Below are 576,716 nucleotides of genomic sequence, written 5' to 3'. Positions count from 1 at the left end.
CTCCATGCTGCAGCCTCTCATTTCGGTAGAGGCTAAATCCAAGTCGGCTAGGGTAAAGGTAAATGCTAGAGTGTATGGGCTCCTTCCAGGTGTGACGTCATTTCCGGGGGGCGTGTCCTATTTGGAAGGGGCGTGTTTTCAGTCACATCATGAAGGCGGCAAAGCAAAGCAGCATGATTCTAGCTTGTGGACGCCATGGCACATGGAGGTTAGTGGTTTCAGGGTGAAAAAATGCTACTTGCTGCTCGCTACTGGGGGGAGGCTCTGTGGTGGGCGACCTACTTGTCTGTGTGGGGGGCACCGCTGCTGCTGTGGGGGACCCCCGTGGTGGGCTTTGTGGGGGGGGCACCGCTGCTGTGGGGGACCCCCGTGGTGGGGGGGGCACCGCTGCTGCTGTGGGGGACCACCGTGGGGGACCCCCGTTGTGGACTTTGTGGGGGGGCACCGCTGCTGTGGGGGACCCCCGTGGTGGGGGGGGCACCGCTGCTGCTGTGAGGGACCCCCGTGGTGGGGGGGGCACCGCTGCTGCTGTGGGGGACCCCCGTGGTGGGCTTTGTGGGGGGGGGGGCACCGCTGCTGCTGTGGGGGACCCCCGTGGTGGGCTTTGTGGGGGGGGGCACCGCTGCTGCTGTCGGGGACCCCTGTGGTGGGGGGGCACCGCTGCTGCTGTGGGGAATCCCCGTGGTGGGCTTTGTGGGGGGGGCACCGCTGCTGCTGTGGGGGACCCACATGGTGGGCTTTGTGGGGGGGGCACCGCTGCTGCTGTGGGGGACCCACATGGTGGGCTTTGTGGGGGGGCACCGCTGCTGCTTTGGGGGACCCCTGTGGTGGGCTTTGTGGGGGGGGGCACCGCTGCTGCCGGCCGGCTGTTGTGGGGGGGCCACCTCTGCTGCTGTGGGGGACCCCCGTGGTGGGCTTTGTGCGGGGGGGCACCGCTGCTGCTGTGGGGGACCCCTGTGGTGGGCTTTGTGGGGGGGCACCGCTGCTGCTGTGGGGGACCTCTGTGGTAGGCTTTGTGGGGGGGCACCGCTGCTGCTGTGGGGGACCCCCGTGGTGGGCTTTGTGGGGGGGGGGGGCACCGCTGCTGCTGTGTGGGACCCCTGTGGTGGGCTTTGTGGGGGGGGGGGCACCGCTGCTGCTGTGGGGGACCCCTGTGGTGGGGGGGCACCGCTGCTGCTGTGGGGAACCCCCGTGGTGGGCTTTGTGGGGGAGCACCGCTGCTGCTGTGGGGGACCCCCGTAGTGGGCTTTGTGGGGGCGGCACCGCTGCTGCTGTGGGGGACCCCTGTGGTGGGCTTTGTGGGGGGGCACCGCTGCTGCTGTGGGGGACCCCCGTGGTGGTGGTGGGGGGGGGGGCACCGCTGCTGCTGTGGGGGACCCCTGTGGTGGGCTTTGTGGGGGGGGCACCGCTGCTGCTGTGGGGGACCCCCGTGGTGGGGGGGCACCGCTGCTGCTGTGGGGGACCCCTGTGGTGGGCTTTGTGGGGGGGCACCGCTGCTGCTGTGGGGGACCCCCGTGGTTGGGGGGGCACCGCTGCTGCTGTGGGGGACCCCCGTGGTGGGCTTTGTGGGGGGGGCACCGCTGCTGCTGTGGTGGACCCCCGTGGTGGGCTTTGTGGGGGGGCACCGCTGCTGCTTTGGGGGACCCCTGTGGTGGGCTTTGTGGGGGGAGGGCACCGCTGCTGCCGGCCGGCTGTTGTGGGGGGGCCACCTCTGCTGCTGTCTGTTGTGGGGGGCACCTGCTGCTGCTGGCTATTGTGGTGGGACCCCTGTGGTGGGATGTTGTAGGGGGACCCCTGTGGTGAGATTTGGGGGGGCACCTACTTCTGCTGGCTGTTGTGGGGGGCACCTGCTGCTGCTGCTGGCTATTGTGGTGGGACCCCTGTGGTGGGATTTTGGGGGGCACCTGCTGCTGCTGACTATTGTGGGGGACCCCTGTGGTTGGATTTTGGGGGGCACCTGCTGGCTGTTGGGGGGGGGACCCCTGTGGTGGGGTTTGGAGGTGACCTGCTTACGGGGTGGACCCCTTTTAGTGGGGGACCCCTGTTGTGGGATTTGAGGGCTATCTGCTTGTGGGATGTGGGGGGAGACCTGCTGCAGGCTATTGGGGGACCCCTGTGGTGGGACGTGGGGAGGCGACCTGCCTGTGGGGAGGCGACCTGCCTGTGGTGGGACGTGGGGAGGCGACCTGCCTGTGGTGGGACGTGGGGAGGCGACCTGCCTGTGGTGGGACGTGGGGAGGCGACCTGCCTGTGGTGGGACGTGGGGAGGCGACCTGCCTGTGGTGGGACGTGGGGAGGCGACCTGCCTGTGGTGGGACGTGGGGAGGCGACCTGCCTGTGGTGGGACGTGGGGAGGCGACCTGCCTGTGGTGGGACGTGGGGAGGCGACCTGCCGGTGGTGGGACGTGGGGAGGCGACCTGCCGCTTACGGAGGGATCCCCTTTATTGGGGGGCGACCTGCTTATGGGTTGGGTTTGGGGGGCTGATGAGGGCTTAGGCTGGGTGGAGTGGACGTCCGATAAGAGTTTAGGCTGGGTCGGGGGTGGACGTCCGATGGGGGTTTATGCTGGGGGGTTAAGCTGGGGTGGCATCCGATTGGGGGGGTGTCTGATGGGATTTATGGTTGGGGGCAGGGGGCGTCATATGGGGATTTACGCTTGTGGGAGGGAATGTCTGGTGGGCTTTGGGTTTATCCTGTGGGGTCCGCTGGTTAATGTGAGGTGGAGGTTTCTGACTGGAGGAGTGAGGTTATGCTGTGTGGCCTTCTGGTTGATGTGGGGGAGCTAATGCTTCATTGGGGTACACAAAAAAAAAAAATGGGTGTATGCTGCTTATGCTATGCAAAAAAATTTTTTAGGTATTTCCTGTAGAGGAGGGTACACCACCAACTAGCACGAAGCTAATCTGTTTTAACTTAATGTCAGTAGGAGGAAGACATGGGTCTGGACCGCCCAGCCCAGTTTAGGCCTTAGGTTTTGGGAGGTTTTTTTATTAACGATTTTTCTTTTTAATTTTTTTTTTCTTCCCAGATATGGCTTTTGAGGGCGACAGTGGAATTGTCACTCTAATCTCCCACCTAGAATTGTCACTACCATATCATCTGTGGTCTACGAGGCAAGCCCCTAACACATCAAGAGTGTTTGGGGTTCCCCGGAGGACCGTTCATGCCACTAATCACCCTACCCTCTCGCCTCTCTGCGTCCAGGTTATTCCATGCCCGTCTTCATCATCGCTCTGCGAAAAAGGATTTGTGATCTTAAGGACTGGTATATCCTACGAGGCAGTAAGGGGGCTACTTTAAAAAAAAAAAAAACACAGGACAAATATGTCCTAGTTTTCCCCTGAGCAATGTGGACGTCTCCTGAGGAAACCTTCCTATTCATGCAGCCTCCACGTTTTCCAGAGGCTCCAGTGACCTTGCTCTTAAAATATCCAGGCTTTGGTCTAGGCCTTCTCTGGTGGCCGGTCCACACCGCCAGCGCTCTGAACAATCATGCACGCCAACTTTCTAGTGCGTCCTACTCTGCGCCTATCAGTTTAAGAGTACTTCGCTTCTGCAACAGAGGACTAAAGTCTGCCTCCCAAGAGATCTGTTCAAATTTGGTTGTTTTGGAAATGTTCTGTCCAAAAAAAAAAAAACGACGGGACAACTTCCTGACCCGCCAGGAAAAGACGAGACCTTCCTTTAGGCCAGCTCCCTCCTGGCATCCATGAACCCACCAGTACTGGTCTGCTAGGCCTGGATCTAGCAGACTCTCTTCGACATGATGGGGCATTCCCACCTTGGATGTTTCTCAGGATCGGCTGCCGTGTCCTTCACAATTCAAGGCCGGTATTATGATCTCAGGTCCGGGACACCGAAATCTCAGACACCGGAGGCAGGCCTGAGGGGGGGGGGGGCTTCAGAGCCGCATACCCTACCGACAGCCCTGCCCGCATGCACCAACAGCATATTACATTTTTACAATACTTTAGAAATGCATAAAATGAAACAAGCAAAGGCATAAAATGAAACAAGGAAAGGCATAAAGTTTTTCTATGCAAAAAAAGGCAGTTTTATAAAATTAGAAATATTTCTATATCTATTGTTAACCCCTCTGTGACCTTAGACGTACTATCCCGTCGAGGTGCCCTGGGCTTATCTGACCCTGGACGGGATAGTACGTCATAGCCGATCGGCCGCGCTCACGGGGGGAGCGCGGCCGGGTGTCAGCTGCTTATCGCAGCTGACATCCGGCACTATGTGCCAGGAGCGGTCACGGACCGCCCCCGGCACATTAACCCCTGGCACACCGCGATCAAAGATGATCGCGATGTGCCGGCGGTGCAGGGAAGCACCGCGCAGGGATATGTGATCGCGTTGCTGCGAGGGTCTCCTCACCTCCCTCCCTGCTCGAGCCCCGGATCCAAGATGGCCGCGGATCCGGGTCCTGCAGGGAGGGAGGTGGCTTCACAGAGCCTGCTCAGAGCAGGCACTGTGAAGCAGCCTGCACTCCTATCAGATCAGTGATCTGACAGAGTGCTGTGCAAACTGTCAGATCACTGATCTGTGATGTCCCCCCCTGGGACAAAGTAAAAAAGTTAAAAAAAAAATTTCCAAATGTGTAAAAAAAATAAAAAAAAATATTCCAAAATAATGAAAAAAAAAAAAAATATTATTCCCATAAATACATTTCTTCATCTAAATAAAAAAAAAAACCAATAAAAGTACACATATTTAGTATCGCCGCGTCCGTAACGACCCGACCTATAAAACTGTCCCACTAGTTAACCCCTTCAGTAAACACCGTAAGAAAAAAAAAAAAAAGAGGCAAAAAACAACGCTTTATTATCATACCGCCGAACACAAAGTGGAATAACACGCGATCAAAAGGACAGATATAAATAACCATGGTACCGCTGAAAGCGTCATATTGTCCCGCAAAAAAAGAGCCGCCATACAACATCATCAGCAAAAAAATAAAAAAGTTATAGTCCTGAGAATAAAGCGATGCAAAAATAATTATTTTTTCTGTAAAATAGTTTTTATCGTATAAAAGCACCAAACCATAAAAAAATGATATAAATGAGGTATCGCTGTAATCGTACTGACCCGAAGAATAAAACTGCTTTATCAATTTTACCAAACGCGGAACGGTATAAACGCCTCCCCCAATAGAAATTCATGAATAGCTGGCTTTTGGTCATTCTTCCTCACAAAACTCGGAATAAAAAGCGATAAAAAAAAATGTCACGTGCCCAAAAATGTTTTCAATAAAAACGTCAACTCGTCCCGCAAAAAACAAGACCTCACATGACTGTGGACCAAAATATGGAAAAATTATAGCTCTCAAAATGTGGTATTGCAAAAAATATTTTTTGCAATAAAAAGGGTCTTTCAGTGTGTGACGGCTGCCAATCATAAAAATCCGCTAAAAAACTCGCTATAAAAGTAAATCAAACCCCCCTTCATCACCCCCTTAGTTAGGGAAAAATAAAAAAAAATGTATTTATTTCCATTTTCCCATTAGGGCTAGGGATAGGGCTAGGGTTAGGGCTAGGGTTAGGGCTAGGGTTAGGGCTAGGGTTAGGGTTGGGGCTACAGTTAGGGTTGGGGCTAAAGTTAGGGTTAGGGTTTAGATTACATTTACAGTTGGGAATAGGGTTGGGATTAGGGTTAGGGGTGTGTCAGGGTTAGAGGTGTGGTTAGGGTTACCGTTGGAATTAGGGTTAGGGGTGTGTTTAGATTAGGGTTTCAGTTATAATTGGGGGGTTTCCACTGTTTCGGCACATCAGGGGCTCTCCAAACACGACATGGCGTCCTATCTCAATTCCAGCCAATTCTGCGTTGAAAAAGTAAAACAGTGCTCCTTCCCTTCCGAGCTCTCCTGTGTGCCCAAACAGGGGTTTACCCCAACATATGGGGTATCAGCGTACTCAGGACAAATTGGACAACAACTTTTGTGGACCAATTTCTCCTGTTACCCTTGGGAAAATACAAAACTGGGGGCTAAAAAATAATTTTTGTGGGAAAACAAAAAGATTTTTTATTTTCACGGCTCTGCGTTATAAACTGTAGTGAAACACTTGGGGGTTCAAAGTTCTCACAACACATCTAGATAAGTTCATTGAGGGGTCTAGTTTCCAATATGGGGTCACTTGTGGGGGGTTTCTACTGTTTAGGTACATTAGGGGCTCTGCAAACGCAATGTGACGCCTGCAGACCAATCCATCTAAGTCTGCATTCCAAATGGCACTCCTTCCCTTCCGAACCCTCCCATGCGCCCAAACGGTGGTTCCCCCCCACATATGGGGTATCAGCGTACTCAGGACAAATTGGACAACAACTTTTGGGGTCCAATTTCTCCTGTTACCCTAGGGAAAATACAAAACTGGGGGCTAAAAAATAATTTTTGTGGGAAAAAAATTTTGTTTTATTTTTATGGCTCTGCATTATAAACTTCTGTGAAGCCCTTGGTGGGTCAAAGTGCTCACCACACATCCAGATAAGTTCCTTAGGGGGTCTACTTTCCAAAATGGTGTCACTTGTGGGGGGTTTCAATGTTTAGGCACATCAGTGGCTCTCCAAACGCAACATGGCGTCCCTTCTCAATTCCTGTCAATTTTGCATTGAAAAGTCAAACGGCGCTCCTTCCCTTCCGAGCTCTCCCATGCGCCCAAACAGTGGTTTACTGCCACATATGGGGTATCAGCGTACTCGGGACAAATTGGACAACAACTTTTGAGGTCCAATTTCTTCTCTTACCCTTGGAAAAATAAAAAATTGGGGGCAAAAATATAATTTTTGTGAAAAAATATGATTTTTTATTTTTACGGTTCTGCATTATAAACTTCTGTGAAGCACTTGGTGGGTCAAAGTGCTCACCACACCTCTAGATAAGTTCCTTAGGGGGTCTACTTTCCAAAATGGTGTCACTTGTGGGGGGTTTCAATGTTTAGGCACATCAGTGGCTCTCCAAACGCAACATGGCGTCCCATCTCAATTCCTGTCAATTTTGCATTGAAAAGTCAAATAGCGCTCCTTCCCTTCCGAGCTCTCCCATGCGCCCAAACAGTGGTTTACTGCCACATATGGGGTATCAGCGTACTCAGGACAAATTGGACAACAACTTTTTGGGTCCAATTTCTCCTGTTACCCTTGGTAAAATAAAACAAATTGGAGCTGAAGTAAATTTTTTGTGTAAAAAAGTTAAATGTTCATTTTTATTTAAACATTCCAAAAATTCCTATTAAACACCTGAAGGGTTAATAAACTTCTTGAATGTGGTTTTGAGCACCTTGAGGGGTGCAGTTTTTAGAATGGTGTCACACTTGGGTATTTTCTATCATATAGACCCCTCAAAATGACTTCAAATGAGACGTGGTCCCTAAAAAAAAAATGGTGTTGTAAAAATGAGAAATTGCTGGTCAACTTTTAACCCTTATAACTCCCTAACAAAAAAAAAAATTGGTTCCAAAATTATGCTGATGTAAAGGAGACATGTGGGAAATGTTACTTATTAAGTATTTTGTGTGACATATCTCTGTGATTTAATTGCATAAATATTCAAAGTTTGAAAATTGCGAAATTTTCGCCAAATTTCCGTTTTTTTCACAAATAAACGCAGGTACTATCAAAGAAATTTTACCACTATCATGAAGTACAATATGTCACGAGAAAACAATGTCAGAATCACCAGGATCCGTTGAAGCGTTTCGGAGTTATAACCTCATAAAGGGACAGTGGTCAGAATTGTAAAAATTGGCCTGGTCATTAACGTGCAAACCACCCTTGGGGGTAAAGGGGTTAAAATGATATTTATCCAGTATTTCTATAAGTAAAAGTCTGAGATTTCTGTGAGAAATGGTAATTGTTTACCTCTTAAACCAGTTCTGAATGTAAATAAAACATTGCTCTGATTAAGTCTCCACATTGTATTTGTCTTTCATTTCATGCGTAGGGCAGGACAAGCCCATGATGTATCTGTGTAAAGCTAGGTTCACATTGCGTTAATGGATTAACGCTAACGGACTGCGTTGCACGGCGAAAATGTCGAAATTAACGCCGTGCAACGGGTCCGTTAGCGCACCCATGGACAGCAATGTTACTTTTAGCTGAAGCGCATCACTAGCGCATGACATTTTCGGCACGCGCTAGCGATGTGCCGTTCTTTTGAGGCCCGTTCCTCGCTACCGCAGATCAGGGATCTGCGCTAGCGGGGAGGGTGAACGCCGACCCTCTAGAAACATTGCGTTAGCGCAATCCGCTAGCGCTATGCGCTTAACGGATTGCACTAACGCAATGTGAACCTAGCGTAAGACGTAAGGTGCTATAATAACAGCCTTGGGCTGGTTTAACACCAGCATTCGGCAGGGCTGCGGATGGCAGCCTTCTTCCTCCGTTAAGCCCCGCCCAATGCCGCACCTCTTCCTTCAGTTCCGCCTACGTCTGCATGCGTCCTGCATCTGCATGCGTCCTGCATACCCTATCTTTAACATTGGGTACGCAGGCCAAGCGGATGCCTCTGCATGCGTTGTTTTAATGCTGCGCCGACCGCAACAAAATGCAACATGTTGCGTTCGACGCAGTTCAGTGCATCGTCAAAACGACACGTGCCTGTGTACCCAATGTTAAAGATAGGGGATGCATGCAGACGTAGGCGGAGCTGAAAGAGGTGTAGCAGTGGGTGGGGCTTAACGGAGGAAGAAGGCTGCCGAACGCTGGTGTGAAACCAGTCTTAGACAGGTAAACCACTTTTGAAACAATGTTCACTTGTACAAGCATTTAACCCCTCAGTGACGGGGCCAATTTTTTAAAATCTGACCAGTGTCACTTTATGTAGTAATAACTCTGGAATGCTTCAACATATTCCATTGATTTTGAGGTTGTTTTTTTTCCTGACATATTAGACTTTATGATAATGGTAAACTTGGGCTAATGATAAACTTGGGTTAATGTTTTGCTTTATTTTGTAAAAATATCAGAAATTTTAAAAAATTGAAATTTTCAAATTTTGAATGATTTTCCCTTTAAGGCCGGAGTCACACTAGAGAGGAATACGGACGAGTGCTATGCGAGAAAAAAAAATTGCATAGCACTCGGACCAATGTTAATCTGTTGGGCAGCTCCCATCACTTTTTTTTTTTCACGGCCGTATTATATGTGCGAGTGAAATTGCACTATGCTGCGATTTGCACCGTATATCAGCCGAGAATCCCCAATGAAAGTCTGTTTATGCAAGAAAAACTCATACCACACGGGCCATCAGTTTGACTTGCGAGAAATACGCAATGGTGTCCTTTTAAAGGCTTGCAATTCAGGTGCAGTGTACAGTAAAATCACACTGACAGCTTACAATACTTACAAATAGTTAATTTGTCGGCTTCTGTCAAATCATTGCAGGATAGGAGATATGGTTTACATACAGTAAACCATTGCAGAACGGTTAGATTTATATAGGTCAGTGACTAATACGGTTAGTAGTATGTGTGTGTGTAAAATTTGGGACCTGTATGTATTTAATAAAAATGTTTTCACTGAAAAAACTGGCGTGGGCTCCCACACAATTTTCTGTGCCACAGAGGGAAAGTCAGTGACTGAGGACAGATATTATAGCCTAGAGAGGGACCATGGTTATTGCCACCCCAGAAAAGGTGCATCTGTAAGATGCGCCAATTCTGGCACTCAGCCTCTGTTCTCACTGCCCTGTAGCGGTGGCATATGGGGTAATAAGGGGTTAATGTCACCTTTTGTATTGTAAGGTGACAGTAGGCCAGCTTACTTATGGAGAGGTGTCTGATAGATGCCTCTCCATTACTTACCTGTGGGCTTGATGTTACTTGCAGCCCCCCGGTCCTCTCCTCACACGGCTCCACACTGCAGCCCCCCGGTCCTCTCCTCACACGGCTCCACACTGCAGCCCCCCGGTCCTCTCCTCACACGGCTCCACACTGCAGCCCCCCGGTCCTCTCCTCACACGGCTCCACACTGCAGCCCCCCGGTCCTCTCCTCACACGGCTCCACACTGCAGCCCCCCGGTCCTCTCCTCACACGGCTCCACACTGCAGCCCCCCGGTCATCCCCTCACACTGCAGCCCCCCGGTCCGCTCCACACTGCAGCCCCCCGGTCCTCTCCTCACCTCCATGCTGCAGCCTCTCATTTCGGTAGAGGCTAAATCCAAGTCGGCTAGGGTAAAGGTAAATGCTAGAGTGTATGGGCTCCTTCCAGGTGTGACGTCATTTCCGGGGGGCGTGTCCTATTTGGAAGGGGCGTGTTTTCAGTCACATCATGAAGGCGGCAAAGCAAAGCAGCATGATTCTAGCTTGTGGACGCCATGGCACATGGAGGTTAGTGGTTTCAGGGTGAAAAAATGCTACTTGCTGCTCGCTACTGGGGGGAGGCTCTGTGGTGGGCGACCTACTTGTCTGTGTGGGGGGCACCGCTGCTGCTGTGGGGGACCCCCGTGGTGGGCTTTGTGGGGGGGGCACCGCTGCTGTGGGGGACCCCCGTGGTGGGGGGGGGCACCGCTGCTGCTGTGGGGGACCACCGTGGGGGACCCCCGTTGTGGACTTTGTGGGGGGGCACCGCTGCTGTGGGGGACCCCCGTGGTGGGGGGGGCACCGCTGCTGCTGTGGGGGACCCCCGTGGTGGGGGGGGCACCGCTGCTGCTGTGGGGGACCCCCGTGGTGGGCTTTGTGGGGGGGGGGGGCACCGCTGCTGCTGTGGGGGACCCCCGTGGTGGGCTTTGTGGGGGGGGGCACCGCTGCTGCTGTCGGGGACCCCTGTGGTGGGGGGGCACCGCTGCTGCTGTGGGGAATCCCCGTGGTGGGCTTTGTGGGGGGGGCACCGCTGCTGCTGTGGGGGACCCACATGGTGGGCTTTGTGGGGGGGGCACCGCTGCTGCTGTGGGGGACCCACATGGTGGGCTTTGTGGGGGGGCACCGCTGCTGCTTTGGGGGACCCCTGTGGTGGGCTTTGTGGGGGGGGCACCGCTGCTGCCGGCCGGCTGTTGTGGGGGGGCCACCTCTGCTGCTGTGGGGGACCCCCGTGGTGGGCTTTGTGCGGGGGGGCACCGCTGCTGCTGTGGGGGACCCCTGTGGTGGGCTTTGTGGGGGGGCACCGCTGCTGCTGTGGGGGACCTCTGTGGTAGGCTTTGTGGGGGGGCACCGCTGCTGCTGTGGGGGACCCCCGTGGTGGGCTTTGTGGGGGGGGGGGGCACCGCTGCTGCTGTGTGGGACCCCTGTGGTGGGCTTTGTGGGGGGGGGGGCACCGCTGCTGCTGTGGGGGACCCCTGTGGTGGGGGGGCACCGCTGCTGCTGTGGGGAACCCCCGTGGTGGGCTTTGTGGGGGAGCACCGCTGCTGCTGTGGGGGACCCCCGTGGTGGGCTTTGTGGGGGCGGCACCGCTGCTGCTGTGGGGGACCCCTGTGGTGGGCTTTGTGGGGGGGCACCGCTGCTGCTGTGGGGGACCCCCGTGGTGGTGGTGGGGGGGGGGGGCACCGCTGCTGCTGTGGGGGACCCCTGTGGTGGGCTTTGTGGGGGGGGCACCGCTGCTGCTGTGGGGGACCCCCGTGGTGGGGGGGCACCGCTGCTGCTGTGGGGGACCCCTGTGGTGGGCTTTGTGGGGGGGCACCGCTGCTGCTGTGGGGGACCCCCGTGGTTGGGGGGGCACCGCTGCTGCTGTGGGGGACCCCCGTGGTGGGCTTTGTGGGGGGGGCACCGCTGCTGCTGTGGTGGACCCCCGTGGTGGGCTTTGTGGGGGGGCACCGCTGCTGCTTTGGGGGACCCCTGTGGTGGGCTTTGTGGGGGGAGGGCGCTGCTGCCGGCCGGCTGTTGTGGGGGGGCCACCTCTGCTGCTGTCTGTTGTGGGGGGCACCTGCTGCTGCTGGCTATTGTGGTGGGACCCCTGTGGTGGGATGTTGTAGGGGGACCCCTGTGGTGAGATTTGGGGGGGCACCTACTTCTGCTGGCTGTTGTGGGGGGCACCTGCTGCTGCTGCTGGCTATTGTGGTGGGACCCCTGTGGTGGGATTTTGGGGGGCACCTGCTGCTGCTGACTATTGTGGGGGACCCCTGTGGTTGGATTTTGGGGGGCACCTGCTGGCTGTTGGGGGGGGGGACCCCTGTGGTGGGGTTTGGAGGTGACCTGCTTACGGGGTGGACCCCTTTTAGTGGGGGACCCCTGTTGTGGGATTTGAGGGCTATCTGCTTGTGGGATGTGGGGGGAGACCTGCTGCAGGCTATTGGGGGACCCCTGTGGTGGGACGTGGGGAGGCGACCTGCCTGTGGGGAGGCGACCTGCCTGTGGTGGGACGTGGGGAGGCGACCTGCCTGTGGTGGGACGTGGGGAGGCGACCTGCCTGTGGTGGGACGTGGGGAGGCGACCTGCCTGTGGTGGGACGTGGGGAGGCGACCTGCCTGTGGTGGGACGTGGGGAGGCGACCTGCCTGTGGTGGGACGTGGGGAGGCGACCTGCCTGTGGTGGGACGTGGGGAGGCGACCTGCCTGTGGTGGGACGTGGGGAGGCGACCTGCCGGTGGTGGGACGTGGGGAGGCGACCTGCCGCTTACGGAGGGATCCCCTTTATTGGGGGGCGACCTGCTTATGGGTTGGGTTTGGGGGGCTGATGAGGGCTTAGGCTGGGTGGAGTGGACGTCCGATAAGAGTTTAGGCTGGGTCGGGGGTGGACGTCCGATGGGGGTTTATGCTGGGGGGTTAAGCTGGGGTGGCATCCGATTGGGGGGGTGTCTGATGGGATTTATGGTTGGGGGCAGGGGGCGTCATATGGGGATTTACGCTTGTGGGAGGGAATGTCTGGTGGGCTTTGGGTTTATCCTGTGGGGTCCGCTGGTTAATGTGAGGTGGAGGTTTCTGACTGGAGGAGTGAGGTTATGCTGTGTGGCCTTCTGGTTGATGTGGGGGAGCTAATGCTTCATTGGGGTACACAAAAAAAAAAAATGGGTGTATGCTGCTTATGCTATGCAAAAAAAAAATTTAGGTATTTCCTGTAGAGGAGGGTACACCACCAACTAGCACGAAGCTAATCTGTTTTAACTTAATGTCAGTAGGAGGAAGACATGGGTCTGGACCGCCCAGCCCAGTTTAGGCCTTAGGTTTTGGGAGGTTTTTTTATTAACGATTTTTCTTTTTAATTTTTTTTTTCTTCCCAGATATGGCTTTTGAGGGCGACAGTGGAATTGTCACTCTAATCTCCCACCTAGAATTGTCACTACCATATCATCTGTGGTCTACGAGGCAAGCCCCTAACACATCAAGAGTGTTTGGGGTTCCCCGGAGGACCGTTCATGCCACGAATCACCCTACCCTCTCGCCTCTCTGCGTCCAGGTTATTCCATGCCCGTCTTCATCATCGCTCTGCGAAAAAGGATTTGTGATCTTAAGGACTGGTATATCCTACGAGGCAGTAAGGGGGCTACTTTAAAAAAAAAAAAAAAAAAAAACACAGGACAAATATGTCCTAGTTTTCCCCTGAGCAATGTGGACGTCTCCTGAGGAAACCTTCCTATTCATGCAGCCTCCACGTTTTCCAGAGGCTCCAGTGACCTTGCTCTTAAAATATCCAGGCTTTGGTCTAGGCCTTCTCTGGTGGCCGGTCCACACCGCCAGCGCCCTGAACAATCATGCACGCCAACTTTCTAGTGCGTCCTACTCTGCGCCTATCAGTTTAAGGCCGCCGTCACACATGCGAGTTTTACGGACGTAAGAGCGCAGAATCTACGTCCGTAAAACTCGCAAAAAATACGGCACAATTATTCTCTATGCCCCTGCTCCTATTTGCCGTATTTTACTGATCAGTATTATACGGCTTTCTACGGCCGTACAAAATCGCAGCATGCTGCGTTTGTCACCGTACTGCGCAAGAAATACGCCAATGAAAGTCTATGGAAGCGTGAAAAATACGGATTACACACGGACAAGCAGTGTGACTTGCGAGAAATACGCAGCGCTGTTAGAGAGAAAAGCCGGTAATTCAGTGCGGTGTACAGTAAAATCACACTGACAGCTTCCAGTCCAATAGATATAATAAATGTGTACACATAGAATAGATATATATATATATATATATATATGTCAGTGAGACACATATATGTATATATATTAATATTTATTCCAGCGCTAGACAGCTTAAAAGCTGGTAATTCAATTACCGGCTTTTTCTTTCTCCTTCATAAAACCCGACATGATTTGAGACATGGTTTACATACAGTAAACCATGTCTTCTCTCCATTTTTTTTGCAGATTCCACACTACTAATGTCAGTAGTGTGTATCTGCAAAATTTGGCCGTTCTAGCTCTTAAAATAAAGGGTTAACTGGCGGAAAAAATTGGCGTGGGCTCCCGCGCAATTTTCTCCGCCAGAGTAGTAAAGCCAGTGACTGAGGGCAGATATTAATAGCCTGGAGAGGGTCCACGGTTATTGGCCCCCCCCTGGCTAAAAATATCTGCCCCCAGCCACCCCAGAACAGGCACATCTGGAAGATGCGCCTATTCTGGCACTTGGCCACTCTCTTCCCATTCCCGTGTAGCGGTGGGATATGGGGTAATGAAGGGTTAATGCCACCTTGCTATTGTAAGGTGACATTAAGCCTAATTAATAATGGAGAGGCGTCAATTATGACACCTATCCATTATTAATCCAATTGTAGTGAAGGGTTAAATAAAACACAAACACATTCTTTAAAATTATTTTAATGAAATAAAAACAATGGTTGTTGTAGTATTTTATTCAACGCCCAATCCAGTCACTGAAGACCCTCGTTCTGTGAGTAAAGAAACATAATAAACCAACAATATACTTACCCTCCGCAGATCTGTAACGTCCAACGATGTAAATCCTTCTGAAGGGGTTAAAACATTTTGCAGCAAGGAGCTGTGCTAATGCAGGCTGCTCCTCGCTGCAAAACCCCAGGGAATGAGGCTAAAAATAGATCAATGATCTATATTTAGCATCATTTGCGGTGAGGCGCCCTCTGCTGGCTGTTCATAGATCGTGGGAAATTACCTAGAAAGCCAGGGAGCCAGGGAGCTTTCTAGGTAATTTCCCACGATCTATGAACAGCCAGCAGAGGGCGCCTCACCGCAAATGATGCTAAATATAGATCATTGATCTATTTTTAGCCTCATTCCCTGGGGTTTTGCAGCGAGGAGCAGCCTGCATTAGCACAGCTCCTTGCTGCAAAATGTTTTAACCCCTTCAGAAGGATTTACATCGTTGGACGTTACAGATCTGCGGAGGGTAAGTATATTGTTGGTTTATTATGTTTCTTTACTCACAGAACGAGGGTCTTCAGTGACTGGATTGGGCGTTGAATAAAATACTACAACAACCATTGTTTTTATTTCATTAAAATAATTTTAAAGAATGTGTTTGTGTTTTATTTAACCCTTCACTACAATTGGATTAATAATGGATAGGTGTCATAATTGACGCCTCTCCATTATTAATTAGGCTTAATGTCACCTTACAATAGCAAGGTGGCATTAACCCTTCATTACCCCATATCCCACCGCTACACGGGAATGGGAAGAGAGTGGCCAAGTGCCAGAATAGGCGCATCTTCCAGATGTGCCTGTTCTGGGGTGGCTGGGGGCAGATATTTTTAGCCAGGGGGGGGCCAATAACCGTGGACCCTCTCCAGGCTATTAATATCTGCCCTCAGTCACTGGCTTTACTACTCTGGCGGAGAAAATTGCGCGGGAGCCCACGCCAATTTTTTCCGCCAGTTAACCCTTTATTTTAAGAGCTAGAACGGCCAAATTTTGCAGATACACACTACTGACATTAGTAGTGTGGAATCTGCAAAAAAAATGGAGAGAAGACATGGTTTACTGTATGTAAACCATGTCTCAAATCATGTCGGGTTTTATGAAGGAGAAAGAAAAAGCCGGTAATTGAATTACCGGCTTTCAAGCTGTATAGCGCTGGAATAAGTATTAATATATATACATATATGTGTCTACTGACATATATATATATATATATATATATATATATATATATATATATATATATATATATATTCTTTTCTTTTTGGGACACATGGATCACTTCTATAGCGGTATGTTGGTTTTGCAAGCCTGCGAGAAAACCACGCAGTACGGATGCCATACGGATTACATACGGAGGATGCCATGCGCAAAAAACGCTGACACAGCCTGCCTACGGAGGAGCAACGGACCATTTTTTTGGGGACTTTTCAGCGTATTACGGCCGTAATATACGGACCGTATTGTTTTACGCTGTGTGTGACGCCGGCCTAAGAGTACTTCGCTTCTGCAACAGAGGACTAAAGTCTGCCTCCCAAGAGATCTGTTCAAATTTGGTTGTTTTGGAAATGTTCTGTCCAAAAAAAAAAAAACGACGGGACAACTTCCTGACCTGCCAGGAAAAGACGAGACCTTCCTTTAGGCCAGCTCCCTCCTGGCATCCATGAACCCACCAGTACTGGTCTGCTAGGCCTGGATCTAGCAGACTCTCTTCGACATGATGGGGCATTCCCACCTTGGATGTTTCTCAGGATCGGCTGCCGTGTCCTTCACAATTCAAGGCCGGTATTATGATCTCAGGTCCGGGACACCGAAATCTCAGACACCGGAGGCAGGCCTGAGGGGGGGGGGGGGGGGCTTCAGAGCCGCATACCCTACCGACAGCCCTGCCCGCATGCACCAACAGCATATTACATTTTTACAATACTTTAGAAATGCATAAAATGAAACAAGCAAAGGCATAAAATGAAACAAGGAAAGGCATAAAGTTTTTCTATGCAAAAAAAGGCAGTTTTATAAAATTAGAAATATTTCTATATCTATTGTTAACCCCTCTGTGACCTTAGACGTACTATCCCGTCGAGGTGCCCTGGGCTTATCTGACCCTGGACGGGATAGTACGTCATAGCCGATCGGCCGCGCTCACGGGGGGAGCGCGGCCGGGTGTCAGCTGCTTATCGCAGCTGACATCCGGCACTATGTGCCAGGAGCGGTCACGGACCGCCCCCGGCACATTAACCCCTGGCACACCGCGATCAAAGATGATCGCGATGTGCCGGCGGTGCAGGGAAGCACCGCGCAGGTATATGTGATCGCGTTGCTGCGAGGGTCTCCTCACCTCCCTCCCTGCTCGAGCCCCGGATCCAAGATGGCCGCGGATCCGGGTCCTGCAGGGAGGGAGGTGGCTTCACAGAGCCTGCTCAGAGCAGGCACTGTGAAGCAGCCTGCACTCCTATCAGATCAGTGATCTGACAGAGTGCTGTGCAAACTGTCAGATCACTGATCTGTGATGTCCCCCCCTGGGACAAAGTAAAAAAGTTAAAAAAAAAATTTCCAAATGTGTAAAAAAAATAAAAAAAAATATTCCAAAATAATGAAAAAAAAAAAAAAATATTATTCCCATAAATACATTTCTTCATCTAAATAAAAAAAAAAACCAATAAAAGTACACATATTTAGTATCGCCGCGTCCGTAACGACCCGACCTATAAAACTGTCCCACTAGTTAACCCCTTCAGTAAACACCGTAAGAAAAAAAAAAAAAAGAGGCAAAAAACAACGCTTTATTATCATACCGCCGAACACAAAGTGGAATAACACGCGATCAAAAGGACAGATATAAATAACCATGGTACCGCTGAAAGCGTCATATTGTCCCGCAAAAAAAGAGCCGCCATACAACATCATCAGCAAAAAAATAAAAAAGTTATAGTCCTGAGAATAAAGCGATGCAAAAATAATTATTTTTTCTGTAAAATAGTTTTTATCGTATAAAAGCACCAAACCATAAAAAAATGATATAAATGAGGTATCGCTGTAATCGTACTGACCCGAAGAATAAAACTGCTTTATCAATTTTACCAAACGCGGAACGGTATAAACGCCTCCCCCAATAGAAATTCATGAATAGCTGGCTTTTGGTCATTCTTCCTCACAAAACTCGGAATAAAAAGCGATAAAAAAAAATGTCACGTGCCCAAAAATGTTTTCAATAAAAACGTCAACTCGTCCCGCAAAAAACAAGACCTCACATGACTGTGTACCAAAATATGGAAAAATTATAGCTCTCAAAATGTGGTATTGCAAAAAATATTTTTTGCAATAAAAAGGGTCTTTCAGTGTGTGACGGCTGCCAATCATAAAAATCCGCTAAAAAACTCGCTATAAAAGTAAATCAAACCCCCCTTCATCACCCCCTTAGTTAGGGAAAAATAAAAAAAAATGTATTTATTTCCATTTTCCCATTAGGGCTAGGGATAGGGCTAGGGTTAGGGTTAGGGCTAGGGTTAGGGTTGGGGCTACAGTTAGGGTTGGGGCTAAAGTTAGGGTTAGGGTTTAGATTACATTTACAGTTGGGAATAGGGTTGGGATTAGGGTTAGGGGTGTGTCAGGGTTAGAGGTGTGGTTAGGGTTACCGTTGGAATTAGGGTTAGGGGTGTGTTTAGATTAGGGTTTCAGTTATAATTGGGGGGTTTCCACTGTTTCGGCACATCAGGGGCTCTCCAAACACGACATGGCGTCCGATCTCAATTCCAGCCAATTCTGCGTTGAAAAAGTAAAACAGTGCTCCTTCCCTTCCGAGCTCTCCTGTGTGCCCAAACAGGGGTTTACCCCAACATATGGGGTATCAGCGTACTCAGGACAAATTGGACAACAACTTTTGTGGACCAATTTCTCCTGTTACCCTTGGGAAAATACAAAACTGGGGGCTAAAAAATAATTTTTGTGGGAAAACAAAAAGATTTTTTATTTTCACGGCTCTGCGTTATAAACTGTAGTGAAACACTTGGGGGTTCAAAGTTCTCACAACACATCTAGATAAGTTCATTGAGGGGTCTAGTTTCCAATATGGGGTCACTTGTGGGGGGTTTCTACTGTTTAGGTACATTAGGGGCTCTGCAAACGCAATGTGACGCCTGCAGACCAATCCATCTAAGTCTGCATTCCAAATGGCACTCCTTCCCTTCCGAACCCTCCCATGCGCCCAAACGGTGGTTCCCCCCCACATATGGGGTATCAGCGTACTCAGGACAAATTGGACAACAACTTTTGGGGTCCAATTTCTCCTGTTACCCTAGGGAAAATACAAAACTGGGGGCTAAAAAATAATTTTTGTGGGAAAAAAATTTTGTTTTATTTTTATGGCTCTGCATTATAAACTTCTGTGAAGCCCTTGGTGGGTCAAAGTGCTCACCACACATCCAGATAAGTTCCTTAGGGGGTCTACTTTCCAAAATGGTGTCACTTGTGGGGGGTTTCAATGTTTAGGCACATCAGTGGCTCTCCAAACGCAACATGGCGTCCCTTCTCAATTCCTGTCAATTTTGCATTGAAAAGTCAAACGGCGCTCCTTCCCTTCCGAGCTCTCCCATGCGCCCAAACAGTGGTTTACTGCCACATATGGGGTATCAGCGTACTCGGGACAAATTGGACAACAACTTTTGAGGTCCAATTTCTTCTCTTACCCTTGGAAAAATAAAAAATTGGGGGCAAAAATATAATTTTTGTGAAAAAATATGATTTTTTATTTTTACGGTTCTGCATTATAAACTTCTGTGAAGCACTTGGTGGGTCAAAGTGCTCACCACACCTCTAGATAAGTTCCTTAGGGGGTCTACTTTCCAAAATGGTGTCACTTGTGGGGGGTTTCAATGTTTAGGCACATCAGTGGCTCTCCAAACGCAACATGGCGTCCCATCTCAATTCCTGTCAATTTTGCATTGAAAAGTCAAATAGCGCTCCTTCCCTTCCGAGCTCTCCCATGCGCCCAAACAGTGGTTTACTGCCACATATGGGGTATCAGCGTACTCAGGACAAATTGGACAACAACTTTTTGGGTCCAATTTCTCCTGTTACCCTTGGTAAAATAAAACAAATTGGAGCTGAAGTAAATTTTTTGTGTAAAAAAGTTAAATGTTCATTTTTATTTAAACATTCCAAAAATTCCTATTAAACACCTGAAGGGTTAATAAACTTCTTGAATGTGGTTTTGAGCACCTTGAGGGGTGCAGTTTTTAGAATGGTGTCACACTTGGGTATTTTCTATCATATAGACCCCTCAAAATGACTTCAAATGAGACGTGGTCCCTAAAAAAAAAATGGTGTTGTAAAAATGAGAAATTGCTGGTCAACTTTTAACCCTTATAACTCCCTAACAAAAAAAAAAATTGGTTCCAAAATTATGCTGATGTAAAGGAGACATGTGGGAAATGTTACTTATTAAGTATTTTGTGTGACATATCTCTGTGATTTAATTGCATAAATATTCAAAGTTTGAAAATTGCGAAATTTTCGCCAAATTTCCGTTTTTTTCACAAATAAACGCAGGTACTATCAAAGAAATTTTACCACTATCATGAAGTACAATATGTCACGAGAAAACAATGTCAGAATCACCAGGATCCGTTGAAGCGTTTCGGAGTTATAACCTCATAAAGGGACAGTGGTCAGAATTGTAAAAATTGGCCTGGTCATTAACGTGCAAACCACCCTTGGGGGTAAAGGGGTTAAAATGATATTTATCCAGTATTTCTATAAGTAAAAGTCTGAGATTTCTGTGAGAAATGGTAATTGTTTACCTCTTAAACCAGTTCTGAATGTAAATAAAACATTGCTCTGATTAAGTCTCCACATTGTATTTGTCTTTCATTTCATGCGTAGGGCAGGACAAGCCCATGATGTATCTGTGTAAAGCTAGGTTCACATTGCGTTAATGGATTAACGCTAACGGACTGCGTTGCACGGCGAAAATGTCGAAATTAACGCCGTGCAACGGGTCCGTTAGCGCACCCATGGACAGCAATGTTACTTTTAGCTGAAGCGCATCACTAGCGCATGACATTTTCGGCACGCGCTAGCGATGTGCCGTTCTTTTGAGGCCCGTTCCTCGCTACCGCAGATCAGGGATCTGCGCTAGCGGGGAGGGTGAACGCCGACCCTCTAGAAACATTGCGTTAGCGCAATCCGCTAGCGCTATGCGCTTAACGGATTGCACTAACGCAATGTGAACCTAGCGTAAGACGTAAGGTGCTATAATAACAGCCTTGGGCTGGTTTAACACCAGCATTCGGCAGGGCTGCGGATGGCAGCCTTCTTCCTCCGTTAAGCCCCGCCCAATGCCGCACCTCTTCCTTCAGTTCCGCCTACGTCTGCATGCGTCCTGCATCTGCATGCGTCCTGCATACCCTATCTTTAACATTGGGTACGCAGGCCAAGCGGATGCCTCTGCATGCGTTGTTTTAATGCTGCGCCGACCGCAACAAAATGCAACATGTTGCGTTCGACGCAGTTCAGTGCATCGTCAAAACGACACGTGCCTGTGTACCCAATGTTAAAGATAGGGGATGCATGCAGACGTAGGCGGAGCTGAAAGAGGTGTAGCAGTGGGTGGGGCTTAACGGAGGAAGAAGGCTGCCGAACGCTGGTGTGAAACCAGTCTTAGACAGGTAAACCACTTTTGAAACAATGTTCACTTGTACAAGCATTTAACCCCTCAGTGACGGGGCCAATTTTTTAAAATCTGACCAGTGTCACTTTATGTAGTAATAACTCTGGAATGCTTCAACATATTCCATTGATTTTGAGGTTGTTTTTTTTCCTGACATATTAGACTTTATGATAATGGTAAACTTGGGCTAATGATAAACTTGGGTTAATGTTTTGCTTTATTTTGTAAAAATATCAGAAATTTTAAAAAATTGAAATTTTCAAATTTTGAATGATTTTCCCTTTAAGGCCGGAGTCACACTAGAGAGGAATACGGACGAGTGCTATGCGAGAAAAAAAAATTGCATAGCACTCGGACCAATGTTAATCTGTTGGGCAGCTCCCATCACTTTTTTTTTTTCACGGCCGTATTATATGTGCGAGTGAAATTGCACTATGCTGCGATTTGCACCGTATATCAGCCGAGAATCCCCAATGAAAGTCTGTTTATGCAAGAAAAACTCATACCACACGGGCCATCAGTTTGACTTGCGAGAAATACGCAATGGTGTCCTTTTAAAGGCTTGCAATTCAGGTGCAGTGTACAGTAAAATCACACTGACAGCTTACAATACTTACAAATAGTTAATTTGTCGGCTTCTGTCAAATCATTGCAGGATAGGAGATATGGTTTACATACAGTAAACCATTGCAGAACGGTTAGATTTATATAGGTCAGTGACTAATACGGTTAGTAGTATGTGTGTGTGTAAAATTTGGGACCTGTATGTATTTAATAAAAATGTTTTCACTGAAAAAACTGGCGTGGGCTCCCACACAATTTTCTGTGCCACAGAGGGAAAGTCAGTGACTGAGGACAGATATTATAGCCTAGAGAGGGACCATGGTTATTGCCACCCCAGAAAAGGTGCATCTGTAAGATGCGCCAATTCTGGCACTCAGCCTCTGTTCTCACTGCCCTGTAGCGGTGGCATATGGGGTAATAAGGGGTTAATGTCACCTTTTGTATTGTAAGGTGACAGTAGGCCAGCTTACTTATGGAGAGGTGTCTGATAGATGCCTCTCCATTACTTACCTGTGGGCTTGATGTTACTTGACAATAAAATGGTGACATCAACCCCACAAATCTGAGCCCCACTGCTACAGGGCAAGTGGGAAGAGCGAGGCTAAGTACCAGAATTGGCAGATCTATAAGATGCGCCATTTCTGGGATGGCTGAGAGCTGATGGTTTTTAGCCTCTGGGGCTGCCAATATCCATGGCCTCTTCACAGACTATTAATATCAGCCTACAGCTTTTATAGGGGGACCCCATGTCAATATTTTGTGTCCCACTGTAAAATAGCCAGTAAAGGCTAAGCAAACAGCTGTGAGCTGATATTAATAGCCTGGGAACCTTTATGGTTATTGGCTCCTTTCCAGAATATTAACATCAGCTGTCAGCTTTCCCTCTGCTGGTTATGAAAATTATGCCGTGCTAGATATAGACACTGACATTCACAGCAGCGCGTCCGCCCCGATGCTCTTTTCTGACTCCTTTCTCAGGCCCCCAAAAAAGTGTTAACTAAGTACCCTTTATTTTCTTGCACTGTAGCCGTTCACTTACTACAGGGTATTCAATCATTGTTTCTGCGCCCCCCCCCCCCCCCCCACATAAAGTACGACCACTATATGCCTTTATATACAGCATTCTAGAATGCTGTGTATATATAGTAGGCCCACTGCCTGTATACCCTTATATACAGCATTTTATAAAGCATAACCACTATCTGTATGCCCTTAAGACTTGCCTAGCCCCATACAATGGACTTTGCTAGTCTTAATCCGGGGCCTTCTCCTCTTCTATCACCGTCCTTCTTTCTTTGAGTCTATGACGCGCCCTATGTCATCCACACGGTGTCTTCCATCGTGCTCCTGTGCATCGCACTTCTTTCTGCCCGTTGCAGTACTTTGCTTTGTGCTCGGCAGAGAAGTGTTCCTGCACAGAAGCGTGATGAGGGAGGTTGTGTGGATGATGTAGAACACATCATCCACGGGAAGGACTGTGCCGGATGAAGACCAGCGCCAAACATAACACCGGACCGCCCTGTAGGTGAGTATAAGAAGTTATTTACATTATGCACGTTGGCTTAGGGACATACCGTATATACTCGAGTAGAAGCTGACCACCCCCCCCCCCCCCCTAATTTTGCCACAAAAAACTTGGAAAACCTTATGACTCGAGTATAAGCCTTAGGGTGGAAAATGCAACAGCTACTGGTAAATGTCAAAAATAAAAATAGATACCAATAAAAGTAAAATTAATTGAGACATCAGTAGGTTAAGTGTTTTTGAATATCCATATTGAATGAGGAGCCCCATATAATGCTCCATAAAGTTTATGATGGCCCCATAAGATGCCTCATATTAAAATATGCCCCATATAATGCTGCACAAATGTTAATAATGGCCCCATAAGATGCTTCATAGAAACTTTTGCCCCATACAATGCTGCATAAAGGTTGATGGCCCCATAAGATGCTCCATAGATTTTACTCCATAGATTATGCCCCATGAGATGCTCCACACATTATGCCCCATGAGATGCTCCACACATTATGCCCCATTTGCTGTTGCTGCGAATAAAATAAAAAAAAAAACACATACTCGCCTCTCTTCGCTCAGGCCCCCGGCACTTTCCACTGCTGCGCGCTGCTCTGTCTTCCATCCTCTGCACTGACTGTTCAGGCAGAGGGCAGCGCGCACACTAACTACGTCATCGTGCCCTCTGACCTAAACAGTCACAGCCAGAGGACAGAGCGGCCCGCAGCGGTGGAAAGGGGAGAGGTGAATATCGCGCAATGCTCACCTCCCCCGTCATACTCACCTGCCCCCGACGCGGTCCCTGGCAGCTTCTCACTGTCAGATGGTCTCCGGGAGTCGGCAGCGTCTTCCTATGTTCAGCTGTCACGGACAGCTCATTAAAGTAATGAATATGCATCCATATTCATTAATGAGCGGTTCCACGTGACCGTTGAACAAAGGAAGAGCTGCCCGGAGACCATCGGACATGCAGGGACCGCGCCGGGAGCAGGTGAGTATGTGACAGCCGCCGCTCCCGCTCCCCCGCCGACAATGACTTGAGTATAAGCCGAGAGGGTCACTTTCAGCCCAAAAAAGTGGGCTGAAAATCTCGGCTTATGCTCGAGTATATACGGTATGTACGGTACAGCACTGTAGAAGGGTGTGTATAAGGGCATATAGGTTCTGGTGGTACAATATATGGGGAAAACCTGGTGACAGGTTCCCTTTAAGAAACCTATGGAACTAGGTAAAAAATAGCATTTTTTGGATGGTGAAAAACTTGTAATTTAAATATTGATGAAGGCTGAGCTGCAGGTGGTCTGTGTCTCTTCATAAGTTTAAGGCCGGGGTCACACTAGCGTAGAATACGGACGAGCGCTATGTGAGAAAACATCGCATGGCACTCGGACCAGTGTTAATCTATGGGGCAGATCACATCTGTGATTATTTTTTCATGCCGAATCGGCATACGAGAACAATCGCAGCATATATACCTGACAGGGGCCCATACATTCTGATATCATCAGTAATATATACCTGACAGGGGCCCATACATTCTGATATCATCAGTAATATATACCTGACAGGGGCCCATACATTCTGATATCATCACTAATATATACCTGACAGGGACCCATACATTCTGATATCATCACTAATATATACCTGACAGGGGCCCGTACATTCTGATATCATCACTAATATATACCTGACAGGGGCCCGTACATTCTGATATCATCACTAATATATACCTGACAGGGGCCCGTACATTCTGATATCATCAGTAATATATACCTGACAGGGGCCCATACATTCTGATACCATCAATAATATATATACCTGACAGGAGCCCATACATTCTGATATCAATAATATATACCTGACAGGGGCCCATACATTCTGATACCATCATTAATATATACCTGACAGGAGCCCATACATTCTGACATCAATAATATATACCTGACAGGAGCCCATACATTCTGATACCATCACTAATATATACCTGACAGGGGCCCATACATTCTGATATCATCACTAATATATACCTGACAGGAGCCCATACATTCTGATATCAATAATATATACCTGATAGGGGCCCATACATTCTGATATCATCAATAACATATACCTGACAGGGGCCCGTACATTCTGATATCAATAATAATATATACCTGACAGGGGCCCGTACATTCTGATATCAATAATAATATATACCTGACAGGAGCCCATACATTCTGATATCAATAATATATACCTGACAGGAGCCCATACATTCTGATACCATCACTAATATATACCTGACAGGAGCCCATACATTCTGACATCAATAATATATACCTGACAGGAGCCCATACATTCTGATACCATCATTAATATATACCTGACAGGAGCCCATACATTCTGACATCAATAATATACACGTGACAGGAGCCCGTACAGTCTATATCTACAATAATATATACCTGACAGGAGCCCATACATTCTGATACCATCACTAATATATACCTGACAGGGGCCCATACATTCTGACATCAATAATATACACGTGACAGGAGCCCGTACAGTCTATATCTACAATAATATATACCTGACAGGAGCCCGTACAGTCTGTATCTACAATAATATATACCTGACAGGAGCCCGTACAGTCTATATCTACAATAATATATACCTGACAGGAGCCCGTACAGTCTGTATCTACAATAATATATACCTGACAGGAGCCCGTACAGTCTATATCTACAATAATATATACCTGACAGGAGCCCATATAGTCTGTATCTACAATAATATATACCTGACAGGAGTCCGTACAGTCTGTATCTACAATAATATATACCTGACAGGAGTCCGTACAGTCTGTATCTACAATAATATATATCTGACAGGAGCCCGTACAGTCTGTATCTACCATACTATATACCTGACAGGAGCCCATACAGTCTGTATCTACAATAATATATACCTGACAGGAGCCCGTACAGTCTGTATCTACCATACTATATACCTGACAGGAGCCCATACAGTCTGTATCTACAATAATATATACCTGACAGGAGCCCGTACAGTCTGTATCTACCATAATATATACCTGACAGGAGCCCGTACAGTCTGTATCTACCATACTATATACATGACAGGAGCCCGTACAGTCTGTATCTACCATACTATATACCTGACAGGAGTCCGTACAGTCTGTATCTACCATACTATATACCTGACAGGAGTCCGTACAGTCTGTATCTACCATACTATATACCTGACAGGAGTCCGTACAGTCTGTATCTACCATACTATATACCTGACAGGAGTCCGTACAGTCTGTATCTACAATAATATATACCTGACAGGAGCCCGTACAGTCTGTATCTACCATACTATATACCTGACAGGAGCCCATACAGTCTGTATCTACAATAATATATACCTGACAGGAGCCCGTACAGTCTATATCTACAATAATACATACCTGACAGGAGCCCGTACAGTCTGTATCTACCATACTATATACCTGACAGGAGCCCGTACAGTCTGTATCTACAATAATATATACCTGACAGGAGCCCGTACAGTCTGTATCTACAATAATATATACCTGACAGGAGCCCGTACAGTCTATATCTACAATAATATATACCTGACAGGAGCCCGTACAGTCTGTATCTACCATACTATATACCTGACAGGAGCCCATACAGTCTGTATCTACAATAATATATACCTGACAGGAGTCTGTACAGTCTGTATCTACAATAATATATACCTGACAGGAGCCCATACAGTCTATATCTACAATAATATATACCTGACAGGAGCCCGTACAGTCTATATCTACCATACTATATACCTGACAGGAGCCCGTACAGTCTGTATCTACAATAATATATACCTGACAGGAGCCCGTACAGTCTGTATCTACCATACTATATACCTGACAGGAGCCCGTACAGTCTGTATCTACAATAATATATACCTGACAGGAGCCCGTACAGTCTGTATCTACCATACTATATACCTGACAGGAGCCCATACAGTCTGTATCTACAATAATATATACCTGACAGGAGCCCGTACAGTCTATATCTACAATAATACATACCTGACAGGAGCCCGTACAGTCTGTATCTACCATACTATATACCTGACAGGAGCCCGTACAGTCTGTATCTACCATACTATATACCTGACAGGAGCCCGTACAGTCTAGTGTCTTCACCAGTGAGCTGACTAGACTGTATGGGCTGCAGTCAGGACCTGGCAGGAGCCCATATATTCTGCTGGTTTTAATAATTTATACCTTGAAGGAGCACATACAGTCTAGTGTCATGTATTTACTGCAGTCAGGGCCAGGCAGCAGCCCATAAAGTCTGCTATCTTCAATAATATATACCTGACTGCAGCCCATACACTCTAGCATCTTCAGTAGTGAGCCTGCTACACTGTATGGGCTGCAGTCAGGCACCTGGAAGGAGCTCATACAGTTTAGCATCTTCAGTACTGAGCCAGCTACAATGTATGGGCTGCAGTCAGGACCTGGAAGGAGCCCATACACTCTAGCATCTTCACAGTGAGCCGGCGCCCATACACTCTAGCATCTTCACAGTGAGCCGGCTAGACTGTATGGGCTGAAGTCAGGTGACCTGGAAAGAGCCCATACACTCTAGAGTCTTCAGTACTGAGGCGGCTAGAGTGTATGGGCTGCAGTCAGGAAACCAGGAAGGAGCCCATACACTCTAGCATCTTCACCAGTGAGCCGGCTACAATGTATGGGCTGCAGTCAGGACCTGGAAGGAGCCCATACACTCTAGGCTCAACCAATTTTAATTCCCTTTTGCAGTAGCCGCTATAGTGCACTACTGCACCCCCCGGAATTTGCACACCCCAACTTCCTCTCTTGTGGTTGACAGTGCTGCTTGCAAAGAGTCAGCCCTGTGTCAAAAGAAAGCTTGCGTCTGCCGCTCTGGTGATTGACAGGGGTGGCTTGTCCTGAGCCAGCACAGTCTCCGATGAAAACTGGTGCTTGCATTTACTCACTGTTAGGCTATGTGCCCACGATCAGGAATAGCAGCGTTTTGGATGCAGTGTATTTTCGCTGTCTCCAAATCGCAGTGTTCTAATCACGCAGATAAATCCTCATGTTTTCCGTGAACCATGCAGAATTACCGCATCTAGTGAATGGCTATGGGTGAAACTACACAGCGCAGACTAGCGTCTCTACTATAGATAGTTAACATGCTGTGGTTTATAAACCTGCACCGCAGGTGAGTTTATGCAGCGTTCAATAGAAGCACAACGGGCATGGCATTTCTATAAATCCCACCCACTGTGCTTCTAATGTAGAATGCAGCATTTTGGAGACAGCGCAGGTGAGTTGCGTCCAAAACGCTGCCTTCCCGTTTGTGGGCACAAACCTTGGAGTTCCTAGATTGAAGCAGGCGTTCATAGCTCTCTCCTGTCTGCTGCAGTCGCTCCATTACAACAGTGTGCGGCTGCAGGGGAGAAGGTAGATCTTTGCGTGTCCACTCTGATCTAGGAAATCCAATAGTGAGTGAGCACAGGCACAAGCTTTCTCCTGAAACAGTGTTGTCTCTTGACAAGCCACCAATCTCAAATAGTAGGGCGGGAGGTGAGGTGTTCAATTTTAGGAGGTGGAATGGTGAAGTGAAGCTACTCAGCTATGGCAAGGGCACACTAGGCAACCTAATTAGCATATGGGAATAAAGGGGCTTTTTTTGCACAACAGCAGGACAGTTTTCTACAATAAAGGTATGATTTTTATTGGGACAAGATATACTCCTATATGACTGTGCTTAGTTTAAATTGTGCTTTGGGGGGTGACAAGACTCCTTTTTAAAATATTCCTATGATTTCATGTGACTGCTCAAAATATGCTGTTCTGTGTGACTACACAAGAAATTACACTATCTTGCTAACTTATAACCTGAATTTTCACCAATTTCTCTCTCTGCATGCTTTATCTCTTATTTTCAATTGTCTCTAAACTAGTGGGTGGAGACATTATACAGCAGTACTGAGCAGTGTAGCTGTGAATTCCACACCAGAATGAGAATAAACACTTACTAGAAAGCGGCTTCATGGGTCCATGTGTGTCTGTGCCTCTCTTCCTCACTCAGCTTCTCACTCTGCTCCTCCTCAAACCCCATCTCTTCTTACTTTAATAAACAGCTAGAATATGATACTTGTGTGCTGCCAAGTCAATGTTTTAACCAATGTGGGTTGTAGCTGTGTTTTAGGGTAAACAATAAGTTCAAGATACAGTTGTGGAAAGAAGTGGATCATAAGTGGAGAAAGAAGTTAAGTTTCTTATTCTTGTTTGTACTACTTATTTGTACAACATTTGTAGAAACAACAGTGACCCATTTACCTTTGACATGTTAAAATAGAATCACAGTCAGGCTGCACGTTTATTCATTTCGGCATACTGCTAGTATGAAAGTACAGCATAGAGCGCTCCGCATTGTGGGCACTACATATACTCAGCCTGGTAACGTGTATTGCACATACTGTGAAAGGGAATTCCCAATGTCACTACTAGGCTTTAGACGTTGAACACCACAGCCTCTGTTTCCTGATGCTGCACAGCAGACAGACTAAAATATCGCAATCTTGTCCCCTAATGTAGGCATGTTTCGATATGTAGCTTACATTCAAATATTTAAATTAGCTGTATAAAAGTGCATTATAGCTTCCAAAGTGCAAAAATACCTTTAACGTCTTTATTATAAAAATCTGAAAACCTAAAAAAAATATTTATTCTACTACCCCATTGTGTTTTATAGTCGCATCATGTACAGTGTGCAAATGTTTAGCACTATGCTACATCAAAGAAACAAATGACATTGATCTGTTACACCAATGCTAGACATTAGTGGGTGCATCAGGAATATGTGGTGTTCAATGTTTCCCTTATTTTGTATGAGCGCATAGTGCAGTCTCCCTGCTGTGACCATCAGGCGGTATATTAGTAATACTATAAATGAATCTGGTTGTCTATAAGGTAAAGTCCCTTATGAAGAATCCTCAGGATTAGAATTCTCCAGGTCTGTACAAGAGCACAGCTGAAACTCTGCAGATGGAGCGGCTTTCCCGAACTCTTCATCTCTATTTCCGAGCTCTCGGTGCACCATTGGGGGCAGCTCTTCTGCTCTTTCGAATGTGACTCAGGTGTTTGCGAGATCTCAGCACTTTTACCCTTACCTCAAACACTTCCTGAATTGCTTTACGAAAGCAATGGAAATTGTAATCTATCAAACCTGTAAATGAAGGAAAAACATTTTTTTAAAGCTATGTCAACTTATATGATTAAAAGGAAGCTCTCATGAGATTCATTTTGCCTGAACCACAGAATGAATCCAAGCCCGGTTACAGCTGTATGTTTTACTGTGAAATGCTTAGAGAAAAGATGCTGGAAAAGCCGTCTAGGAACTATGTGGCTCAGCTGAGTAGTCTGATTGGTCCACAGCTGTTTTCTCCCCGCCCCGATACCTTTGACTGACAGGTCTCTCCCTATGTGCACACCTGTGACCTGTCAGTCAACTATAGCGTGGCGAGGAGAATCTGCCACCCGATTTTTGTCACCTATTCTGAAAGCAGCATAATGCAGAGACAAAGACCCTGATTCCATCAATGTGTCACTTACTGGGCTGCTCATTGTAGTTCTGATAAAATCACTATTTTATCAGCAGGAGATTATAATTTCATGATAAGTAAACTGGTTGCCATGTAGTCCTACATATTTATACGGTAAGTTCTGTATAACCCTGCCCCCATTACTGATTGACCGTTTTCAGCCTATGTACAATATATACAGAAAGTTGCCAATCAGTGATGTGGGCAGAGTTACAAAGAGCTCGGCATTCAGAGAACTGCTAGATCTGCAGCAGATAAAACAGTGATATTATAAAAACTGCAACAAGCAGCCCAGTAAGTGATACATCTCTGAAATCAGGACCCCAGCCCCTACATTATGTTGTCTCAAATGGGGTAGCAAAAACATGGTGACAGATTCCCTTTAAGCTCATTCAAGCTTTCTTATATATTTTTTCCTTTTTATTTTCACAGGGTAATGTAATATGAAAAGCTTCTAAAATGTGTTGCAATCATTTTACGAATAATGTCACAGAACTTGAGTATTAAAGAGAGTGCTGACACATTAGAAGACGGAAAACATCTTCATGTATTTGAGGAATTAGGGAAAGCGTCACTTTAGTTTGAGTTTTAGCTCCGAGCCTCTAACAGCTCACATAATGCTTTGATCTGGATCAGATCACAGTGTACTGGCATGCAATGCAGATTATGGATTTTCTCAAATGGACTGGTCTGCTTCTCATGTTCGTACAGCATTTTCTTTTTAAATTAGGATTGGGGTAGTAAAAAAATGTTTTACATTTATACAATTCACTTACACCTTTCTTAAATTTCGGGGCTCAAGTACACAATCATATTCTCAATCTATATAAGTTATCTATGGAAAATAACTTAAATATACAGATATAAGCTCCTGTTTTTCTAGAAAGTGTTCTCTTTATAAGAATTTATGACCAGTTATGTTTTATTTTTATTTTCAGTCTCCAAAACTCTTTTTTTTTTCTGTTATGCCAATGAGGTAACAGCAAACAAAAACACCAACAGTTCCTTAGCGACCTTGCAGATTATTATACACCTTGCTCTAGGTTGACCAAGAAGGATAATATTGGCCTTGAATTTCCTATGTTTGTACATAATCTGTTCAAGGGGATTTAGTCACATATCAGTATTTTTGATCAGCATTTCATCAGTATTTATCTGCCAAAACCAGGAGTTTCTCCAAAACACAGAACAGGTGTCAATCTTTCAATTATAATTTTTCTTTGTATGTTCCAGTCTTGGTTTTGGCATCCAAACACCGATGAAAAAGATTGACCAAATACTTATGTGTGAATGAGGCTTTACTGTGATAAAAGTCCAAACTCTTTAGAGATCGTTTTGTAACTATATCTAGCCCAAAGAGCTTCAACAACTCTTCTTTTGAGGTCCTCAGGAATTTCAATTGTTCATGCCATTATAAACTTCCACAAATGTGTTATGAAGATCATACTTTGATAAATCCCTATTCTTTAATTAAAACCGATCACCCACTCACACCCAATTGTCGTCCTATTGAATGAAAATCCCTAATTTCACCTTCAGATCGTCTCATAATCATAAAGACTCAAATACTTTAGCTACTCGTAGACATGTGATATTGGATCATTTTCCTCATTTATAAAAATGACAAAATCTAATATTTTTTACTCTTGCTTAATTTGATTAGTTCTCTCTACTTTTAAGAGTTGTGTAAAAGTCTGATGTGTCACGGTTTCATCTCTATGGCTTAGTGACGCTGTGAGGGACAGCTGTTATGGACCTGGTGGTTAGGAGCACCCGGAACGACCTGATGGTTAAACTCACACAGGACAAGCTCTGGGAAGTGGGAGCTCTGCTGACCGCAACCCCTAATCCTATCACACAACTAGAAATAGCCGTGGAGCGTACCTAACTCTGCCTAGACGCCTCTTCACAGCCTAAGAGCTAACTAGCCCTAGAGATAGAAAATAAAGCCTACCTTGCCTCAGAGAAATTCCCCAAAGAAAAAGGCAGCCCCCCACATATATTGACTGTGAGTTAAGATGAAAGTCACAAACACAGAGATGAAACAGGTTTCAGCAAAGGGAGGCCAGACTTACTAAACAGACAGAGGATAGGAAAGGTATCTTTGCGGTCAGCACAAAAAACTACAAAAAAACCACGCAGAGTGTGCAAAAAGACCTCCGCACCGACTCACTGTGCGGAGGTGCCACTCTGCATCCCAGAGCTTCCAGCTAGCAAGGCAAAATCAAGATAGCTAGCTGGACAAGGAAACAATGAACAATAATTAACTAGCAGGAACTTAGCTTCTGCTGGAGTAGACAGGTCACCAGAAAGATCCAAGAGCGAACTGAACCAGTACAAGAACATTGACAGCTGGCATGGAGTAACGATCTAAGTGGAGTTAAAAAGAGCAGCCAGCCAAAGAATAAACTCCATCACCTGTGGAAGGAACCTCAGAAGCAGCAGCTCCACTCACAGCCACCAGAGGGAGTCCATGGACAGAACTCGCCGAAGTACCATTCATGACCACAGGAGGGAGTTCGATAACAGAATTCACAACAGTACCCCCCCCCTTGAGGAGGGGTCACCGAACCCTCACCAGAGCCCCCAGGCCGATCAGGACGAGCCAAATGAAAGGCACGAACCAGATCGGCAGCATGAACATCAGAGACAAAAACCCAGGAATTATCTTCCTGACCATAACCCTTCCACTTGACCAGGTACTGGAGTTTCCGTCTCGAAATACGAGAATCCAAAATCTTCTCCACCACATACTCCAACTCCCCCTCGACCAACACCGGGGCAGGAGGATCAACGGAGGGAACCATAGGCACCACGTATCTCCGCAATAACGACCTATGGAACACATTATGGATGGCAAAAGAAGCTGGAAGGGCCAAAAGAAATGACACAGGATTGAGAACTTCAGAAATCTTATACGGACCAATGAAACGAGGCTTAAACTTAGGAGAGGAAACCTTCATAGGAACATAACGAGACAACAACCAAACCAAATCCCCAACACGAAGTCTGGGACCAACACAGCGCCGGCGGTTAGCGAAACGTTGAGCCTTCTCCTGGGACAATGTCAAATTGTCCACCACATGAGTCCAAATCTGCTGCAACCTGTCCACCACAGTATCCACACCAGGACAGTCCGAAGGCTCAACCTGCCCTGAAGAGAAACTAGGATGGAAACCAGAATTACAGAAAAAAAGGCGAAACCAAAGTAGCCGAGCTGGCCCGATTATTAAGGGCGAACTCAGCCAAAGGCAAGGACACCCAATCATCCTGATCAGCAGAAACAAAGCATCTCAGATATGTTTCCAAAGTCTGATTAGTTCGTTCGGTTTGGCCATTTGTCTGAGGATGGAAAGCCAAAGAAAAAGACAAATCAATGCCCATCTTAGCACAAAAGGACCGCCAAAACCTCGAAACAAACTGGGAACCTCTGTCAGAAACGATGTTCTCCGGAATGCCATGCAAACGAACCACATGCTGGAAAAACAATGGCACCAGATCAGAGGAGGAAGGCAATTTAGACAAGGGTACCAAATGGACCATCTTAGAGAAGCGATCACAAACCACCCAAATGACCAACATCCTTTGAGAGACAGGGAGATCTGAAATAAAATCCATGGAAATATGCGTCCAGGGCCTCTTCGGGACCGGCAAGGGCAAAAGCAACCCACTGGCACGAGAACAGCAGGGCTTAGCCCGAGGACAAGTCCCACAGGACTGCACAAAAGAACGCACATCCCGTGACAAAGAAGGCCACCAAAAGGATCTAGCCACCAAATCTCTGGTACCAAAGATTCCAGGATGACCCGCCAACACCGAACAATGAACCTCAGAGATAACTCTACTAGTCCATCTATCAGGGACAAACAGTTTCTCCGCTGGACAACGGTCAGGTCTATCAGCCTGAAACTTCTGCAGCACCCGCCGCAAATCAGGAGAGATGGCAGACAAAATTACCCCCTCTTTGAGAATACCCGCCGGCTCAGGAACACCCGGAGAGTCAGGCACAAAACTCCTTGACAGGGCATCAGCCTTCACATTCTTAGAGCCCGGAAGGTACGAAACCACAAAATCAAAATGGGAGAAAAACAGCGACCATCGAGCCTGTCTAGGATTCAACCGTTTGGCAGACTCGAGATAAGTCAAATTCTTGTGATCCGTCAAGACCACCACGCGATGCTTGGCTCCTTCAAGCCAATGTCGCCACTCCTCGAATGCCCACTTCATGGCCAACAACTCTCGATTGCCAACATCATAATTGCGCTCAGCAGGCGAGAATTTTCTAGAAAAGAAGGCACATGGTTTCATCACCGAGCCATCAGAACTTCTTTGCGACAAAGCAGCCCCTGCACCAATCTCAGAAGCATCAACCTCGACCTGAAACGGGAGTGAAACATCTGGCTGGCACAACACAGGGGCAGAAGAAAAACGACGCTTCAACTCCTGAAAAGCCTCTACAGCCGCAGAGGACCAATTGACCACATCAGCACCTTTCTTGGTCAAATCAGTCAACGGTTTAGCAACACTAAAAAAATTAGCGATGAAGCGACGGTAAAAATTAGCAAAGCCCAGGAACTTCTGCAGGCTCTTCACAGATGTCGGCTGAGTCCAATCATAAATGGCCTGAACTTTAACAGGGTCCATCTCGATAGTAGAAGGGGAAAAAATGAAACCCAAAAATGAAACCTTCTGAACTCCAAAGAGACATTTTGACCCCTTCACAAACAAGGAATTCGCACGAAGGACCTGGAACACCATTCTGACCTGCTTCACATGAGACTCCCAATCATCCGAAAAGACCAAAATATCATCCAAATATACAATCATGAATCTATCCAGGTACTTTCGGAAGATGTCATGCATAAAGGACTGAAACACAGATAGAGCATTAGAAAGCCCGAATGGCATAACCAGGTACTCAAAATGGCCCTCGGGCGTATTAAATGCTGTTTTCCATTCATCGCCCTGTTTAATTCGCACAAGATTATACGCCCCTCGAAGATCTATCTTGGTGAACCAACTAGCCCCCTTAATCCGAGCAAACAAATCAGACAACAGCAGCAAAGGGTACTGAAATTTGACTGTGATCTTATTAAGAAGGCGGTAATCAATACAAGGTCTCAAAGAACCATCCTTCTTGGCCACAAAAAAGAACCCTGCTCCCAACGGTGATGACGACGGGCGAATATGACCTTTCTCCAAGGATTCCTTTATATAACTCCGCATAGCGGCGTGCTCTGGCACAGACAAATTAAACAGTCGGCCCTTAGGAAACTTACTACCCGGAATCAAATTAATAGCACAATCGCAATCCCTATGAGGAGGTAGGGCACTGGATTTGGGCTCATCAAATACATCCCGGTAATCTGACAAAAACTCAGGGACTTCAGAAGGAGTGGAAGGTGAAATTGACAGCAATGGAACATCACCATGTACCCCCCGACAACCCCAGCCGGACACAGACATAGATTTCCAATCCAATACTGGATTATGGACCTGTAGCCATGGCAACCCCAAAACGACCACATCATGCAGATTATGTAACACCAAAAAGCGAATATCCTCCTGATGTGCAGGAGCCATGCACATGGTCAATTGAGTCCAGTACTGAGGCTTATTCTTGGCCAAAGGTGTAGCATCAATTCCTCTCAATGGAATAGGATACTGCAAGGGCTCCAAGAAAAAACCACAGTGCCTGGCAAACTCCAAGTCCATCAAATTCAGGGCAGCGCCTGAATCCACAAATGCCATTACAGAATAGGACGACAAAGAGCAAATCAGAGTAACGGACAAAAGAAATTTAGACTGTACCGTACCAATGGTGGCAGACCTTGCGAACCGCTTAGTGCGCTTAGGACAATCGGAGATAGCATGAGTGGAATCACCACAATAAAAACACAGCCCATTCCGACGTCTGTGTTCTTGCCGTTCAGCTCTGGTCAAAGTCCTATCACATTGCATAGGCTCAGGCCTATGCTCAGAGAATACCGCCAAATGGTGCACAGCTTTGCGCTCACGCAAGCGCCGATCGATCTGAATGGCCAAGGACATAGACTCATTCAGACCAGCAGGCGTGGGAAATCCCACCATGACATCCTTAAGGGCTTCAGAAAGACCCTTTATGAAAACTGCCGCCAGGGCACACTCATTCCACTGAGTAAGCACAGACCACTTTCTAAACTTCTGACAATACACCTCCGCTTCATCCTGACCCTGACACAAAGCCAGCAAGATTTTCTCTGCCTGATCCACTGAATTTGGTTCATCATAAAGCAATCCAAGCGCCAGAAAAAACGCATCTACATCACGCAATGCAGGATCTCCTGGCGCAAGGGAAAATGCCCAGTCACCACGCAACAAAGAAATAATAATTTTTACTTGTTGAACGGGGTCACTAGAGGAGCGGGGTTTCAAAGCCAGAAACAGTTTACAATTATTTTTGAAATTCAGGAACTTAGATCTATCCCCAGAAAACAAATCAGGAATTGGAATTCTAGGCTCTAACATCGGATTCTGAACCACAAAATCTTGAATGTTTTGTACCCTTGCAGTGAGATGATCTACACAAGAGGACAGACCTTGAATGTCCATATCTACACCTGTGTCCTGAACCACCCAGAGGTTAAGGGGAAAAGAAAGACAAAACACACTGCAGAGAAAAAAAAATGGTCTCAGAACTTCTCTTATCCCTCTATTGAGATGCATTAATACTTTGGGCCAGCTGTACTGTTATGGACCTGGTGGTTAGGAGCACCCGGAACGACCTGATGGTTAAACTGAAATGGCCTTGGAGTCAATTGTCCAATTACTTTTGGTCCCTTTAAAAACAGGGTGGCACATGTTAAGGAGTTGAAACTCCTAAACCCTTCATCCAATTTTAATGTGGATACCCTCAAGTGAAAGCTGAAAGTCTGAACTTCAACTGCATCTGAATTGTTTTGTTTAAAATTCATTGTGGTAATGTCTAGAACCAAAATTAGAAAAATGTTGTCTATGTCCAAATATATATGGACCTAACTGTATACTGACTGTGAGTTAAGATGAAAGTCACAAACAGAGATGAAACAGGTTTCAGCAAATGGAGGCCAGACTTACTAAACAGACAGAGGATAGGAAAGGTATCTTTGCGGTCAGCACAAAAAACTACAAAAAAACCACGCAGAGTGTGCAAAATGACCTCCACACCGACTCACAGTGCGGAGGTGCCACTCTGCATCCCAGAGCTTCCAGCTAGCAAGGCAAAATCAAGATAGCTAGCTGGACAAGGAAACAATGAACAATAATTAACTAGCAGGGACTTAGCTTCTGCTGGAGTAGACAGGTCACCAGAAAGATCCAAGAGCGAACTGAACCAGAACAAGAACATTGACAGCTGGCATGGAGTAACGATCTAAGTGGAGTTAAAAAGAGCAGCCAGCCAAAGAATAAACTCCATCACCTGTGGAAGGAACCTCAGAAGCAGCAGCTCCACTCACAGCCACCAGAGGGAGTCCATGAACAGAACTCGCCGAAGTACCATTCATGACCACAGGAGGGAGTTCGATAACAGAATTCACAACAGACAGCGCAGCTGCCCTATGGGAGCGAGAGTGTGCTAGAGGGTCAGTATTGTGAGCAATAGTCCAGTCATCCAATGTGATGCTGGGGCGTGCTGGGCTGTCAGCTCTCTGATTGACAGCCCTGCTGCTCAATCTCATCCAGGCTGTGGCCGTTTCCCCAGGTGCCTCCCGCCCTTAGTGATGTGCTGGCTATTTAGCTGGCTAGCTGTAAGCAGTCCAGTATCAGTTGTAGCTTAGCTTTGTTTTGTGTTTTCTGTTTAGCATTATGCCTGTTTCTCTGATCTTGTTTCCAGACCTAGGATTTGTTGTGACTATTTGTGTGGATTATTTCTTCTGCTCTTGACCCTTTCTGAGTTCAGGTACCCCACCTCGGACTGGGCCTCTAACTACCCATTTATCTTACTCCTTTGTCTTAATGTACCCTCCTGACATTTGACCCCGGACCGTTACTTGACCACTCCTTTGTCTTGCCTCTCAGTACTACGTGCCCTGTTGGTGGTATCTGACCTCGGACCTCTTGACTACCCTGTCTCATGGCTTTTCCGTGAGTAGTGACTCAGCATCACATGATGTAGTCTAAGTCAACTTTATATAGAAATATCGAAAATTTTGAGAGTTCACAAACTTTCGAGCGCCACTGTATGTATCTTTTACCTAATGTAACTGCTGTTCTCCTGAATCTGGTGTTTTCTTTTTTTTCCTGTGTCTCTCCATTGTGATGTGACATCTCTTCCCAGAATATAAATCTAGTCTAGTTAGCCAGCTGAGTGTGGTCTTCAGGAAATTTTTAGAGCCAAGTCCACTTGCTAAAAAGGCTAGATTTATACATAGGGAAGAGGTGGGCATATGACAGTAACAGAGAGGCACAGGAAAATATAAAAAGCACTCCAGATTCACCATTTACACCAGGTATATAAAATAAATATATATTTATGGAACATGGCAAGATCTCTTTAAAGTTGCATTACACATTTTGTCTTGTTCAGAAAAACATTTACCTTTTCTTTCAAAACTCTCTTCTCTCACAAAACACACAAGGGCTAGGAATTTAGTCACTTCTTTTAAATATAAAACTGTGGTATTATTCAGTCTTATAATTGCCAGTGATTCTTTATCATAAGGCGTGCCAGCTCCTTTCAACCTGGAAGCAGAGAAGGAAATACATTAAGCTAAGAAAACATAAAAAGTAAGCAATGCAAGCTGTAAGGAATCAGACTTGTATATTCAGTGCCAAAACTTCTAGGCTGAAGCATAAGGGCTCATCATAGGACATAATATAATTAGTTCCCGACTGGCAAAATTGGAGATACTTATTGGGAAATTCCAGACTTGGTTTATATTTTTTTTAAACACAGATGAGACAAGAAGTTCTCACTCACACTGACTATACATGATGCTGATTTGCTGCTGTAAATAGAAGCAATATAAAAATAAAAAAAACAGCTTACCGCTGCACTGCCAGCAATGTCATAATGTCCAAGATGTCCATGAGATCGGTGCACGGAATCCTCCAGGCCGGCAATCCTGGGTGAGTAGCATGAATAGAAGACGGAATGTGAAAGGGAAACTTTCTTCAGCACCGAATAGAAAAAAACTTTGATTTCCATATATAAAAACCTGTCTATTGTGAAGCTTACTTTGTTAAAAAAAAAAGTCATTAAAAAAGTAGATACATATGAACCTTACACTTTTCGGACTAGCACTAATCCTTATAGTACTAGTCCAAAACGCGTAAGGTTCATATGTATCTGCCTTTTTAATGACTTTTTTAACAAAGTAAGCTTCACAATAGACATGGTTTTTATATAATCGAAGATTTTTTCTATTCGGTAATGGAGAAAAATTCCCCTTCCTATTCCATCTTATATTTGTGTAAATAGAAGCACATTAGTCCCTCTTCACACTGCATTTCAGGGATTTTGTCTGAATACAACTAAAAACAGAACCCAGATGGTATTGGGACGGTACCTCAACTCTGCCTTTGGCTGTAATGACCCAAACTTAATTTGTGTTTGTTTTTTTTGAAAGTGTTCTTTTGTTCAAATGGGGCATAGAAACATAGCAGACTATGGCCCCAATTCATTCCTGGAATAATTTGCTCCTTTGTAGTGGAATTTTCATATGTACCTAATTTGATGACTATCTGGAGCCCATTAAACTGTATAGAGTACTATGTGGGACCTATTATTCTGTATGGAGGACTATGTGGGGTCCACAATACTATATGGAAGACTATGCAGGGCACATAATACTATATGGAGGACTATGTAGGGCTATTATTCTGTATGGAGGACTATGTGGGGCACATTATTCTTTATGGAGGACTATGTATGGCCATTATTCTGTATGGAGGACTATGGGGCCCATTATTCTGTATGGAGGACTATGTGGGGCCCATTATATTGTATGGAAGACTATGTTGGGCATATTATACTGTATGAAAGACTATGTGGACTATGTATCCTCAATGACATCACCGCTTGTCACGGATGCTGAGCTAGCAGCAGCTCATCTTCCACATGGTTTTCAGCCTGGGAGGTCGAATCTTGGCACCATCCAGGTTGACAACCTTTTATCGCAGACATGGATTATGGTATGGGACAGTACGTCAGACAGTGAGGGATATGGCTGTTATTTATTTATTTTTTTTACAGGGGATGAGGGCATCAATGGAATGGGCATAAGGTAAGGTGAGTATAATTTTTTTTTTATTTGTAAATAAAAAAGTAAAATGGCATGCATGTTTATTTACCAACCCGTGGGCTCGATGTCACCTTGATGTCACCTGACAATACAAAGGTGATATCAACCCCTCAAATATTACCCCACTTGCCACCGCTACATGGCAAGTGAGAAAGAGCCTGGCAAAGCATCGGAATTGGCGCATCTAATGGGTGCAACTTTTCTGGGGTGGCTATTTTTAGGTTGAGGGTGTCCAATATCTTGTCTGTTTTAGCTTGGCCGATTTTCAAAAATAGGGGGGACCCCATGCCGTTTTTTTTAAATTATTTAATTAAATAATTTAAAAAAACGTTGTGGTGTCCTCTCTATTCTTGATAACCAGCCATGATAAAGCTGACAACTGAGGTTTGAAGCCCGCAGCTGTCTCTTTTGCCATCCTGGTTATCAAAAATAGAGGGGAACTTAAGCCATTTTTTTTAATTTATTTATTTGATGAATACTCTTGTCAGCAGCACCTGATCTCACTGTCATTACTGGCAGCAGGCATAAGCTGATGGGAGTGGTACTCTCTCATCAGCCGATGCCTCTGTAAACTTTTTACCACCTGTCACAGCTACTGGAGCTCTGATTGGCAGTAATAATCTTACCGCTGATCAGAGCCACAGGTGTTTCTCACGCTGTCATGCAGATGACACAGTGAGAAACACCCGATGTTTGGGGTGACAAAGCCGAACAGTAACACTGGCTTCCTGGAGAAATGCGTGTTCAGGGTCTATGCCAGAACATTAGGTGTTTGCTAAGGACCACAAACTTTTACAGTTTGGGTTCGCCCATCTCTAATCATCGGCACTTAACCTTGGATACACTGTCACAAGTTACATTACCTTAAAACCCTTATAATACCTTCACAAAAAGAGAGCACAATATTCCTGTATATTAAAGTTAAGATAGATATTAATGAGCAGCAGCAATCGTTTTCAGCATATCAGTAGCTTTCTTTGCAGTTGGGAATTACTTTGAAAATCTGTAGTTGTATGCAGCTCCTACCACTAGAGGGCTCAAGGATATCTAGAAAATTAAAGTAGATGAGAGCAGTAATTAGAGTGACATATTAAAAAGAATCTGTCGTTAGTAAACCCACCTATTTTATCTATATGGGCATGCAGATCATAAAGAGTTGAATAAAATGAAACCTTGACATCTGCAATCCAATTTCATATTACAGAGAAATTCAATTTTTTCTTAATGTGTAAATGAGTTTTTAAGATCTATGGGCTGGACACAGAACGCCCTGATAATCTGCCTTCAGAGCTTATTTGAAATGAAAGGGAGAGTTACCAGGTACAAGTAAATCAGGAGAGAAGACTGTAAGTCATCATACATATCACATTGGTAACGCCGCCTTTCATTTAACATATGCTCTGGAGGCAGGTATCATTCTTAACAGCTCATTTACATATAAGAAGAATGTGGCTTTCTTTGGAATAAGACATCAGATCACAGATATAAAGATACCATTTTATTCAGCTTCCTCTGACCTACATGTCAATATAGACGGCTTAGGAGGGTTTGTCCTATTGACAGATTTATGTTACTCCCCGATTCAGACGTTGGATGGGGAATCTCTTTCTGATTGCTAGCTGAGGTCAGGGCTTTGGATCTCAAGAACCAAATCTTGAAAAGAGTGGAGATGCTCATCACTTTCAACCCCTGCACCATTCATTGTCTGTGGGATTTCTGGAAATAAACGAGCACTGTACATGACTTTCTCCATCAGGGAATAACTTTCAATTCTGGGAAAATCCCTTTAATAAATCCATACTGAAATTGATATAAAAGTGTTCCAGTTATGTACATCATCGGCTGCATCCCTGCCTTTGATGCGGGCTCACAAGCTGAACCCACATCTTTCCCTGTACTTGATGGCTGATTTAATCCGGCTGTCTGAACCGGGGAAAAAGCAATGTAAAGTTAGAGCTAGACAATATCATCCGCCACAAATTGTGATCAGCTCCTGAACCGGCACTGGATATCACACACACAGAGGTTGCTTCCCAACTGATTATGGATATATTGGTGCCAGCTGCAGCGGCTCATGTGCACATGCAGCGCCCCAGAGTCCTGGTCGTTGCAGTAATGTTATTCTTCCACCAGGGGGGAGTGATGTTACGTCTGAAGGCAATGAAGGAGATCTTCTGTCCAGGTACCACAACCACAAAACACACTTCACACTCCAGTCCGCCAGGGGGAGCCATGCTTCTATCTATTAGGGCACTCTTCACACTTAGGTAAAACTGGTGGGTTGATTAGGAAGTTAAACAGAAGCTGTCTGGGCTTCACCCAGACAGAAGCTGACGGGAGGGAGTAGGAGATAGTCAGTGAGTCCCGACTGACTGTTGCAGAGGCTGGTTGGAGTGGGTTCCAGCCAGCTCCAGACTGTGGCCTGTGGAAGCTGAAAGTACACGGAGCTGCGCCTGCATCCCATGCGGCAGCATCATAAGAAAGGACACAAAAGGAATTGTGTTGCAGTGAGTGAGAAACGAAGTCATAGCAAAAGGAGAGGAACATCAGAGGGAGACCAGCTAGAAGCAGGCTGCCTCCTTCTGAAGCACACTACCGGTAGCCAGAACACCGAGGTAGTAAGGATCTCTATGCTGTTACTTCAGAGACTGGCAGGACAGTTGACTCCACGTCGGATGCCCGACCATATACCCAGGAGGCAGGGTGGCAACTTGTGGGGGCCGGGGCGTCTCTAGGGTCCCTATAAAAAGCCTCAGGCCACCAGTCATACGGGTTTGTCCTATCCATCAGGGGGACAGAGAGAAGAGACTTAACATCTACAATAGTTGTGAGGACCTTACCGAGTTGCTCAGCAGGGAGGTACTACAATGCCCAGGCGCTAGAGGAAGGCTATTGAATTCCACCTGGATAAGGGGACTCTGGATTTGCCTTCAGACTGGCCGGACTCTGCCTGCCCTGTGGTCCCTACCCTGGACTGTGGATGCTGAAGCCTTCAGTAAAGGTAAAGAGACTGCAACCTTGTGTCCTCATTATTCACTGCGCCTTACATCATCCACCATCTACACTCTGGGAAGCCCTGGGGACATACTTCACCTGTGGGAAGGTATACCATCTAGCTGCCATAACATCACCCCAGCGGATCCCTAAGCAGCGTCAGTCACCCCGACCGAATACCACGGGTGGCGTCACGAACATTATCCCTTTAAAGACCTTTCCCCACAATTAACAGCGGACGTTGCCCTAGGGCCACGGACCAGGTCAGCCACCGTGTCATCCCCATTGAGAACAGAAGGGCCCGGATCCGAGTACCCCACAGCCCTTTGGGGCGCTGCACACACGTGGCCAAAATTGTTGGTACCCCTCATTTAATGACATAAAAACCCACAATGGTCACAGAAATAACTTGAATCTGACAAAAGGAATAACAATAAAAAATCCATGAAAGTGAACAAATGAAAGTCAGACACTGCTTTTCAACCATGCTTCCACAGAATTAAAAAAAAAATAAAACTCATGAAATAGGCCTGGACAGAAATGATGGTACCTTTAACTTAATATTTTGCTGCACAACCTTTTGAGGCAATCACTGCAATCAAACGATTCCTGTAACTGTCAATGAGACTTCTGCACCTATCGAAAGGTATTTTGGCCCACTCCTCAAGAGCAAACTGCTCCAGTTGTCTTGTGTTTGAAGGTTGCCTTTTCCAGACGGTATGTTTCAGTGCTTTCCAAAAATGCTCAATAGGATTTAGGTCAGGGCTCATAGAAAGTAACTTCAGAATAGTCCAAAGTTTTCCTCTTAGCCATTCTTGGGTGTTTTTAGCTGTGTGTTTTGGGTCATTATCCTCTTGCAAGACCCATGACCTGCGACTGAGACCGAGATTTCTGACACTGGGAAGCACATTTTTCTCTAGGACTTTTTGATAGTCCTGAGATTTCATTGTACCCTGCACAGATTCTAGACACCCTGTGCCAGAAGCAGCAAAGCAGCCCCAGAACATAACAGAGCCTCCTCCATGTTTCACAGTAGGGACAGTGTTCTTTTCTTGATATTCTTAATTTTTTCAGCTGTGAACATAGAGCTGATGTGCCTTGCCAAAAAGTTCCATTTTTGTCTCATCTGTCCACAGGACATTCTCCCAGAAGCTTTGTGGCTTCTCAACATGTAGTTTGGCAAATTCCAGTCTGGCTTTTTTATGATTTTTATTTCAACAATGGTGTCCTCCTTGGTCATCTCCCATGAAGTCCACTTTGGCTCATACAATAACAGATGGTGCAATCTGATACTGATGTTCCTTGAGCTTGAAGTTCACCTTTAATCTGTTTAGAAATTTTTCTGGGCTCTTTTGTTACCATTGGTATTATCAATCTCTTTGATTTGTCATCAATTTTCCTCCTGCGGCCACGTCCAGGGAGGTTGGCTACAGTCCCATGGATTTTATATTTCTGAATAATATGCGCAATTGTAGTCACAGGAACATCAAGCTGCTTGGAGATGGTCTTATAACCTTTACCTTTAACATGTTTGTCTATAATTTTCTTTCTAATCTCCTGAGACAACCCTTTCCTTTGCTTCCTCTGGTCCATGTTGAGTGTGATGCACACCATGTCACCAAACAGCACAGTGAGTATCTGTAGCCCTATATACAGGCCCACTCCCTGATTCCAAGATTGTAGACACTTGTGATGCTAGTTAGTGGACACACCTTGATTTAACATGTCTCTTTTGTCACATTATTTTCAGGGGTGCCATCATTTCTGTCCAGTCCTATTTCATGAGTTTTTTTTTTTTTTTTTTTTAATTCCGTGGAAGCATAATTGAAAAGCAATGTCTGACTTTCATGTGTTTATTTTCATAGATCTTTTATTTATTATTAATTTTGTCAGATTCAAGTTATTTCTGTGAGCACTGTGGGTTTTTCTGTCATTAAACGAGGGGTACCAACAATTTTGACCACGTGTGTATGTGGTATCTCAGATGTACTAACCATAGCAATATTCCACCTGACCTGCCATAACTGTCTGTAAAACACTTGTTATACAAGTACCCCTCCTCCAATGTCTCTTTTCTTTGAGGTTTCTTGCTACTAACAAATACAATAAAGCAATGCATCACACATTAGTCAGGGATGAAATACGTCAGCACAGTTCCGACATACCCATAAATACTCGAGATATCAATGACCACGTCAATCATGTCGCAGCACAGTTCGTATGTCTGCATGTCCACAGGAGCGCTGTCTGTTGCTATGTAGATTTTGCTCACTACATCAAACAGGAATGCCTTCTCTATCCCTGAATTCTGTAACAAAGAAATACAAGTAGGAGTAATCCAAAGAATATCAGCATCTCATACAGTACAGCCATTGTATGGACGTGTAAATGCCAGTCTGCAATGTACCAGATAACCACAGGAGGGGATTATATGCTACTGTGGAATTGGAATGACTCCTATAGATAACTGCAAAAATTACTGTTTTTTTTTTAAGTATCTGTAGAAAGGTGTGCTCTTATAAATACAGTATCTTATTTATAGGTTTTCTTATATACAAATTTTAAGAGTATAAGCATTCATTTAAACGAGAGTTGATGATTAGTTCTGCATTTATGGATGCCACTAAAAATGCCAACCCTAGCAGTACCAATCTCATCCCTCCATAGCCACTGCAAATCAGGGAGGGCTACTTTAAATAAAAGTAGGTAGTCCTTACATTTCAAATGGCAGCCATGCAGCATCTCCAGCCGGACATCCGCTCTAACAGAATACTGAATGGCTGCAGCGGTCACCTAACTTAACAATTACCCCAGAAATACACCATCAAGATCACTGGACAGATGCTGTTCATGGAGGTATGAGGTTGCATTTTTTCTTTTATATAGGGCACTTTTGCAGTAAAAAACTGGTTATCTAGTAGAGAAAACACCTTTAAAGGGGTATTCTTAAGTTTGGAAGCTCTCTCTTAAATTGTGCATCCGAATTGATCCGAGACAGAACTAAGAAAGGAAAGACTGCAAGCATTTGGAAGTACCTCTGCCCACTCCTTTAATCAATCAGTATCAGTCAACAAAGAATAGAAAGTGTGCCTGAACCTCTGCAAATTGATGCAATCCAAAAACCTCTCTTTGCAGTAGAATCCGAGAGGTGACGTCCAGAATGTAGACTGTGGCATGTAAAAGTTTGGGCACCGCTGGTCAAAATTACTGTTATTGTGAACAATTAAGCAAGTTGAATATGACATAATCTCCAAAAGGCATAAACATAAAGATATCACATTTTCTTTGTATTTTAAAACCCAGTCTCCGCTAACCTAGTGCCAAAAAATAGCAGACATGGGTTCTTCTAAGCAGTTAGCTAGCACTCCAAAAATTAAAATGGTGGAGGCCCACAAAGCAGCAGAAGGCTATAAGAAGATAGAAAAATTAAATTTTGAATGAAATCTCAACAAATTCTTGATGCAAACATAACATCATCTGTAAAAAAGCTGAAGTTGAAAAGAGGATGACTTCTACAAATGGATATTAATTCTTAACACAAGTCAAAATCCACAATAGACTACCTCAAAAGGCACAAGCTGGAGGTTTTACAAAGGCCCTCACAGCCCCCTGATCTGAGCATCATTGGAAATCTGTGGCTAGACCTCAAAATAGCAGTGCATGCAAGACGACTCAGAACAGAACTGGATGAATTTTCCAAGGAAGAACGGATGAAAATCCCTCAAACAAGAATTTAAAGGGAACCTGTCACCCCAGTTTTTCAGTACGAGATAAAAATACTGTTAAATAGGGCCTGAGCTGTGCGTTACTATAGTGTATTTTGTGTACCCTGATTCCCCACCTAAGCTGCCGAAATAACTTACCAAAGTCGCCGTTTTCGCCTGTCAATCAGGCTGGTCAGGTCAGATGGGCGTGGCGACATCGCTGGTTCTTCGCCCAGATCTTGCATATATTTCCGCAGTTGGAGATCGCGGCGGCCATTTTCCTGAAGCCGGGTTCAGATCTCAACTTCAGGAAAATGGCCGCCGCGATCTCCATCTGCGCACGCGCGGCATCCCGCGGCCATTTTCCTGAAGCCCTGGGCAGCAGAGAACTCCATATGCGCACGCGCGGCCTCAGTAAGATGGCCGCCCCCACAGATCACCAGGGAAATAGCGCCGATCGCGCGTTTTTTCTTCTCCTGCCCAGTGGATTCAGAAGATGGGCATGCGCAAACCACTACGCCACCAACGGAAATATATGCAAGATCTGGGGGAAGAACCAGCAATGTCGCCACGCTCATCTGACCTGACCAGCCTGATTGACAGGCGAAAACGGCGACTTTGGTAAGTTATTTCGGCAGCTTAGGGGTGGAATCAGGGTACACAAAATACACTATAGTAACGCACAGCTCAGGCCCTATTTAACAGTATTTTTATCTCGTACTGAAAAACCGGGGAGACAGGTTCCCTTTAAAGATTCTTGGCTGGCTACAAAAAGCATTTCCAAGCTGTGATACTTTAAAAAAGGGGTGCTACTAACCATGCAGGGTACCCAAACGTGTGTATCAACCCATTTTATTTTTTGTTAATTTTAAAATGTAAGAGAAGAAAAATTATATACACTGCTCAAAAAAATAAAGGGAACACTTAAACAAGAGACTATAACTCCAAGTAAATCAAACTTCTGTGAAATCAAACTGTCCACTTAGGAAGCAACACTGTTTGACAATCAATTTCACATGCTGTTGTGCAAATGGAATAGACAACAGATGGAAATTATTGGCAATTATCAAGACACACTCAATAAAGGAGTGGTTCTGCAGGTGGGGACCACAGACCACATCTCAGTGCCAATGCTTTCTGGCTGATGTTTTGGTCACTTTTGAATGTTGGTTGTGCTTTTACACTCGTGGTAGCATGAGACGGACTCTACAACCCACACAAGTGGCTGAGGTAGTTTAGCTTATCCAGGATGGCACATCAATGTGAGCTGTGGCAAGAAGGTTTGCTGTGTCTGTCAGCGTAGTGTCCAGAGGCTGGAGGCGCTACCAGGAGACAGGCCAGTACATCAGGAGACGTGGAGGGGTCCGTAGGAGGGCAACAACCCAGCAGCAGGACCACTACCTCAGCCTTTGTGTAAGGAGGAACAGGAGGAGCACTGCTAGAGCCCTGCAAAATGACCTCCAGCAGGCCACAAATGTGCATGAGTCTGCACAAATGGTTAGAAACCGACTCCATGAGGATGGTCTCAGTGCCCGACGTCCACAGATGGGGGTTGTGCTCACAGTTCAACATCGTGCAAGGATGATTGGCATTTGCCACAGAACACCAGGATTGGCAAATTTGCCACTGGCGCCCTGTGCTGTTCACAGATGAAAGCAGATTCACACTGAGCACATGTGAAAGACGTGACAGTCTGGAGACTCCATGGAGAGCAATCTGTTGCCTACAACATCCTTCAGCATGACAAGTTTGGCAGTGGGTCAGTAATGGTGTGGGGTAGCATTTCTTTGGAGGGCCGCACAGCCCTCCATGTGCTAGGCAGAGGTAGCCTGACAGCGATTAGGTACCGAGATGAGATCCTCTGACCCCTTGTAAGACCATATGCTGGTGCGATTGGCCCTGGGTTTCTCCTAATGCAGTAGAATGCCAGACCTCATGTGGCTGGAGTGTGTCAGCAGTTCCTGCAAGATGAAGGCATTGAAGCTATGGACTGGCCCGACTGTTCCCCAGACCTAAATCCGATTGAACACATCTGGGACATCATGTCTCGCACCATCCACCAACGTCACGTTGCACCACAGACTGTCCAGGAGTTGGCGGATGCTTTTGTCCAGGTCTGGGAGAAGGTCCCTCAGGAGACCATCCACTGCCTCATCAGGAGCATGCCCAGGCTTGTAGGGAGGTCATACAGGCACATGGATGCAACACACACAACTGAACATCATTTCCTTGTCTTGAGGCATTTCCACTGAAGTTGGATGAGCTTGTAATTTGATTTTCCACTTTGATTTTGAGTATCATTCCAAATCCAGACCTCCATGGGATACTCATTTTGATTTACATTGATCATTTTTATGTTTTATTGTTCTCAACACATTCCACTATGTAATGAATAAAGATTTGCAACTGAAATATTTCATTCAGTGATATCAAGAATGTGGGATTTTAGTGTTCCCTTTAATTTTTTTTAGCAGTATATATATATTGCCTAAAATGCAGAGGAATTGTGTCAACTTTAACTTTAGGTCTTTTAGAGATCATTTCATGTTTAACTTGCTTAACCCTGCTATTCTATTTGTTACCACTATACACTTGTTATGTTCTGGTCATTTTTGACTGGACCTAATAAACTCTTGATTTTTAGCTAATTTAAGTGTTTTAATTTACTAATTTTTGCAGTATTATATTGTATGTGAACCTGGTTGTTTATAAACAAATGAAAAATGAAAAGAAAAACTTACTTTTTATTTTTTTTGTGTCAAAACATTTAACTTGGCTTTATTGGAATATTTATGCATATTGCATATTTGCATATACAAAAATAATTATCCAACTGTAAACTATAACTAATAACAATAAACTAAGTGTAATTATATTTAAAAAAAAAATTAACAGTTCAGTTTTTTTATGTAAAATGATAAATAAGTCACACGGTGCAAAATTTACGCATTGCAATTGTCACAGGTATAATTGACATGTGTTTTGCATAAATATTTTTCACATCTGTAACATATCACATTTGATTTGTGATTGCTTGATGTTGGACTGAAGTCGCATCGTTTCCGTTTTAGGCTGGTTGCGTTGCTGGTTGCGTCCGTGGGTATTGTAGCAGTGCTGGTGTAAGCTGTTGGTTCACTTTCTTTATCTTGCTGTTGGATCCTGTTGACAATGGCTGCCGCTCCATCAGCTCTGGGTGTTACCTTTCGTTCTTCAATATATGGCATAACCAGTGATTTTCCCAACTCCTCTATAAAAAGTCTTCTCTTATATAGTTTATTTTTGTTCCAATTTGGGTCTATTTTCTTCCATAGCACGAATGCACACATCAAACATATTGTAAAAAATCACTATTGGCCACCGATTTTTTTTTGCGCTTACAGGTGTAAGTGCCTATCAGTTGATCTAGAGTATCAACAGTCCCTTTTGTAGCATTATAATGTAAAAAGATGTCTGGTTTTCTGTCGTCTCTATTACTGATTTCACTATCATGATGAATTGTGCTCATCGGAATTACCTGCTTGTGTTTCTTTGGGACGTAAGAAACTACTGTGGTATCCTTAGTAAAATAAAACATAGAACTATAAATGTCTCTCTTACTGAGAATACCTTGTGGCAGTTCTGGCTTATTTTTTCTAATAGTACCCAACATAGTCATCTTTCTTTTCATCAACATCTGCCCTAATTGATATGATGTAAAAAAAAATTGTCGTATGTGACATTTTGTCCTTTGAGTCCCTGGGTCAAATTCAAGACTACTCGCATACCTTGATTTTTTTCCATATTTTGATGCCATACTTTGCAGGCTTACTTGGAATATACTGCCTGAACGGACAACTACCTCTGAACGAGACCAATTGCTCATCTACAGTCACATTGTCACCAGGATTATAAAATATTGGTAGAATTTCTACCCACATGAACAGCAGGGTAAAAATATTTGGCACATAATTATACTGGAAGGTAATCCATCAGCAGTATTGTAATGAGAAAATGTGTGTATGTGTAAATCTGCATGGACCAAAAGGACCTAGATACATTGATAAATAGTAGTAGATGTAATATAAAGTCCAAAATGAGATTATAGCTCCTTTATTTTACTCATAAAATGGCTGGAGATCACTATAAAAGGCTATCGGTCATTTTGACCGAACAGTACAAGTGTATAAAAAATTGTGGAGCAAAAAAAAAAAAAAAAGTACCCATAGTAAGAACCCCTCAAATGAGGAAAAGTCAATCAACCACAAGTTTCAGAGCCGCATCTTGAATATTTTAAAAAATATTAAAGTTAAAAATCAGTCGTTTTTGACCGAACATAACAGCAGTTAATCATGGAATAGGGAATAACTTCCAAACCGCTGGGAATTCCACCAGTCCCGAGACTCAGGAAGCCCTGGGTGAATGGAGTGTTGGTCAATCATGCGCGTTGTCACTCTGTTCATTCTTGTCCTGTAGTTAGGGGATAACTTCCCAACTTGAAACTACTCTTTTAAGATCTCTTAGCCTTATTAAATTACAATGAACCTCAACGGTAATGTAGAACATACCTTCAAAATGATATTTTAGCAGAAATACAGTCAATTTTGAATGTGCATGCTATGTATTTCATAGTTACTTACAGATATAAATATGTTCAGCAAGTTCTCCAATGTTGGAAGTTGTGGTATAAGTTTTTGCACAACTTTGCTGAAAGCCTCAAAGATCGAATGGTCATAGATACTGGTAAGATAAAAGCTGAAATAGGAGATAAAAAATAACAAATGCACTTATGGTAATTTTTTAAGGATTGAAGAAATGGGTTTAGTTAGTCAAATATGTGTTGAGTATCACATTTAGGCCAGAGTCACACTACAGCGAGATACGGCCGAGTCTCACAGGTTAAAAACAAGCTCTGGCACCGGCACTCCGGAGCAGAGTGTGCAGCTCCATGTATTGCTGTGAGGCTGCACGCTCCGCTCCGGAGTGCCGGTGTCAGAGCTTGGTTTTAACCTGCGAGACTCGCTGTAGTGTGACTCCGGCCTTTTACACCCGCTGAGTCGTAAGCTGAAATTCCTACTCTTGTACATGCACACTGACACTGGCGGAGCCCAGCAGTGCGCTCATTGTAGGTGGCGGCATGCTCTTATCTCCGCCTCCTGCGAGTCACCTGGGAGTGATGCAGGAAAGCAGCTTCAGAGAGGAGCAGGAGATCAGAGCGTTCCCACACACTGCCCCCACACTGAATGCGTGCACGCCCTGACACTGTCAGTGTGCAGAAGCAGGCATTTGAGTTTACAGAGCACTCACTGTGAGAAATTCAGCCAGTTAATCAAGATCAGGAACAATGATGGATATGGAAATTGGACGGCATAGCGGTGCACCTGCAGCGCCCCAGAGTCCTGGTTCGTTGCAGTAATGTTATTCTTCCACCAGGGGGAGTGATATTACATCTGATGGCACTAAAGGAGTTCACCCTGCCAGGTGTCACAAACCATATGCTACACTTCACACTCCAGTCCACCAGAGGGAGCCTTGCTCCTATCTATTAGGGCACTCCTCACATTAGGGTAGAACTGGTGGGTTGGATAGAAAGTTAGTCAGAAGCTGACTGGGCTTGGCACAGGCAACACCTGTCAGGCAGACAGCGGGAAAGGAGGAACACCACAAAGCTGCAGACAGAGGGCCCCAGACAGGGATGGGATTCTGTCAGAGGCCTAGACAGAAAGACACGGAGCTGTGCCTGCCCCACATGCGGCAGCATCCTAAGAAAGGATACGAAGAGAATTGTATTGTAGAAAGTGAGACACGAAGTCATAGCATAAGGAGAAGAAAACCAGAAGGAGTTCTGCCCTGAGAGAGGCTGCCTCCTTCTGAGGCGCGTAGCCGGTGGCCGGAACACCGAGGGAGTAATAGACTCTACGCTTTACTTCAGAGACCGGCAGGACAGTCAATTCCAAGTTGGCTGCCCGACCTTAATACCTAAGAAGACACGGTGGCAAATTGTGGGGTCGGGGCATCTCTAGCGTCCCTGTAAACAAGCCTCAGGCCATCAGTCATACGGGTTGTCCTATCCACACCATCTGGGGGACAGAGAGGAAGAAATAACATCTAGAACATCTACAACAGTTGTGAGGACCTTACCGAGTTGCTCAACAGGGAGGTACTACAACACCCAGGCACTAGTAGGAAAGCTACTGAATTCCACCTAGATAAAGGGACTCTGAATGTGCCTTCAGACCGTCCGGACTCTGCCTACCCTGTGGTCTGGTGCCCTGGACTGTGGATGCTGAAGCCCTCAGTAAAGGTAAAGAGACTGCAACTTTGTGTCCTCGTTATTCTCTGCACCTCTCACCATCCACAGTCTACACACTGGGAAGCCCTGGGGACATACTTCACCTGTGGGAAGGTATACCATCTAGTTGCCATAACATCACCCCGGTGGACCCCTAAGCAGCGTCGGTCACCCTGCCCGAATACCACATGTGGTGTCACGAACATTATCCTATCAACTGTTGTCCTTTTATTGGACACCCCTCAAAGGGCCATGGACCGGGTCAAGCCACCGTGACATTCCCCGAACCGCAGGGCCCGGTGCCGAGTACCCCATTGCCCTGACGTGGGGGCGCTCCACACCCAGCCATTGGCCAAGCAAGGGTGCACTAAAGCGTCCCCATTTACATATAGAGTAAAAGTTAAAATGTGTATTACTTTTATGATTTTATAGGGAGTAAGGGAATACAAATGTTTACATAGCTGAATTTGCATTTTTTTTTTAAATTCTCCATCTTCTCCATTGTGTCATTCTGTGCAAATAGGACTGCCCTCCGATGTCATCCGAGTGCAGTCTGATGGTTTCCGTAGACTCATTGACTTGCATGGCTGAGTGCGATCCAAATATCGGATCAAACTTGGGCACACATACAGAGAGTCTGAACGGGGAAAATATTGGACATGTGCACAGTTCCAAAATATAACATTGGTTCGAATGCAGTCCGATGTTTTGTTGGATCACTCTCGGATAATACAGTCATCCGCATGAGCCCTTTGGCTTCCATTCAAGGAATGGCCTTTTATGGATGCACCTGTTTTATTAGAGTGGTAGCCATTATACAGGACAGCTGTTCGGTTTGGCACATACAGTTAAGTGCTGGGCAATAGACCCTACTCTTTGATGTATATATGCCCTTAATTTAAGTATATGGAAAAGTTTGTATGTTCTCGCTGTGTTGCGTGGATTTCCTCCGGATTCTTCCCACATTCCGAAGACACCGTGATAAGAATTTCAGGTTATGAGCCCCAATGAGGACAGTGATGATAATGCCTTTAAAGTGCTGTGGAATATGATAGCGCTATATGAGCAAGTAAAATAAATAAAAACAACAAAGTAAGGTGTGCCAACCAGCTGCCGCTCCGATGGCCACGTGATGCCGAAATGACGTCACTGCTGCCGCCTGTCAAGAAAAACCATAGGCAGCAGTAGAAAGCCAGCATTGGAGCAGCAGCAGGTAAGTGCATCTTTTTTACATACATTTCACTGTGTATGAAAAAAATAAATAAAGACAAATATCCCTTAAATTTTTACTGAAATATATGCAGTTTATGCTCCTGATAATACAGCGTAATACAAGTGACCCATCCACAGGTTTGACACTGTCATGAACCGTCTCACCTGAGATGGATTTTCTCAAGTCCGGCATCACTGAGATCATCATTTGCCCTCTGATGTATATCCCTTTGAGTTTCTATTTTGTGATCATCTGACAGGCCATCTACTTTGTGGATAAAAACCTCAAAGTTAATATCAGGATTTACTTTGTATGCGCTGGTCACAGTTAGATGTAATCTAGCGAGAGCTTCCATGTAATCATCCTGGAAAAAAAAATGAATCACGTGCTTAGAAAATACAGCACTGCCTTCTATCATACATGCTGACTTCACAATAATAGATGGAGACATTTAGATTTACTTCTATGTGCAATGGGCCCGTGTCATCAGAGGAACATGGCTTTAAAATGAGTTTTTGGCGAAACAAGCTAGATTTTCTTTAAATGTTTTGGCATATTGGGGCCAAACAAAGTGAAACTGGAGTTTCATTCTCCCCCCAAAAAATCATTATTTCACAGTTTATAGTAAAATGTAATCTTTTAATATCAGTCTCTCTAGCAGGCAATGATTATAAATGGTTATCTGGAACTGTAAGGTCTGGTGCCCACAATCCGGAACTTGCAGCGCTTTGGATGTAGTGCATGTCCGCTCCGTCCAAAGCGCTGCCTTGTATTGAGTGCAGGTAAATCCGCATGTGTTCACTGAACCGTGCGGATTCACCACGTCCAATACATTCTGTTGGTGTAATTTCTCTTGCGCAGACTAGCATCTCCACAAGAGAGAATGGCATGCTGCTGTCTGAAAATACGTGACGCATGTCAGTCTACGAGGGTAAGCCGCGGACATCTATAGATGCATAGTGGACACGGGATTTCTTGAAATAACCATCCATTATGCTGTAACATCTGGCCGCGTTGGTTTGATGTTGCATGAATATGCAGCATCAAACCCACAGCAGTTCCTGATCGTGGGCACATACCCTAAAACTAAAGGGGTTGTAAACGCTTTGGGTTCATGCCTGTTGAAATACTTAAACAATGAAGAGTATGTCGGGTCACTAGAGCTCTGAGGTCCACCTATGAATATGTCATATATCCTTTGTGACTGCAGACTTGTGGATCCCCACAATGCACACAGTCAGGATTTTCTGGGAGAGGGCGGTCATGTAGTCGTAAGTATGTACTTTATAATAATAATAATAATAATTTTATTTATATAGCGCCAACATATTCCGCAGCGCTTTACAAATTATAGAGGGGACTTGTACAGACAATAAACATTACAGCATAACAGAAATACAGTTCAAAACAGATACCAGGAGGAGTGAGGGCCCTGCTCGCAAGCTTACAAACTATGGGGAAAAGGGGAGACACGAGAGGTGGATGGTAACAATTGCGTTAGTTATTCGGACCAGCTATAGTGTAAGGCTCAGGTGTTCATGTAAAGCTGCATGAACCAGTTACCTGCCTAAGTATGTAGCAGTACAGACACAGAGGGCTAATACTGCATAAAGTGTATGAGAACATGATGCGAGGAACCTTTTTTTTTTATTATTATAAATAGGCCACACAGGGATCGTTAGGTTAATGCATTGAGGCGGTAGGCCAGTCTGAACAAATGAGTTTTTAGGGCACGCTTAAAACTGTGGGGATTGGGGATTAATCGTATTAACCTAGGTAGTGCATTCCAAAGAATCGGCGCAGCACGTGTAAAGTCTTGGAGACGGGAGTGGGAGGTTCTGATTATTGAGGATGCTAACCTGAGGTCATTAGCGGAGCGGAGGGCACGGGTAGGGTGGTAGACTGATACCAGGGAGGAGATGTAGGGTGGTGCTGAGCCATGGAGTGCTTTGTGGATGAGGGTAGTAGTTTTGTACTGGATTCTGGAGTGGATGGGTAGCCAGTGTAATGACTGGCACAGGGTAGAGGCATCGGTGTAACGGTTGGTGAGGAATATGATCCTGGCTGCAGCATTCAGGACAGATTGGAGCGGGGAGAGTTTTGCAAGAGGGAGACCGATTAGTAGAGAGTTACAATAGTCCAGATGAGAATGAATAAGTGAAACAGTAAGAGTTTTTGCAGAGTCGAAATTAAGAAAAGGGCGAATTCTAGAAATGTTTTTGAGATGCAGGTAAGAAGAGCGAGCCAGTGATCGGATGTAGGGGGTGTACTTTATATTCTTCTGGCCACATTCCGACTAGATGTGTCCAGCTTTGTTCAATTCACTATTGAGCATGACCACGCATGTCTAGTCGGCACATGACATGTATTCAAATCACATACTTGTGGTCACGCACCCTCCCGGCACAAATAATCCTGACAGCATGCATTGTGATCGTTGAGAGGATTCACAAGTCTGCAGTCACAGAGAGTGGCTGCAGAGTTGAACCCTAAGGCTACTTTCACACATCAGGTTTTCGCTGTCAGGCTCAATCCGGTTAATTTTCAAAAAAGCGGATCCCGCGAATGTTGCCGCCGGATCCAGCTTTTTCCCACAGACTTGTATAAGTGCCGGATTGCGCCTGATGATATTGCGTTTCGTCCGTTTTTCGCCAGATCCGGAAAATTTGCCGTTTCCGGTTTCTGGAAAAAACGTCTATAGCAACGTTTTTGTCTCCAGCGAAAAAGCCGGAAGCGCCGGATTCGGCGCTTCCGGCTGTTTGATAGAATGGAAGCCTATGGGAGCCAGAAGGTGTCGGATCCGGAAAATGACGGATTCCGGCGCCGGATTCCGTTTTTTTAAACTGAGCATGCTCCAAATTTTTTTTTCTCCAATAATCTAGATATGCTAGCCGGATCCATCGAAAAAACAGATCCGTCGCATCAGTTTTTCACAATCTGCGCCGGATCCGGTTTTTCCAACATTCGCCAGATTGTGCCTAATGCAAAAAACCTGATGTGTGAAAGTAGCCTAAGCCAGAACAACTTTGATTTATTTTCCATAGGATTTATGATATATTCATAGGTAGATCTCAGTGTTCCAGTGAGCTTGACATACTCTTCTTTATTTTCCTGGGATAAGTCCATACTTTTAACCCCTTAAGCCCCGAGGGTGGTTTGCATGTTAATGACCAGCCAATTTTTAAATTTCTGACCACTGTCCCTTTATGAGGTTATAACTCTGGAACGCTTCAACGGATCCCGGTGATTCTGACATCGTTTTCTCGAGACATATTGTACTTTATGATAGTGGTAAAATTTATTTGATATTACATGCGTTTACTTGTGAAAAAATGGAAACTTGGCGAAAATTGTGAAAATTTTGCAATTTTCAAATTTGATTTTTTATGCACTTAAATCACAGAGATATGTCACACAAAATACTTAATAAGTAACATTTCCCATATGTCTACTTTACATCAGCACAATTTTGGAAACAAATTTTTTTTTGTTATAAAGGTTAAAAGTTGACCAGCAATTTCTCATTTTTACAACACCATTTTTTTTAGGGACCACATCACATTTGAAGTCATTTTGAGGGGTCTACATGATAGAAAATAACCAAGTGTGACACCATTCTAAAAACTGCACCCCTAAAGGTGCTCAAAACCACATTCAAAAAGTTTATTAACCCTTCTGGTGCTTCACAGGAATTTTTGGAATGTTTAAAAAAAATGAACATTTAATTTTTTTTCACAAAAAATTTATTTCAGCTCCAATTTGTTTTATTTTACCAAGGGTAACAGGAGAAAATGGACCCCAAAAGTTGTTGTACAATTTGTCCTTAGTACCCTGATACCCCATATGTGGGGATAAACCACTGTTTGGGCGCATAGCAGAGCTCGGAAGGGACGGAGCGCCATTTGACTTTTCAATGCAAAATTGGCTGGAATTGAGATGGGACGCCATGTTGCTTTTGGAGAGCCAATAATGTGCCTAAACATTGAAACCCCCTACAAAGTGACACCATTTTGGAAAGTAGACCACCTAAGGAACTTATCTAGATATGTGGTGAGCACTTTGACCCAAAAGTTGTTGTACAATTTGTCCTTAGTACCCCGATACCCCATATGTGGGGGTAAACCACTGTTTGGGCACATAGCAGAGCTCGGAAGGGACGGAGCACCATTTGACTTTTCAATGCAAAATTGGCTGGAATTGAGATGGGACGCCATGTTGCTTTTGGAGAGCCACTAATGTGCCTAAACATTGAAACCCCCTACAAAGTGACACCATTTTGGAAAGTAGACCACCTAAGGAACTTATCTAGATATGTGGTGAGCACTTTGACCCAAAAAATGCTTCAAAGAAGTTTATAATGTAGAGCCGTGAAAATAAAAAATATTTTTTCACAAAAATGAAATTTTTGCCCCCAATTTTTTATTTTCCCAAGGGTACTAGAAGAAATTGTACCCCAAAAGTTGTTGTACAAATTGTCCTGAGTACGCTGATACCCCATATGTGGGGGGAAACCACTGTTTGGGTGCATTGCAGAGCTCGGAAGGGAAGGGGCGTCATTTGACTTTCCAATGCAAAATTGGCTGGAATTGAGATGGGACGCCATGTTGCTTTTGGAGAGCCACTAATGTGCCTAAACATTGAAACCCCCCACAAGTGACACCATTTGGAAAGTAGACCCACTAAGGATCTTATCTAGATGTGTTGTGAGAGCTTTGAACCGCCAAGTGTTTCACTACAGTTTATGATGTAGAGCCGTGAAAAAAAAAAAAATTTCCACAAAAATTATTTTTTAACCCCCAGTTTTGTATTTTTTCAAGGGTAACAGGAGAAATTGGACCCCAAAAGTTGTTGTCCATTTTGTCCGGAGTACGCTGATACCCCATATGTGGGGGGAATCACCGTTTGGGCGCATGGCAGAGCTCGGAAGGGAAGGAGCGCCATTTGGAATGCAGATTTAGATGGATTGGTCTGCAGGCGTCACGTTGCATTTGTAGAGTCCCTGATGTACCTAAACAGTAGAAAACCCCCCACAAGTGACCCCTATTGGAACCTAGGCCCCCCAAGGAACTTATCTAGATGTGTTGTGAGAACTTTGAACCCCCAAGTATTTCACTACAGTTTATATCGCAAAGCTGTGAAAATAAAAAATCATTTTTTTTCCTACAAAAATGGTTTTTTAGCCCCCCAAATTTTTATTTTCCCAAGGTAACAAGAGAAATTGGACCCTAAAGGTTGTTGTACAATTTGTCCTGAGTATGCTGATACCCCATATGTTGGGATAAATCCCTGTTTGGGCGCACGGGAGAGCTTGGAAGGAAAGGAGCACTGTTTTACTTTTTCAATGCAGAATTGGCTGGAATTGAGATCGGACGCCATGTCGCGTTTGGAGAGCCCTGATGTGTCTAAACAGTGGAAACCCCCAATTCTAACTGAATCCCTAACCCAAACACACCCCTAACCCTAGTCCCAACAACACGCTGAACCCCAACTCCAACACACCCCTAACCCTAATCCCAACCATAACCCTAACCACACCCCTAACCCTGACACACTCCTAACTATAATCCCAACCGTAAATGTAATCCAAACCCTAACCCTAGCCCTAACCCTAATCCTAATGGGAAAATGGAAATAAATACATTTTTTTATTTTTTTATTTTCCCTAACTAAGGGGGTGATGAAGGGGGGTTTGATTTACTTTTATAGCGGGTTTTTTAGCGGATTTTTATGATTGGCAGCCGTCACACACTGAAAGATGCTTTTTATGGCAAAAAATATTTTTGGGCGTTACCACATTTTGAGAGCTATAATTTTTCCATATTTTGGTCCACAGAGTCATGTGAGGTCTTGTTTTTTGTGGGACGAGTTGACTTTTTATTGGTAACATTTTTGGGCACGTGACATTTTTTGATCGTGTCACGCCGTTTACGGCGATAAAGGGGCAGGACGGCGAACTGGAACCCACACCTGTCCCTGCCACTATAAGGGGGCCCTTGCTTTCCCTTATCTCAGGGGGACCTATGAAGGTTAGGAGGCCTGAGCCGCCAGCGTATCCCTGTCTCCTGTGCAGGCCCGATCAGTGACCCCCTCTCCCCCCAAGAGAGGTGGACTGCACCAGTGTATAAATATCACCATAACAGAGTATACAGACAAGGAAAAGGAAAACCACACTTAGCTTAATGCTGCAAGGCACAGCACAGCAGGAAGAAACACCAGATACAACGGACACAGCTGTAGAACAACAGTTCCCAGCTAGCTCCTACTCCCAGCTTGGTCGCTGAAGAATGAACTAACATTGACAGTCAGCTGATGAACCAGGTGACCTCTTAAAGGATGGAGAGAGTGGTCACCACAAACATCAGCCGACCCAACAGCAATGCAATAACATCAGCGGCCACCGGGGGGAAAAAACTGCATTAACCCCCGATGACCAGAAAGGAAAAAAGGTCTTAAACTGAGGCAACCAGATCTGCCACAAATCCAAAATTGGATTGTGACAGATCGCTTTTTACTCCGATTTTTGTGAGGCAGTATGACCAAAAAACAGCTATTCATGAATTTCTTTTGGGGGGGCGTTTATACCGTTCCGCGTTTGGTAAAATGGATAAAGCAGTTTTATTCTTCGAGTCAGTACGATTACAGTGATACCTCATTTATATAAGTTTTTTATGTTTTGGCGCTTTTATACAACAAAAACATTTATGGAAAAAATAATTATTTTTGCATTGCTTTATTCTGAGGACTATAACTTTTTTATTTTTTCACTGATGATGCTGTATGGCAGCTCGTTTTTTGAGGGACAAAATGACGTTTTCATCGGTACCATGGTTATTTATATCCATCTTTTTGATCGCGTGTTATTCCACTTTTTGTTCGGCGGTATGATAATAAAGCGTTGTTTTTTGCCTTTTTTTTTTTTTACAGTGTTCACTGAAGGGGTTAACTAGTGAGACAGTTTTATAGGTCGGGTCGGTATGGACACGGAGATACTAAATATGTGTACTTTTATTGTTTTTTTTAATTTATTTAGATAAAGGAATGTATCTTTGGAACAATATATTTTTATTATTATTGTTTACTTAGGATGTTTTTTGTTTTGTTTTTTTACTTTGCCTCAGGGGGGACATCTCAGTAAAGTGACAGATCGCTGATCTGACACTTTGCTGTGCACTGTGTCAGATCAGCGATCTGACATGCACAGCAGGGAGTCTTCTCGGCGCCTGCTCTGAGCAGGCGCTGTGAAGCCACCTCCCTGCAGGACCCGGATGCAGCCCCGTGGCCATTTTGGATCTGGGGCCTGCAGGGAGAGGAAGGTAGGGTCTCAGGGAAGCCCGCAGGGAGCCCCCTCTCTGCGCGATGCTTCCCTATACTGCCGGAACACTGCGATCATGTTTGATCACAGTGTGTCGGGGGTTAATGTGCCTGGGAAAGGCCTGGCTATTCACTGCCTACGTTGAGAAACACGTGATGGTGTCTCCGCAGCTCCTCTACATGCATTTGCATATTTGGGGGTAGTGTTCTGGATCACTGCGTTGAGAAACACGTGATGGTGTCTGTTATGATAGGCAATTCAGGAACACAATGTACATAGCGATCAGAGCACACACAGTGATCTGACAACAACCCAAAATAACAGAACTAGCTCTGAGACGTGGGAACTCTGTAGACCGCAATTCCTAATCCTCTCCAAACAACACTAGAGGCAGCTGTGGATTGCGCCTAACGCTCCCTATGCAACTCGGCACAGCCTGAGAAACTAACTAGCCTGAAGATAGAAAAATAAGCCTACCTTGCCTCAGAGAAATACCCCAAAGGAAAAGGCAGCCCCCCACATATAATGACTGTGAGTAAGATGAAAAGACAAACGTAGGGATGAAATAGATTCAGCAAAGTGAGGCCCAATATTCTAGACAGAACGAGGATAGAAAAGATAACTTTGCGGTCTACACAAAACCCTAAAGAAAACCACGCAAAGGGGGCAAAAAGACCCTCCGTACCGAACTAACGGCACGGAGGTACACCCCTTGCGACCCAGAGCTTCCAGCAAAACAAATAGACAAGCTGGACAGAAAAAATAGCAACAAATAGCAAAGAAGCACTTAGCTATGCAGAGCAGCAGGCCACAGGAATGATCCAGAGAAACACAAGTCCAACACTGGAACATTGACAGGAAGCATGAATCAAAGCATTAGGTGGAGTTAAGTAGAGAAGCAGCTAACGACCTCACCAGATCACCTGAGGGAGGAAACTCAGAAGCTGCAGTACCACTTTCCTCCACAAACGGAAGCTCCCAGAGAGAATAAGCCGAAGTACCACTTGTGACCACAGGAGTGAACTCTGCCACAGAATTCACAACAGTACCCCCCCCTTGAGGAGGGGTCACCGAATCCTCACCAGAGCCCCCAGGCCGACCAGGATGAGCCACATGAAAGGCACGAACAAGATCGGGAGCATGGACATCAGAGGCAAAAACCCAGGAATTATCTTCCTGAGCATAACCCTTCTATTTAACCAGATACTGGAGTTTCCGTCTTGAAAAACGAGAATCCAAAATCTTCTCCACAATATACTCCAATTCCCCCTCCACCAAAACCGGGGCAGGAGGGTCAACAGATGGAACCATAGGTGCCACGTATCTCCGCAACAATGACCTATGGAATACGTTATGTATGGAAAAAGAATCTGGGAGGGTCAGACGAAAAGACACAGGATTAAGAACCTCAGAAATCCTATACGGACCAATAAAACGAGGTTTAAACTTAGGAGAGGAAACCTTCATAGGAATATGACGAGAAGATAACCAAACCAGATCCCCAACACGAAGTCGGGGACCCACACGGCGTCTGCGATTAGCGAAAAGTTGAGCCTTCTCCTGGGACAAGGTCAAATTGTCCACTACCTGAGTCCAAATCTGCTGCAACCTGTCCACCACAGTATCCACACCAGGACAGTCCGAAGACTCAACCTGTCCTGAAGAGAAACGAGGATGGAACCCAGAATTGCAGAAAAACGGTGAAACCAGGGTAGCCGAGCTGGCCCGATTATTAAGGGCGAACTCAGCCAAAGGCAAAAAGGACACCCAGTCATCCTGATCAGCAGAAACAAAGCATCTCAGATATGTTTCCAAGGTCTGATTGGTTCGTTCGGTCTGGCCATTAGTCTGAGGATGGAAAGCCGAGGAAAAAGACAAGTCAATGCCCATCCTACCACAAAAGGCTCGCCAAAACCTCGAAACAAACTGGGAACCTCTGTCAGAAACAATATTCTCTGGAATGCCATGCAAACGAACCACATGCTGGAAGAACAAAGGCACCAAATCAGAGGAGGAAGGCAATTTAGACAAGGGTACCAGATCGACCATCTTAGAAAAGCGATCACAGACCACCCAAATGACTGACATCTTTTGAGAAACGGGAAGGTCAGAAATAAAATCCATAGAGATATGTGTCCAAGGCCTCTTCGGGACCGGCAAGGGCAAAAGCAACCCACTGGCACGAGAACAGCAGGGCTTAGCCCGAGCACAAATCCCACAGGACTGCACAAAAGTACGCACATCCCGCGACAGAGACGGCCACCAAAAGGATCTAGCCACTAACTCTCTGGTACCAAAGATTCCAGGATGACCAGCCAACACCGAACAATAAAGTTCAGAGATAACTCTATTCGTCCACCTATCAGGGACAAACAGTTTCTCCGCTGGGCAACGATCAGGTTTATTAGCCTGAAATTTTTGCAGCACCCGCCGCAAATCAGGGGAGATGGCAGACACAATTACTCCTTCCTTGAGGATACCTGCCGGCTCAGATAAACCCGGAGAGTCGGGCACAAAACTCCTAGACAGAGCATCCGCCTTCACATTTTTAGAGCCCGGAAGGTACGAAATCACAAAGTCAAAACGGGCAAAAAACAACGACCAACGAGCTTGTCTAGGATTCAAGCGCTTGGGAGACTCGAGATAAGTCAAGTTCTTATGATCAGTCAATACCACCACGCGATGCTTAGCTCCTTCAAGCCAATGACGCCACTCCTCGAATGCCCACTTCATGGCCAGCAACTCTCGGTTGCCCACATCATAATTTCGCTCAGCAGGCGAAAACTTCCTGGAAAAGAAAGCGCATGGTTTCATCACTGAGCAATCAGAACCTCTCTGCGACAAAACAGCCCCTGCTCCAATCTCAGAAGCATCAACCTCGACCTGGAACGGAAGAGAAACATCTGGTTGACACAACACATCGGCAGAAGAAAAACGACGCTTCAACTCTTGAAAAGCTTCCACAGCAGCAGAAGACCAATTGACCAAATCAGCACCCTTCTTGGTCAAATCGGTCAATGGTTTAGCAATACTAGAGAAATTGCAGATGAAGCGACGATAAAAATTAGCAAAGCCCAGGAACTTTTGCAGACTTTTCAGAGATGTCGGCTGAGTCCAATCATGGATGGCCTGGACCTTAACAGGATCCATCTCGATAGTAGAAGGGGAAAAGATGAACCCCAAAAATGAAACCTTCTGCACACCAAAGAGACACTTTGATCCCTTCACAAACAAAGAATTAGCACGCAGGACCTGAAAAACCGTTCTGACCTGCTTCACATGAGACTCCCAATCATCCGAGAAGATCAAAATGTCATCCAAGTACACAATCAGGAATTTATCCAGGTACTCTCGGAAGATGTCATGCATAAAGGACTGAAACACTGATGGAGCATTGGCAAGTCCGAACGGCATCACTAGATACTCAAAATGACCCTCGGGCGTATTAAATGCAGTTTTCCATTCATCGCCTTGCTTAATTCGCACCAGATTATACGCACCACGAAGATCTATCTTTGTGAACCAACTAGCCCCCTTAATCCGAGCAAACAGATCAGATAACAATGGCAAGGGGTACTGAAATTTAACCGTGATCTTATTAAGAAGGCGGTAATCTATACAAGGTCTCAGCGAACCATCCTTCTTGGCTACAAAAAAGAACCCTGCTCCTAATGGCGACGATGACGGGCGAATATGCCCCTTCTCCAGGGATTCCTTCACATAACTGCGCATAGCGGTGTGCTCAGGTACGGATAAATTAAACAATCGACCTTTTGGGAATTTACTACCAGGAATCAAATTGATAGCACAATCACAATCCCTATGCGGAGGTAGGGTATCGGACTTGGGCTCATCAAATACATCCCGGTAATCAGACAAGAACTCTGGGACCTCAGAAGGGGTGGATGACGAAATTGACAGAAATGGAACATCACCATGTACCCCCTGACAACCCCAGCTGGACACCGACATGGATTTCCAATCTAATACTGGATTATGGACTTGTAGCCATGGCAACCCCAACACGACCACATCATGCAGATTATGCAACACCAGAAAGCGAATATCCTCCTGATGTGCAGGAGCCATGCACATGGTCAGCTGGGTCCAGTACTGAGGCTTATTCTTGGCCAAAGGTGTAGCATCAATTCCTCTTAATGGAATAGGACACTGCAAGGGCTCCAAGAAAAACCCACAACGCTTAGCATAATCCAAGTCCATCAAATTCAGGGCAGCGCCCGAATCCACAAACGCCATGACAGAATACGACGACAAGGAGCATATCAAGGTAATGGACAGAAGAAATTTTGACTGTACTGTACCAATGGTGGCAAACCTAGCGAACCGCTTAGAGCGCTTAGGACAATCAGAAATGGCATGAGTGGAATCACCACAGTAGAAACACAGACCATTCAGACGTCTGTCTTCATGCCGTTCAACTCTGGACAAAGTCCTATCGCACTGCATAGGCTTAGGTTTAATCTCAGGTAATACCGCCAAATGGTGCACAGCTTTACGCTCACGCAAGCGTCGACCGATCTGAATGGCCAAAGACATAGATTCATTCAGACCATCAGGCATAGGAAATCCCACCATGACATCTTTAAGGGCTTCAGAGAGACCCTTTCTGAAAATCGCTGCGAGCGCAGCTTCATTCCATTGAGTGAGTACAGACCACTTTCTAAATTTCTGACAGTATACCTCTATCTCATCCTGACCCTGACACAAAGCCAGCAAATTTTTCTCTGCCTGATCCACTGAATTAGGCTCATCGTACAGCAATCCGAGCGCCAGGAAAAACGCATCAATATTACCCAATGCAGGATCTCCCGGCGCAAGGGAAAATGCCCAGTCTTGAGGGTCCCCACGCAAAAAAGAAATAATAATTCTCACTTGTTGAGCTGGGTCACCAGAGGAGTGAGGTTTCAAGGCCAAAAACAGCTTGCAATTATTTTTGAAATTCATAAACTTGACTCTATCACCAAAAAACAAATCAGGAATAGGAATTTTAGGTTCTAACATAGGCTTCTGAACCACCAAGTCTTGAATCTTTTGTACATTTATAACGAGATTATCCATTGAAGAGCACAGACCCTGAATATCCATGTCCACACCTGTGTCCTGAACCACCCAAATGTCTAGGGGAAAAAAAAGACAAAACACAGTGCAAAGGAAAAAAATTGGTCTCAGAACTTCTTTTTTCCCTCTATTGAGAAACATTAGTACTTTTGGCTTCCTGTACTGTTATGATAGGCAATTCAGGAACACAATGTACATAGCGATCAGAGCACACACAGTGATCTGACAACAACCCAAAATAACAGAACTAGCTCTGAGACGTGGGAACTCTGTAGACCGCAATTCCTAATCCTCTCCAAACAACACTAGAGGCAGCTGTGGATTGCGCCTAACGCTCCCTATGCAACTCGGCACAGCCTGAGAAACTAACTAGCCTGAAGATAGAAAAATAAGCCTACCTTGCCTCAGAGAAATACCCCAAAGGAAAAGGCAGCCCCCCACATATAATGACTGTGAGTAAGATGAAAAGACAAACGTAGGGATGAAATAGATTCAGCAAAGTGAGGCCCGATATTCTAGACAGAACGAGGATAGAAAAGATAACTTTGCGGTCTACACAAAACCCTAAAGAAAACCACGCAAAGGGGGCAAAAAGACCCTCCGTACCGAACTAACGGCACGGAGGTACACCCCTTGTGTCCCAGAGCTTCCAGCAAAACAAATAGACAAGCTGGACAGAAAAAAATAGCAACAAATAGCAAAGAAGCACTTAGCTATGCAGAGCAGCAGGCCACAGGAATGATCCAGAGAAACACAAGTCCAACACTGGAACATTGACAGGAAGCATGAATCAAAGCATTAGGTGGAGTTAAGTAGAGAAGCAGCTAACGACCTCACCAGATCACCTGAGGGAGGAAACTCAGAAGCTGCAGTACCACTTTCCTCCACAAACGGAAGCTCCCAGAGAGAATCAGCCGAAGTACCACTTGTGACCACAGGAGTGAACTCTGCCACAGAATTCACAACAGGTGTCTCCGCGGTGTTGGATGTTTTGGTCTCCACGAGGTCAATCATCCGTGCCTTTATAGACTTTCTACTAGGCACTGCTCCTGATAGCCAGTTTCCTACTCCACACTGATGAGGGGCAAAAACCCTGAAACAGCTGTCTGTGGATGGATACTATGCTTGGCATAGGTGGTTTTCCTTTATTGGATGCTGCCCTTCCCTTGGTTGTTCCTTCCCGGGGAAAGGCCTGGCTATTCACTGCCTGCGTTGAGAAACACGTGATGGTGTCTCCGCAGCTCCTCTACATGCATTTGAATATTTGGGGGCAGTGTTCTGGATCACTGCGTTGAGAAACACGTGATGGTGTCTCTGCGGTGTTGGATGTTTTGGTCTCCACGAGGTCAATCATCCGTGCCTTTATAGACTTTCTACTAGGCACTGCTCCTGATAGCCAGTTTCCTACTCCACACTGATGAGGGGCAAAAACCCAGAAGCAGCTGTCTGTGGATGGATACCACGCTTGACATAGGTGGTTTTCCTTTATTGGATGTTTTCCTTTATTGGATGCTGCCCTTTCCTTGGTTGTTCCTTCCCGGGGAAAGGCCTGGCTATTCACTGCCTGCGTTGAGAAACACGTGATGGTGTCTCCGCAGCTCCTTTACATGCATTTGCATATTTTGGGCAGTGTTCTGGATCACTGCGTTGAGAAACACGTGATGGTGTCTCGGCGGTGTTGGATGTTTTGGTCTCCACGAGGTCAATCATCCGTGCCTTTATAGACTTTCTACTAGGAACTGCTCCTGATAGCCAGTTTCCTACTCCACACTGATGAGGGGCAAAAACCCTGAAACAGCTGTCTGTGGATGGATACCATGCTTGGCATAGGTGGTTTTCCTTTATTGGATGTTTTCCTTTATTGGATGCTGCCCTTCCCTTGGTTGTTCCTTCCCGGGGAAAGGCCTGGCTATTCACTGCCTGCGTTGAGAAACACGTGATGGTGTCTCCGCAGCTTCTCTACATGCAAACTTTTACATGTCACTGTACTTTACTTGTATTAGTGTACTAGTAATACTTTGTTAAAAACGTTACACCCAGTTGTATCTCATGCATATATGATGAGTAACCTAACAATGCATGAGAAAAAAAACACTTTTTAAAAAATGTAAAATATTTAAAACTAGTGCTGATAATTTAGGAGTACTTACCTGTGAATCAATGACAAATATTAGTGCTCCTGTTCCTCTAAAAATCATTTCATAATCAAATGTTGGATCAAAGAAATCAATCTGGCCAGGGAAATCCCAGATTTGGAAGTTTACAAAGGAGCTGTTGGACACATCTTCTCTGCAAATTTTGTTGGTACTTTCCAGAAACAGTGTTTCGTTTGGAGACATCTTATGAAACACAACTTTCTGAATGGAGGATTTCCCACTTCTTCGTAATCCCATTAAAAGGATTCTTGGCTTTACTTCTGTGCTGAAGGGATCAGTGAAATCTAAAACTGAAGTAGAACAGTTAGTAAGGATCAGCATCATGAATAAATGAGTTAGAAAACATTATGCAAACTATCAAAGTTTCCTACCCATATAGTTTTGAGAATGTAGGAATTTTTATACAATACATTCTGTTGAGGTAAAGACACAGCAGCTGCCTTTCCAAGAGGTTTGCTGATAGATTACAGTGTAAGTTACAAGACCCAAGTCAGATGGTGAGATGACCCATTGTCAAAAGATCATGCAGTCCCAGAAAGAGGTTGCAAAGTCCTAAAGAAGTGGATGTGCTTTGTTGTGCTGCTCTTTTGCGGATGATTGGGTGACCCACATGGGTAACATGGCGGTTGCTACTGCAGAGCTGGAGTATCTGTACTAGAAGTTCCATAAATCAGAGAAGTGGGCACCTGATTGTCCTGTAGAAGGAAATGGAGTTCCTAAGGATGTAGACTACCTTGTCAACTTGATGAAAGGGTTTCTTGTGGCTGAGAACTATTTCCAATATGTCTCTTCAGAACAATTACATCTTAGGCGAGCCAAACCGGTGACTTGCTCTATTAAGAACATTTTATACAATCGAGAAATGTAGAAACGTGCACATAAAGGAAAATTTGCTCAGAGGTTTTTCATGTGCAAAAGAGTAATGGTGGTCTCACATTGGCTAATAGCCTATGAAATGACTCAATGTTACAGATACTAGGGATAATCCAGTGCTGGAAATGCCATAAAATAGGAGATATTATTGCCTAATCCTCAATCACCCCAGAGCCTATAGATTGTGATAATGAATGGCATGAGCCACTGTTTGCCATATCTCATCACCATAAAAAGAGACTGAACCCCAGTAATGCAGTGTTACTGTAAATTACTATTCTACCAAGTCTTTCTTGGACTTGGGCAGCCTTGTGACATTGTTTCAGGCCAATTTGGTAGCTGGAGACTATATATGAGCAAAACAAATGACCGAAGTTATTGTGCATCGAACTTCCAAGGTTTATCTTTTGGCACATTAAAATAGTTTTTGTGTGGTGGTGTCAACTATGAAGATAGTATTGTTAGAAAATATAATATATAGCATAATTATGGGGTGTGATTTTCGTTTAGGGCTCATACCCAACAGCGTGAATAAAATCGGTCTGATGTTGTTCCTGAAAAGTCGGACGAGTGGCATGGGATTTTCATGCGAGTACAATGCGATTTTTCTCACCTATCATCCGTCCAACATCCAAATGTGTATGCGCTCCATAATCAATGCGATTTTAACATTAGCTTTACATTGAATCATTCTCTATGTCATTTAAAGATAGTTTTCAAAGTAAATATTCTTAGATAGATAGATAGATAGATAGATAGATAAATAGATAGATAGATCACGGTGCATGTATTTAATTTATACATTAATAAATTACAGAAATTGCATGGGATCCCTCAAAATTTTGTTGAACAGTTGAGGAAAAGCAGAAAGCTGGAGCTTCCCAGGCTATTTATATCTACTCACAGCTGTCCTGTATACTTGGCCTTTACTGGTCATTAAAAAGAGGGATGCCCCAAAAAAATTACATTGTGCCTCCCTAATTATTAACCAGCAAAGGCTAGGTAGACAGCTACTGGCTGATATTAGTAGTCTAGGAAGGGGCCATGAATATTGCCCCCCTCCCAGATTAAAAACATTAGCTCTCAGTCACCCCCAAAATGCGCCATAACATGCGCCAATTCTGGCACTTAGCCTTTGCTCTTCTCATGCTAACGGTGATTTCAATGAAGTGAACAGAGTTCATTGGCTAACAACTCCACTCACCTTTTTCACGTCACTGCAAGACACTGAGGTTGCGCTATGATGTGCAGCTCAGTGTATCTGCAACCTGCCAGGCTGAACAATTACATCATGGCAAAGTTCAGCATGACAACTAGATGTAGCAGGCTAGACTCGTCAAGGGACAAATGGATTATCTTTACTTCAGACAGGTGAGGAATATGGCTGGTTATTATTTTTATTCTTTTACAGGGGACATGGGCATCGGAAGATTATCTTCATGTCGATCACAGTTTTTTTCGATCACAGGGTACATGGGCTTCAGTGTATTAGGCGTCAAAGTGAGTATAACTTTGTTTTTTCATTTTTATTTCAAATAAAGGTGTCGGTGTCTTCATTTCAATTAAAGGACTTTATTCTGGGTGTTTTTTTATTTATAATATGACTAGTGGGTTAGTAATGGAGGAGTATCATAAACACCTCACCATTATTAACCCCCGGGCTTGATGTCAGCTGCCAATACAAAGCTGACATCGACCCCAATACTATTCTCCCATGTTGTGATCATGGCTGGGTTGAGCAAACTGTTATGCCCAGCCATGGTTCACGTGGATTTGTGGACCCACTGTGCCTACCCAGGAAGGGGTGTAACTAAGTGGCTTCCGTGGTGTTCACTGGAGCCTCTAGTGGTGAGGTCAGGCTTGTGCGGCAGGTAGCCGCCAGGTACCATTCCTGGGAAGCACCAAATACTGCAGCAGGTATGCAGACTACTACTCTAGGGCTTAGTTCAGACCACACAGTCTAGGATTCAGGTTCAGGGTTAGGTCACTCATGGACCAGGGAATGGTGTTCAAGCACTGGCCACACTAGGAAATGGGACTTTGGGAACAGCTCTGGATGCTCCAGGACCAGGGGACAAGAATCAGGCACTCGTTGCTCCAGGACCAGGGGACAAGGTTCAGTCAATGGCTGCTCTGGGACCAGGGGACTACAGATTCAGGACTGGCCACACCGGGACCAGGGGTCCTCACAACTCACTAGCATTACACCTTACTACTATTGATTCACTACGTTGCTTGGCAACTCCCTAGGGTAGAGTTAGTAGTACTACTTATGCTAAATGCCTCTCAGCAACAGGATTCAGGATCAGGGATAGGCCACTCATGGACCGGCGAAAGGTGTTCATGCACTGGCTGCACTGGAACCATGGGACTTTGGGAACAGCACTGGACGCTCCAGGACCAGGGGACAAGGTTCAAGCACTGGCTACTCCGGGACCAGGAGACAAGGTTCAGGCACTGGCTGCTCCAGGACCAGGAGCCAAGTATCAGGCACTGGTCGCTCCGGGAACAGGAGACAAGGTTCAGTCACTGGAAGCTCTGTGATCAGGGGACAAGGTTCAGTCACTGGCTGCTCTGGGACCAGAGGACAAGGTTCAGGTACACCATACTATTAATGATTCACTACATTGTTTGGCAACTTCCTAGGGTAGAGGGATTCTTTTATACAAGATGCCTCCCAGCCATTGGCTGGGAGTCATGTTACAGGTGTACTACTTTTGCTAAATGCCTCTCAGCAACAGTGCTGCCCCTTTAAGAACAGGGAATCGTGTGTACTAGGCGCGCACCCCTGAAAGCATGAAGCAGCAGTATGGACATGCCAGGAGACCACATCAAAGAGCTGCGGTATTGAGTAAGTCGGCGTCCCTGCATGGAGGGGGAAGACACCAAGCAAGGGGTGCTGGCAGCTCCGTTACACCCGACTTGCCACCACTAAAGGGCAAGAGGGAAGAGCGGAGGCTAAGCACCATAATTGGTGCATCTTATGGATGCCCCATTTCGGGGTCAGCTGAGAGTGGATGTTTTTAGTCTGGGAGGGGGCCCATATCAATGGCCCCTTCCCAGGCTATTATTATCAGGCTGCAGCTGTCTGTCAACCTTTGCTGGTTATTAACTACAGGGGGAACCCCATGTAATTTTTGTTTTGTCATTTTAACAAACAGTAAAGGCTAAGTATACAGATGTGAGATGATATTATTAGCCTGGGAAGCTCCATATTTCTTATCTCCGTCCCAGGAGTGTCGCCTCCTAGAGAAATCATGCCTTCCACTGTATGGGCTCATGCACATAATGGTATTTTCGGGCAGAGTGCTATTCGATAAAAAAACATATCGCACTTGGGCCAATGTTTTTCAAGTGAGGCAGTGCAGATGAACAATTTTTTAATTGACTGAATCTGTGTGTGAAAAAACTCACACCATGCAAAAGTTTTCCTCGGGATGAGACTCACAGTATGGTATCTGATTTTTACAGATACACTGCAGTTCTGTAACATAGGAAATGTAATGGTCTGGTAAATGATTAATAGCTGTTGCTGTAAAGAAAACAACAGATTGCTTATGTACACAAATGACAAGTGAGAAAAAAAATCGTCCCACTTTTGTGGATGAAGCTAGTGATGGTTGTGTGGTCCTATCCTAAGTGGAATAAATGTTGAAAAATGTGATGGTTTTCCATTACAAATCTCAACCAGAGAAGACAGTGCTCCTTCTCCTGATCCAAACGTAACTCATAAACATCAAACGGTAGCTTTGGTACTGCTCGAATGAGAGATCCCACTCGGAAAAATGTATCAGATGCTGACAATTTCCATAATTTGTCAAAAATAGTGGTCTCCTTTATAGAGTTGCTAAAACTACTAGTAAAATTGTTTCTGTAAAAGTAAATACATCTGGTACCTAAAATGCACAGACATATGCTTTTTTTTGGCCCAAGTGTGGCGCCCCAGGGTCCTGGTCGTCACAGTAATGTCACTTTCCTCACAGAGAGAGTGGTATTACATTTGGAGGCAAGAAAGGATAACTGTCACTAGGTAATCACAAGCATGCAACACATTCACACTCCAGGCCACAAGGGGGAGCTTTTGATCCTATTACTAGGTGACTCCCCCATATATATACTGTGGTTTTGGAGGGAAAGCAGGTCAGTTCCTCAGTCAGTCCCTGAGAGAGGCTGAGGAGAGAGAGGGTCTCCGGAGCTGTGCATGCCACAGAGCTGCAGCTCCCGGGAAGAGACACATAGAAAGCCGAATATGTTGCAGTGAGCGTGCAGGAAAGCAAAGCACAGGAGAGGATACCAGAAGGGGACCAGCCACGAGCAGGCTGCCTCCTTTTGAGGTGCAGAACACCAGTAGCCGGAACACCGAGGTTGTAAGGACCTCCACGCCTTACATCAGAGACCAGCAGGACAGCTAATTGCATGTTACCTGTCCGCACCCACACCCAGGAGGTATGGTGACACCCCACAGAGCCAGGTCATCTAAGAGATCCTATAAACAGGCTCAAGTCACCAGTCATACGGGTTTTGTCCTATCCTATCCTGGGGACAGAGAGAAAGATAACATCTGTGAGGACCTTATGTGAAGCTTAGCAGTAAGGGACTATACCACCACAGCGCAAAGGAAGGCTTATATTTCCACCTGGACAAGGGGACTCCGGACTTGCCTCCAAACTGGCCGGACTCTTCCTGCCCTGTGGCTGCTGAAACCAACAGTAAACAAGGTAGAGAGACTGCAATTCTGTGTCCTCGTTCTTCCCTGCGCCTCTCACCATACCACCATCTACACACCGGGAGCCCTGGGGACATACTTCACCTGTGGGAAGATATACCATCTAGCTTCCATAACATCACCCCAGTGGACCCCTTAAAGCAGCGTCGGTCCCCACTGACCGAATACCACAGGTGGCATCACGAACATAAACTTTATCCCTTTAAAGACCTTTCCCTTTAACGTTGGTACCCAGGGCCACGGACCTGGTCACCACCGTGACATCCCCTTTAAGTACTGGACCCAGTACCGAGTACCCCAGCCCGTGGGGCGCTTCACATACACATGCAATTGTGGGACACTTGTGGAGTGGAAAAACACTGGCCACCTATGTGATGGAAAGCAAATTCTTGCAATTCTTCCCATCATGCCAGTGTCACATTGATGGAAACCTTACCCATATTCCCCTCTGTGTTGCTAAAGTGGCCATAGACACATTTGCTGAATTTTGCAGGTCCCATTTTGAAAAAACACCTGCAGATGGCATTAGGGGCTCAATGCAGAATCAATAGTTGGTCTGCAAACATGAGGCGATTCAATGTTGGCGATGAAGCCCTGGTATCAGTGCCAATGGTAAGTATATAAGAATGCACTGATCCATAAGTAAAGTAAAGGTGGCCAGCTTTCTGGTATGGAGAAGCAGGATTGTGGATATGGGAGCCTGTAGCAGGAGAAGCACTGGCAAGAATGTATATTTAACGCAGGAAAAACGAAGAAACAGCACCTGAAAGTTGGGATTGTTCAGTGAATTTAGGGGCAGATTTACTCAAACTGTCTAACTTTCAGACAGGGCAAACCTAAAATATATACAGTATTAAAATGCACCAAATTTATCAAAGTGACCAATGCTGTTTAACCTCTTCATCCCCAAGGGTGGTTTACCCCCAAAGCTTTTTTAAATTTTGCGTTTTTGTTTTTCGCTCCCCTTCTTCCCAGAGCCAGAACTTTTTTATTTTTCCGTCAATATGGCCATGTGAGGGCTTGTTTTTTGTGGTTTGCGGGACAAGTTGTACTTTTGAATGACACCATTGGTTTTACCATGTCGTGTACTAGAAAAAGGGAAAAAAATTCCAAGTGCGGTGAAATTGCAAAAAAAAGTGCAATCCCACACTAGTTTTTGTTTGGCTTTTTTACTTGGTTCATTAAATGCTAAAACTGACCTGCCATTATGATTCTCCAGGTCATTACGAGTTCACAGACACCAAAAATGTCTAGGTTCTTTTTTTATATACAGTTAGGTCCATATATATTTGGACAGAGACAACATTTTTCTAATTTTGGTTATAGACATTACCACAATGAATTTTAAACAAAACAATTCAGATGCAGTTGAAGCTCAGACTTTCAGCTTTCATTTGAGGGTATTCACATTAAAATTGGATGAAGGGTTTAGAAGTTTTAGCTCCTTAACATGTGCCACCCTGCTTTTAAAGGGACCAAAAATAATTGGACAATTGACTCCAAGGCTATTTCATGGACAGATGTGGGCAATCCCTTCGTTATGTCATTCTCAATTAAGCAGATAAAAGGCCTGGAGTTGATTTGAGGTGTGGTGCTTGCATTTGGAAGGTTTTGCTGTGAAGTAAACATGCGGTCAAAGGAGCTCTCCATGCAGGTGAAACAAGCCATCCTTAAGCTGCGAAAACAGAAAAAACCCATCCGAGAAATTGCTACAATATTAGGAGTGGCAAAATCTACAGTTTGGTACATCCTGAGAAAGAAAGAAAGCACTGGTGAACTCATCAATGCAAAAAGACCTGGGCGCCCACAGAAGACAACAGTGGTGGATGATCGCAGAATAATCTCCATGGTGAAGAGAAACCCCTTTACAACAGCCAACCAAGTGACCAACACTCTCCAGGAGGTCGGCGTATCAATATCCAAATCTACCATAAAGAGAAGACTGCATGAAAGTAAATACAGAGGGTTCACTGCACGGTGCAAGCCACTCATAAGCATCAAGAAGAAAAAGGCTAGACTGGACTTTGCTAAAAAACATCTAAAAAAGCCAGCACAGTTCTGGAAGAACATTCTTTGGACAGAAGAAACCAATATCAACCTCTACCAGAATGATGGAAAGAGAAAAGTATGGCGAAGGCGTGATACAGCTCATGATCCAAAGCATACCACATCATCTGTAAAACACGGCGGAGGCAGTGTGATGGCTTGGGCATGCATGGCTGCCAGTGGCACTGGGTCACTAGTGTTTATTGATGATGTGACACAGGACAGAAGCAGCCAAAGGAATTCTGAGGTATTCAGAGACCTACTGTGTGCTCAGATCCAGCCAAATGCAGCCAAACTGATGGGTCGTCGCTTCATACTACAGATGGACAATGACCCAAAACATAAAGCCAAAGCAACCCAGGAGTTTATTAAAGCAAAGAAGTGGAATATTCTTGGATGGCCAGGTCAGTCACCTGATCCCAACCCAATTGAGCATGCATTTCACTTGTTAAAGACTAAACTTCAGACAGAAAGGCCCACAAACAAACAGCAACTGAAAACCACCGCAGTGAAGGCCTGGCAGAGCATCAAAAAGGAGGAAACACAGCGTCTGGTGATGTCCATGAGTTCAAGACTTCAGGCAGTTATTGCCATCAAAGGGTTTTCAACCATGTACTAAAAACAAATTTTTTATCTAAAATTAATGAATCTGTCCAATTACTTTGGTCTCTTTAAAACCAGGGTGGCACATGTTAAGGAGCTGAAACTCCTAATCCCTTCATCCAATTTTAATGTGGATACCCTCAAATGAAAGCTAAAAGTCTGAACTTCAACTGCATCTGAATTGTTTTGTTTACAATTAATTGTGGTAATGTCAATAACCAAAATTAGAAAAATGTAGTCTCTGTCCAAATATATATGGACCTAACTGTAAGTGGTGAAAAAAATTCCAAACTTTGTTAAAAAAAACAAAACGCAATTTTCTGATACCCATAGCGTCTCCATTTTTGAGGCCCATTTGAGGCTGGGTGAGGGCTTATTTTCTGCATGCTGAGCTGACATTTTTAATGATACCATTTTGGTGCAGATACAATCTTTAGATCGCTGTTATTGCATTTGATTACCAAAAAAAGTAATCCTGGCGCTTTGACTTTTTTCTCGCCGTGCCATGTAGCGATAAGGTTAATCCTTTTTTTATTGATAGATCGTGCGAATCTGAACACGACGATACCAAATATGTGTATGGTTTTTTTTTATTTTTATTGTTTTATTTTGAATGGGGAGAAAGGGGGGTGATTTGAACTTTTATATATTTTTTAAACCCTTTCTGACATTAGACGTACTATCCCATCGAGGTGGTCTGGGCCCCTATGTCCACCGACGGGATAGTACGTCATCATCGATCAGCCGCGCTCACGGGGGTCGAGGCCGAGTTTCAGCTGATTATGGGCAGTCTCACACGTCCAGATAATTCAGTTACCGGAAAAATCGGTACCAGAATTATCCGTGTCCGTGTGCCGGTGCATTTCTGTGGCACACGTGCGGCACACGTGTGCCGCCCGTGTGCCCACTGGGTACCACACGCAACGTGCAGGAGACAGCGCTAAAGTTTAGCGCTGTCCCCTGCATCTGGTGCTGAAGCCGCGATTCATATCTTCCCTGCAGCAGCGTTTGCTGTAGAGAAGATATGAATAATCGTGTTTAAAATAAAGATCCATGTATATCCATCCTGTATGAGCGGTCACGTGGGGCCGCTCATTTACAGTAATGAATATGCGGCTCCACCCCTTTATTTTAAACACGATTATTCATATCTTCTCTACAGCAAAAGCTGCTGCAGGGAAGATATGAATGGCGGCTTCAGCACCAGTGGGGGGGACAGCGCTTACAGTAGCGCTGTCTCCTGCACGGCACACGGACTGCACACGGACAGCGTCCGTGTGCGGTACGTGTTTTACACAGACCCATTGACTTTAATGGGTCCGTGTAATCCGTGCGCTCCCACGAAAACTGACATGTCTCCGTGTTTGGCACACGGAGACACTGTCCGCAAAAAATCAATGACATCTGCACAGATGCATTGATTTCACTGTGTCTACCTGTGTCAGTGGCTCCGGTGCGTGAGGAAACTGTCACCTCACGTACCAGAGCCACTGACGTGTGAAACCGGCCTATCACAGCTGACATCCGGCACTAAGTGCCAGGAATGGTCATGGACCACTCCCAGCACATTAACCCCTGGCAGCATAGGGAAGCATCGCGCAGGAAGGGGGCTCCCTGGGTACTTCCCTGAGACCCTCGGAAAAACGTGATGTGATCACGTTGTTCCGAGCGTCTCCTCCATCCTCCTCTCTGCAGGCCACGGATCCAAGATGGCCGCGGGGGCCTTCCGGGTCCTGCAGGTAGGTGGTTTGCAAGCGCCTGCTCTCAGGTATCGGCAAGCCTGCAGCATTGCCTATCAGATCGCTAATCTGACACAGTGCTGTACAAAGTGTCAGATCGCATGATGTCCCACCCTGGGACAAAGTAAAAAAGTTGAACAAAAAATATTTCCATGTGTAAAAAAAAAATTAAAAAATCCTAAATTAATTTAAAAAAATATGTATATTGTTCCAATAAATACATTTCTTTATGTAAATAAAAAAAAATAAAAGTACACATATTTAGTATCGCCGCGTCCGTAACGACCCGACCTATAAAAGTGTCCCACTAGTTAACCTCTTCAGTAAACACCGTAAAAAAAATAAAAGGCAAAAAACAATACTTTATCATCATACCGCCGAACAAAAAGTGGAATAACACGCGATCAAAATTACGGATATAAATAAACATGGTACCGCCAAAAATGTCATCTTGTCTCGCAAACAACAAGCCGCCATACAATGTCATCAGCAAAAAAATAAAAAAATTATAGCCCTCAGAATAAAGCGATGCAAAAATAATTATATTTTCTATAAAATAGTTTTTATTGTATAAAAGTGCCAAAACATAAACAGGAGGTGGAGCCGCATATTCATCACTGTAATGAGCGGTACCACATGACCGCTCACACAGGACAAGCTGCCAGCGCTGAGAGGAGGCATTGCGGGAGCTGGGTGAGTATTTCTCTGCTAGGGGGCGTGCGCGCGGGGGGTGGGGAGGCATAAGATGACCCCCAAACTTTATTTTTAACAAAAAAAACTTGATTTTTCATCCCTTCTCTCCTGCAAGCGCTGCTTTCAGCCGAGCAGGACAGAAGGGATGAATGCTGGCTTCAGCACCACACGCAGGGGACAGCGCTATCTCTCCTGCACGGTCCGTGTGGTCCTCAGGCGGCACACGGCTGCCGCACGTATGCCACACTGATGTGCCACGTGAGCATACGGACACGGATAACTCCGGTACCGATTTCTCCGGTACTGGAATTATCTTGACGTGTGAGACTGGCCTTAAGGGGAGTGTATTATCGATTTGAGAATTTGGGATTGAGACACATTTCTTTAGCGAGGCTTGTGTCTCCCTCATTCTTTGTGTGGTGAGTTGCCAGCCCCAGCTAATGGGGGGTGTTCTCACCCTTATGGATTTTTTCCAGCCCTTCTAATATCTAATTTTAATGGAAATCCTCTTTGAAAGAAGCTTGAAAATGAGTCTTATATGTATGGTGTGATTTGATCTTATTAGCATTATACTTATTAAACAATATTTGTGTCACTATATCAAAGTGCTACTATATTAAAACTCTATGTGCTGTACATTTAGTTTTTCTGTTTATATGTATAAAGATGTTGTAGCTTATCAGTCATTATATGAATATATTGAAGCGCTGAGGTTTCGTTCCTTTGTAACATGCTTGAAAATGATAGATTTATGACTATGGTGTTTTATATTAACACAAGATGAAAACTGAATTATAATCATGCTATAACACCATTGTACATTTATTTTTTTGTTTATATGTATATATACATATTTTTTTCTTTAAAAAGCGCTGTGACTTAGTAGCGCTGAGGTTTCGTTCCTTTGTAACACGCTGTTTACTTGGATCTTTTTGCCTTTACCCAAGAGAGTGGGACAAGTCATGGATGTGATTAACAAGGCTATACTCCTGTTTTATCATTACCAATTGTTGTCTAAATGCATATTTTTCAGTGCCTTCCTAATCTATATCAATGCACTGCACTTTAGGCCGGTTTCACACGTCAGTGGCTCCGGTACGTGAGGTGACAGTTTCCTCACGTACCGTAGCCACTGACAAACGTAGACACATTCAAATCAATGAATCTGTGCAGATGTCATTGTTTTTTTGCGGACCGTGTCTCCGTGTGCCAAACACGGAGACATGTCAGTGTTCGTGGGAGCGCACGGATTACATGGACCCATTAAAGTCAATGGGTCCATGTAAAACACGTACCGCACATGGACGTTGTCCGTGTGCAGTCCGTGTGCCGTACAGGAGACAGCGCTACAGTAAGCGCTGTCCCCCCCACTGGTGCTGAAGCCGCGATTCCTATCTTCTGTGCAGCAGCGTTTCCTGTAGAGAAGATATGAATATTCCCTTTTTTTTTTTTGTTTCTCGTGTTTAACATAAAGATCCCTGTCCCCACCGCCCTCCCACCCCCTATGCGCCCGCCCGCTGTTCTTAAAATACTCACCCGGCTCCCTCGCTGGCTGGCGCTGCTTCCTGTCCTGGCCGCACCTTCTACTGTATGAGCGGTCACATGGGGCCAGCGATTACAGTCATGAATATGCGGCTCCACCTCCCATAGGGGCGGAGCCGCATATTCATTACTGTAAATGAGCGGCCCCACGTGACCGATTTTTCCGGTACCGGAATTATCTGGACGTGTGGGACTGCCCTTATGTGATGAATAATTCCTCTATCACTGCCTGCACTTTATGCATGTTAATTATAATGTAAATACATGCTCTTACAATGATGATTAATGCAAGTGATTATAATTATGTATACTCTTTATATACCTGGCACTTTCACATGTTCACTGCTTGAGAAAGGTTCCTGTTGGGACCAAAACGTCGCCTTCTGGGCTGATTAAATAGCTCTTTTTAACTACAAAACGGTGTGCTGCCTCCAATTTTTCTTTTTTATAATTGAGGTTTGGTATTTGCCTGGGGGGTTATGCACCCGGACTCTTTCTCTGTGCTGCTCTAATTTTCTTTTTTTCTTCTCCATTCATTCTATCTATTCATTCTATCTACAGGAAGTTGTGTTTTTTTCTCTATGTGCACTCAACTTTGGCATGAGCAAAGAGAAAAAAACGAATGAAAAAACGCACCTAAACCTGTGTTTTTGGCGCAGCTTCTTTCCTGCCAAAAAAAAAAGCAGCAAAAACACCCTGTGTTAACTTACCCTTAGGCTAGGTTCACATTGCGTTCAGGGGCAACGTTAAACGGAGTACGTTACACCGCGGCATAACGCGGTGTAACGTACTCCGTTAATGCCGCCATTGAATGCAATGTCGGACGCATCGCCTACCGCACGCTCATTCTGGGCGTGCGCTAGGCGATGCGTCCGACATTGCATAGTGATGTGCCGTCATTGAGTGACGGACTCGAGACGCGGGCTGCAGTGTTTCCGGGTCCGTCACTGCTAGCGCAGATGGAGCTAGCAGAAGCTCCATCTGCGCTAGCGTGATATAGCGCAGGCACTTGCGCTAGCAGCAGCCCGTTAGCGTATAATTGAGGTTTGGTATTTGCCTGGGGGGTTATGCACCCGGACTCTTTCTCTGTGCTGCTCTAATTTTCTTTTTTTCTTCTCTATTCATTCTATCTATTCATTCTATCTACAGGAAGTTGTGTTTTTTTCTCTATGTGCACTCAACTTTGGCATGAGCAAAGAGAAAAAAACGCATGAAAAAACGCACCTAAACCTGTGTTTTTGGCGCAGCTTCTTTCCTGCCAAAAAAAAAAGCAGCAAAAACACCCTGTGTTAACTTACCCTTAGGCTAGGTTCACATTGCGTTCAGGGGCAACATTAAACGGAGTACGTTACACCGCGGCATAACGCGGTGTAACGTACTCCGTTAATGCCGCCATTGAATGCAATGTCGGACGCATCGCCTAGCGCACGCTCATTCTGGGCGTGCGCTAGGCGATGCGTCCGACATTGCATAGTGATGTGCCGTCATTGAGTGACGGACTCGAGACGCGGGCTGCAGTGTTTCCGGGTCCGTCACTGCTAGCGCAGATGGAGCTAGCAGAAGCTCCATCTGCGCTAGCGTGATATAGCGCAGGCACTTGCGCTAGCAGCAGCCCGTTAGCGTATGTGCTGAACGGGCTGCTGCTAACGCAATGTGACCCTAGCCTTAGAGTTCTTGCACAGGTATGGTGGCATTAGACTTGTTACAGTGGTTACCTAATATGTGACTTCAAGAGCTGCAAAACACTCATGGCTGATCCATTAACAATCAGGTCAAATTACATTCCAGACACAGCCTGAGAAATGTGTAACTGAACTCTTAAGTGGACTCTAGGTTTTTTTATTAAAACTGTACAAGTTTAGATTGAATAAAGAAAAAAAACTCCATCAGATCCTGCTTTAAAAATAGTATTTTATCTCCATGACTCTCCCACCCTCTATCATAATTGCTACTGAGATTGTTTTTCAAGATAGTTAAAGGGGTTGTCTTACAACAGAATATTAACTAGGGTCCAAGTCTGACCTGTCATGGGGATACTGCGACAGAGAGGGGCCAGAAGATCGCAGGTCTGGTTACCCGACCTCATGCAGTGGTTTAACTATCATACTAAAACAGTGCGGGTGTTCTTTGCACTGACATTGCTAGGGTTAATCAGCTCAGTTGATCTCCTGGAGCTCTCTATCATGGATTGCCTCAGCTGTTCTGTGTTGGACACTCCCCTCTGGTATATATGCTGGTAACATTTGGGAATTGTCAAGGATAGTTCATTCCGCCTGGTTTGCGGTTGGTGGAGTTGTTCTGTGTTTGGAAATAAGACTGTAATTGACCAGAGGCATAGCTATTGAAACATTTAGCAGCACTGCACCTCAACTGAACTCCGCTACACCAATTAAGGGGGACCAGCATTATAAAAGCACAATAGCAGAACCAGGCAGCTGTGGATGTAGAAACACAGATTAACAGTGTCAGTGAGTTGCTTCTGCAGTTAACCTTTGAGGAATTGAGTGCAGTAGCGAAACATGTAAAGATGACAGATGAACAGATCTCTAAGGCTATGTGCCCACGGTGCGTATTCGCCTGCGATTTTTCCGCACCGTTCTTGAAAAATCCTCAGGTAAAACACAGTGCGTTCCTGCGGATTCCAGCTGCGGTTTTACACCTGCGGATTCTTATAATGGAATAGGTGTAAAATGCTGCGGAATCCGCCCAAAGAATTGACATGCTGCAGAAAATACAATGCAGCGTTTCTGCGTGGTATTTTCCGCACCATGTGCACTGCGGATTTGGTTTTCCATAGGTTTACATGGTACTGCCAATCCGCTGCAGATCTGCAAGCAAATCCACATCATGTGCACATAGCCTCAGGCATGTAATCACAGACATCTCTTAACAGCCATTAACAAACAGATGAGTTAGGAGAGAGAGAAGACCAGGAAGTCATTGGGACATTCCTTCAGGAAATAACACAGTTTATAACCAGGTTGAGGATGAAGGATGGAGGGGCGGTGCATATCATCATCAAGAGCAGGAAATGTCTTCCACAGACAGAACTAGATTAATTGAAAGAGAAATGCATCGCTCTGAGGGCAGCTGTGCAGGAATCTCCCAAAACTCATGAACTAGTGGCAGACTCTGACAGAACTTCTACCCCACCCGGGTTAAGTAGGCCTCTCTAACAGCGCAAATCATCATAAGGCTGGAGAATCGCACCAATGTTCTCCATATGGTAATCCGTGTGTAATGCGATGATGTGATTTCCCCGCATCTAGTATCTGTATGACATCCGTATGCAATGCGATTGTAATATGAGCCCCCTGTCCTAATGGGGTAAGTGACGGAATCAGCAACTTTGTGCTCCATCACAACTCTTAACAGTATGGGTGTCTTGAGAGCACTGATTCCGTTAACAATGTAGCAGACAAGGCAGCCCATGACCAGACAGGCCCTTCTGGCATTTGCCAGAATTGCCAGATGGCCAGTCCGGCCCTGTACAGTGGGTACGGAAAGTATTCAGACCCCTTTAAATTTTTCAATCTTTGTTTTATTGCAACCATTTGGTAAATTCAAAAAAGTTCATTTTTTCTTGTTAATGTACACTCTGAACCCCATCTTGACTGAAAAAAAACCAGAAATGTAGAAATTTTTGCAAATTTATAAAAAACAAAAACTGAAATATCACAATATCACATGGTCATAAGTATTCAGACCCTTTGCTCAGGATTAGTATTAGTATTAGTAGAAGCACCCTTTTGAGTTGAGAGCCATGAGTCTTCTTGGGAATGATGCAACAAGTTTTTCACACCTGGATTTGGGGATCCTCTGCCATTCTTCCTTGAAGATCCTCTCCAGTACCATCAGGTTGGATGGTGAACGTTGGTGGACAGCCATTTTCAGGTCTCTCTAGAGATGCTCAATTGGGTTTAGGCCAGGGCTCTGGCTGGGCCAGTCAAGAATGGTCACAGAGGAGGGGCGTGGCTTTGTAGTGGAGCAGGAAAGACGTGCCTGGCTGGAGCTCTGATTACCCTGAACCATAACCCGCAGCTATATTACCCAGAGAGTTCTGGTACCGGTATCGCTGGGCTCCCCTGGGCACCTGGAGGCATCCGGCTTCTGAGGAGGTCGGTATCACGGCCGCAGCTGGATTTAATTCAGAGATACCTTGGTGGAGAGCAGTGTCTGCATGAGGCGGCAGCCATTTTCTAACAGTGCACCTGGAAGGAGAGGGACTCGGAGTGCTGGTACTTGGCTCTGGACGGACTAGCTGGAAATCCTGGAGGTATGAGAGGGGGAATGTGCAGTGTGTGCCCTGAGTGCCCTGAGAGACGGGGACCCTTGCTCCCTCATTAACTACATAAACACTGGCCGGCTCCCAGCGTCTGCATTAGTCTGCATTATTGTCTGTGCTCCTCCCCTCTGCTCCCTCAGCCTGCACTGAGGATAAACCTGCTAGAGATCCAACTTATCTTTCACCCTGCTGAGTTTCTGTTGTCTCCTATCGCTGGGGCTACTGTTATCTCTCATTACGCTGCAGAGAGGAAGGGAGTGCATTGAACAGAGATACTGTATACTGTATGCTGGACTCTTTTGGTTCTCAGCCTTGCTTCCCTGACCCTCCTCTCCCCTGGGGTCATAATTGCAACAATTTACTGACTTTACAGTGCACTGTTTTGCTGAGCCTGCAGGCTCCATAGCTACATTGAGCTATACAAGTATACTCTGGCACGCTAGGCTAATTCTGTCTGCATTCCACTAAAGTGTCATATACAGTGGGATAAAGAGGGTGCCCTAGAAGAAAGACGTTTGGTGACACCTAGTGCTCAATCTAAGAACTGGTGATACATTCTATAATACACAAAAAAGACTCAGCTGGTCACCAACCGTCTTCACTGATACAATAGCGACACCTAGTGTCCATGTTGAGCTCTAATTCCGTGCACATTATGAGGATTACTTTAAAAATCATCCTCTCGGCTATATACCATCATACCAACCCTCCCATCGCAGTCTCCACCCCAAATAAGCCCAGCTTATAATACACCTTAAGACTTTTGTAATGCCTTAAAGTGCCCCCCCTATATCCGCTAGGGGTCGCTCTGCAATATGCCCTCCTACTGACCCTCTTTCCTTGAACGGGATAAGCACCACGGAGGCCCTTTCCTACTCAACTCGCCCTCATGCCTAAAGCACGCAGAGCCAGCTCAAAACAACCCAGCAACAGATTTGCCACTTTAACAGATCTGGACGGCGATATGTCTTCTGGCCCCTTCTCCCAGTCAGAATCCTCTAACTCGTCTATACCTGAGGGTGCGGACTCTGAAATGATTCCAGCTTTAACAACCAAGACCCCTAATACCTCAACCTTAGATCAATCTGCCTTACTATCACAGTTTCAATCAATTTTACACTCAGAGTTACTCAAAATGTCAGAAAAATTGACCAAGGATTTAACCAAGGAGATCAGAGAACTCGGTTCCCGTACCTCTGACCTGGAGGACAAAATGGACGCTACCCACACAACCCTTGCTACTCACGAGAAAGACATCGAGATGCTACACGACGAAATTCACACCCTCAACAACAGACTGGAGGATTTCGAAAATCGAGCCCGCAGGTGCAACATCAGAATCAGGGGCATACCCGAAACAATCACCGATCTCCAGTCCACGGCGACGGCTCTCTTTCAAGAACTAATACCAGGAATCCCTATAGAGCGCCTAGAAATGGACCGAATTCATAGAGCCCTGAGCAAACGCAAACCGGAAGGTCCACCAAGGGATATCATCCTTAAATTACATCATTACAAAACCAAGGAACAGCTCTTACAGGCAGCAAGAAATTCGTCACCGCTGGTATTCCAAGGCCACTCATATGAACTGTTCTCCGACTTGGCCCCTACTACCATCGCCAAAAGACGTGCTATGAAACCATACCTGGAGGTCCTACGCTCCAACAACATCAAGTACCGCTGGGGCTTCCCATTTAAACTGATCTTCTCTCATCTCGATATGGTCCATACAGTTCTCTCCCCTGAAGGAGCGAGCCGTTGCTTGTCTAAACTACAACTCATGGACCTCCCATCATCCCCCCCACCTTCTTCCTCGAGGCCCCAACCTGCGACCCTCCGTCCCAGACCACGTGATCCTCCGGCTCCCCCATGACGTGCTGGATATCCACTAACTTTAGTTCGTGCCTATACTACTCCATAGGCTTCTCTTCAGGACAACCTCATAGCGTAGTCCCGGATACAACACGCTAGCCTAAACTTTATAATGTTCAATGGAACAAATAGTTCATATGTGTTCTTTTTCAGTTTATTGTTACAGGCGTTCTTGGAGCGTACAGCTCCACTACCTACCCTACAGAAGCCGTTACAGCTTTCGCTTCAACCGAACTTCCAGACTGACAACGCCATTTGACTTGCTCTTCACTTCAGACAAGTGACTATGTTTATTACACGAGTTTTCATAGTGTTTTTTTTTTGTTTTTTTTTCTCTTTTCTCCTCTTTATAGCGTGTTAAGTTGTAGAATTCTGTCAGGCCTTTTAAATGGGCAGCCAGGTTTCAAATATTTCACTAGACCATATTAAGGCGTTAATTAACTATGTTTAATATAATGGTTATTTTCAGGTCTCGCACTACGCCCTCTATCCCTAATTCCCCCGGCACTATGAAAAGCCCACTCCTAGCCTGTGAAATTGAATTTCCAGTTTAACTTAACCCACTATCTCGTTCTCACTCCCGTTCTTCACGACATTTAAATATGTTTCATTGTGCCCCCTAGCGGACCCTCATGACCCCACAGTGTCCTTGTACACTGATGCTTCGCACTATGTGCTTAGCCAACAACAGTCCCACCCCCCCCTTCCCAACGAGTTCTTCCTACCCTTTCCTAATCATAGTTATTGTTCAACCTGCCCTCCCTTCCATCCCTACTACTCGCCCGAGTACACTCTACCAATTTGGTCCACCTAACAATAATTTCTCTAACTCCGCCAACGACCCAAAACTTACTGCCAACATAAGCAAATTCAACAACCATCTATCATGCCATTAACGATCCTATCACACAATGTGAGGGGCCTAAATTCCCCTCACAAACGCACTAAGGCCTTTCGTTATTATAGATCCCAACAGGCAGATGTGGTTTGCCTCCAAGAGACGCACTTCTCAACCAGCTCCTACCCCAAATTTATGTCCACTTCGTATCCACTTTTCTACATGGCGAACGCCCCAAATAAAACCAAAGGAGTCGCGGTCTGTTTTAAAAAATCTGTCCCCTTCGTTTTTAAGTCGTCAGTGGCTGATAAGGAAGGACGCTATATCATGGTGACAGGTTTGATATCAGATGAACTGGTCACTTTAGTCTCCTATTATGCTCCCAACTCCCACCAAGCTGCCTTCTTTTCCCAGTTATTGGAATTAGTCTCCGAACATGCCCAAGGCACCACAATACTATGTGGAGACTCCAATTGCATACTGAAAGCTAGCCTCGATAAATCCTCAAGTCCCCATTCCTCTAATCCCCCGCAGCCTTACCCTTCTGCGGATTCAACCGCTCTTAATAAGATTCTCGCCCAACACCACTGGGTGGACTTATGGAGGGAGATCCACCCCTCCAATAGAGACTACACGTACTTCTCCGCACGCCACTTAGTGCACACTAGAATCGACCACATATTCGCTAACCCATCCTTCCTCCCAAACATCTCTAATATATCCATTCTTTCTACACCCTGGTCGGATCACTCCCCAAATCTCCTCACATGCTCGACGCTCCACCCACGGCCCCGTTCATTCAACTGGGCTCTGAATGACTCACTGCTCTCTTATCCCGATATTTCTCAAAGGCTGAAAAATCACATTGATGATTATTTCTCCTTGAATCAACATTCAGCTACATCGCCAATCTCCCTTTGGGAAGCACATAAAGCAGTGCTTAGAGGTCTCTGCATTCAAGAGGCCTCCCGCAAGAAAAAAGACAGGAACGCGAGGATAGCTGAACTGGAGGGCAGGGTGTCAGCCTTAGAGTCTCAGATGAAAAGCACTCCGTCACCAACTACGTATCGCGACCTTCTCCATGCTCGCACTGAATTAGATCTTAGTCTCACTGAGATCGCAGACCGGGCCATACGATGGTCACAGCAACGCTTCTACGCTCTCAATAATAAAAATAACTCTAATTTAGCTCGACGCTTAAAATGCCTACCCTTACCCAGGCCCCCTATTCGAATACGCACACCTGCTGGTATCACATCTAATCCACAACAAATTTCCCACTTTTTCCAACAAAAACTTAGGCAGCTGTACAAGGCCCCAATTACCTCGAATTCAGAAACGATAGAGACATTTTTAGACTCTATTCCCCTTCCAGCTCTTAGCTCCGATTTGATTGAACTCCTCAACCAAGCCGTAACGCCAAGTGAAATCGAACTAGCCATTCAACACTTGAAAACCAATAAAAAACCAGGCCCCGATGGTTTTACGGCCCTCTACTATAAGAAATATGCTCCAATTCTGATCCCCCACCTCACTAATTACTTTAACTCTTTGAGAGAAGGCAATAAGCCAGGTGCAGCCTCTCTAATTGCTGCAATATCTATGATACCTAAACCCAACACAGACCACCTACTCTGGTCTAATTATAGACCAATATCCCTTATCAACATAGATCTCAAAATTTTAGCCAAAATATTATCCCAAAGACTGAACTCTGGCCTGGGTACCCTAATCCACAAAGATCAAGTGGGTTTTGTCCCTCGGAGACAAGCTTCAGACAATATACGGAGGGTCTCCCATCTGTTGCACCTCTGCAAACACCGTGACATACCAAGTATGCTACTGTCATTAGACTTCAAGAAAGCCTTTGACTCTATCTCATGGCCATATTTGTTTGCGGTGCTGCGGAGATGGAAGTTTCCCGACCACTTTCTCTCTTGGATTTACGCTCTCTATAGCTCCCCTTCGGCCTACGTACGTTATAATGGCTTTTCCTCCACGTATTTCCCTATTAGTAGGGGAACCAGGCAGGGATGTCCCCTTTCACCCCTGTTGTTTCTTTTGGCGCTTGAACCTTTAGCTATTCATATGCGCCTTAATTCTGAAGTTCAGGGAGTGGAAGTGGCGTCAGTTTCTCATAAACTTCTTTTATTTGCTGACGACATGCTTTTGCTTTTGTCGTCCCCTAAGACTTCCTTGCCGGCCCTCTTACATACCCTAGAAAGCTTCGAAACTATATCCGGCCTCCACTTAAACACCAGCAAATCCTACGCTATGAACATATCCCTTTCGCGACCTACTGTTTCACTACTTCAGCACAACTTTCCGTTCCAATGGGCCACTGACCATTTGGACTATTTGGGGATTAAACTAACAGCTAACCTAGACTCCCTTTATGCGGCTAATTATCCTCCTATGCTCCGGAAACTTCGCCTTCTGCTCCAATCATGGGAGAAACTACATCTCTCTTGGTTGGGCCGAGTACGTGCGCTAAAAATGACAATCCTCCCTAAATTGCTCTATCTATTTCGCGTTCTGCCTATACCTATCCCCTCACACTTCCTTAAAATGGCCCAAAGGTCTATAGACACCTTCGTATGGAGAGGAGGCATCCCGAGAGTTAACAAGGCTACTTTATACCGCCATCGCCTAAAAGGGGGTTTGGGAGTCCCCAACCTCTTGAAATATTACCGCGCAGCTCAATTAGGCCAACTGACTTTATACCATGCTTATAACGAACCCCCATTATGGCTATCCCTGGAAGCATTCGAAATGCAACCCAGTACTCTAGACACAGTACTATGGATCCTCCCAACTCAACGCAAACATATCTCGAACCCCATTATAAAGCATTCTCTTACAATCTGGGACACTTTAAAATATTCCTCACAACTGATCTCACCCTTTTTACCCCTCGCTCCCATTTGGGGTAATACCCTATTCCCCCCAGGCGTGGGATCTATCAAAAGTTTTTATAGATGGGTCGAAGCCGGCATAACCAGGGTTCACCAGCTGTTCAATATTGATGGGATAATCCCATTCGCGGCTCTACAGGAAAAGTACCACTTCCCCTCCGGAGAAATCTTTCGATACTTACAATTAAAAAACTTTGCCAACTCCTTATTAAAAAATTCTACCCCTCCTTACTCCATGACCCCTTTTGAACAAAAGTGTCGTCAAAACCCACATGCCTCGGGGATTATTTCTCTCCTCTACTCATACATTAATGCCCCTTCCCATAGGCATTGTTTGAAATATACCGTTCGTTGGGAGTCGGACATCGGATCTACCCTGACAGACTCGGAATGGTCCCAAATTTGGTCCTCATCTACTGGAGGAATGTTAAACACACTTATGTTAGAAACCAACTACAAAGTGTTAACCCGATGGTATCTGACCCCCGCTAGAGTAGCTAAAGCTGTGGCTAACCACTCCCCAAATTGCTTCAGAGGTTGCAATTCAACAGGAGACATGTTCCATATATGGTGGCTTTGCCCGATTGTCAGAAGGTTCTGGATTAGGATATACCATTTGGTTTTTTCCATAGCGAACATTAACCTTAAAAAAAACCCATGGGAGGCACTACTTAACAAGCGCATCCCCAACATCCCTAATCATACCCGATCCCTTATCTCATTTATATTTTTAGCAGCGAAACAAATCATTGCTTTGGCATGGAAAAAACCAAACTTAGACTTTTCCGCAGTCAAAACACGCCTCACCTGGTACATGATCAATGAGAAATTGTCGGCTATACTAATGGACAAAGTTGGAAAATTCGAGAAAATATGGCTCCCCTGGGCGGAATACACCAACCATACCCCTTTTGCCACACCGGTACTATACCCAACTAACTACATTCAGTCGGATTCAGAATAACCTACCAAACCCTTTAGACGTTATACACCTCTTTACTCGGGCTGCCCTCCCCCACTCCCCCTTTCCCTTACTTTGGTTAGGTTGTATGATTGCATGTCAGTTAACCACATGCACTATTGTTCAGATTGTATGTAAAGACTTATCCTGATTTTTTTTTGATTATCTTGATTATCACGTAAATGTAAACCGAAAACTTTCAATAAAAATTTATTGTTTAAAAAAAGAATGGTCACAGAGTTGTTCTGAAGCCACTCCTAGGGTCATTGTCTTGTTGGAAGGTGAACCTTTTGCCATGTCTAAGGTCCAGAGCACTTTGGAAGAGGTTTTCATCCAGGGTAGCTCTGTACTAGGCCGCATTCATGTTTCCTTCAATGACAACCAGTCATCCTGTCCCTGCAACTGAAAAACACCCTCATAGCATGACGTTGCAACCACCATGTTTCACTGTTGGGATTGTATTGGGCAGGTGATGAGCAGTGCCTGTTTTTTTTCCACACATACCCAGGGGCGGATTATCAGAGGGTCAATATGGGCGGTAGCCCAGGGCCCAGTGGTCTGGGGGGGCCCTGGGCTACCGCACAGATTGACCCTCCACTAATTGTCTGAATGCCCGCCGGCATTTGTGTGCCCCCGGACCCGGTGGGCAGAGAGAGGGGGCCCGCATTGGTTGGGAGGTGCGTGTATCAGCCGGTCAGCTGAGAGCTCCGAGTCCCTGCACCAGGCCTGCACAGCAGCACACCACATAATGGCTGCTCTGTGCACAGGACCTGTGATGAGGTCACAGGATGGGAGGAGTCAGGGGTCACATGATCGGGAGGAGGACCTCCGTGTACAGGACTTTGCTGGTTGCCATGGCGCCGCTGGAAGGTAAGGCAGCGTATGTGTGAGGTCAGGAGGTGTTTACAGGGTGGATGTAGCAGAGCCGTGTGTGTACGAGGTGTATGGATCAGAGCAGCGTGTGAAAGGTGTATGGAGCGGAGTCGTGTGTGTACGATGTGTACGGAGCCATGTGCATGAGGTGTACGGAGCGCAGCCGCGTGTGTACGAGGTGTACGGAGCAGAGCAGCGTGTGTATGAGGTGTACGGAGCGGAGTCGTGTGTACAAGGTGTACGGAGCACAGCCGCGTGTGTACGAGGTGTACGGAGCGGAGTCGTGTGTACGAGGTGTACGGAGCCCAGCCGCGTGTGTACGGAGCGGAGCCGTGTGTACGATGTGTACGGAGCACTGCCGCGTGTGTACGAGGTGTACGGAGCACAGCCGCGTGTGTATGAGGTGTACGGAGCGGAGCAGCATGTGAAAGGTGTACGGAGTGGAGTCGTGTGTACGAGGTGTACGGAGCACAGCCGCCTGTGTACGAGGTGTACGGAGCCCAGCGCCGTGTGTACGATGTGTACGGAGCACTGCCGCGTGTGTACGAGGTGTACGGAGCACAGCCGCGTGTGTATGAGGTGTACGGAGCGGAGCAGCATGTGAAAGGTGTACGGAGCGGAGCCGTGTGTACGATGTGTACGGAGCACTGCCGCGTGTGTACGAGGTGTACGGAGCACAGCCGCGTGTGTACGAGGTGTACGGAGCCCAGCCGCGTGTGTACGAGGTGTACGGAGCGGAGCCGTGTGTACGATGTGTACGGAGCACTGCCGCGTGTGTACGAGGTGTACGGAGCCCAGCCGCGTGTGTACGAGGTGTACGGAGCGGAGCCGTGTGTACGATGTGTACGGAGCACTGCCGCGTGTGTACGAGGTGTACGGAGCACAGCCGCGTGTGTATGAGGTGTACGGAGCGGAGCAGCATGTGAAAGGTGTACGGAGTGGAGTCGTGTGTACGAGGTGTACGGAGCACAGCCGCCTGTGTACGAGGTGTACGGAGCCCAGCGCCGTGTGTACGATGTGTACGGAGCACTGCCGCGTGTGTACGAGGTGTACGGAGCACAGCCGCGTGTGTATGAGGTGTACGGAGCGGAGCAGCATGTGAAAGGTGTACGGAGCGGAGCCGTGTGTACGATGTGTACGGAGCACTGCCGCGTGTGTACGAGGTGTACGGAGCACAGCCGCGTGTGTACGAGGTGTACGGAGCCCAGCCGCGTGTGTACGAGGTGTACGGAGCGGAGCCGTGTGTACGATGTGTACGGAGCACTGCCGCGTGTGTACGAGGTGTACGGAGCCCAGCCGCGTGTGTACGAGGTGTACGGAGCGGAGCCGTGTGTACGATGTGTACGGAGCACTGCCGCGTGTGTACGAGGTGTACGGAGCACAGCCGCGTGTGTATGAGGTGTACGGAGCGGAGCAGCATGTGAAAGGTGTACGGAGTGGAGTCGTGTGTACGAGGTGTACGGAGCAGAGCAGCGTGTGTATGAGGTGTACAGAGCGGAGTCGTGTGTACAAGGTGTACGGAGCACAGCCGCGTGTGTACGAGGTGTACGGAGCACAGCCGCGTGTGTACGAGGTGTACGGAGCCCAGCCGCGTGTGTACGAGGTGTACGGAGCGGAGCCGTGTGTACGATGTGTACGGAGCACTGCCGCGTGTGTACGAGGTGTACGGAGCGGAGCCGTGTGTACGATGTGTACGGAGCACTGCCGCGTGTGTACGAGGTGTACGGAGCACAGCCGCGTGTGTACGAGGTGTACGGAGCACAGCCGCGTGTGTACGAGGTGTACGGAGCGGAGCCGTGTGTACGATGTGTACGGAGCACTGCCGCGTGTGTACGAGGTGTACAGAGCGCAGCATGTGAAAGGTGTACAAAGTGGAGTCGTGTGTACGAGGTGTACGGAGCACAGCCGCGTGTGTACGAGGTGTACGGAGCACAGCCGCGTGTGTACGAGGTGTACGGAGCGCAGCCGCGTGTGTACGAGGTGTACGGAGCGGAGTCGTGTGTAAGAGGTGTACGGAGCCATGTGTACAAGGTGTACGGAGCACAGCCGCATGTGTACAAGGTGTACGGAGCGGAGTCGTGTGTAAGAGGTGTACGGAGCCATGTGTACGAGGTGTACGGAGCACAGCCGCGTGTGTACGAGGTGTACGGAGCGTAGTCGTGTGTACGAGGTGTACGGAGCACTGCCGCGTGTGTACGAGGTGTACGGAGCACAGCCGCGTGTGTATGAGGTGTACGGAGCACAGCCACGTGTGTATGAGGTGTACGGAGTAGTGCCGTGTGTGTACGAGATGTATGGAGAGGAGCCGTATGTGTATGAGGTGTACGCAGCGGAGCTGTGTGTGTGCAAGGTATGCGGAGCAGTGTGTGCAATGTGTATGGAGCGGAGCGGTGTGTGTATGAGGTGTACGGAGTAGTGCCGTGTGTACGAGATGTATGGAGCGGAGCCGTGTGTGTATGAGGTGTATGGAGCGGAGCCGTGTATGAGGTGTATGGAGCAGAGCCGTGTGTGTATGAGGTGTATGGAGCAGAGCCGTGTATGAGGTGTATGGAGCGGAGCTGAATGTGTACGGAGCGGAGCCGTGTGTGTATGAGATGTATGGAGTGGAGCCGTGTATGCAAAGTTTACGGAGCGCAGCCGCGTGTGTAGGAGTAGCTATGTGTGGCCATTATCATGTGCGGCCAATATACAGTAAGGAGCATCATGTGTGGCCATTATACAGTATGGAGCATCATGTGCGGTCATTATACAGTATTATTGAGCATCATGTGCGGTCATTATACAGTATGGAGAATCATGTGTGGCCATTATACAGTATGGAGCATCATGTGCGGTCATTATACAGTATGGAGCATCATGTGCGGTCATTATACACTATGGAGCATAATGTGTGGTCATTATACAGTATGGAGCATCATGTGCGGTCATTATACACTATGGAGCATCATGTGCGGTCATTATACACTATGGAGCATCATGTGCGGTCATTATACAGTATGGAGCATCATGTGCGGTCATTATACACTATGGAGCATCATGTGCGGTCATTATACAGTATGGAGCATCATGTTCGGTCATTATACAGTATGGAGCATCATGTGCAGTCATTATACAGTATGGAGCATCATGTGCGGCTATTATACAGTATGGAACATCATGTGCGGTCATTATACAGTATGGAGCCTCATGTGCGGTCATTATAAAGTATGGAGCCTCATGTGCGGTCATTATACAGTATCGAGCATCATGTGCGGCTATTATACAGTATGGAACATCATGTGCGGTCATTATACAGTATGGAGCATCATGTGTGGCCATTATACAGTATGGAGCATCATGTGCGGTAATTATACAGTATGGAGCATCATGTGTGGCCATTATACAGTATAGAGCATCATGTGCGGTCATTATACAGTATGGAGCATCATGTGCGGTCATTATACAGTATGGAGCATCATGTGTGGCCATTATACAGTATGGAGCATCATGTGCTGTCATTATACAGTATGGAGCATCATGTGCTGTCATTATACAGTATGGAGCATCATGTGCAGTCATTATACAGTATGGAGCATCATGTGCTGTCATACAGTATGGAGCATCATGTGCAGTCATTATACAGTATGGAGCATCATGTGCGGCTATTATACAGTATGGAGCATCATATGCGGTAATTATACAGTATGGAGCATCATGTGTGGCCATTATGGAGCATCATGTGCGGTCATTATACAATATGGAGCATCATGTGTGGTCATTATACAGTATAGAGCATCATGTGCGGTCATTATACAGTATGGAGCATCATGTGTGGCCATTATACAGTATGGAGCATCATGTGTGGCCATTATACAGTATTGAGCATCATGTGCTTTCATTATACAGTATGGAGCATCATGTGTGGCCATTATACAGTATGGAGCATCATGTGTGGCCATTATACAGTATTGAGCATCATGTGCGGTCATTATACAGTATGAAGCATCATGTGCAGTCACTATACAGTATGGAGCATCATGTGTGGCCATTATACAGTATTTAGCATCATGTGGGGTCATTATACAGTATTGAGAATCATGTGGGGCCATTATACAGTATTGAGCATCATGTGGGGTCATTATACAGTATTGAGCATCATGTGGGGCCATTATACAGTATTGAGCATCATGTGGGGTCATTATACAGTATTGAGCATCATGTGCGGTCATTATACACTATGGAGCATCATGTGCGGTCATTATACAGTATGGAGCATCATGTGCGGTCATTATACACTATGGAGCATCATGTGCGGTCATTATACACTATGGAGCATCATGTGCGGTCATTATACAGTATGGAGCATCATGTGCGGTCATTATACACTATGGAGCATCATGTGCGGTCATTATACAGTATGGAGCATCATGTTCGGTCATTATACAGTATGGAGCATCATGTGCAGTCATTATACAGTATGGAGCATCATGTGCGGCTATTATACAGTATGGAACATCATGTGCGGTCATTATACAGTATGGAGCCTCATGTGCGGTCATTATAAAGTATGGAGCCTCATGTGCGGTCATTATACAGTATCGAGCATCATGTGCGGCTATTATACAGTATGGAACATCATGTGCGGTCATTATACAGTATGGAGCATCATGTGTGGCCATTATACAGTATGGAGCATCATGTGCGGTAATTATACAGTATGGAGCATCATGTGCGGCTATTATACAGTATGGAGCATCATGTGTGGCCATTATACAGTATAGAGCATCATGTGCGGTCATTATACAGTATGGAGCATCATGTGCGGTCATTATACAGTATGGAGCATCATGTGTGGCCATTATACAGTATGGAGCATCATGTGCTGTCATTATACAGTATGGAGCATCATGTGCTGTCATTATACAGTATGGAGCATCATGTGCAGTCATTATACAGTATGGAGCATCATGTGCTGTCATACAGTATGGAGCATCATGTGCAGTCATTATCCAGTATGGAGCATCATGTGCGGCTATTATACAGTATGGAGCATCATATGCGGTCATTATACAGTATGGAGCATCATGTGTGGCCATTATGGAGCATCATGTGCGGTCATTATACAATATGGAGCATCATGTGTGGTCATTATACAGTATAGAGCATCATGTGCGGTCATTATACAGTATGGAGCATCATGTGTGGCCATTATACAGTATGGAGCATCATGTGTGGCCATTATACAGTATTGAGCATCATGTGCTTTCATTATACAGTATGGAGCATCATGTGTGGCCATTATACAGTATGGAGCATCATGTGTGGCCATTATACAGTAGTGAGCATCATGTGCGGTCATTATACAGTATGAAGCATCATGTGCAGTCACTATACAGTATGGAGCATCATGTGTGGCCATTATACAGTATTTAGCATCATGTGGGGTCATTATACAGTATTGAGAATCATGTGGGGCCATTATACAGTATTGAGCATCATGTGGGGTCATTATACAGTATTGAGCATCATGTGGGGCCATTATACAGTATTGAGCATCATGTGGGGTCATTATACAGTATTGAGCATCATGTGGGGCACTTATACAGTATTGAGCATCACGTGGGGTCATTATACAGTATTGAGCATCACGTGGGGCCATTATACAGTATGGAGCATCATGTGTGGCCATTATACAGTATGGAGCATCATGTGTTGCCATTATACAGTATTGAGCATCATGTGGGGTCATTATACAGTATTGAGCATCATGTGGGGCCATTATACAGTATTGAGCATCATGTGGGGTCATTATACAGTATTGAGCATCATGTGTGGCCATTATACAGTATTGAGCATCATGTGGGGTCATTATACAGTATTGAGCATCACGTGGGGCCATTATACAGTATTGAGCATCACGTGGGGTCATTATACAGTATTGAGCATCATGTGGGGCCATTATACAGTATGGAGCATCATGTGTGGCCATTATACAGTATTGAGCATCATGTGGGGTCATTATACAGTATTGAGCATCATGTGGGGCCATTATACAGTATTGAGCATCATGTAGGGTCATTATACAGTATTGAGCATCATGTGTGGCCATTATACAGTATTGAGCATCATGTGGGGTCATTATACAGTATTGAGCATCACGTGGGGCCATTATACAGTATTGAGCATCACGTGGGGTCATTATACAGTATTGAGCATCATGTGGGGCCATTATACAGTATGGAGCATCATGTGTGGCCATTATACAGTATTGAGCATCATGTGGGGTCATTATACAGTATTGAGCATCATGTGGGGCCATTATACAGTATTGAGCATCATGTGGGGTCATTATACAGTATGGAGCATCATGTGTGGCCATTATACAGTATTGAGCATCATGTGGGGTCATTATACAGTATTGAGCATCACGTGGGGCCATTATACAGTATTGAGCATCACGTGGGGTCATTATACAGTATTGAGCATCATGTGGGGCCATTATACAGTATGGAGCATCATGTGTGGCCATTATACAGTATGGAGCATCATGTGTGGCCATTGTACAGTATTGAGCATCATGTGGGGTCATTATATAGTATTGAACATCATGTGTGGCCATTATACAGTATTGAGCATCATGTGGTCATGTGGGGTCGTTATACAGTATGGAGCACTGTGTGGCCATTATACAGTATCGAGCACTGTGTGGCCATATTTTTTTTTAATAATTATTCTTTATGAACAGTGTGATCAGCAGTGCTAAATGGGTGTGGTTGAGACATGGATATGGGTGTGACTAGTGAATGGGTGTGGTCAGAGGTGTGTCCTAAAATTTGCTGCGGCGCACAACGCGCGCCGCAAACTTTGTCCCTCTTTCCCAACTTCAAAAGTTGGGAGGTATGGTAATATGTGGTCTGGAAATGGTGCGGTGGTATTTGTCCCTTGTATGTGCTATTATTCGATCACTGTGGTTGTAATTTGTGGTCTGGTCATGGTGCGGTGGTATTTGTTCCTTGTATGTGATATTATTGGTCAAGATATACCTAAATTGTATTGCAGATTTTAACAAATATTTCCTAGGTTACAGTAGAGTAGGGCCCGGCCCTTTTTCTGGAATAATCTGGTTCGGGTATATCATGACCCCCGTCACGTGACCCCCGTCACGTGACCCCCGTCACATGACCCCCGTCACATGACCCCCGTCACATGACCCCCGTCACATGACCGGGGGGGGGGCCCACAGTGTGTGAACAGCCCGGGGCCCTGGCTACCCTTAATCCACCCCTGCACATACCACTTACGATTATCACCAAAAAGGTCTATCTTCGTCTCATCAGACCAGAGAATCTTATTTATCATTGTCCGGGAGCCCTTCATTTGTTTTTTAGTAAACTCTATACGGGCTTTCATATGTCTTGCACTGAGGAAAGGATTCCATCTGGCCACTCTGCCATAATGTCTGACTGGTGGAGGGCTGCAGTGATAGTTGACTTTGTGTAACTTTCTCCCATCTTTCTACTGCATCTATGGAGCTCAGCCACAGTGATCTTGGGGTTCCTCTTTACCTCTCTCACCAAGGCTCTTCTCCCATGATTGCTCAGTTTGGCTGGATATCCAGGTCTAGGAAGACTTCAGGTGGTCCCAAACTTCTTCCATTTAAATATTCTGAAGGCCACTGTGCTCTTAGGAATCTTGAGTACTGCAGAAATTCTGTTGTAACCTTGGCCAGATCTGTGCCTTGCCACAATTCTGTCTCTGAGCTACTTGGCCAGGTCCTTTGTCCTCATGATTCTCATTTGGTCTGAAATGCACTGGGAGCTGTGAGGTCTAAGGGTATGTGTCCACCTTCAGGATGGCCGGCGGTTTAGTCGGAGCAGCAAACCGGCTCCACGCTAAGCTCCGCCCCCTTCTGGGACGCGATGATGCCGGATGTGTTCATAGCACACATCGGGATCATCGCACCCCACCATAGGGCCCTGTCTTATACCTTGCGGCGCTGCAGCATCGCCGCAAGGTATACGGACATGCTGCGATCTTAAAAGACGCGCCGCATGTCCGGAGTCGCAGGGCCGCGCATAGTGGAGACGGGATTTCATTCAATCCCCTCCACTATGCTGTAAGATCTGGACGCTGCGTGTTTGATGCTGCGTCAAACACGCAGCGTTTACTGCACGTGGAAACATCTATAATATAACGCTGGGAGCGTCACTCTGTCCGAAGCCTTTATAGACTGCGCAGGCGCAAGCGCCGGCGCAGTCTGGCCCCCACAGGGTGACGCTCCCAAGAGATCGCGGTATGCGTAAGCACTGAACGCATACCGCGATCTCCACAGGAGAGTCAGGGACCGTGGACGCGCCAGGAGGGAGGGTAAGTATATTCACCTGTCCTCCGTTCCAGCGCTGCGTGCGGCTCCGTCTCCGGCTCCTCTGCTGTGACAGAGTCCAGTCACAGGCAGAGGAGCCGGAGTGTGTGTTCAAGAAAATGGCGCCGGAAAGCGCGGACTGCGCAGGCGCTGATTCCTGCTGCCGGAATCGGCGCCTGCGCAGTCCGCGCTTTCCGGCGCCATTTTCTTGAACACACACCTGCAGTGGAGCCGGACGATAGGTGAGTATGGTATTTTTTTTTTTTTTATATGGCAGCAGCATACGGGGGCATATAATACAATAGTGGCGCAGGATGGGAGCAGCACATGACAGAACGGGCGCAGGATGGCAGCAGCACATGACAGAACAGGCGCAGAATGGCAGCAGCGCATGACAGAACAGGCGCAGGATGGCAGCAGCACATGACAGAACGGGCGCAGGATGGCAGCAGCACATGACAGAACGGGCGCAGGATGGCAGCAGCACATGACAGAACGGGCGCAGGATGGCAGCAGCGCATGACATAACGGGCGCAGGATGGCAGCAGGATGGGAGCAGCACATGACAGAACGGGCGCAGGATGGCAGCAGCGCATGACAGAACGGGGGCGCAGGATGGGAGCAGCACATGACAGAACGGGCGCAGGATGGGAGCAGCACATGACAGAACGGGCGCAGGATGGCAGCAGCGCATGACAGAACGGGCGCAGGATGGCAGCAGCACATGACAGAACGGGCGCAGGATGGGAGCAGCACATGACAGAACGAGCGCAGGATGGCAGCAGCGCATGACATAACGGGCGCAGGATGGCAGCAGGATGGGAGCAGCACATGACAGAACGGGCGCAGGATGGCAGCAGCACATGACAGAATGGGCGCAGGATGGCAGCAGCGCATGACAGAACGGGGGCGCAGGATGGCAGCAGCACATGACAGAACGGGCGCAGGATGGCAGTAGCGCATGACATAACGGGCGCAGTATGGCAGCAGGATGGGAGCAGCACATGACAGAACGGGCGCAGGATGGCAGCAGCACATGACAGAACGGGCGCAGGATGGCAACAGCACATGACAGAACGGGCGCAGGATGGGAGCAGCACATGACAGAACGAGCGCAGGATGGCAGCAGCGCATGACATAACGGGCGCAGGATGGCAGCAGGATGGGAGCAGCACATGACAGAACGGGCGCAGGATGGCAGCAGCACATGACAGAACGGGCGCAGGATGGCAGCAGCGCATGACATAACGGGCGCAGGATGGCAGCAGGATGGGAGAAGCACATGACAGAACGGGCGCAGGATGGCAGCAGCGCATGACAGAACGGGGGCGCAGGATGGGAGCAGCACATGACAGAACGGGCGCAGGATGGCAGCAGCACATGATGGAGACCATATACCAATATAAATGCTCGCCACCCGGGCATAGAACGGGTTCAATAGCTAGTACCCTTATATAGACAGGTGTGTGCCTTTCCAAGTCTTATCAGCTTAATTAAACATAGCTGGACTCCAATGAAGGAGTAGAACCATCTCAAGGAGGATCACAAGGAAATGGACAGCATGTGACTTAAATATGAGTATTTGAGCAAAGGGTCTCAATACCTATGACCATGCGATATTTCAGTTTTTCTCTTTTATTAAATTTGCAACATTTTCTACATTTCTGGGGGGGTTTTCTGTCAAGAGTATAAACAAAGAGTGAAAAACTGTATATACAGTATATATATATATACACTAGATGGTGGCCTGATTCTAACGCAGCGGGTATTCTAGAATATGCATGTCCACGTAGAATATTGCACAGCCCACATAGTATATTGCCCAGCCACGTAGTATATTGCACAGCCCACGTAGTATATTGCCCAGCCACATAGTATATTGCCCAGCCACGTAGTATATTGCCCAGCCACGTAGTATATTGCCCAGCCACGTAGTATATTGCCCAGCCACATCGTATATTTCCCAGCCACGTAGTATATTGCCCAGTCACGTAGTATATTGCCCAGTGACATAGTATATTGCACAACCACGTAGTATATTGCCCAGTCACGTAGTATATAGCCCAGCCACGTATTATATTGCCCAGTCGCGTAGTATATTGTCCAGTCACGTAGTATATTGCCCAGTCACGTAGTATATTGCCCAGCCACGTAGTATATTGCCCAGTCACGTAGTATATTGCCCAGCCACGTAGTATATTGCACAGCCATGTAGTATATTGCACAGCCACGTAGTATACAGCACAGACACGTAGTATATTGCCCAGCCACGTAGTATATTACACAGCCACGTAATATATTGCACAGCCACGTAGTATATAGCACAGAGACTTAGTATATAGCACAGCCACATAATATATAGCACAGAGATGTAGTAACACAGTATCTAACACAGCCAACGTAGTATATAGCAATGTGGGCACCATATCCCTGTTAAAAAAAAAATTAAAATAAAAAATAGTTATATACTCACCCCTGGGATCCAGTGGAGCTCCGACGATACGCGCGTGGCGGCCGCCATCTTCCGTTCCCAGGATGCATTGCGAAATTACCCAGATGACTTAGCGGTTTCGCGAGACCACTAAGTCTTCTGGGTAATTTCGCAATGCATTGCCGGGAACGGAAGATGGCGGCAGGCGCGAGCGGATCGTCGGACAATGGAGGGTGAGTATAGCAGTTTTTTTTTATTATTATTTTTAACGTTACATTATTTTTACTATTGATGCCGCATAGGCAGCATCAATAGTAAAAAGTTGGGAACACACAGGGTTAATAGCAGCGGTAACAGAGTGCGTTACTCGCGGCATAACGCGGTTCGTTACCGCCGGCATTAACCCTGTGTGAGCGGTGACTGGAGGGGAGTATGCGGGCGACGGGCACTGACTGCGGGGAGTAAGGAGCGGCCATTTTCTTCCGGACTGTGCCCGTCTCTGATTGGTCATGGCTGTTTTGCCGCGACCAATCAGTGACTTGGATTTCCATGACAGAGGCCGCGACCAATGAATATCCGTGACAGACAGACAGACGGAAGTGACCCTTAGACAATTATATAGTAGATATATATATAAATATGACAAAACAAAGAATATAGACGGCACCAGGCTCAAAATGCACCCAATCTTTGACGCAAAGCAGCACAATGTCTGCGCAGGATTCGTGTAGCAAGCACAGATAAAGCAGACTACGGCGGTGCTCCACATAGAAAAATCAAGTCCATTCCATATAGTAAAAAAGAAGAATATGTGGCACTCACCCAGAAAAGCTGCTGAATTAAAGTCCTTTATTCATAATGCGATAAAACAGAACACTTTTGGAGAGGCGGCTGGGATCGGGAGATGGTGCTGGGAGGAGGAGAGGTGGACGACGATCGTTTCGCGCAAATGCGCTTCAACGGGTCCACTCCTCCTGTACTGTCTATGTGAGCACAGCGGCCGGAAAGCAGAGCGGTGACGTCAACGCTCTGCTTTCCGGCTGACCGACGCTCACAGCCAGTACAGGAGGAGTGCAGAGCACAGCGCTGGAGGACAGACAGCTGTAGGTAAGTATGTAGTGCTTGTTTTTTTACTTTTAGGATGGTAACCAGGGTAAACATCGGGTTACTAAGCGCGGCCCTGCGCTTAGTTACCCGATGTTTACCCTGGTTACCAGTGAAGACATCGCTGAATCGGTGTCACACACGCCGATTCAGCGATGTCCACGGGAGATCCAGCGACGAAATAAAGTTCTGGACTTTCTTCCCCGACCAGCGACAGCACAGCAGGGGCCTGATCGCTGCTGCCTGTCACACTGGACAATATCGCTAGCGAGGACGCTGCAACGTCACGGATCGCTAGCGATATCGTCTAGTGTGACGGTACCTTAAGACCATTGGGGTATTGTGGGTGCTGAAAGTGGGTGAGGGGGGCACGGCACTGAGGGGGTGAATGTGAGGCCATGGGTGTATTGTGGGGGCTGAAGGTGGGTGAGGTGGGACAGGGCACTGGGGGTGTGGATGTGGATGTTTTGTTATGTTATTTCATTATATGTACTCCATCACATGTAGCTTGCTGTCTGGGGAAGGTGGAGATGGGGGGGGGGGAGCTAGGGGGCTTTTGATGCGTACCACCTGGGTCTTTTATGAGTATTAGTATAAGAAGTCCCCATACAGTAACCAAGAGCTGCATTACATTTACAGCACCACTCCAGTATTTTTTTATTTCACTGCTGGAGTCGTGCTGAAAATCCAAGTCCCCCTGCCGTCTCTCTAGGGCCGGGGTCACACTAGTCTGTAATACGGACAAGTGCTATGCGATAAAAAAAAATCGCATAGCACTCGGACCAATGTTAATCTATGGGGCAGCTCCCATCATCCGTTTTTTTCTCGGCCGTATTACACTTGCGAGTGAAATGGCAGCATGCTGCGATTGTCCGTGTATCTCAGCTGAGAAACGCCAATGCAAGTCTATGGGTGGGAGAAAAAAATCGCACAGCACACGGACCATGCGTGTGACTTGTGAGAAATTCTCAGGCATTGGCAGGTGACAGGAAAGGCTCAGCCATTATTTGTTCATTTTGCAAGTGTGTGAGAAAATCTCACCATATGGATGACATACTGATGACACACGGATACTTTTTTGACAAAAAAACGCATCCTGGCATCGCACACGGATGACATACGGATCACCATACGGAGAACATTTGTGCGATTCTCAGCAGACAAAATCGGACAGATTTTTTAAACATTGTGTGTGACTTCAGCCTAATACTCACCTTCCGGCGTTTCCATCTGTTTTCACCTCGGCTCTGTCTCCAGCAGTTTGTGACCTGTCCGCGGTTCCAGTGTTTCATGGAGCGGTGCAGAGGTCACTAATCAATGTGAGTCTATGGGAGCCTCGTTCTGGCCTCTTTCTCATTCTCAGTCAGAAGCTGCGACCAAAAAATAGTGAATACGCCGGAGGATGAGTAAATGACCGGGCAGGGGACTTGCGCTTAAAGCACCATTCCAGCGGTGGAAAAAAAAAACCCTGCTAGAGTGGTGCTTTAATAATTTAATAATAAGCAATTTATTACTATAAAGTTGATAAAGGCTTGGAATAAATGTCTGCAGTCACTTTATGTGATTGCAGACTGCCAAATCATGATCGGGAGCTGTGGGCCCATCATACTGTGTATAAGGGAGATACGGGCCCATCATACTGTGTATAAGGGAGCTGCGGGCCCATCATACTGTGTATAAGGAAGCTGTGGCCCCATCATACTGTGTATAGGGGAGCTGCGGACCCATCATATTGTGTATAAGGGAGCTGCGGACCCATCATATTGTGTATAAGGGAGCTGTGGGCCCATCATACTGTGTATAGGGGCGATGCGGGCCAATCGTACTGTGTATAATGGAGCTGCGGGCCCAACATATTGTCTATAAGGGAGCTGTGGGCCAATCATACTGTGTATAAGGGAGCTGTGGGCCCATCATACTGTGTACAGGGAAACTCTGGGAGACATCACACTGTGTATAAGGGAGCTGTGGGCCAACCATACTGTGTATAGGGGAGCTGCGGGCCCATCATATTGTGTGTAAGGGAGCTGTGGGCCAGTTATACTGTGTATAAGGGAGCTGTGGGACCATCATACTGTGTACAGGGAAACTGTGAGATACATCACACTGTGTATAAGGGAGCTGTGGGCCAATCATACTGTGTATAGGGGAGCTGCGGGCCAATCATACTGTGTATAAGGGAGCTGTGTGTTATGACCTAATGGTTAGGAGCACCCGGCACGACCTGATAGTTAAACTCACACAGGACAAGCTCTGGGATGTGGGAGCTCTGCTGACCGCAAGCCCTAATCCTATCACAACAACCAGAAATAGCCGTGGAGCGTTCCTGACACTCCCTAGACGCCTCTTCACAGCCTAAGAGCTAGCTAGCCCTAGAGATAGAAAATAAAGCCTACCTTGCCTCAGAGAAATTCCCCAAAGGAAAAGGCAGCCCCCCCCACATATATTGACTGTGAGAAAAGATGAAAGTCACAAACGCAGAAATGAAACAGGTTTCAGCAAAGGGAGGCCAGACTTACTAAACAGACAGAGGATAGGAAAGGTATCTTTGCGGTCAGCACAAAAAACTACAAAAGACCACGCAGAGTGTGCAAAAAGACCTCCGCACCGACTAACGGTGCGGAGATGCCACTCTGCATCCCAGAGCTTCCAGCTAGCAAGACAAAATCATGATAACCAGCTGGACAAGGAAACAATGAACAAATAATAACTATCAGGAACTTAGCTTCTGCTGGAGAAGACAGGTCACCAGAAAGATTCAAGAGCGAACTGAACCAATGCAGGAACATTGACAGCTGGCATGGAGCAACGATCTGAGTGGAGTTAAATAGAGCAGCCAACCAAAGGATAAACCACATCACCTGTGTAAGGAACCTCAGAAGCAGCAGCTTCACTCACAGCCACCAGAGGGAGTCCATGGACAGAACTCGCCGAAGTACCATTCACGACCACAGGAGGGAGTTCGACAACAGAATTCACAACAGTACCCCCCCCTTGAGGAGGGGTCACCGAACCCTCACCAGAGCCCCTAGGCCGATCAGGATGAGCCAAATGAAAGGCACGAACTAGATCGGCAGCATGAACATCAGAGGCAAAAACCCAGGAATTATCTTCCTGACCATAACCCTTCCACTTGACCAGGTACTGGAGTTTCCGTCTCGAAACACGAGAATCCAAAATCTTCTCCACCACATACTCCAACTCCCCCTCGACCAACACCGGGGCAGGAGGATCAACGGAGGGAACCATAGGCGCCACGTATCTCCGCAACAACGACCTATGGAACACATTATGGATGGCAAAAGAAGCTGGATGGTCCGATGTGTTCACTGGTAACCAGGGTAAATATCGGGTTACTAAGCGCAGGACCGCACTTAGTAACCCGATATTTAACCTGGTTACGATTGTAAAAGTAAAAAAAAAACAGTACATACTCACATTCCTGTCACGTCCCCCAGCGTCAGCTTCCTTGCACTGTGTCAGCTCCAGCCGGCCGTAAAGCAGAGCACAGCGGTGACGTCACCGCTCTGCTTTACGGCAGGCGCTTACACAGTGCAGGGAAGCTGGTGCGGCCAGGAAGGTGCCTGATGTTTTTGAACTTAAATCAATCCCACGCGATTTCAGGTTGCACCACAAATGTGATGCAAAATTACTGAGTGTGAGAGGTATTGATGTCTTACATCTGGGTGTTCGGGGTGGGGACAATAAAAAGTTGCTGGCGCAAAAAGAAACGAAATGGATAGTGCAACTTGGCACCATGGCACCAATGGGCCTAAATGAGGCATTGAGTTTTGCCTCCTATTTGTAGGCATCGCTCCACTTTGCTCATGGCGTGTTTATTATATTGTTCACCTCCTGTGCAGTCCTGAATTTATATGCAAATATAGTATTAATAACTCTCCTCATTGGGGCCTCCATACCCGATTGCAGTCGGGTGTTTGTTTTTATGTCATTTTAAATGTCTCTTGGTTTGTGTTTATGTGATTTTAATTTTTATATCTATATCAATAGTGAACCAAAGTGATGTTGTGCCTAAGGGTGTTCCTTGTCATGCTATCCTGTGGCCCCGTCAATTCCTACCACCAATTGTGATACAAAGATTCCATCAACTACCATTTTAGTGCAACTGAATAGGACGTCTCCCATCCAAAACTATGGACACTCCATCTATGAAGCAAGGAACATACAGTGGGGCAAAAAAGTATTTAGTCAGTCAGCAATAGTGCAAGTTCCACCACTTAAAAAGATGAGAGGCGTCTGTAATTTACATCATAGGTAGACCTCAACTATGGAAGACAAACTGAGAAAAAAAAATCCAGAAAATCACATTGTCTGTTTTTTTTTAACATTTTATTTGCATATTATGGTGGAAAATAAGTATTTGGTCAGAAACAAAATTTAATCTCAATACTTTGTAATATATCCTTTGTTGACAATGACAGAGGTCAAACGTTTTCTGTAAGTCTTCACAAGGTTGCCAGACACTGTTGTTGGTATGTTGACCCATTCCTCCATGCAGATCTCCTCTAGAGCAGTGATGTTTTTGGCTTTTCGCTTGGCAACACAGACTTTCAACTCCCTCCAAAGGTTTTCTATAGGGTTGAGATCTGGAGACTGGCTAGGCCACTCCAGGACCTTGAAATGCTTCTTACGAAGCCACTCCTTCGTTGCCCTGGCGGTGTGCTTTGGATCATTGTCATGTTGAAAGACCCAGCCATGTTTCATCTTCAATGCCCTTGCTGATGGAAGGAGGTTTGCACTCAAAATCTCACGATACATGACCCCATTCATTCTTTCATGTACCCGGATCAGTCGTCCTGGCCCCTTTGCAGAGAAACAGCCCCAAAGCATGATGTTTCCACCACCATGCTTTACAGTAGGTATGGTGTTTGATGGATGCAACTCAGTATTCTTTTTCCTCCAAACACGACAAGTTGTGTTTCTACCAAACAGTTCCAGTTTGGTTTCATCAGACCATAGGACATTCTCCCAAAACTCCTCTGGATCATCCAAATGCTCTCTAGCAAACTTCAGACGGGCCCGGACATGTACTGGCTTAAGCAGTGGGACACGTCTGACACTGCAGGATCGGAGTCTATGGTGGCGTAGTGTGTTACTTATGGTAGGCCTTGTTACATTGGTCCCAGCTCTCTGCAGTTCATTCACTAGATCCCCCCGCGTGGTTCTGGGATTTTTGCTCACCGTTCTTGTGATCATTCTGACCCCACGGGGTGGGATTTTGCGTGGAGCCCCAGATCGAGGGAGATTATCAGTGGTCTTGTATGTCTTCCATTTTCTAATTATTGCTCCCACTGTTGATTTCTTCACTCCAAGCTGGTTGGCTATTGCAGATTCAGTCTTCCCAGCCTGGTGCAGGGCTACAATTTTGTTTCTGGTGTCCTTTGACAGCTCTTTGGTCTTCACCATAGTGGAGTTTGGAGTCAGACTGTTTGAGGGTGTGCACAGGTGTCTTTTTATACTGATAACAAGTTTAAATTACTACAGGTAATGAGTGGAGGAAAGAGGAGACTCTTAAAGAAGAAGTTACAGGTCTGTGAGAGCCAGAAATCTTGATTGTTTGTTTCTGACCAAATACTTATTTTCCACCATAATATGCAAATAAATTGTTAAAAAAACAGACAATGTGATTTTCTGGATTTTTTGTTCTCAGTTTGTCTCCCATAGTTGAGGTCTACCTATGATGTAAATTACAGACGCCTCTCATCTTTTTAAGTGGTGGAACTTGCACTATTGCTGACTGACTAAATACTTTTTTGCCCCACTGTATGTACCGCAGCAGTGAATTGACGCACTGGGACTGAATTACTCTCTTTTAATAATGCTTCTGTATGTGTCTATGGGTGCATCTTTGTGTCTCATATATGGGAGTTGGGGGATTGACGTCAGACTGGCTCTTGTTCTGATTGGTGGGGGTGGAGTTTTGGGTTGGTATACTAGCTTAGACCATCTCTAACCATCATTTCCTTATACATCGGTGGCAGTGCGTATCGCACTCCGTCCCGTCTTGTCCTGGCGTGCACTAGCGTCTTTAGGGCTTGTTCGCACATTGCAGGTTTTTCCTGCACGTGCGCACTTGCCTTGACGCTGGTTTGCATTGCCAGGACCTGCCGGACGCAGTGCGCATGCGCCGAACGCGCCACTGCTATTGGCCGCCGGGTGCCATGTGACCGGCGTCAGGGGCTATTTCAAGGTCCTTTTGGGCACATTATAGTTATCCCCTTGAGGAAGCGGCGGTTTTTGGCCGCGAAACGCGCGTCGGGGACCACCTCTGTTATGATGCGGTGGTCTAGGAGCAACATGGAACGAGCTCTGAAGGACGTGGTAACTGTACTGACCGCAGTCCCTAAGCTCAACATAACACTAGAAGTAGCCATGGAATGCTCCTAACTCTCCCTAGGCATCTCGTCACAGCCTAAGAGCTAACTACCCCTAAAGACAGAAGCAGGAAAACTATCTTGCCTCAGAGAAAAACCCCAAAGGATAGATTAGCCCCCCACAAATAATGACTGTGAGTGGAGAGGGAAAAGACATACACAGAATGAAACAAGGATGAGCACAGGAGGCCAGTCTAGCTAAATAGATAGGACAGGATGGAATACTGTGCGGTCAGTATAAAACACTACAAAAATCCACGCAGAGTTTACAAAAAAAAACTCCACACCTGACTAAAGGTGTGGAGGGCAAATCTGCCTCCCAGAGCTTCCAGCAAGACAGAATAAATTCACACTGATAAGCTGGACAAACAAAGAAAGCACAGAATGGATAAGTCCACAACCTATGGACAGAAAAGAGCAAGCAAAAACTTAGCTTAGCTGAACTGGTCAGGATAACAGGGAACTTCAAAGAGATGTGAATCCAACCAGAAACCATTTACAAGTGGCACTGGCTGAAGACAGAGCCAGACCTAAATAGCCGAGCAGAAGAGAAGATAAGTGGAGGCAGCTGATGACAGCTAACTCCAAGGAGCAGCCATACCACTAGAAACCACAAGAGGGAGCCCAAGAGCAGAACTCACAAAAGTGCCACTTACAACCACCGGAGGGAGCCCAAGAGCAGAATTCACAACAGTACCCCCCCCCTTGAGGAGGGGTCACCGAACCCTCACCAGAGCCCCCAGGCCGATCAGGACGAGCCAAGTGAAAAGCACGAACCAAATCGGTGGCATGGACATCGGAGGCAACAACCCAAGAATTATACTCCTGGCCATAACCCTTACACTTGACAAGATACTGAAGCCTCCGCCTCGAAAAACGAGAATCCAAAATCTTCTCAACCTCATATTCTAACTCTTCCTCAACCAACCGAGGAGAACAACGGCAGGAGGGTCAACCGAGGGAACAACGGGCACCACATATCTCCGCAACAAAGATCTATGGAAAACATTATGAATGGCAAAAGAGGCAGGAAGAGCCAAACGAAAAGACATCGGATTAATAATTTCCGAAAATTTATAAGGACCAATAAACCGAGGCTTGAACTTAGGAGAAGAAACCTTCATAGGAACATGACGAGAAGACAACCAAACCAAATCCCCCACACGAAGCCGGGGACCAACACACCGACGCCGGTTAGCAAAACGTTGAGCCCTTTCCTGAGACAACATCAAATTGTCCACCACATGAGTCCAAATCTGCTGCAGCCTGTCCACCACAGAATTAACACCAGGACAATCAGAAGGCTCAACCTGCCCAGAAGAAAAACGAGGATGAAAACCAAAATTACAAATGAAAGGTGAAACCAAAGTAGCCGAACTAGCCCGATTATTAAGGGCAAACTCGGCCAACGGCAAGAAAGACACCCAATCATCCTGATCAGCAGACACAAAGCATCTCAAATAGGTCTCCAAGGTCTGATTAGTTCGCTCAGTTTGGCCATTAGCCTGAGGATGAAACGCCGAAGAAAAAGACAAATCAATGCCCATCCTAGCACAAAAGGCCCGCCAAAATCTAGAGACAAACTGAGAACCTCTGTCAGACACAATATTCTCCGGAATGTCATGCAAACGAACCACATGCTGAAAAAATTATGGAATCAGATCTGAGGAGGAAGGCAACTTAGGCAAAGGTACCAGATGGACCATTTTAGAGAACCGGTCACAAACAACCCAGATAACAGACATCTTCTGGGAAACAGGAAGATCCGAAATAAAATCCATGGAAATATGCATCCAGGGCCTCTCAGGGACCGGCAAAGGCAAAAGCAACCCACTAGCGCGGGAACAGCAAGGCTTGGCCCGGGCGCAAGTCCCACAGGACTGCACAAAAGCACGCACATCGCACCACAAGGAAGGCCACCAAAAGGACCTAGCAACCAAATCTCTGGTACCAAAAATCCCAGGATGACCAGCCAACACTGAACAATGAACCTCAGAAATTACCTTACTTGTCCATCTATCAGGAACAAACAGCTTCCCCACTGGACAGCGGTCAGGCCTATCAGCCTGAAATTCCTGAAGCACCCGCCGCAAATCAAGGGAGATAGCAGAAAGAATCACCCCCTCCTTAAGAATGCCAACCGGCTCAAGGACTCCAGGAGAATCAGGCGAAAAACTCCTAGAGAGGGCATCAGCCTTAACATTCTTAGATCCCGGAAGATACGAGACCACAAAATCAAAACGGGAGAAAAACAAGGACCATCAAGCCTGTCTAGGATTCAGCAGCTCGGCCGACTCGAGGTAAATCAGATTCTTATGATCGGTCAGGACCACAACGCGGTGTTTAGCTCCCTCAAGCCAATGTCGCCACTCCTCAAACGCCCACTTCATAGCCAACAACTCCCGATTGCCGACATCATAATTGCGTTCCGCAGGCGAAAACTTTCTGGAAAAAAAAAGCACACGGTTTCATCAAAGAACCATCAGACTCCCTCTGAGACAAAACGGCCCCTGCCCCAATCTCAGAAGCGTCGACCTCAACCTGAAAAGGAAGAGAAACATCCGGTTGACGCAACACAGGGGCAGAAGTAAATCAGCGTTTAAGCTCCTGAAAGGCCTCAACAGCCTCAGAGGACCAATTAGTCACATCAGCGCCTTTCTTCGTCAAATCAGTAAGGGGCTTAACCACACTGGAAAAATTGGCAATGAAACGGCGATAGAAATTAGCAAAGCCCAAAAATTTTTGAAGACCCTTCACAGATGTGGGTTGGATCCAGTCATGAATAGCTTGGACCTTAACAGGATCCATTTCTATAGACGAGGGAGAACAAATAAAACCCAAAAAAGAGACCTTCTGAACTCCGAATAGGCACTTAGACCCCTTCACAAATAAAGCATTATCATGAAGGATCTGGAACACCATCCTCACCTGCTTCACATGAGACTCCCAATCATCGGAAAAAATCAAAATATCATCCAAATATACGACCATGAATTTATCAAGATAATTGCGGAAAATATCATGCATGAAAGACTGGAACACAGATGGAGCATTAGAGAGCCCAAATGGCATCACAAGGTATTCAAAATGGCCTTCGGGCGTATTAAATGCAGTTTTACATTCGTCACCCTGTTTAATACGAACAAGATTATATGCCCCTCGGAGGTCAATCTTAGTAAACCAACTAGCCCCCTTAATCTGAGCAAACAAATCAGTAAGCAAAGGCAAGGGGTATTGGAATTTGACCGTGATCTTATTTAGAAGACGATAATCAATACAGGGTCTCAAGGAGCCATCCTTAGCAACAAAAAAGAAACCCGCTCCCAATGGTGACGAAGAGGGCCGAATATGCCCTTTCTCCAAAGATTCCTTAACATAGCTCCGCATGGCGGCATGCTCTGGCACAGACAGATTGAAAAGTCGGCCCTTAGGGAACTTACAACCAGGAATCAAGTTAATAGCACAATCACAGTCCCTATGTGGAGGAAGGGAACTGGACTTGGGCTCATCAAATACATCCTGGAAATCCGACAAAAACTCAGGGACCTCAGAGGAGGGGGAAGAGGAAATTGACATCAAAGGAACGTCACTATGTACTCCTCGACAACCCCAACTAGTCACCGACATAGTTTTCCAATCCAGCACCGGATTATGTTCCTGTAACCATGGAAATCCCAGTACAACAACATCATGCAGGTTATGCAACACCAGAAAACGGCAATCTTCCTGATGTGCAGGAGCCATGTACATATTCATCTGTGTCCAGTACTGAGGTTTATCCTTGGCCAAGGGTGTAGCATCAATGCCCCTCAAAGGAATAGGGCTCTGCAAAGGCTGCAAGGAAAAACCACAGCGCCTGGCGAATTCTAAGTCCATTAAGTTCAGGGCAGCACCTGAATCCACAAATGCCATGACAGAAAAGGACGACAATGAGCAAATCAGGGTCACAGATAAGAGAAATTTAGGCTGTATAGTACTAATGGTAACAGACCTAGCGAATCTCTTAGTACGCTTAGGGCAATCAGAGATAACATGAGCAGAATCACCACAGTAAAAACACAGCCTATTCTGACGTCTGAATTCCTGCCGTTCTGTTCTAGTCAAAATCCTATCACATTGCATAAGTTCAGGACTTTGCTCAGAGGATACTGCCATATGGTGCACAGCTTTGCGCTCGCGCAGACGCCGATCAATCTGAATGGCTAGAGACATAGATTCGCTCAAACCGGCAGGCGTAGGAAATCCCACCATAACATCTTTAAGGGTATCAGAAAGACCTTTTCTGAAAATAGCAGCCAGAGCCTCTTCATTCCATTTAGTGAGCACAGACCATTTTCTAAATTTCTGGTAGTATAACTCTGCCGCTTCCTGACCTTGACACAAGGCCAACAGGGTTTTTTCTGCATGATCCACAGAATTAGGTTCGTCATACAATAATTCGAGCACTTGAAAAAATGCATCTACATTCAATAATGCCGGATCCCCTGTTTCAAGAGAAAAAGCCCAGTCTTGAGTGTCACCACGCAGCAAGGATATGATGATTTTTACTTGCTGAATGGGATCACCAGAAGAACGGGGTTTCAAAGCAAAAAACAATTTGCAGTTATTTTTAAAGTTCAAAAACTTGGATCTGTCCCCAAAAAACAAATCAGGAGTAGGAATTCTGGGCTCTAAAGCCGGAGTCTGGACAACATAGTCCTGGATACTCTGTACTCTTGCAGCAAGTTGATCCACACGAGAAAACAAACCCTGAACATCCATGCCAAAGCATATATCCTGAACCACCCAGATATCAAGAGGAAAAGAGAAAAAAAAAAGACAAACCAAAGCACAGAAAAAAAAATGGTTCAGAACTTTCTTTTCCTTCTTTTGAGATGCATTTAATTCATTTTTGGCCACTTGTACTGTTATGATGCGGAGGTCTAGGAGCAACATGGAATGAGCTCTGAAGGACGTGGTAACTGTACTGACCGCAGTCCCTAAGCTCAACACAACACTAGAAGTAGCCGTGGAATGCTCCTAACTCTCCCTAGGCATCTCGTCACAGCCTAAGAGCTAACTACCCCTAAAGACAGAAGCAGGAAAACTATCTTGCCTCAGAGAAAAACCCCAAAGGATAGATTAGCCCCCCACAAATAATGACTGTGAGTGGAGAGGGAAAAGACATACACAGAATGAAACCAGAATGAGCACAGGAGGCCAGTCTAGCTAAATAGATAGGACAGGATGGAATACTGTGCGGTCAGTATAAAACACTATAAAAATCCACGCAGAGTTTACAAAAAAAAACTCCACACCTGACTAAAGGTGTGGAGGGCAAATCTGCCTCCCAGAGCTTCCAGCAAGACAGAATAAATTCACACTGATAAGCTGGACAAACAAAGAAAGCACAGAATGGATAAGTCCACAACCTATGGACAGAAAAGAGCAAGCAAATACTTAGCTTAGCTGAACTGGTCAGGATAACAGGGAACTCCAAAGAGATGTGAATCCAACCAGAAACCATTTACAAGTGGCACTGGCTGAAGACAGAGCCAGACCTAAATAGCAGAGCAGAAGAGAAGATAAGTGGAGGCAGCTGATGACAGCTAACTCCAAGTAGCAGCCATACTACTAGAAACCACAAGAGGGAGCCCAAGAGCAGAACTCACAAAAGTGCCACTTACAACCACCGGAGGGAGCCCAAGAGCTGAATTCACAACACACCTCCTGACTGTCTCTCCACCCTGCCCTGTTATTAGGTAAGCCTGTGTTCCCATGCTGGTCACTATGACTTTTGTTATTTTTATATAGCTGCAGCTTGGATGGCACTTTTGTGTGCATGGGCGCCTACTTCTTAGGTTGAGGCACACTGGTGTTCCTATCTACCTGTGGTGTGGACCTGATTAGCCCTGTTACTGTTCCTATGTTAATTTACATGGCTTTTGGTACCATTATGATGTCCTAATTAATATTATTACGTAGTTTATGGGGCCAGATTTTTTCCCAGGATAGACACATTTGTGTCTATATCTACATTTCTACCAGGTTTTGGTGCTTCAACCTTTTTTCCTCCCTCGGTTTCTGGGGGGTGGGGGGGTATGGGTTCAGGGGAGTAGGGGTATGGGGGCTACTTTTCACCATATTTGAAGTATTCATCTTTGTTCATACTACCCTATGATATTTGATATGAAACTTAATGTTATTTTAGTGGTTTTGGAATAAAAGCTTATTAAAATTGTTCATCAATGCTCAGTCTTTTCTCCTTGAACTAAGGAATGTGAGTATGTAGTGTTTTTTTTTTTTACTTTTACAATGGTAACCAGGGTAAACATCGGGCTACTAAGCGCGGCCCTGCGCTTAGTAACCCGATGTTTACCTTGGTTACCCGGGGGCTTCGGCATCGTTGGTCGCTGGAGAGCTGTCTGTGTGACAGCTCTCCAGCGACCACACAACGACATACCAACGATCACGGCCAGGTCGTATCGCTGGTCGTGATCGTTGGTAAATCGTTTAGTGTAACGGTACCTTAAGACGTTGTATCCAGCCAGTGTGAGACCAGTCCAAGTTTCCGCAGTGAATTTAGTTCCTGGCATTGAAGTGGGCTATCTGTGAATGATTTAGAGATTATCTCTATTACAGCAAAGAGTTTGAAGAATACACTGACAAAAACTTTCTGACCTACATTCTCACTTCAGCCAAACTGAAAGCTATGGGTCAGAGATGGGTAACTGAACTAGCGTACTTCAACTTCAGTATCAAGCACAGGCAAGGAAAATGCAATGCGGATGCAGACAGATAGTCAAGAATGCCATTAGTGTCTGAGGAAGTCATGCAAGAATGCTCTGAAGAAGTCAGCCTAGAAGCTATTGTGATCAGTACCCAAAATGTACAAGTCCAGCATAAGGAATGCACACCGCTGTTGTGTCCGATGATAGTGGCAACTACTGTAAAAGCACAGGAACAAGATTACCCCATGTCTATTCAACAGATATCAAATTAAATTATTTGGAAAGCACAATGGGAAGATCAAACAATTGGCAGAATTCTACCTTATGTGGAGAAAATCGGTAGTTACGGTAGCTGTCTTAATTAAAGAGTGGGTGAAGCTCTGCCTTAGTGCATACGGTATCTTATATTGGAAAAGAAGTTAGAAGCAACAGTTAGTACTTCCTGGAATATACTTTTGGTTGGTCTTCAAAGAACTTCACGAAGACACGGTACATCTAAAAGTAGAAAGGACTACGAGCCTAGTTTGTGAACATTTCTTCTGGCCATATATGCAAAGAAATATAGAGAGGTTTATGACCAGAGAGTGTGGTTGTTTGAAAGACTAGTGGCAACATACAAATAACCTACCCATTTGAGATGGTTTCAATAGACTTTCTGCATCTCAAACATGTAAATGTGGATATGAATATATCTTAGTGGTGATGGACCATTTTACTCAATTTGCTCAAGCATATGCTACCACTAATAAGTCTGGTAAAACAGTGGCAGAGAAGATTTTCGATGACTTTGCTCTGAAGTTTGGGTTCCCAATGAGACTACACCATGACCATGGAAGAGAATTTGAGAACCAGCTCTTTGTCAAGTTAAGGAAATACTGTAGGATCCAGAGATTTCACACTACACCCTATCATCCCGAAGGCAATGTACAAGTGGAATGTTTCAACCATACATTACTATCGATGTTGAGAACTTTAACAAAAACTATGAACTACCAAAACTACCAATCGATATAATGTTCGATACTCCATTTTCAGAGACTTACAAGACATACCCTGACTTTGTTCGGAAATGAAAAGAACGTATGACAGAAGCATACAACATAGCATCTAAAGTGGTCACAGAAGGGCAAAACAAGAGCAAAGAATACTATAATTGGAAATGTCATGGAGCAGAACTGATACATGGAAGTCGGCCAGTCAGATGTCCGCATGACCACGCAGAGATACTGTGACCCGCAGCGGTGACCCTCAGTAAAAAGCTTACCGCAGGTCAGCAGGCACCAGCTAATGAGAGACTACTCCTCTCATCAGGCTATGTTTGCTGTCTCTGATAACAGTGATGGCAGGAGCCGCTGATGGGAGAAATAGTCTCTTGCCAGCCAGCTCCTGTCCTGAAAGTTAAAAAATGTAAATGCATTAAATAGCGAAGCCTCAGTGACTAGCGGTGACGTCATCAAGGTTAATACCGGTCAGTGAGGCTGTGTTCCCATCTGGCAAATGAACTGCAGTGAACTCAGTGACTTTTTCCCACAGCGCTGAGGTCACCGCAGATCAGTCTGGCTGGGAACGCAGCCTCAGTGACTGGCAGTAACCTTGATGATGTCACCGCTAGTCATTGAGGCAGCGCTTGCAGCAGCTCATTCACCAGTGGTTCTCAGTCTGGATAAATAAAAGACTTTATTCTGGCTGTGTCTTCATTTACCATACAACTATAGGATTAGTAATGGATAGGTGTCTTATAGATGCCTCTCCATTACTAAGCCGTTGTCTTGATGTCACCTGACAATACAAAGGTGACATCAACCCCACAAATATGAACCCCCGCTTGCAACCACTACAGGGCAATTGGGAAGAGCCATGCAAAGCACCAGAATTGGCTCATCTAATAGATGTGCCTTTTCTGGGTAGCTGCGAGCTGCTATTTTAGGCTGGGGGTTTATATCAGTGGCCCCTTACCAGCCTAAAAATACCAGACTGCAACTGTTAGTTTTAGCAAGGCTAGTTGTCAAAAATGGGAGGGACCCGAACCGTTTTTTAAATTATTTAAATAATTAAAAATACGGCGTGGGGACCCCTCTATTCTTGAAAACCAACCTTGCTGAAGCTGACAGCTGAGGGTTGCAGCTGTCAGTTTTATCTGCCTGGTTATCAAAAATACAGGGGAACGAACGCCGTTTTTTCATTTATTTCTTTTTTAATAGCGCAGGCGGCAGGTCAGGAATACTCCCATCAGCCACTCCTACTGTCACTGTTATTAGTTGCAGCAGGTGTAGGCTGATGGAAATAATAGTCCCAAAAGCTGCCGCCTGCTGTCATTGTTCTCACTTGCATACAATTCTCATCATTCTCCCTGGCTCATGCTGATTGAAGGCAGAGCAGGGCAGAATGATGAGAGCCGTCTTCAGCACCATGTGCCGGGAAACAGCACTTACTGTACCGCTGCTTCCCTGGCGCCTCACGTGTGCCACACATATACACACATGGACACTGATGTCTCCGGTACCGATTTGATGTTAGCGCTATCGCCATGTGAAAATTTCTAACGGCGCTTGTGCTAACGTCAGATAGGTGAAGTGAGTTCATTGGCAGTGAAATCCCAAGACCTTGCTGATGGCACCAGGAGCGCGAGAACTTTCTCACGCTCTCGGTAATGTCAGACAAGTCCTACCAATTCACCGCGAGACAATGGGCAACGGTAGCAGACGCTGCCCACTGTCTCTGCTAGATGACAGGCTGTATAGTCGCATCATGCAATCATGCAGCCTGCCATATATATGTCAGTGAAACACACACCTATATATATATATATATATATATATATATATATATATATATATATATATATATAATATATAAAGCTGAATGTGTGTATGTGTGTATGTGTGTATGTATGTCCGGGATTGGCATCTGCACCGTCGCAGCTACAGCCACAAAATTTTGCACAGTCACACGTCTGGACCCCGAGAGCGTCATAGGCTATATTGTGAGGTGAAATTTTAACCCCGCGCATTCCAATTCACTAAACAATTTTACCCCTATCTACATAATGGGGAAAAAAGTGAAAGGAAAAGTGTTGGAGGCGTCGAAGCTACAGCCACAAAATTTTGCACAGTCACACGTCTGGACCCCGAGAGCGTCATAGGCTATGTTGTGAGGCGAAATTTTAACCCCGCGCGTTCCAATTCACCAAACAATTTTGCCCCTATCTACATAATGGGGAAAAAAGTGAAAGTAAAAGTGTTGGAGGCGTCGCAGCTACAGCCACAAAATTTTGCACAGTCACACGTCCGGACCCTGAGAGCGTCATAGGCTATGTTGTGAGGTGAAATTTTAACCCCGTGCTTTCCTATTCACCAAACAATTTTGCCCCTATCTACATAATGGGAAAAAATGAAAGGAAAAGTGTTGGAGGCAAATTGACAGCTGCCAGATGTGAACAAGGGGGACGTAAAGAGTGAGAGCGATGGCGCCAAAGAGTATATACCGTACAGTTGCTAAGGTGGGGCCCCGACATGGGATACTCACCACACACGGGGATATGAACACACACACAAAATGCGCCACACACTACCACGTGCTTGAACACATATCACCCTCAGCACACAATTCACCACACATTCTCCAACCTCGCCACATAAAAGTCGAAACACAAAAGTCGCCGCTCAAAACTCGCCACGCGCAGAACTCGCCACATGCAAAAACTAGGCTCTTGCAAAACTCGCCACAAGTGCAAAACTCACCTCATGGAAAACTCGCCACACGCAAAACTTGCACACGCGGAAAAATTGCCACATGCACAAAAGTTGCAACACATGCAAAATTTGCCTCACACGAAACTTGCACATACTCAAAAGGCACCACACAAAACTCGCCACGCGCAAAACTCGCCATGCGCAAAACTTGCTGCACACAAGTTGCTACACTAACCTGTCACATGCAACTCGACACACAAAAAGTTGCTACACGCATGTTGCCACACAAAACTCATCTCACAAAAGTTGCTACATGCATGTCGCCACACGCAACTCAACACACACAACTTGACAAACGAAACTCGCCCTAAAACACACACAAGTCTGGTCTTATCCTTCAAAAATAAAAATCTGATTAATAAGCAGACAAACTACAACAAATGTACCATATAGGAAATAAGGCAGCTGTCAGTCACATGACCTGTCTATTATGTGTATGTGTGAGCTAATATATACTGCCAGGGGGAGAGCTTCCTGTTGGCTGGGGATTTATCAGGCTGCCAATTTAGCTTACAAATACTGAGCAAATAACGTGTGAACGAGGTCTAATACAGAAGGAGATGACACACAGGTATATACTATATACAGGGGAGATGACACACAGATATATACTATATACAGGAGAGATGACACACAGGTATATACTATATAGAGGAGGAGATGACATACAGGTACATATATATACAGGAGGAGATGACATACAGGTATATACTATATACAGGAGGAGATGACACACAGGTATATACTATATACAGGAGCAGATGACCTACAGGTATATACTATATACAGGAGGAGATGACATACAGGTATATGCTATATATAGAAGATGACATGCAGGTATATACTATATACAGGAGGAGATGACACACAGATATATACTATATACAGGGGAGATGACACACAGGTATATACTATATACAGGAGGAGATGACATACAAGTATATACTATATATAGAAGGAGATGACATTCAGGTATATACTATATATAGGGGAGATGACACACAGCAGGTATATAATATATACAGGGGAGATGACATACAGGTATATACTATATACAGGAGATGACATACAGATGTATACTATATATAAGGGAGATAACAAACATGTATATACTGAGGTGATGAGGTGAAAATGAGAGGTGTGAGGTGAGAATGAAAAGGTGTGAGTGCAAAATGAGAGGAGTGAGGAAAAATAATGGAGTGATCAGAAAATGACAGATGTGAGGTTGAAATGACAAGTGTTAGGGGGGAATGAGAGGAGTGAGGGAGAAAATGAGAGATGTGAGGGAGAAAATGAGAGATGTGAGGGGGAAAATGAAAGATGTGATTGGGAAAATGAGAGGCGTGATGGGAAAATAAGAGAAGTGAGGTGCTATAACTAACCACAGATATTTACTATGCCCAGGCAACGCCGGGCTCTTCAGCTAGTATATATATATATATATATATATATATATATATATGCAATAAGAAAGAAGAGAATAATGCGGCACTCACCCCGACTTGGCTGTGAAGATTGTGATCTTTATTGAAGAAAAAATAGAAATTACATCCGTCAGGACATCAGGTATGGGAGAGGGTGCGGTATAGGAGCACGGACGACGGCCGTTTCGCACACACAGGTGCTTCGACGGGTCCGGGTAGTAGATTACAATACGTCATTTCCTTATAAAGGATATACGACGTCTAAGCGTTATAAAAAAAAAACGTGAACTAAATCAACAAAACAAAATGAAGTGAACCAAATGTGACTGTGACCTAATACATAATAATCTACATGCAGACTGACAATTTTTCTGGAGAATACAATAATCTTATACTCATATCATTATTTACGGCAATCATCTGAAAAAAACACTATTAACATTTGGACATACTCTCTAGCTTTATAGAAATTTTTATAAGAATATTCATAGAAATACAGACATATCGAGTCGATCATTTATACCAATAGGTCCTTGTGCATTAGCATTAAGGATCCATTTGGCTTCTTTTTGTAAAAGGATTCTCTTTTGATCTCCTCCTTTTGGAGGGTATGAAACAATTTCTATGCCAGCAAAGCTGAGTGCGTCTGCATTAGCGTCATGTTTCTCTCTTATGTGCTGAATTAATCTCAAACACCCCTTTCCGGACTTAATAGAATTATAATGTTCTTTGAAACGCATAATCAATGGTCTAATTGTTTTGCCTATATAAAAATATAGGCACGAGCAATACAAAACATAAATAACAAACTTGCTTTTACAAGAAATAAAATCAGTTACCAAATGAGTAACAGAACCTATTTGAATTGGATTTTTTATAACATGTCGGTGACAAAATCTACAGTTGCCGCATCTATGGTTACCGGCTGGAGTATTACAAGTGAGCCAAGTATTACTAGGTACAACTAATCTGTTATGCACCAGCAAATCTGATAAATTATGGGTGCGTCTATATGCGAATCTTGGAGAGTACTTATGAATCGATGCAAGATCTTTGTCTGTCTGCAATATATGCCAGTTTTTGCGGATTGAGGCATGGATCACTTTATCTAAGTTGCTGTGTCTGAAACAAAAAGAAAACTTATTATGTTCTTCATTATCTGAGTCTAATTTCCTATTTCTTTTTCTTTTCAAGAAATTTTGTTGGGTAAATTTACTAATACGTGTTTCAGCTTCTTCTAATATTTGTGTGGGGTAACCTCTCATTTTTAAACGAGATTTAAGTTCGTTAATTTGTTCATTAAATATCATATTATTATTATTATTAATTTTCCGCAATCTCACCATTTGGCTATACGGTAACCCCTTTTTTGTATGAAGCAGATGAGCACTCTCAAAATGCAATATATTATTAGTTGCAGCCTCTTTGAAGGTGATATTTTGACTAAGGTGTTTAGACCTTAGTCAAAATATCACCTTCAACGATCTCTATTTTAACATCTAGATATTCCAATTTATCATGTCCATAACACGAAATAAATTTCATATTATAATCATTAGAAATATTTAGATGATCAACAAAGTTGTTAAATTCTATATCACTGCCGTCCCATATTATCATGATGTCATCCACAAATCTGGTATAAAAGCGGATATTCTTAATAAACGGATTATCAATATTATTCACGTATACTTCCTCAAAAACTGCTAAGAAAAGATTAGCTTATGTGCATGAAGTGGGCGTACCCATTGCAGTTCCAGTAACTTGGGTGTACCATTTATGTATTTCTATGAATATTCTTATAAAAATTTCTATAAAGCTAGAGAGTATGTCCAAATGTTAATAGTGGTTTTTTCAGATGATTGCCATAAATAATGATATGAGTATAAGATTATTGTATTCTCCAGAAAAATTGTCAGTCTGCATGTAGATTATTATGTATTAGGTCACAGTCACATTTGGTTCACTTCATTTTGTTTTGTTGATTTAGTTCACGTTTTTTTTTTATAACGCTTAGACGTCGTATATCCTTTATAAGGAAATGACGTATTGTAATCTACTACCCGGACCCGTCGAAGCACCTGTGTGTGCGAAACGGCCGTCGTCCGTGCTCCTATACCGCACCCTCTCCCATACCTGATGTCCTGACGGATGTAATTTCTATTTTTTCTTCAATAAAGATCACAATCTTCACAGCCAAGTCGGGGTGAGTGCCGCATTATTCTCTTCTTTCTTATTGCATATGGATTACTTGCTGGATTCTATGCTGAGCACCATTACCCTTAATGATTGTGACGCCTGAATACACAGGTGCCCACTACCAGTCCTATTTGTTTGAAGACGTCTTAGCTCTAGTGCCGTTCTGCTCTATATTCTACTATATATATATATATATATACATATATATATATATGTGTGTGTGTATGTGTGTCACTGACATCTATATATCTATCTACTCTATGTGTATATATCTAGTCTATCTACTCTAACCTGCTACACTGTAATTTTACTGTATGCAGCAGATGAATTGCTGGCTTTTTATCTATGTATGATCTTTCTATCTATCATCTACTAAAGTATTTTAATACTTTAGTGGCAATTATTTTCCCGCACTTTTACCAAATTTTACCTTCTGATTTTAAGAAAAATGCTCATGTTACCTATCACGAATCCGAATGCGCCATATTTGTGCCGAATTTATGTTTGTCAATCATTTTCCAAACATATTTGCTCATCTTTAATGCTGATTGTTTAAGTTGTTTTAGTTCTTGAAGGAGAACTACAAGCAAGAGATAGTTAGGATAACATTGTAGTTAATATTTTAAAATTGAATGCTAAATGAACAAAGTTTAACATACACACACACAGTGTTACATGACTGTCACCAAATTTTCAAAAAGGAAAATTATGGGAGAATAACTCCTAGGAGTTGGTTAGAGACCAACTAGAAAGAAGACAATTGTCAGGGACGACATTAAAATAGGAGGGAAGAGTGTGACAGGTGGATGCTGCTCTGTTCATTTAGAATCAACCAGCAACTATAGGGGTTAAAATTGTTATAGCAGACAGGGAGTGGTTAGCTTAGCTCCAAGGTATACTGAAAAAGTTGTTATTGTGTCCTGCAAATTGCCTCTCCAGAGAAAAAGAGGACTTAAACCCTTTAACGAGTCGTGCAATATGACTTAGGATAAAAGCCAAATCAGTAATGTATCCTGGACATCCAAAAGTAATGTCACACCTCCCAACTGTCCTTGATCCAGCGGGACTGTCCCAATTTTGACAGTCAGCCCCGCGATCACAGACAGGACATTAGTTGTCCCGCACTGGTTGGGAGGTGTGTAATATCACCCGGTCAGCTCCCTGAGTCCCTGCACCCGCAGAGCAGCACACCAAACTAAACCAGGGATTCAAGCTTGAGGAGGCTAATTTGCATATTCCAGGTGCCTTCTGGGAAAAGCGAAGAGTCTCCCTAAGCTAGAAGATCGTTGGGTACAGCCGGGACCAGCTGATTGGAAAGCATCACCAAACCAGGGATTCAAGCTTGAGGAGGCTAATTTGCATATTCCAGGTGCCTTCTGGGAAAAGCGAAGAGTCTCCCTAAGCTAGAAGATCGTTGGGTACAGCCGGGACCAGCTGATTGGAAAGCATCACCAAACCGCGCGCCTTACGGCGCGCAAATTTTTGCCTGTAGGACATTATTGCAAGAGAGCTTGGCTGAGTAGATTACACAAGAAGGAAAACACACAGCAAGTCAGCAGGATCTAGGAGCAACATGGCAGATGTGACAACCTACATGGTGAGCTGCAGCATGTGCTACATGTTCACAGATCGACCAGAAGAAGAATCAAATTTCACCTGTCAGAAGTGTAGACTAGTGGCCCTTTTAGAAGAAAAGGTGCGGGGTCTGGAAGAAAGAATAGCAACTTTGAAACTCATCAAAGAGAATGAAGACTTTCTAGACAGAACAGAAGCATCTCTACTGGTCACAGAAGGTGAAAAAAGTGTCAGAGAACCTCGAAAAGCAGATGAGTGGAAGCATGTGACCAAAAGAAGCAAGAAGACCATGGAGAAATCACCGACCACACAACTGAAGAACCGATATCAAATCTTTGTAGAGGATGAAGATGGCACACCTAAGGATGAAGCAATACCAGCAAGCAAAAAAGAAAAGGGCACACAGCAACAAGTGACAGCAAAAAGTACAGCCAAGAAGCAACGAAGAGTGGTGGTGGTGGGAGACTCACTACTGAGAGGCACAGAAGCAGCCATCTGCAGACCGGACATAACTGCAAGAGAAGTATGCTGCCTTCCAGGTGCGATGATCAAGGATGTGACCGATAGGATACCAAAGCTCTTCAGCTCCAAGGACGTCCACCCATTTCTTCTGATACATGTTGGCACCAATGACACGGCAAGGAAGGACCTACCGACAATCTGCAAAGACTTTGAAGAGTTGGGGAAGAAAGTAAAGGAACTGGATGCACAGGTAGTTTTTTCTTCTATCCTTCCAGTAGACGGGCATGGCACCAGGAGATGGAACAGGATCCTTGATGCAAACAACTGGCTAAGACGATGGTGCAGACAACAAGGATTCGGATTCCTGGACCACGGTGTGAATTACTTGTACGATGGACTCCTCGCCAGAGACGGACTACACCTCAACAAACCTGGGAAACACACATTCGCCAGAAGACTCGCTACACTCATCAGGAGGGCGTTAAACTAGAAGAAGAGGGGACGGGAAGAAAAACATTAGACTTGAACAAAGAAGATCCAGGAAAACATACTCAGAAGGGAGGTAAGAACATTTCTAAAACAATCCACAGTGAGGAGATTGGAACAAAACAAAATCCTCTAAACTGCATGCTCGCAAACGCCAGAAGCCTGACAAACAAGATGGAAGAACTAGAAGCAGAAATATCTACAGGTAACTTTGACATAGTGGGAATAACCGAGACATGGTTAGATGAAAGCTATGACTGGGCAGTTAACTTACAGGGTTACAGTCTGTTTAGAAAGGATCGTAAAAATCGGAGAGGAGGAGGGGTTTGTCTCTATGTAAAGTCTTGTCTAAAGTCCACTTTAAGGGAGGATATTAGCGAAGGAAATGAGGATGTCGAGTCCATATGGGTCGAAATTCATGGAGGGAAAAATGGTAACAAAATTCTCATTGGGGTCTGTTACAAACCCCCAAATATAACAGAAACCATGGAAAGTCTACTTCTAAAGCAGATAGATGAAGCTGCAACCCATAATGAGGTCCTGGTTATGGGGGACTTTAACTACCCGGATATTAACTGGGAAACAGAAACCTGTGAAACCCATAAAGGCAACAGGTTTCTGCTAATAACCAAGAAAAATTATCTTTCACAATTGGTGCAGAATCCAACCAGAGGAGCAGCACTTTTAGACCTAATACTATCTAATAGACCTGACAGAATAACAAATCTGCAGGTGGTCGGGCATCTAGGAAATAGCGACCACAATATTGTACAGTTTCACCTGTCTTTCACTAGGGGGACTTGTCAGGGAGTCACAAAAACACTGAACTTTAGGAAGGCAAAGTTTGACCAGCTTAGAGATGCCCTTAATCTGGTAGACTGGGACAATATCCTCAGAAATAAGAATACAGATAATAAATGGGAAATGTTTAAGAACATCCTAAATAGGCAGTGTAAGCGGTTTATACCTTGTGGGAATAAAAGGACTAGAAATAGAAAAAACCCAATGTGGCTAAACAAAGAAGTAAGACAGGCAATTAACAGTAAAAAGAAAGCATTTGCACTACTAAAGCAGGATGGCACCATTGAAGCTCTAAAAAACTATAGGGAGAAAAATACTTTATCTAAAAAACTAATTAAAGCTGCCAAAAAGGAAACAGAGAAGCACATTGCTAAGGAGAGTAAAACTAATCCCAAACTGTTCTTCAACTATATCAATAGTAAAAGAATAAAAACTGAAAATGTAGGCCCCTTAAAAAATAGTGAGGAAAGAATGGTTGTAGATGACGAGGAAAAAGCTAACATATTAAACACCTTCTTCTCCACGGTATTCACGGTGGAAAATGAAATGCTAGGTGAAATCCCAAGAAACAATGAAAACCCTATATTAAGGGTCACCAATCTAACCCAAGAAGAGGTGCGAAACCGGCTAAATAAGATTAAAATAGATAAATCTCCGGGTCCGGATGGCATACACCCACGAGTACTAAGAGAACTAAGTAATGTAATAGATAAACCATTATTTCTTATTTTTAGGGACTCTATAGCAACAGGGTCTATTCCGCAGGATTGGCGCATAGCAAATGTGGTGCCAATATTCAAAAAGGGCTCTAAAAGTGAACCTGGAAATTATAGGCCAGTAAGTCTAACCTCTATTGTTGGTAAAATATTTGAAGGGTTTCTGAGGGATGTTATTCTGGATTATCTCAATGAGAATAACTGTTTAACTCCATATCAGCATGGATTTATGAGAAATCGCTCCTGTCAAACCAATCTAATCAGTTTTTATGAAGAGGTAAGCTATAGGCTGGACCACGGTGAGTCATTGGACGTGGTATATCTCGATTTTTCCAAAGCGTTTGATACCGTGCCGCACAAGAGGTTGGTACACAAAATGAGAATGCTTGGTCTGGGGGAAAATGTGTGTAAATGGGTTAGTAACTGGCTTAGTGATAGAAAGCAGAGGGTGGTTATAAATGGTATAGTCTCTAACTGGGTCGCTGTGACCAGTGGGGTACCGCAGGGGTCAGTATTGGGACCTGTTCTCTTCAACATATTCATTAATGATCTGGTAGAAGGTTTACACAGTAAAATATCGATATTTGCAGATGATACAAAACTATGTAAAGCAGTTAATACAAGAGAAGATAGTATTCTGCTACAGATGGATCTGGATAAGTTGGAAACTTGGGCTGAAAGGTGGCAGATGAGGTTTAACAATGATAAATGTAAGGTTATACACATGGGAAGAAGGAATCAATATCACCATTACACACTGAATGGGAAACCACTGGGTAAATCTGACAGGGAGAAGGACTTGGGGATCCTAGTTAATGATAAACTTACCTGGAGCAGCCAGTGCCAGGCAGCAGCTGCCAAGGCAAACAGGATCATGGGGTGCATTAAAAGAGGTCTGGATACACATGATGAGAGCATTATACTGCCTCTGTACAAATCCCTAGTTAGACCGCACATGGAGTACTGTGTCCAGTTTTGGTCACCGGTGCTCAGGAAGGATATAATGGAACTAGAGAGAGTACAAAGGAGGGCAACAAAATTAATAAAGGGGATGGGAGAACTACAATACCCAGATAGATTAGCGAAATTAGGATTATTTAGTCTAGAAAAAAGACGACTGAGGGGCGATCTAATAACCATGTATAAGTATATAAGGGGACAATACAAATATCTCGCTGAGGATCTGTTTATACCAAGGAAGGTGACGGGCACAAGGGGGCATTCTTTGCGTCTGGAGGAGAGAAGGTTTTTCCACCAACATAGAAGAGGATTCTTTACTGTTAGGGCCGTGAGAATCTGGAATTGCTTGCCTGAGGAGGTGGTGATGGCGAACTCAGTCGAGGGGTTCAAGAGAGGCCTGGATGTCTTCCTGGAGCAGAACAATATTGTATCATACAATTATTAGGTTCTGTAGAAGGACGTAGATCTGGAGATTTATTAATTGATGGAATATAGGCTGAACTGGATGGACAAATGTCTTTTTTCGGCCTTACTAACTATGTTACTATGTTACTATGTTACCACATATTGGCTGCTCTGTGCGCACAGGACCTGTGATGAGGTCACAGGATGGGAGGAGTCAGGGGTCACATGATCCGGAGGAACTCCATGTACAGGACTCTGGTGGTTGTCATGGTGCTGGACAAGGGTAAGCATACTGTGTGAGGTTAGGAGGTGTTTACAGTGTGGATGTAGCAGAGCCGTGTGTGTACGAGGTGTATGGATCGGAGCAGCATGTGAAAGGTGTACGGAGCAGAGCCGTGTGTGTAAGAGGTGTACGGATCGGAGCAGCATGTGAAAGGTGTATGGAGCGGAGTCGTGTGTGCATGAGGTGTACGGAGCAGAGCTGCGTGTGTACAAGGTGTACGGAGCAGAGCCACGTGTGTACAGAGCGGAGCCGTGTGTGTGCAAGGTATACGGAGCAGAGTGTGCAATGTGTATGGAGCGGAGTCGTGTGTGTGTGTACGAGGTGTACGGAGTGGAGCCGTGTGTGTACGAGGTGTATGGAGCGGAGTCGTGTGTGTGTGTATGAGGTGTACGGAGTGGAGCCATGTGTGTACGAGGTGTACGGAGCGGAGATGCGTGTGCAAGGTGTATGGAGCGGATATGTGTGTTTGTACGAGGTGTATGGAGAGGAGCCGTGTGTATGAGGTGTACGGAGTGGAGCCATGTGTGTACGAGGTGTATGGAGCGGAGCCGCGTGTGCAAGGTGTATGGAGTGGATTCGTGTGTGTACTAGGTGTACGGAGCGGACGCTAGCTGTGTCGGATCGGAGCAGATATTGCTCCTCGCTCTGACACTGACTGGCACAGGAGACACGGAGAGGTCTTTATCAGTGGCATATCACAGCTGCAGCGACGTGAGCAGTCAGCGGCGCAGCTGGATGACATCATTCAGCGCCGCGGGAGTGGAAGCTGCTGCGAGGGAGCTCGGTGAAAGGTGTGTGTGTGTAGTGATGGAGAAGGCAATGATGGGGGTGGGGTAACCATATGTGGCCATTATACTGTACCCAGCATCATGTGGGGCCATTATACTGTATCCATCAGCGTGTGGGGCCATTATACTGTACAAAGCATCATGTGAGCCCATTATACTGTATAAACCATCACGTGGGGCCAGTATACTGTACGCAGCATCATGTGGGGCAATTATACAGTATGGAGCATAATGTGGCCATTATACAGTATGGAGCATCATGTGTGGCCATTATACAGTATGGAGCATAATGTGGAGCCATTATACAGTATGCAGCATCATGTGTGGCCATTATACAATATGGAGCATCATGTGTGGCCATTATACAGTATGGAGCATCATGTGTGGCCATTATACAGTATGGAGCATCATGTGTGGCCATTATACAGTATGCAGCATCATGTGGGCCTATTATACTGTATCGAGCATCACGTGGGGCCAGTACACTGTATGCAGTATCATTTGGGGCCATTATACAGTATGGAGCACTATCTGTGGCCATTATACAGTATGGAGCATCATGTGTGACCATTATACAGTATGGAGCATCATGTGTGGCCATTATACAGTATGGAGCACTGTGTGGCCATATTTTTTTGTTCATAATTATTGTTTATGAAACATTGTGATCAGCAGTGCTAAATGGGTGTGGTTGGGGTGTGACTAGTTGTGAAATGGGTGTGGTCAGAGGCGTGGCCTAAAATTCACTAACTTTATCCCTCTTTTCCCTTCCCTTGGGAGGTATGGTAATGTGTGTTAAATAGTCTCCTGTCTGACCGAACTCAGACAACCTGTATAGACCTGCTGTCTCAGGGAAGTGATTATTGTAATCATAGAAGCAGTCAGGACAGCCAGGACCATCTTTATTACCTCAAGATAGAAGAGAGCTACACCACCGGACTCATCCCCCCCTCCCTTCTCCTCACTGCATAAGGAAGGTACAGTTTTGCTTAGGTTAAGACACTGTGTGTGAACAGAAGGTATCTGTGAAAAGAAGCTATTTGTGAAGAGACTTTCATATATGTTAATGAAATACTGCATGAAAATAAGTGATTCTGTGTGATGGAAAGAAGCTTGAATAAAACCCCTATAATCTTCAGCTCACAACTGTGTCATAGGTGTGTGCCTGTAAACTGTTACCTCCCCTCTATTGTAAAGAATTATAAGTAAGATTTCCCCAGGATTCAAAAAGAACTGGTGTTTCCTTTGTATTGCCCTCTCATCCTGAGTGGCTTGCATGTAATATTTACTTATTGAAATAGACAGTTAGCCTTCCCCATGTAGCCACAACTCTGTTGATGTTTCTGACACATGAAACACTTTCCTTGTCTCAAACACGAGGCCATAAGTGGAGCTCCTGGAATCCAGGAATGAGGTAAAACGGGGACATCAGCGAAGCTTTGGTATCAGAAGTAAATTTGCAAGTTATATATAATTGCATCAAGAACAGTTACAAAAGTTTTTTCTTAAAGTGGACCATCCATCCCAATAGTAGCTCCAGGGGTGGACATACTATTTATGCAACCTGTGCAGCCGCACAACAGCCCATGAGGAAGGGGGCTCAATTCCACCTCCAAAGTGGGTGGAATTGTGCATGATTAGTGATTGGACTGCAAAGGGACCATGTACTGTTCTTGCACAGGGGTCCTCTTCTGTCTCTGTCCGCCACTGAATAGCTCTAATTGTGTATTTTCCACTAGAATCCTTTTATGCATTGATTTCCTTTAGAATTAAAAATTAGTATAATTTGTTGAAATTACTTTACTTTTCCTCTTCTGATATACTGTATAACTACCGTAAGTCATAAACTTTTTAGATTACCATTTGAATTGTTTTGTTCTTGAAGAGTTTTGCTCTATGCTCATGTTGGGCAACGCTTTCCGGAATGTCGGCTTTAATTAAACAAGCAGGCCGTGATAATAATAGTCCCTAATCTAGACTGAAACCACAACACTGTACATGGTTTCTTACAAAGTGTAATACATGTCTAAAACACAACACAAGCCACGGTGAACAATATGCATAATGGAAAGAGTTCTCATAATAACCGGTTTCTTTATGCTATTGTCCAGGACACTTGTCTTTCCTGCCGGAAAGGAAAAGAAAATCTGGACTGACCTTCCGCCCTTGTTAAACTAATCTCTGCAGCAAACACCTGCTGCAGCTCTTCACCGAGCCAAAAAAGGAGCAGGAGGAAAGAAAACAGCTAGAGATGAGCGGGGAAATGTGAACGTAGGAAATCTATTGTTACACACTCAAGGAATTCTCACTGGGTTATTTGGCATCAGTAAGAACGCAGTTGTAATTTACCAGGATACAGTGTGATATAAAATTCAAGAAAAAATAGTAAGTAAACATTGTATCTTCGCAAATCATCATAAAATGCAACACTGAGTACATCCATAGTATAGAAAATAAAATCATCTCGGAGATTGTTCTCAACCTTATTATATTTTGTTTAATTCTGCAATTTATATATTGTCCAAGGAAGTCTACATTCTTATTGTCCAAAATTTCCCAAGTCTTATAGGTAGAAAGGGTGTAGGCCAGGGGTGTTCCCAGGAGAGGTGTGGGCCTTACTGGGAGGAGAGGGGGCACGGTTTCTGTAGACACTGTGTAAGCTAGGGGGTGTTTTGGGAGTGCTAACGGGGTTACTGGGAGGAGCAGAGGCAGTGTTAAGGGCAGAACTTAAACATCACCCTAAATGTGGGCAACTATGAGGATTTAAACAGTAAGGTAACAGTGTGCTATGGCCATGCAAGGGAAGAGTTTTTGCAGACTCGGTGGAAGTTAGTGATCACTGTGGTACCGACACTGGAAAACTGAAGGAATCTAGATGAAGGGTATCCATTCTTTCTGGATTGATAAAAGGGAAATACGCTTTAAAGGGGATCTGTAAACAGATTTCACAATACAGTCTGATCAAATCTATCCGGATATCTACCTGATATAAAAATGAGTATTGTGTCATGTGGTAGGTTTTTACATTGTGAAAATAATATGTATTGAGGAAGAATGATAGTCATGTTACAATTGTGTATGTCAAAAGTGTGAATATTGTCCATAAACCATTGGTAGAAAGAGGATCAATGGCAATTGACAAAAAAGTATATGATTTGTAGAATTAGAATAAAGTTCAACAAATCAGAGGATGAAGTAACAAACATGGATATTTCATTGCTGTCAAAGTGTTTCCAAAAATCTTCTAATAGCTAGCACTATGTTTACCATCAACAAAAAGGAGTCTACAACAGGCACATAGCCAACTGTGCATGTTACATGAAGACATGGGCTTCAAACACTTGCTCTCGTGAACTCTAGAAACCCAGCTATTCCAGCCATCCATACATTGCAATGCGTACAAGGAAACTTTAGCCCGCAGCCACACAATGCCCAACATTGGAGGGATTGAGAATAGCAGCTGTCCTTGACAGCTCCACACTCAGCACATTCTACAGAACAAATCCTTACAAATCCTAATTGAGGTGGAATTGCCAGAAGTGGAAAGAAAGTCCTGTCTCCTACCTATCCGGCATAAAAAATGACCCACATTAAATTTAATAATGGTGCAAATATGTCTCAGCTATGTCCCGTACCCCAAAATGTCCCGAAATGTATGTCGCTTATAACCCATACTATGACTGTAAGGACTAGAGAACCAGAGAAACAGGGCCGTCGCTGGTTCTAGGTGCTTCACGCCTAATATATTAATTAGTCATGCACTTGCATCGCTGATGGCTTTCTCACATTATATGTAACCTGCATATAGGAAATCACAAGTGCCTAATTCATTGCCTCTGGAAAACCAAGAACTATTAACTATTTATACCCTCTTCTTCTTCGCTGCCAAAGTCTCCTTCCATGAAAGAGTCTCCATCCTCATAATCTGATACTCCTGCTATACCGTCCTCCTCGTCATCCTGCTCTTCATCTTGTGCCTGCTTGCTGTTCATGTGCAGACCCTGGCTCATTTTCTCAGGGGTCCCTGTGCTTCCTTTCTCCTAGGGTATGTTGTCCCAGCAGAGCTGTTTCTTGCTGGTATCACGGTGCAGCTCAGCTGCTCTCCCCCTACACAGTCCTCTAAATGCAGAGAGCCTGCGTGACCCAGTCACCTGACACCCAACCCACTGCAGAACTCCACACACAGGCTACCCTGCCATTACACCCACTACTTCAGGGCCGAGAGCTCTGCAGCCATGCCATTGTGTCTTCCCTTCTATTATTGATGCTTGACGTAATGTTTCGCAGCAGCGAATTCCGGTTTTATAGTAATCCACACTAATATAATTCTTAAAGGGGCTTTACCATAAAAACACCCCCTGACCCTGTGCACTCAGAACACTTTTCTATGACTGTTGCAGCCTCTGCAATCTTTAAGGTTGAATTACAGGTGTTAAAACTATTCTCGGATCAATTGATATCAATGAAATCTCATGATGAGAGGTCCTCATTATTAGGCCAGTCTCACACGTCCAGATATTCGTACCGGAAGAAACGGTCCCGGAGCTATCTGTGTCCGTGTGTGCACGTAGGCCATCTGTGTGTCATTCGTGTGCTATCCGTGTGTCTGTGTTTATCATCCGTGTGCTGTCCTTGTGCTGTCCATGTGTCTGTGTACTGAAACAATTTGTTTCAATTTTAACCCTATGACTTAAGAAAAAGCACACCGGACGGCATCCGTGTGCGGTACGTGTTTACACGCACCCATTGACTTTAATGGGTCTGTGTGATTCGTGCACTCCCACGAACACTGACATGTCTCCGTGTTTTGCACACGGACACACGGTCCGTGAAAACACGCTGACATCTGCAGAGACACATTTATTTTAATGTGTCTACGTGTGTCAGTGTCTCCGGTACGTGAGGAAACTGTCACCTCACGTACCGGAGCCACTGACGTGTGAAACCGGCCTTAGATTGGAAGGTTTCTGACACACAGCAGCCCCACCAATGAGTGGTAATTAGCTCCACAGGGGGTCAGATGTGCACATTGCGTAGTTAAGGTTGTCCGGTCTAAAACTACAAGTCTGCAGTCACTGTGCGCTGTGAGGATTCTCCATTGCGGGCGCTAGAAGTATGCCTACTCCCAGCCACGTTACGACTAGATGGGCAAGGCCGAAAGTAATCTAGTCAGAAGGTGGCTGGGAATGTGCATGTTACATACTTAGGATCACATGACCGCCTGCTCTTGAGTAACTCCTTAAAGGGACATTGTCACCTGAATTTGGAGGGAACAATCTTCAGCCATGGAGGCGGGGTTTTTGGGTGTTTGATTCACCCTTTCCTTACCCGCTGGCTGCATGCTGGCTGCAATATTGGATTGAAGTTCATTCTCTGTCCTCCATAGTACACGCCTGCGCAAGGCAAGATTGCATTGTGCAGGCATGTACTACGGAGGACAGAGAATGAACTTCAATCCAATATTGCAGCCAGCATGCAGCCAGCGGGTAAGGAAAGGGTGAATCAAAAACCCCAAAACCCCGCATCCACGGCTGAAGATTGTTCCCTCCAAATTCAGGTGACAGTGTCCCTTTAACAACCAGAGGTATTTTTGTTTTGGCATTTTAATTTCTTGCTCCCCTTCTTCCCAGAGTCATAACTTTTTTTTTATTTTTCCGTCAATATGGTCATGCAAGGCCTTATTTGTTTGTGGGACAAGTTGTACTTTTGAACGACACCATTGGTTTTAACATCTCGTGTACTGGAAAACAGGAAAAAAATTCCAAGTGCTGTGAAATTGCAAAAAAGTGCAAGCCCACAGTTATTGTTTTTTTTTTTACCATGTTCACTAAATGCTAAAACTGACCTGCCATTATGATTCTCCAGGTCATTATGAGTTAATAGACACTAAACATGTCTAGGTTCTGTTTTATTTAAGTGGTGAAAAAAAAAATCCCATGTTTAAAAAAAAAAAAATAAATTGTGCCATTTTCCGAGACATATAGCATCTCCATTTTTTGTGATCTCGGGTTGGGTGAGGGCTTATTTTGTGCGTGCCAAGCTGACGTTTTTAATTATACCATTTTGGTGCAGGAACGATCTTTTGTTCGCTTGTTATTGCATTTTAATACAATGTGGAGGCAACCCAAAAAATATAATTCTGGCTTTTTGACTTTTTTTCTTGTTACGCTGTTAAACAATTAGGTTATTTCTTTATTTATATTCATAGATCGGGCGATTATGAACACGGCGATACCAAATATGTGTATGTTTGATTTTTTTATTGTTTTATTTTGAAAGGGGCGAAAGAGGTGTGATTTGAACTTTTACATTTTTTATTTTTTTAATATTTTTAAAAACATTTTTTTTTTTACTTTTTGCATGCTTCAATAGTCTTGACTAGAAGCTGCACTTCTCCAATCAGCTCTGCTACATACAGGCGATGATCAAATGGCTTGTATGTAGCAGAAATGCTCACTTGCTTTGACGCCAACCACCGAGCAGCGCTCATAGCTATCTGGCTATGAAAACCATAGAAGTCTGCTGGAGACCTCTGGTTACCATGCCAACCCATCGGTGACCCGCAATCACGTAACGGTGTCACCGATGGGCGGGACTTCCAGCGTACTTGCCGGAAGCGCAAGTTAAATGGGATTGACAGTGCCATTTAATGGGTTAACAGCCGCGGGTGGATCAAGATTCCACCCACGGTTGTTGCGGGCACAAGTCATCTGTACAGATCAGCTGTCATGTGCTTGGAAAGGTGCAGGCTCCGGTGCTTAGTCTGACAAGGGGAGTCCCACATCGGCATACTATTATGCCCGATGTCTGAAAGGGGTTAATATCAAACAACTCCTTAAGGGTATGTTTCCACGTGCTGGATTGCATCAGGATTTGCTGCGGATTGGACGCTGCATACAGCCGCAGCGTCCAATACGCAGCGTCCAGATGTTACAGCATAGTGGGTGTATTTTATGAAATCCTGTATCCACTATGTGCGCATGGCCGCATCCGGCATCACTGTGTATCCGGACATGCGGCGCGTCTTTCTAGACCGCAGCATGTCCATTTATCTTGCAGAGACGCTCCGTCTCCGCACGATAAATACCACAGTCTATGTATAGTGTTGTGGATTCTGTTTTTGGGCTCCCTCTGGTGGTTACAGATGGTACTGGGTGACTTGTGTTCTCTGCGGTCTCTGGTGTCCACCTGTTCTATCAGGATATGGGAGTTTCCTATTTAACCTGGCTTTCTTGTCATTTCCTCGCCGGCTATCAATGTAATCAGTGTGTCTTGTTACCTCTGCTTCCCGCTTCTGTATTCTTCAGGACAAGCTAAGTTTTTGATTTTCCTGTTCCACGTTTTGCTTAATTTTTGTCTTAGTCCAGCTTGCAGATATGTGATTCCTTTTTGCTGGTTGCTCTAGTGGGCTGATATTACTCCTCATGTTCCATGAGTTGGAACATGAGTTCAAGTAATTTCAGGATGGTTTTTTGTAGGGTTTTTCGCTGACCGCGCAGTTCACTTTTGTATCCTCTGCTATCTAGCTTTAGCGGGCCTCATTTTGCTGAATCTGTTTTCATAACTACGTATGTGCTTTCCTCTCATTTCACCGTCATTACATGTGGGGGGCTGCTATTTCTGTGGGGTGTTTCTCTGGAGGCAAGAGAGGTCTGTGTTTCTTCTAATAGGGAAAGTTAGTTCTTCGGCTGGCGCGAGACGTCTAGAATCATCGTAGGCACGTTCCCCGGCTACAGCTAGTTGTGTGTTGAGGTTCAGGATCACGGTCAGCTCAGTTTCCATCACCCTAGAGCTTGTTTTGTTTTTTGTGCTTGTCCTTTAGTGATCCCCTGCCATTGGGATCATGACAGTATAGCCGGCCTAAAAGTGGTAATCGTATTGGCTGAAGTAGGAGGAAAAGTAGTCTGAGGAAGTTTTTTTTTTTTTTTTTTTTTCCCCTCAGAGTTTGCTGCATAGCCTTAATTGCAGCCTGGCTGCGTCTTACTTCCTCTTAATCCTTGAATGGCTCTGACCTCAGCTGTTTATCATGGACGTCCAGAGTTTGGCTTCCAGCCTGAATAATCTTGCTGCTAAGGTTCAAAATATACAAGATTTTGTTGTACATGCTCCTATGTCTGAACCTAGAATTCCTATCCCAGAGTTTTTTTCTGGAGATAGATCTAGTTTTCTGAATTTTAGGAACAATTGCAAGTTGTTTCTTTCTTTGAAATCTCGCTCTTCTGGAGACCCTGCTCAGCAAGTCAAGATTGTTATATCTTTCCTGCGGGGTGACCCTCAGAATTGGGCATTTGCATTGGCACCAGGGGATCCTGCGTTGCTCAGTGTGGATGCGTTTTTTCTGGCATTGGGTTTGCTCTATGAGGAACCTAACCTAGAGATTCAGGCTGAAAAAGCTTTATTGGCTCTCTCTCAGGGGCAAGATGAAGCAGAAATATATTGTCAGAAATTTCGGAAATGGTCGGTGCTTACTCAGTGGAATGAGTGCGCCCTGGCTGCAAGATTCAGAGATGGCCTTTCTGAGGCCATTAAAGATGTCATGGTGGGGTTCCCTGCGCCTACAGGTCTGAATGAGTCTATGACTATGGCTATTCAGATTGATCGGCGTTTACGGGAGCGCAAACCTGTGCACCATTTGGCGGTGTCTTCTGAACAGGCACCTGAGACAATGCAATGTGATAGAATTCAGTCCAGAAGTGAACGGCAAAACTATAGGCGGAAAAATGGGTTGTGTTTTTATTGTGGTGATTCAGCTCATGTTATATCAGCATGCTCTAAACGCACAAAAAAGGTTGATAAGTCTGTTGCCATTAGTACTTTACAGTCTAAGTTCATTCTGTCTGTGACTCTGATTTGTTCATTATCAGCCATTTCCGTCGATGCCTATGTGGATTCAGGCGCTGCCCTGAGTCTTATGGATTGGTCATTTGCCAACCGCTGTGGGTTTAGTCTGGAGCCTCTGGAAGTCCCTATTCCTTTGAAAGGAATTGACTCTACACCTTTGGCTATGAATAAACCTCAGTACTGGACACAAGTGACCATGCGTATGACTCCCGTTCATCAGGAGGTGATTCGCTTCCTGGTACTGTATAATTTACATGATGTCTTAGTGCTTGGTCTGCCATGGTTACAAACTCATAACCCAGTCTTGGACTGGAAAACGATGTCTGTGTTAAGCTGGGGATGTCAGGGGGTTCATGATGATGCACCTCCGATTTCTATCGCTTCATCTACTCCTTCTGAGGTTCCGGTATTTTTGTCTGATTATCGGGATGTTTTTGAGGAGCCTAAGCTCAATTCGCTTCCTCCTCACAGGGATTGCGATTGTGCTATAGATTTGATTCCTGGCAGTAAATTTCCTAAAGGTCGTTTGTTCAATCTGTCAGTGCCAGAGCATACTGCTATGCGGGATTATGTTAAGGAGTCCTTGGAAAAGGGACATATCCGTCCATCTTCGTCCCCTTTGGGAGCAGGTTTTTTTTTGTGGCCAAAAAAGATGGTTCCTTGAGGCCTTGTATAGATTACCGTCTTTTGAATAAGATTACAGTTAAATATCAGTATCCTTTGCCATTGTTGACTGATTTGTTCGCTCGCATTAAGGGGGCTAAATGGTTCACTAAGATTGATCTTCGGGGTGCGTATAATCTTGTGCGGATAAAGCAGGGTGATGAGTGGAAAACCGCATTTAATACGCCTGAGGGCCATTTTGAGTATTTGGTGATGCCTTTTGGACTTTCTAATGCTCCTTCTGTCTTCCAGTCCTTTATGCACGATATTTTCCGTGAATATCTGGATAAATTTATGATTGTGTATTTGGATGATGTTTTGGTTTTTTCGGATGACTGGGAGTCCCATGTTCAGCAGGTCAGGAAGGTGTTTCAGGTCCTGCGGGCCAATTCTTTGTTTGTAAAAGGTTCAAAGTGTCTCTTTGGAGTCCAGAAGATTTCTTTTTTGGGGTATATTTTTTCCCCTTCTACTATTGAGATGGATCCCGTCAAGGTTCAGGCTATTTGTGACTGGACGCAGCCTACATCTCTTAAGAGTCTACAGAAGTTCTTGGGCTTTGCTAATTTTTATCGTCGTTTCATAACTAATTTTTCTAGTGTTGTTAAGCCTTTGACGGATTTGACTAAGAAGGGTGCTGATGTTGCTGATTGGTCTCCTGCGGCTGTGGAGGCCTTTCAGGAACTTAAGCGCCGGTTTTCTTCTGCTCCTGTGTTGCGTCAGCCAGATGTTTCGCTTCCTTTTCAGGTTGAGGTTGATGCTTCCGAGATTGGAGCGGGGGCGGTTTTGTCACAGAGAAGCTCCGATTGCTCAGTGATGAAGCCATGTGCGTTCTTTTCTAGAAAGTTTTTGCCCACTGAGCGGAATTATGATGTTGGTAATCGGGAGCTTTTGGCCATGAAGTGGGCATTTGAGGAGTGGCGTCATTGGCTTGAGGGTGCTAGACATCGTGTGGTGGTCTTGACTGATCACAAAAATCTGATTTACCTTGAGTCTGCCAAGCGTCTGAATCCTAGACAGGCTCGTTGGTCACTGTTTTTCTCCCGTTTCGATTTTGTGGTTTCATACCTGCCAGGTTCAAAGAATGTGAAGGCGGATGCTCTTTCTAGGAGTTTTGTGCCTGACTCCCCTGGAAATTCTGAGCCCACTGGTATCCTTAGGGATGGGGTGATTTTGTCGGCTGTCTCCCCAGACTTGCGACGTGCTTTGCAGGAGTTTCCGGCGGATAAACCTGATCGTTGTCCGCCTGAAAGACTGTTTGTTCCAGATAATTGGACCAGTAGAGTCATCTCCGAGGTCCATTCTTCTGCGTTGGCAGGTCATCCTGGAATATTTGGTACTAGAGACTTGGTGGCCAGGTCTTTTTGGTGGCCTTCCTTGTCGAGGGATGTGCGTTCTTTTGTGCAGTCTTGTGAAGTTTGCGCTCGGGCTAAGCCTTGCTGTTCTCGGGCCAGTGGATTGTTGTCACCTTTGCCTATTCCGAAGAGGCCTTGGACGCACATTTCCATGGACTTTATTTCGGATCTCCCTGTCTCTCAAAAAATGTCCGTCATCTGGGTTGTGTGTGACCGCTTTTCTAAGATGGTTCATCTGGTACCCTTGCCCAAGTTGCCTTCCTCCTCTGAGTTGGTCCCTCTGTTTTTTCAGAACGTGGTTCGTTTGCATGGGATTCCGGAGAACATCGTTTCTGACAGGGGATCCCAGTTTGTGTCTAGATTTTGGCGGACGTTCTGTGCTAAGATGGGCGTTGATTTGTCCTTTTCGTCTGCATTCCATCCTCAGACGAATGGCCAGACGGAACGAACTAATCAGACCTTGGAAACTTATTTAAGGTGTTTTGTTTCTGCTGATCAAGATGACTGGGTTACCTTTTTGCCGCTTGCCGAATTTGCCCTTAATAATCGGGCTAGTTCTGCTACCTTGGTTTCTCCCTTCTTTTGTAATTCGGGGTTTCATCCTCGTTTTTCCTCTGGTCAGGTGGAGCCTTCTGATTGTCCTGGAGTGGACATGGTGGTGGATAGGTTGCATCGGATTTGGAGTCATGTGGTGGACAATTTGAAGTTGTCCCAGGAGAGGGCTCAGCAGTTTGCTAATCGCCGTCGCCGCGTGGGTCCTCGACTTCGTGTTGGGGACTTGGTGTGGTTGTCTTCTCGTTTTGTTCCTATGAAGGTCTCTTCTCCTAAGTTCAAGCCTCGGTTCATCGGTCCCTATAGGATCTTGGAAATTCTTAACCCTGTGTCGTTTCGTTTGGATCTCCCGGCATCGTTTGCTATTCATAATGTGTTCCATCGGTCGTTGTTGCGGAAGTATGAGGTACCTGTTGTTCCTTCGCTTGAGCCTCCTGCTCCGGTGCTGGTGGAGGGAGAATTGGAGTATGTTGTGGAGAAGATCTTGGATTCTCGTGTTTCCAGACGGAAACTCCAATATTTGGTCAAGTGGAAGGGTTATGGTCAGGAGGATAATTCTTGGGTGGTTGCCTCTGATGTTCATGCTGCTGATTTGGTCCGTGCATTTCATAGGGCTCATCCTGGTCGCCCTGGTGGTTCTCGTGAGGGTTCGGTGACCCCTCCTCAAGGGGGGGGGTACTGTTGTGGATTCTGTTTTTGGGCTCCCTCTGGTGGTTACAGATGGTACTAGGTGACTTGTGTTCTCTGCGGTCTCTGATGTCCACCTGTTCTATCAGGATATGGGAGTTTCCTATTTAACCTGGCTTTCTTGTCATTTCCTCGCCGGCTATCAATGTAATCAGTGTGTCTTGTTACCTCTGCTTCCCGCTTCTGTATTCTTCAGGACAAGCTAAGTTTTTGATTTTCCTGTTCCACGTTTTGCTTAATTTTTGTCTTAGTCCAGCTTGCAGATATGTGATTCCTTTTTGCTGGTTGCTCTAGTGGGCTGATATTACTCCTCATGTTCCATGAGTTGGAACATGAGTTCAAGTAATTTCAGGATGGTTTTTTGTAGGGTTTTTCGCTGACCGCGCAGTTCACTTTTGTATCCTCTGCTATCTAGCTTTAGCGGGCCTCATTTTGCTGAATCTGTTTTCATAACTACGTATGTGCTTTCCTCTCATTTCACCGTCATTACATGTGGGGGGCTGCTATTTCTGTGGGGTGTTTCTCTGGAGGCAAGAGAGGTCTGTGTTTCTTCTAATAGGGAAAGTTAGTTCTTCGGCTGGCGCGAGACGTCTAGAATCATCGTAGGCACGTTCCCCGGCTACAGCTAGTTGTGTGTTGAGGTTCAGGATCGCGGTCAGCTCAGTTTCCATCAACCTAGAGCTTGTTTTGTTTTTTGTGCTTGTCCTTTTGTGATCCCCTGCCATTGGGATCATGACAGTATAGGATGCGGTGATTCCGCATGAGTTTAATGAACACATGCGGAATCACCGCACGTACAACAGGTGCAGCTGGGTATCCACTGCATTCAAAGCGCAGAGCTTCTGGACTGTGGATACATACCCTTATAGAGAACCTGTCAGGTCCCTGAGCCCCCAGAACCAACAGTAGTTGTGTTTGCATATGTAGACACACTGTCTAATAGTCTCTGTTACACACATATTACACACATAAACAGATCTTTAGAAAAAATGTTTCTGGAGTCCAATTATGATATGTAAATGATGGTTTTGACTAGTCCCTAGACTAGTCGGCCCACTTAGCATTTTATCATACATGACTTACAAGCGCCAACGTCATCGTCAGCCAGAGCTACACATACCTTGCGCATGTTCGTGGCTTCTTTAACCTCACTGCACTGATCCTCTGAAGCTGGGTTTATGCGTTCCCGGCTTCAGAGAGGTGCACTGCGCATGATCGGACGTCTTCTGCACAGTCCTGTATTTTTTTTTATTTTTTTTCATTTTTTGACTAGCACTTGCTCATTTACTGTGACTTTTTTACAACAGAGTATTTTTGACCTCGCTGTGCTCTTTTTGTGTCTTCAAGTTTCTTGGTGGTGTGAACAGGTTTCTACAGACTTGTTCACTGTGCAAGTAGCCCATGTGTTTTTGGTTCTCTAATTGTTCTCTTGTTTCTACAAGACTGGGGAGTCCACCACTCCTCTGTGGGCCATTTGCATAGAAGCTGTTCAACCCTGAATGTCCACATGGAGATAGGGATTATATACATTAGATAGGACTGCTCTATTATGGGTATACCTTGGCGATTGGTGGAGCAGCTTAATATACATTTTTTTGCAAAAAAACGTATTAACTAAATACCCTGTATTTTTTTCATTTTTTGACTAGCACTTGCTCATTTACTGTGACTTTTTTACAACAGAGTATTTTTGACCTCGCTGTGCTCTTTTTGTGTCTTCAAGTTTCTTGGTGGTGTGAACAGGTTTCTACAGACTTGTCCACTGTGCAAGTAGCCCATGTGTTTTTGGTTAAAAAAATGTGCAGCGCCCCAGAGATCTGGTCGTTGCAGTATGACACTCTGCCACTAAGGGGAGTGATGGTACGTCTGATGGCACTGAAGGAATTCTACTGACCAGGTATCAACAGCACAAATTACACTTCACACTCCGGCCACTAGGGGGAGCAAAAGGCTTTATTTATTGGGCCACTCCTCACACTGGTAAAACTAGGGGTTGGATAGGAAGTTAGTCAGAAGCTGACTGGGTTGGATTCAGGCAACATCCCGTGGCATGGGGTGTTGCAGGGAGAAGACACAGGGGGTCCCTGTTAGGCGTGGGAACCTGGCAGGTGCCTAGCGAACAGAGCAGAATGTTACGGAACCGCGCCTGCACACCCCGCGGCGGTATCCTAAGAAAGTGACACGAAAGGAAGGATATTGTGGAACAGTGAGAAACGAGATCAAGCACAAAGGAGAACCAGTAGGAGTCGTGCCGTGAGACCGAGGCAACATCCTACTGAGGCGCGTAGCCGGTGGCCGGAACACCGCGGAAGTAACTGACTCTAGGTCTTACTTCAAACTCCGCAGGACAGTTAATTATAGGTTGGCTGTCTACCTTAAATTTCCTAAGAAGACATAGGGGGCAATGCGTGGAGAGGGGCGTCTCTAGGGTCCCGGAAGAGGTCCGAGCCTTCCCGTCATACGGGTGCGTCCTAGCCATAACATACTGGGGGACGAGAAACTAGTAACATCTGGAACAAGCGAGAGAGAATTAGAAAGAACGAACGAGAACAGAAGTTGTGAGGACTATTCCGAATGCTCAGCAGGGTAGCACTAAAACACACAGGCACTAGTGGCAGGCACTGATTTCCACCTGCAAAGGGAACTCTGGATGTGCCCATCGGAACGGCTGGTCTCAGATAGCCCTGTTAAGCGTGCTCTGGATTGAGGATCCTGAAGTCTTCAGTAAAGAGGTAAAGAGACTGCAACCTTGTGTCCTCGTTATTGACTGCACCTCACACCATCACCATCCACCTTACTGGGAAGCCCTGGGGACACACTTCACCTGTGGGAAGGTATACCATCCAGCTGCCATTCCATCACCCCAGTGGACCCCACAGCAGCGTCGGTCACCCTGACCGAACACCACAGGTAGCGTCACGAAAACTTGACAAACTCCTATCACCTTTTATTGGACGCCCCTTAGCAGGGTCACGGACCGGGTGTAGCCACCGTGACAGTCTCAGAACCGAACCAGAGAGGCCCGGTACCGAGAACTCGTGGCCCTGTGTCTGGGGGCGATCCAAATGCAACATGTTGCATTTGGCGTGCGCGGCGAAACAACGCTTGCGGACGCATCCACACTCAAACTGATGCCAATGCATGTCCCTGCATACACAATGTTAACGCCTTCACCCCGAAGCCTGTTTTCAACTTTCTGACCAGGCCATTTTTTTCAATTCTGACCACTGACTGTCACTTTATGAGGTAATAACTCTGAAACGCTTCAACGGATCCTGGTGATTCTGAGATTATTTTCTCATGACATATTGTACTTTATACAAGTGGTAAAATTTCTTCGATTTGACTTGCGTTTATTTGTAAAAAAAAATGGAAATTTGGCAAAAATTTTGAAAATCTTGCAATTTTTAAACTTTTAGTTTTCATGCCCTTAAATTAGAGAGTCATATCATACAAAATAGTTAATAAACAACATTACCCACATGTCTGCTTTACATTAGCACAATTTTGGAAACATATTTTTTTTATTAGGAAGTTATAAGGGTTAAAAATTGACCAGTGATTTCTCATTTTTACAACAAAATTTGCAAAACCATTTTTTTAGGGACCATCTCACACTTGAAGTGACTTTGAGGGGTCTATATGACAGAAAATGCCGAAAAGTGACACCATTCTAAAAACTGCACCCCTCAAGGTACTCAAAACCACATTCAAAAAGTTTATTAACCCTTCAGGTGCTTCACAGGAATTTTTGGAATGTTTAAAAAAAATTGAACGTTTAACTTTTTTTCACAAATTATTTACTTCAGATCTAATTTGTTTTATTTTACAAAGGGTAACAGGAGAAATTGGACCCCAAAAGTTGTTGTACAATTCGTCCTGAGTACGCCGATACCCCATACATTGGTGTAAACCCTTGTTTGGGCACATGGCAGAGCTCGGAAGGGAAGGAGCGCCATTTGACTTTTCAATGCAAAATTTGCTGGAATTGAGATCAGACAACATGTCGCGTTTGGGGAGCCCCTGATGTGCCTAGACAGTGGAAACCCCCACAAGTGACACCATTTTGGAAAGTAGACCCCCTAAGGAACTAATCTAGATTTGTGGTGAGCACTTTTAAACTCCAAGTGCTTCACAGAAGTTTATAATGTAGAGCCTAAAAAAAATCTAATTTTTTTTCACAAAAAATGATCTTTTTGCCCCAAATTTTTTATTTTCCCAAGGTTAACAGGACAAATTGGACCCCAAAAGTTGTTGTGCAATTTGTCCTGAGTACGGTGATACCACGTGTGTGGGGGTAAACCACTGTTTGGGTGCTTGGCAGTGCTCGGAAGGGAAGGAGCGCCATTTGACTTTTCAATGCAAAATTTGCTGAAATTGAGATCAGACACCATGTCGCGTTTGGAGATCCCCTGGTGTGCCTAAACAGTGGAAACTCCCCACAAGTGACACCATTTTGGAAAGTAGACCCCCCACAAGTGACCCCATATTGGAAACTAGACCCGCAAGGAACTTATCTAGATGTGTTGTGAGAACTTTGAACCCCCAAGTGTTTCGCTAAAGTTATAACGCAGAGCCGTGAAAATAAAAAATCTTTTTTTTCCCACGAAAATTATTTTTTAGCCCCCGGTTTTGTATTTTCCCAAGGGTAACAAGAACTTGGACCCCAAAATTTGTTGTCCAATTTGTCCTGAGTATGCTGATACTCCATAAAAAAATATTTTTTTTCCACGAAAATTATATTTTTAGTCCCCAAATTGTTATTTTTCCAAGGGTAAGGCTAGTGTCAGATTGCGTTAGCAGCAGACCGTTCAGCACATACGCTAATGGGCTGCTGCTAGCGCAAGTGCCTGCGCTACATCACGCTAGCGCAGATGGAGCTTCTGCTAGCTCCATCTGCGCTAGCAGTGACGGACCCGGAAACGCTGCAGCCAGCGTTTCAGGTCCGTCACTCAAATGACGGCACATCGCTAGTGCACGCCCAATGCCTTATGCAGCGGTGTAACGTAGTCCGTTAAATGGACACCCGAAACGCAATGTGACCCCAGCCTAATAGGACAAATTGAACCCCAAAAGTTGTCCAATTTTTCCTGAGTACGCTGATACCCCATATGTGGGGGGGGAACCACTGTTTGGGCGCACGGCAGAGCCCGGAAGGGAAGGAGCGCCGTTTGGAATGCAGACTTAGATTAATTGGTCTGCAGGCGTCACGTTGCTTTTGCAGAGCCCTTGATGTACCTAAACAGTAGAAACCCCCCACAAGTGACCCCATATTGGAAACTAGACCCCCCAAGGAACCTATCTAGATTTGTTGTGAGAACTTTGAACCCAAGAGTGTTTCACTACAGTTTATAACGCAGAGCCGTGAAAATAAAAAATATTTTTTTTCCACGAAAACTATTTTTTAGCCCCCGTTTTTGCATTTTCCCAAGGGTAACAAGAACTTGGACCCCAAAATTTGTTGTCCAATTTGTCCTGAGTATGCTGATACTCCATATGTGGGGGTAAACCCCTGTTTGGGTGCACGGTAGAGCTCGGAAAGGAAGGAGCTACGTTTTAGTTTTTCAACGCAGAATTGGCTGGAATTGAGATCGGACACCATGTCGCGTTTGGAGAGCCCCTGATGTGCCTAAACAGTGGAAACCCCCCAATTCTAACTGAAACCCTAACACTAATCCCAACCATAACCCTAACCACACCCCTAACCCTAATCCCAACCGTAAATGTAATCCAGACCCTAACTTTAGCCCCAACCCTAACCCTAGCTTTAGCCCCAACCCTAGCCCTAACCCTAATGGGAAGATGGAAATAAATACATTTTTAAAAATTGTATTATTTTTCCCTAACTAAGGGGGTGATGAAGAGGGTTTTGATGTACTTTTATAGCGGATATTTATGTTTGGCAGCCGTCACACACTAAAAGACGCTTTTTATTGCAAAAAATAGTTTTTGCATCACCACAGTTTGAGAGCTATAATGTATCCATATTTTGGCCCACAGAGTCATATGAGCTCTTGTTTTTTGCGGGACGAGTTGATGTTTTTATGTGTACCATTTTCGGGCAAATTAAATTTTTTTATCACATTTTATTCTGATTTTTGGGAGGCAGAATGAACAAAAACCAGCAATTCCTGAATTTCTTTTAGGGGGGGCGTTTATACCATTCCACGTGTGGTAAAATTGATAAAGCAGCTTTATTCTACAGGTCAGTATAATTACAGCGATACCTCATTTATATCATTTTTTTATGTTTTGGCGCTTTTACACAAAAACTATTTTATATAAAAAATAATTGTTTTTGCATCGCTTTATTCTGAGAGCTATAACTTTTTTATTTTTCTGCTGCTGATGCTGTATGTGTATGGCGGCTTTTTTTTGCGGGACAAGATGACGTTTTCAGCGGTACCATGTTTATTTATATCCGTCTTTTTGATCACGTGTTATTCCACTTTTTGTTCGCCAGTATGATAATAAAGCATTGTTGTTTGCCTCGTTTTTTATTTTTATTTTTTGCGGCGTTCACTGAAGGGGTTAACTAGTGGGATAGTTTTATAGAGCGGGTCGTTACGGATGCGGCGATACCAAATATGTGTACTTTTATTGTTTTTTTTTTATTTACATAAATAAATGGATATATTGGGAAATATATATATATATATATATATATACTGTATATATATATATATATATATATATATATATATTTATTTATTTTTTTTTGTGTACATTCTATTTTTTTTGTGGCTTTCTTACATTGTCCCAGGGTGGGACATCACTATATTAGATCAGATCGTTTATCAGACACTGTGCATAGCACTGTGTCAGATCAGCGATCTGACAGGCAGTGCAGGAGGCTTTCCGGCGCCTCCTCTGAGCAGGCATCGGCTAGCCACCTCACTTCATGACCGGGAAGGAGTCCCGCGGCCATCTTGGATCCGGGGACTCCTTCCGGAACAACGTGATCGCATCGTGCTGTTCTGGTGGGAGAGCACAGGGAGCCCCGTCCCTGCTCGATGCCCCTCTATGTCGCTGTTACTACTGACAGCGGCATCAGAGGAGTTAAATGCCCATGATTATTATTATTTTATTATTATTATTATTATACATTTTTATAGCGCCATTTATTCCATGGCGCTTTACATGTGAATATGGGGCAAATATAGACAAATACATTAAACATGAGCAGATAACAAGGCACACGAGTACATAAGGAGGGAAGACCCTGCCCGCGAGGGCTCACAGTCTGCAGGGGGTGGGTGAGGATACACTAGGAGAGGGAAGAGCTGGCTGTGCGGCTGTTCAGTAGGTTGAGGATCACTGCAGGCTGTAGGCTTGTCGGAAGAGATGAGTCTTCAGGTTCTTTTTGAAGGTTTCTATGGTAGGCGCAAGTCTGATGTGTTGGGGTAGAGAGTTCCAGAGTATGGGGGAAGCACGGGAGAAGTCTTGGATGCGGTTATGGGAAGAAGAGATGAGAGGGGAGTAGAGAAGGAGGTCTTGGGAGGATCGGAGGTCGCGTGTAGGTAGGTACCGGGAGACCATGTCACAGATGTATGGAGGAGACAGGTTGTGGATGGCTTTGTATGTCAGTGTGAGGGTTTTGAACTGGAGTCTCTGGGCGATAGGAAGCCAGTGAAGGGCTTGACACAGGGGAGAGGCTGGGGAATAGCGGGGGGACAGGTGGATTAGTCGGGCAGCAGAGTGTAGGATGGATTGGAGTGGTGCCAGAGTGCTAGAGGGGAGTCCAGAGAGTAGGAGGTTGCAGTAGTCGAGGCGGGAGATGATAAGGGCATGCACTAGCGTTTTTGCAGTGTTGCGGTCAAGGAAAGCACGGATCCGGGAAATATTTTTGAGTTTGAGACGACAGGAGGAGGCAAGGGCTTGGATATGTGGCTTGAAAGAGAGGGCAGAGTCGAGGATCACCCCGAGGCACCGGGCGTGTGGGACTGGGGATAGTGAGCAGCCATTGACATTGATGGATAGGTCTGGTGGAGGGGTAGAGTGAGATGGGGGAAAGATGATGAATTCTGTTTTGTCCATGTTCAGTTGTAGAAAGCGAGCAGAAAAGAAGGCTGAAATGGCAGACAGACAGTGCGGGATTTTGGTAAGCAAGGAGGAGAGGTCAGGTCCGGAGAGGTAGATCTGCGTGTCGTCAGCGTAGAGATGGTACTGCATACCGTGGGATTCTATGAGCTGTCCCAGGCCGAAAGTGTAGATGGAGAAGAGTAGGGGTCCTAGAACAGAGCCTTGAGGAACACCGACTGACAAGGGGCGAAGTGAGGAGGTGGTGTGGGGGAGGGAGACACTGAATGTTCGGTCTGTCAGATATGACGAGATCCAGGAAAGGGCCAAGTCTGTGATGCCAAGGGATGAGAGGATTTGTAGCAAAAGGGAGTGGTCTACAGTGTCAAAGGCAGAAGACAAGTCCAGGAGAAGGAGGACAGAGTAGTGTTGCTTGCTCCTGGCAGTTAGTAGGTCATTGGTGACTTTAGTTAGGGCAGTTTCAGTTGAGTGATGGGAACGGAAGCCTGATTGTAACCGATCAAAGAGGGAGCAGGAGGAGAAGTGGGAGGACAGTTCAAGATGGACGTGTTGCTCCAGCAATTTGGAGGCATAAGGGAGAAGAGATATTGGGCGATAGCTAGACACAGAGGATGGGTCGAGGGAGGGCTTTTTGAGGATGGGTGTGATCTTGGCATGCTTGAAGGATGAGGGAAAGACACCTGTTGTGAGTGAGAGGTTGAAGAGGTGTGTTAGGGTTGGGATGAAGACCGTGGAAAGGTTAGGGATGAGGTGGGATGGGAGCGGGTCAAGCGTGCAGGTGGTGAGGTGTGCACTGCTAGCACCGCTAGCACCGATCGTGCGCATTGCTGCGGGGTGTCAGCTGTCATATAGCTGACACCCGCACGCAATTGCAGCGGTGCTCACTGTGAGGTCGCGCGATCGTGCCGCCGTACTAGTACGGCGGTTTGCGGGAACTCAGTTCCCGCAGAGCAGCACTAGTATGGCGCATGTCGGTAAGGGGTTAAAGATAGGTACCGAATACGTCTGCAGATCTATGCTACGCCCAGATACGCTAATGTGAACTCAGCCTTAGTAAGTAACAGTTATTTTTTTATTTTAGAATGATGAATTACTTTCATTAAAGAAATGTAATATCACAAGTTATAGTTACTAATAGATTTCTAGGGATAGGATGTTGATCAAGAGATTTATTGTGGTTGCCATATTAAGATTTGGAAAGGAATTTTTGGACTAATATGAGACAGTTATCATTGGCCTTCAAGGGGTTTTGTCTTTCTCTGTGTCAGCATGGTACAATTTCATATTCTTATCCAATAGGAAAGTTAGCATTTCAGTATGATTATTATTATTGTTGTTATTTTTGTGGTTATAATCCCACTACCACTTCTCAGCGTATAGACCCAATTTGTAGTATTAATTAATAATAAGAAGAATAATTGTTTTGCTCATGTCTATTGTACTTGTCTATATTTGCCCCTTTCACGTGTGAAGCGCCATGGAATAAAAGGCGCTATAAAAATGTATAATAATAATATTACAACAACAGTTTTGTAGTAACTGTAGATTTTACTAAACCCTAACTCTATGAATTAGTTAATCTGGTATCCTATTTTATGAGGAGGTCTCTCACACCCCATTACCCAGCTGGAATACAAAGCTTAAGAAAAAAAAGTTAATTTTTTTACCAAAATGATATTTAATTTTACAGATAATCTGCTGCTCTTGCTAAATCATAGGTAAACCAGTGTATTTTGATGTTCCCTCCTGTTTGTTTTCTGCCAGGTTCTGTTCTCTATGCAATCATGACAAGCCAATGTTGTATACCTCTTTGTGGTGTAGATAATTACATTCAGAAAAACCTCAAAGGAAACAATCCAGGAAACATGTTTGTTACAGTGCTTTATTATTCAGCTTGAAGCATGCTTACAAGTATTTAAGTATCTGAACTTCTACTGGAATTGTCCAGTTTCTACCAGCCCCTGCAATAGTTAATTAATATAAACAATCCGGCAAAGCAATTTTCAAAGTAACTTGGAAACTTAACAAGCTTTCAACGTTTATGGGACCCAGCCTATCAGATGCAGTGTTATGGTGGAATGTCTCAACAATACTCTCTTTGTGGGGCACTGCCTTAAATATATATGGGTGAACTATCTGTGTTTGAGTATAATCTTTGCTATGCAATCTTTATGAAGAAATCATCTTTATGATGGTACCAGATCAGTTCCATGTTTAGGATGGCACAGTTCAGACTTGTAAAGAACATTTATAAAGGGACACTGTGTTTATTATGAGGTAACACAGTTAGCATTTTAATGCATTACTGTACCAAAGGATTACTATATTATGGAGCTATTAAACATTTGTACGGGTGTAACAGGCCAAATTAACCCCTGTCCAGATTAAACCCTGGTATAGTTTGGCCCAGACCAAAGTTTACCCCGGGGAATGTAAAATAACCTAGGCCAAAGTATACCCCTTCGGGCTAAAATATACCCCTCTATTTATGAGCCCTTGTAATTTACCATATATACTCGAGTATAAGCCAACCCGAGTATAAGCCTACTTATGCCATGGAAAACTGGGTAAGCTAATTGACTTGCGTGTAAGCCAGGTATGCATTGTCCTCTCATCCCTATCCTGCTATGAATGTCTCCCCATTCCTGTCCCTGTCTGCATGCCTCCCCTGTCCCTGTCATTGTATGCATGCCTCCCCATCCCTGTCATTGTATGCATGCCTCCCCCTTCCCTGTCTGCATGCCTCCCCCTTCCCTGTGCTGGTATGAATGCCTCCCCATCCTTGTCCCTGTCTGCATACCTCCCCTGTCCCTGTCATTGTATGCATGCCTCTCTCTTCCCTGTCCTTGTATGAATGCCTCCCCGTCTCTGCCCCTGTCTGCATGTCTGTAACGCACTCCATTAATGGTGCTATTAACCCTGTGTGACCAACTTTTTTACTATTGATGCTGCCTATGCAGCCTCAATAGTAAAAAGATCTAATGTTAAAAATAATTAAAAAAATAAAAAATCATCATATACTCACATTCCGCCGCCTTTCCCGCTCCTCGCGACGCTCCGGTGACCGCTCCATGCAAGCGGCAGGTTCCGGTGGCAAGGATGGTATGCGACAAGTACTTGCCACGACGTCACGGTCATGTGACCGCGATGTCATCACAGGTCCTGCGAGAAGGACCTGCCATGACGTCACGGTCATGTGACCGCGACGTCATCACAGGTCCTGCGCCCATACCCACCCTGGGACCGGAAGCTGCCGCGTGCACCGCACACAGGGCCAGGACTTCAACGGAGGGTATATGGTTTTTTAAAATTTTAAGTCTGTATACTACGTGGCTCTGTGCTGTATACTCCGTCGCTGTGCAATCTACTACGTGGCTGGGCAATATACTACGTGGCTGGGCAATATACTACGTGACTAGGCAGTATACTACGTGTCTGTGCTGTATACTACGTGACTGGACAATATACTACGTCACTGGGCAATATACTACGTGGCTCTGTGCTACATACTACGTCGCTGTGCAATATACTACCTGACTGGGCAATATACTACGTGAGTGGGCAATATACTACGTGACTGGGCAATATACTACGTGGCTGGGCAATATACTATGTGGCTGGGCAATATACTACGTGGCTGGGCAATATACTACGTGGACATGCATATTCTAGAATACCCGATGCGTTAGAATCGGGCCACCATCTAGTATATATCATAACTGAGCAGCACCAAATCTTGAAGGGATTGTCCACTACTAGGACAACCCCTTAAATGTTCAGCCCCGATAAAATAATAAAGCCTATACTCACCTCCCATGCCAGCACCATTCCCACAGTCAGTGCGATGACTCCTCAGGGCTGTCATCTGGTGTTGTGACACGTGATGCCCGGCGCCGATCAGCACTAGTGTCACTGTCTCCGCCTTTGTATAAACTGAACACGAAGAGGAAGTCCGGGGTCACCTGAGATTACACTCTTGTCCATTGAGATAAGTGCTTTTACTTTGGGATGCAATTAATTGCATTACTAACCTGTCCAGCGTCTGCACATAACCGAACGCTGCAGGAAGAAAACCAACTTTATTCTCCATGGCAGCATTTTGTTTCAGTCACGAGAATACATCCATAGTGACAGCTGTAACCATGCACCCTGCACTAACTGACAGCTCCAATCCTGAGTGAGTGTCGTTTAGGGACGGGGGCACGGTTACAAACTGCGCTCAGTATTCTCAGAGAAGTGATTGTCCAGCGCTGCTGCTGTGCCGGTGACTGAAACTGGAAGCTGCCAGGGAGAATAAAGTTCCTTTTCTCCCCGCAGCTTTCAGCTATGAGTAGGTGTAGGGGTGGTGGAGCTGAAGTTCTGCTTCCTGACACTCTAAGGGGTTAAATGTATTTTCATGTTGTTAAGGGTAACACTTACTGGTGCTGCAGTCTAGACTAGGCAGAGTTAACTGTAATGGCCAGCCCAATTTGAGGAGGAGGAACTGAGAGTTAGTGCCAAGTTCAGGAAGTGACAGTTCAGTGGAGTACGGTAGTGTAAAGTGACAGCAGCGGTGTCACACAATAGGCTCCTAGGGACAACATGGGCCAAATACTCTTGGCAGTGGATTGCCAAAAATACCCTTCCATGTCATTCCGTCTACCGGCCTGGGGGAGCCTCGAGATGGACGTTGGGGGCCTTGGGGGCACTCAGCCTGTGAAGCCACAGGGAAAGATGGACTCAAACTCTAAAGGTACCTTCACACTCAGCAACTTTACAACGAGAACGACAACGATCCGTGACGTTGCAGCGTCCTGGATAGCGATCTCGTTGTGTTTGACACGCAGCAGCGATCTGGATCCCGCTGTGACATCGCTGGTCGGAGCTAGAAGTCCAGAACTTTATTTAGTCGTCAGATCGGCGTGTATTGTCATGTTTGACAGCAGAAGCAACGATGCCAGCAATGTTTTTACATGGAGCTAACAACCAGCGAGAACAATAAGTGAGTCGCCGTTACGCCACTGGATCGCTCCTGCATCGTTCTGGTGTTGCTGTGTTTGACGTCTCTACAGCGACCTAAACAGCGACGCTGCAGCGATCGGCTCGTTGTCTATATCGCTGCAGAGTCGCTGAGTGTGACGGTACCTTAAGAGGCGGGAGGTGATGAAATCCGAGTTCTCTGCTAGTGGTGGAGAAGAATTCCTAGTGTTAGGGGAGATAGCAAGAGGGACACTCTACCATATTGAGAACCTGGGCTGAAGTTGTGTCCGGTACCTGTGAGAAAAACTGCAACACATTGGGCTTATCCTATATCAGTGATGGCGAACCTTTTAGAGACCAAGTGACGAAACGGCAACCCGAACCCCACTTATTTATCAGAAAGTGCCAATACGGCAATTTAACATCACATCACAGAAGTCCCGCAAAATACTCCTCCTTACACACACACATATACACACTACCCCTCTGCAAAATATTTACACACACCATGCCCCTCTGCAAAATATATACAAACACACACTTACAGATACACACACACTCGCTCTGAATAAAGCAGCCCCTCATACCCACATCTCTCAAAACTAAACTTAATACATTAATGTTCAGCTCCTGCTGGAGCTCTAACCAATGCATGCCCGCACTGTCTTTACTCCTCTTTGGCCCCAAGTAGGAACATAGATTACTAGGGGGACACAGAGATCACTGGGGGGTGGCACGAAGATCACAGGGGGGCACATAGCTGAGGGGCACATAGCAGGAGGAGACAGAGATCTCAGGGGGCACAGAGATCACATGGGAGCACAAATATCATAGGGGGTACATAGCAGGGGGGCCAGGGATCACAGGGGGGCACAAAGCTGGTAGCCACAGAGATCACAGGGGGCATATAGCTGGAGGGCACAGAAATCACAAGGGGCATATAGCTAGAGGGGCAGAGAGATCACAGGAGGAACAGAGATCACAAGTGGGCACATAGCTGAGGGGCACAGAAATCACAGGGGCAAATAGCTAGGGGGCACAGGAATCACAGGGAGTCATATAGCTATGGGGCACATAGATCACAGGGGGCACATAGCTGGGGACACAGAGATCACAGGGGGCGTATAGCTGGGGAGGCAGAGACATCACAGGGGGCATATAGTTTGGGGAGCACAGAGATCATATTGGGGCACATAGCTGGGGGGGGCACAGAAATCACAGGGGGCACATAGCTGAGGGGTAGAGATCACCAGCAGAAAGGCACAGAACTGCGGGCACAGAAACCACCAGCACACAGGCACAGAGCTGCCGGGACAGAGATCACTCTGGCAGCAGCTCCTCTTCCGGGACAGGAGGACGGGAAGAGGATTGGGCAGTAACCCCGCCCACCCTAATGACATCATCATTCATGTGCATGCAGCGTTCTATAATGAACGCTGCATACCGTGCAGTTGGGGGTTAAAGGGCCAGCAGTTGGCAGGATACAGCTGCTGCCCAAGCATTGCGGACTCCGGGGACCTGCCCGTGGGCTGCATGAAAAGTCACAGGTTCGCAATCAATGTCCTATATGCCTGTTTGTAAAGACTGACAGTTGTCCAGTAAAAGTTTGACTGTTTTCAAACATTGTGTCCACTGGATTGATTGCTGCCAAGTTTCCAGAAGAGGAAAACCTTGAGGCAAAGGATGCCTGTGGGTCAGAAGTAAGTGTCTGTAGAGTGCCAGAGCAAGTGGGAGCAGCAACTCACCCACGACTACCTTGCCTGGTCACTTTACACAGGCACTGGGCAGGTTATTAATGCTATTAACCTGCAGATTAAACAAAAATGTCCATAAACATAATATTGCTTAATCAAAGGGTTCCTCCACCAGGGTAGGAAATCCCACAAGAAGCATATAGGGGGTGCAAAAAGCCAGCACTAACCAAAGAGATACAAAGTATCAAAGCACACCACTCGGAAAATAGTATAAAAAGATAACAAATTTTATTGAGAATACATACATACTAAAACGAAATAACAAAGATCAATATGTAATATGAGGAAGGATGGTAACCGAGTAAAGTGCCCAAAGTACCAGAGGGTGAGGAAAAAGTAACAGGGGCATGGGGATGGAATAAATATCCATAGTACACCAGCTTCATAATACCAGGCCAAAAAGATTAGCCATATTACCCAAGATCAAAAGTGCAAGTGCATAGAAGCTCAGTAAGGTTATTAGCACATACTCATGAAGTCTGCCTGTCCTCAGTCTCACGAAAAAGCCCCGACGCGCGTTTCGCAGTCTTGCTTTATCAAGGGGAAGGAAAATTGTGCGTATCTATCTGCAGGTTAATAGTGTTTTTTGCTGGTGACAGGTTTACTTTAAGGCACACTAAAACACACACACATGTCTTAAGGTACCTTCACACTCAGCGACGCTGCAGCGATACCGACAACGATGTCGATCGCTGCAGCGTCGCTGTTTGGTCGCTGGAGAGCTGTCACACAGACAGCTCTCCAGCGACCAACGATGCCGGTACCAGGGTAAACATCGGGTTACTAAGCGCAGGGCTGCGCTTAGTAACCCAATGTTTACCCTGGTTATCAGCGTAAAAGTAAAAAAAAACAAACACTACATACTTACCTTCCGCTGCCTGTCCCCGGCGCTGTGCTTTCCTGCACTGACTGTGAGCACAGCGGACGGAAAGCAGAGCGGTGACGTCACCGCTGTGCTTTCCGGCTGGCCGGCGCTCACAGCCAGTGCAGGAAAGCACAGCGCCGGGGACAGACAGCGGAAGGTAAGTATGTAGTGTTTGTTTGTTTTTCTTTTACGCTGGTAACCAGGGTAAACATCGGGTTACTAAGCGCGGCCCTGCGCTTAGTAACCCGATGTTTACCCTGGTTACCAGTGAAGACATCGCTGAATCGGCGTCACACACGCCGATTCAGCGATGTCTGCAGGGAGTCCAGCGACGAAATAAAGTGCTGGACTTTCTGCAGCGACCAACGACATCACAGCAGGATCCTGATCGCTGCTGCGTGTCAAACTGAACGATATCGTTAGCCAGGATGCTGCAACGTCACGGATCGCTAGCGATATCGTTCAGTGTGAAGGTACCTTTAGAATTTAGACTACAGAGTCCTATGTTTGATGTGCCCCAATATCTGTGTTAATTGTGCGTTAACTTCCATACATTTCTGCTGAATTCCACTTCATCTGCCCTACTGCTTCTGGGACTGCTGTCTGTCCAAGTTCTCACAGTTCCACGTGTCCTCAAGGAAGCTGCACCAACAAGCGGGGCCCATGCGCCCACATGGGCCAGAGGCATAGTGGCCTAGTGGATCCACCACACAGGAGCTAAAAAAAAGCTTCCACTACACCAGAACAGTGACTTAATTATACTTAGTCTAAATAGGCAAAAGAACCATGGCACTAGCCCCTGATGAATCCAGATAGGAAGAAATGCATTGGGACTTCTAGGGAAAGCTTTTCTAGGGTCAGCTATGGACTGCCCTGAGCTTGATTGGGTTCTCAGGGCCAGAGTAGCCTCACAGGGCTGTGTAGGGCATGTTCAGGATGGGATGCTCCCCTGAACTCTTGTGAAGAGGTTATCACTAACCACAGAATTATCTTGACTTCACAGACCACAGAAGGAATTGGGTGAGCTGATTCTATTTATTTTTAATAATATGTACAATAGAAAAAGGGTAAACAATGTTTTGAACGTTTGACTTTTAGGTTTCATATCTCACCATCCACTACTGCTTCGAACATGAGACCACCATCATTTTACAGACAATCATCTTGGCTATCTGATACATAAATTTGACTTACAACTATTTAGCATATGATTAGTTATGCAGTTTCTTGCCATGTCACTACATTGTTACTATCTTGCTCCTGATGGTGTAAAAATCTTTTTCTTCCAATACAACCTGTTCTCTCATTGCCTAATAGCTTAGGCTACGTTCACATTAGCGTTATGCATGTTTGCGTCGGGCGACGCAGCGGCGACGCATGCGTCATGCACCCCTATATTTAACATGGGGGACGCATGCGTCTTTTTGTGCTGCGTTGTGCGACGCATGCGTTTTTTTTGCCGCAAGCGTCGGGCCAAGAAAACGCAACAAGTTGCATTTTTCTTGCGTCCAAATTTCGGCAAAAAACGACGCATGCGTCGCAAGACGCAGCGTTTTTGCGTGCGTTTTGTTGCATTTTTGTTTGCGTTGTGCATTGCGTCGCCGACGCAGCGGCGCACAACGCAAATGTGAACGTAGCCTTAGTGTGTTTTTAGGTTTATTCCCAAGCGAAAGGGCACTGATTCAAATCAAGAAGCAGCCATGATTTCCCACAGAAAAGAGAATCAGCATCATCCAGCTTATCGATAGTGGTCTCTCGGCCAAGAAAATTGCTAAACTGCATCATGGGAGTGCCATGACAGTTTGAAGAATATGAATAGAAGTCTGTGCATCCAGTTAAAAGCAATGAGGTGGGCAAAATATCAACAAGTTGGCTCATCACAAAGTCTATCTTTTTTGGCGCAACAAACACAGCATTGGAGGTGACTGCTTTGTAATAGTGAGATCACAGATGTCCATGAAAGCCCCGTGCGATGCATGTTACACAAGCCTGGAATGGTGGCCTAAAAATAGGTGAAGAAGCCTTGACATCAATATCATCATAAGAAGTGTCAAAAAAGTCCGAAAAGTGTACAGTAGAAGATTAGAAATGGGTGACTTGGAGCGATGAGACGAAAGTCAATAGACTAGGTTCTGAAGGGTGTAAATGGGTCTGGAAAAATCAAGGGAATAAGGGGCTAACGCTACTTTCACACATCAGGGTTTTTGCATCAGGCACTATCCGGTGAATGTTGGAAAACCTGGATCCGGTGCAAATTGTGAAAAACTGATGCGACAAATCCGTTTTTTCGATGGATCCAGCTAGCATATCTAGATTACTGGATAAAAAAAATTTGGAGCATGCTCAGTTTAAAAAAACGGAATCCGGCGCCGGAATCCCTCATTTTCTGGATCCGGCACTTTCCGGCTCCCATAGGCTTCCATTTAGCAAACACCCAGAAGCGCCGCATCCGGCGCTTCTGGCTTTTTCGCCGGAGACAAAAAATGTTGTTATGGACGTTTTTTTCCAGAAACCGGAAACGGCAGATTTGCCGGATCCGGCGAAAACCGGACGAAACGCAATGTCATCCGGCGCAATCCGGCACTAATACAAGTCTTTGGGGAAAAAAACAGATCCTGCGGCAACATTCGCCGGATCCGGTTTTTGGAAATTTAGCCGGATTGAGCCTGATAGCGAAAGCCTGATGTGTGAAAGTAGCCTAACAGATCAAGAAATTGAAAAAACTTTTCAATATAGGAAGCCTGATAATAAGGGATTGTTTCAACGCCAAAGGCATTTGATACTTGACTAGGATTGATGGTGGTCTCAATGCACAGCTACATGTGAGTTTCCTACAAGACGAGTTACTTTGTATACTCGAGTACTATGTGTCTGAAAAGGACAACATAGTGTTCCAGCAGGACAGCAACCCAAAGCAAACATCTAGTGTGTCAAAGAAATGGTTCAATGGCAATTAAATAGAGGTGCTGAATTGGCTCCCACAGTCCTTAGACATGCTTGAATCTGATCAGGAGTATGCCCAGAATTATTCAAGCAGTGTTGAAAGCCAAAGGTGGATTTACAAAATACTAACAAAATAATAAAAAATAAAATTAAGATTTTAGGAGCAAAACAGTAACAATGCAGTAACATGACAAGAATCTGCATAACTAAAATAGTTGCAAGTCAAATTTATGCTGTAGCTAAGATAATTGTCTATAAAATGATGGTAGTCTCACGTAAGCAGTAATGGATGGTGAGAAAAGGAGTCTGAAAGTCAAAAGTTCAAAAGATTGTTACCCTTTTACTCATCAGTATATACTCTCATACCGTGACTGAATTAAATTATAATACAGTGACTTACTGTATTTTTTGGACTATAAGAAGCACTTTTTTCCATCCAAAATGCGGAGGAAATGGAGGTGCGTCTTATAGTTCGAATGTACCGACTCTGGCTGTGGTGGGGAGGTGGGCAGGGTCGTATTTAGAGTTTCTGCTGCCCTAGGCACTTTTCGTGCTGCCTCCCCCATTGGTATGACTAATGCCGGCAGTGTATTAGGCTACTTTCACATCAGCGATTTTTGCCATTCGCTGCAGATCCAGCAGTTTTCCCGCATCTGCAGTGTAACAGATCACTTACAGCAACACTGCGTTCGGCCTCATTCATTCCCTATGGGACCTGCGGACATGTGCGGCACTAGCGGTTTTGCCACAATTCTGCAAATACGGTACTTGCAGCAATGGAAAAAAACACTGCTAGCAGTGTTTTCTTGTCTCACCGCAAGTGCAAAACCGCAAGTGCCGCACATGTCCACAAGTAGCCATCATTACCTGTCCCTGCACCTTCCTAGCTCATACCTAACCATCCCTCACTGACCTAAAACTACACTATAAAGCTTTAGAAAAACAATTTATTAACTGACATATTCCTATGATAATGAGGGCTCCAGGTTATGGTGTAAGTGCATTGTTTTCCCTGCAGAGGGCTTCAGGAAGACGGTCGCTATAGGCGGCACATGCGCAGACTGAGATCACATCTGGACCTAGATCCCAATCTCCGCATGCGCTGCTTTCAGTGGCCCACAGTTTCAGAAATATGGCCTCCAGGAAAGCAATGTACTCCAGTTAGCTCACTGCCAACATCGGGCCTGCAGCATTGCACCGCTGGGACACCCCCTCCTCCCATTCAGGGCTGCATTTCCCACTTCTGCCATTGCAGACTTCCAGATCTGAGGAAGGGACTCGGCCTCCTGTGATTCGGCTTACAAGACAGGAGACCATTATTACAGGACAAGGTATATTATTACAGGACGGGGGATGTGATTACAGGACAGGAGACTTTTATTACAGGACAAGGGACGTTATTACGAGACAGAAGACGTTATTACAAGACAAGGGACGTTATTACAAGACAAGGGACGTTATTACAAGACGGGAAGTTATTACATGACAAGGGACGTTATTAAAGGTCAGGGGACATTATTACAAGACAGGGGACGTTATTACAAGACAGGAGACATTATTACTGGACTGGGGACGTTATTACAGAGCGGGGAACGTTATTACAGGGCGGGGACATGTATATGTATCACACATACACTGCATAGGGGGCACAGTATACACACAGATACACTGCACAGGGGGGCACAGTATACACACAGATACACTGCACAGGGGGGCACAGTATACACACAGATACACTGCACAGGGGGCACAGTATGCACATAGATACACTGCAAAGGGGGCACAGTATGCACACAGATACACTGAACAGGGGGGCAAAGTATACACAGATACACTGCACAGGGTGGCACAGTATACAGTGACACCAGCTCCGAGCAGTCTCCGGTGAACAATAGAGTTGGGCTCCTCCCAGCCTCAGCGGGATAACCCCGCTACTCCAGCCGGGTACAGCACACAGGAGCGGGTCTGTGTCTCCTGCCCCCCTAGTGAGGCCCACCAGATCCTTGGCCTGTCCTACATTCAGCGTCCCGCAGCAGTGTGCCGCCAGCTGGCATGAGCGCCTCACTGCAGGCCGAGGCCTCGCTCTGGCCCAGTGTTCTCCACTTACCTTTCCAATCTGCTTTTTTTTCTCTCCTCCTTTCTTCCCCATTTTCTGTTTGGCTGTCAGATCCCAGGACCTCCCTAGCCGGCTGCGATCTGGACCGGGGGCGCTGTGCCACTCTGGATCTCCTCCTTCCAGCCAGGTGAGTTTAGCAGACACTGACTGCACACAGTGTGGGCATGTCTGCAGTGCAGGGATGCGGCTGCTGGCACCCGGCTTTTAACCCAGCAAACAGCAAACGGCCTGAACCTGCTGCTGGGGGACCTGCTGCTGGGGGACCGGCCCGGGGCATCTGCACCCTGCTTCCCGGCCCAGTCTGCCCCTGGCAGGATCCGAGACCCCCACAGCAGCTGGAAGACAGAGGTGGGTGGGCGGGCCAAAACAGGACTGTTAGGCAGGAACTGAACTTGGCGCCTCAGCGAGGAGGTGGCGGGCCCTGCAGTGTCACTTGTTTCCGCTTCCGCCTCCCTGTGCAGTACATGTGACAACACTGGATCCGAGACCCCCGCAGCAGCCAAAAGACTGCAGTGGGTGGAAAGGTGGGGGTCGGGCGGACCCAGACTATGAAAAAAAAAACCCTTGCCTTGCTCTGGTGCCTCCCCACTCCCGCATCCTACCACCCTAGGCACGTGCCCTCAAGTGCCTAGTGGCAATTACAGCCCTGGGTACCGGTATAGTCTCAGTAACCCCGCCAATCACCACTTCAGCAGGAATGGTACACTGAGACAAAAAGACATAGGAAATATATACACCCTAGTCAGCTCCCTCCATACAACCAGGCGAGCGCGGCTTTGGAGATGAAATACCAACTTTGGCGCGAGATGGGAAGACATTAATGTATTGACCCTTAAGACCACAGTAGAAGCATGCCCCCATCCCATGGCAAACCGCAGGCAACCCTGTTTGATAAGAGACTCCTCCCACCTGCATAGGTTCGTCTGTCTGCACTAGTGTGTCCTCCTCCCCAGAAAGAGCAACAGGGGGCAGATTTGATGAATGTCTTTCCACCCGGAAAGCAAGGGCCATGGCGGCTTACAACGACCCAGGAGTAGCATACTGTACCAGAGTATCCCTTAGCCTAGGTGACAGACCCTGACAAAAATGACTTCTAAGAGCAGGGTCTTTCCACTGCGTGTCAATGGCCCATCTCCTAAACTCTAAGCAATACTCCTCAGCTGGCCAGCCCCTCTGCTTGATTTTACAGAGTCTAGGCTCAGCGAGGGAGACGCCATCAGGATCCCCATACACAGGCGCCAATGCTGCAAAAAACTCGTCCACCGACTGCAAAGATGGTGAATCAGTCAGCAGGGGAAGACACAGGATTGGGGATCACCCTTGAGAAGGGAGACTATAATCCCCACACGCTGTTCCTCACTCCCTGAAGAATGAGGGCAGAGCCTGAAATATAGCTTACAGGCCTCCTTAAAAAAACAAAAATGTATCTATCCCTCCAGAGAACCTATCCGTGAGAGATATCTTGGGTTCCGGTTGAGCCTAGACATGAGCCGAGACCCAGAACCCCGACACCTGCTGAAACTGCTGCACCACCTCACACCTCAGCTCCTTAACCTTATCAGTGAGAGTCTGGATCAGCTGAGCAAAAACCTGTGCTTGAACCAAGGGTTCACCGGAAAAAGTACTGGTTGGTGATAATGTCACCATCCCACCGGGGGATCGGTCAGCAGACGCCACGACACACACACAACGGGATGGAAATGAGGAGAGGAAGGCCCTACTGATAGGGAAAGATGGACGGGACTCCTCAGCTCCAACCTGAACCTGTCCCTGCACTCCCCTAATGCCCTAAGCGGGTCCTTCCCCCCCCACAGCCATCACTAACCTTGTCCCTTGCTGTCACCTCGCACTGCCCAGGCTAGTGCATTGGCCGGCACGGGCGCTAGCATCACCACTGCAGATGGTACAACACAGGGGGTGGTGACAAGTACGAGACAGACAAGGTTTAAACACAACACTTAGCTTCCAGCCTCCGCTGCCAAGCTCGACACAGAAACAGGACTCCAAACTCCAGAAGTAGCTGACCCCAGAGAGCTGCAACTACAAGACTGGCCTCTATAGAGAAACTCTATCACCAACAGTCAGCCGATGCATCAGGTAACCACTTAAGGGATGGTGGGAGTGGTCACTACCCACACCAGCTGACCTAGCCACTCTGCAGTTGCAGCAGACTTCTAGCAAGGGAAACTGACATTAACCCCCACTGGTCCTGAAAGGAAAAAGCTACATTTAAAACATAGTGGAACCATAGTTGCCATGAATTAAAAAATGGATTGTGACAACAGGACTCTGTTCTGCTGCAGCAATTTCCGACACTGCTTTTTTTGGACCATCAATAGCGTTTCCGCTATTCTGACTCCTTCAGCATCTGCTTCTGGTTTGACCAGCAAACATGGAGCTTCAACAGGGTTCCTGTCCTTCCACAGCTTGATAAGATTCATGTGGTACACTTGCCATAGTTTTCATCTCACCCTGTCTGACAGGTTGCAGACCTTAGCTTGAGTGTCTTGTGCCTGGAGGAGATGTCCTTTTATGATGGTCATCAACTTCGCAATCCTCTCCTGCATCTGGGTGACATGCTCGATTACACTTTGATGGGACATGACTTCAGCTTCCCATGTTTACTTCATTATATCAAGGACACCCTGCGTATGTCGGCCAAGCAGAAGTTCAAATGAAGAGAATCGGGCTTGTGGAACCTCCCTGATAGAAAACAACAAATACAATAGGAGACAGTTCCAGTCTCGACCATCCTTTTCTATCACCTTCTTAAGCATATTCTTCAATGTTTTATTGAACCTTTCCACCTGGCTGTCCATCGGGGGATGGAAAACTGACGTGTTCACTTGTGTTATTTGCAGGGCCTTACAAAGTTCCCTCATCACCTTACTCATAAAGGGTGCCTCTTGGTCAGTCAGGATCTCCTGTGGTAATCCTGTCTGGGGAAAAAAAATGGACCAACTAGCGGCTATACTTTTCACAGATGAGTTTCTCAGGGAGCCGCTTCAGGGTACTGCGTAGCAAAGTCAAGGATGACCAATATATATTAATACATACGAGCAAATGTAACCAGGGAACTGACCAAGTCCATGGCAATTCGCTCAAATGGCACTTCTATGATGGGTAACGTCACAAGGGGACTTCAAATGTCTGAGGTTGGAGAGGTTAGCAAGCAGATGGGACATGACCTGCAATACTTTAAGTATTCCCGGTGACATCCAGGCCAATAGAACCTTCCCATGACCCGTTCTAGAGTTTTGTCTACCACCAGATGGCCACCCAAGACATGTGAATGGGCCATATTCAACACCCTCCCTCCTAGTACCAACAATTGTGCCACTACCTCCTCTCTCACCTTATTAATCTGGTACAATAAGTCCCTACTCAATATAAAATAGAGAAGCCTGGTTTCAGCCCCTGGTTTTTGCGCTTTACTGTTTATGACGGTTACATTATTGAACGCCTCCTTTAGAGTTAGGCCCCTATGTTGGGCAGACCCAATATTTTCAGCGGTGACCCATACCTCAGGAATGTCGGCTTTAAGGTACCATCACACATAACGATATCGTTAACGATATCGTTGCTTTTTGTGACGTAGCAACGATATCGTTAAGGAAATCGTTATGTGTGACAGCGACCAACGATCAGGCCCCTGCTGGGAGATCGTTGGTCGCTGAGGAAAGTCCAGCACTTTATTTCGTCGCTGGATCTCCCGCTGACATCGCTGGATCGGCGTGTGTGACGCCGATCCAGCGATGTCTTCACTGGTAACCAGGGTAAACATCGGGTTACTAAGCGCAGGGCCGCGCTTAGTAACCCAATGTTTACCCTGGTTACCAGCGTAAACGTTAAAAAAACAAACACTACATACTTACCTTCAGCTGTCTGTCCCCGACGCTGTGCTTCTCTGCACTCCTCCTACATCCTGTGTCAGCGCCGGCCAGCTGGAAAGCACAGCGGTGACGTCACCGCTCTGCTTTCCGGCTGACCGGCGCTGACAGTGCAGAGGAAAGCAGAGCGCCGGAGGACAGACAGCTGAAGGTAAGTATGTAGTGTTTGTTTTTTTAACGTTTACGCTGGTAACCATGGTAAACATCGGGTTACTAAGCGCGGCCCTGCGCTTAGTAACCCGATGTTTACCCTGGTTACCGGGGACTGTTATGAAAGGTAATTCAGTACCACAATGGACATAGAGGTCAGCGCACATACAGTGACCTGGCAATAACCCAAAAAACAAGAACGAGCTCTGAGACGTGGGAACTCTGTTGACCGCAATCCCTAATCCTCTCCAACAACACTAAAGGCAGCCGTGGATTGCGCCTAACGCTCCCTATGTAACTCGGCACGGCCTGAGAAACTAGCTAGCCTGAAGATAGAAAATAAGCCTACCTTGCCTCAGAGAAATACCCCAAAGGAGAATGCAGCCCCCACATATAATGACTGTGAGTTAAGATGAAAAGACAAACGTAGAGATGAAATAGATTTAGCAAAGTGAGGCCCAACTTTCTTAACAGAGCGAGGATAGGAAAGGTAACTTTGCGGTCAACACAAAACCCTAAAGAAAACCACGCAAAGGGGGCAAAAAGACCCTCCGTACCGAACTAACGGCACGGAGGTACACCCTCTGCGCCCCAGAGCTTCCAGTAAGCAGTAAAAAACAAATTGACAAGCTGGACAGAAAAAAACAGCAAACAAATAGCAAAGAGTAACTTAGCTATGCAGAGCAGCAGGCCACAGGAACGATCCAGGAGGAAACAGGTCCAATACTAGAACATTGACTGGAGGCCAGGATCAAAGCACTAGGTGGAGTTAAATAGAGCAGCACCTAACGACTTCACCACATCACCTGAGCAAGGAAACTCAGAAGCCGCAGTACCACTTTCCTCCACCAACGGGAAGCTCACAGAGAGAACCAGCCGAAGTACCACTTGTGACCACAGGAGGGAGCTCTGCCACAGAATTCACAACAGTACACCCCCTTGAGGAGGGGTCACCGAACCCTCACCAGAGCTCCCAGGACGACCAGGGTGAGCCATATGAAAGGCACGAACAAGATCGGGAGCATAGACATCAGAGGCAAAGACCCAGGAATTATCTTCCTGAGCATAACCCTTCCACTTAACCAGATACTGGAGTTTCCGCCTTGAAACACGAGAATCCAAAATCTTCTCCACAATATACTCCAACTCCCCCTCCACCAAAACCGGGGCAGGAGGATCAACAGATGGAACCATAGGTGCCACGTATCTCCGCAACAATGACCTATGGAATACGTTATGTATGGAAAAAGAATCTGGAAGGGTCAGACGAAAAGACACAGGATTAAGAACCTCAGAAATCCTATACGGACCAATAAAACGAGGTTTAAACTTAGGAGAGGAAACCTTCATAGGAATATGACGAGAAGATAACCAAACCAAGTCCCCAACCCGAAGTCGGGGACCCACACAGCGTCTGCGATTAGCGAAACGTTGAGCCTTCTCCTGGGACAAAGTCAAATTGTCCACTACATGAGTCCAAATCTGCTGCAACCTGTCCACCACAGTATCCACACCAGGACAGTCCGAAGACTCAACCTGCCCTGAAGAGAAACGAGGATGGAACCCAGAGTTGCAGAAAAACGGTGAAACCAAGATAGCCGAGCTGGCCCGATTATTAAGGGCGAACTCAGCCAAAGGCAAAAAGGACACCCAGTCATCCTGATCAGCAGAAACAAAGCATCTCAGATATGTTTCCAAGGTCTGATTGGTTCGTTCGGTCTGGCCATTAGTCTGAGGATGGAAAGCCGAGGAAAAAGACAAGTCAATGCCCATCCTACCACAAAAGGCTCGCCAAAACCTCGAAACAAACTGGGAACCTCTGTCAGAAACGATATTCTCTGGAATGCCATGTAAACGAACCACATGCTGGAAAAACAATGGCACCAAATCAGAGGAGGAAGGCAATTTAGACAAGGGTACCAAATGGACCATCTTAGAGAAGCGATCACAGACCACCCAAATGACTGACATCTTTTGAGAAACGGGAAGATCTGAAATAAAATCCATAGAGATATGTGTCCAAGGCCTCTTCGGGACCGGCAAGGGCAAAAGCAACCCACTGGCACGAGAACAGCAGGGCTTAGCCTGAGCACAAATCCCACAGGACTGCACAAAAGTACGCACATCCCGCGACAGAGATGGCCACCAAAAGGATCTAGCCACTAACTCCCTGGTACCAAAGATTCCAGGATGACCAGCCAACACCGAACAATGAACCTCAGAGATAACTTTATTCGTCCACCTATCAGGGACAAATAGTTTCTCCGCTGGGCAACGATCAGGTTTATTAGCCTGAAATTTTTGCAGCACCCGCCGCAAATCAGGGGAGATGGCAGACACAATCACTCCCTCTTTGAGGATACCCGCCGGCTCAGATACACCCGGAGAGTCGGGCACAAAACTCCTAGACAGAGCATCCGCCTTCACATTTTTAGAGCCCGGAAGGTATGAAATCACAAAGTCAAAATGGGCAAAAAACAACGACCAACGAGCTTGTCTAGGATTCAACCGCTTGGCGGACTCGAGATAAGTCAAGTTCTTATGATCAGTCAAGACCACCACGCGATGCTTAGCTCCTTCAAGCCAATGACGCCACTCCTCGAATGCCCACTTCATGGCCAGCAACTCTCGATTGCCCACATCATAATTTCGCTCAGCAGGCGAAAACTTCCTGGAAAAGAAGGCGCATGGTTTCATCACCGAGCAATCAGAACTTCTCTGCGACAAAACAGCCCCTGCTCCAATCTCAGAAGCATCAACCTCGACCTGGAACGGAAGCGAAACATCTGGTTGACACAACACAGGGGCAGAAGAAAAACGACGCTTCAACTCTTGAAAAGCTTCCACCGCAGCAGAAGACCAATTGACCACATCAGCACCTTTCTTGGTCAAATCGGTCAATGGTTTAGCAATACTAGAAAAATTGCAGATGAAGCGACGATAAAAATTAGCAAAGCCCAGGAACTTTTGCAGACTTTTCAGAGATGTCGGCTGAGTCCAATTATGGATGGCTTGGACCTTAACAGGGTCCATCTCGATAGTAGAAGGGGAAAAGATGAACCCCAAAAATGAAACCTTCTGAACACCAAAGAGACACTTTCATCCTTTCACAAGCAAACAATTAGCACGCAGAACCTGAAACACCGTTCTGACCTGCTTCACATGAGACTCCCAATCATCCGAGAAGATCAAAATGTCATCTAAGTACACAATCAGGAATTTATCCAGGTACTCTCGGAAGATGTCATGCATAAAGGACTGAAACACTGATGGAGCATTGGCAAGTCCGAACGGCATTACTAGATACTCAAAATGGCCCTCGGGCGTATTAAATGCAGTTTTCCACTCATCGCCTCGCTTAATACGCACAAGATTATACGCACCACGAAGATCTATCTTGGTGAACCAACTAGCCCCCTTAATCCGAGCAAACAAATCAGATAACAATGGCAAGGGGTACTGAAATTTAACCGTGATCTTATTTAGAAGGCGGTAATCTATACAAGGTCTCAGTGAACCATCCTTCTTGGCTACAAAAAAGAACCCTGCTCCTAATGGCGACGATGACGGGCGAATATGCCCCTTCTCCAAAGACTCCTTCACATAACTCCGCATAGCGGCGTGCTCAGGCACAGATAAATTAAACAGTCGACCTTTTGGGAATTTACTACCAGGAATCAAATCGATAGCACAATCACAATCCCTATGCGGAGGTAGGGTATCGGAATTGGGCTCATCAAATATATCCCGGTAATCAGACAAGAACTCAGGAACCTCAGAAGGGGTGGATGACGAAATAGTCAGAAATGGGACATCACCATGTACCCCCTGACAACCCCAGCTGGACACAGACATGGATTTCCAATCTAATACTGGATTATGGACTTGTAGCCATGGCAACCCCAACACGACCACATCATGCAGATTATGCAACACCAGAAAGCGAATAACCTCCTGATGTGCAGGAGCCATGCACATGGTCAGCTGGGTCCAGTACTGAGGCTTATTCTTGGCCAAAGGCGTAGCATCAATTCCTCTCAATGGAATAGGACACTGCAAGGGCTCCAAGAAAAACCCACAACGCCTAGCATACTCCAAGTCCATCAAATTCAGAGCAGCGCCTGAATCCACAAATGCCATGACAGAATATGATGACAAAGAGCAGATCAAGGTAACAGACAGAAGAAATTTTGACTGTACCGTACCAATGGTGGCAGACCTAGCGAACCGCTTAGTGCACTGAGGACAATCAGAGATAGCATGAGTGGAATCACCACAGTAGAAACACAGCCCATTCAGACATCTGTGTTCTTGCCGTTCAACTCTGGTCAAAGTCCTATCGCACTGCATAGGCTCAGGTTTAAGCTCAGGTAATACCGCCAAATGGTGCACAGATTTACGCTCGCGCAAGCGTCGACCGATCTGAATGGCCAAAGACATAGACTCATTCAGACCAGCAGGCATAGGAAATCCCACCATGACATCCTTAAGGGCTTCAGAGAGACCTTTTCTGAAAATAGCTGCGAGCGCACCTTCATTCCACTGAGTGAGTACGGACCACTTTCTAAATTTCTGACAATATACCTCCATTTCATCCTGACCCTGACACAGAGCCAGCAAATTCTTCTCTGCCTGATCCACAGAATTAGGCTCATCGTACAGCAATCCGAGCACCAGGAAAAATGCATCGATATTACTTAAAGGGAACCTGTCACCTGAATTTGGCGGGACAGGTTTGTGGTCATATGGGCGTGGTTTTTGGGTGTTTGATTCACCCTTTCCTTACCCGCTGGCTGCATGCTGGCCACAATATTGGGTTGAAGTTCATGCTGTGTCTTTCCATAGTACATGCCTGCACAAGGCAATCTTGCCTTGCGCAGGCATGTACTACGGAGGACACAGCATGAACTTCAATCCAGTATCGCGGCCAGCATGCAGCCAGCGGGTAAGGAAAGGGTGAATCAAACACCCAAAAACTCCGCCCATATGACCCAAAACCAGTCCCGCCAAATTCAGGTGACAGGTTCCCTTTAATGCAGGATCTCCTGACGCAAGAGAAAATGCCCAGTCCTGAGGGTCGCCACGCAAAAAAGAAATAACGATCCTAACTTGTTGAACTGGGTCACCAGAGGAGCGAGGTTTCAAAGCCAGAAATAGTTTACAATTATTTTTGACACTCAGAAATTTAGTTCTATCTCCAAAAAACAAATCAGGAATAGGAATTCTCGGTTCTAACATAGAATTCTGAACCACAAAGTCTTGAATACTTTGTACTCTTGCCGTGAGCTGATCCACACATGAAGAAAGACCTTTAATGTCCATTGCTACACCTGTGTCCTGAACCACCCAAATGTCTAGGGGAAAAAAAAGGCAAAACACAGTGCAATGAAAAAAAAATTGTCTCAGAACTTCTTTTTTCCCTCTATTGAGAATCATTAGTACTTTTGGCCTCCAGTACTGTTATGAAAGGTAATTCAGTACCACAATGGTCAGCGCACATACAGTGACCTGGCAATAACACAAAAAACAAGAACGAGCTCTGAGACGTGGGAACTCTGTTGACCGCAATCCCTAATCCTCTCCAACAACACTAAAGGCAGCCGTGGATTGCGCCTAACGCTCCCTATGTAACTCGGCACGGCCTGAGAAACTAGCTAGCCTGAAGATAGAAAATAAGCCTACCTTGCCTCAGAGAAATACCCCAAAGGAGAAGGCAGCCCCCACATATAATGACTGTGAGTTAAGATGAAAAGACAAACGTAGAGATGAAATAGATTTAGCAAAGTGAGGCCCAACTTTCTGAACAGAGCGAGGATAGGAAAGGTAACTTTGCGGTCAACACAAAACCCTACAAAAACCACGCAAAGGGGGCAAAAAGACCCTCCGTACCGAACTAACGGCACGGAGGTACACCCTCTGCGTCCCAGAGCTTCCAGCAAGCAGTAAAAAACAAACTGACAAGTTGGACAGAAAAAAACAGCAAACAAATAGCAAAGAGTAACTTAGCTATGCAGAGCAGCAGGCCACAGGAACGATCCAGGAGGAAACAGGTCCAATACTAGAACATTGACTGGAGGCCAGGATCAAAGCACTAGGTGGAGTTAAATAGAGCAGCACCTAATGACTTCACCACATCACCTGAGCAAGGAAACTCAGAAGCCGCAGTACCACTTTCCTCCACCAACGGAAGCTCACAGAGAGAACCAGCCGAAGTACCACTTGTGACCACAGGAGGGAGCTCTGCCACAGAATTCACAACAGGGGACCTCGGGATCGTTGGTCGCTGGAGAGCTGTCTGTGTGACAGCTCTCCAGCGACCAAACAGCGACGCTGCAGCGATCGACATCGTTGTCGGTATCGCTGCAGCGTCGCTCAGTGTGAAGGTACCTTTAGAGGACACTACCTACTCAATCCCCACAGGGACACAGAAGAAAAACCTGTCAAACTCTTGGTAGGTGTAGTAACAAATTTATAAGGGTGAACGGTCTCTTATCTGAACAGTAGAGCCCTGTCCCTTTCCCCCACAAGTCCCAAAACAAACAAAAAGTCCCGGGCTATGATAATGGAGTCCAATAAGTCCTGGACCACGCCGACCTCATGGAACTCAGTACCTTGGGCCGTTTCAATGTCCACTCTGATTACTGCATAGTCTTTAGCATCCCCGTGAATGCAGTGAATGCCAACCTTCTTCCCAGGAATTAGCTGCAGAGGAATTCTGGTCCTCTTGAGGGTCATCAAACTCCCTGAGTCTAGCAGTCCAGTCATATTCAGATCATTCGCTTTCATGAGACAAACTTGTGGCCCCACGCTGTTTCGACAGTTCACACTGTAGGCTGGCTACGAAGAGCATAAACATCGGCGTCCCAGGATGCAGTTCATGTTCTTGGAGGTCAGGGGACAATTGCGCCTATATGGCCTGAGCTGCAACATTTTCAGCATATAATATTGCCTGCTGGGACCTTCGGCATTATTCCCTTTGACCCTTTGGACCTTGGACCCCTCACTTCTTTTGGGCCTCCGCCCCCTGTTGGAACCTCTAGAACGAAATGAGTTGCCTCTCCCAAGGAACCCTCGACCCCGATACCTCTCAACCAGTCCGACTAGGTCATCGCTGTTCCAGGAATCACCCTGGGCAACCCAAGTCTAGATTGGCCTCAGAAGGGAGTGCATGAACCGGTCCATAACCACTCGCTCTACCATCTGCGCTGGGGTAGAGGACACTGGCTGCAACTATTTTTGTACCAGATGCAGCAGATCATACATGGGGGAGTGTGGGGGCTTGTCATGGTGCTATGCCCAGCAGTGGACCCGTTGTCCCCTCACAGTCATTGCCACTGCCAACTGCGGCAAAATTTCAGTTTTCAGTTTCACATATTCTTTGGCATCTTAAAAGGCTAACTCATAGTAAGCCTTCTGGGCCCCCTGTTAAGTATGGATCAGCTCTTCCGCCCATTGCTTTGGCGGGAGTTTCTCTTTCTCGGCGACCCTTTCAAACACGGTTAAAAAAGCCTCTATATCGTCACAGTGGGTCATTTTCTGCAGGTCTCTCGTTACCGCCTTCCAGATGGAAAAATTATCAGCTGATCTTGGAGTCAGAGCTGCCGCCATGACATATACCACCTCTGAGTAATTCAATATGCTGCTGCTGTTATCGGTGCAGGACTTGTTGCTGATCCTATTGCTGGATCTGTTGCATAAGCAGTTTACTTGTCTTCAATTGTCCCAGCTGTTGCACCGACCATGTGGTGGCACTCATAGCAGATCACCACTGACAACCACAGTACTGAAATCAGGTGTCACGTGCCGGAAAATATGTGGACTCAGCACTGGAACCTGCATAGAATGCAGGGACATGACCTATGACGTATATATACGTCATAGGTCGTGAAGGGGTTTAAAGGTAATTTGTCAATCGTATCAACCCTCCTATATCTACATGGGCAAATAGGTAAAAGGAAGCTGAATGAAATGATACCTTGAAATCTGTTATCCAATGTCTTATTCCAGAGAAAGCCATGTTTTTCATATATGTAAATCAACTGTTCAGGGCTATGGCCTGGACACTGATCTACATGAGAATCTGCCTCCAGAGCTTCTCTGCCCTCAGGCTGTCTCTTCTGCTCTGTTCTCAGGCTGCCTCCTCAGTGCTCCTTTTCATCCTCAGGCTGCCTCCTCAGCGCTCCTTTTCATCCTCAGGCTGCCTCCTCAGTGCCCCCCTTCATCCTCAGGCTGGCTCCTCAGTGCTCCTCTTCATCCTCAGGCTGCCTCCTCAGTGCTCCTTTTCATCCTCAGGCTGGCTCCTCAGTGCTCCTCTTCATCCTCAGGCTGCCTCCTCAGTGCTCCTTTTCATCCTCAGGCTGCCTCCTCAGTGCTCCTTTTCATCCTCAGGCTGCCTCCTCGGTGCTCCTTTTCATCCTCAGGCTGCCTCCTCGGTGCTCCTCTTCATCCTCAGGCTGCCTCCTCAGTGCTCCTTTTCATCCTCAGGCTGCCTCCTCAGTGCCCCTCTTCATCCTCAGGCTGCCTCCTCAGTGCTCCTTTTCATCCTCAGGCTGCCTCCTCGGTGCTCCTTTTCATCCTCAGGCTGCCTCCTCGGTGCTCCTCTTCATCCTCAGGCTGCCTCCTCAGTGCTCCTTTTCATCCTCAGGCTGCCTCCTCAGTGCTCCAATTCATCCTCAGGCTGCCTCCTCAGTGCTCCTTTTCATCCTCAGGCTGCCTCCTCGGTGCTCCTTTTCATCCTCAGGCTGCCTCCTCGGTGCTCCTCTTCATCCTCAGGCTGCCTCCTCAGTGCTCCTTTTCATCCTCAGGCTGCCTCCTCAGTGCCCCTCTTCATCCTCAGGCTGCCTCCTCAGTGCTCCTTTTCATCCTCAGGCTGCCTCCTCGGTGCTCCTTTTCATCCTCAGGCTGCCTCCTCGGTGCTCCTTTTCATCCTCAGGCTGCCTCCTCGGTGCTCCTCTTCATCCTCAGGCTGCCTCCACAGCTTTTCTTTCTAATCTCAGGCCTTCTCATCAGAGTTCCTCTCTGCCCTCAGTCTGTCTCCTGAGCATTCCCCTCTGCCCTTAGGCTGTCTGCTGTTGTTCCTCTCTGCCCTCAGCCTGTCTCCTTAGCACTCTTCTCTTCCCTCAGGCCATCTTCACAGTAATGTAATCAGCATTACTCCCCTTCGCCTGATCCACTGCTGGCTGTTTACTTGCTGCAGGGGTGACATCATGTCTTTGTTCACAAGCTGCAGCGGTGATGTCATATCTGTTGTGCATGTGACTGCTGCAGCCAATCACTGAGCTCAATGGTGTATGCTGACTAAACCCTAATCAGTGAGCTTACTGATTGATTGTAGTGATGATCACATGAGCTGCATTTATATAATGGCGCATGAGGGCACATATAACAAAAAAAATGACTCACCCCCATTGACAATAATTTTTTTTAAATGTAATATTTGGTGTTATTGGATCTATAAAAATTCAATTCATCAAAATATTAAATAAATTACCGTAACCATGTGGTAAAAGCTGCAAAGAGAAAATGAATGAAAGAACTGTGTCAATAAAATCCCCACCATGCAAAGCACCCACACAGCCACACACTCACATATACGACACTGCCACCAACGTATCTCACTGCAAGCACCATACATTAAAAAAATACACATCTACCAAGCGCACAGAATGATGGTATTGGCATTTATTATGCATTTCTTATATAGTGCAATCGTATGGCGCAGAACTTTACATACATTGTCATCACTGGGCTCACAATCTAAATTCCCTATCAGTATGTCTTTGGAATGTGGGAGGAAACCAGAGAACCCGGAGGAAACCCACGCAAACACGGAGAGAACATACAAACTCTGTACAGATGTTATCCTTGGTGGGATTTGAATAAATAAAGAAAGGGATCTGTAAATCCTCCAAGAGCATCTTCTCCCAATGATCCAGGAGCAATATGGTGATATCAATGCTTTTTCTAGCATGATGGGTGGAGCGCCCGCCAGGACCTAGGGGTACTTGGTACCGGGTCCGGTCGTCATTAAAGGGGTGGTCACGGTGGCAGCGACCCGGCCCGTGGCATCCAAATTAAAGGGAAGGTCTTTAAAGGGGTTGTTAGAAATAAGAATGCTCGTGACGCCACCTGTGGTATTCGATCAGGGGTGACCGACGCTGCTTAAAGGGGTCCTCTGGGGAGTGATGGCACTGCAGCAAGGATGGTACAGCTTCCCACAGGTGGAGCTGGGTCCCCAGGGCTTCCGATGTATTTGGCAAAGACAGTGTGGTGCCAGAAATAATTAGAGGACACAAGGTTGCAGTCTCTTTACCTGTTTTACTGGTGGTTTGCGGCCACAGTCCAGGGTACCAGCAACAGGTTACGATGGAGTCCAGGCAGCCTGGAAACGAGTTGAATTCCCTTTGCCAGGTCAGATTGGGAGCCTTCCACTACGTGCTGTATAATAGTCCCTTGCTGCCTATGGCTTCTTTCAAGGTCCTCTCTTACTTCCTGTCCTGAATGGTAGGCAACGCGATCCGTTTTATAGGGGGTCTCTATTCACGGTGACTCTGGGCTCTGGCTGTTGCTGTACCTTAGGGTTTAGATGTGGGCAAGTTACTTTCAATCTCCTGCCCTCCAGTTTCTGCTCTGCGGCATACAGTCCCACACAGCCTGGGACTCCCGGTGTCCGGTTCCTGCGCCTCAGCGTGGATGGAGCCCAGTCGCAGCTCTCCTCCAGCTCTTTATTTCTCCGGTGCTCCTTCCTCCTCATACAAACTCCAGACTGAACTAACTCACCCCTCCTCCAAGCCAGTAAATATATATATATATATATATATATATATATATATATATATATATATATATCACTAGGGAAGCTGCCCTTAATCCGGGTCTAGAGCGCCCCCTTCTGGCTTGGAGTCAGAAAGTGTTGCTTGTACAGATTACCTGCCAAAGCGATCCTCCTTGTTCCCAGGCATGACATCACCCTCCCCGAGAAGAAGGCAGTACCACTGTGGTACCCGAACTCCTGGGGTGCCACACGTGCACCATGTCACAAGGCAAAAAGTATAACTGAGTGGCTCGGTGAACAAAATATTGAAAATTTTGGGTGCATGGCCAGAAAGCACCCCAGATGCCAATCCCAATGAGAACCTATGGTCAGTCTTGAAAAAGCAGATGGACAAAGGAAAACACAGAAATTGTGATTAACTCCAAAGACAAATTAGACAAGTATGGCCGTTCATCAGTCAGGATTTGGCTCTGAAGCTGAAATCAGGGTGAACTGCCAACACTGTATATACTGTGTAGCGTCTTTACATGAACTTGATGTATCTGCCAACAAAAGTGTCAAAACGTATTAAATGATTATAATTGTACTTCGGTAACCATGGAATCATCTCCGTAAAAGCGCTAAAAACACTGTGAAACCCCACATTTGTGTCAGGCTCCTAACTTCTGGTCAAGAGACTGTATGAAGCCAAGAGCAGTGACGGGCAGTGGGCCTGATCCACGCCTCATTCCCTACACATCCAGCAGGTGGCGCTGCGCTGCAAGCAGAGAGCAGAGCTTTCCTGTGTGAAGAAAACATTGGGAAAGCTGTACCCGCAAAGCCCCCAGCAGCAGGGTCCGCACACAAGACGGGGGCTCCGGTGTAACTGCTCTGCTGCCGCCGAGGAGGACATTCCGGAGCCTGCCCCCGGGACACCGGACTCTCGCCACAACATTCCGAAAGCGGCAACAGGTAGGCACCGAGTGTCGTGTGTCATATTACCTCACTGTGGTAGACGAGGTGTGGAGAGAGCAGTCGTGTGGACGATTGTGCCATGCGTTACTCCTCCAGCCTGGCACTGAGTCATGCCTTCTTGTTATGTCCTCTGCCAGCTTGTGCAATGCTCATACCCTACAGAGAAGCTGCAATGGGCGTCAACAGGTGGTCTGCGCCCCTCACTATGTGATGTATGGGGCTGTGTACAGTGTGGTGTACGGGGCTGTATAGTGTGTGATGTATGGGGCTGTGTACTGTGTGATGTATGGGGCTGTATACTGTGTGATGTATGGGGCTGTGTACAGTGTGATGTATGGGGCTGTGTACTGTGTGATGTACGGGGCTGTATAGTGTGTGATGTACGGGGCTGTGTACTGTGTGATGTATGGGGCTGTGTACTGTGTGATGTACGGGGCTGTGTACAGTGTGATGTATGGGGCTGTGTACTGTGTGATGTACGGGGCTGTATAGTGTGTGATGTACGGGGCTGTATACTATGTGATGTACGGGGCTGTGTACTGTGTGATGTACGGGGCTGTATACTATGTGATGTATGGGGCTGTGTACTGTGTGATGTATGGGGCTGTGTACAGTGTGATGTACGGGGCTGTATAGTGTGTGATGTATGGGGCTGTATACTATGTGATGTATGGGGCTGTGTACTGTGTGATGTATGGGGCTGTGTACAGTGTGATGTACGGGGCTGTATAGTGTGTGATGTACGGGGCTGTGTACTGTGTGATGTACGGGGCTGTGTACTGTGTGATGTAGGGGGCTGTGTACTGTGTGATGTATGGGGCTGTATACTATGTGATGTATGGGGCTGTGTACAGTGTGATGTACGGGGCTGTATAGTGTGTGATGTACGGGGCTGTGTACTGTGTGATGTACGGGGCTGTGTACTGTGTGATGTACGGGGCTGTGTACTGTGTGATGTATGGGGCTGTGTACTGTGTGATGTACGGGGCTGTGTACAGTGTGATGTATGGGGCTGTGTACTGTGTGATGTACGGGGCTGTATAGTGTGTGATGTACGGGGCTGTGTACTGTGTGATGTACGGGGCTGTGTACTGTGTGATGTACGGGGCTGTGTACTGTGTGATGTACGGGGCTGTGTACTGTGTGATGTACGGGGCTGTGTACTGTGTGATGTATGGGCTGTATAGTGTGTGATGTATGGGGCTGTGTACAGTGTGATGTATGGGGCTGTATACTGTGTGATGTATGGGACTGTGTACAGTGTGATGTACGGGGCTGTATAGTGTGTGATGTATGGGGCTGTGTACTGTGTGATGTATGGGGCTGTGTACAGTGTGATGTATGGGGCTGTGTACTGTGTGATGTATAGGGCTGTGTACTGTGTGATGTATGGGGCTGTGTACTGTGTGATGTACGGGGCTGTATAGTGTGTGATGTATGGAGCTGTGCACTGTGTGATGTATGGGGCTGTGCACTGTGTGATGTATGGGGCTGTGTACTGTGTGATGTATGAGGCTGTGTACTGTGTGATGTATGGGGCTGTGTACAGTGTGATGTATGGGGCTGTGTACTGTGTGATGTATGAGGCTGTGTACTGTGTGATGTATAGGGCTGTGTACTGTGTGATGTATGAGGCTGTGTACTGTGTGATGTATGGGGCTGTGTACTGTGTGATGTATGGGGCTGTGTACTGTGTGATGTATGGGGCTGTGTACTGTGTGATGTATGGGGCTGTGTACTGTGTGATGTATGAGGCTGTGTACTGTGTGATGTATAGGGCTGTGTACTGTGTGATGTATGGGGCTGTGTACTGTGTGATGTATAAGGCTGTGTACTGTGTGATGTATGGGGCTGTGTACTGTGTGATGTATGGGCTGTGTACTGTGTGATGTATGGGGCTGTGTACTGTGTGATGTATGGGGCTGTGTACAGTGTGATGTATGGGGCTGTGTACTGTGTGATGTATAAGGCTGTGTACTGTGTGATGTATGGGGCTGTGTACTGTGTGATGTATGGGCTGTGTACTGTGTGATGTATGAGGCTGTGTACTATGTGATGTATGGGGCTGTGTACTGTGTGATGTATGGGCTGTGTACTGTGTGATGTATGGGGCTGTGTACTGTGTGATGTATGGGGCTGTGTACAGTGTGATGTATGGGGCTGTGTACTGTGTGATGTATGGGGCTGTGTACAGTGTGATGTATGGGGCTGTGTACTGTGTGATGTATAGGGCTGTGTGATGTATGAGGCTGTGTACTGTGTGATGTATGGGGCTGTGTACTGTGTGATGTATGAGGCTGTGTACTGTGTGATGTATGGGCTGTGTACTGTGTGATGTATGGGGCTGTGTACTGTGTGATGTATGGGGCTGTGTACTGTGTGATGTATGGGGCTGTGTATTGTGTGATGTATGGGGCTGTGTACTGTGTGATGTATGGGGCTCTATACAGTGTGATGTATGGGGCTGTGTACTGTGTGATGTATGGGGCTCTATACAGTTTGATGTATGGGGCTGTGTACTGTGTGATGTATGGGGCTGTGTACTGTGTGATGTATGGGGCTGTGTACTGTGTGATGTATGGGGCTGTGTACTGTGTGATGTATGGGGCTGTGTACTGTGTGATGTATGGGGCTGTGTACTGTGTGATGTATGGGGCTGTGTACTGTGTGATGTATGGGGCTGTGTACTGTGTGATGTATGGGGCTGTGTGATGTATGGGGCTGTGTACTGTGTGATGTATGGGGCTGTGTACTGTGTGATGTATGGGGCTGTGTACAGTGTGATGTATGTATGGGGCTGTGTACTGTGTGATGTATGGGGCTGTATACTGTGTGATGTATGGGGCTGTGTACTGTGTGATGTATGGGGCTCTATACAGTTTGATGTATGGGGCTGTGTACTGTGTGATGTATGGGGCTGTATACTGTGTGATGTATGGGGCTGTGTACTGTGTGATGTATGGGGCTCTATACAGTTTGATGTATGGGGCTGTGTACTGTGTGATGTATGGGGCTGTGTACTGTGTGATGTATGGGGCTGTGTACTGTGTGATGTATGGGGCTGTGTACTGTGTGATGTATGGGGCTGTGTACTGTGTGATGTATGGGGCTCTATACAGTGTGATGTATGGGGCTGTATACTGTGTGATGTATGGGGCTGTGTACTATGTGATGTATGGGGCTCTATACAGTGTGATGTATGGGGCTGTATACTGTGTGATGTATGGGGCTGTGTACTGTGTGATGTATGGGGCTGTATACTGTGTGATGTATGAGGCTGTGTAGTGTGTGATGTATGGGGCTGTGTACTGTGTGATGTATGGGGCTGTGTACTGTGTGATGTATGGGGCTGTGTACTGTGTGATGTATGGGGCTCTATACAGTTTGATGTATGGGGCTGTGTACTGTGTGATGTATGGGGCTGTATACTGTGTGATGTATGGGGCTGTGTACTGTGTGATGTATGGGGCTGTGTACTGTGTGATGTATGGGGCTGTGTACTGTGTGATGTATGGGGCTGTGTGATGTATGGGGCTGTGTACTGTGTGATGTATGGGGCTGTATACTGTGTGATGTATGGGGCTGTGTACTGTGTGATGTATGGGGCTGTGTACAGTGTGATGTATGTATGGGGCTGTGTACTGTGTGATGTATGGGGCTGTATACTGTGTGATGTATGGGGCTGTGTACTGTGTGATGTATGGGGCTCTATACAGTTTGATGTATGGGGCTGTGTACTGTGTGATGTATGGGGCTGTATACTGTGTGATGTATTGGGCTGTGTACTGTGTGATGTATGGGGCTCTATACAGTTTGATGTATGGGGCTGTGTACTGTGTGATGTATGGGGCTGTATACAGTGTGATGTATGGGGCTGTGTACTGTGTGATGTATGGGGCTGTGTACTGTGTGATGTATGGGGCTGTGTACTGTGTGATGTATGGGGCTGTGTACTGTGTGATGTATGGGGCTGTGTACTGTGTGATGTATGGGGCTGTGTACAGTGTGATGTATGGGGCTGTGTACTGTGTGATGTATGGGGCTGTGTACTGTGTGATGTATGGGGCTGTGTACTGTGTGATGTATGGGGCTGTATAGTGTGTGATGTATGGGGCTGTGTACTGTGTGATGTATGGGGCTGTGTACTGTGTGATGTATGGGGCTGTGTACTGTGTGATGTATGGGGCTGTGTACTGTGTGATGTATGAGGCTGTGTACAGTGTGATATATGGGGCTGTGTACTGTGTGATGAATGGAGCTGTGCACTGTGTGATGTATGGGGCTGTGTACTGTGTGATGTATGGGGCTGTATACAGTGTGATGTATGGGGCTGTGTACTGTGTGATGTATGGGGCTGTGTACTGTGTGATGTATGTATGAGGCTGTGTACAGTGTGATGTATGTATGAGGCTGTGTACAGTGTGATGTATGGGGCTGTATACTGTGTGATGTATGGGGCTGTGTACTGTGTGATGTATAGGGCTGTGTACTGTGTGATGTATGGAGCTGTGCACTGTGTGATGTATGAGGCTGTATACAGTGTGATGTATAGGGCTGTGTACAGTGTGATGTATGGGGCTGTATACAGTGTGATGTACGGGGCTGTGTACTGTGTGATGTACGGGGCTGTGTACTGTGTGATGTATGGGGCTGTGTACTGTGTGATGTATGGGGCTGTGTACTGTGTGATGTATGGGGCTGTGTACTGTGTGATGTATGGGGCTGTGTACTGTGTGATGTATGGGGCTGTGTACTGTGTGATGTACGGGGCTGTGTACTGTGTGATGTATGGGGCTGTATACAGTGTGATGTACGGGGCTGTGTACTGTGTGATGTACGGGGCTGTGTACTGTGTGATGTACGGGGCTGTGTACAGTGTGATGTATGGGGCTGTGTACAGTGTGATGTACGGGGCTGTGTACAGTGTGATGTATGGGGCTGTGTACAGTGTGATGTATGGGGCTGTGTACAGTGTGATGTATGGGGCTGTGTACTGTGTGATGTATGGGGCTGTATACTGTGTGATGTATGGGGCTGTATACAGTGATGTATGGGGCTGTGTACAGTGTGATGTATGGGGCTGTGTACAGTGTGATGTACGGGGCTGTGTACTGTGTGATGTACGGGGCTGTGTACTGTGTGATGTACGGGGCTGTATACTGTGTGATGTACGGGGCTGTGTACTGTGTGATGTATGGGGCTGTGTACTGTGTGATGTATGGGGCTGTATACTGTGTGATGTATGGAGCTGTGCACTGTGTGATGTATGGGGCTGTATACTGTGTGATGTATGGAGCTGTGCACTGTGTGATGTATGGGGCTGTATACTGTGTGATGTATGGGGCTGTGTACTGTGTGATGTATGGGGCTGTATACAGTGTGATGTATGGGGCTGTGTACTGTGTGATGTATGGGGCTGTGTACTGTGTGATGTATGGGGCTGTGTACTGTGTGATGTAGGGGGCTGTGTACTGTGTGATGTAGGGGGCTATATACAGTGTGATGTATGGGGCTGTGTACAGTGTGATGTATGGGGCTGTGTACTGTGTGATGTATGGGGCTGTGTACTGTGTGATGTATGGGGCTGTGTACTGTGTGATGTATGGGGCTGTGTACAGTGTGATGTATGGGGCTGTGTACTGTGTGATGTATGGGGCTGTGTACTGTGTGATGTATGAGGCTGTGTACAGTGTGATGTATGGGGCTGTGTACTGTGTGATGTATGGGGCTGTGTACAGTGTGATGTATGGGGCTGTGTACTGTGTGATGTATGGGGCTGTGTACTGTGTGATGTATGGGGCTGTGTACTGTGTGATGTATGGGGCTGTGTACTGTGTGATGTATGGGGCTGTGTAGAGTGTGATGTATGGGGCTGTATACTGTGTGATGTATGGGGCTGTGTAGTGTGTGATGTATGGGGCTGTGTGATGTATGGGGCTGTGTACTGTGTGATGTATGGGGCTGTGTACTGTGTGATGTATGGGGCTGTGTACTGTGTGATGTATGGGGCTGTATACAGTGCAGTTTGATCTATGGGGCTGTGTACTATATAGAGCTGGCTATATACAAGTACAGTGTATACATTTCACCATATAGAATTGGCTATATACAGTTTATTGCTACTTATTGAGCTGTATACACTGTATATAGCACACACTGCACCCTTTTGACCTCGCTATAGACAATTCATATATTGCACCCTTTAAATCTGGCTATATTCAGTCTATACACTGGCCCCTATAGAGCTGATTATATAGAATTTATACATTGAACCATGTAGAGTTGGCTATATGCAGTGTATACTACACGGCACACAATAGAACAGACTATCTACAGTCTTTACAATGCACCCTATGAAGCTGGCTCTGTACAGTTCATGCAATAAAATTCAATGAAGCTTTATTGGCAGGACCAAATAAATATTAGTTTTGCCAAAGCATGTGTATAGTAGGGAATAGGGAGTGGGGACTGTAGGAATGATGGATGGGGCACAGGGTGGGGACTAAGGAAGTCCATGGCATATCATTGTTGTCTTTGTAGCCTATGGCATGCACTCGCATAATGCGCTGCTATCTCCACTGCGCTCTCTTCTTCCCCCAGCAGGATATATGTTTTCTCTTCCTCCTTCATGGTGCTGAAATTTGGAAAGAGATCGGATCGTCTTTTGAAGTGGTGTCCCTCACTGTAGAGTATTTGGTGCAGTGTAGCAGGAAATGGGTCTCATCCTCCAGGTCACAGTGTAGGCACAGTCTGTCTTGCCTCAACTTGTAGCTCTGTATGTGCCGGCCGACCTCCATGGCCAGATTGTGGGCACTGATTCTATACCGGGTCAAGATCTGGCGGTCTCTGGGGTCCGAGAGTTTCTTTAGATATGGAGCCAGTCATTGTCAGTTTCTGTGAGATGCTGATCTCATTCTTCCAGTCACTGACTCTTATATACTGTATCTTATAGAGATGACCAAACACATTATATACGCTGCATCCTATAGAGCTGCACCTTGTAGATCTAGCGATATGTAAACTATACGTAGATCTTGCTATATGCAGTGTAAACGCTGCACTGAATTGATTAGGCTATATACAGCAGGGCTGTCAAACTGCATTCCTGGAGGGCTGCAAACAGGTCATGTTTTCAGGATTTCCTTGTACTGCACAGGTGATAATTTAATCACCAACTCATTATTTGTGTAGGTGATTAAATTATCACCTGTGCAGTACAAGGAGATCCTGAAAACATGACCTGTTTGCAGCCCTCGAGGAATGCAGTTTGACACCCCTGATAAACACCATATACACTTCACCATGTAGAGATAGTCTTTTCATTACACTTTTTATTTACCCTTTAGACCTAGCTATATACAATATACCTTATAGAGATGTCTATATAAAGTCTGGACATTGCACCCTTTCGAGCTGGCTGTATACCATCTGTACAGTACACAATATTGAGATGGCTATGTACAGTCATAGACTCATACAATGTTAAAGATGGAAGGGACCTTAAGTGACACCGTGTCCAACTCCCTGTTCAATGCCAGTGCAGTATTCACTAAATCCTCTCAGACAGATGTCTGTCCAGGCTGTTTGAAGACTTGCATTGAAGGAGAACTCGCCACCACTTGTTGCAGCCTGTTCCACTCATTGATCACCGTCACTGTCAAGGTTTTTTCTAATATCTAATCTGTATCTTTTCCCTTTCAGTTTCATTCCATTGCTTCTCTTCTTTCCATTTCTAAATGAGAATAAGGATGATCCCTCTACAATGTGACATCCCTTCACATATTTCTAGACTAGTATTAAGTCTCCTCTTATCTTTCTTTTTTTGCAAGCTAAACATTTCCAGATCCTTTAACCGTTCCTCGTAGGATATACTTCACAGTCCACTCACCAGCCTGATAGCTGTTCTCTCTTCTTGCTCCTGTTTTTCAATATCTTTTTTAAAATGTGGTGCCCAGAACTGTTCACAGTATTCCAGATGAATCTCGACCAAGGAGGAGTAGAGGGGGATAATTACACGTGATCTAGACTCTGAGACTCTTAGAACAACTGTGTTTGCCTTTTTTGCTGCTGCATCACCCTGTTGACTCATCTGCAGTCTGTGATCTAATAGTATACCCAGGTCTTTTTCACACTTGCTCTTGCTTAGTTCTGTTCCTCCCATTCTGTAATTTTAATTTTTCTTGCCCAGATGTATAATTTGCATTTCTCCCTGTTAAATACCATTCTATTAAGGTACCGTCACACTAAGCGACGCTGCAGCGATACCGACAACGATCCGGATCGCTGCAGCGTCACTGTTTGGTCGCTGGAGAGCTGTCACACAGACAGCTCTCCAGCGACCAACGATGGCGGTAACCAGGGTAAACATCGGGTTACTAAGCGCAGGGCCGCGCTTAGTAACCCGATGTTTACCCTGGTTACCAGCGTAAAAGTAAAAATAAAACAAACACTTCATACTTACCTTCCGCTGTCTATCCCTCGGCGCTCTGCTTCTCTGCCCTGTGTAAGCCCAGCGGCCGGAAAGCAGAGCGGTGACGTCACCGCTCTGCTTTCCGGCCGCTGGGCTTACACAGGGCAGAGAAGCAGAGCGCCGAGGGACAGACAGCGGAAGGTAAGTATGAAGTGTTTTTTGTTTTTTTTACTTTTACGCTGGTAACCAGGGTAAAGATCTGGTTACTAAGCGCGGCCCTGCGCTTAGTAACCCGATGTTTACCCTGGTTACCAGTGACGACATCGCTGAATCGGTGTCACACACGCTGATTCAGCGATGTCTGCAGGGAGTCCAGCGACCAAATAAAGTGCTGGACTTTCTGCAGCGACCAACGACATCACAGCAGGATTCTGATCGCTGCTGTGTGTCAAACTAAACGATATCGCTAGACAGGACGCTGCAACGTCACGGATCGCTAGCGATATCGTTTAGTGTGACGGTACCTTTAGTCGCTGTCCATTGTTCAAGCTTATCTAGATCCTTATGGATCCTTTCTCTGTCTTCTCTAGTGTTAACGATCCCTCCTAGTTTTGCATTGTTTGCAAATTTGGTTTGTTTACCTTAGTTCCCTTATCTAGATCATTTACAAAAAAAAAATGTTGAACAACACTGGGGCCAGGACAGAGCCTTGTAGTACCACATTTGAAACCCTCTTCCAATGGGCAACCATTTATTACCATTCTTTGAGTATGATCAGTGAGCTAGTTATGAATTCACCTAACCGTCACCTTGTCAATCTCATAGGCTAGGTTCACACTAGTGTTGCGCCGCCCTGCGTCGGCGACGCAACGCGCGACGCACGTAAAAACGCGCGCAAACGCGCGCAAAAACGCGCGCGTTTTGCGACGCGTGCGTCGTTTTTGACGAAAATCGGACGCACAGAAAATGCTACATGTAGCGTTTTCTTGCGTCCGACGCTAGCGTCGGAAACGACGCACGTGGCGAAAAACGCCACCATACTTGGTCATTTTTTCAATAAGAATAGTATGAGAAGCTATATCAAATACTTTGCTGAAGTCGAGATATACTATATCTACAGCATTTACCTTATCCACCCAGTCAGTAATTCCATCATAGAAAGAAATTAGATTAGTCTGCCGTGACTTGTTTGCTACAAACCCATACTGACTGTGGTTAATTACTGTATTCTTATCCAAGTACTTGCATACATGCTGTTTAATAATTTGTTCAAAGATCTTTCCTGGTATAGAAGTAATCTCACCTGCCTGTAATTTCCTGGCTGCATCTTCTTTTCCTTTTTGAAGATAGGGACAACATTTGCCCTTCTCCAATCTTCTGGGTCTTCTCCTGTTCTCCAGGATTTTTCAAAGGTTCTGGCTAGTGGTTCTGCAATTTCATCTGCTAACTCTTTGAGTACCCTAGGGTGTAATTCATCTGGACCAGAAGATTTAAATTCATTTAAATTAGCTAAGTGTTCCCTGACCATCTCTCTGTTTACAGATAGTGTGGATTCTTTTATTCTATATCGCCATGAAGATCAGTTGATGTAAAGGTACCGTCACACTAAGCGACGCTGCAGCGATACCGACAACGATGTCAATCGCTGCAGCGTCGCTGGAGAGCTGTCACACAGACAGCTCTCCAGCGACCAACGATCCCGAGGTCCCCGGTAACCAGGGTAAACAACGGGTTACTAAGCGCAGGGCCGCGCTTAGTAACCCGATGTTTACCCTGGTTACCAGCGTAAACATTAAAAAAACAAACACTACATACTTACCTTCCGCTGTCTGTCCTCCGGCGCTCTGCTTTCCTCTGCACTGTCAGCGCCGGTCAGCCGGAAAGCAGAGCGGTGACGTCACCGCTGTGCTTTCCGGCTGGCCGACGCTGACACAGGATGCAGGAGGAGTGCAGAGAAGCACAGCGCTGGGGACAGACAGCTGAAGGTAAATATGTAGTGTTTGTTTTTTTAACGTTTACGCTGGTAACCAGGGTAAACATCGGGTTACTAAGCGCGGCCCTGCGCTTAGTAACCCGATGTTTACCCTGGTTACCAGTGAAGACATCGCTGGATCGGCGTCACACACGCCGATCCAGCGATGTCAGCGGGAAGTCCAGCGACGAAATAAAGTTCTGGACTTTCCTCAGCGACCAATGATCTCCCAGCAGGGGCCTGATCGTTGGTCGCTGTCACACATAACGATTTCCTTAACGATATCGTTGCTACGTCACAAAAAGCAACGATATCGTTAACGATATCGTTCAGTGTGACGGTACCTTAACAGTTGCTTTCTTAGAGGACACAGATTCAAAATAGGAATTTAAGACTTCGTCCTTCTCAACATCATTTTTGACCACTTTTTTTGATATGCTGCAAAATCCTATTTTACTGTTTTTTGTCTCCCTTGCAAGCCTCTCTTCATTACTGGCTTTAGCTTTTCTAACTCTTGCCCTGCAATCCCTACAAACAGCATTATATTCTTCTTTAGATATGCCCCCCTCTTACCATTTAATATACATTTTATTTTTTTTCCTTTTTAGCAAGTGACTAAAATCTGTGTTCATCCATCCTGATCTCTTTTAAATGCTTCCAATTCTTCCTTCTTTTTGGGATTGTTACCGATTGTGCAGTGAAAATTTGATTTAGCAAAATCTACCATCCTTCTTGGACATTTATTTAGAACATCCAGTCATTAGACCTTTCCTACCCTCTTTCTGAGTCCATTAAAATCTGCCTTTCTGAAGTCCAACCTTAAAGTTTAAGTCCTCGCTGGTCTTCCTCCTCTTGTTGTCCAAAATTTGTGGATTGCATGGTCGCTACCTCCTAAATTCCTAGCCAACATTACTCCATCAACCATTTTCTCCCTATTGGTAAGAATTAGGTCTACGAATGCAGATCCTCTTGTTCTCTCTTCTACCCTTTGAAAGATAAAGTCGTCAGCAAGAGAAGATAAGAATTATTTGGACGCCTTATTTTTGCCTGAGAGAGATTTCCAACAAATATCTGGATAGTTAAAATCTACCATGATCACTATTTCGTACTTTTTTGAGAACAGAGACGTTTGATGTAAAAAGAGTTTATAAATATCTTCAGTCTGTCGAGGTGGCCTATAGTAAACACCTACAAGAGTGTCATTTCTGTTATTCTCTCCTTGTTTCCTTACCAAACAGTTTCTACAGAGCTACCAGTCTCTGAAGTTTGGATCTCTGTGAAGATATAGATTTTACTAACATACAATGCAACACCTCCTCCCTTCTTGCTAATGCTGTTTCTATTTAATTAAGTTGTAGCCTTCAAGGTTTGTATTCCAATCATGTGTATCATCCCATTAAGTTTCAATGATGATTATGACAACATATCACTCTTCCTGATTTAGCAGCTTCCAATTTTCCTTGTTCTTTATTTTAACTTCTAATAGCAGGGTTCTCAAAAGAATTAATTAGCTGCATACTTTTTCCTGGCCATATATTTCCCATCCCTTATTGCTCTAGTTTAAAGCTCTCCTGATGAGTGTAGCAACATGTCTACTAAATATGTGTTTTCCTGTTTTCGTAAGATACAACCCATCTCTAGCAAGGAGTCCATCATTCAGGTAATTCACTCCATGGCCAAAAAAATCCAAAATGTTTCTCACTGCATCATCTACGTAGCCAGTTGTTCACCTGTAGAATCCCGTTCAATCTCCTTGTTCCATGTCCATCCACTGGAAGGACAGATAGATGAGAAGACTATACAGTGGGTACAGAAAGTATTCAGAACCCTTTAAATTTATCACTCTTTGTTTAATTGCAGTCATTTGGTAAATTCAAAAAAAGTTCATTTTTTCACATTAATGTACATTCTGCACCCCATCTTGACTAAAAAAAACAGAAATGTAGAAATTTTTGCAAATTTATTAAAAAAGAAAAACTGAATTATCACATGGTCATAAGTATTCAGACCCTTTGCTCAGACACTCATATTTAAGTCACATGTTGTCCATTTCCTTGTTATCCTCCTTGAGATGGTTCTACTTCTTCATTGGAGCACCTACAAAAATAGTCCTCCAAAAAAGATCATATAAAAGTAATTTTTCAAAAATTACTTTTATATGATCTTTTTTGGAGGACTAATTTTGTAGGTTGTCCTGATTCTCACGGTCCTCCGTGTTTGTAGTTGAGGGCTTATTTGGTATGGTTTATTGGAGTCCAGCTGTGTTTAAGTAAACTGATAGGACTTGATTTGGAAAGGCACATACCTGTCTATATAAGATCCCACAGCTCACAGTGCATGTCAGACCAAATGAGAATCATGAGGTCAAAGGAACTGGCCAAGGAGCTCAAAGACAGAATTGTGGCAAGGCACAGCTCTGGCCAAAGCTACAAAAGATATTCTGCAGTACTCAAGGTTCCTAAGCGCAAAGTGGCCTCCATAATCCTTAAATGGAAGAAGTTTGGGACCACCGGAAGTCTTTCTAGACCTGGCCGTCCAGCCAAACTGAGCACTTGTGGGAGAAGAGCCTTGGTGAGAGAGGTAAAGAAGAACCCCAAGATCACTGTGGCTGAGCTCCAGAGATGCAATAAGGAGATGGGAGAAAGTTCCACAAAGTCAACTATCACTGCAGCCCTCTGTTGTGAATTCAGCTTTTGGGCTCCCTCCGGTGGTTGTAGAGGGTAATGCAGTTGTGTCTGGATTGCAGGAGTGGACATGTGTATCTACTAATTGCAGGACTGACTGGGGTATATAGCTTTGCAAGATCCTTTAGTCAGTGCCAGTTGTCCATTGTTCTTGAAGGATTCACTTCCCTGCTGGTCTCTCCAGTTTGCTGTGTTTTTCTACTAAGATAAATCCTGGCTTTGTTTTTGCTGTCCACCTGCAGTGGACTTTATAGTTCTGTGCATTTTCATATTTTTGTCTTGTCCAGCTTGGTCTGTGAACTATTTTATGCAGCCTAGCTATTTCTCTAGGGATGCAGATATACTCATGTACAGCACCATGGAATCAATGGTGCTATATAAATAAATAATAATAATAATAATATACTCCCCATGTCTTTAATCAGATGTGGTGATCCGTATTTTCTGCAATGGATATTTTCTAGTGTTTTTATACTGACCGCATAGTACTCTGTTCTATTCTTTCTTTTTAGCTAGTATGGCCTCCTATGCTAAATTCTGATTTCATTTCTACGTATGTTATTTCCCTCTCCTCTCACAGTCAATATTTGTGGGGGGCTATCTATCCTTTGGGGATTTTCTCTGAGGCAAGATAGGTTTCCTGTTTCTGTCTTTAGGGGTAGTTAGATCTTAGGCTGTGCCAAGGGGTCTAGGGAGTGTTAGGTACCCCCCACGGCTGCTTTTAGTTGCGCTGCTAGGTTCAGGGTTTGCGGTCAGTACAGGGACCACCTTCTCCAGAGTACGTCTCATGCTGCTCCAAGGCCGCCAAATCATAACAGTACAACTGGCCCACAATGAGTTAATTGCATCTCAGAAGAAGGGTGGAAAGATTTTGAGCCTTTTTTTTTTCCTCAGCCTGTTTGGTCTGTTCCTCCCTCTTTACCTCTGGGTGGCTACGGAGTCTAGTATTAACATGAATCTTCAGGAGTTAGTTTCTCGGGTGGATCAGCTTGCTGCTAGGGTACAGGGGATTTCAGATTTCATTGTTCAGACTCCTGCCTTAGAACCTAAGACTCCCACTCCTGATTTATTCTTTGGTGACAGATCCAAATTTTTGAGTTTCAAAAATAACTGTAAACTGTTTTTTGCATTAAGACCCCGGTCTTCTGGTGATCCTATTCAGCAGGTTAAAATCATCATATCTCTGCTGCGTGGTGACCCACAGGATTGGGCATTTTTCCTGGAATCTGGCAATCCTGCTTTGCTTAATGTTGATTCGTTCTTTCAGGCATTGGGGTTGTTGTATGATGAGCCTAATTCTGTGGATCAGGCTGAGAAAATCTTGTTAGCCCTGTGTCGAGGTCAAGAAGCGGCAGAATTGTATTGCCAGAAATTTAGAAAATGGTCTGTACTGACTAAATGGAATGAGGATGCCTTGGCGGCAATTTTCAGAAAGGGTCTTTCTGAATCCGTTAAAGATGTTATGGTGAGGTTCCCCACGCCTGCTGGTCTGAGTGATTCAATGTCTCTGGCCATTCAGATTGATCGGCGCTTGCGCGAGCGCAGAATTGTGCACACTGTGGTGTTGTCCTCTGAGCGGAGCTCTGAGCCTATGCAGTGTGATAGGATTTTGTCTAGAGCTGAACGTCAAACTTTCAGGCGTCAGAATAGGTTGTGTTTTTACTGTGGCGATTCTGCTCATGTTATTTCTGATTGCCCTAAGCATACTATTGCCCTAAGCATACTATGGGAATCGCTAGTTCTGTTGCCACCAGTACTATACAACCTAAATTTCTGTTGTCTGTGACCTTGATCTGCTCATTGTCATCATTTTCTGTCATGGCATTTGTGGATTCAGGCGCCGCTCTGAACTTAATGGACTTGGAATTTGCCAGACGTTGTGGTTTTCCCTTGCAGCCTTTGCAGAACCCTATTCCTTTGAGGGGCATTGATGCTACACCATTGGCTAAAAATAAACCTCAGTTTTGGACACAGCTGACCATGCGCATGGCGCCAGCCCATCAGGAAGATTGTCGTTTTCTGGTGTTGCATAATTTGCATGATGATATTGTGCTGGGTTTTCCATGGTTGCAGCTACATAATCCGGCGTTAGATTGGAAATCCATGTCTGTGACTAGTTGGGGTTGTCAGGGGGTTCATGATCAGGTTCCTTTGATGTCAATTTCCTCTTCCTCCTCTTCTGAAGTTCCTGAGTTTTTGTGTGACTTCCAGGATGTATTCTATGAGCCCAAGTCCAGTTCCCTTCCACCGCATAGGGACTGTGATTGTGCTATTGATTTGATTCCAGGTTGTAAGTTCCCTAAGGGCCGACTTTTCAACCTGTCTGTGCCTGAACATACCGCCATGCGGAGCTATATTAAGGAGTCTTTGGAGAAAGGGCATATTCGGCCATCCTTTTCACCGTTGGGAGCGGGGTTCTTTTTTGTTGCCAAGAAGGATGGCTCCTTGAGACCCTGTATTGATTATCGCCTCTTGAATAAGATCACGGTCAAATTTCAATACCCCTTGCCTTTGCTTACTGATTTGTTTGCTAGGATTAAGGGGGCTAGCTGGTTTACTAAGATTGACCTTCGAGGGGCATATAATGTTATTTGTATCAAGCAGGGTGATGAATGGAAAACTGCATTTAATACGCCTGAAGGCCATTTTGAATACCTTGTGATGCCATTTGGACTCTCTAATGCCCCATCTGTGTTCCAATCCTTTATGCAGGATATCTTTCGGAGTTATCTTGATAAACTCATGGTTGTATATTTGGATGATATTTTGATTTTTTCCAATGATTGGGAGTCTCATGTGAAACAGGTCAGGATGGTATTTCAGATCCTCCGTAATAATGCTTTATTTGTGAAGGGGTCAAAGTGCCTCTTTGGAGTGCAGAAGGTTTCTTTTTTGGGTTTCATTTTTTCTCCCTCATCTATAGAAATGGATCCGGTTAAGGTTCAGGCCATTCATGATTGGATTCAGCCCACATCTGTGAAGAGCCTTCAGAAATTCTTGGGCTTTGCTAATTTTTATCGTCGTTTCATTGCCAACTTCTCCAGTATGGTTAAACCTCTGACTGATTTGACCAAGAAAGGCGCTGATGTGACGAATTGGTCCTCCGCGGCTGTTTCTGCCTTTCAGGAGCTTAAACGCCGATTTACTTCTGCCCCTGTGTTGCGTCAGCCAGATGTTTCTCTTCCATTTCAGGTTGAGGTTGACGCGTCTGAGATTGGGGCAGGGGCCGTTTTGTCTCAGAGGAATTCTGATGGTTCCTTGATGAAACCGTGTGCCTTCTTTTCTCGGAAGTTTTTGCTTGCGGAACGCAATTATGATGTCGGCAATCGGGAGTTGTTGGCTATGAAGTGGGCATTTGAGGAGTGGCGACATTGGCTTGAGGGGGCCAAGCACCGTATTGTGGTCCTGACCGATCATAAGAATCTGATTTACCTCGAGTCTGCCAATTGGCTGAATCCTAGACAGGCTCGATGGTCCCTGTTTTTCTCCCGTTTTGATTTTGTGGTCTCGTACATTCCTGGTACTAAGAATGTTAAGGCGGATGCCCTCTCTAGGAGTTTTTTTCCTGATTCCCCTGGGGTTCTTGAGCCGGTCGGCATTTTGAAGGAAGGGGTGATTCTTTCTGCAATCTCCCCTGATTTGCGACGGGTTCTTCAGGAATTTCAGGCTGATAAGCCTGACCGCTGTCCTGTGGGGAAACTGTTTGTTCCTGATAGATGGACTACTAAAGTGATTTCTGAGGTTCATTGTTCTGTGTTGGCTGGCCATCCTGGGATTTTTGGTACCAGAGATTTGGTTAGTAGGTCCTTTTGGTGGCCTTCTTTGTCGCGGGATGTGCTTTCTTTTGTGCAGTCCTGTGGGATTTGTGCGCGGGCTAAGCCTTGCTGTTCCCGCGCTAGTGGGTTGCTTTTGCCATTACCGGTCCCCGAGAGGCCCTGGACACATATTTCTATGGATTTTATTTACGATCTTCCTGTTTCCCAAAGAATGTCGGTTATCTGGGTTGTCTGTGACCGGTTTTCTAAGATCGTTCATTTGGTGCCTTTGCCTAAATTGCCTTCTTCTTCTGATTTGGTTCCGTTGTTTTTTCAGCATGTGGTGCGTTTGCATGGTATTCCGGAGAATATTGTGTCCGACAGAGGTTCCCAATTTGTTTCTAGGTTTTGGCGGGCCTTTTGTGCCAAGCTGGGCATTGATTTGTCTTTTTCTTCTGCATTTCATCCTCAGACAAATGGCCAGACTGAGCGAACTAATCAGACCTCGGAGACCTATTTGAGATGCTTTGTGTCTGCTGATCAGGATGATTGGGTGGCTTTTTTGCCATTGGCCGAGTTTGCCCTTAAAGGGAACCTGTCACCCCGTTTTTTGAGATTGAGATATAAATACTGTTAAATAGGGCCTGCGCTGTGTGTTACTATAGTGTATGTAGTGTACCCCGATTCCCCACCTATGCTGAGAAATAACTTACCAAAGTCGCCGTTTTCGCCTGTCAATCAGGCTGGTCAGGTCGGGAGGGCGTGTTCACAGCGCTGGTTCTTCCTCAGCTTTACGTTGGTGGCGTAGTGGTGTCCGCATGTTGAGGTGACTAATCCACTGTGGGCACGTGAACAAGCAGCGCGCGATCTGCGCTGTCATCCCTTTCGTCGGTGGGGGCGGCCATCTTCCTGGGGCCGCGCGTGCGCAGATCGAGTGCTCTGCTGCACGGGGCTTCAGGAAAATGGCCGCGGGATGCCGCGCGTGCGCATTAGAGATTGCGGCGGCCATTTTCCCAAAGCCGAGATGCAAACTCGGCTTTGGGAAAATGGCCGCCGCGATCTCTAATGCGCGCGGCATCTCGCGGCCATTTTCCTGAAGCCCCGTGCAGCAGAGCACTCGATCTGCGCACGCGCGGCCCCAGGAAGATGGCCGCCCCCACCGACGAAAGGGATGACAGCGCAGATCGCGCGCTGCTTGTTCACGTGCCCACAGTGGATTAGTCACCTCAACATGCGGACACCACTACGCCACCAACGTAAAGCTGAGGAAGAACCAGCGCTGTGAACACGCCCTCCCGACCTGACCAGCCTGATTGACAGGCGAAAACGGCGACTTTGGTAAGTTATTTCTCAGCATAGGTGTGGAATCGGGGTACACTACATACACTATAGTAACACACAGCGCAGGCCCTATTTAACAGTATTTATATCTCAATCTCAAAAAACGGGGGTGACAGGTTCCATTTAATAATCGGGCTAGTTCGGCTACTTTGGTTTCGCCTTTTTTTTTGTAATTTTGGTTTTCATCCTAGTTTTTCTTCTGGGCAGGTTGAGCCTTCTGACCTTCCTGGTGTGGATTCTGTGGTCGACAGGTTGCAGCAGATTTGGGCTTATGTGGTGGACAATTTGGTGCTGTCTCAGGAGGAGGCTCAGCGTTTTGCTAATCGTCGTCGGTGTGTTGGTTCCCGGCTTCGGATTGGGGATCTGGTTTGGTTATCTTCCCGTCATGTTCCTATGAAGGTTTCTTCCCCTAAGTTTAAGCCTCGATTTATTGGTCCTTATAGGATTTCTGAGATTATTAATCCGGTGTCCTTTCGCCTGGCGCTTCCGGCCTCGTTTGCTATTCATAATGTCTTCCATAAATCTTTGTTGCGGAAATATGTGAAGCCCATTGTTCCCTCTGTTGATCCTCCGGCCCCTGTATTGGTCGATGGGGAGTTGGAATATGTTGTTGAGAAGATTTTGGATTCTCGTTTTTCGAGGCGGAAGCTTCAGTACCTTGTCAAGTGGAAGGGTTATGGCCAGGAGGATGATTCTTGGGTTTCTGCCTCTGATGTCCATGCCGTTGATTTGGTTCGTGCCTTTCATCGGGCTCACCCTGATCGGCCTGGGGGCTCTGGTGAGGGTTCAGTGACCCCTCCTCAAGGGGGGGGGGGGTTACTGTTGTGAATTCAGCTTTTGGGCTCCCTCCGGTGGTTGTAGAGGGTAATGCAGTTGTGTCTGGATTGCAGGAGTGGACATGTGTATCTACTAATTGCAGGACTGACTGGGGTAGATAGATTTGCAGGATCCTTTAGTCAGTGCCAGTTGTCCATTGTTCTTGAAGGATTCACTTCCCTGCTGGTCTCTCCAGTTTGCTGTGTTTTTCTACTAAGATAAGTCCTGGCTTTGTTTTTGCTGTCCACCTGCAGTGGACTTTATAGTTCTGTACATTTTCATGTTTTTGTCTTGTCCAGCTTGGTCTGTGAAGGATTTTTTGCAGCCTAGCTATTTCTCTGGAGATGCAGATATACCCCCCATGTCTTTAGTCAGATGTGGTGATCCGTATTTTCTGCGGTGGATATTTTCTAGTGTTTTTATACTGACCGCATAGTACTCTGTTCTATTCTTTCTTTTTAGCTAGTATGGCCTCCTATGCTAAATTCTGATTTCATTTCTACGTATGTTATTTCCCTCTCCTCTCACAGTCAATATTTGTGGGGGGCTATCTATCCTTTGGGGATTTTCTCTGAGGCAAGATAGGTTTCCTGTTTCTGTCTTTAGGGGTAGTTAGATCTTAGGCTGTGCCGAGGGGTCTACGGAGTGTTAGGTACCCCCCACGGCTGCTTTTAGTTGCGCTGCTAGGTTCAGGGTTTGCGGTCAGTACAGGGACCACCTTCTCCAGAGTACGTCTCATGCTGCTCCAAGGCCACCAAATCATAACAGCCCTCCACCAATCTGGCCTTTATGGCAGAGTGGCCCGACGGACGCCTCTCCTCAGTGCATGACATATGAAAGCCTGCATAAAGTTTGCTAAAAAAACATATGAAGGACTCCCAGACTATGAGAAATAAAATTCTCTGGTCTGATGAGACTAAGACATTTTTTTGTGATAATTCTAAGCGGTATGTGTGGAGAAAACCAGGCACTGCTTATCACCTGCCCAATACAATCCCAACAGTGAAACATGGTGGAGGCAGCATCTTGGAATGGGGGTGTTTTCCAGCTGCAGGGACAGAACGACTGGTTGCCATTCAAGGAAACATGAATGCGGCCAAATGCAGAGATATTCTGGATGAAAACCTCTTCCAGAGTGCTCTGGACCTGAGATTTGGCTGAAGGTTCACCTTCCAACAAGACAATGACCCTAAGCACACAGCTAAAATAACAAAGGAGTGGCTTCAGAACAACTCTGACCATTCTTAACTGGCCCAGCCAGAGCCCTGATTTAAACCCAATTGAGAATCTCTGGAGAGACCTGAAAATGGCTGTCCACCAACGTTCACCATTCAACCTGCTGGAACTGGAGAAGATCTGCAAGGAAGAATGGCAGAGGATCCCCACTTTCAGGTGTGGAAAACTTGTTGCATCATTCCCAAGAAGACTCATGGCTGTACTAGCTCAAAAGGGTGCTTCTACTCAATACTGGGCAAAGAGTCTGATTACTTATGACCATAGGATATTTCAGTTTTTCTTTTTTAATAAATTTGCAAACATTTCTACATTTGTTTTTTTTTTCAGTCAAGATGGAGTGCAGAGTGTACATTAATGAGAAAAAAATGAACTTTTTTGAATTTACCAAATGGCTGCAGTGAAACAGTGAAACATTTAAAGGGGTCTGAATACTTTCCGCACCCACTGTACACTGCAGCCTATAGCGATGGCTATATACTGTGTGTATTGCATCCTATAAAGCTGGCTTTGCCTAGTTTATACACTGCACATTATAGAGTTGCCTATATGCAGTCTATGCATTGCACCCTATAGAGCTTTCTATATTCAGTATATATGGCACGGTATAGAATAGGCTGTATACAATCTATACACTTTACCCTATAGAGCTAGCTATATACAGTCTACACACTGCACCATATAGAGCTGGCTATATAAAGTCTGCACACTTCACCCTATAAAGCTAGCTATACACAGTATATGCTGCACCCTCTAGACCTACACTATGGTTCCAAAGTTTAGGGTGACCCAGACAATTTTGTGTTTTCCATGAAAACTCATACTTTTATTAATCCAATGAGTTAACAAATGAATTGAAAATCTAGTCCAGACATTGACAAGGTTCAAAAAAAGATTTTTATTTGAAATGATAATTTTCCCCTTCAAACTTTGCTTTCGCCAAAGAATGCTCCCTTTGCAGCAATTACAGCATTGCAGACCTTTGGCATTCTAGCAGGTAATTTGCTGAGGTAATCTGGAGAAATGTCACCCCATGCTTCCAGAAGCCCCTCTTACAAGTTGGTTTGGCTTGATGGGCACTTTTTGCGCACCATATGGTCAAGCTGCTCCCACAACAGCTCAATGCGCTGGCCACTCCATTACAGATAGAATACCAGCTGCCTGCTTCTTCCCTAAATAGTTCTTGCATAATTTAGAGGTGTGTTTTGGGTTATTGTCCTGTTGTAGGATGAAATTGGCTCCAATCAAGCGCTGTCCACAGGGTATGGCATGGCGTTGCAAAATGGAGTGATAGCCTTCCTTATTCAAAATCCCTTTTACCTTGTCCAAATCTCCCACTTTTTACCAGCACCAAAGCAACCCCAGACCATCACATTAACTCCACCATGCTTGACAGATGGCATCAGACACTCTTCCAACATCTTTTCAGTTGTTCTGCATCTCACAAATGTTCTTCTGTGTGATCTAAACATCTCAAACTTGGATTTGTCTGTCCATAACACTTTTTTCCAATCTTTCTCTGTCCAATGTCTGTGTTCTTTGGCCCTTATTATTATATTTATTATTATAGGGCCATTTATTCCATGGCGCTTTACATGTGAGGAGGGGTATACATAATAAAAACAAGTACAATAATCTTAAACAACACAAGCCATATTAATCTTTTCCTTTTATTAGCCAGTCTCAGCTATGACTTTTTCTTTGCCACTCTACCCTGAAGGCAAGCATCCCATCACTTCTCTTCCTATTCTGGTTAGAGCCGGTTTTGCTCTCCTCTGAAGAGAGTAGTACACACCATTTTAGGAAATCTTCAGTTTTTTGGCAATTTCTCCCATGGAATTGCCTTCATTTCTAAGAACAAGAATAGACTGTCACGTTTCACATGGAAGTTCTTTTTTTCTGGTCATTTTGAGAGTTTAATGGAACCAACAAATGTAATGCTCCAGATTCTCAACTAGCTCAAAGGAGGGTCAGGTTTATAGGTTCTCTAATCAGCCAAACTGCCAAACTGTTTTCAGCTGTGCTAAGATACTTGCACAAGGGTTTTGAAGTGTATTCTAACCATCCATTAGCCTTCTTACACAGTTAGCAAACACAAAGTACCATAAGAACACTGGAGTGATGGTTGTCGGAAATGGGCCTCTAAACACCTATGAAGATATTGCATTACAAACCAGACGTTTGCAGCTAGAATAGTCATTTACCACATTAACAATGTATAGAGTGTATTTCTGAATCATTTAATGTTAGCTTCATTGGAAAAAACTGTGCTTTTCTTTCAAAAATAAGGAAATTTCTAAGTGACCCTTAACTTTGGAAAGGTAGTGTAGCTACATATAGTACATACACTGCACCATATGGAACTGGCTATGTACAATCTACACATTTCACCATGTAGAGCTGGCTATATGCCTTCTATATAAACACCATTTAGATGTGTAAATATAGTTTTTGTATTGCGCCCTATAGAGCTAGCTATATAGTATATTCTGCACACTAGAGATGGCTATATAGGGTCTATACCTTGCCCTCATAGAGCTGGCTTCATCCTATAGAGCTGGCTATGTACAGACTATGCACAGCACCCTATAGAGATCTACAGAGCTGGCTATATATAGTCTACACACTACGCTTAAAGAGTTGGTTATATACAATAAATACCATGCACCCTATAGAGCAGGCTATATACAGTCTATACATTGAACCCCATAGAGCTGACTATATACAGTCTATACATTGAACCCTATAGAGCTGGCTATGTAAAGTCTGCACACACCATTGTTTTTCTTGTGAAATTCTCAATAAGTTTTATGTGTCACATGACCCTCTTCCCATTGGAAAAAATAAACTTCGATCCTAAATGGCCGACTTCAAAATGGCCGCCATGGTCACCACCTGTCTTCAAAAGTTTTCCCCCTCCCATTTACTAATGTGCTACAAACAGGAAGTTGATATCACCAACCATTCCCATTTTATTTAGGTGTATCCATATAAATAGCCCACCCTGTATAGACGGCACCCTATCAAGAAAACAATACTCATTCTACACATTGCACGCTATAGAGCTAGCTACGTACAGTATATACTGTACCTTATAGAACTGTCTTTATCCAGTTTATACTGCATCCTATAGTACTGTTTATATACAGTCTTTACACTTTTACCTTCTAGAGCTAGCTATATACAGTCTATACATTGCCCCATCATAGAGTTGCCTTTACAAGGCATATTCACTGAGAATACATAAATCTGTGACCAGACAATCACAGATAAAGAAGGGATCTATGATAATATAAAATTTTCAATTTCTATTTAAATGTATTAAAATGCAAAAAACATTTAACACAACAAGGATACCTCAACTTGAAGATCACACACCCCAGGAAGAAGCCAGATCCTTGAAATGCGCGTCAGGGTTTAGAAGTTCAGACCACGATGTAGCAGCTCCACACCTAACACCACTCTCCATGTTTCCAGGTAAAAACGGCAACATTAAACCATGATCTTTAGTTTCAACATGAGATAGTACCATCATATGAATCTGTATTGTACGTCTTTTCATACATAGGTGGAGGGAAATGGAGAGTAAACCTATATGAGATATTATTAGACTTCTAATTATTGTATTAGGGGATTATTTCTTGCACTTTCACATTATACAGGTGCATCTCACAAAATTAGAATATCATCAAAACATTAATTTATTTCAGTTCTTCAAAACAAAAGGTAAAACTCATATATTACATAGTCATTACAAACAGAGTGATCTATTTCAAGTGTTTATTTCTGTTAATATTGATGATTATGGCTTACAGCCAATGAAAACCCAAAAGTCATTATCTCAGTAAATTAGAATACTTTATAACACCAGCTTGAAAAAACAATTTTAAAATCCGAAATGTTGTTGTACTGAAATGAATATTCAGTAAATGCACTCAATACTTGATCGGGGCTCCTTTGGCATCAATTGCTGCATCAATGCGGCGTGGCATGGAGGCGATCAGCCTGTGGCAATACTGAGGTGTTATGGAAGCCCAGATTGCTTTGATAGCAGCCTTCAGCTCGTCTGCATTGTTGTGTCTGGTGTCTCTCATCTTCCTCTTGACAATTCTCTATGGGGTTAAGGTCAGGCGAGTTTGCTGGCCAATAAAGCACAGTTGTTTTTAAACCAAGTATTGGCACTTTTGGCAGTGTGGACAGGTGCCAAGTCCTGCTGGTGAATTACTGTATAAACACGAGTATAAGCCGACCCAAGTATAAGCCGGGACACCTTCTTTTGCCACAAAAAACTGGGTAAGCTTATTGACTCGAGTATAAGCTGGGTATGCATTGCACCCTCATTCCTATTGTGATATGCATGGTCCCCCCGTTCCTGTCATGGTATGCATGGATCCCCTGTCCCTGTCATTGTATGCATGGCTCCCCAGTCCCTGTCATGATATGCATGGCTCCCCAGTCCCTGTCATTGTATGCATGGCTCCCCAGTCCCTGTAATTGTATGCATGCTCCCCAGTCCCCGTCTTGGTGTGCATGGCTCCCCAGTCCCTGTCCTGGTGTGCATGGCTCCCCAGTCCATGTCCTGGTGTGCATGGCTCCCCAGTTCCTGTCCTGATATGCATGGCTCCTTAGCCCTATGTATGATTCCTGTTAAAAAAATATCCTATTTACCTGCCTGCGCTCTCTCGGTGGCACTGTATCTTGTTCCAGCTTCCAGCAGCTCTTCCTCCCAAGCGATCACGTGGCCCGCTCATTAAGGTAATGAATATGCACGCCACGCCTATGGGAGTGGAGAGGCGTGCATATTCATTACCTTAATGAGCGGTGCCACGTGATCGCTCGCCTGGAAGAGCTGCAGGCGCCGGCGGCCAGAAAGAGATGCAGTGCCAGCACCTTGTTTGCCTTCGCAGTGCCAACACCGAGCGCGCTCCGGTAGGTGAGTATGATGTGTGCTGGAAGCCGGCGGCTGGCACTGCGCTATTACAGCAGCGGCATAGGCTTTAGTTACAGCCATCGGCTCCGGCCTCTGTGACCCGCCGCTCCCCCTCCTCCGCCGGCTTTCTGACTCGTTTATAAGCCGAGGGGGGCATTTTCAGCACAAATAAAGGTGCTGAGAAACTCGACTTTACATGAGTATATACAGTAAATTTCCATCTCCAAAAAGCTTGCCGGCAGAGGGAAGCATGAAGCGCTCTAAAATTTCCTGGTAGACGGCTGCACTGACTTTGGTCTTGATAAAACACAGTGGACCTACACTAGCAGATGACATGGCTCTCTACACCATCACTAATTGTGGAAACTTCACACTAGACCTCAAGCAGCTTGGATTGTTTGCCTCTCCACTCATCCTCCAGACTCTGAGACCTTGATTTCCAAGGTCTAGTGTGAAGTATCCACAATCAATGATGGTTTCGGGAGCCATGTCATCTGCTGGTGTAGGTCCACTGTGTTTTATCAAGATCAAAGTCAGCGCAGCCGTCTACCAGGAAATTTTAGAGTACTTCATGCTTCCCTATGCCGACAAGCTTTTTGGAGATATACATTTCATTCTCCAGCAGGACTTGGCACCTGTCCACAATGCCAAAAGTACCAATTCCTGGTTTAAAAACAACAGTATCACTGTGCTTGATTTGCCAGCAAAGTCGTTTGACCTTAACCCCATAGAGAATCTATGGGGTATTGTCAAGCGGAAGATGAGAGACACCAGACCCAGCAATGCAGACGAGCTGAAGGTTGCTATCAAAGCAACCTGGGCTTCCATAACAGCTCAGCTGTGCCACAGGCTGATTGCCATGCCGCATTGATGCCGCAATTGATGCAAAAGGAGCCCCGACCAAGTCTTGAGTGCATTTCCTGAACATACATTTCAGTAGGCCAACATTTTGGATTTTAAAATCATTTTTTCAAGCTGGTGTTATAAAGTATTCTAATTTACTGAGATAATGACTTTTGGGTTTTCATTGGCTGTAAGCCATAATCATCAACATTAACAGAAATAAACACGTGAAATAGATCACTATGTTTGTAATGACTCGATATAATATATGAGTTTCACTTTTTCACTTTTTGTATGGAAGAACTGAAACTTTTTGATAATCTAATTTTGTGAGATACACCTGTATACATATTATTATTTTCCATAATTCCCTGCCAGCTCTATACATTCTGTATACATATATCCAGGCACTACTAACCACGATATTTTTGAGCTCTTATGGTTACACGGATAACCCACTAGAAGAACCACAGTCAAAAAGTCCAATATATACAGAATATAGAAAACTTTATTAAGATAAATAACAGGTATTTCAATAACAGTAAAAGATGATCACCGTGCTACCCACAGCACGCACAAAAATGGGACAGGGGAAGGTAGCCTTACATCGCATAGCATATTATATGGAATGACCCTGCATGATGAATATAACATAAAAAATGCAAGTAAATGCCGGTCAGTTCATACGTCAGTAATCAAGGGCACAAACTGCCAACACATATATAGCGGTAAGAACAGCCGAAGTAAACATATACATACCGGTCAACCGTGTAGATAGATGAAATGTGATGAGTGGGCATACCACCCCCGTCCCCCCGACGCGCGTTTCGGCAAATGCCTTTTTCCCCCTTGAGCCTAGGGTGGAAAATGCAGCAGCTACCAGTGAATTTCAAAAATAAAAATAGATGCTCCATACCGTTCATTATGGCCCCATAGCTGTGCCATATAGTGCTCTGCACCGTTCATTATTGCCCCATAGATGTACCATGGAAAGGTGTGCCATATAGTGCTCTGCACCGTTCATTATTGCCCCATAGCTGTGCCATATAGTGCTCTGCACAGTTCATTATTGCCCCATAGCTGTGCCATATAGTGTTCTGCACCGTTCATTATTGCCCCATAGCTGTGCCATATAGTGCTCTGCACCGTTCATTATTGCCCCATAGCTGTGCCATATAGTGCTCTGCACCGTTCATTATTGCCCCATAGCTGTGCCATATAGTGCTCTGCACCGTTCATTATTGCCCCATAGCTGTGCCATATAGTGCTCTGCACCGTTCATTTTTGCCCCATAGCTGTGCCATATAGTGCTCTGCACCGTTCATTCTTGCCCCATAGCTGTGCCATATAGTGCTCTGCACCGTTAATTCTTGCCCCATAGCTGTGCCATATAGTGTTCTGCACCGTTCATTTTTGCCCCATAGCTGTGCCATATAGTGCTCTGCACCGTTCATTATTGCCCCATAGCTGTGCCATATAGTGCTCTGCACCGTTCATTCTTGCCCCATAGCTGTGCCATATAGTGCTCTGCACCGTTCATTCTTGCCCCATAGCTGTGCCATATAGTGCTCTGCACCGTTCATTCTTGCCCCATAGCTGTGCCATATAGTGCTCTGCACCGTTCATTCTTGCCCAATAACTGTGCCATATAGTGCTCTGCACCGTTCATTCTTGTCCCATAGCTGTGCCATATAGTGCTCTGCACCGTTCATTTTTGCCCCATAGATGCTCCATATAAAGCTGTGCCATTGCTGCTGCTGCAATAATAAAAAAAAAAATGCCATACTCACCTCTCTTGCTTGCAGCTCCCAGCGTCTCGTCCCGGCGTCTCTCTACACTGACTGATCAGGCAGAGGGCTGCGCGCACACTATATGCGTCATCGCGCCCTCTGACCTGCACAGTCAGTGCAAGAGGACGCAACGACAGAGCGGCGCCCGGCGTGTGGAACGTGGACAGGTGAATATAAAATACTCACCTAGTCCCGCCGCTCCTGACGCTGCCCCTGCCTGTCACACTGTCTTCGGGTGCCGCAGCCTCTTCCTGTCAGCGGTCACTGGCACCGCTCAGGGGAATGAATATGCGGCTCCACCCCTATGGGAGTGGAGTCCATATTCATTTCTCTAATGAGCGGTCCCACGTGACCGCTGAACAGGGGAAGAGCTGCGGCAACCGGAGACCGTGGGACGGGCAGGGGGAGCGCCAGGACCGCCGGGACTAGATGAGTATGCCTCAGCGCCCTCTCCCCCTCACCCGCCGACCCTGCCGCCCACCGTGACTCGAGTATAAGCTGAGAGGGGCACTTTCAGCCCAAAAATTTGGGCTGAAAATCTCGGCTTATACTCGAGTATATACGGTAGATCTCTTCTTTATCTGTGATTGCCTGGTCACAGATTTATGTATTCTCATTATTTATGAGGTGCTATGCTCAATTTTTGAGACATATAGGTATAACAGTATGTTCACTGCATCCTATAGAGCTGGATATATATAGTCTATACCCTGCACCCTATAGAGCTGGCTATATATACATAGTCTATATACTGCACTGTAGATAGCTGGCTTTATATATTATATACACTCACCCTATAGAGCTAGTTATATACAGTCTATACATTGCAAACTATAGACCTGGCTATATTCATTATACACACTGCACCCTATAGATTGGCTATATACAGTCTATACATTGCACCTTATAGAGCTTGCTATTTACAGTCTATACATTTTTATCTCTATTGCTGGCTATATTCAGTCTATATACTGCACCCTATATAATTGGCTATATGCAAGTTGGCTGTGTACGGTATATACACTGCACCCTATAGAGCTGGCTGTGTACAGTATATACTCAGCACCCTATAGAGCTTGTTGTGTACAGTATATACTCTGTACCCTATAGAGCTGGCTGTGTACAGTATAAACACTGCACCCTATAGAGCTGGCTGTGTATAGTATATACTCTGCACCCTATAGAGCTGGCTGTGTACAGTATATACTCTGCACCCTGTAGAGCTGGTTTTGTACATTATAAGCACTGCACCCTATAGAGCTGGCTGTGTACAGTATATACACTGCATCTATAGACCTTGCTGTGTATAATCTTTACCTTATAGAATAGTTGAATTCTCAGAATACAACTTTACGTCTCGTGCATACATTGCATTTCTTGACAGTTTAGGAGTCTATAGTAAATAACTTCTGGAACGATCTACTAATGTGACATCTGATTAGTTCTCCGCTGTCTGTATAATGTAACATATACAACCCCTGGGGGATGTTCATTCCATTTAATTTTGTAGAAAAAAAGCAGATCACAGACATGGCACAAAACTAAAGTCATTTGAAATGGCAACTTTCTGGCTTTAAGAAGCACTAAAAGAAATCAAGAACAAAAAATGTGGTAGTCAGTAATGGTTACTTTTTTTTAACCAAGCATAGGGAAAAAATTATGAAATCACTCAATTATGACGAAAAAATTATGGAATCACCCTGTAAATTTTTATTCCCAAAACTAACACCTGCATCAAATTAGATCTGCTCGTTAGTCTGCATCTAAAATGCAGTGATCACACCTTGGAGAGCTGTTGTACCAAGTGGACGGACATGAATCATGGCTCCAACACGAGAGATGTCAATTGAAACAAAGGAGAGGATTATCAAACTCTTTAAAGAGGGTAAATCATCATGCAATGTTGCAGAAGATGTTGGTTGTTCACAGTCAGCTGTGTCTAAAATATGGACCAAATACAAACAACATGGGAAGGTTGTTAAAGGCAAACATACTGGTAGACCAAAGAAGACTTCAAAGCGTTAAGACCAAAAAGCAATATCTCTCCAAAACAGGAAATGCACAACAAAACAAATGAGGAACGAATGGGTGGAAACTGGAGTCAACGACTGTGACCGAACTGTAAGAAACCGCCTAAAGGAAATGGGATTTACATACAGAAAAGCTAAACGAAAGCCATCATTAACACCTAAACAGAAAAATACAAGGTTACACTGGGCTAAGGAAAAGCAATCTTGGACTGTGGATGACTGGATGAAAGTCATATTCAGTGATGAATCGCGAATCTGCATGGGGCAAGGTGATGATGCTGGAACTTTTGTTTGGTGCCGTTCCAATGAGATTTATAAAGATGTCTGTCTGCCTGAAGAGAACATGCAAATTTCCACAGTCATTGATGATATGGGGCTGCATGTCAGGTAAAGGCACTGGCAATGTACATTTTTAATAAATGCATAAGTTTATGTTGATATTTTGGACACTTTTCATATCCCATCAATTGAAATGGTGTTTGGGGATGATGAAATCATTTTTCAAGATGATAATGCATCCTGCCATAGAGCAAAACTGTGAAAACATTCCTTGAAAAAAGACACATAAGGTCATTGTCATGGCCTGCAAATAGTCCGGATCTCAATCCAATTGAAAATCTTTGGTGGAAGTTGAAGAAAATGGTCCATGACAAGGCTCCAACCTGCAAAACTGATCTGGCAACAGCAATCAGAGAAAGTTGGAGCCAGATTGATGAAGAGTACTGTTTGACACTCATTAACCCCTTCATGACCCAGCCTATTAGACCTTGCCGTTTTTTGCAATTCTGAACAGTGTCCCTTTATGAGGTAATAACTCAGGAACGCTTCAACGGATCCTAGCGGTTCTGAGATTGTTTTTTCGTGACATATTTGGCTTCATGTTAGTGGTAAATTTAGGTCAATAAATTCTGCGTTTATTTGTGATAAAAACGGAAATTTGGCGAAAATTTTGAAAATTTCGCAATTTTCACATTTTGAATTTTTATTCTGTTAAACCAGAGAGATATGTGACACAAAATAGTTAATAAATAACATTTCCCACATGTTTACTTTACATCAGCACAATTTTGGAAACAAAATTTTTTTTTGTTAGGAAGTTATAAGGGTTAAAATTTGACCAGCGATTTCTCATTTTTACAACGAAATTTACAAAACCATTTTTTTTAGGGACCACATTTGAAGTCAGTTTGAGGGGTCTATATGGCTGAAAATACCCAAAAGTGACACCATTCTAAAAACTGCACCCCTCAAGGTGCACAAAACCACATTCAAGAAGTTTATTAACCCTTCAGGTGCTTCACAGCAGCAGAAGCAACATGGAAGGAAAAAATGAACATTTAACTTTTTAGTCACAAAAATTATCTTTTAGCAACAATTTTTTTATTTTCCCAATGGTAAAAGGAGAAACTGAACCACGAAAGTTGTTGTCCAATTTGTCCTGAGTACGCTGATACCTCATATGTGGGGGTAAACCACTGTTTGGGCGCACGGCAGGGCTTGGAAGGGAAGGAGCGCCATTTGACTTTTTGAATCAAAAATTGGCTCCACTCTTTAGTGGACACCATGTCACGTTTGGAGAGCCCCCGTGTGCCTAAAAATTGGAGCTCCCCCACAAGTGACCCCATTTTGGAAACTAGACGCCCCAAGGAACTTATCTAAATGCATAGTGAGCACTTTGAACCCCCAGGTGCTTCACAAATTGATCCGTAAAAATGAAAAAGTACTTTTTTTTCACAAAAAAATTCTTTTAGCCTCAATTTTTTCATTTTCACATGGGCAACAGGTTAAAATGGATCCTAAAATGTGTTGGGCAATTTCTCCTGAGTACACCAATACCTCACATGTGGGGGTAAACCACTGTTTGGGCACATGGTAAGGCTCGGAAGGGAAGGAGCGCCATTTGACTTTTTTTTTTTTTTTTTTTTATAAATCTGTTTATTGAGTTTTTCAACATAGTATAAGACAATCAAAACAGTAATATTAAATACAACCATAGTTCTTTCCCTGTGAACCCACCCTTAGCCCACCCTTTAAACTTTTAAACTTTTGTGTGCACATCTTTTACAACAAAATTATGTAATTGGTGAACGACCACCAATCCGTTGTAGTAGGTACCATTGCGTGTTTTCAAATTGAGTACGGAGTTTCTCCTTGGTTTCCGGAGGAAGTGAGGGAATAAAAAGAGACCATGTACTCAGAAACTTACCCGATAACCTCTCTTTGTTAGACTGAGCCTCTAACCACTCCATTTTAAACAAGAAATTGATTTTTGTGTATATAAGAGAAAGCGGTGGGGCCACCGGATTCAGCCAATGCTGTAATATGCTTTTTCTAGTGGCCGAGGCCCAGATCACTAAAGTTGCCTTAATGTGTTTAGGCCATTTCTGATTTGTATCGTCTATAATGTTAAAAATGGCCCATTGCGGCGTGAGTGTAAAGCTAATCCCGCACAACCTCTGTAGCTCAGAATGCACATTGGCCCATAGATCTCGAATCTTTGAGCAACCCCACAGATGATGAAAAATGTCAGTGTTACGCAGCTTACACTTTGAGCACAAGTACACGTTTGAGGGAGTCATTCTAGCTTGTAAGTATGGAGTGACGTAGGCTCTATGTAAAATCAGAAGAGCCATGTCAGTATAGCTGCTGTATGTAATAAATTTTCTCTGTATCATAGTTGCTTCAAGAAAATCTCCTGCTTGGTAACCTGTAAGATCTCCAGACCATTTTGCGGCCCCTGTAGTCTGACCATCCCACGACCATTTCCTTCTTATTACTGAGTAAATAGAACTTATTGATGACGGTTGGGACCTCGTATTTCTAATAAAACAATCCAGATTAGTCTTCCCACCCTCCACCCCCCCTGCAGGAAGGCATTTCTGAACCAGACTACGCGCCTGAAGAAACAGAAAGGGTTTGTTATCAAACAATGGAAAACGGAGCGAGGCTGATTCAAAAGAAGATTATAGAAAAGTTAAGATCTAGCATATCTATTGCCTGTCTGCACCCCTGAGTCGCCAACTGAGTATAAAATGGCGGAGCTTTACCCCCCAAAAAACCTGGGTTCTTAAGGAAGGGCTGAAAAGGGGAAATCCCAGCACTCAACCCGCAAAGTCTCCTACATCGTCTCCAAGTCAGCACTGTCTGCCAGAGTGTTGGGTATTCTTGTAATTCCGCCGGGATCTCCTCCCCTCTCAAATGTAGCAGTGCCACCAGCGAGATATATGGGCACATCTGTTGTTCTAGACTCACGTTAGCAAAATGAGAGATACCCCTTATCCAATCCATGGCAAATCTGAAGTTAGCAGCTAGGTTGTACCTGCCTATGTCCGGGAAATTTACACCTCCGTCTTTCTTTATCGCTTGTAATTTAGTAAGGCCGATACGCGTCCTGCCCCCCATGCCCCAAATAAATTTTCGAAACCTAGAGTTAAGCAAATTAAGATCCGTCCTAGACAGCAAAAGGGGCAGGGTCTGAAAGGCATAGAGAAGTTTAGGGAAAATAATCATTTTGATCAAGTGGCACCTGCCTGTGAATGATAATGTGAAGTGTTTCCATGAGTGTAGGAGACTAGTTATTGAAGCTATCAGTGGTTTATAATTAACTGTGTACAAATTAGATATATCTGCTGTCAGCCAAATCCCCAAGTATTTAATTGACCCTTGACTCCAGTGAAATGGGAACATTGGATCATGTAACCTTCCAGTTCTAAAAATTGCCAGGGCCTCTGATTTACTATAGTTAACTTTAAAGCCCGAGCACGAGCCAAAATCACTCAAAATTCTCATAATGGCCGGAACTGCTTGGGCTGGATTGGCGATGAATAAAAGAATGTCGTCTGCAAATGCTGAGAGTTTAACAAAATTTGTTCCCACCTTAACCCCTTCAAAAACCACTTCATTCTGCAATGTTTTCAATAGCGGGTCTAATGCCAAATTAAATAGCAGGGGGGATAGGGGGCATCCCTGACGAGTTCCCCGTTGGATTTCAAATGGTTTAGATAGAATGTTATTCACTGACAACCTAGACATCGGATTCTTGTAGATTGCTTTTATAGCCTCACAGAACCAGGGGCCAAAATTACGGAAAGCTAGCAGGTCATGCAGATAGTCCCATGCCACTCTATCAAAAGCCTTGTCAGCGTCTAGGCTGACCACGATTGATTTTGTGTGCTTTTGTGCTCTACAATAGGATATGGCTCCCAAGGCTGTTCTGATATTGTAAGTAATAGATTTCCCATGAACAAATCCGGTTTGTTGTGGTGAGATTAGGTTAGGGATAATTCTTTGGAGTCTATCGGCCAATATTTTTGTAAAAATTTTAAAATCGGAGTTAAGTAAGGATATTGGCCTGTACCCTTCCACCCGCATATGATCTTTACCCGGCTTTGGGAGGACTATGACTACCGCCTCATTGAAACGATCTGGAAGATGTCCCCCCTTAACCATTTCATTGTACAAATCACAGAGGTGGGGTGCCAGGCTAGGTCCTAAAATTTTATAATGTTCATTGCTAAACCCGTCTGGGCCCGGGGCCTTGGAGATTTTGAGCCCGTTAATAACCTGTAAAATTTCAGAAGAGGATATAGGGGCATTAATTGTCTCTCTCTCTTCTTCGGTTAATGTTGGTGCTAAATGATTTTTGAGGAATTTCTCGTTCTCTGTTCCCCCCTTAGGTTCCAATTTGTATAATTCGCTGAAAAAGAGTCTAAATTCCTCTACTATTTCTGCGTCATTAGATATTTGGTGTCCATTATGGTGTAGTATTTTGTGGATCTTTGCTCTTTTCCTATAGGGTTTTGTAAGTGAGGCCAGAACCCTACCTGGCTTATTGCCCCACTTGTAAAATTTGTGTTTCTGGTAATCCAGATTTATCAAGGCCCTTTCGTGTGCCAAAGCCTCCGCGTTCTCTCTAGCCTCTAAGAACTTTTTCTTAGTTAGAGGGTTATTATTTGTTTTAAATGTCTTGTAGGCCTGTGTCAACGAGTTTTGTGTATCTATGGTTCTTTTCATCAGGTCTTTTTGTGACTGACGTAGGAGATAATCTGACCTCTTATTACTGCTTTTGACGCCATCCAAAACAAATGTGAGTCGTTCCAATGAACTTGATTGTCCTGTTTATATGTTTCCCACGCCATTTGTAGGTGTTTCTTAAAATCATCTGATTGATAGAGATAGGATGGAAAACGCCACCCCCTCTCCTGATGTATTGGAGATACCAATCTGGATTTGAATGTCACTGGAGCATGATCTGAGATGTGGATGTTGAGTATGTCTGTCTGCATTAGTGTGGAGAGCAATGAGGAGTGCAGGAGCCAGCAGTCTATCCTTGCATGAGAATCATGTACGTGAGAGTAATGGGATTAATCCCTTTCAAGAGGGTGTTGTAGTCTCCAAATATCCACTAGTTCCAGATGTTTTGAAAGTGAATGAATGCTGTTTCCTTGTGATAGTCTGAGTGGTTGTTGAACCGGATCTATCCATGGAGGCATCAGTCACCTCATTGAAATCGCCTCCTATAATCACCCTAGAAGTGTCCCACCCCGCCATACCTTCTAATATTTTGACTGGAAACTGTGCATCCGGTGCATTAGGGGCGTAAACATTGACCAGGCTATATCTTATCCCCTCAATTGCAATCGTGGCCAATAGAAATCTACCCTGCGGGTCCTCTAAGGTATCGATGACTTCATACTTAAGACCATTGTTGATTAATATGGCCGCAAAGTGTGTATTTCCTGCTAAGCAGAGAAGGGTGATTATTCTTTATCCAGTGCGTTTCCTGCAGGAAGATAATGTGGAAATTTTGTTTATGTAGAAAATGTAAAACTTTTTTCCTCTTAATTGGGGAATTCAGCCCATTAACATTCCATGAGCACCAATGTAAAGAATGGATTGTGGTATCTCTAACATTATCTTGGTTTGTCATTAACCCACACCTGTTCGATTATACATTTGTCCAGTATGTAAATACTCTACATGAGGTCTCCACTCATCCCAGCGAGTAAGCGTGAGACCTCGCCACATAGAAACAGATTGGATGTGCACACAGTTATCCCTCCCTCCCCCCCCAACCCCAACCCCCAAAACTTTTATAACTATCATCAGAAATCTTAACTGTAAAATGAACATCCTACAGAAAGAAGATGTGCCACTCAATGGGCAGTGGGTCAACATTAAATATCCAACATCACCGACAATGAAAGAATCCTGGTAGAACCCCTCGTTCAAGTCGGGCTAGAGTTGGCAGGTGGGTGGATCTCCCCACGAAGAAACTCCAGAGCCTTATTTGGGTCACTGAAGGCCCAGTTCTTCCCCGCCGAATTGAATCGCAGAATTGAAGGATATTGCAAGCTGAACCGAATGTTATTTTCCACTAGAATTCTGCAGGCTGGGTTAAAGGCTTTACGTTTTGCTGCCACGGTAGCCGAATAATCCTGGAACAAGAGTAACTTATGATTGTCATATAGCAGAGATCTCTGTTTTCTGTAAGCCGAAAGGATACGGGTCTTGTCTTGAAAGTCAAGGACTTTGAATATGATTGGTCTTGGTCTGCCTCCGTCTCCATCTCTAAGCGGTCCCAGCCTGTGGGCTCTCTCCACGGCTAATGCACCTGATGGTAGTGAGATGCCAAGAGATTTTGGGAGCCATTCTGAAGTTAGTTTAACCAATTCTGATGAGGGGACAGATTCGGGTATGCCTATGAGCCTCAGATTGTTGCGGCGGGATCTGTTCTCAAGATCATCCACCTTGTCCAGGAGGTCTGAGATGTCTTTTTCTTTATTAGTCAGATTGTCCTTGAGAGCCTTAGTGGAGTCTTCCAAGTCTGAGATTCTCTGTTCTGCTTCTGCTATGCGCCTTCCCTGGGTGTTGACTTGTGACAGAATTGAATCTAAGGAGGACTGAAAGGCCGCCAGGCGGTTGTCAGTTACTGGCGTTAACCGATCTAAGATGGCATCTGCTATGGATTGTGTGTTCTCATTATTGGTCTCCGATGCCTGAGGGGTTGGAGATGCGCCAGCTTGATTGCGCATGGAGCTTCTGCCAGCTTTGACATTTTTGCCCATAAATTTATCCATAATGAGATGGAAAGGGGGTCTGTTATATTATGTAAAGGAGTCAGCGATGTTGCGATAAATGTCACTCACATGTAGCAGCTAAATTGAAAGATATGTCAGTCTGTGCTGCTTGCTATCCTCTTCCCCCATTCAGCTTCTTATAAGTCCTGTATGTGACCCCTTTTGTCCCAGGCGATGTCAGACCTGCAGCCTATATATGGGCACAGTCAGCGGTGATATTTTATTTTGAGAGGGGCTGCGCTATCAGGAAGGCTTAGGAGGGATGTGCAGGTATTTGGCCCTCCAAGCTGCAGCGCTAAGTAGTCTCAGGGCCCGACACGTGGGCCTGCAAGATGGCGCCGGATTGCCTCCGTCACCTGCCTTTCCCTCTCCTCCACTCTTACCGCTGATCCAGCCGGGGGAGTCGCTCGGTCTCGTCGGCGCTGCTCACCGGTGTGCCGCACCTGACCGGTGATCTTAGTGGGAGTTCGGCGGGTGTATCGCCGTCGGGGATTCCCGCTGTGCAGGTTCCGCCGTGTGCCGCACAGACTTCGGCGCTGCCTGCGCCCTGTGACTCCGGGGCAGCCGGAAAGCTGGGTCAATGCCACCGACCCTTGTCCGGTCCTTATCCTGGCGCTGGGCTTAATTAAAGTCCGGGTTTTCACCTCCTGAGAGCCCGCGATCCAGGAGCTTATCTAAAATGCGGCCATCTCGTAGCTCCGCCTCCCGGAAGTCCCTGCCATTTGACTGAAAAATTATTTCCATCGTTAGCGGACACCATGTCGCGTTTGGATAGCTCCTGTGTGCCTAAACATTGGCGCTCCCCCACAAGTGACCCCATTTTGGAAACTAGACCCCCCAAGGAACTTATTTAGATGCCTAGTGAGCACTTTAAACCCTCAGGTGCTTCACAAATTGATCTGTAAAAATGAAAAAGTACTTTTTTTTCACAAAAAAATTCTTTTCGCCTCAATTTTTTCATTTTCACATGGGCAGTAGGATAAAATGGATCATAAAATTTGTTGGGCAATTTCTCCCGAGTACGTCGATACCTCATATGTGGGGGTAAACCACTGTTTGGGCACTCGGCAGGGCTCGGAAGGGAAGGCGCGCCATTTGACTTTTTGAATGGAAAATTAGCTCCAATTGTTAGCGGACACCATGTCGCGTTTGGAGAGCCCCTGTGTGCCTAAACATTGGAGCAACCCCACAAGTGACCCCATTTTGGAAACTAGACCCCCCAAGGAACTTATCTAGATACATATTGAGCACTTTAAACCCCCAGGTGCTTCACAGAAGTTTATAACGCAGAGCCATGAAAATAAAAAATAATTTTTCTTTCCTCAAAAATGATTTTTTAGCCTGGAATTTCCTATTTTGCCAAGGATAATAGGAGAAATTGGACCCCAAATATTGTTGTCCAGTTTGTCCTGAGTACGCTGATACCCCATATGTGGGGGTAAACCACTGTTTGGGCGCACGGCAGGGCTCGGAAGGGAAGGCACGCCATTTGGCTTTTTAAATGGAAAATTAGCTCCAATCATTAGCGGACACCATGTCACGTTTGGAGAGCCCCTGTGTGCCTAAACATTGGAGATCCCCCAGAAATGACACCATTTTGGAAACTAGACCCCCAAAGGAACTAATCTAGATGTGTGGTGAGGACTTTGAACCCCCAAGTGCTTCACAGAAGTTTATAACGCAGAGCCATGAAAATAAAAAAAAAAAATTATTTTCTCAAAAATGATCTTTTAGCCTGCAATTTTTTATTTTCCCAAGAGTAACAGGAGAAATTTGACCCCAAAAGTTGTTGTCCAGTTTCTCCTGAGTACGCTGATACCCCATATGTGGGGGTAAATCACTGTTTGGGCACATGCCGGGGCTCGGAAGTGAAGTAGTGACGTTTTGAAATGCAGACTTTGATGGAATGCTCTGTGGGCGTCACGTTGCGTTTGCAGAGCCCCTGATGTGGCTTAACAGTAGAAACCCCCCACAAGTTACCCCATTTTGGAAACTAGACCCCCAAAGGAACTTATCTAGATGTGTGGTGAGCACTTTGAACCCCCAAGTGCTTCATAGAAGTTTATAATGCAGAGCCGTGAAAATAATAAATACGTTTTCTTTCCTCAAAAATAATTATTTAGCCCAGAATTTTTTATTTTCCCAAGGGTTACAGAAGAAATTGGACCCCAAAAGTTGTTGTCCAGTTTCTACTGAGTACGCTGATACCCCATATGTGGGGGTAAACCAGTGTTTGGGCACATGCCGAGGCTCGGAAGTGAAGTAGTGACGTTTTGAAATGCAGACTTTGATGGAATGCTCTGTGGGCGTCACGTTGCGTTTGCAGAGCCCCTGATGTGGCTTAACAGTAGAAACCCCCCACAAGTGACCCCATTTCGGAAACTAGACCCCGAAAGGAACTTATCTAGATGTGTGGTGAGCACTTTGAACCCCCAAGCGCTTCATAGAAGTTTATAATGCAGAGCCGTGAAAATAATAAATACGTTTTCTTTCCTCAAAAATAATTATTTAGCCCAGAATTTTTTAATTTTCCCAAGGGTAACAGGAGAAATTTGACCCCAATATTTGTTGTCCAGTTTCTCCTGAGTACGGTGATACCCCATATGTGAGGGTAAACTACTGTTTGGGCACATGCCGGGGCTTGGAATTGAAGTAGTGACGTTTTGAAATGCAGACTTTGATGGAATGCTCTGCGGGCGTCACGTTGCGTTTGCAGAGCCCCTGATGTGCCTAAACAGTAGAAACCCCCCACAAATGACCCCATTTTGGAAACTAGACCCCGAAAGGAACTTATCTAGATGTGTGGTGAGCACTTTGAACCCCCAAGTGCTTCATAGAGGTTTATAATGCAGAGCCGTGAAAATAATAAATACGTTTTCTTTCCTCAAAAATAATTATTTAGCCCAGAATTTTTTATTTTCCCAAGGGTTACAGGAGAAATTGGACCCCAAAAGTTGTTGTCCAGTTTCTCCTGAGTACGCTGATACCCCATGAGTGGGGGTAAACCACTGTTTGGGCACACGTCGGGTCTCAGAAGGGAAGTAGTGACTTTTGAAATGCAGACTTTGATGGAATGGTCTGCGGGTGTCACGTTGCGTTTGCAGAGCCCCTGATGTGCCTAAACAGTAGAAACCCCCACAAGTGACCCCATTTTAGAAACTAGACCCCCCAAGGAACTTATCTAGATATGTGGTGAGCACTTTGAACCCCCAAGTGCTTCACAGACGTTTACAACGCAGAGCCGTGAAAATAAAAAATCATTTTTCTTTCCTCAAAAATTATGTTTTAGCAAGCATTTTTTTAGATTCACAAGGGTAACAGGAGAAATTGGACCCCAGTAATTGTTGCGCAGTTTGTCCTGAGTATGCTGGTACCCCATATGTGGGGGTAAACCACTGTTTGGGCACACGTCAGGGCTCGGAAGTGAGGGAGCACCATTTGACTTTTTGAATACGAGATTGGCTGGAATCAATGGTGGCGCCATGTTGCGTTTGGAGACCCCTGATGTGCCTAAATAGTGGTAACCCCTCAATTCTAACTCCAACACACCCCTAACCCTTATCCCAACTGTAGCCACAACCCTAATTCCAACCCTAACCACAACCCTAATTCCAACCCTAACCCTAAGGCTATGTGCCCACGTTGCGGATTCGTGTGAGATATTTCCGCACCATTTTTGAAAAATCCGCGGGTAAAAGGCACTGTGTTTTACCTGCGGATTTTCTGCGGATTTCCAGTGTTTTTTGTGCGGATTTCACCTGCGGATTCCTATTGAGGAACAGGTGTAAAACGCTGCGGAATCCGCACAAAGAATTGACATGCTGCGGAAAATACAACGCAGCGTTTCCGCGCGGTATTTTCCGCACCATGGGCACAGCGGATTTGGTTTTTCATATGTTTACATGGTACTGTAAACCTGATGGAACACTGCTGCGAATCCGCAGCGGCCAATCCACTGCGGATCCGCAGCCAAATCCGCACCGTGTGCACATAGCCTAATTCTAAAGGTATGTGCACACGCTGCGGAAAACGCTGCGGATCCGCAGCAGTTTCCCATGAGTTTACAGTTCAATGTAAACCTACGGGAAACAAAAATCGCTGTACACATGCTGCGGAAAAACTGCACGGAAACGCAGCGGTTTACATTCCGCAGCATGTCACTTCTTTGTGCGGATTCCGCAGCGGTTTTACAACTGCTCCAATAGAAAATCGCAGTTGTAAAACCGCAGTGAAATGCGCAGAAAAAAACGCGGTAAATCCGCCATAAATCCGCAGCGGTTTAGCACTGCGGATTTATCAAATCCGCAGCGGAAAAATCCGCAGAGGACCAGAATACGTGTGCACATACCGAAACCCTAACCCTAGCCCTAACCCTAACCCTACCCCTAGCCCTACCCCTAACCCTACCCCTAACCCTAACCCTAACCCTACCCCTAACCCTAACCCTATTCTAACATTAGTGGAAAAAAAAAATTTCTTTATTTTTTTATTGTCCCTACCTATGGGGGTGACAAAGGGGGGGGGGTCATTTATTATTTTTTTTATTTTGATCACTGAGATATAATCTATCTCAGTGATCAAAATGCACTTTGGAACGAATCTGCCGGCCGGCAGATTCGGCGGGCGCACTGCGCATGCGCCCGCCATTTTGGAAGATGGCGGCGCCCAGGTTGAAGACGGACGGGACCCCGGCTGGATCGGTAAGTATGATGGGGTGGGGGGGGGACCACAAGGGGGGGATCGGAGCACGGGGGGGGGGGGGGAATCGGAGCGAGGGAGGGGTGGAACGGAGCACGGGGGCGTGGAACGGAGCACGGGGGGGCTGGAAAGGAGCACGGGGGGGGTGGAACGGAGCACCGGGGGGGTGGATCAGAGTGCAGGGGGGGTGATTGGAGCACGGGGGGGGGGGGTGATTGGAGCACGGGGGGAGCGGACAAGAGCACGGGGGGGAGCGGAGCCCTGTACTGAGGGAAGCCGGAGCAGTGTACCGGCCAGATCGGGGGGCTGGGGGGGCGATCGGTGGGGTGGGGTGGGGGCACATTAGTATTTCCAGCCATGGCCGATGATATTTCAGCATCGGCCATGGCTGGATTGTAATATTTCACCAGTTATAATAGGTGAAATATTACAAATCGCTCTGATTGGCAGTTTCACTTTCAACAGCCAATCAGAGCGATCGTAGCCACGAGGGGGTGAATCCACCCCCCCTGGGCTAAACTACCACTCCCCCTGTCCCTGCAGATCGGGTGAAATGGGAGTTAACCCTTTCACCCGATCTGCAGGGACGCGATCTTTCCATGACGCCACATAGGCGTCATGGGTCGGATTGGCACCGACTTTCATGACGCCTACGTGGCGTCATGGGTCGGGAAGGGGTTAAGACCATGCCTCAGAGACTGCAAGCTGTTATAAAAGCCAGAGGTGGTGCAACAAAATACTAGTGATGTGTTGGAGTGTTTTTTTTTGTTTTTCATGATTCCATAATGTTTTCCTCATAATTGAGTGATTCCATAATTTTTCCATATGCTTGGTTAAAAAAGGTAACCTTTACTGACTACCACATTTTTTGTTCTTGATTTCTTTTAGTGTTTCTTAAAGCCAGAAAGTAGCCATTTGAAACGACTTTAGTTTTGTGACATGTCTGTGATCTGCTCTTTTTCTACAAAATTAAACTACTGAATGAACATCCTCCAAGGTCAGTGATTCCATAATTTTTGCCAGGGGTTGTATTCATCTACCGTAGTACTTATGTACGCCCTTATGTAGTTTGTCAGTTAATATTTAGTAAAGTGGCTGTAGCATCCAGTGACGTATTGCGTTTTTCTCTTTTGGAGGAAAATCTCTCACTCTCTCTCTTGCTCTCTCTCACTCTCTCTCGTCTCCCTGGAAATTTCTCCATTGAAATTCAGGCAACAACGGATCAGTCAAAACACTGGATGCGTTACACACGTTTTTCACTATTTTCACGACGTACGTCGAAACGTCACAACAACGCATTACGACGCCCGCCAGCAGACGGAAGTGTGAAAGAGGCCTAAGAAGTAATGCACAGTTTCTTTTACTCTGGTAACGCCTCCTGTTTGAGGGGCATCATGGTGGGAGAATTTTCACCATGAGTTTAATCTGCATTGCAGCGACCTGAGACTGAACTCCCTCCTGGCCTCTCCCAATTCACGCCTGGCAAGCATAACTGGTGCATGGCTGTTCTTTTATGCTCCTGGTTATCCATTGTATGTGTTACACATAATAACTCCATAGATCACTGATGTCCTCAAAGTTTGTAAACAGATCTGGGTGGTGATCTGGTGTAGACAAGAAAAGAAACTGAATTACATGCTTTTATACCTGACAGCAGCAGTAGGTGACGCTGCAGCAGTGATGGTGCAACCTGCCTTTTGATATAGATAGTCTAGCCTGCAGGCTGCAACATAGTATGAATAGTGATGATAGCATGTCTAACTGAACTAGAATGGTGCACCACACAGGATAATATTATGTGTTTGGCTTTGTCAGGGGTAGGAAATCTTTTTTCTGTGCAGGGCCATTTAGATATTTATACCATCCTTCGGGTCCGTACAAACTCCACCCACGGAGTACATCTTGACTCTGGCACTGGTTACAGGACGTAATCTTTCATTGCATGCCCTTCAATGTTCAGTAGTGAACACTGCATGTGTGTGCTAACAGAGCAAGAAGAAATTAATGAGCTGGTTGTAATCAAAATACACCTCCCTGCCCAAGAATGCGGTCCCTGAGAATCTGCTCGAGGGCCTGATAAAAGGTCATCAAGGGCCGTAAATGGCCCTGGGGCCTGAGGTTCCCCACCCCTGGGCTATGTTCACACTTTGTGTTTTTGCTACTTTTTTTGCTGCAAATTTTAAGTTGCGTTTTACAGTACCAGCAAATGCTATGAGATTTCAGAAATATCATGCACACATATTGGTTTTTTTTTCTGACTGAATTGGAAAACTGCAGCCTGTCACTTCTTTCGATGTTTTTTTCACCCATTGAAAGCAGTGAGTAAGTTAAAAAAGTGCAGTAATACAATGCAAGTATCAGGTGCAAAAAGGAGGTACAGCAGTGTATGAATCCCATTTATTTTTGTGATTGTTTCCAAATGTAAACCATAATGCCTTGGTGTCCTCACCTGAGAATGGCAGTGAGGATTAGTACACTTTAATTAAATTAGTGATATGTGTAAAGTAAACATTAGCTGACCAAGGTATGAAATTTAACAATGCCTGATCAACCCAAGGGCTGACCAAAGTGCAAGAGTAAACAGTGTCTTACAAACTTAATTCTCTGCCAATGTCTTAAGGTACCGTCACATTAAGCGACGCTGCAGCGATATAGGCAACGATGCCGATCGCTGCAGCGTCGCTATTTCGTCGCTGTGTGGTCGCTGCAGAGCTGTCATACAGACAGCTCTCCAGCGACCAACGAAGCCGAAGTCCCCTGGTAACCAGGGTAAACATCGTGTTACTAAGCGCAGGGCCGCGCTTAGTAACCCGATGTTTACCCTGGTTACCTAAAAAAAAAAAAACACTACATACTTACATTCCGGTGTCTGTCCCCCGGCCTCAGCTTCCCGCACTGACTGTGAGCACCGGCCGGCTGTAAAGCAGAGCGGTGATGTCACCGCTGTGCTTTACGGCCGGCCGGCGCTCACAGTCAGTGCGGGAAGCTGACGGCGAGGGGACAGACACTGGAATGTAAGTATGTAGTGTTTGTTTTTTTTAACTTTTACAATGGTAACCAGGGTAAACATCGGGTTACTAAGTGCGGCCCTGCGCTTAGTAACCCGATGTTTACCCTGGTTAGCAGTGAAGACATCGCTGAATCGGCGTCACACACGCCGATTCAGCGATGTCTGCGGGAGATCCAGCGACGAAATAAAGTTCAAACTTGCTCTTTGCAAGCAGCTTCTTTACTGCCAAGAGATAGGGGTTTTGCCTGCAGTAAAAAAGTTGCAAAAATGCAACGTGTGAACATAGCCTTAAAGGGAAGGTGCCATCAAAAAATTTTTTTTTCAGAAATTGTAAAAATTTAAAGAATTAATGATTACATTTTCTTAAAAAATATTATCATTTGTTTATAATTTAGTAAACTATGAAAAATAATTTGAAAAGTTTTGGAATTTCCACTTTTAACCCCTTACCGGCATCGGACGTACTATACCGTCCGATGCCGGCTCCCCTGCTTTGATGCAGGGCTCCGCGGTGAGCCCGCACCAAAGCCGGGATATGTCAGCTGTTTTGAACAGCTGACATGTGCCCGTAATAGGCGCGGGCAGAATCGCGATCTGCCCGCACCTATTAACTAGTTAAATGCCGCTGTCAAACGCAGACAGCGGCATTTAACTACCGCTTCCGGCCGGGCGGCCGGAAATGACGTCATCGCCAACCCCCGTCACATGATCGGGGGTCGGCGATGCTTGGGAATGGTAACCGTAGAGGTCCTTGAGATCTCTATGGTTACTGATTGCCCGTCGCTGTGAGCGCCACCCTGTGGTCGGCGCTCACAGCACACGTGCAATTCTGCTACATAGCAGCGATCAGCAGATCGCTGCTATGTAGCAGAGCCGATCGTGCTATGCCTGCTTCTAGCCTCTCATGGAGGCTATTGAAGCATGGCAAAAGTTAAAAAAAAAAGTTTAAAAAAATGTGAAAAAAATAAAAAAAACATAAAAGTTTAAATCACCCCCCTTTCGCCCCAATCAAAATAAATCAATAAAAAAAATATCAAATCTACGCATATTTGGTATCGCCGCGCTCAGAATCGCCCGATCTATCAATTAAAAAAAAGTATTAACCTGATCGCTAAACAGCGTAGCGGGAAAAAAATTCGAAACGCCAGAATTACGTTTTTTTGGTCGCCGCGACATTGCATTAAAATGCAATAACGGGCGATCAAAAGAACGTATCTGCACCGAAATGCTATCATTAAAAACGTCATCTCGGCACACAAAAAATAAGCCCTCAACCGACCCCAGATGATGAAAAATCAAGACGCTACGAGTATCGGAAAATGGCGCAACTTTTTTTTTTTTTTTTTTTTTTTAGCAAAGTTTGGAATTTTTTTTCACCACTTAGATAAAAAATAACCTAGTCATGTTTGGTGTCTATGAACTCGTAATGACCTGGAGAATCATAATGGCAGGTCAGTTTTAGCATTTAGTGAACCTAGCAAAAAAGCCAAACAAAAAAACAATGTGGGATTGCACTTTTTTTTGCAATTTCACCGCACTTGGAATTTTTTTCCCGTTTTCTAGAACACGACATGCTAAAACCAATGATGTCGTTCAAAAGTACAACTCGTCCCGCAAAAAAATAAGCCCTCACATGGCCAAATTGACGGAAAAATAAAAAAGTTATGGCTCTGGGAAGGAGGGGAGCGATAAACGAACACGGAAAAACGAAAAATCCCCCGGTCATGAAGGGGTTAAACACTAGGGGGAGCAGCTGCTGAAATTTCAGAAAAACCTAGTGTACAACTAGCTCACATTACTGCACTGCAGTAATTATGGGCGGAGTCTGCTGACGTGTGTGATGTCTCCTCTCCTCCCCTTCTGGGTGTTTGCTAAGGGATTAGAGAGGATGATATTCAGGAACCCAGTGAGCAGCCATTTTGTTGGTGACTGCAGAGTAAGGCAGGCTGCCGTCACACTAGCAGTATTTGGTCAGTATTTTACATCAGTATTTGTAGCCAAAACCAGGAGTGGAACAAATAGAGGAAAAGTATAATAGAAACATATGCACCACTTCTGCATTTATCACCCACTCCTGGTTTTGGCTTACAAATACTGAGGTAAAATACTGACCAAATACTGCTAGTGTGACGGCAGCCTTATACTGACAAGTAGACAGTCACCGAGGATGGCAGGCAAAAAAGATTCTGGGAGATATGTGGTGGAGGGAGCAGGGTGACAGCAGCACAGAGTATTTCAGGAGAGCAGTGTGCTGGTCTATGGGGGCCCCCTGTTCGGTGCGCGGAGCAGCCATGGATTGTACATAGAGCGCTGTCTTTTATACACATGGATGGACCATCTGCTTGTCTGCTCCACAGAAATCCAGGAAACATTTCTGCGGATTGATGGCCTGTTCTGATCCAGACTTTGCATACAGACCCCATTCCCCTCCTCAGATCCTGTCTTCCCCATCCTGTCCTGGCAATGTGTGAAAGCGAGGCGACAGGCGCAGTCTGGGGTGATGCTGGGAAGGAAATGTAGCCATATAGTAACGATAAAAATGAGACCCCTCTCTTCAGCTGCCTCACCAGCCTTCCCCTGACTACACCTAACTGGAGGTCATGCTGCCCCCTCTATTACCCCAGACCCGCGTGCAGGTGCTCAGCCAGAACCACCCTAGAATGGGCCCGCTTTCTGAAGATAATACTGCCATAGTGTTCTCACATAATACCGCCATATAGATCACACACAATACTATCAAATAGATCACACAATACTGTCATACAGTTCTCACATAATACCACCATATAGATCACACATAATACCGCCAATGTTCTCACATACCGCCATATAGATCACACATAATACCACCAGTGTTCTCACATACTGCCATATAGATCACACATAATACTGCCAGTGTTCTCACATACCGCCATATAGATCACACATAATACCGCCAGTGTTCTCACATACCACCATATGCTTCTCACATAATACCGCCATATAGATCACCCATAATGCCGCCACATAGATCTCACATGTATTGTAAATACTCGGCCAGAATAAAGTCCTTTATTAATCTTTTTTATACCATACCGAACGCATAATCCTCGACTCCCTCATCTCCCACAACAAAAATAATAAACCACAATGGTGAAAGACACGCAGGGGGGAGAGGAGTGCATAGGAGAGGATTAGATACTGACTGCTGAGCCGTGTATCTAATCCTGTCCTGTGTGATACTGTGCTGCGCCATGTATCTAATCCTATCTTGTGTGATACTGTACACAGGACAGGATTAGCTACACAGGACTAGATTAGCTACACAGGACAGAGGTAACAGTGGTAGATGGTATATAGAGGCAGGCAGCAGTGGTAGATGGTATATAGAGGCAGGCAGCAGTGGTAGATGGTATATAGAGGCAGGCAGCAGTGGTAGATGGTATATAGAGGCAGGCAGCAGTGGTAGGTTGTATACAGAGGCAGGCAGCAGTGGTAGGTGGTATACAGAGGCAGGTAGCGGTGGTATACAGAGGCAGGTAGCGGTGCTATACAGAGGCAGGCAGCAGTAGTAGATGGTATATAGAGGCAGGCAGCAGTGGTAGATGGTATATAGAGGCAGGCAGCAGTGGTATATAGGGGTAGGTAGCAGTGGTATATAGGAGCAGGTAGCAGTGGTATATAGGGGCAGGTAGCAGTGGTATATAGGGGTAGGTAGCAGTGGTATATAGGAGCAGGTAGCAGTGGTATATAGGAGCAGGTAGCAGTGGTATATAGGAGCAGGTAGCAGTGGTATATAGGGGCAGGTAGCAGTGGTATATAGGGGCAGGTAGCAGTGGTATATAGGAGCAGGAAGCAGTGGTATATAGGGGCAGGTAGCAGTGGTATATAGGGGCAGGTAGCAGTGGTATATAGGAGCAGGTAGCAGTGGTATATAGGGGCAGGTAGCAGTGGTATATAGGGGCTGGTAGCAGTGGTATATAGGGGCAGGTAGCAGTGGTAGATGCATAAGAAAATAAAAACTCTGTACTTACCTTCAGTCCTCTTCCAGGAAGTGCTGAATCATGTTCAGAGCAGAGCAGTGTGACGATCTCCCTGCTCTGCTCTGAACAGGACGGCTGGGACCAGTGATTGCAGCCTGTGCTGTAATAATAAGTACAGGCTGCAATCACAGCAACTGGCTGCAGATACTTACCTCAGGCCTTCGCTCCCAGCAGCAGCTTCTCCCTGGCAACTCCTACCATCGCACACACTGAGCTGTGTGTGCGATGACAGAGGAAAACAAAAAACAAAATGGCCGTGATCTCCTCTCACAGCTGTGACGTAGCAGCCCAGTGGGCGTGCCCAAGTCACAGCTGAGAGGCAGGAGAAGCGGTCGGAGCCCGACTGTTGGCTCCTATGCCCATGGCTGCCGTAAGTGAGGTGTGCAAGTGTCGTGCCCAGACACTTACACCCACACTAATGAAAATGGCGGCCTCCAGTGGCAAAAGTAAAAATGAATAAATAAAAAAGTATTAAAGTAGTACATTTACTTTTGTATTAAAAATAATTGATTATATAATCAATAATTATTAATACAAAAACTAAAATCACGGCACCCTCCCTTTAAAGCAAAATTGTCACTGGAGTACCCCCAAAGATTTTACTGTATCTCACTGGCAGACACAGACAAAAGATCAATAAAAGGGCCCTTTGCAGTCCTGTAGCTCATTATAATGTAAAATTCCACCTGCTTTGGAGGTGCAAGTGGGCCCCTGACCTCTTAGGCCCATGTGTGGCCACACAGGTTGCACCAATGATATGTCTTCCCCTACTGTATCTGTACAATGTTATTCTTAAAAGATTTCTGCATCCAGTACATGGCCTCTTAAATAGAGTCTGCTCCTATTTTCCTTCTGTCTCTCCAATATATTCTGACTTTTGTTTTTCTAAAGTCGCCATATGGTTCCAGAGATGTGGGCCTTATTACTTAGCGCCATGTCTTTATCATGCCTGTAGCATTCTTGTTGCACTTAGGACTTTTTGGGGGATGTGACTTTAGGCTGCTCTGCATTAATGCCATGTGAACCATTCTCCCTGCTAAAGACCATAAGAATTCGCTCTGCATAAAAAAGCACATATCTCGGGGATGGTATGGTGGATAAAAAAAAAGAAAGAAAGAAAATACCCGTATATACTCGAGTATAAGCTGACCTGAGTATAAGCCGACCCCCCTAATTTTGCCACAAAAAACTGGGAAAACGTATTGACTCGAGTATAAGCCTAGGGTGGAAAATGCAGCAGCTACCGGTGAATTTCAAAAATAAAAATAGATGCTCCATACCGTTCATTATTGCCCCATAGATGTACCATAGAAAGCTGTGCCATATAGTGCTCTGCACCGTTCATTATTGCCCCATAGCTGTGCCATATAGTGCTCTGCACCGTTCATTATTGCCCTATAGCTGTGCCATATAGTGCTCTGCACTGTTCATTATTGCCCCATAGCTCTGCCATATGGTGCTCTGCACCGTTCATTATTGCCCCATAGCTGTGCCATATAGTGCTCTGCACCGTTCATTATTGCCCCATAGCTGTGCCATATAGTGCTCTGCACCGTTCATTATTGCCCCATAGCTGTGCCATATAGTGCTCTGCACCGTTCATTATTGCCCCATAGCTGTGCCATATAGTGCTCTGCACCGTTCATTATTGCCCCATAGCTGTGCCATATAGTGCTCTGCACCGTTCATTATTGCCCCATAGCTGTGCCATATAGTGCTCTGCACCGTTCATTATTGCCCCATAGCGCTGCCATATAGTGCTCTGCACCGTTCATTATTGCCCCATAGCTGTGCCATATAGTGCTCTGCACCGTTCATTATTGCCCCATAGCTCTGCCATATAGTGCTCTGCACCGTTCATTATTGCCCCATAGCTGTGCCATATAGTGCTCTGCACCGTTCATTATTGCCCCATAGCGCTGCCATATAGTGCTCTGCACCGTTCATTATTGCCCCATAGCTGTGCCATATAGTGCTCTGCACCGTTCATTATTGCCCCATAGATGCTCCTTATAAAGCTGTGCCATTGCTGCTGCTGCTGCTGCAATAATGAAAAAAAAAAATCACATACTCACCTTTCTTGCTTGCAGCTCCTCAGCGTCCCGTCCCGGCGTCTCTCTGCACTGACTGATCAGGCAGAGGGCGCCGCGCACACTATATGCGTCATCGCACCCTCTGACCTGAACAGTCAGAGCAAGAGGACGCAAAGACAGAGCGGCGCCCGGCGTGTGGAACGCGGACAGGTGAATATAATAAAATACCTGCTCCCGGCGTCCCGCTCCTTCCCCCTGACAGCTGGTCTTCGGTGCCGCAGCCTCTTCCTCTATCAGCGGTCACCGTTACCGCTCATTAGAGAAATGAATATGCGGCTCCACCCCTATGGGTGTTGAGTCCATATTCATTTCTCTAATGAGCGGTCCCACGTGACCGCTGAACAGGGGAAGAGCTGCTGCACCGGGAGACCGTGGGACTGCAGGGACAGCGCCAGGAGCCCCGGAAGCAGGTAAGTATGCCTCAGCGCCCTCTCTCCCTCACCCTCCGACCCCACCGCCGACCGTGACTCGAGTATAAGCCGAGAGGGGCACTTTCAGCCCAAAAATTTGGGCTGAAAATCTCGGCTTATGCTCGAGTATATACGGTAAGTATATTCAGACATATTATCTGAATGAGCCTTTGGGTACAATCAAAGATCCCTTTTCATTATTACATTTGTCAAAAACGCACTGTGTTTCTCTCTTGTAACCTGTTTGACCTTTTGTTTTTGCATCATTTTTTTTTTTCAGATTCTGTTTAAAACAGAAAGAGAGATACTGTCTAAACTTTTTTTGATTGAAACTTAACAATGAATCAGTTAAGAAGTGATGTAAAATTTATGCCTTCTGTTTTTCATATGCAAATTGCCTCTTAAGAGAAAAAGAGGACTTGAACTCTATAGCGCCACCTGTTGGAAGTAGCGATCCTACTATTCTGTTTTTCATCCATTTGTGATGGTTTCCTATAGACATAAAAGGCGTCTAAGCTGCAAATGAGAAAAACGGATGTGTAGATGTATCCTTTAACACAGTAGCTTTTCAGGGAAAACTAGGTATTAGAGGAGACCTGTCAATCAAGTGGGGCTTGGTGGCGAGAAGCCAGAGGGGGAGTCATGTAGCTGACACTTCACTTTAAGGCTGGTACTTTTCCAAGTCTTCTGTGAAGCTCTGCAATGTTTCTTTGGAACAAGGGCGCCTGTGTGTATTTCATACTGTTTGTCCTAAGGGTAAGCTGAATCTGATGAAGGTTTCTTCAATTTTTACATGATCATAGTATTCTCTTGGACAATCACATATTCTGAGATGGCTCTTCCTTTTCTCAAGGCGTGCTTGAATACTATGTTTGAGTCGCCGCGGCTGCATGATGTACAGCCGTTTTCTTACCTCTAGTGAAGAGTAGCTTTATGCTCTATATCTAGACTGGGTCATTTGAATAGTAGTAATGAGGTTGCACGTGTGTCACTAAGGCTATGTGCACACGTAGAAAGGAGCTCTGCGGATTTTTCCGCAGCGGATTTTAGAAATCTGCAGGTAAAAGGCACTGCGGTTTACCTGCGGATTTACCGTGGTTTTTATGTGGATTTTGTGCGGATTCCATCTGTGGATTCCTATTGTGGAGCAGGTGTAAACCGCTGCGGAATCCGCACAAAGAATTGACATGCTGTAGAATGTAACCCGCAGCGTTTCCGTGCGTTTTTTTTCCTGCAGCATGTGCACTGCGGATTGTGGTTTCCATAGGTTTACATTGTACTGTAAATGCATGGAGAGCTGCTGCGGACCTGCAGCTGCAGATCCGCAGCAAAATCCGCAACGTGTGCACATAGCCTAACAACTGCCTGAAGTTTCTCCAATGTTAGTTATCTGTGATTTTATGAAATTGTATCAACAGCAGGCAATGTGAGAACATAATCAATTAACCAAAATTCAGCTATTATTTTCCCTGCCGTGCCATTGCTGTTGTTTTTTGGGCCCCTGACAGTTTTAAAACTGGCTAAAGGCCCCTTCACATTAAGCGACGCTGCAGCGATACCGACAACGATCCGGATCGCTGCAGCGTCGCTGTTTGGTCGCTGGAGAGCTGTCACACAGACCGCTCTCCAGCGACCAACGATGCCGGTAACCAGGGTAAACATCGAGTAACTAATCGCAGGGCCGCGCTTAGTAACCCGATGTTTACCCTGGTTACCATCCTAAAAGTAAAAAAAAAACAAACACTACATACTTACCTACAGCTGTCTGTCCTCCAGCGCTGCGCTGTGCTCTGCTCTCCTCCTGTACTGTCTGTGAGCACAGCGGCCGGAAAGCAGAGCGGTGACGTCACCGCTCTGCTTTCCGGCTGACTGACGCTCACAGCCAGTGCAGGAGGAGTGCAGAGCACAGCGCTGGAGGACAGACAGCTGTAGGTAAGTATGTAGTGTTTGTTTTTTTTTACTTTTAGGATGGTAACCAGGGTAAACATCGGGTTACTAAGCGCGGCCCTGCGCTTAGTTACCCGATGTTTACCCTGGTTACCAGTGAAGACATCGCTGGATCGGTGTCACACACGCCGATCCAGCGATGTCAGCAGGAGTCCAGCGACGAAATAAAGTTCTGGACTTTATTCAGCGACCAACAATCTCCCAGCAGGGGCCTGATCGTTGGTCGCTGTCACACATAACGATTTCCTTAACGATATCGTTGCAACGTCACCAAAAGCAACGATATCGTTAACGATATCGTTATGTGTGAAGGTACCTTAAGGGTATGTGTCCACGTTCAGGATTGCATCAGGATTTGGTCAGGCTTTAAATCTGCACCTGAGGTCACTGGCAGGTCACCTGCGTTGTCCTTGCGTTGTTTCAGCATTGTAAGGACATGCTGCGTTCTTAAAAGTCGCGCCGCATGTCCGTTTCCGCGGGTCTGCCGCATGCGTCTTTTAATGCATAGTGGAGACGGGATTTCATGAAATCCCCTCCACTATGCTGTAACATCTGGACGCTGCATGTTTGACGCTGCGGCTCTACGCAGCGTCAAACACGCAGTGTTTCCTGAACGTGGACTCATACCCTAACACAGGCTGAGTCAGTCAAATAAAATCTGTAAAAAAAACAAAACAAAAAAAAACACAAAAAAAATCCACACAAATCACAAAACCTATTTCACCACTAAAAACACAGCCTTTATGTTAATAAAAAAAAAAGTACACATAATTGGTATTGTCGTGTATGGAACAACCCGATCTATAATACTGTCATGTTATTTATTCTCTATGGCAAACACTTTATGGCAAACACCGAAGTCCAAAGTGGCTCCATCTGCTTCATTATAGTGAGTGGTTCCCTTTGGGGATTTAGTCTGAAGTGCATTCATGTGGGATTTACATGGAAACCCCAACATAGGTGCACAAGAATGTGATCCCAGCATTATAAACACTTTACGGAGTGCTTGTCTCCAGAAGCACAAGCTGGGCACAGTGTATGCGGGCACTAAAATGTGGGGGCTCTACAGTGTGTGGGAGCACAATATATGGGCTCTAAACTGGCAAAGTTGTAATTCTCCAGGGAAAAAAGCCTGGCATGGATGTTACAAAATAGTCACTGCAGTCGTAAATGAATTCATTGAGTGGTGCAGTTTCTACAGTGGGGTAATTTTGGGGGGTTTTCTGCTGTTCTGGCACCTTTGGGGCTCTGCAAATTTTGCCCACACACTATTCTAGGGCTCCAAAAGTCAAATAGTGCTACTTCCTTCTCAGCCTTGACGTTTGGCCTAAGGCTAGGTTCACACTGCGTTAAAGCAGCCCGTTCAACACATGCATTAAACGGGCTGCTGTTAACGCATGTGCCGAAATTCACTCGCGCTAGCGCAGATAGAGCTAGCAGATGCTCTATCTGCGCTAGCAGTGACGGACCCGGAAACGCTGCAGCCCGCGTCCCTGGGTCCGTCACTCAATGACGGCACATCACTAGCACACGTCCATTATGGGCGTGCGCCAGCGATGCGCCCAAAATAGGGGATAATGGCAGCGTTAACGGACTGCGTTACACCGCGTTATGCCGCGGTGTAACGCAGTCCATCTAACAGACTGCCAGAACGTTATGTGAACCCAGCTTAACAGTAGCAATTGCGGAATAAATTGTGGGGTCCAGTTTCAACTATTAAAGGGAACCTGTCACCCCCAAAATCAAAGGTGAGCTAAGCCCACCAGCATCAGGGGTTTGTCTACAGCATTCTGGAATGCTGTAGATAAGCCCCCGATGTATCCTGAAAGATGAGAAAAAGAGGTTAGATTATACTCACCCAGGGGCGGTCCCGATCCGATGTGTGTCGCGGTCCGGTCCGGGGCCTCCCATCTTCTTACGATGACGTCCTCTTCTTGTCTTCACGCTGTGGCTCCAGTGCAGGCGTACTTTGTATGTCCTGTGGAGGGCAGAGCAAAGTACTGCAGTGCGCAGGCATCGGGAAAGGTCAGAGAGGCCCGAAAACTGCGTACTGCAGTACTGTGCTCTGCCCTCAACAGGGCAGACAAAGTGCGCCTGCACCGGAGCCGCAGCGTGAAGACTCAGGGACTCTGCAAATCTGAAGTGTCATTTATCATGTATTCCAGATAAATGTAAGCTCCAAAAATCAACCAGCCCTCTTTCCTTTGTGAGCCCTGCCATGTGCCCAAACAACAGTTTGTGATCACATATGGGGTAGTATCACATTTGTGATAATAAATTGTGTGACAAATTCCATTTTATACTTTTATCCATTATGAAAATTACAAATTTGACGCTAAAGCAACATTTTAGTGGAACAAGTGTATTTTTTTGTATTCCCATGCACATTTTTAAAAGTTCCATGAAGAACATATGGGTTCAAAATGCTCAACACAGCCTTAGATGAATTCCTTGATGGGTGTAGTTTGCAAAATGGGGACATTTCTGGGGGGTTTCTGCTGTTTTGGTACCTCAGGGACTGTCCAAATGACACATGGTATCTGCAATCTATTCCAGACAAATTTACACTCCAAATACGAATGGAGTGAATTGAGCATGAAGAGATAGTCCGAGATCAGCCGCAGCCCGTACTCTTCATGTTCAATTTGTACGAAGGAAGGGACAGTGACGCCAGCGCTGATTGGACTCCGGGTGTCACCTGTCACAACACCGCATGAGAGCCCCGGGAGAACCACTGCAGACACCATGCCAACCTGGGAAGTGAGTATAGGCTTTTTTATTTTATCGGGGTCAAACATTTAGATCAAAAAAGGGTTGCCTAGTAGTGGACAACCCCTTTAACAAAGCTAAGCCTTTCATTGCAAAACTTGGACAGTGGAAATACAGTGTAGATTGTTATATTATACACTTAGGAAAGAAGCAAAAAGCACATTGTTCCCTCTACTGGAGTCAATCTAGCTGTCGGCCACTAATGTGACGTTTACCCTAAGGCTGTGTTCACACTATTGGATTGCCTTGAGTCATGACAGACAGATTCTGTCGAAACCTGACAGGTGCAGTGACAGCTACAGTAATTTACCAGCAGATAACTTGCCCGTAAGTACCGTATATATTTTTGTGTCAGTGATCAACAGGTGAATTACTGTTCATTGTTGGATGTGCTTGTTTGCTCTTAATGATAATCGGAATGATCATTTGAGGTATTATCACCCACTTAAAACATCCTTATGAAATAGTAGCAATTTTCACAGATATTCGTTCCAAAAAACACATATTAGTTTTCTCCCACTTGTAGATTTATTTGCTCTGTATTAGGACTGGCTCACAGGGTATTATTTTTAATACCAGCCAGTTTCCTTCTTTAAATAACACTGTAGCTGTTTTTTCCACTTTACATCCCTCTTGTTTTTCTTGCTTTAAAAGTGAATTTCTGTTCTCCTGATGGACACTTCTGTTACTGAACAAACATATGTGTGTGCATAGTGTGTAATAACATTCATGAGAAACTGCAACTAAAGTAATGTCAAATACCAAACATTCACCCTTGTCAAGACTTCTGCACGAAAATACAGTAAATGCGATTTTTTTTTTTTTTTTGTTTCACCTTAGTCTTTGTAAGCGTATCATGATCAGACTGACAGGTAAGCTTTTTACTGGATAGCTAGTTACTACTGCATAGCCCCAAGCTATAATGTCAGCTCAGTGTTTAGCTCCTTGCGCTTAGATTTCTTCCTGAAGAATTCCTACACGGTGCCATGTTCAGACCCCACCAATATACTCTAGGATGTGACCCTTCTCTTCCCACCATACAGTGTGGCAGATTGTCATAACTGTCTAATTTTTAGACAGTATGGATGTAGACTAGACAGTCTTATAATATGCCAGAGTGTCAGTCATGACCGAAAGTGTTGGCACCCTTGAAATTGTTCTAGAAAATTAATTATAATAATGAAAATTATTACAATTGCACATTTTTTTTATACGCAATTTATTTCCTTTGTATTTGAACAACACAAAAAATAACAGAGAAAGAAAGGTAAATTGGACATAATTTCTCACAAAACCCCAAAAAAGGGCTGGACAAAATTGTTGCCACCTTTTCAAAAAAATGTGGGTAAACAAATTTGCTTCTTGTAATTGATGCTCATTCAAAGTCACCTGTGGCAAGTAACAGATGTGTTGTTCCAATAGATGCAAAGGAATTAAAGGTGTTATAACAAAACGTGATTAGAATTCAATCATTTTTCTGAGAGAAATACTAATTTTCCTGGAACAATTTCATGAGTTCCAACACTTTTGGCCATAACTGTATCATAGTGGTTTATGCTATTTCATACATTTTTGTACAATACATCTTTGGTCTAGTCTTATTTTACACCACTATTTGTTGACTTACTTTGGGACCAAATTTCGGCACATTTTGTATGCACAATGTGGCATATAAGGCTGCAACCAATCCTCAGATAGCCACAGCCATTTTCTGACAGACAAAAAAAAGTATCTAAAACCATTTTTAATCAGTTTGTTTAATAAGTGTGTTTTAATTTTTAACATTAAACAGTTCTATTTTAGCCAAGGTTCTGACTCCTCTGTGTATCCACACAAAACTGCCTGCTTTTCTAACTCCTTCATAAATGGCCTATACCATAATTAATAATAACACATTTACTATAGTAAAATAGTAACATTACTATATCACTATTGTTTTTTTCATAATTTTTTTATACATGGACTTTTGATTGAAGAAGAAAGCATGAAATATACCGTAATTATCATCTCTAAACTTGTCTAAACTCTGTTGTAAGTCACCGAACGTTAGAGATGGGAGAATTGATTTGCAGGACTCTGCTCCATAATCTGTGCCTACATACACGACTTCACGCCAACCCAGTTGAAAAGAGCTGGGAATGTCAGGAGGTATGGAGATTCGCAGGCCTCCGATCCAGTGGTCACAGATTACTGACCTGGCCTATAGACCGGAGTCCTGTGAGCTGATTCTCCAGTCTCTGACGGATAATACGACTTCAACTCCACAGCCCTATGTAGAACCCTTTGCATTGAGTCTTTTTTTGCAGTAGATCTCATTTTATGCTGGATTAGATAGCTATAATTACAGTATGTGTATGGTAATCTTTCGGAACACAACCGACAGCCAAGTAATTGCCAAATGGACAGTCAAGTAGACACATTCCTTCATTTATTTTACAGAAAAAGACCCTTATCCGGCTGAATAGGTACAATTGTAACTATTCCGTTTTAAAATTGCAATAACTTTTTTTTGAAAAGACGTAGAGGGCTGAAATTTCGTGACATCTCTACATTTTTGGTCCAGAATATATTGGCCAAATTTCAATAAAATATCTCCACCCGCTTCCGAGATAAGGGGTCGAGATCTTTTTGCATCCATAACAAGCTGCATAGGTACAAATGTACCTCATATATTTTGAATGAAGATAATGCAAGGGAAAAAGCATAAATTTTTTTTTAATGATAATGCTATTTAACTATTATAAACAAGTAAAAAACTGTTCATTTACATTATAAAAGAAAATGTAAGAAACTTTTTTTTATTGATTTTCTTTGCAAGTAATGCATGTTGGCTTTGCTACAGAGTGTTCATCGCAAATGGGTTTCACACAAACCACACAAGACTTTCTAGTCTTGCGTTGTTTTCGCCTCAGGTCTCTGCAGACATAGCAACTACCAACAACAGGGGAGGGTCCACGACTACCATGAGGTATTTTGGGGCCAGCTGCTGGCTGCGATGCTACCACAATGCATCGTCCAAGCACCATTTCTACTGCACCTCGAAGAAAATGGTTTCTCATTATCATTTTGTTTGTACTACGATCTTCAATTGCAATCATACACAGCTGATTTGCGAGATCTTTCAGGAACTTTCTTCGTTGATCCTTTGCCCTGAAGCTTGGATTGTGTTCTCTGTAGATGATGTAGGATGCTAACCCACTGACATCAATCATATTGTAGAAAAATGCCAAAGTCCAACGTGATGTTCGTCGTTTCACAGTGTACTCTCCCAACATTTTATCCATAACATCAACGCCACCTTTTGTTATGTTGTAGTATTTTATTATCTCTGGCTTGGCTGCTAGTGTCTCTTCAACTTCTCCCGTCATGTGCATAGATGATAGAAGCACGACTGATTTGTTCTTCTTTGGTACATATGAACAGACTGTTGCATCATGATTGTAGGCAAAATTTGTCGAGTATACAGGCCTTTCTTTGGCAGGCTGCATGTTGTTAGGTAGGAACCTTTTGTTTTTTCTCACTGTACCAACTAGTGTCATGTTCCAGGAGTTCAATACCTTAGCTAGTTCCATGGTTGTAAAGAAGTTATCGGTGGTGACATTTCTTCCAGAGCCTTTATACGAGCTCACTAGGTCCAATACTGTTCGTTCTCCAATGTTTACTTGTCGAGGACCATCAGTTGGTTTCCCAGTGTAGAGCTGACCTTGTAAAGGGTAGGCATTTGATGAGTCACAAGCCCAGAAAATCTTTATGCCATATTTAGCTGGTTTTGAAGGTATATACTGGGTAAATTTAGTATGACCTCTAAATGGAAATAATTGCTCGTCGACGGTGATACAATGATATGGCTTGTAGGCTCTCTCCAGATTACTGTTCAGCATTGTCCAGATGTCCCGTATTGGTGCAGCTTTATCTGTTTGCACACGTTCTGCACGTGTATTTTCGTTGTCAAACCTGATAAATCTGAGTATCATCTTGAAGCGGTCACGAGACATGGCTGCACGTATAAGAGGCAGAGCAGCAACATTCCACATTTCCTCCAGATTCTCTTTGTTGGCTCTGTGCACACCAGCAGCAATCAGTATGCCCAAAAATGCATGAAGTTCAGTTTCAGTAAATTGCTTGAATGTTTTTTGTGGTGGCCGTTTGGAAGAATCAGGAAAACGTTGTACCAGTTCGTTGTTGTAAGCATCACAAACTCTCTTGGCCTTTCGATTCGTTTCCCGTAATATGATGTCACACATCTCGGGAGTCATGATGGACTTGAATAGCTCTTTTGCTGTATATAGGTTGCTGATTGCTGCAGGGCCACCTCTTTGTCGTAGGACATTACGAGATTTTGTTTGTGCATTTGGCAGTGGATTACTGCACCATTGAGTTTCATCCTTAGCAGTCCAAATGTCGCCTGCACTTTGAGGCACAGAATCATCCTCAACACTTTCGTCTGATTCGTATTCATTTTCATGCTCTATGACCATTTCTTGTTCAATGTCTGAATCTTCTTCAGTAACATCCACTTGTGGTACATAGTTTTCATCATCAGATGGAACATATGGTTCATCCTCATGCTCAGAATCAGATTCTTCTAGCATTCGCATTATTTCGTCAGACGTAAATCTGTAAATATGAAAAAATGTAAAATAAATAATTTTCCGAAATACTACATTATTGGCTTTTCACAAAATTATACTAACCTGCAAACACGTTTTCTTGGATTATGGCGGAAACTAGATCCAGCATTACTATCACTCATGATGACTTGCTAGATGAATTTTGGCTTCATATTTTGTGCTGAATATAAATAAAACATCGTAAAACAATATGTAGATACTAATTATTATCCATTTTTCGTATAAAAATTATACCTATAGTGATAAGTTTCATACAAAATATATGTAAGCCAAGTCCAGGCTGAAAGACAATTTGACTGTTCTGTCCCCACATAATGAGAATAAAGGTATAACTGGCTGTTAGATGCTGTGAGACTTTCCTACCTTCGTTTCCAAGAAATTGAAGACTTCACAAGCCTAGAAATGTGTGCTCACAGCAATGAGATGAACAGCAAAATGGCTAATGAGAGGAGGGAGGCAGGAAGACAAGTAGAAGCCACTCCCAGTTTGAATTAACTTAATTGACAGCAACATAAGTGACCAGTAACAACACTGAACAATAGATATCAGCATAACATTTGTAGCTGAATGAACTTTAGTTTCTGAAACCAAGTAAAGTCTTCCCACAGTGGAGGTATATGTGAAGGTACAATTGTACCTATGCAGCCTGTTAAGGTTGTAAAATTATGCAGCCTGACAAGGGTTAAAAAAGTTCTTTGAGAAATAAAAAAAATATTAGAATAAATTGATATATGCTGTTATAGGTTTTTTTAAATGGCTGCCGTCACATTAATGGACGCAAAATACCTAGCAGTACAAGCTATTTGAGTAGCAAAAGCTCTCCTGCCTCAGCTGAAGCATAGGCAGCTAGGTCAGAAGTAATAAGGAGAGAGGAGGAGGGACAAGATGCAGGCTTTAGGACAGGCGTCCCCAACCTGTAGCTCGGGAGCCACATGTGGCTCGCGGTCCCAGGAATTGTGGCTCGCGACTGTCTGCCAGCTTGGTGCATTAGCTCCAGGTCTAGCAAACAGGTATGAAGAGTACATCTCAAAATTGTAAATATTTGAGTAGCCCAGCACAGAAGATAAGATCTGAATGCACATACACTGGGGTTTAGAGATGTTTTAGGTATGGTATGCTGGAGGATGATACTACCTGTTAGAGTAGGTTCTTGAAGATGGATACAACAGAGTGTTGGGAGTCCTTGATGGGATAATACTGAATTGGGGCATTGTGGGAACCCCTGGATCTCCGTGTACAGCTTTGGAGTGATTTCTGTGGAAAAGCTTTGGTTATCATTATACCCTTAATGGTGGCTTTGGTTGACACAACTTTGAGGGGGACATAAGCAGGATGTTGCTTGTGACCCCCTCTCAGAAATGAATGTGGGTCGCGACCCTCTCTCAGTGCTGAATGTGGCTCTCAAGGTCAAAAAGGTTGGGGACCTCTGCTTTAGGAGATGGTTGTTTCCTAACAGTGGGAGTACTGCTATTCATATATATCGTTACTAGCTATTGAACCCATTCTACGCCCGGGTGGCGAGCATTTATATTGGTATATGGTCTCCATCCTGTCATGTGCTGCTCCATCCTGCGTCCCCATCCTGTCATGTGCTGCACCCATCCTGCGTCCCCATCCTGTCATGTGCTGCACCCATCCTGCGTCCCCATCCTGTCATGTGCTGCTCCATCCTGCGTCCCCATCCTGTCATGTGCTGCACCCATCCTGCGTCCCCATCCTGTCATGTGCTGCACCCATCCTGCGTCCCCATCCTGTCATGTGCTGCACCCATCCTGCGTCCCCATCCTGTCATGTGCTGCACCCATCCTGCGCCCCCATCCTGTCATGTGCTGCACCCATCCTGCGTCCCCATCCTGGTATGTGCTGCACCCATCCTGCGTCCCCATCCTGCGTCCCCATCCTGTCATGTGTTGCACCCATCCTGCGTCCCCATCCTGGTATGTGCTGCACCCATCCTGCGTCCCCATCCTGTCATGTGCTGCACCCATCCTGCGTCCCCATCCTGTCATGTGCTGCACCCATCCTGCGTCCCCATCCTGTCATGTGCTGCACCCATCCTGCGACCCCATCCTGTCATGTGCTGCACCCATCCTGCGTCCCCATCCTGGTATGTGCTGCACCCATCCTGCGTCCCCATCCTGTCATGTGCTGCACCCATCCTGCGTCCCCATCCTGGTATGTGCTGCACCCATCCTGCGTCCCCATCCTGTCATGTGCTGCACCCATCCTGCGTCCCCATCCTGGTATGTGCTGCACCCATCCTGCGTCCCCATCCTGTCATGTGCTGCACCCATCCTGCGCCCCCATCCTGTCATGTGCTGCACCCATCCTGCGCCCGCATCCTGTCATGTGCTGCACCCATCCTGCGTCCCCATCCTGTTATGTGCTGCACCCATCCTGCGTCCCCATCCTGGTATGTGCTGCACCCATCCTACGTCCCCATCCTGTCATATGCTGCACCCATCCTGCGTCCCCATCCTGTCATGTGCTGCACCCATCCTGCGCCCCCATTCTGTCATGTGCTGCACCCATCCTGCGTCCCCATCCTGCGTCCCCATCCTGTCATGTGCTGCACCCATCCTGCGCCCCCATCCTGTCATGTGCTGCACCCATCCTGCGTCCCCATCCTGTCATGTGCTGCACCCATCCTGCGTCCCCATCCTGTCATGTGCTGCACCCATCTTGCGTCCCCATCCTGTCATGTGCTGCACCCATCCTGCGTCCCCATCCTGTCATGTGCTGCACCCATCCTGCGTCCCCATCCTGTCAAGTGCTGCACCCATCCTGCGTCCCCATCCTGTCATGTGCTGCACCCATCCAGGGGCCTGAGCAGGCGGGGACACCGGCGCGCTGTGGGGGTCAGGTGCCGGTATCGCCGCCAGCTCAGGCCCCCCAGCACTTACTATATTCACCTGTCCTGCGTTCCACCGCTGGGCACCGCCATCTTCCCGGTCTCCTGGCTGTGACTGGTCAGTCAGAGGGCGGCGCCGGCACGCATTAAGCGCGTCATCGCGCCCTCTGAACTGAAGGTCACAGGCCGAAGACCGGGAAGATGGCGGCGCTGAGCGGTGGAACGCAGGACAGGTGAATATGGCCGATACTCACCCTCCTGGCGGTCCCTGCTTCTCTGTTGGAGATCGCGGTGTGCGTTCAGTGTGAACGCATACCGCGATCTCCCGGGAGCGTCACTCTGTGAGGCCCAGACTGCGCCGGCGCTTGCGCCTGCGCAGTCTATAAAGGCTTCGGACAGATTGACGCTCCCAGCGTTATATTATAGATAAAACAACAGCTCCTACAGCTTTCGTATTGTCCCATCCATCCTCCTGACTCCTTATAAATGATCTGCCTGTGCTTCAGCTGAGATGTATCTCTTCTTTGATGGACACTTATCTCCTCCTGTCTCTCATAGTTACAGCCAGAGAAGGCAGGGGAGCTTTCTCCACTCACACATCTTGTCCTGCAGGGTGGTTAGAATGGGTTTTGGGTTGAGCAATGTGACGTCAGCCATTTTGAAAAACTTTGGCTTGCAATTGCGCCCTATACAAGACAAATATAAATAATGAAAAGTATTTATCAATTTGGTGAGGTTTTTTTTCATTTATTTGATGAAGAACCCCTTAAATTGAAAAAAAATTGTTTTAGAATAAAAATAGGCATTAGAAGATACAGTGGATGATGTATTCTCATTGGCATGAGCACATCCTAGAGCTTCTGGTTCTTTTTTCTGAATGCTGTGGTTGATTTTTTTGTAAAAGTCGTTTTTTTTTTCTCACGGAGGACAACCTCAGAAATTGTGCTTACCATATATATTTCTTCACAAAGCCAATAAAAGTGGAAAGAAAAACTCTATTGATTATATTGCTGAATACGTGAAGGAAAAAATGAAAACCGTGCACAGTGTAAATATGGAGTGCGCAATACAGTGTGTTGTGGGGCCTACTCTTCTATATTGCTTGCTATACATCGTCCTGTATTTTCTCCCTAGTAATACGATATGGCTTCTAGGAGGAGACTATGGCACAATACACTAGACCTCATCCCATGTTGTATTCTTCTTTTTTTTTATGTTTTTTTTTTTTTTTTTAAGAATAAGTTCAATCTCATAGTGGCATGGCTGCTTTTAGCTTCCCCCCTGGAAACACAGAGGTTAAAACTAAGGTATTTCTTAAGATCAAATCCAGATTTGCTCTCTGAAACCTAATCTTTACTTATTTCAGAAAACATAACGTTATTTAGCAATTTTTCTTTTTTTAATTGAAAACGTGAAATCAGAGCTTAGCTGCCTAGGGGTGCCTGTGCTGTTAGAACAAAGGTCCTACAGTATTGAAGTATGGAGAGATGACAGCAGAGGACAGGGCTGGGACTGAGGAATGCCACGCTGCCCATCGGAGTGAGCTGCTTTGGTGCCGAGGAAACTATTTCTCTAATTGAATTACGGTATTTTACAGGATGCGACTAAGTCCAAGTTACAGTCTGTGCTACATTCTTCTTCTGATGCCAGCAGGAAAAAAAATTCATCCTGGTGTACCCCAAACAAACCTGATCCATTCCATCCCAATATCGCACAAATATTAGAATTTCTCCAGAAGGGTCTGGAGTTAAGGCTCTCACCTAGCACCCTAAAAGTTCAGGTGTCTGCACTGGGTTCCTTTTTTGATCAGGATTTAGCAGGCCACCGTTGGGTTAGACGTTTCATAACATCTGCAACTAGGATTCGTCCTAGGCTCCATGTCCAGACCCCTCCTTGGGATTTGAACCTTGTACTAAATAGTCGGACCGGGGACCCCTTTGAGCCTTTATCAGCCTTCAGTTTAAAAATCCTGACCCTCAGGACTGTCTTCCTAGTAGCAATCACTACCGCTAGGCGTATAGGTGAGCTACAGGCCTTGTCAGTACAGGAGCCATACCTAACCATAACCATGGATAGCATAATCCTTAAGCTAGACCCTTCCTTTATGCCTAAAGTGGTCTCGGACTTCCACAGAAGTCAAGATATTGTCGTACCCTCATTCTGTCCAAATCCCTCTAATCCGAAGGAAGAAGCCTTTCACACCCTGGATGTCCGCAGGGTGATACTCTTCTACCTCCAACAAATGGAAGGTTGGAGGATAGACCAAACCTATTCGTCCAGTGGTCAGGACGGAATAAAGGCAAAAAAGCAGCCAAAAGTACGATCGCTAACTGGATCAAACAGGCCATTTGTCTTGCATATTCTTCCCGGAAGCTTGCACCCCTGGCAACGCTGAAAGCTCACACCACCCTTTCAGTCTCGACTTTCTGGGCAGAGAGAGGGAACGCATCGGCTGAGCAGATATGCAGAGCTGCCACCTGGTCGTCAGTCCATACATTCACTAGGCATTACAGGCTAAATTTCAATAGTGACCTATCGTTTGGCAGACGTGTTCTGCAGGCAGTTGTCCCTCCCTAAAGAAATTAGCTGTTGATATTACTCCAATACTGCTGTCGTGGAAGGTGACTGGAGAAAATAGAATTAGACTTACTAGTAATTCGGTTTCTAGGAACCTTCCATGACAGCACTAATTTCCCTCCCTATCTGATATTCTTATTGGATGATTCCTGCACTTAAGTGGTAACTATACATGCTACTGTGTCCAGAAAAAACACTGGTGGTTGCAGGAAGGGGAGGGGTGTTTAACCTCTTTGTTTCCTGTCCCCTATTAGGGCGGGGAGACATCCTCCGATACTGCTGTCGTGGAAGGTTCCTAGAAACCGAATTACCGGTAAGTCTAATTCTATTTTTTTGCTTTATGTAGCCGGGGGTAGCCGAGACCCCAAAGAACATGATCGGGGAACTCCCAGGCTTTCTAGGAAAGTTCCCACGATCTATGAACAGCCAGCAGAGGGCGCCTCACCGCAAATGCAGGTAAATATAGGTAATTGACCTACTTTACCTTCATTCCCTGGGGTTTTGCAGCGAGGAGTAGCGCTGCATTAGCAGAACGCCTGGCTGCAAAATATTTTAACCCCTTCAGAAGGATTTACATCGTTGGACTTTACAGATCTGCGGAAGGTATGTATATTGTTGGTTTATTATGTTTTTTTATTTTCAGATCGAGGGTCTTCAGTGATTGGATTGGGCGTTTAATGAAATAAAAACAAAGGTTGTTGTAATATTTTATTTAAATAATTTTTAATAATGTGTTTGTGTAATTTTTTAACCCTTTACTAGTATTGGATTAATAATGGATAGGTGTCATAATTGACGCCTCTCCATTATTAATTAGGCTTAATGTCACCTTACAATAGCAAGGTGGCATTAACCCTTCATTACCCCATATCCCACCGCTACACGGGAATGGGAAGAGAGTGGCCAAGTGCCAGAATAGGCGCATCTTCCAGATGTGCCTTTTCTGGGGTGGCTGGGGGCAGGTGTTTTAGCCAGGGGGGGGGGGCCAATAACCGTGGACCCTCTCCAGGCTATTAATATCTGCCCTCAGTCACTGGCTTCACTACTCTGGCGGAGAAAATTGCGCAATTTTTTCCGCCATTTAACCCTTAAATATAATAGCTACAACGGCCAAATTTTGCATATACACACTACTGACATTAGTAGTGTAGAATATGCAAAAAAAATGGTGATATGAGATGGTTTACTGTATGTAAACCAGGTCTCATATCATGTCGGGTTTAGGAAGGAGAAAGCAAAAGCCGGTAATTGAATTACCAGCTTTAAAGCTGTCTCGCGCTGCATTAAATATAAATATATATATATATAGGTGTCTCCCTGACATATATATATATGTATATATACCTATTCTATGTGTATATATCTACTCTAATCTAACCTGTCAGTGTGATTTTACTGTACTCTGCGCTGAATTACCGGCTTTTCAAAGGAGACCCGTGCGTAAAAATCAGACAGCAATACGGATGTCATACGGATGTTGCGATAAAAAAAAAAATCGCATGATACTCGCATGACACTCGCATGGCACTCGCAGACGTTACATCAGTTTTTTCGGTCCGTAAATCGGACCGTTTTTTTCTCACGCAAGTGGAAATGAGCCCTTATAAATATCAGGATTTACTGGTATATGAAAGTGTTTGTGGTGGTCAGTGAAGGCAGCATTTCTTGATTTTGCATTTTAATTTTGCCATTCAATGTCTGTAGGTTTAAAAAAAATAGGGCGAGAGAATATACAGTTTTTTTTCTTTTTGTAGTTTGTAACCATAGAAACACATCAGTCTGCATAGCAGCCATAACCCCCATCAAAGAGGCGTTTTGTTTAATGAAGATTTTTAATTTTAAATGCACTGAAGCGATGAAAACCCAAAGCAGAGAATAAAGTACGTCTTTAGTTGCAGGTCAGCTTCACTACCTGGAATAATACATAGGAATTTAGTCTGATTTATCACTGCCGGGAATAGCGTCTATGTAACCTATTGAATAAAATCCTTCTGAGCCTCCGTTATTTACCATGGAATAAACAAAGTACCGGTAGTCATTTTCTCCCTTCCCTTAACTACGTTTTCAGTGTTTAGACAGCAGAACATCACTCCTGCTGCTCAGTTGTACCATTATTAAATGCATATTAGTAAATTGCAGCAGCATTATCACATACTTGTCTGCGTGTGCTTGACTAAAATGAAATGACAGGTTTTCCTGGCGTAATAAAACCGTTGTTCCTAGACAAGGCTGCTGCTTAGGAAACCATCCTCCAGCACAATACGCCTGTAGGAAAGCTTTTCTTTGACATGTAAATGTGGAGGGTCTCTGGCCAAGCTGTATAGGATTAGTGCAGGGGGGGCCGCAGATGTCCTTTCCTTGTATCCCTCACATTGGATGTACTACGTATGGACAGAAAACATACATGTAAGTACAGCAGCTCTTTACTTCCAGATTTCTTCCCCCCTTCCCCAATAGTTCCCCTGGTAGACTAGTCGACTACAATGGGAATTTTTATATCCAGTGCTAAGGTTAGATTTGCAGGTCATCTGCATTGTCCAGACAAGGGGTGGTTACATTACAGGAACAACAAGGAAACGGTTACGATGTCTAATGTATTACCTCTGGGTTAGGCTAGCCTTGATTTGGATTAATTAGTCAATTGATGATAGATTATCCTATGTGGAGGTTTCTTTAGGGATCCGGTTGTAGAGTGAGTTCCATACCGCCAGCCATTGCACTTTTCAGCTTATTACTTTTCAGGACACATTCCATAAATATTTGCATTGAGTGTTTGAAGTTCACATTCCGGGAACACTAATATTGAGAACCTCCTGAAACACCTTATTGAGCATGGCTAAAATATTATTTATGATCACTGAACTGTAGATACATGCGTAGACTAACTCTGCCATAGAGACAGCTATGTGGGTGTAAATATTCCGAGCCCTATTGTATTCCCTTTGTTGAGGAGCCTCTGGTGTAAAGAATATTAACACTGGTTCAGTTTCGGGTGAGGGGCTGATGGGGGCACTCTGAACATTTCCTGTCCTACTTGTGTATTTGTATGAGGTCAGTATATGACGACTGAGATGTGTCCTTTGTTCCTGTGAAACAAAACTCAATAATGCATTTTGACAGTTAATTAATACTTAACTCTTTCACCTCGGTATTTATTTATTGTGCTTTACCACTAATTGGAAGCGGTCTTTTCTAATCATTTAATTAAAGCATTTTATGATGTGCTGTACTGGCTAAAATCTCTCCCTGGCATACGTATATTGAGCATTGCTTGTATTGCAGCAGATTTACCAGGGTTCTGGAGAGAATAATCGTTCATATAATCAATCATTAAAGGAGTTATTCATACTGGGCACCTAGGTGCGGTTCTGTTGCTGTTAAAGGTAACATCCCATCGTTGTGCCACATTACCGCTGCCGCTCACCAGAGCGGACTTGTCTCTGACAATGTAAAGGCTGCACCAGTCATCAGCTAAATCAAGGTTAAAAATGGGTGACCTTAGAATTATTGCAGAATAATTTCACAACTTATTTATTTTGCTTTGCTTAAATAGCGCCATCATATTCCACAGCGCATTACGGACATGATCACTGTCCCCATTCGGGCTCACAATCTACATTCCCTATCAGCATGACTTTGGAGTGTGGGAGGAAACCGGATCAATTTTTGCTGTATTTTTGCTGGTCTGTACAAAATGTGAATGTGGCATTACTGTGATTGTTTTAGGAGTCTGCTTTACTTCATTTTTATTTTCAATCCCATCTTTTGCCCTCTGTGAATGAAGATGTGCTAATCACGTGACTGTGGCAGAAGCATCTCTTATGCCGTAGGTTTCCAACACATGTGCCATGTTCTCTTCTATATATACTTCCGGCATGATAAAGTTTGCTCGTACTTAACACATCACCCACGTTCTGCTTTCATTCTTTATGGCCATGTGCTATGACTAAGAAACCCTCGAGGCGGACCACACTGTCAGCCATTCCGCACTTTTAGTAACCATGACAGCAAAAAGCAAGTTCACTGCTAAGGCTGATTAGGTTTCAAAATAGCATTAGATAACAAAATCCTGCAGCAAATTATTTCTCACCAACAGCAGTTGTGCTGTCATCGGGTATGCAACAATGGTGATCAATACCATCTCCGCATACATTGTATTCCTTTATGTATCTACCGTCACTGGATTCATCTTCAGTGGACAGATGGCAGATTGTTCCTCAGGAGTGTGCAGTAACATATACCCATGTGTATCTGAAAAATTACTAACATCACCCTTCATTTGGGAAGTTTTTCCTTGTTTTTTTTCCAAGTGGAAGTAAATGCTAGATAAAGAGGAAATGTAAAAGCAATCAACAGTTTGCATTCAGGCTAAGTTGACCCGAAACAAATTTTAGTCTGTGTTCACACGTTGCTTTTTTGTTGCATTTGTTTCTGAAGCCAAAATCTGCTTTCTTGTCAGTAAAAAACAATTTTTTCTTCTTTTTTTTTTTTTCCTGTGTTTTATGGTGCAGGTTATATGTGTCAGAGTTAGTTTCATGCACCAAAAAAGCAAAAAAAAAAACACTTTTTTTTTCAGTGTTTTTGCACTTTCTCATTGCTGTTTATGGTGAAAATATGCTGCAAAATGCCAAAAGAATTAAGTCTTTAAAAAGCAGCAGTTTTCCAAGTCAGGGAAAAAAAAGCTGTGTGTGCATGAGCTTTCTGAAATCTCCTAGCTTTTGCTGGTACTGTAAAAGTAACTTTTAATTTGCATGAAAAAACACTGCAAATATGCAACGTGTGAACATACAGTTAGGGCCAGAAATATTTGGACAGTGACACAAGTTTTGTTATTTTAGCTGTTTACAAAAACGTGTTCAGAAATACAATTATATATATAATATGGGCTGAAAGTGCACACTCCCAGCTGCAATATGATAGTTTCCACATCCAAATCGGAGAAAGGGTTTAGGAATCATAGCTCTGTAATGCATAGCGTCCTCTTTTTCAAGGGACCAAAAGTAATTGGACAATGGACTCTAAGGGCTGCAATTAACTCTGAAGGCGTCTCCCTCGTTAACCTGTAATCAATGAAGTAGTTAAAAGGTCAGGGGTGGATTCCAGGTGTGTGGTTTTGCATTTGGAAGCTGTTGCTGTGAGCAGACAACATGCGGTCAAAGGAAGTCTCAATTGAGGTGAAGCAGAACATCCTGAGGCTGAAAAAAAAGAAAAAATCCATCAGAGAGATAGCAGACATGCTTGGAGTAGCAAAATCAACAGTTGGGTACATTCTGAGAAAAAAGGAATTGACTGGTGAGCTTGGGAACTCAAAAAGGCCTGGGCGTCCACGGATGACAACAGTGGTGGATGATCGCCGCATACTTAATTTGGTGAAGAAGAACCCGTTCACAACATCAACTGAAGACCAGAACACTCTCAGTGAAGTAGGTGTATCTGTCTCTAAGTCAACAGTAAAGAGAAGACTCCATGACAGTAAATACAAAGGGTTCACATCTAGATGCAAACCATTCATCAATACCAAAAATAGACAGGCCAGAGTTAAATTTGCAGAAAAACACCTCAAGAAGCCAGCTCAGTTCTGGAAAAGTATTCTATGGACAGATGAGACAAAGATCAACCTGTACCAGAATGATGGGAAGAAAAAAGTTTGGAGAAGAAAGGGAACGGCACATGATCCAAGGCACACCACATCCTCTGTAAAACATGGTGCAGGCAACGTGATGGCATGGGCATGCATGGCTTTCAATGGCACTGGGTCACTTGTGTTTATTGATGACATAAGAGCAGACAAGAGTAGCCGGATGAATTCTGAAGTGTACCGGGATATACTTTCAGCCCAGATTCAGCCAAATGCTGCAAAGTTGATTGGACGGCGCTTCATAGTACAGATGGACAATGACCCCAAGCATACAGCCAAAGCTACCCAGGAGTTCATGAGTGCCAAAAAGTGGAACATTCTGCAATGGCCAAATCAATCTCCAGATCTAAACCCAATTGAGCATGCATTTCACTTGCTCAAATCCAGACTTAAGACGGAAAGACCCACAAACAAGCAAGATCTGAAGGCTGCGGCTGTAAAGACCTGGCAAAGCATTAAGAAGGAGGAAACCCAGCGTTTGGTGATGTCCATGGGTTCCAGACTTAAGGCAGTGATTGCCTCCAAAGAATTTGCAACAAAATATTGAAAATAAAAATATTTTGTTTGGGTTATGTTTATTTGTCCAATTACTTTTGACCTCCTAAAATGTGGAGTGTTTGTAAAGAAATGTGTACAATTCCTACATTTTCTATCAGATATTTTTGTTCAAGCCTTCAAATTAAACGTTACAATCTGCACTTGAATTCTGTTGTAGAGGTTTCATTTCAAATCCAATGTGGTGGCATGCAGAGCCCAACTCGCGAAAATTGTGTCACTGTCCAAATATTTCTGGCCCTAACTGTATCCTTAGTGTTTATTCTTAAATCACAAGAAATGTTATTAATGAGGCTGATGTAACTATTTGATTGATTTATTGATTCATTGAGGCAATGTGCCCATGATCCGGATGCAGCAGCGCTTTGGACGCAGCGTATGTTCACTATGTCCAAAACGCTGCGTCTATTGAACGCAGGTGAATCCGCTTGTGCTCACTGAACCGTGCAGATTTACCACATACAATGCATTTTATTGATAACTAGCGTCTCCGCAAGAGAAATTGACATGTTGTGGTCTTGAAAGACGCGCCTCATGTCAGTGTCCGTGGGTGATCCGCAGAAGCACATGCAAGCATAGTGGATCCACTATGCTATAACATCTGTCTGCTGCGGTTCTGACGCTGCTTAAATACACAGCGTCAAACCCAGAGTAATTCCTGATCGTGGGTACGTACCCTGATAGAATATACGTTAAAGGGGTATTCCCATCAACAAGATCCTATCCCAATATGTAGTAGGTGTAATAAGAATAATATTAGCAATACCTCCGATTAGAAATTTAGTATAGTTTTTCTGATTCGTTGTGTCTCTTTCCTCATGTGCATTTATTGTAGGACCGTAGGTATCCATGGTTACGACCACTAGCAACTAGATAACTGTCACTATTTCAGTGGTCAAACATTGATACCTAAGGTCCTGCAATGCCTGCACATGAGGAAAGAGACAGAGTGAATCAGAAAAACTATACTACATTTCTAATTGGAGGTATTTGCTAACATCATTATTACACCTACTAACATATTGGGATAGGATCTTGGTGATGGCAATAGCCCCTTAAAGGGGGTATCTGCCACCAGGTTGTGGTAAAAAAGATGAATACCAGCTCACCTCTATGAAGGCAATTGCAGAGTTCTCAGTACGGAGAAAGCCTTTCCTGACTGGTGGTGCGCAGCGAAAGTTCAAGGAAAGAAGTGATGCTCCAACTATTTCCCAAATAAAATAGTAAGCTTTATTTCAACATCTTAAAATCATGACCCTCTCAAGTATATCCAAAAAGATTACTTAAGCCTTTTTCCTACGACGTTTTAGACCGTACCCAGGTACTTATTCATAGATATTATTTGAACATCATTCTTCCTTAAATAACCAGGTTAGTGTCACTTAACCTGAGAGCAGCATAATGTAGAGACAGAGACTCTGATTCCAGTGATGTGTCACTTACTGGGCTGCTTGCTGTAGTTTTTATAAAATCATTGTTTTATCAGCAGGAGATTATCTTAGAAGACTAGTAAATCTGCTGCCAGGTAGCCAAACATATTCACGAGTTCTGTATATCTCCGCCCCCCACCACCAATTGACATTTCTGTATTCACTGTACATAGGCAGAAAGCTGCCAATCAATGATGTGGGCGGGATTATCCAGAGCTCAACATTCAGAGAACTGCTAGATCTGCAGCAGATAAGTAATGATTTTATAAAAATGACAGCAAGCAGCCCAGTAAGTGACACATCGCTGTAATCGGGGTCTCTGCTCCTACATTATGCTGCTCTTTAACCCCTTCCCGACCTTTGACGCCACGTAGGCGTCATGAAAGTCGGTGCCATTCCGACCCATGACGCCTATGCGGCGTCATGGAAAGATCGCGTCCCTGCAGATCGGGTGAAAGGGTTAACTCCCATTTCACCCGATCTGCAGGGACAGGGGGAGTGGTAGTTTAGCCCAGGGGGGGTGGCTTCACCCCCTCGTGGCTACGATCGCTCTGATTGGCTGTTGAAAGTGAAACTGCCAATCAGAGCGATTTGTAATATTTCACCCATTATAACGGGTGAAATATTACAATCCAGCCATGGCCGATGCTGAAATATCATCGGCCATGGCTGGAAATACTAGTGTGCCCCCACCCCACCCCTCCGATCGCCCCCCCACCCCCCCGATCTGGCCGGTACACTGCTCCGGCTCCCCTCCGTCCTGTGCTCCGCTCCCCCCCGTGCTCGTGTCCGCTCCCCCCGTGCTCCAATCACCCCCCCGTGCTCCAATCACCCCCCCGCACTCCGATCCACCCCCCCGTGCTCCGTTCCACCCCCCCGTGCTCCATTCCAGCCCCCCCGTGCTCCGTTCCACGCCCCCCGCGCTCCGTTCCACCCCTCCCGCGCTCCGATTCCCCCCCCCGTGCTCCGATCCCCCCCCGTGGTCCCCCCCCACCCTATCATACTTACCGATCCAGCCGTGGTCCCGTCCGTCTTCTCCCGGGCGCCGCCATCTTCCAAAATGGCGGGCGCATGCGCAGTGCGCCCGCCGAATCTGCCGGCCGGCAGATTCGTTCCAAAGTGCATTTTGATCACTGAGATATAATCTATCTCAGTGATCAAAATAAAAAAAATAATAAATGACCCCCCCCCCCTTTGTCACCCCCATAGGTAGGGACAATAAAAAAATAAAGAAATTTTTTTTTTCCACTAATGTTAGAATAGGGTTAGGGTTAGGGGTAGGGTTAGGGCTAGGGTTAGGGTTAGGGGTAGGGGTAGGGTTAGGGGTAGGGGTAGGGTTAGGGGTAGGGTTAGGGCTAGGGTTAGGGTTTCGGTATGTGCACACGTATTCTGGTCCTCTGCAGATTTTTCCGCTGCGGATTTGATAAATCCGCAGTGCTAAACCGCTGCGGATTTATGGCGGATTTACCGCGGTTTTTCTGCGCATTTCACTGCGGTTTTACAACTGCGATTTTCTATTTGAGCAGTTGTAAAACCGCTGCGGAATCCGCACAAAGAAGTGACATGCTGCGGAATGTAAACCGCTGCGTTTCCGTGCAGTTTTTCCGCAGCATGGGCACAGCGATTTTTGTTTCCCGTAGGTTTACATTGAACTGTAAACTCATGGGAAACTGCTGCGGATCCGCAGCGTTTTCCGCAGCGTGTGCACATACCTTTAGAATTAGGCTATGTGCACACGGTGCGGATTTGGCTGCGGATTCGCAGCAGTGTTCCATCAGGTTTACAGTACCATGTAAACATATGGAAAACCAAATCCGCTGTGCCCATGGTGCGGAAAATACCACGCGGAAACGCTGCGTTGTATTTTCCGCAGCATGTCAATTCTTTGTGCGGATTCCGCAGCGTTTTACACCTGTTCCTCAATAGGAATCCGCAGGTGAAATCCGCACAAAAAACACTGGAAATCCGCGGAAAATCCGCAGTGCCTTTTACCCGCGGATTTTTCAAAAATGGTGCGAAAATATCTCACACGAATCCGCAACGTGGGCACATAGCCTTAGGGTTAGGGTTGGAATTAGGGTTGTGGTTATGGTTAGGGGTGTGTTGGGGTTAGGGTTGTGGTTAGGGGTGTGTTGCGGTTAGGGTTGTGTTTAGGGTTATGGCTACAGTTGGGATTAGGGTTAGGGGTGTGTTGGGGTTAGTGTTGGAGGTAGAATTGAGGGGTTACCACTGTTTAGGCACATCAGGAGTCTCCAAACGCAACATGGCGCCACCATTGATTCCAGCCAATCTCGTATTCAAAAAGTCAAATGGTGCTCCCTCACTTCCGAGCCCTGACGTGTGCCCAAACAGTGGTTTACCCCCACATATGGGGTACCAGCATACTCAGGACAAACTGCGCAACAATTACTGGGGTCCAATTTCTCCTGTTACCCTTGTGAATCAAAAAAAATGCTTGCTAAAACATAATTTTTGAGGAAAGAAAAATGATTTTTTATTTTCACGGCTCTGCGTTGTAAACGTCTGTGAAGCACTTGGGGGTTCAAAGTGCTCACCACATATCTAGATAAGTTCCTTGGGGGGTCTAATTTCTAAAATGGGGTCACTTGTGGGGGTTTCTACTGTTTAGGCACACCAGGGGCTCTGCAAACGCAACGTGACACCCGCAGACCATTCCATCAAAGTCTGCATTTCAAAAGTCACTACTTCCCTTCTGAGCCCCGACGTGTGCCCAAACAGTGGTTTACCCCCACTCATGGGGTATCAGCGTACTCAGGAGAAACTGGACAACAACTTTTGGGGTCCAATTTCTCCTGTAACCCTTGGGAAAATAAAAAATTCTGGGCTAAATAATTATTTTTGAGGAAAGAAAACGTATTTATTATTTTCACGGCTCTGCATTATAAACTTCTATGAAGCACTTGGGGGTTCAAAGTGCTCACCACACATCTAGATAAGTTCCTTTCGGGGTCTAGTTTCCAAAATGGGGTCACTTGTGGGGGGTTTCTACTGTTTAGGCACATCAGGGGCTCTGCAAACGCAACGTGACGCCCGCAGAGCATTCCATCAAAGTCTGCATTTCAAAACGTCACTACGTCAATTCCAAGCCCCGGCATGTGCCCAAACAGTGATTTACCCCCACATATGGGGTATCAGCGTACTCAGGAGAAACTGGACAACAACTTTTGGGGTCAAATTTCTCCTGTTACCCTTGGGAAAATAAAAAATTGCAGGCTAAAAGATCATTTTTGAGAAAATAATTTATTTTTTTTTTTCATGGCTCTGCGTTATAAACTTCTGTGAAGCACTTGGGGGTTCAAAGTCCTCACCACACATCTAGATTAGTTCCTTTGGGGGTCTAGTTTCCAAAATGGTGTCATTTCTGGGGGATCTCCAATGTTTAGGCACACAGGGGCTCTCCAAACGTGACATGGTGTCCGCTAATGATTGGAGCTAATTTTCCATTTAAAAAGCCAAATGGCGTGCCATCCCTTCCGAGCCCTGCCGTGCGCCCAAACAGTGGTTTACCCCCACATATTGGGTATCTGCGTACTCAGGACAAACAGGACAACAATATTTGGGGTCCAATTTCTCCTATTATCCTTGGCAAAATAGGAAATTCCAGGCTAAAAAATCATTTTTGAGGAAAGAAAAATTATTTTTTATTTTCATGGCTCTGCGTTATAAACTTCTGTGAAGCACCTGGGGGTTTAAAGTGCTCAATATGCATCTAGATAAGTTCCTTGGGGGGTCTAGTTTCCAAAATGGGGTCACTTGTGGGGGAGCTCCAATGTTTAGGCACACAGCGGCTCTCCAAACGCGACATGGTGTCCGCTAACAATTGGAGCTAATTTTCCATTCAAAAAGTCAAATGGCGCGCCTTCCCTTCCGAGCCCTGCCGAGTGCCCAAACAGTGGTTTACCCCCACATATGAGGTATCGACGTACTCGGGAGAAATTGCCCAACAAATTTTATGATCCATTTTACCCTACTGCCCATGTGAAAATGAAAACATTGAGGCGAAAAGAATTTTTTTGTGAAAAAAAAGTACTTTTTCATTTTTACAGATCAATTTGTGAAGCACCTGAGGGTTTAAAGTGCTCACTAGGCATCTAAATAAGTTCCTTGGGGGGTCTAGTTTCCAAAATGGGGTCACTTGTGGGGGAGCGCCAATGTTTAGGCACACAGGAGCTCTCCAAACGCGACATGGTGTCCGCTAACGATGGAAATAATTTTTCATTCAAAAAGTCAAATGGCGCTCCTTCCCTTCCGAGCCTTACCATGTGCCCAAACAGTGGTTTACCCCCACATGTGAGGTATTGGTGTACTCAGGAGAAATTGCCCAACACATTTTAGGATCCATTTTATCCTGTTGCCCATGTGAAAATGAAAAAATTGAGGCTAAAAGAATTTTTTTGTGAAAAAAAAGTACTTTTTCATTTTTACGGATTAATTTGTGAAGCACCTGGGGGTTCAAAGTGCTCACTATGCATCTAGATAAGTTCCTTGGGGCGTCTAGTTTCCAAAATGGGGTCACTTGTGGGGGAGCTCCAATTTTTAGGCACACGGGGGCTCTCCAAACGTGACATGGTGTCCGCTAAAGAGTGGAGCCAATTTTTGATTCAAAAAGTCAAATGGCGCTCCTTCCCTTCCAAGCCCTGCCGTGCGCCCAAACAGTGGTTTACCCCCACATATGAGGTATCAGCGTACTCAGGACAAATTGGACAACAACTTTCGTGGTTCAGTTTCTCCTTTTACCATTGGGAAAATAAAAAAATTGTTGCTAAAAGATAATTTTTGTGACTAAAAAGTTAAATGTTCATTTTTTCCTTCCATGTTGCTTCTGCTGCTGTGAAGCACCTGAAGGGTTAATAAACTTCTTGAATGTGGTTTTGAGTACCTTGAGGGGTGCAGTTTTTAGAATGGTGTCACTTTTGGGTATTTTCAGCCATATAGACCCCTCAAACTGACTTCAAATGTGAGGTGGTCCCTAAAAAAAATGGTTTTGTAAATTTCGTTGTAAAAATGACAAATCGCTGGTCAAATTTTAACCCTTATAACTTCCTAACAAAAAAAAATTTTGTTTCCAAAATTGTGCTGATGTAAAGTAAACATGTGGGAAATGTTATTTATTAACTATTTTGTGTCACATATCTCTCTGGTTTAACAGAATAAAAATTCAAAATGTGAAAATTGCAAAATTTTCAAAATTTTCGCCAAATTTCCGTTTTTATCACAAATAAACGCAGAATTTATTGACCTAAATTTACCACTAACATGAAGCCCAATATGTCACGAAAAAACAATCTCAGAACCGCTAGGATCCGTTTAAGCGTTCCTGAGTTATTACCTCATAAAGGGACACTGGTCAGAATTGCAAAAAACGGCAAGGTCTTTAAGGTCAAAATAGGCTGGGTCATGAAGGGGTTAATGGGTTAGCAAAAATCTGGTGACAGATTCCCTTTAAGGCTCTTTTTCATGTTATTTAGAATTCTGTTCAGAACCACCAATTATAATAAAATAACAAAAATATAAACCTGTAAACCTGTTTAATTGGCACCATTTCAGCTCGGTGTCCCCAGTTTTAACCTGGCTGCAGCAGTTTCTTCCTGTTTACCCTATGTGACCGCTGCAGCCAATCGCTTGCTTTCGTTGTCTTGTTCCATATACAGTACTGCTGAGGCTAGTTACCAGCCACAGCACCACTGGAGCCTGGCAAAACAAAGAAGACTGGAAACAGGGCACTGTAGCAGGGATATGTAATTGGGGGAGTTTACAATCTATTAAAAAATGAGGGCATCCATTTAATGGGAACCTGCCGGCTTGGAAATGCTGTGCAATCCATAAGCAACATTTTATAGTGCAGGAGGAGCTGAACAGATTAATACCTAGCTTATTGGATATTATCCAGTATATCCTGTATGGTATTTATTGCAACCTCTGCTCGTTCGGAGCTTTTCAGCCAAGTGGGGAGTCCTAATTAGTGACTGACAGCGGTGTCTGTGTGCATCCTAGGGCTCATGGAGACGGCCTGATTATCGGTCCGAACGTGATCTGACAAAACATCAGATTGCAGTTGGACCGATATTATTCTTCGGGGCCGTGCACATCCATCCGGCACTGGAAAAAAACTTATCGACAGCTCATTGGCTTTCTGCTTAAATTACAAAACCATGAAGAGTGCAAGGTAAATAAAAGTATGTAAAAATATTCTACTGTTTTATTGGTGCATTGATATTTAAGAAACCTTACCCAAAAATGATATTGTGAATTTGGCCACACTTTTTCAAAACATTCACTAGATCAGAGTAAGGCCGGGATCACACATACGCGAGATACGGCCGAGTTTCGCAGGTGAAATCCCTCCTCTGGCGCCGGCACTCAGGAGCGGAGCGTGCGGCCGCACAGCAATACATGGAGCTGCACGCTCCGCTCCCAAGTGCCGGCGCCAGAGGAGGGATTTCACCTGCGATACTCGGCCGTATCTCGCGTATGTGTGATCCTGGCCTAAAAGTTAATTTAAAAAAAAAAGCTAGAGTGGCGTTTGGAAATTTTTTCAACACTTCTGCCCGGGAAATACATATTAGAATACATATTAGATTGTGAATGGAACCCACCAACACTAAAGCACTAAAGGGATTGGCCAATTTCTTTTATTCTTTTTTCTTGGCCAAAGGTAATGTCACTACTGCAGTACAGGGTGGGCAATTTATATGGATACATCTAAATAAAATGGGAATGGTTGGTGATATCAGCTTCCTGTTTGTGGGAGGGGGAAAACTTTTCAAGATGGGTAGTGACCATGGCGGCCATTTTGAAGTCGGCCATTTTGGATCCAACTTTATTTTCCAATGGGAAGAGGGTCATGTGACACATCAAACTTATTGAGAATTTCACAAGAAAAACAAAGGTGTGCTTGGATTTAACGTAACTTTATTCTTGAGTTATTTACAAGTTTGTGACCACTTATAAAATGTGTTCAAAGTGCTGCCCATTGTGTTGGATTGTGTATGCTGTGAAGATGCGAGATGTGCAGCATCTGAAACAATGGATACGGGAAGCCTGTGCTAGCATTTCTTCTGCGGTGTTGCTATCAGTGTGTCAAGAGTGGGAGAAGAGAGTTGCATTGACAATCCAACACAATGGGCAGCACTTAAAACCAAGCACCAGTTTTTCTTGTGAAATTCTCAATAAGTTTGATGTGTCACATGACCCTCTTCCCATTGAAAAATAAAAGTTGGATCCAAAGTGGCCAACTTCAAAATGGCCGCCATGGTCACTACCCATCTTGAAAAGTTTTCCCCCTCCCATATACTAATGTGCCACAAACAGGAAGTTGATATCACCAACCGTTCCCATTTTATTTAGGTGTATCCATATACATGGCCCACCCTGTAGATTAGTGGTTGCTGATTAGCTGCAGCAGTCTTGTGATGTCCACCACTGGCAAAGGAGATGACGACAACAGGGAACACCGGCAACAGTGCAGAGCAACAGCGGAGTCTGGTGGATGAGTGTGAATATTGTAGGAATGTATTAGTAGACACAAACAAAAAAAACGTATGCACTACTGGTGAAATGGTGCTAAGGTTAGGTTCCCACACCTTCATACAATATAATGAAAAGAACCTAGTACTCAACTTGATGCTTTAGTGCAAATTTTATTGTAGTAGTACCCAATAAACGTTTCGGTCCCTCATACGGACCTTCGTCAGTAACGTACTAATAAGTGGTGAATGAGACCATAGGTTCACAGGGCACTAATGGAGCAGCGTCTTATAAGTAAACCGGATAGGAGTAGTACAAGAGTAGCAGAGAAGAATGATGCCGCTGTCAGACGTGGTGGAGACCAGCGGTGGACATATGTTCACACTAGGGTTTTGTCTGCATTTTTTTTCTGCAGGAAAATATGCACTCTTGGCAGAAGAGAAGCAGCGTCAAAGATGCAAGTTTTGGTGCGTTTGTGTGTTTTTGCTGTGTTTTTCAGGATCCCAAAGTTCAGCTTTGTTTCCAATGCAGAAGCTCATGCACAGATCGTCAATACAAGACATATGATAAAATACACATACAAATGGAACAGGTGGGGGAGATGAATTGGTCGGGAATAATTTACCTAAGACACTGGCAAAAGATGGAGCTTGTAGGACTCTGTTTACTTTCACACCTTAGTCAGCCAATGTTTATACGTTATATATATATATATAAAATCGGCAAGAGAAGGCAGCACTCCAAGTCCTTTTAAAGGTGAAAAAATGTGACTTTTATTGAACCCACATCTCTGTGCGACGTTTCGGCTCACACTGAGCCTTTTTCAAGCCTTGAAACCCATCATTTAATTAAACTGTACTACTCCCAGCTCGCAGCATTTTTTGCAGCACAGAAAAGCTGCAGATCGGCGAATTGATTTACAGTACAATGTAAATCAATGAAAAAAAAATGCTGTGCACACTTTGCGGAAAATCTGCTGCAGAAACGCTGAGGTTTAAAAGAAGTAGCATGTCACTTCTTTTTTGTGAATCTGCAGCGTTTTTGTACCCATTCCATTATAGAAAACCGCAGGGGTAAAAAACACAGCAAATCTGCAAGAAAACCGCAGCAAAAAAGCACAAAAAATGCTGCAGAACCGCACAAAAAAACACGACAAATCCGCAGGTGCGTTTTCTGCAAGAAGAGGCAGAATGCGCACCAGAAATTCCAAAGCCTAATCCGCAACGTGTGCACATAGCCTTAGCTGTACTTTTTGTTTTACTAAAAAGCAGCAAAACCTGATACCTGTGTTTTTTCAGCATTTTTTTCACCACCCATTTCTTTTAATGGTTAAAAAAATGCTAAAAGTGACATGCTCTATTGTACAAAATACTGAGGACGAAAAAAACCAAGCTGTGTGCATGAGATTTCTGAGATCTAATAGACTTTGCTGGTACTGTAAAACATAGCTGAGAATTTGCATAAAAACGCTTAGTGTAAACATGGAGTTTTTTCAGAGTTAAGGGGCCAATTCATCAAGACCCAAGTCTTGCTGAAATTAGAAGGTACCGAATTCATTAAAGGGAATCTGTCAGCAGGATTGTGCACAGTAGCCTTCAAACAGTGTCAGGTTGTCACCATTATACTGATTAAAATGACATCTTGGTTGATGAAATCCATCTTGTGGTTGTTTAATCTTTATTTTCAGATTTTAGTTAACAATATGCACATGCTTCGGGGCGGCCTGTGGTGGTCTTCATGTGATGCTTTGGTTTGATATTCATAATGCAGACTGCTGACAGGTCACTGATCCCTCACTGACATACCCAATAGTTTGCATAATGCATACAATATGGTTTGCAAAAAATAAATTCACATTCATCAGGCAGGCGGTGGCGCTGTAGCATGATACAGTGGATAATATGCATGTTTTCATTATATTTAGACATATAGTTTTGTTGTAAAAAGAAAAGCCAAAACTATCTTAAGCAAAATGGCACCATCAGCCACGCCTGAGCAGTAGCATCTTTCGGAATAGTGCTACTGCACTTGCGCATCCGGCGTCATCTTGGTTTTTGCATAACTTCTTGCTGCCCTAAAATGTTGCGACTTTTCAAAGCTTATATGCCAGTTTTCTGGCTTAAAAGCTTTAAAGAATCAGCCCCTAAATGTCTACCGGTAATTGTTGAGGGTCGCCCTGCTGAGACCCCCAACAACGAGAAGAGGAGTCCTGTGCCTCCAACCAATTTGAAATGAAAGGTGAATGGTGCTGAACCCCTTTACTGTATGAAGTCTATGGATACCCTAAACATAGACATTTTTTTAAATATGTTAATGTAATGATAACTTTGAATTAAAGCAATCCTTTACCCTGGGACTGAAAAGTGACTTTATATTTCTATTGTTTTATCACCTTACCTAGTGCCAGGGGCTGACATATCATTGGTGCAACCTGTGCAGCTGCATCGGGGCCCAAGAGGTGAGGGCCCATGCCCACATCCAAAGCAGGTGGAGTTTTGCATTATCAACTATTAACCCCTTAGTGACAGAGCCAATTTGGTACTTAATGACCGAGCCAATTTTTGCAATTCTGACCACTGTCACTTTATGAGGTTATAACTCTGAAACGCTTCAATGGATCCCGCTGATTCTGAGACTGTTTTTTCGTGACATATTGTACTTCATGGTAGTGGTAACATTTCTTCGATATTACTTGCGATTATTTATGAAAAAAACGGAAATATGGCGAAAATTTTTAAAATTTTGCAATTTTCAAACTTTGTATTTTTATGCCCTTAAATCAGAGAGATATGTCACGAAAAATAGTTAATAAATAACATTTCCCACATGTCTACTTTACATCAGCACAATTTTGGAAACAAAATTTTTTTTTGTTAGGGAGTTATAAGGGTTAAAAGTTGACCAGTAATTTCTAATTTTTACAACACCTTTTTTTTTTTTAGGGACCACATCACATTTGAAGTCATTTTGAGGGGTCTATATGATAGAAAATAACGAAGTGTGACACCATTCTAAAAACTACACCCCTCAAGGTTCTCAAAACCACATTCAAGAAGTTTATTAACCCTTTACGTGCTTCACAGGAACTGAAACAATGTGGAAGGAAAAAATGAACATTTAACTTTTTTTTGCAAACATTTTAATTCAGAACCATTTTTTTTATTTTCACAAGTGTAAAAACAGAAATGTAACTATAAATTTTGTTATGCAATTTCTCCTGACTACGCGAATACCCCATATGTGGGGGTAAACCACTGTTTGGGCGCACCGCAGAGCTTGGAAGTGAAGGAGCGCCGTTTTACTTTTACAATGTAGAATTGGCTGGAATTGAGATCGGACGCCATGTCACGTTTAGAGAGCCCCTGATGTGCCTAAACAGTGGAAACCCCCCACAAGTGACACCATTTTGTAAACTAGACCCCTTAAGGAACTTATCTAGATGTGTGGTGAGCACTTTGAACCCCCAAGAGCTTCACAGAAGTTTATAACGTAGAGCCGTGAAAATAAAAAATCGCATTTGTTTACACAAAAATGATCTTTTAGCCCACAAATTCTTATTTTCACAAGGGTAACAGGAGAAATTAGACCAGAAAAGTTGTTGTGCGATTTCTCCTGAATACGTCGATACCACATATGTGAGGGTAAACCACGGTTTGGGCGCACCGCAGAGCTTGGAAGAGAAGGAGTGCCGTTTTACTTTTTCAATGTAGAATTGTCTGGAATTGAGATCGGACGCCATGTCACGTTTGGAGAGCCCCTGATGTGCCTAAACAGTGGAAACCCCCCACAAGTGACACAATTTTGGAAACTAGACCCCTTAAGGAACTTATCTAGATGTGTGGTGAGAACTTTGAATGCCCAAGTGCTTCACAGAAGTTTAGAATGCAGAGTCGTGAAAATAAAAAATATTTTTTTTTCCACAAAAAAGATATTGTAGCCCCCAAGTTTTTATTTTCACAAGAGTAACAGGAGAAATTGGACTGCAATAGTTGTTGTCCAATTTATCCCGAGTACACTGATGTGCCATATGTGGGGGTAAACCACTGTTTGGACGCACGGCAGAGCTCGGAAGGGAAGGAGCGCCGTTTTGGAATGCAGACTTTGATAGAATGGTCTGTGGGCATTATGTTGCGATTGCAGAGCCCCTGATGTACCTAAACAGTAGTAACCCCCCACAAGTGACCCCATTTTGGAAACTAGACCCCCCAAGGAACTTATCTAGATGTGTGGTGAGAACTTTGAATGCCCAAGTGCTTCACAGAAGTTTAGAATGCAGAGTCGTGAAAATAAAAAATATTTTTTTTTCCACAAAAAAGATTTTGTAGCCCCCAAGTTTTTATTTTCACAAGGGTAACAGAAGAAATTGGACCTCAAAAGTTGTTGTCCAATTTATCCCGAGTACGCTGATGCCCCATATGTGGGGGTAACCCACTGTTTGGGCGCACGGCAGGACTCAGAAGGGAGGGAGCACCATTTGACTTTTTGAGCGCAAAATTGGCTGTCGTGTTTGGAGACCTCCTGATGTACCTAAACAGTGGAAACCCCCCAATTCTAGCTCCAACCCTAACCCCAACACACCCCTAACCCTAATCCCAACCCGATCCATAATCCTAATCACTAACCCTAACGATAATCACAACCCTTACCCCAAAACAACCCTAATGTCAACCCTAACCATAACCCTAATCAAAACCCTAAATCCAACACACCCCTAATCCTAATCTCAACCCTAACCTCAAGCCTAACCCTAATCCCAATACACCCCTAATCACAACCCTAACCCTAATCCCAATCGTAACCCTAATGCCAACCCTAATCCTAACCCTAATCCCAACTCTAACCCTAACTTTAGCCCCAACCCTAGCCCTAACTTTAGCCCCAACCCTAACCCTAGCCCTAAGGCTACTTTCACACTTGCGTCGTTTGGCATCCGTCGCAATCCGTCGTTTTGGACAAAAAACGGATCCTGCAAATGTGCCCGATGCGTTTTTTGCCCATAGACTTGTATTGCTGACGGATCGTGACGGATGGCCACACGTCGCGTCCGTCGTGCACTGGATCAGTTCTGTTTTGGCGGACCATCGGCACAAAAAACGTTCAATGTAACGTTTTTTTGTACGTCGCGTCCGCCATTTCTGACCGCGCATGCATGGCCGTAACTCCGCCCCTCCTCCCCAGGACATAGATTGGGCAACGGATGCGTTGAAAAACTACATCCGCTGCCCACGTTGTGCACAATTTTCACAACGTGCGTCGGTATGTCGGGCCGACGCATTGCGACGGCCCCATACCGAGGTAAGTGTGAAAGAAGCCTAACCCTAAATTTAGCCCCAACCCTAACCCTAAATTTAGCCCCAACCCTAACCCTGAATTTAGCCCCAACCCTAACCCTAAATTTAGCCCTAACCCTAGCCCTAATTTTAGCCCCAACTGCTCTTCTCCTGCCGGCCGGCAGATGGCGACAGATGGCGGGCGCACTGCGCATGCGCCCGCCATTTTCTTTTGCCAAGAAGACGCCGGCGGGCCAGGAGGAGCAGCAGGAGGACCCAGGGACACCGGTAAGTATAATAGGGTCCCCGAATCCCCCTATTTCTCTGTCCTCTGATGTGCAATCACATCAGAGGACAGAGAATTACACTTTGCTTTTTTTTTTTTTTGCGGTCGCCGGTAAACAGTTAATTACCGGCGATCGCAAAACAGGGGTCGGTAATACCGACCCCGATCATGTTCTTTAGGGTCTCCGCTACCCCCGGCAGCCGAGACCCCAAAGATTCTCCCGCTGCCGGCCAGCGGGCGCACTGCGCATGCGCCCGCCATTTTGAAGATGGTGGCGCCCATCGGGAGCCACGGGGAGCACCGGGGGAGACAGGTAAGTATTGGGGGGCTACCTGGGACCCCCTTTCTCTATCCTCTGATGTGCGATCACATCGGAGGACAGAGAAATTAAAAAGAAATCTCTTTTTTTTTTTTTGCGATTGCCGGTAAACGGTTAATTACCGGCGATTGCAAATGCGGGGTCGGTAAAAAAAACCCCAAATCATGTTCTCTGGGGTCTCGGCTACCCCCGGCAGCCGAGACCCCGGAGAAAATCCGACTCTGGGGGGCGCTATTTACTTTTTCCACAGCGCCGTTAATTAACGGCGCTGTGGTTTAAGTACCCTTAGCAGCCGCCGTTAAAAGGCGTATCGGCGGTCGTTAAGGGGTTAAATGGCAAAGGGCCCATATATTGTTCTTGCACTGGGCTCAACATCTGTCTGTGTCTGCCAGTCCCTGGTGCCCTCCATTGCCTTTCATTGTCTCCTCCGCTCAGATTGGCATTATTTTCCTCCTGCTTCCAAGTTGGCCATCATAATGGCATATGGAGCGCAGCAGTAAGTCACTTCTCAGTCTAAGGCCAGTTTCACACGTCCAGATAATTCCGGTACCGGAAAAATCGGTAGCGGAATTATCCGTGTCCGTGTGCCGGTGCGTTTCTGTGGCACATCAGTGTGGCACACGTGTGCCGCCCGTGTGCCCACTGGGTACTACACGCACCGTGCTGGGTACCACACGCACCGTGCCGGAGACAGCGCTAAAGTTTAGCGCTGTCCCCTGCATCTGGTGCTGAAGCTCCATCCATATCTTCCCTGCAACAGCGTTTGCTGTAGAGATGGTATGAATAATTGTGTGTAAAATCAAGATCCAGGTCCCCACCCCCTCCCACCCACTGTGCGCCCCCCCCCCCCCCCTTCCCGCTGTGATTAAAACACTTACCCAGCTCCCTCGCTGGCTGGCGCTGCTTCCTGTCCTGGCCGCACCTTGTGCTGTATGAGCGGTCACGTGGGGCCGCCGATTACAATCATGAGCCGCATATTCATTACTGTAAATGAGCGACCCCACGTGACCGCTCATACAGTAGAAGGTGCGGCCAGGACAGGACGCTGCGATGGAGCCGGGTGAGTATTTTAATCACAGCGGGAAGGGGGTTCGGGCGCACAGGGGGCGGGAGGGGGGTGGGGACCTGGATGTTGATTTTACACACAATTATTCATACCATCTCTACAGCAAACGCTGCTGCAGGGAAGATATGAATGGTGGGGGGGACAGCGCTTAATGTAGCAATGTCTCCTGCACGGCACACGGACTGCACACGGACAATGTCCGTGTGCGGTACGTGTTTTACACGGACCCATTGACTTTAATGGGTCCGTGTAATACGTGCACTCCCACGAACACTGACATGTCTCCGTGTTTGGCACACGGCGACACGGTCCGCAAAAAATCAATGACGTCTGCACAGATGCATTGATTTTAATGCGTCTACATGTGTCAGTGGCTCCGGTACGTGAGGAAACTGTCACCTCACGTACCGGAGCCACTGACGTGTGAAACCGGCCTAAGGAAGGCTATGTGCACATGGCGTGCTTTTCAAGCAGATTCCTCTTGGAAAGGTCACAATAAACATTAAAAATAATGAACATATGTACAGCAGTGTGAAAAGCAGGCTGCAAAGAGCCCACAAGCCTTTTTGCTTCAAAAACTATTTGGGAACACCAGCATCTATCACATGCCATGTTTACATGACCTAAGGTGGAGGGTTGCATGAAACGTTGCACTAAGTGTCCAGCTGTAATCTTCATTCCTTGATTCTTTTCCCGCACCAGTGATTTACCGTAGTTTGCAGCTTGATTCTTGTTGTGGATGTTTGTTCTTATTGTCACTCCCAGTACAAGGTGTGAGATCTGTGTGACCCGTGTGCTGCTGTCTTCACTAGCTCTCATGGCTCTGTTCAGCTTTATTCCTGTACTGCTTCCCCATTCTGCAGCCTGTGAGGAACCTCTCTCCCTTGTGCTGACAGACAATGATGCAGACACTGAGTGTGATGCTCACTTTACACCCATACCCTGTCTGTGTGATCTCTCTCTGCAGAATCTCTTTGTGTGCTTTCCTCGCTTGTGTGATCATCCCTCTATGAAACCTTATGTACTCCCCAATTCACACTCTGATCTGTCCTGTACATCCTCCTCCTCTCCAATTCTGCTACTATTTTTAAGGCCGGTTTCACACGTCAGTGGCTCCGGTACGTGAGGTGACAGTTTCCTCACGTACCGGAGCCACTGACACACGTAGACACACTGAAATCAATGCATCTGTGCAGATGTCATTGATTTTTTGCGGACCGTGTCTCCGTGTGTCAAACACGGAGACATGTAAGTGTTCGTGGGAGAGCACGGATTACACAGACCCATTAAAGTCAATGGGTTCTGTTATGACCTGGTGGTCAGGACAATAATGGACCTGGTGGTTAAGAGCACACGGAATGACCTGATAGTTACTGATAATAAGGACGAGCTCTGGGACGTGGGAACTCTGCTGACCGCAATCCCTAAACCTATCAAACACACTAGAAATAGCCGTGGATTGCGCCTAACGCTCCCTATGCAACTCGGCACAGCCTAAGAAACTAGCTAGCCCTGAAGATAGAAAAATAAAGCCTACCTTGCCTCAGAGAAATTCCCCAAAGGAAAAGGCAGCCCCCCACATATGACGGTGAGTAAAGATGAAAATACAAACACAGAGATGAAATAGATTTAGCAAAGTGAGGCCCGACTTACTGAACAGACCGAGGATAGAAAAGGTTACTTTGCGGTCAGCACAAAAACCTACAAAAAGACCACGCAGAGGGCGCAAAAAGACCCTCCGCACCGACTCACGGTGCGGAGGCGCTCCCTCTGCGTCCCAGAGCTTCCAGCAAGCAAGACAACAAATTAAATAGCAAGCTGGACAGAAAAAATAGCAAACCAAAGAAATACAAGCTGGAACTAAGCTTCTGATGGGAAGACAGGTCACAAGAACGATCCAGGAGTGAACTAGACCAATACTGGAACATTGACAGGTGGCATGGAGCAAAGATCTAAGTGGAGTTAAATAGAGCAGCAGCTAACGAATTAACCTCGTCACCTGTGAAACTCAGAAACACCCACCAGAGGAAGTCCATGGACAGAACCAGCTGAAGTACCATTCATGACCACAGGAGGGAGCCTGACAACAGAATTCACAACAGTACCCCCCCCTTGAGGAGGGGTCACCGAACCCTCACCAGAGCCCCCAGGCCGACCAAGATGAGCCAAATGAAAGGCACGAACCAGATCGGCAGCATGACCATAACCCTTCCACTTGACCAGGTACTGGAGTTTCCGTCTCGAAACACGAGAATCCAAAATCTTCTCCACCACATACTCCAACTCCCCCTCAACTAACACCGGGGCAGAAGGATCAACGGATGGAACCACAGGCGCCACGTATCTCCGCAATAACGACCTATGGAACACATTATGGATGGCAAAAGAAGCAGGAAGGGCCAAATGAAATGACACAGGATTGATAACCTCAGAAATCTTATACGGACCAATGAAACGAGGCTTAAACTTAGGAGAGGAAACCTTCATAGGAACATAACGAGACGACAACCAAACCAAATCCCCAACACGAAGTCGGGGACCCACACAGCGCCGGCGGTTAGCGAAACGTTGAGCCTTCTCCTGGGACAATGTCAAATTGTCCGCCACATGAGTCCAAATCTGCTGCAACCTTTCCACCACAGTATCTACACCAGGACAGTCTGAAGACTCAACCTGCCCTGAAGAGAAACGAGGATGGAAACCAGAATTGCAGAAAAACGGCGAAACCAAAGTAGCCGAGCTGGCCCGATTATTAAGGGCGAACTCAGCCAACGGCAAAAAGGACACCCAATCATCCTGATCAGCAGAAACAAAGCATCTCAGATATGTTTCCAAAGTTTGATTAGTTCGTTCAGTTTGGCCATTTGTCTGAGGATGGAAAGCCGAGGAAAAAGACAAATCAATGCCCATCCTAGCACAAAAGGATCGCCAAAACCTTGAAACAAACTGGGAACCTCTGTCAGAAACGATGTTCTCCGGGATACCATGTAAACGAACCACATGCTGGAAAAATAATGGCACCAAATCAGAGGAGGAAGGCAATTTAGACAAAGGTACCAAATGGACCATCTTAGAAAAGCGATCACAAACCACCCAAATGACCGACATCTTTTGAGAGACGGGGAGATCCAAAATAAAATCCATAGAAATATGCGTCCAGGGCCTCTTCGGGACCGGCAAGGGCAAAAGCAACCCACTGGCATGAGAACAGCAGGGCTTAGCCCGAGCACAAGTCCCACAGGACTGCACAAAAGAACGCACATCCCGTGACAAAGACAGCCACCAGAAGGATCTAGCCACCAAATCTCTGGTACCAAAGATTCCAGGATGCCCAGCCAACACTGAACAATGAATCTCAGAGATAATTCTACTAGTCCATCTATCAGGGACAAACAGTTTCTCCGCTGGGCAACGGTCAGGTCTATCAGCCTAAAATTTTTGCAGCACCCGCCGCAAATCAGGGGAGATGGCAGACAAAATTACCCTCTCTTTGAGAATACCCGCCGGCTCAGGAACACCCGGAGAATCAGGCACAAAACTCCTTGACAGGGCATCAGCCTTCACATTCTTAGAGCCCGGAAGGTACGAAACCACAAAATCAAAACGGGAGAAAAATAACGACCATCGAGCCTGTCTCAAATTCAACCGTTTGGCAGACTCAAGATAAGTCAAATTCTTGTGATCTGTCAAGACCACCACGCGATGCTTGGCTCCTTCCAGCCAATGACGCCACTCCTCGAATGCCCACTTCATGGCCAACAATTCACAATTACCAACATCATAATTACGCTCAGCAGGCGAAAACTTTCTAGAAAAGAAAGCACATGGCTTCATCACCGAGCCATCAGAACTTCTCTGCGACAAAACAGCCCCTGCTCCAATCTCAGAAGCATCAACCTCAACCTGAAACGGAAGCGAAACATCTGGCTGGCACAACACAGGGGCAGAAGAAAAACGATGCTTCAACTCCTGAAAAGCCTCTACAGCCGCAGAAGACCAATTGACCACATCAGCACCCTTCTTGGTCAAATCAGTCAACGGTTTAGCAACAGTAGAAAAATTAGCGATGAAGCGCCGATAAAAATTAGCAAAGCCCAGGAACTTTTGCAGGCTCTTCACAGATGTCGGCTGAGTCCAATCGTAAATGGCCTGGACTTTAACCCCTCTGTGACCTTAGACGTACTATCCCGTCGAGGTGCCCTGGGCTTATCTGACCCTGGACGGGATAGTACGTCATAGCCGATCGGCCGCGCTCACGGGGGGAGCGCGGCCGATCGCGGCCGGGTGTCAGCTGCTTATCGCAGCTGACATCCGGCACTATGTGCCAGGAGCGGTCACGGACCGCCCCCGGCACATTAACCCCTGGCACACCGCGATCAAAGATGATCGCGATGTGCCGGCGGTGCAGGGAAGCACCGCGCAGGGAGGGGGCTCCCTGCGGGCTTCCCTGAGCCCCCCGCAGCAACGCGATGTGATCGCGTTGCTGCGAGGGTCTCCTCACCTCCCTCCCTGCTCGAGCCCCGGATCCAAGATGGCCGCGGATCCGGGTCCTGCAGGGAGGGAGGTGGCTTCACAGAGCCTGCTTAGAGCAGGCACTGTGAAGGCTGCAGCGCTGCATGTCAGATCAGTGATCTGACAGAGTGCTGTGCAAACTGTCAGATCACTGATCTGTGATGTCCCCCCCTGGGACAAAGTAAAAAAGTAAAAAAAAAAATTTTCCAAATGTGTAAAAAAAATAAAAAAAAATATTCCAAAATAATGAAAAAAAAAAAAAATATTATTCCCATAAATACATTTCTTCATCTAAATAAAAAAAAAAAACCAATAAAAGTACACATATTTAGTATCGCCGCGTCCGTAACGACCCGACCTATAAAACTGTCCCACTAGTTAACCCCTTCAGTAAACACCGTAAGAAAAAAAAAAAAAAAAACGAGGCAAAAAACAACGCTTTATTATCATACCGCCGAACAAAAAGTGGAATAACACGCGATCAAAAGGACAGATATAAATAACCATGGTACCGCTGAAAGCGTCATATTGTCCCGCAAAAAAAGAGCCGCCATACAGCATCATCAGCAAAAAAATAAAAAAGTTATAGTCCTGAGAATAAAGCGATGCAAAAATAATTATTTTTTCTGTAAAATAGTTTTTATCGTATAAAAGCACCAAACCATAAAAAAATGATATAAATGAGGTATCGCTGTAATCGTACTGACCCGAAGAATAAAACTGATTTATCAATTTTACCAAACGCGGAACGGTATAAACGCCTCCCCCAATAGAAATTCATGAATAGCTGGCTTTTGGTCATTCTTCCTCACAAAAATCGGAATAAAAAGCGATAAAAAAATGTCACGTGCCCAAAAATGTTTTCAATAAAAACGTCAACTCGTCCCGCAAAAAACAAGACCTCACATGACTCTGTGGACCAAAATATGGAAAAATTATAGCTCTCAAAATGTGGTATTGCAAAAAATATTTTTTGCAATAAAAAGGGTCTTTCAGTGTGTGACGGCTGCCAATCATAAAAATCCGCTAAAAAACTCGCTATAAAAGTAAATCAAACCCCCCTTCATCACCCCCTTAGTTAGGGAAAAATAAAAAAAAATGTATTTATTTCCATTTTCCCATTAGGGCTAGGGTTAGGGCTAGGGCTAGGGCTAGGGTTAGGGCTAGGGCTAGGGTTAGGGCTAGGGCTAGGGTTAGGGCTAGGGTTAGGGCTAGGGTTAGGGCTAGGGTTAGGGCTAGGGTTAGGGTTAGGGCTAGGGTTAGGGCTAGGGTTAGGGCTAGGGTTAGGGTTGGGGCTACAGTTAGGGTTGGGGCTAAAGTTAGGGTTAGGGTTTAGATTACATTTACAGTTGGGAATAGGGTTGGGATTAGGGTTAGGGGTGTGTCAGGGTTAGAGGTGTGGTTAGGGTTACCGTTGGAATTAGGGTTAGGGGTGTGTTTAGATTAGGGTTTCAGTTATAATTGGGGGGTTTCCACTGTTTCGGCACATCAGGGGCTCTCCAAACACGACATGGCGTCCGATCTCAATTCCAGCCAATTCTGCGTTGAAAAAGTAAAACAGTGCTCCTTCCCTTCCGAGCTCTCCTGTGTGCCCAAACAGGGGTTTACCCCAACATATGGGGTATCAGCGTACTCAGGACAAATTGGACAACAACTTTTGTGGACCAATTTCTCCTGTTACCCTTGGGAAAATACAAAACTGGGGGCTAAAAAATAATTTTTGTGGGAAAACAAAAAGATTTTTTATTTTCACGGCTCTGCGTTATAAACTGTAGTGAAACACTTGGGGGTTCAAAGTTCTCACAACACATCTAGATAAGTTCATTGAGGGGTCTAGTTTCCAATATGGGGTCACTTGTGGGGGGTTTCTACTGTTTAGGTACATTAGGGGCTCTGCAAACGCAATGTGACGCCTGCAGACCAATCCATCTAAGTCTGCATTCCAAATGATGCTCCTTCCCTTCCGAGCCCTCCCATGCGCCCAAACGGTGGTTCCCCCCCACATATCGGGTATCAGCGTACTCAGGACAAATTGGACAACAACATTTAGGGTCCAATTTCTCCTGCTAACCTTGGAAAAATACAAAACTGGGGGCTAAAATATAATTTTTGTGGAAAAAAAAATATTTTTTATTTGCATGGCTCTGCGTTATAAACTGTAGTGAAATACTTGGGGGTTCAAAGCTCTCACAACACATCAAGATGAGTTCCTTAGGGGGTCTACTTTCCAAAATGGTGTCACTTGTGGGGGGTTTCTACTGTTTAGGTACATTAGGGGCTCTGCAAACGCAATGTGACGCCTGCAGACCATTCCATCTAAGTCTGCATTCCAAATGGCGCTCCTTCCCTTCCGAACCCTCCCATGCGCCCAAACGGTGGTTCCCCCCCACATATGGGGTATCAGCGTACTCAGGACAAATTGGACAACAACTTTTGGGGTCCAATTTCTCCTGTTACCCTAGGGAAAATACAAAACTGGGGGCTAAAAAATAATTTTTGTGGGAAAAAAATTTTGTTTTATTTTTATGGCTCTGCATTATAAACTTCTGTGAAGCCCTTGGTGGGTCAAAGTGCTCACCACACATCCAGATAAGTTCCTTAGGGGGTCTACTTTCCAAAATGGTGTCACTTGTGGGGGGTTTCAATGTTTAGGCACATCAGTGGCTCTCCAAACGCAACATGGCGTCCCATCTCAATTCCTGTCAATTTTGCATTGAAAAGTCAAATAGCGCTCCTTCCCTTCCGAGCTCTCCCATGCGCCCAAACAGTGGTTTACTGCCACATATGGGGTATCAGCGTACTCAGGACAAATTGAACAACAACTTTTTGGGTCCAATTTCTCCTGTTACCCTTGGTAAAATAAAACAAATTGGAGCTGAAGTAAATTTTTTGTGTAAAAAAGTTAAATGTTCATTTTTATTTAAACATTCCAAAAATTCCTATTAAACACCTGAAGGGTTAATAAACTTCTTGAATGTGGTTTTGAGCACCTTGAGGGGTGCAGTTTTTAGAATGGTGTCACACTTGGGCATTTTCTATCATATAGACCCCTCAAAATGACTTCAAATGAGACGTGGTCCCTAAAAAAAAATGGTGTTGTAAAAATGAGAAATTGCTGGTCAACTTTTAACCCTTATAACTCCCTAACAAAAAAAAAAATTGGTTCCAAAATTATGCTGATGTAAAGGAGACATGTGGGAAATGTTACTTATTAAGTATTTTGTGTGACATATCTCTGTGATTTAATTGCATAAAAATTCAAAGTTTGAAAATTGCGAAATTTTCAAAATTTTCGCCAAATTTCCGTTTTTTTCACAAATAAACGCAGGTACTATCAAAGAAATTTTACCACTATCATGAAGTACAATATGTCACGAGAAAACAATGTCAGAATCACCAGGATCCGTTGAAGCGTTTCGGAGTTATAACCTCATAAAGGGACAGTGGTCAGAATTGTAAAAATTGGCCTGGTCATTAACGTGCAAACCACCCTTGGGGGTAAAGGGGTTAACAGGGTCCATCTCGATAGTAGAAGGGGAAAAAATGAACCCCAAAAATGAAACCTTCTGAACTCCAAAGAGACACTTTGACCCCTTCACAAACAAGGAATTCGCACGAAGGACCTGGAACACCATTCTGACCTGCTTCACATTAGACTCCCAAAAATCCGAAAAGACCAAAATATCATCCAAATACACAATCAGGAATTTATCCAGGTACTCTCGGAAGATGTCATGCATAAAGGACTGAAATACTGATGGAGCATTGGAAAGCCCGAATGGCATAACCAGGTACTCAAAATGGCCCTCGGGCATATTAAATGCTGTTTTCCATTCATCGCCTTGTTTAATACGCACAAGATTATACGCCCCTCGAAGATCTATCTTGGTGAACCAACTAGCCCCTTTAATACGAGCAAACAAATCAGACAGCAACGGCAAAGGATACTGAAATTTGACTGTAATTTTATTAAGAAGGCGGTAATCAATACAAGGTCTCAAAGAACCATCCTTCTTGGCCACAAAAAAGAACCCTGCTCCTAACGGTGATGACGACGGGCGAATATGGCCTTTCTCCAAGGATTCCTTTATATAACTCCGCATAGCGGCGTGTTCTGGCACAGATAAATTGGACAATCGGCCCTTAGGAAACTTACTACCAGGAATCAAATTAATTGCACAATCGCAATCCCTATGAGGAGGTAGGGCACTGGCTTTGGGCTCATCAAATACATCCCGATAATCCGACAAAAACTCTGGAACTTAAGAAGGAGTGGAAGACGAAATAGACAAAAATGGAACATCACCATGTACCCACTGGCAACCCCAGCTGGACACAGACATAGATTTCCAGTCCAATACTGGATTATGAACCTGTAGCCATGGCAACCCCAAAATGACCACATCATGCAGATTATGCAACACCAGAAAGCGGATATCCTCCTGATGTGCAGGAGCCATGCACATGGTCAATTGGGTCCAATACTGAGTCTTATTCTTGGCCAAAGGCGTAGCATCAATTCCTCTCAATGGAATAGGATACTGCAAGGGCTCCAAGAAAAAACCACAGCGCCTAGCATACTCCAAGTCCATCAAATTCAGGACAGCACCTGAATCCACAAATGCCATAACAGAATAGGATGACAAAGAGCAAATCAGAGTAACAGACAATAGAAATTTTGACTGTACCGTACCAATGGTGGCAGACCTAGCGAACCGCTTAGTGCGCTTAGGACAATCGGAGATAGCATGAGTGGAATCACCACAGTAAAAACATAGCCCATTCCGACGTCTGTGTTCTTGCCGTTCAGCTCTGGTCAAAGTCCTATCACATTGCATAGGCTCAGGCCCATGCTCAGATAGTACCGCCAAATGGTGCACAGCTTTACGCTCACGCAAGCGTCGATCGATCTGAATGGCCAAGGACATAGACTCATTCAGACCAGCAGGCATGGGAAACCCCACCATGACATCCTTAAGGGCTTCAGAGAGACCCTTTCTGAAGATTGCTGCCAGGGCACATTCATTCCACTGAGTGAGCACAGACCACTTTCTAAACTTCTGACAATATATCTCCGCTTCATCCTGACCCTGACACAGAGCCAGCAAGATTTTCTCTGCCTGATCCACTGAATTAGGTTCGTCATAAAGCAATCCAAGCGCCAGGAAAAACGCATCAACATCACGCAATGCCGGATCTCCTGGCGCAAGGGAAAATGCCCAGTCTTGAGGGTCACCACGTAACAAAGAAATAATGATTTTTACTTGTTGAACAGGGTCACCTGAGGAGCGAGGTTTCAAGGCAAGAAACAATTTACAATTATTTTTCAAATTCAAGAACTTAAATCTATCACCAAAAAACAAATCAGGAATTGGAATCCTAGGCTCTGACATCGGATTCTGAACCACAAAATCTTGAATGTTTTGTATCCTTGTAGTGAGATTATCCATCCAAGAGGACAGACCTTGAATGTCCATGTTTACACCAGTGTCCTTAACCACCCAGAGGTAAAGGGGAAAATAGAGACAAAACACACTGCAAAGAAAAAAAAAATGGTCTCAGAACTTCTCTTATCCCTCTATTGAGATGCATTAGTACTTTGGGCCACCTGTACTGTTATGACCTGGTGGTCAGGACAATAATGGACCTGGTGGTTAAGAGCACACGGAATGACCTGATAGTTACTGATAATAAGGACGAGCTCTGGGACGTGGGAACTCTGCTGACCGCAATCCCTAATCCTATCAAACACACTAGAAATAGCCGTGGATTGCGCCTGACGCTCCCTATGCAACTCGGCACAGCCTAAGAAACTAGCTAGCCCTGAAGATAGAAAAATAAAGCCTACCTTGCCTCAGAGAAATTCCCCAAAGGAAAAGGCAGCCCCCCACATATGACGGTGAGTAAAGATGAAAATACAAACACAGAGATGAAATAGATTTAGCAAAGTGAGGCCCGACTTACTGAACAGACCGAGGATAGGAAAGGTTACTTTGCGGTCAGCACAAAAACCTACAAAAAGACCACGCAGAGGGCGCAAAAAGACCCTCCGCACCGACTCATGGTGCGGAGGCGCTCTCTCTGCGTCCCAGAGCTTCCAGGAAGCAAGACAACAAATTAAATAGCAAGCTGGACAGAAAAAATAGCAAACCAAAGAAATACAAGCTGGAACTAAGCTTCTGATGGGAAGACAGGTCACAAGAACGATCCAGGAGTGAACTAGACCAACACTGGAACATTGACAGGTGGCATGGAGCAAAGATCTAAGTGGAGTTAAATAGAGCAGCAGCTAACGAATTAACCTCGTCACCTGTGAAACTCAGAAACACCCACCAGAGGAAGTCCATGGACAGAACCAGCTGAAGTACCATTCATGACCACAGGAGGGAGCCTGACAACAGAATTCACAACAGGGTCCGTGTAAAACATGTACCGCACACGGATGTTGTCCGCGTGCAGTCCGTGTGCCGTGCAGGAGACAGCGCTACAGTAAGCGCTGTTCCCCACTGGTGCTGAAGCCGCCATTGATATCTTCTCTGCAGCAGCGTTTGCTGTAGAGAAGATATGAATATTCCTTTTTTTTTGTTTCTCGTGTTTAAAATAAAGATCCATGTGCCCACCCCCCTGCCACCCTCTGTGCTCCCGCCCGCTGTTCTTAAAATACTCACCCGGCTCCCTCGCTGGCTGGCGCTACTTCCTGTCCTGGCCGCACCTTCTCCTGTATAAGCGGTCACGTGGGGCCGTCGATTACAGTCATGAATATGCGGCTCCACCTCCCATAGGGGTGGAGCTGCATATTCATTACTGTAAATGAGCGGCCCCATGTCACCGCTCATACAGTAGAAGGTGCGGCCAGGACAGGAAGCAGCGCCAGCCAGCGAGGGAGCCGGGTGAGTATTTTAAGAACAGCGGGCGGGCGCACAGGGGGTGGGGACATGGAGCTTTATTTTAAACACGAGAAACAAACAAAAAAAAAGGAATATTCATATCTTCTCTACAGCAAACGCTGCTGCAGGGAAGATATGAATCGCGGCTTCAGCACCAGATGCAGGGGACAGCGCTAAACTTTAGCGCTGTCTCCTGCACAGTGCGTGTGGTACCCAGTGGGCACACGGGCGGCACACGTGTGCCGCACGTGTGCCACACTGATGTGCCACAGAAACGCACGGGCACACGGACACGGATAATTCCGGTACCGATTTTTCCGGTATCGGAATTATCTGGACGTGTGGGACTGCCCTAAGAAGGGATGGGCAGAGCAGAAACAGAGCAATGTTGTTCGATCTATGTCAGGAGCAACAGGTCAACCAGCTGTGACCAGGAGTTACACAGACTTTACTATAATAAAAATAATAGGACATTTTTAATGAACACTGTGTAGAAAGTTGTCACATTTTGTATTTATGGAGCAGTTAAGAGGCCAGCTTTGTGTGGATATCACTTATAGGAGAGAGTTCATGTTGCTAGTTTGTAGAGTGTGTATTGGGATGCTTCTTTTCTTATGCTGGCTTTTTGGTGCCACTCGAAAATGAACGTAATGTGCAGAGAGTAAGAGCTAGGCCAGTGTTATTCAGGTACAGGTGTATTATGCACCCATGTTAAGGATGGAGACCTCGGCCTGAACTGAGAGCATAACAGATCCTTATAAAGCTGTCATCTCAAATCAAGAGTCTGTATATGGGTGAAAAAAATGCTTCAGGAATATGCGCATCTAAACTCTACGTATCAAGTAGACGATATGTATTTAACATATAAAATGTTGTTAGCAGTTCTCAAAGGTGTACCGTTTGTACAGTATACTTAGAGGAATGTATTGACTGGAAGCATAGTTCAGGCTCTGTAGACATTGGAGTATTACTTTGCAGGTCGGACCAAAGAAGCAGAATACGATGCACTATTTTATCCGTAAAAATATCAAAAGCTATTACAGAAACTAGACAGACCTCACTATGGCCAATGGGATGTGCCTGGTGCCGCTAGTTGGATCCAAAATAAATAATAACAACAAATATGTGAACACGGCTTTTATTTGGATGTTAAAACATTTCAGTCAGGTGGCTGTACACTACAGTATATACAGATGTAGCACAGATTATCAAGACTATATGCACAATCTTAATGATCTCACTCAGGCCTTGTTCACATGCCCTGCAGTTATTTCCATTATTGGATCTGTTTTGAGATGTCAATATAGGAAATAATGTGATCCAGTACTGGATCCTTTCCCTTGAATGGGGATAGACATGTTCTAAAATGTTTTCCGTTTGACTACAATTCAGCTTCTATTTGTTTTTTAGCTGGATCAAAAAATGTCCGACCAAGTAACAGATATCAACTGGATAACTGGATCTATATTTTTTAACATTGAAATCTATGGGAATGGATCCTAATGAATGATCATGTTATGTCATCCTTTAATGGATCCGATTTAAAGGTGCCCTAGATATCTCTAGTAGTGATGAGCGAGTATACTTATTGCTCGGGTGATCTCCGAGTATTTGTTAGTGTTCGGAGATTTAGTTTTCATCGCCTCAGCTGAATGATTTACAGCTATTAGCCAGGCTGAGTACATGTGGGGGTTGCCTGGTTGCTAGGGAATCCTCACATGTAATTAAGCTGGCTAATAGCTGTAAATCATTCAGCTGAGACGATGAAAACTTAATCTCCGAGCATTAAATAATACTTGGAGATCACTCGAGCAATGAGTATATTCGCTCATCACTAATCTCAAGTTAAAAGGGATCATTTACAAACCGAAGAAAAACGTGAATATATCAAAGTATTGATCCATTTTGCTGCGATTGTAATGGATCCATTTTTTTTTTAAATACTGGATAGATTACAAACAGAAGGCACCTAGATATGTGAACAGAGCCATAGCTTTAAAACAATTACATTTTTAGGTCTTGTAAACACTGCTTGTTTTCCACGTTTTTTCCTCAGAAAATTTGCAACATTTTACACTACCAGCATTCCTGAAATTTCATGCACACATACACATGCTTATTTTTTTCTTCCATATTTGAACCTTAAGGCCTCTTTCACACTTCTGTCGTTGGCTGTGCGTCATAGTGCAGTGAAATGACACGTGGACGGATGTTGTGCAATAGAGGAAAACGTGTATGACGCATCCAGTATTATGACGGATGCGTCGTGTGAGTTCCTTGCCGAATTTTATAATAAAAGAGGGAGAGAGCGAGAGAGAGAGACTTTTCCCCGGGTTGGAATATGCTTCCAGGCATGCTCAGATGTAAAAACTGCATCCGTCACTGGATTCCTGCGTTTCACAGTGTGCGCAGGATCCAGTGTCTGAGGCTTCGGGGAATGTTTTTCCACTGCAGACAAAAAACGTTTCATTAAACGTTTTTTGCAAAAGACGGGCCGTCACATTCCGCAGGATCCAGTGCACGACGGACGAAATGTGTGGCCATCTGTCGCGATACATCGCTAATACAAGTCTATGAGAAAATGTAGCATCCTGTTTTCTCAAAAAACGACGTATCTCGACGGGACTACAAAGCGGAAGTGTGAAAGAGGCCTAAGGGTAAGTTCACACAGGGCATTTTATGCTAATTTCCAGCTGCTTTTTACAGTACCAGCAAAGCCTATGAGATTTCAGAAATCTCATGCACACACATTGGTTTTTTGTGTGATCAGTATTTTGTGCTTTCCTGCGTTTTTTCGACATAGAGCATGTCACTTCTTTTAGCATTTTTGCTGCATTTTTTCACCCATTGACTTGAATGGGTGTAGAAAAAAACGCAGCAAAAATGCAGGTATTATTATTTGCTGCATTTTTGCTGCTCAAAATCCATGGACATTAGCATGGACAAAGAGAAAAAAACGCAGCAAAAAATGTACCAAAAACGCACTAAATAAGCAACAAAAAACGCACCGGAAACGCACCTAAATCTGCGTTTTTGACACAGCCTGCCAAGAAGATCAGGTTTTGCTGCAGAAAAAAAAGCAGCAAAAACGCCCTGTGTGAACTTACCCTCAAAGTATTTTTTCAAATCTGGAGCTTCAATTCTTTGTGTTTTTTCAGCCATGTAACCCCTTAACAACCACGTATATATTCAATAAAATGGCTTCCGCAACGTTGCCTTAGGCTACTTTCACACTAGTGTCGGAATCTCCCCGTCGCAATGTGTCGGGCAGAGATTCCGACGCTAGCGTTTAACGCACTGCACAACGGAGGCAGCGGATGCATTTCTCCGGCGCATCCGCTGCCCCATTGTGAGGTGTGGGGAGGTGGGGGCGGAGTTCCGGTCGCGCATGCGCGGTCGGGAAAAGCGGTCCGTCAGAAGCAAAAAATGTTACATGTAGCGTTTTTTGCTCCCGACGGTCCGCCAAAGCAATCCGTCGCAATGCGTCGTCAATACAAGTCTATGGGGGAAAAACGCATCCTGCAAGCACTTTTGCAGGATGCGTTTTTTCTGCAAAACGACGCATTGTGACGGATTGCAGTTAACGCTAGTGTGAAAGTAGCCTTATTCTCTCATTGCCGTATTAAAACAGCAATCAAGAATAAGCCTACAGCATCCCCCAGAGTCCGAAAATCTAGCAGGGGTTGCTGACACCATGGATTTTCCAGTCTCTGATCACGTGATCACGATAATTCAATGAATAATGGCGATCACGTAAAAAACAATTGCCCGCTATTAAATCCGTTCTTTTCTGACATGATATAGATGCCATAAGAAATGATGTCCCCCAAGAGCCCCCAGTACCTCGGCCATTCTCCGGACCTCCTGCTTCATCTTCTGGCCCTCTGCCTCCTTTTCCCTGAAAAAAAAAAAAATATGACAGACCCTTTCACAGTGATCAAAATCCAAAAATGTCATCCCCTCAGGTAGATACATTATTTTTAATTTTTTAATTTTTATTTCTTTCATTCTTTGCAGTAAGGGTTAGGGTTGGGCTTAGTGTTGGGGATAGGTTTGGGTTGGGACTAGGGTTAGGGTTGGAACTGGGGTTGTTTAAAAAAAAAAAGTAAAAAAAAAAATGATATATGACGATTGCTGTTAAGTTCAAGTGCTTTGCATCGGTTTGAAGGGTATTCACCGAGTAGCGTGGTTGCTCGAGAGACATGCTCGAGTCTTGCTATACACTTGTATGGAGCGAGGCCTCGTTTAGTGACTCAGATGGCCAGTGGGCGTGACCGAATAGAGGGCGCGGCCTTGGTCCATACAAGTGTATGGAGTGCCCACTTGCCGGCAGTATGTATAACTTATACATAACCTCTGTTCCCAGGTCTGAAACAACCCCTTTAAGGTCTGAAACCTTGGTCAATGCGATCTGAGCAAACAAATCTCTGAGGAGCATGTTAAATCCCATTGTCAGAGAGTGACTGTGGGTTTTAGCTGGTTAACAGCCATGGGTGGAGGTCTGATCCACCCATGTGTTGTGAATTCTGTGGCAGAGCTCCCTCCTGTGGTCACAAGTGGTACTTCGGCTGATTCTCTCTGTGAGCTTCTGTTTGTGGAGGGAAGTGGTACTGCGGCTTCTGAGTTTCCTCCCTCGGGTGATCTGGTGAGGTCGTTAGGTGCTTCTCTACTTAACTCCACCTAATGCTTTGATCCTGGCTTCCTGTCAATGTTCCAGTGTTGGACTTGCTTTTCCCTGGATCATTCCTGTGGCCTGCTGCTCTGCATAGCTAAGTTCTTCTTTGCTATTTGTTTGCTATTTTTTCTGTCCAGCTTGTCTTATTTATTGCTGGAAGCTCTGGGACGCAAAGGGTGTACCTCCGTGCCGTTAGTTCGGTACGGAGGGTCTTTTTGCCCCCTTTGCGTGGTGTTCTTTAGGGTTTTGTGTAGACCGCAAAGTTACCTTTTCTATCCTCGATCTGTTAAGAAAGTCGGGCCTCACTTTGCTGAATCTATTTCATCTCTACGTTTGTCTTTTCATCTTAACTCACAGTCATTATATGTGGGGGGCTGCCTTTTCCTTTGGGGTATTTCTCTGAGGCAAGGTAGGCTTATTTTCTATCTTCAGGCTAGTTAGTTTCTCAGGCTGTGCCGAGTTGCATAGGCAGAGTTAGGCGCAATCCACGGCTGCCTCTAGTGTTGTTTGGAGAGGATTAGGGATTGCGGTCTGCAGAGTTCCCACGTCTCAGAGCTCGTTCTATGATTTTGGGTTATTGTCAGATCACTGTATGTGCTCTGACCGCTATGTCCATTGTAGTACTGAATTGCCTTTCATAACAGTACAGGAAGCCAAAAGTACTAATGATTCTCAATAGAGGGAAAAAAGAAGTTCTGAGACCATTTTTTTTTCTTTGCACTGTGTTTTGCCTTTTTTTTCCCCTAGACATTTGGGTGGTTCAGTACACAGGTGTAGCGATGGACATTAGAAGTCTGTCTTCATTTGTGGATCAGCTCTCGGCAAGAGTACAAAAGATTCAAGACACTATTGATCAGAAAGCTATGTTGGAACCAAGAATTCCTATTCCTGATTTGTTTTTTTGGAGATAGAACTAAGTTTCTGAGTTTCAAGAATAATTGTAAATTATTTCTGGCCTTGAAACCTCGCTCCTCTGGTGATCCAGTTCAACAGGTTTTGATTGTTATTTCTTTTTTGCGCGGCGACCCTCAGGACTGGGCATTTTCTCTTGCGCCAGGAGATCCTGCATTGAGTAATATCGATGCGTTTTTCCTGGCGCTCGGATTGCTGTACGACGAACCTAATTCAGTGGATCAGGCAGAGAAAAATTTGCTGGCTCTTTGTCAGGGTTAGGATGAGATAGAGGTATATTGTCAGAAATTTAGAAAGTGGTCCGTGCTCACTCAATGGAATGAATCTGCGCTGGCAGCTATGTTCAGAAAGGGTCTCTCTGAAACCCTTAAGGATGTCATGGTGGGATTTCCTATGCCTGCTGGTTTGAATGAGTCTATGTCTTTGGCCATTCAGATCGGTCGACGCTTGCGTGAGCGTAAATCTGTGCACCATTTGGCGGTATTACCTGAGCTTAAACCTGAGCCTATGCAGTGCGATAGGACTTTGACCAGAGTTAAACGGCAAGAACACAGACGTCTGAATGGGCTGTGTTTCTACTGTGGTGATTCCACTCATGCTATCTCTGATTGTCCTAAGCGCACTAAGCGGTTCGCTAGGTCTGCCACCATTGGTACGGTACAGTCAAAATTTCTTCTGTCCGTTACCTTGATCTGCTCTTTGTCATCGTATTCTGTCATGGCATTTGTGGATTCAGGCGCTGCCCTGAATTTGATGGACTTGGAGTATGCTAAGCGTTGTGGGTTTCTCTTAGAGTCCTTGCAGTGTCCTATTCCATTGAGAGGAATTGATGCCACGCCTTTGGCCAAGAATAAGCCTCAATACTGGACCCAGCTTACCATGTGCATGGCTCCTGCACATCAGGAGGATATTCGCTTTCTGGTGTTGCATAATCTGCATGATGTGGTCGTGTTGGGGTTGCCATGGCTACAAGCCCATAATCCAGTATTAGATTGGAAATCCATGTCGGTGTCCAGCTGGGGTTGTCAGGGGGTACATGGTGATGTTCCATTTCTGTCAATTTCGTCATCCACCCCTTCTGAGGTTCCAGAGTTCTTGTCTGATTACCGGGATGTATTTGATGAGCCCAAGTCCGATGCCCTACCTCCGCATAGGGATTGTGATTGTGCTATCAATTTGATTCCTGGTAGTAAGTTCCCAAAAGGTCGACTGTTTAATTTATCCGTGCCTGAGCACGCCGCTATGCGCAGTTATGTGAAGGAATCCCTGGAGAAGGGGCATATTCGCCCGTCATCGTCACCATTAGGAGCAGGGTTCTTTTTTGTAGCCAAGAAGGATGGTTCGCTGAGACGTTGTATAGATTACCGCCTTCTAAATAAGATCACGGTTACATTTCAGTACCCCTTGCCATTGTTATCTGATTTGTTTGCTCGGATTAAGGGGGCTAGTTGGTTCACCAAGATAGATCTTCGTGGTACATATAATCTGGTGCGAATCAGGCGAGGAGATGAATGGAAAACTGCATTTAATACGCCCGAGGGTCATTTTGAGTATCTAGTGATGCCATTCGGACTTGCCAATGCTCCATCAGTGTTTCAGTCCTTTATGCATGACATCTTCCGAGAGTACCTGGATAAATTCCTGATTGTGTACTTGGATGACATTTTGATCTTCTCGGATGATTGGGAGTCTCATGTGAAGCAGGTCAGAACAGTTTTTCAGGTCCTGCGTGCTAATTCTTTGTTTGTGAAGGGATCAAAGTATCTCTTTGGTGTGCAGAAGGTTTCATTTTTGGGGTTCATCTTTTCCCCTTCTACTATCGAGATGGATCCTGTTAAGGTCCAAGCCATCCATGATTGGACTCAGCCGACATCTCTGAAAAGTCTGCAAAAGTTCCTGGGCTTTGCTAATTTTTATCGTCGCTTCATCTGCAATTTTTCTAGTATTGCCAAACCATTGACCGATTTGACCAAGAAGGGTGCTGATTTGGTCAATTGGTCTTCTGCTGCTGTGGAAGCTTTTCAAGAGTTGAAGATTCGTTTTTCTTCTGCCCCTGTGTTGTGTCAACCAGATGTTTCTCTTCCGTTCCAGGTCGAGGTTGATGCTTCTGAGATTGGAGCAGGGGCTGTTTTGTCGCAGAGAGGTTCTGATTGCTCAGTGATGAAACCATGCGCTTTTTTTTCCAGGAAGTTTTCGCCTGCTGAGCGAAATTATGATGTGGGCAACCGAGAGTTGCTGGCCGTGAAGTGGGCATTCGATGAGTGGCGTCATTGGCTTGAAGGAGCTAAGCATCGCGTGGTGGTATTGACTGATCATAAGAACTTGACTTATCTTGAGTCTGCTAAGCGGTTGAATCCTAGACAGGCTCGTTGGTCGCTGTTTTTTGCCCGTTTTGACTTTGTGATTTCGTACCTTCCGGGCTCTAAAAATGTGAAGGCGGATGCCCTGTCTAGGAGTTTTGTGCCCGACTCTCCGGGTTTGTCTGAGCCGGCGGGTATCCTCAAGGAAGGAGTAATTGTGTCTGCCATCTCCCCTGATTTGCGGCGGGTGCTGCAAAAATTTCAGGCTAATAAACCTAATCGTTGTCCAGCGGAGAGACTGTTTGTCCCTGATAGGTGGACCAATAAAGTTATCTCTGAGGTTCATTGTTCGGTGTTGGCTGGTCATCCTGGAATCTTTGGTACCAGAGAGTTGGTGGCTACATCCTTTTGGTGGCCGTCTCTGTCGTGGGATGTGCGTGTTTTTGTGCAGTCCTGTGGGATTTGTGCTCGGGCTAAGCCCTGCTGTTCTCGTGCCAGTGGGTTGCTTTTGCCCTTGCCGGTCCCGAAGAGGCCTTGGACACATATCTCTATGGATTTTATTTCTGATCTTCCCGTTTCTCAAAAGATGTCAGTCATTTGGGTGGTCTGTGATCGCTTTTCTAAGATGGTCCATCTGGTACCCTTGTCTAAATTGCCTTCCTCCTCTGATTTGGTGCCATTGTTCTTCCAGCATGTGGTTCGTTTACATGGCATTCCAGAGAATATCGTTTCTGAGAGAGGTTCCCTGTTTGTTTCAAGGTTTTGGCGAGCCTTTTGTGGTAGGATGGGCATTGACTTGTCTTTTTCCTCGGCTTTCCATCCTCAGACTAATGGCCAGACCGAACGAACCAATCAGACCTTGGAAACATATCTGAGATGCTTTGTTTCTGCCGATCAGGATGACTGGGTGTCCTTTTTGCCTTTGGCTGAGTTCGCCCTTAATAATCGGGCCAGCTCGGCTACCTTGGTTTCGCCATTTTTCTGCAATTCTGGGTTCCATCCTCGTTTCTCTTCAGGACAGGTTGAGTCTTCGGACTGTCCTGGTGTGGATACTGTGGTGGACAGGTTGCAGCAGATTTGGACTCATGTAGTGGACAATTTGACCTTGTCCCAGGAGAAGGCTCAACGTTTCGCTAATCGCAGACGCCGTGTGGGTCCCCGACTTCGTGTTGGGGATCTGGTTTGGTTATCTTCTCGTCATATTCCTATGAAGGTTTCCTCTCCGAAGTTTAAACCTCGTTTCATTGGTCCGTATAGGATTTCTGAGGTTCTTAATCCTGTGTCTTTTCGTCTGACCCTTCCAGATTCTTTTTCCATACATAACGTATTCCATAGGTCATTGTTGCGGAGATACGTGGCACCTATGGTTCCATCTGTTGATCCTCCTGCCCCGGTTTTGGTGGAGGGGGAATTGGAGTATATTGTGGAGAAGATTTTGGATTCTCGTGTTTCTAGACGGAAACTCCAGTATCTGGTTAAATGGAAGGGTTATGCTCAGGAAGATAATTCCTGGGTTTTTGCCTCTGATGTCCATGCTCCCGATCTTGTTCGTGCCTTTCATGTGGCTCATCCTGGTCGGCCTGGGGGCTCTGGTGAGGGTTCGGTGACCCCTCCTCAAGGGGGGGTACTGTTGTGAATTCTGTGGCAGAGCTCCCTCCTGTGGTCACAAGTGGTACTTCGGCTGATTCTCTCTGTGAGCTTCTGTTGGTGGAGGGAAGTGGTACTGCGGCTTCTGAGTTTCCTCCCTCAGGTGATCTGGTGAGGTCGTTAGGTGCTTCTCTACTTAACTCCACCTAATGCTTTGATCCTGGCTTCCTGTCAATGTTCCAGTGTTGGACTTGCTTTTCCCTGGATCATTCCTGTGGCCTGCTGCTCTGCATAGCTAAGTTCTTCTTTGCTATTTGTTTGCTATTTTTTCTGTCCAGCTTGTCTTATTTGTTGCTGGAAGCTCTGGGACGCAAAGGGTGTACCTCCGTGCCGTTAGTTCGGTACGGAGGGTCTTTGTGCCCCCTTTGCGTGGTGTTCTTTAGGGTTTTGTGTAGACCGCAAAGTTACCTTTTCTATCCTCGATCTGTTAAGAAAGTCGGGCCTCACTTTGCTGAATCTATTTCATCTCTACGTTTGTCTTTTCATCTTAACTCACAGTCATTATATGTGGGGGGCTGCCTTTTCCTTTGGGGTATTTCTCTGAGGCAAGGTAGGCTTATTTTCTATCTTCAGGCTAGTTAGTTTCTCAGGCTGTGCCGAGTTGCATAGGCAGAGTTAGGCGCAATCCACGGCTGCCTCTAGTGTTGTTTGGAGAGGATTAAGGATTGCGGTCTGCAGAGTTCCCACGTCTCGGAGCTCGTTCTATGATTTTGGGTTATTGTCAGATCACTGTATGTGCTCTGACCGCTATGTCCATTGTAGTACTGAATTGCCTTTCATAACACCCATGACTGTCAGACTACATTCCCACCATGAGCTTTAAGCGAGTTTTTGATGTTATAGAATTTCTGCTCCTATTATTTAAATTAGGTTACTTGCACTTTTTCATTGTTTGTGTTTTTTAAACATGCATTTTTATCTAGTTTTTTACGCTATTGTTTTTGTCTCTTGGTGTTTCATGCTTTAAATAAAGCGGCTTTGTTTTTGATACTTCCTGTTTTCTTTTGCTTTGAGAAAACTTTAGTGACATTCATAGGCGTGAATTACATGCGTTTATGATGTGTTTCCCCCGAGGAAAAGCACTAACAATGCATTCGCGTTTTTTACCTGCAGAATTTCGACACCTAATGCAAGTCTATGGAGAAATTCTGCACAGAAAACTCAGTGTAGCTGCCAGAGAAATTAACAAGTTAGGTCGGGTTCACATTTGCGTTTGGCTGGTCTCCATATGGCTGCGGACTTCTTTCCTTAACCCCTTTACCCCCAAGGGTGGTTTGGAAGTTAATGACCGGGTCAATTCTGTCTACTGTCCTTTTATGAGGTTATAACTCTGGAACGCGTAAACGGATCCTGGTGATTCTGACATTTTTTTCTCACGACATATTGTACTTCATGATAGTGGTAAAATTTCTTTGATATTACCTGTGTTTATTTGTGAAAAAAGTGGAAATTTGGCGGAAATTTGGAAAATTTTGCAATTTTCCAACTTTGAATTTCTTTGCCCTTAAATCACAGAGATATGTCACACAAAATACTTAATAAGTAACATTTCCCACATGTCTACTTTACATCAGCACAATTTTGGAACCAAATTTTTTTTTTTGTTAGGCCAGTCTCACACGTCCAGATAATTCCGGTACCGGAATTATCCGTGTCCGTGTGTCCATGCGTTTATCTGGCACATCAGTGTGGCACACGTGCGGCATCCGTGTGCCGCCCGTGTGCCAACTGAGGACCACACGCACCGTGCAGGAGACAGCACTACAGTTAAGCGCTGTCCCCTGCATCTGGTGCTGAAGCCGCCATTCATTTCTTCTCTCCAGCATCGTTTGCTGGAGAGAAGATATGAAAAATCTTTTTTGTGTGTTTAAAAAAAAGATCCCTGTCCCCAACCCCCTCCCACCCCCTGTGCGCCCCCCCCCCCCCTTCGCTGTTAATAAAATACTTACCCGGCTTCCTGTTCTCGCCGCAGCTTCTCCTGTATGAGCGGTCACGTGGTGCCGCCTATTACAGTGATGGATATGCGGCTCCACCTCCCATAGCAATTTCTCATTTTTACATCTCCATTTTTTGTTAGGGATCATATCACATTTGAAGTCACTTTTAGGGGTCTATATGATAGAAAATACCCAAGTGTGACACCATTCTAAAAACTGCACATCTCAAGGTGCTCAAAACCACATTCAAGAAGTTTATTAACCCTTCAGGTGTGTCACAGGAATTTTTGGAATGTTAAAAAAAAAAAAAAATGAACATTTAACTTTTTTTCACAAAAAATTTACTTCAGCGCCAACTTGTTTTATTTTACCAAGGGTAGGAGAAATTGGACCCCAAAAGTTGTTGTACAATTTGTCCTGAGTACGCTGTACCCCATATGTAGGGGTAAACCACTGTTTGGGCGCATGTCAGAGCCCGGAAGGGAAGGAGCGCCGTTTGACTTTTCAATGCAAAATTGACTGGAATTGAGATAGGAAGCCATGTTGCGTTTGGAGAGCCCCTGATGTGCCTAAACAGTGGAAATCCCCAATTCTATCTGAAACCCTAACCCAAACACACCTCTAACCCTAATCCCAACCATAACCCTAATCCCAACCCTAATCCCAACCGTAAATGTAATCCAAACCCTAACTTTAACCCTAACCCTAACTTTAGCCCCAACCCTAACCCTTTGATTTATTATAGCGTTTTTTTTTGCGGATTTTTATGATTGACAGCCTAAATATTAAATTTTATTATTAGAACTGTACAAAAGGCAAGGTAAGTAACACAATTAAAACATTTAAAAGCCAAAAGGGCTAAGTAGCCCAGACCTGGTCACCCCAAACGGACAAAAGAACACATACATGGTAGTGCATACATATAGAAAAATACACGGTATCAACAGTTCAGATACAGGCAAATAAATGTACTTCTCATTGACTAGATATCAAAACACTATTCAATATGCTGCCAGCTGACCCAATATATACCATTGATCATCATAAGTTATAATATCACACAGGTTATCAGTGCAAGGACATGGGAAATACAACAGCTTGCTGAAAAAGCCCTCACCCGATCAAATTCGCTCATCTCTAGTTATGGGCCCTGCAACGTGACAATAAAAAAAGTTTTTTCATAAAGACTGAAACTGTCTGTGATATGTTTTAAGATCGCCATCTTATGAGCAATTTATGGTAGACTTTTGTCTGGGGCCTCACACACCTTCTAGCAAATCTGGTGGGGTTACGACACCAAATAGCTGCATAACTATTAAAGGAATGCTTCTGTCCTGTCCATCAGTTGCTGTAGCTTGCCATAGAAGCAATACACGGGCAAGTAACCGCTAGCCCACCTCTCAGAAGAAACCCCCAAAACTCAGTATGATTATATCAGATATCTGAATGGAAAAGTGTGCTTTGCATTTTACTAATGAGTCCTTTGTGAGTATTTCAGTAAGGGAAGAGCTTGGTGTGTGTATACAATAACCCTACTATTAGGGCTCTATACATCTGACACACCCAATGCAGTGTCCTTTTGGCCTCTTTCGCGGTGGTGTGTGGGCATACCTTTTTTCATCTGTATAACTGCTTGATCACACCACGGCATTCATCGAACAAGTGCTGTCCGATTTTTTTTTTTTTTGTATGTAAGCCCGGTTTCACACGTCAGTGGCTCCGGTACGTGTGGTGACAGTTTCCTCACATACCGGAGACACTGACACATGTAGACACATTAAAATAAATTTGTGTCTGCAGATGTCTGCGTGTTTTTTCACGGACCGCGTGTCCGTGTGCACGGAGACATGTCTGTGTTCGTGGGATCACACGGATCCATTAAAGTAAATGGGTGCGTGTAAGCACGTATCGCACATGGATGCCGCCTGTGTGCTGTCCGTGTGCTCTTTTTAAAGTCTTAGTAACCCTAAGACTAAGAAATTGAAACAAATTGTCTCAATACACGGACAGCACACGGAGCGCACATGGACGATAAACACGGACACACGGATAGCACATGTGCACACATGGACACACGGATATGGATAGCTCCGGGGCTGTTTTTTTCCGGTACCGGAAATATCTGGACGTGTGAGACTGACCTAAGGTGCAGTGTTGATCAAAGTTTTTTTCTCATACAAGTTTGATGCGTAAATTGGACGATACTCAGCCTTTCAAGTCTCTGAGTGAGTGTTAACATCAGACTGTACTTTTAAACACAATGTTTTACTTCAAAGAAAGAATCGGCTGTGACCCCATGCTGCTCTGTCTGCATACTCTTTCTTTTTTTTTTTTTCCCTCCCCTGCACAGGAGATGTGGTATGATCAGACCATGTTCCAGTACGGTCAGACACAGCCATTACACAGTACACAGCAGGGGCACAATAATAAGATTATATCAGCACAGGAACATTTTTTTAAACACATCAATTTGTGGAAATTCTTATCATTACAATATCTACTGATTAAAATGAAACTTGTGTTAGGCCGCCGTCACACATGCGAGTTTTACGGACGTAAGAGCGCAGAATCTACGTCCGTAAAACTCGCAAAAAATACGGCACAATTATTCTCTATGCCCCTGCTCCTATTTGCCGTATTTTACTGATCAGTATTATACGGCTTTCTACGGCCGTACAAAATCGCAGCATGCTGCGTTTGTCACCGTACTGCGCAAGAAATACGCCAATGAAAGTCTATGGAAGCGTGAAAAATACGGATTACACACGGACAAGCAGTGTGACTTGCGAGAAATACGCAGCGCTGTTAGAGAGAAAAGCCGGTAATTCAGTGCGGTGTACAGTAAAATCACACTGACAGCTTACAGTCCAATAGATATAATAAATGTGTACACATAGAATAGGTATATATATATATATATATGTCAGTGAGACACATATATGTATATATATTAATATTTATTCCAGCGCTATACAGCTTGAAAGCCGGTAATTCAATTACCGGCTTTTTCCTTCTCCTTCATAAAACCCGACATGATTTGAGACATGGTTTACATACAGTAAACCATGTCTTCTCTTCATTTTTTTTGCAGATTCCACACTACTAATGTCAGTAGTGTGTATCTGCAAAATTTGGCCGTTCTAGCTCTTAAAATAAAGGGTTAACTGGCGGAAAAAATTGGCGTGGGCTCCCGCGCAATTTTCTCCGCCAGAGTAGTAAAGCCAGTGACTGAGGGCAGATATTAATAGCCTGGAGAGGGTCCACGGTTATTGGCCCCCCCCTGGCTAAAAATATCTGCCCCCAGCCACCCCAGAACAGGCACATCTGGAAGATGCGCCTATTCTGGCACTTGGCCACTCTCTTCCCATTCCCGTGTAGCGGTGGGATATGGGGTAATGAAGGGTTAATGCCACCTTGCTATTGTAAGGTGACATTAAGCCTAATTAATAATGGAGAGGCGTCAATTATGACACCTATCCATTATTAATCCAATTGTAGTGAAGGGTTAAATAAAACACAAACACATTCTTTAAAATTATTTTAATGAAATAAAAACAATGGTTGTTGTAGTATTTTATTCAACGCCCAATCCAGTCACTGAAGACCCTCGTTCTGTGAGTAAAGAAACATAATAAACCAACAATATACTTACCCTCCGCAGATCTGTAACGTCCAACGATGTAAATCCTTCTGAAGGGGTTAAAACATTTTGCAGCAAGGAGCTGTGCTAATGCAGGCTGCTCCTCGCTGCAAAACCCCAGGGAATGAGGCTAAAAATAGATCAATGATCTATATTTAGCATCATTTGCGGTGAGGCGCCCTCTGCTGGCTGTTCATAGATCGTGGGAAATTACCTAGAAAGCCAGGGAGCCAGGGAGCTTTCTAGGTAATTTCCCACGATCTATGAACAGCCAGCAGAGGGCGCCTCACCGCAAATGATGCTAAATATAGATCATTGATCTATTTTTAGCCTCATTCCCTGGGGTTTTGCAGCGAGGAGCAGCCTGCATTAGCACAGCTCCTTGCTGCAAAATGTTTTAACCCCTTCAGAAGGATTTACATCGTTGGACGTTACAGATCTGCGGAGGGTAAGTATATTGTTGGTTTATTATGTTTCTTTACTCACAGAACGAGGGTCTTCAGTGACTGGATTGGGCGTTGAATAAAATACTACAACAACCATTGTTTTTATTTCATTAAAATAATTTTAAAGAATGTGTTTGTGTTTTATTTAACCCTTCACTACAATTGGATTAATAATGGATAGGTGTCATAATTGACGCCTCTCCATTATTAATTAGGCTTAATGTCACCTTACAATAGCAAGGTGGCATTAACCCTTCATTACCCCATATCCCACCGCTACACGGGAATGGGAAGAGAGTGGCCAAGTGCCAGAATAGGCGCATCTTCCAGATGTGCCTGTTCTGGGGTGGCTGGGGGCAGATATTTTTAGCCAGGGGGGGCCAATAACCGTGGACCCTCTCCAGGCTATTAATATCTGCCCTCAGTCACTGGCTTTACTACTCTGGCGGAGAAAATTGCGCGGGAGCCCACGCCAATTTTTTCCGCCAGTTAACCCTTTATTTTAAGAGCTAGAACGGCCAAATTTTGCAGATACACACTACTGACATTAGTAGTGTGGAATCTGCAAAAAAAATGGAGAGAAGACATGGTTTACTGTATGTAAACCATGTCTCAAATCATGTCGGGTTTTATGAAGGAGAAAGAAAAAGCCGGTAATTGAATTACCGGCTTTCAAGCTGTATAGCGCTGGAATAAGTATTAATATATATACATATATGTGTCTACTGACATATATATATATATATATATATATATATATATTCTTTTCTTTTTGGGACACATGGATCACTTCTATAGCGGTATGTTGGTTTTGCAAGCCTGCGAGAAAACCACGCAGTACGGATGCCATACGGATTACATACGGAGGATGCCATGCGCAAAAAACGCTGACACAGCCTGCCTACGGAGGAGCAACGGACCATTTTTTTGGGGACTTTTCAGCGTATTACGGCCGTAATATACGGACCGTATTGTTTTACGCTGTGTGTGACGCCGGCCTTAGAGGGAAACCCTCTTCGACTCTGCGAAATAACATTTAGGAGATCTCCAGAAGCAACATGACTCATTAAAGGGAACCTGTCACCCCCCCAGACGTTTGTAACTACAAGAGCCACTTTGTGCAGCACTAATGCTGCATTCTGACAAGGTGGCTCTTTTAGTTCGGGTCCCTGGCACTGCTGAAGGAATCGTTTTTTAAATTTGTCCCTCATACCTCGAAATTGTCCCAGGGGCAGGTATTTCCCCCCTAATCCAGACGTCTCCCAGCCATCACTCATAGCTTTTGCACGCCGGGGGCCGCCTCCTATTCTTTATTAGCGTCCCCGGCGCCTGCTCTGACGGTTCGAAGGGCAGCGCAACTGCGCATGCCCGAAAAAAAAAAAACAGCGCAGGCGCCGAGGACGCTAATGAAGGAAGAGGAGGCAGCACCCGGCGCGCAGAGGCCATGAGTGTTGGCTGTGGGGCGTCTGGATTAGGGGGGAAAGACCTGTCTCCCTGGCGATTTCGAGGTATGAGGGACAAATTAAAAAAAAACCCGATTATTTCAGCAGTGCCAAGGACGAGAACTAAAAGGGCCACCTTGTCAGAATGCAGCATTAGTGCTGCACAAGGTGGCTCTTTTAGTTACAAATCCCTGGGGGGGTGACAGGTTCCCTTTAAAATAAATTCAGTTCTAAGGGTATGTGCACACATCTGGAAAGTATGCAGAAATTTCCTGAGAAAATCCTGAGGTTTTCCGCAGGAATTCTGCACTCGTTTTTGTCGCGTTTTTATCGCGTATTTTGCGCCTTTTTGTGCGGATTTTTCGTTTTTTTTCCAGACGTTCCCATTGCAATAATATAGTGGTAAATACACTTACAATCCGCAAAATTAATGAACATGCTGCGTATTTTTCCGCATACGTTCTTTTTGCGGAAAAATATGCAACATGTGCACAAAAATTGCGGAAACCATTATAAATGATGGAATGCATATGTATGCGTTTTTTAAGCGTTTTGGGTGTGAAAAACGCACAAAAAATGCAAAAATCGAATAGTCCGGAACGTGTGCACACAGCCTTAACCCCTTTCTGACATTAGACGTACTATCCCGTCGAGGTGGGGTGGGCCCCTATGACCACCAACGGGATAATACGTCATATGCAATCGGCAGCGCTCACGGGGGGAGCGCCGCCAATCGTGGCCGGGTGTCAGCTGCCTATCGCAGCTGACATCCGGCACTATGTGCCAGGAGCGGTCACGGACCGCCCCCGGCACATTAACCCCCAGCACACCGCGATCAATGATGATGCGCCGGCGGTACAGGGAAGCATCGCGCAGGGAGGGGGCTCCCTGTGGGCTTCCCTGAGCCCCCCGCAGCAACGCGATGTGATCGCGTTGCTGCGAGGGTCTCTTACCTCCCTCCCTGCCTGCTCCAGCCCCGGATCCAAGATGGCCGTGGATCCGGGTCCTGCAGGGAGGGAGGTGGCTTCACGGAGCCTGCTCAGAGCAGGCACTGTGAAGCCTGCAGTGCTGCATGTCAGATCGGTGATCTGACAGAGTGCTGTGCAAACTGTCAGATCATCGATCTGTGATGTCCCCCCCGGGACAAAATAAAAAAGTTAAAAAATTTTTTTCCAAATGTGTAAAAAAAAAATAAAAAAAAATATTCTTAAATAATGAAAAAAATATATATATATTATTCCCATAAATACATTTCTTCATCTAAATAAAAAAAAAACAATAAAAGTACACATATTTAGTATCGCCGCGTCCGTAACGACCCGACCTATAAAACTGGCCCACTAGTTAACCCCTTCAGTAAACACCGTAAGAAAAAAAAAAAGGGGCAAAAAACAACGCTTTATTATCATACCGCCGAACAAAAAGTGGAATAACACGTGATCAAAAAGACAGATATAAATAACCATGGTAGCGCTGAAAACGTCATCTTGTCCCGCAAAAAACGAGCCGCCATACAGCATCATCAGCAAAAAAGTTATAGTCCTGAGAATAAAACGATGCAAAAATAATTGTTTTCTGTAAAAGTTTTTATCGTATAAAAGCGCCCAAACATAAAAAAATTATATAAATGAGGTGTCGCTGCAATCGTACTGACCCGAAGAATAAAGCTGCTTTATCAATTTTACCAAACGCGGAACGGTATAAACGCCTCCCCCAAAAGAAATTCATGAATAGCTGGTTTATGGTCATTCTTCCTCACAAAAATTGGAATAAAAAGCGATCAAAAAATGTCACGTGCCCGAAAATGTTACGAATAGAAACGTCAACTCGTTCCGCAAAAAATAAGACCTCACATGACTCTGTGAACCAAAATATGGAAAAATTATAGCTCTCAAAATGTGGTAACGCAAAAAATATTTTTTGCAATAAAAAGCGTCTTTCAGTGTGTGACGGCTGCCAATCATAAAAATCCGCTAAAAAACTTGCTATAAAAGTAAATCAAACCCCCCTTCATCACCCCCTTAGTTAGGGAAAAATTAAAAAAAGTATTTATTTCCATTTTCCCATTAGGGCTAGGGTTAGGGCTAGGGTTAGGGCAAGGGTTAGGGTTAGGGCTAGGGTTAGGGCTAAGGTTAGGGCTAGGGTTAGGGCTAGGGTTAGGGTTAGGGCTACAGTTAGGGTTGGGGCTAAAGTTAGGGTTAGGGTTTAGATTACATTTACAGTTGGGAATAGGGTTGGGATTAGGGTTGGGGGTGTGTCTGGGTTAGAGGTGTGGTTAGGGTTACCGTTGGGATTAGGGTTAGGGGTGTGTTTGGATTAGGGTTTCAGTTATAATTGGGGGGTTTCCACTGTTTAGGCACATCAGGCGCTCTCCAAACACGACATGGCGTCCGATCTCAATTCCAGCCAATTCTGCGTTGAAAAAGTAAAACAGTGCTCCTTCCCTTCCGAGCTCTCTCCCGTGTGCCCAAACAGGGGTTTACCCCAACATATGGGGTATCAGCGTACTCAGGACAAATAGGACAACAACTTTTGGGGTCCAATTTCTCCTGTTACCCTTGGGAAAATACAAAACTGGGGGCTAAAAAATAATTTTTGTGGGAAAAAAAAAAGATTTTTTATTTTCACGGCTCTGCGTTATAAACTGTAGAAAAACACTTTGGGTTCAAAGTTCTCACAACACATCTAGATGAGTTCCCTGGGGGTCTAGTTTCCAATATGGGGTCACTTGTGGGGGTTTTCTACTGTTTAGGTACATTAGGGGCTCTGCAAACGCAATGTGACGCCTGCAGACTATTCCATCTAAGTCTGCATTCCAAATGGCACTCCTTCCCTTCTGAGCCCTCCCATGCGCCCAAACAGTGGTTCCCCCCACTTATGGGGTATCAGCGCACTCAGGACAAATTGGACAACAAATTTTGGGGTCCAATTTCTCCTGTTACCCTCGGGAAAATACAAAACTGGGGGCTAAAAAATAATTTTTGTGGGAAAAAATTTTTGTTTTATTTTTACGGCTCTGCATTATCAACTTCTGTGAAGCCCTTGGTGGGTCAAAGCGCTCACCACACATGTAGATAAGTTCCTTAGGGGGTCTACTTTCCAAAATGGTGTCACTTGTGGGGGGTTTCTACTGTTTAGGTACATTAGGGGCTCTGCAAACGCAATGTGACACCTGCAGACCATTCCATCTAAGTCTGCATTCCAAATGGCGCTCCTTCCCTTCCGAGCCCTCCCATGCGCCCAAACAGTGGTTCCCCCCACTTATGGGGTATCAGCGCACTCAGGACAAATTGGACAACAAATTTTGGGGTCCAATTTCTCCTGTTACCCTCGGGAAAATACAAAACTGGGGGCTAAAAAATAATTTTTGTGGGAAAAAATTTTTGTTTTATTTTTACGGCTCTGCATTATCAACTTCTGTGAAGCCCTTGGTGGGTCAAAGCGCTCACCACACATGTAGATAAGTTCCTTAGGGGGTCTACTTTCCAAAATGGTGTCACTTGTGGGGGGTTTCTACTGTTTAGGTACATTAGAGGCTCTGCAAACGCAATGTGACACCTGCAGACCATTCCATCTAAGTCTGCATTCCAAATGGCGCTCCTTCCCTTCCGAGCCCTCCCATGCGCCCAAACAGTGGTTCCCCCCATATATTGTGTATAATCGCACTCAGGACAAATTGGGCAACAAATTTTGGGGTCCAATTTCTCGTGTTACCCTCGGGAAAATACAAAACTGGGGGCTAAAAAAATAATTTTTGTGGGAAAACATTTTTGTTTTATTTTTACGGCTCTGCATTATAAACTTCTGTGAAGCCCTTGGTGGGTCAAAGCGCTCACCACACATCTAGATAAGTTCCTTCCCTTCCGAGCTCTCCCATGCGCCCAAACAGTGGTTTACCCCCACATATGGGGTATCAGCGTATTCAGGACAAATTGTACAACAACTTTTGGGGTCCAATTTCTTCTCTTACCCTTGGGAAAATAAAAAATTGGGAGTGAAAAGATAATTTTTGTGAAAAAATATGATTTTTTATTTTTACGGTTCTGCATTATAAACTTCTGTGAAGCACTTGGTGGGTCAAAGTGCTCACCACACCTCTAGATAAGTTCATTAGGGGGTCTACTTTCCAAAATGGTGTCACTGGGGGGGGGGAGATTCAATGTTTAGGCACATCAGTGGCTCTCCAAACGCAACATGGTGTCCCATCTCAATTCCAGTCAATTTTGCATTGAAAAGTCAAACGGCGCTCCTTCGCTTCCGAGCTCTGTCATGCGCCCAAACAGTAGTTTACCCCCACATATGGGGTATCGGTGTACTCAGGACAAATTGTACAACAACTTTTGGGGTCCAATTTCTCCTATTACCCTTGGTAAAATAAAACAAATTGGAGCTGAAGTAAATTTTTTGTGAAAAAAAGTTAAATGTTCATTTTTATTTAAACATTCCAAAAATTCCTGTGAAGCACCAGAAGGGTTAATAAACTTCTTGAATATGGTTTTGAGCACCATGAGGGGTGCAGTTTTTAGAATGGTGTCACAATTGGGTATTTTCTATCATATAGACCCCTCAAAATGACTTCAAATGAGATGTGGTCCCTAAAAAAAAATGGTGTTGTAAAAATGAGAAATTGCTGGTCAACTTTTAACCCTTATAACTCCCTAACAAAAAAAATGTTGGTTCCAAAATTGTGCTGATGTAAAGTAGACATGTGAGAAATGTTACTTATTAAGTATTTTGTGTGACATATCTCTGTCATTTAATTGCATAAAAATTCAAAGTTGGAAAATTGCGAAATTTTCATAATTTTTGCCAAATTTCCGTTTTTTTCACAAATAAACGCAGGTACTATTAAAGAATTTTTACCACTATCATGAAGTACAATATGTCCCGAGAAAACAATGTCAGAATCACTGGGATCCGTTGAAGCGTTCCAGAGTTATAACCTCATAAAGGGACAGTGGTCAGAATTGTAAAAATTGGCCCGGTCATTAACGTGCAAACCACCCTTGGGGGCAAAGGGGTTAAAGCATCAATGGGCCTCCACTTTCATCTATTTTCTGATATGTCATTGATATCACTAGAATTGATTTTCCAAATTTTCCGTAAAAGTGTTGGCTGTCTATTTTTTACATACGTGGTTCACAAAAAAAAGGTAAAAATCAAGTTGGGATCCATGTAGTTCGGGTTTTAACTTAAAGACACCCCTCTGTTTATGCCATCTGTCATATTTTGAAGACTTAACAGAAGTGACCGTGTCTTTTGCTTGGCAATACTAGTTCATTCTTAAGCTGGCCATGCACTACAGATCTTTGATGGCCAGATAGTCCCATTTAGACCAATCATCAGACTGTTTATACACACACACGTATGACATGTGCTCATTTAAAGGAAAGCATCTGTCAAAATACAGGTCCTTCTCAAAAAATTAGCATATAGTGTTAAATTTCATTATTTACCATAATGTAATGATTACAATTAAACTTTCATATATTATAGATTCATTATCCACCAACTGAAATTTGTCAGGTCTTTTATTGTTTAAATACTGATGATTTTGGCATACAACTCCTGATAACCCAAAAAACCTGTCTCAATAAATTAGCATATCAAGAAAAGGTTCTCTAAACGACCTATTACCCTAATCTTCTGAATCAACTAATTAACTCTAAACACATGCAAAAGATACCTGAGGCTTTTATAAACTCCCTGCCTGGTTCATTCCTCAAAACCCCCATCATGGGTAAGACTAGCGACCTGACAGATGTCAAGAAGGCCATCATTGACACCCTCAAGCAAGAGGGTAAGACCCAGAAAGAAATTTCTCAACAAATAGGCTGTTCCCAGAGTGCTGTATCAAGGCACCTCAATGGTAAGTCTGTTGGAAGGAAACAATGTGGCAAAAAACGCTGTACAACGAGAAGAGGAGACCGGACCCTGAGGAAGATTGTGGAGAAGGACCGATTCCAGACCTTGGGGAACCTGAGGAAGCAGTGGACTGAGTCTGGTGTGGAAACATCCAGAGCCACCGTGCACAGGCGTGTGCAGGAAATGGGCTACAGGTGCCGCATTCCCCAGGTAAAGCCACTTTTGAACCATAAACAGCGGCAGAGGCGCCTGACCTGGGCTACAGAGAAGCAGCACTGGACTGTTGCTAAGTGGTCCCAAGTACTTTTTTCTGATGAAAGCAAATTTTGCATGTCATTCGGAAATCAAGGTGCCAGAGTCTGGAGGAAGACTGGGGAGAAGGAAATGCCAAAATGCCTGAAGTCCAGTGTCAAGTACCCACAGTCAGTGATGGTGTGGGGTGCCATGTCAGCTGCTGGTGTTGGTCCACTGTGTTTCATCAAGGGCAGGGTCAATGCAGCTAGCTATCAGGAGATTTTGGAGCACTTCATGCTTCCATCGGCTGAAATGCTTTATGGAGATGAAGATTTCATTTTTCAGCACGACCTGGCACCTGCTCACAGTGCCAAAACCACTGGTAAATGGTTTACTGACCATGGTATTACTGTGCTCAATTGGCCTGCCAACTCTCCTGACCTGAACCCCATAGAGAATCTGTGGGATATTGTGAAGAGAAAGTTGAGAGACGCAAGACCCAACACTCTGGATGAGCTTAAGGCCGCTATTGAAGCATCCTGGGCCTCCATAACATCTCAGCAGTGTCACAGGCTGATTGCCTCCATGCCACGCCGCATTGAAGCAGTCATTTCTGCCAAAGGATTCCCGACCAAGTATTGAGTGCATAACTGAACATTATTATTTGATGTTTTTTTTGTTTGTTATTAAAAAACACTTTTATTTGATTGGATGGGTGAAATATGCTAATTTATTGAGACAGGTTTTTTGGGTTATCAGGAGTTGTATGCCAAAATCATCAGTATTTAAACAATAAAAGACCTGACAAATTTCAGTTGGTGGATAATGAATCTATAATATATGAAAGTTTAATTGTAATCATTACATTATGGTAAATAATGAAATTTAACACTATATGCTAATTTTTTGAGAAGGACCTGTAATGATCTGCATTGGTTTTTTGTCTGTCAGCTCATATCATTGAAAAGTCCTTTATGCCCCACAACAGTATAGACCAAAATTCATGACAGAAATTGATCAGCGATTAGTCATTCCATTTATGACAAACTTCACAAATCAATCATGAACGACAGGTTTAGAAAATTATTTTCTGAAATCCTCAATGTTTGGTCAACATTAGTTAGAAAAAATGTAAATCATATAAATTATGAGCTAGGAAACAAAGTATCTATCCAGCAACAGGAATAGTACAAGAATTATCAGATGAGTATTGTGTAGCGAGGTAAGTCAAATTGTAATGTGAATATTGCAATCTCTGCGCCAACAATTAAAGAGGGTATACCAAGATTAAAGCTATTTGCCATTTTGAGGATGTGTAATATTTGGAATTGGGGCTCACTCAGTCTGCATGGCTGTTCGTCTACTTTTGCAGATCACGTGGTCCACACAAAATCACAGACACCTTATTATTATTATTTATTTATTTATATAGCACCATTAATTCCATGGTGCTGTACATGAGAAGGGGTTACATCAAAATACAAATATCACTTACAGTAAACAAAACTAACAATGACAGACTGATACAGAGGGAAGAGGACCCTGCCCTTGCGGGCTTACATTCTGCAGGATTATTCAGAAGGAGACAGTAGGTCGAGGGTTGCAGTAGCTCCAATGGTGTTGAGGTGGCCGTGTGGTCTTTACAGACTGTAAGCTGCCTAGAGGAGGTGGGTTTTCAGGCTTCTTTGGAAGGATCCAAAAGTAGTGGATAACCGGATGTGTTGGGGCACTGAATTCCAGAGGATGGGTGATATTCGGGAGAAGTCTTGGAGGCGACTGGGTGAGGAGCGAATAACGTGGAGGCGAGGAGGAGGTCTTGGGAGGACCGGAGATTACGTGAGGGAAGATATTGAGAGATTAGTGTGGAAATATACGGAGGAGAATGGTTATGGATGGCTTTGTAGGTCAGTGTTAGTAATTTAAACTGGATACGCTGGGAAATTGGGAGCCAGTGAAGGGATTTGCAAAGAGGGGAAGCAGGAGTGTAACGAGGAGAGAGATTAATTAGTCGGGCAGCAGAGTTAAGGATGGACTGGAGGGGTGCGAGACATGTCTGATCTTGATCTGGCCACCAATCAATTTCGCCAGTGCCAGTCTATGGGTTTGTGAAGAAATCAGACACCACTCAGATGCCATCTGTGTGCTTGTCTGTAGTTCATGGACTGTTAGGAAAAGCTTCTGAAACCTCCATTAGTTTTTGTTTTTTTTGTAAATCAAAAACTGTTGGAGCGCTGATGGTAAAAAGTGACACACTGATCAAACTTTGATGAAAAACTGATCTAAAACACTGATAAAGCTTGGACAGTTTTTGTGTACAAGAATGAGGCCTTAAGGCCCCTTCACATTAAGCGACGCTGCAGCGATACCGACAACGATCCGGATCGCTGCAGCGTCGCTGTTTGGTCGCTGGAGAGCTGTCACACAGACAGCTCTCCAGCGACCAACGATCCCGAAGTCCCCGGGTAACCAGGGTAAACATCGGGTAACTAAGCGCAGGGCCGCGCTTAGTAACCCGATGTTTACCCTGGTTACCAGCGTAAAAGTAAAAAAAAAAAAACACTACATACTTACCTAACGCTGTCTGTCCCCGGCGCTGTGCTCTGCACTCCTCCTGCACTGGCTGTGAGCACAGCGGCCGGAAAGCAGAGCGGTGACGTCACCGCTCTGCTTTCCGGCTGACCGACGCTCACAGCCAGTGCAGGAGGAGTGCAGAGAAGCACAGCGCCGGGGACACACACAACCCTGCACACACACAACCCTGCACACACACAGCTCCACAGACACACACAAACACCCGCACACAGACACATACATCTTCTCCTCCCACATACACAGTCTCCGTCCACACACTCTTCCTCCTCCCGACCTGCAGCGTTTCTCGCAGGCAGCTCCGCAGCAAATCTGCAGATCTTTTTTAAACCTGCGGTTTGGCTGCGGATTTGCCTGACACAATGGAAGTCGATGGGTGCAGAAATTCTGCAGATCCGCAAAAAGAATTGACATGCACATGCTGTGGAACATAAAACGCTGCAAATTTGTGCGTTTTTTTTCCGCAGCATGTGCACAACAATTCTCAATTTCCCATTGACTAACATTGCTTGTGCACTACACTGCGGATTTGATGCAATTTTGCACGTCCAAAAACACTGCGGATCCGCATCAAAATCCGCAACGTGTGCACGTAGCCTAAGTCTATGAAGCGTCAGAAAGATGCTCCACAGGCTTACATTGTAAGGGATTATTCACATCAATATTTGGTCAGTATTTTTCCTTAGTGTTTGCCAAAACCAGGAGTGGAACTTGGGGTATGTTCACACAGCTGAACTTCCACATGATTCCTGCACCTGAGCTCACTTGCGTTTTTCCTTGCGCTATTGCCACATTCGTTTTTGTCTGTCTTTGGCATGTTAGATTATATGTGTAGAGATATAGATAGAAAGATAGATAATTAAGTAGATATCCAAGAGATATATATTTAGTGCTTTGCATGCGTGGTTTACTCTACTTATGTTAACCAAATAAATGAAATTAGTGACGTGGGGTCCCCCATATTTTTGGTAATCGGCCAAGGTAAAGATGAAAGCTGCGTACTCATATCAGGTTGGGAAGATCCCTGGTTATTGGCCGGTCTCAGCCTAAAAATACCAGCCCACAGCCACCTCAGTATTAGCACATCACATTAGATGCTCCAGTTTTGGCTCTTTGCCCGGCTCTTCTCAAATACCCTGGTGTGGTGGCAATCGGGGTAATGATGGTTGTGGTTGGTGTCAGCTGTGATTTGTCACAGTTGGCATCAAGCTCTGGAGGTAGCAATGGAGAGGTGTCTATTGGACACCCCCATTACTAACCCGATAATAAAAAATAAAATCACACAAAAAAAACAACACTTTTTTTCAATAATGACTCTCCAGCACTATCCCTCTCACAAGGGAGTCATGTCCCCCTGGAAGACCTGGAGTTAGACAGTCACATCTGAATTGCAGGTCTTCTTTAGAGATGATTTGATTTGTGTTCCATAGTAACCCCTTAATGACCGCCAATACGTCTTTTTACTGCCCTGAAATATAAGAGAATAGCATCCCCATACAGGTGACAATCCAGTAGCTGTCGTCTATACACTATAGCTGACAGCTTGCTGCATCAGACACGCTCAGTGTTGGCACCGTCCATATCTGTTTAACCTCTTAGATGCTGCTGTCAAAAGTGACTTCATCATATAATTGGTTAACAGAGTGTGGTGGCTCTCTCTTTATCTCCATTGGTACCATGAGATCATGATTCTGTGGTCCTGATGTTTGTCTATGCAATTCATAGCCAAATAATGGCCTTAGAGTCTCCGGTATATACCGACCTGTTCAGAAGTTACCTACATTTAGGTGGTAAAATACACTTTTTCATTCCTGTGATGCCTCTTTGCATTAATTCCTGAAAATCACTTGAAGGGTTAATAAACTATCTGACAACAGTTTTCAATATGTCAGGGGGTGCTGTTTTTAAAATGGTGTCACTTTTGTTTGTTTTTTCCGTAGATAGGACCCCCAAAGTCATGTCAAACCTGGATAGGTCCCTAAAAAGATACATTTTGTACATTTCCTTGAAAAAATGAAGAATTTCTGATAGCATTTTAGGAGGCTTAATAATGTTACAAAATAAAATAGCATTTTGCAAATGGTGCTAATGTAAAGCAGACATGTGGAAAATGTTATTTATTTATTAATGTTTTTCTGTGGTATGACTATCTGGATTAAAGGGATAATTATCATTCAAAATTTGAAAATTGCACTTTTTATATTTACTTCTTTGTCAAATTTTTTTATATTGTTTATAACTAAATACAAAACATATCAACCTAAGTTTACCATTCTCATAAATTATAACGTGCCATGAAAAAACAGTCTCTAAATAACTGGAATTTGTTGAAGCATTCAAGAGTTATTATCACATAAAGTGACTAGTCAGATTTTAAAAATTTGGCCCGGTCACTAAGGGGTTGAATGGATTTAGTTTCCTCTGGTCCTGAAAAGGTTAACAACCTTTTCTATATGCTCTTGCTGGTCATAAACATGCAGCTCCATTCCAGCTGCTTCGGATCTGGTTATTTATTACCTCTTCCTATATAAAAACTGATCAGTCCTTCTTGTCCCTGCCAGTGAAAGATTTGCCTTCCTATGCTGTGTGCTATGGTGGCTGGAGTAGGAGTTGTAGTAGTGTTCTGTGGTTAGCTTTAGTATGTGTGTGTTTATCTCCTGGTCTCTGTTCCCATTTAGTTTATTCCTCCCTTTCCCTATCTTCCTCCCTATTGTTAGTGCTTTTGTATGATAAAGGTTTTCTGTTATCCCTATTTTGTCTCTGTGTCTTGATCACCTTACATTTCTGTACCATGCCTCATGGTGTAGGTGAGGGGACAGATCAGGGTTTAATAGGAGCATAGTAAAATCAGAGACTTGGGATTCTCTATGTCACGACTCATTTTTAAGAGTAATGGCAGCTCTGGTTCTGTTTTAATTTAAACGTGGTTTTTACTTTTGGGCCAGCAAGGGTTAATGTCAGTATCCTTGCTGACTGCTGCTGTGTGCTGGTCAGCTGAGGTAGGTGGTGATCACTCACACTATCCTTTAAATAGCCACATGATGCATCAGCTGGCTGTTGGTAAGAGTTTTTCACTGGAGACCAGTCGAGGAGTTGAGAGCTTTCTGGTGCCATCAGTGTATCAGCTACCTGAGGTTCCGTATCCTCTGCTGTGTGGAGCTTGCAGCAGAAGCTCAAGTTAAGTTTTTCATTGTTCCTTTCCGTGTCCGCCTCGTGCTTGTCACTACCCGCTGTGTTGATACCATCTGCAGTGGTGAGGCTAGCGTCCTTGCTGGCCGGTGCACTAGCAGGATATAGTGAGGTGACAGCTAGGGAATAGGCATAGGCGGGGGAAGGACTCGCATAGGGCATTAAGAGAGCTTAGGGATAGGCACAGGTTGTTGTTTAGGAGGTACCCCATCCATCATTCCCTATTGTTAGGGCCTTCTTCTCCCTTATTCCATCCCGTTGTATGTGTGTTGTGCCATCCGCTGTACTGACCCCTGTTGGGTCGTGACATTATTACCAATTGTACCATTGTTCCGGTGAACCTATAGTGCAAGCGGAGGCTTTTGCTCGCCTGATCCAGACACTCACGGATGAAGTTGCTGCGTTGCTGACTCAGGTGGTGCAGCCGTTTCACCAGGTGTCTGGGGTCTCGGCTCAACCGGAACCCAAAATATCTCTCCCTGACAAGTTCTCTGGAGGGAGAGATAAATTTATTGTGTTCAAAGAAGCCTGTAAATTATATTTCAGGCCTCACCCTCGTTCTTCAGGGAGTGAGAAACAGTGTGTGGGGATTATAGTTTCCTTTCTCAAGGGTGATCCCCAATCCTGGGCCTTCTCTCTGCTGAACAATTCACCAGCTTTGTGGTCGGTGGACGAATTTTTTGCGGCGTTGGAGTATGGAGATCCTGATCTTGAAGATCAAGCAGGGGGGCCCGGCCGGCTGAGGAGTACTGCTCAGAGTTCCTGAGATGGGCCACTGACACTCAGTGGAATAACCCTGCTCTTAGGAGCCATTTTTGTCAGGGTCTGTCAGCCAGGCTTCAGGATACTCTGGTGTAGTATGCTACTCCTGGGTCATTGGAGGCCACCATGGCCCTTGCAATCCGGGTGGATAGATGCATCAGGGAAAGACATACAGACATACACCGAATCTACCCCCTGGTGTTCTTCCTAGGGAGGAGGACACACTGGTGCAGACGGACGAGCCTATGCAGGTGGGAGGAGTCTCCTCTCAAATTGTATTGCTAACGGTTTGCCTGGGGATGGGGCATGTTTCTAATGTGGTCTTACTGATCATTACATCAATGTCTGCCCATCTCGCGCCTAAGTTGGTACTTCGTCACCAAAGCTGCGTGCCCTTGGTCATATGGAGGGAGGCGACCAGGGTGTGTACATCTCCTCCACCTTCACATCTCAGTTTTCCATTTCTGCTGAAGTGGTGGTTGGTGGGGAGACTGAAACGTACAGGTACTTGTGGATAGTGGAGCTGGGGTCAATCTGGTGGATTCTCGCTTTGTTCAGACTTATGTCTGATTGGTAAGACGCCGGCGAGACCCATTTCCATTCATGTGATTGACTCTCTCCCTCTCAGCCAGAGGAGTCTGACCCAAGTCATAGACAATATTAACCTGCGTGTAGGAACTCTTCATGAAGAGTCCCTCTCATGATAAGTCTTGGAGGGTATGCCAACACCCATCATCTTAGGCTTTCCCTGGCTGAAGAGACACGATCCGGTCATAGATTGACGGTCCAGGGAAATAGTTGGGACCAGTCTTGTAAAGACTGTTACCTGGGAGTTACGGTCTCGGCCGTCCTTTTCAAATCTACCCCTTCTTTTCCGGTGGAGGCAGATAAGGTGCTACCAGGGAATAGGGGCAAGATTCAACCCTCACCACAGGTAAATCCTGAGTCTGTGTCATCTCAGGGGGAGGGATCAGGGGAGGGTGGTGTTCCCCCTGAATATCATGAGGGTATGAGTTTGGTGACACGGGGACGCCTCTGTTGTCTGTTCCTCAAGGAGATTACAATCTGTTGGCAAAACGCACGCATGGAAATAAATGTTCACGTCTGGACCTGTGTGTGATTGAGTATGTGTGGGTGTCCACTAAGAACATCAAGTGGAAATACGCATCTGGGACCTTGAGTTCCAGGGTGATCGGGCCGTATTGGGTGTCGGCCGTTCTCAGCTCTATGACCTTCCAGTTGGAGTTACCCCCGGTGATGCATGTACATAGCGTATTCCACAGGTCGTCGCTCTGGAGATTTGTTGCGTCACCATCAGGCTGCATTTGCCGTAAACTTGAGGATCAGGTGACTGTGGAGTGAATCCTAGTGGGTTGAGGTATCCTTATCGTACATCATTTCCGATGTAGTCTGGGGTTAAGGGTCCAGAGACCCCTCATTAAAAGGAGGGTACTGTCACGACTCTTTTTTAGGAGTCGTGACCGCTCTGGTTCTGCTTTAATTTAAATGTGGTTTTTACTTTTGGGCCAGCAAGGGTTAATGTCAGTATCCTTGCTGGCAGATGCTGTGTTGCTGGTCAGCTGATGTGGGTGGTGACTATTCCACTGTCCTTTAAATAGCCACATGGTGCATCAGCTGACTGTTGGTAATAGAGTTTTTCTCTAGAGACCAGCCGAGGAGTTGGGAGCTCTATGGTACCATCAATGTATCAGGTGCTGGAGGTCCTTGTTCCATATCCTCTGCTGTGTGGAGCATGCAACAGAAGCTTCAGCTAAGTTTTTCGTTGTTCCTTTCCATGTCTGTCTCGTGCTTGTCACTACCCCCTGTGTTGATACCATCTGCAGTGGTGAGACTAGTGTCCATGCCGCCAGTGCACTAGCTAGGGACTAGGCATGTGACAGCGGCGGGGGGAAGGTCCCGCATAGGGCGTTACGGGAGCTTAGGAATAGGCACAGGTTGTTTAGGTGGTGCCCCATCCATCGTTCCCTATTGTTAGGGCTTTCCCTTTTTCCATCCCGTTGTGTGTGTTGTGCCGTCTGCTGTACCGACCCCTATTGGGTCGTGACACTCTACCTTCAAGAGTACCCCCGGACAGAGATAGTTAGGGTCCCAGTTCTAGGAACAGTTTGAGGCCCCCCTTCCTTAACGAAGACCGTCATAGCGTGACACCCCCATTCACCAGTTTATTGAAAAGAAACAAAAAACATGCAGGTCCAACGAATCCAAAGTTGTCAAGAAAGGAATTCCTGAAAAACATAAGACAGAAGGCTGTGTCAGCGCCGGCCGGCCGTAAAGCAGAGCACAGCGGTGACGTCACCGCTGTGCTCTGCTTTACGGCCGATGCTGACACAGTCAGTGCGGGAAGCTGACGCCGGGGGACGTGACAGACATCGGAATGTGAGTATGTACTGTTTGTTTTTTTTTTACTTTTACAATGGTAACCAGGGTAAATATCGGGTTACTAAGCGCGGCCCTGCGCTTAGTAACCCGATATTTACCCTGGTTACCCTGGGACTTCAGCATCGTGTGGAATACATGTGTGCAAATATGGGACAAACTACATGAACTTGTGATGCCTGAGCCCAAAATGGAGGATTGGCTGAAAATAGCCCGTGGTTTTTCTGATGGTTGTCAATTTCCGCACTGTATCGGAGCCCTTGATGGGAAACATATCAGAGTGCGTAAGCCGCCGAACTCAGGCACCCAATTCTATAATTATAAGCAGTTTTTCTCTGTAGTTCTGTTAGCTGTAGTTGACAGTAACTACAGGTTTATAATTGTAGATATTACCTATGGGCGAACTGGATACTCTATAGTCTTCAATGCGTCCATTATGGGTCGGCGGCTACGTGAAAACCTGTTGGACCTCCCACCACCACGACAACTCCCAGGCTCCAATACTGAAGCAGTCCCATATGTTCTTGTGGCAGATGAGGCCTTCCAATTGAGCAGGAATGTCATGAGGCCTTGTCCCCGGCGCAACCTGGACCACCGGCGGCGTGTATTTAATGTCAGACTTTCCCGGGCACGGCGACTGGTGGAGTGCGCCTTTGGCATTCTGGCATCCAAATGGCATGTTCTCCAGTCTGCCATTCAGCTGAGTGAGGCAAATGTTAATGAAATAATAAAAGCTTGTGTTGTTCTGCACAACTTCACAAGAATTCATGAGTGTCCCTCAGCTGACTGTGTTGAAGGCATTTTGGCTAATATGGGTAGGCCTACAACACAAGTCCTTCCTCCGCGACGTCCCCTTTCTGGCTTAAAAGTTAGGGATCTTTTTACAAATTATTTTGTTTCTCCTCATGGAGCTACTTCCTGGCAAGATAATGCTGTTTCTTTGTTGTAATGTTTTCATATCTATATATTTTTATAATTGCAAAAAGAGGCAGCACTCCATTGTTTCAGTGGAAAAATGTGCAGGATTTTAATCAACCCACATGTCTGGGCGACGTTTTGGCTACAAATGAGCCTTTCTCAAGCCTTTTTTGGAATTCTATGAAGTTTGGATAATCATTGGACGGATTGTCTAGGGGCCTTGCACCCGAAGATAAGTATTTATACTGTGCTGTTCCTTTTTTTGTTTATTTATATATATATATATATATATATATATATATATATAATGTCTTCTTATTTTTTTCTCATAATGCATAAATTACTTAAATTAGTTAACTATGCGTGTTTGTGATTTATTTGCCTGATTGTTATCAACCGAGTACCGTATATACTCGAGTATAAGCCGACCCGAGTATAAGCCGACCCCCCTAATTTTGCCACAAAAAACTGGGAAAACTTATTGACTCGAGTATAAGCCTAGGGTAGAAAATGCAGCATTTACCGGTGAATTTCAAAAATAAAAATAGATGCTCCATACCGTTCATTATTGCCCCATAGATGCTCCATATACAACTGTGCTATATAGAATGCTCTGCACCTTTGATTATGGCCCCATAGATGCTCCTTATAATGCTGTGCCCCATATATGCTCTGCACCTTTGATTATGGCCCCATAGGTGCTCCTTATAATGCTGTGCCCCATATATGCTCTGCACCTTTATGGCCCCATAGGTGCTCCTTATAATGCTGTGCCCCATATATGCTCTGCACCTTTATGGCCCCATAAGTGCTCCTTATAATGCTGTGCCCCTTATATGCTCTGCACCTTTATGGCCCCATAGATGCTCCTTATAATGCTGTGCCCCTTATATGCTCTGCACCTTTATGGCCCCATAGGTGCTCCTTATAATGCTGTGCCCCATATATGCTCTGCACCTTTATGGCCCCATAGGTGCTCCTTATAATGCTGTGCCCCTTATATGCTCTGCACCTTTATGGCCCCATAGGTGCTCCTTAGAATGCTGCTGGTGCTGCCATAAAAAAAAAAAAAATCACATACTCACCTCTCTTCTCAGGACGCCGGCGCTTTCAATAATTACCTGCTCCTCTGCGGCTCCGTCTCCAGCACTGACGCTCAGCAGAGGGCGCGCACTGACTACGTCACAGCGCCCTCTAACCTGAGCGTCATTGCTAGAGGACGCTGCAGACGGAGCCGGGGCGAGGAGCAGGTAATTATAGCGCTGCGCTCCCCTTACCTGCTGCGGCGCGGTCCCTGCAGTCCCTGGCTTCTCCGGCGCTGCAGCTTCTTCCTGTAATTGAGCGGTCACATGGCACCGATCATTTACAGCAATGAATATGCGGCTCCTCCCCTATGGGGGTGGAGCTGCCTATTCATTTCTGTAATGAGCGGTGCCATGTGACCGCTCAGTGCAGGAAGAATCTGCAGCGCCGGAGAAGCCAGGGACTGCAGGGACCGCGCTGGGAGCAGGTAAGTATAACTACACAGCCCCCGCTCCCCCTCCCCTGCTGACACCCGGGTATATGACTCGAGTATAAGCCGAGAGGGGGACTTTCAGCCCAAAAAAATGGGCTGAAAATCTCGGCTTATACTCGAGTATATACGGTAATTGAGTATGATGTTGTAATGATTGGTCCAACAACATAAAATTGACTTTTGAATATATATTTTTACTTATATCAAAAGCCTTTTTTTTTTTTATCAAACTCCATATTGATATCATATGATATTATATCTAAATGTAAGCTTTAAAAAACCATTTGTAAACAAAAACATACCAAAATGCTATCACAGCAGAATAAAATAAAACATTTTCTTACAGCAAAATATAAAACAAAGCCTCATAAACCAATTTACCTTACAGATTTCTGTAAGTTGGTGGAGGTGATGGCGGAAGCTCAGGGTCCTGGTCAGGTGGCCTTTGTTGGGCCAATTGTACATCATCCTGGGAGTATGATGTCTGACCCTGCTCTAAATGATGCCCTTGCTCATATTGGCCAGTTGTGTGTTGGCTCAAATAATAAGGGTTTTGACTATGGCCCTCATGATGTTGGAAATAAGGCCTTGCCTCATAACCCCCACCAATATGGCCATGTCGTCCAAACCCAGGTTGGGACCAGCTTCCAGCACTGGGTCTGGACAAGTGGCCATATTGGGAAGGTTGATGTTATGATTGCATATAGTAATGTGCTGGCCTTGGTGGGTTTTGGGTGGGAAGGGGTAGAGGTGTAGGCACACGTGGAGGGGGTGCTTCAAATACTTGTTGAGTATGCACCTGCTGAGATGATGGAAGGCGCAGGACGTTACATGCTGACAGCTGCCATCTCTCAATGAACTCAAACAATTCATAAGGTTCATTTGGTGTGGTACATGCATCAATAAGTATTTGAAAACACCCTCTCACACGTAGCCTCACCTCACAGAGTATGGTATGGAGGCACCGGGCCAGGCTCCTCGCATAGGCCTCCTCACCATCATCCTGTGCAGCCCTGGCCAAATAATTAAAAACCCAAATGTCCACATTCTTGCGATAGTCTTGCAGCTCTCTCCATCTGCGGCCACGGCAGGAAATGACAGCAGGCTGTGAGGATGTCTCCAGTGGAACAGTAGGGCTGCTACTGTTTCCTTGATCTTTTTGGCTTACTGGATGTGGTCCTGCTGTGGGTGGTGGAGCAGCTTCTTCGCCAGTTTTTGCCGGATGTTGTGGTGCAACTGAAGTGGAGGCAGGAGTAATGTGACTAGACGGATGAGAAGATGGGCCAGCCACCTCTTCTCCTTCTGCAACCGGATCTATCAGGGCCTCCGAGTCTGAGCCGGTCTCCCTCTCAGTGAGGTTGGACTGTGTTCTGTTTGTAAAGTTTATGAATTTTTTTGTTATATTTACAATTTTACCTTTATTAAAGATATGTGTTATGTTTTATGATGTTTTTACTTACGGTCTCAGATCCATACTGGGGTCCAAAAAGGAAAGTTGGTCATAATATATATATTTTCTCCTTTTGGAAGGTGCTGCTGACCCACTCCTGGCCCTCTGCTGTCTTTCGCGCCTATATTGGTCGTGTATGCTGCGCCATCGTCTCATAACATCTTCCACTGCAATTAAAGGGCAAAAAAAAAAATGTATAAGGCCATTGTGCACAGTGGTACCACAGTGTCAGTGATATTACAGATTTTAATGTGGCCTAGTAACCTACATTTTTCAAAAAAGATCATCAACGTAAATATTGTAACCTCCAACAGCACAATATGATATAATGTAAAATACATAGATTTTCCTGCCATAAGGACAGGGTCCTCTCCCCTCTGTATGTGATTGTAAATTTGGAAAATGTAAATGACATGTAATCAAATATGAACGGAACGCCTTTCTCATGTCCAGAACCATGTAATTAATGGTGCTATATAAATAAAGTAGATTAATCTTAATTTAAAGAACATTATGACCACATTCCTGTTGGTAATACAGTTTGCAATATTATTCAGAGTGTGAGAAACATGAGTGTACTTATCTGCCTCTGGGGACCCCATGTGGCCGTTGCTCATATTCTGGGAAAAGGATCCCACATATGCTCCTCCATGTTGCCTCTTTTCTGGCCCGGTTAGAGTAATGGGCATCTCTCTGATCCAAAATTTTGGGCCTCTCTTGCACCAGGACCAGCAGCATTTCCACATTTATAATATTGGCCATGATGCTGAAGACTCTGTGGAGGCGTGCGGCAGACTTCCGGGATGTCTGTCTGGCTTTTTCAGCTAATTAGCATGTCTGAGCTTCGTGATTGAGGGCTTGGGCTTGCTGTACTCTTGCGTATGTTACGCAAGTCACACTGTTGGTCCGTGGGTAATCCGTATTGTTCTCGCACCCATAGACTTTCATTGGCATATTTTTTGCGCAATACGCTGACAAACGCAGCATGCTGCGATATTGTACGGCCGTAAAATACGATTGCATAATATACGCCAGATAGAAGCTGACCTATAGAGAATCATTGGTCCGTGTGCAATTCGTTCTTTTTGCGCCTCTCATACGTCCGTAAAACTCTCTAGTGTGACCCCAGCCTTAATGTTTGTAGTCAAAATATAAAATAAACCCTGCACAAACTACTTAGTCCATAGGTTTGTAAACAAGTACTGTGATTAACTATAAAATCCATTTTAGTAACATTTTTGGGTTCTGTATATGTGTTAATTGGTACATTGAAAACTATAAGTAGAGAAAATAATTCCCAGTTTTCGTATTAAACATTCAAACATGAATTGAATGGGTATGGTCATGGAATACCTTTGGCTGGGTTCACACTGCGTTGTGTGAACCTGTTTAACGGACTACGTTACACCGCGGCATAACGCGGTGTAACGTAGTCCGTTAACGCCGCCATTACTTGCAATGGTGAACGCATCGCTAGCACACGCCCACAATGGGCGTGCGCTAGCGATGAGCCATCATTGAGTGACGGACCCGAGACGCGGGCTGCAGCGTTTCCGGGTCCATCACTGCTAGCGCACTGCTAGCGCAGATGGAGCTAGCAGATGCTCCATCTGCGCTAGCGCAGTGCAAAAGTCGGCACTTGCGTTAGTGCAGTCCGTTTAACGGATTTGTTGAACGGACTGCACAACGCAAGTGTGAACCTAGCCTTGCAGTATTACTAAGAGTATTTTTACATAGGCAGACAAATTGCCTATATTGAGTGATGATGGACAATATAGCGTAAATTGGCACTCGTTACTTTACTTTTACGTGTAATGCAACTCAAGTGATTTTTGTGAATGATCGTTAAGAGAAATTCATTTAAAGGCAGTCTGCACAAAATGACTGTTTAAACTAAGGGCAGCACTAACTATTGTACTTTTAGGCCTATTTTTACATCTTTAATACAGATACACAATTCAGGCAAGTAATGAGACAAGATGCATCAGTTTTGCATCCTTTTTTGATCAATTTTTGCACCAGTATTTGTATTCATTGCTATGTTTTCTCTATTGGGCAAAAGGGGATCCAATATAAATTAATAGTAAAGAATTAGAATATGAATGCAAAAACTGATCAAATATTTCTATCAATCTAAAATTTAAAATTAAAGAATGCAGCTATTAATTCATGCCTAAAATGAAAATGTTTATTTTTTTTAATTCAAACCCATTTAATAATAGAAGCAATTAAATAATTTGTGAATTACCATTATTCCACTGGATTCACATTTTAAGTTAGTTCTTTGTTATAATTAGCCCTAAACTAGTAATTATGTTCTTACCGCAATTATAGAGGCATTACATAGGTGATACCTTTATTTAGACATACAATAGATGATATGTCACTGTTGAAATATCTTGTCAAATGAATCATTAACCCCGTGATTCTAAAGCACTCCGCGTATAGACTCTGGCCTTCCTGTTTGGCGCTGAGATTCTCAGTAGTTTCCAAAAGAAATGCTGAGCCTTTGGCGAGATACTGTTCCATCTGTTGTGGTTTCCTATTGGCCCAGTTTTTAGATGAATAACCAAAGCAAATTTGTATAATATTAGTTAAACTACTGCACCTAAGGTAGGTTTCACTTGTCAGGTTTTTTTTTTGTTTTCTTGTACATGAAAATGTTCTTTTCTCCTACGCCTCATTGGGGGACACAGACCATGGGTGTTATGCTGCTGCCACTAGGAGGACACTAAGTTGAAACAAAAAAGTTAGATCCTCCTCTGCAGTATACACCCTCCTGCTGGCTACCAGAGAACCAGTTTTTGCTTAGGCTACTTTCACACTTGCGTCGTTTGGCCTCCGTCGCAATGCGTCGTTTTGGGAAAAAAACGCATCCTGCAAATGTGCTCGCAGGATGTGTTTTTTTCCCATAGACTTGTATTGCCGACGGATCGCGACGTATGGCCATACGTCGCGTCCGTCGTGCACTGGATGCGTCGGTATGTGGCAGACCGTCGTCACGAAAAAACGTTCAAGGGAACGTTTCTTCGTACGTCGGGTCCTGCATTTCCTACCGCTCATACGCGGCTAGAACTCCGCTCCCTCCTCCCCGGGATTTTAGAATGGGCAGCGGATGCGTTGAAAAATTGCATCCGCTGCTCACGTTGTGCCGAATTTTCACAACGTCCGTCGGTACGTCGCGCGGACGCTTAGCGACGGCCGCGTACCGATGCAAGTGTGAAAGAAGCCTTAGTGTCTGTAGGAGGCATTTGGGTTTGGTTCAGACCCTAACGGTTTTCTTTTATTTTTACTTTTCTGTAAATTTTTATTTTTTAATTAACGGAGTGAAGGGGGAGACGGATCCTTTCAAGGCTCTGATCTCCCCTGAATCATCAACAGGCGAACATGCCGAGTATACCTCCCCGTACCTTCTCCTGCGATGTGGGAAGCCATGCCTGAGCTCACGTCAGGGGCGACGGTTACTTCACGGTCCAGATCTCCCCACACCAGCAACAGGCGACCACATAGTGTCACCTCTATGTATCCTCTCCTGGAGCCAGGCCTACAGCCTGACATTCAGCCCTGTTCCACAACAGAGGGTCCCCTATGGCGTCTGTGCAGCCCCCACTGCATCACCACTGATTTAAAGCGGATGATAGAAGGAGGCAGAAAGGCCCTCTCCACCCCCGACTATGGGGATGGTGGATTGAGGGGGGAGTCCCATGACCAGCCCCACCGCAACAGGTCTGCACCAGCTCTGCTACATCACCTCAAACTGTGAGTATGACTGCGGCTTGCACCATGGGGGGCTTACTCTGGCAGCGAGGGTGTATTTCTGGGGCCCACTCACAGGAGCGACAGTTTGGCATTTACAACGACTCTGCATGCAGTTTCCTTAAAGGCGCCATGACAGCATCACGGTCCAAGCTCCCAAAGGGTCCAATAAGACTATTAGTTTTATCTAACTTGCAAAACCCGCGCCCTCAAATGCGTTCAGGAGCCCTCCATCGCCCCAATCCCAGTGTACCTAGTTCCCCTGAGGGACTTTGTCAATGAAGCAATCCGTGGCTTATCTCGCCAAAAGAGATTGAATTCTTCTGTGGATCGGAGCGTTTAGCAGGTCTGATATAAATGGATCCTCTCCTACACTGGAGTCATCGGCTAGCAGGGGCCGCAAGTATTCTAGAACCGCATAAGCGTCTAGAAATCGGATCCGTGGTATGATTACCCGAGCAATCTCGAGCCTTGGCGTCCGTGAGCTCTGTTTCTCGCTCTCCCTCACCAGTGATTTACAGAACAAGACTCTGAGTTTGAATTGGATGTTTCCCGGATCTGCACTCACCTGAAAATGAGGGACTTGCTTATTGAGCCCGTCAATCAGAATATAAAGGTTGACAAGGATTGCGGTTCTGTCCCAGAACACACAGTGCCCTTCCAGAGGACTAATCACCCTCATACAGCATTTACCATTGACCTGGAGGTCCGGGTTATACTTAACCAGCGCTGAGAGCAACCTGTTAAACGTCTCTAGGGTCAGCCGCCTCTTGAGGCGTGGTATACCCCCCTGTTTTGATCTGTGGAAAGATTGAGCTGAATCTCCTGCGGTGAACCCACCAGTATTCATTTCGGTATTCAGAATCCTTCTATCCTGGGTGGATGGATCATCACCCACGGACTGTCAGAGACTCTGACTCGCTCCGTCTTTGAGACCTCTGGTTCAGCATTATCCATCGTATGCCGTGGCAGGGGTAGCTAAAGCCATGGTATCCTGGTCGCCTTTTTGGATGCGGCTAGCTGCGCTGCACTGTCAGCGACGGATGCCATCACGTTCAGAAGGTTTCTTTTTATGGCTCATTGAATAGAAAACGGACTCTGTGTGCAAAAAAAGTCTCTGACATCTCTTCCTTCCAGAGTGGCTATTTATTTAGAGTGAAGCTGACTCAGCTTGTCTCTGATGCTACGGGAGGAAAGAGCAATTCTTCTCCGTGGCAAGGCTTGGACTCCCTTTTTTGGTGTTAAAAAAAAGCAAACAAAAAAAAACAACAAATCCTTTTTCGGACTCCATAGATTTACGAGTGGTTCAAGATGTTCTACTCGAATCTGTTTGACGTTCGCTCATTACTTTGGCTGCATGGGGTCCTGGGATCAAAATCCCACCTTAGTTTATCGGACCTGCAGCACCTTTGGGCAACAGCTCCGGGTAAGTACTCTAACCCTGAGGCCCCGTTGTTTTTCCCTGCAAAGGGTGCATGGGATTAACAGGTCATGGGGTATTCTGTGTTATAGCCTATTTTTACTGAGGCTGGGATCTAGACTACACTATACCTCCCCCCGAGTAGTCTTCGTCGCTGTTGCAGCCCATGGCATCACTGACCACAGCGATACAGTCCCTTCACAATCCTTCCTCTATCAGTCAGGGTCTTCACCAGCCTGACTGGGATAATTCTTTCATCTCTAATGCAGCACGTTGGTTCAGTGGCTAGTACCACAGCCTTGCAATCTGGAGTCTTGGCATCAGATCCCACCAAAGGATCATGCTCACTCGTCGATAAAAGAGGGACGCTTCTAACATCCATCGACAACAGGATGTTTTTTTCCTACATATTTGGATTTTCCCCTCTCTAAACAATCCTGTGCTTCACCATTCCCAAACAGCATTTTCAGTTCACATTGTGCTTTCGAAGGTCATTACGGCTGTTATGTCCATCTTTCACTCTTGAGGCGTGATCTTTCTGCCCTACTCACAGACCCCTTCTCATCAGGGGGTCTGTCCTTCCAGGACTGCGCGAAGTGCCTTCGCATCTCTGGCGATACTCTTCCTCCCCTGAGCTCGTGGATAAATGTATACAGGCTCCCCTCGTTCCAGACCAGTGGATATCCTTTTTATGAATGACCCTGGATACCTCCTAGGGTTTGTGATTCTCCCTCAAGACAAGGTCCGAGCCTTTTTTAACAGGAAGCCCACGCACTTAACCACTCACTCGGTCATTCTATGCGGTTTGCTATGACGGCACTGGGGCAAAATGGTGACAGCAATGGAAACGGTCTTCTTTTTAGTTCAGCTGAATCTCCGTGCCCTGCAGCATGGACCCGTTTTCTTCCTTGATCGCCGTGCTGCATGCCCCGGCGGATCAGGTAACCTCTCAGGTGGTGGACATTGAGGCCTTCTCTCTTCCAGAGTAAATATTTTCTCCCAGTTTAATGGCTAGTGGTGCCTACCGATGGCAGTCTCCTTGACTGGGGAGTAGTCTTAGGTGCACCTGATGGCTCAGGGGCGCTGATCAACTCAGGAGTTGACCTTCCGATTAATGTCTGGGAAATACGGGCTATCAGGATATCCCTGCAACAGTTCCATTATCTCCTGGCGAGTCACCCCATCCGAATTAACTCAGATGAAGCCACGGCTGTCACATGTATCAATCGTTAAAGGGGTGTTATGATCTGGTGGCCTTGGAGCAGCATGAGACGTACTCTGGAGAAGGTGGCCCCTGTACTGACCGCAAACCCTGAACCTAGCAGCGCAACTAGAAGTAGCCGTGGGGGGTACCTAACACTCCCTAGACCCCTCGACACAGCCTAAGAAACTAACTACCCCTAAAGACAGAAACAGGAAACCTATCTTGCCTCAGAAAAAATTCCCAAAGGACAGACAGCCCCCCACATATATTGACTGTGAGAGGAGAGGGAAAAAACATACGCAGACATGAAATCAGGATTTAGCATAGGAGGCCATACTAGCTAAAAAGAAAGAATAGAACAGAGTACTATGCGGTCAGTATTAAAAGACTAGAAAATATCCACCACAGAAAATACAAAACACCACATCTGACTAAAGACATGGAGGGTATATCTGCATCTCCAGAGACACAGCAAGGCTGCAAAAAATACTTCACAGACAAAGCTGGACAGGAAAAAACATGAAAATGCACAGAACTATAAGGTCCACAGCACGTGGACAGCAAAAACAAAGCCAGGACTTATCTTTGAAGAAAAGCACAGCGAACAGGAGAGACCAGAAGGGATGTGAATCCTCCAAAAACAATGGACAACTGGCAGGGACTAAAGAGTCCTGCAAAGCTATATACCCCAGTCAGTTTTGCAATTAGTAGATACACGTGTCCAATCCTGCAGTCCAGGCAAAACTGCATTACCCTCTACAACCACCGGAGGGAGCCCAAAAGCTGAATTCACAATAAGGGGGTACCCACAGCAGGGTGGCCATGCACGAGGTAGCCCATATTGCCGATGGGCAGAGAGGAACCACTCGGTATTTTCAGCAGTCCATATCACAGGTGGCAGTTTTTTCCTAGCCATCAAGGTCTCGCCTTGGGACAGTGGGAGGCCTTTCGACAAAAATGTGTTAATTTAAGGACTCCGGGCGTGGATCGGTTGGCTTCAAGATTGAACGCCAAGGTATTCCACTTCAGAGATCGGTCTCGGGATCCATAGACCATCAAGGGGCATACACGAGTCTCTCCGCGGCTTCAGTTTCATCTTCAGTATGTGCTTTTTCCCCCCGCTTCCTTTACTTCCGACGGTCGTCAGGTAGACCTCAGCAGAGGGGACTCCAGTAATCCTTGTCTCCTTGTGGCTTTAGGCCACGCTGGGTGCGATATGCAGATTTAGTGCAGATAGTCATCGATGTCCTATGGCGACTGCCGGATCATCCAAAACTGCTCTGCCAATGTCCTTTTTTTGTCAGGACGTCCTCATGGCTTCTCTGTTCCCTCCAATTTGGGAAATTCTCCAGACTGGTCTGGAATCAGGTTTGGCGCTCAGCTTTCTTTCTCTCTCTCTCCCTCTCAAAGGCCAAAATTTAGCCTTATCTGTTTTATTCCAGCACGGAATTACTTCCATTCTGTAAGTGAGCATTTTCTTTCAGGGGGTCTCCCATGTGGTATCCCCCTATAACTTGCATTTAGAGCCCTGAGACCTTATATGGTCCCGGGTGCACTTTAACAGATGCCTTTCGAACCGTTGCAGGATGTCTCTGAAGTCGTCTGGTTCTTCTCGCTGCGCTGTCTATCAACCAAGTTTCAGAGCTACCTCTCTGTTCGGTTGAGTTCCGTTCCTTTCCTGATATTCCCCCAGGACAAGGCTGTCATCAAATCATCTACGCTCTCCGTTTTTTCCCAAGGTGGTTTTTTTCTCTTTCCACCTTAACAAAGACTTTGTCCTTCTCGCTTTGTCCAGCTCCGGTACATCTGGTGGAATGAACCCTTTACACCCTGGACATAGTAATGGCTTTCCGAAGGTGCGTCTAGAAGACGGCACCCTTCAGTAGGTCGGACGCCCTGTCTGTGCTTCCTGAGGATCTCAGGCACTGTTTAGCCATTTCAGGGCTACGATACCAAATGGTCTCACTTGGCTTTTTAGATGTCTTACTGCATCAGAAACAAGCCTATCACAGTGGGATTACGGCACTTTCTACTCGGTCGGTAGACGTTCTTTTTTGTGCCTTTCGGCACCAGGCGTCAACACAATAGGTCTGCAAGGCTGTAAATTGATGCAGCCTACGCTCTCAGACTTCTGCACAAATGACCCATCGCAGATGTATTCTGCACGTGGCCGTAGCGCAACTTTAGTCAGTTGGTACATGGGGTTAGATCTGTAATGTGTTTCCCCACCCCTGGGCTGCTTTGGGACGTCCCATGGTCTGTGTCCCCCAATGAGGCGTAGGAGAAATAGGGATTTTTGTGTACTCATCGTAAAATCCTTTTCTTCAAGCTAATCATTGGGGGGACAGCACCCACCCTGTTAATCTTTTGGCTTGCTCTTGGTTTTTCTTTAATCTGATATGAAGTTTATGATCTACTGTTTTTGCACCAAACTGGTTCTCTGGGAGCCAGCAGGAGGGTGTATACTGCAGAGGAAGAGCTAACTTTTTTGTTTCAACTTAGTGTCCTCCTAGTGGCAGCAGCATAACACCCATGGTCTGTGTCCCCCAATGATTGGCTCGGAGAAAAGGATTTTACAGTGAGTACACAAAAATCCCTATTTTTTTCCTCCAGTATGCTGGATCCATTTTTGCTCCATGTGTGTGTCAGTGGCATCTGTTTTTGTTGCACAGAAAAATCAAAATCAATGCTTCTCCGATCAATCACAGTAAATAACAGTATGCCCTTGGATGACACATGGATGGTGTCTCAGTGCTGTCCATTTTTTTTTTCATGGATTCGGCAAAATTAATGGCAAGGTTCATTGATCGTAATTGGTCTGTGAACTATCCGTTAAATAAATGGATATCAGGTGTACCTAAAGTACTGATATATGAAAGAGTCTTAACTCATAACATTGCTTGCAAGACTGGGAAAAACTTGCTTTGTTTTACACCCATAATCTTAGCATTTTTCTTTCTTTTGTAAAGACATAATATTTATTTGTTTCAACATTTTTATTGAAAATGACTGAAAACAAGTGGAGTAAAAAAAAGGAAAGTATTCAACTACAATAAGGAAAACAAGAAAATCTAATTTCTTTTTATCAAATTTTCAATGGAATTTTAATAGGAATTAAATTGTAAAGTTGTTTGCTTTTACAAGTGCGTTGCAATTTTAAAGCACCACCAGTAATATGCTTTCCGGCTGCCTTTTTCTGCTCTTCCCTGCGCTGCTTCGGTCACGTTCCACCATCTTTGACCTAAACAGTAGCAAGCTCTCTGAGAACCTCGTTCTGGGTCTAATGGACTTACATTGAGAAATGACTCCTGCTCACCCAGCAAACACTGCAGCCATCCAGCAGGTCACACCCTGCTGACTGAGAATGGAGAGGTGCAGCGAACAGAAATGATGGCGACTGGTAAGTATTTTACTAGGGGCATTGAACATACCTTAGTGATACCACTTCAGCGCTGAAATAAGAAAGAAACCATAATAACACAATTATTTCACAGTACAGGGATAGTAACACAATGATTTCACAGTACAGGGATAGTAACACAGTGATTTCACAGTGCAGGGATAGTAACAGTGATTTCACAGTACAGGGATAGTAACAGTGATTTCACAGTACAGGGATAGTAACAGTGATTTCACAGTACAGGGATAGTAACAGTGATTTCGCAGTGCAGGGATAGTAACAGTGATTTCACAGTGCAGGGATAGTAACAGTGATTTCACAGTGCAGGGATAGTAACAGTGATTTCACAGTACAGGGATAGTAACAGTGATTTCACAGTACAGGGATAGTAACAATGATTTCACAGTGCAGGGATAGTAACAGTGATTTCACAGTACAGGGATAGTAACAATGATTTCACAGTACAGGGATGGTAACTGTTGTGAATTCTGTTGTCGAACTCCCTCCTGTGGTCGTGAATGGTACTTCGGCGAGTTCTGTCCATGGACTCCCTCTGGTGGCTGTGAGTGGAGCTGCTGCTTCTGAGGTTCCTTACACAGGTGATGTGGTTTATCCTTTGGTTGGCTGCTCTATTTAACTCCACTCAGATCGTTACTCCATGCAGCTGTCAATGTTCCTGCATTGGTTCAGTTCGCTCTTGGATCTTTCTGGTGACCTGTCTACTCCAGCAGAAGCTAAGTTCCTGCTTGTTATTATTTGTTCATAGTTTCCTTGTCCAGCTGCATATTATGATTTTGCCTTGCTAGCTGGAAGCTCTGGGATGCAGAGTGGCATCTCCGCACCGTTAGTCGGTGCGGAGGTCTTTTTGCACACTCTGCGTGGTCTTTTGTAGTTTTTTGTGCTGACCGCAAAGATACCTTTCCTATCCTCTGTCTGTTTAGTAAGTCTGGCCTCCCTTTGCTGAAACCTGTTTCATTTCTGCGTTTGTGACTTTCATCTTTACTCACAGTCAATATATGTGGGGGGCTGCCTTTTCCTTTGGGGAATTTCTCTGAGGCAAGGTAGGCTTTATTTTCTATCTCTAGGGCTAGCTAGCTCTTAGGCTATGAAGAGGCGTCTAGGGAGAGTCAGGAACGCTCCACGGCTATTTCTAGTTGTGTGATAGGATTAGGGGTTGCGGTCAGCAGAGCTCCCACATCCCAGAGCTTGTCCTGTGTGAGTTTAACTATCAGGTTGTGCCGGGTGCTCCTAACCACCAGGTCCATAACAGGTAACAGTGATTTCGCACTGCAGGGATAGTAACAGTGATTTCACACTGCAGGGATGGTAACAGTGATTTCACAGTACAGGGATAGTAACAGTGATTTTGCAGTACAGGGATGGTAACAGTGATTTCGCAGTGCAGGGATAGTAACAGTGATTTCACACTGCAGGGATGGTAACAGTGATTTCACAGTGCAGGGATAGTAACAGTGATTTCACAGTACAGGGATAGTAACAGTGATTTCACAGTACAGGGATAGTAACAATGATTTCACAGTACAGGGATGGTAACAGTGATTTCGCACTGCTGGGATAGTAACTGATTTCACACTGCAGGGATGGTAACAGTGATTTCACAGTGCAGGGATAGTAACAGTGATTTCACAGTACAGGGATAGTAACAGTGATTTTGCAGTACAGGGATGGTAACAGTGATTTCGCAGTGCAGGGATAGTAACAGTGATTTCACACTGCAGGGATGGTAACAGTGATTTCACAGTGCAGGGATAGTAACAGTGATTTCACAGTACAGGGATGGTAACAGTGATTTCACAGTGCAGGGATAGTAACTGATTTCACAGTGCAGGGATAGTTAGGCTGCTTTCACACATCAGGTTTTTGGTTTCAGGCACAATCCGGCAGTTTCAGGCACAATCTGGATCAGTTTTTTTCTTACGCCTGATCCGTTTTTTCCCCATAGAGTTGTATTACTGCCGGATTGTGCCTGGAGGACATGCGTTTCATCCGTTTTGTGCCGGATCCGTCCCTTCAGGCTTTTTTGCCGGACACAAAAAACGTCTCCTGCAATGTTTTTTGTGTCCGGCGAAAAAGCCTGAAGGGACGTTTCCGGCAATAAACGCATGGAACTGATGTGTGAAAGAGCATTTCCGGCGACCAAATCCGTTTTTAGCAAACTGAGCATGCCCAGAAGTTTTGTTTTTGATTCTGGCATGGAGAAATCTCTCTCTCTCTCCTCATAAACCATGCCCAGGAGCTCAAAAAACATGCGCAGTACATAGAGCCGGATCCAGCTAAAAAACGGATCCGGTGCATCAGTTTGCATCCGTTTTTTTCACTATGTACACCGGATCCTTTTTTTAGCAAATTTTCCGGATTGTGCCTGAAACAAAAAACCTGATGTGTGAAAGTAGCCTAACAGTGATCTCACAGTGCAGGGATGGTAACAGTGATTTCACAGTGCAGGGATAGTAACAGTGATTTCACAGTGCAGGGATAGTAACAGTGATTTCACACTGCAGGGATAGTAACAGTGATTTCACAGTGCAGGGATAGTAACCGTGATTTCACAGTGCAGGGATAGTAACAGTGATTTCACAGTGCAGGGATAGTAACAGTGATTTCACACTGCAGGGATAGTAACAGTGATTTCACAGTACAGGGATACTAACAGTGATTTCACACTCCAGGGATAGTAACAGTGATTTCACAGTGCAGGGATGATAACAGTGATTTCACAGTACAGGGATAGTAAGTGATTTCACAGTGCAGGGATAGTAACAGTGATTTCACACTCCAGGGATAGTAACAGTGGTTTCACAGTACAGGGATAGTAAGTGATTTCACACTCCAGGGATAGTAACAGTGATTTCACAGTACAGGGATGGTAACAGTGATTTCGCAGTGCAGGGATAGTAACAGTGATTTCACACTCCAGGGATAATAACAGTGATTTCACAGTGCAGGGATAGTAACAGTGATTTCACATTGCAGGGATAGTAACAGTGGTTTCACAGTACAGGGATAGTAAGTGATTTCACAGTGCAGGGATAGTAACAGTGATTTCACACTCCAGGGATAGTAACAGTGGTTTCACAGTACAGGGATAGTAAGTGATTTCACAGTACAGGGATAGTAACAGTGATTTCACAGTGCAGGGATAGTAACAGTGATTTCACACTCCAGGGATAGTAACAGTGATTTCACAGTACAGGGATGGTAACAGTGATTTTGCAGTGCAGGGATAGTAACAGTGATTTCACACTCCAGGGATAATAACAGTGATTTCACAGTGCAGGGATAGTAACAGTGATTTCACATTGCAGGGATAGTAACAGTGGTTTCACAGTACAGGGATAGTAAGTGATTTCACAGTGCAGGGATAGTAACAGTGATTTCACACTCCAGGGATAGTAACAGTGGTTTCACAGTACAGGGATAGTAACAGTGATTTCACACTCCAGGGATAGTAACAGTGGTTTCACAGTACAGGGATAGTAACAGTGATTTCACACTCCAGGGATAGTAACAGTGGTTTCACAGTACAGGGATAGTAACAGTGATTTCACACTCCAGGGATAGTAACAGTGATTTCACAGTACAGGGATGGTAAGAGATTTCACAGTACAGGGATAGTAACAGTGATTTCACAGTGCAGGGATAGTAACAGTGATTTCACACTCCAGGGATAGTAACAGTGATTTCACAGTACAGGGATGGTAACAGTGATTTCGCAGTGCAGGGATAGTAACAGTGATTTCACACTCCAGGGATAATAACAGTGATTTCACAGTGCAGGGATAGTAACAGTGATTTCGCAGTGCAGGGATAGTAACAGTGATTTCATAGTGCAGGGATAGTAACAGTGATTTCACAGTACAGGGATGGTAACAGTGATTTCACACTGCAGGGATGGTAACAGTGATTTCACAGTACAGGGATGGTAACAGTGATTTTACAGTTCAGGGATGGTAAGTGATTTCACAGTGCAGGGCTAGTAACAGTGATTTCATAGTACAGGGATGGTAACAGTGATTTCACAGTACAGGGATAACTGTATTGTCACAGTAAAGGCATAATAAATACAATGATTACACTATACAGTAATAATAAACACAGTGATGTCACAGTAAAGGGATAATAAATACAATGATGACACTATACAGTAATAATAAACACAGTGATGTCACAGTACAGGAGATCTAAACAAAGTGATGTTAAATTATAGGGATAATACACAATGATGTCAAAGTACAGAAATAATTATCACAGCTATGTCACAGTACATTGTTAATGGATGCAGTAATGTCACACTAAAGTTGTAATAAACACATTGATGTCTAGTTGGATTTAAGTATTTTATTTATTTGTTATTACATTGGATTATGATCAGTATTGGTTTATTTTTATTTTGTCATTTGAGACACTTATTGAGATATACTAGTTATTGTCTTCTTATACTGGACTAGCTATTGAACCCGTTCTACGCCCGGGTGGCGAGCATTTATATTGGTATATTGTCTCCATCCTGGTATGTGCTGCTCCATCCTGCGTTCCCCTTCCTGTCATGTGCTGCACCCATCCTGCGTCCCCATCCTGTCATGCGCTGCTCCCATCCTGCGTCCCCATCCTGTCATGCGCTGCTCCATCCTGCGTCCCCATCCTGTCATGCGCTGCTCCCATCCTGCGTCCCCATCCTGTCATGCGCTGCTCCATCCTGCGTCCCCATCCTGTCATGCGCTGCTCCATCCTGCGTCCCCATCCTGTCATGCGCTGCTCCCATCCTGCGTCCCCATCCTGTCATGCGCTGCTCCCATCCTGCGTCCCCATCCTTATGTGCTGCTCCATCCTGCGTCCCCATCCTTATGTGCTGCTCCATCCTGCGTCCCCATCCTTATGTGCTGCTCCATCCTGCGTCCCCATCCTTATGTGCTGCTCCATCCTGCGTCCCCATCCTTATGTGCTGCTCCATCCTGCGTCCCCATCCTTATGTGCTGCTCCATCCTGCGTCCCCATCCTTATGTGCTGCTCCATCCTGCGTCCCCATCCTTATGTGCTGCTCCATCCTGCATCCCCATCCTTATGTGCTGCTCCATCCTGCGTCCCCATCCTTATGTGCTGCTCCATCCTGCGTCCCCATCCTGTCATGCGCTGCTCCCATCCTGCGTCCCCATCCTTATGTGCTGCTCCATCCTGCGTCCCCATCCTTATGTGCTGCTCCATCCTGCGTCCCCATCCTTATGTGCTGCTCCATCCCGCGTCCCCATCCTTATGTGCTGCTCCATCCCGCGTCCCCATCCTTATGTGCTGCTCCATCCCGCGTCCCCATCCTTATGTGCTGCTCCATCCCGCGTCCCCATCCTTATGTGCTGCTCCATCCCGCGTCCCCATCCTTATGTGCTGCTCCATCCCGCGTCCCCATCCTTTCATGTGCTGCTGCATCCCGCGTCCCCATCCTTATGTGCTGCTCCATCCCGTGTCCCCATCCTGCGTCTCCATCCTGCTGCTCCATCCCGTGTCCCCATCCTGCTGCTCCATCCCGTGTCCCCATCCTGCTGCTCCATCCCGTGTCCCCATCCTGCTGCTCCATCCCGTGTCCCCATCCTGCTGCTCCATCCCGTGTCCCCATCCTGCTGCTCCATCCCGTGTCCCCATCCTTATGTGCTGCTCCATCCTGCGTCCCCATCCTTATGTGCTGCTCCATCCCGTGTCCCCATCCTTATGTGCTGCTCCATCCTGCGTCCCCATCCTGCTGCTCCATCCCGTGTCCCCATCCTGCTGCTCCATCCCGTGTCCCCATCCTGCTGCTCCATCCCGTGTCCCCATCCTGCGTCTCCATCCTGCTGCTCCATCCCGTGTCCCCATCCTGCTGCTCCATCCCGTGTCCCCATCCTGCTGCTCCATCCCGTGTCCCCATCCTGCTGCTCCATCCCGTGTCCCCATCCTGCTGCTCCATCCCGTGTCCCCATCCTGCTGCTCCATCCCGTGTCCCCATCCTGCTGCTCCATCCCGTGTCCCCATCCTGCTGCTCCATCCCGTGTCCCCATCCTGCTGCTCCATCCCGTGTCCCCATCCTTATGTGCTGCTCCATCCTGCGTCCCCATCCTTATGTGCTGCTCCATCCCGTGTCCCCATCCTTATGTGCTGCTCCATCCTGCGTCCCCATCCTGCTGCTCCATCCCGTGTCCCCATCCTGCTGCTCCATCCCGTGTCCCCATCCTGCTGCTCCATCCCGTGTCCCCATCCTGCTGCTCCATCCCGTGTCCCCATCCTGCTGCTCCATCCCGTGTCCCCATCCTGCGTCCCCAATCTTATGTGCTGCTCCATCCTGCGTCCCCATCCTGCTGCTCCATCCTGCGTCCCCATCCTGCTGCTCCATCCTGCGTCCCCATACTGCCTCTGACCCGCTCGGCGCCGAGTGCTGGGGGGCCTGAGCAGGCGGGGACACCGGCGCGCTGTGGGGGTCAGGTGCCGGTATCGCCGCCAGCTCAGGCCCCCCAGCACTTACTATATTCACCTGTCCCCGTTCCATCGCTGAGCGGCGCCATCTTCCCGGTCTCCTCGGCCTGTGACTTTTCAGTCAGAGGGCGGCGCCGGCGCGCATGCGCGTCATCGCGCCCTCTGAACTGAAGGCCACAGGCCGAGGAGACCGGGAAGATGGCGCCGCTCAGCGATGGAACGGGGACAGGTGAATATGTCCGATACTCACCCTCCTGGCGGTCCCTGCTTCTGCGGGGGAGATCGCGGTGTGCGTTCAGTGTGAACGCACACCGCGATCTCCCGGGAGCGTCGCTCTGTGAGGCCCAGACTGCGCTGGCGCTTGCGCTTGCGCAGTCTATCGAGGCTTCGGACAGAGTGACGCTCCCAGCGTTATATTATAGATTTTGGAAGGTTCCACTAAATATTGTTGGTGTCATGAGATTGAAATTGTAAAGTGAGATATTTTAAATGTTTTTAATCATGGTCTAGTAACTACTTGTATATTTCTATTAAAAGGCACTTGTCATGGATATTGCTATTAACCTGCAGATGAAAGCAAAATCCATAAACAGAAAACATACTATTCTCAATGAAACCCTATACCAAGTGGCACCAAGGGTCTAATCAACAGGACACTCTCAAATATCTCATGAAAAGCCAATAAGGAAAGGGAGAGACAATTTGTCCAATATAAAACATAACAAATTTTATTAAACATAATTAAAACACCAGTGTATATATACAAATACAATAAAGAGACACAGCTGAGTAGTGTAGAACAATGGTGAAAACAGCACCAAAACCCTATAAAAAGGGGGCGGTCATATAGATAGTAGATGGGAGACCCAAGGAGACAGCAGCGTTATATGTAGGAAATGCTAGTGCTTAAGTTCTTGCTGGCTATTCATCCAGTGCTCACACAATGCATCCAATATCAAATATAAGAGAAAGTAATCAGAGTCACAGACTTAATAGTCACAATTTAGTTGGATAATACAGGGCACAGATGAAGATCACTAACGAATAGGCAGAATATGCCAATGTTTCCTTTAAAAGGGGTTCTTGCCCATCATCTCGACATGACAGCCCCAATGCTAACAGCCAGAGGTGCCCTGAAGAAATTAAGTTCATTTTTTTCCCAGGTGACGCACTTTCAGTGCAGCTGCTCGACACCTTCCTAATGCTATTAACCTGCAGATTAACCCTATATCTGTGATTTAGTAGTGTAATCCGACATGACAGGTTTCCTTTAAATTATTGATTTTATGTAGGTGTGAACACTTTCATGTATTGTCTTCTTGTTTATCTCAATTTTTTTTAAATGATAATTTTGCAAAAATTTGTGTAAAATAGCACTTACGAAATTACAATAATTTTCTTTGATAATTTAAAACAATTTTGCCCTTTCTGCCCTGCCTTGTTCAGGACCCAATCCTGCGCAGAGTGCTACTCTGGAAAGTCAGTGCATATTCACAGCACAATAGTATTTTATTTCACCAAAAAATAGAAATTAAGGAGAGATGTATAGAAAATTGCTGTACAGAATGTAATACATTTGGTTTAAACATTTTACATTAACCCCTTCACCTGTTGTGAATTCTGTTGTCGGGCTCCCTCCTGTGGTCATGAATGGTACTTCGGCTGGTTCTGTCCATGGACTTCCTCTGGTGGGTGTTTCTGAGTTTCCTTCCACAGGTGACGAGGTTAATTCGTTAGCTGGCTGCTCTATTTAACTCCACTTAGATCTTTGCTCCATGCCACCTGTCAATGTTCCAGTATTGGTCTTGTTCACTCCTGGATCGTTCTTGTGACCTGTCTTCCCAGCAGAAGCTAAGTTCCTGCCTGTATTTTCTTTGGTTTGCTATTTTTCTGTCCAGCTTGCTATTTTTATTGTTGTCTTGCTTGCTGGAAGCTCTGGGACGCAGAGGGAGCGCCTTCGCACCGTGAGTCGGTGCGGAGGGTCTTTTTGAGCCCTCTGCGTGGTCTTTTTGTAGGTTTTTGTGCTGACCGCAAAGCTACCTTTCCTATCCTCAGTCTGTTCAGTAAGTCGGGCCTCACTTTGCTAAATCTATTTCATCTCTGTGTTTGTATTTTCATCTTACTCACAGTCATTATATGTGGGGGGCTACCTTTTCCTTTGGGGAATTTCTCTGAGGCAAGGTAGGCTTTATTTTTCTATCTTCAGGGCTAGCTAGTTCCTTAGGCTGTGCCGAGTTGCATAGGGAGCGTTAGGTGCAATCCACGGCTATTTCTAGTGTGTTTGATAGGATTAGGGATTGCGGTCAGCAGAGTTCCCACGTCCCAGAGCTCGTCCTTTATTATCAGTAACTATCAGGTCATTCCGTGTGCTCTTAACCACCAGGTCCATTATTGTCCTGACCACCAGGTCATAACAGTACAGGTGGCCCAAAGTACTAATGCATCTCAATAGAGGGATAAGAGAAGTTCTGAGACCATTTTTTTTCTTTGCAGTGTGTTTTGTCTCTCTTTTCCCCTTTACCTCTGGGTGGTTCAGGACACAGGTGTAAACATGGACATTCAAGGTCTGTCTTCTTGGATGGATAATCTCACTACAAGGGTACAAAACATTCAAGATTTTGTGGTTCAGAATCCGATGTCAGAGCCTAGGATTCCAATGCCTGATTTGTTTTTTGGTGATAGATCTAAGTTCTTGAATTTCAAAAATAATTGTAAATTGTTTCTTGCCTTGAAACCTCGCTCCTCAGGTGACCCTGTTCAACAAGTAAAGATCATTATTTCTTTGTTACGTGGTGACCCTCAAGACTGGGCATTTTCCCTTGCGCCAGGAGATCCGGCATTGCGTGATGTTGATGCGTTTTTCCTGGCGCTTGGATTGCTTTATGACGAACCTAATTCAGTGGATCAGGCAGAGAAAATCTTGCTGGCTCTGTGTCAGGGTCAGGATGAAGCGGAGATATATTGTCAGAAGTTTAGAAAGTGGTCTGTGCTCACTCAGTGGAATGAATGTGCCCTGGCAGCAATCTTCAGAAAGGGTCTCTCTGAAGCCCTTAAGGATGTCATGGTGGGATTTCCCATGCCTGCTGGTCTGAATGAGTCTATGTCTTTGGCCATTCAGATCGATCGACGTTTGCGTGTGCGTAAAGCTGTGCACCATTTGGCGGTACTATCTGAGCATGGGCCTGAGCCTATGCAATGTGATAGGACTTTGACCAGAGCTGAACGGCAAGAACACAGACGTCGGAATGGGCTATGTTTTTACTGTGGTGATTCCACTCATGTTATCTCCGATTGTCCTAAGCGCACTAAGCGGTTCGCTAGGTCTGCCACCATTGGTACGGTACAGTCTAAATTTCTATTGTCCGTTACTCTGATTTGCTCTTTGTCATCCTATTCTGTTATGGCATTTGTGGATTCAGGCGCTGCCCTGAATTTGATGGACTTGGAGTATGCCAAGCACTGTGGTTTTTTCTTGAAACCCTTGCAATATCCTATTCCATTGAGAGGAATTGATGCTACGCCTTTGGCCAAGTATAAGCCTCAGTACTGGACCCAATTGACCATGTGCATGGCTCCTGCACATCAGGAGGATATCCGCTTTCTGGTGTTGCATAATCTGCATGATGTGGTCGTTTTGGGGTTGCCATGGCTACAGGTTCATAATCCAGTATTGGACTGGAAATCTATGTCTGTGTCCAGCTGGGGTTGCCAGGGGTACATGGTGATGTTCCATTTTTGTCTATTTCGTCTTCCACTCCTTCTGAAGTTCCAGAGTTTTTGTCGGATTATCGGGATGTATTTGATGAGCCCAAAACCAGTGCCCTACCTCCTCATAGGGATTGCGATTGTGCAATTAATTTGATTCCTGGTAGTAAGTTTCCTAAGGGCCGATTGTTCAATTTATCTGTGCCAGAACACGCCGCTATGTGGAGTTATATAAAGGAATCCTTAAAGAAAGGCCATATTCGCCCGTCGTCATCACCGTTAGGAGCAGGGTTCTTTTTTGTGGCCAAGAAGGATGGTTCTTTGAGACCTTGTATTGATTACCGCCTTCTTAATAAAATTACAGTCAAATTTCAGTATCCTTTGCCGTTGCTGTCTGATTTGTTTGCTCGTATTAAGGGGACTAGTTGGTTCACCAAGATAGATCTTCGAGGGGCGTATAATCTTGTGCGTATTAAACGGGGCGATGAATGGAAAACAGCATTTAATACGCCCGAGGGCCATTTTGAGTACCTGGTTATGCCATTCGGGCTTTCCATTGCTCCATCAGTATTTCAGTCCTTTATGCATGACATCTTCCGAAAGTACCTGGATAAATTCCTGATTGTGTATTTGGATGATATTTTGGTCTTTTCGGATGATTGGGAGTCTCATGTGAAGCAGGTCAGAATGGTGTTCCAGGTCCTTCGTGCGAATTCCTTGTTTGTGAAGGGGTCAAAGTGTCTCTTTGGAGTTCAGAAGGTTTCATTTTTGGGGTTCATTTTTTCCCCTTCTACTATCGAGATGGACCCTGTTAAAGTTCAGGCCATTTATGATTGGACTCAGCCGACATCTGTGAAGAGCCTGCAAAAGTTCCTGGGCTTTGCTAATTTTTATCGGCGCTTCATCGCTAATTTTTCTAGTGTTGCTAAACCGTTGACTGATTTGACCAAGAAGGGTGCTGATGTGGTCAATTGGTCTTCTGCAGCTGTAGAGGCTTTTCAGGAGTTGAAGCGTCGTTTTTATTCTGCCCCTGTGTTGTGCCAGCCAGATGTTTCGCTCCCGTTTCAGGTTGAGGTTGATGCTTCTGAGATTGGAACAGGGGCTGTTTTGTCACAAAGAAGTTCTGATGGCTCGGTGATGAAGCCATGTGCTTTCTTTTCTAGAAAGTTTTCGCCTGCTGAGCGTAATTATGATGTTGGTAATCGAGAGTTGTTGGCCATGAAGTGGGCATTCGAGGAGTGGCGTCATTGGCTTGAAGGAGCCAAGCATCGCGTGGTGGTCTTGACAGATCACAAGAATTTGACTTATGTGCGTTCTTTTGTGCAGTCCTGTGGGACTTGTGCTCGGGCTAAGCCCTGCTGTTCTAGTGCCAGTGGGTTGCTTTTGCCCTTGCCGGTCCCGAAGAGGCCCTGGACGCATATTTCTATGGATTTTATTTCGAATCTCCCCGTCTCTCAAAAGATGTCGGTCATTTGGGTGGTTTGTGATCGCTTTTCTAAGATGGTCCATTTGGTACCTTTGTCTAAATTGCCTTCCTCCTCTGATTTGGTGCCATTATTTTTCCAGCATGTGGTTCGTTTACATGGTATCCCGGAGAACATCGTTTCTGACAGAGGTTCCCAGTTTGTTTCAAGGTTTTGGCGATCCTTTTGTGCTAGGATGGGCATTGATTTGTCTTTTTCCTCGGCTTTCCATCCTCAGACAAATGGCCAAACCGAACGAACTAATCAAACTTTGGAAACGTATCTGAGATGCTTTGTTTCTGCTGATCAGGATGATTGGGTGTCCTTTTTGCCGTTGGCTGAGTTCGCCCTTAATAATCGGGCCAGCTCGGCTACTTTGGTTTCGCCGTTTTTCTGCAATTCTGGTTTCCATCCTCATTTCTCTTCAGGGCAGGTTGAGTCTTCGGACTGTCCTGGTGTAGATACTGTGGTGGATAGGTTGCACCAGATTTGGACTCATGTGGTGGACAATTTGACATTGTCCCAGGAGAAGGCTCAACGTTTCGCTAACCGCCGGCGCTGTGTAGGTCCCCGACTTCGTGTTGGGGATTTGGTTTGGTTGTCGTCTCGTTATGTTCCTATGAAGGTTTCCTCTCCTAAGTTTAAGCCTCGTTTCATTGGTCCGTATAAGATTTCTGAGGTTATCAATCCTGTGTCGTTTCGTTTGGCCCTTCCTGCTTCTTTTGCCATCCATAATGTGTTCCATAGGTCGTTATTGCGGAGATACGTGGCGCCTGTGGTTCCATCCGTTGATCCTCCTGCCCCGGTGTTGGTTGAGGGGGAGTTGGAGTATGTGGTGGAGAAGATTTTGGATTCTCGTATTTCGAGACGGAAACTCCAGTACCTGGTCAAGTGGAAGGTTATGATCAGGAAGATAATTCCTGGGTTTTTGCCTCTGATGTTCATGCTGCCGATCTGGTTCGTGCCTTTCATTTGGCTCATCCTGGTCGGCCTGGGGGCTCTGGTGAGGGTTCGGTGACCCCTCCTCAAGGGGGGGTACTGTTGTGAATTCTGTTGTCGGGCTCCCTCCTGTGGTCATGAATGGTACTTCGGCTGGTTCTGTCCATGGACTTCCTCTGGTGGGTGTTTCTGAGTTTCCTTCCACAGGTGACGAGGTTAATTCGTTAGCTGGCTGCTCTATTTAACTCCACTTAGATCTTTGCTCCATGCCACCTGTCAATGTTCCAGTATTGGTCTTGTTCACTCCTGGATCATTCTTGTGACCTGTCTTCCCAGCAGAAGCTAAGTTCCTGCTTGTATTTTCTTTGGTTTGCTATTTTTCTGTCCAGCTTGCTATTTTTATTGTTGTCTTGCTTGCTGGAAGCTGTGGGACGCAGAGGGAGCGCCTCCGCACCGTGAGTCGGTGCCGGGGGTCTTTTTGCGCCCTCTGCGTGGTCTTTTTGTAGGTTTTTGTGCTGACCGCAAAGCTACCTTTCCTATCCTCAGTCTGTTCAGTAAGTCGGGCCTCACTTTGCTAAATCTATTTCATCTCTGTGTTTGTATTTTCATCTTACTCACAGTCATTATATGTGGGGGGCTGCCTTTTCCTTTGGGGAATTTCTCTGAGGCAAGGTAGGCTTTATTTTTCTATCTTCAGGGCTAGCTAGTTCCTTAGGCTGTGCCGAGTTGCATAGGGAGCGTTAGGCGCAATCCACGGCTATTTCCAGTGTGTTTGATAGGATTAGGGATTGCGGTCAGCAGAGTTCCCACGTCCCAGAGCTCGTCCTTTATTATCAGTAACTATCAGGTCATTCCGTGTGCTCTTAACCACCAGGTCCATTATTGTCCTGACCACCAGGTCATAACATTCACCCCAGAGCCTGTTTTCACCTAAGTGACAGGGCCAATTTTTACAATTCTGACCACTGTCACTTTGAGGTCATAACTCTGAAATGATTCAACGGATCCTGGTGATTCTGATATTGTTTTCTTGTGACATATTGTACTTCATGAAAGTGGTAAAACTTCTTCAATATGACTTGCATTTATTTGTGAAAAAAACTAAAATTTGTCGGAAATTATGAAGATTTAGCAATTTTCAAATTTTAGTTTTTATGCCCTTAAATTAGAGAGTTATATCACACAATATAGTTAATAAACAACATTTCCCACATGTTTGCTTTACATCAGCACAATTTTGGAAACATAATTTTTTTTGTTAGGGAGTTATAAGGGTTAAAAGTTGACCAGCGATTTCTCATTTTTGCAACAAAATTTGCAAAACCATTTTATTTACAGACCACCTCACACTTGAAGTGACTTTGAGGGGTCTATATGACAGAAAATGCCCAAAAGTGACACCATTCTAAAAACTGCACCCCTCAAGGTACTCAAAACCACATTCAAAAAGTTTATTAATCCTTCAGGTGCTTCACAGGAATTTTTTGAATGTCTAAAAAAAATTGAACATTTAACTTTTTTTTCACAAAATTTTTACTTTAGGTCCAATTTGTTTCATTTTACCAAGGGTAACAGGAGAAATTGGACCACAAAAGTAATTGTACAATTTGTCCTGAGTACGCCGATACCCCATCTGTGGGGGTAAACCACTGTTTGGGCACATGGCAGAGCTCGGAAGGGAAGGAGCGCCATTTGACTTTTCAATGCAAGATTTGCTGGAATTGAGATCGGAGCCCATGTCACGATTGGAGAGCCCCTGACGTGCCTAAACAGTGGGAACCCCCACAAGTAACACCATTTTGGAAAGTAGACCCTCTAAGGAACTAATCTAGATGTGTGGTGAGCACTTTGAACCTCCAAGTGCTTCACAGAAGTTTATAATGTAGAGCCATAAAAAAAAATTCATATTAATTTTCACAAAAAATGATCTTTTTGCCCCCAATTTTTTTTCCCCAAGGGTAACAGGATAAATTGGACCCCAAAAGTTGTTGTGCAATTTGTCCTGAGTACGCTGATACTTCATATATGGGGATAAACCACTGTTTGAGCGCATGGCAGAGCTCGGAAGGGAAGGAGCACCATTTGACTTTTCAATGCAAAATTGGCTGGAATTGAGATCGGAACCCATGTCGCATTTGGAGAGCCCCTGACGTGCCTTAACAGTGGAAACCCCCCACAAGTGACCCCATTTTGGAAAGAAGACCCCCTAAGGAACTTATCTAGATGTGTGGTGAGCACTTTTAATTGTTTCACTAAAGTTTAGAATGTAGCGGTGTGAAAATTAAAAAATCATTTTTTCTTTCCACAAATGATGTTTTAGCCCGCAATTTTTTTTTCGCCAAGGGTAACAGGAGAAATTGGACCACAAAAGTTATTGACCAATTTGTCCTGAGTACGCTGATACCCCATATGTTGGGGGGAACCACCGTTTGAGTGCATGGCAGAGCTCGGAAGGGAAGGAGCACCGTTTGAAATGCAGACTTAGATGGATTGGTCTGCCGGTGTCATGTTGCATTTGCAGAGCCCCTGATGTACCTAAACAGTAGAAACCCCCCACAAGTGACCCCATATTGGAAACTAGACCCCCCAAGGAACTTATCTAGATGTGTTGTGAGAACTTTGAACCAACAAGTGTTTCACTACAGTTTATAACGCAGAGCCGTGAAAATAAAAAATTTTTTTTTCCACGAAAATGATATTTTAGCCTCCAGGTTTTTTTTCCCAAGGGTAACAGGACAAATTGGACCCCAAAAGTTGTTGTCCAACTTGTCCTGAGAACACTGATACCCCATATGTTGGGGGGAACCACTGTTTGGGCGCACAGGAGTACTCGGAAGGGAAGGAGCAGTGTTTTAGTTTTTCAAAGCAGAATTGGCTGGAATTGAGATCGGACGCCATGTCACGTTTGGAGAGCCCCTGATGTGCCGAAACAGTGGAAACTCCCCAATTCTAACTGAAACCCTAATCCAAACACACCCCTAACCCTAATCCCAATGGTAACCCTAACCCTAGCCCCAACCCCAACCCTAACCCTAGCCCTAACCCTAGCCCTAACCCTAATGGGAAAATGGAAATAAATACATTTTTTTACATTTTATTATTTTTCCCTAACTAAGGGTGTGATGAAGGGGGGTTTGATTTACTTTTATAGCGTTTTTTTGGCGGATTTTTAGGGTTGGCAGCTGTCACACACTAAAAGACGCTTTTTATTGCAAAAAATAGTTTTTGCATCACCACATTTTGAGAGCTATAATTTATCCATATTTTGGCCCACAGAGTCATGTGAGATCTTGTTTTTTGCGGGACGAGTTAACGTTTTTATTGGTACCATTTTCGGGCAGATGACATTTTTTGATCGCTTTTTATTCCGATTTTTGTGAGGTGGAATGAACAAAAACCAGCAATTCCTGAAATTCTTTTAGGGGGGCGTTTATACCGTTCCACGTGTGGTAAAATTGGTAAAGCAGCTTTATTCTTCAGGTCAGTACGATTACAGCGATACCTCATTTATATCATTTTTTTATGTTTTGGTGCTTTTACACAATAAAAACTTTTATATAAAAAATAATTGTTTTTGCATCGCTTTATTCTGAGAGCTATAACTTTTTTATTTTTCTGCTGATGATGTTGTATGGCGGCTTTTTTTTGCGGGACAAGATGACGTTTCCAGCGGTACCATAGTTATTTATATCCGTCATTTTGATCGCGTGTTATTCCACTTTTTGTTCGCCTGTATGATAATAAAGCAATGTTTTTTGCCTTGTTTTTTTTTTTTTTGCGGTGTTCACTGAAGGGGTTAACTAGTGGGATAGTTTTATAGAGCGGGTCGTTACGGATGCGGCGATACCAAATATGTGTACTTTTATTGTTTTTTTGAATTTACATAAATAAATGGATTTACTGGGAAATGTTTTTTTTTTCTTCATTTGGGGATTTTTTAATTTTTTTTTTTATACATTCTATTTTTTTTTTTTTTTTTTACTTTCTACCATTGTCCCAGGGTGGGACATAACTATATTAGATCAGATCGTTGATCTGACAGTGTGCATAGCACTCTGTCAGATCAACGATCTGACAGGCAAGTTCAGGAGGCTTTCCGGCGCCTGCTCTCAGCAACTCTCAGCAGGCGCCGGCTAGCACGGTCATTTCATGACCCGGAAGGAGTCCCGCGGCCATCTTGGATCCGGGGACTCCTTCCGGGTCACCGGAGCAACGCGATCTCATCGCGTTTCTCCGGTGGGAGAGCGCAGGGAGCCCCCGTCCCTGCGCGATCCCCCTCTATGCCGCTGTCACTAGTGACAGCGGCATCAGAGGGGTTAAATGCCCGCAATCGGTGCTACCGCCGATCGTGGGCATTGCTGCGGGGTGTCAGCTGACACCCACACCCGATCACCGCGGCGCTCAGCGCGAGACCGCGGTGATCGGTGCGCCGTACTAGTACTGCTGCTGGCACAAATGCAGTGCCGGCAGCGCAGTACTAGTACGGCGCATGTCACGAAGGGGTTAACTTTTAGAACAATAAATAATGATGGCTATTGAAGTTGAACTTGGACATGTGGGAGTACAATTTCCACGTAATTGGACAACTGAACACGTTTCTTAGGCTAGGGGCACACAAGTGTATATTCTCTCATCCAAGAGCATCGAGTTATAAAAATCAAACACTGATCAGAGTTTGATCACAGTGTGATTATAGTGTCATCCGTCACTATAATCGTCGAATTATAGCCCTGGCAGGCAGGGTCCTCTCTCCTCCTGTACAAGTCGTGACTTGTATTGATTAAGATTATTGTACCTGTTTTTGTTTTTTTTATTATGTATAGCCCTTCTCACATGTAAAGCGCCATGGAATAAATGGCACTATTATAATAAATAAAAGTGATAATGATAATAAGACATTATAAGACAATCTATATAACTGATGAACTGTCTGGGATTCTGGACAGCAGAGAGATGATGTCTGGGCCAGAGAGGTAGATCTGAGTGCTATCAGTGTATAAATGTTACTGGAAGCCATGAGATCTTATGAGTTGTCTCAGACCAAAGGTATAGATTGAGAAGAGTAGGGGTCCCAGGACAGAGCCTTTGGGGACACCAACACAGAGAGAGCAGAATGAGGAGGTAGTAGCGGAATGGGAGACCCTAACTGTGCTCTTAGAAAAGTATGAGGAGATCCAATAGAGGGCAAGGTCTTTAACCCAATGGAAAAGAGGATTTGTAGTCAGAGGCAGTGGTCGACTGTGTTGAAGGCAGAAGACAAGTCTAGAAGGAGGGGTACAGAGAATTGTCTGTTAGCTTTGGCAATAAGTCTTTAGAAATTTTGGTTAGCTAAATTTCGGTGGAGTTTTTTGGGGATGGAAGCAAGATGTTGTCAAAGAGTGAACTAGATGGGAGGTGGGAGAAAAGTTTAACTTGGACATGTTTGAGGAGTTTGGAAACAAACAGTAGCAGTGTGATTGTTTCTTCAGGATGGGTGCGATTGTGGCATTTTTGAAAGCAGAAGGGAAGATACCAGTTACAGTGTCCTCAACCACCCTGACCTTCTGCAATACATTGAGATGTTTTGGGGATCAATGTACATGTAGGAATCATGCAAATCCAGTTAAAATAGCAATGATGACATTTCTGAGGCCTCGTTTTTTAGGCGTAATAAACAAAATAGCGGAGCCTTACAAATCATCTTAGCAACATTCTGATCTGACGTTGCAGCCTCCATTTTATGGCATCCAAAATTACATGCTGATGAAATCTGCTATAATGAATAATCACAGACCCCCAGGCCTTGGATATCTAAAATATATGGCTTTTTATATAAGATAGAAAGTCCTAAACTGGTTTGTTGTTCTGGAGTCCTAAATTCAATTCCCATTAAGTAAAACATTTGCAAGGAGTTTGTATGTTCTCCCCTGTTTGCTTGGGTTTCCTCTGTGTACCCTGGTTTGTTCCCACAGTTCAGATGTACTGATAGGGAATTTAAATCGTGAACCCCAATGGGTACAGTGATGATGTCTGTAGAGCGCAGAGAAATATTATGGCGCTATATAAGCAGGATACTGATAGGGAATTTAAATTGAGCCCCATCGGGGACAGTGATGATAATGTGTGCAAACTGTAAAGCGCTGCGGAATATGTTAGCGCTATATAAAAATAAAGATTATTATTATTATAAATAATAATACATTGAGCTAGGTTCAACTCTTGTTCTAATACTTTATTGAAGACTTCTGTAGATTACCCTCAAATCAGTCACAAGGAATGGAACAAATTTACTGCATTAACCCCTTCATGACCCAGCCTATTTTGACCTTAAAGAACTTGCCGTTTTTTGCAATTCTGACCAGTGTCCCTTTATGAGGTAATAACTCAGGAACGCTTCAACGGATCCTAGCGGTTCTGAGATTGTTTTTTCGTGACATATTGGGCTTCATGTTGGTGGTAAATTTAGGTCAATAAATTCTGCGTTTATTTGTGATAAAAACGGAAATTTGGCGAAAATTTTGAAAATTTCGCTATTTTCACATTTAGAATTTTTATTCTGTTAAACCAGAAAGTTATGTGACACAAAATAGTTAATAAATAACATTTCCCACATGTATACTTTACATCAGCACAATTTTGGAAACAAATTTTTTTTTTGCTAGGAAGTTATAAGGGTTAAAATTTGACCAGCGATTTCTCATTTTTACAACGAAATTTACAAAACCATTTTTTTTAGGGACCACCTCACATTTGAAGTCAGTTTGAGGGGTCTATATGGCTGAAAATACCCAAAAGTGACACCATTCTAAAAAATGCACCCCTCAAGGTACTCAAAACCACATTCAAGAAGTTTATTAACCCTTCAGGTACTTCACAGCAGCAGAAGCAACATGGAAGGAAAAAATGAACATTTAACTTTTTAGTCACAAAAATTATCTTTTAGCAACAATTTTTTTATTTTCCCAATGGTAAAAAGAGAAACTGAACCACGAAAGTTGTTGTCCAATTTGTCCTGAGTACACTGATACCTCATATGTTGGGGTAAACCACTGTTTGGGCGCACGGCAGGGCTTGGAAGGGAAAGAGCGCCATTTGACTTTTTGAATGAAAAATTGGCTCCACTCTTTAGCGGACACCATGTCAGGTTTGGAGAGCCCTCGTGTGCCTAAAAATTGGAGCTCCCCCACAAGTGACCCCATTTTGGAAACTAGACGCCCCAAGGAACTTATCTAGATGCATAGTGAGCACTTTGAACCCCCAGGTGCTTCACAAATTGATCCGTAAAAATGAAAAAGTACTTTTTTTTCACAAAAAAATTCTTTTAGCCTCAATTTTTTCATTTTCACATGGGCAACAGGATAAAATGGATCCTAAAATTTGTTGGGCAATTTCTCCTGAGTACACCAATACCTCACATGTGGAGGTAAACCACTGTTTGGGCACATGGTAAGGCTCGGAAGGGAAGGAGCGCCATTTGACTTTTTGAATGAAAAATTATCTCCATCGTTAGCGGACACCATGTCGCGTTTGGAGAGCCCCTGTGTGCCTAAACATTGGAGCTCCCCCACAAGTGACCCCATTTTGGAAACTAGACCCCCCAAGGAACTTATCTAGATGCCTAGTGAGCACTTTAAACCCCCAGGTGCTTCACAAATTGATCTGTAAAAATGAAAAAGTACTTTTTTTTCACAAAAAAATTCTTTTCGCCTCAATTTTTTTCATTTTCACATGGGCAATAGGTTAAAATGGATCATAAAATTTGTTGGGCAATTTCTCCCGAGTACGCCGATACCTCATATGTGGGGGTAAACCACTGTTTGGGCACACGGCAGGGCTCGGAAGGGAAGGCGCGCCATTTGACTTTTTGAATGGAAAATGAGCTCCAATTGTTAGCGGACACCATGTCGCGTTTGGAGAGCCCCTGAGTGCCTAAACATTGGAGGTCCCCCACAAGTGACCCCATTTTGGAAACTAGACCCCCCAAGGAACTTATCTAGATGCATATTGAGCACTTTAAACCCCCAGGTGCTTCACAGAAGTTTATAACGCAGAGCCATGAAAATAAAAAATAATTTTTCTCTCCTCAAAAATTATATTTTAGCCTGGAATTTCCTATTTTGCCAAGGGTAATAGGAGAAATTGGACCCCAAATGTTCTTGTCAAGTTTGTCCTGAGTATGCGGATACCCCATATGTGGGGGTAAACCACTGTTTGGGCGCACGGCAGGGCTCGGATGGAAGGCACGCCATTTGGCTTTTTAAATGGAAAATTAGCTCCAATCATTAGCGGACACCATGTCACATTTGGAGAGCCCCTGTGTGCCTAAACATTGGAGATCCCCCACAAATGACCCCATTTTGGAAACTAGACCCCCAAAGGAACTAATCTAGATGTGTGGTGAGGACTTTGAACCCCCAAGTGCTTCACAGAAGTTTATAACGCAGAGCCATGAAAAAAAAAAAATATTTTCTCAAAAATGATCTTTTAGCCTGCAATTTTTTATTTTCCCAAGGGTAACAGGAGAAATTTGACCCCAAAAGTTGTTGTCCAGTTTCTCCTGAGTACGCTGATACCCCATATGTGGGGGTAAACCACTGTTTGGGCACATGCCGGGGCTCGGAAGTGAAGTAGTGATGTTTTGAAATGCAGACTTTGATGGAATGCTCTGTAGGCGTCACGTTGCGTTTGCAGATCCCCTGATGTGGCTTAACAGTAGAAACCCCCCACAAGTGACCCCATTTTGGAAACTAGACCCCGAAAGGAACTTATCTAGATGTGTGGTGAGCACTTTGAACCCCCAAGTGCTTCACAGAAGTTTACAACGCAGAGCCGTGAAAATAAAAAATCATTTTTCTTTCCTCAAAAATGATGTTTTAGCAAACATTTTTTTATTTTCACAAGGGTAACAGGAGAAATTAGACCCCAGTAATTGTTGCGCAGTTTGTCCTGAGTATGCTGGTACCCCATATGTGGGGGTAAACCACTGTTTGGGCACACGTCGGGGCTCGGAATTGAGGGAGCACCATTTGACTTTTTGAATACAAGATTGGCTGGAATCAATGGTGGCGCCATGTTGCGTTTGGAGACCCCTGATGTGCCTAAACAGTGGAAACTCCTCAATTCTACCTCCAACACTAACCCCCCCCCACACCCCTAACCCTAATCCCAACTGTAGCCATAACCCTAATCACAACCCTAACCACAACCCTAATTCCAACCCTAACCCTAAGGCTATTTGCCCACGTTGCGGATTCGTGTGAGATTTTTCAGCATCATTTTTGAAAAATCCACGGATAAAAGGCACTGCGTTTTACCTGCGGATTTTCCGCGGATTTCCAGTGTTTTTTGCGCGGATTTCATCTGCGGATTCCGCACGGTATTTTCCGCACCATGGGCACAGCGGATTTGGTTTTCCATAGGTTTACTTGGTACTGTAAACCTGATGGGACACTGCTGCGAATCCGCAGCGGCCAATCCGCTGCGGATCCGCAGCCAAATCCGCACCGTGTGCACATAGCCTAATTTTAAAGGTATGTGCACACGCTGCGGAAAACGCTGCGGATCCGCAGCAGTTTCCCATGAGTTTACAGTTCAATGTAAACCTATGGGAAACAAATATCGCTGTACACATGCTGCAGAAAATCTGCATGGAAACGCAGCGGTTTACATTCCGCAGCATGTCTCTTCTTTCTGCGGATTCCGCAGCGGTTTTACAACTGCTCCAATAGAAAACCGCAGTTGTAAAACCGCAGTGAAATGCGCAGAAAAAATATGGTAAATCCGCCATAAATCCGCAGCGGTTTAGCACTGCGGATTTATCAAATCCGCAGCGGAAAAATCCGCAGAGGACCAGAATACGTGTGCACATACTAAAACCCTAACCCTAGCCCTAGCCCTAACCCTAGCCCTAACCCTAACCCTAGCTCTAACCCTACCCCTAACCCTAGCCCTAACCCTACCCCTAACCCTACCCCTAACCCTAACCCTAGCCCTATTCTAACATTAGTGGAAAAAAAAATCTTTATTTTTTTTATTGTCCCTACCTATGGGGGTGACAAAGGGGGGGGTCATTTATCATTTTTTTTATTTTGATCACTGGGATAGATTATATCTCAGTGATCAAAATGCACTTTGAACGAATCTGCCGGCCGGCAGATTCAGCGGGCGCACTGCGCATGCGCCTGCCATTTTGGAAGATGGCGGCGCCCAGGGAGAAGACGGACAGACCCCGGCAGGATCGGTAAGTATGATGGGGTGGGGGGGAGCACGGGGGGGGGACGGAGCATGGGGGGTGGATCGGAATGCGGGAGGGGTGGAACGGAGCACGGAGGGGGTGGAACGGAGCCGGGGGGGTGGAACGGAGCACGGGGGGGTGGATCGGAGTGCAGGGGGGTGATTGGAGCACGGGGGGGGTGATTGGAGCACGGGGGTGAGCGGACAAGAGCACGGGGGGAGCGGAGCACAGGGCGGAGGGGAGCGGGGCAGTGTACCGGACAGATCGGAGGGCTGGGGGGGCGATCGGTGGGGTGGGGGCACATTAGTATTTCCAGCCATGGCCGATGATATTGCAGCATCGGCCATGGCTGGATTGTAATATTTCACCCGTTATAATAGGTGAAATATTACAAATCGCTCTGATTGGCAGTTTCACTTTCAACAGCCAATCAGAGCGATCGTAGCCACGGGGGGGTGAATCCACCCCCCCTGGGCTAAACTACCACTTTCCCTGTCCCTGCAGATCTGGTGAAATGGGAGTTAACCCTTTCACCCGATCTGCAGGGACGCGATCTTTCCATGACGCCACATAGGCGTCATGGGTCGGATTGGCACCGACTTTCATGACGCCTACGTGGCGTCATGGGTCGGGAAGGGGTTAAAAGATTCTGGTAAATTTATACAATGGCTTTCACTCATCTGTTAGGTCTTTTAGTTTTGGACTAAAAAGTTTCATTGGTTGAGATTCTTCTTCACAAAAGGATTTAGAACATCTGGGTATTTATACCTGAGATTCACTCTTCTGGATTCTTGATTTTAATATTTATGGATGGGTTGAACATCTTATCTAAATGTTTGTGAAGGAGCTGAAAGGTGAGGAAGATGGCTTTATCAACCCTCTATCTATGGTTAGCTTCTGGAAGAAGTGTTAGTTGGTCAGATTATCTTAAGGAATTTTAAATCAAATATTGCCTGATTTCCTACAAGTGTCTGTAATGCCTCATTTTAGCTTGTAAAAACTGGAGGGGGCTGATTTACGGTTACTATTTAAACTTTCACGCTCTATAGAAAACATTTGCCAAAGCATGTTGTGTTAGCATCTTTCCAAAATGAAGGAAAATTGGTTAACCTCCAAAGTTACCATATGTCACTCATACACCACCTCTAGTTAAAATTAAAGAGATACCTTGTCAGTTCGTTTTTACTTGCAGTTTATTATATTTTGTACTATACATTTCAGTAACATGGCTCATAGACACCTCTGTTTCTGTATAGTGAATATACCGTAATATCTAATTTTTATTCCAGATTTGCTATTAGGGATTTATTTAAATTGACCAGGCTCCCTTTTTTTCAAAACAAAAATAGCAACATTTAAAAAAATTATAAATGTATTCATCATTTAAAGTGAAATTTAATCAAAAAAGAAAATTCTAAGCTTCAGAATTTAAGTTATTTTGTGTGATGTAATTACCACAAAAAAAAATGCAATAAAAGCATTGTAAGTACCCTAAAATTATATCCATAAGAACTGTACCCCAATGCTAAAATAATCAAGCCCTCACATATGTCCATTGACAGTAGAATAATACGGTAAGTTACAGGTCTCAGAAAATGGTGACACAAACCAAGTTCTGATTTTGTTTTTAAAATTGTTTAATTATGTTATTGCCATAATCAGACTTGAACATAAATGCCACAAAACACTGGCGGAAATACATTTTTGTTTCACATTAATCAATTTATTTTATGACAAAATGGTGACATCCAATGTTATATCTCATATTTAAAAAACAAGCCCTCATATGGGGATCAGTAGTAAGCTGACTTTTTTCAGATTAATGCTAAAAAGAGACAAAGTCTTAAAGGGAATCTGTCACCCCAAAATTGGCCTATAAACTAAGGCCACCGGCATCAGGGGCTTATCTACAGAATTATGTAATGCTGTAGATAAGCCCCCGATGTATCCTGAAAGATAAGAAAAAAACAGGTTATATTATACGCACCCAGAGGCGGTCCCAGTGCGGTCCAGTCCGATGGGCGTCGCAGTCTGAGTCCGGCGTTTCCCATCTTCATACAATGCCGTCTTTTTTTCTTCCTGCTGTGGCTTCTGCGCAGGCGTACTTTATCTGCCCTGTTGAGAGCTTGGCAGAGCAAAGTACTGTAGTGCGCAGGTGCCGGGAAAGGTCAGAGGCCTGGCGCCTGCGCACTGCAGTACTGTGCTCTGCCCTCAACAGGGCAGATAAAGTACGCCTGCGCCAGAGCCGCGGCAGGAGACACAAGAAGAGGACGTCATCGTATGAAGATAGGAGGCGCCGGACCCGGACCGTGATGCCCATTGGACCCGGACCGTGATGCCCATTGGACCCGGACAGCAGCGGGACCGCCCCTGGGTGAGTATAATATGACCTGTTTTTCTCATCTTTCAGGATACATCTGGGGCTTATATACAGCATTACAGAATGCTGTAGATAAGCCCCTGATGTCGGTGGCCTTAGTTTATAGGCCAGTTTTGGGGTTACAAATTCCCCGTAAGCTATTGTCTATGCGTAAGCAACATTTACACAGTGGAAACCCAAAGTCTGAGTAATGAGTTTCCAGTAATCATAAGCAGGTGTATTATAGGCACGCTTTGCTGTGGTAAAATACTTTTCATTTTGCTCTTTGCATTTTCAATTTCAATCCTTAAGATCTTGGTTATGTTTATCTATTTTTTCTTCTTCGCATTGTACTTACAAATATGATTTGAAGTCTATGACTAATACAAATTATGATAAACTTTTCCTCATTAGAGGACATGAAAAGTGTGTTTCTAACACTGTCTGCACACATCATTTGAATTTCCTTTGTTATGGGCTTTTTATTTAGCCGGCTTCCCATGGATTCCAAGCATGGGGGTGGGGATGAGCCAGCAGAATTCAGCCATCTATTGTGACCAGCAAATGCTAACCTTTCAACCTTACCTCATTCACCATTTCCAAAAATGAGCTCCTAGGAGGTTAACAGAAGGCGAGCACAGTGGTTAATTTGTGGATTTGGAGAAAAGTAGTTGAAAACACAAACACACTCATTGTATTATGTATAAAACATATTATTGAAGAATATCTTTCTCGTGTTCATAGGTCGGGTCATAAAGGTGTCCATGAAAGAGATCAGCATTGGTTTAGAGTCAGGAGACACCTGAAGCGCCCTCATATCCTCCTTCTTTGTTTTAGTAAAAGCATACATACATTGCTTTTCATGCTTGGGGAAGTTTCTTGTGAAGCAGGATATAGGCATGAGATACTTGCTCACCAAAACTAATGATTTCAACACATTTGTACAAAAGAGCTACTTAAAGGGTGTTCCCATCTCCAAGATCCTATCCCAGTATGTAGTAGGTGTAATAATAATATTAGCAAATATTTCCAATATGGACCACTTCTATAGTGACAGTTAGTGCGTTAGCTGTTCGTGGTCATAACCATGAATAACTAAGCTACTGCAAAGCCCTGCACATGGGGTAAGTGACAAAGCGAATCAGAAGAACTATACTACATTTGTAAATGGAGGTATTTGCTAATATTATTATTATTATTACACCTAATACATATTGGGATAGGATCTTGGAGATGGGAATCCACCTTTAGCAAAAACCTTACATATATTATTTTCTCATGCAATTAGGTGGAGCCACATGGCGACCTTCATCATGTGACAGCAGAAAAGTCATGTGATGAAAGCATCTGTGCAACTTATGTCTGTTTTGCTGTTGCACAACTTTTATTTTTAGAGCAATGATTTTGCTGGAAAATAAAGCGGCCAAGTTGACTGGTCGCTTGCCTCTTGCACTTAGTCTATGGCAAATGAGTATGCTGCGACTTGTGAATGAAAATCTAGCTCATTTGAAAACATGTGCGACCCTTTGCTGCAGGTCGCAATATGACACCATAGAAAATCATTAGCTACAAATTGCAATGCAACAATGTGATTGCAGGATCCCATGACAAATGTCACCATGAAGCCCTAGCCTAAGGCTAGGGTCACATTGCGTTAGTGCAACCCGTTTAGCGCTAGCGGGTTGCGCTAATGCAATGTTTGTAATGTGGCCGCGTCCCAGGGTCGCGGTAACGTCCCCGCTCTCGCAGATCCCCGATCTGCGAGAGCGGGGAACGGACCGCGGGCGCGCCTCGGACGCTGCGAGCAGCGTCTGCGGCGCGCCAGGAAACACCGGCGCGTCGCTAGCGCGTGCCGAACATGGCACGCGCTAGTGCTGCACGTTCCCATTGCCGTGAATGGGCGCGCTAACGGACGCGTTGCACGGCGTTAATTTCGCCGTGCAACGCTGTCCGTTAGCGCTTTCCCATTAACGCAATGGGAACCAAGCCTAACCATTTTGAAGAATTGCCTTGATGCTGTCACACTTATTGTTTATATTTTTATTGTTTTCCAGCGTCAGTCATGAGTCACATTCTTTCATCTAAGAGCATCTTGCTAACCTAAAATTTGATCTTCAGTGTTGAATTTCCTAGTTAGTAATGTGATGTTCATGGGATGCAAGACTGATTACAAAACTGTGAAAGTAATAGGAAAAATTGTAGTAGCATGGAGTGAACTGAAGTAATATAACCCAACATCAGGCAGCAGATATGTATCCGATGTCTCTAGAGCAGGGGTGGGCAACTAATGTTCCCAAGGGGGTCATATGAGAGGATGTGACTGTTGTGGAGGGCCGAACCAATAGGGGGAACTTAATTTTGCATATTATTATTGTTTTATATAAATTTTTATCACATAATATTCAGAAGAATTAAGTTTGTTGACTACCTGTTACTGCTAATACATGTTACAATAGAGCTTACTGTAAAATGTATTCTTACCTGTAGTAATAAATAAAATGCATATAATTTACAGAATTTTATAAAGTTTATAAATCATACTGCTCCTGTTATTCAGCTCTTTTATCTTGACCAACAACTTCTGACATAATATAATTCCCCCACAGTCCCCACACAGCCCTCTTGCACAGTATGACATGCCCATACAGCAACCTACACAATATATTACCATAAAGTCCACAAAGACAAAATATACAGCACCCTACACAGTAAATTACCATAAAGTCCATAAAGACAAAATGAAGAAACAAAGTCAATCCACCCCACTGCACCTTCTAGATACTAGACCAATGAATCTCACACACAAGTTAAGTGCTTTGTCGCCCCAAAGGAACGGGTGCTCAATCCAGAAAAAAGCATGCAATGTTCAAATATGATGAAAAGTGTTAGAGCCTACAGTGATCCTCAACCTACTGAACTGCCGCACAACCAGCTCTACCCTCTCCTAGTGTATCCTCACCCATCCCCTGTAGACTGTGAGCCCTCGCGGGCAAGGTCCTCCCTCCTTCTGTATCTGTTAGTGCCTTGTTTTTGCTCATGTTTATTGTATTTGTCTATATTTGCCCCCTTTTCACATGTAAAGCTCCATGGAATAAATGGCACTATAAAAAGGTATTAAAATAATAATAAATTGATTGCACTCACCGTCCTAAAATTCCAAACTTTATTGTGACATAAAAGTCTTCAGCAGGGGAGCAATGTGAACAAAGAACGGAGAACGGCCTTTCTTTGTTCACATTGCTCCCCTGCTGAAGACTTTTATGTCACAATAAAGTTTGGAATTTTAGGACGGTGAGTGCCATCACTTTTCATATTTGGACGTTGTAAAGTTCCCTATACAGGATCATATCTCCACAAATCCCTCTCACAGTATAATGTCCCCTCAGAGAGTATGTCACCACAGAGCACCTCATACAGTGTAACGTTCTCACACTGCTCCTTTTCACAGTATGATGCCCCTACACAGCCCCCTACACATTATAGTGTCCCCACAAAGCCCCCTACACAGTATCATGGTCCCCACACAGCCCGATTGCACAGACGTATGTCCCCACAGTTTCCCAAAATATATTGTCAATTAAAAAATAACGCTGTGCACCTAACCCCGTTCGCCCGCTGCTCCGGTCTGCACAGTGTACTGAGGCAAAGCTGGCAAAATGTAGTCATCCTGACTGCTGCATTCTTGGATGAACATGCTCAATGAAGTAAGAGGGAGCTAAATGGATCCATCATCCTCCCTAGTATGCAGATGCCATTGGAAGTGAGATGCCCGGCAGGGGGTTGCTGCATGGTGTTAGGCTACTTTCACACTAGCGTTAACTGCAATCCGTCACAATGCGTCGTTTTGCAGAAAAAACGCATCCTGCAAAAGTGCTTGCAGGATGCGTTTTTTCCCCATAGACTTGTATTGACGACGCATTGCGACGGATTGCCACACGTCGCATCCGTCGTGCGACGGATGCGTCGTGCTTCTGTGGACCGTCGGGAGCAAAAAACGCTACATGTAACGTTTTTTGCTCCTGACGGACCGCTTTTTCCGACCGCGCATGCGCGGCCGGAACTCCGCCCCCACCTCCCCGCACCGTACAATGGGGCAGCGGATGCGTCGGAGAAATGCATCCGCTGCCTCCGTTGTGCAATGCGTTAAACACTAGCATCGGAATCTCTCCCCGACGCATTGCGACGGGGAGATTCCGACGCTAGTGTGAAAGTAGCCTTAGACACTGCTGTATCCAGTCATTTGTCCTGGTCCACAGGCCACACTGGAACAGCCAAAACTAGCCGCAGTTTTCCCAGACCTGCTCAACAGTAAACTTATGATGCTGCACTTTACTGTTACTTTCAAAGTTGTGGCCAGTGGGCGAAGTAGTTGGCAGCTCATGAATGTTGAGGACTTCACTGCTTGTGCACAGTTACATAGTTGCATAGGTTCTCCGCCAATTATATATTCTTGATCACTAGATTATTTATAACCTACATGCCATTTGTTGTGAGAAAAGCATCCAGCCCTTTTTTAAATGCTGTTATATCGGCTTTCCACAGTCTAACTGCTCCAACTGTAGAGAACCCTTTCCTATTTAGCTGTGAGAATCGCCTTTCTTTCACATGTAATGAATGTCCACTGGCCCTTTGTAAGGACCATCCATCCCATACAATAATCTAGTTTCTCACCTTGGAACTGACTCTAAAACTGGAATTCATATTCAAGATGCAGGCTTACAAGTGATTTACAGAGGGGTAATAATACATTGGGATCATGGGGTTATATCTTTTTATGCATCCAAAACCATATTGCTCAGTGCCCACAGAGATGGTACAGTACTCCCATACACAATAAGTCACCACGCACCAACGCACCCTGGTCTCCCATCGCATACAGTTCTCTGTCAGCATACCTGTTGCTTCATGCTCCACTTCATCAGGGCTTCCTCTTGACACTACTTCACAAACAGAGACACAGTCCATTTCCAACTTTAAACAAGTAACTTTACTGCTGTCTGTTCTCAGCCCGTTCAAATCAACTACATCATGCACTCCGGGTAACACGCAGTTTGCCTCAGTCACGTTTCCTGTGCTTTCCCTGTCCTCCTTCAGCATGTACCCATGTCATCCTGTCCCGTTTAGCATCACAGCGTCCTCTCTGTCTAGCTTCATCACACTCAGATACTCTCCTGTCCGCTTCGCCCCAGACAAAAGGGCATCTGTCCACGTAGCAAGCTGCCACATGATGAGCAACCTGTGTTGCTGTACTGCTGTTAGCTGTGTCGCTACAATCTGCACTGTTATAATCTGCGCTGCTGTAATCTGTGCTGCCATCGGTGGCCTGAACGACTGGGCTCCTTTCTTAAAACATGGGGCTGACTGCCCTGTCAGGGCTCCCTTGCCCAACTGATTAAAATGCCAGAGGTTCCTTGGCTTAAAGGGAACCTGTCACCCCCAAAATTGATGGTGAGGTAAGCTCACCATCATCAGGGGCTTATCTACAGCATTCTGTAATGCTGTAGATAAGCTGCTGATGTTACCTGAAAGAGGAGAAAAAGAGGTTAGAATATACTCACCCAGGGGTGGTCCTGCTCCGATGGGTGTCTCAGGTCCGCAACAGCACCTCCCATCTTCATTCCATGACGTCCTCTTCTGGTCTTCACGCCGCGGCTCGGGCGCAGGTGTACTTTGCCCTGTTGAGGGCAGAGCAAAGTACTGCAGTGCGCAGGCACCGGAAAGGTCAGAAAGGCCCGGCAAATGTGCACTGCAGTACTTTGCTCTGCCCTCAACAGGGCAAAGTACGCCTGCGCCGGAGCTGCGGCGTGAAGACCAGAAGAGGACATCATGGATTGAAGATAGGAGGTGCTGGAGCGGACCTGAGACACCCATTTGACCGGACCGCATTGGGACCACCCCTGGGTGAGTATAATCTAACCTCTTTTTCTCCTCTTTCAGGTTACGTCGGCGGCTTATCTACAGCATTACAGAATCCTGTAGATAAGCCCCTGATGATGGTGAGCATACCTCACAATCGATTTTGGGGGTGACAGGTTCCCTTTAACTACAGCTAGCCCCTCCTACATTAACTATTTACACTCTGAGCATCACTATATCCCCATCTAGTGAGCCAAACTGGGTACTACGCTTTCCCTATGATAAACAATGAACATCTTCTTATACAAAGCATCAGTAATAAATATGTACATTATGACGCATACCCAGTAGCAGTAGTCAAAGGCAAAACATAACCTGCATAAATATACATTATAACATACGTACTGAGACGGTCAAGAAAAATGCAAGGACATAATGCACCCCCTTTACACTTGTGCCCATTTAATAATATGGACACTCTGAGGGAAAAAAGCACATACAGGTTTTATGTGGTCTCTATCACTTCATAGCAGTTTATGTCTCTTTTAGGGATTTGTCTTAATTCTGTTTTTTTATGCTGATTCAGAGGAAACCCCCAGAGACACTACATAAACGTTGTGTGAGCAGTGCCTGGCCCTATAGTGCAGGTTACAAGACCCTATAACAATAAAAGATACTTTTATAATCTCGAGGCTTTAACTCATTTCCATATACAGTGGGGCAAAAAAGTATTTAGTCAGTCAGCAATAGTGCAAGTTCCACCACTTAAAAAGATGAGAGGCGTCTGTAATTTACATCATAGGTAGACCTCAACTATGGGAGACAAACTGAGAAAAAAAAATCCAGAAAATCACATTGTCTGTTTTTTTAACATTTTATTTGCATATTATGGTGGAAAATAAGTATTTGGTCAGAAACAAAATTTCATCTCAATACTTTGTAATATATCCTTTGTTGGCAATGACAGAGGTCAAACGTTTTCTGTAAGTCTTCACAAGGTTGCCACACACTGTTGTTGGTATGTTGGCCCATTCCTCCATGCAGATCTCCTCTAGAGCAGTGATGTTTTTGGCTTTTCGCTTGGCAACACAGACTTTCAACTCCCTCCAAAGGTTTTCTATAGGGTTGAGATCTGGAGACTGGCTAGGCTACTCCAGGACCTTGAAATGCTTCTTACGAAGCCACTCCTTCGTTGCCCTGGCGGTGTGCTTTGGATCATTGTCATGTTGAAAGACCCAGCCACGTTTCATCTTCAATGCCCTTGCTGATGGAAGGAGGTTTGCACTCAAAATCTCACGATACATGGCCCCATTCATTCTTTCATGTACCCGGATCAGTCGTCCTGGCGCCTTTGTAGAGAAACAGCCCCAAAGCATGATGTTTCCACCACCATGCTTTACAGTAGGTATGGTGTTTGATGGATGCAACTCAGTATTCTTTTTCCTCCAAACACGACAAGTTGTGTTTCTACCAAACAGTTCCAGTTTGGTTTCATCAGACCATAGGACATTCTCCCAAAACTCCTCTGGATCATCCAAATGCTCTCTAGCAAACTTCAGACGGGCCCGGACATGTACTGGCTTAAGCAGTGGGACACGTCTGGCACTGCAGGATCTGAGTCCATGGTGGCGTAGTGTGTTACTTATGGTAGGCCTTGTTACATTGGTCCCAGCTCTCTGCAGTTCATTCACTAGGTCCCCCCGCGTGGTTCTGGGATTTTTGCTCACCGTTCTTGTGATCATTCTGACCCCACGGGGTGGGATTTTGCGTGGAGCCCCAGATCGAGGGAGATTATCAGTGGTCTTCTATGTCTTCCATTTTCTAATTATTGCTCCCACTGTTGATTTCTTCACTCCAAGCTGGTTGGCTATTGCAGATTCAGTCTTCCCAGCCTGGTGCAGGGCTACAATTTTGTTTCTGGTGTCCTTTGACAGCTCTTTGGTCTTCACCATAGTGGAGTTTGGAGTCAGACTGTTTGAGGGTGTGCACAGGTGTCTTTTTATACTGATAACAAGTTTAAACAGGTGCCATTACTACAGGTAATGAGTGGAGGAAAGAGGAGACTCTTAAAGAAGAAGTTACAGGTCTGTGAGAGCCAGAAATCTTGATTGTTTGTTTCTGACCAAATACTTATTTTCCACCATAATATGCAAATAAAATGTTAAAAAAACAGACAATGTGATTTTCTGGATTTTTTTTTCTCAGTTTGTCTCCCATAGTTGAGGTCTACCTATGATGTAAATTACAGACGCCTCTCATCTTTTTAAGTGGTGGAACTTGCACTATTGCTGACTGACTAAATACTTTTTTGCCCCACTGTAGTACTTTTCAGCAAGAAGTAGGGCCAGTCAATGGGTGACTACCAGCTGAAACTGTGAGCATTGAAGGCAGGCTTGTATATACCGTAATGCTATCGTCAATGGGTCTGGGGAGCAGTTGACTTTTTGTAGGACAGAAGCAGGTGAAGGGATACCTGGGACCACCAGTATCTGAATCTATAGTGGGAACAGATACAGCGGCCACATCAGTAAAGTGTGCACATTGAACAGGAAGCTTATGAACCTCTTCTTACGTGTTGGTAACCTGGTGCGACATCATTGTTGCAATGTGACGTTCCTATCACCCAGGTAGATGGCTTACAGGGGTCCTTTCTGACTGCCACCGACTACTGACATTGCTGCTGGATGAGGTCCTACAAATTGATTCGCCCCATGAACTGAATTTCTATAGACATTTCTTGGCCGTTAGTGATGTACTTAGCTGTGATACACTTTTCATGCATACTTGTGTGAATTATTAGCAGTTCTCTCTATTGTGTAATGTAGTAAATATTTAATAAAATATTTTTATACATAAAGTAAATACATTTTCAAATAAAAAAAAAAATATATATTTTTTACATTTGAATGTAAATATCCAAATCCATTTTACATTCTTACCCATAAGTATTATGTTTGATTGTTACTTTATCAAAATATAGCATCAGGTATCCCTGTTGATCAGTGTTGGGAATAGGCCTCTGGACACACAGCTGGTAATGCTATATTCCATCTACATTTCATATACTAGAGTATATATTTTATATAATTAGCAATTATAAGGAAAGATCATTCAAATGCCAAAATAGTCATTTGCAAGATGAAAATGTAAGTTTTTTTCTTGTATTATAATCCATACCATATTGATTTTTTCCAGATCCATAAACCACTATACAAAATTGTATGAAATGTTGCCAAAGTCATCTTTGAATACTTCAGTTTCTACGTGCTGCAATTTTTTTTTTAACTCTTTTGTTTCTATGAGGTTTCCTATTTTGGATGATTATTGCATAATTTTTCATTTACCTGTGATGTTAAAGCCGTAATATTTATATCTCCAGAATGTTTTTGTAATACTCGTTTTGATCCGAATGGACAGGGCTTCCTATGTTTAATAAATTCTAAGACTTTAATAAGTCATCCATAGTTTGGCTATTGCATTCTTATTCTTGGCATATTGATGTGCTGCCTGTACAGGAATCCACAGAGATCTTAGCAGCATTCCCTGAGCTACCGTACTCTTCAAACACCTTAAGTCTTTGAACTGTATAAATTAAGGCCCTCTGGGCAATACTTGCCTGAAATTCTGTTGATGTTTATTTAAAGTGATGTCAAAAATTTTGAGAATTGTTTCATCCAGTGCATAATGATGTTGTCTTTTATGGAACCTTTGCAATACATAACTAGTAACATTGTACTAACGGGTGTACTGTGAAGTTGAATTACATAGGATGCAACCAGTCTTGTCGGCAACTTTATTTATCAGGGCTGTGGAGTCGGTAAGCCAAACCTCTGACTCCGACTCCTCGATTTCCATGACTCTGGCTCCACTAAAATGGGCTCCGACTCCACGACTCCGCAGCCCTGTTTTACATGCCATGATAATTTAAAAGAATTCATCAAAACACACATGGATGGTACCCTTAGAAACAAACATGACCTGGGTAGAAGAAGACATGAAATAGAAAAAGAGGAATCTTAATGATCACATAGTATTTTATTTAATGATTTCTATTTTTTATATTGTATTTATATTGATTGTATTTTAATAGTATGTTGTGAAATAAAAAAAAATGGAATGATTAGTTGATAAGCAATAGGGAAATATTAACATTTTACAGTCCTCAGTGGTTGATACCTTTTAATGGCGAACTGAAAATATGGTAAATTGCAAGCTTTCGAGACCATTCAGGTCTCCAACAGACCTCCATGGTTGTCACTGCCGGTGGACGACGCTCATAGCAAGGGAGCAATTCTGCTACATACATGCAATCTGATCATCGCCTGTAAGTAGCAGAGCTGATCGGCTTATGGCAGCTTCTTGTCACCTATGGAGACTATTGAAGCATGCCAAAAGTAAAAAAAATATTTTAAAAAATATAAAAGAAAAACATAAAAGTTCAAATCACCCCCCTTTTGCCCCATTCAAAATAAAACAATAACAAAAAAAAATCAAACATACACATATTTGGTATTGCCACATTCAGAATTACCCAATCTATCAATATAAAAAAAGAATTAACCCGATCGCTAAAAGATGTAATGAGAAAAAAAGTAAAAACGCCAGAATTACGTTTTTTTCGGTCGCTGTAACATTGCATTAAAATGCAAAAAAAAAGCCTTCACATGGCCATTTTGACAAAAAATAAAAAAGTTATGGCTCTGGGAAGAAGGGGGCAAAAACTGGAAATGCAAAATCAAAAATACTTCTGGTCGTTAAGGGATTAAACGTGTGTGAAATACCGGTTTCATCAGTGTTTTCTCAGTGTGTCATCAGTGATTTTCCTGTGTGGATAAAGAACTAAATTGCAAAGCTTCTCCTATACTTTGCAATGATGCCATCCATGTACTGTATCTATTTTTCACGGAACCATAGACTTGTATTGGCCATTGTGATCCATGTTGCTGAAAAAAATGGACATGGCACACGGTCTATGAAAAACACAGACATGTGAACAGCACCATAGATTATAATGGGTTTGTGTTGTATCCGCGAGAAAATAAGATCCAACACGGACGTCTGAATGAGGCAAAAAGCATTTTTCTGTTTGTCTCCTTATTTTATATACTGAGTTTGTAGTACAGTAATGTATGTAGCATATTCTACTCTTTTATATATATATACGGAATTTGTAGTACAGTAATGTATGTAGCATATTCTACTTTTATACTTTTTATACATATATACTAGATGGTGGCCCGATTCTAACGCATCGGGTGTTCTAGAATATGCATGTCCACGTAGTATATTGCATAGCCCACGTAGTATATTGCCCAACCACGTAGTATATTGCCCAGCTACGTAGTATATTGCCCAGCGACATATTATATTGCCCAGCGACATATTATATTGCCCAACCACGTAGTATATTGCCCAGCCACGTAGTATATTGTCCAGCCACGTAGTATATTGCCCAGCTACGTAGTATATTGCCCAACCACGTAGTATATTGCCCAGCCACGTAGTATATTGTCCAGCCACGTAGTATATTGCCCAGCTACGTAGTATATTGCCCAGTCATGTAGTATATTGCCCAGCCACGTATATTGCCAGTCACGTAGTGTATTGCCCAGTCACGTAGTATATTGCCCAGCTACGTAGTATATTGCCCAGCTACGTAGTATATTTCCCAGCGACGTAGTATATTGCCCAGCCACGTAGTATATTACCCAGCTACGTAGTATATTGCCCAGCGATGTAGTATATTGCCCAGCCACGTAGTATATTGCCCAGCCACGTAGTATATTGCCCAGCCACGTAGTATATTGCCCAGCCACACAGTATATTGCCCAGCCACGTAGTATATTGCCCAGCCACGTAGTATATTGCCCAGTCACGTAGTATATTGCCCAGCCACGTAGTATATTGCCGAGCCACGTAGTATATTGCCCAGCTACGTACTATATTGCCCAGCTACGTAGTATATTGCCCAGCCACGTAGTATATTGCCCAGCCAGGTAGTATATTGCCCAGTGACGTAGTATATTGCCAAGCCACGTAGTATATAGCACAGCCACGTACTATATATATATATATATATATATATATATATATATATTGCCCAGCTACGTAGTATATTGCCCAGTCATGTAGTATATTGCCCAGCCACGTATATTGCCCAGTCACGTAGTATATTGCCCAGCTACGTAGTATATTGCCCAGCAACGTAGTATATTTCCCAGCGACGTAGTATATTGCCCAGCCACGTAGTATATTACCCAGCTACGTAGTATATTGCCCAGCGATGTAGTATATTGCCCAGCCACGTAGTATATTGCCCAGCCACGTAGTATATTGCCGAGCCACGTAGTATATTGCCCAGCTATGTACTATATTGCCCAGCTACGTAGTATATTGCCCAGCCACGTAGTATATTGCCCAGCCACGTAGTATATTGCCCAGTCACGTAGTATATTGCCCAGCCACGTAGTATATTGCCGAGCCACGTAGTATATTGCCCAGCTACGTACTATATTGCCCAGCTACGTAGTATACTGCCCAGTCACGTAGTATATTGGCCAGTCACGTAGTATATTGCCCAGCCACGTATGTAACAGGTTAAAAAATAAAAAATAAACATATACTCACCATCCGAGGGCCCCTTGTAGTCCTGTCGCCTTGGTGCGGTGCACGCGGCAGCTTCCGGTCCCAGGGTTGGATGAGCGCAGGACCTGTGATGACGTCGCGATCACATGACCGTGACATCATGGAAGGTCCTTCTCGCATAGCATCTTTGGCACCGGAGCCTGCTGCTTGCACTGCCGAGGACACCGCGCACGTCGGAGGGTGAGAATAACGTTTTTTTTTTTTTAATTATTATTTGTAACATTAGATGTTTTTACTATTGATGCTGCATACGCAGCATCAATAGTAAAAAGTTGGTCACGCAGGGTTAATAGCGACGGTAACAGAGTGAGTTACCCGCGGCATAACGCGGTCCGTTACCACTGACATTAACCCTGTGTGAGCGGTGACTGGAGGGGAGTATGGAGCGGGCACTGACTGTGGGGAGTATGGAGCGGGTGCCGGGCGCTGACTGCAGGGGAGTAGGGAGGGACTAATCGGACTATGGCCGTTGCTGATTGGTCGCGACAGCCATGACAGGCAGCTGGCGAGACCAATCAGCGACTTGGATTTCCATGACAGACAGAGGCCGCGACCAACAGAAAGACAGACAGAAAGACAGACAGACAGACGGAAGTGACCCTTAGACAATTATATAGTAGATGCTGAGTTTGTAGTACAGTAATGTATGTAGCATATTCTACTCTTTTATATATATATATACTGAGTTTGTAGTACAGTAATGTATGTAGCATATTCTACTCTTTTATATATATACAGAGTTTGTAGTACAGTAATGTATGTAGCATATTCTACTCTTTTATATATATATATACTGAGTTTGTAGTACAGTAATGTATGTAGCATATTCTACTCTTTTATATATATACTGAGTTTGTAGTACAGTAATGTATGTAGCATATTCTACTCTTTTATATATATATACTGAGTTTGTAGTACAGTAATGTATGTAGCATATTCTACTCTTTTATATATATATATATATATATATATATATATATACTGAGTTTGTAGTACAGTAATGTATGTAGCATATTCTACTCTTTTATATATATATACAGAGTTTGTAGTACAGTAATGTATGTAGCATATTCTACTCTTTTATATATATACTAGATGGCAGCCCGATTCTAAAGAATCGGGAGTCTAGAATCCATATATACTTTATTTATTCAAATGTAAGAATAATACAATTAATAAATAATGGTAAGAAAGAACAAAAATAATAGGCAGTATATGGAGAAAACACCAAACAAAAGTTCAAAATTGGTGTGAAAATGTCACTGAACCACTTCACAACTAAATATATATAGTTTTGGTAAATGGTATTATCATTTTTTTGACGAAATTCGGCAGGAGCTTGAAGAGCAACGTCACTGGGCCAGCCTCCACGCAGTAGAAACTTGCTGTGAGGTAAAAATTCAAAAATCACACCAAAATGGCGGGCGGAGTGTGTCACAGTACGGCACGTTTCTGATTGGTCACTCGCAGCAGGCGGCAACCAATCAGACACTGGACACTGTTGACGTCACTTATCTCCGGACATTAGCTCCGGACATTAGCTCCGGACATTAGCTCCGGACAGGAAGTTGGCACAAATTGCAGGAAGTAGTATTCTAGGCAATTATATATTAGATACTGAGTTTGTAGTACAGTAATGTATGTAGCATATTCTACTCTTTTATATATATATACTGAGTTTGTAGTACAGTAATGTATGTAGCATATTCTACTCTTTTATATATATACAGAGTTTGTAGTACAGTAATGTATGTAGCATATTCTACTCTTTTATATATATACTGAGTTTGTAGTACAGTAATGTATGTAGCATATTCTACTCTTTTATATATATATATATATATATATATATATATATATATATATACTGAGTTTGTAGTACAGTAATGTATGTAGCATATTCTACTCTTTTATATATATATATACAGAGTTTGTAGTACAGTAATGTATGTAGCATATTCTACTCTTTTATATATATACTGAGTTTGTAGTACAGTAATGTATGTAGCATATTCTACTCTTTTATATATATACTGAGTTTGTAGTACAGTAATGTATGTAGCATATTCTACTCTTTTATATATATATATATATATATATATATATATATACTGAGTTTGTAGTACAGTAATGTATGTAGCATATTCTACTCTTTTATATATATATACAGAGTTTGTAGTACAGTAATGTATGTAGCATATTCTACTCTTTTATATATATATATATATATATATATATATACTGAGTTTGTAGTACAGTAATGTATGTAGCATATTCTACTCTTTTATATATATATATATATATATATATATATATATATACTGAGTTTGTAGTACAGTAATGTATGTAGCATATTCTACTCTTTTATATATATATATATATACTGAGTTTGTAGTACAGTAATGTATGTAGCATATTCTACTCTTTTATATATATGTACTGAGTTTGTAGTACAGTAATGTATGTAGCATATTCTACTCTTTTATATATATACAGAGTTTGTAGTACAGTAATGTATGTAGCATATTCTACTCTTTTATATATATACTGAGTTTGTAGTACAGTAATGTATGTAGCATATTCTACTCTTTTATATATATACAGAGTTTGTAGTACAGTAATGTATGTAGCATATTCTACTCTTTTATATATATACTGAGTTTGTAGTACAGTAATGTATGTAGCATATTCTACTCTTTTATATATATATACTAGATGGCAGCCCGATTCTAAAGAATCGGGAGTCTAGAATCCATATATACTTTATTTATTCAAATGTAAAAATAATACAATTAATAAATAATAGTAAGAAAGAACAAAAAATGGCTGCACTCACCAGCTCTTGACAATTCTTGTTATTTAAGGTACAGTTACACAGGATCCATGAACATGCTTATGAGGGGAGGGATGAAATACATCAGACGACAACTTTGCGTGTTGTGGCAAATGCCACAACAACGGTTCTTTGCTTAAGAACAATGTCAGGTAGTAGGAAAATAGCCAGTTAATAATAGGCAATAGTTCTTTGCAGGAATGCAGATATTAATAAATAGGCAGTTTATATTGCAGAGAAATTGCTGGGCAATAATGGACAATGTCCTTATGTGGCAAATAATAGAGCAATATACCCAATGTGGCAAAGAAGAGGTTAATAAACGGCAGTCTCTCAGTATAACAGTCAGTGAATAATAGGCAGTATATGGAGAAAACACCAAACAAAAGTTCAAAATTGGTGTGAAAATGTCACTGAACCACTTCACAACTAAATATATATAGTTTTGGTAAATGGTATTATCATTTTTTTGACGAAATTCGGCAGGAGCTTGAAGAGCAACGTCACTGGGCCCGCCTCCACGCAGTAGAAACTTGCTGTGAGGTAAAAATTCAAAAATCACACCAAAATGGCGGGCGGAGTGTGTCACAGTACGGCACGTTTCTGATTGGTCGCTCGCAGCAGGCGGCAACCAATCAGACACTGGACACTGTTGACGTCACTTATCTCCGGACATTAGCTCCGGACATTATCTCCGGACATTAGCTCCGGACAGGAAGTTGGCACAAATTGCAGGAAGTAGTATTCTAGGCAATTATATATTAGATACTGAGTTTGTAGTACAGTAATGTATGTAGCATATTCTACTCTTTTATATATATATACAGAGTTTGTAGTACAGTAATGTATGTAGCATATTCTACTCTTTTATATATATATACTGAGTTTGTAGTACAGTAATGTATGTAGCATATTCTACTCTTTTATATATATATACGGAGTTTGTAGTACAGTAATGTATGTAGCATATTCTACTCTTTTATATATATATATATATATATATATATACTGAGCTTGTAGTACAGTAATGTATGTAGCATATTCTACTCTTTTATATATATACTAGATGGCAGCCCGATTCTAAAGAATCGGGAGTCTAGAATCCATATATACTTTATTTATTCAAATGTAAGAATAATACAATTAATAAATAATAGTAAGAACGAACAAAAATAATAGGCAGTATATGGAGAAAACACCAAACAAAAGTTCAAAATTGGTGTGAAAATGTCACTGAACCACTTCACAACTAAATATATATAGTTTTGGTAAATGGTATTATCATTTTTTTGACGAAATTCGGCAGGAGCTTGAAGAGCAACGTCACTGGGCCCGCCTCCACGCAGTAGAAACTTGCTGTGAGGTAAAAATTCAAAAATCACACCAAAATGGCGGGCGGAGTGTGTCACAGTACGGCACGTTTCTGATTGGTCGCTCGCAGCAGGCGGCAACCAATCAGACACTGAACACTGTTGACGTCACTTATCTCCGGACATTAGCTCCGGACATTAGCTCCGGACAAAGCCACGGAAGTTGGCACAAATTGCAGGAAGTAGTATTCTAGGCAATTATATATTAGATACAGAGTTTGTAGTACAGTAATGTATGTAGCATATTCTACTCTTTTATATATATACTGAGTTTGTAGTACAGTAATGTATGTAGCATATTCTACTCTTTTATATATATATACAGAGTTTGTAGTAAAGTAATGTATGTAGCATATTCTACTCTTATATATATATATATATACAGAGTTTGTAGTACAGTAATGTATGTAGCATATTCTACTCTTTTATATATATACTGAGTTTGTAGTACAGTAATGTATGTAGCATATTCTACTCTTTTATATATATATATATATACAGAGTTTGTAGTACAGTAATGTATGTAGCATATTCTACTCTTTTATATATATACTGAGTTTGTAGTACAGTAATGTATGTAGCATATTCTACTCTTTTATATATATACAGAGTTTGTAGTACAGTAATGTATGTAGCATATTCTACTCTTTTATATATATACTGAGTTTGTAGTACAGTAATGTATGTAGCATATTCTACTCTTTTAATGAATTATTTTTCTTTTCAGATCTAAAAGATGCCAAGTTGAAGTATGTGATACAAAAAGCCGTCCTTGCAGTGAAGTATGTTGTACTTGCACTCCTGTGAAAAGATTCTCAGCTAATGAGCACATCTGTATCCTACGCCTGTCCTGAGGACTTCCCGATTCTAATTCATGAGCCAGCAAGATGTGGTCGCTGCGCTATCAGAACGCCTCCTCGTAGCTGCATACAAAGGCCAAGTGGATAATGTTGTGCAGCTTATTAACAAGGGTGCCAAGGTAGCAGTTACCAAGGTAACTAGAAAGTCATTTATCGTATTGTAAGGATGGAAAATCATGCTTAGCCCAACAGTCAGCATAGAAATATGGGCACTATTACTGCTGTTCAGAATTTGTCAGATCGGTGGATTCACGTCAAAGCGAGTTGAGCTGCAATACCTGAGAACGGCCACAACACAGTGTGTGGAGCTGTGGTGTTTTATCTTGAACACTGTGTACTGCTGCCCCCTGTTGGACCTGCTAACAGATGACCGGTGGGGGTGTTGGGTCTCTGCCGAGCTTATATTCATGGCTTGCTCTAAGGATAGGGTATCCAGATCACAATAGTGAACCACCCCTTATAAATTAAGCGTAGATCTTGACTTTTTAAAATGTTAGTACGCTTTGGTATAAATTTCCATTTGCATTGTATAAAGGTGTAATATGTATAATTTCCTCCTGGGGAGCACCTGCAGTATATACTGCTACCTGATGCATTATACATCAGGATTTAAGCACTTCTGTGTATCTTACCATAATCTCTATTGTCAGCTGTATTTTCGGAACAAATAAGGCCATTATGAGCCCTAATCACAGAGAATTGCCTAAATAGGTCTCATGTGCCATGCCATATTCGGTCCGGGCAATAAAAAATAAAATAAATATATATACATCTTAATATATAAAGCTGAATGTGTGTGTGTGTGTATGTATGTATGTATGTATGTATGTCCGGGATTGGCATCTGCACTATCGCAGCTACAGCCACAAAATTTTGCACAGTCACACGTCTGGACCCCGAGAGCGTCATAGGCTATGTTGTGAGGCGAAATTTTAACCCCGCGCATTCCAATTCACCAAACAATTTTGCACCTATCTACATAATGGTGAAAAAAGTGAGAGGAAAAGTGTTGGAGGCGTCGCAACTACAGCCACAAAATTTTGCACAGTCACACGTCTGGACCCCGAGAGCGTCATAGGCTATGTTGTGAGGTGAAATTTTAACCCCGCGCTTTCCAATTCACCAAACAATTTTGCCCCTATCTACTTAATGGGGAAAAGTGAAAGGAAAAGTGTTGGAGGCAAATGGACAGCTGCCAGATGTGAACAATGGGGACTTAAAGAATGAGAGCGATGGCGCCAAAGAGTATATACCGTACAGTTGCTAAGGTGGGGGCCCGACATGGGATACTCACCACACACGGGGATATGAACACACACACACAAAAGGCGCCACACACTACCACGTGCTTGAACACATATTACTCTCAGCACACATTTCACCACACATACACCAACCTCGCCAGATAAGTCGAAACACAAAAGTCGCCGCTCAAAACTCGCCACAAGTCCAAAACTCACCTCATGAAAAACTCGCCACACGCAAAACTTGCACACGCGGAAAAATTGCCACATGCACAAAAGTTGCAACACATGTAAAAGTTGCCTCACACAAAACTTGCACATACTCAAAACGCACCACACATATAACTCGCCACGCGCAAAACTCGCCATGCGCAAAACTTGCTGCACACAACTTGCAACACTAACCTGTCACATGCAACTCGACACACAAAAAGTTGCTACACGCATGTAACCACACAAAACTCATCTCACAAAAGTCGCTACATGCATGTTGCCACACGCAACTCGACACACACAACTTGACAAACGAAACTCGCCCTTAAACACACACAAGTCTGGTATTATCCTTCAAAAATAAAAATCTGATTAATAAGCATACAAACTACAAGAGCAACAAATGTACCATATAGGAAATACGGCAGCTGTCAGTCACATGACCTGTCTATTATGTGTATGTGTGAGCTAATATATACTGCCAGGGGGAGGGCTTCCTGTTGGCTGGGGATTTATCAGGCTGCCAATTTAGCTTACAAATACTGAGGTAAAAATACTGAGCAAATAACGTGTGAACGAGGTCTAACACAGGAGGAGATGACACACAGCTATCAGGGGCGGATTATCAGAGGGTCAATATGGGCGGTAGCCCAGGGCCCAGTGGTCTGGGGGGGCCCTGGGCTACCGCACAGATTGACCCTCCACTAATTGTCTGAATGCCCGCCGGCATTTGTGTGCCCCCGGACCCGGTGGGCAGAGAGAGGGGGCCCGCATTGGTTGGGAGGTGCGTGTATCAGCCGGTCAGCTGAGAGCTCCGAGTCCCTGCACCAGGCCTGCACAGCAGCACAGCAGCACACCACATAATGGCTGCTCTGTGCACAGGACCTGTGAAGAGGTCACAGGATGGGAGGAGTCAGGGGTCACATGATCGGGAGGAGGACCTCCGTGTACAGGACTTTGCTGGTTGCCATGGCGCCGCAGGAAGGTAAGGCAGCGTATGTGTGAGGTCAGGAGGTGTTTACAGGGTGGATGTAGCAGAGCCATGTGTGTACGAGGTGTATGGATCAGAGCAGCGTGTGAAAGGTGTATGGAGCGGAGTCGTGTGTGTACGATGTGTACGGAGCCGTGTGCATGAGGTGTACGGAGCGCAGCCGTGTGTGTACGAGGTGTACGGAGCGGAGCCGTGTGTACGAGGTGTACGGAGCACAGCCGCGTGTGTATGAGGTGTACGGAGCGGAGCAGCGTGTGTATGAGGTGTATGGATCGGAGCAGCATGTGAAAGGTGTACGGAGTGGAGTCGTGTGTACGAGGTGTACGGAGCACAGCCGCGTGTGTACGAGGTGTACGAAGCACAGCCGCGTGTGTACGAGGTGTACGGAGCCCAGCGCCGTGTGTACGATGTGTACGGAGCACTGCCGCGTGTGTACGAGGTGTACGGAGCACGGCCGCGTGTGTATGAGGTGTACGGAGCACAGCCGCGTGTGTATGAGGTGTACGGAGCGGAGCAGCATGTGAAAGGTGTACGGAGCGGAGCCGTGTGTACGATGTGTACGGAGCACTGCCACGTGTGTACGAGGTGTACGGAGCACAGCCGCGTGTGTACGAGGTGTACGGAGCGGAGCCGTGTGTACGATGTGTACGGAGCACTGCCGCGTGTGTACGAGGTGTACGGAGCCCAGCCGCGTGTGTACGAGGTGTACGGAGCGGAGCCGTGTGTACGATGTGTACGGAGCACTGCCGCGTGTGTACGAGGTGTACGGAGCACAGCCGCGTGTGTATGAGGTGTACGGAGCGGAGCAGCATGTGAAAGGTGTACGGAGTGGAGTCGTGTGTACGAGGTGTACGGAGCAGAGCAGCGTGTGTATGAGGTGTACAGAGCGGAGTCGTGTGTACAAGGTGTACGGAGCACAGCTGCGTGTGTACGAGGTGTACGGAGCCCAGCCGCGTGTGTACGAGGTGTACGGAGCGGAGCCGTGTGTACGATGTGTACGGAGCACTGCCGCGTGTGTACGGAGCACAGCCGCGTGTGTACGAGGTGTACGGAGCACAGCCGCGTGTGTACGAGGTGTACGGAGCGGAGCCGTGTGTACGATGTGTACGGAGCACTGCCGCGTGTGTACGAGGTGTACGGAGCGCAGCATGTGAAAGGTGTACGGAGTGGAGTCGTGTGTACGAGGTGTACGGAGCACAGCTGCGTGTGTACGAGGTGTACGGAGCACAGCCGCGTGTGTACGAGGTGTACGGAGCGCAGCCGCGTGTGTACGAGGTGTACGGAGCGGAGTCGTGTGTAAGAGGTGTACGGAGCCATGTGTACAAGGTGTACGGAGCACAGCCGCATGTGTACAAGGTGTACGGAGCGGAGTCGTGTGTAAGAGGTGTACGGAGCCATGTGTACGAGGTGTACGGAGCACAGCCGCGTGTGTACGAGGTGTACGGAGCGTAGTCGTGTGTACGAGGTGTACGGAGCACAGCCGCGTGTGTATGAGGTGTACGGAGCACAGCCACGTGTGTATGAAGTGTACGGAGTAGTGCCGTGTGTGTACGAGATGTATGGAGAGGAGCCGTATGTGTATGAGGTGTACGCAGCGGAGCTGTGTGTGTGCAAGGTATGCGGAGCAGTGTGTGCAATGTGTATGGAGCGGAGCGGTGTGTGTATGAGGTGTACGGAGTAGTGCCGTGTGTACGAGATGTATGGAGCGGAGCCGTGTGTGTATGAGGTGTATGGAGCGGAGCCGTGTATGAGGTGTATGGAGCAGAGCCGTGTGTGTATGAGGTGTATGGAGCAGAGCCGTGTATGAGGTGTATGGAGCGGAGCTGAATGTGTACGGAGCGGAGCCGTGTGTGTATGAGATGTATGGAGTGGAGCCGTGTATGCAAAGTTTACGGAGCGCAGCCGCGTGTGTAGGAGTAGCTATGTGTGGCCATTATCATGTGCGGCCAATATACAGTAAGGAGCATCATGTGTGGCCATTATACAGTATGGAGCATCATGTGCGGTCATTATACAGTATTATTGAGCATCATGTGCGGTCATTATACAGTATGGAGAATCATGTGTGGCTATTATACAGTATGGAGCATCATGTGCGGTCATTATACAGTATGGAGCATCATGTGCGGTCATTATACACTATGGAGCATCATGTGTGGTCATTATACAGTATGGAGCATCATGTGCGGTCATTATACACTATGGAGCATCATGTGCGGTCATTATACACTATGGAGCATCATGTGCGGTCATTATACAGTATGGAGCATCATGTGCGGTCATTATACACTATGGAGCATCATGTGCGGTCATTATACAGTATGGAGCATCATGTTCGGTCATTATACAGTATGGAGCATCATGTGCGGTCATTATACAGTATGGAGCATGATGTGCAGTCATTATACAGTATGGAGCATCATGTGCGGCTATTATACAGTATGGAACATCATGTGCGGTCATTATACAGTATGGAGCCTCATGTGCGGTCATTATAAAGTATGGAGCCTCATGTGCGGTCATTATACAGTATCGAGCATCATGTGCGGCTATTATACAGTATGGAACATCATGTGCGGTCATTATACAGTATGGAGCATCATGTGTGGCCATTATACAGTATGGAGCATCATGTGCGGTCATTATACAGTATGGAGCATCATGTGCGGCTATTATACAGTATGGAGCATCATGTGTGGCCATTATACAGTATAGAGCATCATGTGCGGTCATTATACAGTATGGAGCATCATGTGCGGTCATTATACAGTATGGAGCATCATGTGTGGCCATTATACAGTATGGAGCATCATGTGCTGTCATTATACAGTATGGAGCATCATGTGCTGTCATTATACAGTATGGAGCATCATGTGCAGTCATTATACAGTATGGAGCATCATGTGCTGTCATACAGTATGGAGCATCATGTGCAGTCATTATACAGTATGGAGCATCATGTGCGGCTATTATACAGTATGGAGCATCATATGCGGTCATTATACAGTATGGAGCATCATGTGTGGCCATTATGGAGCATCATGTGCGGTCATTATACAATATGGAGCATCATGTGTGGTCATTATACAGTATAGAGCATCATGTGCGGTCATTATACAGTATGGAGCATCATGTGTGGCCATTATACAGTATGGAGCATCATGTGTGGCCATTATACAGTATTGAGCATCATGTGCTTTCATTATACAGTATGGAGCATCATGTGTGGCCATTATACAGTATGGAGCATCATGTGTGGCCATTATACAGTATTGAGCATCATGTGCGGTCATTATACAGTATGAAGCATCATGTGCAGTCACTATGCAGTATGGAGCATCATGTGTGGCCATTATACAGTATTTAGCATCATGTGGGGTCATTATACAGTATTGAGAATCATGTGGGGCCATTTTACAGTATTGAGCATCATGTGGGGTCATTATACAGTATTGAGCATCATGTGGGGCACTTATACAGTATTGAGCATCACGTGGGGTCATTATACAGTATTGAGCATCACGTGGGGCCATTATACAGTATGGAGCATCATGTGGGGCCATTATACAGTATGGAGCATCATGTGTGGCCATTATACAGTATTGAGCATCATGTGGGGTCATTATACAGTATTGAGCATCATGTGGGGCCATTATACAGTATTGAGCATCATGTGGGGTCATTATACAGTATTGAGCATCATGTGTGGCCATTATACAGTATTGAGCATCATGTGGGGTCATTATACAGTATTGAGCATCACGTGGGGCCATTATACAGTATTGAGCATCACGTGGGGTCATTATACAGTATTGAGCATCATGTGGGGCCATTATACAGTATGGAGCATCATGTGTGGCCATTATACAGTATTGAGCATCATGTGGGGTCATTATACAGTATTGAGCATCATGTTGGGCCATTATACAGTATTGAGCATCATGTGGGGTCATTATACAGTATTGAGCATCATGTGTGGCCATTATACAGTATTGAGCATCATGTGGGGTCATTATACAGTATTGAGCATCACGTGGGGCCATTATACAGTATTGAGCATCACGTGGGGTCATTATACAGTATTGAGCATCATGTGGGGCCATTATACAGTATGGAGCATCATGTGTGGCCATTATACAGTATTGAGCATCATGTGGGGTCATTATACAGTATTGAGCATCATGTGGGGCCATTATACAGTATTGAGCATCATGTGGGGTCATTATACAGTATTGAGCATCATGTGTGGCCATTATACAGTATTGAGCATCATGTGGGGTCATTATACAGTATTGAGCATCACGTGGGGCCATTATACAGTATTGAGCATCATGTGGGGCCATTATACAGTATGGAGCATCATGTGTGGCCATTATACAGTATGGAGCATCATGTGTGGCCATTATACAGTATTGAGCATCATGTGGGGTCATTATACAGTATTGAACATCATGTGTGGCCATTATACAGTATTGAGCATCATGTGGTCATGTGGGGTCGTTATACAGTATGGAGCACTGTGTGGCCATTATACAGTATCGAGCACTGTGTGGCCATATTTTTTTTTTATAATTATTCTTTATGAACAGTGTGATCAGCAGTGCTAAATGGGTGTGGTTGAGACATGGATATGGGTGTGACTAGTGAATGGGTGTGGTCATAGGTGTGTCCTAAAATTTGCTGCGGCGCACAACGCGCGCCGCAAACTTTGTCCCTCTTTCCCAACTTCAAAAGTTGGGAGGTATGGTAATATGTGGTCTGGAAATGGTGCTGTGGTATTTGTCCCTTGTATGTGCTATTATTCGATCACTGTGGTTGTAATTTGTGGTCTGGTCATGGTGCGGTGGTATTTGTTCCTTGTATGTGATATTATTGGTCAAGATATACCTAAATTGTATTGCAGATTTTAACAAATATTTCCTAGGTTACAGTAGAGTAGGGCCCGGCCCTTTTTCTGGAATAATCTGGTTCGGGTATATCGTGACCCCCGTCACGTGACCCCCGTCACATGACCCCCCGTCACATGACCCCCGTCACATGACCGGGGGGGGGCCCACAGTGTGTGAACAGCCCGGGGCCCTGGCTACCCTTAATCCACCCCTGACAGCTATATACTATATACAGGGGAGATGACACACAGATATATACTATATACAGGAGAGATGACACACAGGTATATACTATATAGAGGAGGAGATGACATACAGGTACATACTATATACAGGAGAAGATGACATACAGGTATATACTATATACCGGAGGAGATGACATACAGGTATATGCTATATATAGAAGATGACATACAGGTATATACTATATACAGGAGGAGATGACACACAGATATATACTATATACAGGGGAGATGACACACAGGTATATACTATATACAGGAGGAGATGACATACAGGTATATACTATATATAGAAGGAGATGACATACAGGTATATACTATATATAGGAGGAGATGACATACAGGTATATACTATATACAGGGGAGATGACACACACCAGGTATATACTATATACAGGAGATGACATACAGGTGTATGCTATAAATAAGGGAGATGACAAACATGTATATACTGAGGTGAAAATGAGAGGTGTGAGTGCAAAATGAGAGGAGTGAGGGAAAATAGTGGAGTGATCGGAAAATGACAGATGTGAGGTCGAAATGACAAGTGTTAGGGGGGAATGAGAGGAGTGAGGGGGAAAATAAGAGGAGTGAGGGGGGAAATGAGAGGTGTGAGGGAGAAAATGAGAGATGTGAGAGGGAAAATGAGAGATGTGAGGGGGAAAATGAGAGGTGTGAGGGAGAAAATGAGAGATGTGATTGGGAAAATGAGAGGCGTGATGGGAAAATTAGAGAAGTGAGGTGCTATAACTAACCACAGATATTTACTATGCCCAGGCAACGCCGGGCTCTTCAGCTAGTATATATATATATATATATATATATATATATATATATATATATATATATATATATATATATGTATATGTATATATATATATATATATACACACATATATATACTAGCTGAAGAGCATAGTAAATATCTGTGGTTAGTTATAGCACCTCACGTCTCTTATTTTCCCATCAACCCTCTCATTTAGCACCTCACTTCTCTCATTTTCCCCCTCATTCCTCTTATTTTCCCCCTCAATTCTCTCATTCCCCCCTAACACTTGTCATTTCGACCTCACATCTGTCATTTTCTGATCACTCCACTATTTTCCTTTACTCCTCTCATTTTGCACTCACACCTCTAATTTTCACCTCCCACCTCTCATTTTCCCCCAGTATATACATGTTTGTCATCTCCCTTATATATAGTATACACCTGTATGTCATCTCCTGTATATAGTATATACCTGTATGTCATCTTCCCTGTATATAGTATATACCTGACATACCAAACACACCTCCAGGCTGTGTAAGGGCTATTTGACCAAGAAGGAGAGTGATGGGGTGCTACGCCAGATGACCTGGCCTCCACAGTCACCAGACCTGAACCCAATCAACATGGTTTGGGGTGAGCTGGACCGCTGTTGTGAATTCTGTGGTCAGGCTCCCTCCTGTGGTCATGAGTGGTACTTCGGCTGGTTCTGTCCATGAGCTTCCTTTGGTGGATGTGAGTGGGGCTGCGGCTTCTGAGTTTCCTTCCTCAGGTGACGAGGTTAAGTCGTTAGGTGCTGTTCTATTTAACTCCACCTAGTTCTTTGTTCCTGGCCTCCAGTCAATGTTCCAGTGTTGGTCTTGCTCTCTCCTGGATCGTTCTTGTGGCCTGTCTGCCCTGCATAAGCTAAGTTCTGCTTGTGTTACTTTTGTTTGCTATTTTTCTGTCCAGCTTGCTATATTGGTTTGTTTTGCTTGCTGGAAGCTCTGGGACGCAGAGGGAGCACCTCCGTACCGTTAGTCGGTGTGGAGGGTCTTTTTGCACCCTCTGCGTGGTTGTTTGTAGGTTTTTGTGCTGACCGCAAAGCTATCTTTCCTATCCTCGGTCTATTCAGTAAGTCGGGCCTCACTTTGCTAAAATCTATTTAATCTCTGTGTTTGTATTTTCATCTTTACTCACAGTCATTATATGTGGGGGGCTGCCTTTTCCTTTGGGGAATTTCTCTGAGGCGCCTAGGTCTGGTCAGGAGCGCTCCACGGCTACCTCTAGTGTGGTGTGATAGGATTAGGGATTGCGGTCAGCAGAGTTCCCACGTCTCAGAGCTCGTCCTATGTTATTAGTAACTATCAGGTCATTTTCAGTGCTCTTAACCACCAGGTCCATTGTGGTTCTAAATCACCAGTTCATAACAGTACTGGAGGCCAAAAGTACTAATGCTTCTCAATAGAGGGAAAAGAGAAGTTCTGAGACGATTTTTTTTTCTCTGCACTGTGTTTTGTCTTTCTTTTCCCCTAGACATTTGGGTGGTTCAGGACACAGGTGTAGTGATGGACATTAAAGGCCTGTCTTCTTGTGTGGATCATCTCAGTGCAAGAGTACCAAATATTCAAGACTTTGTGGTTCAGAATTCTATGTTAGAACCTAGAATTCCTATTCTTGATTTGTTTTCTGGAGATAGAGCTACGTTTCTGAGTTTTAAAAATAATTGTAAACTATTTCTGGCTTTGAAACCCCGCTCCTCTGGTGACCCAGTTCAACAAGTTAAGATCATTATTTCTTTATTACGTGGCGACCCTCAAGACTGGGCATTTTCCCTTGAGCCAGGAGATCCTGCATTATGTGATATTGATGCGTTTTTTCTGGCGCTTGGATTGCTGTATGATGAACCTAATTCAGTGGATCAGGCAGAGAAAAATTTGCTGGCTCTGTGTCAGGGTCAGGATGAGGTAGAGATATATTGTCAGAAGTTTAGGAAGTGGTCTGTGCTCACTCAATGGAATGAATGTGCGCTGGCAGCAATTTTCAGAAAGGGTCTCTCTGAAGCCCTTAAGGATGTCATGGTGGGATTTCCTATGCCTGCTGGTCTGAATGAGTCTATGTCTTAGGCCATTCAGATCGATCGACGCTTACGTGAGCGTAAAACTGTGCACCATTTGGCGGTATTATCTGAGCATAAACCTGAGCCTATGCAATGTGATAGGACTTTGACCAGAGCTGAACGGCAAGAACACAGACGTCGGAATGGGCTGTGTTTTTACTGTGGTGATTCCACTCATGCTATCTCCGATTGTCCTAAGCGCACTAAGCGGTTCGCTAGGTCTGCCACCATTGGTACGGTACAGTCGAAATTTCTTTTGTCCGTTACTTTGATCTGCTTTTTGTCATCCTATTCTGTCATGGCATTTGTGGATTCAGGCGCTGCCCTGAATTTGATGGACTTGGAGTATGCTAGGCGCTGTGATTTTTTCTTGGAGCCCTTGCAGTATTCTATTCCATTGAGAGGAATTGATGCTACGCCTTTGGAAAAGAATAAGCCTCAGTACTGGACCCAACTGACCATGTGCATGGCTCCTGCGCATCAGGAGGATATTCGCTTTTTGGTGTTGCATAATCTGCATGATGTGGTCGTGTTGGGGTTGCCATGGCTACAAGTCCATAACCCAGTATTGGATTGGAAATCTATGTCTGTGTCCAGCTGGGGTTGTCAGGGGGTACATGGTGATGTTCCATTTCTGTCTATTTCATCATCCACCCCTTCTGAGGTCCCAGGGTTCTTGTCAGATTACCGGGATGTATTTGATGAGCGCAAGTCCAATGCCCCACCTCCGAATAGGGATTGCGATTGTGCTATCGATTTGATTCCTGGTAGTAAATTTCCTAAAGTTCGACTGTTTAATTTGTCTGTGCCTGAGCACGCCGCTATGCGGAGTTACGTAAAGGAATCCTTGGAGAAGGGTCATATTCGCCCGTCGTCGTCGCCATTGGGAGCAGGGTTCTTTTTTTGTGGTCAAGAAGGATGGTTCGTTGAAACCTTGTATTGATTACCGCCTTCTAAATAAAATCACAGTCAAATTTCAGTACCCCTTGCCGCTGCTGTCTGATTTGTTTGCTCGGATTAAGGGGGCTAGTTGGTTCACCAAGATAGATCTTCGTGGTGCGTATAATCTTGTGCGTATTAAACAGGGCGATGAATGGAAAACAGCATTTAATACGCCCGAGGGCCATTTTGAGTACCTGGTTATGCCATTCGGGCTTTCCAATGCTCCATCAGTATTTCAGTCCTTTATGCATGACATCTTCCGAGAGTACCTGGATAAATTCCTGATTGTATACTTGGATGATATTTTGGTCTTCTCGGATGATTGGGAATCTCACGTGAAGCAGGTTAGAATGGTGTTCCAGGTCCTGCGTGCGAATTCTTTGTTTGTGAAGGGGTCAAAGTGTCTCTTTGGTGTTCAGAAGGTTTCATTTTTGGGTTTCATTTTTTCCCCTTCTACTATCGAGATGGACCCTGTTAAAGTTCAGGCCATTTATGATTGGACTCAGCCGACATCTGTGAAGAGTCTGCAAAAGTTCTTGGGCTTTGCTAATTTTTATCGTCGCTTCATCAATAATTTTTCTAGTATTGCTAAACCGTTGACTGATTTAACCAAGAAAGGTGCTGATGTGGTCAATTGGTCTTCTGCTGCTGTGGAAGCTTTTCAGGAGTTGAAGCGTCGTTTTTCTTCTGCCCCTGTGTTGTGCCAGCCAGATGTTTCGCTCCCATTCCAGGTCGAGGTTGATGCTTCTGAGATTGGAGCAGGGGCTGTTTTGTCGCAAAGAAGTTCTGATGGCTCGGTGATGAAACCATGTGCCTTCTTTTCCAGGAAGTTTTCGCCTGCTGAGCGTAATTATGATGTTGGCAATCGATTGTTGCTGACCATGAAGTGGGCATTCGAGGAGTGGCGTCATTGGCTTGAAGGAGCTGAGCATCGCGTGGTGGTCTTGACTGATCACAAGAACTTGACTTATCTCGAGTCTGCCAAACGGTTGAATCCTAGACAGGCTCGTTGGTCGCTGTTTTTCTCCCGTTTTTGTGGTTTCGTACCTTCCGGGCTCTAAGAATGTGAAGGCGGATGCCCTGTCTAGGAGTTTTGTGCCCGACTCTCCGGGTTTTCCTGAGCCGGCGGGTATTCTCAAAGAGGGGGTAATTTTGTCTGCCATCTCCCCTGATTTGCGGCGGGTGCTGCAAAAATTTCAGGCTAATAGACCTGACCGTTGCCCAGCGGAGAAACTGTTTGTTCTCATAAATGGACGAGTAGAGTTATCTCTGAGGTTCATTGTTCGGTGTTGGCTGGTCATCCTGGAATCTTTGGTACCAGAGATTTGGTGGCTAGATCCTTTTGGTGGCCGTCTCTGTCGCGGGATGTGCGTTCGTTTGTGCAGTCCTGTGGGATTTGTGCTCGGGCTAAGCCCTGCTGTTCTCGTGCCAGTGGGTTGCTTTTGCCCTTGCCGGTCCCGAAGAGGCCCTGGACACATATCTCTATGGATTTTATTTCGGATCTCCCCGTCTCTCAAAAGATGTCGGTCATCTGGGTGGTTTGTGATCGCTTCTCTAAGATGGTCCATTTGGTACCCTTGTCTAAATTGCCTTCCTCCTCTGATTTGGTGCCATTGTTTTTCCAGCATGTGGTTCGTTTACATGGCATTCCGGAGAACATCGTTTCTGACAGAGGTTCCCAGTTTGTTTCGAGGTTTTGGCGAGCCTTTTGTGCTAGGATGGGCATTGATTTGTCTTTTTCCTCGGCTTTCCATCCTCAGACAAACGGCCAAACTGAACGTACCAATCAGACCTTGGAAACATATTTGAGATGTTTTGTTTCTGCTGATCAGGATGATTGGGTGTCCTTTTTGCCTTTGGCTGAGTTCGCCCTTAATAATCGGGCCAGCTCTGCTACTTTGGTTTCGCCGTTTTTCTGCAATTCTGGTTTCCATCCTCGTTTCTCTTCAGGGCAGGTTGAGTCTTTGGACTGTCCTGGTGTGGATACTGTGGTGGATAGGTTGCAGCAGATTTGGACTCATGTAGTGGACAATTTGACATTGTCCCAGGAGAAGGCTCAACGTTTCGCTAACCGCAGGCGCTGTGTGGGTCCCCGACTTCGTGTTGGGGATTTGGTTTGGTTGTCGTCTCGTTATATTCCTATGAAAGTTTCCTCTCCTAAGTTTAAGCCTCGTTTCATTGGTCCGTATAGGATTTCTGAGGTTCTTAATCCTGTGTCTTTTCGTTTGACCCTCCCAGCTTCTTTTTCCATCCATAATGTATTCCATAGGTCATTGTTGCGGAGATACGTGGCACTTGTGGTTCCATCCGTTGATCCTCTTGCCCCGGTTTTGGTTGAGGGGGAGTTGGAGTATATAGTGGAGAAGATTTTGGATTCTCGTATTTCGAGACGGAACTCCAGTACCTGGTTAAGTGGAAGGGCTATGGTCAGGAAGATAATTCCTGGGTCTTTGCCTCTGATGTTCATGCTGCCGATCTGGTTCGTGCCTTTCATTTGGCTCATCCTGGTCGGCCTGGGGGCTCTGGTGAGGGTTCGGTGACCCATCCTCAAGGGGGGGGGTACTGTTGTGAATTCTGTGGCCAGGCTCCCTCCTGTGGTCATGAGTGGTACTTTGGCTGGTTCTGTCCATGAGCTTCCTTTGGTGGATGTGAGTGGGGCTGCGGCTTCTGAGTTTCCTTCCTCAGGTGACGAGGATAAGTCGTTAGGTGCTGTTCTATTTAACTCCACCTAGTTCTTTGTTCCTGGCCTCCAGTCAATGTTCCAGTGTTGGTCTTGCTCTCTCCTGGATCGTTCTTGTGGCCTGTCTGCCCTGCATAAGCTAAGTTCTGCTTGTGTTACTTTTGTTTGCTATTTTTCTGTCCAGCTTGCTATATTGGTTTGTTTTGCTTGCTGGAAGCTCTGGGACGCAGAGGGAGCACCTCCGTACCGTTAGTCGGTGCGGAGGGTCTTTTTGCACCCTCTGCGTGGTTGTTTGTAGGTTTTTGTGCTGACCGCAAAGCTATCTTTCCTATCCTCGGTCTATTCAGTAAGTCGGGCCTCACTTTGCTAAAATCTATTTAATCTCTGTGTTTGTATTTTCATCTTTACTCACAGTCATTATATGTGGGGGGCTGCCTTTTCCTTTGGGGAATTTCTCTGAGGCAAGGTAGGCTTATTTTTCTATCTTCAGACTAGCTAGTTTATCAGGCTGTGCCTGAGGCGCCTAGGTCTGGTCAGGAGGGCTCCACCGCTACCTCTAGTGTGGTGTGATAGGATTAGGGATTGCGGTCAGCAGAGTTCCCACGTCTCAGAGCTCGTCCTATGTTATTAGTAACTATCAGGTCATTTTCAGTGCTCTTAACCACCAGGTCCATTGTGGTTCTAAATCACCAGTTCATAACAGACCGCAGAGTGAAGGCAAAAGGGCCAACAAGTGCTAAGCATCTCTGGGAACTCCTTCAAGATTCTTGGAAGAGCAATCTCGGTGACTACCTCTTGAAGCTCATCAAGAGAATGCCAAGAGGGGGGCGTGGCCTGCATGCAGACTAGAGAGGAAGCATAACTCACAGGCTCCTGCTACACCGGACTTAAACCGGCTAATATCAGCACTTTTTATTATCTCTTCTCCTCTCTGTGCACTGTTACGGCTCCCGGAAGATCTTGGGCACATGATGACTCGAGGGAGATCGCAGAGACGCAGTTCCCCGCCGAAGCTCCCGGATTTCTTCCCCCGGAGACAGTCTGCACATGTGGCAGGTAAAATGGCGGCGGCTTCCCCCTCGGCTTCCTCCAACTCGTCTGGTGGCTCCAGAGGGAGGGAGACATCTGAGACTCTCAGCAACTTATCTCCTATTACTAAAGGAGACATGAAATAATTTTTAGCCTCCATCCGTGCTTCTCTAAAGGAAGACATGAAGTCTATGCTGCAGGAGATTAGGGGGGAAGTCTCGTCCTTGGGGGAGAGGACTGCACATGTTGAGAGCAAGATGGCCAAATATGCCAAAGCTATAAATGCTTTAGTGGATGAAAATAAAGCTTTGAGGGAGGATATGGATATGGTTCAAGATAAGATGCATGACTTGGAAGATAGATCACGGAGAAATAATGTGCGTGTCAGGGGTATACCGGAGGACATTCCAGACAAAGATCTAGCTGAATTTTTACTTAAATTTATGCAATCTGTGCTCCCTTCCTTGCTCCCCAGGGATTTCCTAATTGATAGGATACATAGACTCCCTAAGCCACGGCATGTGAACCCAGCCTTGCCCAGAGACACTTTGGCGCGCATACACTTCTATTCTACCAAAGTCGCCTTCATGCAGAAGATGAGAAAAACCCCTGAGCTCCCTGCTGAATACCATGGCTTACAAGTGTTCCCGGACTTATCAGCGCCCACGCTGGCAAAGAGGCGAGAATTTGCTCATGTCTGTAAAGCACTACGTGATGTTCACATAGATACAAATGGGGTTTTAACCCTGTCAAGCTGATAATTTCCTATGAAGGTCGTGGTGTAGTCTGTCAATCTCCCAAGCAGGCTGAGATCATGCTAACTGAATGGAAGATTTCCTTCGCTCCCCGTCAAAATCCGACAGGAAAGAAAATCGTCCAGGACTGGTTTCAAACTTGAAGAGGAGAATGAGATGATGTCCGGATGCAGGACTATGCTGTGAGGGTGCTACGGATTTTATACCCTGTTTTTCTATTTTTGTTGTTTTTTCTTTCTCTCTCTGCCTTTTTTCTCTCTGCTCCAGCACCCCGTCCAAGATAACTCCCGGTTATTTTCATCTGTTTGGGAATAACTCTTGGAATTGCCCTGAGCTAGCATCCACCTACGGTCTAGGACTGACCTTTTAGGTGTTTATTGCCTGACCAGCCTGGCCATTGGCCTAGTGGCTACATGACTTTGTGTTTCGAAGTTCTTCTAGTTTTCTTTGTGTTTTGTTCCCCTTGTCTTCCTTTCTTTAGGTACTCCTTCGATATGGGTCTTTTTAATGTGGTTCCTGTGATCTTTTATGTGGCTAACACAGGTGCACTGATGCGGGTGATGTGGGTTAATGAAGATATATGTGTGATAGCAAGGTTTAGAATGTTCAATTATGAGTGTTACCATTATGTCTCTAAATGTTAGGGGGTTGAACTCCCCCTGTAAAAGGTCCATCCTATGGAAAGAAGTGAAAAAATCAGGTGCGGAGATCATCTGCCTGCAGGAGACACATCTGATAGAAGCTGATAATTTTAGGCTTCGTCACCCGCAATTCTCTAATATCTACTTCGCTAATAATAACACTAAAAAAGCTGGGGTGTGCATCATCTTTAAAAATACTTTAGCCTTTAACCCCTTCCCGACCTTTGACGCCACGTAGGCGTCATGAAAGTCGGTGCCATTCCGACCCATGACGCCTATGCGGCGTCATGGAAAGATCGCGTCCCTGCAGATCGGGTGAAGGGGTTAACTCCCATTTCACCCGATCTGCAGGGACAGGGGGAGTGGTAGTTTAGCCCAGGGGGGGTGGCTTCACCCCCTCGTGGCTACGATCGCTCTGATTGGCTGTTGAAAGTGAAACTGCCAATCAGAGCGATTTGTAATATTTCACCCATTATAACGGGTGAAATATTACAATCCAGCCATGGCCGATGCTGCAATATCATCGGCCATGGCTGGAAATACTAGTGTGCCCCCACCCCACCCCTCCGATCGCCCCCCCAGCCCTCCGATCTGGCCGGTACACTGCTCCGGCTCCCCTCCGTCCAGTGCTCCGCTCCCCCCCGTGCTCTTGTCCGCTCCCCCCGTGCTCCAATCACCCCCCCGTGCTCCAATCACCCCCCCTGCACTCCGATCCACCCCCCCCCGGTGCTCCGTTCCACCCCCCCGTGCTCCATTCCAGCCCCCCCGTGCTCCGTTCCACGCCCCCCGTGCTCCGTTTCACCCCTCCCGCACTCCGATTCCCCCCCCCCGTGCTCCGATCCCCCCCCGTGGTCCCCCCCACCCCATCATACTTACCGATCCAGCCGGGGTCCCGTCCGTCTTCTCCCTGGGCGCCGCCATCTTCCAAAATGGCGGGCGCATGCGCAGTGCGCCCGCCGAATCTGCCGGCCGGCAGATTCGTTCCAAAGTGCATTTTGATCACTGAGATATAATCTATCTCAGTGATCAAAATAAAAAAAATAATAAATGACCCCCCCCCTTTGTCACCCCCATAGGTAGGGACAATAAAAAAATAAAGAAATTTTTTTTTCCACTAATGTTAGAATAGGGTTAGGGTTAGGGTTAGGGGTAGGGTTAGGGGTAGGGTTAGGGGTAGGGTTAGGGCTAGGGTTAGGGCTAGGGGTAGGGTTAGGGTTAGGGCTAGGGGTAGGGGTAGGGTTAGGGTTAGGGGTAGGGGTAGGGTTAGGGCTAGGGTTAGGGTTTCGGTATGTGCACACGTATTCTGGTCCTCTGCGGATTTTTCCGCTGCGGATTTGATAAATCCGCAGTGCTAAACCGCTGCGGATTTATGCCGGATTTACCGCGGTTTTTCTGCGCATTTCACTGCGGTTTTACAACTGCGATTTTCTATTTGAGCAGTTGTAAAACCGCTGCGGAATCCGCACAAAGAAGTGACATGCTGCGGAATGTAAACCGCTGCGTTTCCGTGCAGTTTTTCCGCAGCATGGGCACAGCGATTTTTGTTTCCCGTAGGTTTACATTGAACTGTAAACTCATGGGAAACTGCTGCGGATCCGCAGCGTTTTCCGCAGCGTGTGCACATACCTTTAGAATTAGGCTATGTGCACACGGTGCGGATTTGGCTGCGGATTCGCAGCAGTGTTCCATCAGGTTCACAGTACCATGTAAACATATGGAAACCAAATCCGCTGTGCCTATGGTGCAGAAAATACCACGCGGAAACGCTGCGTTGTATTTTCCGCAGCATGTCAATTCTTTGTGCGGATTCCGCAGCGTTTTACACCTGTTCCTCAATAGGAATCCGCAGGTGAAATCCGCACAAAAAACACTGGAAATCCGCGGAAAATCCGCAGGTAAAACACAGTGCCTTTTACCCGCGGATTTTTCAAAAATGGTGCAAAAAATATCTCACACGAATCCGCAACGTGGGCACATAGCCTTAGGGTTAGGGTTGGAATTAGGGTTGTGGTTATGGTTAGGGGTGTGTTGGGGTTAGGGTTGTGGTTAGGGGTGTGTTGCGGTTAGGGTTGTGTTTAGGGTTATGGCTACAGTTGGGATTAGGGTTAGGGGTGTGTTGGGGTTAGTGTTGGAGGTAGAATTGAGGGGTTACCACTGTTTAGGCACATCAGGGGTCTCCAAACGCAACATGGCGCCACCATTGATTCCAGCCAATCTCGTATTCAAAAAGTCAAATGGTGCTCCCTCACTTCCGAGCCCTGACGTGTGCCCAAACAGTGGTTTACCCCCACATATGGGGTACCAGCATACTCAGGACAAACTGCGCAACAATTACTGGGGTCCAATTTCTCCTGTTACCCTTGTGAATCAAAAAAAATGCTTGCTAAAACATAATTTTTGAGGAAAGAAAAATGATTTTTTATTTTCACGGCTCTGCGTTGTAAACGTCTGTGAAGCACTTGGGGGTTCAAAGTGCTCACCACATATCTAGATAAGTTCCTTGGGGGGTCTAATTTCTAAAATGGGGTCACTTGTGGGGGTTTCTACTGTTTAGGCACACCAGGGGCTCTGCAAACGCAACGTGACACCCGCAGACCATTCCATCAAAGTCTGCATTTCAAAAGTCACTACTTCCCTTCTGAGCCCCGACGTGTGCCCAAACAGTGGTTTACCCCCACTCATGGGGTATCAGCGTACTCAGGAGAAACTGGACAACAACTTTTGGGGTCCAATTTCTCCTGTAACCCTTGGGAAAATAAAAAATTCTGGGCTAAATAATTATTTTTGAGGAAAGAAAACGTATTTATTATTTTCACGGCTCTGCATTATAAACTTCTATGAAGCACTTGGGGGTTCAAAGTGCTCACCACACATCTAGATAAGTTCCTTTCGGGGTCTAGTTTCCAAAATGGGGTCACTTGTGGGGGGTTTCTACTGTTTAGGCACATCAGGGGCTCTGCAAACGCAACGTGACGCCCGCAGAGCATTCCATCAAAGTCTGCATTTCAAAACGTCACTACTTCAATTCCAAGCCCCGGCATGTGCCCAAACAGTAGTTTACCCCCACATATGGGGTATCAGCGTACTCAGGAGAAACTGGACAACAACTTTTGGGGTCCAGTTTCTTCTGTAACCCTTGGGAAAATAAAAAATTCTGGGCTAAATAATTATTTTTGAGGAAAGAAAACGTATTTATTTTCACGGCTCTGCATTATAAACTTCTATGAAGCACTTGGGGGTTCAAAGTGCTCACCACACATCTAGATAAGTTCCTTTGGGGGTCTAGTTTCCAAAATGGGGTCACTTGTGGGGGGTTTCTACTGTTAAGCCACATCAGGGGCTCTGCAAACGCAACGTGACGCCCACAGAGCATTCCATCAAAGTCTGCATTTCAAAACGTCACTACTTCACTTCCGAGCCCCGGCATGTGCCCAAACAGTGATTTACCCCCACATATGGGGTATCAGCGTACTCAGGAGAAACTGGACAACAACTTTTGGGGTCAAATTTCTCCTGTTACCCTTGGGAAAATAAAAAATTGCAGGCTAAAAGATCATTTTTGAGAAAATAATTTTTTTTTTTTTTTCATGGCTCTGCGTTATAAACTTCTGTGAAGCACTTGGGGGTTCAAAGTCCTCACCACACATCTAGATTAGTTCCTTTGGGGGTCTAGTTTCCAAAATGGTGTCATTTCTGGGGGATCTCCAATGTTTAGGCACACAGGGGCTCTCCAAACGTGACATGGTGTCCGCTAATGATTGGAGCTAATTTTCCATTTAAAAAGCCAAATGGCGTGCCATCCCTTCCGAGCCCTGCCGTGCGCCCAAACAGTGGTTTACCCCCACATATTGGGGATCTGCGTACTCAGGACAAACAGGACAACAATATTTGGGGTCCAATTTCTCCTATTATCCTTGGCAAAATAGGAAATTCCAGGCTAAAAAAATCATTTTTGAGGAAAGAAAAATTATTTTTTATTTTCATGGCTTTGCGTTATCAACTTCTGTGAAGCACCTGGGGGTTTAAAGTGCTCAATATGCATCTAGATAAGTTCCTTGGGGGGTCTAGTTTCCAAAATGGGGTCACTTGTGGGGGAGCTCCAATGTTTAGGCACACAGGGGCTCTCCAAACGCGACATGGTGTCCGCTAACAATTGGAGCTAATTTTCCATTCAAAAAGTCAAATGGCGCGCCTTCCCTTCCGAGCCCTGCCGAGTGCCCAAACAGTGGTTTACCCCCACATATGAGGTATCGACGTACTCGGGAGAAATTGCCCAACAAATTTTATGATCCATTTTACCCTACTGCCCATGTGAAAATGAAAAAATTGAGGCGAAAAGAATTTTTTTGTGAAAAAAAAGTACTTTTTCATTTTTACAGATCAATTTGTGAAGCACCTGAGGGTTTAAAGTGCTCACTAGGCATCTAAATAAGTTCCTTGGGGGGTCTAGTTTCCAAAATGGGGTCACTTGTGGGGGAGCGCCAATGTTTAGGCACGCAGGAGCTCTCCAAACGCGACATGGTGTCCGCTAACGATGGAAATAATTTTTCATTCAAAAAGTCAAATGGCGCTCCTTCCCTTCCGAGCCTTACCATGTGCCCAAACAGTGGTTTACCCCCACATGTGAGGTATTGGTGTACTCAGGAGAAATTGCCCAACACATTTTAGGATCCATTTTATCCTGTTGCCCATGTGAAAATGAAAAAATTGAGGCTAAAAGAATTTTTTTGTGAAAAAAAAGTACTTTTTCATTTTTACGGATCAATTTGTGAAGCACCTGGGGGTTCAAAGTGCTCACTATGCATCTAGATAAGTTCCTTGGGGCGTCTAGTTTCCAAAATGGGGTCACTTGTGGGGGAGCTCCAAGTTTTAGGCACACGGGGGCTCTCCAAACGTGACATGGTGTCCGCTAAAGAGTGGAGCCAATTTTTAATTCAAAAAGTCAAATGGCGCTCCTTCCCTTCCAAGCCCTGCCGCGCGCCCAAACAGTGGTTTACCCCCACATATGAGGTATCAGCGTACTCAGGACAAATTGGACAACAACTTTCGTGGTTCAGTTTCTCCTTTTACCATTGGGAAAATAAAAAAATTGTTGCTAAAAGATAATTTTTGTGACTAAAAAGTTAAATGTTCATTTTTTCCTTCCATGTTGCTTCTGCTGCTGTGAAGCACCTGAAGGGTTAATAAACTTCTTGAATGTGGTTTTGAGTACCTTGAGGGGTGCAGTTTTTAGAATGGTGTCACTTTTGGGTATTTTCAGCCATATAGACCCCTCAAACTGACTTCAAATGTGAGGTGGTCCCTAAAAAAATGGTTTTGTAAATTTCGTTGTAAAAATGACAAATCGCTGGTCAAATTTTAACCCTTATAACTTCCTAACAAAAAAAAATTTTGTTTCCAAAATTGTGCTGATGTAAAGTAAACATGTGGGAAATGTTATTTATTAACTATTTTGTGTCACATATCTCTCTGGTTTAACAGAATAAAAATTCAAAATGTGAAAATTGCGAAATTTTCAAAATTTTCGCCAAATTTCTGTTTTTATCACAAATAAACGCAGAATTTATTGACCTAAATTTACCACTAACATGAAGCCCAATATGTCACGAAAAAACAATCTCAGAACCGCTAGGATCCGTTGAAGCGTTCCTGAGTTATTACCTCATAAAGGGACACTGGTCAGAATTGCAAAAAACGGCAAGGTCTTTAAGGTCAAAATAGGCTGGGTCATGAAGGGGTTAAGTATATTCAGAGGGTGGCGGATCCTGCAGGCAGATTTCTGATCCTCATATGCACATTGAATGGCGAGTTGCACACTATCACAGTCCTGTATGCCCCAAATCACTCGCAGCAATCATTTATCCGCATGGTATTACAAAGAGTAGATGGTTTGGCACAGGGTGAAAAGTTATATTGCGGAGACTTTAATCTCCCCATGGATAGAGATCTAGACTGCTCACGAGGTGGTATTCGGCCTAGGGGGGAGTTGAAAGGTTTAACCAAAGAATATCATCTACATGATTTCTGGAGATACTCCCATGCGAGCGAAAAAGATTATACCTTCTATTCTTTCCGACACCGTACATACTCTCGGATAGACCACATTTTGGTAGATACTATAGTTCTTTCCAGATGCATCTCCTCCAACATAGGACTAATTACCTGGTCTGATCATGCCCCCATTGTGTTACAGATAGCATTAAAACATCATGTGAACCCTGCCTTTAGATGGCGTCTGAACCCTTCTCTCTTGCTAAATGAGAGGGTGACGTGTGGTATCTCTAATGAGCTGACCCACTATTTCCACGTTAACGATAATGGGGAAGTTTCAGATGAAACGTTATGGGCTGCACATAAAGTGGTTATTCGGGGATATCTCATCCAACAAGCCTCCATACTGAAGCGCAATAGGGGGTTACGGGATGACCTTTTAACTAGACTTGATCAATTGGAATCACTGAACAAAACCTCACCCTCTCAGGCAGTATCAGATGAGATATACGGGGTTCGCTTTAAATTGCAGGAGAATTTGCTCTCTACCTATGCCCATAATTTACGTAAATTCAAAACTCACTTTTATGCCACTGGAGACAGGGCGGGAAACATACTGGCCCGTAGGGTACGCAAACGAGAGGCTAAATCCAGATTGGATGGTTTGCTAGGTCAGAATGGGTGTTTGGTTAGGAATCCCATTGAAATCGCAGAGACTTTTGCAAAGTATTGCTCCCATTTATATAACTTACATTCTGACCAGCAGACCCGTCAACCCACCCAGGTAACAATAGACTCATACCTACAGTCAGTTAATTTACCATGCGTATCCCAAGAACAATTACTCTTGTTAAATGCCCCATTTACAGAGGAGGAGATTAAAAAAACCATTAAAAGTAGTAAGCTGGACGCCGCACCTGGTTCGGATGGGCTATCAAATGAATATTATCGCACTTTCCAAGATATTCTGGCCCCATATCTATTGAGGTTGTTTTCAAGTTGGCGGGATTCAGGCAAAGTTGCTGTCTCCAATCTGGAAGCTATTATTACCACTCTCCTTAAGCCAGGTAAGACCCCTGATAGTCCTGGAAATTTTAGGCCCATTGCTTTATTGAATTGTGATTTAAAGATATATACCAAATTGTTAGCCTCCCGCCTTCATGTGATAATCCCCTCTCTTGTCTCTCCCGACCAGGTCAGTTTTGTGGCTGGCCGAGAAACTAAGGATGGTACCCACCGAATGTTGAATCTCATCAGGGTGGCGGAACTGTCAGGCCTTCCCAGTGCCTTTCTGTCTTTGGATGCTGAGAAGGCTTTTGATAGGGTACATTGGGGTTATTTGGGAAGTGTTCTTCGGAAGTTCGGTTTGGAGGGCCCCATCCTATCAGCGATTTCAGCCATATATTCCACTCCATCTGCCAGAGTTCTCGCCTCTGGAGTAGTGTCTGCTCCCTTTCTGATCACCAATGGGACGCAGCAGGGATGTCCACTATCCCCCATTATATTTGCATTATGCATGGAGCCTTTGGCGGAGAAAATCCTTGTTAACTCTGATATTTCAGGTTTGATGGTTGGCCCGGCTGCTCATAAGATTGGTCTTTACGCGGATGACGTTATCATAACCTGTGTGGATCTGGAGCGGTCGTTCTCGGCCGTCATGGCTGAACTAGAGGAGTTTGCAGCAGTATCCTATTACAAACTGAACGCATCCAAATCTTTGGTATTCCCTGTCACGGTCCCTTTGGTCGTCAGAACTGAATTAGAGAATAAGTTTCCCTTTCATTGGACTGATCAGGGTATCCCTTTTCTTGGTATAAAGCTTACATGTTCTCAACATATTATAGAGGTGAATTATTCTGCTCTATCCAGGGAGATTAAGACTGAGTTAGACTTCTTGCATATGTTCATGACATCCGGGGTGGCCAGAATCAACATTTTCAAAATGAAAATTCTCCCCAAGATATTATATTATTTTAGATGTCTCCCTTTGAGGGTTCCAAGCAAAATTATAACAAACCTTCAACGCTTAACAAATAGATACATATGGGCCCACAAAACTCCTAGAGTGGCTAAATCCCTTATGTACTACCCTTATGATTTGGGGGGAATGGGATTACCAAACTTGATGGCGTACTATAAGGCTTCGGTGGTGGCAGGGTTGCGGGACTGGTGGCAGCTTGATAAGGATCATAGATGGTTGCAAATTGAAAATTTCTATGCAACTAGAGGTTCCGCCCGATTCATGTTAGAGGTTGAAGCTTTGGGGCCACGGACAGGTAGGCTCCCTCTACCGACCATGTCTACTGCACTGCATTTTTGGAGACAGACGGTCCCGACCCTTATTAAAATTCCATTAACTGAAGTGTCACTGAAGGCGCTAGAATAACATATTCCATATTTAGATTTACAGCCATGGATACGGGCTGGTGTAAAATCACTTCATCAGCTGCTTGATGACACAATGATTAAACCGTTTGATCGCCTAGTTGTGAAACACCCTGATATTAGGCATAGATTTTATCAGTTTTTACAATTAAGACATCTTATACACACTACACAACTGACGTCTTTTTTTAATAACAACTTAGTTCGTACAGTAAATGGTCTTTTCTTGGTGCCTGGTCCTAGTACTCGCAATGTATCTATTTTGTATAGAGCCCTGAATGATCCTGACTCAGAGGTTAAGTTGAAATTCATGAGTCAGTGGGAGGATGACTTGCAAGTCACCCTAGCGCCTGATGGGTGGCGGGATGCGGTGTTAGAGGTTCGGAGAGTATCCTCCTGTGTAAACCATCTGGAGCAATTGAAAAAAGTCCACTTACGCTGGTACTAATACCCAGTTAAAGTTGCCCATTTTGGCCCTCAATGCTCCCCATTGTGCTGGAGAGGCTGCGGTATGTTGGGGACGCTTAGCCATATGTGGTGGTCGTGTCCGAAATTACTGAATCTTTGGGTTAGTTTGGAGGACGTGATAGCGGAGGCGACTGGGATTCGGATGGCCCTGCGACCTAGTATGGTTTTATTGCATATTGGTTTGGATGAGATCCCACATGAACTGAGAGGTGTGTTCTCACATTTGCAAACAATATATATATATATATATAAATATATATATCTCTCGAGTGGCGCAAAACTGTTTGCTAGAGATGATGTGGGGTTAATAAATCTGCTGCGAGCATAAACAATCCCCACCCAAGATTGTGCATAAAAGACTATAAAAACAAAGATCCACAAAAGTGTATCCGAATGTTCGCGCTGATAAATCCCCTGTATAGTGGGTAAATGCAAAGAAGTCCGCAAGAAATAGTAGATAAAAATATATATCTGTGTAATCCTAGAGTAGGAAAAAATCCTAAGGAGTGTTGAGCACCTAATCGTTCCACACAAGTGCTATATGAGAAACAAACGCTATTAAGATGCTCTTACCGCCATTGGTGGAAGTCCAAGCGGCTGAAGAGTGTCCTTACTGTAGCGGATGGAGATCCTGATGTTCAGCTGGTGAGTGCCGACTGCCCCGGCCGGTGACAGTATGGAACTCAGCACAGCCCCACGTGCATTAGCGCGGTACCAAGCAGGCCGGCTCGTGCGCAATGTGTGTGCGGCGCCGGGCTAGGACCTGTGTACCGCAGTGAGTCAGGTGACAGTGCACGTGATCTGGAAACTAGGTACGGATAGTGGTGGGGACCAAGAAACTTCCGACGCGTTTCGGAGACGTCAGTCTCCTTCCTCAGGAAGGACACTCTTCCACTGTACATGGGGTTATTGAACCGGCTTGACTCCATTTTGTAGCTTATCTTTGAGCCTGGCACATGGCGTTCTTGATGCATACCATCGGGTAGCCTGGCTTATCCACCTTTCTCTAACATGTCACTTCGGTAACAGACCTCTGTGGGCAATTATCAGGTTGTATTCATGCATATACTCTTGTGAATGTCTCTTTAGGATCTTCCTTTAGCGCCCATCACACATAGTATCTACATAGAGTGATTTTTGATCTGTGTATTATAAAAACGCCTTTTGAACTGTTAGAAGTATATAATTGGAAGGTTGGGATTTGCTGATTGACACAAGCAGGATTTGTTGCTATGTGTCTATTATGTATATACTTAAGATGTACAGGCATCTGACAGTGGGGATGTGGTTTTCTGTCATAATTTTAAATATTTTTAGATGTACTTACGAAGGTGGTAATAAAGGTTTTTGTATTTTTTTCTATATGTGGCTGTGCATACCGTTATTAGTCTATTTTTTTACCACTAATCAGCACTCCAAAATCGGACTTACTTGGTCTTTATTTTCCTTGGATATTGTGTTAGGACCCACCTGCAGTGAGAATGTTGCCAAAACCTGCTAATGTCGTTGAGTCCAGCTGACTTTCTGATGTGTTTGAGGGACTTTATCTACACATACAATCGGTTGTTTTTGCCTTGGAGAAATAATATGAATGTCATCTTTCCAGCTCTGTATATATGGCTCGTGAAAATTCTCAGTGCATAAGCAGTCCAGAATCTTTCTCTCAGGCTAGGTTCTTCAGGCCTCCGCAGTCCCACCATCTTCACTTGGAATGCCCAAGGCATCACATATTCCTGGCAGTTCTAGGTTCACTGTGGGTATGTTTCCACGGTCAGTCCATCTGCGTTCATCCGCAGCATCAAACCCGCAGCGTCCAGATGTTACAACATAGTGGAGGGGATTTTATTTAAAATTAACAAACACAGTTATACTCCCCTAATGCCTAATTCCACTGAATACCTCGTCTCCTGTAAGAAAACAAAAATAAAAAACAACAATATCCCTAATCTTTCCGGCGTTCTGTCCCACTCCGTAATGCATGTCTAGGGGATTAAGAGTTTTCAACCTGGACGGTGCCAAGATGCGACCGTCCATGCTGGAAACCACTGGTGAATAAGCTGCTGCGAGCGCAGCCTCAGTGACTAGCTGTGATGTCATCAAGGTTACCTCCGGTCACTGAGACTGCGTTCTCAGCAGGTCTGAATTGCGTTGACCTTGGTGAGATCCCTGCTAGCACCGTAAGAAAGTATCACTGTGCAGAGGCGAGTTCACCGGGAGAATTTCACTGCGGTGAATTTGAACTGCGGTGAACTCACTTCTGCTAGCGGGAATCTCACCGAGTTCAGCCAAGCTGGGAGTGCAGCCTCTGTGACTGCACCGCTAGTCACTGAGGCTGCGCTCGCAGCAGCTCAGTCATCAGTGGTTCTCAGCCTGGATGGTTGCATCTTGGCACCGTCCAGGTTGAAAACTATTAATCCCTTAGAAATGGATTACGGCGTGGGACAGAACGATGGAGAGGTGAGGAATATTGTTGTTTTTTATTTTAATTCTCTTGCAGGAGACAATCTGTGAAGTTGTATGTTATGGTATAATTAAGATTTATTAAAGGAGTCTGTCATTCTTTCAATTAACCCTATAGTGACATAGCCAAATTTGTACTTAATGACAATTCTCACCACTGTCACTTTATGAGTTATAGCTCTAAAATGCTTCAACGGATCCCACTGATTTTTCGTGACATATTGTACTTCATGTTAGTTGTAAATTTTCTTTGATATGACTTGCATTTTTTTAATGAAAAAAAAACAGGAATTTGGCAAAAATTTGAAAATTTTGCAAATTTTAATTTTTGTGCCCTTAAATCAGAGTGTCATATTGCACAAAATAGTTAATAAATAACATTTCCCACATGTCTACTTTACATCAGCACGATTTTGGAAGCATCATTTTTTATTAATTATGTTATAAGGGTTAAAAGTTGACCGGCGATTTCTCATTTTTCCAACACAATTTACAAAACCTTTTTTTAGGGACCACCTCACATTTGAAGTGAGTTGGAGGACTCAATATAACAGAAAATACCCAAAAGTGACACCATTCTAAAAACTGAACCCCTCAAGGTGTGCGAAAACCACATTGAAGAAGTTTATTACCCCTTCAGCTGCTTCATGAGAACTAAAGCAATGTGGAAGGAAAAAATGAACATTTTACTTTTTTCACACAAAATTTACTTTGGAACCAAACTTTTTTATTTTCACAAGGGTATCCGGAGAAAATGGACAACAAACTTTGTTGTGCAATTTCTCATGAGTATGCCGATATCTCTCATGTGGGGGAAAGCCACTGTTTGTGCACATGGCAGGGCTCAGAAGGGAGGGAACCAGAAACACATGGGCTACTTGCACAATGAACAAGTCTGTAGGAACCTGTTCACACACCACCAAGAAACTTGAGGACTGCTCTATATGGGTATACCTTGACGATTGGTGGAGCCGCTTAGTATACATTTTTTTGCAAAAAAGCATATCAACTAAATACGCTGTTTTTTCCATCTTTTGACTAGCACTTGCTTATTACTGTGATTTTTTTTTTACAACAGAGTATTTTTGACTTCACTGTGCTCTTTTTGTGTCTTCAGAAGAGAGGGAGCACTGTTTTGACTTTTTGAAAATTGGCTGAAATCAATGGCGGGCACCATGTTGTGTTTGGAGACCCCCTCATGTACCTAAACAGTGGAAACTCAAACCCAAACACAGCCCTAACCCCAACACATCCCTAATCCTAACCATAACCCTAACCCCGACACTACAACCCTAACCTCAACTCTATCCCCAACCCTAGCCCAACCATAACCCTAGCTCTAACCCCAACTCTAACCCTAGCTCCAACCCTAACCATAACTCTAACCCTAGCTCTAACACCAACCCTGGCTCCATCCCTAACCCTAGCTCTAACCTCAACCCTAGCTCTATCCCCAACCCTAGCTCTAACCCCAACCCTAAACCTAGCTCTAACCCTAATGGAAAATTTTGTTTATTTATAATATTTACCTAACTAAGAGGGTGATAAAGGGGGTTTGATTTACTATTTTTTTATTTTGATCACTGTGATAGGCAGGGCTGTGGAGTCAGAGTCGGAGTTAGTTTTGGTTGGAGTCGGTAGAAATGTACCGACTCTGACTCCAGCTTTAAAAAAAATGTATTAATATTTCATAATTGAACTTGCATATGAATTTTATAAATGTTACTCAAATATATATGTTCTATCAAACTATGAACAATAGTGATAAGCAGTTCTGCTGGAGATAGAGACATTTTTTACTTCTTGTGTGTCACTGTTCTCCACTGCCCTTATCTAATCTTATACTTGGTTAACCTCATGCTGCCCCAACCCCCCTACTTACAATTTATGAAACTGAAAGTGAAAATGTGTTGCAAATTCTTAGTAGTAAAGCTCCTCCTCTAGACTAGATGTTTGGTGTGCGTCTTCCAAGCGTCTCACAGCTGCTACTCAGAAGAGGAAGACTGTAAGGCTACGTTCACATTAGCGTTACGCTAATGTGCGTCGCTGTTGCGTCGGCGACGCAGCGGCGACGCAGCGGCGACGCGCCCCTATGTTTAACATAGGGGACGCGTGCGTTTTTTTGTTAGCATTTTTCGACATGTGCGTCGTTTTCGACGCTAGCGTCGGACGCACGAAAATGCAACAAGTTGCATTTTTCGTGCGTCCGATTTTCGTCAAAAAACGACGCACGCGTCGCAAAACGCAGCGTTTTTGCGCGCGTTTTTGGTGCGTCGCGCGTTGCGTCGCCGTTGCGTCGCCGACGCACCGGCGCGCAACGCTAATGTGAACGTAGATGATCGCTTTTTATTTTACTTTTTTTTTGCGGGGTTGAGGGAATTATACTGCTATTGAAAAAATGGTGATATTTAAGGCTATGTTCACACCTTGCGTCGGGTCCCTGCGGGTTCTCCCGCAGCGGATTTGATAAATCTGCAGGGCAAAACAACTGCGGTTCTCCCTGCAGATTTATCGCGGTTTGTTCCGCGTTTTCCGCTGCGGGTTTCCGCCTATACTATTGATGCTGCATATGCAGCAATATGCAGTATCAATAGTAATGTTAAAAATAATAAAAATTGGTTATACTCACCCTCTGATGTCCGGATCTCCTGGGCGCTGCACCCGGCGGTCCGGTTCCTAAGATGCTGTGGGAGAAGGACCCTTCGTGACGTCACGGTCATGTGACCGCGACGTCACCGCAGGTCCTGGTCGCACAGCAACTCTGACCGGACGGCCGCGTGCAGCGCCCAGGAGCTCCGGACATCAGAGGGTGAGTATAACCAGATTTTTTATTTTTTAACCCCAAATATGGTTCCCAGGGCCTGGAGGAGAGTCTCCTCTCCTCCACCCCGGGTACCACCCGCACATTATCCGCTTACTTCCCGCAACGTGGGCACAGCCCCATGCGGGAAGTAAGCGGTTCAATGTATTCCTATGGGTGCAGAATCGCAGCGATTCTGCACAAAGAAGTGACATGCTGCGGGTTGTAAACCGCTGCGTTCCCGCGCGGTTTTTCCCGCAGCATGTGCACAGCGGTTTGCGGTTTCCATAGGGTTTACATGTTACTGTAAACGCTATGGAAACTGCTGCGGACCCGCAGCATCAAAATCGCGGCGGTTCCGCGGTAAAAACCGCTAAGTGTGAATATAGCCTAAATAAATTTATATTTTTAATAGATCAGACTTTTTACGACACAACAATGCCAAATAATTATTTGTTTTATGCAATATATTTTTTAAGGAGAAGAGAAGGGTTATTTAATCTTTTATACATTTTTTTTTGCTTAATTCCTTAGTGCAATTAGTGGACTTGAGCTTTCAATTGTTTGATCATTTATACTATATGCCAAAATAACGTAGTATTGCTGGGAAAACTGAGATCTTCTATAAAGCTGGCAATTATGGGGGCTTTACCAGATTGGCAGCTGCTGTGTTAGGCCGCCGTCACACATGCGAGTTTTACGGACGTAAGAGCGCAGAATCTACGTCCGTAAAACTCGCAAAAAATACGGCACAATTATTCTCTATGCCCCTGCTCCTATTTGCCGTATTTTACTGATCAGTATTATACGGCTTTCTACGGCCGTACAAAATCGCAGCATGCTGCGTTTGTCACCGTACTGCGCAAGAAATACGCCAATGAAAGTCTATGGAAGCGTGAAAAATACGGATTACACACGGACAAGCAGTGTGACTTGCGAGAAATACGCAGCGCTGTTAGAGAGAAAAGCCGGTAATTCAGTGCGGTGTACAGTAAAATCACACTGACAGCTTACAGTAGAATAGGTAGAATAAATGTGTACACATAGAATAGGTATATATATATATATATGTCAGTGAGACACATATATGTATATATATTAATATTTATTCCAGCGCTAGACAGCTTGAAAGCCGGTAATTCAATTACCGGCTTTTTCCTTCTCCTTCCTAAAACCCGACATGATTTGAGACATGGTTTACATACAGTAAACCATGTCTTCTCTCCATTTTTTTTGCAGATTCCACACTACTAATGTCAGTAGTGTGTATCTGCAAAATTTGGCCGTTCTAGCTCTTAAAATAAAGGGTTAAATGGCGGAAAAAATTGGCGTGGGCTCCCGCGCAATTTTCTCCGCCAGAGTAGTAAAGCCAGTGACTGAGGGCAGATATTAATAGCCTGGAGAGGGTCCACGGTTATTGGCCCCCCCTGGCTAAAAATATCTGCCCCCAGCCACCCCAGAAAAGGCACATCTGGAAGATGCGCCTATTCTGGCACTTGGCCACTCTCTTCCCATTCCCGTGTAGCGGTGGGATATGGGGTAATGAAGGGTTAATGCCACCTTGCTATTGTAAGGTGACATTAAGCCTAATTAATAATGGAGAGGCGTCAATTATGACACCTATCCATTATTAATCCAATACTAGTAAAGGGTTAAATAAAACACAAACACATTTTGTACAATTATTTTAATGAAATAAAAACAATGGTTGTTGCAGTATTTTATTCAACGCCCAATCCAGTCACTGAAGACCCTCGTTCTGTGAGTAAAAAAACATAATAAACCAACAATATACTTACCCTCCGCAGATCTGTAACGTCCAACGATGTAAATCCTTCTGAAGGGGTTAAAACATTTTGCAGCAAGGAGCTGTGCTAATGCAGGCTGCTCCTCGCTGCAAAACCCCAGGGAATGAGGCTAAAAATAGATCAATGATCTATATTTAGCTTAATTTGCGGTGAGGCGCCCTCTGCTGGCTGTTCATAGATCGTGGGAAATTACTTAGAAAGCTACCAGGCTTTTGGGACACATGGATCACTTCTATAGCGGTATGTTGGTTTTGCTAGCCTGCGAGAAAACCACGCAGTACGGATGCCATACGGATTACATACGGAGGATGCCATGCGCAAAAAACGCTGACACACCCTGCCTACGGAGGAGCTACGGACCACTTTTTTCGGGACTTTTCAGCGTATTACGGCCGTAATATACGGACCGTATTGTTTTACGCTGTGTGTGACGCCGGCCTTAGCCTGTTTTTTGCAATTGTGCCATGGGGGGTGTCGATTGTAGTTGATGCACACACACTGGCAATTGTTGTTAGGTTGAACAATTTAATAAAATGTTCACTTCACTTAAGTTGCCTACTCCTGGCCTAATGGATATTGATCAGGTGCGCACCAAAGAAATAAACATATAACAACACACAGTCATATGTAAACTCTCCATGATCAATCTATGGCCCAGCTGCAAGGGAAAAAGAGACTTTATTCAGTCAGAACACATGGTTACATATCCCCTGTAAGGGGGCTCGGTTAACTCTTAAATGGGAGTGATCGGATGCATTCCATTGGTTAGTGGGTTGGGCAATGAGCAAGTCCATGGGTGGATCCATGAGGTCATCAGGGTGGGTTGGTCCATGAGGTCATCAAGGTGGGCGTCACTGTGGGTGGATCCATGAGGTGACCAGAGTGGGCGTCATCTTGGATACCAGCCAGGCAGCCACATGGCTCTCTGATACAGGAAATGGCAGCCATCTTTAGTGTCTTACTTTCATCTAAAAAACTTATGTAAGATCAAACAATACACGTTATGGGTCACTTCTCTCAATCTCTTATGTCTTGGGGTTAATTAAGTATTTGATCTTATGGCTCTCCTCAACAGTCCCCCCTAAATACTTTATTAACCCTTTTTTTTATCTTGATCCCACCGTGATTCCCTAACCCACCAGTGTTAAGTGTCACTATGACATCAGACAATACAGATGCTATAGACACCAGAGAATGTGTGACCAATCATGGATATATCAGGAGGTATCTCGGAGCGCGCTACCAGCGTCCTCAGGACTTTTCTACCTGCTGGATCTATTACTCTCCAATCTCCCATCTCCATGGTTACATAAAATACATATGTCACTCACCCTGATGTAACACATCCTATATCTGACCGTCTCGCCCGGGATGGGGGAATTGGAGTTTTCACCAGTTTGAGACAAGTTTTCCCTTGTGGAAAACCTCCCTTTGTAGCTGGACTTTGACAAGCAGGTCAGATCCTACTCTGTCCCTAACTGTCTAACAAGTTTATAATGTGAGAGATGGATTAAATGGCGCTATAACAATAAATAATAATAAGATGGATCCAGGAGGCGCTCAGCAATCCTGACTGAAGTAGGAGTAGTCAGGAGCAATTGGTAGGAACCCTCAAATCTCGACTCCAGGGATGTCTTTCTGATGAACTTCTTTACCAGCATGTAGTCACCAGGTTGGAAATCATGGGTACCTTCACTGGAATCTGGATCTGGAATGGATGATAAAACTTGTACATGTGTTACCGACAGTTCTTTTAGTAAGGACAATTACGTAATTTACAAGAGTATCACTTCCTAAAGCTAGTTGTTGTGGAAAATATTGACCCAACCTTGGAGGCTCCCCCAAAAAGAATCTCGTGTGGTGTGAGTTTGGTGGGACCCCTTGGAGTGTTTCTGACTGAGTATAAGGAAATGGGCAAAATGTCTGTCCAAGTCTGACCTCCTAACTGGCTTTCAGTATTTTATTTTTCAAGGTGCCATTCAGTGTTTCTACTTTCCCACTGCTTTGTGGGTGATGTGGAGTATGTAAACCCAAATCAGCTCCCACCAATGTCCATAGTTCCTTAGTCAGTGCTGCAATGAATGCGGGTACTTGGTCACTCTCAATTACCTCTGGGACCCCATATCTGCATACTACTTCAGTCATCAGTCTCTTAACAGTCACTCTGGCAGTCATGTTTGTTACTGGATAGGCTTCGGGCCATCCTGAGAACATGTCAGTCACTACCAGTACATACTCTTACTTCCCTACTTTTGGCATTTGAATGTGATCAATCTGAATCCTCCGAAAGGGATAGAGTGGTTTAGCCAATGTTTCTGAGTAACTTTCTGGGGCGGTGCTGGATTGCATGTTGCACACACAAGGCAGGAATTGCAGTATTTTTGGGGTGACAGTAGAGATCCCAAGTGCCATGTAAGTCTTCCAAATCAGGTCAATCATCTGATTCCTGCCTCTGGGCGATACCGTGTGCCCATTCTGTCTCTGAGGAATACAGATTACTGGGTAGACAGAACTTTTTGTTCACCCTCCAGACTCCATCTTCATCCTTTTTTAGCTCCTCCTTCTCGCCATGGCTTCTTTTCATCATCCGATGTCTTGATGTAGATGGATAATCCTCATAAGAGAGCCTTTAGTCCCTTCTTCAGTGTTTTGTGACACGAACACCGCTGCTTTCTCTTTCCCAAATGGATCCGCAGCATAGGTTTTTGCTGTTTTGTCAGCAAAGAAGTTCCTCCTTGCTTGTGGAGAATCCAATCTTCCGTGAGCTTTGATCTTGATCACTGCAACCTCCGAACGTAGATCAAGAGTGGCCACAAGTTCTTGTATGGTAGCAGCATGTTTTACAGGAGTTCCACTGGACGTTAGGTATCCTCTGGCTGCCCAGATACTGCCGAAGTCATGAGCCACTCCGAAAGCATATCTTGAATCCGTGTAGAGGTTGACCACCTTCTCCGTTGCTTCCTGACAAGCCAACGTCAAAGCTTTAAGTTCCGCTTCTTGTGCAGACATGTGCGGTGGTAGTGATCCAGCTGAGATGACCTGGTCATGTGTAACCACGGCATATCCCGTATGGAACCTTCCCGTTTCATCTGCAAATCTGGAACCATCAGTGAGGAACGTCAGGTCAGCATGTGGGAATGGGTCTTCAGACACGTTTTTCTTGGAGGCTACTTCTTTCTGCATTTGTTCAAGACAGTCATGATCCTCCTTTGAGTGTGTAGAGGCATCTTCTCCGAGAGCATCAGCATCATCATCCACATCCCCCCTGGAAAGAGGAAGCAGCATGGACAGTTTGAAGATGCTGCAGCGGACAAGAGTGACATTATCCGGAACCAACAACGAATATTGTAGTCTCATATGACGCTGCACCAACAGATGTTTAGGGTTGCAGGAATAGCAATTATGTCGTGTGGAGCCATTAAGAGAACTGGATGTCCTCAGATGATATCAGAATTTGGGATTCCAAAAGCTGGTGCAGACTGTATGGCCTGTTTAAGAGCGTAGAAAGCTTCCACGGATTTGGTACATAGTGGAAACGCTGATGTCTTGAGGTCTTCGTACAATGGCTGCATCAGCTTTGAGGCATCTGGAATCCTTTGGCGACAATAAGTGATAGGTCAGCCAGCTCATCCGAGGCCCATGTCTTGGGTTCTTGGCAGAACTCAACACCAGAGTCCCATGTCTTGTCACTGGCAAGTGAGTCATCATTGAACACGATATCCATAACAGGCCAATATGCATCGACTGCTTTAAGATTTGCCAGTGAAATTAGATCTTGCCACGCAGCTGGGTAAGTACTTTGGATTTGAAGCATGCTTCTGTAGAAAGGCATCGGCTGTTTTTCTGGATCTGGAGCTTGGTACAACAGAGTAGCAGCTTGCTGGGGTGTAAACTTGACATAGAGGGTGGGCTCCTCAGACATGAGCATTGACACTGTTGGTGGTGACACCTGAGGCGGGAGTAGAGATGGCATCGGAATTGTCAAGGTCTCAATTTGCTCACTAATATTCGCATACTCTAAAATGCGAGTTATTGCTGCATGAAGTTGTTGAGCACTAACGTCTGGCTGAATAGGGTCAAAAGTAGGGGTCACAGCGTGTATGATCATTCTACATGGAAGATTGCCAGCTTTAGTCACCACTATGTCCCCAACAGCTATCTGACCACGTGACTCAACAATGATTTGACTGTCAGCTTAAATAGTCGCCCCTCCTGCTTACACTATAGCTCTAGCTACACCTCCATTATGCTCTAACCGAGAATTGGCAGCTTTAACAATAGCGTCTGTTTCCATTGTCGTTATGTCACCCTTTCCCACCACTAACAAGGGTCCCTCAGGAAGTTCTTTTTCGAAAACAGGTTGCCAACATTCCCTCCCCTTTGTGCTTCCTGTGCTATTGACATCCCCCTCCCAGATTGAGCCCCCCCCTTGATACAGTTGCCACCGTCCCATACAGGTGTGCACTTGGCTGCAAGAGAGCCTGTGAGGTACCGGGTATAGGGTTAGGTAGACTGTGTGAGAGTGCTATTGTAGTGGAAGCGTTGGGAGGAGAGGCCATTGCTTGGAGCATCTTGTGTGGGTTGTTGTGAACAGGTAATTCAGAACCACAATGGACATTGAAGTTCAGAGCACAAAAAGTGACCTGACAATTACCAAAAACATAGGACGAGCTCTGAGACGTGGGAACTCCGCTGACCGCAATCCCCAATCCTATCACACAACACCAGAGGTAGCCGTGGATTGCGCCTAATGCTCCCTATGCAACTCGGCACAGCCTGAGAAACTAACCAGCCCTGAAGATAGAAAAATAAGCCTACCTTGCCTCAGAGAAACTCCCCAAAGGAAAAGGCAGCCCCCCACATATAATGACTGTGAGTAAAGATGAAAACACAAACACAGAGATGAAATAGATTTAGCAAAGTGAGGCCTGACTTACTGAATAGACTGAGGATAGGAAAGATAGCTTTGCGGTCAACACAAAAACCTACAAACAACCACGCAGAGGGGCAAAAAGACCCTCCGCACCGACTAACGGTACGGAGGTGCTCCCTCTGCGTCTCAGAGCTTCCAGCAAGCAAGAAAAACCAACAAAGCAAGCTGGACAGAAAAAAATAGCAAACAAAAATAACACAAGCAAAACTTAGCTTATGCAGGACAGACTGGCCACAGGAACGATCCAGGAGGAAGCAAGACCAATACTAGAACATTGACTGGAGGCTGTTATGAAAGGTAATTCAGTACCACAATGGACATAGAGGTCAGCGCACATACAGTGACCTGGCAATAACCCAAAAAACAAGAACGAGCTCTGAGACGTGGGAACTCTGTTGACCGCAATCCCTAATCCTCTCCAACCACACTAAAGGCAGCCGTGGATTGCGCCTAACGCTGCCTATGCAACTCGGCACGGCCTGAGAAACTAGCTAGCCTGAAGATAGAAAATAAACCTACCTTGCCTCAGAGAAATACCCCAAAGGAAAAGGCAGCCCCCACATATAATGACTGTGAGTTAAGATGAAAAGACAAACGTAGAGATGAAATAGATTTAGCAAAGTGAGGCCCAACTTTCTGAACAGAGCGAGGATAGGAAAGGTAACTTTGCGGTCAACACAAAACCCTACAAAAACCACGCAAAGGGGGCAAAAAGACCCTCCGTACCGAACTAACGGCACGGAGGTACACCCTCTGCGTCCCAGAGCTTCCAGCAAGCAGAAAAAAAACAAATTGACAAGCTGGACAGAAAAAAACAGCAAACAAATAGCAAAGAGGAACTTAGCTATGCAGAGCAGCAGGCCACAGGAACGATCCAGGAGGAAACAGGTCCAATACTAGAACATTGACTGGAAGCCAGGATCAAAGCACTAGGTGGAGTTAAATAGAGAAGCACCTAACGACTTCACCACATCACCTGAGGAAGGAAACTCAGAAGCCACAGTACCACTTTCCTCCACCAACGGAAGCTCACAGAGAGAACCAGCCGAAGTACCACTTGTGACCACAGGAGGGAGCTCTGCCACAGAATTCACAACAGTACCCCCCTTTTGAGGAGGGGTCACCGAACCCTCACCAGAGCTCCCAGGATGACCAGGATGAGCCATATGAGAGGCACGAACAAGATCGGGAGCATGGACATCAGAGGCAAAGACCCAGGAATTATCTTCCTGAGCATAACCCTTCCACTTAACCAGATACTGAAGTTTCCACCTTGAAACACGAGAATCCAAAATCTTCTCCACAATATACTCCAACTCACCCTCCACCAAAACCGGGGCAGGAGGATCAACAGATGGAACCATAGGTGCCACGTATCTCCGCAACAATGACCTATGGAATACGTTATGTATGGAAAATGAATCTGGAAGGGTCAGACGAAAAGACACGGGATTAAGAACCTCAGAAATCCTATACGGACCAATAAAACGAGGTTTAAACTTAGGAGAGGAAACCTTCATAGGAATATGACGAGAAGATAACCAAACCAAGTCCCCAACCCGAAGTCGGGGACCCACACAGCGTCTGCGATTAGCGAAACGTTGAGCCTTCTCCTGGGACAAAGTCAAATTGTCCACTACATGAGTCCAAATCTGCTGCAACCTGTCCACCACAGTATCCACACCAGGACAGTCCGAAGACTCAACCTGCCCTGAAGAGAAACGAGGATGGAACCCAGAGTTGCAGAAAAACGGTGAAACCAAGGTAGCCGAGCTGGCCCGATTATTAAGGGCGAACTCAGCCAAAGGCAAAAAGGACACCCAGTCATCCTGATCAGCAGAAACAAAGCATCTCAGATATGTTTCCAAGGTCTGATTGGTTCGTTCGGTCTGGCCATTAGTCTGAGGATGGAAAGCCGAGGAAAAAGACAAGTCAATGCCCATCCTACCACAAAAGGCTCGCCAAAACCTCGAAACAAACTGGGAACCTCTGTCAGAAACGATATTCTCTGGAATGCCATGCAAACGAACCACATGCTGGAAAAACAATGGCACCAAATCAGAGGAGGAAGGCAATTTAAACAAGGGTACCAAATGGACCATCTTAGAGAAGCGATCACAGACCACCCAAATGACTGACATCTTTTGAGAGACGGGAAGATCTGAAATAAAATCCATAGAGATATGTGTCCAGGGCCTCTTCGGGACCGGCAAGGGCAAAAGCAACCCACTGGCACGAGAACAGCAGGGCTTAGCCCGAGCACAAATCCCACAGGACTGCACAAAAGTACGCACATCCCGCGACAGAGATGGCCACCAAAAGGATCTAGCCACTAACTCCCTGGTACCAAAGTTTCCAGGATGACCAGCCAACACCGAACAATGAACCTCAGAGATAACTTTAATCGTCCACCTATCAGGGACAAACAGTTTCTCCGCTGGGCAACGATCAGGTTTATTAGCCTGAAATTTTTGCAGCACCCGCCGCAAATCAGGGGAGATGGCAGACACAATTACTCCCTCTTTGAGGATACCCGCCGGCTCAGATACACCCGGAGAGTCGGGCACAAAACTCCTAGACAGAGCATCCGCCTTCACATTTTTAGAGCCCGGAAGGTATGAAATCACAAAGTCAAAATGGGCAAAAAACAACGACCAACGAGCTTGTCTAGGATTCAACCGCTTGGCGGACTCGAGATAAGTCAAGTTCTTATGATCAGTCAAGACCACCACGCGATGCTTAGCTCCTTCAAGCCAATGACGCCACTCCTCGAATGCCCACTTCATGGCCAGCAACTCTCGATTGCCCACATCATAATTACGCTCAGCAGGCAAAAACTTCCTAGAAAAGAAGGCGCATGGTTTCATCACCGAGCAATCAGAACTTCTCTGTGACAAAACAGCCCCTGCTCCAATCTCAGAAGCATCAACCTCGACCTGGAACGGAAGCGAAACATCTGGTTGACACAACACAGGGGCAGAAGAAAAACGACGCTTCAACTCTTGAAAAGCTTCCACCGCAGCAGAAGACCAATTGACCAGATCAGCACCTTTCTTGGTCAAATCGGTCAATGGTTTAGCAATACTAGAAAAATTGCAGATGAAGCGACGATAAAAATTAGCAAAGCCCAGGAACTTTTGCAGACTTTTCAGAGATGTCGGCTGAGTCCAATTATGGATGGCTTGGACCTTAAGAGGATCCATCTCGATAGTAGAAGGGGAAAAGATGAACCCCAAAAATGAAACCTTCTGAACACCAAAGAGACACTTTGATCCCTTCACAAACAAAGAATTAGCACGCAGGACCTGAAACACCGTTCTGACCTGCTTCACATGAGACTCCCAATCATCCGAGAAGATCAAAATGTCATCTAAGTACACAATCAGGAATTTATCCAGGTACTCTCGGAAGATGTCATGCATAAAGGACTGAAACACTGATGGAGCATTGGCAAGTCCGAATGGCATTACTAGATACTCAATATGGCCCTCGGGCGTATTAAATGCAGTTTTCCACTCATCGCCTCGCTTAATACGCACAAGATTATACGCACCACGAAGATCTATCTTGGTGAACCAACTAGCCCCCTTAATCCGAGCAAACAAATCAGATAACAGCGGCAAGGGGTACTGAAATTTAACCGTGATCTTATTTAGAAGGCGGTAATCTATACAAGGTCTCAGCGAACCATCCTTCTTGGCTACAAAAAAGAACCCTGCTCCCAATGGCGACGATGACGGGCGAATATGCCCCTTCTCCAAAGACTCCTTCACATAACTCCGCATAGCGGCGTGCTCAGGCACAGATAAATTAAACAGTCGACCTTTTGGGAATTTACTACCAGGAATCAAATCGATAGCACAATCACAATCCCTATGCGGAGGTAGGGTATCGGACTTGGGCTCATCAAATACATCCCGGTAATCAGACAAGAACTCAGGAACCTCAGAAGGGGTGGATGACGAAATAGTCAGAAATGGGACATCACCATGTACCCCCTGACAACCCCAGGTGGACACAGACATGGATTTCCAATCTAAAACTGGATTATGGACTTGTAGCCATGGCAACCCCAACACGACCACATCATGCAGATTATGCAACACCAGAAAGCAAATAACCTCCTGATGTGCATGAGCCATGCACATGGTCAGCTGGGTCCAGTACTGAGGCTTATTCTTGGCCAAAGGCGTGGCATCAATTCCTCTCAATGGAATAGGACACTGCAAGGACTCTAAGAGAAACCCACAACGCCTAGCATACTCCAAGTCCATCAAATTCAGAGCAGCGCCTGAGTCCACAAATGCCATGACAGAATAAGATGACAAAGAGCAGATCAAGGTAACAGACAGAAGAAATTTTGACTGTACCGTACCAATGGTGGCAGACCTAGCGAACCGCTTAGTGCGCTTAGGACAATCAGAGATAGCATGAGTGGAATCACCACAGTAGAAACACAGCCCATTCAGACGTCTGTGTTCTTGCCGTTCAACTCTGGTCAAAGTCCTATCGCACTGCATAGGCTCAGGTTTAAGCTCAGGTAATACCGCCAAATGGTGCACAGATTTACGCTCGCGCAAGCGTCGACCGATCTGAATGGCCAAAGACATAGACTCATTCAGACCAGCAGGCATAGGAAATCCCACCATGACATCCTTAAGGGCTTCAGAGAGACCTTTTCTGAAAATAGCTGCAAGCGCACCTTCATTCCACTGAGTGAGTACGGACCACTTTCTAAATTTCTGACAATATACCTCTATTTCATCCTGACCCTGACACAGAGCCAGCAAATTCTTCTCTGCCTGATCCACAGAATTAGGCTCATCGTACAGCAATCCGAGCGCCAGAAAAAATGCATCGATATTACTTAATGCAGGATCCCCTGGCGCAAGGGAAAATGCCCAGTCCTGAGGATCGCCACGCAAAATAGAAATAACGATCCTAACTTGTTGAACTGGGTCACCAGAGGAGCGAGGTTTCAAAGCCAGAAATAGTTTACAATTATTTTTGAAACTCAGAAATTTAGTTCTATCTCCAAAAAACAAATCAGGAATAGGGATTCTCGGTTCTAACATAGAATTCTGAACCACAAAGTCTTGAATACTTTGTACTCATGCCGTGAGCTGATCCACACATGAAGACAGACCTTTAATGTCCATTGCTACACCTGTGTCCTGAACCACCCAAATGTCTAGGGGAAAAAAAAGGCAAAACACAGTGCAAAGAAAAAAAAAAGGTCTCAGAACTTCTTTTTTCCCTCTATTGAGAATCATTAGTACTTTTGGCTTCCAGTACTGTTATGAAAGGTAATTCAGTACCACAATGGACATAGAGGTCAGCGCACATACAGTGACCTGGCAATAACCCAAAAAACAAGAACGAGCTCTGAGACGTGGGAACTCTGTTGACCGCAATCCCTAATCCTCTCCAACCACACTAAAGGCAGCCGTGGATTGCGCCTAACGCTGCCTATGCAACTCGGCACGGCCTGAGAAACTAGCTAGCCTGAAGATAGAAAATAAACCTACCTTGCCTCAGAGAAATACCCCAAAGGAAAAGGCAGCCCCCACATATAATGACTGTGAGTTAAGATGAAAAGACAAACGTAGAGATGAAATAGATTTAGCAAAGTGAGGCCCAACTTTCTGAACAGAGCGAGGATAGGAAAGGTAACTTTGCGGTCAACACAAAACCCTACAAAAACCACGCAAAGGGGGCAAAAAGACCCTCCGTACCGAACTAACGGCACGGAGGTACACCCTCTGCGTCCCAGAGCTTCCAGCAAGCAGAAAAAAACAAATTGACAAGCTGGACAGAAAAAAACAGCAAACAAATAGCAAAGAGGAACTTAGCTATGCAGAGCAGCAGGCCACAGGAACGATCCAGGAGGAAACAGGTCCAATACTAGAACATTGACTGGAAGCCAGGATCAAAGCACTAGGTGGAGTTAAATAGAGAAGCACCTAACGACTTCACCACATCACCTGAGGAAGGAAACTCAGAAGCCACAGTACCACTTTCCTCCACCAACGGAAGCTCACAGAGAGAACCAGCCGAAGTACCACTTGTGACCACAGGAGGGAGCTCTGCCACAGAATTCACAACAGGAGGCCAGGATCAAAGCACTAGGTGGAGTTAAATAGAGCAGCACCTAACGACTTAGCCTCATCACCTGAGGAAGGAAACTCAGAAGCCGCAGTACCACTCTCATCCACCAAAGGAAGCTCATAGACAGAACCAGCCGAAGTACCACTCACGACCACAGGAGGGAGCTTGGCCACAGAATTCACAACAGTGGGTGTGCGGCTAAATTGGCAGTGGAAGTGACAGTAGAAAGGGTCGGTGCCGAGGACGATCCAGGCGGGAGCATTGCTAGATAGGGGAAAGGTTCGGTGCCCCATTGGAAACCACTGAGACAGGATACATGGGTAAAGCTTGTTCACTTCCCAAAGGAAAATAGTATTGGCCGTTAGTGGTCATTACTGGGTAACAAGGATTTGGTGATGTGGTGTATAGCCTTAGTCTAAGATGTTCACCACCAGGAGCAGCACATTTGCCATCCAGAAAACGGCTACCGTCAGAATTACATTTGCCATCCACAGAATGGCCGCCGCCAGCATGAACACATTTGCCATCCATAAAATGTCTGCTACCAGCATTAACAAATTTACCATCCACAAAATGGATGCTACCAGCATTAACAAATTTACCATTCACAAAATGGCTACTACCAGCATTAACAAATTTACCATCCACAAAATGGATGCTACCAGCATTAACAAATTTACCATCCACAAAATGGATGCTACCAGCATTAACAAATTTACCATCCACAAAATGGATGCTACCAGCATTAACAAATTTACCATTCACAAAATGGCCGCTGCCAGGGTTAGCACACGGCTCTGGGCCACCATTATAAGGTGGTGGCCGCTCACAGGATATATTTTTGTAATACACATAATTCAAAACTCTGCCCTTTTTATTCCTTTCCTCTTCTACCCAATTTTCTCTATACAGACTTTCAGAGACTCTCTCCCATGTCTTAAGCAGACAACAATCCATTATCTTCTAGGATACCCTTTCTTTCTTTCAAGACAATCTTCCACTCCAGGGGCTGTAACCTTCCCCTTCTGGCATTCCACACAACTTCATAAGCTTTTTACATTGTTTAACATGACTCTTCCCTTCACGAGTCGCTACTAATGTGCACGAGTCTATCTTGCCATCTGAATTTGGCTTAGTGCCAATACGGCAGAACTGCATTAATTTCTCCATCTTTCTATAGATATCTATATCTCTATCAAGATAACAAACACCAAACAAACAATAAGACGGGGGAGATGACTCAAGCCTGAGATTCTAAAGATAACTGAGTCTGCAGTACTCCGTTCCTATTCTTTCTTGTCACGTGGTCCCTGTCTGACTTCCGTGTTCCGTACTTTACAAACCAATTATTCCTTACTTAGTCAAATTGCTCCCTAACTTACCAGTCCCCGTGCAGAGTCAACTCACTCGATGCCACGGGGCAAAAAAACTGCTCCCTAACTTACCAGTCCCCGTGCAGAGTCAACTCACTCGATGCCACGGGGCAAAAAAACTATAAATTTATTTATTTGGCTCGAACTGAGTCATCTCACTCCAAGTTTTAATGAGCCGCTACACAATTTATTAGGCACCGAACTGAGTCATCTCACTCCAAGTTTTACCGGGCCCCCCTAGGCCGAGTCAATCACTCAAGGTCCTAGTCTCTCTTATACAGAACTGAAAATCTTATCACAGGCGACAACCATGTACTGTACCACAGACAAAAATATATATTTTTTTTCTTACACTTGCTTGCTTTTCTTTTCTAAAAACTTGCTTTTCCTGTTCTAACACTTGCTTTTCCTTCTCTAAAAAAACTTGCTTTTCCTGTTTTAACTACCAGTCATCTCCCCTCCTCACAACACATAACACGCAGTAGGCAACTAAAACATGTGACGGTTCTTGCAATTAAATGACCAGCAGCGGAGAGACCCTTCTGCCGTCTTACAGATACCATGAAGACCGGACACGGTCAGGCAATCTGCACAGGATACCCCGAAGGACACAGGTAAAGACTACAGATTATAAATAATCAGCAGACTTACCGTGTTCTGATAAGGAGGTGATCAGTCTCCACATTCGGGGTATTCAGCGCGTTCTGCCGTTCCAGTCGCCGGTCCTCAGGGTTCAGGGCTCTTCCTCTGCTGGCCCCACGTTGGGCAGCCAAATTGTTAGGTTGAACAATTTAATAAAATGTTCACTTCACTTAAGTTGCCTACTCCTGGCCTAATGGATATTGATCAGGTGCGCACCAAAGAAATAAACATATAACAACACACAGTCATATGTAAACTCTCCATGATCAATCTATGGCCCACCTGCAAGGGAAAAAGAGACTTTATTCAGTCAGAACACATGGTTACATATCCCCTGTAAGGGGGCTCGGTTAGCTCTAAAATGGGAGTGATCAGATGCATTCCATTGGTTAGTGGGTTGGGCAATGAGCAAGTCCATGGGTGGATCCATGAGGTCATCAGGGTGGGTTGGTCCATGAGGTCATCAAGGTGGGCGTCACTGTGGGTGGATCCATGAGGTGACCAGAGTGGGCGTCATCTTGGATACCAGCCAGGCAGCCACATGGCTCTCTGATACAGGAAATGGCAGCCATCTTTAGTGTCTTACTTTCATCTAAAAAACTTATGTAAGATCAAACAATACACGTTATGGGTCACTTCTCTCAATCTCTTATGTCTTGGGGTTAATTAAGTATTTGATCTTATGGCTCTCCTCAACAGTGTGTCCATTAAATGGTTAAGCTGCAGCTATCGGAGCAAGTTCTGGACACTGAAATCACAGGCAGTGTGCTAGCTGTGTGTGCCTGGTATGAAGCAGGCTGAGCTCCTGAGCTGGCTCCATACTTTCGTTAGCGACCCATCTTGAAAATCTATATTGTAGGTCATTAAGCAATCTACTATATAATTGTCTAAGGGTCACTTCCGTCTTTCTGTCTGTCTTTCTGTCTGTCTTTCTGTCTGTCACGGAAATCCCAAGTCGCTGATTGGTCGCGGTCAAACGGCCACGACCAATCAGCGAAGGGCACAGTGTGGCCGCGAAATGACCGCTCCCTACTGCCCTGCCGTCAGTGCCCGCTCCATACTCCCCTCCAGTCAGCGCTCCCACAGGGCTAATGGCAGCGTTAACGGACCTCGTTATGCCACAGTGCAACGCACTCCGTTAACGCTGCTATTAACCCTGTGTGACCAACTTTTTACTATTGATGCTGCTTATGTTAAAAATAATTAAAAAAAATAAAAACTAAATACCTTCTGTCGGCCCCCGAATCCAGCCCAGGCCTTTCCCGCTCCTCGCGACAGTCCGGTCCATGCATTGCGGTCTCGCGAGATGATGACGTAGCGGGCTCGCAAGACCCCTACAAACATAAGGATGAATGACCTCAGGAAGTTTCTAGTCCTTTTACTAGGCACTGCTTCTAATAGCCAGTTTCCTACTCCACACTGATGAGGGGCAAATACCCCGAAACAGCTGTCTGTGGATGGATACCATGTTTTGGCATAGGTGGTTTTCCTTTTTGGATGCTCCCCTTCCCGTGGTTGTTCCTTCCCGGTGAAAGACCTGGCTATTTATTGCTTGCATTGAGAAACACGTGATGGTGTCTCCGCGGCTTTTCTACATGCAAGACCGCTATGTCATCATCTCGCGAGACCGCAGTGCATTCTTGGGATCGGAGCATCGCGAGGAGCATCAGTAAACGCCTGGGTTGGATCCGGGGGCCGACGGAAGGTGAGTATATAACTATTTTTTATTTTAATTCTTTTTTTAACAGGGATATGGTGCCCACATTGCTATATACTACATGGGCTGTGTTATACACTACATCTCTATGCTATATACTATGTGGGCTGTGCTATATACTACGTGGCTGTTGTATATATTACGTGGCTGGGCAATATACTACATTACTGTGCTCTATACTATGTGGCCTGGGTTATATACTGCATGGGCTGTGTTATATACTATGTCTCTGCTATATGCTACGTGGCTGTGCAATATATTACTTGGCTGTGCAATATATTACCTGGCTGTGCTATATATTACGTGGCTGGGCAATATACTACGTGGCTGGGCAATATACTACGTGGCTGGGCAATATACTACGTGGCTGGGCAATATACTACGTGGCTGAGCAATATACTACGTGTCTGTGCTATTTACTACGTGGGCTGTGCTATATACTACGTGGCTGGGCAATATACTACGTGGCTGGGCAATATACTACGTGGCTGTGCTATATACTACGTGTCTGTGCTATATACTACGTGGCTGGGCAATATACTACTTGGCTGTACTATATACTACGTGGCTGTGTTATATACTACGTGGGCTGTGTTATACGCTACTTGGCTGTGCTATATACTACGTGGCTGTGCTATATACTACGTGGGCTGTACTATATGCTACATGGGCTGTGTTTTATACTACGTGGCTGTGCTATATACTACCTGGGCTGTGTTATGCGCTACTTGGCTGTGCTATATTTCTCTGCTGTATCTGTGCATCATGAATCGTGGTATGTATTAAAGAGTGGGGCCTACTGAGACTCTTTCGCCCGGGGCCCTCAAAAACCTGGAGCCGGCCCTGGCTTCACTGATTGGTTACGCCCGGCCGCGAACAATCAGCGACAGTCGCAGTCCGCCCCCAAATTGGCGTGGAATTTGAACCACGCTTCGCTAATTGGTCGCGTCTGGCCGGCCGAATCCTGTGTATAAATTGCATTATTCTGAAAACTTCATAAATAAACTACATACATATTCTAGAATACCCGATGCGTTAGAATCGGGCCACCATCTAGTTAGATATATAACCAGCCAAGCAGCACAAGAAGAAAAATAAAAGTTAAACATAGAAACAGCTAATAAGGACTGAGGCTGATGAACACTTGCTTTTTTGCTAGGGTCAGTTGTAAATTACTATTATACTCTGGAATTCTTTGCCCCAACTCGTCTGACTATCAACCACATTCAGATCCTTCAGACAGAACTTGAAAACTCATCTCTTCAGGAAAGCCTACAGCCTGCACTGACCCTTTTGCCTCCTCACCACTACCGAAGCTACCGCCTCACCAACATCAGAGCTCTTACAACCCCCAACCTATTGTCTCCGTCCCCACCATCCTATAGAATGTAAGCCCGCAAGGGCAGGGTCCTCGCCCCTCTGTACCAGTCTGTCATTGTTAGTTTGTTTACTTTAAGTATATCACTTAATTTGTATGTAAACCCTTCTCATGTACAGCACCATGGAATCAATGGTGCTATATAAATAAATAATAATAATTATACATGAACTAATAAAATAAATAATACCTCCATACTATTACCATATAGAGGTCACAGTCCAGGTCTGCTGAGTATTATCGCCATGCAGACTATTGTGGCGGAGTCACAGACAGAAGACATAATCGTTAGGGAATCTGTCACCACCTTGGTTGTACCTAAGCTATTAATATGGGTGAGACGGGTCGAAATATCTTGCTTATTTTGTCGCTACTCTATTGTCAACTGGTGCATGCTTCTTTGATTTGTACCAATCAATAAAGTATCTTGAACGTATCAACTTTGAGAGTGCGGTGGATATTCCTTTCTAAGCCATTAATATGGGCTTACAGGTACTAAAATACTTAAAATAGTCATACTTATCTGGTATTACATATAGCAGCATCTAACACTAGTTAAAAGGAAAGATCCAGGGAAAAACCGCATAGATCACCACAATTGTGGCCCAAAACTAAGTATCCCAGACTCAGTGTGATGTGTGCCAATCAAATGTACAGATATCTCACCCAGATAGATCCGTGTGTGTGGTCACAGGGGCTACGTCTGACCACACACACGGATCTATCTGGGTGAGATATCTGTACATTTGATTGGCACACATCACACTGAGTCTGGGATACTTAGTTTTGGGCCACAATTGTGGTGATCTATGCGGTTTTTCCCTGGATCTTTCCTTTTAACTAGTGTTAGATGCTGCTATATGTAATACCAGATGTGTAGGGTCCTGTGTACACTATGTAATGTGGTTGGCTTTTGTTTGTGTCCTTCACAATTTTATGTGTTTGTCCATGAGAATATACATTTTTTTGATACTATTCTGTACTATAGTATATGTTACATATTTTTAGATTTATTACCAATAAATATTAGATTTTATTTACGGGTGGTCTGGTACTCCTTTCTCTTTTATGTTTATATCCTTATTGGAGTATGTTTTATGCCTGTTTTTGACAGTGCTGGTTTTTATTAGTATTTCTGGGTATTTTTTATCTATAAATAGTCATACTTGTATGCCTGATATCTGAGGTCTTGTTCTTCAGAATTCCTCTTTTAATCCTTTATGCTAATCTGTTCTTCCAGGCTCCGGGGCGGGCGGTGCCTGGAAGGAAACTTGGCCTCCGTTCTTCATTGCATAACGTTTGGCTTTGTTCTGCAGCTTTAGCACCATAATTAAAAACATTAAAAAGGTATTGGTCACTATAGTAGGATATATGTATTATACCTACTGATTATGCCGTATCTCGTCAGATATGTGCGTCATCATTGGTGCTGCTTATCTCTCAATGCAGAAGGGCTCTTTTTGCCGTACAGAAAGTCTATGTGATATGTAGGCCAGGCCTTATTTATACCGGCGGAATGATGAAAGAACATCACAACAGTGCCAAGTATAGATGTCATGGACGATAGAAGGATTTACTAGAGCAACATGTCAGAAGATGTGACAGCTCCTTTATAAATCCAGCAATTACCGGTGTCATGTTGTTATTACATGTGTCTGATTGTGGATGTTCTCTTTCCTTCTCTTTTCCATCTGACCCAAACAGGCAACTTTTACTGATCACTGCAACACACGTAAATTTAGAAGCCCTGACAAGGTTAACAATCTAGGTCTGGATATGATGAAGTACCGGTTGTTGGGAGTCTTAGAATACTCTGAGATGTCGTTATACACATCTGTTTGTATGTATTTATAGGTTAAAACTGACCAACATGGAACACCTAAAAGACAGCACTGACCAAAAGGGAACAATGACCAAATCAGCAGGAAACCCAGACTGAATGCCCTGGTGGCATCAGTAATGAGTATTTTAATAGCTGGGGAAGTAGTTGGAACTATTTTTTTTAGGAGGGTTACTGTCATCAACTGTTATTTTAGAATGAAATCCATTAGATTAGAATGTCTTGAAAGTTTGCTAGCCAATCTATGGGGATTCCGGAGTCCTCACCAGTGACCAAATACTACCATGCAACTTACAATACCTCTGTATCTGGTATTCTCCCCAGCCAACTGTTTTTCGCTGACAGCAGCATTGTCCATCTTAAATGTATGCTTTTCTTTTAAATTACCCATAATTACCATCTAGGGTAGCCCGGAGGCTCAGTGGTTAGCACTTAAACTTTGCAGCTCTGGAGTCTTGAGTTTAAATCCCACCAATGACAACTTCTGCAAGGAGTTTGTATGTTCTCTCCGTGTTTGCGTGGGTTTCCTCCAAGCACTCTGGTTTTCTCCCACACTCCAAAGACATAGTGAGCCCCAATGAGTACAATTATTCCATAATATAGTGTCTTTAAGGTGCTGGGGAAATGAATGGTGCTATAAAAGCAAGTAAAATAAATAAAAATATACTAGGAAACAGGAGAACTCCTATAAGGGTTAGCAAATCTGGGTTTATATCCAAGGGAGGTGAAAGAGATGACAGAAGCATGGTGGATGCGTGGCCTGAAAAAAATGGCATCTCCTTACAGATTCCACACCTCTCATGCACAGCAATTTACAGTGCAGTACCAGTAAATTCATTCTTTTGTGGATTTTCTTTGCGGATTTCACTTAATTCACGGCTTCATTATAGAGTGTTGTGAAATTCGCAATGATAAAATCCACAGAGGATTTTTTTTTTTACAACATGTGAACGTGGCCTAAAAGTTGGCAAGATTACACAATGACTATGTTTAGAATAGGATACATACCGGTATACTAATATCATTTACTAAAGTGCAGTGCTATCACATTCCAGTAACTTTATAGAATTTACCATTTTCCATTTTTATGCACTATCTTGCACGCAGATCTATACATTAGGATTAGGCTGGGGTCACACAAGCGTTGATTCTCTCATCTGAGAAAATCGGGCCAGTTAGGGTATGTTTCCACGTGCCGGATTACATCCAGATTAGCTGCGGATTGAACGCTGCATACAGCCGCAGCGTTCAACCCGCAGCGTCCAGATGTTACAGCATAGTGGAGGAGATTTTATGAAATCCCGTCTCCACTATGCGTGCGAACATGCATCCGGCGGCCCTACGTTTCCAGACATGCGCCGCGTCTTTTCAGAACGCAGCATGTCTGTTTACCTTGTGGCGATGCTCCGTCGCCGCAAGGTAAATCACAGGGCCCTATGTATAGCGTGCGGCGATTCCAGATGCGTGCAATGAACACATCCGGAATCACCGCGCATACGGAAGGGGGTGACGCTCTGGGCGGAGCAGGTTTTCTGCTTCTTCCAAAGCGCCGTCATTACGGACCGTGGACACGCACCCTTATACTAATTACTCAGTTTGATGATAGTATAATCCGATTTTCTCAGATGAGAATAAAACAAATCTCCATCTTCTCCATGATGTCATCTGAATGCAATCTGATTTATTTCCATGGACCCATAGACATGAATGGCAGAATGCGATCCTATAGTCGGATTCAACTCGTGCATGCTGCAATATTTTTCTTGGACCTATTTTTTACGTTGGAGAGCACAAGCTCTTAACCTCTTTCTGACCTCGGAAGGGAGAGTACGTCCGAGGTCAGATCCCCTGCTTTTATGCCTGCTCCGGCGGTGAGCCCGCATCAAAGCTGGGACATGTCAGGTGTTTTGAACTGCTGACATGTGCCCACAATTTTATGAAATCTCGTCTCCACTATGCGTGCGAACATGCATCTGGCGGCCCTGCGTTTCCAGACATGCGGCGCGTCTTTTCAGAACGCAGCATGTCTGTTTACCTTGCGGTGATGCTCCGTCGCCGCAAGGTAAATCACAGGGCCCTATGTGTAGCGTCCGGCGATTCCAAGGTCAGATCCCCTGCTTTGATGCCTGCTCCGGCGGTGAGCCCGCATCAAAGCCGGGACATGTCAGCTGTTTTGAACAGCTGACATGTGCCCGCAATAGCGACGGGTGGAATCGCGATCCACCCACCACTATTAACTAGTTAAATGCCGCTGTCAAACGCTGACAGCGACATTTAACCTGCACTTCCGGCCATCGGTCCGGAAATGAGCGCATCGCAGACCCCCGTCACTTGATCGGAGTTTAGCGATGCGTCAGCATAGTAACCAGAGGTCTCCTTGAGACCTCTATGGTTACTGATGCCGTTTTGCTGTGAGCGCCACCCTGTAGTCGGTGCTCATAGCAAGCCTGTAATTCAGCTACATAGGAGCGATTTGATGATCGCTCCCATGTAGCAGAGCCAATCGAGTTGTGCCAGCTTCTAGCCTTCCATGGAGGCTATTGAAGTATGGCAAAAGTAAAAAAAAATGTTTAAAAAAATATGAAAAAAATAAAAAAAGTTTAAATCACCCCCCTTTTGCCCCATTCAAAATAAAACAATAATAAAAAAAAAATCAAACCTACACATATTTGGTATTGCCGCGTTTAGAATCACCCGATCTATCAATAAAAGAAAAAGGATTAACCTGATCGCTAAATGGTGTAGCGAGAAAAAAATTTGAAACGCCAGAATTACGTTTTTTTGGTCGCCGCGTAATGCAGTAATGGGCGATCAAAAGAACGTATCTGCACCAAAATGGTATCATTAAAAATGTCAGCTCGGCATGCAAAAAATAAGCCCTCACCTGACCCCAGATCACAAAAAATGGAGATGCTACTTGTATCGGAAAATGGCTCAATTTTTTTTTTTTTTTAGCAAAGTTTGGAATATTTTTTTTACCACTTAGATAAAAAATAACCTAGACATGTTTGGTGTCTATGAACTCGTAATGACCTGGATAATGGCAGGTCAGTTTTAGCATTTAGTGAACCTAGTAAAAAAGCCAAACAAAAAACAAGTATGGGATTGCACATTCTTTGCAATTTCACGGCACTTGGAATTTTTGTTCCCATTTTCTAGTACACGACATGGTAAAACCAATGATGTCGTTCAAAAGTACAACTCGTCCCGCAAAAAATAAGCCCTCACATGGCCATATTAATTGAAAAATAAAAAAGTTATGGCTCTGGGAATGAGGGGAGCGAAAAACGAGCATGGAAAAATGAAAAAATCCCGAGGTCATGAAGGGGTTAAACTAGATGTTGTTGTTGGCTTATTGCTTTTGATATACAGTGGGTACGGAAAGTATTCAGACCCCTTTCAATTTTTCACTCTTTATTTCATTGCAGCCATTTGGTAAATTCATTAATGTACACTCTGCACCCCATCTTGACTGAAACCTGAAAATATCTCATAGTTATAAGTATTCAGACCCTTTGCTCAGTATTGAGTAGAAACACTCATTGAGCTAGTACAGCCATGAGTCTTCTTGGGAATGATGCAACAAGTTTTTCATACCTGGATTTGGGGATCCTCTGCCATTCTTCCATGCTGATCCTCTCTAATTCCGTCAGGTTGGATGGTGAATGTTGGTGGACAGCCATTTTCAGGTCTCTCCAGAGATGCTAAATTGGGTTTAGGTCAGGGCTCTGGCTGGGCCAGTCAAGAATGGTCACAGAGTTGTTCTGAAGCTACTCCTTTGTTATTTTAGCTGTGTGCTTAGGGTCATTGTCTTGTTGGAAGGTGAACCTTCGGCCAAGTTTCAGGTCCAGAGCACTCTGGAAGAGGTTTTCATCCAGGATATATCTGTACTTGGCCACATTCATGTTTCCTTCGATGGCAACCAGTCACCCTGTAACCTGCAGCTGAAAAACACCTCCATAGCATGATGCTACCACCGCCATGTTTCACTGTTGGGATTGTATTGGGTAGGTGATGAGCAGTGCCTGGTTTTCTCCACACATACCACTTAGAATTATTACCAAGAAGACCTGACATGTGGAAGGGCTGCAGTGATAGTTGACTTTGTGGAACTTTCTCCCATCTCCCTACTATATCTCTGGAGCTCAGCCACAGTGATCTTGGGGTTCTTCTTTACCTCTCTCACCAAGGCCTTTCTCCCACGATTGCTCAGTTTGGCTAGACGGCCAGGTCTAGGAAGACTTCTGGTGGTCCCAAACTTCTTTCATTTAAGGATTATGAAGGCCATTCTGCTCTTAGGAACCTTGAGTACTGCAGAAATTATTTTGTAGCCTAGGCCAGATCTGTGCCTTGCCACAATTCTGTCTCTGAGCTCCTTGGCCAGTTCCTTTGACCTCATGATTCTCATTTGGTCTGACATGCACTGTCAGCTGTGAGGTCTTATATAGACAGGTGTGTGTGCCTTTCCAAATCAAGTCCTATCAGTTTAATTCAACAAAGCTGAACTCCAATAAAGGAACAGAACCATTTCAAGGAGGATCACAAAGAAATGGACAGCATGTGACTTAAATATGAGTGTCTGAGCAAAGGGTCTGAATACTTACAACCATGTGATATTTCAGTTTTTCTTTTTTTAATAAATTTGCAATAATTTCTACATTTCTGTTTGTTTCAAGTCAAGATGTGGTGCAGAGTGTACATTAATAAGAAAATAAATGAACTTTTTTGAAATTAACAAATGGTTGCAATGAAAAAGAGTGAAAAATGTAAAGGGGTCTGAATACTTTGTGTACCCACTGTATCTAGAATGGTTTGTAAAACTGATTTTTTTTTTTGTTAATAAATGCCCTTTTACTGAGAAACCTGTCAGAGCAAATATCTACAAGATCAGCTGCTCATGGCGGTGAGTCATTTGACAGTCTACCTTTTCTCTGTTGCCTAGAGACAGTACGATCCTAATTGTAACTGTGTTACCCGAGACCTAGGCCTGGATGCTTTCCAGGTGCAGTGAACAGGAAATGTTCCCTGCTGTGGTTATGTCAATTATTTGACACTCGGCAAAAGGTCACATTTAGATTTGTGATTGTAATCTGAAACCAAAATTTGTTAGATAGTAAGGTGAACACGATAACTACCTGCTAACCAATTGTGTTCCGAGGGGGTCACCATTATTTTCTGCATTGTTTTAAAGTATCTAAAGTGTACAAGTGCTTCTCACTAAATTAGAATGTCTTCAAAAAGTTTATTTATTTCAGTTCTTCAATACAAAAAGTGAAACTCATATTTTATATAGAATCCTTAGGCTGGTTTCACATTTGCGTTTTTTTGGGTGCGTTTTTGCGGTAAAAAACGCAAAAAAACGCATGGTGAAAAAACGCATGTAAACGCGTGCAAACGCTGCGTTTTTTTGACGCATGCGTTTTTGCATGTGGTGAAAAAAACGCGGCGTTTTGACGCGTTTACATGCGTTTTTTCATGCGTTTGCGTTTTTTAAACGCATGCTGAGAAATGTGTGACAGCTGCCAATCATCAAAATAAAGTAAAAAACCCACTATAAACAGAAATAGTTAGGGTTAGGGGTAGGGTTAGGGGTAGGGATCATAACCCTAACCCTAAAGGGATCCTAACCCTAACCCTACCGCTAACCCTAACCCTAAGGGATCCTAACCCTACCCCTAACCCTACCTCTAACCCTAAGGGATCCTAACCCTAACCCTAAGGGATCCTAACCCTACCCTTAACCCTAACCCTAAGGGATCCTAACCCTAACCCTAAAAGGGTTAGGGTTAGGATCCCTTAGGGTTAGGGGTATGGTTATGGTTAGGAACCCTTAGGGTTAGGGGTAGGGTTAGGGTTAGGATCCCTTAGGGTTAGGGGTAGGGTTAGGGGTAGGGTTAGGGGTAGGGTTAGGATCCCTTTATCACCTTTATGTTGGGGGGTGGCATATCAGTGTGTTTTCTGGTTTTTTAATAGAAAAACGCATGCGTTTTTAACGCAAAAAAAACGCATGCACAAAAAAACGCATGCGTCCCCATTGACTCCAATGTATTTTTTGACCCAAAAAAAACGCATGAAAACGCATGCGTTTTTTTTGTTCCAAAAAACGCCTCTCAAAAATACTACAGGTTGCATTTCTGAAAATGAACGCATGCAGTAAAAAAACGCATGCGTTTCAAAACGCGACCAAACGCGTACACACAAAAACGCATGCGTTTTCAATGTTAAATATAGGAAAAAAAAACGCATGCTTTTTTTGAAAAAAAAAACCGCTGCAGACAAAAACGCAAGTGTGAAACCACCCTTACAGAGTGATCTATTTCAGGTGTTTATTTCTTTTAATGTTAAGGATTATGGCTTACAGCCAATAAAAACCCTTAAGTCATTATCTCATTAAATTAGAATACTTTTAACACCAGCTTGAAAAATGATTTTAAAGTCCAAAATGTTGGCCTACTGAAATGTGTGTTCAGTTAATGCACTCAATATTTGGTTGGGGCTCCTTTTGCATCAATTACTGCATCAATGCGGCGTGGCATGGAGGCGATCAGCCTGCAGCACTGCTGAGGTGTTGTGGAAGCCCAGATTGCTTTGATAGCAGCCTTCAGCTCATCTGCATTTTTTGGTCTGGCGTCTCTCATCTTCCTCTTGACAATACCAATCTATGGGGTTAAGGTCAGGCATGTTTGCTGTCCAAGCCTTTATGGCCAGGGCAGTGGACTCTGTAAGCCAAACCTCCGACTCCTCAATTTCCATGACACCAACTCCACCAAAATGGGCTCCGAGTCCACGACTCTGACTCCACAGCCCTTCTTATGGCAGTGTGGACAGGTGCCATGTCCTACTGGTGAATGAAATTTCCATCTCCAAAAAGCTTGTCAACAGAGGGAAGCATGAAGTGCTCTAAAATTTCCTGGTGGATGGCTGCGCTGACTTTGGTCTTTGTAAAACACAGTAGACCTACACCAGCAGATGACATGGCTCCCCAAAGCATCACAGATTGTGGAAACTTTACACCAGACCTCAAGCAGCTAGGATTGTGTGCCTCTCTACTCCTCCTCCAGACTCTGGGTCATTGATTTCCAAATTAAATTTCATCTGAAAACAACACCTTGGACCACTGAGCAACAGTCAAGTTCTTGTTGTCCTTGGCCCAGGTAAGACGCTTCTGGCATTGTCTATTGGTCATGACTGGCTTGGACACAAGGAATGTGACACTGGTAGCCCATGTCCTCAATTTGTCTGTGTGTGGTGGCTCTTGAAGCAATGGCTCCAGCAGCAGTCCACTCCTTGTGAATCTCCCCCATATCTTTGAATTGCCTTTTCTTAACAATCCTTTCAAAGCTGCGGTTATCCCAGTTGCTTGTGCACCTTTTTCTACCACGCTTTTTCCTTCCACTCAACTTTCCATTAATATGCTTGGATACAGCACTCTGTGAACAGCCAGCTTCTTTACCAATGACCTTTTGTGGCTTACCCTCCTTGTGGAGTGTGTCAATGACTGCCTTCTGGACATCTGTCATGTCGGCATTCTTCCCTATGATTGTGGAGCCTATTGAAACAGACTAAGGGACTTTTTTTAAACACTTTAGGAAGCCTTTGGAGGTGTTTTTTTGTTAATTATTCTAATTTACTAAGATAATGACTTTTGTGTTTTCATTGCCTGCAAGCCATAATCATCAACATTAAAGGGAATCTGTCACCCCAAAAATTGCCTTTAAACTAAGGCCACCGGCATCAGGGACTTATCTACAGCATTCTGTAATGCTGTAGATAAGCCCCTATGTATCCTGAAAGATAAGAAAAACACATCATATTATACTCATCCAGGGGCGGTCCGGGTCCGGATCTTCATACGATGACGTCCTCTTCTTTACTTCCTGCCATGGCTCCTGCGCAGGCATACTTTGTCTTCCCTGTTGAGGGCAGAGCAAAGTACTGCAGTGCGCAGGCGCTGGGCCTCTCTGACAAGAAGAGGACGCGATCATAAGAAGATGGGAGGCCCCGGACCACGACGCCCATCGGACCGCATCGGGATCGCCCCTGGGTGAGTATAATCTAAGCTCTTTTTCTCATCTTTCAGGATACATCGGGGGCTTATCTACAGCATTACAGAATGCTGTAGATAAGCCCGTGATGCCGGTGGCCTTAGTTTATAGGCCATTTTTGGGGTGACAGATTCCCTTTAACAGAAATAAACACTTGAAATAGATCACTCTGTTTGTAATTACTCTATATAATAAATGAGTTTCGCTTTTTGTATTGAAGAACTGAAATAAATTAACTTTTTGATGATATTGTAATTTTGTGAGAAGCACCTGCACTTCTCGGTGCATCTTGTGCCTCATGACTTTTGCTGGTGCCTCCAATGCTATAGTGTGTGTTTGCATTTGGTAAGACCAGAATTCAAGGAAAAGCACAGAATGAGTTTTTTAACTGAATGTTGGGCAGAGCGGAAAGATACTGGGCCCTAGAATAGTAAAGGAAATATTTTTCTTTTTTATTCGAGCTATTTTTAAAAGCTAGAATATATTTTAAAATTTGTTGTTTTTTTTTTAACTTCACTATCCATCACTGAAGGACAGAGATGACAATTGGGGACTTTTATTCTCTTACAATTCATTTTTAGGACGTAGTTGATGGAGCTCTGTGTATAATCCGAGAACACACAGAGAACAGTTTGATCTAGGTAAAGACTTAGACTAGCTGCAAAGAGGAGTGCTGTGTGCAGAGACAGAGGTATGTCAGTATTGGTGGTATTTACCTTATATGTTGATTGATTGGCATTCACATTTTACTTGATTATTATTCTTTTCTTATTTTTGCCACTTGGTTTTGGTTATATAACTTTTCATTTGATATTTCAGTTGCTCTTAATAAACATATATTTATATATTTCTTTTGTGGTATGCACTTTATGGATTGTGATTATGGGGATTTTTTATGAACACATCTATTGATTTTTATTTAATTTTCATAATGATCAGTTAATATATACACATATATATGATTAATTTGATTCACTTGATATTGTTTTAATAGTAATAATAATAATATTTGAATTGAGTACCACTATTAATTACATATTTTGTTTATTTTTTTTTATCAATTAATTTTTACCAATCAGTTTGTCGTACCCTGCCCTGCACAGACATTGGAATATGATGAATATATTTTTTTATTGTTTCATTTTTGTTTTTAAATTGTTTTAACCCCTTAGTGACTGAGCCAAATTTTTTAAATCTGACCAGTGTCACTTTATGTGGTAATAAATCTGCAACGCTTCAACAAATCCCAGTGATTTTGAGACTATTTTTTCGTGACACATTATACTTTATGTTAATGGTAAATTTAGGTCAATATGTTTTGTGTTTAATTATAACAAATATCAAAAATTTGAGAAAAATGTTAAAAAATTAGCAATTTTCAAAATTTTAATGATTATCCCTTTAATCCAGCTGGTCATACCACAGCAAACCATTAATAAATAACATTTCCCACATGTCGACTTTACATCAGCACCATTTATAAAATGTTATTTTACTTTGTTAGCATTTTAGGAGGTTTAAAAATGTTGCAGCAATTTTTCATTTTTTCAAGGAAATTTACTAAATTTATTTTTATAGGGACTTATCCATGTTTGAAGTGAATTTGGGGGTCCTATATATAGTGAAACCCCCACAAGTGATACCATTTTAAAAACAGCACCCCCTGACATATTGAAAACTGCAGTCAGCTAGTTTATTAACCCTTCAGGTGCTTTACAGGAATTAATGCAAAGTGGTATGACAGAAATGAAAATGTGTATTTTTACCACCTAAATGCTTCTAACTTCTGAACAGATTACTACAGCCGTCAGACTCTAAGGCCGCTATTTGGTCGTGAATTGCCATGGCAAACATCAAGACCACACAATCATGATCTGAGGGCACCAATTGGGATAAAGAGGAAGCCCCCATACTATGTTATCCATTTATAATGATGTAGTCACTATTTACAGCAGCATCTAAGGGGTTAAACAGATTTGGACGGTGCAAACACTGATCGTGGCTGATACAGCAAGTTGTCAGCTATAGTGTACAGCCGACAGCTGCTGGATTGTCACCTGTATGGGGAGGCTATTCTATTATATCTCAGGTCAGTTAAAAGACGTATTGGCTGTCATTAAGGGGTTAAATAAAGTCTCTTGTTTTTAACAATGTTTTGTGCAGTCATCTTTTATATAAATAAAGTAATAATTATTGGATACCTTTTTAGGAAGATTTCTTTTGGGTTAATATATTGGATTTGATATTCATAGTGAATATTGGTAGTTACATGTTGGTATTTCTTTTCTATATAGGATTTATCTGCAAAGAGAACTATGCTTTCAAACAACTTATTTAATTTAAAGAGAGCATGTCACCCCTGAAATGAATAGTCAACTTGTTATACAGTGATGTAAGGCATTTAACTTTTAATTTAAATACAAATAAGGGGGCTTTGCTACACCCTTGGCATGGCCAAGGTCTCAGTGCACTGTTACGTTTCATCAAGTTGCATCTTGGGGATTTTCTCCAATTCTGGTTAACAACTCTCGCTTGCCCAGAGCGAGGCAGCAATGAAGAGGACCTTTCACCACAAGTGTTTCAGGTTGATCTAGACACATGATATAATAGATGCTACAGAAAAGTTTAAAAAAAAAATGTGCCTCACCATTGTGGAGATATTGGCAAACAAAGTGTTTGGCACCTAAATAGTCAATTGTTTTAAGTCCAAGTGGGCATGACCAGAAGACTATTTCTTGGAGTTGTGTACTTCCTCCTCCTGCTAATGCTGAGCAATCATTAGCAGGCAGCAGCACCCTGGAGAAAGAAGAGCATATAGCAAACAGTCTGCTCTCCTCACTGCAGAGTGATGGGGTGCTGGAGCACAGCAGAACTGAGCGTGATTAACTGACAGCTTTCAGCTCTCCTTTCTAGCAGTGTGGGAGAGGAGAGCAGTACTGCAGAAGTTGAGTCCGATTACAAACACTTCTAGTAGCGCTCCTGAGGATATTGCAACATATCACGGGAAGTGTGGGAAAGGAAGTACTACCAGCATGGTGTTGGCAGGTTTTCCGGCGGTATCCCCGCCGCCTACAATTTGGAGAAATGCAAATTTCTGGCTGCACGAAATAACCTTGAAATCTGGAAAATAAACTTGAAACCAAGTGGTTCTGCAGCCTTTTTTCAACTTTTAATGAGAAGTCTATTTCCCTTTCAGTTATAGCATGTATTTATTACACGAGGGACATATGTCTGGTTTTCATAAACTACTTACTGTATATGTTGCAGATGATAAATGCTTCACCATAGCAGTTTAGTTTTTACACAGGGCCCTGTAGGTTTGGATTTCTTTTTCCCTTAATAATAAAGACCTTCATTTAAAAACTGCATTTTGTGTTTACTTGTGTTATCTTTGTCTAATATTTAAGTTTGGTGACCTGAAACATTTACTGTAAGTGTGATAAACATGCAGAAGTATTAGAAATCAGGAAGGGGCTGAATACTTTTTCGCACACCTGTATATAAAGCTGTCACGCTTGGGTCGGGAGGGAAGCCGTCTAATCCTAAGGATGCTACCATTGTAATGGAGCAATTTATACAGGACAAAAGACATGAATATGAATATAATATGTTCTCTATGCAGTCGCTTAATGTAAAGGAGGATTAGTAATAGTCATCAGCTAAATGCTCAGGTCCAGAAATATCTTAATGCCGTCTGCTAAGAAGTAAACAGTGTTTCTGCCAAGATGGTACGCGAATCTAACTCTCAATTTTTAATAAGGTTTTTGTACACTTAAAAGCTCAATATTCCTGCAGTTAAATATTAGAAAAGTCGAATAAGTGTATAATTATTTTATCTAGAATTCTTGTTTGGGTGATCTTCTCACTTTCAGTTTTTTCGCTTTCTTTCTACAGCATGGGCGCACACCCTTACACCTGGCAGCTAATAAAGGACATGTTAATGTGGTGCAGATCCTGCTAAAAGCTGGGTGCGACCTGAATGTTCAGGATGATGTAAGTAAAAATGGAAAGCTTAAATACTGCTAACTTTCAGATTTATTCTTAACTAGCTGAAGAGCCCGGCATTGCCTGGGCATAGTAAATATCTGTGGTTAGTTATAGCACCTCACTTCTCTTATTTTCCCATCACGCCTCTCATTTTCCCAATCACATCTTTCATTTTCCCCCTCACATCTCTCATTTTCTCCCTCACATCTCTCATTTTCTCCCTCACTCCTCTCATTCCCCCCTAAGGCTAGGGTCACATTGCGTTAGTGCAATCCGTTTAGCGCTAGCGGATTGCGCTAACGCAATGTTTTTTATGGGGCTGCGTTCGGGGTCGCGGTAACGTCCCCGCTCTCGCAGATCTCCGATCTGCGAGAGCGGGGAACGGACCGGGGGCGCGCCTCGGACGCTGCAAGCAGCGTCCGCAGCGCGCCAGGAATCTCCGGCGCGTCGCTAGCGCATGCCGAACATGGCACGCGCTAGTGTAGCGCGTTCCCATTAGCGTGAATGGGCGCGTTAACGGCCGCGTTGCACGGCGTTAATTTCGCCGTGCAACGCTGTCTGTTTAAACGCGGTCCCATAACGCAATGGGAACCCAGCCTTACACTTGTCATTTCAACCTCACATCTGTCATTTTCTGATCACTTCACTATTTTTCCTCACTCCTCTCATTTTGCACTCACACCTTTTCATTTTCACCTCACACCTCTCATTTTCACCTCATCACCTCAGTATATACATGTTTGTCATCTCCCTTATATATAGTATACATCTGTATGTCATCTCCTGTATATAGTATATACCTGTATGTCATCTCCCCTGTATATAGTATTTACCAGCTGTGTGTCCTCTCCCCTATATATAGTATATACCTGAATGTCATCTCCTTCTATATATAGCATATACCTGTATGTCATCTCCTCCTGTATATAGTATATACCTGTGTGTCATCTCCCCTGTATATAGTATATATCTGTGTGTCATCTCCTCCTGTATATAGTTTATACCTGTATGTCATCTCCTCCTGTATATATACAGGTCCTTCTCAAAAAATTAGCATATAGTGTTAAATTTCATTATTTACCATAATGTAATGATTACAATTAAACTTTCATATATTATAGATTCATTATCCACCAACTGAAATTTGTCAGGTCTTTTATTGTTTTAATACTGATGATTTTGGCATACAACTCCTGATAACCCAAAAAACCTGTCTCAATAAATTAGCATATCAAGAAAAGGTTCTCTAAACGACCTATTACCCTAATCTTCTGAATCAACTAATTAACTCTAAACACATGCAAAAGATACCTGAGGCTTTTATAAACTCCCTGCCTGGTTCATTACTCAAAACCCCCATCATGGGTAAGACTAGCGACCTGACAGATGTCAAGAAGGCCATCATTGACACCCTCAAGCAAGAGGGTAAGACCCAGAAAGAAATTTCTCAACAAATAGGCTGTTCCCAGAGTGCTGTATCAAGGCACCTCAATGGTAAGTCTGTTGGAAGGAAACAATGTGGCAGAAAACGCTGTACAACGAGAAGAGGAGACCGGACCCTGAGGAAGATTGTGGAGAAGGACCGATTCCAGACCTTGGGGAACCTGAGGAAGCAGTGGACTGAGTCTGGTGTGGAAACATCCAGAGCCACCGTGCACAGGCGTGTGCAGGAAATGGGCTACAGGTGCCGCATTCCCCAGGTAAAGCCACTTTTGAGCTACCGAGAAGCAGCACTGGACTGTTGCTAAGTGGTCCCAAGTACTTTTTTCTGATGAAAGCAAATTTTGCATGTCATTCGGAAATCAAGGTGCCAGAGTCTGGAGGAAGACTGGGGAGAAGGAAATGCCAAAATGCCTGAAGTCCAGTGTCAAGTACCCACAGTCAGTGATGGTGTGGGGTGCCATGTCAGCTGCTGGTGTTGGTCCACTGTGTTTCATCAAGGGCAGGGTCAATGCAGCTAGCTATCAGGAGATTTTGGAGCACTTCATGCTTCCATCGGCTGAAATGCTTTATGGAGATGAAGATTTCATTTTTCAGCACGACCTGGCAGCTGCTCACAGTGCCAAAACCACTGGTAAATGGTTTACTGACCATGGTATTACTGTGCTCAATTGGCCTGCCAACTCTCCTGACCTGAACCCCATAGAGAATCTGTGGGATATTGTGAAGAGAAAGTTGAGAGACGCAAGACCCAACACTCTGGATGAGCTTAAGGCCGCTATTGAAGCATCCTGGGCCTCCATAACATCTCAGCAGTGTCACAGGCTGATTGCCTCCATGCCACGCCGCATTGAAGCAGTCATTTCTGCCAAAGGATTCCCGACCAAGTATTGAGTGCATAACTGAACATTATTATTTGTTGGTTTTTTTGTTTGTTATTAAAAAACACTTTTATTTGATTGGATGGGTGAAATATGCTAATTTATTGAGACAGGTTTTTTGGGTTATCAGGAGTTGTATGCCAAAATCATCAGTATTAAAACAATAAAAGACCTGACAAATTTCAGTTGGTGGATAATGAATCTATAATATATGAAAGTTTAATTGTAATCATTACATTATGGTAAATAATGAAATTTAACACTATATGCTAATTTTTTGAGAAGGACCTGTATGTACCTGTATGTCATCTCCTTCTCTATATAGTATATACCTGTGTGTCATCTCTCCTGTATATAGTATATATCTGTGTGTCATCTCCCCTGTATATAGTATATACCTGTGTGTCATCTCCTCCTGTATTAGACCTCGTTCACACGTTATTTGCTCAGTATTTTTACCTCAGTATTTGTAAGCTAAATTGGCAGCCTGATAAATCCCCAGCTAACAGGAAGCCCTCCCCCTGGCAGTATATATTAGCTCACACATACACATAATAGACAGGTCATGTGACTGACAGCTGCCGTATTTCCTATATGGTACATTTGTTGTAGTTTGTCTGCTTATTAATCAGATTTTTATTTTTGAAGGATAATACCAGACTTGTGTGTGTTTTAGGGCAAGTTTCGTTTGTCAAGTTGTATGTGTTGAGTTGCATGTGGCGACATGCATGTATCGACTTTTGTGAGATGAGTTTTGTGTGGCAACATGCGTGTAGCAACTTTTTGTGTGTCGAGTTGCATGTGACAGGTTAGTGTAGCAAGTTGTGTGCAGCAAGTTTTGCGCATGGCGAGTTTTGCGCGTGGCGAGTTTTATGTGTGGTGCCTTTTGAGTATGTGCAAGTTTTGTGTGAGGCAACTTTTGCATGTGTTGCAACTTTTGTGCATGTGCCAATTTTTCCGCGTGTGCAAGTTTTGCGTATGGCGAGTTTTCCATGAGGTGAGTTTTGCACTTGTGGCGAGTTTTGCAAGAGCCTAGTTTTTGCATGTGGCGAGTTCTACGCGTGGCGAGTTTTGAGTGGCGACTTTTGTGTTTCGACTTTTATGTGGCGAGGTTGGTGTATGTGTGATGAAATGTGTTCTGAGGGTAATATGTGTTCAAGCACGTGGTAGTGTGTGGCGCATTTTGTGTGTGTTCATATCCCCATGTGTGGTGAGTATCCCATGTCGGGGCCCCACCTTAGCAACTGTACAGTATATACTCTTTGGCGCCATCGCTCTCATTCTTTAAGTCCCCCTTGTTCACATCTGGCAGCTGTCAATTTGCCTCCTACACTTTTCCTTTCATTTTTCCCCATTATGTAGATAGGGGCAAAATTGTTTGGTGAATTGGAAAGCACGGGGCTTTATATATTAGATATATGAGAAAATCCCACAATCTCCCAAGACCTTGAAGGGGTTGTCTACTACTTGGCAACCCCTTCTTGATCTCAATGTGTAGCCACAATAAATTAAAAGAAAAACTATACTCACCTCCCATGCTGGCGCCATTCCAGCGGTGTCAGCACTCGCAGTCCCAGGGCTATCGTGCGATTGTTGTGACATGTGACCCTGGTGCCCAATCAGCCCTGGTGTCACTGTCTCCGCATTCAGACACGTCGAACGAGAAGTAGTCCAGGCTGCAGCTGATCCTGTTCAATTCAATAGGAGGCGGGAACAGGGACTTCTTTAATAATAACATTCAAAGTGGAGATGATCAAAAAGATTTGCAGGACCCTTGACCAGCGGCCACATCTGTTTTCTTTATTGTATGTGTGCCAATAGCGGATCTGTGTGTACATGGGCACATAATGTCCCTGTAGCTTCTTACTATGAGGCTGTCACCATATAGTGCTTTACTACAGAATCATTTTCTCCCAGAAGAATCAGACAGAAAAACCCTGCATTTCTTCATATGAAATGAGACATCAGAGGCATATAGACGTACAGTAGGACAACAGAGAAATCTATAGGTGTCAATACACAGCAATGCCATTTTGCACCCGTGTGCTTGAGGCAGCGGTGTTCTCCAAGTACTAGTTATATTTCACATGTATAGTTGAGTGTTATCCGCCAAGCACATATACATTGTTACTGTAAACTGCTAGTGTTCACAGGAAACAACCATTTACGGTACTTACTTTATTTACTTTGTATTGGCTGGATGCCAGCGTGTCTGGGCATATGTCCTCATGTGCTGTGTAGTAAAATCCATAATAAACAACTTTATTCTAGCTATTACTATGTTGGAAAATTAAAATGGTGAAATTGAGCATGGTTTAACCAATATTGAAAATGATCTTACCAGTGTAGTCCAACCACTGGGACCCCCACCAATCCAGAGAATGAATGGAGCGGATGTCAAGCCTCATTCATTGTCTATTGGACTGCTGGCGAAAACCAAGTAGTTCCCATTCTCCAGATTGTCAGGTCACAGTGGTCAGACTCACGGTAGTTTATTACCTATTCGTAGACAGGGGATCATTTTCAATCTTTGTAAAATCCCTTTAAAATTCCGAGATGCATCTGTGAACTACCATAAGCTTATAAGATTTGTTCACTCTCCACTATTTGTACTGTATATGCTTGCCCCATTTATAAGAAGCATTCTAATGATGGTAAATCATGGCGTATTTTTTACTGGTCAGTGGAGATTTAGCTTGGCCCTCCGTGCCTTCGGAATTGATGAGACTTTATTGATAATGATGTTATTGCAAATCCTAGTAATTTGCATTGTAGCAAGTATTCTGTGCAGTGTTTCCTATTCTATTTACACTTTTTGTATTTCATTTGTCAGTGACACATCTCAGAGCCCCTTCACACTGCGTTCTTCAGGGCTTATGTCTGAACCCTCGTGGAAGACGGGATTTGGGTGTATGCACCAATGAGGCCAACTATAATGATGTCGACAGTCAACGTGTGCTCTGTGGTGCATCATTTTCAGGCTTATACGCCAACTGGTGTATAAGTGTGCATAGTAGACTGCATATGAGTGTATACCTTAAGTAAGCATATATGACTGAAAATTATGCACAACAGAACACATATTGACTGTCAGCATTATAGTCATTGGCGCATATCCACAAATCCCATTTTGTGGGCGGTTCGGATGTAAGCCCCAATGGGACCACTAAATGTGGGACAAAGTGCAGTGTAAAAGCAACCTGACTCAGAAGGAATGATTTACGTTTTGGCAGTTTTACAGTTTTTACCTTAAACACACAAACAACTAAATAAATACTGTATCTAAAAGCATACTTGATTTGATTCCTATTTCTGTAAAATGGGCTTTTCTCTATATGCATTCAGCAGATCGACGCGCTGAATTTGCAGAATGGGAAAAACAAAAATTGGAGCAGGACCCGCAGTTTACACAGAACATTATGTTCAGTGATGAGGCAAACTTTTTTGGGTGAGCCATTTATACGGATACACCTAAATAACATGGGAATGGTGACAGTTTTCTTGCGTAGGGTGTCTTGCATTGAAATCTGCTGCAATGACCCGGGTACTGCATTCACCAGACATCAACACAATTTCTATCCGCTCCTCACGTGTTAACCTCTGCGACATGTCAATGGCTGTAAACAAAGAGAAACTTGTAAATAGCTCATGAAAGAATAAAGTTACCTTAAAACCAGGCACACCATTGTTTTTCTTGTGAAATTCTCAATAAGTTTGTGTCACATGACCCTCCTCCCATTGGAAAAAATAAAGTTGGATCCAAAATGGCCGACTTCAAAATGGCCGCCATGATCATCACCCATCTTGAAAAGTTTTCCCCCTCCCATATACTAATGTGTCACAAACAGGAAGTTGATCTCACCAACCATTCCTGGTTTATTTAGGTGTATCCATATAAATGGCCCACCCTGTAGTACAAACCACATTGCTATATGTACAGTAATGTGATGGGGAGAAGAAATCATACTTTTGACATTAATGGCTTTAGTTCATACACATAGTAAGTAAATAACCTCAGCTCAGAGATACTAATCTACTACCTGTGGATGCCACATCAGAACCATGGATGGGCACAACCTTAAACAGATGGTCTGAATCCAAAGTAATTTTCCTCCTAAATCCCTATTTAGTCCCATAATCTAAACTATTTAACCCCTTCCCGACCTTTGACGCCACGTAGGCGTCATGAAAGTCGGTGCCAATCCGACCCATGACGCCTATGTGGCGTCATGGAAAGATCGCGTCCCTGCAGATCCGGTGAAAGGGTTAACTCCCATTTCACCCGATCTGCAGGGACAGGGGGAGTGGTAGTTTAGCCCAGGGGGGGTGGCTTCACCCCCTCGTGGCTACGATCGCTCTGATTGGCTGTTGAAAGTGAAACTGCCAATCAGAGCGATTTGTAATATTTCACCTATTATAACGGGTGAAATATTACAATCCAGCCATGGCCGATGCTGAAATATCATCGACCATGGCTGGAAATACTAATGTGCCCCCACCCCACCGATCGCCCCCCCAGCCCCCCGATCTGGCCGGTACACTGCTCCGGCTCCCCTCCGTCCAGTGCTCCGCTCCCCCCCGTGCTCTTGTCCGCTCCCCCCGTGCTCCAATCACCCCCCCGTGCTCCAATCACCCCCCCGTGCTCCAATCACCCCCCCTGCACTCCGATCCACCCCCCCCGGTGCTCCGTTCCACCCCCCCGTGCTCCGTTCCACCCCTCCCGCGCTCCGATTCCCCCCCACGTGCTCCGATCCCCCACCTGTGGTCCCCCCCCACCCCATCATACTTACCGATCCAGCCGGGGTCCCGTCCGTCTTCTCCCTGGGCGCCGCCATCTTCCAAAATGGCGGGCGCATGCGCAGTGCGCCCGCCGAATCTGCCTGCCGGCAGATTCGTTCCAAAGTGCATTTTGATCACTGAGATAGATTATATCTCAGTGATCAAAATAAAAAAAATAATAAATAACCCCCCCCCCCCTTTGTCACCCCCATGGTAGGGACAATAAAAAAATAAAGAAATTTTTTTTTTCCACTAATGTTAGAATAGGGTTAGGGGTAGGGTTAGGGGTAGGGTTAGGGGTAGGGTTAGGGGTAGGGTTAGGGCTAGGGGTAGGGTTAGGGGTAGGGTTAGGGTTAGGGGTAGGGTTAGGGGTAGGGTTAGGGGTAGGGCTAGGGTTAGGGTTTCGGTATGTGCACACGTATTCTGGTCCTCTGCGGATTTTTCCGCTGCGGATTTAATAAATCCGCAGTGCTAAACCGCTGCGGATTTATGGCGGATTTACCGCGTTTTTTTCTGCGCATTTCACTGCGGTTTTACAACTGCGATTTTCTATTGGAGCAGTTGTAAAACCGCTGCGGAATCCGCACAAAGAAGTGACATGCTGCGGAATGTAAACCGCTGCGTTTCCGTGCAGTTTTTCTGCAGCATGTGTACAGCGATTTTTGTTTCCCGTAGGTTTACATTGAACTGTAAACTCATGGGAAACTGCTGCGGATCCGCAACGTTTTCCGCAGCGTGTGCACATACCTTTAGAATTGGGCTATGTGCACACTGTGCGGATTTGGCTGCGGATTGGCCGCTGCGGATTCGCAGCAGTGTTCCATCAGGTTTACAGTACCATGTAAACATATGAAAAACCAAATCCGCTGTGCCCATGGTGCGGAAAATACCGCGCGGAAACGCTGCGTTGTATTTTCCGCAGCATGTCAATTCTTTGTGCGGATTCCGCAGCGTTTTACACCTGTTCCTCAATAGGAATCCGCAGGTGAAATCCGCACAAAAAACACTGGGAATCCGCGGAAAATCCGCAGGTAAAATGCAGTGCCTTTTACCCGCGGATTTTTCAAAAATGGTGCGGAAATATCTCACACGAATCTGCAACGTGGGCACATAGCCTTAGGGTTAGGGTTGGAATTAGGGTTGTGGTTAGGGTTGTGATTAGGGTTATGGCTACAGTTGGGATTAGGGTTAGGGGTGTGGGGGGGTTAGTGTTGGAGTTAGAATTGAGAGGTTACCACTGTTTAGGCACATCAGGGGTCTCCAAACGCAACATGGCGCCACCATTGATTCCAGCCAATCTCGTATTCAAAAAGTCAAATGGTGCTCCCTCACTTCCGAGCCCTGACGTGTGCCCAAACAGTGGTTTACCCCCACATATGGGGTACCAGCATACTCAGGACAAACTGCGCAACAATTACTGGGGTCCAATTTCTCCTGTTACCCTTGTGAATCTAAAAAAAATGCTTGCTAAAACATAATTTTTGAGGAAAGAAAAATGATTTTTTATTTTCACGGCTCTGCGTTGTAAACGTCTGTGAAGCACTTGGGGGTTCAAAGTGCTCACCACATATCTAGATAAGTTCCTTGGGGGGGTCTAGTTTCTAAAATGGGGTCACTTGTGAGGGTTTCTACTGTTTAGGCACACCAGGGGCTCTGCAAACGCAACGTGACACCCGCAGACCATTCCATCAAAGTCTGCATTTCAAAAGTCACTACTTCCCTTCTGAGCCCCGACGTGTGCCCAAACAGTGGTTTACCCCCACTCATGGGGTATCAGCGTACTCAGGAGAAACTGGACAACAACTTTTGGGGTCCAATTTCTCCTGTAACCCTTGGGAAAATAAAAAATTCTGGGCTAAATAATTATTTTTGAGGAAAGAAAACGTATTTATTATTTTCACGGCTCTGCATTATAAACTTCTATGAAGCACTTGGGGGTTCAAAGTGCTCACCACACATCTAGATAAGTTCCTTTCGGGGTCTAGTTTCCAAAATGGTGTCATTTCTGGGGGATCTCCAATGTTTAGGCACACAGGGGCTCTCCAACCGTGACATGGTGTCCGCTAATGATTGGAGCTAATTTTCCATTTAAAAAGCCAAATGGCGTGCCATCCCTTCCGAGCCCTGCCGTGCGCCCAAACAGTGGTTTACCCCCACATATGGGGTATCAGCGTACTCAGGACAAACTGGACAATAATATTTGGGGTCCAATTTCTCCTATTATCCTTGACAAAATAGGAAATTCCAGGCTAAAAAATCATTTTTGAGGAAAGAAAAATTATTTTTTATTTTCATGGCTCTGCGTTATAAACTTCTGTGAAGCACCTGGGGGTTTAAAGTGCTCAATATGCATCTAGATAAGTTCCTTGGGGGGTCTAGTTTCCAAAATGGGGTCACTTGTGGGGGAGCTCCAATGTTTAGGCACACAGGGGCTCTCCAAACGCGACATGGTGTCCGCTAACAATTGGAGCTAATTTTCCATTCAAAAAGTCAAATGGCGCGCCTTCCCTTCCGAGCCCTGCCAAGTGCCCAAACAGTGGTTTACCCCCACATATGAGGTATCGACCTACTCGGGAGAAATTGCCCAACAAATATTATGATCCATTTTATCCTGTTGCCCATGTGAAAATGAAAAAATTGAGGCTAAAAGAATTTTTTTGTGAAAAAAAAGTACTTTTTCATTTTTACGGATCAATTTGTGAAGCACCTGGGGGTTCAAAGTGCTCACTATGCATCTACATAAGTTCCTTGGGGCGTCTAGTTTCCAAAATGGGGTCACTTGTGGGGGAGCTCCAATTTTTAGGCACACGGGGGCTCTCCAAACGTGACATGGTGTCCGCTAAAGAGTGGAGCCAATTTTTGATTCAAAAAGTCAAATGGCGCTCCTTCCCTTCCAAGCCCTGCCGTGCGCCCAAACAGTGGTTTACCCCCACATATGAGGTATCAGCGTACTCAGGACAAATTGGACAACAACTTTCGTGGTTCAGTTTCTCCTTTTACCATTGGGAAAATAAAAAAATTGTTGCTAAAAGATAATTTTTGTGACTAAAAAGTTAAATGTTCATTTTTTCCTTCCATGTTGCTTCTGCTGCTGTGAAGCACCTGAAGGGTTAATAAACTTCTTGAATGTGGTTTTGAGTACCTTGACGGGTGCAGTTTTTAGAATGGTGTCACTTTTGGGTATTTTCAGCCATATAGACCCCTCAAACTGACTTCAAATGTGAGGTGGTCCCTAAAAAAAATGGTTTTGTAAATTTCGTTGTAAAAATGACAAATCGCTGGTCAAATTTTAACCCTTATAACTTCCTAACAAAAAAAAATTTTCTTTCCAAAATTGTGCTGATGTAAAGTAAACATGTGGAAAATGTTATTTATTAACTATTTTGTGTCACATATCTCTCTGGTTTAACAGAATAAAAATTCAAAATGTGAAAATTGCGAAATTTTCAAAATTTTCGCCAAATTTCCATTTTTATCACAAATAAACGCAGAATTTATTGACCTAAATTTACCACTAACATGAAGCCCAATATGTCATGAAAAAACAATCTCAGAACCGCTAGGATCCGTTGAAGCGTTCCTGAGTTATTACCTCATAAAGGGACACTGGTCAGAATTGCAAAAAACGGCAAGGTCTTTAAGGTCAAAATAGGCTGGGTCATGAAGGGGTTAATAATATAAATGAATTTAAAAATTCCTTATCCTTCCCTCACTACATTATCTGCTTTTTTTCATTTCCTTTTTGATGATGCTTCATTTGAGATTCCTAGTGCATGCTAGGATACTCAGACCAAGCATCATCAGGGGGCAGAGGGTGCGCCCACTGCTATAGCCCCTGCCCCCCTACCTGAAATGAAGCATCAAGAAATACCATGTTTTAGGGAAACGCTTCCTCTGAGCGTAATACGTTTTTACCAACGGTAAAAAATATTATTTTAGTTGTGGTTATGCTCACCTTCAATCGGTAAAAAATGCACATTGAGATTCTCAAGGAATCAATTCTTTAGGCAACTCTTCTCCGTGTCTTGTATAATCCAATAAGATGTGCAGCTCACTTTGGAGAACTATGTGTTGATCCTGCTTCAGATCCACATAGGTGGCGATTTCAAAGGGAAAATAAACTCCAAGCGAATGTGGCGCTAAGCATCTTAGGATTTTTTTTTAATACATCCACTTCCAGTGAAAAAATGTTAATAAAAGTTCATTTATTTTCTCAAAACAAAGGGAAAAAAATATTTTCAATATTATTAGAATACAGTACAACGCCTTTCGGCTGCTATTTTTACAGTGCAGCCTTCATCAGGTAGCAAAAAACAAACAAACAAACAAGTTTTCTTATTTATGAGGGTATGTGCACACGTTCAGGTTTTTTCGCGTTTTTTTCACGTTTTTTCACGATAAAAACGCATTACAAACTGCAGACATATGCATCCTATCATTTAGAATGCATTCTGCAATTTTTGTGTACATGATGCGTTTTTTTCAGCAAAAAAAATGCATTGCGGTAAAAAAAGCAGCATGTTCATTAATTTTGCGGATTTTTCGCGTTTTTCCCACTATTCTATGCATTGTGAAAAAACGCACAAAAACGCATGGGGATTTCCGGCAGAAATGTCCAGTTTTTGTCAGGAAATTTCTGCTAGAAAACCCTGACGTGTGAACTTCCCCTGAGGGTTCCTGGAAGGGATTAGCAGGGCGGGACCCGAAATTGGTTTCTCTTCTCTGACTAATATCTACACGGTAGCCTCTAAGGAGACATATATACGTATACACAGTACAGACCAAAAGTTTGGACACACCTTCTCAAAGATTTTTCTGTATTTTCATGACTATGAAAATTGTAAATTCACACTGAAGACATCAAAACTATGAATTAACACATGTGGAATTATATACTTAACAAAAAAGTGTGAAACTACTGAAATTATGTCTTATATTCTAGGTTCTTCAAAGTAGCCACCTTTTGCTTTGATGACTGCTTTGCACACTCTTGGCATTCTCTTGATGAGCTTCAAGAGGTAGTCACCGGAAATGGTCTTCCAACAATCTTGAAGGAGTTCCCAGAGATGCTTAGCACTTGTTGGCCCTTTTGCCTTCACTCTGCGGTCCAGCTCACCCCAAACCCTCTCTATTGGGTTCAGGTCTGGTGACTGTGGAGGCCAGGTCATCTGGCGTAGCACCCCATCACTCTCCTTCTTGGTCAAATAGCCCTTACACAGCCTAGAGGTGTGTTTGGAGTCATTGTCCTGTTGAAAAATAAATGATGGTCCAACTAAACGCAAACCAGATGGAATAGCATGCCGCTGCAAGATGCTGTGGTAGCCATGCTGGTTCAGTATGCCTTCAATTTTGAATAAATCCCCAACAGTGTCACCAGCAAAGCACCCCCCACACCATCACACCACCTCCATGCTTCACGGTGGGAACCAGGCATGTAGAGTCCATCCGTTCACCTTTTCTGCATCGCACAAAGACACGGTGGTTGGAACCAAAGATCTCAAATTTGGACTCATCAGACCAAAGCACAGAGATTCACTGGTCTAATGTCCATTCCTTGCGTTCTTTAGCCTAAACAAGTCTCTTTTGCTTGTTGCCTGTCCTTAGAAATGGTTTCCTAGCAGCTATTTTACCATGAAGGCCTGCTGCGCAAAGTCTTCTCTTAACAGTTGTTGTAGAGATGTGTCTGCTGCTAGAACTTGGTGTGGCATTGACCTGGTCTCTAATCTGAGCTGATGTTTACCTGCGATTTCTGAGGCTAGTGACTCGGATAAAGTTATCCTCAGAAGCAGAAGTGACTCTTGATCTTCCTTTCCTGGGGCGGTCCTCATGTGAGCCAGTTTCTTTGTAGCGCTTGATGATTTTTGCCACTGCACTTGGGTTCACTTTCAAAGTTTTCCCAATTTTTCGGACTGACTGACCTTCATTTCTTAAAGTAATGATGGCCACTCGTTTTTCTTTACTTAGCTGCTTTTTTCTTGTCATAATACAAATTCTAACAGTCTATTCAGTAGGACTATCAGCTGTGTATCCACCAGACTTCTGCACAACACAACTGATGGTCCCAACCCCATTTATAAGGCAAGAAATCCCACTTATTAAACCTGACAGGGCACACCCGTGAAGTGAAACCATTCCCGGTGACTACCTCTTGAAGTGTCGGGGTCGTCACGACGATACCCTTCATCCACCAGTCATTCTAAATCAGAATAAAAGCATGTTGGTACCGGATAAGAATAAGTCAGACACAATGCTGGTTCAAACTCATTGCATGCTCGTGTGTAACGTCACAGCAACGACTGACCTTTATTTCCTGATACACAACATTACATGATCTATTGGGGGAAGGTGTGCAGAGGGCGGGGATAGGCACACCTTCTGACTGGCTTGATTGGCTCTGACTGATTGGCTCTGACATCATCTGATGAATCTTCCTTTGTCCACATCTTGTCCACATCGCTTTAAGTATCATTTCCAGAGAAATGATACTTGTCCTTCTGGAATGTGTAACTTGCTTCTTCAGCAGGGCGAATCTGGGGCAAAGGTGAATACTGGCAGCCATCTTAACTACAATTACATATGCATTAGCAAGCATGAAGGAAAAACTTATTGTTTCACAGCATAAGAATACATAAAGTACAAAAGTGTATAAAGACATATATTTTCACCTTGACAATCCCCCCTAAACACTAAGTTTTTCCCTAAAAAGAAAGATCCTTTGAGACTGTCCATGTGATGGGGAAAGGGGAGGTGGATTTCTTCATCCAGACACCTCCGAAGCTCTCCCCTTGCGAGAGGCCTCCAGGCAGCTGAACCCTTCACTAGCTTCACATGGAGTTCTCCCGCTGTCCCTAAACTAAATCTCTTAGCATCATCTGAGAATAAAGGGTATTGACTAACTTCTTGAGGGGGACGTATTTGGGGATTTCCCCTGGATCAGTGCCATCGCACTCTAGTGGGTCTACTTCTTGGTTGAGGAAGGTGCCAGTCGGAGTTGCCTCAGTGATAACCTTTTTATACAGGGGAATAACACAACAGAGAATTATTGATCCAACTACAAGGAGAGCAATCAGTACCAGACAAGCTTGTTGGAGGAATCCTTTGAGCCCACCCAACCAGCCGGAAAAAAAATGATGTGTCTACTCCAGCATTAGTCTTTAATTCTGCTGCTAACCCATTTATCTTTTTAAGAGCTATCATGGTCTTTCCATTTACCCCAGAGTTCTGAGGGATATAGGTACAACACTCCTCTCCCACCATCCCACAGACTCCTCCTTTCTCAGCTAAGATCATATCAAGGGCTAGTCGGTTTTGGAGGGTCATTCTAGTGTTAGGGCCCAACTCCTCAACTATACCCTGGAAAGCATCACAGATAAAATTGGCAAAACTTTATTCACTGTAATATATGTAACCGATCCAATCAACATTTTTATTAATCTGCACTTGTGGATTAAAGAAGCAAAGCTAGCATAGATCTGGTTCTGGGCTTTAAATTGGTCAGGCACCCCCCTTGGCACTCCAATGCCATCGACATATACTAATGGATCTTCTTCATAACTCATGTGGAGCTGATCGAGACTTCTCCTCCTTCTGGTATATTCATCAGGTATCTCCGGATCCCAAGGTAAAATCTTGAACTGCATAGCTAGTTTAACAAGGGTGCATTGACCTGTCCAGGTATTAGGCAACCTAGGACGGAGCTTACCATCTCCACATAACCAATAAATGTCTTACATGTACTGTGTATGATTAGCTAGCAAATCAGTTTCTAGGGAACTGTTCTCTTTGCAGAAACCTGTCTTGAAGACCCCTACTGGTGTACCTGTAGTGTCGTGGGAATTATAGCAGGTATAATTATCAGCTAATACGGTTATCCCCCCTGGGACCTTTAGTTTAGGTGCTTCATGAATTAATGGGACATAATCTGAGCAATCAGTTGACTTTAGGCCCTTCAACAGATTCATAACACAGGCAGTGGTATTGTCATCAGGAAAGAACAATGCATATGTGTATAGATATGTATTTGCTGCAGCACAAGCAATACATCCTACAGAGATATTCTGGACTCTTACATTTTATCTTACCCATTCTAACCATAAATTTTTCCTTGGGGCTGTTTGTGTTTCTATAGAGAAGACTTCTTGCCAAATAAGACCTGGAATGGGGATTACTTTGTTAACTATATTTTGCAAACGTTCACCTGGGCCTTTTTTTAGCTGTACTGGTAACGGGGGCCTTGGTTGGTCTGAAGCTAATATCCTGGAGCTGTATATGGCCTAAATTCCCATAGTATCCACTACTAAATACACTATGAAAATACCTCCCCAGTACAATTGTTATCTCTGGTAACACATATATAATACTGGATAATTCCCTCTACCACCCGCTGAGTCTCAGGGCACTTGACTACATCGCAGAAATCAAATCACCAGATATTTACTGGGGCCGTTAGGTTTACCCAGAGAATAGTGGCACCGGAATTCTTATTTACAATATGGGCCGAGGAGGTAGGGGCGAGGATGGCCCCCAGCCTCAGGACCAAAAACAACAGCAACATTTTCCTTCGATCATCACTGTGACTAAGCGCTGGTTCGGTCTCTTTTGCAGTGTGAAGCGTAGATCCAGGTGCTCTTTCCTTCAAGTTTTACTGACATAGCTTTTCACGACCATAAAACCACCAGGCTTCAAATTGTGACAAGTGTCGGTTTCTGCTGAATCTGGAAGGGAAGAAGAAACTAAAACATGGGTGTTATTCAGCTTAGTAAAAATGTTGCTAACATATTGAACAGCACGGTCAGTTTCTTTGATAACTACTGAGACTGAAAATTTGTAACTGAGAACCTAGCACCAAACAATATCTCCTATGGGGACAGGCTATGTTTTGCAATAGGGGTAGTACGAATATATATAAGAGCCCTGGCCATGGAGCCGTAGTCTCCTGCATCATTTTGGTCAATTGTCCCTTCAGTGTACCTTTCAGCCTCTTAACTTTCCCACTAGATTGTGGATGGTACAGAGTATGGAGGGCTACAGTGGATCCAAGCATTGTCAGAACCTCGTGATACACATGACAAGAAAAGGCCGGGTCTTGGTCACTTTCAACAACTTCTGGAACACCATATCTGCATATAACTTCCATCACCAGTTTCTTTGCTGTGGTCTTTGCAGTCATGTTGGTAACAGGGAATGCTTCTGGCCAATTGGAGAACATATCGACAACCACCAGACAATATTCATACCTTCAGACTTAGGCAACGTGAGGTGGTCCACCTGAGGCTTTTGTTAAGGATAGTCGGGCTTAGCAAGATGCTTCGGGGGTACACGTTGAAGTTGACCGGGATTGCAGGTCTGACTGATACCTCGATGTTTGGGCCCATGTGCCCACGTGGCAATAGCAGGGTACATCCGCTTAGGGAGACACACAAGTTGGTCCTTTTTCCAGCAACCATTGTCCATACGTGCTCCATCAGCTTTCCACTGCTTCACTTCTTCATCGTCATTAAGCGGTCTCGCGGGGTCCGGCAGAAAACCTCAGTCTGGCATAGATCATCAGGTTCCTGTAGAGTCAGTGTTTCTTGTAACTGTTTACGCTGAGAGCGTGTGGTCACCATAGCTGGTATGGTCAGTTCAACAGGCAGAAGAGCAGCGGCTTTTGCTTGCATATCTGCAGAGGCGTTACCAACAGTCTGTGGACTGTTCCATAGTACCATACTCCTTAACTTTGATAATGGCCACCTGAGTAGGTAATTTGATTGAGTCCATGAGGGCTTCAACAGCTTCAACATTCTTCACTGAGTCCCGGCAGTAGTAACAAGTCCGCGATTGGCCCATAGGGCTCCGAAATCATGAGCAAATACCAAATGCATACTGTGAGTCCGTGTATATAATAGCCCGCCTGTCTTTGGCCAGAACACATGCAGTAGACAGATCCTGAAATTCTGCTTCTTGTCTTGACAGGGAGGGAGAGAGTGCAGCTCCGGGCAATACAGTATCTTCCGTAGTAATAGCGTATCCGGTATGAAATCTGCCAAAATCATCACCATATCTTGAACAGTCTTTCAGGGCCGTGTAGAGAAATTGCATTATGCGGGATGCGCCCGGTATCCACTGACAACAATAAGTACATAGTCCAAGGAAACGCTGGAGCTCAGTCACATCTTTTGTAGCTGACTGCTATTTTTCTTTCTTCTGTGAGGTGTCTGGCACCCTGAAGGAGACAGTGACCCAAAAATATCACTTGACCAAGGCAGAACCGAAGTTTCGAGGCCGAAACCCGACAGTTCAGATCTGCCAGATACTTGCGAAAACTAACAGTGGCAACAATGGCTTCCTGCTCTGTCTGTGCACACAACAAAAAAAAAAATTACCCACATACTGAAGCAACGTGACATAGGGATATTCTAACTGACAGGGTTAACGACACTGACACTCGCCCATTTTTTTTTTTTTCAAACTGAACGGGAAAGGGCGTGTAAGATACACATCTCATTATACTCATCTGCATAGGGGTTATACAACATAAATACCATTTGACCATCATCTTGGAATTATATTCTGGAGCGAAACTTCTGATAATAAATCTGTCCCCAGTAAATTTACCGGACATAAGGGAGAGATTACAAACTGAGCAGTAACTTCAGGGGAAGGTCCCACAGGGATGGGTTTTGTGAGAGTCTATCAATTGGGTCTGCCATCTACTCTAATTAAAACAAGCTCTTGGTCTGAGAATTAACATAGCGAGGCTTGGGAGGGAGATTTCCAGACACAGGGTTAAAATGGATATTGGAGTGTAAGACTGGATTTGTGTAAGGGAGGGGGGCTGGAGTCTGTTTCTTGGGCCACTGATAAGGAACCGAGCTGCGTGCCGTGTCCTTGAAGCTGCGGCGGGGGGGAGGGGGACTAGAGAGCGAGTAAAGATCGCTGCAGCTGCTGATGCAGAATGGGTTAAGTTCTTCTGGAAACTTTGTACTACTTTTAATGCATCGTCCGGACACCATATTTCACTTTAAACTTACAATAATTCTTTCTAATTCAATACAACATTGTACTATAGCGCATACTACGCAAGGATAGAAAATTCCGAGAGGACGCAGCGACTCGCCCCCTCCATACCAGAAACACAGAACAGATAAGAATTTACAGCATCCTCAATACAAAAGAAGAAAAACAACAACGCAGCTATTTGACTCCCCCCTCCCATCGGGTGTTTTGGAAAACCACACAGAGTAGCGGAATACAGCAATTCTCAGACTCAATTAATTTCTACGAAACCTTCACACAATTCATATACCAAAACACCTTAGAAAAACCAATGATTGAGGTATTTTATAGCCAAACACGGGCTCTGCATCCCTTCATCTTTCCTCTCCATCAACCTTTTTCCATTCCTCATTCTTTAAACCTCGCGCAACTCGCAGATGAGCTTGTGCTTGTTCTAACAATCCTTTATCTTTCAATATGCCCTTTTTGTTCTCTATGAAATTGTGCCATGTAGACGGCTGCAATCTCCCTGTCGAGGGCAATCCTACATGCTCGTACAACCTCTCAACATTCTTGACTGCTTTCTTGCCCTCCCGTGACTCTACTATTGTCTTGACTTCCACAGCATCCTCACTTAACTCGTGGGGCACGGACTTCTTCTGCTATAAGAGACGCAACATGACTCACAGAATACTACGCCCTTCTGCAGTAGGCCGCTGACAGCGACAGCAACACTTGTGTCCTAACACGGAGCCTCGCGCTCGACGTGCTATGAATAAAGAGCCTCGCGCTCAATATTTTTCCCTAACCTGAACACCAGTAATTACAGTCTGCCCTGTCACGATATTCTAAACGTTGGTAGGCTGTCTCCTAGTGAGACCCCTCCACTGTGTTTCTGGTGGTCCCCCTCTTGGGACGTCTTAATTACCGATATGTGCAAGTGTGTGCAAGTGTTTCTGGTGGTCCCCCTCTTGGGACGTCTTAATTACCGATATGTGCAAGTGTGTGCAAGTGTTTCTGGTGGTCCCCCTCTTGGGACGTCTTAATTACCGATATGTGCAAGTGTGTGCAAGTGTTTCTGGTGGTCCCCCTCTTGGGACGTCTTAATTACCGATATGTGCAAGTGTGTGCAAGTGTTTCTGGTGGTCCCCCTCTTGGGACGTCTTAACTACCGATGTATGTGCGTGCAATATCACAGAGGCTACGTCTCCTATCCCAATCCACAAACTTCTCAATCTTTCACTCTATCACTACTAGGCAACAGTCACAGGTAGGGTGGTTGAATGGAGTACAATGACCGGTGGAGGAGGTGTGGTGTACACGAGGACGCGCAGAGTGCGACGTCTCTCAGTTGCTGGTTCGAAGCGTGGCACGGGATCGCGCTCGGTCTCACCACTCGACCGGTCACTCCCCAGATCCAAGGAGACCACAGACTAACCAATAATGGCTGAAACACTAGCAAGTGTGACACATACATAGTATGCGATCTCCACTTACTGTGTTTGGAGGGTGATCAGTCCTCGAGGTCAGCCACTACGGGTGTCGTCCATGGACGTCCAGGCATGGGTCCAGGGGGTCTCGGATCGCGGGCCACGCCCCACGTTGGTTGCGCCAAATTGTCGGGGTCGTCACGACAATACCCTTCATCCACCAGTCATTCCAAATCAGAATAAAAGCATGTTGGTACCGGATAAGAATGAGTCAGACACAATGCTGGTTCAAACTCATTGCATGCTCGTGTGTAGCGTCACAGCAACGACTGACCTTTATTTCCTGATACACAACATTACATGATCTATTGGGGGAAGGTGTGCAGAGGGCGGGGATAGGCAGGGGTTAAGCAATGTATCTAGTATTCAGTCTTTCTGATTGGCTCTGACATCATCTGATGAATCTTCCTTTGTCCACATCTTGTCCACATCGCTTTAAGTATCATTTCCAGAGAAATGATACTTGTCCTTCTGGAATGTGTAACTTGCTTCTTCAGCAGGGCGAATCTGGGGCAAAGGTGAATACTGGCAGCCATCTTAACTACAATTACATATGCATTAGCAAGCATGAAGGAAAAACTTATTGTTTCACAGCATAAGAATACATAAAGTACAAAAGTGTATAAAGACATATTTTCACCTTGACAGAAGCTCATCAAGAGAATGCCAAGAGTGTGCAAAACAGTCATCAAAGCAAAAGGTGGCTACTTTGAAGAACCTAAAATATAAGACATAATCTCAGTTGTTTCACACTTTTTTGTGAAGTATATAATTCCACATGTGTTAATTCATAGTTTTGATGCTGTGACAAAACACTCTGGGATCGCCTTTGCTGGGGTCAAAGGACACGTGGTTTGTGCATTGAATCTGAGGCGTACAGCAGGTTTCTGAGCAGGCTGACCTCAGGTCAGATTTATTAACGTGAAAGCAACACAAAAAACAAAACATAAAAATAAATCCTAGCCTGTCCGGCACTAACTAAACAAATACGTTGCTATCTCAACAACTGGGGGGGCTTCTCCCGGGGGGGCTTCTCCCACCCAGCTAACATCACACAGATCTTGAGCAGAGCTCTTCACTCACGTTTGTCTCACACAGGCAGGCAATCTGTGTGCCCCAGGCAGACACTGGAAACACCCAGCTGGTCATCTTTTATTCCTGCAACCATTAACCCATTAGCACCCTGAAGATACTGAGTGGCCTAATTCACATAGGACAAACACCTGGGCGAGATATATCTGCCTCCAACTACCACACCAGCATGAGTCTTACATATCCCCCCCCCCCTTGCTCAGACCACTCCGGTCGAGCAAGAACACTTTTGAAACAGTGCACTCGGGATAGGGCATCGGCGTTCCCCATCTGCACCCCAGGTCGGTGCTCCACCGTAAAAGAGTAAGCCTGCAGGGCAAGGAACCACCGGGTTACCCGACTATTACGGTCCTTGTGGAGGTGCATCCACTTGAGAGGGGCATGGTCTGTGACCAGCCTAAACTTCCTACCAGCCAGGTAATACTTGAGGGAGTCGAGAGCCCATTTAATGGCTAGGCACTCTTTTTCAACCACCGCATACCTCTGCTCATGTACATTCAGTTTCCGACTGAGATAGAGGACCGGGTGTTCGACTCCGTCCCTCACCTGGGAAAGTACAGCTCCGACACCAGTATCAGAGGCATCAGTTTGTACCACAAACTCGCTGCTGAAATCAGGAGTCACTAGTACGGGCTGAGAGCACAAAGCCCGTTTCAGGCTGTGGAAGGCCTCTTCAGCAGCTGAGGTCCATTTTACCATGACGGAACCCTTCCCCTTGGTAAGATCCGTCAAGGGAGTAGCCATGGCTGCAAAATTGGGTATGAACCGGCGATAATAGCCGGCAATCCCCAGGAAAGCCTGCACTTGTTTCTTGTTCACTGGTTGTGGCCAGCCCTGAATTGCCTGTATTTTGTCGATCTGGGGTTTAACCACTCCTCGGCCAATCACGTAGCCCAAGTATCGGGCTTCTTCAAGCCCGATGTGGCATTTCTTGGGGTTTGCCGTTAAACCTGCATCTCGCAGGTCATCAATCACCGCTTGTACCTTCTGGAGATGAGTTTCCCAGTCCATGCTGTAAATTACGATGTCATCCAGGTAGGCAGAAGCGTACTGTCTGTGAGGCCTCAAGACTCGATCCATCAATCTCTGGAACGTTGCGGGAGCTCCGTGAAGTCCAAACGGCATATAGACATACTGGAACAGACCTTCCGGTGTAGCAAATGCCGTCTTCTCTCTGGCCGCCTCGGCCAGAGGAATCTGTCAGTACCCTTTTGTTAAATCCAGGGTCGTAATGTATCGGGCTTTACCAAGCCGGTCGATCAACTCATCGACCCGGGGCATAGGGTACGCATCAAATTTAGAAACTGCATTCAGTTTCCTAAAGTCATTACAAAACCGGATGGAGCCATCCGGTTTAGGTATCAACACAATTGGACTGGACCAGGCGCTGTGTGACTCCTCAATGACTCCTAAGTCCAACATTGCCATCACTTCCCGGGAGACGGCTTCACGGCGGGCTTCCGGAATCCGGTAGGGCTTCACATGAACAGTGACGCCAGGCTCTGTGACAATCTCATGTTTCACCAACTTAGTCCGGCCAGGTTTTTCGGAGAAAAACTGTCGGTTCTGTAACAAAAATTGCTTAACCTCAGATTTTTGTCGTTCTGAGAGAGTCTCAGCAACCTGCACCTCTGGTACAGTAGGTGAACAAACCGGACGGGGCAGATCCGCCGTTAGGGCAGAGCGGTCTTTCCAGGATTTTATCAGATTCACATGATAAATCTGTTCCGGTTTTCTCTTACCCGGCTGGTACACTTTATAGTTCACTTCACCAACTCTTTCTCGGACCTCAAATGGGCCCTGCCATTTCGCCAGGAATTTACTATCCACCGTAGGGATTAGGACCAACACCCTATCGCCGGGTGCAAATGTACGGACCTTAGCGCCTCTATCATAACTTTGCCTCTGGGCTCCCTGGGCCTGTAACATATGGTCCCTAACAATGGGCATGACAGCGGCAATACGATCCTGCATTTGTGTTACATGGTCGATCACCGTTTTAAAGGGAGTGACTTGACCTTCCCAGGTTTCTTTTGCAACGTCCAGCAGTCCCCGGGGACGACGGGCGTACAACAGTTCGAAAGGCGAAAACCCTGTGGAAGACTGGGGAACTTCCCTAATGGCAAACAGCAAATAGGGTAACAAGTAATCCCAGTTCTTCCCATCTTTGTCTATCGCCTTCCGGAGCATCTGTTTTAAGGTTTTATTGAAGCGCTCAACCAGGCCATCTGTTTGAGGGTGATAGACAGACGTACGCAACGGGTCTATTTGTAAGAGCCTGCAGAGCTCCTTCATTACCCTCGACATAAAGGGAGTCCCCTGGTCGGTGAGTATCTGTTTTGGAATTCCCACCCGACTAAACACTTGTACCAATTCCTTGGCGATCGTCTTGGTAGCTGTGTTACGCAAAGGGACGGCTTCCGGGTAACGAGTGGCATAGTCCATGATGACGAGGATATGTTGGTGCCCACGTGCGGATCGGGGAAGGGGCCCAACCAAATCCATCCCAATTCTCTCAAAAGGGACCCCGATGATAGGAAGGGGTACCAAAGGGCTACGGAACTGAGATTTAGGGGCCGCGATTTGGCACTCTGGACAGGACTCACAATAGTTACGCACATCACAATGTATTCCAGGCCACACAAAACAATGCAATATCCTTTCTGTGGTTTTCTGTACCCCCAGATGTCCCCCCATTATATGTCCGTGGGCCAAATCCAGTACCTTCCGCCGATAAGGTTTGGGTACCACTAACCGTTGCACTGTGTCTTCCCCTTTTTTCTCTACCTGGTAGAGCAAATCATTTTCAAGAACCATATACGGGTACGCTAGCCTAGTGTCAGGTTCTACGGGTACCCCATCTATCATTTTTACATTTTTCCTAGCCGGAGTTAGGGTAGGATCTTTCATTTGCTCGCTGTGGAAGTCATCCACCTGGACTCCCAAATCTGGCAGGCAGGGTGCCGGATGGCTGTCTGCCTCCGCCTCTCGCTGAGGTTCCTCAGTTTCCTCTGTTTCCCCCGCCATGACGGAGAAGGGGTACTGAAGGTTAGATTCACCAACCTCCCCAGCAACATCTTCCTGTGGGGTCTCCTCTAGGGACTCGGGACCTCCAGATGGCATGGGAGAAGATTCACGGGTACAGCTACCGTGAAGGAGCAACTGATTCTCCCACAACTGCCAGAAATAGGGAAAATCCCTGCCCAGGATTACATCCTGTAACAATGCGGGGACGAGTCCCACTTTGTGCTGCACTGACCCATAGGGAGTAGAAATCCATATGACCGCTGTTAAGTACGAGCGGGTGTCACCATGCACACACGTCACAGAAAACTTGTCAGACGGACCAGATGGAAGTGCCACCAGACTAGCTTTCACCAGAGTCACCACACTTCCAGAGTCTAGTAATGCCACAACATTTTTCCCATCAACAGATAATTCACACAGGTGTTTCACTGTATCATTTTGACCCGCATTCACACTCACTAGCTGTGTAACCAAAGACATGCGTTTTCTAGAGTCTATAACGTCGCACTGCATGGGTTCAGCGGTAACAGGACAGTTCGCAGAAACATGACCATTCTCATGGCAGCGGAAACACCTAACAGGTCCCCTACTGAGACCACCGTCCAATACTCTTGGTCTCGGAGTGCGAGCAGTCCCGGACTCCTCCCCCACAGTTTTAAGCGATTTTCCTTCACCCGTGGTCCCTGGAACAGTCTTACCGGTTCCACGAGGAGGAGGCACAGACCGGGGGCTGGCGGTGTCGTCGGGAAGTCCTTCTGCCACGGAATAACGCTCGACCAACTCCACAAGTTGATCCGCTGTCGTGGGATTTCCTTGGCTTACCCACCTTTTCAGCGCTGGGGGTAGTACTCTCAGGTACTTGTCCAGGACAACCCGCTGGATTATTTCGGGTATTGTCAGTACCTCGGGTTGCAGCCATTTCTTTGTCAAGTAGATCAGGTCGAACATCTGAGACCGCGCCGGTTTATCTTGCTGGTATGTCCACTGATGTACCCTCTGTGCACGGACAGCCGTCGTCACACCCAGCCGGGCCAGGATCTCAGCTTTCAGCTTCTCAAAGTCCTGAGTGACCTCCGGGTCCAAATCATGGTAAGCTTTTTGGGCCTCGCCGGAGAGAAACGGGGCAATCAAATCGGCCCATCGTGCCTTCGGCCAATTCTCTCTCAATGCCGTCCGCTCAAACGTTGTCAGGTATGCCTCGACGTCATCTTCTGCAGTCAGCTTTTGCCAGTATCGACTCACATGGATCCTTCTGGACTCTGCTTCCGGGTCAGCGTCAGGCATGCTCACCAGGCGCTGCGCCACCTGTTGGAGAAGTTGGCGGTCTGCAACCGTCATGTCCACTAACTCCTTCAGCTGTGCGGCCATCAAGCGATTAGCTTCGTGCTGTGCGGCAGTGGCCTGCTGCTGTACGGCAGTGGACTGTACTAAGGCTTTCACCACGTCTTCCATGCTGTCGCCTGTGCCACGGTATGCCCGCGTTCTCCACCACAATGTGACAAAACACTCTGGGATCGCCTTTGCTGGGGTCAAAGGACACGTGGTTTGTGCATTGAATCTGAGGCGTACAGCAGGTTTCTGAGCAGGCTGACCTCAGGTCAGATTTATTAACGTGAAAGCAACACAAAAAACAAAACATAAAAATAAATCCTAGCCTGTCCGGCACTAACTAAACAAATACGTTGCTATCTCAACAACTGGGGGGGCTTCTCCCACCCAGCTAACATCACACAGATCTTGAGCAGAGCTCTTCACTCACGTTTGTCTCACACAGGCAGGCAATCTGTGTGCCCCAGGCAGACACTGGAAACACCCAGCTGGTCATCTTTTATTCCTGCAACTATTAACCCATTAGCACCCTGAAGATACTGAGTGGCCTAATTCACATAGGACAAACACCTGGGCGAGATATATCTGCCTCCAACTACCACACCAGCATGAGTCTTACAATGCCTTCAGTGTGAATGTACAATTTTCATAGTCATGAAAATACAGAAAAATCTTTAAATGAGAAGGTGTGTCCAAACTTTTGGTCTGTACTGTATATATAACAGTATAGTACCGTACTTGTATTCTATCCAAAATGAGCTATTAAATGTATGGTGTTATATTGTTATGTTTGTTCGCAACAATGTAAGTATAGGTATAAGTATAAATATAATTATAAATATAATTCACTATAATGCTTTATCAAATATACTACTATCATCTGTACATGAATCAATTTCATCCCATTAAAACCAAAAGCAAAAGCTTTTTAATGGTTTAAATTGATTAATGTAGAAATTATAGTAGTATATTTGATAAAGCATTATAGTGAATTACCGTATATTTATAATTATATTTATACTTATACGTATTCTTATATTGTTATGTATGTTTGCACTGTACTGTACTGATTATATATATATATATATATATATATATATATATATATATATATATATATATATATATATATATATATATATAAAATGAGTCGCTTTAGACGCCGCTACCATGTACATATTAGTTAGGGAGGAGAACCCGATTTTAGGTCCCGCCCTGCTAATCCCTTCTAGAAACCCTCATAAATAAGAAAACTTGGAGGTTGTAACATCACTTTATAGTGCTTTTGTATGTTTGTTTGTTTTTTGTTACCTGCACTGTAAAAATAGCAGCCGAAACGCATTGTACTGTATTTTAAAAATATTTTTTTCCCTTTTTTTGTTTTGAGAAAATAAATGAACTTTTATTAACATTTTTTCACTGTAAGTGGATGTATTAAAAAAATCGTAAAGTGATTAGCACCACTTTCGCTTGGAGCTTATGTTCCTTTTGAAATGAAGCATCATCGGAGACACTATCACCAGTTTCAGGGGCTAGGCTAGTCCCAGCGTGATGTACACTGTGCGATGTGCACAATGACAGTGCCCTCTCTGTTGCTGGCTCAGATCAGCAGTAACAGACGTGTTGTCAGAATTGCCAGTGTGCAGTGACTGCTGAAGTCATTTGTGGTGGTGGCGCTGGTCTCTGAACGCCGTGTACGTATTTTGACACAGCTCTGTTGCTGCACAGTGCACATCAAGCTGGGATTAGTCTAGCCCCTCAAACAAGCATCGCTAATGATGTTTCTTTGAGTACCCCAGCATGCACGGAGATTCTCAAAGGAAGCATCATCAGAAAGGAAGTGAACAAGAAAATCAGTTACATCCAATCCAAATCAAAAATCGTTGTTATAAAAACCAAAATCCCAATCCGGAATCACCCCACCATTTATTTATATGTGTGACCAATCATTACTGAGTGTCCAGTTGCCTTGTAGATTATAAACCCTTGTGAGAAGGGTCTTTTTTCTTATGTGCTGTGTAAGGGTTATTTTCCAGAGAACGAACAACAGCACTAAACGACTGCTGATCGGTAAACCTTCATCAGCCGGCAATCATTTAATACACTGCTTACACGGCAGATTGCAGTAAACCATGCCCGCTGAGCATTCTGCAATATCTTGCTCAATGTACATGAGCTGACATAATGTCACACAATGCCTTGGGACTGTGGGTGCTAACCAGGTCCCTAGAACTCATCTGAGAAAAAGCATGTTGTAGGGGCAGAAACCGTGATTCCAGTGATATGTCACTTATTGGGCTGGTTGCTGCAGTTTTATATAGTCACTGTTTTCTCAGCTGCACATCCAGCACTTCTCTTAGTGCTGAGTCCTGTATAACTCCGCCCACATCACTGATTAGCTGCTTTCTATGTACACTGTGCATAGGCAGAAAACTCCCAATCAGTGGTGGTGGTAGGGCTATACAGGGCTCGGGAATAAGGAAGACTACATGGCGGCCAGGTATGCAAGTCCTGTTTGATAATTGCCTGCTGATAAAACAGTGATATTATCACAACCACAACAAGAAAACCAATAAGGAATATATTGGTATCAGGGTCTCTGTCTCCACATCATACAGCTCTCAGATGATGTGGGAAAAACCTGGTGACAGATTCCCTTTAAGTATCTGTTATGAATACAGAATTCACTGAGCATTTAAAGGGAACCTGTCACCAGCAAAGGCGCTATTAACCTGCAGATGGGAGCTTAATCTTCAGGTTAATAGCGTTACTAATGTCCTGTGCTTGTACGTAGCCGAACACTGCAGGGAGAAAATGAACTGTATTATTCCCGGCAGAATTTGTTTTTGGTCACTAGGGCGGCGCCGGTGCTTGTTCAGTCACCTCTCTGAGTATACAGAGTCGCTGTAACCGTGCTCCCGGCTCTGACGGACAGCCAGCCCTAATACAGAGCCAGTGTCCGTATACAGCATGACTGAAACCAAATGCTGGCAGGGAGACTAAAGTTCATTTTCTCCCCGCAGTGTTCAGCTACGTGCAAGCACAGGACGGGTTAGTAACATTATTAACCTGCAGATTTACCGTATATGTGCAGGTTAATAGCGTTTTTTCTGGTGACAGGTTTCCTTTAAACTTCTACTCCCAAAATACTTTCACTATCATTAGCCAGGGGGAATTCCAGTGATCGGCTTGTTACTGACATCTGGTGGTGTTAAGGAATCATGGGGATAAAATGAAACAAGAACGAAAAGTGCGTGTTTTTTAAAACCATCAAATGAACAATGAATGGAAAGGATCTGACTCCTTGTCTTAAAGTATAACTCCACACCAAAACTGAGAAAGTAATTTGTGACGGAAGGTAATTCTAATATCTTCTCCTCTTAGGTCTCTTTTCACGAAGGGTCCAGGGAGCTTAGATGCAAAGAATTGTTCAGCTGATGAGACAGACAGAGGTCAGCATCCTGCGGCACTAGTTATTGAGAAACTACTAAACTTGACATGCCCTGACAGATGCCTATTTGGGCATGCTGGGAGTTGTAGTTTCATAACTGCCACACGTTGCTAAAGGGAATTTCATGGTTTTCCTCCCCTAGCAAGATACGAATAAACAAGAAAAACCCTATTTGGGAAGGAAGAACAGACAAAACGCGGTGCCCTAAGTGCGTAAATCTATAATATAACGCTGGGAGCGTCACTCTGTCCGAAGCCTTTACAGACTGCGCAAGCGCCGGCGCTGTCTGGGCCTCACAGAGTGACGCTCCCAGGAGATCGCGGTATGCGTAAACACTGAATGCACACCGCGATCTCCAAAGGAGAGGCAGGGACCGCCAGGAGGGTAAGTATATTCACCTGTCCCCCGTTCCAGCGCTGCGTGCGGCTCCGTCTCCCGGGTCCTCTGCTGTGACGTTCCCAGTTCAGAGGGTGCGATGACGCGCTTAATGCGCGCCGGTGCCGCCCTCTGACTGAACAGTCACAGCCAGAGGAGCCGGAAGATGGCGGCGCGCAGCGCTGGAACGGGACAGACAGGTGAGTATAGCAAGTGCTGGGGGCCTGAGCTAGCGGTGACTCCGGCACCTGACCCCCACAGCGCGCCGGTGTCCCCGCCTGCTCAGGCCCCCAGCACTCGGCGCCCAGCAACGATAGGTGAGTATGGTATTTTTTTTTTTTTTATATATATATGGCAGCAGCATACGGGGCATATATAATGGAGCATCTTATGGGGGGCATATAATACAATGGTGGCGCAGGATGGGAGCAGCACATGACAGAACGGGGGCGCAGGATGGGAGCAGCACATGACAGAACGGGGGTGCAGGATGGGAGCAGCACATGACAGAACGGGCGCAGGATGGTAGCAGCACATGACAGAACGGGGCGCAGGATGGCAGCAGCACATGACAGAACAGGGGCGCAGGATGGGAGCAGCACATGACAGAATGGGGGCGCAGGATGGGAGCAGCACATGACAGAATGGGGGCGCAAGATGGGAGCAGCACATGACAGAACAGGGGCGCAGGATGGGAGCAGCACATGACAGAAGAGGGGCGCAGGATGGGAGCAGCACATGACAGAACAGGGGCGCAGGATGGGAGCAGCACATGACAGAACAGGGGCGCAGGATGGGAGCAGCACATGACAGAATGGGGGCGCAAGATGGGAGCAGCACATGACAGAACAGGGGCGCAGGATGGGAGCAGCACATGACAGAACGGGGGCGCAGGATGGGAGCAGCACATGACAGAATGGGGGCGCAAGATGGGAGCAGCACATGACAGAACAGGGGCGCAGGATGGGAGCAGCACATGACAGAACAGGGGCGCAGGATGGGAGCAGCACATGACAGAATGGGGGCGCAAGATGGGAGCAGCACATGACAGAACAGGGGCGCAGGATGGGAGCAGCACATGACAGAACAGGGGCGCAGGATGGGAGCAGCACATGACAGAATGGGGGCGCAAGATGGGAGCAGCACATGACAGAACAGGGGAGCAGGATGGGAGCAGCACATGACAAAACGGGGGCGCAAGATGGGAGCAGCACATGACAGAACAGGGGCGCAGGATGGGAGCAGCACATGACAGAACGGGGGCGCAGGATGGCAGCAGCACATGACAGAACGGGCGCAGGATGGGAGCAGTGTTATGAACTGGTGGTTTAGGAGCAACATGGGACGAGCTCTGAAGGAGGTGGTACCTGTACTGACCGCAGTCCCTAAGCTCAACACAACACTAGAAGTAGCCGTGGGATGCTCCTGTCACTCCCTAGGCACCTCATCACAGCCTGAGAACTAACTACCCCTAAAGATAGAAACAGGAAAATTATCTTGCCTCAGAGAAAATCCCCAAAGGATAGATAGCCCCCCACAAGTAATGACTGTGAGTGGAGAGGGAAAAGACATACGTAGAATGAAACCAGGATGTAGCACAGGAGGCCAGTCTAGCTAGATAGATAGGACAGGACGGAATACTGTGCGGTCAGTATTAAAAACTACAAAAATCCACACAGAGTTTACAAAAATCTCCACACCTGACTAAAGGTGTGGAGGGTAAATCTGCTTCCCTGAGCTTCCAGCTTAACTGAATTAATCCATACTGACAAGCTGGACAAAACATAGAATGCACAGAAGGAATAAGTCCACAACATGTGGACAGAAAAGAGCAAAGAAAGGACTTATCTTTGCTGAACTGGTCAGGATATCAGGGAAATCCAAGAGAGATGTGAATCCAACCAGGAACCATTGACAAGTGGCACTTGCTGAAGGGAAGAGCCAGGCATAAATAGCCGAGCAGAAAGACAATCAGTGGAAGCAGCTGCAGACTGCTAAATCCAAGGAGCAGCCATACCACTTACAACCACCGGAGGGAGCCCAAGAGCAGAACTCACAAAAGTGCCACTTACAACCACCGGAGGGAGCCCAAGAGCGGAATTCACAACAGAGCAGCACATGAAAGAACGGGGGCACAGGATGGGAGCAGCACATGACAGGATGGGAGCAGCAAATGACAGAATGGAGGCGCAGGATGGGTGCAGCACATGTCACAATGGGGGCGCAGGATGGGAGCAGCACATGACAGAATGGGGGCGCAGGATGGGTGCAACACAGGACAGAATGGGGGCGCAAGATGGGTGCAACACATGGCAGGATGGGGGCGCAGGATGGGTGCAGCACATGACAGGATGGGGACGCAGGATGGAGCAGCACATGTCAGAATGGGGGTGCAGGATGGGAGCAGCACATGTCAGAATGGGGGTGCAGGATGGGTGCAGCACATGTCAGGATGGGGACGCAGGATGGAGCAGCTCATGACAGGATGGGGACGCAGGATGGAGCAGCACATACCAGGATGGAGACCATATACCAATATAGATGCTAGCCACTTGGGCGTAGAACGGGTTCAATAACTAGTACAATATATAATAGTCTTTGATGGGTGCACAACTTCATGCGCTAACCTGGTGGAAGACTGATATGGCTTATGATCGTGTATCCTCAAAAATTCCTCTGGGAACCTTTTCCATGGACAGGGCTTGCAGCATGCATCGGGTGGATCCACGTGAAAGAGCCAACACAGGCTCACACAGGACAGGTAAATCAAACAAACAGATCCAGCCCATGAACGGCAGCGCTTCCCAGGACTCACATCCAAAGATGATATTTTGAATGGTTTTTTTTTTAATTTATTGATAGGAGAAGATAAAACGGCTTTCGCATACAGTATATATCCTACTTCAGGTATCATAAAAACACAATACTATTCCTACTAGTAAAACTTCAATCAGACTTATATATAGTGGCAAACCTTTTAACCCAGCCTCAGGAACTTCATTTGGGGTATGGACAAGGTTCATGAGCACACCTACTAATTAGTCCAGCCTTTCAAACTACATCCTAATCAACATGAATGCAAAAAAATGTGTACTAAAAAAAACAACTTTTCAACATAAAAAAAAAAAAGAAAAACGGAAAATAAAAAACCCCCAAACATTTAAATTCTCTCTACAATATCATTCATGCCATTTGGATATAAAGTTCCCAAACAATATATCCAAAATGTTTCTTTTCGGTTTAAAAGAGCATTCCTGTTCACTGGGGTTACTTTTATGTTAAAAATTGTATTATGTTTAATTAGCAAATGCCTCAAAAGACTATGCTTCACAAAGCCATTTTTTGCTCTATTTCTGCGTCCATTAACCCCATAAGCCCCGAGGGTGGTTTGCACGTTAATGACCGGGCCAATTTTTACAATTCTGACCACTGTCCCTTTATGAGGTTATAACTCTGGAACGCTTCAACGGATCTTGGCGATTCTGACACTGTTTTCTCGTGACATATTGTACTTCATGTTAGTGGTAAAATTTATTTGATATAACTTGCGTTTATTTGAGAAAAAAATGGAAATTTGGTGAAAATTTTGAAAATTTCGCAATTTTCCAACTTTGAATTTTTATACCCTTAAATCACAGAGATATGTCATGCAAAATACTTAATAAGTAACATTTCCCACATGTCTACTTTACATCAGCACAATTTTGGAACCAAAATTTTTCTTGTTAGTTTGTTATAAGGGTTAAAAGTTGACCAGCAATTTCTCATTTTTACAACACCATTTTTTTTTTTAGGAACCACATCTCATTTGAAGTAATTTTGAGGGGTCTATATGATAGAAAATACCCAAGTGTGACACCATTCTAAAAACTGCACCCCTCAAGGTGCTCATAACCACATTCAAGAAGTTTATTAACCCTTCAGGTGTTTTACAGGAATTTTTGGAATGTTTAAATAAAAATGAACATTTAACTTTTTTTCACACAAAATTTATATCAGCTCCAATTTGTTTTATTTTACCAAGGGTAACAGGAGAAAATGGACCCCAAAAGTTGTTGTACAATTTGTCCTGAGTACGCCAATACCCCATATGTGGGGGTAAACCACTGTTTGGGCGCATGGGAGAGCTCGGAAGGGAAGGAGCGCCATTTGACTTTTCAATGCAAAATTGACTGGAATTGAGATGGAACGCCATGTTGCGTTTGGAGAGCCCCTGATGTGCCTAAACATTGAAACCCCCCCACAAGTGACACCATTTTGGAAAGTAGACCCCTTAAGGAACTTATCTAGATGTGTGGTGAGCACTTTGACCCACCAAGTGCTTCATAGAAGTTTATAATGCAGAGCCGTAAAAATAAAAAATCATATTTTTTCACAAATGATCTTTTTGCCCCCAATTTTTTATTTTCACAAGGGTATTAGGATAAATTGGACCCCAAAAGTTGTTGTCCATTTTGTCCTGAGTACGCTGATACCCCATATGTGGGGGGGGAAGCACTGTTTGGGCGCATGGCAGAGCTCGGAAGGGAAGGAGCGCCATTTGGAATACAGACTTAGATGGATTGGTCTGCAGGCATCACGTTGCATTTTCAGAGCCCCTGATGTACCCAAACAGTACAAACCCCCCACAATTGACCCCATATTGGAAACTAGACCCCCCAAGGAACTTATCTTGATGTATTGTGAGAACTTTAAACCCCCAAGTGTTTCACTACAGTTTATAACGCAGAGCCGTGAAAATAAAAATTCTTTTTTTTTTTTTCACAAAAATGATTTTTTAGCCCCCAGTTTTGTATTTTCACAAGGGTAACAGGATAAATTGGACCCCAAAAGTTGTTGTCCAATTTGTCCTGAGTACGCCGATACCCCATATGTGGGGGGAACCACTGTTTGGGCGCTGTCATGATCCCAATGGCAGGGGATCACAAAAGGACAAGCACAAAAACAAAACAAGCTCTAGGGTGATGGAACCTGAGCTGACCGCGATCCTGAACCTAAACACACAACTAGCAGTAGCCGGGGAACGTGCCTACGATGATTCCTAGACGTCTCGCGCCAGCCGAAGGATTAACTTCCCCTATAAGAAGAAACACAGACCTCACTTGCCTCCAGAGAAACACCCCACAGAAAAAGCAGCCCCCCACATGTAATAACGGTAAAATGAGAGGAAAGCACATACGTAGTTATGAAAATAGAATCAGCAAAAATGAGGCCCGCTAAAGCTAGATAGCAGAGGATACAAAAGTGAACTGCGCGGTCAGCGAAAAACCCTTCAAAAAACCATCCTGAAATTACTTGAACTCATGTGCCAACTCATGGAACATGAGGAGTAATTTCAGCCCACTAGAGCAACCAGCAGCAAGGAATCACATATCAGCAAGCTGGACTAAGACCAAAATTAAGCAAAACGTGGAACAGGAAAATCAAAACTTAGCTTGTCCTGAAGATAACAGACGCAGGGGGCAGAGGTAAAAAGACACGCTGATTACATTGATAGCCGGCGAGGAAATGACAAAAAAGCCAGGTTAAATAGGAAACACCCATAACCTGATGGAACAGGTGGACACCAGAGACCGCAGAGAACACAAGTCACCCAGTACCATCAGTAACCACCAGAGGGAGCCCAAAAACAGAACTCACAACAGTACCCCCCCCTTGAGGAGGGGTCACCGAACCCTCACGAGAACCACCAGGGCGACCAGGATGAGCCCTATGAAAAGCACGGACCAAATCGGCAGCATGAACATCAGAGGCAATCACCCAAGAATTATCCTCCTGACCATAACTTCCACTTGACCAAATACTGGAGTTTCCGTCTGGAAACACGAGAATCCAAGATCTTCTCCACAACATACTCCAATTCACCCTCCACCAGCACCGGAGCAGGAGGCTCAAGCGAAGGAACGACAGGTACCTCATACTTCCGCAACAACGACCGATGGAACACATTATGAATAGCAAACGATGCCGGGAGATACAAACGAAACGACACAGGGTTAAGAATTTCCAAGATCCTATAGGGACCGATGAACCGAGGCTTGAACTTAGGAGAAGAGACCTTCATAGGAACAAAACGAGAAGACAACCACACCAAGTCCCCAACAAGAAGTCGAGGACCCACGCGGCGACGGCGATTAGCAAACTGCTGAGCCCTCTCCTGGGACAACTTCAAATTGTCCACCACATGACTCCAAATCCGATGCAACCTATCCACCACCATGTCCACTCCAGGACAATCAGAAGGCTCCACCTGACCAGAGGAAAAACGAGGATGAAACCCCGAATTACAAAAGAAAGGAGAAACCAAGGTAGCAGAACTAGCCCGATTATTAAGGGCAAACTCGGCAAGCGGCAAAAAGGAAACCCAGTCATCTTGATCAGCAGAAACAAAACACCTTAAATAAGTTTCTAAAGTCTGATTAGTTCGTTCCGTCTGGCCATTCGTCTGGGGGTGGAATGCAGACGAAAAGGACAAATCAATGCCCATCTTAGCACAGAACGTCCGCCAAAATCTAGACACAAACTGGGATCCCCTGTCAGAAATGTTCTCCGGAATGCCATGCAAACGGACCACGTTTTGAAAAAACAGAGGGACCAACTCAGAGGAGGAAGGTAACTTAGGCAAGGGTACCAGATGAACCATCTTAGAAAAGCGGTCACACACAACCCATATGACGGACATTTTTTGAGAGACAGGGAGATCCGAAATAAAGTCCATGGAAATGTGCGTCCAAGGCCTCTTCGGGATAGGCAAAGGTAACAATCCACTGGCCCGAGAACAGCAAGGCTTAGCCCGAGCGCAAACTCCACAATACTGCACGAAAGAACGCACATCCCTCGACAAGGAAGGCCACCAAAAAGACCTGGCCACCAAGTCTCTAGTACCAAATATTCCAGGATGACCTGCCAACACAGAAGAATGGACCTCGGAGATGACTCTACTGGTCCAATTATCCGGAACAAACAGTCTTTCCGGCGGACAACGATCAGGTTTATCCGCCTGAAACTCCTGCAAAGCACGTCGCAAGTCTGGGGAGACAGCTGACAAAATCACCCCATCCCTAAGGATACCAGTGGGCTCAGAATTTCCAGGGGAGTCAGGCACAAAACTCCTAGAAAGAGCATCCGCCTTCACATTCTTTGAACCTGGCAGGTATGAAACCACAAAATTGAAACGGGAGAAAAACAGTGACCAACGAGCCTGTCTAGGATTCAGACGCTTGGCAGACTCAAGGTACATCAGATTTTTGTGATTAGTCAAGACCACCACACGATGTCTAGCACCCTCAAGCCAATGACGCCACTCCTCAAATGCCCACTTCATGGCCAAAAGCTCCCGATTACCAACATCATAATTCCGTTCAGCGGGCGAAAATTTTCTAGAAAAGAACGCACATGGCTTCATCACTGAGCCATCGGAGCTTCTCTGTGACAAAACCGCCCCCGCTCCGATCTCGGAAGCATCAACCTCAACCTGAAAAGGAAGCGACGTATCTGGCTGACGCAACACAGGAGCAGAAGAAAACCGGCGCTTAAGTTCCTGAAAAGGCCTCCACAGCCGCAGCAGACCAATCAGTAACATCAGCACCCTTTTTAGTCAAATCCGTCAAAGGCTTAACAACACTAGAAAAATTAGTTATGAAGCGACGATAAAAATTAGCAAAGCCCAAGAACTTCTGTAGACTCTTAAGAGATGTAGGCTGCGTCCAGTCACAAATAGCCTGAACCTTGACGGGATCCATCTCAATAGTAGAAGGGGAAAAAATATACCCCAAAAAAGAAATCTTCTGGACTCCAAAGAGAGATTTAGAACCCTTTACAAACAAAGAATTGGCCCGCAGGACCTGAAACACCTTCCTGACCTGCTGAACATGAGACTCCCAGTCATCAGAAAAAACCAAAACATCATCCAAATACACGATAATAAATTTATCCAGATATTCACGGAAAATATCGTGCATAAAAGACTGGAAGACAGAAGGAGCATTAGAAAGTCCAAAAGGCATCACCAAATACTCGAAATGGCCCTCAGGCGTATTAAATGCGGTTTTCCACTCATCACCCTGCCTTATCCGCACAAGATTATACGCACCCCGAAGATCAATCTTAGTGAACCATTTAGCCCCCTTAATGCGAGCGAACAAATCAGTCAACAATGGCAAAGGATACTGATATTTGACTGTAATCTTATTCAAAAGACGATAATCTATGCAAGGCCTCAAGGAACCATCTTTTTTGGCCACAAAAAAAAAAACCTGCTCCCAAAGGGGACGAAGATGGACGGATATGTCCCTTTTCCAAGGACTCCTTAACATAATTCCGCATAGCAGTATGCTCTGGCACTGACAGATTGAACAAACGACCTTTAGGGAATTTACTGCCAGGAATCAAATCTATAGCACAATCGCAATCCCTGTGAGGAGGAAGCGAACTGAGCTTAGGCTCCTCAAAAACCTCCCGATAATCAGACAAAAATACCGGAACCTCAGAAGGAGTAGATGAAGCGATAGAAATCGGAGATGCATCATCATGAACCCCCTGACATCCCCAGCTTAACACAGACATTGTTTTCCAGTCCAGGACTGGGTTATGAGTTTGTAACCATGGCAGACCAAGCACTAAGACATCATGTAAATTATACAGTACCAGGAAGCGAATCACCTCCTGATGAACGGGAGTCATACGCATGGTCACTTGTGTCCAGTACTAAGGTTTATTCATAGCCAAAGGTGTAGAGTCAATTCCTTTCAAAGGAATAGGAACTTCCAGAGGTTCCAGACTAAACCCACAGCGATTGGCAAATGACCAATCCATAAGACTCAGGGCAGCGCCTGAATCCACATAGGCATCGACGGAAATGGATGATAATGAACAAATCAGCGTCACAGACAGAATGAACTTAGACTGTAAAGTACTAATGGCAACATACTTATCAACCTTTTTTGTGCGTTTAGAGCATGCTGATATAACATGAGCTGAATCACCACAATAAAAACACAACCCATTTTTCCGCCTATAGTTTTGCCGTTCACTTCTGGACTGAATTCTATCACATTGCATTATCTCAGGTGCCTGTTCAGAAGACACCGCCAAATGGTGCACAGGTTTGCGCTCCCGTAAACGCCGATCAATCTGAATAGCCATAGTCATGGACTCATTCAGACCTGTAGGCGCCGGGAACCCCACCATAACATCTTTAATGGCCTCAGAAAGGCCATCTATGAATTTTGCAGCCAGAGCGCACTCATTCCACTGAGTAAGCACCGACCATTTCCGAAATTTCTGACAATATATTTCTGCTTCATCTTGCCCCTGAGAGAGAGCCAATAAAGCTTTTCCAGCCTGAATCTCTAGGTTAGGTTCCTCATAGAGCAAACCCAATGCCAGAAAAAACGCATCCACATTGAGCAACGCAGGATCCCCTGGTGCCAATGCAAATGCCCAATTCTGAGGGTCACCCCGCAGGAAAGATATAACAATCTTGACCTGCTGAGCAGGGTCTCCAGAGGAGCGAGATTTCAAGGAAAGAAACAACTTGCAATTGTTCCTAAAATTCAGAAAACTAGATCTATCTCCAGAAAAAAAACTCTGGGACAAGAATTCTAGATTCAGACATAGGCGTATGTACAACAAAATCTTGTATATTTTGAACCTTAGCAGCAAGATTATTCAGGCTGGAAGCCAAACTCTGGACGTCCATGATAAACAGCTGAGGTCAGAGCCATTCAAGGATTAAGAGGAGGAAAGAAGCAGTCAAGCTGCAATTAAGGCTAGGCAGCAAACACTGAGGAGGGAGAAAAAAAAAAAAAAAACACAAAACTTCCTCAGACTACTTTTCCTCCTACTTCAGCCAAAACGATGACCAATTTTTTTCTGGCCGGCTATACTGTCATGATCCCAATGGCAGGGGATCACAAGAGGACAAGCACAAAAACAAAACAAGCTCTAGGGTGATGGATCCTGAGCTGACCGCGATCCTGAACCTAAACACACAACTAGCAGTAGCCGGGGAACGTGCCTACGATGATTCCTAGACGTCTCGCGCCAGCCGAAGGATTAACTTCCCCTATAAGAAGAAACACAGACCTCACTTGCCTCCAGAGAAACACCCCACAGAAAAAGCAGCCCCCCACATGTAATAACGGTGAAATGAGAGGAAAGCACATACGTAGTTATGAAAATAGAATCAGCAAAAATGAGGCCCGCTAAAGCTAGATAGCAGAGGATACAAAAGTGAACTGCGCGGTCAGCGAAAAACCCTTCAAAAAACCATCCTGAAATTAATTGAACTCATGTGCCAACTCATGGAACATGAGGAGTAATTTCAGCCCACTAGAGCAACCAGCAGCAAGGAATCACATATCAGCAAGCTGGACTAAGACAAAAATTAAGCAAAACGTGGAACAGGAAAATCAAAACTTAGCTTGTCCTGAAGATAACAGACGCAGGGAGCAGAGGTAAAAAGACACGCTGATTACATTGATAGCCGGCGAGGAAATGACAAAAAAGCCAGGTTAAATAGGAAACACCCATAACCTGATGGAACAGGTGGACACCAGAGACCGCAGAGAACACAAGTCACCCAGTACCATCAGTAACCACCAGAGGGAGCCCAAAAACAGAACTCACAACAGGGCGCATGGCAGAGCTCGGAAGGGAAGGAGCGCCATTTGGAATACAGACTTAGATGGATTGGTCTGCAGGCGTCACGTTGCATTTGCAGAGCCCCTGATGTACCCAAACAGTACAAACCCCCCACAATTGACCCCATATTGGAAACTAGACCTCCCAAGGAACTTATCTAGATGTGTTGTGAGAACTTTGAACCCTCAAGTGTTTCACTGCAGTTTACAAAGCAGAGCCGCGAAAATAAAAAAAATCTTATTTTTCCCACAAAAATGATTTTTATCCCCCCACATTTTTATTTTCCCAAGGATAACAAGAGAACTTGGACCCCAAAAGTTGTTGTCCAATTTGTCCTGAGTATGCTGATGTGCATACTTTGTCCCAGGGGGGGGGGGGGACATCACAGATCGCCGATCTTACAGTTTGCATAGCACTCTGTAAGATCGGCGATCTCACTCACATCGCTGCAGGCTTACCAGCACCTGCAGTCGACCCGGAAGTACTCCCTGCAGGACCCGGATGCAGCCCCGCGGCCATTTTGGATCCGGGGACTGCAGGGAGAAGACGCTCGGTACAAGGTGAGCACATCACCTTGTACCGATCGTCTCAGGGAAGCCCATAGGGAGCCCCCTCCCTGCGCGATGCGTCCCTGTCCCGCGGCACACCGCAATCATGTTTGATCGCGGTGTGCCGGGGGATAATGTGTCGGGAGCGGTCCGTGACCGCTCCTGGCACATAGTGCCGGATTTCAGCTGCGATAGTCAGCTGACACCTGGACGCGATCGGCCGCGCTCCCCCCGTGAGCGCGGCCGATCGCTATGACGTACTATCCCAACGGTGGGAATTAAGGCCCACCCCACCTCGACGGGATAGTACGTCATATGGGATTAAGGGGTTAATGTGGGACCGCAGTGTCTGCTTGGTGCATCCCACATACTGCAAACGGCAACTGCAAGTGATGACATACACAACATAATCACTACTACTACAGGTGAGTCTTTGTGGGGTATCAAAAACATCACTGATGTTATTGCATTGAATAATTTTGGCCCCATGATCCAGGATCCCACATGTACAACACTTTTTGGAGTTGCATTTAAAAACTCCAGTTTCTTTAAGAACACTACATAAAATTTGATTCTTATTTTTGTTATTTCTTTTAAAATCCAACAAGTTTTTTTATTTTCTAGAGGCCACTAAGTTTTTTAAAGTTTTTCCCCCTTCTATATGTAATCCCTAACTTATCAGGGAGATGTCTTCCCAAAACAGGGTCACTTTTCAAGATATACCAATATTTTGAAAGCACAGTTCATATAACTTTATTTCCCCTATTAAATGAAGTCACAAAATTCAATTTTCAGCGATCTTCACTTTTTTTCTTCAAATTATTCCTTTTCCTTTTTTTTGTTGCTTCTAAACATTCCTCCTGTGTCTTTATTTTGTTGTCCCCATATGCAGCATTTATCAGATTTTTTTGGGTATTTTTTTTCTTTAAAGGGACTCTGTCATCTGAATTTGGAGGGAACAATCTTCAGCCATAAGGGCGGGGTTTTCGGGTGTTTGATTCACCCTTTCCTGACCCGCTGGCTGCAATATTGGATTGAAGTTCATTCTCTGTCCTCCATAGTACATGCCTGCACATGGCAATCTTGCCTTGAGCTGGCGTGTACTATGGAGGACAGAGAATGAACTTCAATCCAATATTGCAGCCAGCATGCAGCCAGCGGGTCAGGAAAGAGTGAATCAAACACCCGAAAACCCCGCCCCTATGGCTGAAGATTGTTCCCTCCAAATTCAGGTGACAGAGTCCCTTTAAATTTTCTTTTTAGGATTTTGGACTGAGCCACATAATCAGATTCTCTCGTACAATTTTTTCTTATACGAAAAATTGACTACGGGGTATAGTGACCTTCCACTTTTTATAATGTGCACTATTAATCCCTTCCCGACCTGTGACGCCACGTCATGAAAGTTGGTGCTAATCTGACCTGTGATGCCTTTGTGGCGTCATGGCGGGATAAGTTCCTTAAGGTCTGGTGAATGAGTTAACTGAAATGTCATCTGACCTGCAGGTACAGGGGGACTTGTACTTGAGCCCAGGGGTGGCTTTGCCCCCCCATGGCTATGATCGCTTCTGTTGACCTCTTTGTCACCAACCCCAGATCTGATTGGAGCTAGCGTCCATGTGACGCTATTCTCCAATCAGATGTGGAGGGGCGGAGTAAACAATAGGTGCCTCGCTCTTCAGCTTCTTCCCTTCCCTGGAAGTGAAGAGCGACGTGCCTGCTTGCTGCCACCGAGTAACAGGGATCACCGAATTACCGTGATCACTGCTGCCACTGTTGCTGTCGCCGCCATCAGGTGCTCCCCCCTCCGACTCTACCCTCCGACCTCCGCTTCCTCCCCCTGCCCCCCGCTGCTGCTGGCTCCACCTCCGCCTCCATCTCATGTGCTGCTGCATCAGCCTGCTCCTGTCTCCCCACACCTGACAGCCCCCTCTTGTCCCCCGGTGATCACCCCCCCGCCCCAGTGATCACCCCGATCACCCCCTGCCTCACTGATCACCCCACTGCCCCAGTGATCGCCCCACTGCCCCAGTGATTGCCCCATTCATTGCCCTACTGCCCCCCTGATCGCCCCCTGCCCCAGTGATTGCCCCACTGATTGCCCTACTGCCCCCCTGATCGCCCCCTGGCCCAGTGATTGCCCCGCTGATCGCCCCCTGCCCCGGTGATCTCCCCCTGTCCCGGTGGTCGCCCCACTGTCCCGCTGATCACCCCACTGCCCCGCTGATCACCCCTCCAGTTTTCCCATTAGGGTTAGAGTTGGGCTAAAGGGAGTTGGGATAAAGTTAGGGTTGGGGCTAAAATTAGGGTTAGGGTTGGGCCTAGGGCTGGGATTAGGGGTGTGTTAGGGTTAGGTTTGTGGTTAGGGTAGGGATTAGGGTTAGGGGTGTGTTAGGATTGGAGTTAGAATTGGGGGTTTCCACTGTTTAGGCACATCAGGGGCTCTCCAAATGTGACATGACGCCCGCGGACCATTCCATCAAAGTCTGCATTCCAAAACGTCACTACTTCCCTTCCGAGATCTGCCATGCACCCATACAGTAGTTTTCTCCCACATATGGGGTATCGGCATACTCAGGACAAATTGGACAACAAATTTTGGGGACCAATTTTTTCTGTTACACTTGGGAAAAAAATTTGGGGACTAAAAGATCATGTTTGTGGAAAAAATATGATTTTTTTATTTTCACGCCTGTGCGCTATAAACTTTAGTGAAACACCTGGGAGTTCAAAGTTCTTACCACACATCTAGATAAGTTCCTTGGGGGGTGTAGTTTCCAAAATGGGGTCACTTGTGGCACATCAGGGGCTCTCCATACGCGACATGGTGTCCGCTAACGATTGGAGCTAATTTTCCATTGAAAAAGACAAATGGCGCTCCTTCCCTTCTGAGCCCTGCTGTGCGCCCAAGCAGTGGTTTACCCCCACATATGAGGTATCGGTGTACTCAGGAAAAATTGCCCAACAAATTTCACTATCCATTTTATCCTGTTGCCCATGTGAAAATGAAAAAATTGAGGCTAAAAGAACATTTTTGTTGGAAAAATTAAAATATCCATTTTTTCCTTCCATGTTGCTGTAGTTCCCGTGAAGCACCTGAAGGGTTAATAATCTTCTTGAATGCAGTTTTGAGTAGCGTGAGGGGTGCAGTTTTTGGAATGGTGTCACGTTTGGGTGTTTTCTGTCATATAGACCCCTCAAACTGAATTTACATGTGAGGTGGTACCTAAAAAAATGGTTTTGTAAATTTTGTTGTAAAAATGAGAAATCGCTGGTCAAATTTTAACCCTTATAACTTCCTAGCAAAAAAAAGAGACTTCAAATGTGATGTGGTAATTAAAAAAATGGTTTTGTAAATGTTGCTGCAAAAATTAGAAATTGCTGGTAAACTTTGAACCCTTATAACTTTTTTTTCCGCCAAAATTGTGCTGATGTAAAGTAGACATGTAGGAAATGTTACTTATTAACAATTTTGTGTCACATAATTCTCTGGTTTAACAGAATAAAAATTAAAAATTTGAAAATTGCGGCATTTTCAAAATTTTCACCAAATTTCAGATATTTTCACAAATAAACACAAAAATTATCGACCTAAATTTACCACTAACATGTAGCCCAATATGTCACGAAAAAAAACAGTCTCAAAATCGCTAAAATCCGTTGAAGCGTTCCTGAGTTATTACCTTATTTAGGGACTCTGGTCAGAATTGCAAAAAATGGCCAGGTCATTAAAGGGACACTGTTACTTGAATTTGGAGGGAACAATCTTCAGCCATGGAGGCGGGGTTTTCGGGTGTTTGATTCACCCTTTCCTTACCCGCTGGCTGCAATATTGGATTGAAGTTCATTCTCTGTCCTCCGTAGTACACGCCTGCAGAAAGCAATCTTGCCTTGCACAGGCGTGTACTATGGAGGACAGAGAATGAACTTCAATCCAATATTGCAGCCAGCGGGTAAGGAAAGGGTGAATCAAACACCCAAAAACCCCGCCTCCATGGCTGAAGATTGTTCCCTCCAAATTCAGGTGACAGTGTCCCTTTAAGGTCAAAATAGGCTGGGTCATGAAGGGGTTAAAATCTAAAAAAAATATATTTTTTTAAGTTTTTTTTTTTGTACATTTTTTTGCATTCATGTTGATTAGGATGTGGTTTGAGAGGCTGGACTAGTTAGTAGGTGTGCTCCTGAACCTGGTCCACACCCCAAATGAAGTTCCCGAGGCTGGGTTAAAAGGTTTGCCACTATATATAAGTGTGATTGAATTTGCTTTTATGATACCTGAAGAAGGATACATACTGTATCCGAAACACGTTGTATCTTCTATCAATTAATTAAAAAAGAAAAAATTCTAAATATCATCTTTGGATGTGAGTCCTGGGAAGCGCTGCCGTTAATGGGCTGGATGTGTTCGTTTTGATTCTCCTAGCGAGAAAGCAGAGTCAATACATTTTCAGAAGTCATCATTCTTGAATGGTACCTGAATGGTAATCAAATCATTCCAGCTCTGAACTGAAACTTGCACGTCTTTTTCTTCTCTTTATTGTCAGCAAGCAACCTGAATGGTACCTAACTCATTCTATCTACAGCATTGTACCTTGCATGTATCTAGATTTGTTAGCCATCTTAGTAAGCATTTGTTTTTGTATATAACTGTTTTGAAAGCAGTTTATGATCCATGTAGGCCTGGACATTTGTTTATTTGTTCACTACATTTATTGTGTCCTGCTGTCTCAACTGAGTTAGATTGATTGCTAACGAGAGAGAGAGAGAGAGAGAAAAAAAAAGTGAGATCTAAGAGCTAGCCTTCTGTAAATGTAGACATACTTTGGGGAAGCATTCATGCAGGGATGCATTCGTGCACTATTATTCGAAGTACAGTTTTCTAAGTACTGGCAGTTAAAACATGGCAGTTAGACAGGGCAGGAGACAGGTAAGACAATCTAAATCTAATCCCTGTTCATTTGAAACAGAACAAATATTCACCATATGTATGTGTATAATATTTATCCTGGCTGTCGCATTCACTCACATTCACTGCCCTTGCATTAACTCTTTACACTCCATCCATATCGGCCCCTCTGTCCTTGCCTCGCCTATGTATAGCACTCACGCTCTGTTCACATTGCTTAACAGCGCAGATCCATTCAGTCCCACCATCCAACACAAGAGACGCTTTCACAAATCACCTAACCATCTGCTCACTCTTTCTATCTTCCTTCTCCTAGTCGCTGGAGACATCTCTCCCATCCCCTGCCCCCCATGTTACAGCCAGTCAAACCTCCCAACTGCTACACTCAGAAACCCCTCTACCCTTCCCCTTACTATTGGGGTTCCTCAAGGATCAGTCCTAGGCCCCCTCTTCTTCTCTTTGTATACTGCCCCTATTGGTCAAACAGTCAGTAGATTTGGGTTCCAGTACCATCTCTATGCTGATGACACTTAGTTATACACTTCTTCTCCTGATATCACGCCTGCCTTTTTAGAAAACACCAGTGATTGTCTTACCGCTGTCTCTAACATCATGGCCTCCCTCTATCTTAAACTTAACCTGTCTAAAACTGAACTCCTCTTGTTCTCTCCCTCTACTAACCTACCTTTGCCTGACATTGCCATCTCCGTGTGTGCTTACACCATTACTCCCAAGCAACATGCCCGCTACCTTGGGGTCATCCTTGATTCCGATCTTTCCTTCACCCCTCACATCCAATCATTTGCTGGCTCGCTCTTATCTGCATCTAAAAAACATTTCTAGAATTCTCCCTTTTCTTTCTTTTGACACTGCAAAAACTCTTACTGTGTTATTCATTCTCGTCTGGACTATTGTAACTCTCTACTAATCGGCCTCCCTCTTACCAAAATCTCCCCGCTCCAATCTGTCCTGAATGCTGCTGCCAGGATTATATTCCTCACCAACCGTTACACCGATGCCTCTACCTTGTGCCAGTCATTACACTGGTTACCCATCCACTCCAAAATCCAGTACAAAACTACTACCCTCATCCACAAAGCACTCCATGGCTCAGCACCACCCTACATCTCCTCCCTAGTCTCAGTCTACCACCCTACCCGTGCTCTCCATTCTGCTAATGACCTGAGGTTAGCATCGTCAATAATCAGAACCTCCCACTCCCGTCTCCAAGACTTTTCACATTCTTTGCCAATTCTTTGGAATGCACTGCCCAGGTTAACACAATTAATCCCCAATCCCCACAGTTTTAAGCGTGCCCTAAAAACGCAATTGTTCAGACTGGCCTAATGCATTAACCTAACTATCCCTCTGTGGCCCATTAAAAAAAACTAAAAAAAACATAATCAGGTTCCTCACATCATGTTCTCATACACTTCATGCAGTTAATAGCCCTCTGTGTCTGTACTGTTACATACTTAGGCTGTTAACTGGTTCATGCAGCTTTACATGATCACCCACTATGGCTGGTCCCAATAACGAAAGCAATTGTTACCATCCACCTCTCGTGTCTCCCTTTTTCCTATAGATTGTAAGCTTGTGAGCAGAACCCTCACTCCTCTTGGTATCTGAACTGTGATTTTTGTTATGCTGTAATGTCTATTGTATGTACAAATCCCCTCTATAATTTGTAAAGCGCTGCAGAATATGTTGGCGCTATATAAATAAAATTATTATTATTATTATTATTAAAAAACTAAGACATTTACCGTGTTAGGCTACGTTAACACGGTGCGATATTTTTTTCAGTAATTTTTCTTGAGTATTTTAAGTGCATTTTTTCTGTGGAATGCCAATTCTTTGTGCGGATTTTTAGCGTTTTTCACCCATTGACTTCAATTGAGTCAGTCAAATCTGCAGCAAAAACACATGTATAATAATGTTTAGATTTTCTGTGGATTTTTTTTTAGCGCTTTTACGCTTACTATGGTTTTTCCCACACTGTCATCTGTGTGCCAGTGCAAGAAACACCGGCACGGTAGTTCTGATCTGTGGTAACGCTACCACCGGCAAGATCGCTACCATTGGTTAGAGTGCTGCTGGGTCACTGTCAGATGTCAGCATGACCCTGCAGAGATACTGTGATCCTGTGATAAAAAGCTTACCGCAGGTGAACAGGCGTCGACTGATGAGAGTCTACTACTCCCATCAGGCTATGTCTGCTGTCATGAATAACAGTGATAGCAGGAGTCGCTGAGGAGAAGTAGTCTCTTGTCATCCGGCACCTGTATTGAAACTTAGAAAAAACAAAAGAAAAACAAAAAAAAAGTAAAATAATTAAATACATATTCAAATAAAAATAAACACATTACACTCACCTAACACCCAATCCCCGATGCCCATGTCTCCTGTAACCAATCAACAATTATAAACCACAATATAGTGTCCTGTCCACCATAGTCCCCGTAATACAGAGTGTCCCTCAGCGATCTCACTTGATCGGGAGATGTGACTGCTCTAACCGACCGGCGGCGATACACTGGCATAGGAGCGCCATCTATCCTGCAGTGTATAGCACTGAGCTGCCGTGGGAGAGGTAACCAGAGTTCATCAGCTGATGAGCCCCGGTTATCTCATTTACGGCACCACCACTGTGTGAGAACATCCCTGCCTGTGTTGCAGCTGTTGAACTGCCGCAATACATGCAGCCACGGAGACTCGAGCATGTTATTCGAACAAGCCACAAATACTCAATTAGGACACGAGCATTCTTGGACCTTATCACTCATCACTACATGTTAACAAGAACAAGCTTCTGAAGCAGAGTCACATAGTGTTTTGGGACTCGTACATTAAATAAACGCCTTATATGTAGCCCAAGAAAGAAAAAGGAGTAGGGTGTGTTGGGATACCTTTCAGCGATGATACATTTTTATAGTAAATAACTAAAGTTAACTAGAACTGCAATCATTACTAGGTGTATGCCATTGGCCTCCAAGGTAATTTTAGATGTTCCTAGAGTTGGATAACCTTCTTGGGGGTCTATTGTGGGATACTGAAAATTATATTGAAATGATAAGACCATTTAATCCACCTGTCTATTGGAGAAATATAAGGTGGGTTAACTATTTAGTTGAAGAAAAAATGTCCAATGTTACTCTGTGATCTTTCCACATCAATGTGGTCTGCTGCCAAAAAAAGTGTTTAAGCTGGACAATCAACTATGGAATGCTTGTGATGACAGGGAAAAGACAAGTCTGCAAAAGATTTCTCTTAGCTACTAGAAGGGTGATGTCTATAAACTTGGGGAATCTTTTTTGCTTCAAATTCTGAGTGTATTGCAAGTGTATTTATTTAGAATAGCTCTAAAGGTATTACCATACACCAGTAATCCCCAATCTTTCATACCTTGAGAGCCAAATTCAGATCTGAGTAAGGGTCGCAAGCTACACCAAGCGCGCCTACACTCCAGAGTAGTTACACCCAGAGGCCACCACTACTGGTATAATGACCGGTAAAACATCCCATAGAAAGCACACCAGAAGAACCTTGTGACAAGTCCCTTAGAAGCAGTATATTTAAATCAAGGTTTCTCACTTTATGACCATTTGGTTTTCTCTCATCAAGCACTTTTATCACCCTCTAAGTGGTCCTATCATCCTATCTCCAGCTTATCATATTTGTTTCTTCTACCAGTATATGCAGTATATGCACATCCAGATCTTCTCTTCTGTGCAAGGCTACTCACAAAAGTCTCCATTCAGACCTTCTCTTCATAGCTGCTTACTATACCTGGTGCTAATTCTCCAAGCTGACAGACAGCTGCGAGCCACACATCATGAGTGCAAACTACAGGTTGGGGAACACTGCCATAGATTGTTCCCTTCTGATGTTTCACATCATTTTATTTGCTTCATATGCTTCTTGTGCTTTGTATATATTAATATTACAAGCAAATGCAGGAAATGTCCTGTCATGTATCATTCATTCAAGAAAAAAGCGACTTGCCAGCTCACTGAAGCATCAGATTATAGCTACCTATTAAATGTTAATGAGAGATGGGGGGGAGGGGGTGAAAGAGTGAATGAGAGAAGCACAGACACCACAGACCCTAGCTGTATGTTTTTTCTTATTTCAGTGTTAGATTCACAGCTACACTGCTCAGTATTGCTTTGTACTGTCATCCATGCAGCTGCTTGCTTCTGTACATGTGCTTCATAGAGACAGGAGAATAGGCATCTCTCATGTCTTGGGGTGCTGGGTTTGGGGGTCTAGTCTCAACCCACTGTCAGAAATTAATGATAATTAGAGAGATTAGAGAGAAAACATGCAGAGGACATGTATAAAATATGAACACAGATAGACTTGTTCTGCGTATACTGACACATGCCAGCCTATTTTGAAGCACCCTGACACAGAAACACTTTGGAGGTTGCTGCCTATTTTCCTCAGTATTTTTTTTTATAGTTATGCTTTAATTATCCTCCTGTATATTGACTACCTACCAGAACTTAGTTTTAGCTACAAATATTGAGTTCTAAGGGGTAAGGTTTCTCCTTTTTTGATAGTGACATGCCAGGTCTGGCATGCCAGAATGAGGAGACTTAGGGTACCGTCACACAGTGGCATTTTGATCGCTACGACGGCACGATCCGTGACGCTCCAGCATCGTAACAATATCGCTCCAGCGTCGTAGACTGCTGTCACACTATGCAATGTACGACGCTGGAGCGATAACTTCACGACGTATTTGCGATGTAGAAGCCGTTGGTTACTATGCGCACATCGTATACAATATCGTGCACACCTTTGTTACACCATGCGATCATGCCGCCACAGCGGGACACTAGACGACGAAAGAAAGTTTCAAACGATCTGCTACGACGTACGATTCTCAGCGGGGTCCCGGATCGCAGGAGCGTGTCAGACACTGCGAGATCGTAACTATATCGCTGGAACGTCACGAATCGTGCTGTCGTAGCGATCAAAATGCCACTGTGTGACGGTACCCTTACGCGCCTTGCATGCAAATTGTCTTTTCAGAGAGGAAGAGGACTTGAACTTTCGTGTCACCTATTGGAAGTAGCAATCTTATAAGTCATTATCAACTTAGGATAAAAGCTAAATCAGAATCTCAATTTGCAGACAGTGTTTCGCGGCCATTCGTCAGTATAAGGCATGAAATCTGATTTGGCTAGGTGATAGGCTAAGACTGGGATCTATGGGGCAAGGTTTCTCCTTGTGCCTCTCACCCAGCCAAATCAGATCTCATACATTGCACTGACGAGGGGCAATACCTCAAAATACTGTCTGCAAATTGAGAATCGGATTTGGCTTTTATTTTTAGTCATATTCCAAGGCGCGTTAAAGGGTCGATAACATCTTTTCGGATTGCTACTTCAAATAGGTGGTACTAGAGTTCTTCTCCTCTCTGAAGGAAGAGATAATTTGCATATTTAACCTCAAATATTGAAATTCTACTATGTAGGCCTGCTACAAGATCATTAAAGGGAACCTATCCCCTACAAAAATGCAACTTTCCTGCAGATATAGTTGTAGTTTGCAGTTAACTAGCATTTAAATGAGCCTAGACTGGTTTACTGGATGCCCAGCTTCATCGAGAAAATTAAGTTATATTCTCCCTACAGTCGTCCAGTTCTAGTCATCAGAACAGTGCGTGGGGGCAGTGATGGGTCAGCTACCCATGCTACAAAGCTGGCTGTCTGTCCAGGTACAGGGGGGAGTGATGGCATTGAGCTCACTGTGTAGTTAGTAGTGACTGTTGCAGCCCCCTGCACCACAATTATTGAAATCGAGCAGCTGCAGGCAGAATATAACTTCATTTTCTCCTCGTAGCTGTGCTGCTAGTAAACCAACCTAAATTAATCTAAATGCTATTTACCTACCCCTATGTCTATTGGAAAATAGCATTTTGTAATAAACTGGTTCCATTTAATAAATATGTTTACGAAAAGAGAGTTAAACACTGATCTAGTTTTTTTTTTCTAATCCAAGTAAAATGGGGAAAATAAGTATTTCATACACTGCTGATTTTGCAAGTTTTCCCACCTACAAAGAATTGAGAGGTCTGTAATTTTTTTTTTAAATCCATAAAATCACATTGTATGATTTTTAAATAATTAATTTGCATTCTATTGCATGAAATAAGTATTTGATATAATAAAAAACAGAACTTAATATTTGGTACAGATACTTTTGTTTGCAATTACAGAGTTCAGACGTTGCCTGTAGTTTTTTTTTTTTTTAATCAGATATTCTTATTGAACAGTAAGGATAATACATAGAAATTGCATTACTGTGAACAGTAAACAAATATAATTTTACTTTTTGAAAAACAATTGAAAAACAATTTAACCCCAAGCCAAACTCCCACCCCCCCCCCACACCCCACACCTCCCCCCTCCACCCTTTAGAGACCTAAAGTGAGCCGCCCCGGTTTGCTACATCGTACATAGAGAGAGAAAAAAAAGAAAAGAAAAAAAAAAGATGGCATATCGATAACGCTCCCAGGAGGTCAAACGGCCCAAGACCGCGAACAAAATCCCATAAATCAAATTGACTCAAGCCAAGGATTCCACAACCTGTGGAAGAGGTCCATCTTGTTTCTCTTAACGTAGATACTTTTTTCCAAAGCAATAATATAGTCCGCTTGCATCAGAAAGTCTCTTCTTGTTGGTGGCTCTGCCCTAATCCAGAACTTGGCAATCAACTTTCGCGTAATAAAAAGCAATCTAGCAATAGCCGTTTTATACAAATTGTCAGTTACAATCTCTTCTACGTAACCTAGAACACACACCAAGGGATCTCGCAGTATAGGACAATTATATGACAGTCCCACTTTTTTCAACACCACAATCCAAAAGGAGGATAGCCTGGGGCATTGCCACATCATATATAGGATACCCGCCTCGGACTGCAGGCCCCTAGGGCATTCTGAATTAGGTCTCAGACCAGCCTTGAATAACATGTCCGGAGTTCTGTAAGCCCTATGAATAACAAATAGTTGCGACAACCTCTCAGGCTCACTCATTGAGATTTTGGGAACGTATTCCAATATTGAATCCCATCGGACATTGTCGATCTCCCCAGGTCGTTTTCCCATTTCGCTCTGGCTCTAATAGGGTGCCCCTCTAAGAAAGAGAACAGAAGGAATTCGTAAATTCCCGAGATCGCCCCCTTCATGCCTCCCCCCATAAGAATAAAATCCAGCATGAGATCTACCTGTATCTCCACAGGCCCTCTCTTACACTGTGCCCGAAACGCATGAGAGATGCGGCTATACTGATACACCTCAGAGTCTGGCAATAGGAATTCTTCCTGCAAAACCTCAAATTTCTTAATTCTGCCCTGGTGTAAAATTTGTCCCATTCGAGAAATACCCGCCTCCTTCCAAACATGGAATACCGACATCTGTCTGAACTTACAAAAAACAGTTATTCCAGATGGGTCAAAACCTAGTAAGTGCCCCTACTCCCCTAATTCCCTTTACTTTATCCCAAACCTTATGAATAAGCCTAATAGTGCAGAATTTAGAACCCTTCTCCCGGAAATGTCCGCCCTCCAGACCCTCACTCAATACTTTCATCCCAATCAGTGTCTTCAGGCTACAGGGTATCCGCGTCCCACCAGACTCTTCACCCCAAAAAGTACAACCAAGGATTAGGGAGCGCCAACCCACCCTCCATCTTGAGCCTTTGTAGGGTTTCCTGTTTAAATCTGGGGCTTTTTCCTCCCCAAATCAACTCCCCATACAAGGATCTAATCCTACGAAATCTATTCTGCGATATCCAGATAGGGGAGTTGTGTAACATGTAAAGAAGTTGCGGCATCACAATCATCTTTCTCAGATTGAGTGCCGTTGACTTATTGGGCATAAAGCCTGACTGATCCGCGTGGACTAATTTGTCAATCACCCGAGTCAACCTATTTGCCAGGGCCTTTGCCAGAATCTTTATGTCAACCGTCAGAAGTGATATTGGTCTATAGGATTCTGGTAGCTGTAAGTCCTTGTCGGCTTTAGGGATGTCCACCACAATAGCCCCTCTCATTGACAAAGGTAGCTCCCCACTTTCCAACAAACTATTGTACACCCCAACCAATTTGGTCAACAAAGTGTATTTTAAAATCTTATAGACCTCAGCTGGAATACCGTCCGCCCCCGGGGCCCTGCCCCCAGCAACGCCTGCCAATGCAGCCCCCAATTCTTCCTCCCCAATCGGCTCTTCCAACAATTCACATTCCTCTCTGCTCAGCCTAGGCAAATCAATCCCCTCCAAGTACCTGATTATGTCGTCTGACCCTGTCCCCACACTGGAAGTATGTAGCTTTCCATAGAATTTCCTAAAAGCTTCCAAAATTTGCTCCCCCTGGCTGTCCAGAGTTCCATCCTCAGTTTTTATTGAGTAGACATGTGAGGAACCCCTCTGCGCGGAAGCCACTACCGAAAGTAAATGCCCCACCTTTTCCCCTTCTGAATAGAAAGATTCTTTTTGAAAAGCCCACAGCCTCTTCCCCTCTCTCAGATATAGCTGATCGACCTCCTGCTGAGCCACCCTCATACGGCTCTGAGACTCCTTAGTGCATTGGGCACCCAGTGCCATCTCAGCTGCCTTCAGTTCCTCCAAGACAGCTTGATCCTGTGCTCTAGTCTTCGTCTTATGCCTTGAGATGTCTCGGAACAAAATACCCCTTAAATACGCCTTCATAGTGTCCCATACTACATGATGTTCAGCACTGCCTTCATTGATCTTGAAAAACTCCTCAATCTCTGCCCCCACCCTTTTTATGTCCAAGAGTTGTAACCAGGAGGGGTGAATTTTCCAACCCGTCCTTCCCGATCCAGCCTGATCTGTCAATTTCAAAGATACCTGAATTGGGCTATGATCTGATAAGATCCTAGGACTATATTCCACCCCACATAGCAATTCGTTCATCTCATCATTCCCAGGGCGACATCGATTTGTGACATAGAACCATAGGTAGTCGAATAACAGGAGTAAGAGTATGTGTTAACATTGCGAACCCGCCATAAGTCAATCCACCCTATTTCTCTAAGATAGTTTCCAAAAGAAGTGTCATTACCGTCTCTGCGTAACAATGCATGGTTGCTCTTTGCCTGTAGTTCTTTACCAAGCTTGCACACACTGCAGCAGGGATTCTGGCCAACTCCTCCATACAGATCTTCTCCAGATCTTTCAGGTTTCTTGGCTGTCACTGGGTAACACTGTTTCAGCTCCCTCCAAAGATTTTCTGTTGAGTTCCAGTTTGGAGACTGACTAGGCCTTTCCAGGACCTTGAAATGCTTTTTACAGAGCCAATCCTGAGTTGCCCTGGCTGTGTGTTTCGGATCATTGTCATGCTGGAAGACCCAGCCATGAGCCATCATCAAAGCTCTTACTGAGGGATGGAGGCTGTTGGTCTAAATCTCATGAAACATGACCCCATCCATCCTCCCTTTTATACAGTGCAGTCTTTCTGTCCCCTTTTGCAGAAAAGCACCCCAAAGTATGATGTTTCCCCCATCATGAATCACCTATGAAACAGTGTTTTTGGAGATGTACGCATCCTTCTTCCTCCAAATACTGCGAGTTGAGTTTATACCAAAGTTCTATTTTGGTTTCATCTGACCACATGACCTTCTCCCATGCCTCCTCTGGATCATCCAGATGGTCATTGGCCAACTTCAAACTTGCCTGGACATGTGCTGCTGTTAGCAGGGGGACCTGCAGGATTTTAATCCATGACGATGTGGCGTGTTACAAATGGTAATGCTTGAGACTGTAGTCCCAGAACCCTTCTGATCATTGACCAGGTTCTCCCATGTAGTTTTGGGCTGATTACTGACCTTTCTGAGCCTAATCCTTACCCCATGAGGCGATATCTTGCATGGAGCCCCATACTGAGGAAGATTGACAAACGTCTTGTGTTTCTCCCATTTTCTAACAATCGTGCCAACAGTTTTTGCCTCCTCACCAAGCTGCTTTCCCATTGTCCTGTAGTCCATCCCAGCTTTGTGCAGGTCTACAATTTTGTACCTGATGTCCTTAGACTGCTATTTAGTAGTGATGAGCGAGTATAATCTTTGCTCGGGTTTTTGCGAGCTCGCTCGGGTAGTCTCCGAGTATTTGTGACTGTTCAGAGATTTATGAATGACAGAAAAAAGACTCGCACATCCAAACTAGTGTGAATAGGTGCATACCAGGAGCAGCTACCTCCATACATAAATATACAAAAAAGGTTGCACTCTATTGTGCAAAAGCATGTCTAATATGAAATATATGAAATATGAATAGCAAAATGGCTTTTGAACATTAGGAAAATATTTAAGAGACGCTTTGCACAGAATTTGATATAATCAAATAGTGTGAGCCCATCAACCAATCGTCAAGGTGGTCTCATAAAACTGATGGGTCCCTGATCTCCCTGTCCAAATGTGAACACTTACCGAAGGCCAATGTCTGTATGCCTGGGTGAATGTGGACACCTCTGTTCATCAAAGCCTACATATGGGTTGACCGGGACCAAGTGTGATGAGATGCAATTAAAAACCACATGGTGATGGGAGGAGTGCGCAGTCAGTCAGCTAACATACGCCTTTTAACGGCGGCCGCTAAGGGTACTTAAACCACAGCGCCGTTAATTAACGGCGCTGTGGAAAAAGTGTATAGCGCCCCCCACAGGCCGAGGGTAGCCGAGACCCCAGAGAACATGATTCGGGGGGTTTTTAACCCTCCCCGCATTTGCGATCGCCGGTAATTAACCGTTTACCGGCGATCGCAAAAAAAAAAAAAAAAAAAAGCGATCTCTTAATTTCTCTGTCCTCCGATGTGATCGCACATCGGAGGACAGAGAAAAGGGGTCCCAGGTGGCCCCCCAATACTCACCTAGCTCCCCCGATGCTCCTCGTGTCTCCCGGTGGGCGCCGCCATCTTCAAAATGGCGGGCGCATGCGCAGTGCGCCCGCCGGCCGGCACCGGGAGAATCTTTGGGGTCTCGGCTGCCTGGGGTAGCCGAGACCCCAAAGAGCATGATCGGGGGTCGGTTTTAGCGACCCCTGTTTTGCGATCGCCGGTAAATAACTGTTTACCGGCGACCGCAAAAAAAAAAAAAAAAAAAAAAAAAAGTAAAGTGTAATTCTCTGTCCTCTGATGTGATCGCACATCAGAGGACAGAGAAATAGGGGGATTCGGGGACCCTAGCATACTCACCTAGGTCCCTGGATCCTCTTGCTGCTCCTCCTGGCCGCCGGCAGAAGAACATGGCGGACGCATGCCCAGTGCGCCCGCCATCTGTCTCCATCTGCCGGCCGGCAGGAGAACAGCGGTTAGGGCTAAAATTAGGGTTAGGGGTAGGGTTAGGGGTAGGGTTAGGGGTAGGGTTAGGGGTAGGGTTAGGGGTAGGGTTAGGGGTAGGGTAGGGGTAGGGTTAGGGTTAGGTTAGGGGTAGGGTTAGGGGTAGGGTTAGGGCTAGGGTTAGGTTAGGGGTAGGGTTACGGCTAGGGTTAGGTTAGGGGTAAGGTTAGGTTAGGGGTAGGGTTACGGCTAGGGTTAGGTTAGGGGTAGGGTTAGGTTAGGGTTAGGGGTAGGGTTAGGTTAGGGGTAGGGTTGGGGCTAAATTTAGGGTTAGGGTTGGGGCTAAATTTAGGGTTAGGGTTGGGGCTAAATTTAGGGTTAGGGTTGGGGCTAAATTTAGGGTTAGGCTTCTTTCACACTTACGTCGGTACGGGGCCGTCGCAATGCGTCGGCCCGACATACCGACGCACGTTGTGAAAATTGTGCACAACGTGGGCAGCAGCTGTAGTTTTTCAACGCATCCGCTGCCCAATCTATGTCCTGGGGAGGAGGGGGCGGAGTTACGGCCACGCATGCGCGGTCAGAAATGGCGGATGCGACGTACAAAAAAACGTTTCATTGAACGTTTTTTTGTGCCGACGCTCCGCCAAAACACAACTGATCCAGTGCACGACGGACGCGACGTGTGGCCATCCGTCACGATCCGTCGGCAATACTATGGGCAAAAAACGCATCCTGCGGGCACATTTGCAGGATCCGTTTCTTGTCCAAAACGACGGATTGCGACGGAATGCCAAACAACGCAAGTGTGAAAGTAGCCTTAGGGCTAGGGTTAGGGTTGGGGCTAAAGTTAGGGCTAGGGTTGGGGCTAAAGTTAGGGTTAGAGCTGGGATTAGGTTTAGGGTTTGGATTAGGGTTGGTATTATGGTTAGGGTTGGCATTAGGGTTACGCTTGGGATTAGGGTTAGGTTTGGGATTAGGGTTAAGGTTAGGGTTGTGATTAGGGGTGTATTGGGATTAGGGTTAGGTTTGAGGTTAGGGTTGAGATTAGGATTAGGGGTGTGTTGGATTTAGGGTTTTGATTAGGGTTATGGTTAGGGTTGACATTAGGGTTGTTTTGGGGTAAGGGTTGTGATTATGGTTAGGGTTAGTGATTAGGATTATGGATCAGGTTGGGATTAGGGTTAGGGGTTGGAGCTAGAATTGGGGGGTTTCCACTGTTTAGGTACATCAGGGGGTCTCCAAACACGACAGCCAATTTTGCGCTCAAAAAGTCAAATGGTGCTCCCTCCCTTCTGAGCTCTGCCGTGCGCCCAAACAGTGGGTTACCCCCACATATGGGGCATCAGCGTACTCGGGATAAATTGGACAACAACTTCTGGGGTCCAATTTCTCTTGTTACCCTTGTGAAAATAAAAACTTGGGGGCTACAAAATCTTTTTTGTGAAAAAAAAAAATATTTTTTATTTTCACGACTCTGCATTCTAAACTTCTGTGAAGCACTTGGGCATTCAAAGTTCTCACCACACATCTAGATAAGTTCCTTGGGGGGTCTAGTTTCCAAAATGGGGTCACTTGTGGGGGGTTACTACAGTTTAGGTATATCAGGGGCTCTGCAATCGCAACATAATTCCCACAGACCATTCTATCAAAGTCTGCATTCCAAAAAGGCGCTCCTTCCCTTCCGAGCTCTGCCGTGCGCCCAAACAGTGGTTTACCCCCACATATGGCACATCAGCGTACTCGGGATAAATTGGACAACAACTATTGCAGTCCAATTTCTCCTGTTACCCTTGTGAAAATAAAAACTTGGGGGCTACAAAATCTTTTTTGTGAAAAAAAAAAATATTTTTTATTTTCACGACTCTGCATTCTAAACTTCTGTGAAGCACTTGGGCATTCAAAGTTCTCACCACACATCTAGATAAGTTCCTTGGGGGGTCTAGTTTCCAAAATGGGGTCACTTGTGGAGGGTTTCTACTGGTTAGGTACATCAGGGGCTCTGCAAATGCAACATAATACCCGCAGACCATTCTATCAAAGTCTGCATTCCAAAACGGCGCTCCTTCCTTCCGAGCTCTGCCGTGCGCCCAAACAGTGGTTTACCCCCACATATGGGGTACCAGCATACTCAAGACAAATTGGACAACAACTTTTGGGGTCCAATTTCTCTTGTTACCCTTGTAAAAATAAAAACTTGGGGGCTACAATATCTTTTTTGTGGAAAAAAAAAATATTTTTTATTTTCACGGCTCTGCATTATAAACTTCTGTGAAGCACTTGGGCATTCAAGGTTCTCACCACACATCTAGATAAGTTCCATGGGGGTCTAGTTTCCAAAATGGGGTCACTTGTGGAGGATTTCTACTGTTTAGGCACATCAGGGGCTCTCCAAACGCGACATGGCGTCCGATCTCAATTCCAGCCAATTCTACATTGAAAAAGTAAAACGGCACTCCTTCTCTTCCAAGCTCTGCGGTGCGCCCTAACAGTGGTTTACCCCCACATATTGGGTATCAGCGTACTCAGGAGAAATTGCACAACAACTTTTGTGGTCTAATTTCTCCTGTTACCCTTGTGAAAATAAAAATTTGTGGGCAAAAAGATCATTTTTGTAGAAAAAATGCGATTTTTTTTTTTTCACGGCTCTACGTTATAAACTTCTGTGAAGCACATGGGGGTTCAAAGTGCTCGCCACACATCTAGATAAGTTCCTTAAGGGGTCTAGTTTCCAAAATGGTGTCACTTGTGGGGGGTTTCCACTGTTTAGGCACATCAGGGGCTCTCCAAACGCGACATGGCGTCCAATCTCAATTCCAGCCAATTCTACATTGAAAAAGTAAAACGGCGCTCCTTCACTTCCAAGCTCTGCGGTGCGCCCAAACAGTGGTTTACCCCCACATATTGGGTATCGACGTATTCAGGAGAAATCGCACAACAACTTTTGTGGTCTAATTTCTCCTGTTACCCTTGTGAAAATAAGAATTTGTGGGCAAAAAGATCATTTTTGTGTAAACAAAAGCGATTTTTTTATTTTCACGGCTCTACGTTATAAACTTCTGTGAAGCACTTGGGGGTTCAAAGTGCTCGCCACACATCTAGATAAGTTCCTTAAGGGGTCTAGTTTCCAAAATGGTGTCACTTGTGGGGGGTTTCCACTGTTTAGGCACATCAGGGGCTCTCTAAACGTGACATGGCGTCCGATCTCAATTCCAGCCAATTCTGCATTGAAAAAGTCAAACGGCGCTCCTTCACTTCTAAGTTCTGCGGTGCGCCCTAACAGTGGTTTACCCCCACATATGGGGTATTGGCGTATTCAGGAGAAATTGCATAACAAAATTTATGGTTACATTTCTGTTTTTACACTTGTGAAAATAAAAAAAATGGTTCTGAATTAAGATGTTTGCAAAAAAAAGTTAAATGTTCATTTTTTCCTTCCACATTGCTTCAGTTCCTGTGAAGCACGTAAAGGGTTAATAAACTTCTTGAATGTGGTTTTGAGAACCTTGAGGGGTGTAGTTTTTAGAATGGTGTCACACTTCATACAATACTATCATATAGACCCCTCAAAATGACTTCAAATGTGATGTGGTCCCTAAAAAAAAATGGTGTTGTAAAAATGAGAAATTGCTGGTCAACTTTTAACCCTTATAACTCCCTAACAAAAAAAAATTTTGTTTCCAAAATTGTGCTGATATAAAGTAGACATGTGGGAAATGTTATTTATTAACTATTTTTCGTGACATATCTCTCTGATTTAAGGGCATAAAAATACAAAGTTTGAAAATTGCAAAATTTTAAAAATTTTCGCCATATTTCCGTTTTTTTCATAAATAATCGCAAGTAATATCGAAGAAATGTTACCACTAACATGAAGTACAATATGTCACGAAAAAACAATCTCAGAATCAGCGGGATCCGTTGAAGCGTTCCAGAGTTATAACCTCATAAAGTGACAGTGGTCAGAATTGCAAAAATTGGCTCGGTCATTAAGTACCAAATTGGCTCTGTCACTAAGGGGTTAAAGGTTGTCCTCCCCACACCAAAAAAATAGCTAATTTGCCTCTTCTCCAATTGTCTATGGCACTGCTGGAGGAAGATGTGTGCTGCAATCGGTTATCTCCAGCAGTCCCATTGAAAAGCAAGGGCTGAGTAAGTGCCCCTGCACTCCAATTAGGATGAGACCTCATTGCTCAGTTGTCTGGTTTCCAGGACACTGTTTTCATGATTGGTGAGGGCTTCGGGGGTTAAGCACCCAGTGAATAGCAAATTACGCCCTAATAATTTTTTATTTGTTGGGGGGGGGGGGAGGGTGGATTACTCTTTAATAGAGTTCAGTCTAGAACTTTCCTCCTCATAGAAGCTAGTCAGATAACTGACAGGACCAATCCCTCACAGTCCCCACGCTGCATTTCCATGATAAAGTTATCTTTATGAAGATATTTTTACTTAGAAAAGCCACAATAAGGATTGCTGTATTAGTTTAAGTGTATCACTAATTTGCTGTCTGATGTGTAAAGCTAGCATAGGCATGACATGGCTGTACTCAGACTTTCATCTAAGTGTATGGAGACCTTTACACCTAGCTGTACAGCAATATGTCCCCAAGCTAGGTAAGAAGGACATGTAGGAAAAGAATGGATATGACCCCAGAAGTGGAGTTGATATGAACTAAAAGTCAAGCCAAGAGCTTCTGTCCCATATGTCCTAATGGAACATAAATGTAAAGATCTAGAAACAAACCTCCTGATATGTTTGGAATTAATTTTAGTCCCAGGACATCCAAATCAACCAAATTGGGATGTACATAACAATACCAGCTTGATCATGCCCAAAGTGCAATAAGAACAAATGGCAATTAATACAAGTTTTATCTAAGCGTTCCTTACTCCAAAGAGATGTGTTCTACCGTGAAATAAACAGGAATACGCCTTGGCATAACGTGCTAATAAAATATGCTCTATATTATCATCTATATTAAAATAATTGATTTATCTATGTGTGCCATAGGGCCAGCAGACAGCCTTACACAGGGCAGCCGTGGTGGGAAACAGTGACATTCTTGCGATGCTGATACAAGAAGGCTGCGCCTTGGACAGACAGGATAAGGTATGACCTTAAAAATGTTATTATGTGCGAATACTATATTTTAATCCCTCTGATTTTTTGGGAGAGGTGTCAGGAAAATCCCCAGTTTGTAGACCTTATAACAATATCCTCAACCCTGCAGACAGCTGCCAACATATGCTCTTAGGTGGCTAGAACAAATCTATATTCTATGTTAAGATGCCTTCCATAGAAACAGGGCTCAGTTTCGCAAAAAGTTCATGGAATGGTAGCAAAGCATGTCTAATAATGATGAGCAAGCATGTTCGGTGTTATCGGAATATCTTGGGCGTGCTCAATTAATATGTTCAAATCCCCACAGCTGCATGTTTCATGGCTGTTGGACATCCGCAACACTGTGGGTATCGCCTAACAAACAACATGCAGCCGCGGACACTCGGACATAATAGTCCATCATCCCCAAGATATTCAGATAACACCTGAGCATGCTCGCTCATCACTAATGTCTAAGTAACTTATTTGCTGCTGTGTCTTCCACAGGATGGTAACACTGCCCTACATGAAGCTGCCTGGCATGGATTCAGCCATTCCGTCAAGCTGCTTGTTAAAGCCGGAGCTAATGTTCTTGCCAAAAGCAAGGTGAGAATGGTGTTAAACATGAAATATTTGTAACTGGTCGTTTCTTCATAGCCTTTACATTAAGATGTTTCAGTGTTTTTTATGGATGAACATAAGACATGACATGTTTACTATAATCACACCTTCCTGGTAGTATTTAATCATGTGATATCTTACGATGCCTCACATTGATGTAAACCTAGTAGTATTATCCGAGACTGAGGTTATATATGAGGTTACTGGGAACGACTTTACTAAACACCCCTCCTGGTTGAATGGAATGCCAAATATAGGTAGGCCTAGGTTTGGATAAAACAATTGACAACAAGAAGACACCCCTATTTAGGGCTAATTTTGAAACCAATCGTTTGAGTGTTTTTAATGGTGTGTTCATTCCTAAATTGCCTATTGGAACTCATTGATCACATATATAGTGATAAGAACAAAGATTAAGTTAAAACTAAACATGCACAAGTTTTGTATACACGATCGGTGAGTTAACAAAATTATTTTTTTCTGAAATGTCCAGGGAACCCCTGTCTGACATTGAGAATAGTCTGTCAATAGCCTAATTTTGGTTTCCAAAAGCAATGAATCCACGCTTCCGAAAAAAAGAGATAAAAAAAGGAAAGACAAAAATGTTTTGTGAACATGAATGTAAAGCTTATAATTTTGAAACTTAAATTCTATGGACAATATAAGCTTTTATTTTATGTGGTGTATTTACTTATTCTCTCCATAAGGCAGGTAACACACCTCTCCATCTGGCTTGCCAAAATGGCCATTCCCAGAGCTGTCGTTTCTTACTGCTTGCAGGATCCCGGGCTGACTTAAAAAATCAAGTAAGTTTAAAGAAAATTTTTACCTGCGTGTGGATTGACAGTAAACCTGAACATATATTGCAGAAGTAGAATATTCTTATCTGTACTAAGAATCTGAAGATATAAGGTCGGTCAATGCATACAACTTAAAAGGAACCTATCAGCACATTTTTACATATAGAAGTAGCAATATGACTGTATAAGCACTTGTGTCCCCACTAAGAATACTATTTTTTTGTCAAGATCAGATGTGTCAGTCATGAGAAACCAAAGCGTAGAAGTCATATGCATACATCGCTGGAAGTGCACTGGGGGCATGTCAGTGCACTTTGACAGATTCTTTCAAATGCAATTCCAGCCTGATTTTCATATGGCTTCTGGGCTAGATTTCTTATTGACTGGAACATTTTATCTCTACAGAAAAGATATAACCTTTATTGGGGGACATGCATCTATACAATCATGTTATTATTTTCATTTGTAGAAAATGCTGACAGATTATCTTAACCTCTTAACAACCAGCAATAGCCTTTTAACGGTGGCAGTTAAGGGTATTTTTTCCTCAACGGCGCTGGGAAATAAGGGTATAGCTCCTCCCAATGTTGGAAAATCTCTGGAGTCTCGGCTACCGAGGGTAGCTGAGTCAATGGAGAACATGATCAGAGATGGTTTTTATGGTTCCCTGTCACGCGTTCATCGTTATTCACCAAATAACGGTGATCACGAAAAAAAAAAGTTTTTACATGTATAGGTCTCTCCTCTGATATGATCTAGCATATCAGAGGAGAGAGAAATTGGGTCCCCCGAGTCCCCCCCAGTGCCTCCGCCATCCCCGGACCCTCCTGCTCTGTTCCCCAGCCCTCCACGTCATCTTCCCGGAAGAAAATGGGAGGCGCATGCACAGTGAGCCCGCCAAGTTCTGCCGGCCAGTACCCGGCAACAATTGTAGATTTTTTCTATTGGTTCATTTTGATCACTGTGATAACCTAAACCCTATCACAGTGATAAAAAAAAATAGTAAATCAAACCCCCCTTTGTAACACCCTTAGTTACAGAAAAATAATAAAATAAAAAATAGTAATTGTTCCATTCTTTGCAGTAAGGGTTAGGGCTGGGGGCAGGGTTGGGATAGGGTTGTGTTAGGGTTATTGATGGTGTTGGGGTTAGAGCTGTGGTTAGGGTTGTGGTTAGGGTTAGGATTAGTGTTAGGGGTGTGTTGGGGTTAATTTTGGGGTTAGGGCTGTGTTAGGTTAGGAGTTAGAATTGGGGGGTTTTCAAAAGTAAAAATAAAAACGATGACGATATGACGGCGAGTACTGAGCGCAAATGCTCGCTACTCGAGTTTGCATTGGGTGCTCGGGTATGCACCGAGTATTGTAGATCCCCGCATGTCACCCACGATACTTGGTGCATATCTGAGCACCAGAGGCAAACTGCAGTAGTGAGCACTTGTTCTCAACACTAATGACGACATATTCAATATGACGACTTAATGTTATCAAATTCTGTGACGTACCTGTGGGTTCAAAATGCTCACTATACCCCTGGATAAAATCCTTGAGGGGAGTGGTTTCCAAAATGGGGTCACTTGTCGGGGGGTCTCCACTGTTTAGAAACATCAGGGGGACTCCAAACGTGACATGGTGCCTGCCATAAATTCCAGCCAATTTTGCGTTCATAAAGTCAAACAGTGCTTCCTCCAGTCTGAGCTCTGCCATGCGCCCAAACAGTGGATTGACCCCACATATGGGGCATCAATGTACTCAGGAGAAACTGCACGACAAATGTTGGGGTCCATTTTCTCCTGTTACCATTGTGAAAATAAAAAAGTTTGGGTCTAAAGTAAAATTTTTGTGAAAAAAGTTAAATGTTAATTTTTTCCTTCCACATTGCTTTAGTTCTCGTGAAGCACCTGAAGGGTTAATAAACTTCTTGAATGTGGTTTTGAGCACCTTTATTGGTGCAGTTTTTAGAATGGTGTCACTTTTGGATACTTTCTGTCAAATGACCCCTCAAAATCACTTCAAATGTGATGTGGTCCCTAAAAAAAAAATAAAAATGGTTTTGTTGGAAAAATGAGAAATTGCTGGTTAACTTTCAACAAATAAAAATTATGTTTCCAAAATTGTGCTTATCTAAAGTTGACATGTGGGAAATGTTATTTATCTCCTATTTTGTGTGACAGGACTCTCTGATTTAAGGACAGAAAAAAGTTTGAAAATTGCAAAATTTTCTAAATTTTTGCCAAATTTCAATTTTTTTCATAAAGAAACACAAGTCATATCAAATAAATGTTATCACTATCATGAAGTACAATATGTCATGAAAAAACAGTGTCAGAATCACCTGGATCCATTGAAGCGAAGCATTCCATAGTTATAATCACATAAAGTGGTAGTGGTCAGAATTGTAAAAATTGGCCCGGTCATTAAGATGAAAATTGGCTCGGTCACTAAGGGATTAATGCAGCAGTTACCCTTTTAACCAATGTTTGTTTTTTTTATTTCTTGTTTGCGCCATATCAGGATCTATCTGTGTGTCTGTCTATCTTTGGTTCGGGAGAGGCATTAGCACAGTGCACAGAAGGTTATCTAGCAGCTCCGTGGTCTAATTAATTGTGGTAATGGGCATGGCATAGTTGGGGGCCAGTCTACTAAACAAGTTGTGATTTGCAGGCAGGAGACACCTGTTTACATGTCGCAGCTCGCTACAATCACCTGTCTGTCATCAGGATACTTCTCAGCGCATTCTGTTCTGTCAATGAGAAGAACCAGGTCAGTAGATCTCATTATCAAGTCCTAGCGTCACTAACCTGTCTTACTATCAAATTATAACTTCACTTCTGGCATGCTGTTAAACAGAGGGAACTCATAAATTAGTAGCGACGAGTGGTTTATTCTTCATTTTATTAATGAAAGTACTGCTTTCGAGATGATGTTTTCTATTATAATGCATGACCTGATTGTTGGTTTTTGTGAACTGTGCAGGCTGGTGATACCCCGCTCCATGTTGCTGCTGCTCTCAACCATAGGAAGGTTATTAAAGTGCTTCTGGAAGCAGGAGCCGATGCTGCCCTCCTTAATAACGTAAGCGTGCTGCTCGTAAGGATTGTGCATTTATTAGGCTTATTGTGCTGTAGCATAGGCAAATTACTAGTAAAATGAAATGGTTGCCTGTTAACCCTTTATGAATGTATTCATGGGTCATTGAAGACAAATATCTATTTTGTTCATATAATTTAGTTATTCTGAGTATCTGCGGCTTCTTTAGATGACACTACCAGATATGCATGCTTCTATGCCACTACTTATGTTTAAGATTTTTTTTTTTTGCCTGCAAATATGAGAAAAAAAAACATAGAAATTAATTTAGAGAGGCTAGGCATTTTCTTTTGTTTTTGTGCAGGACCTCCAGGCCTCCTTGTAAAATCAGATGATGTCTGTAAAGCGCTGTGGAATTTAATGCTGCTATATAAATGAGTAAAATAAATAAATTAAATGACTGCATTAAATGTTAAAAGCCGTGAGTCATGGTTGCTGGATACGTGCCTGTTGTAGTTGTTTGAAGATGGAAAAATGTGATATTTTTACCACTAATCTATTCCCTTATAATCTGTTACATGAGAAATTACTAAATTATTTTTGTTTTTAGGCAGGCCAGATTGCCTTGGACACTGCACGCCACCACAATAATTCAGATGTGGCTCTTCTGCTAACAAAGGCCCCGCAGGTACAGTATCCAAATCACTGCAATATTCAGTTCTGGGCCATTCTGTATACACCAAGTTAGGGAAAAACTGTTGGTTTACCTGCATTAAACTGTTATTTTACCCAATGAGAAATCCACCACTGTCTTATCTGTATCTTATGATGACCAGACACTCTGCAGTACTGAGCCAATCAGAGATTGTTGGCCCAATTCAACATCAAATATAAAATGATGACAAATAGTGGGCCTTTGAGTCTTTCCAATAGGAATGGTGTATCATAACTTCTTAGTGGTCGCCTATTTATATTAAAGCTAAAGTGTTTATATTATATCTCTCATGATGCTTCCAATAGGTGGCACTAGAGTTCTAGTCCTCTTCCTCTCTGAAGAGACAATTTGCATATTTCCCAGAGGAGCATTGCGGTTTAAGTCTCCTCATCTCGGCATGCTTAGCATCTCAATCTCCGCAAGGGGAAACAATACTTCTTGGACATCCATCATGATGAAAATTCCTCAAGTTGTTTATGGCAGAACATTTTTGTAGTGAGCTGATAACTTAACTAACTGATATCCAAGCAGAGGGGAAATAGAGATCTCAGAAGAACCATATAGTGGGACTGTACAGTAAACTGATAAGAAAAAGAAGGTTCAGCACCTGGGATAAAATCTTCCAAAGCTTTTTTTTTTTACCTTTTTAAAAACTATATTGGACATATTTCTGTGTTCAGCTCGAAACGCATTTGAGGTTTTTTTTTTCCACATGTTTTGGAACTGCTTATATGTGCATTATACTTCTAAATATATCTATGTAAGAGGTCTAGGTGCTGGACTTTTTTTTCTTGTTTTTTTTTTTTGCCCTGGACTTCTCTAACTTGCACTGGGTGATATACAGCAGAGTCTTGCCAAAACTTCAAGCGCGGTAAACACAAAAAGGACACCTAGCCTTTGTCACAGAACAGGATCCATTGTGTCTACCAGATAGTACGTAATTTGAACATTTGTACACAACAACAGAAAATTTCAGCTAGTGAAGAATAAAGTGTCATTCCTTTTCTGACATAATTCTTCTACATGTATGGCCAGCTTCCTGTTAGCAGGTAAGATAACTAATCCTTGGCAGATTTTGTGCATTTAGAGCTTATAGTTTGTTTGCCCTTCAATTTGATGGATTACCGGGGCCTTAAAAACGTTTTGTAAACTTTTTTGTAGACTAGAATAATTAATTTTATTTCCTTTGATCATGGCACAGTATTTTTCGGGGAAAACTTTTGAAAAGTTTTTTTCTTGTTAAAACAATGCAGTATTCATTCAGAAGCTGTGGGAAGTAAACTAATGAAGTAAAAGAAAAAGAAACGTATCCAGGAGAGGAAAGATGGAAAGAAGCACAAGTAAACATTTATTGTAGAGTTCTCCTGCCCTCGAACTTGGAGTCCCAATGCAGGATGAAGGCTTTACAATGCCATCAAACATAAAGCATGTCCCCTACGTGTGAGCTGCCCTGTCAACACAGTTGGGAACATTATATGGAGGGGTTTAGAACCTCTGCACAGCATTTTATTTACTTATTTACATGCACTTTCAGAGTTAAACATACTTTATAAGCTGTCAGGGATCAAGTTGAACAGGACACTCGTCGGACAGGTGGGTCCCTAGCAACTTCTCCCTACCCGCTGCAGTGGATTGGCAGGACTCAGCATATATGCACCCTTAGACAGGGACCTGTCAATCCAAAGCAGCAGATGGGTAGAAGCCGCTGGGTACCCACCTTTCTGACTAATCTGCAGCGAAGTCTGTTGCTGTGGAGACAAAAAAAGGAATTGGAGTGTTTCTAGAGGATTAGAAAAAAATAAAGGAAGTAAGAAAATGTCGTTATAAATAAATTACTAAATAGGTTTAATAAGCAAATCACTTTTGTTCTGTCCAGGGAGCTTATCACTATTACGGTACATCAAAATGGTCACTGTCTTGTTACACATATAGAAACCTGTCCTAGAATGTTATTAGGTCAGGTCTCCTTTAGCATGTGCAGTAGATTGATCTTTCCCTCCATGTGTATGAACATGCCCTCCCAGTTAATATTCTACTGTAATACTGGAGATACCAGGGGTGCTGAGGTAAGAGGCTGTTCACACTAGTGTCTACCATTTCCATCTGATATAATACTGGTGATAGCAAGGATGCTGAGGTAAGAAAAGAACGCTCACACTGCTGTCCGCCGTGTCTTTCTGATCTAATGCTGGAGATATCAAGTGAGCTGAACTAAGAAGAAGTTGCATACATTGCTGTCCACCATGTGTATCTGATCTAATACTGCAGGTACCAGGGGTGTTGAGAGAAGAAGAGGTTGCTCACACTGCTGTCCACCCTGTCTAATCTAATACTAAAGATACCAGGGGTGCTGAAGTAAGAAGAAGCTGGTCACACTACTGTCCACCCTGTCTTTCTGATCTAATAATGGGTGTTCCAAGGGTGCTTATGTAAAAAAGAGGCTGCTCACACTGCTGTCCACCAAGTCTATCTGATTTAGATACCACAGGTCGGAGAAGGCTGTTCATACGGCAGTCTACCCTGTCTTTCTTATCACATACTGGCCATAACAAGGGAGCTGAGGTAAGAAGAGACTGCACAAACTGCTGTTTACAATGTGTATCTAATCTAATACTGGAGATGTCAAAGTAAGAAGAGGTTGCACACTTTTCTATCCACCCTATCAGTCCTAATACTGGAGATACCAGGGATGCTGGGGTACAAAGAAGCTGCTGACACTGCTGTCCACCCTGTTTTTTTTTACTGAAGTCTACAGTTACACGTTCAGTATTTGGTCAGTATTTCACATCAGTATGTGTAAGCCAAAACCAGAAGTGTGTGAAAAATGCAGAAGTGGTGACGTGTTTCTATTATGCTTTTATTCTGATTGTTCCTCACCTTCTTTGGCTTATATGTAGATGTAAAATACTGACCAAATACTCAACGTATTGACCATAGCCGAATACTGGATATGCCAGGGATGCTGAGGTAAGAATAGACTGCTCACACTGCTGTCTGTGTCTATCTGATCTAATACTGCAGATACTAGTGGTGTTGAGGTATGAAGAGGCTGCTCACACTGCTGTCCACCCTGTCTTTCCTGAATAGAGTACTGCTGTGACCTGAAGATGAGCTATACTTTTCCTATTACTATTCTAGGACATCTTTCTGTTAGTATGGCACGACTGTGGACATTTCGATATACTACAGTGATTATGGTACCTCTCAAGAAAAAGCAAGATTGATTTGTTAATTAAAAGTATTTAGGAATTTGTTTACAACGACATTACCTTTCTTTATATTTTTATATTCCCTAATAACCCCTTTAAAGACGATTTGCAAAGTTTCTTAATTTATATTCTTGGCAGAGATAAACTGTGATTATTGCAATAATTTTTAAAATTACAAAAATAATGTTGATATTTTCATACATGTGTATTATGAATGGCATTTTTACGTTTAATAGGTTTTACGATTTAGCCGTGGCAGAAGCTTGAGGAAGAAAAGAGAAAAGATAAAGGAGGAAAGACGGACTCAGTCAGTTCCAAGGGAGGATATTGCAGACAGTAAAGTATGTATTTACTGTAATGTTTCTTGACACTTTAATGGTTCCAGCCTGTTCTATACAGACACAGATGCACTTATCAATATGAATGTAATAATATCCTGCCTGTCTGGCACTATTAGAGTGAGGATGGTAAAACTGAGGGAGTTGGCAGGATTATTTCCTGTCATATTATTGAATCAGGAGTTCATTTCTATCATAGAGATCTTTTATTTGTGAATTCATTCAGTTTATTATGTTTTCTCTTAGGACTGGAGTCTATTGGAAAAGTCAAATTTTGGATTTCATTATGTTTAAAATAGATATTCCTGGCATAATGTGTTTTTTTAATGTCATAACTATCCTTTCAGGCCAGCGTATCAGCAGCTGATGACACCCACAGTAGCGAGCAAGCTGTGATCAAACAGGGAGATGGCAAAGATGAACAGCGAACTTCAACTGCAGCGAACAAACAAAGGAAAGGAAAAAGACCAAAACCAAAAGAAAAGGTACAAGACGGTATTGTCACTGCCTTACAACATGAATGTCAACTCTGCTACTATTACAGCACTCTGATTATACATATACCCCAAATATCTACCCTCAAATATGCTAAGCCTCCTTTTGGCATTTGTTAAAAGCAGCTAAAGGGTTATTTTAAAAAATGACTTGCCAGGTCCAACTGCTGATATAGCGTCAATCCTGAGATCAGGGTTCTGCGCTGCCGTATTTAATGGAGGTGCACATGACTGGCCTTGGCTCCATAAATTTTCTATGAGACTATTGGACTCAGTTTTTTCCAAAAGTCCCATTGACAATGAATGTAGCAGAGGCCAAGCATTCAAAATGAGGTTGTAAAGGCTGGTTCTTGGGATCACTGGGGTTCCAACCAAGTTATCTCTTATTTATAGCTTGTTTTTTCGATGATAACCCTTTAGCTAATGTAAAATGCATGCCTATGGTGTAAGGCCTAGGCTTAAATGAAGCTGAGCTGCGAAACCAAGCACAAACCGTGGGTGGCGTGGCACTGCTTCTGGGAAAAAAGATGACCCTTTTTATAATTCTGAACAACTCCACAACCTAAGGTGACTGAATAGGTATATCTTATGTTAGTGTTCCCCAACTCCGGTCCTCAAGGCTCAACAACAGGTAATGTTTTCAGGATTTCCTTAGTGTTGCCCAGGTGATAATTGCATGACCAGGACAGGCAAGAATTCCATCACCTGTGCAATACTAAAGAAATCCTCAAAACATGACCTGTTGGTGGCACTTGAGGACTATAATTGGGGAACAATATCTTATCTAATTAATTTGGGAGAGGCTTCCTTGCTCTTTTTCTATTTGCTAAAATAGTGGTAAAAGCTCCAACTAAATTAAAATGGTTGTCCACTATTAGGACAACCCCTTCTTGGTCAAAATGTTGTGCCCTGATAAAATAATAAAGCCTATTCTCACCTCCTGTGTCCGCACCGTTAGCACAGTGTCGGCACTCATTCTCCCAGGGGCTCTTGTGCGGTGTTGAGACACGTGACGTCATCGCCCAACACTGGCGTCACGGTTTCCTCCTTTGGACAAATCGAACATGAAGAGGAAGCCCGAGATCAGCTGCAGCCCAGACTTCCTCTTTGTTTGATTTGTCTGAAGGCGGGGACAGTAATACCAGAGCGGAATGGGTGCTGGCGTTACTTGTCACTACAACAGCATGGGAGTCCCAAGAGAACTGGTGCCAACAACGTGGGAACGGCGCCTGCATGGGAGGCGAGTATAGGCTTTATTATTTTATCGGGGCTAAGCGTCAGGTATGAGAAGTTGTCCAAGTAGTTGACAACTTCTTTAAGAAGCTTAAAGGGACTCTGTCACCTGAATTTGGAGGGAACAATTTTCAGCCACAGAGGCGGGGTTTTCGGGTGTTTGATTCACCCTTTCCTTACCCGCTGGCTGCATGCTGGCTGCAATTTTGGATTGAAGTTCATTCTCTGTCCTCCGTAGTACATGCCTGCACAAGGCGATCGCTAGACAAGAGAAACTAGAAAACAATTTGTCTTCCTTCATCTGATTAGTAGACTTTCCTTTTGGAACTTTCAGAAATAAGGATTATTTTGTGACATAACACAGTTCTATTTCTTGGACCAGCAATATACTATAACATCATGTACTTGATATATTCTTAGATTTCAGCTTTATCGGATCCAACGTCACCTGCCGATCAGCAGCCATTTTCTGGTGGCCATCTAACCAGACATAGCCAAAGGAGGAAGAGCAAACCCAGTGTTCCCTCTCCGCAGTTCCCTCCTCACGAGGCCAGAGCTTATCAGCTATACACACTATACAGAGGAAAAGATGGCAAAGTTATGCAGGTAACGTGTTACTGTCCTGTGTGCAGAACATGGAGAGGCACACAGCTCTGGGTATAATCCACAATCATTTTATCCTCAGGCTCCCATAAATGGATGTCGCTGTGAGCCACTTTTGTGTAAACTTGAGAATCAGTTAGAAGCAACTAAAGAAGAGATGAAGGCAGAGATTGTGACTGTGCAAGATCAGATGAATGCAAAACTTGGACAGATGGACACTAAAACTCAGCACCAGGTAGGATTAATCACCGCCTCACTGTGTAGGCATCAAGATCCTTAAATAACCTGGCCTCACATTTTTGCAGTTACGAGTTCTGGACAAGCTAATGATGGAGCGGATGTCTGCAGAGAGAGCAGAATGTGTCTGTCGCCTTCAGCAACAAACAGATGTGCAGAAGAAAGAAGCTGAAAAACGTCAGGTACGCACAATCACTATATGTCTTCACTGGATGAAAGAAAGGATCAGGCTCAACACATATCACTAGGAAAACTACACTTAAAAAAGGCCTTCACTTTGTGTCTGCCCACGGCTGTTCTGCATGGCCAGCCCATACACATGTATGCTCGGCTTTATCATGCATCTGTTTTCAATGGGGAGAGGGGAATAAAGTGCTGCCAGCAAGAAGTTCTCAGCGGCTTATCTCCCGTAAGAATAAAATAATCCCCCTCGACCATCTGGATACCTCCATATACATGAGATTAGTCCATTAGTTTGGTTGCCTTTGCTCAGCTTATTTTGTTTTGGTGCCTCAGTTTTTTTCCTACCCTTCTTCGAAGAGTTGTAACTTTTTATCTTTCCATCGACAGAGCCTTATGTGGCCTTGCTTTTTGCAGTACGATTTGCATTTTTGTATGACACAAGTAACGTTACCATGTACTGTACTGTAAAGCAGGAAACAAATTCCAACGGGTGAAATGTTTCAAAGTATAATTTGGTTGTTTTTTTTCCGGTGGCCACTGTGCAATAAAAGTGAAAATGTAGTACTTAAAAAAAAAAAAAAAAAACACTCTGGCTTGTGTCCCAGAATTTTTTTTATTTTTCTGTTTCATGGAGCTTTGTGAAATCTTAGTGATACCATTACATGAAATGTTTTTGTAGTTTTTTAATTGCATTTTTTTAGGAAGTACAGTGAGAGAGAAAAAATGCAATCCTGGCATTTTAATTTATTTTTACAGTGTTTTACAGTATGGGTTAATTAATTTGAAATGTTGACAGATCAAAATTTTATAGGAAAAGGGAGTGATTCAAGCTTTTATTTTTTTTATATTTTAGAAAAAATAACGTTTCAGTCCTCCAGGGCACTTGAATCTGCGATCATTTGCTCACCTATACTCTAGTATTGCACTATATAGTGAAATGTCCACCAGCTGTTCTTCATAGAAGGTGATGGAGGCCTTCAGTAGGCCCAGTCTACCACACACAACACTGCCGGCACCCACTGTGAGTCCAATCCATGTACATACACACAAGCTGTGACGGAGATTTGAATTACAGGGGCTTAAGGGTCATACCACCCATACTATTTTATTATTCTTAATTATCTTGAATAGAGTAACTGCCTATTGTACTGATCTTTAACAACTTATTTTCATGATTAGATCACATGATTACATAAACATGGTGACCCCAGGACATATTGTATACAGAGCAGGTAACTAGGGCCTCTTGAATAAATGAATGACTCTTGAAAAAATTATTTTCAGAGTTATTTGGCCATTTTTGTCTACACGGTAACACAACCAATAGTTAATGATAAGATTTATTACTAGATTATTGTTCACGTACCTGGGGTGGTAATGTGGTACTATACAGATGCACTGCAAAACCAGTATGTACGGGAAATAGATAAAGTGTTTGCTATAGTCTAATGCAAATGTCTCTAGCACAATGTGCAGCATGTTAACTGTAATAAAAGTGCAATTTTTAAGACTGATTTTTAATGTATATATGCTGAAAATTCTCCAATAGAACATTTTGTTAAATATGCGTATGGTAGAAACTCTATTGGATACACAAATAAAGAGAAACCTGAGTCCATCCTACTTGATAAAAAAACAAACACAAAAACACGTAAATAATTGGCAACAGGAGATAAGGGTAAAACAGTGACAAAAAATCTAGAGGTGATGGGGCCGGAAGCACTGCTGATGTAATAATAATGAAAGGTTATTGCTCAATGGGGGCCCCAGCAACAGACAGTGAAACGTACATTGGAGACAGCGGGCAGGTGCGCTGCTCAACCACACTAATGGGTATATGGTTTTCTATTTATCTATCTTTTGGGTTACTACCCTGTTTACAGCTATCTATTTAAGGTGTTACTTTGTGCATCTACAAGTTCCACCCAGGATTTTGTCTGACTTAAACATGTCAGTGAATATGTGGAACTATATTAGAGTCTGCCACAAAGTATAGACTGTTAAGAGTACTTTTCCCATGTGAACTTATAGTTAGTGATGAGCGAGTATACTCATTACTCGGGTTTTCCCCCGGGCACGCTTGGGTGGTCTCCAAGTATTTGGATGTGCTCGGAGATTTCGTTTTCATTGGCTGCCGCTAATTGGAGTGCAGGGGCACTTACTCAGCCTTTGCTTTTCAATGGGACTGCTGGAGATAGCCGTTTGCAGCACACATCTTCCTCCAGCAGTGCCATAGACAATTGGAGCAGAGGCAAATTAGCTATTTTTTTGGTGTGGGGAGGACAACCTTTAAACAACATCCACAGCTTTAATCTAAATATTTGGAGGCATTTGATACTATTCCACATAAAAGGTTGGTGTGTAATTGGTTAGTAACTAGTGATGAGCGAATATACTCGTTACTCGAGATCTGCCGAGCACACTCGGGGGTCCTCCGAGTATGTTTTAGTGCTTGGAGATATAGTTTTCATCGCCGCAGCTGAATTATTTACATCTGTTAGCTAGCATAAGTACATGTGGGGGTTGCCTGGTTGCTAGGGAATCCCCACATGTAATCAAGCAGGCTAGTAGCTGTAAATCATTCAGCTGCGGTGATGAAAACTAAATCTCCGAGCACTAAAAAATACTCGGAGGACACCCGAGCGTGCTCGGGAAATCTCGAGTAACGAGTATATTCGCTGATCACTATTAGTAAATAATAACTAGCTCAGTGATAGGAAATAATGTAACAATGTTATATGCAACGGTTATCGTACATACAGTGGGGAAAATAAGTATTTGATACACTGCCGATATTGCAAGTTTTCTCACCTGCAAAGAATGGAGAGATCTGTAATTTTTATGGTAGGTACACTCCAACTGTGAAAGACAGAATCTAAGAATAAAAACCAGAAAATCACATTTTATGATTTTTAAATAATTAAATTGCATTTATTGCTTGAAATAAGTATTTGATCACCAACCAACCAGTGAGAATTCTGGATCTCACAGACCTATTAGTTTTTCTTTAAGAAGTCCTCCTACGCTGCACTTATTACCTGTATTAATTGCACCTGCTCAACTTGTTACCTGTATAAAAGACACCTGTCCCACATGCTCAATCAATCACGCTCCAACCTCTTCACCATGGCCAAGACTAAAGAGTAGTGATGAGCGAGTATACTCGTTGCTCGGGTTTTCCCGAGCATGCTTGGGTGGTCTCCGAGTATTTGGATGTGCTCAGAGATTTCGTTTTTGTTGACTGCCGCATCTGCCTGCATGATATACGACTGCTAGACAGCTTGAATACATGTGGGTATTCCCTAGCAACCAGGCAACCCCCACATGTACTCAGGCTGGGTAGCAGCTGTAAATCATGCATCTGCATCGACAAAAACTAAATCTCCGAGCAGTCACAAATACTTGGAGACCACCCGAGTATACTCACTAATCACTACTTATAGTATGTTGCTCTGACATACCATGTGTGGATTTGTGCTCGTCAATAGATTATTTTTGATCTGTTCTTCAGGATAGTCACCATTTATATTTACCATCATGGATTAATCACATGTATAACCCTCTGGTTATTTTTACATCAGCAGTGCTTCTGGCCCTATCACCTCTGGATTTTTTGTCACTGTTTTACACTTATGTCTTTTTGCCCATTATTTATGTATTTTTGTGATTTTTTTTTCACAATAAAATACATGTTTTTTTATCAAGTAGCATGGACTCAGGTTTCTCATGTTTTGGATTTTTAATGTAGTTTTCCAAAGCAGAAAGTGCAATGGGGAAAAAAAAATGCAACGGTAGAACACACTGGTGGGATTTCCGAAGATAAATAGTCCACAATTTTGGCTTAATTTGCACAAAACTATTGTATTATCACCATTTTCCAAAACTATGCTAATATTTTGGTATAAAATATTGGTATAAACTAAATCAATCAATAAGTAATGTAAGTTGAGCAAAAATTTCAAAAAATTTGTTAAATTTATAATCCGTTATGAGCCATTGTGAAAAATGTGGTACATTTTCAGACTGTGTAGTCTAAGATTACACTGTCGAAATTTTAGAAAATATTCATATTTACTAATCCTATCTAGAACAATGTGCCAGGGTTCCTTTGGTGTATAATCACATACATAAACCACATAATTTTTTTTAAGGTATCTGTTGTGAATGAGCTAAAAACTTGGTGTTTACTGAAAATCCAAAACCTTGAGTTGAAACTTTCTGGAGATTCCAAGACATCCAAGACCAAGCCGTCCCCTTCAACGTGCGAGTCGACAGATCACCCCATGTCAGAAAGTCCGAACAGCAGCAAGGAATATAATATTGCAGACACATCTGTTCCACCACAGTCCTCCAGTCAACACTCATACGCCGCCACGCAGAGCAGTTTATCCGACGAGCCTGCCAGAGAGCAGTCACTTCCATCCGAGGAAAACAGCAGAAGGCACCAGCTTGCTCCCACTCAAGAATTCATGGTGTGTGCATGTAAGTCAGCCAGAATATTAATTTGATGATGTGAGCAATTAAAAGATGGAGTGACTCAGTAGCTATAGTATTGAGATAGAAAAGTGATTAGGCAACATCTGCTCAGCGGGGTTCTAAATAAAAACTACAGAAAAAGCATGAATGCATAATGTAATCGTATAGCATGCAGCATGATAGAGTATTGTTAAAAGTGTTCAGCATTGTGTTAATGGGAATCTCTAAAGCTACATTCACACATCTGGCCTTGTGCTGCACATTTTTTCTTGGAGATCACACTGATCCATAGATATTCATTGAACAATACACACATCAGTCTTAAGACTAGATCTGGGTGTCCGGGCTGTGAGATTCAGAGAGTGCCCTTTTCCATCCATTTTGCAGATCAGAAACAGTCATTAAACGCTATGGGGATCTGTGAGACACAGAAGAAACTAGGAAGACATACTTTGTACTTCAGAGCTCCTTATGAGTTCCATCTGTTTTAAACTGATGCATTATTAAGCGTCAATGGATAAAAAGAACTTCAGATAGTCTGCCTTCTTCAGGGAAGAAATCACAGATGAGAAAAAAAACGGAAGCAACTAGAATAACAGAGAAAAACAATCACATTGATGTGGTAAATCATAGAACAAATGCGGCAGCACTCACCGGTCCTGTAGTCAGAAGTTCCTTTATTCAAATATAGACAAACATCTTCACGGCTCGGGGGAACAGGGCAGTGAGAGGAGTGTGCAGGAGGAGACGACGGCCGTTTCGCGCTTGAAACAGGGCTTCTACGGGAACTACTATATAAGCACAGTCAGAGCACAATGACTTGCCCATTACAACCTGAATACAGCCTGCAGTAAATACTTGTCAGAAGTTTTACATTTCTCCTGTTCTTCAAGGGAACTTCACAGCTGATACATGCTGCCCAATCCAGGTATGCCAGGTATGTTTGACCCTGAGACGCTGCGGCATTTCAGTGAGAAACATGCATTAAAAGTCAGGGACTAAGGTATGGTCATTAATCAGACAGGCAGGTCCTCTGTGGATTCCCCTTTCCTTTTTCCAGTGACAGGTCTCTCCCTATACCCCAGGGATGGGGAACCTTTTTATGCCAAGGGCCATTTGGATATTAATACCATCCTTCGGGGCCGTACAAATTTCACAGTAAGTCTGCGCACAAAGTACGTCCTGACGCTGGCACTGGTGTCAGGATGTGATCTTTCATTACATGCGCCTCAGTATTCAGTAGTGAACGCTCCATGTACGTGCTCACAGAGCAAGAAACTAATGGGCCGGTGGCTGTCAAAACACAGCTGCCAAAACTAACTGTGGTCCCCGGGAATCTGCCCCAGTGGCCGGACAAAAGATCATTGTGGGCTGTAAATGGCCCGGTGGCCTGAGGTTCCTCACCCCTGCCATACATGTACTTGGGAGAGACCCATCCCTCAAGAGGAATGTGGGGTGGTTGAGTAGCAGCCAAGAACCAGCCTTCTCATATAGTCACCCATGCCGCTTAGTCCCGCCCCAGTTTTAAAAGATGTTTCAGAGTCAAGCATACATGGCTGAAGTCAGACAGCCAATGCCTAATACATGCCGCTTGATCCATATCTAGCATGTATCAGCTGTCAGGTTCCCTTTAAATGTTGTCAAAATCTTAAAGTACAAACGACTGCTACTTGCTTGCCCTGACACTACTCGGTAAATGGCATTCCAGTGTTCTCTTTTTTTCTGCCCTGGTGCTTTGAGGTTTGTGTTTGCAGGTCTCCTCTTCTGTGATGTCTGGCTGCATCCCCAAGCATTACTCCAAAGAGCCATGTCATGTGCCGGTGAGGTCTCACAAGTTGGATGATTTGCATGGATCTGCCCTTTCTTGTAAAATAAGGGATCAATCCCTTGTTTTGGCATTTGTGATGCAAAGTAATGGCTTGCACATACTTTATCATGTAGAAGGCCAATGTCATCCATGACAGAATTTCACTGGAGGGCCTTTTGTTTCCTTTCATTTCACCACCCTTCACCTTACTGGTTATTCAGCAGACTAAGGATGTAAAAAACTTAAGAATAGGATTTTTCCTGTAACATTTAATTAAGTTTAATTACTATTTTTATGGCAGAAAATCAGAATAAACCTTCAGGGAAGGAAGAGAAGGAGACAATGAAAGTAAATCAATGTTTCCTTTAGTAAGAAGCATAAAGTGGAGAGTGACATATTAGTTGCAGGGTTCACTTAGAATAGAGCAGAACAAACCTTGTTAACCTGGTAAAAATGCTAGCAAAAGCGATTCTACAAATTACAAGGTGGAAGTACAACATTTATTTGTAGGCATGTATTATTTGGGATTTTATTTAAAATACTTTTTCATTTCAGCTGATTAGTATTCTTGGGCTCTTTTTCAACTTAGGCTCTTTTTCAACTTATCTGTTTTATTTTCCTCAATAGCCATAGAGCAACCATCTACACCTGCCGTGCCACCTGCTGTAAGGCCTAAAGAAAAAACAAGCTGTGCAACAACGTTCAGTCATCAACCAGGCCTGGCCACTTCCAGCCTCCCCAACCCTAAAATGAGACACGCTAAAATCCATCCCACCACCAAGAACTTATCAGATAGCAAGAAAGCAGACAAACAGATTGTAAACCTTACAGACAGAGGGACACAGACAAGAAAATGTGCAAAAGCTGGTCAGCTACGAGAGAGAGCACCCATTCCTGGACATCAAGGTTGTAGTACAACTGGCGAGCAAACTGTTCCAAGGGTTAGAGATGCATCTCAAGCGCTGGAAATCACTCAATATTTCTTTGAGGCAGTATCTACTCAGATGGAAAGATGGTATGAAAGAAAGATAGAAGAAGCCAAATCTCAAGCAAATCAGAGGGCAAATGAAGATAAAATAGCCTTACAGCAACATATAAGGAGCTTGGAAGAGGAGCTTATGAAGTTACGGACTAAATTACAGAAGGAAAGCTAGCGACAATGCATCTGTACAAAGGAATCATTTTGCTTGACCATCTCTATGACCAATATCAGTGTTTAATGGAAATATTCCAAGCCTTTGTGCATGAGCTTACAAAGCCACATCCATTACTACATTAAGGTTAAAAAAAAATACAAGGCATGCATTAATATTGAATGTTCATCATCTATGAATTGCATGGTCCAACCGTCTGGTGAATAGATTTTGTACCAACCAGTTCAACTGTCATGTGCCATAGGTTCACCGTTCACTCTGCTGTACATTTTATGCTGTAGACATGTGCATGTACCACTCTGCAATTGCCACCTGCCATTCTGACAGCAAGTATATGGTGTGACGTGTGCTTTGCATTATACAGTGGCATGTAAAAGTTTGGGAACCCCTGGTCAAAATTACTGCTATTGTGAACAGTTAAGGAAGTTGAAGATAAATTGATCTCTGAAAGGGCTGAAGTTAAAACATATACACGCACGTGGTCAAAATTGTTGGTATCCCTCGTTTAATGGCAGAAAAACCCACAATGGTCACAGAAATAACTTGAATCTGACAAAAGTAATAATAAATAAAAGATCTATGAAAATGAACGAATCAAAGGCAGCCATTGCTTTTCAACAATGTTTCCACAGAATTAAAATAAAAATAAAACTCATGAAATAGTCCTGGACAGAAATGATCGTACCCTTAACATATTTTGTTGCACAACCTTTTGAGGCAATCACTGCAATCAAACAATTTCTGTAACTGTCAATGAGACTTCTGCACCTATCGAAAGGTATTTTGGCCCACTCCTCAAGAGAAAACTGCTCCAGTTGTCTCGTGTTTGAAGGTTGCCTATTCCAGACAGCATGTTTCAACTCTTTCCAAAAATGCTCAATAGGATTTAGGCCAGAGCTCATAGAAGACCACTTCAGAAAAGTCCAATGTTTTCCATTCTTGGGTGTTTTTAGCTGTGTGTTTTGGGTCATTATCCTGTTGCAAGACCTGCGACTGAGACCAAGCTTTCTGATACTGGGCAGTACATTTCTCTCTAAAATCCTGTGATAGTCTTGAGATTTCATTGTACCCTACACAGATTCTAGACACCCTGTGCCAGATGCAGCAAAGCAGCCCCAGAACATGCCAGAGCCTCCTCTATGTTTCACAGTAGGGACAGTGTTCTTTTCTTGATTTGCTTAATTTTTCTGTCTGTGAACAAAGAGCTGATGTGCCTTGCCAAAAAGTTCAGTTTTTGTCTCATCTGTCCATAGGACATTCTCCCAGAAGCTTTGTGGATTGTCAACATGTAGTTTGGCAAATTCTAGTCTGGCTTTTTTATGATTTTTTTCAATAATGGTGTCCTCCTCGGTCGTCTCCCATGAAGTCCACTTTGGCTCATACAACGACGGATGGTGCGATCTGATGTTCCTTGAGCTTGAAGTTCACCTTTAATCCGTTTAGAAGTTTTTCTGGGCTCTTTTGTTACCATTCGTATTATCAATCTCTTTAATTTGTCATCAATTTTCCTCCTGCAGCCACATCCAGGGAGGTTGGATACAGTCCCATGGATCTTAAATTTCTGAATAATATGTGCAATTGTAGTCACAGGAACATCAAGCTGCTTGAAGATTGTTTTATAACTTTTACCTTTAATATGTTTGTCTATAATTTTCTTTCTAATCTCCTGAGACAACTCTTTCCTTCGCTTCCTCTGGTCCATGTTGAGTGTGATACACCCCATATCACCAAACAGCACAGTTAGTATCTGTAGCCCTAAATACAGGCCCGGTCACTGATTCCAAGATTGTAAACACCTGTGATGCTAGTTAGTGGACACACCTTGATTTAACGTGTCCCTTTTGTCACATTATTTTCAGGGGTACCATCATTTCTGTCCAGTCCTATTTCATGAGTTTTATTTTTTTTTTATTCTGTGGAAGCATGGTTGAAAAGCAATATCTGATTTTCATTTGTTCATTTTCATAGATCTTTTATTTATTATTACTTTTAGGCTCACAAAATATATATATCCAACAAGGGAAAGGACAAGTTTTACAAAAGAAAACCCCCCGTAAAATTGTATACTTTATTAAATATTAAATTTCTGTATTTATTAAAGTATACGATTTTACGAGGGGTTTTCTTTTGTAAAACTTATTATTACTTTTGTCAGATTCAAGTTATTCCTGTGACCATTGTGGGTTTTTCTGTCATTAAACAAGGGGTCTCAACAATTTTGACTGTGTGTGTGTGTATGTGTATATATATGTGTGTGTGTATATATAATATATATATATATATATATATATATATATATATATATATATATATATATATATATATATATATACATACATACACAAATTATATTGTAACTTTTTACATTTTAAAAATGACTAAAAGGAAAATGGACCAATGGAAAAGTTTATCCACCCTGCATGGTTAGTACCCAGTAGCACCTCCTCTTGCAAGTATCAAAGCTTGTAAATGCTTTTTGTAGCCAGCCAAGAGTCTTTCAATTCTTGTTTTGAGGTCATTTTCATCCATTCTCCCTTGGAAAATTCAGGGGACTGTAAGGACTAAAGCCTTCAGCTTGCGCTTTTGAGGTAGTCTATTGTGGATTTTGATTTATGTGTGAAGACACAGGGGTCAGCGTATACTCTAGTCTGCTTGCCGAAACCAAATGGACCAGGACACATTCCACCAAATTCCCGCTCTCCTTTTACCGTGGGTGTAATACTACTCAGACAACACAGGGTGAGGGTAAAACAGTGTGGTAATACTTTATTGAACCACAAAACAGGCAAATAACATATACAGGTCCTTCTCAAAAAATTAGCATATAGTGTTAAATTTAATTATTTACCATAATGTAATGATTACAATTAAACTTTCATATATTATAGATTCATTATCCACCAACTGAAATTTGTCAGGTCTTTTATTGTTTTAATACTGATGATTTTGGCATACAACTCCTGATAACCCAAAAAACCGTTACTTGACAAAGGCCAACCTGGCCGAAACGTTGTATTTTACCATGGCAGAATAAAGATACGTTTTGGATTTTCATCACCTGGTATGGATGCTGCTTTTCTTCTTTTCTTAACCCAAAAAACCTGTCTCAATAAATTAGCATATCAAGAAAAGGTTCTCTAAACGACCTATTACCCTAATCTTCTGAATCAACTAATTAACTCTAAACACATGCAAAAGATACCTGAGGCTTTTATAAACTCCCTGCCTGGTTCATTACTCAAAACCCCCATCATGGGTAAGACTAGCGACCTGACAGATGTCAAGAAGGCCATCATTGACACCCTCAAGCAAGAGGGTAAGACCCAGAAAGAAATTTCTCAACAAATAGGCTGTTCCCAGAGTGCTGTATCAAGGCACCTCAATGGTAAGTCTGTTGGAAGGAAACAATGTGGCAGAAAACGCTGTACAACGAGAAGAGGAGACCGGACCCTGAGGAAGATTGTGGAGAAGGACCGATTCCAGACCTTGGGGAACCTGAGGAAGCAGTGGACTGAGTCTGGTGTGGAAACATCCAGAGCCACCGTGCACAGGCGTGTGCAGGAAATGGGCTACAGGTGCCGCATTCCCCAGGTAAAGCCACTTTTGAGCTACAGAGAAGCAGCACTGGACTGTTGCGAAGTGGTCCCAAGTACTTTTTTCTGATGAAAGCAAATTTTGCATGTCATTCGGAAATCAAGGTGCCAGAGTCTGGAGGAAGACTGGGGAGAAGGAAATGCCAAAATGCCTGAAGTCCAGTGTCAAGTACCCACAGTCAGTGATGGTGTGGGGTGCCATGTCAGCTGCTGGTGTTGGTCCACTGTGTTTCATCAAGGGCAGGGTCAATGCAGCTAGTTATCAGGAGATTTTGGAGCACTTCATGCTTCCATCGGCTGAAATGCTTTATGGAGATGAAGATTTCATTTTTCAGCACGACCTGGCACCTGCTCACAGTGCCAAAACCACTGGTAAATGGTTTACTGACCATGGTATTACTGTGCTCAATTGGCCTGCCAACTCTCCTGACCTGAACCCCATAGAGAATCTGTGGGATATTGTGAAGAGAAAGTTGAGAGACGCAAGACCCAACACTCTGGATGAGCTTAAGGCCGCTATTGAAGCATCCTGGGCCTCCATAACATCTCAGCAGTGTCACAGGCTGATTGCCTCCATGCCACGCCGCATTGAAGCAGTCATTTCTGCCAAAGGATTCCCGACCAAGTATTGAGTGCATAACTGAACATTATTATTTGATGGTTTTTTTGTTTGTTATTAAAAAACACTTTTATTTGATTGGATGGGTGAAATATGCTAATTTATTGAGACAGGTTTTTTGGGTTATCAGGAGTTGTATGCCAAAATCATCAGTATTAAAACAATAAAAGACCTGACAAATTTCAGTTGGTGGATAATGAATCTATAATATATGAAAGTTTAATTGTAATCATTACATTATGGTAAATAATGAAATTTAACACTATATGCTAATTTTTTGAGAAGGACCTGTAGAACAGTCCTAGCACAATACCCAAGATGGTGCAAATAACAGAGTCTCCCTGTTGCGCTGACTTGCCATTGTAAGAGCAGATGTGACTTCAGAGCTTCCAGGGCTTATTACCCCCACCTGAGGCAAGCACACAGAGGAGGTAACGACAAGCTTAGGAAGATGACAGTCCATTGAGGTACAAAGCCAGGTGACAGTTGGGTCACATCCTGGCTGCCATGAATATATCTCCATGGAGCCAGATGACTGGTGGGTCAAATCCTGACTACCCCAAATGTATCCATGGTTCAGGGATGGTCAATGGAGCTGATCTGTATTCTTTCAGTTGGAGCCATGATGCCATGGCTACTGTAAAGTAAAGTCTCTCTAACCACGGGTAAATCCTCTCTAAACACAGGCTGGCTTTGGGGAAGGTGGAAGGAGGCCATCCCTCACTGCTAGTGTTCAAACAACATGCATAGATTGTCATTCATATTTGCAGAGCAACAATGGGTCATCAACATATTAACAAACATTTTTCATTTATCCTGTAGCTTTGGTACCCAAGGATAGTAGAACAATACTACGACTGCAATACTAGAACAGATATAATAGCTAATCAGCAGCCAATGAACAAATGTCATTCATTGAACATTAATTCACTTGAAAATAAGGCTCAATATTCATTCTCACATAAACAATAGATCATTTCCCTGGGCCTACTGAAATAATACGGCTGGTTAATTAAGAATAAATTCTGTGTTGTCACAACGTATGTTTAGGATCGTTATCCATTTGTAGAAGCCATCCTCTTTTCAGCTTCAGCATTTTCACTGATGATGTTATGATTGCATCAAGAATTTGTTGAAATTTCATTGAATCCATTCTTTCCACTACCCTTGAAATGTTCCCCATGCCATTGGCTGCAACACAACACCAAAGCATAATTAAACCACTTCCATGCTTAATGGTTGGCAAGATGTTCTTTTCCTGAAATGTTGTGCCCTTTTTTCTCCCCACATACCTTTTATCATTGTGGCCAAAAAGTTCCATTTTAAACTCAACAGACCACAGGACTTGTTTCCAAAATGCATCAGGCTTGTTTAGATGATTCTTTTGCATACTTCTGACGCTGAATTTTATGGTGAGGATGCAGGAGAGATTTTTTTTTCTGATGACTCTTCCATGAAGGCCATATTTGTGCAGGTGTCTCTGAACAGTAGAACAATGTACCACAACTCCAGAGTCTGCTAAATCTTTCTGAAAGTCTTTTGCAGTCCAGCAGGGATTTTGATTTGCATCTCTAGCAGTCCTACCAGCAACTCATTGAAATTTTGCTTGGTCTTCCAGACCTTATCTTGACCACCACTGTTCCTGTTAACTACCATTTCTTAATTACACTTCGAACTGAGGAAAGGACAACTTTGCTTTGCTATATTCCTATAACATTTTCCTGCTTTGTGGGCCTCTACAAAGATGGTGGCGGTCTGATTACTGCGCCTGCGTGAATTACGGCAGAGGAAGGCGGTCACATTAAAGGGGTTTTCTCACAAACTAAGTTCATTTTAAAAATTGGTTGTCTCTGACCATGTATGGAGCATACCACATCTCCTGGGTAGGAGAGGAAGCAAAAGACAATACTGACATCACAGCTGGGGATCACAGTGGATTCATTTTGTGTTTTTAAAAAATATTTTATCTCACAAAATGTATCCTATGCGATCTTCTGCTGTAATGTCAGTATTGTCTTTTGCTTCCTCCCCTGCCCAGGAGATGTGGTATGTTCTGTACACGGTCAGACACAGGGGTGAGTGTGTCTGACTGTGTACGGAGCATACCACATTTCCTGGGCAGGGGAGGAAGCAAAAGACAACACTGATATTACAGCAGGGGATTGCAGTGGGTTCCTTTTGTGAGGTAAAATATTTCACGGACTGTTTTTGAAAAATATTTGACCTCACAAAATGTATCCTCTGCGATCTGCTATAATGCCAGAATTGTCTTTTGCTTCCTCCCCTGCCCAGAAGCTGTGAGCACATGGGGGGTGGGGGTGGGGGGGAGATTCTCAACGCTGCAAAGCCTGTCCCCATCATGACATTACTGCCCTAGCGATGCAGTAGCATCAGGCCTCCATATATTATATATAAATTTGCCTAAAATACAAATGAAAATGTGTCAATGTGTCATCTTTAACTGTAGGCCTTTTAGAGATAATTTCATCTTCAACTTGATAAACTGTTCACAATAACAGTAATTTTAACCAGGGTGCCCAAACTTTTACATGCCACTGTAGATTTGTATGAGCCAAAATTGCAAAAGTGTTAAAAATGTTATAATCACAGGTTGCTTTCCCCATAGGCAATAATAGAAGTTGCACCGCAACCAAAGTTTTCAGATAACGTGTGTGGCTTTAGATTTCTTTATAGCCTCTTTCCAAGACCAACATTTTAAAATACAAACCCTGCATTTATGTCAATGTAGCATGGATTAGTCTCTGGCCAGTTCCACAATTGGATCTGAAATGCAGAATTGGATCTGCTTCTAGGCATAATAAAGAGATTAAAAGACCGCATCAGAAACGGTATCCTGCAAAGCACCTATGTTGTATCAGCATTAGGTAGTACTTTTCCAAAATCCACCGAATGGCTGATCACCAGCTTAAATACTCCTACTCAAATGAATAGTAAAGTCTATACAACATATAAAAATGGAGCCAATTTTATCTTTGCTGTAACTATACTTTTTTTGACTTCCAGTCTACTGTGAAACCGAGGAAACTTACTCTATGCCTCTACATGTTATATAAGCTTTTCCTTCAACAGATTTTCCAGGCCAGGTATGAATTTCTGTAGTTAACTATCTGATTGCATTTTGCTGAATGCAAAACACACTGTCAGGAATCCGCTCGGTTGGAACACGAACACATATAGGGGTGGATTCATCAAAGCTTTTTTGGCAGATTTTGAAAAGTCTAAACTTTTTGCGCAATGCAAGGTTGCCCAAAAAAAATGACTTTGACACCATGCTCCAGCAAGGTACGCAGAGCTGGGGTGGCACGGGTTGTTGCGACCCTGTTCGTCAAATTAATCATGAAGGGTGGTGTTCGCTACACCAGAAATCTTACTCCAGCAGTGGCTGGTGTAAGATTTGTGGCAATGTTCATATAGCGGCACACACCACTATGTTCCACACCCGATTCAATAAGAGGCGTATGCCTCGTAATGGTTCAACAGTGTCAGCTCTAAAATGCCTCCTCAAGAGAGAATTGTCGGTCTTGATGAATCTGTAGTACGTGTTTCTTTCAGCAAAACCCCTTTAAGGCCATGTTCACACTATGCGGTTTTTACTGCGGAACCGTGGCGATTTTGCCGCTGCGGGTCCGCAGCTGTTTTCCATGCAGGGTACAGTACAATGTTACCCTATGGAAAACAAAAACCGCAGTGCACATGATGCGGAAAAACCCGAAAAAAACCGCGCTGAATTGCTGCGGAAAAAAAGAAGGACCATGTCACTTCTTTGTGCAGAATCGCAGCGATTCTGCACCCATAGAAATGCATTGATCCGCTTACTTCCCGCATGGGGCTGTGCCCACCATGCGGGAAGTAATGCGGATAATGTGCGGGTTATACCCGGGGTGGAGGAGAGGAGACTCTCCTCCAGGCCCCCGGAACCATATTTGTGTTAAAAAAAAAGAATTAAAATAAAAAATAATGTTATACTCACTTCTGAAGTCTCAGCGCTGCACGCGGCCGTCCTGTCTCAGGTTTGCTATGCGACCAGGACCTTCGGCGACGTCGCGGTCACATGACCGTGACGTCACCGAAGGTCCTGGTCAGACAGCATCTTTGGAACCGGACCGCCGCCTGCAGCGCCGAGGAGATCGGGACGTCAGAGGGTGAGTATATCATCATGATTTTATTATTTTTAACACTACTATTGATGCTGCATATTGCTGCATATGCAGCATCAATAGTAGGGGTAAATCCCGCAGCGGAACCCGCAGGACAAACCGCGATAAATCTGCAGGGATAACCGCAGTGGGTTTGCCCTGCAGATTTATCAATTCCGCTGCGGGAGAACCCGCAGGACAGAACGCATAGTGTGAACATGGCCTTACAGTTACTGTCTGCTATAGATCAATAGTGTTAAAACTGCCTCATTATGGGAACCTACAAAAAAGTTGACACATGGGGTAAGCATCCATACATAGTCTGGCTTTAGTGTTTGATGTGAATGCCATACATCTAGTACCAGAACCAGGAAAAGGTGGATTTCCTTCTTTCCCATGATTAGATCAGATTGCCTTTTATGATTTTCTCATAGAACTATAGAATAGCTGTGTGAATAAAGCCTTTTAGATTTTTGTTATTTCCCTCCAACTAGAGCTCCTTGTCTTATATGCAGAGGGACCATAAATACAACATTTTATGCCTACTCATGATGAGCGAGACGAGTATGCTCGGATATTTTGTTCTGTGAGTATTTTGGGCGTGCTCGAGTAATATGTTCTAGTCATTGCGGCTAAATGATTCACGACTCTTAGCCAATCCCCGCATGTGTTGCAGCTGTCTAACACCCGAGCACGCTCGCTCATCACTAATGCCTACACTTTGCTAAGCGTGAACATTGCCAAAAATCAGGAATTGTTTCACTATTTTCTCAGTGTTTTGCATCCTTTATTTATGCAAAAGTTAGGAGAGAAGTATACATTATATTTTATCTGTATTTAGGATCCTCTTCTAACTTTGCCATTAAAAATGGATATAAAATGGTAATGAAATTTGCAAGTGTGAACAAGGCCTTGGTCACGGAAAATAAAACTACTTTAACTTTAGTGGTTATGGTTAAGGGGAGCGCGGACACCGATAACACTGCCTGCACTGTAAGGAAATGGAAATGGCAGTCAAATTTGATCTACAAGATTTGCTATAATTGTTTTTCTTTTATTATTCTACAACATGAAAGTGTTTTGACAAACATATTTTCTATGACTTGGCATGCATATATTACAATATACATGGCAAAAAACACACACAACAAAAATCTTCACCATAGGCATTATTTATCTGTATTTATTGGAAGCAATCAGGATCTTCATATTTTGCAAGAAATACTTGTATAAAGCATTGATCCCAATCTTATTGCTGCAGGAACAAGCAACTGCCTGTGTGGAAATGCATGTAAGACACAAAGTAAATTGCTGCCTTAGGGTACCGTCAACACAGTGGCATTTTGATCGCTACGACGGCACGATCCGTGACGCTCCAGCATCGTAACAATATCGCTCCAGCGTCATAGACTGCTGTCACACTTTGCAATGTACGACGCTGGAGCGATAATTTCATGACGTATGTGCGATGTAGAAGCCGTTGGTTACTATGCGCACATCGTATACAATATCGTGCACACCTTTGTTACACCATACGATCATGCCGCCACAGCGGGACACTAGACGACGAAAGAAAGTTTTAAACGATCTGCTACGACGTACGATTCTCAGCGGGGTCCCTGATCGCAGGAGCGTGTCAGACACAACGAGATCGCTGGAACGTCACGGATATATCGCTGGAACGTCACGGATCGTGCCGTCATAGCGATCAAAATGCCACTGTGTGACGGTACCCTTAGAGAAGCTTGGTGTAGGAGTAAATTTGGCTCAGGTATATTTACTACTTTGCAAAGCATCTTTGTGCAGGCTGATAGCCATTAGTTTTTCCTATGTTTTGGGGGGCCCTCATGTCTTTTGGGTGTCCTTGTTTGGAAACACTCATCATCTCAATTTTACGATTTCCCTATGTGAACAGTCGTTCTGTTTGTTGTTAGCTATACCTGTTATAAAATAAAAAAAGGCTATTGCATTCAGTTGTTAGTATGAAGAACGCATTTTAAAATTAGAATTACAGTGTACTCCCACCTGAGATAAATCCACCTTAGCTGTGTGGGTTTTGTATAGCAGAGGTGTCAAACTGCATTCCTCGAGGGCCGCAAACAGGTCATGTTTTCAGGATTTCCTTGTATTGCACAAGGTGCTGGAATCATTCTGTGCAGGTGATTAAATTATCACCTGTGCAATACAAGGAAATCCTGAAAACATGACCTGTTTGCAGCCCTCGAGGAATGCAGTTTGACACCTCTGTTGTATAGGACACTTTGCCAAATGTCACCCTATTATGGCCAACCTCATCTAGCTTTCGGGCTTCTATTAACAAGCCCAAGTCTGGGGTCACACGAGCGCAGATTCTCTCATGCGAGAGAATCGGATCAATTATGTTAATGACACTCGATCAAACTCTTATTAGTTTCAGCTTAGTGTGATCCGATTCTCTTGGATCACTTCATAGCACAGGTGCGGAGAAGATGGAGAACAAGATTTCTCCATTCTCTTAAGTGTGAATAACTTGGGCTACATGTCTACAGGTAAACATTGGTGCAACTTGTCTGTGACTCACTTGCCTGCGACTATGATATATCTGTGATTTTGCTGGAAGTAAATTGGACAAATTGCAGACAACACTCAAGCAACTTGCATTGACGTCTAAGGAAAGTGCGACTTGCAACACATTTGGAAATATATACAACTGTGTGTCGCATCCGCAATGTGACAACATAAGAAATCATTACATGTAATTTTGCAATACATCGCACAACACAGCACCGTGTAGCCTTTATCTAAGGCTGCCGTCACACTAGCAGTAGTTGGTCAGTATTTTACATCAGTATTTTACATCAGTATTTGTAAGCCAAAACCAGGAGTGGAACAATTAGAGGAAAAGTATAATAGAAACATATGCACCACTTCTGCATTTATCACCCACTCCTGGTTTTGGCTTACAAATACTGATGTAAAATACTGACCAAATACTGCTAGTGTGACGGCAGCCTAAATGTTACCAATAAATGCCTGTGCTGAAACAAATATGAAAATTTAGGACTTTTGGCTCACAATGAGGTTTATGCACAGACAGGTCTTAAATTTGAAAATAGTCAAGGCCAAGAGAAAATTGCCCAATATGCCAAGAATATTTTAATTATAGTATAGCAGCCAAGTTTTAAGATTTACTGTAATATTAAAAATTAAATAAAGAGTTATTCCTTGAAGGACAGTCATCGCTTTGCCATCAAAGTGCTGTCATCCCTGTAAGATGTGCAGAGCCGCTGCAGCGACCAGAGAAGGTGGCTGACATCTTTACCTAACAATTAGAGATGAGCGAACCTGAATGTAAAAGTTCAGGGTTCGTACCGAACAGTTAGTGTCCGGTGCTAGTCTCCGAACTCTGACATGTCCCGGAAGTCCGTTTTAATGTTTGTCATTCTGGTGGAAGTCCGAGAAGAAAGGGAAAGAACAAGAGACTTTTTATCTTAATCTGATCTCCTGTCAACTGATTTATTGCCACAGACTACATTAATGCTGAATGTGATAGGATACAAAGCGCGGGTAAAAGCAAAATAGTGCAAAGTTGGTAATGAAACCCAAAAGCAAAAGTTTTTTTTTTAAACCAAATCTGTATTTAGTGAGAAAAACAAATCGCCTCAAAAGGTGGACAATCCCTTTAAACTATTTCAAAGTATGCCATAACTTGGATTAGTAAGTCTGAGCAATGAGACCCAGAGAGAATATATTACTGGTAAATTCAAAAGTATTATTATGTTGTCTATCCAAATACGGTATGTTATTTTTATTGTGGTAGTGGATCCCCCAATATGTTAGTGTTGTGGTATTATAAGTATTGAATTTACATGCTTTTTACAAGCACAAAAGCTTTGCTGAGATAGTATGGGAAGAAAAATTGTAAATTAAAACTGCTGAAAAGAATTCTTTGTGTCCCAGGATATCAACTATTCCTTTCTCATTACAACCCTGCATCTAACAGGAAATAAAATAGTTGAAAACAAGACACCCTACTTCTCCCTAGAACATAGGCTTTCATTTTAATTTAGTGCTGTTTTAAAGACGTTGTTTGAGAAACATGCAGGAAAAACTTGCAGACCGATAGCGTGGACAAGAATAGCTCCTGCTTTGTGGGTTTTTTTTTGTATTACTCACTCAGTGTAACTTAAACAATGTCTTTTGTTTTCCAGCGAACCATCTCATTTTCAGTTTTAGATTTTGATTTTAAATCTGTTGCAATTTTGCAGTATAATAAGAATTCAAGAACGTGTACAGAACAGTGAAAATCGATTATTTTGATCTTGTGTACTCAATAAGACCTAAATTAAAGGGGTTTTGAAAAACCCAAGTACTCCGGCTGCAATTTGTTTTAAATTACTAAACTCTCTACTAACTAGAGCGTTAGCTAATAACTAAAAGCTTTAGCTAATAACAAAAACTTCACTTACCCTCCACAGGTCCAGCAGAGTCTCTGCCACTGCTCCTAGAGTATGTAATTGTCTGTAGTATTGACGGCGCTGATGCTACTAACAAAGTTAGGCAGCATGTGCTGTCATCTCGGGGCAGAGTCGCTCACTTCAGTTGTTGGATGCAGTGCTGTCAAGGTTATGTTATCACTGCAGACAATACCAGATACTGGAAGCAAGAACACAAAAATGCCCTACATTATAAACACGGAGGACCATGATGTATAAACAAACACCTATGTAGAACAAAAAAGTCCTCCAAACATAGGTTGTATAATAAGTAAGTAATTTTTATTATTAGACCATACAATTTAAAAATGTATTAAAAAAAAAAGCGATTTGAGATGGAAACAGACCATACAGAAAATGGAACACGCAAACACTGGACAAAAAATTGGTTTGTGTTTCGGGAATTTAGACAAAAGGTATATTGCATCCAAAATTGTGCAGAAATTGTAACTTCATGCAAAATACATTTTTAATTGCTATAGGAAAATGTATAAGATAGGCAACAATAATATTCTAAGTAGATAAAGTGCAGATAATTATAGTACAAAAAGGGATGCAGATGGATAACTAAACCGGACACTGCTGGGATTTGTCTCTGGTAACTGCTAATGAGACTGGTACTCTATATACTCTAAATTCCCTGACACAATCCAATTTTTTGTCCAGTGTTTGCGTGTTCCATTTTCTGTATGGTCTGTTTTCATCTCCAATTGCTTTTTTCAATTAATTTTTAAATTGTATGGTCTAATAATAAAAATTACTTATAGTACAACCCATATTTGAAGGACTTTTTTTGTTCTACATAGACACTGGAAGCAGCAGCAGATTCCAAGCTGGACCTGGGAAGGGTGAGTTAAATAAAAAAAATTATCTTAGTTACTTGATTAGACTAGCATTCAAGATCGACTTACACTCCAACCATATAAAACCATACCGCTACTTACGACCGTCAGTGGAGAAGGTGGTCCATTGAAAAGTTTTGGACCCATCATCACATCTCGTTCAACCTTCGGGCAGTAGAGGCGGAGCACTTGCCTCAAAGGCTGCAAGAGCTGATGGCTGGAACCAGGGTCAGTTTCCTCAAAATGGAGGGGCAACATCACTGATATGCAGTGGGTGTGATCCCAGGAGGAAGACAGGGCTACTACCACCCCCGAGAAACCGTACTGTCTGGGGTTCCCCACCTGCTACGCGGGAGCAGTCACTGATGCAGGTGACACAGGGCACTGTTGCCCACTTTTGTATGTCAGGGGCTCTGGCACTAATGGAAGCCAGGTCACCTACAGCCAAAGCACCTGGGAATTGGGCTCCAGAAAGAAGGTGGAGGCAGTCCACTCAGTCTCCTGAGGATGGAGAAGAAGCGGACCTGAAGAGGATTACTACACTTTAAAAATATTTGAATGAGGCCTGCCAGATGTTGCCTTTCAGAGTTCTGTGGATGACCCTCCTTATCATTTTTTCCTGATTTTGCACTTTCTGCAAAGCCTTTATGAGTGTATAAGTACACTGCTCAAAAAAAATAAAGGGAACACTAAAATCCCACATTATAGATATCACTGAATGAAATATTCAAGTTGTAAATATTTATTCATTACATTAGTGGAATGTGTTGAGAACAATAAAACCTAAAAATTATCAACATAAATCACAACTGATATCCCACGGAGGTCTGGAGTTAGAACGATGCTTAAAATCAAAGTGGAAAATAAAGTTACAGGCTGATCCAACTTCAGTGGAAATGCCTCAAGACAAGGAAATGATGCTCAGTAGTGTGTGGCCTCCGCGTGCCTGTATTATCTCCCTACAATGCCTGGGCATGCTCCTGATGAGGCGATGGATGGTCTTCTGAGGGATCTCCTCCCAGACCTGGACTAAAGCATCCGCCAACTCCTGGACAGTCTGTGGTGCAACGTGACGGTGGATGGTGCGAGACATGATGTCCCAGATGTGTTTAATCAGATTCAGGTCTGGAGAACGGGTGGGCCAGTCCATACAGTTGTGGCCAAAAGTATTGACACCCCAGCAATTCTGTCAGATAATACTCGGTTTCTTCCTGAAAATGATTGCAAACACAAATTATTTGGTATTAATATCTTCATTTAATTTGTCTTAAATGAAAAAACACAGAAAGAATTGTCCTAAAGCCAAATTGGATATAATTCCACGCCAAACATAAAAAAAGGGGTGGACAAAAGTATTGGCACTGTTCGAAAAATCATGTGATGCTTCTCTAATTTGTGTAATTAACAGCACCTGTAACGTACCTGTGGCACCTAACAGGTGTTGGCAATAACTAAATCACACTTGCAGCCAGTTGACGGATTAAAGTTGACTCAACCTCTGTCCTGTGTCCTTGTGTGTACCACATTGAGCATGGCGAAAAAGAAGACCAAAGAACTGTCTGAGGACTTGAGAAACCAAATTGTGAGGAAGCATGAGCAATCTCAAGGCTACAAGTCCATCTCCAAAGACCTGAATGTTCCTGTGTCTACCGTGCGCAGTGTTATCAAGAAGTTTAAAGCTCATGGCACTGTGGCTAACCTCCCTAGATGTGGACGGAAAAGAAAAATTGACAAGAGATTTCAACGCAAGATTGTACGGATGTTGGATAAAGAACCTCAACTAACATCTAAACAAGTTCAAGCTGCCCTGCAGTCCGAGGGTACAACAGTGTCAACCCGTGCTATCCGTCGGCGTCTGAATGAAAAGGGATTCTATGGTAGGAGACCCAGGAAGACCCCACTTCTTACCCCGAGACATAAAAAAGCCAGGCTGGAGTTTGCTAAAACTTACCTGAAAAGCCTAAAGCGTTTTGGAAGAATGTTCTCTGGTCAGATGAGACAACAGTAGAGCTTTTTGGGCAAAGGTATCAACAGAGTTTACAAGAGAAAAAAAGAGGCATTCAAAGAAAAGAACACGGTCCCTACAGTCATGATGTTTTGGGGTTGCTTTCCTGCCTCTGGCACTGGACTGCTTGACCGTGTGCATGGCAATATGAAGTCTGAAGACTACCAACAAATTTTGCAGCATAATGTAGGGCCTAGTGTGAGAAAGCTGGATCTCCCACAGAGGTCATGGGTTTTCCAGCAGAACAATGACCCAAAACACACTTCAAAAAGCACTAGAAAATGGTTTGAGAGAAAGCACTGGAGACTTCTAAGGTGGCCAGCAATGAGTCCAGACCTGAATCCCATAGAACACCTGTGGAGAGATCTAAAAATGGCAGTTTGGAGAAGGAACACTTCAAATATCAGGGACCTGGAGCAGTTTGCCAAAGAAGAATGGTCTAAAATTCCAGCAGAGCATTGTAAGAAACTCATTGATGGTTACCGGAAGCGGTTGGTCGCAGTTATTTTGGCTAAAGGTTGTGCAACCAAGTATTAGGCTGAGGGTGCCAATACTTTTGTCTGGCCCATTTTTGGAATTTTGTGTGAAATGATCAATGTTTTGCTTTTAGCTTCATTCTCTTTTGTGTTTTTTCATTTAAGACAAATTAAATGAAGATAATAATACCAAAGAATTTGTGTTTGCAATCATTTTCAGGAAGAAACTGAGTATTATCTGACAGAATTGCAGGAGTGTCAATACTTTTGGCCACAACTGTAGCTTCAATGCCTTCATCTTGTAGGAACTGCTGACACCAGCCACATGAGGTCTGGCATTGTCCTGCATTAGGAGGAACCCAGGGCCAACTGCACTAGCATATGGTCTAACAAGGGGTCTGAGGATCTCATCTCGGTACCTAATGGCAGGCAGGCTACCTCTGGCGAGCACATGGAGGGGGCTGTGCGGCCCTCCAAAGACGTGCCACCCCACACCATTACTGACCCACTGCCAAACCAGTCATGCTGAAGAATGTTACAGGCAGCAGATCGCTCTCCACGGCGTCTCCAGACTGTCACATGTGCTCAGTGTGAACCTTCTTTCATCTGTGAAGAGAACGATGCCAGTGGTGAATTTGCCAATCCTGGTGTTCTGTGGCAAATGCCAAGCATCCTGCACGGTGTTGGGCTGTGAGCACAACCCCGATCTGAGGACGTTGGGCACTCAGACCATCCTCATGGAGTCAGTTACTAACCGTTTGTGCAGACACATGAACATATGTGGCCTGCTTTAGGTCATTTTGCAGGGCCCTGGCAGTGCTACTGCTTGCACAAAGGCTGAGGTAGCGGTCCTGCTGCTGGGTTGATGCCCTCCTACGGTCTCCACGTCTCCTGGTGTACTGGCCTGTCTCCTGGTAGCGCCTCTTGACGATACGCTGACAGACAGCACACCTTCTTACCACAGCTCGCATTGATGTGCCATCCTGGATGAGCTGCATTACCTGAGCCACTTGTGTGGGTTGTAGAGTCTGTCTCATGCTTCCACGAGTGTAAAAACACAACCAACATTCAAAAGTGACCAAAACATCAGCCAGAAAACATTGGTACTGAGATGTGGTCTGTGGTCCGCACCTGCAGAACCACTCCTTTATTGAGTGTGTCTTGATAATTGCCAATAATTTCCATATGTTGTCTTCCATTTGCACAACAGCATGTGAAATTGATTGTCAAATGGTGTTGCTTCCTAAGTGGACAGCTTGATTTCACAGAAGTTTGATTTACTTGGTTAATTTCTGTTGTTTGTATTCCCTTTATTTTTTTGAGTAGTGTACATAAACTACACTTTCAAAATATTTACATTCCAAATTTATTTCTGGATTCAATTATCCAAGAAGTATCATTTCACCTTGTGGAGATCGACATGCTAAGCAAGCCGAGATGAGGAGACTTAAAGCTGCAATGCACCTCTGGGTAATATGCTAATTATGCAAATTGTCTCTTCAGAGAGAAAGAGAGCTAGAACTCTAGTGCCACCAATTGGAAGGTAGCAATCCTACAAGTCAATGTTGACCCTTTAACTAGCCTTGTTACATGACTTAGGATAATAGCCAGACCAGAATCTCAATTTGCAGACACTGTGTTTCGGGTACTGCCCCTCGTCAGTGCAAAGCAGAGGTCTGGTTTGGCTGTGGATTCAATTAGTCATCCATATGTTATTGTTACATTACATTGGTATGCAATGTGTTAAAAAATTTTGCTGGGTTAAATTTTTCAGCCATACACTATTCCATAGTCCAGGGTACATTTCTGTGATATCTAACCATAAAAAAAACGTTCAAAAATTCATCTGGGTTCAGATTCCCATCCACAGAGTATGACATGTTCTGGGGTATACTTCGGTGGAATATAACACTCCAAAAAAAAAAAACATAAAAAAATCTATAAGGATTAAATTAGTCATCCATACAGTATAATGTGTTCTTGGGTACATTTCGCTGGTATAGAACCCTCCAAAAATTGATCAAAAATCTATTGGTATTATATTGCTCATCCATAGAGTACTACGTGTTCTTGCCTACATTTCGGTGGTATCTAACCCTCCCAAAAATTGATAAAAATGTTTCACTATCATATTGCCCATCCGCATAGTATTACATGTTTTTGGGTACACTTCAAAAAAATTGTTCTCCGGCTGCAGAAAATTCACTTGTTTACTTGCTACAGTAGAGGTGAGAGCCCGTCAACTGTTATGAAAGTGGAGATGCTTGCTGTTTTTGTGTCACCTAGCACAACACATCTTTATCAACCCGCCATAACATCTACGTCTCCACCTCACTCACAATCCAGCAGTTTGTCATGCACACCCTAATCCAACCTCTCTTAGCACAGCAGCCAGCCCTCAGTCCTGCAGTTGTGTTCACGTAAAAAATGTTTCCTCCTATACATTCCAAAGCTAAGAGCTTGAACTCCACCATCTCCAATCTGTTGGGCACTGAAATGTTGCCTTTCCTACTGGTGGATACAGACGGTTTCCAAAAGTTGATGTCCATCACAGTCCCCCAGTATCAGTTGCCCCATCACCATCACTTCTCTAAGAAAGTTGTGCCTGTGCTATACCAGCACGTCGCAGACATTACTCCCTGCAAAAACCTATGTCTGCCAGGGTGCATTTCACCACTGACACCTGGACCAGGAAACATGGGCAGGGGCATTACATCTGACTGAGCACTGGGTGACGGGTGACAGGAAGTCAAGGGGCTGCTCCAGAAGTTTTGGTATCCCCAAAGCTTGCTAGAAAAACCTCTGTATCTAACACTTCATCCACTGCTTCAGCCTCCTTCACCTACTCCCTTATCCTCTCCCTTAAGGAGACATGACTTCCAACAGTGCACAGAGAATCCCCCCACCTCTGTACTGCGCAGCCAGGGCTCACCGCAATCAGGCAGTTTAAATTAATATGCCTTGGAGATCGCAGTCATGTAGCTCGAGAGTTGTGGACAGCTATCCAGGCTGAGTTTGAGAAATGGCTGTCTCCACTGAACATGGAGCCAGGGAAGGCCTCGTGAGACTTCAGCACTATCTTTAATAGAGCACGGTGACCTGCTCCACTGCGCAGGCGCCAGATTCCCATCCCACGCAGTGTAAATACATCATAACACACTGCGGGGCAAGATCTGGGGCCTTGGCTACATGAAGGTGCCGGTGACGTCACAACAGAGAGGAGGCGGCGCCCGGTGGGATAATGGATGGCTGCGAGGCGGTCGAGTCGGAGAGAAATCATCCCTCCCTGACTCAAGGTATGGCTCCAAATTTTTCCAAATTTATAAAAGTGATTATTTCAGCATTCCTAGGGATGCTAAACATAAGAACCACCTTCACAGAATGCAGCCTTAGTGCTGCTGAAGGTGGCTTTTACTTTAAAATGCCCTGGGGGGGGGGGTGACTGGTTCTCTTTAACCAGTTGATATGCAATGTGCCGACACGGTAGAATTCCACTCTGCACATGTTGCAGCAACTGTAGCAGCAGCGACAAGCCCTGGTACAGTATGTCCTTTTGAATAGCCTGGGTTAGGTTCGTTTCATACTTGCGTACGGGAGGGCTGCGGATGGCAGTGTACTTCCTCCCTGAAACCACGCCTACGCCTTCTTGCGTCCTGCAGTGCACTGCATACCTATCTTTAACATTGGGAACACAGGGATGTGCGCTGTATGCGGATGCCTCCCCATGTGCCGTTTTGGCACTGCACCAACAGTAGCAAAATGCAACATGTTGCATTCGGCGCAGCGCCAAAATGGCACATGCTGAGGCATCCGCATACAGCATACGTTCCTGCGCACCAAATGTTAAAGATAGGTGCTCAGGGCAATGCAGGACGCAAGGAGGCGTAGGTGTGGTTTCAGGGAGGAAGCAGGAAAATACACTGCCATCTGCAGCACTCCCGTACGCAAATCTGAAACCAGCCTTAACGCTGTACGAATGTGGTGCAAATCATGCTTGCGGAGTGGGCACAGATGAAGGGCCTCTGCACTGTTTGAAATGACAACTAATATGGTTAGCACTGACAGTGTCGTCATCAGCATCACTATTCTGGTCATCTACATGATGGAGCACACTTTGAATATTCTGCGTGAGGAGGTGGTGTACCCAGAGGAGGATGTGGAAGGGATAATAATACATTTTTATTTATATAGCGCCAACATATTCCGCAGCACTTTACATTATAGAGGGGATTTGTACAGACAATAGACATTACAGCATAACAATGATCACCGATCAAATCAGATACCGTATTTTTCGGACTACAAGATGCACCGGACCATAAGATACACCCCAAATTTCGGGTGAAAATTGCAGAAAAAAAGATTTTTTTATAAGATGGGGTCCGTCTTATTGTCCGAATTTACAGTATCTTACCTGAGGGCTGGCGGTGGCAGAGCAGGGTCAAAGGAGGCATGGTGTCGGCAGAGGTGGGGTGATGCGGTACGGCGTGCACCTGAGCAGGGTCCCTTCCTGCTTAGGTGGGCGATGCCACGGCCTGGTGTCCATGGGAGGGTTGCAGCAGTGGCTACCGGCAGAGGTGTGGGGATGAGGTGGCGCAGTGAGCGGGGTCCCTTTCACCGGTGAGATGATGCAGCAGCCCGGTAAGCAGCAGAGCCGGGTGAATCATGTTGTTATCGGTGGTGGCGGCCATCTTCCTGAGGCCACGCGTGCGCAGATGGACTGCTCTGCTTCACACCACTGCGGGTAAGCCTGCATTACGACTATTAGACGCACCCCCTATTTTCCCCTTTTTTTTGGGGGAAAAAGTGCGTCTTGTAGTCTGAAAAATACGGTACCAAGAGAAGTAAGGGCCCTGCTCACAAGCCTACAATCTATGAGGAAAAAGGGAGACACGAGAGGTGGATGGTAACAATTGTTTTCGTTGTTCGGACCAGCCATAGTGTAAGGATTGAGTGTTCATGTAAAGCTGCATGAGAAACATGATGTGAGGAACCCGATTATGGTTTAAGTTTTTTGAATGGGCAACACAGGGATAGTTAGGTTAATACGTTGAGGCGGTAGGCCAGTCTGAAGAAATGTGTTTTTAGGGTACGCTTAAAACTGGGGGGATTGGGGATTAATCGTATTAACGTGGGTAGTGCATTCAAAAGAATTGGCGCAGCACATGAAAAGTATTGGAGACGGGAGTGGGAGTTTGTGATTATTGAGGATGTTAACCTCAGGTCATTAGCAGAACACAGGGCAGGGTAGGGTGGTAGGCTTAAACCAGGGAGGAGATGTAGGGTGGAGCTGAGCCATGGAGTGCTTTGTGGGTGAGGGTAATAATTTTGAACAGGATTCTGGAGTGGATGGGTAACCAGTATAATGACTGGCACAAGGTAGAGGCATCAAAAAAATGGTTAATGGTTGGTGAGGAATATGATCCTGGCTGCAGCATTCAGGACAGATTGGAGAGGGGAGATTTTGGTAAGAGGGAGGCCGATAAGTAGAGAGTTGCAATAGTCCAGACGAGAATGAAGAAGAGAAACAGTAAGATTTTTTGCAGAGTTGAAAGTAAGAAAAGGTCGAATAGTAGAAACGTTTTTGAGGTGCAGATAACAAGAACGAGCCAGTGATGGGATGTGGTGGTGATGGGGGGGGGGGGGGGGTGAATGAAAGCTCGGAATGAAGTATGACCCCCAAGGCAGCGGGCATGTAGCTTGAGAGTAATGGTGGAGCCACACACGGAAATAGCAATGTTGGGCAAAGGTAGGTTAGTAGAGGGAGTAAACATGAGTTCTGTTTTTGACAGGTTCAGTTTCAGATAGAGGGAGGACATGATGTTTGAGTAAGCGGTAAGACAATCACTGTTTTTTTCTACAAAGGCAGGCAAGATATCAAGAGCAGAAGTGTATACTGTAATTAAGTGTCATTAGCATAGAGATGGTACTGGAACCCAAATCTACTGATTATTTGTCCAATAAGGGCGGTATACAACGAGAAGAGGAGGGGGCCTAGGACTGATATTAAAGATCTGAGTTTAGAGATGTTAGAGTTAGCAGCAGTTTTGGTCGAGGGATAACAATATCTCTAAGTACTGGACTGTTGTTCCACGGGTGGGTGCCATGGGAGTGTGGATTATATTGATTAAGGGGGCCTCATGGTACCAGGCAAACTGGTGAAGGTGCAGGAGCCGAGGAACAAATTGAGGAGAAAGAGGTGATGGACTGGCAACAGTCAGGAGATGAAGAGGCTAATAATCCACTCTCTGCTGTCTGTGGTTGGCAGGAGGGGACAGAGGAAGCAACCTTGATGTTTACTCCACCACCAAGCACACCATGGACTTGGACCTCTTGGAAGAGCCCGACACATGAGCACCTTCTTGCTGCACTACCTTCAACATGATACCCGTATTGTTAGGGTTAGAAAAAGTGCTGACTACTAAATTTAGTACTAGATGTTTCCCCCTCAGAAAGAGATACACGCATACTAGTGTATTGAAACGCGCTTGTAGACAATCTTAAGGTTGGCTTTCCACAAGACAGCAGTGAGGCACACAGTGTGCCTTGCAGTTTTAGACGTCATCCCCGGGAACGTCATTGCAAAAATAATAGCAGCAGTGTAAGTGGCATAAGCAATTTCTGTGAGTCGTTTAACACATTTCTTAGACCTGCCCATGGACAAGCAGAACAGAGTACAAGTCTGACATGTTGGGAACCACTGGAGAGGATGGTGCAGGAGTATATGGAGCTCAATATCAATGCCATCACGGAGGGGGGGTTTGGACCCTTTTGTATTTTGGTCTTCAAAAATGGAAGAGTGGCTAGAGGTTGCCTGTCACACCTTGGAGGATTTGTCATGCCCGGCAGTCAGCGCTCTCAGGGTGTGTCTTCAGGGCTGTCACCTGAAAGTGTAGACAATCTAACTTTTATTAAAATGAACACCACACATCTAGATTAGTTCCTTGGGATGTCTAGTTTCCATAATGGGGTCACTTGTGGGGGAGCTCCAATGTTTAGGCACACAAGGGGCTCTCCAAATGCGACATGGTGTCAAATGGCGCTCCTTCCCTTCCGTGCGCCCAGTGGTTTACCCTCACATGTGAGGTATCGGTGTACTCAGGAGAAATTGCCCAACAAATTTTAGGATCTATTTTATCCTGTTGCCCACGTGAAAATGAAAATATTGAGGCTAAAAAAACTGGAAAAAAAAGTACTTTTTCATTTTTACGGATCAATTTTTGAAGCACCTGGGGGTTTAAAGTGCTCACTATGCATCTAGATAAGTTCCTTGGGGGGTCTAGTCTAGTTTCCAAAATAGGGTCACTTGTGGGGAAGCTCCAATCTTTAGGCACACAGGGGCTCTCCAAACGCGACATGGTGTCCTCTAAAGATTGGAGCCAATTTTTCAAATGGCGCTCCTTCCCTTCCGAGCCATCGGGTGCCCAAAGAGTGGTTCCCCCCCATATATGGGGTATCGGCGTACTCAGGACAAATTGGACAACAACTTTCGGGGTCCAGTTTCTCCTTTTACCCTTGGGAAAATAAAAAAATTGTAGCTAAAAGATCATTTTGGGGACTAAAAAGTTAAATGTTTATTTTTCTTTCCATGTTGCATCTGCTGCTGTGAAACACCTGAAGGGTTAATAAACTTCTTGAATATGGTTTTGAGCTCCTTGAGGGGTGCAGTTTTTAGAATGGTGTCACTTTTTGGGTATTTTTAGCCATATAGACCCCTCAAACTGACTTCAAATGTGAGGTGGTCCCTAAAAAAATGGTTTTGTAAATTTTGCTGTAAAATGAGAACTCACTGGTCAAATTTTAACCCTTATAACTTCCTAGCCAAAAAAAAATTGTGTTTCCAAAATTGTGCTGATGTAAAGTAGACATGTGGGAAATGTTATTTATTAACTATTTTGTGTCACATAACTCTGGTTTAACAGAATAAAAAATTTGAAAATTGTGAAATTTTCAACATTTTCGACAAATATCCATTTTTTTTCACAAATAAAGCAAAAATTATCGATCTAAATTTACCACTAACATGAAGCCCAATATGTCACGAAAAAAAAAAAAATCTCAGAATCGCTTGGCTCAGTTGAAGCGTTCCTGAGTTATTACCTCATAAAGGGACACTGGTCAGAATTGCAAAAAATGGCCAGGTCATTAAGGTCAAAATAGGCTGGGTCATGAAGGGGTTAATAAATAAATTGAATAATAGTGGACCTAGCATGGAACCGTGGGGTTTATAACGTATAACCAGACACTATTCAGAGCAGCAGTCATTCACAACTCTCAGGGTGCGGTTTTCAATGCAATTACAAACTTTACTTTATAAGTCTATAGACTAGGGGTGGGCAATTAATTCTCCCAAGGGGCCACATGAGAGACCTTGACTGCTGTGGAGAGCGAACCAATAGGCTGAAATTAATTCTACTCAATATTAATATCAATATATTATAATTATATTATTGATAATTTTTTATTAATATTAATTGTATGATTACTATTGAGCAGAATTAAATATGCTGACATCCCCTATATATCGCTTGAACCTGAGTTCAAGCCCTTCTGTATTAGCCCAACAGACCCTTAAAAGCGTCATGAGCCCCACACAGCCTCCCCTACATGCGTCATGAGCCCCACACAGCCTCACTATATACAGCATTAGCCCTGCACAACCTCCGTATATACACCTGTAGTAATGGCACCTGTTTGAACTTGTTATCAGTATAAAAGACACCTGCCCACAACCTCAAACAGTCACACTCCAAACTCCACTATGGTGAAGACCAAAGAGCTGTCCTTTCTCATCTTTTTAAGTGGGAGAACTTGCACAATTGGTGGCTGACTAAATACTTTTTTTCCCCACTGTACAATGCATGAGCCCCACACAGCCTCCTCATGGGCAGCATGTCACCCTCATATGCGGCACCATGTTGCCCTCATAGGCGGCACCATGTGCAGTATGTCGCCCCCCATATGCAGCAGGATGTGCACTATGTTGCCTGTTATAAAAGGCAATTCAGTATCACAAAGGACATGGAGGTCAGAGCACATACAGTGATCTGACAATAACCCAAAATAATAGAACGAGCTCTGAGACGTGGGAACTCTGCAGACCGCAATCCCTATGCAACTCGGCACAGCCTGAGAAACTAACTAGCCTGAAGATAGAAAAAATAAGCCTACCTTGCCTCAGAGAAATACCCCAAAGGAAAAGGCAGCCCCCCACATATAATGACTGTGAGTAAGATGAAAAGACAAACGTAGGGATGAAATAGATTCAGCAAAGTGAGGCCCGATATTCTAGACAGAACGAGGATAGGAAAGATAACTTTGCGGTCTACACAAAACCCTAAAGAAAACCACGCAAAGGGGCAAAAAGACCCTCCGTACCGAACTAACGGCACGGAGGTACACCCTTTGCGTCCCAGAGCTTCCAGCAAAACAAATAGACAAGCTGGACAGAAAAAATAGCAACAAATAGCAAAGAAGCACTTAGCTATGCAGAGCAGCAGGCCACAGGAATGATCCAGAGAAACACAAGTCCAACACTGGAACATTGACAGGAAGCATGAATCAAAGCATTAGGTGGGGTTAAGTAGAGAAGCACCTAACGACCTCACCAGATCACCTGAGGAAGGAAACTCAGAAGCAGCAGTACCAGTTTCCTCCACAAACGGAAGCTCCCAGAGAGAATCAGCCGAAGTACCACTTGTGACCACAGGAGGGAGCTCTGCCACAGAATTCACAACAGTACCCCCCCCTTGAGGAGGGGTCACCGAACCCTCACCAGAGCCCCCAGGCCGACCAGGATGAGCCACATGAAAGGCACGAACAAGATCGGGAGCATGGACATCAGAGGCAAAAACCCAAGAATTCTCCTCCTGAGCATAACCCTTCCATTTAACCAGATACTGGAGTTTCCGTCTTGAAACACGAGAATCCAAAATCTTCTCCACAATATACTCCAATTCCCCCTCCACCAAAACCGGGGCAGGAGGGTCAACAGATGGAACCATAGGTGCCACGTATCTCCGCAACAATGACCTATGGAAGACGTTATGTATGAAAAAAGAATCTGGGAGGGTCAGACGAAAAGACACAGGATTAATAACCTCAGAAATCCTATAAGGACCAATGAAACGAGGTTTAAACTTCGGAGAGGAAACCTTCATAGGAATATGACGAGAAGATAACCAAACCAGATCCCCAACACGAAGTCGGGGACCCACACGGCGTCTGCGATTAGCGAAACGTTGAGCCTTCTCCTGGAACAAGGTCAAATTGTCCACTACATGAGTCCAAATCTGCTGCAACCTGTCCACCACAGTATCCACACCAGGACAGTCCGAAGACTCAACCTGTCCTGAAGAGAAACGAGGATGGAACCCAGAATTGCAGAAAAATGGCGAAACCAAGGTAGCCGAGCTGGCCCGATTATTAAGGGCGAACTCAGCCAAAGGCAAAAAGGACACCCAGTCATCCTGATCGGCAGAAACAAAGCATCTCAGATAGGTTTCCAAGGTCTGATTGGTTCGTTCGGTCTGGCCATTAGTCTGAGGATGAAAAGCCGAGGAAAAAGACAAGTCAATGCCCATCCTACCACAAAAGGCTCGCCAAAACCTCGAAACAAACTGGGAACCTCTGTCAGAAACAATATTCTCTGGAATGCCATGCAAACGAACCACATGCTGGAAGAACAATGGCACCAAATCAGAGGAGGAAGGCAACTTGGACAAGGGTACCAGATGGACCATCTTAGAAAAGCGATCACAGACCACCCAAATGACTGACATCTTTTGAGAGACGGGAAGATCTGAAATAAAATCCATAGAGATATGTGTCCAAGGTCTCTTCGGGACCGGCAAGGGCAAAAGCAACCCACTGGCACGAGAACAGCAGGGCTTAGCCCGAGCACAAATCCCACAGGACTGCACAAAAGAATGCACATCCCGCGATAGAGATGGCCACCAAAAGGATCTAGCCACTAACTCTCTGGTACCAAAGATTCCAGGATGACCAGCCAACACCGAACAATGAACCTCAGAGATCACTTTATTTGTCCACCTATCCAGGACAAACAGTTTCTCCGCTGGACAACGATCAGGTTTATTAGCCTGAAATTTTTGCAGCACCCGCCGCAAATCAGGGGAGATGGCAGACACAATTACTCCTTCCTTGAGGATACCCGCCGGCTCAGATAAACCCGGAGAGTCGGGCACAAAACTCCTAGACAGAGCATCCGCCTTCACATTTTTAGAGCCCGGAAGGTACGAAATCACAAAGTCAAAACGGGCGAAAAACAGCGACCAACGAGCCTGTCTAGGATTCAAACGCTTAGCAGACTCGAGATAAGTCAGGTTCTTATGATCAGTCAATACCACCACGCGATGCTTAGCTCCTTCAAGCCAATGACGCCACTCCTCGAATGCCCACTTCATGGCCAGCAACGCTCGGTTGCCCACATCATAATTCCGCTCAGCAGGCGAAAACTTCCTGGAAAAAAAGGCGCATGGTTTCATCACTGAACAATCAGAACCTCTCTGCGACAAAACAGCCCCTGCTCCAATCTCAGAAGCATCAACCTCGACCTGGAACGGAAGAGAAACATCAGGTTGACACAACACAGGAGCAGAAGAAAAACGACGCTTCAACTCTTGAAAAGCTTCCACAGCAGCAGAAGACCAATTGACCAAATCAGCACCCTTCTTGGTCAAATCGGTCAATGGTTTGGCAATACTAGAAAAATTGCAGATGAAGCGACGATAAAAATTAGCAAAGCCCAGGAACTTTTGCAGAATTTTCAGAGATGTCGGCTGAGTCCAATCATGGATGGCTTGGACCTTAACAGGATCCATCTCGATAGTAGAAGGGGAAAAGATGAACCCCAAAAATGAAACCTTCTGCACACCAAAGAGACACTTTGATCCCTTTACAAACAAAGAATTAGCACGCAGGACCTGAAAAACCGTTCTGACCTGTTTCACATGAGACTCCCAATCATCCGAGAAGATCAAAATGTCATCCAAGTACACAATCAGGAATTTATCCAGGTACTCTCGGAAGAAGTCATGCATAAAGGACTGAAACACTGATGGAGCATTGGCAAGTCCGAATGGCATCACTAGATACTCAAAATGACCCTCGGGCGTATTAAATGCAGTTTTCCATTCATCGCCTCGCCTGATTCGCACCAGATTATACGCACCACGAAGATCAATCTTGGTGAACCAACTAGCCCCCTTAATCCGAGCAAACGAATCAGATAACAAAGGCAAGGGGTACTGAAATTTAACAGTGATCTTATTAAGAAGGCGATAATCTATACAAGGTCTCAGCGAACCATCCTTTTTGGCTACAAAAAAGAACCCTGCTCCTAATGGCGACGATGACGGGCGAATATGCCCCTTCTCCAGGGATTCCTTCACATAACTGCGCATAGCGGTGTGCTCAGGCACGGATAAATTAAACAGTCGACCTTTTGGGAATTTACCACCAGGAAGCAAATTGATAGCACAATCACAATCCCTATTGGAGGTAGGGCATCGGACTTGGGCTCATCAAATACATCCCGGTAATCAGACAAGAACTCTGGAACCTCAGAAGGGGTGGATGACGAAATTGACAAAAATGGAACATCACCATGTACCCCCTGACAACCCCAGCTGGAAACCGACATTGATTTCCAATCCAATACTGGATTATGGGCTTGTAGCCATGGCAACCCCAACACGACCACATCATGCAGATTATGCAACACCAGAAAGCGAATAACCTCCTGATGTGCAGGAGCCATGCACATGGTCAGCTGGGTCCAGTATTGAGGCTTATTCTTGGCCAAAGGCGTAGCATCAATACCACTCAATGGAATAGGACACTGCAAGGGCTCCAAGAAAAACCCACAACGCTTAGCATATTCCAAGTCCATCAAATTCAGAGCAGCGCCTGAATCCACAAACGCCATGACAGAATATGATGACAAAGAGCAGATCAAGGTAACGGACAGAAGAAATTTTGACTGTACCGTACCAATGGTGGCAGACCTAGCGAACCGCTTAGTGCGCTTAGGACAATCAGAGATAGCATGAGTGGAATCACCACAGTAGAAACACAGCCCATTCAGACGTCTGTGTTCTTGCCGTTCAACTTTGGTCAAAGTCCTATCGCACTGCATAGGCTCAGGTTTAAGCTCAGGTAATACCGCCAAATGGTGCACAGATTTACGCTCACGCAAGCGTCGACCGATCTGAATAGCCAAAGACATAGACTCATTCAAACCAGCAGGCATAGGAAATCCCACCATAACATCCTTAAGGGCTTCAGAGAGACCCTTTCTGAACATAACTGCCAGCGCAGATTCATTCCATTGAGTGAGCACTGACCATTTTCTAAATTTCTGGCAATATACCTCTATCTCATCCTGACCCTGACAAAGAGCCAGCAAATTCTTTTCTGCCTGATCCACTGAATTAGGCTCATCGTACAGCAATCCGAGCGCCAGGAAAAACGCATTGATATTACTCAATGCAGGATCTCCTGGCGCAAGAGAAAATGCCCAGTCCTGAGGGTCGCCGCGCAAAAAAGAAATAATAATCAAAACCTGTTGAACTGGATCACCAGAGGAACGAGGTTTCAAGGCCAGAAATAACTTACAATTATTTTTGAAACTCAGAAACTTAGTTCTATCTCCAAAAAATAAATCAGGAATAGGAATTCTTGGTTCTAACATAGATTTCTGATCAATAGTGTCTTGAATCTTTTGTACTCTTGCCGAGAGCTGATCCACAAATGAAGACAGACTTCTAATGTCCATCGCTACACCTGTGTACTGAACCACCCAAATGTCTAGGGGAAAAAAAAGACAAAACACAAAGCCAAGAAAAAAAAATGGTCTCAGAACTTCTTTTTTCCCCCTATTGAGAATCATTAGTACTTTTGGCTTCCTGTACTGTTATGAAAGGCAATTCAGTATCACAAAGGACATGGAGGTCAGAGCACATACAGTGATCTGACAATAACCCAAAATAATAGAACGAGCTCTGAGACATGGGAACTCTGCAGACCGCAATCCCTATGCAACTCGGCACAGCCTGAGAAACTAACTAGCCTGAAGACAGAAAAAATAAGCCTACCTTGCCTCAGAGAAAAACCCCAAAGGAAAAGGCAGCCCCCCACATATAATGACTGTGAGTAAGATGAAAAGACAAACGTAGGGATGAAATAGATTCAGCAAAGTGAGGCCCGATATTCTAGACAGAACGAGGATAGGAAAGATAACTTTGCGGTCTACACAAAACCCTAAAGAAAACCACGCAAAGGGGCAAAAAGACCCTCCGTACCGAACTAACGGCACGGAGGTACACCCTTTGCGTCCCAGAGCTTCCAGCAAAACAAATAGACAAGCTGGACAGAAAAAATAGCAACAAATAGCAAAGAAGCACTTAGCTATGCAGAGCAGCAGGCCACAGGAATGATCCAGAGAAACACAAGTCCAACACTGGAACATTGACAGGAAGCATGAATCAAAGCATTAGGTGGGGTTAAGTAGAGAAGCACCTAACGACCTCACCAGATCACCTGAAGAAGGAAACTCAGAAGCAGCAGTACCAGTTTCCTCCACAAACGGAAGCTCCCAGAGAGAATCAGCCGAAGTACCACTTGTGACCACAGGAGGGAGCTCTGCCACAGAATTCACAACAGTTGCCCCCCCATGTGCAGCACCATGTGCAGCATTTCACCCCCCATGTGCAGCACCATGCCCACCCAAACAGCCCATACACAGAAATAAAAAACCACATACCTCGGTCTCGTTCCCTGGCGCCCTGCTTCTCTTCCTGCCTCAGGTGCGCGGACTCTCAGGAGTACACAGCTGACACAATGAAATTAAGTCATCGCGTCAGCTGTGTCACACGCTGACTAGTGGAGGAAGTGACTGGAGGCCCCTCCTCCACCAAAGGAGTCAGCAATGCAGCGCAGAGAGACACGGAGCGGCAGGCACCATGCGGCCCGTGGACAGCGGAATTCCGGCCCCACGGCTGACTTGGTCCGCGGGCTGCACTGAGACAGCCAGAGGGCTGGAAGTGGTCCACGGGCCTCACTTTGCCCAGGTCCGCTATAGACCATAATTTACTGATTAGGCATCTGTCGGGCTGTGAAAAGTCCAGAAACACTGTATCCACATCTACCATCACTCTGTCCAGGTTTTTACTCACCTCATAAAAACTTGGCACAGGAGTTGTCAAACTAACCTGATATCACAGTAGTGTTCAAAATAATAGCAGTGTGTTCAAAAACATGCGTTAATCACAAAATCTATATACTCGTTTTCATTTCCATGCATGGGGCACATTGCACACTGTTTTCGAATTCAAAACATGAAGAGAAATGTAAATATTTATCTACTTTACAGAAAAAAAAATAAAAATGAACATTGGGCTGTTCTAAAAAAAAAAAAAAAAATAGTCTGAATTTGTCTTTACAAACTCACAATATGTACTTTTGCAGATTTAGCATTCCTGTGAATCACTAACCTAACAGTTGTATACCCAATTTTTTTTAGAACTGCTTCACATCTATGTTGCATAGAGTAAACCAACTTCTGGCACTGGTCACCTGTTATTCCAGCCCAGGATGCTTGGACTACATCCCACACGTTTTTGGCATTTGTTGGCTCAGAAATGGCATTTTTGACGTCACCCTACAAGTGTTCTATCACATTAAAGCCCGAGGATTGGGCTGGCCACTCCATAACCTCAAATTTGTTGGACTGGAACCAAAATTTTGCTTGTTTACTGATGTGTTTAGGGTCGTTGTCTTGTTGAAACACCCATTTCAAGGGCATATCCTCTTCAGCGTAAGGCAACATGACCTCTTCAAGTATTTTAATATCTGCAAATTGGTCCATGATCCCTGGTATGCGGTAAATAGTTCCAGCACCATAGTAAGAGAAACATGCCCATATCATGATGCTTGCACCACCATGCATCACTGTCTTCAGAGTACAATGTGGCTTGAATGCAGAGTTTGGGGGTCGTCTGACAAACTGTCTGCGGCCCTTGGACCCTAAAAGAACAATTTTACTTTAATCAGTCCACAAAATATTTCTCCATTTCTCTTTAGGCCAGTTGCTGTGTTCTTCGTCAAATTGTATCCGCTTCAGTACATGTCTTTAGGGTATGTGCACACGATGCAGATTTAGTGCAGAATTGGTGCAGAACTGCAGATTTTTCTGCTGCAGAAACGCTGCAGAACTGCACTGTGATTTACAGTACAATGTAAATCAATGAGAAAAGAAAAAAGCTGTGCACATGGTGCAGAAAAATCTGCGCAGAAACGCTGCAGATTTCAAAGAAGTGCACGTCGCTTCTTTTGTGCAGTTCTGCAGCGTTTCTGCGCAGATTTTTCTGCACCATGTGCACAGCTTTTTTCTTTTCTCATTGATTTACATTGTACTGCACAGAAACTGCACAGAAACTGCATAGAATCTGCACAGAAACTGCACAGAAACTGCACAAAAACTGCACAGAAACTGCACAGAAACTGCATAGAAACTGCACAGAAACTGCACAGAAACTGCATCAAATCTGCAGATGCAGATTTAGTGCAGAAAATTCTGCACCACATTTCCTACGTGTGCACATAGCCATGACCCAGCCTATTTTGACCTTAATGACCTGCAAAAACGCTAGTGCATGCCCTTATCATCTCCCGCCTCGACTACTGCAACCTCCTACTCTCTGGACTCCCCTCTAGCACTCTGGCACCACTCCAATCCATCCTACACTCTGCTGCCCGACTAATCCACCTGTCCCCCCGCTATTCCCCAGCCTCTCCCCTGTGTCAAGCCCTTCACTGGCTTCCTATCGCCCAGAGACTCCAGTTCAAAACCCTCACACTGACATACAAAGCCATCCACAACCTGTCTCCTCCATACATCTGTGACATGGTCTCCCGGTACCTACCTACACGCGACCTCCGATCCTCCCAAGACCTCCTTCTCGACTCCCCTCTCATCTCTTCTTCCCATAACCGCATCCAAGATTTCTCCCGTGCTTCCCCCATACTCTGGAACTCTCTACCCCAACACATCAGACTTGCGCCTACCATAGAAACCTTCAAAAAGAACCTGAAGACTCATCTCTTCCGACAAGCCTACAGCCTGCAGTGATCCTCAACCTACTGAACAGCCGCACAGCCAGCTCTTCCCTCTCCTAGTGTATCCTCACCCACCCCCTGCAGACTGTGAGCCCTCGCGGGCAGGGTCCTCCCTCCTTATGTACTCGTGTGCCTTGTTATCTGCTCATGTTTAATGTATTTGTCTATATTTGCCCCGTATTCACATGTAAAGCGCCATGGAATAAATGGCGCTATAAAAATGTATAATAATAATGTATAATAATAATAATGACCTGGCCGTTTTTTGCAATTCTGACCAGTGTCACTTTATGAGGTAATAACTCGGAAATGCTTCAACGGATCCTAACGATTCTGAGGTTGTTTTTTCGTGACATATTGGGCTTCATGTGAGTGGTAAATTTAGATCGATAATTTTTGCGTTTATTTATGAAAAAAATGGAAATTTGACTAAAATTTTGAAAATTTCGCAATTTCAAATTTTGAATTTTTATTCTGTTAAACCAGAGAGTTATGTGGCAAAAAATAATTAATAAATAACATTTCCTACATGTCTACTTCACATCAGCAAAATTTTGGAAACAAAATTTTTTTTTGCTAGGAAGTTATAAGGGTTAAAATTTGACCAGCGATTTCTCATTTTTACAACGAAATTTACAAAACCATTTTTTTTTAGGGACCACCTCACATTTGAAGTCAGTTTGAGGGGTCTGTATGGCTGAAAATACCCCAAAGTGATGCCATTCTAAAAACAGCACCCCTCAAGGTACTCAAAACCAGATTCAAGAAGTTTATTAACCCTTCACAGCAGCAGAAGCAACATGGAAGGAAAAAATGAACATTTAACTTTTTAGTCACAAAAATGATGTTTTAGCAACATTTTTTTTATTTTCTGAAGGGTAAAAAGAGAAACTGGACCCCAAAAGTTATTGTACAATTTGTCCTGAGTACGCCGATACCTCATATGTGGGGGGAAACCACTGTCTTGGTGCACGACAGGGCTCTGAAGGGAAGGAGCGCCATTTGACTGCAATGAAAAACTGGCTCCAATCGTTAGCGGACACCATGTCGCGTTTGGAGAGCCCCTGTGTGCCTAAACATTGGAGCTCCCCCACATGTGACCCCATTTTCGAAACTAGACCCCCCCAAGGAACTTATCTAGATGCATAGTGAACACTTTGAACCCCTAGGTGCTTCACAAATTGATCTGAAAAAATGAAAAAGTACTTTTTTTCACAAAAAAACTTCAGTTTAGCCTCAATTTGTTCATTTCCACATGGGCAACAGGATAAAATGGATCCTAAAATTTATTGGGCAATTTCTCCTGAGTACACTGATACTTCACATGTGGGGGTAAACCACTGTTTGGGCACGCGGCAGGGCTTGGAAGGGAAGGAGTGCCATTTGACTTTTTGAATGAAAAATTAGCTCCAATCGTTAGCGGACACCATGTCGCGTTTGGAGAGCCCCTGTGTGCCTAAACATTGGAGCTCCCCCACATGTCACCCCATTTTGGAAACTAGACCTCCCATGGAACTAATCTACAGTCATGGCCAAAAGTATTGACACCCCTGCATTTCTGTCAGATAATACTCATTTTCTTCCTGAAAATGATTGCAAACACAAATTATTTGGTATTATCTTCATTTAATTTATCTTAAATGAAAAAACACAAAAAGAATTGTCCTAAAGCCAAATTGGATATAATTCCACACCAAATATAAAAAAGGGGGTGGACAAAAGTATTGGCACTGTTCGAAAAATCATGTGATGCTTCTCTAATTTGTGTAATTAACAGCACCTATAACTTACCTGTGGCACCTAACAGGTCTCGGCAATAACTAAATCACACTTGCAGCCAGTTGACATGGATTAAAGTTGACTCAACCTCTGTCCTGTGTCCTTGTGTGTGCAACATTGAGCATGGAGAAAAGAAAGAAGACCAAAGAACTGTCTGACGACTTGAGAAACCAAATTGTGAGGAAGCATGAGCAATCTCAAGGCTACAAGTCCATCTCCAAAGACCTGAATGTTCCTGTGTCTAACGTGCGCAGTGTCATCAAGAAGTTTAAAGCCCATGGCACTGTGGCTAACCTCCCTAGATGTGGACGGAAAAGAAAAATTGACAAGAGATTTCAACGCAAGATTGTGCGGATGTTGGATAAAGAACCTCGACTAACATCCAGACAAGTTCAAGCTCCCCTGCAGTCCGAGGGTACAAAGTGTCAACCCATACTATCCGTCGGCGTCTGAATGAAAAGGGACTGTATGGTAGGAGACCCAGGAAGACCCCACTTCATACCCCAAGACATAAAAAAGCCAGGCTGGAGTTTGCCAAAACTTACCTGGAAAAGCCTAAAACGTTTTGGAAGAATGTTCTCTGGTCAGATGAGACAAAAGTAGAGCTTTCTGGGCAAAGGCATCAACATAGAGTTTACAGGAGATAAAAAGAGGCATTCAAAGAAAAGGACACGGTCCCTACAGTCAAACATGGTGGAGGTACCCTGATGTTTTGGGGTTGCTTTGCTGCCTCTAGCACTGGACTGATTGACCGTGTGCATGGCATTATGAAGTCTGAAGACTACCAACAAATTTTGCAGCATAATGTAGGGCCCAGTGTGAGAAAGCTGGATCTCCCACAGAGATCATGGGTTTTCCAGCAGAACAATGACCCAAAACACACTTCAAAAAGCACTAGAAAATGGTTTGAGAGAAAGCACTGGAGACTTCTAAGGTGGCCAGCAATGAGTCCAGACCTGAATCCCATAGAACACCTGTGGAAAGATCTAAAAATGGCAGTTTGGAGAAGGCACCCTTCAAATATCAGACCTGGAGCAGTTTGCCAAAGAAGAATGGTCTAAAATTCCAGCAGAGCATTGTAAGAAACTCATTGATGGTTACCGGAAGCGGTTGGTCGCAGATATTTTGGCTAAAGGTTGTGCAACCAAGTATTAGGCTGAGGGTGCCAATACTATTGTCTGGCCCATTTTTGGAGTTTTGTGTGAAATGATCAATGTTTTGCTTTTTGCTTCATTCTCTTTTGTGTTTTTTTCATTTAAGACAAATTAAATGAAGATAATAATACCAAATAATTTGCAATCATTTTCAGAAAATGAGTATTATCTGACAGAATTGCAGGGGTGTCAATACTTTTGGCCATGACTGTAGATGTGCGGTGACCACTTTAAACCTCCAAGTGCTTCATAGAAGTTTATAACGCAGAGCCGTGAAAATAAAAAATCATTTTTCTTTCCTCAAAAATTTTTTTTCTAGGAAAATTCCCAGATCTAGGAACAACCAGCAGAGGGCGCCTCACCGCAAATGAAGGTAAATATAGGTCATTGACCTACTTAACCTTCATTCCCCGGGGTTTTGCAGCCACGAACAACGTTGCATTAGCAAAGCTCGTGGCTGCAAAATATTTTAACCCCTTCAGATGGATTTACATCGTTGGACTTTACAGATCTACGGAAGGTAAGGATATTGTTGGTTTATCATTTTTTTTTGTTACAGAACGAGGGTCTTCAGTGATTGGATGTTGAATAAAATATTAAAACAACCATTGCTTTTATATAATTTTTAATAATGTGTTTGTGTATTTTTTTAACCCTTTACTAGTATTGGATTAATTATGGATAGGTGTCATAATTGACGCCTCTCCATTATTAATTTGGCTTAATGTCACCTTACAATAGCAAGGTGGCATTAACCCTTCATTACCCCATATCCCACTGCTACACGGGAATGGGAAGAGAGTGGCCAAGTGCCAGAATAGGCGCATCTTCCAGATGTGCCTTTTCTGGGGTGGCTGGGGGCGGGTGTTTTTAGCCAGGGGGGGGGCAATAACCGTGGACCCTCTCCAGGCTATTAATATCTGCCCTCAGTCACTGGCTTTACTACTCTGGCGGAGAAAATTGCGCGGGAGCCCACGCCAATTTTTTCCGCAATTTAACCCTTTAATTTAGTAGATAGAACGGCCAAATTTTGCACATAGACACTACTAACATTAGTAGTGTGGAATATGCAAAAAAAAGGGGGATATGACATGGTTTACTGCATGTAAACCATGTCTCAAATCATGTCGGGTTTAGGAAGGAGAGTGCAAAAGCCGGTAATTGAATTACCGGCTTTAAAGCTATCTAGCGCTGTATGAAGTAATAATATATATACATATATGTGTCTCAATGACATATATATATATATATACCTATTCTATGTGAACACATTTATTCTACCTATTCTACTGGAAGCTGTCAGTGTGATTTTACTGTGCACCGCACTGAATTGCCGGCTTTTCTCTCTAACAGCGCTGTGTATTCCTCGCAAGTCACACTGCTAGTCTCTGTGTAATCCGTATTTTTGGGGCTTCCATAGACTTTCATTGACGTTTTATTTGCGCAATACGGTGACAAACGCAGCATGCTGCGATTTTCTACGGCCGTAGAAAGCCGTATAATACTGATCAGTTTAATACGGCAGATAGGAGCAGGGGCATAGAGAATAATTGTGCCGTATTTTTTGCGAGTTTTACGGACGTAGTTTCTGCGCTCTTACGTCCGTAAAACTCGCAAGTGTGATGCCGGCCTCACTCTGGCTTATCAGGGAAAACAGTTTTCCCTCAATTTGAAGAGACAGGATGATATGGTTCCCGGCTGGCTTCTCCCAACTTAGGGTATGTTTCCACGTTCAGGAAACCTTTAGGGTTTGCTGCGTACAGCTGCAGCGTCCAAATGTTACAGCATAGTGGAGGGAATTTTATGAAATCCGGTCTCCACTATGTGGGCAGGGCCACATCCGGACATGTGGTGAGTCTTTATAGACCGCAGCATGTCTATTTATCTTGCGGAGACGCTCAATGAACACATCCAGAATCACTGCGTGTAAAACAGGGGGCAGCGCTTTGGGCAGAGCGGGGTATCCGCTGCGTCTAAAGCGCAGGGAATCCTTAACGTGGAAACATACCCTTAGTTTACTGACAGGTCTCTTCCATGGGTGTACAAAGTGAGAAACCGCAACACCTGGAGGACTCAAAACGCTAATGTGAACCCAGCCTTACCCTGGAGACCTTTTTTAAATTGGGTACCACATTGCCATTATGAGACTTGCTTGGCACAGTACTTAAAAGTTATGTATTGGGGCAGAGCAATAATTGAGCTGATTCCCTTGGATGCAGTCCATCTGGGCTCAGAGTCTTGTCCACACTGATTTTATGAGTATTATTAGATGTCTGATTAACAGCAGCACCAGAATCGGCTACATCAGCCGCTCTCTCTTCTTTGGTCGACACTGTGCTGAAGAACCCATTCAGTAACTCTGCCTTTTCTTGATCCTCCGTGACTAACTCCCCATTACCATTATGTAGTTGTATTTACTAAAAACTACACTACTCGTTTTATCATATAATGCACTTAAAAAAAATTGCTTGTCGGTTTCTATTAGTTCCAGTTTTGGGGTCCATAGCACATTTTGATATATTCATGACAAAAAAAAAAAGAACCTCAGTAAATATATATTTTCAGTTTCAATATTCACTGTATGAGATACATTTAATATTTTATTAGTTTGGACAATGATGCGATGATACAAAATGTTTTATTTTTCAGTATTAGTATAGCAGGAAAAGGTTGGGCGGATTTAAACCTTCATAGGCACATAGCCATTAAGACAACCTATCAACACTTCATGGGCTGATGGAAGCAATCCTCTCCATTGTTAACCTCCTAACGGTACTCTGCCGAAGACCGAAAGGAAAATTAGAGGTGCGCGTTATTCCGCTTCGTGAGAAAAGAGAAGCTGAGCAGTGCCGGAAAGAGCAGGAGAAGATCAAGAGAGCCAGAGAATAAGATTAGAAATGCACAATCGTAAGCTAGAGGTGAGGAGAACCTAGTGCACTTGCATGAAGGTAAAACCGTACGTGCACCTCTAATTTTTCTTTCGGTCTTCTCCGCCACCGATCGATGTGCATCCTATGACACCTCAGGATGTGACCTTGCTGCCTCATGAAAGGTCCTTCTGCACAGAGGATACACCGCCTTACCTTCCTGGAACATGCTGCCGCTCCTATTCACAGGTAAACTATATAAATCTTGGCTTTGAGCTTAGTTCTGTTTCCTTATACCTTTGATGTTCTTTCTTAACCCTTTATCTACTAATGTCCTTTTTTTGGGACGCCTATTTTTTTGCTTCTAGCAACTAAGATTTTATAATTTTTATAATTAGGTCCAATTTTTTGTGTTGTGTTTGTAAACTGAATGTTTTCAAAACAGGAAATTATGTCATTGTCATTTTTAATTGAATATTGGGACACCCTTTTCTGAAAAATCCGTACTTGTAAAAATTTGGCAAATTATGCTTATGATTCTTTAGGACCCAAAATCATTAAAAAGTCTGTCATTTAAAGAAAAAAAAAAAATTGCTAATTTGGCAATGGGTTAAGGATGTGCTATACATATACACCTTCCCACACACCATAATCGGTGGTTCAGCAGATTACAATATAATTATTATAGGTCTTTTTTTTTTCTCTGGAACTTGTTTTCTCCTCCATTTATGGCATATGTATTTTCCCAGTTATGATGTTAATACAACTGTTCACATAAACATTCTGTCCTCTGAGCTGTTGCTAGGGATACATATATTTCTTGTGGAGCACATATTGGCTAATATTATTATTTGTTCTCTTCCTTTTTAAATGAATGCATTGTTTTATTCATTTCTTTATGTGCAAATCCACACCCATTTTAGTGTCATTTATATGCATTAATGATATAATACATTGTTTTTTTCATATGCCGTGATATATATTACTTTTTGATGTTATTCTTTTTGCATGACACTTACATTATGTTATGTTTCGTTATGTAGAATGAACCCTTGAAAAAGGCCATAAAGGCCGAAACATTGGGGATATTAATTTCTGTTGTACCCATTATCGGTTGTGAACTCCCAGAATAAAACAGGGATTTTTGTGTACTCACCGTAAAATCCTTTTCTCCGAGCCACTCATTGGGGGACACAGGACCGTGGGTATATGCTGTTGCCACTAGGAGGCTGACACTAAGTTAATACAAAGAAAGTTAGCTCCTCCTCTGCAGTATACACCCTCATGCTGGCTCCCAGAGAACTAGTTCAGTGCAAAAGCAGTAAGAGAACATTAACAACGTATCAGAGTACATGTCAAACTAACGAAAAACACCAGCCATTAGGCTAACAGGGTGGATGCTGTGTCCTCTAATGAGTGGCCTAGAGAAAAGGATTTTACGGTGAGTATACAAAAATACATTTCTCCTTCGCCTCATTGGGGGACACAGGACCGTGGAACGTCCCTAAGTAGTCCCTGGGTGGGAAAAACAACAGAAAAACATCAGGCTTCATGTAACAACTGCCTAGATGTGCGCCACCACAGCCTGCAGAATTCTTCTGCCCAGCCCCGCATCAGCTTGAGTATGAACATTATAGTGTTTCGTGAAAGTATGTAGGGTGGACCAAATCAGCTCCAACGACGCCTGATGCCGAATGGCCCAGGAAGCACCTACTGACCGAGTGGAGTGTGCTCGGATCCCAGCTGGGGCTAGGCTTACCTCTGACGCAGTAGGACTCCTGAATGGTGGAATGAATCCACCTAGCTAATGTGGCCTTTGAATCAGCTAGACCCTTCATGTGACCCTCAGGAAGCACGAACAAAGAATCCGACCTTCGGAAGGACGCCGTCCTCGAGATGTATCTTCTCAGAGCTGACTACATCCAGAGTATGGAAAGCCCTTTCCACCCTGTGGACTGGAGTTGGACAAAATGAAGGAAGAACATTTTCCTCGTTAAGGTGGAAGGATGAGACAACCATGGGCAAAAAGGATGGGGACGGCCTAAGGACAACCTTGTCCTGGTGGAAAATAAGGAAAGGCGCCCAACAGGACAGAGCAGCCAGATCTGAAACCCACCTGATTGATGTAATTGCAATGAGAAAGGCAACTTTCCAGGACAGAAAGGTGAGTGAAATGTCCTGAAGCGGTTCAAAAGGAGCTTCTTTTAAGACTCCCAGGACCAAGCTAAGGTCCCAAGGGTCTAAAGGCATGTGATAGGGGGGAAGCACACGTGTAACACCCTGAATGAATGCCTTCACCTGAGCTTTGTTGCAATCCTACATTGGAATAAGACCAATAAGGCGAATATCTGGCCCTTGAGCGAGCTGAGCGCCAGGCCTGAGTCCAGACCGGTCTGTAGGAACTTCAAAATGGTTGGAATAGAGAAGACGAGGGGAAAACGTCCACGAGACTTGCACCAAGAAAAAAAATGTCTTCCAGGTACAGTGATAAATGTGTACAGACGCAAGCTTACGAGCACTGATCATTGTGGACTCGACCGGTGGTGAAAAACCAGCCTGGGTCAGAATCCAGGATTCAACGGCCAAGCCGTTAAACACAGGGCCGATGAGTTCTGGTGGTAAATCGGTCCCTGGGGGAACAGATCTGGACGATCTGGCAGTCGCCAGGTATGTCGGTGACGAGGCACACAACCTCTGCGAACCACGACAGGCATGGCCAATCTGGAATGACCAGGATCACTGGAACCCCTTCCGCCTTGATCTTCCTGATGACTCTCGGAAGCAGCAGCGGGAGAAAAATGCATGGAAGACAGTATTGGCGCTACAGAAGAACAAGAGCATCCACTCCTATGGCTCTTGGATCGAGACCGAGTTATGAATCTGGAGACCTTGGCATTCAGTCTGGACGCCATCAGATCCACATCTGGGGTCCCCCAACGAAGACAGATCTGTTGGAAAACTTCTAGATGAAGTTCCCACTCCCCCCAAGGCGAGACCCTGACGGCTGAGGTAGTCTGCCTCCCAGTTTTCCACGCCTGGTATGTGCACTGCTGAGATTACTGAGTGGTGAGTCTCTGCCCATCGAAGAATGCGAGTTACCTGGCACATGGGCTGCTGGTACTCCCTTGATGGTTGATAAGGAAGAGATGTCAGAGACTTTTTTGACACAGAATCCGCCTTACATACTCCGAGCCATAAGGATCTTCTGATCGTGATGGCATTTGCCGCCGATAGAGCCGCACAGTGGCCGCATCCAGAGAAGCATATAACAGCTAATCTCCTGTCTGAGAAATTTGGTTAGCCAACTGGGCTGCCTCCGGAGGAAGATTACTGCTCTGAATGGAATTAGCCAAGGTCTCCGACCAGGAAACCATTGCTTTAGCTACCCACGTTGCAGCGAAGGAAGGACATCGAGCCGCACCAGACCTCAAAGACAGATTGAGCCAAATTTTCTATCTGGCGGTCTGTGGGATTTTTAATAGATGATCTGTCTGGCATGGATAGAAGGGTTTTGGATGCCAGGTGAGAGTGGCGGGTCTACTACAGGGGACTCGGCCCAATCTTTTCTCAGATCGGTTGAGAAAGGGTATTTCACCTCAAGCAGTTTTTGTCCTGTAAAGCGCTTATCCAGTCGCTCCCTGTGCCATTTAACTATATCCCGAACTTCCAGGTGAATGTTCTATGAGGACGCTTAGCTTTTCTTAAGCGCACAGCGTGATCCGGCAGAGAGCCGGAGTCTTCTTCAACCTTTAGAGATTGGTTGACGGCCTCAGAGAATCAAGTGTCCTCTGAAAGTCTGGCGAATTTGGATCTAAGGAGACGTCCGATTTATACTCAGAATCGAGTTCGCTACCAATGTCTGGAGAGGGAGAACGAGAAACAGAGTGCATTCGTGCACTATTGTTCGTGTACAACTATTCAAAGTACATTTTCTAAGTACTGGCAGTTATAACATGGATAAATATAACAATCATCTCTATTCTCTTCATACAGGTAAACTTATCTTTCATTCCCTGAACTGAAATACCCTGCATGTCTATTGCTCCAGTACCTGACAGCAAGCAGCCCGAATGGTATCGGAGTCATTCTATCTTCGGCATTGAATTCTACATGTTTCTAGATTTGTTAGCCATCTTAGTAAGCAATTGTTTTTGTTTATAGATATTTTACTCACTTACAGTGGGGCAAAAAAGTATTAAAAAGATGAGAGGCGTCTGTAATTTACATCATAGGTAGACCTCAACTATGGGAGACAAACTGAGAAAAAAAAATCCAGAAAATCACATTGTCTGTTTTTTTAACAATTTATTTGCATATTATGGTGGAAAATAAGTATTTGGTCAGAAACAAAATTTCATCTCAATACTTTGTAATATATCCTTTGTTGGCAATGACAGAGGTCAAACGTTTTCTGTAAGTCTTCACAAGGTTGCCACACACTGTTGTTTGTATGTTGGCCCATTCCTCCATGCAGATCTCCTCTAGAGCAGTGATGTTTTTGGCTTTTCGCTTGGCAACACAGACTTTCAACTCCCTCCAAAGGTTTTCTATAGGGTTGAGATCTGGAGACTGGCTAGGCCACTCCAGGACCTTGAAATGCTTCTTATGAAGCCACTCCTTCATTGCCCTGGCGGTGTGCTTTGGATCATTGTCATGTTGAAAGACCCAGCCACGTTTCATCTTCAATGCCCTTGCTGATGGAAGGAGGTTTGCACTCAAAATCTCACGATACATGGCCCCATTCATTCTTTCATGTACCCGGATCAGTCGTCCTGGCCCCTTTGCAGAGAAACAGCCCCAAAGCATGATGTTTCCACCACCATGCTTTACAGTAGGTATGGTGTTTGATGGATGCAACTCAGTATTCTTTTTCCTCCAAACACGACAAGTTGTGTTTCTACCAAACAGTTCCAGTTTGGTTTCATCAGACCATAGGACATTCTCCCAAAACTCCTCTGGATCATCCAAATGCTCTCTAGCAAACTTCAGACGGGCCCGGACATGTACTGGCTTAAGCAGTGGGACACGTCTGGCACTGCAGGATCTGAGTCCATGGTGGCGTAGTGTGTTACTTATGGTAGGCCTTGTTACATTGGTCCCAGCTCTCTGCAGTTCATTCACTAGGTCCCGCCGCGTGGTTCTGGGATTTTTGCTCACCGTTCTTGTGATCATTCTGACCCCACGGGGTGGGATTTTGCGTGGAGCCCCAGATCGAGGGAGATTATCAGTGGCCTTGTATGTCTTCCATTTTCTAATTATTGCTCCCACTGTTGATTTCTTCACTCCAAGCTGGTTGGCTATTGCAGATTCAGTCTTCCCAGCCTGGTGCAGGGCTACAATTTTGTTTCTGGTGTCCTTTGACAGCTCTTTGGTCTTCACCATAGTGGAGTTTGGAGTCAGACTGTTTGAGGGTGTGCACAGGTGTCTTTTTATACTGATAACAAGTTTAAACAGGTGCCATTACTACAGGTAATGAGTGGAGGAAAGAGGAGACTCTTAAAGAAGAAGTTACAGGTCTGTGAGAGCCAGAAATCTTGATTGTTTCTGACCAAATACTTATTTTCCACCATAATATGCAAAAAAAATGATAAAAAAACAGACAATGTGATTTTCTGGATTTTTTTTTCTCAGTTTGTCTCCCATAGTTGAGGTCTACCTATGATGTAAATTAGACGCCTCTCATCTTTTTAAGTGGTGGAACTTGCACTATTGCTGACTGACTAAATACTTTTTTGCCCCACTGTATGTGTCTCTGCATGAGGACGAGCAGAACTTTTTTCAAAGCGGTGATGATCCATGTAGATCTGGACATTTGTTTATCTGGTCACTACATTTATTATGCCCTGCTGTCTCAACTGAGTTTGATTGCTAACGAGAGGGGAAAAAAAGTGAGATCTAAGAGATAGCCTTCTATAAATGTAGACATACTTTGGGGACGCATTCGTGCAGGGGTGCATTCGTGCACTATTATTCGTGTACAATTATTCAAAGTACATTTTCTAAGAACTGGCAGTTATAACATGGCAGTTAGACAGGTAAGACCATCTAAATCTAATCCCTGTTCATTTTGAACAGAACAAATACTCACCATATGCATTTGTATAATCTATATCCTGGCTGCTGCACTCTTACATTCACAGCCCTTGCATAAACTTTACACTGCATCCACATCGGCCCCTCTGTCCTTGCCTCTCCTATGTATAGCACTCATGCTCTTTTCACATTGCTTAACAGCACAGTTCCATTTAGCCCCACCATCCAACATAAGAGACGCTCTCACAAATCACTTAACCATCTGCTCACTCTTTCTATCCTCCTTCTCCTAGTCGCTGGAGACATCTCTCCCAACCCCGGCTCCCCATGTTATAGCAAGTCTAACCTTCCAACTGCTACACTCAGAAACCCCTCTAACCTTATTAATATTGCCTGCATGCCTTCTGTCTCTTTCAATTGTGCCCTTTGGAATTCTCGCTCAGTGTGTAACAAACTCTCCTTCATCCATGACTTCTTCCTTTCTAATTCTTTTAATCTCCTGGCTCTTACTGAAACCTGGATCCAGCAGTCAGACACCACCGCTGCTGCTGCTCTTTCATATGGTGGACTACACTTTTCTCATACCCCAAGATCGGAAAACAGCAGGTGGAGGCGTTGGTCTGCTCCTTTCACCCAAATGTACCTTCCAAGTTATCCGCCAAGTACCCTCACTTGTCTTCCCTTCTTTTGAGGTCCATGCGGTCAGACTCTACATCCCCTTCTCCATGCTAGTGGCGGTGATGTATCATCCTCCTGGCCCCTCTCATCAGTTCCTGGATCACTTTGCCACCTGGCTTCCACACTTTCTCTCCTGTGACACCCCCAACATGGGTGATTTCAATATCCCCATTGCTTTTCCCCTCTCCCCATCTGCTTCTCACCTTTTATCTCTAACCTCCTCTTTCGGCCACTTGCAGCATACTAACTCTCCAACGCATGAAGATGGGAACTCCCTTGACTTGGTCTTCTCTCGGGTTTGCTCAGTGGATTTCACAAACTCCCCTCTCCTGCTCTCTGACCACAACCTTCTTTCATTCTCTATCAAGAACTGCCATCCTGTCACGCGCACGCCCAGACTGGTAGGCGCGGGCATACGGGGGTGTGGCCCCACTGGACACCAAACCAAACTTCCCTGGAAGGGGCGTAACTAAGTAGCTTCCTAGGTGTTCGCTGGAGCCTCTGATGGTGAGGTCAGACTTGTGCAATAGGAAGCTACCAGGTGCCACTCCAGGGTGATGTCTGGCTGTGGCTGCTGATCCCACTAAGGAACGGCTGGCACTCTGGCTGACAGGCGGGCACGGCTGGGACACAGGCAGGCAGACGGGTACAACAGAGACACTGGCAGGCAGGCGGACACGGCTGGCTCTCTGGTAGGCAGGCGGGTACGGCTGGAACATAGGAAGTACCGGTAGGGACCGGTCTGCAGGCAGGTATGAGAAACAGGTTGGAACCTGTTCAGACAGGAGGACCAAGTAACAAGTAGAAGGCGGAACTAAGTGAAGAGAAGGAGAAGGCAGAGCCAAGGGCGGAGCCGCAAGAGGCGGAGCCAAGGGTGGAGATGCTGGAGGTGGAGCCAAGAGCGGAGACGCTGGAGGCGGAGCCAAGAACGGAGACGCTGGAGGCGGATCCAAGAGCGGAGATGCTAGAGGCGGAGCCAAGAGCGGAGACGGAGCCAAGAGCGGAGACGCTGGAGGCGGAGCCAAGAGCGGAGACGCTGGAGGCGGAGCCAAGAGCGGAGACGCTGGAGGCGGAGACGCTGGAAGCGGAGCCAAGAGCGGAGATGCTGGAGGCGGAGCCAAGAGCAGAGACGGAGCCAAGTGCAGAAACACAGGAGGCGGAGCCAGATAGTACCGCAAAGAGCGGAGCCAGATAGAACCGCAAAGAGCGGAGCCACAGAGCAAAGCCAGAGAGTGCGAAGCAAGGTCTGAGTGCAGAGCCGCAAGAGTGCGGAGTGTAAGCAGACAGAAAACACAAGGAAAGAAAGCAGGGAAGGAAGCCACAGACAAGGAGACCGAGAAAAGACAAAGTACAGACAAGGCAATAGAACAAGACACAGGGACAAAGACACAGGGACCAGGATATTCTGCCTCCTGGAGGGCGGACTACAAGATCAAGGCAACAGCACAGAGAAAAGCCTCCAGAGAGAGTAACTCAGAGCAAGGCCAGGCAAACTCAGCAGCTAAACACTAACTGAGCTAACACATTGCACAGGCCCAGACCACAGGGTGGAGCTGCACTATATACAGGAGGCCTCTTGATAATTGGTCAGGAACTGATGAGACAGATGCACCTGATTCCTATAAGAACCAGAGAGTTCAGGCGCCGGCCCCCTATACACATAGCCATAAGGCATGCAGAGAGCAGAGACACAGAACAGAAACCACATCATGACCTGGAGCAGTAGGTAAGATAGTGTGAGAGATGTGAGGCCATGACGTGATGCCAGCAGAGTTGTTACAGTACCCCCCCTTTACGGCCCCTCTTCTTCAAGCCCGCCAGAATAACTTGTAGAAGAAGGATAGGAGCACACATAGTCCAGGCCAACATGACATCTTCAGGGTAGAATAAGGCAGGCGGGTCACCAGGAATCTCATAAAACAAAGTCTCTTGGTGCTCAACAGGGTTAGCTTCCACAAAGAGCTGGACCACCTCCTTCAGGTAGACAGGTAACAGGGAATTGAATGCTGCTGTCTTGACATCTTCACCAGCCGGACACATGGAAACTGGAAGCCTTCTCATAGGATCCAACTTTTGCCCGACAGGTAGCAGAGATGTTCTTAGGTACGGAACACAAGAAAAGTCATTAGAGATGAGAGTGGAGAACAACAGCTCCACCGGGTCAGAGAAAAATTGAGGTGAACAAACTTCTGTTTTGAAATCTTCACCAGCCAGCCACAAGGACGCTGAAGGTATCCACATAGGAACCATCTTCTGCCCGTTATCCAGAAGAAATCGTCCAAATGGCGGGGATGTTCCTAGGAACGGATTACAGGAATAGTCGTGGGAGATGTGTGGAGAGATAGACACCGCTTCCCCATCTTCAGTGACGTTAGCACACCTTGACTCGACGACTAACTGTTTACTGGTATAGTCGCTGGAGATGTGTGGAGAGATAGTCACCGCTTCCCCATCTTCAGTGACATCAGCACACCTTGACTCGACGACTAACTGTTTTCTGGTATAGTCGCTGGAGATGTGTGGAGACATCGTCACCGTTTCCCCATCTTCGGTGACGTCAGCACACCTTGACTCGACGACTAGCAGACCAGCTGAAGAAGATGACACTGCTGAGTGTCTTTGACGCATGGGAACTAGACACTTCTCAAGACTGGGAAAGTTCAAACGAAGCACTTTACTGGAACTCTTGACCAGAGCGGGTGGTAGAGTCCTTGGCTCAGAATGACCCATGGCCAGAACAGACAGCATACGGTAGACAAACTTCTTCGTGTATAAGGCTCCAACTTGGAGCTGTAGTTGTCCTTGCAGGACTAGACTGCTCTTGAGTAGGGCTTGACCAACTTCAGACAACGCCCTTACCGGGTTCTGGAGCTGTATGACAGAGACCACACACCGACTCCGAATGGTTGGCGACTTTACCACACCAAAGCTCCCGGAAAACAGAGACACAGTCTTTGATTTTAATGGAGAGGAAGAACTCTCACCTAGGGCAGCCTCTCCTGCTGGCCCAGGGTTTTGGAGTTTTAGATCTACAGGGCAGAGACCGTCAGGATGTTCCTTGCAACCGCAGCGATACCGCGTTCCCTTCTTGCGGCTGGATTTGGGCTGCTGCTTTGCCAGCCCACTTTTATCAGCCTTCTGGGGTTTTGCTTGGGTAGCTGCTGGGACAGGTAGAGGAACAGATGGGTCTTGGACGGACTTGGTCAGACGTGATGATTTCTTCATGGGTTTCGCCCGTCTGGATTGCCTCTCGGATCTAGATGGGGAAGACTTCACAGGAGCAGCAGGATGAGGCTTGTCAAAGACTTTACGGAAGGCCCCAAGACTCATGACGATAGGATCCCCTGCTTCCCAGAGGGGACAAATCCATAATAAAGCATCTCCTGCTAGGTAGGACATGATGTAGCCCACCTTAATCCGGTCAGAGGGAAAACAAGCTGCATTCTGCAGGATGTAGCGCAAGCACTGTTCCAGGAAGCTTTGGCATTCCTCTGGATTCCCATAGAACCTAGGTGGGTCTGCTGGGTTGTGCTCTTCCTCATAGGCCAGAAGTTGGTTGTAGAGAGCGTTTGAAATTATGATTGGGCCCGAGGTCTCCTCAATTGGAACGACACAGGGCGGAACAAATTCTTCAGCTTGCTCATACTGGTAGAGAGAAAGTTCATCATGCTCCGAGAGCGGTAGGACATGGGATACAGCTGAGGCCATGGCCTGTGCAAACTGTCACGCGCGCGCCCAGACTGGTAAGCGTGGGCATACGGGGGTGTGGCCCCACTGGACCACAGACCAAACTTCCCTGGAAGGGGCGTAACTAAGTAGCTTCCTAGGTGTTCGCTGGAGCCTCTGATGGTGACTTGTGCAATAGGAAGCTACCAGGTGCCACTCCAGGGTGATGTCTGGCTGTGGCTGCTGATCCCACTAAGGAACGGAGCGGGCACGGCTGGCACTCTGGCTGACAGGCGGGCACGGCTGGGACACAGGCAGGCAGACGGGTACAACAGAGACACTGGCGGGCAGGCGGACACGGCTGGCTCTCTGGTAGGCAGGCGGGTACGGCTGGAACATAGGAAGAACCGGTAGGGACCGGTCTGCAGGCAGGTATGAGAAACAGGTTGGAACCTGTTCAGACAGGAGGACCAAGTAACAAGTAGAAGGTGGAACTAAGAGAAGAAGGCAGAGCCATGGGCGGAGCCGCAAGAGGCGGAGCCAAGGGCGGAGACGCTGGAGGCGGAGCCAAGAGCGGAGACGCTGAAGGCGGAGCCAAGAGCGGAGACGCTGGAGGCGGAGCCAAGAGCTGAGACGCTGGAGGCGGAGCCAAGAGTGGAGATGCTGGAGGCGGAGCCAAGAGCGGAGATAAGAGCGGAGACGCTGGAGGCGGAGCCAAGAGCGGAGACGCTGGAGGCGGAACCAAAAGCGGAGACGCTGGAGGTAACGCCAAGAGCGGAGACGCTGGAGGCAGAGCCAAGAGCAGAGACGGAGCCAAGTGCAGAAACACAGGAGGCAGAGCCAGATAGTACCGCAAAGAGCGGAGCCAGATAGAACCGCAAAGAGCGGAGCCACAGAGCAAAGCCAGATTTCTATAAGAACCAGAGAGTTCAGGCGCCGGCCCCCTATACACATAGCCATGAGGCATGCAGAGAGCAGAGACACAGAACAGAAACCACATCATGACCTGGAGCAGTGGGTAAGATAGTGTGAGAGATGTGAGGCCATGACGTGATGCCAGCAGAGTTGTTACACATCCCGCTCAGGTCACCCCCACTTTCCACACTTATAGAAACATACAGGCCATTAACACCCAGAAACTTATGAAGAACTTGCAGTCCTCATTGGCCCAAATCTCCTCCATCTCATGTCCTGACTCTGCTCTGAAGCATTACAATGAAACCCTGCAAAGTGCTTTGAATGAAGCTGCACCTCCTATACATAGAACAACTTTGCACAGACGGCGACAACCGTGGCACATGCTGCAAACACGTTTCCTGCAGCGGTGCTCCAGGTGCGCTGTACGTCTGTGGAGAAAATCTAATCTACCCGAAGATTTCATCCATTATAAGTTCATGCTAAAAAACATACAACTCTGCCCTTCACCTCTCCAAATAAACCTATTTCAACACCCTCATCACCTCGCTGCCCAATAACCCTAAACGTCTCTTTGACACTTTCCAGTCCCTACTCAACCCAAGAGTGCAGGCCCCAAACACGGATCTCCGCGCTGACGATCTGGCCAATTACTTCAAAGAAAAAATTGACCACATTCGACAGGAAATTATCTCCCAATCCCTTCATACCATGCACTGTCCTCCCTCCCCCACTGCATCTAGTTCACTCTCTAACTTTGAACCAGTTACAGAAGTAATCAGGCTCCTTGCATCTTCTCGCTCAACCACTTGCACCAGTGACCCCATTCCGAAACATCTCCTCCAGTCCCTTTCCCTGGCTGTCACCTCTTACCTAACAAAAATATTCAACCTCTCTCTCTCTTCCGGTATTATTCCCTCCTCATTTAAGCATGCCATCATACACCCATTACTTAAAAAACCATCCATTGATCAAAACTGTGCCGCTAATTATAGACCTGTTTTTAATCTTCCCTTCATCTCTAAACTCCTCGAACATCTGGTCAACTCCCGTCTTACCCGCTATCTCTCAGATAACTCTCTTCTCGACCCTCTTCAATCTGGTTTTCGCTCTTTACACTCTACTGAAACTGCATTCACTAAAGTCTCTAATGACCTACTAACAGCTAAATCTAATAGTCACTACTCCATGCTAATTCTCTTGGATCTCTCCGCAGCATTCAACACGGTTGATCATCAGCTCCTCCTCACTATGCTCCGCTCCATCGGCCTCAAGGACACCGTTCTCTCCTGGTTCTCCTCCTATCTCTCTGATCACTCCTTCACTGTACCTTTTGCTGGGTCCTCCTCTCACCTTCCCCTTACTGTCGGGGTTCCTCAAGGATAAGTCCTAGGCCCCCTCCTCTTCTCTTTGTATACTGCCCCTATTGGACAAACAATCAGTAGATTTGGTTTCCAGTACCATCTCTATGCTGACGACACCCAATTATACACTTCTCCTGATATCACGCCGGCCTTTTTAGAAAACGCCAGTGATTGTCTTACCGCTGTCTCTAAGGGTACCGTCACACAGTGAAATTTTGATCGCTACGACGGCACGATTCGTGACGTTCGAGCGATATATCTGTGACGTTCGAGCGATATCGCAATGTCTGACACGCTCCTGCGATCAGGGACCCTGCTGAGAATCGTACGTCGTAGCAGATCGTTTGAAACTTTCTTTCGTCGTCTAGTGTCCCGCTGTGGCGGCATGATTGCATGGTGTAACATATATCGTATACGATGTGCGCATAGTAACCAACGGCTTCTACATCGCACATACGTCATGAAATTATCGCTCCAGCGTCGTAGATTGCAAAGTGTGACAGCAGTCTACGACGCTGGAGCGATATTGTTACGACGCTGGAGCGTCACGGATCGTACCGTCGTAGCGATGAAAATTGCACTGTGTGACGGTACCCTAACATCAGGCCTCTATCTGAAACTGAACCTGTCAAAAACTGAACTACTCGTGTTCTCTTCCTCTACTAACCTACCTTTGCCTGACATTGCCATCTCCGTGTGCGGTTCCACCATTACTCCAAAGCAACTTGCCTGCTGCCTTGGGGTGATACTTGATTCCGAGCAATAATTCACCCCCCACATCCGATCACTGGCTCGCTCTTTTTATCTGCACCTCAAAAACATTTCTAGAATTCGGCCTTTTCTTACTTTCGACTCTGCAAAAACTGTTACTGTTTCACTTATTCATTCTCGTCTGGACTATTGTAACTCTCTACTAATCGGCCTCTTACCAAATTCTCCCCGCTCCAATCTGTCCTGAATGCTGCTGCCAGGATCATATTCCTCACCAACCGTTACACCGATGCCTCTACCATATGCCAGTCATTACACTGGTTACCCATCCACTCCAGAATCCAGTACAAAACTACTACCCTCATCCATAAAGCACTCCATGGCTTAGCACCACCCTACATCTCCTCTCTGGTCTCAGTCTACCACCCTACCCGTGCCCTCTGCTCTGCTAATGACCTGAGGTTAGGATCCTCAATAATCAGAACCTCCCACTCCTGTCTCCAAGACTTTACACGTGCTGCGCCGATTCTCTGGAATGCACTACAGAGGTTAATACGATTAATCCCCACAGTTTTAAGCGTGCCCTAAAAACTAATTTGTTCAGATTGGCCTAACGCATTAACCCAACTATCCCTGTGTGGCCCATTAAAAAAAAACAAAAAAAAAAACCTTAAACCATAATCAGGTTCCTTGCATTATGTTCTCATACACTTTATACAGTTAATAGCCTCTGTGTCTGTACTGCTACATACTTAGGCAGTGAACTGGTTCATGCAGTTTTACATGAACACCCGAGCCTTACACTATGGCTGGTCCTAATAACTAAAGCAATTGTTACCATCCACCTCTCGTGTCTCCCCCTTTTCCTCATAGTTTGTAAGCTTGCGAGCAGGGCCCTCATTCCTCTTGGTATACATTTTGAACTGATTTCTGTTATGCTGTAATGTCTATTGTCTGTACAAGTCCCCTCTATAATTTGTAAAGTGCTGCGGAATATGTTGGCACTATTACTATTTATTATTATAGCGCCATTTATTCCATGGCGCTTTACATGTGAGAAGGGGTATACATAATAAAAACAGGTACAATAATCTTGAACAATACAAGTCACAACTGGTACAGGAGGAGAGAGGACCCTGCCCGCGAGGGCTCACAATCTACAAGGGATGGGTGAGGATACAGTAGGTAAGGATAGAGCTGGTCGTGCAGTGGTTTGGTCGATCGGTGATTACTGCAGGTTGTAGGCTTGTCGGAAGAGGTAGGTCTTCAGGTTCTTTTTGAAGGTTTCGATGGTAGGTGAGAGTCTGATATGTTGTGGTAGAGAGTACCATATATATAAAACATATATATAAATAAAATTATTATCATTATTAAACAGAGCTCGCGGACGGCATGGCACGTGATTGTACGGGAGACGTTCTATGTATACGTTTCCTGGACGCTTGTACGTTTCTAGATTGTGTGCGGACCCTGCTAGTCGACTGTTCCCGTGTAGGGGAGGGTCCCTCTGCATCAGACGTGTGAACTCCACGATCCCCAGAAGGAACACTGAAGGATTCACGCACTTTGGCCAGAGAAGTCATAGGACTGCGACAGAGACTACACTGTGTTCCAAATTATTATGCACAAAGTTTAGGAGTGATAAGGTTAGAATTTTTTTGTTTGTCATTTAAACTCATTGATGATGTGTGTAAGGGCTCTTTATATCACAAAGCAATTGCAGATACCTGTGCAAATTAGTTTGGCAGGTGTGTCAAAATAAAGGCAAGACTACTTAAAGAAGGCTGTTCCACATTAAGCAGCCTACATTTTTGCCCAAAATGGGAAAGAAAAAGGATGTGTCGGCTGCTGAGAAGCAACAAATTGTGGAGTATTTAGGTCAAGGCATGACTACAATCAACATTGTAAAGACACTTCATCGTGATCATCGCGCAATCAAGAAGTATGTAGCCGATTCCCAGCACACACGTGTGCGTGCTGATAAGGAAAAATTGAGGACTCTTTCCAACAGGCAATTGCGTAAGGTTAAAAGAGCAGCTACAAAAATGCCTTGTCATAGCAGCAGACAAGTTTTTTGAAGCTGCTGGTGCCTCCAACGTCCCCAGAACAACAAGATGCAGGGTCCTTCAGAGGTTTGCAGCTGTGCGTAAGCCATCCTGTCGACCACCTCTATCCACTGCACACAAGCAGAAACGGCTCCAGTGGGCCAAACGATACATGAAGACTGACTTCCAAACTGTTTTGTTCACCGATGAGTGCCGTGCAACGCTCAATGGTGCAGATGGATGGAGTGGAGGATGGCTGGTTGATGGACACCCCATGAAAACACGGCTAAGGCGCCAACAAGGAGGAGGTGGAGTAATGTTTTGGGCTGGAATCATGGGGAGAGAGATTGTCGGCCCCTTTATGATCCCTGAAGGGGTAAAGATGAACTCCATAATCTATGTGGAGTTTCTAAAACAACACTTCCTGCCATGGTTCAAGAGGAAGAACTGTGCTTTCCGCAGCAAGATCATTTTTGTGCATGATAATGCACTGTCTCATGCTGCAAAAAACACATCTGCATCTCTGGCTGCTATGGGCATAAAAGAGGACAAACTTATGGTGTGGTCACCATCTTCCCCTGACCTCAACCCCATTGAGAACCTCTGGAGCATCATCAAAAGGAGTGTCTATGATGGCGGGAGGCAGTTCACATCTAAGCAACAGCTCTGGGGGGGTATTCTGTCCATATGCAAAACAATTGAAGTAGAAACCATCCAAAAACTGACAAATTCAATGGACAAGAGAGTTCAGAAGCTTTTTTCGAACAAGGGGTCCTATGTGCAAATGTACTGTAACATCACCTAGAATAAAGTTTTCACTTGAAACTGTTTGATTTCATTTTGTAATAAGCTGATAATGCTTATAACTTCACAATTGACTATTTTTTGTTCAAATTTAAATAAAAAAGGATGAAAACTCTGCTGTGCATAATAGTTTGGAACATGCATTTTGAGTGTTTATTTTTTTTTTTAAAAGATACTGTTTTCATAGGCAGTTTGTTCCAAAACATTGCACTTATACTAGAATAGTAGATGACTGGAAAATACCGTATTTTTCGGACTACAAGACGCACTTTTCCCCCCCCAAAAAAGGGGGGAAAATTGGGGGTGCGTCTAATAGTCACAATGCAGGCTTACAATGGCGGCAGAGGTGCGGGGATGAGGAGGCGCAAGAAGCAGGGTCCCTTTCTCCGGTGATGCAGCAGCCCAGTAAGCAGCAGAGCCGGGTGAATCCTGTTATCGGTGGGGGCGGCCATCTTCCCGAAGCCGCGCGTGCGCAGATGAAGCGCTCCGCTTCCTGAGGCTTCAGGAAAATGGCCGCCGCGATTTCCATCTGCGCACGCGCGGCCTCCCGCGGCCATTTTCCTGAAACCCCGGGAAGCAGAGCGCTTCATCTGCGCACGCGCGGCTTCAGGAAGATGGCCACCCCCACCGATAACAACAGGATTCACCTGGCTCTGCTGCTTATCGGGCTGCTGCATCACCTCACCGGGGAAAGGAACCCCTCTCACAGCACCTCCTCAGCCCGGGACCCCTCTCACAGCACGTCCTCAGCCCAGCACCTCCTCAGCCTGGGACCCCTCTCACAGCACCTCCTCAGCCCAGCACCTCTGCCGGTAATCACTGCTGCAACCCTCCCATGGATACCAGGCCATGGCATCGCCCACCTAAGCAGGAAGGAACCCTGCTCAGGTGCACGCCACACCGCATCACCCCACCTCTGCCGACACCACGCCTCCTGTGACCCTGCTCTGCCACCGCCATCTCTCAGGTAAGATACTGTACATTCGGACAATAAGACGGACCCCCATCTTATAAAAAAAATCTTTTTTTCTGCAATTTTCACCCCAAATTTGGGGTGCGTCTTATGGTCCGGTGCGTCTTATAGTCCGAAAAATACGGTAACAATGACTGCAATTTAGATAGGTAATTTAGATAAAATATGAGGAAATATTATTTGCATAATAATTTGGAACACAGTGTAGATCCACTCAGGGGGACTAAGGACACTGGGCTCAGTGTCAGCGGGGGGCTCCTGAGTGCATTTGGGGTCACAGGCTTTACAGAGCTGTGAACTCTGAGCTTTTGGAAATGCAGACTGGAAGGAGTTACATGAAGTGAAAAAGACTAAAGGTACCGTCACACTTTAGCGACGCTGCAGCGATACCGACAACGATCCGGATCGCTGCAGCGTCGCTGTTTGGTCGCTGGAGAGCTGTCACACAGACAGCTATCCAGCGACCAACGATCCCGAGGTCCCCGGGTAAACATCGGGTTACTAAGCGCAGGGCCGCGCTTAGTAACCCGATGCTTACCCTGGTTACCATCGTTAAAGTAAAAAAAACAAACGCTACATACTTACCTACCGCTGTCTGTCCCCGGCGCTGGGCTTCTCTGCTCTGGCTGTGAGCACAGCGGCCGGAAAGCAGAGCGGTGACGTCACCGCTCTGCTTTCCGGCTGCCCGCCGCTCACAGCCAGAGCAGAGAAGCAGAGCGCCGGGGACAGACAGCGGTAGGTAAGTATGTAGCGTTTCTTTTTTTTTACTTTAACGATGGTAACCAGGGTAAACATCGGGTTACTAAGCGCGGCCCTGCGCTTAGTAACCCGATGTTTACCCTGGTTACCAGCGAAGACATCGCTGAATCGGCGTCACACACGCCGATTCAGCGATGTCAGCGGGACCTCAACGATCAAAAAATGGCCCAGGCCATTCCGACACGAGCAGCGATCTCACAGCAGGGGCCTGATCGCTGCTACGTGTCACACATAGAGAGATCGCTACTGAGATCGCTGTTGCGTCACAAAACTTGTGACTCAGCAGCGATCTCGCTAGCGATCTCGCTATGTGTGACGGGGCCTTAAGTCTTATGGGACTTTTTAGGTGCCTGAGGTTGGGACATGTTGTACCCCTATGTGCCCCCTTATTCAGGGTTCCTACAGAGGATAGTAACATAGTAACATAGTTAGTAAGGCCGAAAAAAGACATTTGTCCATCCAGTTCAGCCTATATTCCATCATAATAAATCCCCAGATCTACGTCCTTCTACAGAACCTAATAATTGAATGATACAATATTGTTCTGCTCCAGGAAGACATCCAGGCCTCTCTTGAACCCCTCGACTGAGTTCGCCATCACCACCTCCTCAGGCAAGCAATTCCAGATTCTCACTGCCCTAACAGTAAAGAATGCTCTTCTATGTTGGTGGAAAAACCTTCTCTCCTCCAGACGCAAAGAATGCCCCCTTGTGACCGTCACCTTCCTTGGTATAAACAGATCCTCAGCGAGATATTTGTATTGTCCCCTTATATACTTATACATGGTTATTAGATCGCCCCTCAGTCGTCTTTTTTCTAGACTAAATAATCCTAATTTCGCTAATCTATCTGGGTATTGTAGTTCTCCCATCCCCTTTATTAATTTTGTTGCCCTCCTTTGTACTCTCTCTAGTTCCATTATATCCTTCCTGAGCACCGGTGCCCAAAACTGGACACAGTACTCCATGTGCGGTCTAACTAGGGATTTGTACAGAGGCAGTATAATGCTCTCATCATGTGTATCCAGACCTCTTTTAATGCACCCCATGATCCTGTTTGCCTTGGCAGCTGCTGCCTGGCACTGGCTGCTCCAGGTAAGTTTATCATTAACTAGGATCCCCAAGTCCTTCTCCCTGTCAGATTTACCCAGTGGTTTCCCGTTCAGTGTGTAATGGTGATATTTATTCCCTCTTCCCATGTGTATAACCTTACATTTATCATTGTTAAACCTCATCTGCCACCTTTCAGCCCAAGTTTCCAACTTATCCAGATCCATCTGTAGCAGAATACTATCTTCTCTTGTATTAACTGCTTTACATAGTTTTGTATCATCTGCAAATATCGATATTTTACTGTGTAAACCTTCTACCAGATCATTAATGAATATGTTGAAGAGAACAGGTCCCAATACTGACCCCTGCGGTACCCCACTGGTCACAGCGACCCAGTTAGAGACTATACCATTTATAACCACCCTCTGCTTTCTATCACTAAGCCAGTTACTAACCCATTTACACACATTTTCCCCCAGACCAAGCATTCTCATTTTGTGTACCAACCTCTTGTGCGGCACGGTATCAAACGCTTTGGAAAAATCGAGATATACCACGTCCAATGACTCACCGTGGTCCAGCCTATAGCTTACCTCTTCATAAAAACTGATTAGATTGGTTTGACAGGAGCGATTTCTCATAAACCCATGCTGATATGGAGTTAAACAGTTATTCTCATTGAGATAATCCAGAATAACATCCCTCAGAAACCCTTCAAATATTTTACCAACAATAGAGGTTAGACTTACTGGCCTATAATTTCCAGGTTCACTTTTAGAGCCCTTTTTGAATATTGGCACCACATTTGCTATGCGCCAGTCCTGCGGAACAGACCCTGTCGCTATAGAGTCCCTAAAAATAAGAAATAATGGTTTATCTATTACATTACTTAGTTCTCTTAGTACTCGTGGGTGTATGCCATCCGGACCCGGAGATTTATCTATTTTAATCTTATTTAGCCGGTTTCGCACCTCTTCTTGGGTTAGATTGGTGACCCTTAATATAGGGTTTTCATTGTTTCTTGGGATTTCACCTAGCATTTCATTTTCCACCGTGAATACCGTGGAGAAGAAGGTGTTTAATATGTTCGCTTTTTCCTCGTCATCTACAACCATTCTTTCCTCACTATTTTTTAAGGGGCCTACATTTTCAGTTTTTATTCTTTTACTATTGATATAGTTGAAGAACAGTTTGGGATTAGTTTTACTCTCCTTAGCAATGTGCTTCTCTGTTTCCTTTTTGGCAGCTTTAATTAGTTTTTTAGATAAAGTATTTTTCTCCCTATAGTTTTTTAGAGCTTCAATGGTGCCATCCTGCTTTAGTAGTGCAAATGCTTTCTTTTTACTGTTAATTGCCTGTCTTACTTCTTTGTTTAGCCACATTGGGTTTTTCCTATTTCTAGTCCTTTTATTCCCACAAGGTATAAACCGCTTACACTGCCTATTTAGGATGTTCTTAAACATTTCCCATTTATTATCTGTATTCTTATTTCTGAGGATATTGTCCCAGTCTACCAGATTAAGGGCATCTCTAAGGCTGGTTTCACATTTGCGTTTTTTGGGTGCGTTTTTGCGGTAAAAAACGCAAAAAAACGCATGGTGAAAAAACGCATGTAAACGCATGCAAACGCTGCGTTTTTTTGACGCATGCGTTTTTGCATGTGGTGTAAAAAACGCGGTGTTTTACCGCGTTTACATGCGTTTTTTCATGCGTTTGCGTTTTTTAAACGCATGCTGAGAAATGTGTGACAGCTGCCAATCATTAAAAAAAAGTAAAAAACCCACTATAAACAGAAATAGTTAGGGTTAGGGGTAGGGATCATAACCCTAACCCTAAAGGGATCCTAACCCTAACCCTACCCCTAAGGGATCCTAACCCTACCCCTAACCCTAAGGGATCCTAACCCTACCCCTAACCATAAAGGGGTTAGGGGTAGGGTTAGGATCCCTTAGGGTTAGGGGTAGGGTTAGGATCCCTTTATCACCATTACGTTGGGTGGTGGCATATTAGTGTGTTTTCAGGGTTTTTAATAAAAAAACGCATGCGTTTTTTAACGCAAAAAACGCATGCACCAAAAAAACGCATGCGTCCCCATTGACTCCAATGCATTTTTTGACACAAAAAAAACGCATGAAAACGCATGAAAACGCATGCGTTTTTTTTTGGACCAAAAAACGCTTCTAAAAATACTACAAGTAGCACTTTAGAAAAAAAACGCATGCAGTAAAAAAACGCATGCGTTGCAAAACGCGACCAAATGCATACACAAAAAAACGCATGCGTTTTCAAAGTTAAATATAGGGGAAAAAAACGCATGCGTTTTTTTGAAAAAAAACGCAGCAGACAAAAACGCAAGTGTGAAACCAGCCTAAGCTGGTCAAACTTTGCCTTCCTAAAGTTCAGTGTTTTTGTGACTCCCTGACAAGTCCCCCTAGTTAAAGACAGGTGAAACTGTACAATATTGTGGTCGCTATTTCCTAGATGCCCAACCACCTGCAGATTTGTTATTCTGTCAGGTCTATTAGATAGTATTAGGTCTAAAAGTGCTGCTCCTCTGGTTAGATTCTGCACCAATTGTGAAAGATAATTTTTCTTGGTTATTAGCAGAAACCTGTTGCCTTTATGGGTTTCACAGGTTTCTGTTTCCCAGTTAATATCCGGGTAGTTAAAGTCCCCCATAACCAGGACCTCATTATGGGTTGCAGCTTCATCTATCTGCTTTAGAAGTAGACTTTCCATGGTTTCTGTTATATTTGGGGGTTTGTAACAGACCTCAATGAGAATTTTGTTACCATTTTTCAGGTGAATATACAGGTGCCGTCATGGGTTCCGGAAAAACCTGTTACCAGTAAGTAACCCTGGTGTTTTCCCTTCCCCCATGACGGCACACCTGAGAGACTTTTGTAGAATGAAACCTTAGGGAGGGACCACCGCTTGGAGTACCCTTCTACCAAAGGTTAGGTCAGCAGAGGAGGAAAGGTCTAGCCGGTAGTGCTTGAAAAAAGTTGAAGGTGAGGACCAGGTAGCAGCCTTGCAAATTTGATCAATTGATACCTCAGCCTTTTCCGCCCAGGAGGTAGCCATGGCTCTGGTAGAGTGAGCCTTGATGCCTTCAGGAACCGGAGTGCCACCCGCAGAGTAGGATAAACTAATGGCCTCCCTAATCCATCTAGCAATAGTACTTTTAGCTACCCCACACCCTCTTTTGCTACCCTGAAAGGCTATGAATAGGGTTTGGTCTTTCCTCCACTGACTAGTCATAGATATGTATTGTAACATAGATCTTCTCACATCTAGCATGTGGAACTTTTGTTCCCCTGGATTTTTGGGATAACTACAGAAAGATGGTAAGGTAATCTCTTGACTCCTATGGAACTTTTGAACCACCTTGGGGAGATAAGCCGGGTCTGGTCCTAGAACGATCCTGTCATCAAAAACCTGAGTATAAGGAGGGGATATTGACAGGGCTTGCAAATCACTTACCCTTTGTGCCGATGTTAGGGCTACTAGAAGAACTGTTTTAAGGGTAAGTAACTTAGGTGATAACTCCTGTAAGGGCTCGAAAGGGTGTTTAGAGCTTCTAAGACCAAATTTAGATCCCAAGGAGGGATTTTTGGGATAACGACCGGCCAAGATCTACTGCAAGATTTTATGAATCGTGAAACCCATCTATTTGAGGCAAGATTACAGTTATACAGGGCCCCCAAGGCTGAAACCTGAACTTTAAGGGTGCTGGTTGCTAACCCAAGATGTAATCCTACTTGCAGAAATTCTAGGATAGGACCCACCGGAGCCACCTCCCCCAATGGTTCACCCAGGAAGTCAAGAAATTTTTTCCATGTCCTACCATAGATTCTAGAAGTTATGGGTTTTCTGCTTTTCAACATGGTGGAGATTAATCCTGGTGAGAATCCATGGCGACTTAGTAACGCCCTCTCAAATTCCAGGCTGCCAGATGGAAGCCCTTCACCTGAGAGTGGGTTACTGGGCCCTGGGTTAGTAGGTCCGGAATTTCTGGCAAAATCCATGGATCAGTTACCGACATCTGCCTTAGAAGGGAGAACCATGGTCTCCTTGGCCAAAATGGAGCTATGAGGATAATTTTCGCCTAATCCTCTCTGATCTTCCGGATCACAGCTGGGATCATTACTATCGGGGAAAATGCGTAGGCCAGAGAGAACTTCCAAGGTATTAGTAGGGCATCTACTGCGAAGGGATGTTCTTTTGGATTTAAGGAGCAGAACTTTCTGACTTTTTTGTTGTGTGAGTTGGCAAACAAGTCTATTTCTGGTGAGCCCCAGGCTTGGACTATTTGCTGAAATATCTGGGGGTTTAAGGACCATTCCCCCTGTCTTAAGCCTCTGCGATTCAGGAAGTCTGCTTGAGTGTTTTCTATGCCCCTGATGTGTAGTGCCGACAGAGATAACAGGTGTTGTTCTGCCAGTTGGAAGAGGAGTTTTGACGCATTCATGAGGCCTTTGGACCTCGTCCCCCCCTGATGATTGACATATGCCACCACTGCTCGATTGTCTGTTAGGATTCGAGTATGGCGACCTTGGAGTAAAGGGAGAAAATGTCTTAGGGCTTTCTCCACTGCCCACAGCTCTTTTTCGTTTGATCCATAGTTCTTTTCTCGTATGGACCAGGTACCTTGTACAGAGTGAGATCTCAGATGAGCTCCCCAACCTGTACCGCTTGCGTCGGTCGTGATGATGTCTTTGACCGGATTTTTCCACCGGACCCCCATTGTCAGGTGGTGTTCTACAGTCCACCAAGCTAGGGAATCCCTTACGCTCAGGGAGAGACATAGATTTCCTTCTAAATGCCCTCTTAACAGTCTTTGAGCTGAGAGAACTTCCCACCTGTATATTGATAATGCTTTACCTGATTTTGAATATAGAGAGCTACTCTCAAGTATTTCCGATATTCCTGATGTATTGGTATATGGTAGTAAGCATCCTTTAAGTCTATTACTGCCATGAAGCAGTGTTGGAAGAGAAGTTTTATGGTCGTGTTTATAGACTCCATCTTGAAAGTGTAGTTCTCTATGGATTGGTTGAGCTTCCTTAGATTTATAATAGTTCTCCAAGAACCATCCGGTTTTTGGATCAAGAAGAGGGGGGAGTAAAACCCGTCTCCCTCTTCTTGAACCGGGACTTCCTGAAGAACCTTTTTGTGGACAAGTCCCAAGATCTCGGTTTCTAGGGCAGATTGTTCCTGCTGAGACTTCCGACGAGGAGTTATTATGAAGTTTCGTCTGGGAGGACAGACGAATTTTATTTTTAGGCCGTCTCTGATGATGTTCGTGACCCAGATACTGGGGGAGATATTTACCCAGGCCGGAAAGAAGAGGGAGAGTCTTCCTCCCACTTCTGGCGTAATGTCATTGGGGGGGATTTTTTTGCCGATGTGGAGGGGCCTTTAAACATATAGCCCGATCCTCTTTTATCTCTAAAGTCCCAATTTTTTCTCTCCCCTGGGGGGCGACCTCTATTATATCTTCTCCTCCGAAAAAAAGGTTTTTTAGGATCTTTAGGGATGTTGGGAAAACCTTTCTTCTTCTCTCCTGCATGTTCCAGGATGTCTTCAAGTTTTTTCCCGAAGAGAAGTTGGCCGTCACATGGAATAGAACACAGTTTGTGTTTAGATGGCAAATCCCCCGGGCAGCCTTTGAGCCAAAGGGCTCTTCTTGCCGCGTTGGAAAAACCCGCGGCTCTTGCGGTTAGTCTTGCGGAATCCGCAGAAGAGTCTGCCAAAAAAGCTGCTGCTCCTTGTAGCAAAGAAATATTTGCAAGTATGTCAGTTCTGGGTACTTTGTTTTTCAGCTGATCTTCTACCTGTTGTAGCCAGACCATTAGGGCACGGGCCGTACATGTTCCCGCAATCGCCGGCTTAAGGCCCCCCGCTGAGGCTTCCCAGATGTGTCTCAGGAAACTATCTGCTTTTTTATCAAGCGGGTCTTTGAGAACACCAGAGTCCTCTAACGGAAGGGATGATCTTTTTAAACATTTGGCTACTGCCCCGTCAATCTTAGGGATTTTCTCCCAGGACTCGGAGTCTTTATCCTCAAAAGGATATCTCCTTTTGGATGAAGAGGGTAAGGAACCCATTTTTTCGGGCTTTTTCCACTCTTTGTCAATTAATGCTTTTATTTTTGCATTAACCGGAAACGTGCGTTTCCTTTTCTCTTCTAGGCCACCAAACATGACATCTTCTAGAGACCTAGGTGTCTTCTCCTCTTTAAGCCCCATTGCAGATCTAACTGCTTTAACCAATTTATCTACGTCCTCAGTTGGGAAACATGGACGACCTCCTGAATCACTGTCCGAGGAGGAATCTGAAGACTGGACAGAAGCCGAGGAGGTAGAGGGAGACCGGGATGTTTTATGACTCCCCTGTCTCTGAGAGGCATTTGAGTCTGTGGACGCCTTACGGCTTCTCCTTCTTGGTTTGCTAAGGGCCAATTTCAAGGAGTCTTTTATTTCAGCCTGTATTATGGCTTTTAGGCTAGTGGCAAAATTAGGGGTCTCTTCTTGTATGGTTTTAGTAATGCAGTCAGCACAGAGATCCTTCTGCCACTGAACTGCGAGCGGGTTTCTACAAAGGGCACACTCTCGGTTCTTTGTTTTACCAACCGCTTTCCTGGACCCCTAGTGATCAAAACAGACAAAAATGGACCCTGTTACCATAAGGGTTACATTCACGTAGATCACTCACCACCACCG

The 576,716-nt window shown here is 44.7% G+C and overlaps 4 protein-coding genes and 2 long non-coding RNA genes across 9 annotated transcripts in view; 3 read left to right on the top strand and 3 right to left on the bottom strand.

Annotated features, from left to right (window-relative positions):
* Positions 1-105, bottom strand: part of LOC138637570 (platelet binding protein GspB-like) — a 5,877-nt gene extending 5,772 nt beyond the window's left edge. The window contains exon 1 of the mRNA XM_069726368.1: positions 1-105. Coding sequence (XP_069582469.1) covers positions 1-21 — 21 coding nt within the window. The 5' untranslated portion in view covers positions 22-105.
* Positions 106-123: 18 nt separating this feature from the next.
* On the top strand, positions 124-3,650 carry LOC138637571 (uncharacterized). The gene is made up of 2 exons (XR_011312409.1): positions 124-208; positions 3,030-3,650. It is a non-coding gene; the product is annotated as an uncharacterized lncRNA (long non-coding RNA).
* Positions 3,651-10,124: 6,474 nt separating this feature from the next.
* LOC138637569 (uncharacterized) lies at positions 10,125-13,441 on the top strand. The gene is made up of 2 exons (XR_011312408.1): positions 10,125-10,327; positions 13,149-13,441. It is a non-coding gene; the product is annotated as an uncharacterized lncRNA (long non-coding RNA).
* Positions 13,442-29,904: 16,463 nt separating this feature from the next.
* On the bottom strand, positions 29,905-137,046 carry RRAGD (Ras related GTP binding D). Its single transcript, XM_069726367.1, has 7 exons — positions 136,802-137,046; positions 70,130-70,425; positions 55,753-55,952; positions 52,724-52,838; positions 46,569-46,711; positions 39,705-39,847; positions 29,905-30,771 (listed from the first exon to the last, which is right to left on the bottom strand). The coding sequence occupies exons 1-7, from the start codon at positions 136,941-136,943 to the stop codon at positions 30,620-30,622; spliced, it is 1,191 nt and encodes a 396-aa protein (XP_069582468.1). The 5' UTR covers positions 136,944-137,046; the 3' UTR covers positions 29,905-30,619.
* Positions 137,047-181,302: 44,256 nt separating this feature from the next.
* Positions 181,303-512,037, top strand: ANKRD6 (ankyrin repeat domain 6). Of its 4 annotated transcripts, XM_069726364.1 has the most exons (17): positions 181,360-181,470; positions 223,943-224,051; positions 369,084-369,350; positions 431,549-431,647; positions 492,900-492,998; positions 493,497-493,595; positions 494,318-494,416; positions 497,071-497,169; positions 497,383-497,481; positions 498,047-498,124; positions 501,597-501,701; positions 502,046-502,183; positions 503,846-504,031; positions 504,111-504,263; positions 504,334-504,447; positions 508,600-508,930; positions 511,359-511,957. In XM_069726364.1, exons 3-17 carry the CDS (start codon positions 369,231-369,233, stop codon positions 511,883-511,885), a joined length of 2,346 nt encoding a protein of 781 aa, XP_069582465.1. In that variant the 5' UTR covers positions 181,360-181,470; positions 223,943-224,051; positions 369,084-369,230; the 3' UTR covers positions 511,886-511,957. The 4 variants fall into 4 exon arrangements, with proteins under 4 accessions (XP_069582463.1, XP_069582467.1, XP_069582465.1 ...); XM_069726362.1 differs by lacking the exon at positions 223,943-224,051 and having other exon boundaries at positions 181,303-181,470; positions 511,359-512,037; XM_069726366.1 differs by lacking the exon at positions 223,943-224,051 and having other exon boundaries at positions 181,322-181,470; positions 508,600-508,920; positions 511,359-511,528.
* LOC138637747 (piggyBac transposable element-derived protein 4-like) lies at positions 235,180-242,101 on the bottom strand. The gene is made up of 3 exons (XM_069726660.1): positions 242,000-242,101; positions 240,647-241,922; positions 235,180-235,194 (listed from the first exon to the last, which is right to left on the bottom strand). The coding sequence occupies exons 1-3, from the start codon at positions 242,056-242,058 to the stop codon at positions 235,180-235,182; spliced, it is 1,350 nt and encodes a 449-aa protein (XP_069582761.1). The 5' UTR covers positions 242,059-242,101.
* Positions 512,038-576,716: the final 64,679 nt, after the last annotated feature.

This window comes from Ranitomeya imitator, chromosome 5 (genome assembly GCF_032444005.1).
Source record: "Ranitomeya imitator isolate aRanImi1 chromosome 5, aRanImi1.pri, whole genome shotgun sequence".
In the NCBI taxonomy this organism is placed as follows: Eukaryota; Metazoa; Chordata; class Amphibia; order Anura; family Dendrobatidae; genus Ranitomeya; species Ranitomeya imitator.
Note: the sequence above shows the minus strand (reverse complement) of the source record. Positions and strands in the feature narration are given on the sequence as shown.

Excerpts from the sequence above, each read along its gene's own strand:
- RRAGD (XM_069726367.1), bottom strand. The coding sequence starts at position 136,943 with ATGAGCCAGGGTCTGCACATGAACAGCAAGCAGGCACAAGATGAAGAG. Across the intron at positions 55,953-70,129 it reads TATTTGTCATTGATTCACAG|GATGATTACATGGAAGCTCT; the intron begins GTAAGTACTCCT and ends TTTTTTTTCCAG. Across the intron at positions 30,772-39,704 it reads AGAGAGTTTTGAAAGAAAAG|GTTTGATAGATTACAATTTC; the intron begins GTAAATGTTTTT and ends CTTCATTTACAG.
- LOC138637747 (XM_069726660.1), bottom strand. The coding sequence starts at position 242,058 with ATGAGTGATAGTAATGCTGGATCTAGTTTCCGCCATAATCCAAGAAAA. Across the intron at positions 241,923-241,999 it reads CCAAGAAAACGTGTTTGCAG|ATTTACGTCTGACGAAATAA; the intron begins GTTAGTATAATT and ends TCATATTTACAG.
- ANKRD6 (XM_069726362.1), top strand. The coding sequence starts at position 369,231 with ATGAGCCAGCAAGATGTGGTCGCTGCGCTATCAGAACGCCTCCTCGTA. Across the intron at positions 494,417-497,070 it reads GGGCTGACTTAAAAAATCAA|GCAGGAGACACCTGTTTACA; the intron begins GTAAGTTTAAAG and ends TGTGATTTGCAG. Across the intron at positions 508,931-511,358 it reads AGAATTCATGGTGTGTGCAT|CCATAGAGCAACCATCTACA; the intron begins GTAAGTCAGCCA and ends TTTCCTCAATAG.